The 576,716-nt window shown below is 42.6% G+C and overlaps 2 protein-coding genes across 2 annotated transcripts; both read right to left on the bottom strand.

Annotated features, from left to right (window-relative positions):
• Positions 1–142,756: 142,756 nt before the first annotated feature.
• On the bottom strand, positions 142,757–174,600 carry LOC126335952 (agrin-like). Its single transcript, XM_049999429.1, has 10 exons — positions 174,354–174,600; positions 168,557–168,691; positions 164,488–164,734; positions 162,563–162,727; positions 155,547–155,785; positions 149,997–150,078; positions 149,083–149,328; positions 145,027–145,216; positions 144,637–144,784; positions 142,757–144,224 (listed from the first exon to the last, which is right to left on the bottom strand). The coding sequence occupies exons 1-10, from the start codon at positions 174,598–174,600 to the stop codon at positions 144,067–144,069; spliced, it is 1,857 nt and encodes a 618-aa protein (XP_049855386.1). The 3' UTR covers positions 142,757–144,066.
• Positions 174,601–181,635: 7,035 nt separating this feature from the next.
• On the bottom strand, positions 181,636–485,729 carry LOC126335951 (agrin-like). Its single transcript, XM_049999428.1, has 13 exons — positions 485,669–485,729; positions 474,589–474,702; positions 474,334–474,506; positions 342,403–342,550; positions 340,018–340,161; positions 291,064–291,315; positions 264,213–264,307; positions 263,941–264,058; positions 254,925–255,152; positions 216,390–216,641; positions 211,959–212,129; positions 194,002–194,179; positions 181,636–181,867 (listed from the first exon to the last, which is right to left on the bottom strand). Exons 1-13 carry the CDS (start codon positions 485,727–485,729, stop codon positions 181,636–181,638), a joined length of 2,166 nt encoding a protein of 721 aa, XP_049855385.1.
• Between the last annotated feature and the right edge of the window lie 90,987 nt (positions 485,730–576,716).

The raw sequence follows: 576,716 nt of genomic DNA, 5'->3' as shown, positions 1-576,716 counted from the left end.
AAGCCGACATGTGCACTCTGTGGCGGTGCTCACGTGGCCAGTTATCGTGGGTGTGAGGTGTGGAAGCGTGCCATCGCTCGCCAACGAGGCAAAACATAAGCGCCACCTCCGAAGAAGTCAGCAACAAGATGGCCCGGCGTCTCTTTCGCGGCGGCAACGTCTGCGGCTTCCCCCGCCGTCCCGGCTGCGTCGGCTGCTCCTGCTCCTGCCGCATCCGAGGCTGTGTCGACACCTGACCCAGTTACTGCCTCTCCTGGGACGTCGGCCAGACAGCGCCCCTCCAACCGCCGGCGCGGGGGGTCACCCAGCGCTCAGCACCGTCAGTCGGGCAGCCCCAGGTGGTCTCTCCCTGCGAAGCAGCCACGCCTTCCCCTTCCAGCGCTGGGGCCGCGCCGGCTGCCTCCACCGCTGACTTGGCCAACCTCGTTGCGCAGCTCACTGTCCTGGTGACCAGTGCTAGAAGTTGATTGAAGTCCTGTCGCAGCAACTCACCGCTGCAGTGCCGGTGGCCTCTCCGGCCCCGACCACTGTCAACACTCACCAGCTGCACCATGGGCAGCGTTAGAGGGCTCACGGTCGTCATGTAGAATGCCAATGGCGTCGGCACTCAAGCTGGCGAACTTCACCAATTTCTTTAAGATGAAGCCGTCGACGTCTGCCTTATCAACGAAACCCACCTGAAGCCTGGGGTCGACGTCAGGGCGGCAAACTACTCCAGCTATCGCACCGATCGACTGACGGCGGATGGTGGGACAGCTGTTTACGTCCACAATGGCATTCATCATCACGTCATACGACTTCCACCAATGGCAACGCTGGAGGCCACTGGTGTCATCGCTCACACATCGGCGGGCGCCATCACGTTCGTCGCTGCCTATCGACCGCCGTCTCATCCACTGTACCCTGGTGACATCGATGCTCTGCTCTCCTTGAGGGGGCAGGTGTTTGTTGCTGGGAACTTCAATAGTAAACATGTCTCCTGGAACTCCAGCATCACGAACGCCGCTGCCTGCTCTGGGTAGCCAAAAGTCACCATGCGTTTGTGTTGGGGCCGTACGACCCGACAAGCTTCCCTGCCCGTGGCCTCCCAGATATAATCGACATCGCGGTCGTCAGTGGCATCCGTCATCAGATCACTGCCAAGACGAGGACGGCACTGTCTTCTGATAATGTCCCAGTGGTTTTTGATATCGACCTAGACGCCCTCCAACAGCCCAGGAGAGGCATCTCACTTGCTGACATCGACTGGGACAGGTTTCAAGCAGCCGTCACGGACTCACTCGCCGCCGCGCCGCTCCCTGCGGAAGCTGGAGCGGACGCAGCACTTCTGCACTTCGCGGCAACCACGATCGACGCTGCCACTATAGCAACGCCGCCACGACCTCGCACTCCGCCTGACTACTCCCGACTGCTGCCGCCAGACATCCGTGCGGCCATCACTGAGAAGAACCGGGTCTACCGGATGTGGCAGAGGACAAGAAATGCTGACACCAAGTGCCTCCTCAACAGGATGCGTAGGGACATCCGGGTCGCCATTGACAACTATCGCAATCGCGACTGGAATATCAAGGTAGCCTCCCTCTGTCTTGACGACGGCACGGCCTGGCAGACGACGAAGCGTTTCCTACGCTGCACGCAACGTGTCCCTCCGCTGCTGGTCCATGGTCAGGCTGTCTGCGAACCAGCTGCGAAGGCTGATGTCCTTGCAGACGTCTTTGAGGCAGCGTTTACGGCTATCGAAGACCCGACCGACGCTGTCCACGACGACCTGGTTGCTGACCAGCTCCCACGCTACTTGGAGGCACGCGACGACGATTGAAGAGACGATGGCGGAGGAGGTATCGTCCTTCCTGCATGCCCTGAACACCAGGAAATCTGATGGTCCAGACAAAGTTTCCAACGCCCTAGTTCAGAAGTTGCCGCCGGTGGCCGTCACTCATCCCACCGACGGCTTTAATTTAATCCTCTGGTCCTACAGTTTTCCTCAGTCCTGGAAGCATTTAGAGCTTGTGGCGATTCCGAAGATGGGGAAGGATCTGCATCAGCCCTCGAACTACAGGCCTGCTAGTTTACTGCTGGCCGTCTCCAAGGTCTTTGAAAGGGTGTACATCAGGCGGCTGCAGCGCCACGTTGACGAGGAAGGCCTCCTGCCCGAAGAGCAGTTCGGCTTTCGCAGGGGCCACTCGGCAGTTCACCAACTCCTTTGGCTAGTGCAAGATGCGTTCGTCGCCCTCGAGCAGGGCGAGTTCTTCGGCGCGGTGTTCCTGGACGTATCACATGCTTTCGACAGTGTGTGGCACTGCGGCCTTTTATTCAAACTTTTTGAACTTGGGGTACCGACGTCGCACGTCCGTCTCATCCATTCCTATCTTGCCGATAGGACCTTCTATGTGCGGGTCGCGCATGGCTTGTCCTCCGTCCGCCGCATCAACGCCGGTGTGCTACAGGGCTCGGTCTTGGGGCCACTCCTGTACTCGCTGTACACTTCTGATGCGCCGAAGATCGACCGTGTGCGGCTCGCCCTGTACGCGGATGACACGGCTCTATGTACGAGGAGCCTCAATGCCACCGTCATCGTCGCCGTCTGTAGCTCGCCGTTGACACCTTGGCAGCCTGGGCCTTCAAGTGGCGTCTACAATTCAATGGGGCCAAGACGCAGTTCCTGATCGTCACCAGGCGACTCGTTCCGGCGGGCGTGCAACCGCTGACCATCAGTGGCAGCCCTGTACCTTGGCGTCCAACGGCGCATTACCTTGGCGTCACCATCGACCGCCGACAGGCTCCGCATCCTGTACCCAGTGCTGAACCAAGGCTTCCAACTACCACCGCGGCTGGGCATCACTCTCTACAAGGCGCTGCTCCGCTCTGTACTCCAATACGCCGCCGGCGTCTGTGGGGAACGCAGCCGACACGAACCTGAAGAAGCTGGAGACACTGCAGAATGGCATCCTTCGGCTGGCCTTACACCTGCCTTACGATTTCCCCACCGCTCGTCTTCACGACATCGCAGAAGTACCTCTGCTCCGTGACCTCTTCCAGGCGACCGCCCGCACCTTTTACGAACGTGGTGTCCGGTCACACAACGCCCAAATCCGGACGCTGGGTCGCAAACTGCCGCGCAGCGTCACCACCCGCTGGCCACACCTGCTCGCTGCCGAACAGTGCTGAGGAGACACCCAAGAAGACAATCTACATGTGAAGACGCATTACATCGGCATGCATGGGACGCAAAGCAATAACTGCTGCAAACTCTATCACACATTGGAGGACAAGTTATCTCCGTGCAGATCCACGCGACGCGAGGTTCGCACCCGCTGTATGCGGATATCTGATGCTCGTTCTTGGTGTTGGAAACATATTTTCTCTGGTATTGCTTCAGCAGTTCAAATGCCGGGTTCCATACAAAGCTTAGCTGGTATCCTGCTTCCCAGCTAATCAGGTTTTGTGCCATCTTTATCTCTATAGATTCAGTGATGACACTATCCCACAACCTGGGGGTCTGGACCATGGCCTTGGTGTTCTCATAATCCATGGAATGTTCTAACTTTAGACAGTGTTCTGCTATTGCTTATTTTGTGGCCTGCCTTAGCCTGGTACGTCGCTGGTGTTCATTAGATCTGATTTCCACCGTTCTAGTTGTTTGGCCAATGTAGGACAAGGAATATTGTAAATGACAAGCTTCCTTAAGCCCAGGTCACCTTTCACTGTTCCAAGTAAACCCCTGATTTTGATAGGTGGGCAGAAGACACTCTTGATGTTATGTTTCATTAGTATGCTGCTGATCTTGTCAGAATTAGGCCCAGCATATGGTGAAAATGCCAGCTACTTGATTTCTTCTCCTTGCTGGCTCTCCGGTGTATCCTGACGTCTGGTGGGATGTAGAGCTCTGCGGGTATCCCTGGATAAGAATCCGTTGTTAGCAAACACTTTTTGAAGAAGTTCAAGATCCCCTGACAAGCTGTCAGAGTCAGACAGTGTCTTGGCTCGGTGTACGAGTGTTCTAAGCACCCCGGTCTTCTGTGCTGGTTGGTGACATCTGTCGGCCTGTAGGTATAAGTCTATGTGTGTTGGCCTTCGGTACACACTGTGGCTGAAGGTGCCATCCGCCTTCTTATTCACCAGGACATCCAGAAATGGAGGCTGACCGTCCTTTTCTAGCTCCATGATGAATTTAATATTCGGATGCCTTTAGTTCAAGTGGTGCAGGAAGTCTTCCTGTTTTTCGCAACCGTAGGGCCAAATGACAAATGTGTCATCAACATATCTCACGAAGCATGTTGGCTGGTAAGTGGCAGTTGTAAGAGCCTCGTCCTCCATAAAAAGGTTAGCGACTACTGGTGACAAGGGGCTATACATCGCCATCCCTTCAGTCTGTTCATAGAATTGACCTCCACATAGGAAGTAAGTCGATGTTAGAATGTGCTTAAACAGATCCAGCACAGCTCCATCAAACTTCTCACTGATTAAGTCAAGTGTGTCCTTAAGGGGCACTCTGGTGAACAGGGACACCACATCAAAACTGACCATTAAATCTGCATCTGAGAAACGTAGGTTCTTAAGACGTTCCACAAAGTCCAGTGAGTTGCAGATGTGGTGTGCACACTTCCCCATTTATGATGCCAACATTTTCTTGTGATATGTTGCAGCTGGGTAGGTGGCTGCCCCAATACTGCTCACAATGGATCGTAGTGGTACACCCTCTTTGTGGACTTTAGGTAGTCCATAGAGTCTGGGTGGTATTGGTGCTGTGGATTTCAGTTGTTTGATAACTTTCTCAGGCCAGCCAGTTTTCTTCAGCAGAGCGATGCTGGCTCGGTGCTTGATCCTGTTGGCCGCCCTAGATGTAATATGATGTTTGATTTTGGCAAATACAGGCACCACATCTCCATCTCGACATCTGAGGAGGAAGTTGAGTGAGCCCACCATCCTCTCTTTGCGTTGTGGCAGCTTGTCCAGTTTCTTCATATTGCACCACATTCCCCCCCCCCCCCCCCCAATAGAGTCTTGTGATGTAATTTCTTAGACTTATTTCGTGGAAATAGGGTTTTCTGCCGGATATCAGCTTCTTCCAAACACGATATTTCGACGTCATTACTTGACGTCTTCATCAGGTGTTCCCTGAGACTGGCTGCGTGCTGGACCGGGTCGCTTATTTGTTACTGCCCGGTGCCTGGTGTTCTGTTTGCCGTTGCCTAGTCGATCCGCGCCCGAGAGACTCGCTATCCTGCCGCTCTAGGTGTTCCCTATTCCGTCCGCGTCCACTCCGGCCGCCTCCAACTGCGGTCGTGGCCTCCTGGTGTTGGAAGGCCATAAAATCAGCAATAGAAGAACACTGTATAGAGTTGGTACATTCCATGGATTATGAGAACACCAAGGTCATGGTCCAGACCCCCAGGTTGTGGGATAGTGTCGTCACTGAGTCTATAGAGATAAAGATGGCACAAAACCTGATTAACTGGGAAGCAGCATACCAGCTAAGCACTGCATGGAACCAGACATTTGAACTGCTGAAGCAATACCGGAGAAAATAGGATGGCCCAAGTCACTAATAAGCCTATTGTCGGACTGTACAGACCGCTCATAGAAGACCCGCACCGATTGTTTCAATCGGTCGCGAAGGTAGGGAATGCCGGTTTGCCGGTGTAGCTTAGCGGTCGAATGGAGCCTCGGTAGGCGCAGAGCGAGCTTGAGCGCCCTCTTCTGCACCCTCTGCAGCTTGTTGATGTGTGTGTCGGCCGCGTTGCCCCACACCACGGCCGCATATTCCAGCACAGGACGAACCAGCGCCAGGTACAGCGTGATCCTGTGGTGCGGAGGCAAGGCAGACGACGGGTTGAGCAGAGGGTACAGAACGCGTAGGCACCCTGTTGCTCTGCCCCTGACGTCCTCGATGTGGGATTTCCACGTTAGCTTCTGGTCGAGAATGACTCCCAGGTAGCGGCCAGTCCTGCTCCATGGGACGGGGCTTCCCATGATGGTGACTGGCGGAAGATCTGGTGGCAGAGGTCATCGTGTGAACACCACTGCCTGGCTCTTCGCCGCATTCTGCTTCAGGCGCCAAGGGCCTCAGATTCACGCTGGAGCAGGCGGCGCATCTCGACTGCCTTCATACTCCGCATGAATAGCGCCGTGTCGTCGGCATAGAGTGCCAACTTCACCAGCACCACGCGCAGAGCGTCGGCTGTGGATAAGGAGTAGAGCAGAGGGCCGAGAACGGATCCCTACCACTCTCCAGCACAGATGAGTCGGTGCGTGAAAGTCCCCTCGTCCAGGCGGACGTGGACTTCCTGTCGGCCAGATACGACCGGAGTAGGAACCCCGTGCGACGTCGGGACCCCGTGCACAAAAGGTTTGTACACGCGGCCGTCGTGCCACATGGAGTCGAATGCTCTGGAGACGTCGAGTAACACCGCCCCAAGGTATTCCCGCATCTCCAGGGCGCGCATGGCTTCTTCCACCAGCTGATGGACCATGGAGTGACCCTCTGGAAGCTCGTCTGGTATCACTCCTTCGGCTGTCACGTGGCGAAGCAGGCGCCGGCCGTAGAGGCGCTCAAACACTTTTGGAGAGGGCCAGTAGCACACTGATGGGTCTGTAATTGGCGGCGTCACGTGGGTCCTTGTTCGCTTTGGGGATGGCCACCACCTCTGCATGTTTCCACACAGAGGGGTAGACACCCGAGCGAAGGACCTGGTTGAAGATACCCACCAGGAGCGGATGGGCCCCTGCGGGAAGGATCCTCAGCAGGTGGTTGGTGACCCCATCAGCGCCTCTGACCTTCCTAGTATTGAGCGCCTTCAGCTGTGCGGCCACCTCCGCCTCGGAGATGGCTTCGATTACGTCCCCTTCGTCCCTTGCCTCCAGGAACACCGGGAGTTGCTCGGCTACCCGCTGGATGTGGTCTTCATCCAGATTGTCTTCCACCAGAGTGAATGACTATTCGAATTGGTCCGCCAGAACACCTGCTTTTCCGTCTGGGCTGTAGACGATGTCTCGCCCAACCAGTATTGGTGGTATGTGCTGTCGAAGGCGCAGGAACGACTTCACTGTGCGCCAGGTGCTGCCGTCCTCTGAGTTGAGGGAGGTAACGAAAGCCGACCACACGCTGTTCCTGTGCGCCTCAGCAACTGCTTTGCTGTCTCTCCGCATGCTGTTGAGGCGTCACTTCATCGCGGGTTGGCGGGTGAGCTGCCACTCCTGGAACAGCCTGTTCTTCTCCCTGATTGCTTCTCGTATCGTAGGCAGCAGTAGGTTGCGGGAGAAGTCCCTGGGCCCCTGTGGCTGGGGGGTGGGGGTGGGGGGGAGGGGGCTGCGTCGGCTGCGTGCAGTAGCTGGCGGGAGAGGACACGCAGAGCGGCGTCCGCGCCCACTGCTTCTGGATCGTGTGTGTCCACGATCGATTCCAGGACTATTTCCCGGAAGCGCTCGCAGTCCATGCGCCCGTACGTCTGTCGGCGTGGTGGCAGCGTGGCTCCGGCGACATCTATGTCGAAGACCACCGGCAGGTGGGCTGATGACAGTGCACACCGGGCGGAGGCGGTCGTATGGTGCCCGATGCCTTTTATGACTGCGACATCGAGCACGTCCGGCCATCCCTGGCTGGGTAGATTGAGGACTCCTGTGGGCCCAGGATCAGGGCGCCGTTCCTCGCGGCAGCGCGGGAAAGTCGGCGGCCACTGACATTCGTGAGATGACAGTTCCATTCCGGGTGCTTCGCACTGAAGTCACCCGCAATGAACACCCTTCCCCCAACTGTCAAAAGCGCGTAGACGTCCGCCTCCTGGAGGTGTCCGTGTGGTGGCCTGTATACTGCCATGAACGTGATCTGCCTGGCTGTCATGGTGACCGTCACCCCAGTGGCTTCCAGGGTTGCCAGGTCTGGGAGTTGCACCTGGTGGTGCCTGAGTGATGCACGTACATAGATGGCGGTGCCCCTTGGCCTTGAGTGACTCGTCACTCCACTTCCACCCCAATCCGGGCCACCATCTGCAGCTGGAAGATTTTTCGGTTTCCGGGAGGACAACTAGGAAAAGAGGCATGATGGCGATTTCATGATGGTCACGGAGCTGGCCATGTAGCCGAGCCCCGCCAGTTCTTCTTTGAGGTGCGAGGGCTCCATTTTCTGCGGGAGGCGGCGGAAAACCACCTTCAGCTGCTTCACGGGCTCCGCATTATGAGTAAAGCAGTGTAGCTTGTCGGTCTCGTGGCTGCTCGGTAGTCATCCACGGTGGCGGTCGAAACCCGGTATAGGTCTCGCCTGTCACATTTGACCTTGGAAGCGGACGCAACTGTCTCAAATTTATCAAGGAAGGACTTGTAAGTGTCCGTCCATGAGACAGCTATCGGTGGTGTGGCGGGTTCCCGCCTCTTGGGTGGGTCAGTGGCCTCTATGGCCTCTGGCTCGTCGACGTCGATGAATGAGTACGTCGTAGGAAGCAGCTGCACTGTTTTGAGCCGTTTGGCCCGAGCAGTGTGCCGCCGCTTCGGGACGGTGAACCCATCGTCTGGCACCTGGTCTGCCTCGTTGGGGGGCAGGGTCGTCTGCCCTTTTCTCCTTCTGGCTTCTCCTGCAAACAGACTGAGAGAATGAGGAGGAGTCGTCCTCCTCTGTTGCTGGCGGCCTCTTCCTGAAGGGCTGCGGTATTGCCGTGGCTTCCGCCTCGAGCAGGTCGGCACGAAGATAACTTGTCCTCCGATGTGTGAAGGAGTTCGCAGCAGTTATTGCTTTGCTTCCCAAGCATGCCGATGTAATGCGTCTTCACATGTAGATTGTCTTCTTAGGTGTCTCCTCAACACAGTTCTGCAGTGCTAGCTATGCAGCGAGCAGGTGTGGCCAGTGGCAGTTTGCGGCCCAGCGTCCGGATTTGGGCGTTGTGCGACCGGCCAGCACGTTCGTAAAAGACGCGGGCGGTCGCCTGGAAGAGGTCACGGAGCAGACGTACATCCGCGATGTTGTGAATATGAGCGGTGGGGAAATCGTAAGACAGGTGCAAGGGCAGCGATTTGGTCCAGGTATCCGCAAATTTGTATCCGCAAATTTGTAGTCATTAGGACTTTCATTGCCATTGCCACTACCATTGCAGAAATTCATTTAATCTTCCAATATTCCTTGCAAAATTCAATGTCCTATCAAAAATAGAGATGAAAATGGGCGTTTTTACTAGGGCGTTACTAAATTTTCTAATTTGACTTAATACAGGACCTTTCTTTGCCTTTATGAAGCGCCAAGGAACCTGGTATTGGCGCGTATTCAAATACAGAGATATGTAAATAGGCAGAATACGGCGCTGCGGTCGGCAACGCCTATATAAGAGAACAAGTGCCTGGCACAGTTGTTAGATGGGTTAATGCTGCTACAATGGCAGGTTATCAAGATTAAAGGTTATCAAGATTGTAATTGGCGCACGAGCGACGGGACACAGCATCTGCGAGGTAGCTATGAAATGGGTATTTTCTCATACGACCATTTCACGAGTGTACCGTGAATATCAGGAATCCGGTATAACATCAAATCTCAGACATCGCTGCGGCCGGCAAAAGGTCCTGAAACAACGGGACCAACGAAGACTGAAGAGAAACGTTCAACGTGACGGGAGTGCTACCATTCCACAAATTGGTCCAGATTTCAATACTGGGTCATCAACTAGTTTCAGTGTGCGAACCATACAATTGGACATAATCGATATGGGCTATTGAAGGTGAATGCCCACTCGTGGACCCTTTATGACTGCATTTACACCTCGCCTGGGTCCGTTAACACAGACATTGGACTGATGATGACTGGAAACATGTTGCCTGGTAGAACGAGTCTCGTTTCAAATTGTATTGGGCGGATGGGCGCGTACAGTTATGGAAACAATCTCATGAGTCCATGGACACTGCATGTCAGCAGGTGACTGTTCAAGCTGATGGAGGCTCTGTAATGGTGCGAGTCATGTACAGTTGAAGTCATATGGGACGCCTGATACGTCTAGATACGACTCTGACAGGTAACACGTACTTAAGCACCTTGTCTGATCACCTGCATCCATTCTTGCCCATTGTGCTTTCCGACGGACTTGGGCAATTCCATTAGGACAACGCCTCACCTCACACGTCCAGAATTGCTACACAGTGGCTCCAGCAACACTCGTCTGAGATTAAACACTTCCGCTGGCCACCAAGCTCTACAGTCATGAAAATTGTTGAGCATATCTGGCATGCCTTGGAACGTACTTTTCGGACGAGATCTCCACCCCCTCGTGGTGTTACGGATTTATGGACAGACAAGCAGGATTCATGGTGTCAGTTCCCTCCGGCAGTACTTCAAACATTAGTCGAGTCCTTGCCACGTCGTGTTCCGGCACTTCTGCGTCCTCGCTGGGGCCCTATACGATTTAGGCAGGTGTACTAGTTTCTTTGGCTCTTTAGTATATTTGAAACTAGCAGAATGCTGCTCTTCGCTGCCTTGTGTACAACAGAAACGGAGTCTTATCCCCGGTACCTCCCAGTGTTTTCTGTGATGGAAGGAGGTCTGGTACGTCCTCAACTCAGCCCACGTGCGGAGTTGCTTGAATAAAGAAGCAACGGCATCACCAGGATTAATCTACTGGCGTCTACATCTACATCTACATGACTACTCTGCAATTCACACTCAAGGGCTTGGCAGAGGGTTCATCGAACCACAATCATACTGTCTCTCTACCATTCCACTCCCGTAAAGCGCGCCGGAAAAACGAACACCTAAACCTTTCTGTTCGAGCTCTGATGTCTCTTATTTTATTTTGGTGATCATTCCTACCTATGTAGGTTGGGATCAACAAAATATTTTCGCATTCGGAATAGAAAGTTGGTGACTGAAATTTCGTTAATAGATCTCGCCACGACGAAAAACGTCTTTGCTTTAATGACTTCCATCCCAACTCGCGTATCATATCTGCCACACTTTCTCCACTATTACGTGATAATACAAAACGAGCTGCCCTTTGTTGCAATGGCTTAGAGGCATGGCTGACATACTACCCCATGTCGCACGACCATAAGTCCTGCTTCTGGTGCCCAGTAGACAGTACTCGTTCAGTAGCAAAAGGCCTCTAGCCTAACACTCGAGTGCTTCAGATAGATGAAACAATACCCTGAAATGGCAAATTAATTATTCAATGAGTAAATTTTTAGCCTTTTTCTTAATAACATACTTACGATATCAATTCAGAGACTTCGGGGGGTTGAGGAGGGGTGGGGGGAGGTGCAGGACTTCAGCCGATACGGAGTAACTACCTTAGCGCCCGCTGCTTTACTCGCGTAGGTTATATGGTCTGCACATACATTTTCCTTTTGTTTCTCTTGAATCGAATTCTTTTATACACAACTTGTACCACCTTCTAAACTTTCTTCGGTAATTAAGGCCGCAGAAACATGGTTTTTCCGAACATACTTCTGACAGAAAATCGAATCTGGAAGCTGGAGTCCAAGGTTTTTGTTAATCGTGCCTCTGGGTTCTTATGGTGATATTTCCATAAAAGCTTTGATGCGCTAACACGTATTTCTTTTATCCAACAGTGAAACACATTTTTTTCAAATTTCTGACAGAGAAGCCAGATACACATTTTCATAGGTTTGCCTTTATAAATGCTTGCATACTGAAATATTTCCATAAAAACTTTCATCACCCATTTTACCCCCATGAGGGTAGAATTTCCAAAAATAATGAAACACATTTTTTTTTATTTCTAACAGAGAATCCAAATATAAATTTACTTTGGTTTAACTTTAAGAAATGCTTTCATAATGACATATTTCATCAGAAATTTTCATCCATTGTTTGATCCTACTGTGGTCAAATTTCCAAAAACTTGAAACAGGGTTTCTTTATTTCCACCCAATGAGTCAAATTACTGTTTTCATCGCGCTACCTTTAAAAATGCTTTAGTAGTACTTTAATAATGAATTATTTAAAAAAAAACTTTCACTCGCAAATTTACTCCCTTAGGGGTTAAATTTCCAAATACGCCGCGACACATGGTTTTTTATTTCTGATCGAGAAACCAAACACCAATTTTCGTAGTTCTACCATCAAAATTTCCTTAATAACTACATACTATCAAAAACCTTTCATCCCCTACTTCACACCCTTGAGGATGGAACTTCCAAGAATCGCTTACTAAAGGATGCCTATAGTGGTTGAACCCGGGGATGATGAGTCAGTTAATCAGTCAGGCCCTCTTCAAGAATGAAATATCTAATTTTATATATCTGACCGAGACGCTATATTGAAATTTTCACATATTGAGCTTTAAAAATGCTTTCATAATAAAAGATTTTCCTAAGACATTTCATCCACTGTTTCACCTACATAGGGGTTAAATTTCCAAAAAAAATAATAATTGAAAGATGATTTTTTTATTTCTATCCAAGAAGTCTGATGCTAATTTTCATAGATGTACCTTCAAAAATACCTTATTTGTTTTTTAATAATCATTATTCTCCAAAAATCTTCCAATCACCTTTTCACCCTCATAAAAATTAAATTTTCGGAAATGCTGAAATAAGAGTTTCTTTATTTCTGACCAAGATAACAAATACCAATTTACGTACGTCGACCGTTAAACTTGCTTTAACAGTGACATACATTCAAAAAAATTTCATCCCCTGTTCAGCCCCTTAGGGATGGAATTTCAAAAAATCCCTTCTTCAACTGCACCTGTAATATAAGATCAACAGCCTCTCCAAATTTGAGTATTCTGTCCTTAGGTGTTTGGACTGGGCGATGATGAACAGTCAGGATTATGTCTTCTCTGAGTTTCCAGCAGGGTGATCTCAACGAAATGGGGCGACGTTACGGCGAGTGTCGCTATCACCATCTGCGTGTGATGTGCCGACACGGCGCTGCGTCACTGCAGTCATAACAAACGCGGGACAGCCGCTCGGTCCCAGTGAGTTAAGGTGATGGAAAAAGGGAAAGAGGAGAAGAGGCGTGTGTTACGTTTCCGATGCAATATATCGGGCTCTACCTCACATGTCCACTACATGTCTCTAGGCTCCCAGCGTAGTTGGTCCAATAACGGCAGCGGGCAGAGCTAAGTTCTTCAAGTCCGTCTCAGTGAGGTTCGTTGGGCAGTCTCCCTTAGTTGATTACGGCCAGAATTTTGTGAAGTTCACAAAATAATGCGGCGTCGATGAGGATGGTGGCAGCTAGATGCGTGGAAATCGATTTCCTCCATACAGCTTCAAATAACGTGCCCTCTTCACTCTTTCATATTTAGTCCTCAAGAAATGGGATAAAGCTGTAATACCTTATTTCTCTGACGAATTTCGTTATTTGATGGCTGGCATTTACCTGTCCAAGGAAACTATCGTGGGCTTCCCTATCATATGCCACACAACGAAGGGGTTGTGGACTTCGCTGTAAAACGTGCGTATACTTGACTCATGCTCTTTTAATAGCAGTTTCCTCAATACACTCCATGTAGAGATTATATTTGGCGCCAGGATCCCATAACCAAAACGTGAACTTGCTCGTAATATCTCGCGGCATATTGCACCTAACTGATAATGAAAGCGTATTGGAAATCGTTGTGACAACACCGGCTGGGAGGTTTTCGTAGCATTAAATTGCTGACAGTATCGCAGAAATTACCGGATGTATACACATTTAGCAATAATGTCATTGATTCTTTCATTTTGGAGTAAATAAGTGAACTTATCAATCTGCCCTTTATTTGTGGTTCGTACGCCATAGATTTTTAGTTCGCACGTCATCGATGTTTCCATTCCACTCTTTTATTAGCGTATTCCTTCACCTCTAGTGTTGGTTCCGGCATTCATTCTGATATACCTTAGTCATCAAATTTAATTACATTACTACGAGCACTTTAGTGCTTGCTCCTCGAAGACATTATCTACAATCACTGTCTATGCTTGGCCTATAGAATAATTGTGAGGCCCATTTTGAACATATACGTGGTAATAATATGTCTCGCGTGTAGTTAATTTACGTCATGGTTAGGACCTCTCCCGGCTTGTGTTGAGATAATGCAACGTTGCCGATTTATTCATTATATTCTTTAATGATGATTTTCCTTTCCGGCCACATTGTGCGGGTACTTACTTTACGGCACTGTTGCGTTGTGATGATGCCGAGCAATCGCAAATAACTACGAGCAGTGAAATGCCGGAGAGAAATAATGGATATTTCTTATTCGAAGGAACTGTTTTAAAATTACAATTACTACGACATCGTCATGGGAATAGCGTCCATATAAAAGGTCTGAGGGTATTAAATTACGTAATATAGAGGTAAGTTATTTAGAAATGTTGTATAGCGAATGTCTCAAGCCAACTTCTTTATACGAGTCGAATTCCTACACGTATTTCCCCTAGGTGTTTTCTTTGTGTCACTTAACGTAAGCCTTTCTCTAAAGAACAGGGGAGCGCAGGTGCATCCTTGAATGGTGCTCACATTAAAGTACGCAATAAGCAGCATTAAGCCGCGAACACACGCCTGTTAAGTTTCGAAAATATCTACCTTCTCTGGTGGCTAGAGCGCTCTTCCTAAAAAAAAGAGAAAAGAAACATAGATCCGTGTTCTCAGCAAGGAAACCAGATCATTCCAAAAATCTGTTTTGGACCAAGAAAATAAATGAAATGCTTACGGCAACGCCATCATAAAAAGAGACCTAGGTTGGAAGGATCTACGCTGATACATAAAAAGATTTCAGATAAAATTTGTTTAAATACTTATTTTTCTGATCTCTTATAAATTTTATGGAAGAAGTTCTTATAATTAATGTGGGTCATCACTTTCCAACTTTAAGTTGTGAACCCATAAGATACTATGATAGGTGTTTTCATATCCTGAAACATTTATTTTTGAATGAAAACTAACGAAAAAGCAAAAAAAATGCAAATCTGGCTACTTTTTACCTTATATGCTACAATAACATGGAGTTTCTCGTAGCGCAACTAAATTATGAAATTATGATTTAGCATAAGCTAAATCAAGGTAACTTGCAACCGTGACCTTTTCAAAAATCTCGTGTAACTATTCAATATCTGTGTACCGAATTTTGCCTTACACTCGTAGCTAGACTGGCAAGAAAAAGGGACAGGATAATAGGACACCTGTTAAGACGTCAGGAAATAACTTCCGTGGTACTAGATGGACCTGCAGAGAGTAAGAACTGTAAAGGAAGACAGAGATTGGAGTACATACAGAAAGTAACTGTGGATGTAGATTTAAAATGCTTCTCTGAGATGAAAAGGGTGGCGCAGGAGAATAATTGATTGCGGATCATTCCACTGTTACACACGCTTACCTTGTCACGAAAAATGTATTGAAAAAAAAAACCTCTGCTGAAGACAAGTGATTCACTTTCTTTGAGAAGTATAACAAGACAATTTAATTCTCTCATGAACGAGATTCATGGTGGAGCACATGTCAGTTTGAAAGCAACCATCAAAGGAGCGGCAAATAATTTCGGAGAATTCACATGTTATGTGAAAGCAGAATTCAAAACATAATGTTTTATATAAATTCACTTCTATATGCCACGTGGTTTTACATCACAATATATTTATAAAGGAAACCACAAAGCAATCATACATTCACACCGGGTGGTAATTATTGTGCAGCTACGCACGGATGTTGAGTGTGGGCTGTAATTCTCGTCTGACAGCGATCTCTCCCTGCCCTGGTAGCAGGCTCAGCGGCGCGTGCCATCTACATCTACATCCACAACCATAATCCGTAAGGCACCTGACGGTGTGTGGCGGAGGGTACCCTGAGTACCTCTATCGGTTCTCCCTTCTATTCCAGTCTCGTGTTGTTCGTGGAAAGAAGGAGTGTCGGTATGCTTCTGTGTTTGGCTCTAATCTCTCTGATTTTATCCTCATGGTCTCTTCGCGAGATATACATAGGAGGGAGCAATATACTGCTTGACTCTTCGGTGCAGGTATGTTCTCGAAACTTTAACAAAAGCTCGACCGTGCTACTGAGCGTCTCTCCTGCAGAGTGTTCCACTGGAGTTTATCTATCATCTCCGTAACGCTTTCGCAATTACTAAATAATCCTGTAACGAAGCGCGCTGCTCTCCGTTGGATCTTCTCAATCTCTTCTATCAATCCTATCTCGTACGGAGACCACACTGCTGAGCAGTATTCAAGCAGTGAACGAACAAGCGTACTGTAACCTACTTCCTTTGTTTTCGGATTGCATTTCCTTAGGATTCTTCCAATGAATCTCAGTCTGGCATCTGCTTTACCGACGATCAACTTTATATGATCATTTCGTTTTAAATCACTCCTAATGCTTACTCCCAGATAATTTATGGAATTAACTGCTTCCAGTTGCTGACCTGCTATTTTGTAGCTAAATGATACGGGATCTATCTTACTATGTATTCACAGCACATTACACTTGTCTACATTGAGATTCAATTGCCATTCCCTGCACCATGCGTCAATTCACTGCAGATCCACCTGCATTTCAGTACAATTTTCCATTGTTATAACCTCTCGATACACCACAGCATCATCTGCAAAAAGCCTCAGTGAACTTCCGATGTCATCCACGAGGTCATTTATGTATATTGTGAATAGAAACGGTCCTATGACACTCCACTGCGACACACCTGAAATCACTCTTACTTCGGAAGACTGAGTCTCGTGCACCAATAGTTCGAGCTGGGTTTCACACGACCGTCCTTTTCGAAATCCATGCTCATTCCTACAGAGTAGATTTGTAGTCTCCAGAAAAGTCATTATGAACATAATACGTGCACCAAAATTCTACAACTGACCGACGTTAGAGATATAGGTCTATAGTTCTGCACATCTGTTCGACGTCCCTTCTTGAAAACGGGGATGACCTGTGCCCTTTTACAATCCCTTGGAACGCTACGCTCTTCTAGAGACCTACGGTACACCGCTGCAAGAAGGTGGGCAAGTTCCTTCGCGTACTCTGTGTAAAATCGAACTGGTATCCCATCAGGTCCAGCAGCCTTTCCTCTTTTGAGCGATTTTAATTGTTTCTCTATCCCTCTGTCGTCTATTTCGATATCTACCATTTTGTCATCTGTGCGACAATCTAGAGCAGGTAGTACAGTGCAGTCTTCCTCTGTGAAACAGCTTTGGAAAAAGACATTTAGTATTTCGCCCTTTCGTCTGTCATCCTCTGTTTCAATACCATTTTGGTCACAGAGTATCTGGATTTTTTTTTTTTTTTGGGTCCATCTACCGCTTTGACATAGACCAAAATTTCTTAGGATTTTCTGTCAAGTCAGTACATAGAACTTTACTTTCGATTTCATTGAACGCCTCTCGCATAGCCCTTCTCACACTACATTTTGTTTGTTTGCAAGGCTTTGGCTATGTTTATGTTTGCTGTGAAGTTCCCTTTGCTTCCGCAGCAGTTTTCTAACTCGGTTGTTGTACCACGGTGGCTCTTTTCCATCTCTTACGATCTTGCTTGGCACATACTCATCTAACGCATATTGTACGATGGTTTTGAACTTTGTCCAATGATCCTCAACACTATCTGTACTTGAGACAAAACTTTTGTGTTGAGCCGTCAGGTACTCTGTAATCTGCTTCTTGTCACTTTTGCTAAACAGAAAAATCTTCCTACCTTTTTTAATATTTGAAGGGCTCGGAGAGATATAGCCATAAGCCACAACTTTCACGAAATTGAGTTTTTCATGTTCTTAACAATGTCTTCTTCACTATGTGTTGAAAAAGTTCCTTGTTACTACAGTTGATGACAGTCTATCACGGAGTGCAGTTCTATGCTGTGCCATCTGGTGGTAGTTTCAGAAGATCCATAGTCACAAGCCACGGCAAAATGGCATGTGGATCAGAAACGTCTGAAGAGTCTACGGGTCTTCAACGCATATTTGACACAAAACAGTAGTGGAAGTGAAGAGGTTTATCCTTTGGATCCTAACAGTGATGAATCTTGGCATCCATCGACCAGCAGTTCCAGCTCAGATGGCGTTTCGGTAAGTATATAAAACGGATTATTTCTGGTGATTAATTTCCTGTGGCTTGTGACTTTGTTTCTCTCATCATTGCCAACGCATTTGAAAGCCATCCTGTGTGTTAATGACGAAACTTGATGTACACATTTATATTATTGCTTAATGGTGCAATAATGTAGTTTCAAAGGCAAAAGACGTGTAAAAAATATTTTCTCATTAATGTGATTTTAGCGAAATTTAATGTTTTGTGTGGCTTATGACTATATCTCACATAAATTCTTAGACAGTTTTTCTCTTCATATTATACTTTGAAATAAATAGAATAAATGAAAAATCACTCGAGAAACCAAAGCCTTCACGGAAGAGAAAGCGAAATATTGATCAGTGGAAGAAAAATAAGGCGAAACGTCGACGAAATGCTGGTCAGCAGTATAAGTCTTTAAAAACCCACAAGACTGTTCAGGCTGCTACTATAGGAAGTCCCTGTACTTGTTTAAATAAATGCTTCACAAAACTGCTTGGAGTGGAAGAAAACATTTTTCATTCATTTTGGGACATAGGAAACTTTAATGCCCAGAATACTTACCTGATGAGCTGTAGGAAAATGGAACCGAAAAGATGAGGTTTGTTCACTATTTAAATACAAGTGGTTTAATATTTGTATATTTATTTTATTTTGTTATATTTGTCATCATTTCTTTCAAAGCTATCCAAAAAAGACTCCCAAGAAAATATCATCCAGGGATGTTACATTTTCTTGTAATGTAAAGGGTATGCGGAATAGAAGTCATGATCTGCAAGGAAGCTGTCCTAAGGGTTCATGGCTTACAGATAAATGCACAAAGAGTGAGGAATTTGCAACATCAAATGAAGCAGGGATTTGCAGTGCCAAAAGAAGATGGAAGAGGTTTGTATGTTACTCTGTGCTATAATTTAGGGATGTACTCAAACTGAGTACTATAGAAATATTTCTTTTAGGAAGAGGTTATAAGCTCATCTCTTTTTTCTTTCAGGAAAACATGGAAACTACCCACATAAATTTCAAGACGAAGCTGTACAATGCGTTAGAGAATTTCTCAACGACATACCGAAATTTAACAGTGATTACAGTAGGCAACAGAACCCCAATAAAGAGTATTTGGATTGTGATCTCACAACTGCTTCCTTATTTCGAGATAAATACTCAGAATACTGCAAGGAAACGCAGGTTCCTGCAGTATCTGAAAGTAAATTCAGAGAAATTTTAGTATCTGAATTTAACAAAGGCTTCAAACTACCAAAAAGTGACACGTGTTCAGAAGGTGATGGATTTCTAATTGCAATAAATAACCCAGAATTATGTGCAGAAAAAGTCACAGAAAAGAAAGAACAATATGAACTGCATCTCTAAAAGGCTGAAAAAGGACAAAATATAATTCCGTCTTTAACTGCCCTGGCTAAAGAAACTTCTAAAGAGCATCATGTGATAGAAATGGACATGCACACCTAAACTAACTGTTGGTCCAGCATTTTACAAGAGGAAAATATGGACATACAACTATGGTATATATGACTGTGGATCAAATAAGGGTTATATGATTCTGTGCAGCGAGAAAGATGGAGGACGGGGTTCATATGAGGCTGGGAGCTGCTTATTGAAGTACTTGGTGATAACCAATCCTCAGACAAAACATCTCCACATAATCACAGACAACTGCAAGGGTGAGGCAAAGAATTGGACTGTTATTACTTCGGAAGGGTCTCTTGTTGCTACCAAAAGATTTGATTGTGTCCAGCATTACTTCCCTGTGGTACGTCACACCATTCTACCTTGCGATCGTGATTTTGGTCGCGTTGAACGGTATGCAAGTAACAGACGTTCAATAGTGTACACTCCAGATGCATGGACAAAAGTAATAAAATCTGAGAGTCCAAAACACTTCATGTAACTGAAATGGAAAGAGACGACTTCAGAAGTTTGGAAAGCCGGAATACATTGATCTCAAAACAAACGGAATCCACGTCTGGAGATCGCCACCACTTCAGTGAAGTTACTCAATTTAAGTTTGAGCCTAAAGATTCCTTCAAGCTAAGTGTAAAGCACTCTTATTCATACATAGGAGCTTTCATGTCAGTGGATATTCCTGTCAAAAAGAAAGAAAGGCTAGTTGAACTAAATCCATATCAGCTGCCAATAAAGTACAGAAAGCCACTACCAATTAACCAGAAATAAATGGATGATGTACTGTCTCTTATGCCATACATACCTGCAGAAAATCAAGATTTCTTTCAGCCATGTACTGGAAATAACGTGTACAATGATTAGGTAGAGGAACTTCCTTGATATAACTGTATCAATGAAAAAGTAATTTATACATCTGAGATACCAGATATGTGTATATTAATGTGTTAAAATTATAGATTCTGCTTGCTGTGTAAGGGTAGTTAAAATAAACCCTTACAAATTCATACTTTATGTTTTAAACCATTTTTGGAGATATAGTCACAAGCCACCATTGACTACATCTTAATTAGAATCATTGTAAAATTAATATTTAATAGCATGTAGAGAGTTGACTATTTAGCAACATGCTTCACCAGTATTAAGCAAATGTTTGCAGTAGAAATAAGGTTTCTATTTTGTATTAAACATTTTCAGACCTCCGTGGAACTTTAAACTCGCTGTATCTCAAAACTAGTTCGATGTGGCTTATGACTATATCCCTCCGACCCCTTCATTTCTATTTACGGCTGAAATTATCGATGCAGTAACCGCTTTATGATCGCTGCTTCCCTGTTCTGTGTTAAGTGTTTCAAATAGGTGGGGTCAGTTTGTGAGCAAAAGGTCTAATATGTTATCGCCACGAGTCGGTTCTCTGTTTAACTGCTCACAATGACAATGAGCCATTCGGCGCTGGCGACCACTGGCAATAGTGGGGAATGAACATGCGTCGTCGACTCGTTGTCAGCAGAACACTCCAACTGCAGCCGCTCAGTATTCTTGACGTTTCCTCAACAGGCGTCAAACGTCAACATCAGTGTCACCTGCGACTGGCATGCTACGCCATATAAGAAACCTTTTTCTCTCAGACTGAGAAACACATTCCATGTTATTCTTCACAATAAATGGCGAAGTACCTAGTAAATTTAGATTGGTTATTCACGCAAGAAAACCTCTGGTTTACCACAAGCGCAATCAATAAGTCACTCTAGGTTGTTATTCCCTAGCGACATCTGGCATTAGTAGTCACGCATAGTGGTGCACAATCACGCGCTTGGTTGCAGACTTAATTTTAGTTTAGATATAAATGATTCATTTGGACATGGTAACGGATGGTTTACCGTAGCCATTGTTCGTGGTGGTACAGGAGTACCAAATGTTCCTGGACTTGAAAGTTTTGTTGACAGAGACATTATTGCCTTTCGCACTTACCATATTTCTGAATTGGCTAATAAGGATTTTGGTAAATCAGCATATGTTTCTCCTTCTTCTTTGTCATTATATACTCGTAACCGGAGGAAAATATCTATAAACGAATATGTATTTATTTGGGTTAAAGGAAAAGGTGTATGTGAATATGTAAAGTTTGTTGGTGATTGTATGTGGGAATAGGGCGACATTCTTTTTTTCCTTTCCATTTAGATATATTTCATTGCCGGATACATCCTCAACTTTATCGTTGGAGCTAGTGATCGAACTTCCATATCCCGCACTGGAAAAATACTGGATTGGCTGGAAAGATCGTGCCAGGTGCCTTTCCAAGGTCTGATGGAAAGCTATCAGAATTGAGAGAGGCATTCGTCTTTCACGCCATGCCCACTCAGTCATCTCTACAGTAATGTCAGTTACGACGATACGAATGTAAGAACAACACAACACCCAGTCCACAGCGGAGGAAAATCTCCGACCCGGCTAGGAATCCAACCCGGACCCTTTCGCTTAACAATCCCCCGCCCTGATTAAGCAGCTAACAAGGCAACTTCTACTTAGTAATTCTGTCCTGAAATTCTCACTCATATGTGTTTTTCAATGAATTTGGCATTCTGCTTAGTCTTTACAGATTCATTTTGAGGCTACGCGCATCCGAGACGAGTAATCTGGCGGATGTTGAGATCCGCGATTCACGATGACATCAGATCAGTCGTACAACAGTTAGCAGTGGCTGCAGTTCGGCCCACCGCGACTTGTTCGCAGCGATGGTAGTCACAGTAAGACCACCTTTGCAATCTGCTTTCGAGACCGTCCTGAAGGGATGGGAGATGAGTCTATTCCCAGGTTCTATTTGTAGTCTTCATAACTTGACCCACGCGCCTCACGCGCTAGTATTTGTGTTTTTCTGCAATCTCGTAATTCTTGCTTCATGGGGGATTTTTTCCATAACCATTCTTCTTTTGTTTAGTTATCGTGGTAATTCACTGGAGCTCATCCATGAGTTGAGGATTCGTTCCGATTCGTCCTCAATTCATTGATCTGTTGTGTGCACCGTTCGAATACATACACATTTTTGTCTAGTAATATAGTTTTTCTATCACGGTTGAAGACAATACATATATTTGTCTAGGCACCATCTCAACTATAACTGTCCAGCACCATACTGGTGGCGATCCAAAAAACCATCAAATTTGTTATCATTTTTCCATTTTAACTATGGCAGTTGATTCTCAAATTGTTTTGTGACCTCGACATTTAGGTGTCCTGTGTAACTGTACACATTGTCTGAAACACTATTATTTTATCAGCGGAAACTCCATCTTTCAGCAACCATTACGTTATCCATCTGAAATGCCGAGGTCCTTCCACCATAAGTAATAAGCGAGATGCCTTGACTAGTTCCCCCTTACGTTTGTCGATGTGCGCGCCAGCTGATTTTTTCATGAGCATAATCTACCATTTTATATGATCTGGGGTGAAAGTATCAGTCTAATCCGCATACCCAGGGAGCACCTGATGCGCAAGAGGTCGTGTTCACAGCACAACCGGCACAGGATACTAACGAAGGGCATCCGCTGAAAAGAATCACTTTGTTCTGCCAACGGTCAAGGTAAAGAAAGCGGAGATGTGGAAAAAGAATCAGCAATGATCAACGTCACGAGGGTGCACAATGCAATTGGAATCACTCCATTGCGGACACATAATGCCTAACCACAAGTCAGCTACCTAGTATTTTAAAAATTTATCGCTTAGAGAAAGATCACGTATTAGAGTCCCATTCCTCATTGGAGGTAATCATGAGAAGGACTGATAAACAGACAAAAGGGTAACATACAAACAGCGTGAGCGTGGAATGTCAGACGCCTGGGCGTCTTATCTTTATTCTCTTGTTGTGCCAACGTCGCGCGTTGACGCAGCATCGTCATGATTAATAACGGATCTGGCATGGTTAATGGAAGGAGTGGCCGAGTACACTTCCTCTCGACACCCCGCCCCCCTGGTACGGAATACGTATACCCCAAATGTTAGTGTGTAGTATTATTGAAGTGGATGTGACCGAAGGTATTCTAAATGTTTGCGAATCGTGTAACTGAGAACGGACTTGGTATCTAGCAACCTGTAATTCACATAGTGCAATGATCGTCAAACTTTTTTATTCGAGAGCGAATATTGGCGCTGTAGGGCGACACCATAGACCGCATAAGCATTGGGTGGGGCATCGTGGCATAGGAGGGGTGGGGGGGTGGGGGGGAGGAGGGCGGTGGATGGGTAGGGCTAAAGTGGTCGCTCAAGGAGAAATTGCGTTTTCGTCAAACCATGGCTGTTGATAGAGACTCACCAGTTAGGCATTTTTAATCCACTCGTTATGTAGTACTGCCGTTGCTGTTGTGGTCTTCAGTCTAGAGACTGGTTTGATGCAGCTCTCCATTCATCTCCAGGTACCTACTGAAGCCAACATACTTCTGAATCTGTTTATTGTATTCATCTCTGGGTCTCCCACTACTATTTTTACCCTCCACGGTGCCCTCCAATACTAAATTGAGGATCCCTTGATGCCTCAGAATATGCTCTAACATCCGGTCCCTTCTTCTAGTCAATTTGTGCCACAAATTTCTCTTCTCTTGAATTCTATTCAAAACCTCCTCATTACTTACTTGATCTACCCGTCTAATCTTCAACATTCTTCTGTAGCACCACATTTCGAAAGCTTCTATTCTCTTCTTGTCTAAACTATTTATCGTCCACGTTTCACTTCCATACATGGCTACACTCCATACAAATACCTTCAGAAACGACTTCCTGATACTTAAATCTATACTCGATGTTAACAAATTTTCTCTTCTTCACAAATGGTTTTCTTACTATTGCCAATCTACATTTTATATCCTCTCTACTTCGACCATCATACTCAAACAGCAAAACTCATTTACTACTTTAAGCGTCTCATTTCCTAATCTAATTCCCGTAGCATTACCCGATTTAATTCGACTACATAACGTTATCCTCATTTTGCTTTTGTTGATGTTCATCTTATATCCTCCTTTCAAGGCACTACAGTTCATATTTTTAGTGAAAAACAAAATAATATTAGCCGGTTCTAGGCGCTTCAGTCCGGAACCGCTTTGCTGATAGGGTCGCAGGTTCGAATCCTGCCTCGGGCATGGATGTGTGTAGTTACTTTTACGTAGTTCTACGTCTAGGTGACTGATGACCTCAGATGTTAAGTCCCATAGGGCTTAGAGCCATTTGAACCATTTGAAAATAGTATTACGGAATTACTTTCATGTTTTGAAGGATTACGCAGTGATAATGTGGCCAGTGCCATCGTAACAAGGTTTCATGTCTGTTTCCCTGATACCAGCTTATATTTTCAAGGCAACTTCACGCTCTAGTATCTGAGAAAATACCAGGTGATTGCAGTACACCGTTTTCAATCTGACTGATGTATTAGCCCAAATATAACAAAACTGACACATTGTTAAATAATATAATTAATTCAGAATTGTTACAGTCAAGGGGTGGAATGCTGGTTGATTGTATTGTATATAAAAGTTCTTAGAAGTCAGTTTTTTGGAAGTAACTAAATCTTACTAGGGGGGGGGGGGGGACACCTTGGATACTTTTCCCTACGAGGAGAGGACCACTTTTCCTTATCGGACACGATGTCGTCATTAGTGATCCACAAAAGAGACTAAGACACTGAAATAAAAACGAGAAACTATGCCAAAAGACGTTGTCTGAACACTGTTATTCTAATAATTTTACTGTCCATACAAGTAAGATAACAAACGTGCAAGTTCTAAGCTTCTGTCAACAACCATGGTTTGGTGAAAATGCAATTTCCCTTTGAGTGACCACTTTTTAAACCTCTTCCTCCACCGCCTCCCCTTGCTCCTCCCAATGATTATGCGGACCAAATGATTTACCTTACATCAGACGACAAAAACAAAGAAGTTTTTACGAAAAAATAACTGAAAGAGCTTCGTCGGTCAATCTCACTGACAACAATGGCGATGAGTATAAAAACTTATCTGATTACATCTCGGCAGACAGCAGCGCCATTTAGGACAAAACATGGCAACTGTACCACATTTTCCCCTAACGATCTAAATGTTAATTGGTAACCTACATAAACTAGAATGTTCTGTTAATTAACAACAGTAATTGCAGTGAGAGACACGATCACAAACGTTGATTACATGTTTTAAATGTCATTTTTGTTTTACTCATTACATTGTTATACTACAGTGTTAATTTAATTTCGCATTACTTGCTACAAACATGCAGAAGATGACCGTCTGTATAACGCACGTTCACGAATTCACGTTACTTCCGTTTTACATTTACATCACAGCAGCTGATCGGTACGAGTTGTTCACCGTCGTGAGTTGTCACCATTGAAAGGTAAACAATAAAATATTCCCTCTCTCATCAGTATTATCGGTGCAATCGGAGCGCTGCTTACCTCTCTGCTCCTGAGGTAAGCGGCAAACTTAGTTAACACACGGCCGAGATCACCATGGTCAGTTAAAATTAAGAACATCTTAAAATGTTACTGCCACAATAAGTATATTTGTTTGGTACTGAGCGGAAGAAATGCGTTTTTGAGAAGCTGTTAAATTTAGCTGACGTTTTTGGATTCAGCTGATATCTGAGAGAAGCATATTATTGTACAATACGGCTGAGAACCGCGTCTAGCACGATCACTTAATTTCGGACCGGTTACGGCCCGCAGGCCGCAGTTTGACGGATAATGACCTCGTGGTGTATACGTTTCAGATGGTTCAAATGGCTCTGCGCATTATGCGACTTAACTTCTGAGGTCATCAGGCGCCTAGAACTTAGAACTAATTGAACCTAACTAACCTAAGGACATCACACATATCCATGCCCGAGGCAGGATTCGAACCTGCGACCGTAGCGGTCGCTCGGCTCCAGGCTGTAGCGCCTAGAACCGCACAGCCACTCCGGCCGGTGCGTATACGAAACCGTGAAAACATCACATCCAGGGTGACGGTCACACCTTCCCTCGACGTTAATCCACCGAGCGGATTCGACCCGGGGCCGGCTCATCTCCCTGCAGACGGAAATGTGACGCGGCGTGTGAAAGTTGCTGAGTGTGGACGGGTTACTCCTGTAACCGAAATTGCACGTACGTTCTGGTACATTTGATGTTGATCAGATAAGACGAAACAGGCTTGCATTTGTAAAATAATAAATTAGTATCATTGTCATTTCCGATTTGAAGATGGTTCTAGAGGAACCGAAAACGGTAATGTGAATAAAGATGGATTATAAGTAACGTTATATATGGAAAACCTCCTTAAAAACCATCCACAAACTGGCCGGCACACAGGACATCGACACTAATCCGCCGGGGGGAATCGTGCCGGCGACCGGCACGCCTTCCCGCTCGGAAAGCAGTGCGTTAGACCGAAGGGCTAACCGGGCGGGCTTTAGTGATCACACCAGAGATAATTTTTCGTAGAAGTAAAATATATCTCTAAACTAACAATAATAATTCTTAACCATCACGATATTTTCACTTTACATGAAGTATGAGAAGTTCGTGATAATAAAAGGTTTTTTTTTCTTGCTTTCCAAATAATTTTTTAGGGGGATACTTTCTCAATTTCCCGTAATAAAATCAGGCAGAGTCTAGTTTAACTGCTCGACTGGTTCCGTCAGAGGATAACTTAGAAGATGGAAAGGCGAGCCGTGGTCTACAACGTTGTAAGGAGATTCCAATATTCGCAACTACCAGTTTCACGTTAGTATATAGACGCGTCATAGAAGTGCGGTCAGGGGCACCTTGTCACCGTTCGTGCGACTCCCCCCCCCCCCCCCCTTCCTGTCCCTCGAATCCTCTCTCGGGCATGGGTGTGTTGTCCTTATCGTAAGATAGTTTAAGTTAGACTTAGTAGTGTGCAAGCTTAGGGACCGATGTTTGCTCCCTTACCACAAACTTACAAAATATTGAACACATGCCGGCCGGAGTGGCTGTGCGTTTCTAGGCGCTACAGTATGGAACCGAGCGACCGCTACGGTCGCAGGTTCAAATCCTGCCTTGGGCATGGGTGTGTGTGATGTCCTTAGGTTAGTTAGGTTTAAGTTGTTCTAAGTTCTAGGGGACTGATGACCTCAGCAGTTAAGTCCCATAGTGCTCAGAGCCATTTTAATAAACGCATCTTCAGGTCTATCTGTCAAAAATACAAATCACTTTGTGAAATTTTTAAATGACATAAATACAGAACATTCAACAAGGAACAGTGACGAGTACACACAATGGTTATATTTCTGTAAGGTAGGTGAACATTTACGGGGTCCAGCTTTTGCGAAGTTACCCACATTAAATGTCAAACCACAATAGTAAGTTCTCTTAATAAAACTCAGGGTGTGAGATATTATTATCGCGAGTAGCAGTGAGCGAGCAGTTGTCTGAGAGGAGTCGGAAGTGGTCGGACACATCCTGCGGTGGAGAGAAACTGGGCGACACGAGAGAGGTCGTAGCCTGCCGTGATAGTGCTAACAGCCCCGGGGGAGACTTTGGTGTTAACTGAGGATATTTGGTAAGTTTCCAGAATGAGATTTTCACTCTGAAACGGAGTGTGCGCTAATATGAAACTTCCTGGCAGATTAAAACACTGTGCCGGACCGAGACTCGAACTCGGGACCCTTTGGCTTTCGCGGGCAAATTTGGAAAGTAGGAGACGAGGTACTGCCAGAAGTACAGCTGTGAGGAGAGGGCGGTCAGTCGTGCTTGTGTGGCTCATTTTCACACTATCGGAAAATCTTTGCCAACTATCTTCAGGCAGTCTTCCTCGACCCCCCACGCAGTTGGGATGTGCCGGGTGCAGTCGGTGTGCACATTTGACAGCTGATAATGAACCTCACGCTTCTCTCACCGCTCCATATGTAATGCACACACTATACCATGAAATGATCTACATGATCTACATGTTCCTTTTAACAGGGTGACTGTGGAAAATAAATAAATATAATAAATAAAAACAACATCCCTGTATCCCTGTTCCTTTACATTTGTGATTTGTTTTACAATGATTTTTTTTGTTATTGTTTTTGCAGAGGATGCATTTCATTTAGTGTTTGTGAAACGTCCAAAAAAAAATAAGGTCAGTATAAGTGAGAAAAAAGTAGCGCCTTAGCCAAGTATTGAGTTTTTGTTGGAGCGGTGGTTCGCGTCTTAACACATCCAAATTTTCTTCCTAACATTCGCGTTTTTATTAGGTTTTGATACTTTGTTATTAGTTTAATGTAAGTACATGTTATAATATTTGATGTAAAAAAAAGTTGGTAGAGCACTTGCCCGCGAAACGCAAAGGTCTCGAGTTCGAGTCTCGGTCCGTGACACAGTTTTAATCTCGCAGGAAGTTTCGATTTTCGGTAATTTGCCTTTTTGCGGCACGTAGTTGTTGCTGGCTTCCGCATTGGAACAAAATGTCAGAACCATGTATTCATACATTGAGAAAAATATTCGCATCTTCGTTGGGCCAGAGAGATGTTTCATGAGTACAGATCTAAACTAAACCCATCCCGAAGAGGCCATGAATGTCCAACGGTACCAACTGGCCACCGTGTAATCCTCAGCCCACAGGCGTCACTGGAATCGGATATGGAGGGGCATGTACTCAGCAGACTGCTCTCCAAGTCGTATGTCAGTTTAAGAGACCGAAGCCGCTACTTGTCGATCAAAGTAGCTCCTTATATTGCCTCACAAGAGCTGAGTGCGCCCCGCTTGCAGACAGCACTTGGCAGACCAGGCGGTCATCTAACCCAGTACTAGCCCAGCTCGACAGCCCTTAACTTCGGTGACCTGACGGTAACCGGGGTTCCCACTGCGGCAAGGCCGTTGGCTTATTGAGTATAGACACTGTGGAATATTTAAAGTCTGTGTAAGTTTTGTTAGCGTTTAAATAAACTGTTTTGCGAATATAGTAAATTAAAGTCTCTATTGGTTTCTTTCATTTTTCTTACACCGTTTAAGGCTCGTTGACCAAACCAAACACTTCCTGATCATTCAATTTCTATATAAAAAGTTAAGGCAGTATTAGAGCAATTATTTTGACCATACCTTGCCCTCTGCATGGATCGCAATAACGCTTTTGAATTATTTTTAGGATGTTGCTGATCACACAGTTGGAGCGGAAAAGTGAGGTAAGATGTCTGTTGTGTACAGAAGTACTGCATAACATACCCGTATATTTACAACTCGTAATCGGATCCTTATGATTTGTAGGAAGAGTAATTAAATTCTGCCTCTTTTGTTAATCATAATTCTATTGTTGCAGGCCGGCTGTAGTGGCCGAGCGGTTCTAGGCGCTACAGTCTGGAACCGCGTGGCAGCTACGGTCGCAGGTTCGAATCCTGCCTCGGGCGTGGATGTGTGTGATTTCCTTAGGTTAGTTAGGTTTAAGTAGTTCTACGTTCTAGGGGACTGATGACCTCTGAAGTTAAGTCCCATAGTGCTCAAAGCCATTTGAACCATTTATTATTGCAGAGATACAAACTCACATGTTTCCGTACGTCTTTCACAAGAACAAATAATAACTAAAAGTATAATAATTAAAAACAATTACGAAGTCGTTTCAAAATAACTAACGTCTAGGAAAAGTATTAAAGTGCACCGGAAATATTACCCAAAAAACAATAATCCAATGCGGAACCAAAACGTCGAGAGTGGAAGATATCTGAAAAATAGTTTACCGGTTAACACCACGTGGGATATATTATGAGATCTGTTAGAAAGCTGGTGTATAGAACCAATTAAGTAAAACTGAAATTTTCGTGTAATGTGCTGCTCTATTGATAATCGGCCGATGCGGTGTACGCAGCCTTGCAGGATGACCTATAGATTTCTGGGAGCAGTCATTGCAGGCATTCTCATAAATATTTATTGTATTCTGTCATTTGACTAGGCCTGTATCTACTGGCAACATTCCTTGGAATAAAGAATACGGGAAGGATATTTTTCTTTTTTTAACTTTCTGCCGACGTATTTCGATATACTACCCAAATACGGCACTCTGTGATAACTTAGCTTGACACTATTTTGATGAGATAGAATTAGCGCTGTGGCTGAACCAGTAGTGCTCCCCGAATGGACAGAACAAGCCGACCTTCTCTTGTTGACAACTTGCTTATTCAAAAAATGTTCAAATGTGTATGAAATATTATGGGACTTAACTGCTAAGGTCATCAGTCCCTAAGCTTACACACTACTTAACCTAAATTATCCTAAAGACGAACATACACGCCCATGCCCGAGGGAGGACTCGAACCTCCGCCGGCACCAGCCGCACAGTCCCTGACTGCAGCGCCCTAGCCCGCTCGGCTAATCCCGTGCGGCACTTATTTACTGATCGCTACCGTAACCATTCGATGCTGCTATGTACTGAATAGTGCGTTATTCTCTTTGAGAGTCATCCTTTTTAAGCTGTATGCTATGTAACCGGTGTAACAGTGCCCTGTGAACTGCCTCTTTCTACTTCATGGTGTGCTTTGATGAGTGATGCTTAGTCGCGCTAGTAGTAGTAGGCTTCTGAAAAACATAAATAGATAAAGTAGCACCTTCCATATTTACACGCAGGTCCACATACGGTAATGGGTTATTCACACTATGTTCTACTGAAAACTGAATTTCATCCTGCAGAGAGTTAGGAAAGTTTACAAATTCACTGTTTGAACCTCTGATAGCCTAAATCCACCACAGCCACAAAATAATCCAGTCATTGTGGCCCGTGGACTGGTGGACATACTGATGAACGAAGTGTGTCATGTAGACGCTGGCAAGACAGTAAGACAAACAAGGGCCCATTGCAAGTCATCTCTCTTGGGTGCACGTACAATCCCCAAACTTAAAATAACTGAATTTCAAAACAATGCCTAACTACTGTTAAACCTCTTCTAACTCATCTTCTGCACGTCCAATAAATGCCTGTAAGTTCCTAGCTATGATTTCCTGAACACATTTTATAGGGATGTCCGAATACATTATCTTGACATGTTTCCAAAAGCCGCATAGCTTAAAGGTGCTTTCTTTTGGAAACACCTCATCATTTAGGCTTTTTTATTGTTGTTATTTTTATGATAATTTTAACGGTTAGTGAGTGTTGTTTTCGCAATGTCATGAAATGCGGTTTCCCTCCATATAAAGTTGTTTGTGGCAATCTGCCTTACACGGAGTTTTTTCATTTGTTAAATAGTACCAAAACTCTAACGAAACTAATTACAAACATCCCATTGAATATGGAATGTTCAATAAAAGGTATTTCCCAACTACATTGGAAGAATACTGAATAAGGAGCCCGCATCTCGTGGTCGTGCGGTAGCGTTCTCGCTTCCCACGCCCGGGTTCCTGGGTTCGATTCCCGGCGGAATCAGGGATTTTCTCTGCCTCGTGATGGCTGGGTGTTGTGTGATGTCCTTAGGTTAGTTAGGTTTAAGTAGTTCTAAGTTCTAGGGGACTGATGACCATAGTCCCATAGTGCTCAGAGCCATTTGAACCATCTGAATAAGGACTAATCCCTACCGAGGTCTTCCAAGCGAAAAATTGCGCACGTCTGTAACAGAAATTAAATTCGTAATCCGAATGCAAAATAATACAAGTTTAACAAATAAACATACTTTGCCCATCTGCAGTTTTCTCGTGTTCTTAAAGCTGATATCATGGATTGGGTTCGTGAACATCTTATACATAACGCGATTTAGGAACAGTGCACACGCACAAGCTTTAGTAAATTGAGTAGGTTAGTCTCTAAGGGTTCCCATTATCTCTCTACTAGGGTCCCCGAAAGTGAATTTAAATTTTGATTATGGATGTAGAATCTCATGGAGATCAGCTTTAATGAAAGCGAAACACTAATGGTGAACAAGGGTTTAGCACATAATACAAAGCAGAATGCCTCACAACGTCAAATTGATTCGCTGGTGACACATTTAGTATAAGCTATAGACTCATCTCTCCTCTGACTGCTGCTAATAAGAATGAGATAGCTATTTATCTTAATAAAATAGTTCACAACAGTATGGTGTCACCAACATCTGACGTAATAAGTAATCAGAAAAAATCTTTTGATTACTGTATGTAGCTAGTAACAAAAAGCTGATGGAAAGTAATTCTGTTGTAGTGGGTACTGATAAAGGTAAAACAGCTGTCATTATTAAAGCAGACATCTACAGGTACAAGAGTTCTTTGCTCAGAATGTAGATGTAGATTTGGTCATCACCTAAGTATGTGGCACATCTAAAGAAACATCTGAAAACAACTAATGTTTTTCCAGCGTTTACAACAAACGTACCCTCATTCCTATTAACTCTTCTACACCTAAACAAAGGGCTACCAGCCGGCTGGTGTGACCGAGAAGCTCCAGGCGCTTCAGTCTGGAACCGCACGACTGCTACGGTCGAAGGTTCGAATTCTGCCTCGGGCATGGGTGTGTGTGACGTCCTTAGTTTAGTTTTGTTTAAGTAGTTCTAAGTTCTAGGGGACTGTTGACCTCAGATGTTAAGTCCCATAGTGCTCAGAGCCATTTGAACCATTTTTAAGGGCTACCATTAAGGTCCACAAGGATAATTTCCCTATGTGTCCACTTGCGAATGGACGTAACGGAGTTGGTTACGAGTCGGAAAAACTATTTCCGGGGTCTGTTACTAAATAGTTCAAGCATCTGATTCACACCACAATAAGAGATAGAACTTCCGCAGATAAATACACCGGAAGACACCAATATGGTGTCGCTTGATGTCAGGATTATGTATTTGAAGATCCCTACAAAACGTGTTTAGGAAATTGTAGCTAGTAATTTACGAGCATTTAGTGAACATCGAGAACATGAGTTACAAGAGGTTTAACAATTTTTGGAGATTGTTTTCAAATTCAATGATCTTAAGTTTTGAGATTGTACATGCACCCAAGATAGTGGACTTGAAATGGGTTCCCCTTTGTCTTATTGTCTTGCCTACATATACATGACACTCTTCGAGGATCAATAAATTCACCAATACGCAGACCACAATGATAGGATTATTTTGTGGCTTTGATGTGTAGATGATGTATTTTTGCTGTACAGAGGTTCAAGCAATGGTTGTACCCAGTTTGTAAATCGTCTTAACTCTTTCCAGGATGAATTTCAATTTTAAATAGAACATAGTGTGGATAACTCCATACCATATTAGGACTTGTGACCTTCCACTTTCCAGTGTATTGATAGCCTCCACGGGTTGCGTGCATCCCATCGGCCGGTTATTAATGGGACAGAAGTACGCACATTACACGAGATTTTAAGTTTTACTTCATTGGTTTTATACAGTGTCTACCGGATCTCACAATATATCCTTCGTGGTGTTATCAGGTAAACTATTTTTCAGATTTTTGGTTCCGTACTGGATTATTGTTTTTTTGGATATTATTTCCGGTGCAATTATAGTACGTTCCCTAGACGTTAGTTATTTTTACGCACTTTTCCCTGTTCATTGTAATATTCCTGTAGTTATTAGTTTTTTCCCTTCGCTTTTTTATACACCTGGCTCATTCAGTAATCATGCTTTGTACATTTTACGAGCATCTTTTGGGTGTACTCAATTTTATTATGACAACCAACCCTTGTGGTTTGACTTTTAACGTGGATAACATCCTAAAAACTAGGACTCGGTAACTGTCCACCTATTTTATGGAAATATAACCTCTGTGAATACTCGTCATTGCTTCTTGTTGAATGTCAATACTACGGTTGTGTATTTCTACTATTTAAAAATCATTTGTATGATAAATCTGAAAATGAGTCTATATTGACCTGAAACAGGTGATTGCAAATAAAGCACCTTCAGGCAGCTATCCTTCTTTTGGAAACACCTCATCGTTCTTAACTTTCTAATTGTTGTACTTTTTTATGATTATGTTAACGGCTAATGAGTGCTGAGTGTTGTTATTGTTAATCAAAATGCCTCTGAGCTGTGGTTTCTCTCTCCAGAAAGTTGTTTGTAAATTATTGTACTACACATGGTTCAGGAAATGTGACGTCATAAAGTCAGAGATGCGTGAAAAAATGCCGCATTACCGACGAAGTTTTAATACACTTATTCCTTACTAGTAGGATGCACATGCAGACGAGTCAACTTAAGGAAATCCCTGACACCTGACAACGATTTTGACAGCTTTCAACTGTGAAACGCAAACGGCTGTAGGCGAAAATTATTGAGCTATTAAGAAACGTTGTGATAGACACATTTCCAAAATTTTACATAAGGGAAGCAGCCGAATCCTGCGTACAAAACAGTCCTGTGTACTTTACTTATACATTTGCGCATCACGCATATTTCTTACTACGGCTGTTTTAGTAATGTCGAAAGTGTTTTTACGAAAACATGTAAATGAAATTTATTCCATATTCCATGGAAGCAAAGTTCATTTTTTGTTTCTGTTTCTAATAGAAAATTGGCAAAACGAATACCCTTGTAATGCTGCTTTTTCAGGTAGTACAGTGAATAAATGATGTCACAGAGTACAACAAAGTAGTAACTGAAATGAGCAGTGACTGGTGCAGTGCCAACTTTTTATCAATAAACAAATTGAAAACAGAAGAAATTTACTTCACCCTGAAAACAATTGAACAGAATACAAAAAAATGTCAAGTTAGTAGGTTTACATATAGATCAGAAACTTACATAGCACAGACACACAAATTATCTATGTGGCAAACTTGCTCGAAGTCTCTATTGCAGGATCTGAGACACGTTATCAGTAAAAACCTGCTGATCTCCACATATTTTGCTTTTTTCAATTCACAACTGCAATATGGGGTACTTCTTTGGGGTATCTCAGTGGGTTCAAGTACCATCTTCGAGTGGCAGAAGAAAGCAGTCAGGTGCATTTTAGGACTAGCACCAAGACCAAGTTGCAAAAATCATTTTGAAGAACTAAAGATAATGACACTACCTTGTATATACTTTCATAATTGTTTAATATATGCTAAAGGGAACGTAAAGAACTTTAAGATATGAAGTGCATGTTCATAATACTGGAAATAATGGTAACATAGACCTACTATACACAAAGATGACATTAATGCAAAAGAGCCATAAACACCTTAGCTTGAAATTTTGTAACAAACTCTCAAAGATTGTGAGCGAACTACTGATGAATAACTAGAAGTAAACAATAGAAGAATGGCTCAAATGTACGCCATATTACTCACTTGATGTGTTTTTAAACAGTGACACAAAAGAGATGTTCTAAATGAAACAAAATATTGCCACATGAATTATATTTATATTTATATTTATATATTTATTTATTTATTTATTTATTTATTTATATATATTTATAATGTACCAATGTACCAACAAAGACTTTTTACATGGATATGTAAGATGTACCACAAATATATTTTGATACTATTGTATATTTAACTGTTATGATGTATTATTATTATTATTATTATTATTATTATTATTACTATTGTGAATGAGTAATTGTTGTATTATCAATATGACTTTAACATGCGTATCTGCTCGCCCTGCACAGACACAATTATGTACAATAATAATTATTGGCATTTTAAAAAAAAGTATTGAACACTCTGATGATGCCAATTGTATGGAAAACATACTGAAAGGCAAATAAAGATTATATTCTATTGTATTCTAAACGACACAAATACCGTTCAGCCGAGCCACAACATATTATAAGGACCCACTGTCAGAGGAGACGGTTTTCTATTGCGCCTCCGAACTGCCTCGGTCTTAGGGAAGGACTGGCGAGCTCCACCCTTAGGCAAACATGCGGTACAAGTCGCATTGCGGACCCAGCCGCCTCGTGTCCCTAGACGCGGCCCAGGATAACGAGATTACAGGGGAGGCCTCCACTGCGGTAGGCCATTCGACTCCGCCCCCTGCAGGGGGCTGCGAATTCAGCCCTCCTCCTTAGCGCGACACATCTGTAGCTTCGCAGCCGAGCTAAGCAGACTCTCAGCTTCAGTTGCTTGGTAGTAGCAGCAGCAGACTGGCAATTCTTAGTGGCGCTGCCCACACCGAAGGGACAATCTCGAGTTTTGCAGAGGAAAAATACTCTAATGTGCAATCGATTTACAGTATGCCTCACGGAATCCTTCCAGAGAAGCAAATTTCCGGCTTTAGTACTTACCAGTGATGAGATGTGGTGGCACTACTGAACCCATATTTTACGTCAGTATCCTGGATTAAACTCCACACGTGCCCACAGTGTCTAATGGATTAAAGCCCGTTACGTGTTTGACGGTGAGCAGTCCGTAGGATGGAATCGATAAACAAAACGAGCCGCTTTATGCTGTTCACAATGAGTCGACTATATGCCGGCACGGTGTTACATTGTCTCCTTTTTCTTCATCAGTAAAAAGACAACCACAATACTACACTATAGTGACACCTATCTAAGTTACACACGCAGTACAGAGTGTCTAACACTTCACGTTGTCTTTTGTGTCCAGCGATGATTTCATGGCATAGATCTGGAATCGTGGTTCGGGAAATGAACTTCCTCCTTCTTTTTCTTATTATTCTTTTTTTTTTTTTTTTTTTTTGTTTTTTTTCGTGTGGCTAGGGCCTCCCGCCGGGTAGACCGTTCGCCTAGTGCAAGTCTTTCGATTTGACGCCACTTCAGCGACTTGCGCGTCGATGGGGATGATGATGATTAGGACAACACAACACCCAGTCCCTGAGTGGAGAATATCTCCGACCCAGCCGGGAATCGAACCCGGGCCCTTTTGTATTGACAGTCTGTCGCGCTGACCACTCAGCTACCGGGGCTGTCTCTTCGGCATTAGCACTCTTAGTGGGCCTCGCTCTCAACAAAACTCTGCCTCACTGAATATGAGGTTGATTAAAATGAAACCTGGTCAGTGGGTCTACTTTGCCATACACGTTAGGTGGCACTACGTAACTGCAGGTATGGTGCCATTTATTGGTAGAGAAACTGACGCGTACGCACCGTTTGATGTTGCATAGCGCCAGTGTGGTTTCACAGCGAAGATGCAGGCGAATAAGCAGGAACAACGACGAGTGATTCGATTTTTGGCGGCGGAGGGAGTTGGAGGCCGCGAAATGTATCAATAGATGAAGGCTGTGTACGGCGAGTACAGCCTGAGTCATTAAAGCGTTGTGGAATAGTGCAAACCATTCCGTGAGGGGTGCGAGTCACTGAAAGACGATGCTCATCGTGTCATAACAACGGAAATGGTTGCGAAAGTGAATGCTTCCGTCTTGGACAACAGCAGAACCACCATGGACAAGATCGATAGGTGTTTAGTTAAAATGGCTCTGAGCACTATGGGACTTAAAATCTGAGGTCATCAGTCCCCTAGAACTTAGAACTACTTAAACCTAACAAACCTAGGGACATCACACACATCCATGCCCGAGGCAGGATTCGAACTTACGACAGTAGCGGTCGCGCGGTTCCAGACTGAAGCGCTTAGAACCGCTCGGGCACAGCGGCCGGCTTATGTGTTTGGACGTCTAAAACAAGCTATTCGCGGATATCGATTAGCAACAGACGACGAAGTGTGTGACTGGGTTCAGGTCTGGATACGACAGCAGCCTACTACCTTCTTCAAGGACGAAATCGACCGGCTAGTGTCGCAATGGGATAAATATACCAACGGCTTTGGCAACTATTTTTGAGTATGTGTACTGTGTATAACTCCATTTTTAGTTAGTAAAATCCTTGCCGCTTCTTTACCCAGGTGACTGGGTTTCATTTGAATGGCCCTTATCTTTTCTCTGCTTTTCATTCCGGATTTACAGTCTGGTAAAGTCAGCCAACAGCCTAGTAAGTGAATTAAGGATGGGAAATACCTACCGTCGTTTATCAAGAAAATTCAGATACTACGGAAGCAGAGTGTGCTGCACACATGGTTCAAAAAAGAACACGCAAATGTCGATAGACAAATATTAGCAGAAATTAGTGTATCTGTCAAAAGATCGACGCATGTAGCATAAAACTATCAACGTCATAGCTTAGCAAAAGATCTTGCCAAGAACCCGAAAAAATTCTTGTCCTACGTAAAACTCTTAAGTCTGTGGATAGCTTCTGTCCACTCACTTGTTGACCAGTTTGATGTGACAGTAGATGACAGCAAATGGAAACATAAAGTTTCATATTTAGCGTTTAGGAAATCGTTCACGCTGGAGGTTCATACAAACATCCCGTCGTTTGGTGGTAGTCGCATAAAGGACTGCTTATAGACGCAGTTGAAGGAGTTGAAACAAACAAGTCACCAGGTTCGGATGGAATTCCAATACGGTTCTTTAGAGAATACTGTACGGCATGTCCCCTTACTTAGCTTGCATTAGAGCGAAAGAAAGTGCGAAGTCCCAGGCCATTGGAAAGATGCCCAGTTGATTCTTGCAAATAAGAAGGGTGAAAGAACTGATCCGCAAAATTACAGACCAGTATCCATAACACTGATCTGCCACAGAGTTATTCAATACATTATCAGATCGAAAGGGAAAAGCTTCTTCCACAAATCTGCACGTATTTTGAAAACATCGCTCGGGCCAAGCTCAGCTCGTCCCTTTCTCCTGTGAACCATGGATGAAGGGTAACAAGCAGACTCCATGTTCCTAGATTTCTACAAAATGCTGAAGACGGAGCCCCACTGTAGACTGTTAACAAAGGTACGAGCATACGTCCTATGTTTCCAGGTATCTGAGTAGTTCGAAGCCTTCTGAAGTAGTCGAACCCAGTACATTTCCCTCGACGGTGACTATTCATCAGAGACAGGGATATCGTCAGAAGTGTCCCACGAAGTCTCTCATTCTCTATGTACATATGCACATAGGTCATCTGGCGAAGAGTGTGAGCTGTTTATTGTGGCTGTTTGGTGACGACTCTTGTGTACGGGAAGGTATTGTCGTTGAGTGACAGTAGGGTACAAGATGACTTAGACCAAATTCCTAATGTTTATGATGAATGGCACCCTGCTCTAAATGTATAAAAATGTAAGTTAATGCAGATGAGTAGAAAAACAATCCCGTAGTGTTAGAATACAGAATTAGTCGTTCGCTGCTTGACACAGTTACGCTGGTTAAATATCGATGTGTAACGTTGCGTAACGATATGAAGCGGGAAAGCGAACGGTCGACTTCGATTCATTGGACGAATTTTACGAAAGTGTTGTTTATCTTTAGAGGGGACCGCATACAGAACTCTAACGCGACTGATTCTTGAGTACTGCCCAAGTGTTTGGGATCCGCACCAAGTAGGAATAAAGGGAGACATAGAAGCAATTTGGAAGCTTGCTGCTAGATTTGTTACCTGTAGCTTAGATCAACACGCAGATTTTACTGACGCGCTTCTTGAATTCAAATGGGAATCCCTCGAAGGAAGGCGACGTTCTTCCCGCCGAGAAAAACTGAGATAATTTAGAGAACCGACATTTGAAGCTTTTTGCAGAACTATTCCACTGCTTCTATAGGACATTTCGCTTACGGATGGCGAGAAAAATATGAGAGAGATTACGGCTCGCACTGACGCAAAAAGACAACCGTTTTTCCCTCAGTTTGTTTTTGATTGGAAAAGGATAGGAAATGACTAGTAATGGTACAAGGACTCTCCTCTATGCGGCATAAGGTGGCTTCCGGAGCATGTATGTAGATGTAGATGTAAAGCAATTTTCCGTACATCTTGCTCTTGGACCACTCCTACTTTTGATCGAATATAACCTTTATTTCACTAATCTGTTGAGAATCCTGTCAAATATCAACAACTCGGTAAGGCTAAATCAACATGTATTTCTGATATTTCGTAAATTTATTTCTCTAGGATAAACTACTGAAATAAATCTTTCTAGCTTGGTCTCCAAATCTCTGCTTGTCTTAATTTTTCTTTGGAATTTTCATTCAAATGCTCTTACGTTGTTTATATCAGACTTTTACGTAGTCCACAGTTTTAACATGAATATAACAACAAGTAGTACCAGAGAATAAACCCATTAGCTCTATTTCCTACTTGCATCTTTTCACGTTGGAAGAATTTTTTAAACAAAATCTACGGCGACCTTATATTTGTCACAGGTACTAGAATCAGTACACTTCATAGTGTACATTACATATGAAAATCTTTTACGATCATCTTGTCTTCTTACATGACAGTTAAAAACGTTACAGAAATGATTGTGTGGAGACTAATCGTGCAGAAAGTATTTGGTGATGAAGTACATAGAGGCACGAGAATTGCCAGGAAGAAGAGTAACGCGGGACACTCACGAGAATAGCCAAACTTTAAAAAACCCAACATTGGTGCACACAAGACCAGCGGCGGTATCCGAACAGAAAGGAGGAACAAACCTGGCCACTATGCGAACGTTGGCGCCAGCTCGCTATTTTATGCTGCAAGTTCCCTCATTACGCTCAACTTTTGATTTATGGACTCCGGTCCAGGCAGCTGAATGCGAACATTCTCATTAGGCATTCATGCAAAGAAAAATACGTTCTCCTCCGGGCTATCATCGTTTGAATAGATGGCTCGCTGCATAGCCCAAAAGAGTGCGACTTCTTTACATCGCAAATCAATGCGCCCGACGGAGAACTGTCTGCGTCATATCCTTGATGGATGCCGAGGCTACAGACTGAACGACAGATAGAAAGTGGAGCGGTAATTCCAAGTAGAAAACTGTTTAGTGCAAATACCAATACATTTTAGTTGAGGAGACCAATGATTTTACTATATGCTCTAATTTTTTGCTAATTGCTAATTACTACGATATTGTTCAATTTTTCACGTTGTGCCTGAAATAACAACACTTTTAACTACTTTGTATCATCTATTGGCGTTTAGTGTTACAGAGGTTTAAATCTGGCCGCGCGGGATTAGCCGAGGATACTTTATGTTAAATAGTGTGTAAGCTTAGGGAGTGATGACCTTAGCAGTTAAGTCCCATAAGATCTCACACACATTTGAACATTTTTTGTTTTAATTTGTACATTTTCACGATTATATTACACTGTCAAGCCTGTAATTGATGTTGTATCAAATTTACCCTCATCAGAGATGGTGTCTTCATTGTATTAGCTCGTAATATAATCATGTAACCAAACTCCTAGAAAACGTTCACAATATTCTCCGCTTCCGTCTATGCATGACTGAACTGGACGATTGAAAGATCTTCCAAAGAATGTCGGACGATTTTCATGTAACAATCTGAATTTTGTATGGCCACAGCAGAAACTTATTTCAGTAGTTCTAGAAATAACAGCGAACACTCGTGCAGAAAACAATTCTTGTTAACCCGTTCATTTACCACAGATGTGTAGTTTAGCTGGTGGAATTTCTAATTCACGACAAAAACAATGAGGAAATCCTTGGATTGAAAGAGTTTTTATCTAGTGCGACATGGTCATTACTTAATGTGACAACACGTTACTTTTTTTTAATACAAGGAGGATGATTACAGGATCACGTAATCCGCTCCAGAATTTGCAGTGACAGTAGGTGCTGCAAAAACGAATGCTATTTCTTTGGAGGAAGAGTAAGTTCGATACGATCCATGGTCCACATGGTCTACTTAGAACAGTAAAACGTACTGTACAACAACTAGTCGTGCGACCTGCTTGCGACAGTAAGAAAACGAACGTTTCCAAGCACAGCTATTCAGTTACTCTTCTACCACAATGGAAATAAAAATATCTGACTCCTTAACACAAACTTAATGCAGCCGATACAGACCATGCGATATTAAAGCTTCACACATACAATGACAGCAGGAAACCTCGTATTTTTTTAGGGTCTATTTTATATCATCGAAAGTACACATTATGGAAGTTTCTTTTGCAAAATAGCATGCTGTGATAAACAAATGCCTCCGACTTTTCTCTGTGGTCTGAGTTAACGTATTTTAATAAAATCACGAGATTCTGAGATCTGTAGCTCAGAAGCTATTGAAAGTAGAATTCTTACATAACATTCAAAATGAGGTAAATAGGTGTATAGTCTGACGCGGGCTTCATGCGGTAATTTTAGAATTTAATGTAATTTCCATAATGTTTCATATTTTTCCGACAAGCGCTTTTAAAATGTATTAAGAATTAACGTATATTGGTCAGCATTTCATTTAACAACAGTAGTAAACATTTTTGTGATATCTTCAATTGAGAGCTGTAGAAAAAATAGAAGGCAAGTAGAAACATCACCAAAACGTGATGGCTGCGCTGCGCCGTATTAGCCTGCTATTCAGTGACTAGCTGTGACGCCTGTTGCCATACTGAGAGGCAGACAGTAGCCCATCACAACATAACAGAGGGACGACGCCCTCTCGTCAACACAGATTTCGTTCAGATTTATGGTATATGCGTAGCTTGGCAAGAAATGACTTTGATAGAAGTGGCAGCTTCAGATGGCCAGGCGTTTTGAAGAAATGACACGTTTGGCTCAGGTCCGTCGAGGCATCAGCCTATTACGTTACATTATTTTTCAGGGAGCAGTGAGCACTGCAGAAGCGGTGCACAATGGTATTCCGAGGTTCTTGGTACCTCTTTTTAATTTTCAGTTTACGCGTTAGTTACGTTAAAAACAAACCGAAATAATGCTCAATATTTTTTATTTATTAACATTTTCGTAAAAGGAATGAAAAGGATAGGTGAATCAAAATTTGAGATGGTAAATAAATTTCCAAGGAAGGACTGTAGTTCAAGCGTACGGGACATGGTACTTCGTTACTTCCATTTTAGCAGCGCCCGATAGCTGCAAGTGAAACTTCCCAGTGATGGTAAAAATCGGCGTATCGGTCGTTGGGAACAACGCTACCTGCTTTTACGGAGCTGCCTACAAGAGAGTACTAACTCTTTTGGATCGAGGATTCAAGAATCTGTGGACGAGTATGCAGATAAATATAGGAAGTCTTATGCGAATCGAAGGGGTGGGGCGAGGGGGGAAGGAAAGGAGGAACGATGTCAGCTGCCTCGGGAAATTGTGCAGAATCAGCGGCGACCAGAGAAAAATGTGTGTCGCACTGGGAGTCGAACCCGGGCACTTCCGCCCACTAGGCAGCTATGTTAACCAATGCGCCACCGGGAAGAACTGCTGATCACAAATGCGCGAGCTACGTCCGAAAGAATGGACACCACGTGGTTACTTCATCAAAATCTGCGAAGCTTGAATAGTCTCAGGCAAAAGTTTTCCACTGGTGTGCTGGAGCCCTCCATGTAGAAGACCACATTTCTCGTTTGGAGGCCGAACATATTTACAATTAAACGGAATTTTTCATTATGAAGAACTGCCATCGTGCGGCATTAAAACAATACCACCCCAAATGCACTTCGCTAGTGGCAACTCTGCAAGGTCTATTTTTATCGTCAGGTAAATAATTTGACCATACAGCTTCAAAACTTGTCGTGGGAGATAAACATCACTAGAGGATTGAATCAAAATACCTTCCCTGTACATCCCCAGACATACTTGCTTGCCCACATCAGCTGAAATGATTCGTTATGTGAAACTTGCTGCCAAACTGTTGCGATGACACAGAACCTTTCATGAATGTAAATCAAGTTGATTTCTATAAAATAAGACAACCATCTAATCGTAAAAATGCCACATTTATGTGTGCAAGATCCGAGAAAATTACTACTTCCCCTGTCTTTGTAAAGACGTGTAAATTATCAATTATAAAATAATAAGAGTCTCTAATTTTATGTACGAAGTTCTCGTGTATGCCTGACAGTCCATTCCTGGAAATTTCTTTGCAGTAACAAATTTTTCTCTACCTGTCCGTTTCATTCCTTACATGAAAATATTAATGAATACAACAAACTGACCACTATTACTGTTTATCCTGCAGTGTAATTACCGTAAACTAGAAAAGAGAAGAATTCCGAATAGGGACTTGAGCCCACGATTATCCGATTGCCGTTCTGTATTGTTTCTCCTGCGCCAACCGTTGCCGAGAAACTACACTTGACGCGGGCCAAAAACACTACTTTTCTCTGGATGCTTGGCCATATCGATCACCCACTTCTGTCACTTCCATTTCTGGCAACACTCTGAACGAAATCGGTGACAACGAGTAGTCGCGGTCTCCTTGTAAGTACGACGCTAACGTATATATCTATTGCTAAATTATTTTTTCCCATGTTTCAGACTAGGTGCTTCGTAAAAGTTAAAACTGAAGTCGATGCCTAATAAAACAAGGTTGAGCCCTATGAAGCTTTAACTTAATGAAATTATATGCTTAAAATGATACAAAGATTATTTTTTTTTAAACTGAATTATTTATTGTTGCAACTAAGCTGGAATCAGTTGGATACTTGTATGTGCAGCGATCGGTGAATATTCAAATAAAAAGGAGGGCAACAGTCAGTTGCTAAATCCGTTTTTCGTTGTAGCATATCTAGATCTTGACTGTTACATAGTCATCATCGATGAAATTACCAAAGAGTAACGATGGATCAAACGTGCCAGAGAATGCTGCTTTTATCATCATATGAAGAATTTTATAGAAAAGCTTCAAAACATACGTCATTGTGGGAGACAAAGAAATCGCATCACCAGAGGACTGCAAAAAAATAATTTCCACTACACACCAAGAGATATCTTCGCCCAGATCAGTCGGAATGATGGTTCACCATTGGCCTATGTCACTCTTTGGTGACTGCACCGAAGATAACTACACTCCTGGAAATGGAAAAAAGAACACATTGACACCGGTGTGTCAGACCCACCATACTTGCTCCGGACACTGCGAGAGGGCTGTACAAGCAATGATCATACGCACGGCACAGCGGACACACCAGGAACCGCGGTGTTGGCCGTCGAATGGCGCTAGCTGCGCAGCATTTGTGCACCGCCGCCGTCAGTGTCAGCCAGTTTGCCGTGGCATACGGAGCTCCATCGCAGTCTTTAACACTGATAGCATGCCGCGACAGCGTCGACGTGAACCGTATGTGCAGTTAACGGACTTTGAGCGAGGGCGTATAGTGGGCATGCGGGAGGCCGGGTGGACGTACCGCCGAATTTCTCAACACGTGGGGCGTGAGATCTCCACAGTACATCGATGTTGTCTCCAGTGGTCGGCGGAAGGTGCACGTGCCCGTCGACCTGGGACCGGACCGCAGCGACGCACGGATGCACGCCAAGACCGTAGGATCCTACGCAGTGCCGTAGGGGACCGCACCGCCACTTCCCAGCAAATTAGGGACACTGTTGCTCCTGGGGTATCGGCGAGGACCATTCGCAACCGTCTCCATGAAGCTGGGCTACGGTCCCGCACACCGTTAGGCCGTCTTCCGCTCACGCCCCAACATCGTGCAGCCCGCCTCCAGTGGTGTCGCGACAGGCGTGAATGGAGGGACGAATGGAGACGTGTCGTCTTCAGCGATGAGAGTCGCTTCTGCCTTGGTGCCAATGATGGTCGTATGCGTGTTTGGCGCCGTACAGGTGAGCGCCACAATCAGGACTGCATACGACCGAGGCCCACAGGGCCAACACCCGGCATCATGGTGTGGGGAGCGATCTCCTACACTGGTCGTACACCTCTGGTGATCGTCGAGGGGACACTGAATAGTGCACGGTACATCCAAACACTCATCGAACCCATCGTTCTACCATTCCTAGACCGGCAAGGGAACTTGCTGTCCCAACAGGACAATGCACGTCCGCATGTATCCCGTGCCACCCAACGTGCTCTAGAAGGTGTAAGTTAACTACCCTGGCCAGCAAGATCTCCGGATCTGTCCCCCATTGAGCATGTTTGGGACTGGATGAAGCGTCGTCTCACGCGGTCTGCACGTCCAGCACGAACGCTGGTCCAACTGAGGCGCCAGGTGGAAATGGCATGGCAAGCCGTTCCACAGGACTACATCCAGCATCTCTACGATCGTCTCCATGGGAGAATAGCAGCCTGCATTGCTGCGAAAGGTGGATATACACTGTACTAGTGCCGACATTGTGCATGCTCTGTTGCCTGTGTCTATGTGCCTGTGGTTCTGTCAGTGTGATCATGTGATGTATCTGACCCCAGGAATGTGTCAATAAAGTTTCCCCTTCCTGGGACAATGAATTCACGGTGTTCTTATTTCAATTTCCAGGAGTGTATGTAACAGTCGAAATGTATATCTGCTGCAACAAATGACACAGTTTGCTATTAATTAAATTTGAATTTTTGCCGTGTTATTGTTACATACCTCCATGAACAGTAGACTGTTATCTTTAAATGAATCGTTAGTCACTGAAATCCAATATTAGATTAGCGTGTTACGCAGCAGACAAAAATGTCTCCTGAGGAAAATAACGTAAACTTCACTAAATTTTGACTCAAACACCACCAACTATTTAAGAGATAACTTCATGATAATTGGGCCGGATCAAGACTCGAACTCGAAACCTTTACTTTTCGAAGGAAACGGAGATCGATATCATTCTGATATGAACTTTAAAAATAATTTCGATATGGTAGCTTATTTTCATCGGTAACGATGTATGACCTAACGTGAACCATACGCAAAGTAGCCAGCTACAACATTTTTCACTGTACACAATTCAAATTTTATGCAGTAGGTTACTTGTAAATTAAGTACCGGAAAAACTGATTTTTTTTAAAAAAAGAAATACGTTTCTGATTCTGTAAATTGTATGCCAAGACATTACGAAACTACACTTGTCTTGAGGGATAGACACATAGAATACATCGATAAATAATACAGAAATAAAAAGACTTTTTTCAAAATGAACCATTTTCAAAGTCAATGTACATAGTACGTGTTCTTATTCATTGTCCATTCTTCTGCGTGTGTGTGTTAGTTCTCTTGTTTTATTTTGACTCCAAAAGCAATAAAGACAATATAACATGTGGGTTCAACACTCAGAATACACCGGGTCGGGTTTCCGGCCGTTTTCCCGTACGCCTATAACCCACATGGGAGAGTGTAAGCCATTACTAATAGGGTCTGTAGCGTATACCGGGTAGTTCACCGATGCAACTACACAGCGTTAGACATAGTTAATATACCACCCTGAATAAGTAAATAAAAATAAAATATAAAAAGTTTACAGCATATTCCAATGTAATTTGACTTAATGTACTTGTCAATGTGATGTAAAAGTGAACTTTTGGACGACTTTAGGAACTAATAGTGAGTATGTCCACGAAAAAATGCTCACGATTTTTGGTTCCGCGCTCACTATCGTGAGCTCACTTGGGGGCCCATGTGATGGAACACAGGGAACCCATGTGATGGAACATGGCGTTCCATCACATGGGCCCCCTAGTGAGCGTGGACTCAAAAATCGTGAGAATTTTTTGGTGGACATACTATTAGTTCCTAAAGTCGTCCAAAAGTTCACTTTTGCATCACATTGACAAGTACACAAGTACATTAAGTCTAAATTATTCTGATGAATAATCCGTCCTAAATGTTTTGTACAACGGACATTTACATCTGGAAGAAAAAGAAATTAGTTCTAATGAACTTAAGATAATGATGTCGAACCTTCTTCATTTCATCTGTGTTGGTCAACGAAACAGACCTAATAAACAGTATCACGTTACTCGCTCTCTTGTCTTCGATTCTTGTATGGATGGCAGGCGCCATTGTACGCTGGACATACTTATGTGTAAGTTATGTAAGACTATTCAGAATATAAGTAATATTTTCATATAATAACGTTTACTTTTTGTACAGCTCGCACCTCTCATATGAGTGAATGAATATTTAGTGTAAATTTATTGTTTTAGCGTGAGCTCCTGAGGGGACCATCATTTCTTTTGCAGCATAGGTCGGTCATTACGCCGGAAAAACAATTATTCTTATTAAATCTAAGATGTAAATGTAAATACAGGAGAGCTCTCTGTTTTTCTCATTCGGTATTCTACAGTCAATAAAATTAAATCAAAGCTTAAGTCACTGATATTTTTGATTGGCCGCTTAATGGCAGGTGAAGAGAATTTCAGCTTTGCCTTGCTAATGAAGAATAGTTCAAACAATTTATTACCTTTCGTGAAAACAGAAATACCCCGGGAATTAATGGTCGTCTAAAAATTGGTACATAATTAAACCAGTTGCCATCAGGCCTCCTGAGAGCTAATTTTATTACAGAATTCATTGTAATATACTCAGATTTTTATTAATAATAGGAGCCACACACGCAAACTTAATCTTATAAGGCGGTGAGTCGAGAACTGTATCAAAAATTTCTTACGTATTGTGGCGTCGCAACTAGTGCGAGCGCACAGTTTTCTATCAAATATTTACTGTGAAATGTAGACAGACTGTAAAGTAGCCATCAGATTAGCATATGTGCTGTAGCGGGCAGATTACCGGTGTCCGTTCGTCTGACGTCACGACCATATGGCATGTCTGTACCGTGAGAATGTAAGACCTGTGCGCTAACTAGCCGCGTGTATAACGTGGAACTTTCATCTTTAATAACTTCTAACTGAGGAACCTGAGGAAATTAAAAGTTAATATACTAGTTTCTGTTATGAATAAAAATAAGTCATCCAAATTTGAGCTTTGAAACCTGCATAATTTGGAAATTAGAAAAATCTTACAGAAAACGCAAATTTCTACAATTTTCGAGTCTAAATAAATACCATTATGTATAGATCACCTTCAGTGACCATCCAACTATGAAACAAAATCACCTTCCGTGCTTTTGTATTTATTTTGAGAATTTTACTTTTAGAAATTCACCTATAACTTTGTTAAAACCATAAATGTTTTGAATTTTTGTGAACAGTTATTTTATATGAGTAGGTGAGAGTGAATGAGTGTGCCTGAGTGAATGAAAGAGGGACATTCGCCATTCTTTGCAAGTGTATAAAATCTAGGTTGGAACTCGCAAGTGTTCAGACGATGTAACCGTGGGAACAGAGTCGCCAGTGGTTCCCCATCTTAGTGAATGTCGGATGTCCAAGAGTGTATGGTATTGTACAAGCAGCCAGAACGTTCGCGAGTATTTAAATAATTTCTGGAAATAAAGTAAAGTCTAGTTTTCCTTTCGGTTTGTTAAATTATACAGTAAATTTTGTGTAACAAGAAATCATGACGTAAATGATTCAGAAGTCATGACTGGTGCGTGCTAGATTTTGGCGCGAGGCGCACCCAAAGAGTTAATTCTGATTGGCTGTGTGATGTGTGAGCCAATGAGATGCGAGGACGGTTAGGAGACTAGGAGAGTGAGTCGCGAGTGGATGAGAGTCGCGAAGGAACTGTGATCGAGAAGAGACATGCTTGATGTGTCCTCGCGAATAATGTGTAAAATGAAGTCATAAAACGGCTTCATCGGTTCGGTACTGTGCGATTTGAGACTGGAAGAGTCCAGTAACGCGTAGTGTGAGTTTGAGCGAGTTGTGACTTTTCGTTCCGCGAAAGACGCGAGTAACTTTAATAATTAAAAGCGTGGCGGTACTTCGTAAACTTTTACTAAGTGCTTATGGCGAGCATTAACGTTAAAAAACGAACTATTATTGAACATCGACTGCAAACGTGTATGTTAGAAAATCGTCTGTGTTGCAGTTAAGTAAATTCCGTAACTTTGAAAGCTAATTCTGGCGGGGTTTGAGTGTGGATAGAATTGTGAACTGAACTTTCTTCAAACGTAGATTAGCGGGCTGATGATCAGGCTTAAAGACAATAAAGAGCCTAAATAGAATTACCAACTTCGCGTTCTCGTTTGAGTAAACAATTACTACCATTCCAATAACTCAATTTATTTAGGAAGATTGCTCATAGATTGTATTTCAGCAAACATGTATCGCGGCCTCCGGTGAGCGGCTATTAAATTGCAGTTTCTTCAACACTGCTTTTCTGCAATTTTTCCAGTAGCTGCTATCAGGAGAGGCGAGTGCAGCAACTACCTAAGAAACGAGGTAGGTGGATTTTCTTTCAGGGAAAGGAAACTGCGCGATAAGAACCTGGCCCGTCGCAAGTGGTGCATCGGTCCGGGAATTGTGGCAGTTGGCAGACGCTGATTCGAGCGGGGGCCCGGAAACTGGTACAGCATTGCAGTGTATGGTGAACGGACCCGCAGTTTCATCTAGCAGCAACGCAGCACGCCGAAGCACAAAGTTAAGTACAGTGCTTTTGAAAACTTTGTGTGTTTGTGGAGTCAAACTGAGAAAAATGGCTGAGTTTCAACCAAGTGACAAAAAGGCGGAACTAAGTTGTGATAGTGGGATGGAGACAGGGGAAAATGACCCCATGAATTTTAGTTTAGACGTGTCTCAACCCAATTTCAGTAGTAGTTTGACTGATTCATCCTATGTTAATTATAGTTTGGAGTCAGATCCAAATATGTCAGTGCCCAGTGAGTTACAGTTACCCATGCCGGTAGTTAATGTTAATAGGGACATTGTATCAGCAAATGAGGGGGCGAAGGATAATGTCGCCAGTATGCTGATGAATCTATTAACTAAGATGAACGTGTTGGATTCCAATATGTCAAGTAAGATGGATTCCAGTATATCAAAATTGGAAACTAATATGTCACAAATGGAAACTAATATGTCAAGTAAAATGGATTCAAAAATGTCTAAATTAGGATCTGATTTAAGTAATGAGATGACTAAAATGGGCGCTGATTTAGATTCCAAAATATCCGATCTCAGAGACTGTTGGAAGCAAGATTTAGCAGTGCTCAGTAGTAAAGTAAATGTTGAAATACAGCAGGTTAAACTAGAATGTACAGAAAATATTGTTCAAGTGCAAAGTGAATTGACGACACGAATCGAACAGGTTACTGAGGATCAACAGCAATTTAAATCCCATGTTGATGCAGAATTAGATAAAGTATGTGAGCACATAAAAGTGGTAGAGAATTCCAATGAAATTAATCATGCCGCCTTAGAATGTAAAGTAAATGATACCAAAATTCGGTGTGAGAAACTTGGAGAGCAAGTTGTAAATAAGGTCAATAATTTAGAGACTCACATAAGCCATTTCAGTGAAAGTGTGAATGAGCAACTTTGTGGGCATGAATGCAGACTAACCAAAGTAGAACAGTGTGTTTCTAACCATAGTGGTAGTATAATTTCCAGTGGAATAATTGAATCTACCGAGGTTGCGTATGTTACCCACAGACAGTTTTTAAAATTTGACCCAAGTAAGAACATGCACCCCAGAGAATTTTGGAACGATTTTGAAGACGTTTTGCCGAAAGTATGGAGCGATAAACAAAAGATAGGCTTTATCACTTCAAATTTGATGGGAGAGGCCAGAGTATGGGGGAATTTAGCCTCTGAAAAATACGCGAAATTGTCAGAATTTAAATTAGCGTTCTTTGAGGAATACTGGGGAAAGAGAAAGCAGATGGATGTTCTTAATCGGTTCTGGTCGGGAGAGAAGTATGACCCCAAGAGAGAGGGCATCAAACGATTTGTTCAAAGGTGGGTAGCAACTCTGTCCTACCTTAGTAATAAGTTAGAAACAGAACAGATCATATTAGGGGTAGAAAATAAGCTACCGTGGAACTGGAAAACTAAGATCATATCTGCGCCCCGAGATAACATTGACAAGTTCGTACAGTATTTAGAAAGGGTTGAATCCGTCCAAAAAGAAGAAGAAAACATGAGGAGGGAGCATCGCCCGCCTGCTAGGCAGAATGACAATCGCGCGGATGTAAACATTAATAGGATGGGTGTTCAGAGAGGCGGCGGATACCGTGGCAGTTCACGTGGTAGAGGAAGAACATATGTTAACAGGTTCAATGAACGCGAGCAGTATGACAGCGGCCGACAGATGTCAGGAGGTGAGGCGGTCAGCTGGAGGCTTAGTGATGACGCACCGCGCTCGGAAAACCATTAATTGTCTACGAGTGTGCTGGCGATCGTAGGCAACAGCGTTTAAAGTTAAATCCGCTGGCAAAACCATTCATAAGAAAGCAGCCTGAACGACCACCTAACATAAATGTTGTTGCTACAAAATTTAGGGAGGATAACGTAAAACAGACAGAGATAGTAGCTTTAAGTCAAGTGGAGGTTAATGAACCAATTAACTGTAAGAATAATCATAAGAAGCCACTTATTGAAGAACTAAGTACTAGTTATAAGGGTAATAATCAGAAAGACATTATGCACAGTAAAACTAATGAAGAGCTGTCGGATAGGGGTGAGAACAGTAATAATGGCAGGGTTGTGACTGTGCTTGATAAGATAATTGATGTTGTAGATAGTTACGAAGAAGAGGATAGATTAGAGGAGGAGGTAGAGGTTAATGACGACGCCTTGGATAGGGTCGTAGAAAAGGAGGTTAATGAGAAAGAGGGGGAAACATTGGAAAAATGTTTTGACTTAGCAATAGTGGATAGGCTAATAGGAGCTGCCACTAGAATTGAGGGTGATAATAAGCATGAAATAAACCCTGTAAGTGTGAATGTGATTGCCACCCAAAAGACAGGCTTCGAAAGGAGAGAAATTGTGCAAGATTTATTGGAGGAAGCAGAACCCAAAATAAATAAAGAGTACTTAGGGCAACCGATAGTAGAGCTAAGAGTATTAAATGAACCAGTTAAATGTTTGATAGATACTGGATCGGAAGTCTGTGCAGTATCCCAGAACTTGGTAAATGAACTCCCTAACAGTAAACAGATTGTTAAGATGCCAGTAAGTGGCTTGAACATTGTAGTAGCAACCGGTAAGACTAAGAAGACAGTAAAACAGGAAGTGTTTCTACCCATAGCATTTAAGGAAGTAGAAATAAGACAGAACTTCTTAGTTATAAATGGACTGAGTGTAGACATATTGGTGGGGGCTGACTTTTTGAATAAATATGAAGGATGGGTGAATTTTTCTACCAATGATGTTATGGTAAAAATTAAGGGTAAACTAATTACTATACCTTTCATCGGTAAGCAGCTATGTGAGGATCCTGAGCAGAATGATTTTCCTATATGTATTTGTAAAACAGAGAAATTCTTGGAGGGCTATAATGAGTACGGTGGCAAAAAAGTAGAGGATCCGTCTGAGCTTGTGAGTGTCAGAAATAGGATCGAGGAGAAATTACTAGAATTAATTAATATAAGAAAGAAGGCCCTGGAAAGAAAGAGAAGGCATGACGCAAGAGCTGATCCCACTAGTTTTCAGGTAGGGGATCTAGTGCTAGTGAAAACTAGGGAAAGATCTAAGAAACTTACGTCAGAAACAAAGAAGTTTACCGATGAGTACGTGGGCCCATTTAGAATCGTAGAGAAGCCTCACCCAAATGCTTATAGACTGGAATTTGTGAAATCACATAAGGTGTTAGGGCTTAGGAACATTGTGGATTTGAAAAGATATGTTCAAAAGAGAGACGTGGCCAGGAGTCAGTAGATACCTCAGAGAGCTTTGCACTCTTTGCAGAGCTAAGTGCGTGACGAGCACTAGGTCTCGAGTCGTTTGACAATATTTCTTCCACTTTCTTTTCCGTATTGTCAACCTACCTCTTCTTTCATTCAGAACTAAAATTCTATCGTCTTTCCTTCTTCTCTATCGTAGTTTTTAAGTGATAAAGTGTTTAAGTAATGAGTAGGAAAGAACCTCAGTGCAGTATAGGTTAAGCGTAAGGAATGAGTGTAAGAGAAAATCAAAAAGGATTAAGATACCTCAGATAAGTAATAAGTCTCAGTAAAGTAAATGTTTGGCCTAAGGTGTGAGTAATGCCCTTAGAAAGGTAAAATAACTAAGAAATGTAAGAGCCTCAGAAAATATGGTGACGAACATTGAAGCTGTTTGTTAAGTAACAGAACGATATGTTAAGACGTAGCATTAAGCTAATGTTTAGGAAAGGAAATGGAGCAGTACAGCAAAACTGTCTGTTCAATGAAGTCAGAGCCTCAGGAGGTGATTTAGTGGTAAAATGAGTAAAGGTACAGTGCAACAAGGTTGACTGTCAAAGGGGTAAAGGAAGTTAAGTTAAAGGGACAGTGCAGCAGGACTGACTGTCAAATGAAGAGAAATATGTGAGAAAAGGAGAAAGAATGAGCATAGTGTTTGGCTAGCTCGATATTAGGAAAAAGTGAGGCTACGAAGGTGAGTAAATAAAAAGCTTAATGTTGGTAACCAGAGGTGGCGTTTGTTGGTAAACAGAGGAGATGTTTGTAAACAAAAGGAAGTGAGGCTACGAATGTAAACAGAGCTGAGGCGACGTTGGTAACTCAGGAGGTGGATGCATGTTAGAAAGTATGGGTAACGAGGTTTCGCAGATTAGTAGGAAACGCTTTAACAAATACTAACCTGAGTGTGTGAAGTATGAGTATGAGAGTTGTAAATTAAACCCGAATGTGACTAGAGAAAACCTGATGTTGACAAGAAATTGAAGTAACTCCAGATATGTGAGATGAGGAAAGTACCCATGACATCGATTCCATTTTTGACCAGAGACACACAAAGCTCCCCAAGTTTGTCGTAGAGATTAGTATAAGGATTGTAGTGTTGATAAATGAATAAGTAAATATGTATTTTTCAGTGTTTAATTTATGATACAGGACTACAGGAGATTGCCTGGAGACAGAATTGTAATATTGATAATTTTGTGTATATTTTATATTGTTGTGTATTGTACAGGAACTGGAGAGTCACCAGTGCTGGCGGAGATTTATTATGTATTTGTGAACTATTTGTAGGAATTGTTTTTCTTAGTATTTCTTATGTAACCATAACTTGTTTGATTATGAGATGAAGAAGTAATTAAAGAGTAAATGTGCCACTTCGGTACTGCATTAGGAAAGTCAATTCACTTTTCACTTAAAAAAAAAAAAAAAAAAAAAAAAAAAAACAATTTTGAAAATTGTACATACTGTAAAGTAAATTTTATCAAAAATATGAGACTTTAGAGTCAAGCAGATAGCGCCATTTATCGCTGCTGTAGTTTAAGACGTAGCAGTTAGAAAGGGAACTGAGGCCAGCTGATGTTTCAGGTGCGCCGAAGTAAACAGAGGTGGTAGCACGAGACTTGAAATGGACCTCCCAAGCAGGACCCGGTCGAACTACGAGTGCTATCAAAATCTTAAGTGTAAGTGGTAAAAAAGTGACGCTCACCATAGCGATAGTAGTGTTAGTGTGCGTGTGACGTACATCAAGATAGTATTTAGGTTTGTTTTCTCTTTCAGGAATTTGTAAATAGAATTTTGTAATCTGAAAAATTTTTTTTTTTGAATGATGATAAAAGTGCATGTTTAGATATAAGATGTTTTGTAGGTCGTCAGCCCTAGGTATAAGTGGATGATTGATGTACAGGAACTATAAATGTTAAATAGCTGTTTGAGTAAATCTTTAATAGAAATTTTTTTAGAAAACTAAAAGTTTGTCATGAATGAAAAAAATTAGTTTCCTCAGGAGGTGTGTGGCGTCGCAACTAGTGCGAGCGCACAGTTTTCTATCAAATATTTACTGTGAAATGTAGACAGACTGTAAAGTAGCCATCAGATTAGCATATGTGCTGTAGCGGGCAGATTACCGGTGTCCGTTCGTCTGACGTCACGACCATATGGCATGTCTGTACCGTGAGAATGTAAGACCTGTGCGCTAACTAGCCGCGTGTATAACGTGGAACTTTCATCTTTAATAACTTCTAACTGAGGAACCTGAGGAAATTAAAAGTTAATATACTAGTTTCTGTTATGAATAAAAATAAGTCATCCAAATTTGAGCTTTGAAACCTGCATAATTTGGAAATTAGAAAAATCTTACAGAAAACGCAAATTTCTACAATTTTCGAGTCTAAATAAATACCATTATGTATAGATCACCTTCAGTGACCATCCAACTATGAAACAAAATCACCTTCCGTGCTTTTGTATTTATTTTGAGAATTTTACTTTTAGAAATTCACCTATAACTTTGTTAAAACCATAAATGTTTTGAATTTTTGTGAACAGTTATTTTATATGAGTAGGTGAGAGTGAATGAGTGTGCCTGAGTGAATGAAAGAGGGACATTCGCCATTCTTTGCAAGTGTATAAAATCTAGGTTGGAACTCGCAAGTGTTCAGACGATGTAACCGTGGGAACAGAGTCGCCAGTGGTTCCCCATCTTAGTGAATGTCGGATGTCCAAGAGTGTATGGTATTGTACAAGCAGCCAGAACGTTCGCGAGTATTTAAATAATTTCTGGAAATAAAGTAAAGTCTAGTTTTCCTTTCGGTTTGTTAAATTATACAGTAAATTTTGTGTAACAAGAAATCATGACGTAAATGATTCAGAAGTCATGACTGGTGCGTGCTAGATTTTGGCGCGAGGCGCACCCAAAGAGTTAATTCTGATTGGCTGTGTGATGTGTGAGCCAATGAGATGCGAGGACGGTTAGGAGACTAGGAGAGTGAGTCGCGAGTGGATGAGAGTCGCGAAGGAACTGTGATCGAGAAGAGACATGCTTGATGTGTCCTCGCGAATAATGTGTAAAATGAAGTCATAAAACGGCTTCATCGGTTCGGTACTGTGCGATTTGAGACTGGAAGAGTCCAGTAACGCGTAGTGTGAGTTTGAGCGAGTTGTGACTTTTCGTTCCGCGAAAGACGCGAGTAACTTTAATAATTAAAAGCGTGGCGGTACTTCGTAAACTTTTACTAAGTGCTTATGGCGAGCATTAACGTTAAAAAACGAACTATTATTGAACATCGACTGCAAACGTGTATGTTAGAAAATCGTCTGTGTTGCAGTTAAGTAAATTCCGTAACTTTGAAAGCTAATTCTGGCGGGGTTTGAGTGTGGATAGAATTGTGAACTGAACTTTCTTCAAACGTAGATTAGCGGGCTGATGATCAGGCTTAAAGACAATAAAGAGCCTAAATAGAATTACCAACTTCGCGTTCTCGTTTGAGTAAACAATTACTACCATTCCAATAACTCAATTTATTTAGGAAGATTGCTCATAGATTGTATTTCAGCAAACATGTATCGCGGCCTCCGGTGAGCGGCTATTAAATTGCAGTTTCTTCAACACTGCTTTTCTGCAATTTTTCCAGTAGCTGCTATCAGGAGAGGCGAGTGCAGCAACTACCTAAGAAACGAGGTAGGTGGATTTTCTTTCAGGGAAAGGAAACTGCGCGATAAGAGCCTGACCCGTCGCAGTATGCATCGCGGAAAATCCAAGGTCTACGTAAATGTTTGGGGGGGTATTGAGCTTGCGTAACAGTCTCATGCTAGCCAAAATCAGAACCCAATGCTAATGTAACCATTTCTCTTTAGGTCAAGTACCACAACTGTAATAAGGAAATTACAAGATTACGTAATATTATCATCCACCAAACAAATAAAAAAATACATTATATTTTTTGTATATATCACAACAACTACTGCAGCACCAGAAATCGGTAACCTGTGTAAGTTGACAGCAGTTGCAAAGCGGCACGAAAACTATCGAACAAACACCGTAAGTCTCCGTCAAAATATCGCCAAAGTGAAAACAAGACGATAGTAGTGAGACTAATGAAGAGAGGAGTGGGGATGGTACAATCCGACCTTGCTGTGTTGTGCGGTGCAATCCGGCATTGCTGTGTTCTGCGTACAGTCCTCAACAGACGTTCAGTGGTAAGTCTATTTTCCTTAACGTTATACAGATGATACTTCTATCAGTGGGCTTTTTCAGTATCATTATACTTTCCAGATAAAGGGAATAATAAACTTAGCAGTTATGCATTATTACTACTTGTTTCGTTTACTTGTACGCGTACCACGTGAACTATCCTTGCGTGCTACCTAGGGTACGCAGACCACCATCTGGGAACCCTTGTCCAAAAGACATAGCTATTCCAAAATGCACATCACCGCAAAGTTTTTTTTTTCATTACAGTAATACAACTATCAACGTTTAAGTACTAGTATGACAGTCAGTATATTATTTCTTCTATTGACTTATGCGTTACGTCAGCTAAAGTGAAAACTGTCACTGAGTTGTGGCGAGGTATGTTTCTATGACTCACCATTTTTTTTTTTTGGGGGGGGGGGGGGGTTCAGAGGAAGAGTGTATAGCGGTACCACTAGTCAAATGTAACTTCTTGTTGTTTTTTTTTTTTTTTTTTTTATAATCAAGAAGCTTCCCTGTCTGAGTGAAAGTAGCGGAAATGTAACATACCATTCCCTGACCAACATCGTACGTAAATGTTTGCGTCAAATAAATGGTCTTGCAGTTTCTTGCTTTCTACACTAAGAGACGCTGTAATCGCGTAACGCGACCACACAATAGCCAACTTTCCTTGAGGCAGTGGCCCCTAGTACTGCTAGGAATTTGTCAATAGGTTTCGGAAGTTTTCGTGACTAATTGGCATTGCACAAGCCACTACGCAGTGAACTGTTTGACTCTGTGCTGTGACATTAACTTCATTTCATATTCGTAGCTGCAAATAAGCACCAGACGTGCACACAAAAATAGCTTTAATGTACTTCCAAGAAACCTTGTTACTTCTTTCCGTCTTTTACACCACGACAAGTGGTCAGATCGTATCTGTAAATGTTGTCAGTACTGCCGGAGAGATCCTTCCATCACATTCTATTTAACGAGCCGTACTGCTATTGGCTTGTGGCAAAAAAAAAAAGATATAAAACAGGTCATCACACTGGATGCTCTTGATTTCGTCGCTATCAACAATTTTCACTTTCCTTAACCGTATTATAAATTGTTATAGTTTGGATGGGATATAATTTGAAAATATACGCAGAACTGTGTGTTTTAAGGCATTATTTATAGGTATGGCACATTAGGGAAGAAAAAGGAGCAGCCCTTTGGAACCACTACCGAAGCTAAATGTGAATCGAAAGCAAAATTATATATTTCTGTTTACCAAACTATAGGCTGACTACTTTGTACTTTCTCGCGGTGTTAAAAAGGTCGCTAGCACTGAGTGAAGCAAGCTGCAAATTAATGTCCACCTGACTCAGTACAGCATTCATTCACCATTCTTTGCTCTGCATTCCTAGGTACTATGCAGACGATGTTAAAAGCAGCACTGAAGAAAACCATTGTCCATTCTTACAATTGCATAGTTCGCGTAACTCAGGTAACAAAATAAACCTGTAAATCTCTAGTAATAACGGGCAAAAATGGACGCTTCCTTCCTTCGTTGAAAATGTCCGCTTCCCGATACAAATGTTTTTTATTGTCTATTCCTTATGGTGTCAAGAAGCGCACATTTACGTCGATCGCACATCTACTATTCATGCAACTTATATCACACGCAAAACAGCCAGAAATGTACTAAGTCCAACCGCGAATAATACGTGATTAATACGGTCAATACTCTGCTACGAAATGGGTTTCACACTCGGTCCTTTTCAGTGGATTCTTCAAATGAAGATGCTCGCCAAAAAATTTTCTGTAAATGAATACTGAACACGCCACGCAGAATTCTTCACAAAGGCCGATAGTTTCACACGCGGTTTTCTCTACAACAAACACTCCAAAATCTCCCAAACTTCACAGAACTATCCGTAAATGAATCTGCTTGCATGGCAATATACACCGAACGCGAAATAACAGTCACTTCTTGATTTTACAGATTAAGTTTTTCGGACACGTCTAACATTACCTTCTCGCCCGGCAGCTAGTCCACGACTGACTGAATGCCGTTGCTTTCAGGGCATATAGCTCACTCCAATGCGCGGGAAAGACTTTACTTTGATTGGTTGATCAAAACGAACAGCCAATCAGATCAATCTTTCAAGATCATATTCGCGCTTAAACTGTTTTACTCCAGTCAACATTTGCAGATGCATCTACGTCATTTCATGGTGCAAATATTAACACAATGTTCCACCAAACTGTTATTTTCATTACGAAAGAAAAGTTATCGAAAGTTTGGAATTGAAAATCTTAATAAAACAAATCAGCACAATGAGAGTGCAATTACTGTTTTCAAATAACAAAAGAAATAGAGGCTGTTATTTTTTCTATCTGAATTTACTTTCTTAAGTGACGGTTAAGTACTTTTTAATGGTTTTTTTATGTCGCCGAAACTATTATAGGTAGCGGCATCAAATTTTGACACAAAGTTCGTCTGAATAACAAAATGTCAAGCACCAAATTTGGAATAAAACAGATAATATTTCTTAGGCGAGGTGAATAAGAAGTGATTTTAGTACTCGCCAAAGTGAGCATTCTCACGGTCCGATTTAGCGACAGATGAGGGTGGCTGTGACGCTTACGGCAGGCCACGAGTCGGCCGCCGCCGGATGCTGCTATACTGCAGGCTTCCAAAACAGCTTGCCATAATGTAACAAAACTTAATGCAAAAATCTGCAATCGCTTAATAACTGTGACGCTACAACAGGTTTTATGGGTGTGGTAATTACAACCCTGTAATTCTGTGAGTAATGAAACATTTCCCGTTCTTTTAGGGACATTATTCTATACAGTGCAGTACATTCGTATAAAGTCACATTACCCCTTTTAAAATGTTTTTCTTCAACAGTTCTGTCGGCTGGAGTGTTACCCTTACATCTACTATATTTTAAGGGTTTCTAGAAAGAGACTGTTTTTCGTTTATTGAAGAGGTAAACTCCTAACCTTAATGTAATGTTAATGTAATGTTGAATTGATCATACAAAAGTTACATATATCTTTATGTAGGTCTCACGTCCGTCGGCCATCGTAATTTAATTAATTATTTACTACAGAAATTCACTGGTAATGGTGATTGTTCCAGACTTACGTGGTGGGCCTTAATCAAAATGATATTTCATTCAATTTAGATTTACAATTAAATGCTTTTGTGGAATTCCCTTTTTTAACAATATTAATCTTCAGTGGAAATTATTTGTTACGTTAATGAACGTTAGATTCGATGATTCTTAAATCACCAGCATATAAGTTGAACATTGGAATACACTTTTCATATTAATTTCCTCGGCGAGAAATTCACTTTAAAGCAAAAAATCTTTAGTTATTAATTACAATTGCGGCCCACACAGGCGCGAGAGTATTTTTTCTTACCTCCGTTAACTATTGCATTGCATTGTAGTCGGAGTCCTGGCTCTGGCTCTCGGCTGTTGTACTGAAAATAAGAATCTTAAAACTACGTATTTTCTGCAGCGTCGGGCGGCTGTGCAGAAAAATGTATATTATGTTAATGGCGGGCGAGGTTTTCGCTTTCGCTAATTTTTGTAAGTTAATATCGCGTCGCTGGCTGCATCTGCCACTGCGATTGTTGCACTGTAAATTGCTTCAATGCGGATCAATTCAAGGAAGGCGGACATGAAATCGGGATCACCTCTTACAAATTAAAAGTGAACAATAATATTAAAACAATATATTATCTGCTTAATTAGTACAAATATGCTAACTCAGATACTGTTGCTCGATGTCGTTTTTGCAGCTGGCTGTTACAGCATTTGCACGTTGGGGAACTGGATCCTGAGACGCTATTTTTATCATGAACTATGGCTGCATTTGTCATGATACGTAAATCCTCAGAACAGTCGACTTTGGAGCTACGAAAATTCGAGAGCGTCGGAATTAGAAAAGAAACTTGACGAAAAACAGAGGTATGTGCCAATCTATGCACATAGTTCGGAATTGTTGACGAAAGAGAAGGGGTTCGACCCCTTGAAAAAAGGCGGTATACACGCGACGGATTTCATTAAAAATTGTAAACGAGTTTTACCCAGATCATGGACTAATGAGAGAAAAATTTATGCTGTTATTGATGTGTTGGCTGGTGATGCCAAGCGTTGGGGCTTAAACCTCAACATTACGAACCTGACTTTTGACGAGTTTAAAAATTTGTTTCTGGCTGAATACTGGTCAAAGCAAAAACAACAAAGTGTCTGTCGCGGATTTGTCGTATCGAGGCCTTTCGATGCGGATTCGCGCGGCTCGATGAAGGAGTTTTGTGAGGGCTGGATCTGTAAGTTGGAATATTTGCGTGAACGCCGCACGGAATCCGAAACAGTCTGGGAACTCTACAAGAAGCTTCCAGATGATACAAAACGCTACGTGGGAAGCAATTACAGAACAATCAATGATTTCCTGGAAAGAGTTGAGGACGAGAACAATTGGCGCAATAATCTCGACAGTGGTAGAGGCCGTGGTAACAACAACGGGTACCACAGCAACCACAACAATGATAACTATGGGCAGCAATAACAATAGTGGTTCGGGCCGTAATGACAATCGGTACAATGCAAATAATAACAGGAATGACGGAAACCAGTACCATACTAGCGTGATACGTGCTTCGCAGAATAGTAATAACGCCAGAGGGTGTGATAAGCCGCCTCAGCAGCATCCGGGGAGCTGATCTGCTGGGACGAGACAGGGAAACCATTAGCCGCGCCGGTGAGGGGCCGACCGGGCGTGGAGAAATTTTGGGGGCCCAATAACAGTAGCAAACCGAGGTGCCCTCGTTATGAAAATTCCGTATGGAATAATCAACGGCCGGAGAGTGTGCCAGTGTTAGGAGGAAAGAGTGCGCCCACAAGTAGTAAATCAGCTGTAGACACGGCAGTAGAAAATACATTCACTGTCAGTGATAACAATTTAAGCAGTGTTCCGGAAATCGATTATAAAGTGGCAGCTGTAACACCCACAGCGGAACTGGAGATTGAGTTTAAGAATGATTCGCAAGTGTTGAGAGAAGATCAGATGTCGGATAAAACATCCGTCATCGAGCGAGGGGATGCAGAGAGGGATGAGGTCTGGTTAATGCAGTTCTGTCGCTTCTATGACGAACTAAGAGATTATAGGGGCCTGTATGGGAGAGGTGTTTATGGGGAGCGCGGGGAGGATTTTCCGCGTCTCGTCCCGCAGGAAGATAGTGTTTGTGAAATGATAGAAAGTTCTGGCCCTAACCGGCAGACTTTACCAGAAATAGTTGATGTTAATGGGGAGCACGAGCAAGATTCGTTGTGTTTCATACTGCAAGAGTTGGATATTGAAGTAGTAACGGAAAGTTCTGGCCCTCACCGGCAGACTTTACCGAAAGTTATAGTGTTAGAAGTGACCAACCCATCCGACGCAAAACTCTAGTTTAAACATTGCGAAAGTATTGAGGAGAAAGATTACGAGAATTTTAGTGATAGCCGGGCACGATTGGTAGAAAAGCACGTAGATTACAGCGTGTATGAGGTTAGAGCTGATGTTATACGGTCAGACGGTAGCGGTGTGGGTTGCGCAGATCTAGAGGATGTAATTGCAGATATTACTGGGTACATTCCTCCAGGTAGATTGGCAGATGGGATCAATCTGACCAAAGAGGAATCAACGAAGGTGACAATTAGTGAATTAATAGCAAAGCAACACTCACTAGTGGACGAGTTACAGGAAAATGTTTCGGTATTGGTGGCAGAGCTACAGACTAAGCCTCAGGACAAACGTGTTGAAATTAGAACTGTACGTGAACAGAGGCTGAAAAAGCCGCCAGATAAGCCGGATTTAGGATAAAAGCCAGATGGTTTTTTTTCTGGAATGACCTGGATTTAGACGAGGATTTACTGTGGGAAAATAAGGAAACAGTCGATGACAAGTGTAGACAGATAGTAGTGTCCGTTAATATGCACGACCCACAACTAAACGTGATGATTGACACCGGTGCAGAATTGAGTGCTGTATCTGGGAAGATATTTCAGTTACTGAAAGACAGACCTAGTATCGTAATTATGCCAGTAACAGGAGTGAAAATTATCGGTGCTACTGGGAAGGTCAGTAAATCAGTCACAAAACAAATTTTTGTAAACTTCGAGATATGTGGGTTACGGTTTGAACAAGAGTTTGTCGTCGTGCCAGACTTAACTACGGAAGTCCCATTACATTGGCTATTAAAGTACCGTGCAGTGATTAATTGCGAAAGCAAAACTTTAACATGTAAGTCACAAGATAAAACAATAGTAGTTAGTTTTGACGAGGCAGGAGATGGTGTGCATAGGCAATACCAGCCTATACACATTGTTAAGTTGCCGGATGCTATTGACGTAGGTATAAATTTGAACTATTGTAACGTGAGGAATCTCGGCATTGACAACAGTGTAGAAAGTGAATTGGAAAGTATTATAGACGGTGTGTCAAACGTAACACACGAACAAAAGACGAGGCCTGTATGAAGTAATAATGGTGAATATGAGTGTGTTTTCAGACAGACAAGGACTTGTGGAACAGATAATCAAATTCCCTCCACGGATTGACATTAGCATTGGTGTGGAAAAAGATCGTTTGCGATAAATAATGAAGCTAAAAGCCGATGCCCGCATCCGTCGTCATGACGCTAAAGCGCGTTTTAGTAAGTTTACAATCGGAGACTTAGTACTTGTAAAAGCTCATGAGAAATCGAACGAGATAGACAATGAAATCTCTAACTTTAAATTTGTTTATAATGGACCATATAAAGTCATTGGTATGCCTCACACAAATGCTTATTGCTTAGAGTACCCAAGCTCTGGAAAACTATTAGGTATACGTAATATTGTAGACTCGAAATTGTACCCATTTAGGATCGATTAATACCACACAATGGGTAATTTGTACAGTAAGTAAATATAGAGTGCAAGATTTAAGGTTTGCTAGATTGCCATGCTTTTGCCTGACCAAGAGGACATTAAAGAAGTTGTAATTAATAAGTAATTAATTTTGATTAAATGATTTAAGAGTAACTGATTAGTAACCAATTGAAAAATCCAAGCTGGTAGTTTAAGTTTTCAGCTGGGTCACAGTAGATTAAGGAATGTAAATATGATTTTGTAACTAGCTGTAAGATTTCATAAACATGTGATTTACTAGTCATTGCCGATGTACTTAGAAGCTGTTTTAAGTTTCAGGCTACTACAGGCTTGTGATGATGGACAGTGTCGAGTTATCCACTGTGATAGTGTTAATGGACTCCTTGAGATTACTCGGGAGTGAGTTTTTCCGAAAGAATTCAGTGAAACGGACGTTCTGGAAATGCCGTTACAAGGGCGAGTGAGATCAAGCGTGCCGCACAGGCTGGCGCAACAATACTGGCGAGGCGGAGCCGCTGTCGGCTCTTCTGCCGCTGTCGGCATTCTTTGTGCTTGCGGGTAAGGAAGGCGGAGTTGTTTTTCTTCCCGGACAGCATATGTGAAAGAATTCTGTTGTCAATATTCATGTTTTTGTCGATCTGCTGTATATTATTTTCTTGTTTCCTGTCTAGTGTACTGTAATGACGAGAATATTAATTATGAAAAGGTCATATAAAATGTGTACTCTATGTAATTAATTGTTAATTTGCGTATTTTGATATATCTGTTTTTAATGACCACGTACTCTGGTTAATTTTGGAAATAGGATTCCATTTCTTCATACTGTTAGGAATTTTGATGATTTTAGAATAGCTTAACAATTTTCTATGTTTTCTATGAATTTTAATATGTTGTCAACCTGTTTTCTTTTGTGTAAGATGACAGAGTGGAATAAGATTAGGAGTGTCTCCACTCAATTATTATGGCCTAAAAATTGGTTTATGGCTAATCAGCATAATGCTAAAATTTCTTGATGTTTTGAGCGTATGCATTTCCGCTGGTTTTTTTTTTTTTTTTTTTTCTTTTGGGGGCATTTTCTGAGTCTGTTTAGGTTACACGAACATCCTCAGACAATGTGGGGCACGTGTAACGCCGGAAATGCATATCCTCCTATTTCCATCTATTGAATTATAATTTTTTTCCTTATTTTGTTACCTGAAGATATGACATTTCTTTGTCTTTATATATTGTAATTGTTTTAATATCTATTTGTATATTTACACTGGGTCTGGCCTAGGAAAAACTATGCTATCGAACGTTTACATCGATAGGTAGTGTGGAGAACCAAAGTGTTTAGGATCTTTGGTAGTGTGAACTCGGCCGCGTGGAACGCGGGCAGGGGAGGTCTGGCTGGAAAAGGGCAGTGGAGCAGGTGTGTTGTCTGACGCTCCGGCGAGTTGCCGCGCTTTCGGGGTTTCGCAGCATGTAATTGCGCTCGATTTGCTATGTTAGTTTCTGACATGGTGTCGCGGACGGGAAGCGTTAGTTGGCACATATCAAGAGCCCGTTTCGGCTGGAGACCATGTCGAGAAGAAGGCGCGCCAACATCCAGCTTCTGCAACAGCGACGGCCGACAATCAGTGACTGTCGCCACCTCCTCGATCGACGACTTCAAACCTTCAATCAACCAACAAGGAAGACTGGTAGCACGTAAAGTTTTAGAACTGTATGGCAGACCTCAGCTGTTTAAACTGTTAAATTTTTCTTACTAAATTACAGCAACGTAGCATGAACCTTTGTTGCTCATTGTCCCAGTTGCATTACCAAGAAGGGTCCCTTCCTTTTCCGGAATGAACCCGAGTGTCGCTGAAATTCAAACGCCAGCATTAAAGTAATATCATTCGATTTCACTGCTTTAATTTCAAAGTTCCGTTAAGGTATTCATAGCTGGCTACAATACTTATATTACAAAAATACAAATTAAGAGGCCGGTCGCGGTGGTCTCGCGGTTCTAGGCGCTCAGTCCGGAACCGCGCGTCTGCTACGGTCGCAGGTTCGAATCCTGCCTCGGGCATGGATGTGTGTGATGTCCTTAGGTTGGTTAGGTTTAAGTAGTTCTAAGTTCTAGGGGACTGATGACCACAGATGTTAAGTGCTCAGAGCCATTTTTGAACAAATTAAGAGTGTGAGTTTTGTTACCGTATTTTAGCTTACCTGTGACTGCAGCTCATCTTGGTACGCACTAAATTTTACTATTGTTAATTGTTCAGAATCATTTAATTCAAGTTCGAAGTTAAACCTCTTATTCCTAAATTGCGTAGATTCAAGTAGCTATTGAAATGATTGTTGAGGTAGCCCAAGACTAACCGTATTTTACTGAATTTCGATGTGCTTGAGAAACAAAGCTCACTATTAATTCCAGTCACTAAATTAACTTTCAATTTTCCGGTTTTATTAATTCTTTTGCTAAATTAAGTCAGAGTGTAGCGAAATTTATTACTTCTGACACACTTCTTCAGTTTTCTACACATGTCAACCTTCAGTTGCCATGCTTCTAATGCTAATTATATGTGTAATAACCTTTCTTTTTCAGTTACTATAGTAATTGTCCATAGGACTGGCGACCATAATTTCCCCCAAATCTCAAATATCTAATTACCGCTAGTTAATTGTCAACGTAACGGCCGCACATTTACTTTCTTTATTAACTTTACCCCTTTTCAAAATTAATTTCCACCAGTTTCATTTGCATTTTTCCTTTCATTTAGATGTAACCGTTTCCTCCCTCTTTAGAGACAGATTAGCTTCGGTGGCGCTTGGTTTTCCCAAATATCCGGTAGGTACACGCGGTTTAATTTTTCACTGTCGTTATGGTCGATAAGTGAGGAGGAGGTTACACACTGAGCTTACCCAATATGCAGTGGTCAAAATGTCATAGTTTCATGAAAGAATATATATATATATATATATATATATATATATATATATATATATATATATATATATATATATAATCCTCAAAAACTTGACATGAAAGAAGATTGCACATTGTCACAATTTATGATGGAATTCTAATAAAGAAATTAAGTACACAAAAATAAACTTCGTGATACAGTTTTGGATAACACTCTTGAAATAGCCACGAAGATAAGAAATTTACGAGTTGCTTCAAAGTTGTTTGGGGCTCTTGGAAGTAGCAGATATTCAAAATCCGAATTCATATTGGTTTGTACCCCAAAAGTGTAAGAGCGAATATAGAGTGAGGAACGTTGTGGACTTAAAGCTTAAAGAACAAGAACAGACACACTAAGGAGATCTGATTAAGTCGTTGCACTGTGAGATGTAGAAGACAACATCATAATTGGAACCCAGTGAAGCAGTAAGATTTTCATAGAGAACCTACTGAAGAAAGGCCATTTCAGTGAGTTAAGATAAGATTAGTTTACTGATTTCTTATGTTCTAAACAGGGTATGTCAGTCACAGGATATGAAATATGGAATGGTTGAGTTGATATATAAGTATTTTGGCGGTTATTTTATATTTGTGGGAAGACAATGAAATACTGTCTGTTCTGGAGTAAAGATTGTAAAGTACTGGTATTCCGTGTTTTCGTGAACTTTGGTTAAGAGATCAGGCATCGGAACATAAATTGTGGCATGCTGAATGCGTTACCAGTATAAGGTGTTTAAAAGTGTGAAATTAGCTGTTAGCATGAATGCTGAGTATTTCTGGGTTTGCCCATGCAGTAGAAAGGATTGGGAACCATGCAGAGACCAGCAATGCCTCAGGCAAACTTCACTGTGAGAGAGGACTCACCCCCAAAAGGTTTAGATCGGGTGCTCCAGTTGACACTGATGGGAGATGAAGTGTGAAACTCAAAGAATAAGGAAAACGGTGTAACTTGAATGAGAGAGGTACGACTGTGTGTAAAGAGCAGCTAGATACGGTTGGCTTTGTGTGACAGATTGTTAGATCATAAGTGAGGCACTGGGAAAATATAAACTGAATTTTTGTATTCATTCTGAATGTACAGTCCATCATGGTGGTTTAAAATAATGCTATCGGTTTTAACCAACTGTTTGCTGCAGCTGACGTCCTTGTTCTTAAGGATCTCACTCCGTTCTCCGCCACTAGCCACCGTCATGGTGCTTGCAGCAAAAAGATGGTGTATGTTATAGACCGAAACCGGTTGCAACCAAAATAAACATATGTTGCCATCAAGACAGTTTACTGAATTTTAATATTTTACACCGTTCGGTGTTGACCTTCCATCGAAAGAATGGTTGCTAGAATTTTAATTTACAGTTGTTGAAATTAACAAAAGAGGTCATTTGCACTTTGATCTTCTTTTGCTTTTTATCAATTTTAATTTTTCTTGATATGTATATTTGCTCGTTACGAGGGTCTGGAAGCAAACTGTAAACCTAAGTGTCTGTAAACAACATAAATTTTGGTGAGTGGTCGATCAGGTATTGGTGAAGTTTGAAATTAGGCTACTGTATGTTGCGTGTGAGGAAAGAATTGGGAGTGATGGCGCAAGAGATGTTCCCCAGGGGCCTTCAGTGTTAAAGGAAATGATGCTGAATGTTGGGCATTAATTTATGAGCAATTTCGGGAGGATAATCTGGAGAAGCTCTTATTAGTACCGACGAACGATCGAGACGGCTAACTGACGTGACTGAGATTTCTCTTATTGACGGAGCTGGAGGCACCTAAACAACAGCGACGGTAACGAGTCACCGGTCTGGTATAGTTTGGCTTCCAAATTGAACACTCAATAACTTAAAATTTTTTAAACCTTTTATCTCGATTCTATTGGAAAGTCAGTAGTTTCAACAAATGATTATTTTTTTGTACAATATAACAGTCCTGACCGCACGAGGATACTTATTTATTTACTGGTAACTGGTTTTGACCAGTGTTCAGGTCATCAGATCGCTTACTCTGTGAAGAGAGTAACATGAATGTACTTAGAGGAATGTAACCTACAAACACAAAAAGAAACATAGTACCTCAACAAACACGTAAAAGAAAGGAAGCTATATCGACTGGAGTCTGCTGGAGCTAGCGAGGAGCAGGCGCCACTCTAGGAGGCTTATGACCACTGCGGCCTGACATTTAATTTATATCGCTTAAATAGCGAAAGCTCCACCCACCGTCTCTAGCATTACATCATTGTCAGCTAATGGCCGTAAAACACTTTAAATAAAGCCTAAATACAATTATTTGCAGTCTGCACTAGTTCCTATAGAATGATGCTAATATTTTATATCATAATATTGTTTACTTGTAACTTCTTTAACTCGTTAAAGAACACGTTATTTCTTAATATAATTCTGACAGAATTAATTTTCTACGTGTAATAACTATTTGGTTCTCTGACGACAGTACTAACATATCGATCTTAATGATGGTACCTTGATTACTAGCGAGCTGCAGATTGTAAGCCAGTAGTGAAGTATCACTGATGTGTAATCAAAATATATCGACAATCAGAACGTTACCATGGTTGGCGGTAAACATTTTTGCCTCATGGTTGATACACGCAGTGCCCTATAGAGGGCAGCACACGTGTTCTTATACGCTAACAGTGTTTTCGATGTATAGTACCTATGGTCTGGACGTAAATATTGTACCCAAATAGTTGAATTTCGCTTTATTTAACGTGTTTTATGGCTACTGGCTGACAATGATGTAATGCTGAAGACAATGGGTGGAGCTTTCACTATTTAAGCGATATAAATTTGATGTCATGCAGTGGTGTTCGTATGCCTCCTGGAGTGGCGCCTGCTCCTCGCTAGATTCAGCAGACTGCCATCGATATAGCTTCCTTTGTTTTACGTGTTTGTTGGTGAAGGCTACTACGTCTCTTTTTGTGCTTGTATTTTACATTCCACTAAGTATATTCATGTGACTCTCTTCACAAAGTAGGCGTCTGATGATGACCTGAGCACTGGTGAAAACCGGTCACCAGTAAATAAGTAAACATCCTTATGCGATCTGGACTGTTTACATAAAAAGAGTCAGTAACTTCATGCACACTTAACGTTATAATATAACAATGACTGTAGTGAACGTAACTTTGTTGTTCCGTATGAATTACTTGTCCCCGCCTGAAATCTGTTTATTTAAAGAGATGGCTGTTAGGAAACTGCTTGCATGCTTGATAGCTCGAAAATGTTGATCAGATTTAACATGCGTTACGTGTGGCAGCTTGCTTTTGAAATCAATGTTTACTAATGTCACAACATTGCACTTACGTACTTGCCATTGTTTACCTTTACTAACATTTAATGCATTCACAGCTGCATATTTGCAATCATGTGAATGAAATGCATTTGTGCTGACTTAAGTACGTGAATAAATGTGGTTTCGCCTTTTGTCTTGGTTACAATGTTGCTTTTGTTAGAATGCAGCTGCACCGTGTGTGAATAGATGTTTGAACCAGCGTTGTGAATGAATGTACACATTGTGTATGCTTAATGAGAAAGTGCTTTAACAAACTGATCGTTTTTATGTTTACATATTTTTCGTGCCTTATAGTGTTGGGTGTAACAATGCCAGCACAGACCATAAATAATCCTATTAACAAGTCCATTGCTAACAATATTTAGCTTATAAGGAGGAAATGAACTCAAAATAATGTCGTTACTTTGCAGTCTACTAAGTTCTCTACAAACAAATGAAGGCAACAACTTGTAAATCTCTGTTTGAGGTAGTGTAGCGTGGAATTAACATGGCCACGCTTTAGTTAAGAGAACGGCACGTGGAAGTAGTTCTGTCGAAAGCTGAGCGTTAAAGTTTTTAGTCTCTAAGGTGCTGAGTTTAGAAATTTAATTATAGTAATTTTAGAGGTTTTCAGTTTGAGAGACTGTCAGATTCAGAGCGTCTTTGAAACTGGAACCCAGTCAAGTTATACGACAGTCAACTGCGCCTCTGTCGCAGTGCTAGACGGATGACCCATATTACTTAGTGAATACTATGACTGTATCTCATGCTTCGGAAAAGTATGTTCCTGCATGTATAGAATGTCCGTTTGAGTGTTTATGGATGTGCAAAAGAGCAGTTTATAGGATGGAAGACATCAGTAGCGAATTCTCCTTCCAAATAAAAACCCCCTGTACTAGACATGGAGTCTAAACTGTGTGTTCTAAAAGAAGATAAATTTTTCAGATGGAGAACTCTGACTCTGCCTTTCACTCGCAAGTTCAAGCTGTGCGTTGAATTAAATCAATTCTGGTGTCCTACAGTAGCACTTAATTAACACAAGTGCCGGAAGATATATGTGCTGATATTTGTCCTTAACGGACACTGTCTGGAGCATCATATGGTAATAACAGCCGTTCGTAGCTTTGTGTAGAGTTGCTGATTTAGCACGGAATAATGTGTGCAGGTCTCACGGATGTAAACAACATGGTCGATGTAGAGCGAGGCGACGAGCAAGTAAGGCTCGAAGAGGTCTTGGGCTCTTATGCATCAAGTTGCTGCTTTACGACCCAACTTCGCTCATTAAGTCTTTACCGCTACCCTTGCGAATTATCTACTCCTGTGATAGCAGTGAAGTAGAGTCATGTGAACACTAGCGTTAATAATTCATCCATAAAATGTGATTCTAGATTTAAAGCATAATTTGAGCGTTATTCTGCATGAATGAGGCAAAGAGATTAGATCTTGGCAGTGTCAACAACCCAGCTGTAAGAGATTATTAAGTTACATGGCGAGTGAACGGGTTACGGTAGTACTGAGGAAGCCATTTCTCTACTAAAAACTGTTACTTCATTAGTAGCCAAACACTTACCGGTATGTTTAAATACAGTCAAAGTCTGAACTCGTCATCACATAAAACGCATTGCGTTCTTTTCGCATCGAGTTCAATAATTCTGCACAAAACAATTGTGTCAACCTCATGTTTCACTGCGCTCAACAGTCATCAAGAACGCATTAACTTCTGATTAAAACCACTATAAATTGAGATTTATGGCCAGAAATTATCAGTTATATCGTACCATATGGAACTCGTATCGAGAGTGATGTCAAACATTTTCATAGCTGCACCAATTCAGGAATTGAAAGACAACTTCAGAACAGATGTATTGGTTCCGGAATATCAGATAATTATGCTAAGGTTCTCCTGACATTTATATAGGCTTCCGGAATTTTTATGTGTGGCCATCATTCAGTTAGGATCGTAAATCTTTGGTTTCTACATTTCATAGTTGAACATCTTCCCGACGGACCACACAGCTTGCCGTTGATGGGGAGGCTTGCGTGCCTCAGTGATACAGATAGCCGTACCGTAGGTGCAACCACAACCGAGGGGTATCTGTTGAGACGCCAGACAAACGTGTGGTTCCTGAAGAGGGGCAGCCTCCTTTTCAGTAGTTGCAAGGGCAACCGTCTGGATGATTGACTGATTTGGCCTTGTAACACTAACCAAAACGGCCTTGCTGTGCTTGTACTGCGAACAGCTGCAAGCAAGGGGAAACTACAGCCGTAATTTTTCCCGAGGGCATGCACCTTTAGTGTATGGTTAAATGATGATGACATCCTCTTGGCTAAAATGTTCCAGAAGTAAAATAATCCCCCGTTCAGACCACCGGGTGGGGACTAATCAGGAGGACGTCACTATCAGGAGAAACAAAACTGGCATTCTACGGATCAGAGCGTGGAATCATAGATCCCTTAATCGGGCAGGTAGGTTACAAAATTGAAAACGGGAAGTGGATAGCTTGAAGTTAGACATAGTCGTAATTAGTGAAGTTTGGTGGCAGAAGGAAAAAAAAAACTTTTCATCAGGTGAATACAGGGTTATAAGTACAAAATTAAATTATACTATTACAGTGGGGTGTTGACATTGCTAAGATCTAGTCTCTTTGCCTCATTCATGCAGAATAACGCCCAAATTATGCCTTAAATCTAGAAACACATTTTCTGGATGAATTATTAACGCTGGGGGTAGGTTTGATAATGAATAAAAAAATAGAAGTGCGGGTAAGCTACTACGAACAGCATGGCGAAGGCATTTTTGTAGCGAAGATAAACACGAAGTCCACGCCTGCCAAAGTAGTACAATATTATATGCTCTAGCTCCGCAGTGGACGAAGAGATTGAAGAAATTTGTGATAACATAAAGGAAATCATTCACATAGTTAAAGGCGATGAAAATTTAATAGTCATGGGGGGACTGGAACTCGATAGTAGGAAACGGAAGAGCAGGACAAGTCGTAGGTGACTATGGAATGCGGGTAAGGAATGAAAGAGGAAGACGCCTCGTAGAATTTTGCACAGAGCATAACTTAATCACAGCTAACACTTGGATTAAGAGTCATGAAAGAGGGTTTGGCGAGCGTTTCGCAGAACATGGTTGTAACTTTTGAACACACTTCGCAATTGGTGCGAACATTCACGTTCCAAGTCTTTGTTGTCTGATATATTCATTCCAGTGCTGTTTACTTTCACTCACAACGAAACATCTACTGCAGCATAACAGTGACTTAAGTGCCTTTGCATATATAATTAACAGACGACACTGCATGCGTCATTTACACATCAACAAGCGGCCTTTACTTCTCGTGTACACTGCGTATTTCATAATATGCAGTCCTCCTTTGCTTACTGAGAAAGCCTGTCTTAAAAGTTCATCTCACTCTCTGGGAGTCGAAAACTGTTAGTAAAACGGTTAATTCAAGTTAGTCGTAAATTCTAAATTTGAGTCAGTAGGGAAACTTATTTTGGAAACACTGTATAGTTTACCAGATACTCCAGGAAGTTTTTATTCTGCTGTTTATTTGTTTACTTGTACATACGATCGTTGTGTTCTACTGTCCTAAATACAAAAATTCATCAAATTATTCTATGACCTCATCGTTAACCTGAGTTGTATTTCTTTCGATGTGCTGATTACAGTACATTTCAGCCCTGTTTTAACTAATTTTAATTCTTGTTTTTGGTTGTTGCCTTACGTTTTTCGATTGTTTTTTGTGGTTTTACACACTAGAGGTGCAGTACGGCGTCAGTAACATTCGTTAATCTATTCTATAAATATTCTGCAATAATAAAAAATCTGTAAAACTGTCACGTCTGTTTGAACACGCTTCTCCAAAAACTGCTGGGCGATTTTTAAGGGGTTTTCACTGACATCTTGAGCATAGCTTGGGGCACCGTACTGGCTTTACTTCATCAAAATCGGATCACGGAAAACAGTTTCCACGATTAAAAGTTTTTCTAAAACAGTTTTGTCTGTCTGTTTGAACATGCTAATCACTAAAATTATTGCACGGATTTTTATGGCGTTCTAGCAGATAACTTCAGTACAGCTTGGGCATTGCATAAGCATTATTTTATCAAAACCAGACCAACGTAGAAATGTGAGTTAAAGTTTTATCTAAAATAGTCGAATCTGTAATTCTGTTTGATCACGTTAAGCTCTTCATCACGTTAAGCTCCTTCACGGGGTCTTCGCAGATAACTTTAGCTTAGCTTCGAAAAGTATGTACCAAACAGCAAGTTATTTTGTGTGTTACGCTTTCACGACTAACACGCTGAACCGATTCCTATAAAATTTGGTGTGGAGGCAGCTTGAACCCCGAGGATGCAAAAAGTGTGTACTACAAGATACTTCTTGATTTGAGGAATGTTAACTGAATTAGGGAAACAATATTTAATCTTTGAAGGACCTAATTATTCTTTGACTTTCGATATTTAGCGTAATAGCGAAAATGTTTATTGGTTGATACGATGTTCATACAATCTTCAGTGTATTTATTCCAGACTCCACACTGTTGCGTAGTGTGCACGTTACGTCGACACATCGTGCATTGTGAAAGTTAGGCCCGGTTGTAGAGAGGGATGCCCGTCTCGGGCTGTACTTATGCGAACTGGCACACACTTGAGGGCAGCTGATGCTACTGCACGCACACTAGCTTACTTATCCACAATGGCATCACAAGATAATGATATGCGAGCGCAGCGACGGTAACACCTACCAGGTAATAATGATTTTTGAAGTTAATATACTGAAGGTATGCGAAATACACGTACACCGGTTATCGACTCTGAGAGCCACACAAGAATAAAATGTGTTTTGAAAATTACTACAGCCTGTATGACTTGGCGCCTAATGAACCTGTATGGGAAGGTGGTATCTCATAGCTCCTAGGTACACTCCTGGAAATTGAAATAAGAACACCGTGAATTCATTGTCCCAGCAAGGGGAAAATTTATTGACACATTCCTGGGGTCAGATACATCACATGATCACGCTGACAGAACCACAGGCACATAGACACAGGCAACAGAGCATGCACAATGTCGGCATTAGTACAGTGTATATCCGCCTTTCGCAGCAATGCAGGCTGCTATTCTCGCATGGAGACGATCGTAGAGATGCTGGATGTGGTCCTGTGGAATGGCTTGCCATGCCATTTCCACCTGGCGCCTCAGTTGGACCAGCGTTCGTGCTGAACGTGCAGACCGCGTGAGACGACGCTTCATCCAGTCCCAAACATGCTCAATGGGGGACAGATCCGGAGATCTTGCTGGTCAGGGTAGTTGACTGACACCTTCTAGAGCACGTTGGGTGGCACGGGATACATGCGGACGTGCATTGTCCTGTTGGAACAGCAAGTTCCCTTGCCGGTCTAGGAATGGTAGAACTATGGGTTCGATGACGGTTTGGATGTACCGTGCACTATTCAGTGTCCCCTCGACGATCACCAGAGGTGTACGGCCAGTGTAGGAGATCGCTCCCCACACCATGATGCCGGGTGTTGGCGCTGTGTGCCTCGGTCGTATGCAGCCCTGATTGTGGCGCTCACGTGCACGCCGCCAAACACGCATACGACCATCATTGGCACCAAGGCAGAAGCGACTCTCATCGCTGAAGACGACACGTCTCCATTCGTCCCTCCATTCACGCCTGGAGGCGGGCTGCACGATGTTGGGGCGTGAGCGGAAGATTGCCTAACGGTGTGCGGGACCGTAGGCCAGCTTCATGGAGACGGTTGCGAATGGTCCTCGCCGATACCCCAAGAGCAACAGTGTCCCTAATTTGCTGGGAAGTGGCGGTGCGGTCCCCTACGGCACTGCGCAGGATCCTACGTCTTGGCATGCATCCGTGCGTCGCTGCGGTCCGGTCCCAGGTCGACGGGCATGTGCACCTTCCGCCGACCACTGGCAACAACATCGATGTACTGTGGAGACCTCACGCCCCACGTGTTGAGCAATTCGGCGGTACGTCCACCCGGCCTCCCGCATGCCCACTATACGCCCTCGCTCAAAGTCCATCAACTGCGCATACGGTTCACGTCCACGCTGTCGCGGCATGCTACCAGTGTTAAAGACTGCGATGGAGCTCCGTATGCCACGGCAAACTGGCTGACACTGACGGCGGCAGTGCAGAAATGCCGCGCAGCTAGCGCCATTCGACGGCCAACACCGCGGTTCCTGGTGTGTCCGCTGTGCCGTGCGTGTGATCATTGCTTGTACAGCCCTCCCGCAGTGTCCGGAGCAAGTATGGTGGGTCTGACACACCGGTGTCAATGTGTTGTTTTTTCCATTTCCAGGAGTGTATATGAAAAAAGCTATGTTTGAGAGCCATCAAGAGCAGCTAATTGTTTATTGCAGCGTACTTGGCCACGAATGCAATGAAGCAATGGTAATAAAGTTGCCATGTGCTGTGTTCTAAAAAAAGAATTACGATACGCGAAGATAATTACACGATCAAAGCCAGTGATAAATGATGAATGATTTTATCAGCAGCTGTTGATGGTTTTTAAGTATGACTCTCTACTAATGGTGTTAATTGTGACTAAATGCATTCTATTACATTACATTAGACGACGTGCATCGAGTTGGTAAAATAAGCACTGCAATTTTTTTTATGTTATCTGCCTTTCTACTTATATCTTAAATTCTAATAGCAAATTTCGTTTATCTCCACATATATGATAATAGCCAACAGCAGACGCTAGTCTTTTTTGAAGTATGTAAAGAATAAAACATTACAGGTACTCCAGCCAGGTTAGCTGAGAACGCTAACGCGCTGCTTCCTGGACTCGGGTAGGCGCGCAGGCCCCGGATCGAATCCGCCATGCGGATTAACGGCCAGGGGCCAGTGTGCCGGCTAGCCTGGATGTGGTTATTAGGCGTTTTTCCACATCCCACTGGGTAAATACCACGCTGGACCCACGTCCCGCCTCATTGACACGACTCGCAGATCTTTGAAAACGTTCGAACTATTTCATGGCTTACACTAGACACAAACAGCTGGGGTACACTACCTCCGTCCCAGGGGGTTCAGGGTGGTGTCAGGAAGGGCATCCGGCCATTTTCTGACACTAACATCGCCAGATCTATAGTAATAACGTCGATCCCACATTGAAGTGGGACAAAGGCCCTAAGAAGATGATGATGAAATTATGGCAGGTGCAGATGGTACGTATGTGCGATAATTAATGCAAATAACTACCATAATCTCATGCGTTTACTTTTAACTGTTTTGTAAACGTGGACTTGTCTGTGTTTTAGACTACAAGGTCTCTTGCCAAATGTATGTAGTTTGTGAAGACCCTAATGCGGCCAGGGTGGATAAGCTCGTGAATAAATGATATAAATGTAAAATGTGAAACCTCTAATATCAGTATGTTCACCACTTCTCCAAAGTAAGCCATTGCTCGACAATTGGGAAGTGGAATGCGTCTTAAGTTTCACAGTGCTGCAATACGAGAGACGAAAATCGAATTTATCTCACTCTTCTAATTTCTGAGTTTCCTGTGTGTGCAGGTCTGATTGTGTTAGAGTTGTGTTCTATGTGGTTGTTTTTTTTTCCCTTGAAGTAACTGCAATCCTTTGAACAACGTGTCTACAGTTTTGGTTAAATATCCATTGATCATCGAAATTTCTTTTATAACGTTGACCAGTGACACCCTGCAAGTTTTACTTGTTTTGTGAGCGTATTTGTGTGTGTTTCGTCGTTGTTAAAAAATTGCTCTCAAGTAAGTGTTGGTGCTTTTCTTAAATGTGAAAACTGTGTTCTTGCACATATGAAAATACCTGCTAATGGAGTTCAGGTCGTCTTTATCAGCTATTTGACTTTCACAGCTGCGGATACCTTCTCTGGACTTTTTACGCATAACATTTGTTTTCAGCTACATGACTCCACGTTGCACCTGCATGACTTTTGGCGTTACTACCCAGCCTGCATTATGCGATTGCCTTATTATTATCTTTTCATATTAACAAAAAAGTACAAAAAGATCCTGGCATTTCTGCTGCATAGCCATATATCCCACGTAACTCCATTTTATTTCCATCATAACCAAAATTTTGACTTCTACCCTAGTCCTTTCGATGACACAATTTTTTCGGACCTCGCTCACTAATTTCTAATTTGCTCCACTCAGCTACTCTCAGTCTTTGGTTTCCACGCTGAAAGACCAAGTCTCACTGTCATACAACCTGCCATGTATGTGTCCTCTTAGGGCAGACAGGAAACTTTATTTCGAAAACTCTGTTTACTTTAGCGACATCACTCTCGCCACTTTTTACTCTACTTTTTTGTTTTCTTGTTTTCCTTTGTTTCTCTTGTTTTGCCTTGAACTGTACATAGCGAGGGGCCTCACGTACTAGTTTGTGCTGTTCACTTGTCAGTATACAGTGAAATGTAATTGCAGCTGATTTCATAAATGCTCTATGAACTTCTTCCTTCCTTTGACGAAATTTATAGGCTACAAACTGATTGTTAATGAAGAATAATACAACAGGATCGTTCCCTAAACATCACAGAATATATCAAGGTTGCGATGAAATTTGACCATTAACGTATCGTATGATCACTCCTTCTCTATCCTTACATACTACAGAAAAACTGGGAGCTTTTTGGGAAATGGTCCTCTTACATTCCCACACTGCAGAAGCCATTATAAAATTACTGTCTATATTATACTGGTTTAACTTCTGTTTACATATCATCACGATGTCTTGAAGAAGTCACAACTCTATTTACACGTTGTTTACATATGATTAGAAGGTGAAACCATGGTAATAGCTACGTTTCGATCGAGACAGGTTTTGCTTGTTATGATATCAGGAGTACCTGAGTGTATAATTCAGGATTTCGTAAGGTATCTGTCCACTCATAGCTGTGGGCGGTATCGGACGGTTCACATAGTAATTTTTCAGTTACATGATAAAACTCTGTTGGCTCATATTCTATAGATATCTGTGTTTATGTAATTTACAAATATTTTTGATTTTCATGTATCAAAATCACTTTAATTGCAATTTCATTCAAAAATAAAATTAGAATTTGTATTACTTTGTTTCACAACATTGAAACATTTGAAAATGCAGTTCTTAAGTTCACAATATAATTATTAATCTGTGGCGATCTCAACGGAAACGTTCTAAGCAAATCTGATCGGAAAAGTGAACTAGAAGTGTTATTAATGACATACAACTTAGAATCAGTGATCACTTTTCCTACATGTATAGCTCAGGACAGTAGCACGCTAGTAGATAATGTATTTGTGCAGCATGAGGATGTTAAACTGACACATGCTTTCTGTGTGATAAACGGAGTAACAGACCATGATGCACAACTGATTAACTTACAAAGCTTAGCAGGTTGTACAGTTGAGAAACCGTTCAGTAAAAGTGCAAGGCTGGTCAGCCTGGTATCTATAGAGCACTTCAGAGATAGTTTAAGAAATGTTAATTGGGGAGATGTATATAATGAGGCAAAAATTACTTAATGTAACATTAAACAGTTTTCAAAGAAATTATGGATCACTACAGGTATTAAAGTGTCTGCAGAATGGAAAAGAATATTGTATGAGGCAGTAAAAATTAGCAAAGACCCAGAAGTAATTTTACACTATAAAAATTACTGTAGTATAACGAGAAAAGTTATCAGAAAATCAAAAAATATATATATATATTAGAGATGAAATTAACAACTCAGGCAATAAAATCAAATCAGTGTGGAATGTTGTTACAAAGGAGACAGGAAAAGTAACTACTGGGGTAGATAGTATTATTATTTAAGAAAATGAGACAATATTGACCAACAGTAAACAAGTTACTAATGAATTTCAGGGGACATGCTCATGAAAACGACCAAAAATTTGAAGAAAAAATTTCTTGGTCTATAGAAAAGAGCATTTCATGCTGATTTCAAAAATGTTTAGTTTATGGGTATTATCATTTTCCATTTGTTCTGAAACTGAGGTTGAACGTAATGCACAGGGGTCATGCCCATCGGTCAGTTTGAAGTGCGTCAGAATACATGATGCATTATTGTGTGTAGCATCTTATTGTTTGAGAGAAGCGTTAATGATGTGTGTGATCACTATGCACGATAGTATCATGTCCTGCTAATAGGTATTTAAACTTTTCAGAAGCCCATACTACTGCTAATGTCTCTTTTCTTGTTATTTCAAAATTACTTCCAGTACGTATGAGCATACAGCTTGCAAATGCTGTAGGTCTGTGCTCAACTATAACAATTACGTTTCTTGGTACAGCTTGCCCCTGAGGCCGTAATACGAGGCATCTGTTGGGAGATAAGATGGTTCGCTGAAAACAGGATCCACCGATAATGGTGCTGAAACTAAACTGTCCCTGACAGCTAAGAACCCTTCTGTGCATTCTTGCGTCATCGTCACGCTGTATCTTGTTTCAATAACTTTGTCGTATGTAGTTCATTAACGACCTATTTGTTCAAAAACTTTCTCTAAAATCCTGGTATCCCTAAGTTGTTTTGTTTGATGGTTGTGGAAATTTACTAATTGCACCTAACGTACATGGGTGGTCTTATTCAACTCGTATTGATTACATGTCCTAAAAAAATTGCTTCATTCACACTGAAGAGATCTGGATAGTGTCAGGGTAATTCCCTGCAAATATATTCGACGCATTACATTAACGAATGTGTTTATGTGATCTTCCCAGGTTTGCGATATTATTACTATGTCGTGTATGAATACCAAAACCTTCTGTTTCAAAACATCTCTAACTGCTTTATCAGGAGCTCTTATGGAGATCGACACTGAGTGTTTAACCCAAACCATAGAAACTTGAATTGATTAGCTCTGTATTCAAACAGAAATGCTGTATATTCGTGTAACCTCTCACGTACTTTAGTTTGCAAATGTCCAGATGTTAAATCCGCGGCACTCGAGTACTTCACTCCTGAAAATTTTGTCAACAACTAATCTATTATTGGTGATCTTTATTATTCTGTTTTTTTTATACTATTTATTGTTCTTGCATCAAGCACAAGTTTGACTGCTCCGTCTGGTTCCTTAACGACAACCAGTGGGTTATGATAACAACCATGAGATATTTCTATTACATACCAATCTATCACCTTTCAGTTTCGTGTCATACCATGCCCTTTAATGCTGCTGTTAGCTTGTATGGTCTCACATATAACAGATCACGAGGTTTTATCTTTAGTGTGCATGTGTAATCTTTTAAATACTTCTCGTTTCAACGAAAGTATCTCTTTCTAATTGGTAAGCAATTCAATACTATCTGCTTTCTGATTTTAATTACATCCTAATGATTTATCAGTGTTAGCTACTTCATTTTCCACTGATTCTGTTTTCATATATATAGGGCACATATGTACATCAGTTTGACGTACTGCAGTTTCTAATGTGATTACTACATTTGTGTGACAATTTTCCGTTGAATCGAATGGTAATGATACTAGCTGCTGATCTCACTGTGTGAGGAAGTTACAGGTCATGTGCAAAACCCTCAAATAACTTAGAATCTAATAGCCCGTCTGTTCCCAGAAGGACAGGGCTGTTTAAAGCAGATACGAGGAACAGCCGACAACTAAGATTATATGTGAGAGTATAAAAGTGAATTAATATTTCTGCCTGTGTCGAGTTACTGTTTCTTCCTGTAAGCAGAGGGAACACTGATTAACAAGATTAATTTCAATGTTACCATAATGTAGTACTGTCAGCGAACAACATTCTATGAGTGTAGCACAAGAAAAACAAAGCCTTAGCGATATTAACTTGCAGAACATGCCAAACAAATGTACACACGGAAAAAATGTCATTTAAGAGGCCATAATGGTATAGTACAGGCACTGATAAACTACTCCTGCAAAAAGTAATTATGACAATTGAGATGGTCATTCAATGACGAAATGTCGGGGTTACAAATTTTCGTTATGATATCAAGCGTCGTCATAGTCACTATCTATTACAGTATTTGACCTGTCATTTTCTTGGTGATAAAGATTATACTTGGTACAGTAATTCAAATTTCCTCATTGAATGATGATCTGTATTACGTAATTACTTTTTACAACTGTAGTTTATCAATACCATTACTGTACTATTATATGGCTCTCAAAAGACATTATTTTCAAATGTTCATTTGATTTTCACGTTATGCAGGTTAATGTCGTTTAGCCTTTGTTTTCCTTATGCTCCACACATAGAATGTTATAATTTAGTTGGTGGTGTATTTGGTTGTTGATGTTCAGAGGTACAACTCTAGTTCTTTCGAACTTTTTTTCCCGGCATCTTACATGTTTTTTTTCAGTCTTACAGGTGACGAGGATTAAAACAACCGAAATCAGTCAACAATGAACACAATTTATGCATCTGATGGCAAATTAAAATGTTTTTCCATAAATATCTCACAGCTGCAGCCAGTTGCCTACAAAAATTTTTAATTGTGTAATAACATTTTTTCACCTTCACGACGAATGAGGTTAAGGTCAAAGTAATGTAACAGTCAGAAGTTTTCTGGGATACATTTATACTTAGATACCAGAAAAATTCTATATACTACAGTGGTTATGGTGTCCATATCTCTTTCATTTTGCTTAATTCGCACTTTTAGATTCATAGATTCAAATACATTGAATTAAACAAACATTGTTAACACAAAAGCGCTGTTGGCATCTATGAGTTTCGAGGCACCCTACAATGAAACCATATCCCAAGTTGCTGCTGCAGTGGTAATGGCACAGATTAAACCTAGTTTACCTTTTTGCGGTTTGATTACCATTATTTAGGGATGCTTCAGTCACAAATTCGATACTTTTGGTGTGACTTAATCTGCATTACTTTCTTCTTATTCAATTATACAAAAAGTTTCCAGTGTTGTGCTACACTCAACAGCTATAACACAAGCTCGCGGTATATCATCATCTGAACATTGCGCCTCCAGTTGGCTGAACAACAGAAGATGGTCATCTCCTTCGATATCGCCAACTAGTCGTAAGTTGCAGCCAGCAACATCGCTTCCCATAAAATATGTCTTTCGTATGGAAGCCACGACCCTCACCGTTCACGATTGTCCACGCTGAGGAAGGCTGATGCAGTCTGTAACCACCCTCCTTCTTTACTTTGCTGTCTCTTAATTGAAACAGTTTTCTTTATGGCGAACTTGCATGGGTGAGTGTCAATTAACAGAGAGGACACACTTCGTGCACAAACTGACCACGTTGTCAGAAACGAAAACACGTCACTTTGCTTCACATAATGTATTAATGTTACTCTTCTTTAAGTGAGAAATGTTCCTTTGAAATAACATTTCATACTATTGACTTTGTTTATTTAGTAAGTGACACTTTTCCTAATAATGTGTAGATTCAACTATTCTCATATTAGCACTTAAACATAGTTCCACTTTCACACTGAAATTTCCCATTGCTGTGCTGCTTATTGACATTAAACTGACACGTTTTAACAGTTCACAGTAGCCTTAGCAATTTTTGAGATAATAATACGGTCCGCCAATGGATGCTCCCGGTTAGTGCGACGACAGTGATATCCAGTTATTTCAAATGGTTCAAATGGCTCTGAGCACTATGGGACTTCACATCTGAGGTCATCAGTTCCCTAGACGAAGAACTACGTAAACCTAACTAACCTAAGGACATCACACACATCCATGCCCGAGGCAGGATTCGAACCTGCGACCGTAGCGGTCGCTCGGTTCCAGACTGTAGCGCCTTGATCCTTTCGGCCACACCGGCCGGCACCAGTTATTTCGCTCACCTTGTGCGAATAATCCTGTTAGTCACTCACTGTCAATCTAAAACTCGACGGGAAACCTCTGAACTCATATTTTAACGTCAACTTTCTTGTTTCTTTTTTCTTTTATAGTCAACAACCTCCTACTGGTTTGATACAGCCGACCACGAATTCCTGTCTTGTGCCAACCTCTTCATCTCAGAGTAGCACTTGGAACCTACGTCCTCAATTACTTGCTCGATGTATACCAATCTCAGTTTTTCTCAACAGTTGCCTCTGCTACCAACAAAGTTATTACCTGGTGTCTTAACTGATGTCCTACCGTCCTATCCATTCTTCTTGTCAGTATTTGCCACATATTTCTTTCTCGCCGGTTGTCTGGTGAACCTCCTCATTCCTTACCTTATCAGTCCACTTAATTTTCAACATTCTTCTGCAGCACCATATCTCAAATGCTTCGATGCTCTTCTGTTCCTGTTTTCCCACGTCTTTCACTACCGTATAGTGCTCTGCTCCAAACTCACATTCTCAGAAATTTCTTCCTGAAACGAAGACCTATATTTGGTGCCAGTAGACCTCTCTTCGCAAGGAATGCCCATTTAGCCAGTGCTAGTGTACTGTGTCTCTCGTGAGTTATTTTGTTGCCTAGGTAGCAGGATTCTGTAACTTCATCTCCTTCACGACCATCAATCCGGAAGTTAAGTTTCTTGCTGTTCTCATTTCTACTACTACTCATTACTTTCGTCTTTCTTTGATTTACTCTACGTCCATATTCTATACTCATTAGACTGTTCATTCCATTCAATAGATCCTGTAATTCTTCTGGATTTTCACTGCGGAAAGCATTGTAATCAACGAATCTTAAAAGTAATATCGTTTTACCTTGAATTTTTGTTTTATTTCCGTGATTGCTTCTTCGATGTATAGATTGAACAGAATGGGCGAAAGACTACATCCTTCTCTTACAGCCTTTTTAATCCGACAGCTTATTTGTTGGTCTTACACTCTTATCGTTCCCTCTTAATACTGTTTTATTCTACCACTCCACACGAAGCCCGAGCAAAGACTTCAATCGTCTCGCATAAGGGCGCGTGACGGGTAGCATTTGGGCAATGTTGGATTAAGCAACAGGGCAATGGTTCCTGCCGGAAAAGGCACATTCAGATGCAAATGTTCCAGAAAGTCAGTGATGTATTATGGGTCCGACTGGCTGCATTATAACACTTGAAATTCCAGCGGCTGCCTTTTGCTTTAAGAAATCAAAGTAAATTTCAATCTCCCTCTCGTAATTCGTGTTGATTCATAGATTCGTCCAGTATGTGGGCCTTTGTTAATTAACTTTTCCTGAAACTTGCACATCTTGGCAGTGGTGTGTGTCTCCAGTTATCTCTCGTTTGATACGACGTGGAGAGTGTTTGTGGACTTAGGGGCTTATTGCTGTCTCTGGTCTCTACACACAAGGTCTCTCTCACTGCAATGCCTGTGTGTTCCGTGTACTGGACCTCTTCAAGCTTTTCTTGAAGTTGAAATATTGTCAACTGAATGTATGCGACCTTATAAACCGCTCCACGTAGTTTCCTATTTCCACTGCCGACACGGACAAACCAAGTCTTGATGCTCTGAGTGATGTCGTCTTATGGCTTGCTCAGAGATATACGAATAACAATACTGGAGTGGCATACTTTACTTTCGGTTCTGATACAGTAGTACTGAACGCTTAGTGTGTGTTGCAATGTGGCTGCCAAAGTATTTTGCTCTTCAGCAGGTTTCTAGATGGTCTCCTCTGCGTTCCATCTCGATCAATCCTCATGATTCATTGTTATAAAAATGGAACGCACGAACCCGAGTCTTGCCTTCGATAACATCATACAACAAATCGTATAGCTAAATTCAGGTGGAACAGAGAATTCTAAATAGGAAATTACAGTCTGGACGACGCTGAGAGGACGGGAATGCCATGAGCATCAGTTACGGAGGAACACATTGATGCTGTGAGGAAACTGCTTCACGAAGTCAGGCGAGTGACCTATAAGCAGATAGAGGTAACCTTAGGGTTAAATGCACTAGCAATTCGTTCGATACTGGATTATCATTTGCTAGTAAAGAAACTTCGTTGTCGCTGGGTGCCGCACAGACTGACTGGAGTGCAGATGACTTTACGTGTGACATGGTGCCGTGAGATGTTAAAGGAATTTTCTGAGGGACAATCTCAGTATGTGAATAAAATGGTGACAGGTGACGAGATATGGCTGTACTGTTATGATGTGCCGACTGATATTCAGAGTAAAGGTTAGATTTCTGAAGTTGATGGCACACTCTAAGCAGTCAGAAAATCCCGACCAGTAAGAAAGAAAATAGTAGCAGATTTTTTTCAAATCGAATGGAACTGTGATGCGTGTTGTTTTGGACACACAAAAGATAGTCACGTCTAATTGGTACACTGAGCAGTGCCTCCCCGAAGTTCATCTGCATCTACAACTACATACATACTCCGCAATCCATCATACGGTGCGTGGCGGAGGTTACCTCGAACCACAAGTAGCATCTTCTCTTCCTGTTCCACTCCCAAACAGAACGAGGTAAATATGACTGCCTATAAGCCTCTGTACGAGCCCTAATCTCTCTTATCTTATCTTTGTGGTCTTTCCGCGAAACGTTAGTTGGCGGTAGTAAAATGGTACTGCAGTCAGCCTCAAATGCTGGTTCTCTAAATTTCCTCAGTAGCGATTCACGAAAAGAACGCCTCGTTTTCTCTAGAGACTCCCACCCGAGTTCCTGAAGCATTTCCGTAACACTCGCGTGATGATCGAACCAACCTGTAACAAATGCAGCAGCCCACCTCTGAATTGCTTCTATGTCCTCCCTCAATCCAATCTTCGAAGAACCTGCGACGGAAGTCAAGAATGTACACTTGGTCCCTCCATCACGACAACGCTGCAGCTCACCGTGTCTAAGCATGCACAGAGTATTTCCTGGGTACAGGACTGAAACTTCTTGAGCACCGTCATTACAGTCCATACCTTGCTCCTAGTAAATTTCACTATTCCCGCACGTGAAAATGAACCTGAATTAAGTGCAATTTTCAAGTGATGACCATCTCCAGAGGCTTTGGGAGAAATGGCTTACGAATGGGTTTCGAAGGATGGAGAGGTGTCCTCAGTGTGGCAGAAATTAGTTCGAAAAAAAATTAATATGTACAGTTGTATACTTTCCTAGTACCCTCTGTATGTTAACAGATGATTTTAACCGCTTGAGAACATCTGTTCAACGACTGAGTGGCATGAGTATCGGCCACGTAACAGACCTTCCTGATGTACCTTGTTGTAGTTTGTAATTTGTACACACAGTGTGGTCACCAACAATCTGAAAAGCTTCAGGAACAAATTCGATACAGTGCGCCGTGTTCCATTTATTTAGCACTGAAGTTAGCCAAGTAGGTCGTTGCGCGCGAATTCAAGCACTGGCAGTCGCTGCTATGCGATAATGCACAAGTAACTCTGCATTATAAAGACACATTATTGAGTTTCTCCTTTTTCTGGTTTTAACAAAACTCTTTTATTTTTGAGGAAATATAATAGTCTGTTTATAAATGTGTTATTTGTGATAAAGAATAAACTTGTTTGGTATATTGCTGTCAAGTCTCAAAGCTGCGAGGAGTGAAAGGACGAAGTCCACAGAGTATTCCAACAACAAACTTTGTTTGCCAGCTATCAAACCAGCCGGTACTCGTAACGGCAGAGAGGCAGAATCATATTCCAGCTTACTATTTGTTCAAATAATACACAAAGAGAAAACTTCAGAAAACTCTTGTGAAACAACAAGTGTAACGTTTAATAATATTAATTTTGATTTAAGACAAATGGTCCTGACGTCCTTTAATAAAATATTTTTTTTAAAAACTTGCAACTCATGCCTTTGTTTGTGACAATACTTAGCTGCAAAATGTAGCTTCCGTTTTTTGTTAAAAAATCAAGAAATTGAAGAAAAAAACTTTACAGATATTCTACTTGTTCAACGCAAATTCTTAGGCAAAATTATTTGATAGAGGACTAACAATCCTGGCGGCTCCGAAAGGCTTTGAAATCTTTTGAATGTTTTCAAACACCAAAAACATTATTTACGAGCTATAGGTTTAAATCAGAAAGAAATTGTTACCACTATAAATTACAGTACTGCTCAAAATTAACAGCCTTCTGCGATCGTAGACCCATTCAGTTGGACTGGGCACGCTACAACGAGTGAGTCGCTGCCCAGCCGGTTAAGAAAACAACCAGTTCCTTCTATAACACACCATACCAACTGTAAGAACTTGACCCGTTTTACGCCCACTGTGAAGCCAGTCAGCCTTTTGCATACAAGATGTTAAATCAGGTATTAACGTACAGCTTTGCAATAGCCAATTAGAGCGAAGTTCTTAAGCAAAATTGCTACATTTTAAAGCACGTAAGACATTTTCATTGCAACTTTACCCATCAAAATATTTTAAGTAGGGGGCTCACTGAAATACTCTCATAGTGCGCAAAGCAGTAAAAGCACAGCTCATTATAGAGTGAAGATAATATTACACCTTTAAAATTACAACTAAAAATCCATTGCATAATTTGAGCTGCTTCTACACGCAGTTATGCATAGGTAACCAGTACGTAGTGAAGTACTGCAAGAGCAACCGTTACCAGTAATTTGACTGACTCACAACGAAGACTACACTCGCTGCTATTCAATACAACATACTTCAAACAACATAACAGACTTTACCATAGTCGCGCTTACCGAACGTGCTATGCATTGGGCTTTAAATAAATAGATATTACTCCCGCTAAAATTCCCGTATGCAGTCTGTATACAGTTTGAACCATTTGCACAGCTTTCGTAAGTTAGACCTAGTAAATTACGCAGTAGACATAGGTAATACGTATTAGTAAAACGGCACCTACACTGCTAAAAACGCCCACACACAGAACGCGACAGCACATTTGAAGTACCACAGCTCAACACGAAAGTCGTCAAGGGCCACCCAGTAGTTCATCGTACCAGAAGACCCCGGAGGAGACAACAGTTTACCCACCAGAATTAACGCAGCTGAAGGTGGCAGCCTGAGACAGAAGTCTTGGAAAGGCGATAAGACGCAGGCGGTTGTATTGAGGCCTCTGCACGGCTACACTGTCCTCCAGGCGCAGCGTGGCCCCAGTTGCGCTATTAGCGTGAAGTCTCATGCCAAGTCGTCCACTCACGAGTGTTGCTTCCGTACTCGGCTAAAACAAACTGCGGGTTTTCACGGCCCACCACCGACCGCGGTATTACCAGTACCGCAACAGCGGCTGACAGGCTCACTGCCCTCTTTGTACCGCGTGTCGCTGCCGCGCCGAGCCCCTGCGAATCGAACCGCGCGCGCCTAAATAGGCGATCGCAACCAATCGCATCAAGACAAAGCGCTCTCATAAGAAAAATCCGACATGCTAACCGCTCCAGAGGAAAGTTACAGGTCAATTTTTATAGGAGGCATGCAGTTAAATCGCGTCAAGTCCAAAGTAGTTTAGAAAATGTTACCGTAGCAAAACAGTATCCTTCTTTTCTCTGACATACTTCACTTCTTACTTCCGTCTTTATTATTTCTCCACATAGGTGCAGTCTGATAAGGCGTGTATATCAATGTAAATCTTTTTAACTGACAATAATACTCATTTATCTTTAAGCTTTGTGTCACGTTATTTTATTTTGTAGAACTAGTGTCTTTGATATGTTTTAACAGGTTTCACAACGGAAATGTGGGTAAGTCTGTATGAAGAAGAATAACCGATTTGCATGATGTGTGTTCAGCCACTATTACAGCCATCTCACTGAGATCGCAAGTAGTTATACAGAAGCTGCCCGCTTTTTAATTTACGAAGTCTGATTTGCTAGTGCGAATGATATTTGGTGCACTTGAGAGATTCGAACCTGACAGTTAGTAAAAATAAGAAACCGAGCCATTTATTCCCCCAACTTACAATATTTCGTGCAAAATTAACGTTTCTATTCATTGCCAATTTAATTCTCCAATTATAGAGTTAAACTCGCGACCGCCCGAAGAAATAGTAAATTAGACCATTAATATGATCTAAATGCAAGTTTGTTTCAAAATATGTCTGTTTCACAGCTGACTGTTTCCTCTTCCCATAATTCAGCAAATCAGACTTCGTCTGATGTCGAACAAATAATCTATAAATTCCTTTTAAAGATTGAAAACCTTATGAAAGGAATTTATCTTTCGAAACCAGAAAAATCTAATGAACATATATAATACAGCAAGGAATCATAACTGGTAAATTCCTACATAAATATCATTGTTAACGACTACAGCACGGAAGGTAATACCTCCTTTTCCCGCCTAGTTCTGCTTTTAGTAGCTGTAAAATTTGTTTATCACAGGCTTATAAGTTAAAATTAAAAAAGCAATAAATTGAAAATATTTTAATTATATGAAAATTTTGTACGTCTTGGTGTATAATCATAAACAGGCGCTTACAGCTTGAAATAGGGATTAGGATTGTTCCGTAAGGAAAGTTCCGTTAATTTATGAGGACGCGCTGTGCGCAATAAACATCTCTGAGTTGTTTGTACACATAGTACATTACGATATTTAATAGACCCGAGTACGTCTGTGATGGCTCGAAATGTTCATTGTAAACCAACACAGCATCGACTTATGTATCCCTACGGGTTACCACTAGTTCGGGAGGTAAAGGTACATTTGGCCTTTTTTCTTTCTAGTTCTTGATGCGAGCAGATGCCTCAAGAAACGCTTTCTTTGCGGATGAAATCAGTTTATTTACATTCCACAACGTAGATCGTACTTCTTCAGCAAGGCGATGTACTCCATGATCAAAGCACGTCACATGAATGAAATTGTGATAAAATACTTGGACGGCTTTTCCTGCTTTAATCATATATGGAGCAGCATCTGAGAGAAACACATATATCCTTCGATCCCCAGAAGATTCCGGAAATGATGTTCTAATATCCTCATTCACAAATCTGGCGATCGTACAATTATTTGTCATTTCATGCTATTTGCAGACCACTAAATAGGAAGAAGAAGACTCTTTTTAAAGCTCCAATAATGAAATTTGCAATTTAACGTCCAAAAGTGTCGGCAGTTTCGTCAACTGAAATCCAGTTAATGTTGTCCTTGAGTTCATTGCGTGTTCCTTCCAGAACATGTAGGTAAATTGTTAGTGCGTAATTTTCACGCAATGGTGATTCATGTTGTATATTTTGGTTTAAGTAATATTTGTGGAGTAAATTTTGAGGATAGGGTTTGTAACTTTGTGAAGAGCAAAATTACTTGCAATAAATGCTTCACGTAGATACATGTTACAGAGATTTTATTGGTTACATTTGGAGATTAAATCCCTCCTACTGCCACTTGCCGCTGTCAAAAGTTGTTGTTGTGGGCCTCTCTTTTGAGTCCTGCGACATGGAGCCTTGTCTCGACATGCTCATCTGTTTGAAAATTCCTTTTTATACTAAACGCTTTTCTCGCACACTCTACAATATAAAATGTTACCTTCACATGTAGATTTTCCAGGATGGTCAGCTATCCACGAAACATTTCTTTTTTTCGGACGGCATGGTGCTCGTCCCGATGCACACTACACGCAAACGCGTTAAACTTTGTACAAATAAAAGGAAAACTAAACTGAAACAATGGACTTGCTTAATTTAACTGTGGCCAATCCTTGCGGTAAGACGGGGGGGGGGGGGGGGGGAGGGGGGGGGGGATTAAGCGAGGCCGCGGGTGGCCTGCGCACGTGAGTCTGCCTATCTGTTCCTGTTCAGTAATCAGTTTCCTAGGCAGTAGCCTCTCGCTTAGCGATGGCACGCAGTTGTAGGTCGTGGTCACTCTGTGAGACATCAAAACGAGATTTAGCTAGAGCCCACCCGTCTAAATTTTTAAAATATTGGAAACATAGAGCGAAAATACGCATCGTCACTAGTTTTTAGTTAAAATATGCAATAACCATTGAAAAGGAGCCAAATATGCACATACATATGCAACGTGCAAATGTCTATAAACCGATCTCTATTAATTGCATACCAGAAGTCGAATTCGCAACTGAAAATTTAAATAACACGATAGCGGCATCGAGTGGAATTATATCGCCAGCTACAAACGAGAATATTGCTGAGCCTATTAATGTTGCAACACCTCCTATTACGCAAATTCTGCTGGAACTAAAAAATGAAATGACTGCTATGAAACAGATACCGTGAATCATGAAATAGGAGGTGTGACAATAAAGTAATGAGGCTAGTTTCCTTTGCAAGATGTGGCAACCCTTCAGGCTTGCGTAGGCACAATATCTTTGACTCTGGTCTATAAGCTGCTTTTTGTCCAAGCGGCACATCAATGCAACAGCTCAGTCGTGAGTTGTGCTATAATAAGTTAACACATATTTGTGTCTCTAGTCACGGAAATTGAACCGCACAACATTGCGCAACGGTATGCCATTTCTTTTTGCATTAAATTGGGAGAAAAAGCAATCTCAACTTACACTAAGCTTCAGAAGGCTTTTGGAGAAGAGGTTAGGTCAAGAGCTCATGTTTTTCATTGGCATAAAATGTTTAGTGAAAGCCGAACGAATGTTGAAAATGAATACTGCAGTGGACGACCATCAACCTCAAGGACGGATGTCAACTTGGCCAGAGTGCGTGAACTCGTACGATATGATCGAAGATTTGCTTGAAAATGATTGCAGAAAAACTGAATATCAATAGAGAAACGGTTCGTCTAATAATAATTGAAGATCTTGGTATGAGTAAGATTGTATTCTTCATCACGATAATGCGCCATCCCATACTGCTCTGTGAGTACAGCAGTTTTTAACCTCAAAACAAATTTCAGCACTACCACAGCCACCTTATTCACCAGATATCGCTCCGTGCGACTTCTTTCTAGTTCCAAGAGTAAGAACGGCTGTCAAGGGACACCATTTTCAAACAACACAACATGTCCAAAAAGCTGTCACGATGGCCTCGGAGGATATTAAGGAAGATGAGTTCCAGAAATGTTGCCATTAATGGCAGAAGCGCTGGAAAAAGTGTGTGCAATCGGAATGGAATTACTTTGAAGGAGACAACACTAAACTTGTGATTCTTGACTTTCTCCCGGCGTATTTGATAATCAAAATATCCACGGGTGTACTGCCGGTCTATAGTGTCCAACGGGTACAATATTTCGGCGATCAAACATGTCGCCATCATCAGGTGAACTGACGGACTGAGCTCCTGTGAACGTGACGGCACGGATATCCGTACGCTATGGCTGCTCAGGGGGAACTGGGTTCGATCTCGGCGGCGGCCGATTTCAGTACCCTCCGCCCGCGGCGCGCTCCCTCCTCCGTCCGCGCCCCGCGCAACGGTAGCGCGGTGGAACAGATTGCGACGGCGTCTGAGATGACGTCGGTGTGATGGCTCTGTCCGCCGTGGTCGTCACAACTATGCGTTTGCTCGATTTACTCTTGATTAACCCAATCGCTGGTTCCCAAGCCTTGCTAAGATTATAGTCACCGTCACGGTTTATGAGGTCGTCATTGGTGCGAATTTCGATGGCCTCTCTAACAACGCTGTCCTAGTATCTCGACGTATGTACCAGAATCCTCGTGCGGTCATACTCCATAGCGTGATTTTCCGACAAACAATGTTCAGCGACCGCCGACTTGCTCGGATACATCAGTCGAGTGTGCCTCTGGTGTTCACGGCATCGATCCTCGACGATACGCATCGTCTAACCAATATACGACTTGCCACATTGACACGGAATCTGGTACACGCCGCCCTTAGCTTACGCAATCTTGGCAGCGCGCCTGGCTGGCGCACAGCGGACGGGAGCACATAGTACGGCTAGTGCTCGCGTCCGGGATAACGCTCCGCCAGCAGGCAGAAATATTCTAAGTCCGACGCAAGGTCACGACCGTTCGGACTTGTATACAAGCGAGCGAGCGCCGCGCAGCGGCTATGTCGCGCTGCTGCTGCTGCACAGGCAACTGCATTGAACGCTGCCAAGATGCCGTACAGAAGATACCGCCGCCGTTCTAAACAGACAGTCTACAAGACCATCGAGAACATCGAATTTGCTACAACAGCTGGAGACAAGAAGAACCGTATTCCAGTTAAGCCCGTCGCTGCTCAAGCCTTGTTGGATGGTCCTGCTTTTTTCGTCAGTTGCAGACTTAATTTTAGTTTATATATAAATGATTCATTTGGTCATGGTAACGGATGGTTTACCGTAGCCTTTGTTCGTGGTGGTACAGGAGTACCGAATGTTCCTGGACTTGAAAGTTTTGTGGGCAGAGACATTATTGCTTTTCGCACCGCCGCGGGCGGAGGGTATTTAAATCGGCCGCCGCCGAGATCGAACCCAGTTCCCCCTGAGCAGCCATAGCGTACGGATCTCCGTGCCGGCACGTTCACAGGAGCTCAGTCCGTCAGTTCACCTGATGATGGCGACATGTTTGATCGCCGAAATATTGTGCCCGTTGGACACTATAGACCGGCAGTAGACCTGTGGATATTTTGATTAACACTAAGCTTGACTAAAACGGTAAACAACATTTTTCCACATCAGTCTCGTTACTTTATTGTCGCACCTCGTAGGTACTTTGAATCACAGGCAGGAGAGTATGCGCTATAATTGGAACTATGACTCAAAGTTGTGATAACACCATACAAAAACCAGAAGACTTCACTACCGCTGTTCAGAGGTAAGGCAATTTGGTTAAAGGTTACAATGACTTAAGGAGTCGGTTCGTACACGTTACAGAAGTAAATGAAGATCCGCCTGAACAACTGACTGAAAAATCCACCGAACAATGCTCCTCTATACAAGTTATCAATAGCGACTTACACCAAACGCAAGATTCAAATGGTTCAAATGGCTCTGAGCACTATGGGACTTAACATCTGAGGTCATCAGTCCCCTAGAACTTAGAACTACTTAAACGAAACGAACCTAAGGACATCACACACATTCATGCCCGAGGCAGGATTCGAAACTGCGACCGTAGCGGTCTCGCGGTTCCAGACTGAAGCGCCTAGAACCGCTCCGCCACTCTGGCCGGCCAAAGGCAAGTAAGTTTAACACAAGATATGCCTAAATGGAAAGCAAATGTCCTAAGCTATCTTTATGGTCAGATAGTGAACGTAGAAAAGGAATTAAACGTCGTAAAGCAAGAGATTAGAAATGACACGTCTCAGGCAGCTCTGGCAGCTGATACTCGTTACGTTTATCATAATCCAGTACCCAGTGAAAATACTGATAGTGATAAACTACATTGAAGTAATCTGTCCCAAAAAAACCATACGGCTAGGAGTATGCGGTCAGGGCCAACGTTTTCTGTTATTATGCCAGATAAAACTCTACCCGGATACACATAGCCTCAAAACTTCATCCTCATGACAAGCAGCAGTGATGCCAATGAGACGATGTACAGCAACTGCTGAGGTGCGAGTTATTTCTCGCAGCTTGTAAGGGATCCGTGATCCCACGAACATAGATGCTAGTATCCGATGCCCAGGTCGATAGTAGACAGGAGTCGATTGTTGAGTGCGCAGTAGTACTGGAGCGTGACGAGTGCTGAGAGCGAGGCAGCACTAGAGTGTGTCGAGTGAGAAGTAGTGTTGGAGAGACGTGCAGATTAGGCGCTGGACGCTACTTTTCAAAAACTGATTTGCGTGGCGCATATCTTCAAATACCGCTCGTACGCCTGAGGAACACATTGAAAATTTGCGTGCTTTGTTTCTTGTGTTATCTGATGCAGGACTAAAGTGTAGACTGAATAAGTGTGTGTGTGTGTTTTTTTCAACCGGAGTTGCAGTATCTTGGGCACGTCGTAAACAGTGGAGTTGTAGATCCTCTTCAGTCACATTTGTTAGCCATACGTGACTTGCCAGTTCCTCTCAATGTCACAGAATTGCAGGTTTTAGGGAAAATGAACTACGAGGAGGTATTGAATAGGATTGGGGAGAAGAGGAGTTTGTGGCACAACTTGACGAGAAGAAGGGATCGCTTGGTAGGACATGTTCTGAGGCATCAAGGGATCACCAATTTAGTATTGGAGGGCAGCGTGGAGGGTAAAAATCGTAGAGGGAGACCAAGAGATGAATACACTAAGCAGATTCAAAAAGATGTAGGTTGCAGTAGGTACTGGGAGATGAAGAGGCTTGCACAGGATAGAGTAGCATGGAGAGCTGCATCAAACCAGTCGCAGGACTGAAGACCACAACAACAACAACAACAACATTCGGTTCATACCGCATGCCGCACAAATCACAGCTCTGCTGCATCGTTTGCGTCGCAAGAACGTTCCCTTTGTTTAGACATATGAGTGCCAGTAGCTTTTCAAAAACTTAAAGATTCATTGCTATGTGTTCACAGCTTAGTTCACTATGATCCTGACAAACAGGTTGTGTTGCAAGTTGACACTTCTTTTTACCGAATCAGTGCCGCGCTTTCACACAGATTTGTGATACAGACAGGCCTATTGCTTCCACATCAAAAGTGTTGTCCAAAGCTCTGTGTAACTATTGACAAATAGAAAAAGAGGACTGGCTATTGTGTATGGTGTCATCAAATTCCACCACTATTTATATGGCAGAAAATTTTACTTAGTAAAGGATCACAAGCCCTTGCAGTCCTTGTTTTATCCGACGAAGCCGGTTCATGTACTAATTGACCAAAAATTGCAAAGAAATACTGTGTTCGACAGTTTTACATGGTAACGCGAACGCCCTTTCACGCCTTCCGACAGGCCCTGATGCTGACTTTGACGCTTCTGCTGCATCTTGTTGCACCTAGATGCTCACGATTGTGAATGCTTCAAAAATGGTTCAAATGGTTCTGAGCACTTGGGACTTAACTGCTGAGGTCATCAGTCTACTAGAACTTAGAACTACTTAAACCTAACTAACCTAAGGACATCACACACAACTATGCCCGAAGGAGGATTCGAACCTGCGACCGTAGCGGTCGCGCGGTTCCAGACTGTAGCGCCTAGAACTGCTCGCCCACTCCGGCCGGCGTGAATGCTTCAATCCCTTCCTCCGCACCATAGGAAAATTGCACAGGCCACGGAAGCTGATTCAGATTTGACGGTTTTCCTAAAATTCGTTCGCACATCTTGGCCTCACTCATTGCATAGCACAAAGGACTCTGTAGTGCGCTGATACTTTGTACGTCGGCAAGCCTCGCTCTACAGAAGGGTGTGACTCTTTTTTAGAATGACAGTGGACAGTCACGTGTGTTGATCCACAAATGTTGCAGTTACTTCACCAACGACACTGGGGATTTGTTCGTACGACACTAATAGCACATCGACGCTGTTCCTGGCAGGGTATGGACACCCACGTAGAACAGATCACATCACAGTGTCACGTATGTGCGGAAAATCAGTCCATTCCGCCACAAAAATTCTCTGCTTCGCCTAAGTCGCAATTACCATGTGCACATGGACTTTGCGGGACGTTTGTGGAACATTCTTTGGTTGATTGGGCTAGACTCATCTAGCAAATTTCCTTTTGCTGTGGCAATGAACTCGTCAACGTCACGTAGCACAATTCAGATGTTGTCCTCTATTTTTTGCCTTGGGGGTTTGCAAGAAGTCATAGTGTCGAACAACAGCCCTCAGTTCACGTCACATGAATTGGAAACTTTCTGTGAACGCAATGGCATACGGCATATAACTAGTGCACCGTTCCATCCACAGTCAAACGGCGAAGCGGACCGTTTTGGCAGAACTTTCAAGCAGCGGATGGCCAAACCGCGCACCGCACACACTAGGGACCAAGCACTGCTACTGTTTTTTGCCTCGTATCGTTCACATCCACGAGATGGATCTTCGCCGGCGGAATTGCTTCACGGCCGCCATTGCTCCACCTGCTCCATCCTCCTCAGAATCAGGCGCCGATTTTTCTGCCTCGTGATGACTGGGTGTTGTGTGCTGTCCTTAGGTTAGTTAGGTTTAAGTAGTACTAAGTTCTAGGGGACTGATGACCATAGATGTTAAGTCCCATAGTGCTCAGAGCCATCAGGTGCCGAAGGACGGGTGCATGTATCGCTTCGCCCTGCATGATACAGTTTTTCGCCACTCGGTATTAACCTAGCGGTGAAAGGCGCTGCAGTCATGGACTGTGCGGCTGGTCCCGGCGTAGGTTCGAGTCTTCCCTCGGGCATGGCTGTGGGTGTTTGTCCTTAGGATAAATTAGGTTAATGACTTTAGCAGTTAAGTCCCATAAGATTTCACACACATTTGAACATTTTTGATACTGTTTTTCAGGGTTTTTAGAGGCAGAAGACAGTGGGCGCGAGGCGAGATCCTTCGTCGACTTGGCGCACGCGTGTATCTCATTTCAGGTCCACATGGATTGCAGTGCCGACATCAGAATCAAATTCGCCTTTGCCATGTGCACGGTGATCCTTCTGTGTCTCTTCCCCCAGATTCACGGGACCCGAGGACACAGCAGCCATAGCAGCCACCAGAGGGTGTCATCAGGACACCGCAGGAGGATCCCATGAAGACGGAACGTTCGCCGCCTCCGCCTCCTCTCGTCCTACCGTTGGCTATGGACGCGCCCACACCACTGCAGCCGACGCCTTCTACATCTACTTATTGGCCTCAGGAGGCTGAAGCGTACACTTCTGGTCGTTTTCTGGAGGACGTATCCGCCAGAGTGAAGGCCGGATGGCTGGATATGACTGGAAGCCTGACGTTCTCTGCAGCCACAGCTTCAGGTGCAGCACAGCGGCAACTCCCATGCGTCACTTCAAGGAGCGAAGAGGGGGGGGGGGGGGGGGGAGGTAGGAATATTCCGGCGTGAAGTCATGCACCGACACGTCAAGCGGGAATAGCAGAGCAGAGAGTGCTGCACAAGGACCGACCCATCTCTACGACGACAACCACATGGTAGCGCCCTCGGCACGAAGAGTACATAAGCTCCGCGCCGCCTGGCTGCAGCCCAGTTGAAGACTAGCCGTTCTACGAGCTCCACAGCAGAGACTTATAAAATGTATAGTTTCACTTGTATTAGGCTTTATCTATCCTGAAGAGATTGCTTATCTAGTCTGTCGCCCCTTACTAGCGGCATTTCTGTATTTCACAAAGTATTGTAATAATTTCCTTTCGTAATAAAAATTCATTAATACGATTTGCTTGAATTGTTGTCTAGCGATCCGAGAAGCAGGTTTTCTAGACACTCCATATGCAACTAGTAGGCACGACACAACAGTAAGCTTCTCATAGGTTTCCTGCAGTTGTCAATAATTTACCTCTGCTGTACTGCAACAAAGATCGAAGAGCACACTGCTTGAGAAGTCAATAAGATCTTTGACTCTGCGTTTAATTTTATCTGTGGTTGACTTACTAATGTCTGTTCTGAAGCCCTGAGACATTCTTATTTGAGGCATAGTAGTGTCCAGTTTAGTTTCTCTGAGAATAAGATCTATTATTCTGAATCTGCGGAAGCTATCTGTAATGTTTTATTTTGGGGATGGAAATTCGTTTAATACTTTTTTGTTATTTATGTTAATAGAGAATATTTTCGAGGAATTTGAAATTACGTTTGTAGTTTCCTTGTAATGAGAGAATTTTGTAATTACTAGAGTCTTCTTATGCTGTGCAGTCTTTTTGTCAATAGTCTGAGTTTGACTTCTCAAAAACAATTTTCTTGAAAGTACAACGTACCTCCATGAGTCAGAGTAAAGTTTTGAATTTTTTATTGTGCGTGCGTTCACCGTACGCCACACGAAGCAACAGAATATTTCAGGCAAAAAATATTAGATTCTTATCTGTAGCTGTTGCCTCTGCTGATCTGTATCTGCTTTCGAGAACGTCAGTACTCCAGACACAAAGAAACAGCATTCTGAGCAAATTTGTAGCCAGAATTGTCAGGTGTCGTGCTAGCTAGTACATTAATTTTCAGTGAACAGTGTTGGTAATTTCAAAAAAGTTATTTTCTTCCGAGTAGAGGAATTATTTATTTTTGTGGATGTTCTTAATCTAACATCTTACTCCATATTACGCATCGTTCATAATATGCTTCGGTAGTGAGTTTGTTTTATAGATTTCATTGAACACATAATTGATTCCCTTTAGCATTTAATTAGAATCATTTTGTTATTTCAAATTTTGTATTTAATGAAGTTTAAAGTTTTATTTCATGACACTTGTCAAATGCGCAACAGAGGGCTAACCAGTTGTCACTTTTCCTCACCAATTGAGTATATTATGTAACACAGATGTCACATGAGGAAAAAGTTTTCGAAATCAATGTAGTCAGCTTTCTCTTAAACAGACAATATTTTTATAGAGAGCTTAAAACATTTACAGATAAACAGCACAAGCGATTCTGAGGTACTTGTATCGACCCATGCCGCCAACTGGCGGCAAAACAGACGCTGACTCTGTCATCCAGTCGATCGCACAGATGGCGGATACTGTCCTGGGATACGTTGTGCCACGGCTGCTCGATCTTTTCACGTTCTCCCTAAACAGCTGTTGTCTCTCGTCGCATCATCTCCGACACGTGCTCGGCTGGAGGGAAGTCCGGAGATCGTACCGGTCAGGAAAGGGGTTGCTTTTGTTGTAGAACACGTTGAGTTTCACGACCATTGTGTTAGCGAGCATTATTCTGTTGAAACAACACATCTCCTTTCTGTTGCAAGATGGGTAAAAGTATGGGTCTAACAACATTCCGCACGTACCGAGCGCCAGACAGCTTCCCCTGCAGAAACACCATAGATGAACGACAGTTCCAGCTTATCGCAACCCACACCATAAGGACTGAGTTGGGGCCAGAGTGTCTTCGACGAATGCACTCCAATAGACAGCACTCACCACGTCTAGAAACGACCGTTATTTGAGTGCCGGCCGGATCTGCTTTCATCGCTGAAGACCTCGGCGCGCCATTCGATCTCCAACATGATTCTCTGACGGCACCAGTCGACCCGGGCACGTCGATTCTGTGACGTGAATGGAAGAAGGGATAAAGGTGTCTGTACCCATAGTCCCAGTGCTAGTAAGCGATTCGCAGCACTTCGTGTTGACCCATCTCGGCTCATCAACATTTTCAGCTGTGCTGTCGTAGCTGCACGATGCGCCACAGTTGTCCTACAATATGACCGTCCTTGCGGGTGTCTGTGCTACGCCAACGTCCAGAATGTCGTCTACGTGTGGGAGAAAGTTCTCGTGACCACTGAAACCAGCATCGTTGCACAACTGACGCAGCGCGTCCAACTAGTGTGGCAGGTCTCTGAAATGACCATACTGCCACTCGGAAGGCCACAATCTGACCCCTTTCAAACTCAGTTGGCAGTAGGAAGAACCAGTGCGTGTCCGTGGCCTGATTTCCTCCTTATTTCGCACGTTTGCACCACACTGAGCTTTCTGGCTGTGAGTTTTCAATATTAAAGGGGAGACACAGATGGCACTCAGGTAGATATGCCGCTTCGCTAATCTGTTGGCGAACGAAGTTGAAACCAATATTTAAAATGTGTGTGGAAGCTTATGGGACATAACTGCTAAGGTCATCAGTCCCTAAGCTTACATTCTACTTAACTTAAATTATCCTAAGGACGAACACACACACCCATGCCCGAGGGAGCACTCGAACCTCCGCCGGGACCAGCCGCTGAAACCAATATTAGAACTTCTACTGTCCCCCAGGTGGTATATGCCGTCATTGAATCAAAATCGATGTCGTCTTCCCAAGTTTACTCATTTTTCTTCCTGCAGTGTATTTAGATGCAGGCTACTCGTGAGTGTGCCAAATGGATTGAACTTCCATTGTTGTTGTTGTTGTGGTCTTCAGTCCTGAAACTGGTTTGATGCAGCTCTCCATGCTACTCTATCCTGTGCAAGCTTCTTCATCTCCCAGTACCTACTGCAACCTACGTCCTTCTGAATCTGCTTAGTGTAGTCATCTCTTGGTCTCCCTCTACGATTTTTACCCTCCACGCTGCCCTCCAATACTAAATTGGTGATCCCTTGATGCCTCAGAACATGTCCTGCTAACCGATCCCTTCTTCTGGTCAAGTTGTGCCACAAACTTCTCTTCTCCCCAATCCGATTCAATACTTCCTCATTAGTTATGTGATCTACCCATCTAATCTTCAGCATTCTTCTGTAGCACCACATTTCGAAAGCTTCTATTCTCTTCTTGTCCAAACTATTTATCGTCCATGATTCACTTCCATACATGGCTAAACTCCATACAAATACTTTCAGAAATGACTTCCTGACACTTAAATCTATACTCGATGTCAACAAACTTCTCTTCTTCAGAAACGCTTTTCTTGCCATTGCCAGTCTACATTTTATATCCTCTCTACTTCGACCATCATCAGTTATTTTGCTCCCCAAATAGCAAAACTCCTTTACTACTTTAAGTGTCTCTCTTCCTAATCTAATTCCCTCAACATCACCCGACTTAATTCGACTACATTCCATTATCCTCGTTTTGCTTTTGTTGATGGTCATCTTATATCCTCCTTTCAAGACACTATCCATTCCGATCAACTGCTCTTCCAAGTCATTTGCTGTCCCTGACAGAATTACGATGTCATCGGCGAACCTCAAAGTTTTTATTTCTACTCCATGGATTTTAATACCTACTCCGAATTTTTCTTTTGTTTCCTTTACTGCTTGCTCAATATACAGATTGAATAACATCGGGGATAGGCTACAACCCTGTCTTACTCCTTTCCCCACCACTGCTTCCCTTTCATGTCCCTCGACTCTTATAACTGCCATCTGGTTTCTGTACAAATTGTAAATAGCCTTTCGCTCCCTGTATTTTACCCCTGCCACCTTCAGAATTTGAAAGAGAGTATTCCAGTCAACATTGTCAAAAGCTTTCTCTAAGTCTACAAATGCTAGAAACGTAGGTTTGCCTTTTCTTAATCTAGCTTCTAAGATAAGCCGTAGGGTCAGTATTGCCTCACGTGTTCCAACATTTCTACGGAATCCAAACTGATCTTCCCCGAGGTCGGCTTCTACCAGTTTTTCCATTCGTCTGTAAAGAACTCGCGTTAGTATTTTACAGCTGTGACTTATTAAACTGATAGTTCGGTAATTTTCACATCTGTCAACACCTGCTTTCTTTGGGATTGGAATTATTACATTCTTCCTGAAGTCTGAGGGTATTTCGCCTGTCTCATACATCTTGCTCACCAGATGGTAGAGTTTTGTCAGGACTGGCTCTCCCAAGGCCGTCAGTAGTTCCAATGGAATGTTGTCGACTCCGGGGGCCTTGTTTCGACTCAGGTCTTTCAGTGCTCTGTCAAACTCTTCACGCAGTATCGTATCTCCCATTTCATCTTCATCTACATCCTCTTCCATTTCCATAATGGAATGGAATTTAGCGAATGAACGTATGAAGAGACGGGTAACGATTTGAATGAAATAAGTATATACGAAGACAGACATAATCTCTCGTAGAACAGGTATGGTTATTTATGTAAACTAAAATATAAATATTGACACCCTTAGAGGTTTGAATGAGTCTAAAGGAATAAGTAATGCAGTAACAAAGACCTATACACACCTAAGTTTAACTGTGCTGACTGGTAAAATAAATATGTATACTCTACTCATAGCCTTGATCAAGAAACGTCAAGTATTGTTAATGTACAGTCATTTTTCCGAAAATATTCCACTGATCCAAGCATGCTTCTCACCACATTTGAATAAAAATGTAGAATGTAGTGGAGTAAAACTAATTTAATTAATAGAATGCAATCCTTTTATGATATCAGGATATCTTTCTCTAATATTTAACTAATTGCCTCATGTCTGTTATTGGAATCTGTGAAAGGATTTGTAATGAACCCCCAACAATAACCTGTTGGTGTTAGTAATGTAATTAACGTGAAGAGTTTTTAGTCGTTAAAGTAGCTGAGAATGATACACATTCTTCACAGAACAGGTAAACGATAGAACTAAATGGTTCAAATGGCTCTGAGCACTACGGGACTTAACACCTGAGGTCATCAGTCCCCTAGAACTTAGAACCACTTGAACCTAACTAACCTAAGGACATCACACACATCCATGCCTAAGGCAGGATTTGAACATGCGACCGTAGTAGTCGCACAGTTCCAGACTGAAGTGCCTAGAACCTCTCAGCCACCACGGCCGGCGATAGAACTCTATGCAATGAACTTAAAATGACAGTACCCCAGTGAAAATATTCGGCGAAAAGTAGTGTGATGAATTATAGGGATACTTCGGGTGGGAAATCGAACATTCAATTCTGTACTAGGTAAGGTGGCTGTTTACGGATAGCTAAGCAAATCTAAGGAAATGGTTGACTGAAAATCGGCTGAAAGCTCCCGAAAATGACTGACGTATCTAACACAAACGAGACTTTGGTTATATATAGCCTTTTACTACGGAAGTCAAGTGAATACATTTAATAAAAGGTCTCCAACGCACATGTCAGCTGCCCTATCCAGCTGAAACTCCCATTTAAAATCCACTTGGATGTTTTGACTAAGCGGTTTGTATCCCAACTTTTTAAAGAAAACACTACAACAGTAACCAAGGCGTTTGTGTTTGGCTCTTAAATGTTGAGTAATTATAGGAAGTATCTGCAGTCGACAACTGTTACTTTTCATAGTTGTGTAACAGAGGTGACTCTTGAAGACATAAAACGTATTAAGAAAACTGACTACTCAATGTAATGAAGAGCCTTTCTAACTATATGTGTTTGAAAAATGATTGGCTCTGGTATAGCAAATATTAAAAGACTTTATTTCTGCCCGCATATAAATACTTATTTGAACTTTTGGTCTATTTAAGAGTAAACGTTAATTAATTATCGACATCGGGGATTGGTGAAAGACTTTTGAGTCTCATTTCGTCAAGTAAAAATGATCATTTTCGTGCCTCAATGGATAGCGACATATTAGTAATTTTCTCTTTTTCCTTGTTTTAATAAAACTGTTATATTTTTGTGCAAAGATAATAGTGTGACTATAGATATGATATTTGTGATGATGAATAGAAATTTTACACGAGACATGGAGTCATAAAGTCTGAAGTAATCAATTTAGGAAATGTTACTTTCGTGAAACAATATCCGTCCATTGTAGTACTTCACTTGTTACTTTCCTTTTCACCTTTCCTCCTCCTCAACCCAAGTGTCAATTTAAGTCTCTTTAACTAAGATTGCTACTCCTTTATTCTGAAACCTGGACTCGTGTTATTTTATTTTGTACAACTAATGCCCTTGATATGTTGCTGACAGGCTGTACAGCGGAAATACCGGTTTGCACGGCGTCTGTTTAGCCACCGAATATCTCACTGAGATCGCCAGGACTTTTAGTAATTATTAAGACTTACCTGCTTTTTTAATTTACGAAGTCCGATTTGTTTGTGCGAACACTATTTCCCACATTGGAGAGATCTGAAGCTGACATCATTGTTATTCTCGCCACTTACAATATTTCGTACAAAATTAACATTTTTCATCATCGACAATTTCACTCTCTAGTCATAGAGTTAAGGGGTCAGTGAGTTACCATTTGTTGAAATACTCTTTATCAGTTATAATATGCTTTCTTCTGAAGTAATATACTTAAACTAGGTGAGCAAAAGCGACATTTGCTCAGTTGAAGGAAACGAAACGAAGACAACGTCTGACCACACCGTCTCCGACAGGCTGCTTTCAGACTGTTCCTGACCACCTTTTCTCGTCCAGGGGCTTCCCCAAAACTGCCCATTCTCTTGGTTTCTCTACATTTTTTCTGTCTTGCAGCCACTTTTATTTAATCGTCAAGCAGGCCGTTCGCCGGGTGCCGGTCTTTCAATTTGATGCCACTTCGGCGACCTGCAGTCGTTGAGGATGATAAGATGATGATGAGGACAGCACAACACCTAGTCCCAGGGCGGAGAAAATTCCCCCACCCAGCCAGGAATCGAACCCTGGCCAGGGGATTGACAAACCGTCACGCTGACCATTCAGCTACCGGGGGCAGACCACAGCCAATCATAAATTTGCATCGAGTGCAGGAAACCACTAAAGAGTAATATCAGTAAGAAGCTGTAACGCGGCTATAATTTCCGCTGGAGCTGCGATAGAATGTTTAAAAAACAATGAGAACTTGTTCATGTACGAGTATAATTACGACCTTTGCAAAAGACTTGGTAGCCTTGTTTTAACAAAATAACCTATATATCCATGCCAGACAACATGTGCATGTTTGTATGTGTATGTAGGGGAAAAGCACCTTGCACTGCGTGAATGTCAGAGAGTGTTTAAAGAGTACAACACAGCACTCTTTCTGGCCCCTTTTGAACCAGTCTGCTTCCCGCAGCTTCAGAGGCAACAATTCAATAAGACTGCACTACCGACTTTGATGCAGGTCAGAGCATTGAAAGGGATAAGCCACGCCCCGCGGGATTAGCCGAGCGGTCTAGGGCGCTGCATTCATAGACTTTGAAGGCTGGTCCCGGCGGAGGTTCGAGTCCTTCGGCCGGCATGGGTGTGTGTGTTTGTCCTTAAGATAATTTAGGTTATGTAGTGTGTAAGCTTAGGGACTGATGACCTTAGCAGTCAAGTCCCATAAGATTTCACACATATTGGAACATTTTTGGATAAGCCACCATTTTGTTTGGACACAGAAAGAAATTTTTCTCCTCTGTTGCAGCTTAAGGTAACTGACCGGGGCACTGTTACGGTATGTAATAGAAAGCGTTCTCTAACCTATTTGCCTGTAGCTAAGCAACCACCTGCTTCTTGTTCTCTACCATGCCGAGTTAATGGTGGTCTAAATAAGCTCTCTCTTAGTTGTTGACCACAGATAACTACAGAACGACCATCAACGGAGAACTATTTGGAAATTTTTGGTAAATTTCTATGGGACCAAACTGTTTAGGTCATAGGTCCCTAAGCTTACATACTATTTAATGTAACATAAACTAACTTACGCTAAGGACAACACATACACCCATGTCCGAGGCAGGACTCGAACCTCCGCCGGGGAAACCGTGCGAACCGTGGCGAGGCAGACCGCACGACTATTCCGCGCGGCCTCGGAGACGTGTGGGCGGTTATATGGACCGTTGACGCTACGAACGTTGGTTAGAGTTCGGATTTATCTGGTTCATGTTCAATCGTTTTCCTTCACTTGTTTGTAATCACACACACAGAGCACGATTCTTTAGCATTGTTCTTGCACTTAATTCACTACCTGCCGTATAGTTGGTTAATGAAGTCTATTTCCCATTTCATCCACGATTTATGATATCCCTCTTCAGATAAAGGAACTTCTCAGCAAAGATTTGAAATTGCCAATCAGCAGGATTCACCTGCCAGTACTTTACTTTGTCGCTGTACTATTGCAACAAAATCAATGTCCCATCTTACATCATCCAGTTTGAGTTTTAAGATTATATTTTACACCACGTTTGATTGAATTCCTTCCCATGTGGGCTGATTCGAGACCACATGCGATCCTTTCCTCTGTGCCGTTACGATCATGAACATCCTTCTGTTTCTTTGAAGATGGAGTGCTCTTTCTGTAGTTCACTGCAGGTCGTACTGTGTAGTCAGAAAGTGTGAATGTCATCTCTTCTCAAATCCGACAGACCATGACTGCCCCAATCCGATTAAGTTACCTGCACTTTACAAATTACCTGTGTATGCAGACTGGTAGTATGTGTTTTGTGTAATAGAGTATAAGTGGTTACCAGATGCCCAAGAGGGCCACCGTGTGCCAAGCAACCAACACATACCTCACTCTCGTAGCAATTAATTGTATTCCTGTTAATTTAAGTTATTAACAACGGCTAATAGTGTAGTAACTGGCACTGTAGATATTTCAATGGATGATCGTATTCAAGTGGCTAACCAATACCGTTCCCGTCATTTTTTATATTTATATTGTATCACTGGAAAATTAATTAAATTATTTAGTTTGGGTTATCAGTGTTGGGGCGCCATTGGTCCACATATGATTTCTTACTTCCTGCTCGTTCCGTGCAAACGTTTCCCCTAGTGTGATAGTTCCCCTAGTGTGATAGTTTGCCTGTATATTCCAGAGTTTATTCCGTTATATTTTATCCTATAGAAGACAGCATTTTTAACGAAAGTTTTAAGAATGTAAATAAGAATGCAGGACCTCTTCAAAGCATGTTGTTGTATTATACGTTTTGTAAAAGGATAAAAGTGCACTCCCTCAGAAACATATCTAGTTCTATTACACTTATTTTAACTGTCTCCGTAGATTTTTTTAATCAAAGAGAGGCTAGATTTATGAAAGCCACATTTATGATCTTCTTGGTCACAAAATCACTTTCCATATTGATTGACCACAGTATGACGTACCTTTACGACAACCAGCTTAATGGGGGATACGTTTTTCCTCGAGAGCGTCTCCGCGTCAGTTGAGAATGAGTCACTCCAGTATCTTGAACGCGTAAAATAGTCGCTGTGCTGGCCGCTGTATGTGGAGATGTTTCGTTGTTTCCAAATTTTAAATATTCCTACAACGAGTTCTTTCCCTGCGTGTCTCCGTTCGATGCTTCATTGCTATATAGCTATTTGTTAACTCTAGTGACTACCCACAGGCTTTGAGACAATATTTTTGATCTGTTCAAGTGGAATTTCGTGAAAGCTCGCCTCCGGTTTAGGACTCCAAGGCACAAAAATTTTTTTTCCTGAAGTTTTCCAATGTAGTTCCTACATGACCAGTTATGACTTCTAAGAAATTATAGTTAATGTTTTTGTAATAACTGTTTACATTTCTCTAACGTTTCAATGCTCATCTGCTGCTTGTCTTTGAGGATCTGAATCACCTTATAACCTCCTCTCCCTCAGTGCTGACCATCGTAACGTGATTTTAACTTCAGTCGTTTTCTCTGTCACAGGATCCTTTCCAGTCAGATTTCTGTTTTGTTGAAGTAATGAATTAGCGCCCTTCGGGACGAGTAATATATTACCCTACTAAGTCCTGCAGACTTTGGGTCCTATTCTCCGGGGCTATCGTTTGACGAGTTCTGCGCAAACATCATATAAGACGTGATCAAAACCATTACGTTTGAGGGCTTTGCTAGCAGCTTATATACAACCCAGTGCTACTCCGATGCGGGTACATGAGAACCAACATCTAGGCGAGCTGTTAGTGTGGCCTTCGAGCGGAAGCTTTATGATCGTTCTCTATATCCAGGGTGTCTCTCCTATGAGCCGTCAGACGATTTTACTGGGGTTTTGACAGACATCTGCAATTTGTAGCTGGAGTCAGACCAAATCAATACTGCTCATCAACTATTTCATGCGACGCCCAGTACCGACAGGAAGTGTCGATTTGTTTCCTGTTACGAGCAAAACGATTTTTAAAGCGGAATTTTGAGTGCACGTTCGACTGCACGAACCCACATTAGTCTAGTGCGATATTTGTGTTATAGATATGTATACAACCGGTTCAAATGGCTCTGAGCACTATGCGACTTCTGTCCCCTATAACGTAGAACTACTTGAACCTAACTAATCTAAGGACATCTCACACATCTATGCCCGAGGCAGGATTCGAACCTGCAATCGCGCGGTTCCAGAGTGAAGCGCCTAGAACCACTCGGACAAAATCCAGGTATCTATTACCAGGGACAATAAATCAAGAGCAAGCATTACTCCAGCAGCAGTTACTGAGCAGTTTTGCTCCATGGAGATAACATTGAGCGCGGGCTTTTGCCTGTGCTGTTGATGTTGGAGCACTGGTAATTTTTCGTGTTTTACTGTCGCTGTTAATACATACCGATAAAACAAATACCACACTAGACTGACGTGGGACCGCGCAGTCAAATGGACATGCAAAATTCTTCTTTACAAATCAGTTTGCTCGTAACGGGAAATAAACCAAGGCTGTCTGTTGGCACTGGGCATCGCATGAAAGATTTGATGAGGGATAATAGTTTCGGCTGACTTGAGCTACACATGCCAAGCACGAAATTGCAAATATCTTCTACAGAAACACCAGAGAAAATACGCCTGACGACCCATGGGAGATACAGCCTGTGTATTAGGATGTGTGTGTGTGTGTGTGTGTGTGTGTGTGTGTGTGTGTGTGTGTGTGCGTGAGTGGGAAGGGGGGGGGGGAATTCTCTCCAGATATGAGACGTGGCTAAAGCTCTCCGAATCTGCCTTCGTGAAATTTAGCGCCCATCTGACGTGAACACTCTTTGGTTCTTTCGCAGCATCACCAGCACAAATTTCCTTATAAGTATGACGTATCACATCAAATTTCTGTTGCATGCAGTGAGATGCTACTATTTACTAGTACGTGAATTAATTGTTGTAATGACTAGTAGTTAAGCATTATTGTATTACGGAACTCATGGTTCAAATATTACAGAATGTCATACAAGTTAGACTCTTTTTTTTTTTGTTTATGAGCACTATGGGACTTAACTTCTGAGGCCATTAGTCCCCTAGAACTTAGAAGAACTAAAACCTAACTAACCTAAGGCCATCACACACATCCATGCCCTTGGCAGAATTCGAAACTGCGACCGTAGCGGCCGCGCGGTTCCAGACTGTACAGCCTAGAACCGCTCGCCCACCCCGGCCGGTCTGACTGTTTAGTTAGCATGTTAAGAAATAGAAGAGTATCAACAAATCAGGCAAAGGAACTTCAAGCAATAAATAAATCAATAGGAACAAATTTAATGGACTCGTAAATTGCATATATTGTTACCGGAGCAATGATACAGTAAACTATAATACCCAAATCAGGGATACATGCAATTTCTATTCTTATATGAGATATAGCCACGTATACAAGAATCCACATGTCCTTCAATTATCCACGAGGTAACTCCCAGTGTATGGGGTAACGTAATTAGGTACTATTACTGTCCCTCCCTTTCCTTTTCCCATCACGCATGGTGCATGGAAAGATCGGCAGTAGGTTATTCATCGTATGAGCTCCAATTTCTCTGATTTTATTCTTCAGGCTCGAACCGAAAGATATACGTGAATGGACCAATATGTTGTCAGATCTTGCCTGAAACGTACGCTCTCGGAAATTTTTACAATAAACCTGTCCGTGATGCACAATGCTTCCTTGAAGTTTCTGAGACTGGAGTGTCTTAATATCTGTTATACGCTCTCGTATTCATCAACTGAATCCATGACGAAAGTCACGTCTCACATTTGGACTTTCTCTGTATCTGCATAAGAGATCCTGGCAAGGGCTCCAGATAGACAAGCAGGACTGAAGAACTGGTCGAAACTGTGCTGAGTACTTCGTAAGTGACGCACGTGTTCTTGGACTTCTTGCAGTGAATCCCAGTCAGACAACTGTTCCTCCTACAACTAGTTTTATGTGGTTGTTGTACTTGCCATCGCTCCTAGATGTACTGTGATTCCTACTGTTAGTAGTTGTTACATTATTCAGGTAACCTTCCATTAGGAACGTGGGTGCACTCACCGACTGTGATATGACTTTCAAATGATAGGGCACAACAAATGGCCGTCCTTTTTTTTTACTGTTTTTTTTTCGGTAAATTTATATTTCGGTAATGGTGCATTGATAATGGCTAGCCGCTAGCCGAAATCTAGGTTCGCTGGGTAAAACCTTTAGGAAAAGGACGACTGATTGCTGTGCATTATCGTTTGAAAGAATGTTACATTAGTATTATGTCAGCCGATTACGATTACACACTGGCATATAACATCGGGCCATGCACACGTAACTGCCAGTAGACACCAGTTCGATATCGATACATCTTGCACGTATCCTTTGATTCCGCTGGGGGAGACCAGTGACAGCTGGTGAGAAGCGTATTTAGAGGCATGTTTTGCTGAGCCTGGAACCGAGTGTGCTGTAGGACGGTGTTCAGACGGAACAGGCCGGGTTTGGCGAGCAAAGCGGCGCTGCTGTGTGGTGTTTGTGCGGCTGGGGCCCGTGGCAAGTTGGCGTTCCTGTGTGTGGCCGAAGAGCAGCAGCAACCCTTGGGGAATCTGCACTCCGTGCGATATTGAGAACACGTGAGAATACTGGTGACTCAAGAGACAGTTGTTCGTGTAAGAGCATCCTTGATGTTGTAAATCTGACTGTGTGTCGCTCAATTATGTTACGGCTTTTGTAGTGAAGGAGAATGCACGATGTATTTTGATTAAGACTGAGCTGAAGTAATCTGTGTAACTGTAACGGGCTTTTGTGCATAAGAGAAGTGCTCCTGATAAATCAGGCTGTACTGTTAATTTAGCTGCTGTTGTTAAGCTTCACTTCTCTTGCTAGGACTGGCAAGTGAGTGTCAGCGGCATCAAGTTCCAAGTTGTAAGCTTTGCGCAATGTGTTTAAACTTCAACCTTTCCACTGTATCGTGTTTTGGGCGCCAGATATCATTTATAAGTTAGTTTTATACACCCAAGAGCCAAAGAAACTGGCACAGCTGCCTAATATCGTGTGGGGCACCGGTGAGCACGCAGAAGTGCCGCAACACAACGTGGCATGGCCTTGACTAATGTCTGAAGTAGTGCTGGAAGCAACTGACAACATGAATCCTGCCGGGCTGTCCATAAATCCGTTAAGAGTACGAGGGGGTACAGATCTCTTCTGAACAGCACGTTGCAAAGCAGCCCATATACTCAATAATGTTTATGTTTAGGGAGTTTGGTGGCCAGCGGAAGTGTTTCAAAACGTAAGTGTGTTCCTGGAGCCTCTCTGCATCAATTTTAGACGTGTGGGGTACCATATTATCCTGCTGCAATTGCCCAAGTTCATTGTAATGCCCAATGGACATGAAGTGATGCAGGTAATCAGACAGGATGCTTACGTACGTGTCACCTGTCAGTGTCGTATGTAGACGTATCAGTGGACCCATATAACTTCAACTGCACAGGCATTGCAGAGCCTCCACCAGCATGAACAGTCCCCTGATGACATGGAGGGTCCGTGGATTTTTGAGGTTGTCCCCATATCCATACACGTCCATTCGTTCGATACAATTTGGAATGAGACTCGTCCGACCAGGCAACATGATTCCAGACATAAGCAGTCCAATGTTGATGTTGACGGGTCCTGGTATGGCGTAAAGCTTTGTGACGTGCAGTCATCAAGTGTACAAGAGAGAGTCTTCGGTTCCAAAAGCCCATATAAATGCTGTTCCGTTGAATGGTTCGCATGCTGACACTTGTTCAAGGCCCAGCACTGAAATATGCAGCTATCTGCTGAAGGGTTGCATTTCTGCCAAGTTGAACGGTTATATTCAGTCGTCGTTGGTCCTCGTTCTTGTTGGATCTTTTCCGGCTGCAGCAAGGTCGGAGATTTTATGTTTCAGCGAATTCCTGATGTTTACGGTACACTCGTGAAATGGTCGTACGGGAAAATCCCTTGCTTGTGCACCATCCGCTACGGTCGTAGGTTCGAATCCTGCCTCGGGCATGGATGTGTGTTATGTCCTTAGGTAAGTTAGGTTTAAGTAGTTCTAAGTTCTAAGGGCTGATGATCTCATATGTTTAGTCCCATAATGCTCAGAGACATTTGAACCATTTTTTTGTGTCCCATCGCTCATCCACCTACTATAACACCACGTTCAGACTCACATAAATCGTCAACTTGCCATTGTAGCAGCAGCAACGGATGTAACAACAGCGCCAGACACTTGTCTTAGATAGGCGTTGCCGACCACAGCGCCGTACTCTGCCTGTTTACATACACTCCTGGAAATGGAAGAAAGAACACATTGACACTGGTGTGTCAGACCCACCATACTTGCTCCGGACACTGCGAGAGGGCTGTACAAGCAATGATCACACGCACGGCACAGTGGACACACCAGAAACCGCGGTGTTGGCCGTCGAATGGCGCTAGCAGCGCAGCATTTGTGCATCGCCGCCGTCAGTGTCAGCCAGTTTGCCGTGGCAAACGGAGCTCCATCGCAGTCTTTAACACTGGTAGCATGCCGCGACAGCGTGGACGTGAACCGTATGTGCAGTTGACTGACTTTGAGCGAGGGCGTATAGTGGGCATGCGGGAGGCCGGGTGGACGTACCGCCGAATTGATCAACACGTGGGGCGTGAGGTCTCCACAGTACATCGATGTTGTCGCCAGTGGTCGGCGGAAGGTGCACGTGCCCGTCGACCTGGGACCGGACCGCAGCGACGCACGGATGCACGCCAAGACCGTAGGATCCTACGCAGTGCCGTAGGGGACCGCACCGCCACTTCCCAGCAAATTAGGGACACTGTTGCTCCAGGGGTATCGGCGAGGACCATTCGCAACCGTCTCCATGAAGCTGGGCTACGGTCCCGCACACCGTTAGGCCGTCTTCCGCTCACGCCCCAACATCGTGCAGCCCGCCTCCAGTGGTGTCGCGTCAGGCGTGAATGGAGGGACGAATGGAGACGTGTCGTCTTCAGCGATGAGAGTCGCTTCTGCCTTGGTGCCAATGGTGGTCGTATGCGTGTTTGGCGCCGTGCAGGTGAGCGCCACAATCAGGACTGCATACGACCGAGGCACACAGGGCCAACACCTGGCATCATGGTGTGGGGAGCGATCTCCTACACTGGCCATACACCTCTGGTGATCGTCGAGGGGACACTGAATAGTGCACGGTACATCCAAACCGTCATCGATCCCATCGTTCTACCATTCCTAGACCGGCAAGGGAACTTGCTGTTCCAACAGGACAATGCACGTCCGCATGTATCCCGTGCCACCCAACGTGCTCTAGAAGGTGTAAGTCAACTACCCTGGCCAGCAAGATCTCCGGATCTGTCCCCCATTGAGCATGTTTGGGACTGGATGAAGCGTCGTCTCACGCGGACTGCACGTCCAGCACGAACGCTGGTCCAACTGAGGCGCCAGGTGGGAATGGCAAGGCAAGCCGTTCCACAGGACTACATCCAGCATCTCTACGATCGTCTCCATGGGAGAATAGCAGCCTGCATTGCTGCGAAAGGTGGATATACACTGTACTAATGCCGACATTGTGCATGCTCTGTTGCCTGTGTCTATGTGCCTGTGGTTCTGTCAGTGTGATCATGTGATGTATCTGACCCCAGGAATGTGTCAATAAAGTTTACCCTTCCTGGGACAATGAATTCACGGTGTTCTTATTTCAATTTCCAGGAGTGTATATATGTATCTGGATACGCATACCTATAGCAGTTTCTTTGGCGCTTCAGTGTATAACAGTGCACGCTTTGATCCTTAGTTTCTGTTATAAGGATATACGTTTTGTATGCAGTTATCAGGTTCCTTATTGGCTAGTTTTCCGTTTTTGTGAGGTGCTCTTCAGTTAAGACCTGTCACGCCGTTAGATTGCGAGGTGCCGGGGCTAGCAGTGTATTTAACACTAAATTCTTCTAGAATCTACATATGTAAATGATAATCTAAGCCCCGCCCCCTATTCTAACTCCGACTTTTGCTGCTGCACAACGTGAACTGAGTGTAATCGATCCTGCAAGTGGAGTAGGAAAGAGTTTGGCACGTGCAATAATTTAATTTGACAAGTAAGTTAAATAAAGGAAAGTTTCATTATCGTAGTGAGAAATGATAGGGTTGCTCTACCGATTAACAGAATGAAAGTTCTGTCCAAAATAACAATATGATTGATTATGACTAAACTCAAAATAATAAACAAAAACACATGAAACATTTACAGTACATCAAATTGACTCAAATTGGATACTCAAATAGGTGCTGTGAAGTTGAAGTTGTCCCTAAACAAGATTGTGACATTTATGACGAAGTGGTAAGTGGAGCCAATTTCTTGAAACTCAAATCTTAAGAGAGACACACAGCCAACCGAACATTAATTGCTGCTACATTAGTGAGAACTCAGACAATGTACACCCAAGACAGAACAAGGTTAGAAAAGACAAACAGAAGCGCTCTCCTGAGCTCTGATTATCACCAACCAAATTGCCTGCTTTGCCGGTGCTGCGGACGTACATTACCAAGCTGTCTTCTTAACTGCACGAACACGATCTGGCGTACCGGAGGCGATGGCTGGTTGCTTCGACGTCCCGTCGTGGTGATGATAATGTCGCGAGTAGAGCCCAAATCACATGATCCTGGTCTGGTTGTTCCAGACTAAAGACTTCCTAGCAATACAAATGCGCCTCTGAGGGAGACGAAGAAGGCTCACCACACAATCACTGACGGTACAGTGATTGACTTTAACAAGCGAAGTCACACAGTAACTCCGATACAGTCAACTTTAGCCAAAACTGCTCAAGACAGACAACATAGGCTGCTTGTACGCAAAACGCTCAATTGCCAACTGTACTCGGAAAGTTACGTTGAAGTCGAAACTTCAGCAACTTCGCCAAACAGTTACAATTGAATAAAAGTATATTACACAGCCAACGGAAGGCAGGCCGTCCAGAGCAGCGAGAGCTCAGTCTTGTAACCTATCCCGACCGAAAGGCGAGAGCCGACTCCCACAAGAGCATCCGTACAAAACGAACACAGAATATTCCCACCCGCTCGACAATGGCCGTGGTTAAACGTTCCAATCAGCAACTCGAGAACCTGCGGAAAATTCCACTATATTGCCGAAGCACTTGCATTCTACCAATGGAGATTCTTGGCGCCAATTTCTGCGCCGATTTTGCTACGTCACGGAGATATGCCCTGAGCAAGCCAATCACAGTTACGATTTTGCAGAAAACGAGGGAATTTGCTCGCCAAGACTGCTTGGGAACACAAGTCATTCCCACGCCTCGCTGCTAGCCCGCCAGAAAGTGTTTTCGCTAAGTTTCTGCGAAGTAACGGAACCTCTAGCCCAGCCGCTCCTTCAGGCGCCTGCGGGCGTGTCTCCGCCTCTGTTATGACAATGTCGGCCTCGGGAAAGCATTCACTCGACTCCCTCACACCCGTCGGCTTAACCCCCCCAAGATCAGCAGAGCCCGCATGTCACCAGACCACTCGGGTGACGAGAGACGCAGCGTGGGAAGTCCGCGTGTGAAGGAATAGCAACTTTTCACCGCATGCAATGAGAGAGGAAAATCGAATTACTTAGAGTAAGACAGAAATATGAGAGGGGGCTTCTGCCACCTCTCAAGATTAAATATTTCGCGTGACATTAATGATAATATAAGCTCACCATAACTGCGAGTTACGTGTGTTACTGGTTGAAGGTAGTGTTTCGGAGGTAATTATTATAATTATCCCAAAGCATCTCTGACTGACGCTGTGCCGGAATCTACATTGTGATGGTGATATTTGTTTCTCACCGATTTTAGTACGTTTTTCTTTATTATAACCTGCTTGCCTGTGTGGTTGTCTTGTCAGCACTAATTACTTTGATAAGACAGTGTTGTTTTTTAATCAATTCTGTATGTTTTTGAGCTATTTTTTCAAAATCGCTAAAAGTGGCGGGTAATTGGTAATTCTATAAGGTTACTGCGGAAGATGTTTTTGTTTGGACCACTTCTGTGGAGTTAAATCAATTAGTAAAACAAATTTTTGGGGTACTGGTGTGTAACGGTTGCCGTCTCTGTGGTTGGATCTTACGCACCCTCCCTCAGAGCCTTGGAACTTTCTTTTATGGGATTGTAGACGAGATACACGTCCTATTTCACGCCCAGAGAAGCAAAAGATTGGGTCCGTGGCTAACCACACCAGATGGGCGTGGCACTACATGGGAAAAGTGTGTAAAACACATACTGTGAAATTTTGGTATTCATTCTTTGCTTTATGTAAATTTTCGGTAGTCCTTAGAATGAATATTAAAGGTTAAGGTTTAGTTTGGTCAACCTGCCGTGTATTGGCAGCAAAACCTTCAGTGTACAGCAGATTAAGTTATCTGTTTTTCTTGTAACTGGCGAAGTAACTAAAGTCAAAGACGTATAAACATTTATTTCTTTGGGGGAGAATTGTCTTTGGCGTCTCTAATGTAACTCATATTCAGAGAAAACAGAATATCTTGGACCACTAGGGATAGGACATTTATATTCACGCGCTATTTATATTTTTATGTTCTGTAGAAATGATTAGCATTTCAGTCACCTCGGTTCAGCATGTGTTCTGTTGCGTAGTAGGCACGGAGTCCGCCAAGGGCCCTGAAACTTTTCCCATGCATCGACGCGTTTAAGGCGCGAATGGCGTCCTGTGGTATAGACATCCGTGCTGCATTCACGTGGTCCAAATTTCATCTGTGGTGGTTACCATTGGGTCACAGTGCTGCATCCATCGATTCAGTCTATCACACACATATTCGATCGGCGACAAATCTGGCGATCTGGAGGGCCAGGGCAAAAGGCTGACTTCATGGTGACACCAAGAAGGCACGTGTTCGTGCAGAAATATGTGTTCGTGCATTAAATTTTTAAAAAATGGCGTCTGGCGTTGTGTGCAAAAAGGTTATGGCTATGGGTGACAGGATGTCATTCACTTAGGTCACAATGGCCGCAGTGCCCTGAACATGCACCAACTGTAATTTATGGTTGTACTCAATCGCATCACACACTATAAGGTCTTCAACTGGCGCTGTACGTCTTGTACAAATATAGTCGCTGTGATTCCGCACCCCAAGTCTGCGGCGCACTAAAGCGTTGCCATCACTTGCCAATAAACAGAACCTGGAATCACGAAAACGCCATCTGATGCCGTTCCTGTCCACAGTGACGTCGTTCCATACTCAATTCTTGCCTAGCATTTTTCTGCACATTCGGTAAAGGTAGACGGAGAAGTGGATGACGCACACGTAACCATTTCCGTAATAAACGGTGACGCACTGTCACCCCTGGTAGTGTGTCATGTGTTCCACTTTTCCATTAGAGCCGAGGCGGACGGAGATCTGTCCTGAAATGCCATTCGGATGAGTTTTCGATCATTTCGGGGGATGGTGCCAGTCAAACGTCGCCAAGTAAATTTAGGATGGTGCGGATACTTTTTAAAATGTTTATCGAGGTCCTTAATAATTTTTTATTCTAATTTTCACTCGCAAAGTACACTGCTGGCCATTAAAATTGCTACACCAAGAAGAAATGCAGATGATAAACGATGATAAACAAATATATTACACTAGAACTGACATGTGATTACATTTTCACGCAATTACAGTGCAAAGATCGTGGGAAATCAGTACTCAGAACAACCACCTCTGGCCCTAATAACGACCTTGATACGCCTGGACATTGATTCAAACAGAGATTGGATGGCGTTTACAGGTACAGCTGCCCATGCAGCTTCAACACGATACCACAGTTGATCAAGAGTAGTGACTGGCGTCTTGTGACGAGCCAGTTGCTCGGCCACCATTCACCAGACGTTTTCAATTGGTGAGAGATCTGGGGAATGTGCTGGCCAGGGCAGTAGTCGAACATTTTCTGTATCTAGAAAGGCCCGTACAGGACCTACAACATGCGGCGTGAATTATCCTACTAAAATGTAGGGTTTTGCAGGATCGAATGAAGGGTAGAACCTCGGGTCGTAACACATCTGAAATGTAACGTCCACTGCTGAAAGTGCCGTCAATGCGTACAAGAGGTGACCGAGACATGTAACCAATGGCACCCCATACCACCACGCCGGATGATACGCCAGTATGGCGATTACGAATACACGCTTCCAATGTGCGTTCGATGCGATGTCGCCAAACACGGATGCGAGCATCATGATGCTGTAAACAGAAACTGGATTCATCTGAAAAATGACGTTTTGCCATTCGTGCACTCAGGTTCGTCGTTGAGTACACCATCGCAGGCGCTCCTGTGTGTGATGCAGCGTCAAGGGTAACCGCAGCCATGGTCTCCGAGCTGATGGTCCATGCCGCTGCAAACGTCGTCCAACTGTTCGTGCAGATGGGTGTTGTCTTGCAAACGTCCCCATCTGTTGACTCAGGTATCGAGACCTGGCTGCACAATCCGTTACACCCATGGGGATAAGATGCCTGTCATCCCGACTGCTAGTGATACGAGGCCGTTGGGATCCAGCACGGCGTTCCATATTACTCTCTGGAACTCACCGATTCCATATTCTGCTAACAGTCATTGGATCTCGACCAACGCGAGCAGCAATGTCGCAATACGATAAACCTAAATCGCGATGGGATACAATCCGACCTTTATCAAAGTTGGAAACGTGCCGGTACGCATTTCTCCTCCTTACACGAGGCATCACAACAACGTCTCACCAGGCAGTGCCTGTCAACTGCTGTTGTGTATGAGAAATCGGTTGGAAACTTTCCTCATGTAAGCACGTTGTAGGTGTCGCAACCGGCGCCAACCTTGTGTGAATGCTCTGAAAAGCTAGTCATTTTCAAATCACAGCACCTGCTTCCTGTCGTTTAAATTTCGCGCCTGTAGCACGTCATCTTCGTGGTGTAGCAATTTTAATCGCCAGTAGTGTAATATGAAAGATAATAGGAATATTTGTATTGAAAAATCCAGAAAAAAACGTACATTCAGTATGTATTTTAATTTAATTTTGACTAAAAACGTGTGAAATACCATAGGTAGGCAGATTGGTATTAAAGAATCAATGTGAGAAATTACACTGGGGGCCTCGATCCAGTTTCTCAAAGTTAACTTCAGGTGGGGCGCTGCTTATGCGAATAGTGTCTTCAAGGCGAGTGGCTGTTAATCTTGAACAATTCTAGTTCTTCATAATCTTCATTTTTGAAAAGGAAATTTCACAAATATAACCGGAGGCAAACACTGTAACCTGGTGTATGGCTAATGTTGTTGCAATTCTCACATTTTTCTGGGACCTGTTTACTCCAGAATTCTTCATCGGATGAAGGTTCATACGTTTCCAAGCAGAGGTCTTCCTTCAAGTCTGTCATCACCATTTGGAGTAAAGACATTGACAGGCAGAACAGCTTTGCAGCCACATCCGTCCATTCTGCCGCTGGAGAAACTTCAAAAGGTGAAGTATCGCTACAGCTTCTATAACTCTGAAAAGTCTGGAATCTTGCTGCAAATTCCTTCTCAAGGTCTTACATGATATTTGAGAAAACTGGAATGATTATTTCTGAATTATTTTTATATTCAAAAACGTTGGAAATTGAAAATATTCTGGATTTCCGATGTCGTTTTCAAAGACATTTTGCTTGCGATAGAAAGAAGACACAATTTTTATCAGATCGCATGTTAATTTCCCACTTCCTTGCAGCTCAGAACTGAGCGTATGGAAATGTTTCCGAATATCTTCGAAGTAATCCACAGTTAGCGTACTGCGTTCGTTTTCTAGGGACTCCAAATAGTTTCTTGTTGTTGTTGTTGTTGTTGTTGTTGTTGTTGTTGTCTTCAGTCCTGAGACTGGATTGATGCAGCTCTCCATGCTACTCTATCCTGTGCAAGCTTCTTCATCTCCCAGTACTTACTGCAACCTACATCCTTCTGAATCTGCTTAGTGTATTCATCTCTTGGTCTCCCTCTACGATTTTTACCCTCCAGGCTGGCCTCCAATGCTAAATTTGTGATCCCTTGATGCCTCAGAACATGTCCTACCAAACAGTCCCTTCTTCTTGTCAAGTTGTGCCATAAACACATCTTCTCCCCAAATCTATTCAATACCTCCTCATTAGTTATGTGATCTACCCATCTAATCTTCAGCATTCTTCTGTAGCACCACATTTCGAAAGCTGCTATTCCCTTCTTGTCCAAACTATTTATCGTCCATGTTTCCCTTCCATACATGGCTACACGCCATACAAATACTTTCAGAAACGACTTCCTGACACTTAAATCTATACTCGACGTTAACAAATTTCACTTCTTCAGAAACGTTTTCCTTGCCATTGCCAGTCTACATTTTATATCCTCTGACCATCATAAGTTATTTTGCTCCCCAAATAGCAAAACTCCTTTACTACTTTAAGTGTCTCATTTCCTAATCTAATTCCCAAGTACTCTAAGGAGGAAGTATCTTCTTTTATTTGCCAAAAGCGTTCAGTCACTTGACCTTTACTTTGCCTTCGATCATTGTTGTACTGCAGTAAGTCATAATATTCTGAATCACATGCAGAAATAAGTCTGTGCTGAAGAGAAGAACGAGATCTCGTAAAATTAATGAACTTGATCAATTGTCCATTACTTCTTTCAGAGTCACCCTAAGTTTTCCACAAAGGGTAGCCTGGGGAATTATACACCGATGAGGTTGTAGCTCAGCATTGTTATCTTCGATTCTCTTCACTAGTTATTTTTCTTTGACGATCATTGCAGGGGCCCTGTAAGTTGAAAGAGACGCCATTGTATCTTAACTAACATTTGATTTTGTCATGAAGTCATCAAAAGTCTTCACAAAATTTTCTCCATGAGTCTTGCATTTAAACGACAATATTATCTGCAATTATTCCCAACATACAATGCTTTCAATATTTAAACTTACACTAAAATGGACATTTGTTCTTCATCAGCAAAGTCGCATGATTCATCTAGTGCTATGACGTATCAAGGTCCCTTGTACAGAAGTTAGAGCAAATTACTTTTATTGTCACCATCGAGAATGTTGGTTCTACTTGTATTACTTCTTTCTGACAACGGAATACCTTCAATTGTGGCAATAAAGTCCTTCCTCTCTTCAGAAAATGCCACGGTGACATACAGCATATATTTTTTTTATCTCCCAGAGTCTGAAAACGGTTTCTGGTGTTCCTTAAGCGTTCAACACACACTACTACATATTTTTACTGCTCGCGAACTAGGAAGGCCGTGATTTTCTTGTAAAAAAGGTGTATATGATAATCTTTAGTTTCACTTGACGAGTTCAACTACACAGAGGGAAATTTTTAATCAACTGCTGATCAACTGTTTTTTAGTGTCACCCTAACTTGGCACTTTTAACAGGAGCAACAGTTCTGCTGCACAAGAGACAAACTGGAACACCTCCAGGCGTATCAGGCAGCATAAAACGATATTTTCCAGTCCGCTCAAAGACTTACTATATTCCAAATGAACTTCACCCATTTTAGGACCCATATCGATGAAACAGAACTGTTACAGGCCCCGATAATGACCAAGCAGTCCGTACGAGATTGTGATAACTACTGACGATGTTGCGATAAAATTTGTGTACTTCATTTAGATTCGTTCTTTATAAAAATACTAGCGCCCGGCTCGTAGTACAAGCCGACCCACTGCAAAGGAGCTGCTTCCATCTCAAAGTAATGTACATGCTGCCGCTAACCAAAGTAGCCGCACCATGTGTACAGAGCTTTTTTGTGGATTGACATGGCATGCTGACCAGCCGGCCTGCTTGCTCCCTTCCCCCCCCCCCCCCCCCCTCCCTTAATGACAGCTCACGTAACCATGTATTTCATCTATATCTAACCAACAATTAATAGTTCTAATTATCTAATTACTCGGCAATTAACTGTACACTATTAGAAAAAGGTATAAGGTTGGAAATCAAAGCAAGCGAATTGTTATCTACAGAAAAATATTCCACCCCATGAACCATGGACCTTGCGTGCCTCAATGACACAGACAGCTGTACTGTAGGTGCAACCACAACGGAGGGGTATCTGTTGAGACGCCAGACAAACGTGTGGTTCCTGAAGAGGGGCAGCAGACTTTTCAGTAGTTTCAGGGGCAACAGTCTGCTTGATTGACTGACCTGGCCTTGTAACACTAACCAAAATGGCCTTGCTGTTCTGGTACTGCGAACGGCTGAAAGCAAGGGGGAACGACAGCCATAATTTTTCTAGGGTGCATGCAGCTTTACTGTATGATTAAATGATGATGGCGTCCTCTTGGGTAAAATATTCATGAGGTAAAATAGTCCCCCATTCGGATCTCTGGGCGGGGACTACTCACGAGGACGTCGTTATCAGGAGAAAGAGAAACTGGCGTTCTATGGATCGGAGCGTGGAATGTCAGATCTCTTAATCGGGCAGGTAGGATAGAAAATTTAAAAAGGGCAATGGATAGGTTAAAGTTAGATGTAGTGGGAATTAGTGAAGTTTGGTGGCAGGAGGAACAAGACTTCAGGTCAGGTGAATACAGGGTTATAAATAGAAAATCAAATAGGGGTAATGCAGGAGTAGGTTTAATAATGAATAAAAAGAAGAGGAGTGCGGGTAAGCTATTACAAACAGCTTAGTGAACGCATTATTGTGGGCAAGAAAGACACGAAGCCCATACCTACTACAGTAGTATAAGTTTATATGCCAACTAGCTCTGCAGATGATGAAGAAATTGATGAAATGTATGATGAGATAAAAGAAATTATTCAGGTAGTGGAGGGAGACGATAATTTAATAGTCATGGGTGACTGGAATTCGACAGTAGGAACAGGACGAGAAGGATATGTAGTAGGTGAATATAGATTGGAGTTAAGAAATGTAAGAAGAAGCCGCCTGGTAGAATTTAGCACACAGCACAACTTAGTCATAGCTAACATTTGGTTCAAGAATCATAAAATAAGGTTATACACATGGAAGAACCCTGGATATACTAGAAGATTTCAGATAGATTATATAATGGTAAGACAGTGATTTAGGAGCCAGATTTTAAATTGTAAGACATTTCCAGGGGCAGATGTGGAATCTGACCACAGTCTATTGTTTATAAACTGTAGATTAAAACTGAAGAAACTGCAAAATGTGGAAATTTAAAGAAATGGGGCCTTGATAAACTGGCTAAACCAGAGGTTGTGGAGAGATTCATGGAGAGCATAAGGGAACAATCGACACGTATGGGGTAAAGAAATACAGTAAAAGAAGAATGGAAAGCTCTGAGCGATGAAGTAGTGAAGGCAGCAGACGATCAAGTAGGCAAAAAGACGAGGGCTAGTAGAAATCCTTGGGTAACAGATGAGATACTGAATTTAACTGATGAAAGGAGAAATTACAAAAATGCAGTAAATGAAGCAGGCAAAAAGGAATACAAACGTCTTAAAATTGACATCGACAGGAAGTGCAAAATGGCTAAGCAGGGATGACTAGAGGACAAATGTAAGGATGTAGAGGCTCTTCCCACGAGGGGAAGATAGACACTGCCTATAGGAAAATTAAAGAGATCTTTGGAGAAAAGGAACCATTTTTATGAATATCAAGAGCTCAGATGGAAACCCAGTTCTAAGGAAAGAAGGGAAAGCAGAAAGGTGGAAGGAGCAAATAGAGGGTCTATACAGGGGCGACGTTCTTGAGGAAATGGAAGAGGAGGTAGATGAAGATGAAATGGGAGATATGACACTGCGTGAAGAGTTTGACACAGCACTGAAAGACCTAAGTCGAAACAGTGCCCTGGGAGTAGACAACATTTTATTTGAACTACTGACGGCCTTGGGAGAGCCAGTCATGACAAAACTCTACCATCTGGTGAGCAAGATTCATGAGACAGGCGAAATATCCTCAGACTTCAAGAATAATATAATAATTCCAATCCCAAAGAAAACAGGTGTTGACAGATGTGAAAACTACCGAACTATCAGTTTAATAACTCACAGCTGCAAAATTCTAACGCGAGTTCTTTACAGGCGAATGGAAAAACTGGTAGAAGCTGACCTCGGGGAAGATCAGTTTGGATTTCGTAGAAATGTTGGAACACGTGAGGCAATACTGACCCTACTACTTATCATAGAAGAAAGATTAAGGAAAGGCAAACCTACGTTTCTAGCATTTCTAGACGTAGAGAAAGCTTTTGACAATGTTGACTGGAATATTCTCTTTCAAATTCTGAAGGTGGCAGGGGTAAAATACAGGGAGCGAAATGCTATTTACAATTTGTACATAAAGCAGCTGGCAGTTATACGAGTCGAGGGATATGAAAGGGAAGCAGTGGTTGGGAATGGAGTGAGACAGGTTTGTAGCCTCTTCCCGATGCTATTCAATCTGTATATTGAGCAAGCAGTAAAGGAAAAAAAAAGAAAAATGCGGCGTAGGTATTAAAATTCATGGAGAGGAAATATAAACTTTGAATTTCGCCGATGACATTATAATTCTGTCAGAGACAGCAAAGTACTAGGAAGAGCAGTTGAATGGAATGGACCAGGTCTTGAAAGGAGGGTATAAGATGAACATCAACAAAAGCAAAAGAAGGATAATGGAATGTAGTTGAATTAAGTCGCGTGATGCTGAGGGAATTAATTAGGGAATGAGACACTTAAAGTAGTAAAGGCGTTTTGTTATTTGGGGAGCAAAATAACTGATTATGGTCGAAATAGAGAGGATATAAAATGTAGAATGTTTATGGCAAGGAAAGTGTTTCTGAAGAAAAGAAATTTAACATCGAGTATAGATTTAAGTTTTAGGAAGTCGATTCTGAAAGTATTTGTATGGAGTGTAGCCATGTATGGAAGTGAAACTTGAACGATAAATAGTTTTGAGAAGAGGAGAACTTGGTTATGACGATAAAGAAGTAGAACTAATACCAAATAATGAAAATAAATACACTACTTTTGGTAAACATACAAAATAATAAAAAAATTTTTTTGATACATTTACATTTAAGCTCTCTTCACTTGATAAACATTAATCAAATTAAAAAAAAATCAATTAAAAATTTTAACAAGTATTAAAAAATTTGTTTATCCATATGGTTATATGGATTCTTGAAAAAAATTTGATGAAACACATTTACCAACAAAAGATAAATTTTTCTAGTGAATTAAATGATAGTGACATTAGTGATGAAGACTATGAACATGCAAAATTAGTTTGGGAAAATTTCAATATTAAAAATCTAGGTGAATATTAAGGTTTATACCTTAAAAGTGATTTATTATTGTTAAGTGATGCATTTGAAAATATTAGAAAAACATGTATAAATATATATAATTTAGATCCACCTTGGTATTTTACAGCACCAGGTTTATCTTGTGATATAATGTTAAAAATAACTTATAAAAAACTTGAATTATTATATGACTATGATATGCTTCTATTGGTTGAAAAAGAAATAATAGGTGGTATTTCACAATGTTGTAAAAGATATGTAAAAACAAAGAATAAATTTTTATAAGATCGTAATAATTAAGAAATATGAAATTTTATAATGTATCTAGAAGGAAATTATTTATAGGGGTTATGCTATGAACCAATATTTACCATTGGCGGATTTAAATGGAATGAACCAAATAATTTTAATTTACAAAAATAAGTGAAATGTCAAGTATTGGCTAGATGGATATTTTTTTAAGTACATTTGTATATGTAAAAGGATTACATGATTTACATACAGAACTACCACTAGCTCCTGAATCAAAACTTGTTCCAGGTACAAATGAAAGTAAATCAATAAATACATTAATTGAAAATCATAAGTATGTAATACATCATAGATAAGTTAAACAATATTTCTCTTCAGGAATGAAACTTCCAAAAATACATAAAGTGTTAAAATTTAAACAATCTAATTGGTTAAAGAAGTATATAGACCTAAACATACAGTTAAGATTAAAAGATTTCTATAAATTAATGAATAATTCTGTATTTGGTCAAAGAATGGAAAATATAAGAAATAGACAAGATATTAAATTAGTTTCAGATAGTAAAGTATGTGATAAACTTATAGATAAGCCAAACTTTAAACAAAGAACTAAATTTATTGAAAATCTAGATGCTATGCATATAAATAAAACTAAAATAATTTTTAATGAATCTATTTATGTTGAATTAAGTGTATTAGATTTATCTAAAGAACTGATGTACGATTTTCACTATACAGTTATGAAGCTTAAATATGTAGAAAATATTGAATTATGTTATCAAGATACAGATAGTTATATTTACAATATTAAAACCAAAGATTTCTATGAAGATATGAAATCAATGATTGATTATTTTGAAACAAGTGATTAGTTCATAGATAATATATATAATATTCCCCCAAGTATAGAAGAAAGTTGTTGGTAAAATGAAAGATGAATGAAATGAAACAATAATAGAAGAATTTGGTGGTAAAGAGCAAAGATGTATGATTATAAAGTTGGTTATAAAATAGAAAAGAAATCTAAAGGAATTTAGAAATGTGTTTTGTTAAAAACAAAATAAGCTTAGAAGATTACAAAGATTGTTTGTTTAACAATACAGAACAATACAAAAAATTAAATTTAATTAAAAGTGAAGAACATTTAATATATACAATTCAAGTAAACACAAAAGGACTGAGTCCTTATGATAATATATATATATATATTGAAAAATAAAATAGACATATTACCTTATGGTCATTATATGTTATTAAAAATGTAATAACATTTAATATATATATATATATATATATATATATATATATATAATAAATTTTTTCTATATAAATGAAGACTAATCAACATGATCAACTATTTAAATATCTCGAAATAGATTAAAAAATAGTGAGTTATAGATGAATATTTTATATAACGCTACAGGATATGAATATTGGATACTAGATATGGAGCAAAATTTGTATGGAGCTTACTAATAAGTTTAAAAGTACTTTACCAGATAGGTACATGAAAATAATAAGTGGTTGGGATTTTGAAATAATTAGAGAAGGACAAATGAAACTGAAATATAATGAAGAAACTCAAAAATAAAAATATTGAATTGAATGATATAGAATTCACAATGTTAAATTTTAAAAAAAATTACAAAGAGTGTTTGTTTAACAATACAGAAAATAGAAAAAAATTAAATATAATTAAATGTAATGTGAAGAACATGAATTATATACAATTTAAGTAAACAAAAAAGGACTGAGTCCTTATGATAATAAAATATATATTGGTCATTATAAATTATATGGTCATTATATGTTATTAAAATGTAATACTTATATATATATATATATATATATATATATATATATATATATATATATATATATAATTTTTTCTATGTAAATGGAGACTAATAAACAAGCTCAACAATTTAAATACGATCCTGGAAATTGAAATAAGAACACCGTGAATTCATTGTCCCAGGAAGGGGAAACTTTATTGACACATTCCTGGGGTCAGATACATCACATGATCACACTGACAGAACCACAGGCACATAGACACAGGCAACAGAGCATGCACAATGTCGGCACTAGTACAGTGTATATCCACCTTTCACAGCAATGCAGGCTGCTATTCTCCCATGGAGACGATCGTAGAGATGCTGGATGTAGTCCTGTGGAACGGCTTGCGATGCCATTTCCACCTGGCGCCTCAGTTGGACCAGCGTTCGTGCTGGACGTGCAGACCGCGTGAGACGACGCTTCATCCAGTCCCAAACATGCTCAATGGGGGACAGATCCGGAGATCTTGCTGGCCAGGGTAGTTGACATACACCTTCTAGAGCACGTTGGGTGGCACGGGATACATGCGTACGTGCATTGTCCTGTTGGAACAGCAAGTTCCCTTGCCGGTCTAGGAATGGTAGAACGATGGGTTCGATGACGGTTTGGATGTACCGTGCACTATTCAGTGTCCCCTTGACGATCTTCAGAGGTGTATGGCCAGTGTAGGAGATCGCTCCCCACACCATGATGCCGGGTGTTGGCCCTGTGTGCCTCGGTCGTATGCAGTCCTGATTGTGGCGCTCACCTGCACGGCGCCAAACACGCATACGACCACCATTGGCACCAAGGCAGAAGCGACTCTCATCGCTGAAGACGACACGTCTCCATTCGTCCCTCCATTCACGCCTGTCGCGACACCACTGGAGGCGGGCTGCACGATGTTGGGGCGTGAGCAGAAGACGGCCTAACGGTGTGCGGGACCGTAGCCCAGCTTCATGGAGACGGTTACGAATGGTCCTCGCCGATACCCCAGGAGCAACAGTGCCCCTAATTTGCTGGGAAGTGGCGGTGCAGTCCCCTACGGCACTGCGTAGGATCCTACGGTCTTGGCGTGCATCCGTGCGTCGCTGCGGTCCGGTCCCAGGTCGACGGGCACTTGCACCTTCCGCCGACCACTGGCGACAACATCGATGTACTGTGGAGACCTCACGCCCTACGTGTTGAGCAATTCGGCGGTACGTCCACCCGGCCTCCCGCATGCCCACTATACGCCCTCGCTCAAAGTCAGTCAACTGCACATACGGTTCACGTCCACGCTGTCGCGGCATGCTACCAGTGTTAAAGACTGCGATGGAGCTCCGTATGCCACGGCAAACTGACTGACACTGACGGCGGCGGTGCACAAATGCTGCGCAGCTAGCGCCATTCGACGGCCAACTCGGCGGTTCCTGGTGTGTCCGCTGTGCCGTGCGTGTGATCATTGCTTGTACAGCCCTCTCCCACTGTCCGGAGCAAGTATGGTGGGTCTGACACATCGGTGTCAATGTGTTCTTTTTTCCATTTCCAGGAGTGTATCTCGAAATAGATTAAAACAATAGTGTGTTAGAGATGAATGTTTTATATAACGCTACTGGATTTGAATATGGAAAACTAGATATGGAGAAAAATTTGTATGGAGCTTAATAATGAGTTTAAAAGTACTTTACCGGATAGATACATGAAAATAATAAGTGATTGGGATTTTGAAATAATTGGATAAAGACAAATGAAACTAAAATACACTCCTGGAAATTGAAATAAGAACACCATGAATTCTTTGTCCCAGGAAGGGGAAACTTTATTGACACATTCCTGGGGTCAGATACATCACATGATCACACTGACAGAACCACAGGCACATAGATACAGGCAACAGAGATTGCACAATGTCGGCACTAGTACAGTGTATATCCACCTTTCGCAGCAATGCAGGCTGCTATTCTCCCATGGAGACGATCGTAGGGATGCTGGATGTAGTCCTGTGGAACGGCTTGCCATGCCACTTCCACCTGGCGCCTCAGTTGGACCAGCGTTCGTGCTGGACGTGCAGTCCGCGTGAGACGACGCTTCATCCAGTCCCAAACATGCTCAATGGGGGACAGATCCGGAGATCTTGCTGGCCAGGGTAGTTGACATACACCTTCTAGAGCACGTTGGGTGGCACGGGATACATGCGTACGTGCATTGTCCTGTTGGAACAGCAAGTTCCCTTGCCGGTCTAGGAGTGGTAGAACGATGGGTTCGATGACGGTTTGGATGTACCGTGCACTATTCAGTGTCCCCTCGACGATCATCAGAGGTGTATGGCCAGTGTAGGAGATCGCTCCCCACACCATGATGCCGGGTGTTGGCCCTGTGTGCCTCGGTCGTATGCAGTCCTGATTGTGGCGCTCACCTGCAAGGCGCCAAACACGCATACGACCATCATTGGCACCAAGGCAGAGGCGACTCTCATCGCTGAAGACGACACGTCTCCATTCGTCCCTCCATTCACGCCTGTCGCGACACCACTTGAGGCGGGCTGCACGATGTTGGGGCGTGAGCGGAAGACGGCCTAACGGTGTGTGGGACCGTAGCCCAGCTTCATGGAAACGGTTGCGAATGGTCCTCGCCGATACCCCAGGATCAACAGTGTCCCTAATTTGCTGGGAAGTGGCGGTGCGGTCCCCTACGGCACTGATTAGGATCCTACGGTCTTGGCGTGCATCCGTGCGTCTCTGCGGTCCGGTCCCAGGTCGATGGGCACGTGCACCTTCCGCCGACCACTGGCGACAACATCCATGTACTGTGGAGACCTCATGCCCCACGTGTTGAGCAATTCGGCGGTACGTCCACCCGGCCTCCCGCATGCCCACTATACGCCCTCGCTCAAAGTCCGTCAACTGCACATACGGTTCACCTCCACGCTGTCGCGGCATGCTACCAGTGTTAAAGACTGCGATGAAGCTCCGTATGCCACGCAAACTGGCTGACACTGACGGCGGCGGTGCACAAATGCTGCGCAGCTAGCGCCATTCGACGGCCAACACCGCGGTTCCTGGTGTGTCCGCTGTGCCGTGCGTGTGATCATTGCTTGTACAGCCCTCTCGCAGTGTCAGGAGCAAGTATGGTGGGTCTGACACATTGGTGTTAATGTGTTCTTTTTTCCATTTCCAGGAGTGTATAATGAAGAAACTTAAAAATAAAAAAAGTGAATTCCATGATATAGAATTCAAAATTGAAATTTTTAAAAAAATTATAATTCTAATTATTTTATTTAATTTAAATGTACAATACTAAGTGTCAGCTAAAGCATACTTTAGGCTGCACCAAGCCATATTTAAGACAGAGTAGTGAATGTATCATTACAAAAAGTATTGAGGAATTTCATAAAGATAAATATCGAACAGGTGGACATTGATATGTATGCAAAGAATTTGTACAGAGATTTCAGAAAAATTAAGTTACTTGTGAGTGTGACAGAATTGTAAATAAGTGTTATTTCAAAAACATTTACAAACAACTACTCATAAAAACCTTATTGCTGCTCAGGAGGAAAGAATTAGGATAGTCTTGGGTAAAGAATAAATTTCTTATATTCACCTTTTAATTTCTTACATTCACCTAGGGAAATTTATGAAAAATAAGTAATGTTTATTCTAATTATTAATATACCATCATACTATATTATATTAGAATCATTAATTATTAGGTAAAATGGATAGTAGAATACTTTTGTATGTTGTAGATCATTAGATCAATCTTATGGAAAATAAAAAATTTCGAGTGTTAATGAGTAATTTTTAATTTTTTATAAGATTGGTCTAGTGGTCCAGATTATACAAAAGAATCCTACTGTCGTTCTCATCATTAACAGTAGTCAATACTGTTTGCTACCTCTCTTGTTTTATTTTGCTTTCTTGCAGTTGCAGTTGAACGTGTTTTTACGTGTAATTTGGGGGGGTTTGCTTTTACTCATGTAGCAATGTTTTTCTCAGGTGCTTTTATGTGTTTTGTTCTTATCTGTGGTAATTTGCGAAGTCGTGGCATCTGCCATTGCATTCCGTGTGCAGACCAATAATACCAAGGCTGCTTCTTTTGCTATTGGTGCAAGACATATTATTTATGGGATCTTCGTCTCTGAGAGCTGTCCAACTACGTGAATTCTGTTTACATACACTAAAACGTCATATTACTGTACACTCATGAACAAACTAGAATTTCTTTGGCTTTAAATTTATGATTGTTCCATTAATGTTTCAGAAATTTCTTCAGGGTTTTTTTTGTGTTCTTTTGGAGGTCGTTGCCAAACTGAAATGTGAAATTCCTATTTCCGCTCACTTTGGAAGTAAAACGGTCTCTTTTGAGTTTAAATAATCGGGACTCACGTCGAAATATACCCAGAGTAAATCTCATCGAACCGTTTTCTTCGCACTGTGGAAGTATCATGACCGGCTGCAGTTGCCTAGTGGTTCTGGGCGCTACAGTCTGGAACCGCATGACGTCTATGGTCGCATGTTCGAATCCTGCCTCGGGCATGGATGTGATTGATGTTCTTAGGTTAGTTAGGTTTAGGTAGTTCTAAGTTTTAGGGGACTGATGACCTCAGAACTTAAGTCCCATAGTGCTCAGAGCCACTTAAACCACCACCTGAAAGTATCATGCATCATAAATTTTCAGATGTTTTCTCTGCAACCTTCAACAAGGAAACCACGATAATGTCTGCTTGAGAATGTAGCTACACAACCATAAGAATTTTATTGATATTATATACCTGTGATGATGTTCTCTGCTGTCATACTAACCATATTTGGAGTGGTAGATTTAGATCTTCAGAAACTATTCTCTGTCAACTCATGGGTTGGTGTTGTTCCAGTTCAACTAATTACAGTAATGGCATGAATTCAGGACACTTTATTGAAATGTTCATTCATGTTTTCTTTTCAAAAAAAGGTGTATGCAAATCATACTATACAAAATCAATGAATTATGCTTCTGTTTTTCCTTTATTATACGCATACCATATATTTCTCATATTTAGAAAAGGGGAAATGTTACGTTTTTATTGTAAATAAATAAATACATTTAACTGAAAACGATTTAAAGTCTCCACTATTTTGTAGGCTTGTGTGCAAAGCAAATTGGTGATTTGTGCTGGTCCAATAAATCAAGCAATTTATGCGTATTATCTTTGGCTCATCCCATGAGAGAAAGCGTTCTGATCTTAGTTGCAACTGTAATAGTCTGCAGTACATTGTTGCTGTTGAAGTGCAAGATTTTTTTTTAAAGCGACTGGAATTTAGAAGGAAAACAGTAGTGAAAACAATGTCTAAGTACCGGAATGTGCTGATTGGTCACCGAGTAAGAGGAGCGAGTCATTAACACTTGGTAAAGGAGGCTATACATAAGCAGAAAGAGCAAAGTGTTTGGGTGGTGGCGGTAGAAAGTAAGGTGTGAGAAAAGTCTGCAAACGGTATGAAGATACTGGATGAACCAAAAGTACTGTAAGAACTGACAGAAAACTATTATTCGCTAATCAAGATTGCCGTAGAATCTATCATCTTACTTCACAAGGTCGCCATACCACGAAAGATGCAAATGCTGTCTTGGAGAGTACAGATATCCCCCCAACTCATGTTGTGCAAGGTGTCCCAAAACTGTACCAGCAGTGTTATACAGACGGTAGAGTATAGTACACTCAGTATTTTGAGATAAGGAATCAATCGTCCGAAATGAATATTACTGCAGAATTAGATTTTGGATGAGCATTAACATGTCACACATTTTCTTATAAGCATCAAGTGATTCGTAACTGCATACCGCATCGAGGTTGGTGGCGCTTCTCTGAAAGACTACACACTATTGTCTGTAAGTTTGCCTCTATATAATTTACCAACATTTAGAGTTCATAACTGACTGCAACAGATACGGCTTTACCGGTGCAGGAACATGCATTTAATGTATGATGCAATGTAATGCAGTGTCCGTCAGTCAGAGAGAATGTTCTCAGAAATGTATTTCTACATTTTAATATTTGGAAACAATTAACTTTTTTGGTTACAGATGTGGGAGAAACGGGTCATCAAAACCGTAAACCGTAAACCGTAAATCGCAGAGTTCTTTTCATATCGTTTTTTCGCCAAAGATGCCATACACACTCTAAGACAAAAAAAACCATCTAACCACGAAGAAGTTATTCGAAAGGGCCGGAAATCGGAAGGTGCGATGTACATGTACATAAAAGCAAATTATTAAAATTTCAGAAAATTATACGATTTGTTCACAAATTCAATAAGTCAGTAACTTCTGGCCCCCAACGGAAGCAATTATTCGGCTTTGTACTGTTTCATAGAGCTGTTGATTGGCCTCTTGAGTGGTATCATGCCAAATGCAGTCCAATTGCCGAACTAGATTTTCAAACCCCGAGCTGGCTGCACATAAAGCTCTCAACGTTCTCAATTAGGAAGAATCTGGTGACCTGGCTGGCCAAGGTAAGGGCTGACAAGAATAAAGACAAGCAGTAGAAACTCTCGTCTTGTACAGGCGGGCATTACCTTGCTGAAACGTAAGCCCAGAATGGTTTGCCACGAAGGGGGACAAACAGGGCGTAAAATATCGTCGATGTACCGCTATGCTGTAAAGGGCCCGCGGATGGCAACCAACGGGAGACCATGGTCAGTTCATGGTTCAGAAATATCAAATCTGATGATCTCCGATATTTGTTGGACGTGATGTCGCTCAGAATCGAGACAGTGATTAAACCACAAGGGTAGCTCGCGAAATACATAGAAATTTACAGTAACTTATGTACCAAATAATTCGTAACTTTGTGAAATTGTTGGGTTGCTATATTTTCTTTGATTGTAACTACATTTAATTAACTTTTCGCATACATCTAGAAGAAAGATTAGTACACCTGGAGAGATGACATCGATTTTGACCCGATGATGGCATGTGCTACCTGGGAGTAGTTAATTTACTGATAACAGTTTCTATAATGCTCGCTATCAAATAGTATAGTGGCATAGCTACTATAGCGCTCTGTGTGTCTACCTAAAATTGGGAATGCTCACAGCCAGAAGGCTCAATAAATGTAAAAGTTGGAGGTAAGCAGGCAAACATGCCATGGATCTGCACTCGTTCTTCCTACAGCCAACTGAGCAAGTCTGAAAGGGGTCAAGTGGTGGGATGGTCCTTTCGTATAACTGCCGTACAAATTGGACGTGCTGTGTCAGTTGTGCAACGGTGCTGATATCACTGGTCACGTGAACATTCTCACACCTTTAGACGAATTGCTGGACATACACGCAGCAAAGACGCCCACCAGGATCGTTGTCTTCCACTCACTCCGCAGCATAGACGGTAATGATTTGACGCTTCTAATTAGTGGTAAACGTAATTGCAGTGATATACGCTAAACAAAGAATATTTCTCACAAGTAGTGTTTTGAAACTTTAAATTTCTTGTTGATATATGAAGGGCTTATTGCTATAGTGGTACAAGTCCATTACCTCCACTTTTCTGCTTATCATGATTCTGAAATTAAAGATCCAAACAAACGGAAATAAAAGTTCATCTCGAGCAAGAAGCCATCTGGTTGAATATTTCTGGTATCTCAACTGCAGATTTTTCAGCGCTCATTTAACTTTAGGACTCTGTATGTCAGAATGAACGAAAATGGACTTGTACGACTATTGAAATAAGCCCTTCAGATATATTGTTTCCATGAAAGCCGCCGTGTTATCTTGGTCTTATCACTTGTCTTTTTTTGATCTTATTGCCTACTTCTTGTATTGCACTCGTGGACCTGTATGCCATTGGATGTATATAATCTTGCTGCTTGTTCATGTAAGTTGAATCACCGTTAAATAATGATTATCAGTGTAGAATTTCAAAAAATTGTTCTTGTTGTGAAACGTAAATCTGCTCCCCTTCTTACGATTTACATAAATGTGGGCAGTCCTTTGTATGGGTGGAAGCTCGTGTGGTAATTTAATCTGATTCCCAAAAGTAGCTCAAAATTAGTTTCCTTTCATTTCTCGCGCATTACATCATGAATAACCTGCATTTGAAAGCTATTCACGAAGTTCGATTTTGAGTTAACACAGCTCGGTTGTGTTTCAATGCTGGAAATTTATCTTTGCGTAAAACCACGCTAGCAGAAGCTTGCATTAACCTGAACTTGAGCCTGCCTAAGTAATATTTTCGAATTAAAAGACTTTTCAATTTATTTAGAGTCAGAAAGGAAAATATTTAGTGATCATTGTGGAACTGGGGACCTAGAAACGACGGAGAGGCTTCGTCCCCTCCGTAGCCCTCAGTGGTTCACAACCCCACAACAGGCTACAGCAGTCGACTCACCCCACCACCGCTCCACACCGAACCGAAGGTTAATGTGTGGTTCGGCCCCCAGTGGACCCCCCAGCAACGTCTGTCACCAGAAGAGTGTAACCCCAAAGTTTGCCTGATAGAGTAATCATGGTGTACTCACACGTGGAGAAAGTGTTTGCGCAGCAATCGCCGACATAGTGTAACTGAGGCGTAATAAGAGGAATCAGCCCGCATTTGCCGAGGCAGATAAAAAAGCACCTTAAAAACCATCCACAAACTGGCCGGCACACCAGACCTCGACACTGATCCGCCCGCGGGATTCGTGCCGGGGACCGACACGCCTTCCCGCTCCGAAAGCAGTGCATTAGACCGCACGGCTAACCGGGTCGGCTTTAGTGACCATACCAGAGATAAATTTTCGTAGAAGTGAAATATATCTGTAATCTAACAATAAAAAGTCCTTACATCTCGATATTTACACTTTACATGAAGTATATATCTTTGAAGTACACTTTACATTATTAAATGTAGGGCGAGAAGTTCGTAATAATAAAAGGCTTTCATTCTTGGTTCCCCAATAATTTTTAAGGGGATACTTAATTAATTTCCCTTAATAAAATCAGGCAGAGTCTAGTTTAACGGCTCGACTGGTGCCATCAGAGGATCACTTAGAAGATGGAAAAGCGCGTCGTGGTCTTCAGCGATGAGAGCAGATACTGGCTGAACGCATGTTATTTTCAACTGCGCGTACAACGTAGACGTTTGGAGCGCTGTCTCTTACAGTACTGTGGTCGAAGACACACTGTCGCTATCCCAGGCCGTACGGTGTGGGATGCGATAAGCTGCAACTCACTTTCACCTTTAATTTTTCTGGAGGGGACACTTACCAGCGCTTGGTAAATGCACAATATTGTTACACTTTGGCCGTTCTAACAACAGGAAAGTGATGTCATTTTCCGAGAGCATAATGCTCTCCCACATAATGCAGCAACATACCAAGCCAGCAAAATATTCAGACTTGTTTCCAATCGAGCACGTATGGTATACGACGGAACGAGACGTGTCTCGTACGGCTCGTCACCCAGCACCGCTTATATAACTACTGGGTATAAAGGCATCGCCTGCATTTCCTCCCATGGAGGCTGCGTAATATTTCATCATGCTTCCATACCTATTACTTCTGAACCGGTTGTGCTAATGATCTGTAAGTGTAACCATTTCAGGTATTCCTTATTCAGTGTTGCAACAATAAATCTGAGCGATTTGGAAACCTCTAAAAGGAAGTACTATTTTTTACCGGCAGTGTATTTTAAATAAAATTTATGCCACTACTGTATTTCTGCACTGCTGGCTGCCCCGTTTGAATGACGTGTAGTAACAGGTATTCATTCGAGAAGTGCTGCCACAGTTGTTGGAGGCCGCACTTGAAATCCATGACAAGATGTGGCTTCAAGAGGACGGTACGCGATACCCTTCGACTTAATGCTCATGAGCACATGACCAATACATATCACCATTGTCACACAGTAAAGGTAAGTTCTATCACGTATCTATCGTGGTCGCCGGATGTCACAACTGTGCATTTTTCCGTTTCTGTATGAAACATCAGTTGAAACTGAAGGAAAACTGACGAGGAGTACTTTACCTGCCGTTGTAACCCATACATAGAGACTGGAGATCGTACCTCTGAAAAGCTGTAATTATCTTTACCTGATGGTATAAGACGTAGAGTGTTCGAATCAGCAAATAAATAAATATTTATTTTGAACCATTAAATTCTTATTTCAAAATACTCAGATTACAATTATAACTTTGATCCAAGATCGTCGGCCACGCTGCATACGTGCTTAAGCAGGCGATTATAACAACGCAGAGGACGACAATTCTCAAAGAAACACACCTGGTCTGGTGAACGAAGATTGTAATATGACTTTTTTTACAGCATTAACAAGTTGGTCAGATTAATGCATTAGAACAGCATTTAAAATACTGAAATATTTTTCACGACATTACAATGTTCAAACGGCTAATTGTATTTGTTACATATCTTTATGCAGCATTTTAGTGCATTAGGCACATATGAAGATAGAAACTACTTGTTGAAACCAGTAATGTGAATATTCTAAATATTAAAGCGAGCCTGACCAAATAAATTGTTATACAAGTATAAATTAGCTGTGCTACTGTTGTACGTTAAGCCTGTAGTATAAAACTGTAATTTTTGTACTGTTTGTAGCCAAGTGATTGTCATTTGGCTATTTTATTGCGTGATTGCTTTATTTTCTATAACGTGATTGCGTAATATTAATAAAAGGGCCTACGATGTGTAATACTATTCTTGAATACTAACCCCCATTGTTTCCATTTTGAAAGGGTGTCTTGATCGGTCCTCTGAGCTGGAACTGATGCTTTACAGATCATATCCATAATGTGGTCTCACTTACTTGTATCACGGTGGCGAAACATATTTAACTGCATCGCTCCCGTCATAGTGAGGTCACTAAAAGCCGTTCACGTGGTATTTCGTGGAATAGGAAACTCGCAGTTGTATTCGGTTTTAGAGTCACTAGTTATTATCGACGACTTAGGTCCTAGACTACAGTTCTTAATGTACGAGTTTGTACCGATAGCACCATCTTTGTCATTTATTGGTAGACACTTAGAAGAATATCTAAAGTAATTCAGTACTTTGGCTATTATTTACGCTTTCTTTGCACTCTTAACGTGATTTTTACATACGTTGAACTTAGTCAATCCTTCACACATTTTGCCGACCGTGACCACACGGCATTCTCTCTTTCGTCCCTCTGTGACCGTCGTCACCTTTCTGATCCTCCAGGCAGCAACCGCCATGTTAGCTGCTCTTCCGAACGGTATCTCCACCAGCGTGTCTCACTTTGATAAGAGTAGACACCGATGGTTTATTGGAACAAGCCAGTAAGGAATATCCATTTCCTAGCCAGGATTTAATTTTCGGGGAAACGTGACACAATATTCCGCATCATTCGACGGGTGCTCAGCCGCCGCCAAGATCTCCATCTGCACTAGCCTACAAATTCGTGTGTATTCCGCAATCTTAGTGCTAACAGATCGTCCCATGATTCCGACATGCATCTGGCTGCAACCGCATGGTACTCGACTCCAGACCCTGTGAGTGACCCCGTTTCTCATTGGTTTCGTACCGTATTTTATGAATATACAGTCGATTATGACGATCTCTATAGTGACTTGGGGAACGAAGACCTTCCATGGCATTTCATCTTTATAGCAGTAGTTTTACCAGGTGATTGACTCAGTCAGACATGCTATGTCATCCTTCGAACACTCATTCGTCTCATAATGTATTACAAGTTGCACCACGTGTCCGAGATGCCGTGGGACAAGGATCAGTTTCCTCTTACTCCACAGCAGAATATGAGGTTGTGTATATACTGTGTAAAAATCCGTATGGCCCAAGTTCTCCTATTCCACGTCGAGAAGGCATATTCACATTTTCGTTTCCTGGTAATGACGGTATTCCACTATCATATTTCGTTGTCAGAGCTGATACGTCAAATATTTACGTCAAAGAAATTTGATGTAGTAATAGGGAATTTTGTCAAATATCGCCTTTCGTCAAAGAAATATGATGAAAATCTAGAGCCTCGCCGTAGATTTGATCACAACAGTCGTTCGTCTTCTGTTCACTTCAGTGTGAAATGTAACCACTTGGAGTGCTGTCATCGCCACAGATATTTGACATCTGTGCATTACGTTTGTAAACATCGCTTGAAAGCTCAGTTGGTATGGTTCTTCGACTCTTTTTAATAACCTCGCTTCGACTAGGGTGGGGGGTGAGCAAGGGGCACAATGCATGCTATATGCATATGCTGCAGGCGATTTCCGTTTTGTATTGCATTCCGTTTTGTAATATGAGAAGCCACTGTACTGAACAAGTACTGAAATGTATTGTTTTCCCTTCCTAAGTAATTTATATAAGATAAGTTATATAAGACTTGACGCTTTTCACTTGCAGCTCTCGTAACAAATTTTGCTGCATGCATAAAACCCAAATATGTCACCAAACCTATCCTCACCATACTTCCACGTGACGAAGTAGTCATCCACGTACCTGATCTACACTCTACGGTTCCAGGGTGGCAAGTCGAGTACCTGCTTTTCGCACTGTACGGCGAATAAACAGACAGTATTAGGTTTAGCTGACTTTCCAACGCCGATCCTCCTATCTGTCTGTAGAAGTCACGATTCCGCGTGAAGTAACATGACGTGGAACACGCATAAAATAACTTGGTTTTAGTACAAGGAAAAAGAAAACCGATGCCGTCTAGAGAGACCTGTGTAATCTATTACTTCTTCAGAAGGCAATCAGTTTTAACTGTGTGTGAGAAGTGAATGTACAGGACTGTATGAAATTTGAATTAGGTTGGAGGAGATCCGTGCCAACTTCGACCTATGAATCGTGTTCATTTCCAGGTACTGAAATTGGTCTCTTGCAGCCCAGCAACAACTAATACTAAGGATCGAATCCTTGCCTGCCATACAATTTTAACCTGTTGCTGTACCGTGCTACCTATTCCGTGATTCCGCGATGGATTTTCCTGCGATTTGAGCCAACAAATGTAATTGTATTTCACAGAAATAAAGATATTTTGATATTAGACAGAGGTGGGCATATGATTAAATCTCACCGACAATGAGAGCAGCTCATTATATTGCTACAAAACTGAATTTTGAATGACGTACTTCTTCATCAAAAGCTAGTTTTACTGTTGTCTTGTTGTATATGTGGTAGGGCAGGTGAATATATTTCTTTTCACAAATAGCGTTGCCAATTTTTTAACATATGAACTATCTTCTATGGTCTTAAACATTGATAATTACAGTAGAAAACATATGGCAGGATCGTCCTTTATGTATAGTAAAAATAAAAAGGAATATAATAAAATTTCGACAAACATACTATATTTTGTAACAAAACTGTATACATTTTATTTCACAACAATCACAACATACATATTTACTGGCGCTTAGCATCTTCTGCGAAAAATATATGTAATGGAAAGCGCCAATAGTTTTCATGTTTCTTACAAATTCTTATATACAATTTTTATGAGCCGTTGTTTAGAATCACATACAAAAATCTGAAGACTTTGTACAAAATTTCGTGTAATACTGATTATTTCTGGAGAAGGTAGGTCGCTTAGTAGAAAACTTGGCAGTATGTGGCACCTGCAATATTAGGGTTTTCATTTCTTCATAGAAACACTCAATAAAGTCAATTGTTACTATAAATAAATGCATAGTAAAGCAAACAGGATAGAGACACTTTGAGCATATGGTATGAAGCGCTTTGGTTTCATAGACTTGAGATGTGTACAAGATACACAATAAATCACAGCTTGCAGTGTTCGTGCATAAGTTTAGCAAATTGATTACTGACTGAAGAAAATTCGTCTCTGAACATCGTCAACGGCAACACAAAACAAACTGTAGTTTCTGGGATTGTTATTTTTTAAATATTTCTCTGTATTTCTTTATGGGAGACTTTTTGATGATTTCGTTAAATAGTTTAATATCTCAAACAAAATAGATGCTAATTTGATGAACAATGTTTTCCTGTTCACGACTTTCTGTAGTACACTGTGTCGCTACAACTTCAAAACAATTTTATACTCAATATGTGTAACCATTGTGTGAATATCGATAATAACTACTGGTTCTTCTGATAATTCTTTCATGTGATAATTATTCAGTATATAATAATTTTTTATACAAATACCTACAGGGGTGTAGTGATGCACATTTTTGTTCTGTGTAACGATAACATACAGCAAAATTAAATGTTTTAATTCTTACAGAATTTATATGCAAGGGTGTCAAACCGTCCGAGAAGCGCGTTTAGTAATCTCCTTTATAAACTCTGAATGTCCTGTGCTGCTGTGCCACTTTTTACATTTAGTCTGCAGGCCATGATATTAATTTCATGAGTCTTCATTTGCACTATACAGATATGTACACCAATGTAGACAGAATTTAATGTCTGATTTAGTCAGAGTATAACTTCTACAAATTATATAACAGAAATATGTTTCTTATTTCGCGCGGTATTTTACTTTTATGTACCCAACCCAGCAGTCACAATGTATTTTTATATAGCACCATTAACATTACAAATAGTTACTGAGTTATCACTATTCGGTACAGTGATCCCATGACACATAGGTCAGATATGTTTGACATACGTAAATACAGAGGAATAGAGGTTTTGTGTGTACATAGTTGGAATGATTTCTCATCAACATGATCCTCGTTTTCAAACTTACACGACATAAAGCACCGGTTACACTTCATTCTCATTACAGTGTGAAAGTGTAATATTGCTTGCCTCTCCACTTTGTAGATGTATTAGTTCTTTTTGTGCAACGAGCCTGTGCATGCAGCCTACAAATCCTGAGTAGTATGCCGTTGGTAGTCCTGATGGTAAGCTTTCCATTCCACCTATAAACAAAACATGTATGTCATTACGTTATGATAAGATTACAAGCTGAAACTCAAAACAACGACATATTAGTCACAAAATTTTTCCACTGCAGTTATCATGGTTTGAGTTATTTATTGTGTAACTCACTGTTTTGTAACTCAATTTTTCTCAACTGTATCACCATTGTTGTTACTAACTGACATAGTTCTTGCTACTTGCTGACTGCTGTGTCGAATGGCATTGGCAGTAATATAAGTTACATTGTTTGTCTTTGTATAGACTATTGCAGATAATAATGAACAATGTGATATTTAATGTAGTATACTGTGATATTTAATGTAATGACTGCATAAGAAATGTACATATACTTATGCATTAGCAAAGTACAGTAAAAAGAGAGTAGTTTAAGCAGTATAATTGTATACTAACCTATCCATATATCCTGTACCAAGGATCGTCTGATATTATTGCCTTTAGTGAATTTTTGTTTCGGATGTTCATCATCCACTTGGAGAAAACTGTATTTCCAGTGAATCTCTGCCACTACCGTATGTATTCTTCCATCGCTTACATAAACCTGGAAAACCGCTCTTGTTACAGCATACATACAGCATTATTAAACTTACGTAAATAGAAGTTCAAAGTGTCTTTTCTACGACAACTTTCAGAACCATGTTCAACTACAGGAATTTAAACAAATATTCAAAATGAGAGTATTAGAGTGTATCTTCTTGTTTACAACATTAAGGATTGTAAAAGGACATGATGCTGATTAAACTAATAACAAAAAGATGATACTCAGTGTTGTTTCATTATTACCTTCGACTGAAGTGAAGCTGAATATTTGGTTTTACCAAGTCTATACCTAAGTTCCAAATACCCATCAGAAATTGCAAGAGCCACATAATTACTTCTGTGCCTAGTCTTTCTGTCATTCCATAAGAGAAGGCCGCTGGCTTCCAGTGTGTGAAATGTGACCTCATAATGAAAAAATCTCCAATTTATTTCTCTGAAATATAAGACAGATTGCGATGTAAAACACATTAATGGTTTTTGGAATATTTTTGGTGCTAATTTAGAAAAAAATGTGACCGTATCATTAGTCTATTGTTACTCTTTATGAGGTAGCATAACAAAGAAAGACTGACTAATAAATTTTACTGAAGAATGAAATAAGTACGTTAAATATACTCAGCACTTTAATTGCCCTCTCCTGTCACAGATAGTCCTGTTGTTGTTGTTGTGGTCTTCAGTCCTGAGACTGGTTAGATGCAGCTCTCCATGCTACTCTATCCTGTGCAAGCTTCTTCATCTCCCAGTACCTACTGCAACCTACATACTTCTGAATCTGCTTACTGTATTCATCTCTCGGTCTCCCTCTACGATTTTTACCGTCCACGCTGCCCTCTAATACTACATTGGTAATCCCTTGATGTCTCAGAACATGTCCTACCACCGATCCCTTCTTCTGGTCAAGCTGTGCCACAAACTTCTCTTCTCTCCAATCCTCTTCAATACTTCCTCATTAGTTATGTGATCTACCCACCTAATCTTCAGCATTCTTCTGTAGCACCACATTTCTATTCTCTTCTTGTCCAAACTAGTTAACGTCCATGTTTCACTTCCATACATGGCTACACTCCATGCAAATACTTTCAGAAATGACTTCCTGACACTTAAATCTATACTCGATGTTAACAAATATCTGTTCTTCAGAAACGCTTTCATTGCCATTGCCAGTCTACATTTTATATCCTCTCTACTTCTAACATCATCAGTTATTTTGCTCCCCAAATAGCAAAACTCCTTTACTACTTTAAGTGTCTCATTTCCTAATCTAATTCCCTCAGCATCACCCGACTGTATTCGACTACATTCCATTATCCTCGTTTTGCTTTCGTTGATGTTCATCTTATATCCTCCTTTCAAGACACTATCCATTCCGTTCAACTGCTCTTCCAAGTCCTTTGCTGTCTGTGACAGAATTACGATGTCATGGGCGCACCTCAACATTTTTATTTCTTCTCCATGGATTTTAATACCTACTCCGAATTTTTCTTTTGTTTCCTTCACTGCTTGCTCAATATACAGATTGAATAACATCGGGGAGAGACTACAACCCTATCTCACTCCCTTCCCAACCACTGCTTCCCTTTCATGTCCCTCGACTCTTATAACTGCCATCTGGTTTCTGTACAAATTGTAAATAACTTTCGCTCCCTTTATTTTACCACTGCTACCTTCAGAATTTGAAAGAGAGTATTCCAATCAACATTGTCAAAAGCTTTCTCTAAGTCTACAAATGCTAGAAACGTAGGTTTGCCCTTCCTTAATCTAGCTTCTAAGATAAGTCGTAGGGACAGTATTGCCTCACGTGTTCCAACATTTCTACAGAATCCAAACTGATCTTCCCCGAGGTCAGCTTCTATTAGTTTTTCCATTCGTCTGTCCTCAAGTACATCGCCCTTGTATAGACCCTCTATATACTCCTTCCACCTTTCTGCATTCCCTTCTTTGCTTACAACTGGGTTTCCATCTGAGCTCTTGATGTTCATACAAGTGGTTCTCTTATCTCCAAAGGTCTCTTTAATTTTCCTGTAGGCAGTATCTGTCTTACCCCTAGTGAGATAAGCCTCTACATCCTTACATTTGTCCTATAGCCATGCCTGCTTAGCCATTTTGCACTTCCTGTCGATCTCATTTTTGAGAGGTTTTTATTCCTTTTGGCCTGCTTCATTTACTGCATTTTTATATTTTCTCCTTTTAGCAATTAAATTCAATATTTCTTCTCTTACCCATGGATTTCTACTATCCTTCATCTTTTACCTACTTGATCCTCTGCAGCCTTTACTATTTCATCCCTCAAAGCTACCCATTCTTCTTCTACCATATTTCTTACCCCCATTCCTGTCAATTGTTCTCTTATGCTCTCCCTGAAACTCTGTACAACATCTGGTTCTTTTAGTTTATCCAGGTCCCATCTCCTTAAATTCCCACCTATTTGCAGTTTCTTTAGTTTTAATCTACAGGTCATAACCAATAGATTGTGGTCAGAGTCCACATCTGCCCCTGGAAATGTCTTACACTTTAAAACCTGGTTCCTAAATCTCTGTCTTACCATTATATAATCTATCTGAAACCTGTCAGTATCTCCAGGTTTCTTACATGTATACAGTCCTCTTTTATGGTTCTTGAACCAAGTGTTAGCTATGATTAAGTTGTGCTCTGTGCTAAATTCTACCAGGCGGCTTCCTCTTTCATTTCTTTGCCCCAGTCCATATTCACCTACTACGTTTCCTTCTCCCCCTTTTCCTACTACCGAATTCCAGTCACCCACGACTATTAAATTTTCGTCACCCTTCACTATTTGAATAATTTATTTTATTTGATCATACATTTCTTCAATTTCTTCATCATCTGCAGAGCTAGTTGGCATATAAACTTGTACTACTATAGTAGGTGTGGGCTTCGTATCTATCTTGGCCACAATAATGCGTTCACTATGCTGTTTGTAGTAGCTTACCTGCATCCCTATTTTCCTATTCATTATTAAACCTACTCCTGCATTACCTCTGTTTGATTTTGTGTTTATAACCCTGTAGTCACCTGACCAAAACTCTTGTTCCTCCTGCCACCGAACTTCACTATTTCCCACTATATCTAACTTTAACCTATCCATTTCCCTTTTAAAATTTTCTAACCTACCTGCCCGATTAAGGGATCTGAAATTCCACGCTCCGATCCGTAGAACGCCAGTTTTCTTTCTCCTGATAACGACATCCTCCTGAGTAGTCCCCGCCCGGAGATCCGAATGGGGGACTACTTTACCTCCGGAATATTTTACCCAAGAGGACGCCATTATCATTTAATCATACAGTAAAGCTGCATGTCCTCGGGAAAGATTTCGGCCGTAGTTTCCCCTTGCTTTCAGCCGTTCGCAGTACCAGCACAGCAAGGCCGTTTTGGTTATCGTTACAAGGCCAGATCAGTCAATCATCCAGACTGTTGCCCCTGCAACTACTGAATAGGCTGCTGCCCCTCTTCAGGAACCACTCGTTTGTCTGGCCTCTCAACAGATACCCCTCCATTGTGGTTGCACCTACGGTACGGCAATCTGTATCGCCGAGGAACGCAAGCCTCCCAACCAACGGCAAGGTCCATAGTTCATGGGGGGAGATAGTCCTACAAAATATTATATGTCGTCAACGTTGATTACAAGATTCTTATTTCGTCACGAAAAAGTTTGTTCATTATTTGTTAATATTCTTATGAAATTTTCCTTCGCCTCACATTATTTATTTGTGTTTTATATTAACTAATTTATTAAGAAACCTACTTTGTCCTAAATTATCTCCTGTCACTGGTACTTCAAACAGCATTTAAATTAGGATAGCTTCAGGTATGCATTTGTGATTTAGATGGCTAATTCTCCTGCATTTGGAAACTGATATACTGTCTTCATTAATAGCTTTATATGTGATGTAAATGTCTAAGTCCATAAGTTGCTAAAAGATTTCGCTACTAGCAAGATGGCAGTTTATGCCCTTCCAGTATAACTAAATTATGTACCTTACTGACCATTTCTTTACAGGACAAATGTCATTCACCCATAATATTATCAATGTCTTTTATTAAGGTACCGAAGCATGAATACCAACAAATCACAGAAATTTTGAACCTATGTAGATGAGAAATTATTTTCAGACTGACTTGTACGTAATCTGTTTAGAGAGAGATAGATGTGAAGGATAGGTAGCAAATGTAATAACACTGTTTCGTAACTGTTTAATATAATCTAAATCAGATAACTATCCAACTACTTACTCTTCAGTAATTAAAAGTTAATATGAAATAAATACATCATTGATCACGTACCCAACTGGCGAAGTATGATGTGCCAGATATTCAAAGTCAGGCTGTTTCTCAGGAGAAAATGAGGTGTCTCCTTCTATGAAGTGATTGCCGCCTATGTCACTCTCATCGTCATCCTTGTCTTCTTCATCGTAATCGCTATGTTCGTAAATCTCATTTCCAGTTATATCAAGGTTTCTTTCATTTCCTCCTTGATTATCACTATACATGAATGTCTCATTTATTACGTGCTTCATGGAGCCATTACTACTGAAAATAAAAATATAGTATATAAAATGAAAATATAGTATCAGTAAAACTGAAGTAAGTACAGTTCTCTAATTTTAGTTTTATTATAATAAAGTCTTCATCTTGTGTATCGATATTAAGAGAAGGATACGGTATCATAGTTGTAAAATCCTTAGCAATGCAGTTTTGCGGTTATGCTTAAAGTAGATAGTTCTTTAAAACCTGAAAAACTTTTAGGTATCGCCACGTAAATATAGCTGAAAACCGAAGCACATTTTCAGTGTAGTTACTTTATTAGTGACTTGCTTCGGCTTACACCCATAGGCTCTGCATACAGTATGACAGTTTACACAGTCAGCAGAACGTCTATTTGAAGTAAATCTTATACAACAAAACGAGCTTCAGTGTAAGAATGTCGTGGCATTCATAATGAATGACGTCTGCAGGTGAACATAAATGGTAAATGGATTACGTACGTGAAACTTGCAAGAATGGATTACGCTTCAAGTACGAAACAAGAAAAATTGGTTTTTATCAAGACTACGAACAATATATGGACCCAATGATTGGCCAAGAAAGTTGCGAATACGTTGGTGCAAACTATTCTTCGCCTGTCACACATTCAGTGTTAGCAATCTCTTAACATATGTCTGCGCTTTAGCTAAAAGAAATATGTATCGATAACTTACCTTGTATCTACAGCGAGTGACAATTTCACGTAAGTGTTGCCAGTGAACTTCACTGACGTCGAGTCAGTAGCTCCTTCAGTATCTGTAATCAAAATGCAATAAGCGTAAGAAATATTGTCTTTCTTTCAAATTTCGAATTTAATTCAGAAACCTACAGTACTGCAAACATATTTCACACTCAATCGAATTAATACCGCCTTATTGTGGGCTCAATCATTTAGGGTAGAGAGCATTCATAACGGTCGATAAAATATCTCTTGATTTTCGTGAGAATTAATCTAACGAGGAATCATTCTTTATTTAATTACTAGACTGAACTCAGGAAACAGATCGAAAGGTACTCCCTTGAAATTTAATTAGCCGTAGTAACAAGTAATTACAGTGACGAATCCTATCATTGAGATGGGTACGTGATGCACACCTGTACTGTCCCATACTGAGAGTGTCGTCGTCACAATAGTAAAACATGAGCAGCTTCGCAAGATGTAAAATTCAAAATATGGTCCTCCTAGCGTCTCGTCTTCATCCAAATCCGGAAAAATGCTGAGGAAACCATCCTCGGTCAGCGTCTACGAATCTGGACCCCGGGCTCTCATACAGTGCAGAGCTGACATGAGGTGAACAGCTCGTTGTGCAATGTTCAGTGGAATGTTTGCAGAGTTACAGCTAAGGATAGATGCAGAGTTCCTAGATTGTCGTGTCACTGAGATCACGGCAGACCAGTTTAGCAACGTTACCCCCAATGGTAGATCTGCTTACTACATGTTTCATGAAGTATTAAAAGTTTCACAGAAGTGTGAATCCAAAAGTTCAGCCAATTTCTTCGTTTCGACTTATAAAACATGTCTTTATGAGGAACCTCATGTGCCACAAAGTTGTTGTTTCTTGAGAGGTCGAGTATTATGTAAAGAGCGGACAGGGTAGTTCTGTCACTATAGCACTATAGCCTCAATAGGGATGAGCGGTATTCGACTACAAGTCCAGCCATCCTGATTCAGATTCTCCGTGGTTTCCATAATCTCTAGGCTTCCTGCTGGGATAGTTTATTTGAAATGGACGAGGTGGATTTCCTTGCGCTGCGTCGTTAATGATCTTTTCATTGAAGGGGTGTTAGATCAGAATTGTCCTTCCTTCTGTTCTAGCCCAAAGCAAAACAGGTAACGAGTCAGACTTTTTGATTTCAACACCTGCAGATATCTGGAAGGTCTAGGTAGGCATGGGAAATATAAATTAATGGCATCTTTCTTATAGAGTGGCTTCTTGGGTATCCTAACTTTGTGTGATACGACCATTATTATACTGACAATAGCATATCCTTTTGGAGGGGTTTTAAGTGGAATGATCACATTAAACGTCGTGTGACAAAGACTGATGCCGTACTACGACTGGAAGAATATTAAGTTAGTTTGTTGCCCACAGTGGTGGTAGCGTATAAAACGGTCGTTAGAGTATCGACGCATTAAAGGAGCACGGAGAGGTGCTTTTTCCCCTCGGAGTTGAAGAACATGATAAAGAAGTTCCAAAGAACTGGTGATTTGGGAGGTGCCCTTGGGATTGGCCGTCGGCCAATTGTGCCTCAAACTGTTGAAGAAGTTGCTGTTGCCTTGGTTGAGAATGCTGAACGCAATGTGCTATCTTCAGAAAGTGCACGTGCTGTGTTACGACAGCTGAACATTTCATGGCCCACCGTTGTTTCGACAGCGGTAGAGCAATCTCTAGTACTGTTTTAGGCTGTCGTCGAAGCAGATGCTCATCACAGTAAGCATCGTTTGTAATCTGGAACGTGAACATGGTACTCAGTTAGCAAATATTATGTCTGACGTAGAAATTAAAATCTGTACATTTCAATGGTTTATTCGTTATATTCCTCTGTATGTTTTTACAAATGTTCCCTTAAATTTTCATTGTTCTGCAATCACTCGTATGTAATGCGGGACCGCTCAAATAGAAAAGTTTAACTATAGCCGCCGTGTACTGCAGCGACATCGAGGAAGCTCTCCTGCATACCTTGCAGTTCTGCAAGGTATGCAGGAAAGCTTCTGCACTGTTTGGAAGGTAGGACACGAGGTACAGGCGCAATTAAAGCTGTGACGAGGGGGCGTGAGTCGTGTTTGGGTAGCTCAGTTCGTAGAGCACTTGATCGCGAAAGACAAAGTTCCCGAGTTCGAGACTCGGTCCGGCACACAGTTTTAATCTGCCATGGAGTTTCACATCAGCGCACACTCCGCTGCAGAGTGAAAATTTCATCCCCGTGCACTTGTTTGCCGAAGACCGTCACGAGACATTGCAGTATATGGAGACTATTAGCAAAGGGTGACTAGTGGCGCCAATTCTTGCCTGATAAACCTCCGCTCGCATACGACACCTCACTAGAACACGTGTTCTTACCTCCACAGTTCTTGAGTACCCTTTTTCTGTAATACGGTGAATGTTGCGTTTCGTGCAGTGTGTTAAAAGATTGCTACTTTTCTTAAATAAATACGGCAACACCAAACAAGGGATGCCGAGACGTGAGAGAAATGAGTACACCGTTCGAAAGTTGAACAGATACAGAAGACCTAGTGTCTGACAATGAGAGGAAACTTTGGCAGGCCACGACAGAAGGGTACTGTGGCAAAACAGAGAAACTGAACTAAAGCGTTCAATTGAGTGTGAGTTCCTATGGGATCAAACAGCCAAGGTCATAGGTTCCTAGACTTGCACACCACTTAAAACAACTTACGCTACGAACAACACACATCCATGCCCGAAGGAGTACTCGAACCTCCGACGGGAGAGGCAGTGCAATCAGTGACATGGTGCCTCTAACCGCGTGGCCAATCCGCGCGTCGAAACTGAACCCTTGGTACAATATTCTAAGAAGTCTCATCCCAAAATTCGAGGAGGAACGTGTGAGCGAGAAGACTGTTTCAGATAGTTTAACACTAATTTGACTACCTCAATATAGAAATAGCCGACATATCGTGACCTGGTTTGAAATTATTTTCATTGCTGTCAGTCTAATCTTGATTACCAAGAGCACCCTTTTATTTTGTCCCTGAGCGGGGGTGCTGGAAGCTGAAGCTTGCGATCGGCTCGTAGCACATTGGGTACTAAGACGAGCTCCGCCTCCTTGTTCCACAGCAGTCAGCTTCCAGCTTATAAAAGAAACGAACGCGTAATAGGTTAACTCGTTGCAGAAGTGGCAAGAAAGCTTAGAGCAAGTCTGTAGAAGGATCAAGTACCAGGTACAACCTTTTCCCTCATTTTGGTATTTGAAATTAACAATCACAACGCATAACACCGCACACGGGTCGACACTATATTAATAACGGGCACTTACTTTTACGGTGCACAATACTGTATCGTAGCTAATGCTGACAGCGTACGTTTACATTCTGGTGCGGCCCGAATTCTACCGACTCCCACGGACCACAGGACGCCGAAAAAAAAGTGTGCGATCTGTACAAATATACGACGCAGGTAACAATGAGCAATCCAGATTAATCACCAGCATTATAATTTATGAATGTGTAATCGCAAACATGGACTAAGCACTCGATTCCGTACGGATTTGCCGTTTGAACTACAGTGTTCTTTCAGCGCGAGTTCCTTTTTAATATTTTTCGCAATTACAAGCACCACTCTAGGTGAAACAACATCCGTCTCTCCGTTTCATAAAAGCAAGATACTCGTAAAATGACGTTTTGTAACATTCGAAGACAATTGACAAATTTACTGTCGTTCGTACACAGATGGTAAGAAAAAAATGGTTCAAATGGCTCTGAGCACTATGGGACTCAACTGCTGTGGTCATCAGTCCCCTAGAACTTAGAACTACTTAAACCTAACTAACCTAAGGACATCACATACATCCATGCCCGAGGCAGGATTCGAACCTTCGACCGTAGCAGTCGAACGGTTCCGGACTGCGCGCCTAGAACTGCGAGACCACCGCGGCCGGCAGATGGTAAGAGAGCGTGTAATACAGACCTCGGGTCAGTCGAGTAATATACATTGGTTGTCTCATTTTCCCACCATTTCTGCTTTTCTGTTTTAATGCCAGGTGTACCGGTATGAAATGAGCGTCTTTTTGTGAAAATGAAACACTAATTTTGAATTGAAAAGTAAAAACATTTTATTCAAAGTATTGACCATTGCTTTCTATACATTTTGTCCACCTTTCTGGCAATTTGTGGACACCACGGCGATAGAAATGTTCGCCTTTTGAAGCAAACCCGTCAGACACCCAATTTTTGACTTCTTCGTAGGAATAGAAGTATTCCTCAGGCAATGCGTGTCCCATTGACGAAAACAAAGGGTAGTCGGAAGGGGCCAAGTCTGGTGAATAAGGCAGGTGTGGTAACAGCTCCCAGCCAAGTGTTTTGATTGTATCCTGAACCAGTTTTGCTTTGTGTGCAGGTGCGTTGTCGTGTAAAAAAAAAAATTACTTTGCCATGTCGTCTGGCCGATTCTGGTCGTTTTTCGATCAATGCATAGTTCAAATAGATCATTTATTGTCTGTAGCGATTAGTATTCACAGTTTCACCGGGTTTTAGAAGCTCATGACACACCACACCTTTCTGATCCCACCAAACACAGTGCATTGTCTTTTTGACGAATCGATCTGGTTTTGCAGTCGATGTTGATGGTTGTCCCGGATTAACCCATGAGTTTTCCCGTTTAGGATTGTTAAAATAAATACATTTTTCATCGCCAGTAACAATTCAATGAAAAAATTGATTTTCTTTCATGTCTTTGAACCAAATTTGACAAATGGTTTTTCGGTTTCCATCTGTCTTTAATTCAATTCATGTGGCACCCATTTTCCACACATTTCGATCTTTCCCATAGCTTTCAAACGGTCATAAATTGTTTGTTGTGCAACATTTAGCATTGCCGCCATTTGCTTCTGACTCAAAGTATCATCTTCATCCAATATTGCTTGCAATTAGGCTTCTTCGAACTTTTTTTGGTGGTCTTCCACGTTCTTCATTTCGTACATGAAAATCATTATTTCTGAACCGTTGAAACCATCTTTTGCATGTTGCTTCTGATAGAGCATGATCACCATATGCCGCGATAAGCATTCGATGCGACCCTGCAGCACTTTTTTCTCAAATGAAAACAAAATTTAATGCTTTCCGCAAATCATCACTTTCTGGTACAAAATTCGACATTGTTAACACGATGAAAACATATAATATTTGTTCGATGACTTGATGTATACTAAATATTTTTGACAGATGTGATACCAACCAAACAAAAAAAACTTAACACTCGTTCACAACAAATGTTCCCTATCGACACATTTGTATCTTAACGCTCATTTCATACCGGTACACCTGGTAGAAGAGGGAAGAGAAGTAGACGTTCACACGACTTCAGTCTCTCAGCTAACTATTTTCCGTGCAGAAGTCAGCACTTATTAAAAAGTGACGCAACCAATTATCTGGTTCACAAAACCTCTGACGTCACGAGTGGGCCACTAATGTTATTCGGCTAATAGTGGCCTGTTAGGCCTGCAGTGTACGGGTCCTCTCCCTGGTGTACCTGGGACGCGGTGCTTACCGACGTACTGGCAGCGCGGTCCCCTGAAGCGCGTCGGGCAGCGGCAGAGGAAGGAGTTGAGCCTGGGCTGGCAGGCGCCGCCGTGCAGACACGTGTGCGCCGTGCAGGGAGGCCCCGCCCACCTGGACACGGCGGCCACGCCCTCGCCCAGGTTCTCCAGGATCTGCCCGTTCACCACCAGCCGCTGCACCGCGCCCACCAAGTTGGGCAGCGGGATCACGCCCGTGTACATTGTGGCCCTGCCGGCAACAGAGGATGGCTTCGTGAACCAACTACAAGTATCGCATAAGTGTAGACGTAAATGCTAATTGAATTTATTGTCAAACTCCATCGACTCTCAAGTCCAACACTGTTTCACGTGTTTCGAAGAAAGTGTACTATTGGAAACAGTTACGTATCATGTCCAAAATAAGCCGTCATATATACAGGGTGATCAAAAAGTCAGTATAAATTTGAAAACTGAATAAATCACGGAATAATGTAGATAGAGAGGTACAAATTGACTCACGTGCTTGGAATGACACGGGGTTTTATTAGAACAAAAAAAAAAAAAAAAAAAAAAAAAACAACGAAAGTTGAAAAAAATATCCGACAGATGGCGCTTCATCTGATCAGAATAGCATAAATTGGCATAACAAAGTAAGACAAAGCAAAGATGATGTTTTTTTACAGGAAATGCTCAATATGTCCACCAGGATTCCTCAACAATAGCTGTAGTCGAGGAATAGTGTTGTGAGCAGCACTATAAGGCATGTCCGGAGTTATGGTGAGGCATTGGCGTCGGATGTTGTCTTTCAGTATCCCTAGAGATGTCGGTCGATCACGATACACTTGCGATTTTAGGTAACCCCAAAGCCAATAATCGCACGGACTGAGGTCTGGGGACATGGGAGGCCAAGCATGACGAAAGTGGCGGCTGAGCAACGATCGTCACCACATGACGAGCGCAAGAGATCTTTCACGCGTCTAGCAATATGGGCTGGTTCTAATAAAACCCCATGTCATTCCAAGCAAGTGTGTCACTTTTTACCTCTCTATCTACATTATTCCGTGGTTTATTAAGTTTTCAAATTTATACTGACTTTTTGATCACCCGGTACTTTGTCTAAGCCTTTATGGCATTAGTGTTACTGTTGCGTCGATAAAATAAACTGAGTGACTGAAAGCGCCGCCAACAGTAAAATACGTCAGTGCTATTAAATAGTGCTTAAATCGTGTCTATATTCAGTTTCCATGTACCTGTATAGAGTACTCTGCATACTTACTGGAACATGTAATCTGACGATAGACACTATCCCACCGAGCGAGGTGGCGCAGTGGTTAGCACACTGGACTCGCATTCGGGAGGACGACGGTTCAATCCCGTCTCCGGCCATCCTAATTTAGATTTTCCGTGATTTCCCTAAATCGTTTCAGGCAAATGCTGGGATGGTTCCTTTGAAAGGGCACGGCCGATTTCCTTCCCAATCCTTCCCTAACCCGAGCTTGCGCTCCGTCTCTAATGACCTCGTTGTCGACGGGACGTTAAACACCAACAACCACCACCACTATCCTAACATTACTTAACAGTTTTAGTGCACCCCGTGAGTACAAAATGTTTCTAGACTGGATTAATAAAAAACATAGAAAAATTACCATGCTGATTATAATGCCTCAGGTTTTTACATAGTCTTCCCGCACTTGAGTATGGCGCTCAGAACCTTCTAACAATCATGTGAGTCTGTCGGGAAAGTCCTTCTTTGTTGTTCATCTCGCGAGTCAACTTCTTTTATCGGGGCGAATCACCACAGACCCATTCTGCACTTTTAATCTTTGTTGCTCCATTATGGACTCTGGGACAACGGCTGACATGTATTTCTTGATACAATAATTTACCAATAGCTGCATATATTGTAGAACTTTATTTCATGAACATCTTATATATCGCCTGGTCAGCAAGAGCTGTTGCATAGCGATTTATTTCACGAATCCAGTTATATGGCTGCTTCCGTGTATAGCGATGTTACAACTATGACGCGTGGGGCCTGAAGATGGCATCAATGTAATGCCAAAATTGGTTGCATACAAAAAGTTCATGAAATAAATTTCTACATTATATACGGCTGTTTATTAATTACTGTATCAAGAAAGACGTTCTGCACTTTGTCGCTTAGTAGTAGGTTCGTACTAATAACTCCATGTCTCATCACAACCGATTATTTTTTCCAGAAAATAATTGTCTGCGTTTTCCATTTCAATCAATTCACGGCAGGCTTACACCCCTCGTTGTTTTTGTTCAAGATTCATGAGTACGGGACAAACTTTGCACACGCTTTTCTCTTCGTCGAAACATTCTGGAGAATGACTTGACCACGTGAGTTAGCCTTAGTACGGTTTACTGTCACAACAACAGTGATACGCTACAGTCGCATGTCCATTCTTTGTAAAACTTCTCACAACTGACTGGTCGAATGCACAGCTGTTGTTTACAGCCATTTGTCGAAGCTGCTAAGACAGTTGCTGGACTAACGTCGCTTGAACGCCATGAATAAAAGCAGGCTCGAAACGTTTAGCTGGGTGTTATATCTTTGTGTTGTCCGCAGCTGCAGTGACTCAGGATGAGTTTTAATTTATTTTATTAACGTCTCACTAAGGACGATACAGTTAAGTCCGAAATTATAATAGTTTGATCGTAGCTGGTGGAAAATAATGGTTTGCATTTTAATCAGTAGTTTATAAACATGACTTCTTTGTCATAAAAGTGTATTCCCAGAATGTACTACATTCAGCAGTTTTCATTTTTCATAAACAGCTCTGTAATTAAGCTTATATCAGTGGGGCTATTGCCGTGACTCTGGTTCATAATACTGCAACGTCACGAATTCAGTGATATCTACAATGTGTCAGGATATACACCGTGAACAGCAGCGGTCATTCATTTTTCTAAGGCAAACACTGCTGATTTAATCTACATATGGTATAACATATAGAGTTTAGTCACACGACTGGTCATTCCTGCGATCAAATATCTCGTGATTGTCTGATAAGTTTTTTATTCTACTACAAGCAGATATTTATACTTGTATACAGCAATAGCGAACAGTTTGTCAAGCTTTACAAGAGATATGAAACGGGGTTACAGCGTCATTGTCACGACATATCCCTATAAATAATGATTATCATGAATTTCAGAACTTATTGAAACTTGAGTGGAACCGAGTACCACATTTACCAGTATCTTGTAGTGAAACAATCTCGTGTTTGTAAACGGTAAAGGATGTTTCGAAAAATCTGTAGCAGCCTGACATGATCTGTAAAGTGGACAGAAGGTTTTGATCAGGAGACTATGTGCGGGAATACTCCTTCCAGATCTAAAATAGGTCTGCAGATCTAATCAGTCTTAAATCTCCCTCCTCACAGAAGACAGGCAATGAATTCTGAAATGCGAGCTCAACAGGAGCTGCTTCATGTGTCGATCCTGCTACGCGCTGTACCAGTGACGCATGCTTTGGCACATACAGTCCACAACCTCTGGTGCCTGTCCGTGGGGCGCCAGACTCAATCCTCCTAGTTGATAACCCAGTAGTCTCTCGCAGCTCTTGTTGCAGTCGGATGAAAGTAGTGTGTCATGGGCTGAAGCTAGCCGGAAATCACTGTCGACTCATGCGGTATACAGCTCTACCATTACGAACTTACGGCGAAGCGAGAGATTTGGAAGTGATGCAACCTTCAGACTTATATTGTATACAAACGGTATATTTCCGCTCTTGGATTCCTTATCAAAACTTCATCTACTAACAAGCGACTATCAGAGATGTTAATAGCGAAAATTGATGAGTCTTAGTTGTGTTGTAGAAGAACCTGTCCTCAGTAACTGCTTAGCGGCTTTTCCTGCGACGGACCCAAGTTTCCGAGGGAATTGGCGTTGGAAGTTTATGCGTGCCTCCTATACTTGTAACCTCATTCATGTTCAGACCAAGTGAGCGCAGTGCAGTGGTTTAAGTACACGGCTACCACGCTAAAAGTAAGGACTGAAATCACGCCCATGTACCTTTTTTTCAGGTACATCGTACAAGGTATCATTTAGTAGTATGTAATCATTTAATAGTAAGTAACATGCAAAATTATTCAAACATAATCATTTGTGCCATAACATTTTTGTTAATAAATCAATCATTACAGACAAGTTCTTCAAATCTGTATTCTGTTAGTTTCAGAATTGATTACAGAATTGTTTTCCCTATCGCTTCCTGGGCTCTAACGGAATTCCGGATGATATTTGTCAGAGAAGCAAGCGAAACACGAATTCGTAGAGCAGTAATCTATTTAATGGTAGCTACTGCCTTGCCGGTAAGCGGATTTTGCAGAACTGGGACCGGAAAACAAGTTCGTTGTTCATAAAGATTCTTCTCTCTTCGATGGCCTTCGATTGCGAACGACGAGTGTATGATCATTCCCGTGTAAGCTGGTGAACTAAACTCACGCAGAACTAAAGACTATGTTGTTACGGGAATCCTTCCTCGAAGTGACCTCTCTATTCGTCTTTAGGAACTCGTGAAAATTTGAATTTTTTTCGTGGAAACGTTAACCTGTCTGTGAAAATAAACACCAAAGAAATGACATTGCGGAGTACATTGGAGTGGGGTAATTTTTACTGTGCAAGTGCATGCCTGTTTCTCATCTAAAAAGATTTGATCCTACTGTGTCTGAAGGGTCTTCCCTCCCGACGAATCAATAACGTACAGAAATTTTTCTTGTCCCACGTACGAAAGAATGAATTTTTATTAAACTTCCGCGTGCAGCACTGTCGTGAGCTTCTCTGATTCCGTACTGGTAACAATTACATTTTTCAGTCCATGAGTCAACTTGTAAACTGTTTTATGAACATTCCGACCATATTTCCCGAATGTTTGTTGTGTACCTAAGAAAAAGAAGGAAAATTTTTCCTCGCGCATCTGCAGTAGACTTGGCTGCGAAGGAATGTCTTATCTCGTTCAAATTGGTTTCCACTCCTTCACAAGAAATTTATTGCACATCGACTGTTACTGGAAGTCTATTTTATCGATATAAATTACGTAATAGAGTTCAAAATTAAGGATGAATACTGTCGACTATACCGGCAATACTTCGTCCATCGTGCGAACTCTTTGGAGCAGTCCAAATAAATGGAAAACATTTCCTGGCAGATTAAAACTGTGTGCCCGACCGAGACTCGAACTCGGGACCTTTGCCTTTCGACACCAAGTGCTCTACCAACTGAGCTACCGAAGCACGACTCACAGCTTTACTTCTGCCAGTACCGGGCGTCAGTCGTGCTTCGGTAGCTCAGTTGGTAGAGCACTTGGTGTCGAAAGGCAAAGGTCCCGAGTTCGAGTTTCGGTCGGGCACACAGTTTTAATCTGCCAGGAAGTTTCATATCAGCGCACACTCCGCTGCAGAGTGAAAATCTCATTCTGGAAATGGAAAACACATTTTAAGGAACTGTGCTGTAACGATTATTCTTATTAATGAAGTTACTACGACGAAAATGACGGGTTTCTAATAATTTTGCATGGTGTCACTATGTAATGACATTCTGTATGGTGAAACTGAGGGAGAAAATACTGGGCAAGGTTTGAACCCAAATCGCAGCGTAGTAGTCGAGAACCTTAGGCCGTACGATCGCGCGGCCGAACAGTGGTTAATATTACGGGTGTAGGAGATACGCATAACATTTCAACATCGATTTTATCGGAAACTGGAGGTCATGGCACGAAAAGCTGTTTGCCAGGTTCTCAGGACAGGTCCCTCTACAACATAAGTAAGACTTATCAATGTCTGTGATTAATGGCTCTGATGGTCCCCTTGCTTGTCTGCGAAACACTCTGTGTAGCATAGTATACCAATGAATGACTCGAGTCATCAATAATAATGTGATTCACCAGTTATGGCGAGAGAGATACTTTCTGTATGAAGTGCCATATTAGACGGCGTAGCAAAACTGAAAATGACGTTACTCGTATGTGGCAATTCCAAACTGTACAACTGTTTAAATAGCTTCGATTTATTCGTACTACAGTGAAAAGCATACTCTGAAATGTCTGCAGTTGCAATGAGATCAATTGCAACAAATCGAAATGGAGAAAGTAAATAATCCAGCGAAGTAAATGCAGATTCAGCGAAGTAATGCAATTTCTGATAAGATTGTTCCACATCTGCAAGCAGTTGAACGCTTCCCAAAAAAGTTGTCTGCATCTTGTGACGTAGCTTTTAATGAGGTTGAAATAATCATCAGTCATTTAGTTCGGATCTTGAGATCAACATTTCCATACGCTGCACTAGAAAATTTGCGTCATACGCATACCTCTGCTCATATTTCGTATGACTGATCATATCTCTGGACAGCTACTTTTCTTTTGTACCCGAGGTAGGGAATAACATCAGCTTTCTTTCATATGCTAAAGCTGTAAATGGTACTTCAGGAAGATGGCAGTTTATTGGTATTGTCTTCACGGATTTCTCCCAACTGGTCCCTTGAAGGGAAACGTGTTCTGAATAGCATTCTACGATGGACTAAGATAAATGTACCCTTCTCCTGGTCTTCAAAAAATTTACGATACTGGATTTCATTTTTCAGGCTAATTTGAAAACACGAGTTGGTCAAAGGCTTAAGAAAGACACTGATGTCCCAAAAGCCGCCATGATCACTATAGTTACGTCACGTGCTGAAGATGTGCTGTAGAGAGTGTGATGATGTTTGAGTACAGGATACACGGATATAAAGTGATGAAGGAATAAACTTTTTAGTTCGGACATGAGATCAACCACTACTCGTTCTACCACACAAATTACAAGTTATGTTGCTGACTAGTGAAGTTACACGTCATCTTTTGCAGTTTAATGTATCTAGTAATGCGAGACGGCAGCGCGACACCGAATTTCTCTTGATTTCTATGGTTGTAGTTCACATGGTAACCTGATACTAATGCCTTTTCTACCGCGGATGTAGGCGTCACATACAAATGTATCGACAACAAACGAACAGCGGAATGACTTACGGCAGGCCTCCTATATACAGTGGTAGATCCAGATTGAGCTCGTTTAATGGCGCTCCAGACATGCCCGTGGCGGTGGGGCCGTCATCCAGCTGCAGTGTGCCCTCTCGGTCCATGTAGCTGACCTTCACCGAGTGCCACTGATTCGGAGTTATTGCGTTTGTAGTACTGCAAACAAAGGCACAATATCAGCAAGTTACACAGGAGCCAGCACAGGACACACGCAGTTGTAGAGCAAAATGTTTCCTTATTTCAGTTTGACATTCTTGCTGTCAGGAGCTATGCCTGACACTACATACAGTATCTGTGCACTACAGTGTATGATTACGTTACATTCTAAACTAGCCATGTTCCTTAAATACTACAACGTAAGAACTCGCTGATATGAGCTTTAAATCATTATTCAGCAGAATTATTTTCAATAACAAAGGTAGACAAAAGTAATTAATATCAGCCTGAAGTAAGGAAATGTAATTTACAATATTTCCGAAACAAATTAACAAATGAATCAATAATTACAAGTGAATGGTGTCGATAAGACCATAAAGAATTTCTTTTTTGAAGAACAGCTATGTGGACAATGTTTTCCTTTATTTCATTTTAAGGACTTTTTCAGTAGCTATAATTCGAAACAGAGTCATTTTCTTTGTGGGTCTTAGCCATAAAATTTTGGAATTTTTTTACATTGCTTTGCATTTTACTAATTTGTCTCTTAATTACGGAGAACAGCACTAACGGATTAAGTACAAAGGCTGTCCCTTAATATTAGGATTGGTTTGAATACAACAGTGCTTCGTTAGGTGTGGTCCTGCTGTAGGTGGTATGGGCCTTCATCCACTTTATAAGGGCGTTTCCAAGCCGGGTATAGAGATGAAGGTGAAATGCACAGTTTATTGTGTAATCCAAGTCAAAATAAAAATGTTCAGTGTTTCGACTATGATATTCAGATTATACAGTTTAAAAAGCGAGACGTTCTTAAATGCTTCAATAATGCCTTTTACAAGGAAATGTTATGAAGCTTTATAGTGTAAGCTGCGTCAGCTGATTGCGACAGTATATTTTTGTAGATAATATAGATTGTAATGACAAATGCATTAAAATATGAGTGGTAACTGACTTTGATATCTATAAATAATTGCCACAAAATACTTCTCAGTACATTACTCTAGTTCATTGTTAGTATAATATTCGTCTGTTATAGTTATAAGATCATCTACATATTTCTGTTATAGCTCCAACTGAAACAGCCACCAATGACATTGTTCCAACCTTAAAATGGAGAACTCTTCCCAGATGAACTACTAATCAAATGGTTCAAATGGCTCTGAGCACTATGGGACCTAACATCTGACGTCATCAGTCCCCTAGAACTTGGAAATACGTAAACCTAACTAACTTAACGACACCACACACATCCATGCCCGAGGCAGGATTCAGACCAGCGACCGCAGTAGTCACGCGGTTCCAGACTGAAGCGCCTAGAACCGATCGGCGACAGCGGCCGGCAACTAGTAATCCACAAATGCTGTATTCTGATGTAGATCTGTCAGTATTAGTTATTTTATGTAAAGGGATGGCATGACAATATCGATAATACGGTTGTGATTAAGTTAAGTCATGGTAACAAGAAATGAAACGAAGCTTGCATTTTGCAGGTTCTCAGTCATTCATACATCTGTGACAAGACTAGCGAATCGTAGTACCTGCCTTCAGTTGGGATTATCTGTTAAAAGATCTAAAGCAGCTGCGGTAAGTTCGACTCATACGGAAAGTCGAGGAAGAAGCACAATTAACAATCGTATGTACACTGATTCATATTCTTCTCTTAATTAAATTTTACTACTTTTAAATAGAATTAATTTTTCTCATATTATGAATAAAACATTTACACTAAGTTTTAAAAGAAAAATGGTCAACTGTTCACCTACACTGTTTTTCCTGGACCACTTCCAAGTTCGAAGTGGAACTGCACGTAGCCACTGACAAGAACTAGGGCTATATAATCACCCTTTCCATCCAGTCTTTGACCGCTGTACAAGAGAACACCATCCACCGCTCTTGTCAGAAACCACAGTTCCATAGCAAAAGCCTTGCCGACACCTTCCAGCCTAGGAAGCTCTATGAACGAGTTCCCATCAAATTCTGGCACAAATGCTTCCTGATTTTCGGCATCAACTGTGGAAGACAGGCCCTATAATTAAGTTAGATTCAGATGAGTATCACATACTGTACACAAAAATATTTTTGACTAGTAAGAAATAGAGTTGTTTTACTGTGAGCTAGTTGATAGCAAGTGTAATAGTACAGATATTGGAATAAAACTCCCCATAATGACAGAGAATTAAACTAACTCTTTCTTAGGAATTCAGTACTAGTTAACTAATATCAATGAGAGTTTTACACTATTAAAGTTAAATGCGGAAACATATCCTCAACTGTTGAGAACATTCTTTATGATAAATGTCGATCGTTAAAACTACTGGCACATATCTAAATCATGCAGAAATTCTTAACCAATACAAAGCATAGTTATATGCAATTTAACACTATCTTAATTATTACGTGTCAGAGGAGAGATTATTACTATCCACCACATAGTGGACAAGAAACTATAACGGAAACAGTGAAGGACGCAGGAGTTACTGAAACGTAAGCGCCGTCAGGCTCGGATAGCCCTTGGATTGGTGACTGTTCAGGTCTGACAAGCGCTGTTAACAAGCAGAGTGCATTCAGCCGTAGTGATGCTAACTGAGGAGCTACTGACTGAGAAGTAGCTGCTCTAGTCACAGAAACGGACATCTAACATGAGAGTGGTGTGCTGATTACATGCCACCTTATCCACATCTTGTAACGCCTTGGCTTAGGATGACACGCTGGTCGGTCAGTGCCTTTGGGCCTTTCAAGGCTTGATCGGACGGAGAAAGATACGTTATCTGTCTCGTCAAGTAAACCGCAGTTTCTGCTTTCGACAACTTCAATATCATATGCACTGTATTCAATTCAATAACCATCCACCTAAGGCTCTACTCAAAGTAGACACTGGCAAACGAACATTCCTGTCAATAAACCAAGAACGATGCTGTCTACGAGCGGAACCAAGCACTGGTGATCTCAAGTCTTTCGGTCTATCATTACTCCATATAATCGTTCATAGTCCGCATCTTAGTATATCTGTCAAAATTACGGAGTCAAATACACGTAGGGTGCACATACTATGCTTTGATACTTTGGAAGGAAGGCGTTCAGCCAAAGGCAATAATGAGGTGCTTAATGCATCATACTGCGTCAACCGCTGTGATAACACTACAACACGCGATTACCAAGCTATACAGCTCGACAACCGTTAATATAAAGCTCTCGGTACTTCAGCCACGTCAAATCAGAGTTGAAACGTAAAGTTGAGAAGATGATTACCGTTGTTAGAGAATGAAAATCCGACCAATAATGTGTGCCTTGCCGTCATACTTGTTTAAAATAAATACATTGTGTGACTTGCAGGCTTCTGCAATCCTTTCAGTTTGACACCATTTCGGCGACTCGGATAACAATGCCGCTACCTAATATACCAAGCACCTTCTCATACGGCTGCTCTAGACATTTCCACTCAAAAAAACTGAGTTAGTGACTAGAATCGGACCGATACTTCAGCATGAGTTGCCAATAACGACAGTCGCGTCTTCCTTTAGGCAACAGTGGTGGATTATAATTTTACTAGCTAGGGGACTTCCCACTGGCACCAGTTGTTCTTCTATAGTGAATCATAAAAGAATTACATGAAGTGTTTATTAATAAATTTGTCACTATTGTACGACACATGTTCGGCAATTAGTTCAACTGCTTCATTGTCTATCCTGACTTACTGAGGCTGCACTGGAAGTGGCTGGTGTTAACAAGAAACATGAAAACGGCAATAATGCTTTGGAAAGTGATCACAGATGGGTGTCACATATGCCTGCTTAGTAAGTCAGAATCAATTTAAGGAATAGGTGTATCAGAATTAGGATTTTATGGGGATGGCGTAGAGTGTGCTATTTTGAATATTTTTCAACATGGAAGGAACCTCTCCCAAAATTCCTGAAGTTTTAAAATGTCTGTTTAGACAACGAAATACATGCAGTAGCTAATCTTTTCGTACTACAGTTTGGTCACAACCGTAACTGGAGAACTCGCACACTGGAATGAAAGAGCTTTTTTCTTTACCAGAAAATCAGCTTACAAGAAAAGTATTTTCACGATAAGTGCGACTATAAGTGTATTTGACATCAGTTCAAGAAACTCCAGCACAGACTCTCATACAGTCATTACTTTCTTTGTCGTTACCAATATTTCTTCTTCCACTTACAATAACACGAAGTATGAATATGGATCTAAAACAGTCTTTCCATAGAATTCAAAAAGGTTCAAAATAGTACAAAACAGAAAGATTTTTAGGCACAGATGTATTCAACAACCATCAATCAATACTAGATTTCTTATGGGAAATCTGATGGAGTTTATACATTTCTCTCTGTCAGTTTCAATTGAAAAAATCAACAAATTTCATTTTGGCATCGTGGAATATTCCCGCTTCAGCTCTTATAGCTTCATGGAGCTCTGATAGATGGTATCGCTAAATGTGATCTTCAAAATGACGCAGTCTAAGGCGCTGCAGTCATGGACTGTACGGCTGGTCCCGGCGGAGGTTCGAGTCCTCCCTCGGGCATGGGTGTGTATCCGTTTGTCCTTAGGATAATATAGGTTAAGTAGTGTGTAAAGTTAGGGACTGATGACCTTAGCAGTTAAGTCACATCTGAATATTTCAAAATGACTTCCGTAATGGAGGTCCGTTCCTAAAAGAGAACTGCCACTGGTTTTCTTTTTATGGAAAACCAGAACATGGCAGATATTCATAGGTGCTTGCAGAATGTCAACGAAGACCTAGTAATAAACAAAAGCACGGTTAGTCGTTGGGTGAGGCATTTGTCATCATCGCAACAAGGGCATGCAAATCTGTTCGATCTGCCGCATGCTGGCCAACCGCACACAGATATGACTCTTGCAATGTTGGAATGTGCGGGCACTCTTATTGGACATGATCAACAGATCAGATTCAAACACCTCACTGCACACGTCGCTGTTTGTAGCCCCGACACACTGGCTCACCAGTTGGGGTACTCAAGCACGTGTGCCCGCTGGTTCCTTGCCACCTAACAGAAGACCATACAGGTCAACGAGTGTGGCCCAATGAAGGATACACTCCGTGGGCAGCGGTTCGTCAATGATAGCGAGGTTACTGATGGGGCAACACGTTGGCTCCGACGTCGACCAGTAGAGTGATACTGTGCGGGCTTGCAGCCCTTCCTAGTAAGGTGGCCTGAGGCCGTCACAGTGAATGTATATTATACTGAGAAATATGATTTTGTAGTCGAGAGAGTGGGGAATAATAGGGAGTATGGCGTATTGGTATCCTGAATAAAACCAACTCGCATTCAGAAGAAGAATGTGTTGCATACTTCTTGAAAGCCCATTTGATCGATCCGTGGAGTACGACTACCGTAATGTTAGGTACCTCGTTGAAAATATTCAGAGTACCGGCCTCTTCAGTCTTACAAGCGTCCAAATGTTTGAAAAACTTCCCCTTTGGAAGATTTATATGTACGACTGAGCGAGTAGGCATGGTTGTTAAGACACTGGACCAACATTGAGGAAGAGCAAAGTCCAAAGCCCCGTAAGAGCAGAGTGCAAAGCCCCATATAGTCATTCAGATAAAAATTTCTGTGGTTTTTTCATCTTTTCCACCTTGGCCTTCGCCTGCGCCGTCTCTAAATACCCTGTTGATGACTGATAGCTAAACTCTAAACTTCTTTTTTCGTTTTGTGAACTGTGGCCAGAGTATACATTCATTATACGAGCTACAACACTATGTAGTACTATATTTGCTTGAAAATACAGTATCGATAGATGGACGATTAACAGTAATGTTAATGTTAAAGATTCTTTAATTTGTTTAATACTCACAGTCGTGGCAGGGAAGTTTGATGCTTGTCGGTCCACAGTTGCATGTAAAACCTCCGTCAGGTGACACTTCGCACCATGATCCAGCCACACACGGGCTCCAAGCACATGAGTTGGTTTTGCTCTCACAGTACGGACCTGCAGAACATGGAAAACCAGTGTTGGACCGTTATTGCGAAGCTTCGAGGTACTTGGTATTTTATGATACGAAATGAACAACTAAAAACTTCTTCCTGGCAACACAATGTTTAATATAGTGTATTATTACTTTCACTCGACGGTGAGGCCTAATTTAGTTATGCGTTTCGCCGACCGCGGTGGTCTCGCGGTTAAGGCGCTCAGTCCGGAACCGCGTGACTGCTACGGTCGCAGGTTCGAATCCGGCCTCGGGCATGGATGTGTGTGATGTCCTTAGGTTTGTTAGGTTTAAGTAGTTCTAAGTTCTAGGGGACTGATGACCACAGATGTTGAGTCCCATAGTTGTCAGAGCCGTTTGAACCATTTAGTTATGCGTTTGGCGCTTGCAGAGATTAGCGGTCGATTGTGCTTAGGTATGAGGGCACATTGGCTGAACACATTCTATACATTCAAATAAGAATTTTATGAAATGTGATATATACAGGGTGATTATAATTTAAGTTAAACTTTCAGAACGCTAGCCGGCCGGTGTGGCCATGGTGCGGTTCTAGGCACTTCAGTCTGGAACCGCGTGATCGCTACGGTCGCAGGTTCGAATCCTGCCTCGGGCATGGATGTGTGTGATGTCCTTAGGTTAGTTAGATTTAAGCAGTTCTAAGTTCTACGGGACTGATGACCACAGCTGTTGAGTCCCATAGTGCTCAGAGCCTTTTTTTTCAGAACGCTATAGAAATAACGCCACTGGTCAGAATGACGTCAAATTGCAAAGGAATATTATCGGAGAAGGGCGAAAACATATGGTAGTAGAAAAAGATAGTGTGAGAATTGATCAATAGATGACGCTGTATGTGTCAGAATACATAAATGAAACCACCTGTCATGCGCACCACCCGACTAAGTTAGTATAAACAAGGCTGGTACACAGCTTTTCCTCTTTTCACGTCTGCGTCGATTGCCATGACTGTCTGGATGCTGGATCGCGCTCTGCTTGCAAATCTGTATTACAAGAATGGTGACTGTGCACACGTCACTCTGCAGAAGTTCCGGACAATGAAGGGTTTGCAAAAAGGCGTTGGTCCGGTGACTGCCGTGGATCTCGAGAAAATGATTCAGAAATTCGTAAAGACGGGTACTTTAGGTGTGTAACCTGGTAGAGGGAGGAAATAAATGGATTTGATGTCAGTGGACGTGGTGGCCACACAGTGCAGGAGGAGATGAGTGGTGGTGTGCAAACGTGTGGTACACGGAGAATTGCTCAAACATTGGACATGCCCGAGATCGCGGTGTGGAAAATACACGGAACATCCTTCTTTGTTATCCATTCAAAATCACCCACGTGCACGAGTCGCTTCCTGTTGACCTGCCAGCAAGGGAGACTCAAAATTTCTTGCTCGCATGGAAGTGGACAATGATTGGCCGTGGAAGATTTGGGGGACACACGAATCCGAATTTCCTCTGACAGGATATGTCAATACATAGATTGTCGAATATTGGCAACGGAATATCCACACGCAAATCAACCAGTACCACTTCATCCTGGAAAGGTCACAGTGTAGGGCGGGTTTACGGCATCATTTATCAAAGGGTCACATTTTTTTGAAGAGACAGGTGCTTCTGGTCCTGTACCGGCATTATGAAGCGCTATGAGTGTCTTTTGTGTAACCATTTCATTCCAGCTCTCCAAGAGCGTGGATGTATGGGTGGGATCATTTTTATGCAAGATGGTGCACCTCCGCACATTTGCAAATTCAGTTAAGCAGATGCTGAAGCGCCATTTCAGAAATACTAGAATTATCAGTTGTCATTTCCTTACAGCCTGACCATCCCGTCACCTGATCTTAATCCCTGTGACTTCTTACTGTAGGTCTATCTGAGAGATGTTGTGCTCAGTGTTCTGATTGCAAACATAGCTGCGTGGAAGGTACGCATTGCGCAACGCATTCTGAACGTAACCCTGGAAACACTTCGATCGGTTGTGGAACATGCTGTTTCTCAATTTCAATTTTGAAATTAGTAATCCGGTTTGATTTTGATTGATGCTTTTTATGTGGCTTTTGGCCTCAGGACAATTAAAAACCCATGTGATTGATGCTTTTTATGCGGTTTTCGGCATCAGGAGGTTAAAAACCGATTTTCCCATCCGTTGTGATACTGTATGACATTGCTGTGGTGGATGGAGTTACGTAACTAACAGTGTCACGCCTGTACACCCATGCTCTCTGAGTAGTACAGTTTGTTCAACGTCGGACGTACACCTCAGGCATTGTTGTATGATTTATTTGTCATTTGTAGTCGACCACTATTAATTTATGACACTTTCAGCGACATCTATTGCTACATTTGTAACTATTTATTTTCTTCTGCCATACGTTTTCCGCTTCTCCGATAATATTCCGAAACAATTGGACATCATTCTGACCAGTGGTGTTTCACTTTAATTATAATCACCCTGTTTACATATATGGGAGGAAGAGGTATGTTTGTTAACTATGAAACAGATCAGACTCTGTGTGTAATGTATCGTCTATCCAACTTTCTCTGCCAACTTGTAGAACACGCTATATTGCACCTTTTTCCGTGTGTTTAGACAGTTTATGGTTTGGCAATAGTAATAAAGTGTCCATTGAACGCTCTTCTTTGGATCTTCTCTATTTCCTCCGTCAACCCGATCTGGTACGGATCCCACACTGATGAGCAATACTCAAGTATAGGTAGAACGAGTGTTTTGTAAGCCACCTCCTTTGTTGATGGACTACATTTTCTAAGGACTCTCCCAATGAATCTCAACCTGGTACCCGCCTTACCAACAATTAATTTTATATGATCATTCCACTTCAAATCGTTCCGCACGCATACTCCCAGATATTTAACAGAAGTAACTGCTACCAGTGTTTGTTCCGCTATCATATAATCATACAATAAAGGATCCTTCTATGAGCTGTGAGCTGTGCATTAGCAATTTCAATAGGAGCATAAACTGCGTGCAACTGGAATGCTTGTCCTTTTTGCAGAGGACGCATTTGCAATGACTCTTCATACTCACAGCGCACAGCACAACCATATACATTCAGTCTCTGACTCCTTATTCTAGATTCATGAAAGTAGTGTAGCTATTTATGCTCCGTTTGATACTATCATGGACCATGCTGAGATTGAATTAATGGATACCAGTTGTTAAGCAGATCCTGAGTGCCTGACAAAATAATGAAATACACAGAAGCCATGCTCGAGAGTCAGTGCAACTTGGTACACGTGCACACCGTCGGCAGGTATGTAAATGATCAGAATTGCGTTACTCTAAGACAGGTGAAACGATTACCGGAGTTTTAGTATTGTTGCTGAGTGTTGCTGCCATGCCTGGTAGGCACGTAGGTGGAATGAACAGTGCCAGGTGTTGAGTGATCACTGTGAAGAACGCAGGGATGTTACATACTCGTATGAGTCAGCGATATCAGCCCCTGACAGAGTTTGAAAAGTGCGTCACTGTGGGTCTCCTATTGATTGCCTGGTCGAATCGCGCAATGTCAAAATTAGAGGGACATTCGGGTTTCACAGTGAGCCGATGTTGCACTGCATAGGAACTGGAGGGCAGGCATATTCGTCGCCACGGTTCTGGTCGACCACATCTGACCGCCACATTACGGACCATTCCGGGGATATCTTAGACGTGTGGCATGTTCCCCCATCTTGCTGAAAGAAGCGTTACGGTCTTTCTTATTCAGTTACTTGAGCACAAAATCTATCAAAAATTTCCGTTTATGTAGCCGTGTGGAGGATATTTATGTAGCCATGTGGATGATAGTGTGAAATCGGTCCCATGGGCCCGTTCCTCTTATAGCGCACAAAACCCCGATTATTTCATAATGGAGTGGTTGCTGACACAAAATATTAGTGGTCTCCGTTGCGCAGTACTTCGTGAATTCTAATGAACGGGAAGATAAAACTACGCTTAAACACTCATTATATAATGGAAAGTGTTTAACAAACCATCGTTGATGTTATTCAAAAGCAACCTGCAGCAATCTACACGTTTCAGACCGCCATTCTTCCGTAATTGCTGCACAACCATCAATCGACATAGTCTCATTCAAGACTTTTCAATATCCTCTGGCAATTCCACCTGCTTGAATTTTGGCCAGTTTATATGTAGACTTCTTTGGGCTCTGAATATTTTTTCGGCGAAGGTCTGCATTAACTTCTGGTGTGCGAGCTGAAGGAATTATTACTTTTTGCACAGATTTGTAGATGAGCCAATTTTTGTAAGGAATCTGTACTGCTATCTTTGCTGGTAATCCTCTGTCCGGGTACCTGACCCCGAAAATTTCATGTGTTTCCTTAGTCGAACCGGTTTTCACATACGCTTCCACAATTTTCATTCTTTCTTCAACCGACAAAGTCATTTCGCAGACCGCAAAGAGAAACGTCTAACTTTACGAATGAAAAAAAACTGAAACACTGACAGAAGAATGCTAACAATCGGTTATTGTACAAAACCATTGTTGTAGCTGTTTATTTCAGAAGACGAAATACTGTATTTGCATTTAAAGGGGAGGCGGGCTACTTGTAACAGCGTCACCCTGTATTTCACACCAGGCTTGTCAGTGAAGTGACTCTGAATGGAACCTGCTCGCACAGGGCGGCAGAGCACCTCACTGCAGGCATATGTAGCATTTCCAGTAGCCGAGGACGCTGTGGATAAAAATAGTCTCGAGCTTATTGAGAAAGCTATTCCCAACAATATTAAGGGCCAATTTCACAGATTTTTCTTTGGGTGCAAATATCAATGGACGTAGTTTGCATATATTCACTTCCAGCACCTCTTGGAAATATCCTTTTCAAAAGGTGAGACATAACGCCCCCCTTTTACAAGAAATTCGATTAGCGGAAGCAGAAAATAGTCAATTCTGACAATGTGGGAGATTCGCTGAAAAGTATAGTCTGCAAATGAATTTATCGGAATATCTGGAAGCTCGCAAAATCGAGAGTCGGCGGGCAGAAGCTGGCATGTTCCAAGTGGAGCGGAAGGAATCAAGTCGGAAGTGAATTATTCTTAACGATCGATTAAGTTTTTTGCCAGTACGAAAAACATTGAAAGATTTAGCAAGTGCTTTCCCGTGGGCATCTGTGGATTTCTGCATACTCTTTTCAACGAGCTTGTTACGAAAGGGCACAAAGTGAGTGACAATTGGCTAGGTGGTTAATGAAAAGGGTACAATATTCAGCCTGTTAATATTGAGAATGAAGACGTCGTTGTTCTTATGTGTCTTTTTTTTTCCTCTTTGGCATCCAACAGTTACCTTGTTTGTTATATGGGAAAGATTATTAGCGACGTTACTAGCACATGGCTGGTGCAGTGACAGTTCGCGATGAACATTTACCAGTCTGGTGGTGGAAACAGAAAGGCTTTTTGAAAAGGAAAATAATTTATCTCGGCTCGTCAAAGAGAAGCTGACGACCCTTTTGTAGACGGTCTGTAGTGTAGCAATGCAGAAGATTAATCTGGACCTGCCAAAAAACGTTTCCGAATAAATGTACGGAGCAATACGCCTCTAAATTTGTTTCGAGCTCCACACATCCGTAACGGCGCGCGGATTGTGGCCGTTGTCGCGTATTGGGTGAGAGTGAAAGGCCCTGTCAGAAGGAGAGCGAGGGAGGCGCTTACCTGTGAACTGGGGCGGGCAGTCGCAGTGGAAGGTGTCGTCGCCGGTGGGGGTGCAGGTGGCGGCGTTCTGGCAGGGCAGGTGGGCGCACGGGCTGCGGCCGCACTGGCGCACGCCGCTAGAGCGCAGCACCAGCGCGCCGCCCTCCTCCAGCAGCGCCGTCTGCTGGCCCAGCCGCAGCCGCCGCACGCACCCCACCAGCCCGCGGGCCGTGCCCACGTTCTCAAACACCCTGCAAGTACCCCTCATTAGCGCTGCTTGTTACTGCTGTTGTGGCGCTCACTTATTCAAGATACTCTACTCTGTGCAAGCCTCTTCTCTTCTGCATAAGTACTGAAGCTGCTGAATACTACCGCTGTATGGAGTCACTTTCATTCTGCCAATGGTCTTGTTCAAAATGGCGGAAAAGTGGAGAGATTCTCAGGATATCCTCTTTCCCTCGAGGTGGAAACTGCCTCAAAAAGGCGGAAATGTCCGAGGATGCAGAATTCGATACAATCCACTGTGTTGGAAATACCGTGTGGCTCTTGGTCTCCGTGAAGTGAAAATCGTAGAAGTTTCACCCTCCACGCTGCCCTGCAATACCAAATTGGTGATCCCTTGATGCCTCAGAACATGTCCTACCAACCGATCCCTTCTTCTGGTTAACTTGTGCCACAAACGTCTCTTCTCTCCAATCCTATTCAATACTTCCTCATTAGTTATGCGATCTACCCATCTAATCTTCAGCATTCTTCTGTAGCACCACATTTCGAAAGCTTCTATTCTCTTCTTGTCCAAACTATTTATCGTCCATGTTTCACTTCCATACATGGCTACACTCCATACAAGTACTTTCAGAAACGACTTCCTGACACTTAAATCAATACTCGATGTTCACAAACTTCTCTTCTTCAGAAACGCTTTCCTTGCCATTGCTAGTCTACATTTTATATCCTCTCTACTTCGACCATCATCAGTTATTCTGCTCCCCAAATAGCAAAATTCCTTTACTACTTTAAGTGTCTCATTTCCTAATCTAATCCCCGCAGCATCACCCGTTTTAATTCGACTACATTCCATTATCCACGTTTTGCTTTTGTTGATGTTCATCTTATATCCTCCTTTCAATACACTGTCCATTCCATTCAACTGCTCTTCCAAGTCCTTTGCTGTCCGTGACAGAATTACAATGTCATCGGCGAACCTCAAAGTTTTATTCTTCTCCGTGGATTTTAATGCCTACTCAGAATTTTTCTTTTGTTTCTTTTACTGCTTGCTCAATGTACAGATTGAATAACGTTGGGGAGAGGCTACATCCCTGTCTTACTCCCTTCCCGACCACTGCTTCCCTTTCATGTCCCTCGATTCTTATAACTGCCATCTGGTTTCCGTACAAATTGTAAATAGCCTTTCGCTCCCTGTATTTTACCCCTGCCGCCTTTAGAATTTGAAAGAGAGTATTCCAGTCAACATTGTCAAAAGCTTTCTCTATGTCTACAAATGCTAGAAACGTAGGTTTGCCTTTCCTTAATCTTTTTTCTAAGATAAGTCGTAGGGTCAGTATTGCCTCACGTGTTCCAGTGTTTCTACGGAATCCAAACTGATCTTCCCTGAGGTCGGCTTCTACTAGTTTTTCCATTCGTCTGTAAAGAATTCGTGTTAGTAATTTACAGCTGTGGCTTTTTAAACTGATTGTTATGTAATGTTCACATCTGTCAACACCTGCTTTCTTTGGGATTGGAATTATTATATTCTTCTTGAAGTCTGAGGGTATTTCGCCTGTCTCATACATCTTGCTCACCAGATGGTAGAGTTTTGTCTGGACTGGCTCTCCCAAGGCTTCAGTAGTTCCAATGGAATGTTGTCTACTCCTGGGGCCTTGTTTCGACTCGGGTCTTTCAGTGCTCTGTCAAACTCTTCACACAATATCATATCTCCCATTTCACCTTCATCTACATCCTCTTCCATTTCCATAGTATTGTCCTCAAGTGCATCACCCTTGTATAGACCCTCTATATACTCCTTCCACCTTTCTGCTTTCCCTTCTTTGCTTAGAACTGGGTTTCCATCTGAGCTCTTGATATTCATGGGTTCTCTTATTTCCAAAGGTCTCTAATTTTCCTGTAGGCAGTATCTATCTTACCCCTACTGAGATAAGCCTCTACATCCTTACAATTGTCATCTAGCCATCCCTGCTTAGGCATTTGGACTTCCTGTCAATCTCATTTTTGAGACGTTTGTATTCCTTTTTGCCTTTCATTCACTGCATTTTTATATTTTCTCCTTTCATCAATTAAATTCAATTTTTCTTCTGTTACCCAAGGATTTCTACTAGCCCTCGTCTTTTTACCTACTTGATCCTCTGCTGCCTTCACTACTTTATTCGTCAAAGCTACCCATTCTTCTTCTACTGTATTTCTTTCCCCCATTCCTGTCAATTGTTCCCTTATGCTATCCCTGAAACGCTGTACAATCTCTGGTTCTTTCAGTTTATCCAGGTCCCATCTCCTTAATTTCCCACATTTTTGCAGTTTCTTCAGTTTTAATCTACTGGTCGTAACCAATAGATTGTGGTCAGAGTCCACATCTGCCCCTGGAAATGTCTTACAATTTAAAACCTGGTTCCTAAATCTCTGTCTTACCATTATGTAATCTATCTGATACCTTAGTTCGTTGAAATTGTTCGTGCCGGACGTCCGTTGAAATTTATTATTGATCCACTCACTCAGTGTTTTTATTACAGAGGGCAACTAACCCTCTGACCGAACACGCTGAACTACCGTGCCGGCTAACCACTCAGCTACCGGGGTCGGACAACAGGAAGAGGTAGAGGAAGTATATGAGAACGGTAAACGGCTAAAATTGGGTGTGCTGAGAGAGATGTTAATTTAATAATCATGGGAGACTGGAATGCGGTTATAGGAGAAGGAACAAAATAGAGAACTGTGGGAGACTGTGGACTTGACAGTCGGAATATGTGAGAAAAAAGACTAATCGGGCTAAGTAGTAAATTTGAGGTAATAACAGTGAATACACTGTTCAAAGTGCACAAAGAGATTTACTTGGAAAAAACCTGGAAACACTCGAAGAATCCAATTTGATTATGGTCAGAGAGAGGTTCCGAAATGAGATACTGGATCGGAAGGTGTACATAGGAGCAGATACAGACTCAGACACCAATTCAGTTACGAGGAGGAACAGCAAAAATAAGATTAGCGGTAAATTCAACATCGAAATTGGTGGCAAGCAACTGATGAATTTATGGAATTTTGCTACCTGGCGAGCAAAATTACTTATGACTGACCTAGTAAGGAAGATATAAGAAGCAGACAATCAGAGGAAAAGAGGTCAGTCCTGGCCAAAAAGGTCTACTAGCATCAAATATCGGTCTTAATTTGAGTAAGAAATATTTGAGAATTTGTGTCTGGAGCACAACATTGTCTATAAAGGTTCATGGGTGGTGGGAAGACAGGAAAAGAAGAGAATCAAAGCGTTTGAGATGCCCATCACATTGAAAATTAGGCGACTGAGTAGATAAGGAGGTTCTCTGCAGAATCGGCGAAGAAAAGAACTTACGGAAAACACTGACGAGAAGAAGCGTTGGATGATATGCTATGTGTTACGACATCAGGAAGTTATTTCCTTGGCACTAGAGGAAGCTATAGATATTAAAAAACTATAGACGAAGACAAGAAGTTGGAGTACATCCAACAAATAATTGCAGAAGGAGGACGCAAGTGCTACTCCGAAACGAAGAGAATGACACAAGGGAGGATTTCACGGCAAGATGCATAAAAAAATGAAGAAGATACGCGGCTATCTACATGGCTTTGAAGCTGCTTACTGTATTCAAGCCTTTATATCCCTCAACAATTTATAACAACCAACAACTCCCATTATCAAACAAATGATTCTTCAGGATGTGTCCTATCATCCGATCCCTTCTTCATCAAAATTGTTCAAAAAATGTTCTTTTTCCGATTTCATTTCATTACTTCCTCATTAGTTATTCGATGTACCTGTACCTTTCTATTGTTCAGGAACATGTTGTAACACTGGAATTCAAAGACTTCTACTATCCTCATGTGTGAAATTACTATGGTCCTCACTTCATTTTCGTAAAAAGTTATACTGCAGACAAATACATTCAGTCTTCCAAAGCATTTTCGAAAATTGTTCGTATACGAATTTTTAAGAAAAAAGGAAAAGAGTTCATATAAGTTCCAGCAGGAACGGACAAGGAACTGAAACTGATGAGAAAAAGAGATGCGCACCCAAGTGACAGTGTACTGAACCGGTGACGTATATACGACACACACAGAAAATCGGCAAAAACTTTTTTTTCGAGTCCAAACAGGTAGCCAATTTGCATATAGGAATATTGAATGCTAACTAGCAATAGCTTTGTACATATATTCTTTCAGTCAATGGCCAATGCAATCACGTGAAAAGTAAATAAAGCGTTTCGTAGGATTGAAATTATATTTCTTGTCGTTAATTTCATTTTCTGTCGGGAGGTAATTCAATTAAAGTACATGACACTACGAAAACAGTTTGCAGTAATCGGGTAATAATAGCGTCACAAGATTATACCAAACAAACGGGCGTCGAGTTTGAAATTAAAGGTGGTACAGTTGGCACGATTTAACCATTCTGTAAATTTTTAGAAGATTCGTTGCAATAAACAAAGAAGCAACACCTTATCTCACAGGATGTCCATAGGCTCAATTCCCTGGAAGAAACAGACAAGGGATGGGAAAAAAGAATTACACGTAATTTTTCATTGAAGAGATCTCCGTTCGTAAAGACTGATTAGACGGGATTAGTTAACAATGAAATATTAGTCTTTTAGATATGTCTCAAACTCTTAATTTATTCAAACTAAAAACAGACACAAGATGTGAAGCTACAAATTCACTCTTGAGAAGAAGGGAGGAGTTAATTTTATTCTAAACCTAGGCGAGATTTTGTCACACACCTAGCAACATAATTACGTCGAGAATGAAAGTGTGCAACACTAAAAATAAATTAATGTAACAGTGACATCTGGGAGCATGGTGTCAAAACGTGTCGTGTCAGCTTGTTTTATGCAACGAGAAACAAAACATGTCTACAGAACAGAAGTGTGAATTCTTATAACAATAGCGTGATGATATGTATAAATTTAAATTTAGTTTTCCTAAGCCACACCTCATCGCCATCACATCTCGAACGACTGTGGGTATTAATGTGTGAATATTACGTAACAGATTGTGGACAATGAACACAATAGGTAGATAATGGATACAAGATTGTAAAATATGGTTCTACCGAAGAATGCTTAAGATTCCATGGGCACTGAGCTGAATCCGAGAGATAAGAAGCCTTTGATACAAAGTGACTAAAGGAAGCACTGAGATGATAGGACTTAGCTTGAGACGTGAGAGAATCGTCAATTTGGTACTGAAGGGAAGTGTGAAAGGCAAAAATTGCAAAGGCAGGCGAAGGCTTGACCACAGTAAACAGATTAAAGTGGATGTAGGTTACAATTGTACTACAGGGATGAAAAGACTTGTACGGAACGGACTAGGGTGGAGAGCTGCATGGCACCAGTCTTCTGAGTGGATACAATAAATACAACAAAGCAACAACTGAGTCTCAACCTGTGAAGTGTTTCAAGCCATGTGGCTACTAAAAGAGTTGACGGAAAATAAGGTTAACTGAGGGCGTTGCAGTACAGCAGAATGCAGGCACTTGTATAATGTATTGTTATGTTACAGGATAATACATTCAGCTGTTTTATTCATGGTATTTTATTCACATCATTTCGCTTTCTAAATCATCCAATTTCTTGTTTAGACGTGCTTTTCGAAGTTAAACATACAGGAAACACTGTAGTACATTAACATTTTGAGTACCAGTAGTTTCTGTCTGATACCACTATTTTATTATTATTGCAATTATTTTCTTTTTGAGGTACCGATGACTTTCGGGTGAAACGACCAATGGTGCTGCAAGACAAAGACATCTAGTGGCACTGCTACAAATTTAATGCACTCTAGCAGTCACTTAACATCGTGGAAAGCAGCAATTTGGGGTGGGGATTGTGCTACGTGCTGGCAGGAAGTTGTGGCATGTGGTTCTTATGTAGTTATCATATTGAGGAGATCATTAACAGTGAAAGTAAGTATATCCTAACCTATTGTACTAGAGCTGTTACGAGTGATCTGGAAATGAAACCGCTGGAGCAGTAAGCACTTTATTAAATTTTAGGACCGTTTTCGCTTGTTATTAAGGACTATAATTTGTTTTAGATATAATGAGTTCATGGAAGTTTCAAGATGTGGGACTGTGTCTAAGGTAAGTACGAAACTGACTTCAAATATCTCATGAAATGACAGATTGTTGAAGTCTGGATGTCCCAGAGGTTCCAAAATTAAACAACATAAAAAGAATGTAATATTTACTTTTTTGCAGGTTATTCTTGTTACTTGTTATGAAAACCAATACTCTGAAAATGTTTAAAATTAAAATATGTATTTAAAGTTTTGGCACTGAAAAGCTTAAGCCACCCAAGATGTAACCACGTCGAAGACTGCTATTGTAAGAATAAACCGTGCCACTTCTTGCGTGATCGCGGTGTACGTTAATCGGAGGTGTACATTAATCGGAGTTCCACGTCTGCTGAAAGAAATCTAAGGCATCAGCCTTGAGCTGCTGCACTGCATGTTAGCCTTTATACTGGGTGCACGCAGCAACTGTCTTATTTTCATGTTAACAGTACTACTACTCATTTTTGAAGTGGTTACATCTTGGATGGCGTTATGTACTTTACTTTTTCGGTTGCGATGAACGGCTACAAACACCCGTGAAGACGAGCTTGAATGATTTCAGGATCCAAATCACGTAAATGGAATACCATAAATAAGTCCGCAGCTCGTGGTCTCGCGGTCGCGTTTTCGCTTCCCGAGCACGGGGTCCCGTGTTCGATTCCCGGCGGGGCTAGGGATTTTCACCGGCCTCGAGATGACTAGGTGTTTGTTTTGTCCTCATCATTTCATCATCATTCATGAAAGTGACGAGATTGGGCTGAGCAAAGGTTGGCAATTTGTATGAGCGCTGATAACCGCTTAGTTGAGCGCACTGCAAACCAAACATCATCACCCCCAATACCATAAATAAATCACTTGAATGGATTATCCAGTAACAGCATATAAATTAAATTCGTGTGACGCACTTTGGCTAAGTTTCGATACCTGAAGCTGAGTCACACTAACAGGAGTAACAGCACTTGTTTGGGCGGGTGGTGGATCCACTGGGCGGTTACCTGGAGTGGTTGGTGGGCACGGCGCCCAGGTAGGCGCTGAGCTCGAGGTTGAGCGCGCGCAGCGGCCCCTGGCTCTGGCCCACCACCTCGGGCCCGTCGTCCAGCCGCAGCAGCCCGTCGCGGTGGTAGCGGCGCGCCCTCGCCACGTGCACCCTGCCCAGCGTGACGCGCTCTGCCGACGTCAGCGCCACCGCGCCATTGCCCAGGTTGTACCTGAACTCCACGTGGCTGCAAGTACAGAACAACACGCTACAGCTCTGCCTGGATCACGTTCACGAAAGCCCGTTTTCTGACTTGTATTTCCAGACAGAGACGCACTGAAATACACTACTGACCATTAAAATTGCTACACCAAGAAGAAAAGCAGATGATAAACGGGTATTCATTGGACGAATATATTATACTATAACTGACATGTCATTACATTTTTACGCAATTTGAGTGCATAGATCCTGAGAAATCAGTACCCAGAATATCCACCTGTGGCCGTAATAACGGCCTTGATACGCCTGGACATTGAGTCAAACAGAGTTTGGATGGCGTGTACAGGTACAGCTGTCCATGCTGCTTCGACACGATACCTAAGTTCATCAAGAGTAGTGACTGGCGTATTGTGGCGAGCCAGTTGCACAGCCACCATTTACTGGACGTTTTCAATTGGTGAGAGATCTGAACAACGAGCTGGCCAGAGCACCAGTCGAACATTTTCTGTATCCAGAAAGGCCCGTACTGGACCTACAACATGCGGTCGCACATTATCCTGCTGAAATGTAGAGTTTCCCAGGGATAGAATATAGAGTAGAGCCACGGGTCGTAACACATCTGGAAAGTAACGTCCACTGCTGAAAGTGCCCTCAATGTGAAGAAGAGGTGACCGAGACGTGTAACCAATGGCACCCCATACCATCAATCCGGGTGATACGCCAGTATGGCGATGACGAATAAACGCTTCCAATTTGCGTTCACCGCGATGTCGCCAAACACGGATGTGACCATCATGATTTTGTAAACAGAACCTGGATTCATTCGAAAAAATGACGTTTTGCCATTCGTGCACCCAGGTTCGTCGTTGAGTACACCATCGCAGGCGCTTCTGTTTGTGATGCAGCGTCAAGGGTAACCGCAGCCATGGTCTCCGAGCTGATAGTCCATGCTGCTGCAAACGTCGTAGACATGTTCGTGCAGATGGTTGCTGTCTTGGAAACGTCCCCGTCTGTTGACTCAGGGATCGAGACGTGGCGGCACGATGCGTAACAGTGATGTGGATAAGATGCCTCTCATCTCGACTGCTAGTGATACGAGGCCGTTGGGTTCCAGCGCGGGGTTCCGTATTGCCCTCCTGAAACTACCGATTCCATATTCTGCTAACAGGCATTGGATCTCGACCAACGCGAGCAGCAACGTCGCAATACGATAAACTACAATCGCGATAGGCTACAATTCGACCTTTATCAAAGACGGAAACGTATGGTACGCATTTCTCCTCCTTATACGAGGCATCAAAACAACGTTTCACCAGGCAACGCCGGTCAACAGCTGTTTCTGTATGAGAAATCGGTTGGATACTTTCCTCATGTCAGCACGTTGTAGGTGTCGCCACCGGCGCCTACCTTGTGTGAATGCTCTGAAAAGCTAATCATTTGCATATCACAGTATCTTGTTACTGTCGGTTAAATTTCGCGCTTGAAGCACGTCATCTGCGTGGTGTAGCAATTTTAATGACCAGTAGTGTACAATATTCCCCGATTTTTTACCCCCCTCCCCCCCCCAAAACGAAGCGCCACGAGGGATATATGCAAACTGTAAAAAAACTGATAAAATTATATACTTTGGCTGCCGAAGCATATGTGTGACCCCGCAGGCTCTCCTGCCTACGATACCAAGCAGGGGACATGTCGATATCAGATCATAAAATCCTAGCGAATTTCATTCCGTGTACTGAATTGGACAGTCACAATGCCTCGCAGATAGGCACGCGATTACTACACGCAGTTGTCATCATTTGAAAACGCACGTGTAGTCGGGCTAAAAGAAGCTGGCTGAAGTAATCGGCTTGCCGCTAGACATTTGAACCGTGTTCGACGATGTACGCAGGAATGGGTGAGCGATGGCCGAGCACAGCGTCAAGGAGGAAGCGATCGACGACAGAGAACGAGAGGATCTAGCAATCGTAGGAAGGACACTCAGAGCGCTTGTTGGACAGGATATGACACGACATTCCTGAGGAGGACATCAAACAACTCTGTCAGTCAATGGCAAGCCGAATAACAGCTTGTATAATGGCCACAGGTGGACCAAGGTCGACCAACGCCTTATTGACTTCCTCAGTTAGTGAATCTCTTTCTCTTGAATAAATCATCCTTTTCTTTCGGATTGTAGTCACTTGTTTTTCGGTGCATGTGCACCGCATCTGCCGATTTTCGGTCCATTCGGATCATTAGTCCATCGTGCATCATATTTTTCTCTCAGAGTCTACTTTGTACTTTGCATCTATGACAGTAAACTTGAGATGTACACATCACTTATGCTCTAATATCTCATGAAAACGCCTTTTCCGAGTTGAAGGTGCTTCCCACAATGGGCCGTAACAAATAAACGAAATGTTTGGGTACACAACACAACAGTAATTAGTATCGTGTACAACACTGTTGCGGTGCCTACACGATGTGCTTCTTCTTATGATTATTACTAGTGCCATCAGTCATACACCAAGCATTAGCGTCTCGCAGTCTTTCAGTTTCAGATATTTCAAAAGTAAGAAATACAGCAATCAAGTAGTTTACGAATAATAAATCAATGTGAACATTTCAACTCGATCGGTTTGAAATTGGGGTGCAAGTTATGGGCGAAACGAGTGTTGCTAAGGAGAAGAGTCGTGCAGTGCAAGCATGTTTTGTGGCGAGTGCCTGCCCTCAAAGTGGGTTGTTAGCTTTCGTTTCTAAGAATGAGTTCCAGGAGGTACTCTTGATTTACCGAGAATTACTTCATTATTCTGTAAGAAAAGGTTAGAAATTATCATTAAAAATGTTTCATTGACTCATCGGCCCGTGGTTTATTAAAACATCTAAGGAAACTAAATTTCATGTACTTTCCGTAATACTGAAAATAGAATTGCCGAAATGCATGCACTCTCTATTCACGTTCCTGCGAGATTTTGTCGACTTTTTTATTTTAATTTGTTGTTTATTTCAACCCGCCCCCCCCCCCCCTTACTCGCCCCCCTCCTTATCTACGGCTCGCTGATAGCAGCCATAGTGTTGCACTTAAGTCAAGCGATGTTAAAAAATATGAAAATTGTTTAGTGTCAAAAGGTTAAAATAATGGGATTAAAGTAGAATCAAAATTAACATTTAAAAATACAGGTGGCGAAAAATTAACGTAATACAGAAATAGCGCTGGTGTGGTTGGTGCTAGAAAGAGCTGATGCTAAATGATGCTGAAAGTACTGCAAACTTACGGGTCTTTTGAGATCACCTCGGAGAAATTACGGACAATATACATTTACGGATCGCAATGTCTGGGAACGGTTGGGAAAAGTGGGTGTGAGAGACTCGATGTACTGTTGGGAAGTGTGTGATGGGTAAGTGAGAGTGGGACACAAAGGAGTAAGTGGATAGAAAGCTGGGGTTGGGGGGGGGGGGGGGGAGGGGCTGGGGGCTGGAGTGAGGGAATTGGAGACTTAACCTGCCGACATGACTACTCATCAGTTCATGACGAAATGTTCTGCACAGGGTGCATTGAACCACTTGTAGATTATTTCTCTAACATTCAACTCTGGAATATCAAGTGGGACTGACGCTGAGGGGGTTAAATCCAATCGTATACCGATTTCATCAATGGCCAACATCTATTAACTAGTGTTCGCAGACTACAAGCAACAATCATGTTTTGTCTCCAACCATCAACTACCATCTTTGTTTCTGTGCTTCAATACACCATTTTCAGGCCTTAACTGAGGGGGTTACTCCAATTTCATACCAGATTTCATCAGTGGCCTCCAACCATCAACTACTAACTGACGTTAGTAGTTGATGGTTCGAGACACAACATCATTGTTAGAGGTAGTCTGCGAAAACAAGTTAAGAGACGTTAGCCACTTTTGAAATATGTTATACTATTGGAGTTAATGCACTCAGCATCAGTTACGACCTGAAGATGGTGTACTGAAGCACCGAAACTGGTAGCCGTATAAAAAATAATATCGAAAGGAAGGCTGTAAGTGTTCCATTTTATTACATAAGTAAACGGCAATTGTCCCACAAACCTCCAATCAAGGATCGATATATAAAGAAAGAAACATAGCTCTTTCAGTCCGACCTTTGATTTTTCTTATTTTATGATGATAGTCAGTTCCCACTTTACAGGTAGAAGTCAGAAAATAGTTTCCGATTCGGAGGGGAAAGTTGATTGAAATTTCGGGAAAAAATCACGCGACAACGAAATCATCTTTGTTGTAACGAGTTCTACGCCAGCTCGCTTATCATATCCGTGACACTCTTTATTCTATTTCGCGATATTATTAAATAAGCTGCCCTTCTTTGAACTTTTCAATGTTCTCTCTCAATCCTGTCTTGTAAGGGTTGCAGTCCTTCAGAAGAAGCGGACAACCGTAGTGTAGGCAGGCTCTTCAGCAAATTTAATGTATCGTCTAAGAGTTTCGACTTACCCACTACATTTCCAATGCGATGGTTTAAAATGATATGGAGAATCAGATTATTGGTGGTAGGAAGGGTGGATATCACCATGGATTCTGAATCAGAAAGAGGGAGCCATGTGACGTTTGCTTGGGAGAGTGTATGGAAGGAGTGGAGGTCTTAGCATTGACCTGAACCAAGCCCGAGATTGGAGAATTCACGGGATGTACAAGATCTGCGATGACGTTCGAGAAATTTGAGTGGAGGTAACATTTTACCAACTGATAGCGGATGCTAGTACGAGAGGGATACGAATGTGAGATTGAGCGCCCAGTGTTCAACGATTTTTATGGAGTGATAAAATTTGGAGGGGCGTAAGGTACAAGTTACGCTGGCAAACTTGATGTATAATACTTGTGCCTGTGTAAAGGATCGTGGAAGAATGCAATCTCCATGTATTTTATTAATTCTGAGGGCTCTTTGTTGATTGCTTAGAGCTCACTGTAACACTTTAGTTACTTATGTATATTTTAATGTGTTGGTCAGATCAATGGTATGATTATGTACAGTGAAGTTGAAGAGGAAACCAGAGTGATAGGAAATAAGTTCTATAGTTAATTCCTGATTTCTAACCTATGAAGCCTCAAGGTTTTAGTGGTTGGTAAGTACAGCACCAGCATGTAAAAATGAGGAGAGGTTCAAAAAATGGTTCAAATGGCTCTGAGCACTAAGGGACTTTGTGGGCATAAGTCCCCTAGAACTTAGAATTACTTAAACCTAACTAACCTAAGGACATCACACACATCCATGCCCGAGGCAGGATTCGAACCGTCGACCGTAGCGGTCACGCGGTTCCAGACTGAAGCGTCTAGAGCCGCACGGCCACACCGGCCGGCCAATGAGGAGAGAGTCAAATTTAAGGAAAGTAGAGGGAAGGGTGTTATGGAGTTGCCATCAGTTGAAATGCTGATATAGCTAAGTAAAGAATGTAACGATATTAGTCTGTTTCCCAATCAACACTCGTTCTCGATGTCAATTTCTCTTTCATTTATCCTTCCCCCGCCTTACCACGAATGACAAGTAAGCGTCTTCAATTGTAGTGGAAACGCAGAACATTGGAGGGGCCTATTCGTGTTCTGCAGCTTCGAGATAAAGTGCAGAGATTTTGTTGCGAATTACTAATCTGATATCTTCTAAAGGTGTCGTGGCTCCAGCGCAGACGTAGAGCTTAGATCATAAGTTCGTTGTTCTTGAAGTGAGACTGCAATATACACACATAAAAAAAGGTGTCACTTCAGTTCCCAGAGTTCCGGAACCTGTACAGAAAATTGGATCAGAGATCAACATGAACATCATTTCACCCATTTTTATTTCTCATGAAAACAGCACATTGTATGTTGTACCACCATATAGCGAGACCTTCAGCGATGGTGTTCCAGAATGCTGTACACACCGGTACCTCTAATACCCAGTAGCACGTCCTTTTGCGTTGATGCATGCCTGTATTCGTCGTGGCATACTATCCACTAGTTCATCAAGGCACTGTTGGCCCAAATTGTCCCACTCATCAACGGCGATTCGGCGTAGATACTTCAGAGTGGTTGGTGGGTCACGTCGTCCATAAACAGGCATTATCAATCTACCCAAGCGTGTTCGATAGGTTTTATGTGTAGAGAACACGCTGGCCTCTCTAGTCGAGAGAAGTCGTTATCCTGAAGGAAGACATTCACAAGAAGTGCACAAGGAGGGCGCGCATTGTCGTCCATGAAGACAAATGCCTCGCCAATATGCTGCCGATATGGTTGCACTATCGGTCGGAGGAAGGCAATCACGTATCGTACAGCCGTTATGGCGCCTTCCATGACCACCAGCGGCGTACGTCGGCCCCACATAATACCACCCCAATCAGCAGGATTCCTCCACCTTGCTGCACTCGCTTGAACAGTGTGTCTAAGATCGTTCAGCCTGTCCGAGTTTTCTCCAAACACGTCTCCGACGATTGTCTGGTTGAAGGCATATGCGACACTCATCGGTGATGAGAACGTGATGCCAATCCTGAGCGGTTCATTCGGCATGTTGTTGGGCCCATTTGTACCGGGCTGTATTGTGTCGTGGTTGCAAAGATGAACATCGCCATGGACGTTGAGAGTGAAGTTGCGCATAATGCAGCCTTTTGTGCACAGTTTGAGTCGTAGCATGATGTCCTGTGGCTGCACGAAAAGCATTATTCAAAATGGTGGCGTTGCTGTCAGGGTTCCTCCGAGTCATAATCCATAGGTAGCGGTCATCCACTTTAGCAGCATCCCGTAGGCGGCCTGAGCGAGGCATGTCATCGACAATTCCTGTCTCTCTGTATCTCCTCAGTGTCCGAACAATATCGCTTTGGTTCACTCCGAGACGCCTGGAAACTTCACTTGTTGAGACCCCTTCCTGGCATAAAGTAAATACGCGAACGCGATCGAACAGCGGTATTGACTGCCTAGGCATGGTTGAACTACAGACAACACGAAAGGTGTACCTCCTTCCTGGTGGAGCGAATGGAACTGCTCGGCTGTCGGACCCCCTCCGTCTAATAGGCGCTGCTCATGAATGGTTATTTACATCTTTGGGAGGGTTTAGTGACATCTATGAACAGTCAAAGGGACTGCGTGTGTGATACAATATGCGTAGTCAACGTCTATCGTCACACTATTTGTATGTGTGTAACTGGTGAAGTAGGTGAGGTTCTCAAATCCGTTAAATGATCTCATAAGTCCCAAATTAGGGATGCCTATAGATTTTCTTTAGTCACAGCATACGAAGCTAAAAAGACGTCCTGCTTACGTTTTATAAGAAAGTCGCAAGTATCATCATGTGTGAATCTATCACAATCGTATTTAATTAAGTATTGTAGAAAAAACTTTCACAAAAGTTATACACACTGTTACTTTGTTCTTCTCTGCTCTCCACGTGGAGTCGTGTTATTTGAATGTAGTATTACGTTGCACGCATCCGAGGTCTTATGGGTGCGGCCAGTAGAGCGAAACACGCCCTTCTATCCCTCACTCCAAAGTGACCAAACAGCCCAAACCACTTCGCCGTGTTGCACTCTTTTGGCGGGAGCCGAAGGAACACGAAGTGCTTTGTCTAAATATCGTGTTTCGACTCTTAATGAAATCTTTTAGAAAACTGAGATCTGTTGTAACTAGGTTAAAGATTGCTGCGTAGAGTATATTCAACATGATAGACAATTAAATCTAAATTATACTTCATCAAACTTGATAAACAAATCTAACAAAATTGGCATGTTGGCTCCTGTGTCTACACTCAGTCAGATTATCATCCTACTAGATGAAATTTATTCCGAGTTGTGAACGTGGACAAACACCGATTGGGTAATGGAATGACAGCAATGAAAATTTGTGTTGGGCTGGGACTCGAACCCGGATTTCCCACTTCTCGACAGCGGTCGCCATACCTTAGGCTATCCGAACATGCTCCACGGCGAGATCTTAACTCTAATATGTCGTCAGCTGTATGACTACAACCTGCAGTCATACATCCATTATTTATATTCCCATACAGGGGAGACATTTTAATTGAAAGTCGCTTGTCGCAGGTCGGCATATTGGAATACCTGTGTTGTTCAGAAGTGCGTTGCAATGTTCCTTCGGACATCATGCTTGTCTGAAGAAATATTACATCATAATTCTGAACAAGGCACTGCAATATAGTATCCTCTTACTAAACTGGCGCTTATTCTCCCGGAATTGGCACTCACTGTACTGTCTGTTGTCTTCCTCTCACCCCGGCTGTTACGTCATGTCTCATCTGCTGTAATCTCAGCCAAACTATGCAGTGACTTTGGCTCCAAAGCCAGATATCTCACATTAAGAAGGGGATTTCATTGGCATAATGGAGCAAACAGAAGTTTCACTGGGGCATATCGGCTGTGTAGAGGAGAAGAGAGGACAAGATTAGGACGATTGGAAGTGGAAAATTGTGTAACATTGATGGTGACGGGCAGTGTGTTCCGTATCTTCTTACATAGCCATCAGCTGCTCTGGACATTCAAGTGCTCGCAGCAGCCTCTTCATAAACACTTATATCTGTGATCATGAAGCGGCGGCTGTTCCACGAAATGGACAATGGTTTCACTCCGGTATTATTGCTTCCACTGTTGCTTTTTGCGAAGCACTGACGACGTTACCTCTATGACGATTCGCGACATTTGGTGTCATACTTTTCCAATTGCCTTAGTAATACTTGCCTAGTAACCAGTCGTTGAACAGACATCACACGCCTTATCTAAATCAGTCGTTTGCTTCACCGGTAAGTTCTCCTTAGCCAGCGCCGATTTACCTCCATGGTCGATTCGTAGGTTACATATATATTCAGTTCGACTTAAGGAAATATAGTGTTGCGTCTTTCTAACGTAAAACTTGCCGCAAAGAATGCGATATCCCATAAATGTATGGAGCTCTAGGTTATTTTTCGTGCTCGTCGAAGAATTTTGTTACAGTAACAGATCGTTGGAAGATGGGTCTGCAACCATTGTTGTCCAGAGTTGGGCCGATACCTGTGGACGCTGCGCCTACATATGGGAGTAACGCAATTCCTTGGCGTCGTTCTTCACTCTTGTTTGTACGTATCGTCACCATCAGGCACCAGCGTCTCCATAATATCTTCTCCCCTATAGTCATTGAAAGCAAGGGTCTTTTCCTGGAGAAGAGAGTGTAAATCTTTCGAAACTTCGCGACACACTGATATTCGAGGCGGCATTAAGTGACATAACATTTTATTCTGTTGTCGCGCTTCAAGAACTTCAGGATTTCAGGAACTACCAAAAAGAGAGTCATTCCTATGAATATGAAAGCCGTTGGTATTAGTTGCTAACGAGAATTATTGTGAACGACAAAGGAAATGTATCACTCTGGAGGATAATCACGCGGGAAAGCAGCATCAGAGTCCCTATATCAAACAAGCATCGACAACACTAGCAATGCATAGATTGACTGACCCACCTGTTAACCGGACATCCAAAAGTTAGATCCATAAGGCGGAGGTGCACGAGCAGATACATTGTAGACCAGTCCTCAAACAATCCACACACCACCAGTATGTCGTGACCAATATGTGCGTTGATCCAGTGATACCCTTCATCACAGAGGTCTGAACGTGGCGATATATGAGCTTCACAGTAACACCTAAGATTCGTTTGATCGTAGGGTTGCATGCTAGCTTGACTAACGACTGAATCATCCGCATCTGAGGACACCACAATAACTGTCAGCACAGCAAACAAAGAGAGTTAAGTGTCAGGAACGTCCACAGCCACCTGTTCCTCTTCAGGAAACATGTATTTTGCATTTGATTGGATGAACATACGAACTATAGGTTTTCATTGGAAAATATGCTTGTTTTAGGGGGTACTGACATAGAACAGAAAACGACGTTACATCCAAAAGGAAAGCTTTGATATTGCAGTTTCTGTTAACTGTTTGCTTAGTACTGCACAATCTCAAGGCTGTTGAAGAATTCATATTATTACTACTACTTAGAGCAAATGTGTTAACTTTTCGAGACTCTGTTGTTACCTTACATAAAGCGCAGTCACAGTACTCATAAATTTGTCTGGAAGTGCTTAAATAAATTGTAACTGGTATACGAAGCATGAATTTATTTTCTCTGAAATTAAATAAAACGAATGTTAAAATGTAAGCATTCCTTCTCTATAACGTACGTACAAGTGTGAAATGTGTGTGAAGTACCTAATGTATTTTCACTTGCAATTTTCAATATAGTTAAAATTTGAAAGTGACTATTTTTCAATATTTATTTTGGCCCAGATCTTAAGCTTGAACGTGACTGAATATTATCAGGTAAATTTACACTAATTTACACTAACCAAGAACCCACGTTTTCACCACTCGCCATACGTGTTATATCACTGCGCAAATGAAGTTTCCAGTCGTCGCCTCTCACAATAATATCAACACCATCACCACACTTACACTCAGTCAAAATCAGACCAGTACAACTTGTAGCCACAGGTCCATCTCGAAGTCTCCATCAGTACATGTCTCCTTCTGTACAGGTCGTAAACCGACTAGTGACCAGGAGTCCGCATTAGCGGAAGTCAGACTTCCCAGTCGAGGCGTCACATCCGAACAGAGAGTCAGTCGTGCAGCTCTCCTTACAAACAGTCTGATGGTATTGTCGTAAATATAAAGCATGCGTCTGTGCCAAATGAGGCTCTCAGTTTCCACTACTTTTCCGGTTCGGATAATAGTACGACCAGCCATGGATATTTAAAATATAAGTGTAGCTTAATTGTGATGATATAACTTCGTGTTCCAAAGTATACATTATGTATTGATTGGTAAAAAATGAGACTTGGTACTTTTAGATGTATCTGTATATTTTATCGCTCAAAGAGAGAGGCTAGTTGCAGTTCCTTCCATCTTCCTCTCGCCATTTTACTGCTACAGAAACAGCTTTTAATGTTTTGTTTACGTCAGCAGATTACACAACACAATTATTTCACCTCATCACAGATTGCGTATGGCTACCAACATATAATTCGTTATTATTTCAGGAAACGTAGAGTTGATTCATTTTCCTCACCTTAGTAACGAAACAGTTAATTAAGAACTGTTTCGAAACACTGAAATTATTTTCTTGAATTTACTGTCTGGAAGTTCTACGTTTCGACGAAATGAATTCGAACGATGTGTTACCAACAGACGTACGCACACACACACACACACACACACACACACACACACAAAAAAAAAAACACATCTAGATGCACCAAAATCAATTTCAAAACTATGTTGGAAGTATAGGAATAAAATTAAATCTATGTCACATTGCGCTATGAGGTACGGCAATACTGATCTGAAACTTAAACAAGGAGACGAAGGAAATGTACCTAAGGCGTTTTTAGTACTTCCCGCCATGTTGTATCATTAGAGAAGGAACACGTGTTGCGATGTATTACGGGAAAACGATCGTCAGTACCCAGTTAGCCCAGCTATTTGCATTGACTATTTTAGTGATCACGGGGGTATCCTGCAAGTTCAGAACTACCATGGGTTTTACCAAGTTCGAACTCACGCTTTCTCTAAAAATACGAATTAATTACGGAACGAAGCTACAGTACCGTTGTGTGTAAGTGCATCGCCAGTAAGGGTGCCGCTGTCGGTAGCATGTAAGTGTCTGTTTCCTTGTCACTACGCTTTTTTCTACTTATTCTACCACTAAAAAAAATCATCTCAGTGGCCCCCTTTCTCTGTAGCATGTGTGGACCTCCTTTCCACTCTTAAAAGTGGTTTTTCCGAGTTAAACGCCCAAGGTCGTTATTGTGTAGTAATAACATCTTTATGATATTAGTAGATTTATAAGTACAGATAACTGCGCACATAGTTCATAGCACAGAACAACTGCACAAATAATTAATAGGTGGTACACTTCAGATTTGAACACGAGCTAATATGTTTGTATAAAGTAGAGATTCTCTGGATATGTGCAGCCTGCAGCTGCTACTTGAAATACGTAAGAAGGAAGAAAGAAATTGAAGTTTACTTTACCAAATTGAATTAGCTCTAGAAAAATTCGAAGTATGAATTACGACCTTACACATGACAAAGGGAATCACATATATGCTTAACTAAATAGCTAGGCCCCTGTTACAATGGGTGGTCATTTCAAACTACATTGCTTTCACATAGAGGAAGTGCCACTTACCCTTGAACAATAGCCAGGGAGACGAAGTCTCCTGTCCCATCCTCTTTCTGCTGGTTGTAGAGCAGAAGTCCGTCGTTCGCGTACGTGATGAATTCTATTTCAATATTCAGTTTGTTGTGTGCTTTGAGGCGCTTCATTTCGATATAAGCCTGCCCATCAAATGACGGGATTTGATAAGCTGAAATAAAACACAGTTAGAATAAAGCACCAATACGTTAACAGTCCGACAAATGATGACTAGAGCAGATCAGGATAAAACATGATAAAATTCATCAAAGTAGTTACTCTATTTCGCATTGATGTAGAATCTTAGAACGCCGTATAAAAAAATAGATTATAAATGCTGCTAGCAAAGAACCAATACTCCACATACTTTATTTCGGTAACAAATTGTGACGCAGCTAACAAGGTGCGGCCAGGTGGGTACCACCTATTTCGACGAGCTTGGGTGTATTAGTCGTTTGCTATTCGAAAATAGTTCATGGAACAGAGCGTAAATGAATTAAATTCGGACCTGGTGCATTTTTTTATGAGTCATCAGTCTTCCAAGTGGTTTGATGCGACACCCCACGAATTCGTCTCCTGTGCCACCCGCTGTAACTCGGAGGAGCACTTGCAACCTACGTCCTCGTGTATTTTCTGGATGTATTCCAATCTCTGTCTTCCTCTACAGCTTCACTCTCTACGGCTCCCTCTAGTAACATGGAAATTAATCCATGATGTCTCAAGTGATGTCGTAGAATCCTGTCCCTCCTTCTTGTCAGTGTTTTCCATGCGTTCCTTTCCTCACCGATTCGGCGGGGAACCTCCTCATTACTTACCTGTCCACCTGATTTTCAACATTCTACTGTAGCACCACATCTCAAATGCTTCGATTCTCTTCTTTTCCGGTTTTCCCGCAGTCCCTGTTTCGCTACCATACAATGTTGTGCTCAAAACGTACGCTCGCAGAAATCTCCTCTTCAAATTAAGGTCTACGTTTGACACTAGTAAACTTCTGTTCTCCAGGATTACCCATTTTTGCCAATGCTAGTCTGTTTTTTATGTCTTACTTGTTCCGTCCGTCATGGGTTACTTTGATATCTAAATAGAAGAATTCCGTAACATCTACTTAATGGTCACCAGTCCTGATGTTTAGTTTCTCATTGTTGTCATTTCTGACATTTCTCATTTCGTCTTTATTCGATTTACTCTCAGTCCATATTTTAGATCGTATTCTTCACTTTCACTGATGATAGCATTGCTATGGGGGCATCTTATCATTGATATCCTTTCTACTTGAAATTTAATTCCACTCTTGAATCTTTGTTTGATATCCGTCATTGAATCTTCGATGTAGGGGCGAAATACTACGTCCCTATTATACTCCCTTTTTAAGCCAAGCTCTTTGTACTAGGTCTTCCATTCCTATTGTTTCCTTTTGGTTCTTGGGTATAGTGTATATTGCGTGACTCTCCCTGTAGCTTACCCTATTTTTCTCAGAATTTTTAACATCTTGCACAATTTTACGTTGTCGAACGCTTTTTTCTGATCGACAAATGTGGCGAACGTGGTTCCATTTTTTTTTAACGTTGTGCTTCCATGATCAACCGCGACGTCGGAATGGCCTCTATGGTGCCTTGTCTTTCCGAAAGTAGGATAACTCTCGCAATTGTCTGTATTGTAGTCTTCGGAACTGTTTGGATGCTGTTTTCCCGAAAGTCAGATGTTATATCGACAGACTCATAAAATCTGAATACTAAAGCGAACAGTCGTTTCGTTGCCACATCCCCCAATGATATTCGTAACTCTTATGGAATGTTGTCTATCCCTTCTGCCTTATTCGATTTTAGGTCTTCCAGAGCCCTTTCAAATTATAATTCCAATACTGGCTCCTCTACGTCTTCTATATCGACTCCTGTTTCTTCTTCTATTACGTCACCCAAGTCCTCCCCCTCATAGAGAGCTCCAGTGTCATCTCTCCACCTATCCTCTCTCTCCTCTGCATTTAACAATGGAATTCCCAGTTGCCCTCTTAATGTTACTACATTTACTTTTAATTGCACCGAAGTATGTTTTAACTTTTCTACATGTTGCGGCAGCCCTTCCGACAATCATTTCTTTTACGATTTCATCACATTTTTCACGCAGCCATTTCGTCTTACCTTCCCTTTGCCCTCCTATTTACTTAATTCTTAAGTGATTTTTACTTCTGTGCCGGACACGTTGGCCGAGCGGTTCTAGGCGCTTCAGGCCGGAACCGCGCGACTGCTACTGTCGCAGGTTCGAATCGTGCCTCAGGCGTGGATGTGGCTGATGTCCTTAGGTTAGTTAGGAGTAAGTAGTTCTAAGCTCTAGGGGACTGATGACCTCAGATGTTAAGTCGCATAGTGCTTAGAGCCATATGAGCCATTTTTTATTTCTTCTTTCATCGATCAGCTGAAGTATTTTTTGAGTTGCACAAAGTTCCTTCGCAGATACCTTCTTTGTACAAACGGTTTTCTTTCCAACGTTCGTGATTGTCCTTTTTAGAGACGACCATTGCTCATCAACTGGACTTCCTTCCGAGCTACTCCTTATCACAGTATTTATAGTGTCAGAGAACTTCAAGGGTACCTCTTCATTTTTCACACTTTTGTATCCCACTTCTTTGCGCATTGATTCTTTGTGAATAGTCTTAATCATGAGAGTACTACTGAATTGTGATCTGGATCTATATGTGCTCTTGGGTACGCGTAACAATGCATTAACTGATTTTGGAATGTCTGCCTGACCATGATACAATCTAACTGAAATAATCCCGCATCTCCTAGCCTTCTCCAAGTATTCTTGAACAGAGTATTCACTATTACTATGAAGATGAAATAGAACACTTAAATGTAAGGAAATTTTGTTTCCGCATATCAGGCTAGCAAGCTAATAGTCACCAAGTAATCTAAGTATTAATGACTTACATGTGTTGCATGTTTGAGGAGTAGTGTACAAGTCGAATAGGGCTTGAGTTCAGGTCAATCTCACCGTATGAGTGTAATCGAGTAAGGCTTGTAACAATGTTAACGAAATGATACCACATTTGTGATAAAAAAAGTATACTACTGGGGAACTTCATCAGGAAATTACAAAACTGTCATACACCTCTACTCAATCAGTTGGCAATCCCAATATTTCATACATATTTACTCTAGAAATTTACAGCCAGTACGAATGTATTCATGACATTAAATGTTATTAGTATCGGCTGCGTGTTGGGTGAGAAGTAAGTGCACGGAAGAAAATTACGTATATCCAGTGTGCTTGTTGCAGAGGACAGCTTTACTTTCCCTTATTATACGATACCATCAGTAACTGCGCAACACAATGAACATAGATAGGCGACATTTACTCATATGGCATTAATGTTTCTAGATGTAAGGGAATTCCAGTTTGTAGGACATCGTGGCCACACGATTATTTTTTTTTAGGATAGTAGGGGAGAGTGTCGTATTTTGGTGCACTTTTCATACTGTTGCCTCCTGACAACCCTGTAAAAGAACTTTAATTAATTTTCTTATTATGTTTTAAAACGACAGAATATGTACTGAAGTGTTTTGCTGAAATTAAAAAAATACTCTGGTAAATTCAAATTTATCCAAATGTGAAAAACTGTTCCAAGATACAGCATGGTCATGTACCTTGGAACAAATATTCCACTCAATTTTAGAAGTATTACAGTCGAGTAAATCTTGTCAGTCCTTATTCAATAGTCTGTGTGTTACACTATTATTATACAAGGGCTATTCGGCAAGGATGTGTCGATCGATTGCGAAATGGGAACCACAGTGAAACTCCGATGATGTTCTGCGTAGATGTTAGAAAGTGCCTCCAGTATGCCCGTCGATCGCATCACGTCTCTGTTTTCAGTTCTGAGAGCACAGTGAGCACGTGAAGATGCCTATACAAATAGAGTCTGCGGCCAAGTATGAGTAGCTGTGAGAGGTTTCGTATCATTTCATGCTGCCCACGCTACTGGCATGCGTTTCCTTCTTCACGACAATTCTCTTCCACGCACTGCGTGGGAAACCGGGACGCTCCTACAACTTTTCGATGGGAGTGTTTGATCACCCACCATACAGCCCGGACGTGGCTCTCTAAGATGTTCATGTGTGCTCACGTGAACCGGTTAATATGAAAACATTTTGGCAAGTTGCAGATCAGCGCAGAAAATTGGCAGAGAGCACAGGTGGTTGCCTTCTATGGCGAGTGTATCTGAATGTTGGTACAACGCTGCAACAGATGTCTAAGCCAGAATGGTGAACTGTGTAGAGAAGCAGCTGCAATGTGTAGCTAACTTTTGCGGATTGAAGATTTTTGTTTTTCACTGTGATTTCCATTTCGCGATCTATCGGGCCTCCCTTTCCGAATAGCCCTTGTATTATATACCAGTAATCAGTAAGTGAAATCGGATGAAGAAGAGTCTTATCAAACACCAGTTACAAGCTACAAACATTTTGAAATAGAGGCTGTTGGCAACGAACTGCTTAAAGACTGGGAAAATCGTTAGGACATAAAAGAAATTCAGTTCATTTGGCAATATCACTTGTTCCATGGCAAAAGAGCTTCCGTTTCGAAGTTTACGACTGGCAAGGAATGGCTTAACTGTCCACATAATACGTAACTACAAACTTCTGCAAATAAAGAATTAACCGTTTCCTTCAAACAGTTTTGATATATTTTACAACACTTAAATATGTAGGACTCGTAACAGTTACAAATGTTGCACAAACCACAACGTCAAATCTAACACCAAGAACAACGGTTTAAAATGCCGGAAACTGCTTACGGCGTTTGCTAGAGCACATTCCTTTATGTGATGCTGAAATGAGTCATTACATCGAAACACCGGGTGCCAAACATTGTCTGCTCCTGTGCACACTTTCCTTTAGATATAACACTCTCTCCTCCTTTATAGACCACTACTAGCCAGTTTAGAGCTTTGCTCATTGTTAGGTGCTTAATAAATTTTATGAAATAATTCGTAATACAGTTGCTGACCTCAACCAATTCCCGCACGACATGGACAAATTTCAGCTGTGATATCGGAAAAACAATATGGTGGAAACTTTAATATTATTATAATTTAGCGAAGCTATAGCACCCACCAAGAAGAAGTCAAATGTTAATCTAGCAAAATTTAGCAGCACTACACACTACAAGAGTCACAGATATACTTTTCGCCAATTGTACGTTACCTTAAGTGCTGCAAGTGAAAGGGAAGTCAGGCCGAAAATACCTGTGTCTCAAGTATGCCAGTGTCTTTAGTATACCCGTTGGATAATGTGCAGCGCCATTTAATGATGTTTTAAATGATGTTTTTTTAAATGAATAAAACAGTACACTTATACAAGTGTGGCACAATACGCGTATAGCAGTTGCAAAGATGGGTTTTTGAATACCTCAAGTAATTGTACAGCAACAACGTAAAGCATGGCCACACAAATGAAAAATTTACATATTACACCCATTCGTCATTTAAGAGTAAGTGTGAAAATATTATTTTTTTATTTTATTTTGTCTATAGTTCAGTTAGCTGCGAAATTTTGTCTGCTGTATTATTCGCCCTTGAAAAGGACTGCTGCAAAGGTCGAAATGTGGATTTTCTTGCTTATTTTAGTATTTCATAATACGCTGTTTAACACAAAGAATGACTTTATTGAAAAAGGTATCAGAATTGTGAGCAATCCCCACTCGAAGAAATGTCCAATCAAGTGCAGATGGAGTGAAGGGGCCGTAGCTGCTATGTTGGAGAATGGGCACCACTATTTCAACGGCGTATGTAACAGATCGTCGTGTCACGAGGTCAGGCTGTCATGAGATCCTGTACAAGCTTGGCAGCCGGTGGGAATCGTGTGCGGTTATCAGCGTAATTAATCGCAGCCACGTCGACGGCGCGCTTCGCTTTTCCGACGTCGTCGGGGCACCGTGCTTTCCACGAGCCCCCAGTCAGGCGCGTAGCTGTGAGTGTATCATTTCGGAGATGACCACAGCCGCAGGTTCGATTCCCGTGGTGATGACAGGGGCATCATCGACTGTGGCCGGTACAGTGCTTCAGATGTACCACCATTTCAATGCCGGACAACAGAAACAGGTGAGCAGCCATACACTGCAGAACCACATCGTTCACCACTACTCTGTGTGACATTTGTAGTTATTAAACGCGGACTTAAATGATAAATTTTCTTTTAAAATACCTGTGTACGAACTACCGGGTGGTTATAATTAATGTGCCGGTGTTCACAGAAGTCCCAAGTGGGCTGTAATTATCGTATTGCAGCAAAACTTGGTTGTTGTTGTTGTGGTCTTCAGTCCTGAGACTGGTTTGATACAGCTCTCCATGCTCCTCTATCCTGTGCAAGCTTCTCCATCTCCCAGTACTTACTGCAACCTACATCCTTCTGCATCTGCTTAGTGTATTCATCTCTTGGTCTCCCTCTAAGTTTTTTACCCTCCACGCTGCCCTCCAATCCTAAATTTGTGATCCCCTGATGCCTCAGAACATGTCCAACCAACCGAACCTTCTTCTTGTCAAGTTGTGCCATAAACTCCTCCGCAATTCTGTTCAATACCTCCTCATTAGTTATGTGATCTACCCATCTAATCTTCAGCATTCTTCTATAGCACCACATTTCAAAAGTTTCTATTCTCTTCTTGTCCAAACTATTTGTCGTCCATGTTTCACTTCCATACATGGCTACACTCCATGCAAATACTTTCAGAAACGACTTCCTGACACTTAAATCTATACTCGATGTTAACAAATTTCTCTTCTTCAGAAACGTTTTCCTTGTCATTGCCAGTCAACATTTTATATTTTCTCTACTTCGACTATCATCAGTTATTTTGCTCCCCAAATAGCAAAACTCCTTTACTACTTTAAGTGTCTCATTTCCTAATCTAATTCCCTCAGCATCACCTTACTTAATTCGACTACATTCCATTATCCTCGTTTTGCTTTTGTTGATGTTCATCTTATATCCTCCTTTCAAGACACCGTCCATTCCGTTCAACTGCTCTTCCAAGTCCTTTGCTGTCTCTGACAGAGTTACGATGTCATCGGCGAACCTCAAAGTTTTAGTTTCTTCTCCATGGATTTTAATACCTACTCCGAATTTTTCTTTTGTTTCCTTTACTGCTTGCTCATTATACAGATTGAATGACTTCGGGGAGAGGCTGCAACCCTGTCTCACTCTCTTCCCAGCCAATGCTTCCCTTTCATGCCCCTCGACTCTTATAACTGCCATCTGGTTTCTGTACACACTGTAAATAGACTTTCGCTCCCTGTATTTCACCTCTGCCACCTTCAGAATTTGAAAAAGAGTTTTCCAGACAACATTGTCAAAAGCTTTCTCTAAGTCTGCAAATGCTCGAAACGTAGGTTTGCCTTTCCTTAATTTAATTTCTAAGATAAGTCGTAGGGTCAGTATTGCCTCACGTGTTTCCATATTTCTACGGGATCCAAACTGATCTTCCCCAAGGTCGGCTTCTACTAGTTTTTCCATTCGTCTGTAAAGAATTGGCGTTAGTATTTTGCAGCTGTGGATTATCAAACTGATTGTTTGGTAATTTTCACATCTGTCAACACCTGCTTTCTTTGGGATTGGAATTAATATATTCTTCTTGAAGTCTGAGGGTATTTCGCCCGTCTCATACATCTTGCTCACCAGATGGTAGAGGTTTGTGAGGACTGGCTCTCCCAAGGGCGTCAGTAGTTCTAATGGAATGTTGGTTACTCCCGGGGCCCTTTTTCGACTCAGGTCTTTCAGTGCTCTGTCAAACTCTTCACGCACTATTGTATCTCCCATTTCGCCTTTATCTACATTCTCTTCCATTTCCAGAATATTGTCCTCAAGTGCGTCGCCCTTGTATACACCCTCTATATACTCTTTCCACCTTCCTGCTTTCCCAAAACTTGGTAGATATTCTAATCCGTCAATGCAGAACCGATTTACCCTGCAAAAAATTATTTCACGTTTTGGCCACCAGGTGCAAATCTGAAGCTGTGAATGCATGAATCGTATGGAAACGATTCCATAGGACAAACAAATGAGAAAGGCATAATGTTCGTTTTAGTATTAACCACCGCTTACAAAATTTTCTGAAGAAGATCACTGGAGACGTCGACGATAGGTGTACGACGCCAGATTCGTACCTGGTGGCCTAAATTGGAACTAGTTTCTAACAGCACAAATCTGTTCGACTTTAAGGCATTAGCATATGCACCAAGTTTCGATACCTTACAATAATTCCAGCCCTCACTGGACCTCCTTGATTACTTGTACTTTATTTATAATCACTCGGTAGATCAATATTTTTTATTCAAGATTGTTGCAGCTCGTAACCAAACAATCTCAGTTATCTTGCAAACAAATCATTTGCGGATTCCTTTTTACTGCAACGTTATTTCTTCTACTGAACTATTGTGTAACCCGTATCATTTGGCACACTTAATTACGATACACAATTTTATACTCTGAAATTCACTGTACGATGCATGGCGGAGGATATTTCGTATCAGTATTAGCTACCCTATGTCCTATTCCAATTAGCATATTACAGGAGCAAAACATCTGTCACCGCGCGCTCTCCGATGCCTATGTGAAAAATACGATAATGGCCACATAATGGTCGTACAGTCTGTTTCGAAAAAGAGATCCCTTTATTCACCTAACATTATTTCGCGAGTTCTATGAAGTCTTTCTTACAATGATTCTTATTTACACCCTCGAATATCTCCGTTACCCTTTTATTAGAGATGTATATTGCGCCAACTGCAGTGCATTTCTCCTATGCTTATTGTGAAGCCTAAATGAGAAATACCCCTAGCAGTAGAATTTGTCGAGCGATGCACTGCAGCTCCCAAAATTCTTTTAAGAAATCCAAATGTTCCGTTGGTATTCATTCTTATTTTCTGCAAGTGTCCCATTTCGTATCGCTCATTGTGTTACTCTTAACTTCGGAGTCCAATCACATTAAGGGGAGGATTACTACCTTTGGTACGAAAAATGCATGTTCTTTGAGAATTTTTTTCTCGGGATGTTCAAATGGTTCAGAGCACTATGGGACTCAACTTCTGAGGTCATTAGTCCCCTATAACTTAGAACTAATTAAACCTAACTAACCTAAGGACATCACACACATCCATGCCCGAGGCAGGATTCGAACCTGCGACCGTAGCGGTCTCGCGGTTCCAGACTGCAGCGCTTAGAACCGCACGGCCACTTCGGCCGGCTCTCGGTATGTGTTATAGATATCAATGTCAGATTTGGTCCAAATGTTTACTGATATTTCCTCTACGGAACGAAACAAAATTTCGATGTAGACCTCCACGCGCGATATGTCACAGGTCAGCTGGCTCGTCTGAAATCAAAACTGAGTTGACGTTAGCGAAGTATATAAGATTTTTTTGGAATTGTACCTCGCTTAAGTTATTTGGATCAGAGGAAACCAAATGGCGGCCATCTGAAAAAAAATTGGACTTTTTCCTCGATTTTTCTACTTCGGCGGCCAAGTAAAAATAATTGTAGTATACGGATTGAAGTAAAAGATGTACAAATCCTAGACAATTTAGTTAGCTTCGTCGGAAACAAATAATCATGCAAATGGGTTCAGTAGATTTGAAGTTGCCATATCGCGCGATAAAACAAACGTCATTTCGAGAAAAACGAATTTGAAGTTTTGACTATATATAAATGTATTACGTATTATGCAACGTACGTTCAATCTGCTATTCCGGGTACATAAACTAGCTCTTTCTCTTCCTCACAGAGTGCGCTCTGTTCGATGTGGGCCATCGTGCGCGGCTCCAGAGCCGCTCGTACGGCCGATGACAAGCGGTTTTCGACCTCTTGAATCCGGTGCTCGTCCGAATGCTTGGCGAACTGCGTCGAGTAGAATCCCAGGGTGACGTCCATCGTTGTCAAGGTCTTCAGAATTGCTGAATACCCTTCGTTGAAGCTGTTCACTGCCAAGAAAATTGCAGTCTCCACAGTCTTCGCACCAGAATGCAATTGCTTTCAAACTTTCATTTGAATTTTGTGTGCACAGACACAATAACTCGCCCTCCGAAAGTAAGACACTGGTGCTTGAAAAAGGCCGATTTCAGACAGGTGCATTTTTTTGTTCAACCGCGAATAACAAACATATCCGTTCCGTATTCGGAAAAACCGTTTCAGGGGAGGATTCTAAACACTTTTATGGATCCAAAAATGCAATTAAAAAAATCGAAAAGATAGTTAACCTCCCCTTAAAGCGACCATCGACTTGTCAATGTGAAATAAACACCCACAGTCGGCAGGTCGCAGCACTAGCAGGTTCAAAAAAGGCTCTAAGCACTATGCGACTTAGGATCTGAGTTCATCAGTCCCCTAGACTAAGAACTACTTAAACCTAACTAACCTAAGGACATCACAAACATCCAAGCCCGAGGCAGGATTCGAATCTGCGACCGTAGCAGCAGCGCAGTTTCGGACTGATGCGTCTAGAACCGCTAGGCGACATCGGCTGGCCACTAGCAGGTGTAAAGCGTGTCGGGTGGACGCGGAAAATAGAGCAGTCGGTGTCCTAATGAAAGAACAGAATTCCTAAAGGAATGATCACTGGTGTTCGAGCCAAGGAGGGAAGCATTTCCGAAACGGCTAAGTCTGTAAATTGTTCACATGCCGCCGTGGTGGAAATATAGCGTGCATGGCAAAATCGCACTATTCACAACTGGCGCCGATACAATTGAGGTGCACCACGGTCCATAGATGACGTGGGCAGACAACGACTGCGCGACGCATACAGGCGAACAGACGGCAAATGTCGAGCAAGTTAACGGCTGAGATGAACTAAAGGGCTGCCAACTGTATCTCCTCAGCAATGTTTCAGTGAACGTTGCTGCCTTTGGGCCTCCGCCGCAGGCGCCTGTTTCATGCGCTCATGCTGGCTGTTGTTCGCCACAGACGAAGGCTGGATTCTGAAAGCCAATACCACAGGTGTACGTCCACTGAGTGACGACAGGTCGCAATTTCAGATGAATCACGTTTTATGCTCCATCGAGCAGATGGCCATTGGCGTGTACGGCGTGAAACGTCTGAAAGCAAACAGCCAGCAACGGCTATGCTCTGGGGACTGTTTTCATAGCATTCCCCGGGTCATCTCGTTTCCAAGAAGGCAGAGTGGTCAAAGAAGGTGTACGTCTATCATTGCTGAATGTCCTGCACTACATGCAATTGGTTTTTGGTCGGCACTATGACAGCCACCAGCAGGAAGATGCAACGCTTCACACAGCTCGCAGTGTACGTCCTCGGTTCGAAGAATACCAGGATGAGCTTCCGTACATCCATTTCCACCAAACCCCCGGACTTAAACATAATTGAGAATCTGTGGGACTTCCCTGACCGGGCTGTTCGCGTCACGAATCCTCAACCGTGGAACCCAGTGTAGCTGGCCACAGCGCAGGAGTAGATATCTCCTAGAATCTCACCGACCCTCTTCCCTCGCGTTCCCTACAGCCCGTGTATATCCAAACCGAAAGACATTTCCTAGAATGAGATTTGCACTCTGCAGCGGAGTGTGCGCTGATATGAAACTTCCTGGCAGATTAAAACTGTGTGTCGGACCGAGACTCGAACTCGGGGCCTTTGCCTTTCGCGGGAAAGTGCTCTACCATCTGAGCTACCCAAGCACGACTCACGACCCGTTATCACAACTTTACTTCCACCAGTACCCCGTCTCCTACCTTCTAAACTTTACAGAAGCTTTCCTGCGAACCTTGTAGGACTAGCACTCCTGAAAGAAACGATATTGCGGAGACATGGATTAGCCACAGCCTTGGGGATGTTTCCAGAATGAGATTTTCACTCTGCAGCTGAGTGTACGCTGATGAAACTTCCTGGCAGATTAAAACTGTGTGCCGGACCGAGACTCGAACTCGGGACCTTCGCCTTTCGCGGGCAAGTTCTTTACCATCTTAGCTACTCAAGCACCACTCACGCCTCATTCTCACAGCTTTACTTCCGCAATATCCTTTCTTTCAGGAGTGCTAGTCCTGCAAAGTTCGCAGGAGAGCTTCTGTAAAGCTTGGAAGGTAGGAGACGAGGTAGTGAAGGAAGTAAAACTGTGAGGAGAGGGCGTGAGTCGTGCTTGCGTAGCTGAGATGGATGACGGCACGGTAGCTCAGTGTGTTCGGTCAGAGAGGTGCTGTCTCTCTGAACGGATGTCCTATGACGCCCGAACAGACCCAACACAACAAATATTACCGAACAAAGAGAGAGAGAGAGAGAGAGAGAGAGAGAGAGAGAGAGACGATAGAGCACTTGCCCGCGAAAGGCAAAGGTCCCGAGTTCGAGTGTCGGTTCGGCACACAGTTTTAATCTGCAAGGAAGTTTGAAAGACAGTTGCCATAAATGAAATGAAGTGAAAATTTTTTTTCCTATTCTTTCGGGGTTGAAGATATCGATCGTCCAACGACAATACTTTACTCTAGACAGCTGCATCATTAGCGAACAAACTTACAGTGCTTCTGGTCATATCACGTAAATCATCTTATGTCACAGAGAGTGGTAATGGCATGGGGTCACCAAATTTGCCACTGGCTAAATGAAAAAAACAAGGTCACATAGGCTGATGTATCCGAGTCCACAATAGTGCTAGCCGTACCACATGAAGCGATACACCACACTTCCAAATATGACACAAGTTTTGGAAGGTTGTGGAGATACTCTGCCAGTCCAAAACGTTCTGAGACTGATTTTATTCCCAGCATATAAGCGACGCCAGCCCTGTATCTACGGTATCAGCTGGAACTAACAGCTGTAAACAACAGACGTGCATTCGACCAGTCAGTTGTCAGCGGGTAGTGTTAAGTAGTGGGTTTGCAGACATGTGTCAACGTTGTTGTGTTACAAATCGCAGTGGCGTAACAGCTCTAAATCAATGTTTTGAGGAAGAGAAATGTGAGTGGCACACGAAAACATAGACAAGTGGATGTGTGCTGCGACTTAATTGGAAAGCAAACCATGGACAGTTCTTAGTTGGAAAAAGTCATAACGAGTGTCGAGATTTTGTGCTATCAGTACGAACGTACCACAAAACAAAAATGTGCAGGAATTCATATGAAGCGTCAACGCCTTAGCAATATCACTGACATAAACCAGTGTGCCACGTGTGTTGAACAATATTCCAAAGAAAGACTTTTCTGGTAGTTTCACATGGTTGCATGAACATTCCGTGCGTTGTATTCAGACAGGGAGAGGGGATACTATGTGTAATACCTGAATCATTAAAACCGACATCTTATTTTTTTTATTTCATATTAATCAAGTCTTGACTGAAGGAGTGTTCCCGGGTGGGAAATTCTTACGTTACTTTAAATACGCTAGTTGATACGTTTGTTACCGTCTCTCACCTGCGAACGATGCAGGAACCTACAGTATATTCACATGCATTTCTTTATTCCCACACAACACCTCTCAGGCGATCTGTATATGCAGCATGACAGCGCATTGCAACATCGTTTCCTAACTGAGTCACAGTCACCAGCATTTCTGTCACATTGAACACACTAGAGGCAATTAGGAAAATTTGTCCAATTAGAACTTGTTTTTGACTAATTTCAGTATGTTTTGGATGGTAGTTGAGTGACAACGGAACACGATAATTTCACATTTCCATTTCACGAACCGTCGCCACTGTGATACGTGTTAGGGAGAGTTCTGTATGCGCATAAACCGTTAGAAGGAATCAAAACCTAAGAAGTAACAATAAGGAATGGCGTCTAGACTGGTAGAACAAATTTCGAAAATCTAGTCTTGATCACATTCTGAAAACATGTATCTCAAATATTTGGCAGTAGTAAAAGTCTCAGATGAGCCTACAAACAATATCAGTCAATCTCACACTTGCAAGACAACAACATGTCTCCAGCCGTTAGCTCACTCTACATCCACTGCTGTGTGGAACTATGCCTAAGGTCATGTCATGTAACAAATCCAAAGATTCGACATTCACCTTTTAGTTTGATTTTTCTGGCACATATTTCATTCATCCCTGAAAATGATTTATGTGAAAAATGGAAACTTCTTACTTGGTTTAGAGGATAAGTTAAACTACAGTTCTCCATATACCTAGGTGGTTACCTTAAGGCAAATAATATCTCCTCTAGCAAGACCACCCCCAGCCAATATGGTCTTCAAATCAACGGTTAGGGTGGGGACACCTTTACCTCATCTTTACTTTCAATACCAGGGCTTTACTTTAGGGCCTTATGGCATGCATCAGATGCATGTGTCTTCGTAACTTTTAACTTCCATCCACCATTATGACCTTTGTTTGATGTTACATTTTACTTATACATTCCAGACCGGTCTATTAATGCAAACACTCGCCATAGATTGTTAGTATATTCTTAGGGTATAATTTCAGAATCTACGAATGATTGACTGCTAGACGCACGTTCATTTTCTAGGCATGCCTACAGGGTGGTCAGAAACAGTCTGAGAAGCTTGTTAAGGGGCTGAAGTGTAGTTTATGCTGACAAACAATTTTCAAGGAAAAAATTCAGTGCACTACCCCGTTCCCGAGTTATTTAGCACTGAAGTTACCCATTCAGGTCGTTGCACGCGCGAACTCAAGAGGTCCGCTATAGACAGTATCGCCAAACGTACGACGCGTTAGGTTTTCTAAAACCGAATAAAAAACTGATATAAAAAGTGGACATGGGAGGGCCGTAAGGGTAGAACCTAAGCCAAAAGCTGAGCTATCACGTGCGATATCAACCACGCTATGGGAACTACTGACACTAATTGTATGTTTCGGGCCGCTTGCATTTCCGCGCCTAATGGCCTTACTGGCTAAGTTCATCGGTAAATAACAGGGAATCAGTGAAACGGTAAAACGGCGCAACGTATCGAAATTTTTTGTTAACAGCTATTTCTCAGCACAACGTGCCCTGCAACACCCTTTCAAGTTTTCCACACCGTTTCTGATCAATCTGTACATTTCGTCTCTTATTAATTTTTGCGTTCAATGTGTCATTAGAGATTATTAATTAGTTTCTGTGGTACCTTGTGGGGCAAAGAAACTGTGGATTTTTTGTTCGATACGGAGATCCTTTTCTGCGATGATATGCCAAAACTACACTGTGTGTTTTTTGTCAGAGCGTCACTTAAATTCGTGTATTTCTTTTGTGTTTAATATTTGTAGTGTGCCAATTCGGCTATGGATTTCTCATCTTTTTTGCGTAGCGGTGGCTGCCGGCAGTTCAGTTTTTCTGTTCTTTTTTTTGTGTGATTTAGTACCAATGATGGAATTTAGACGCCGCAAAAGATTCGATTTCCCAGACGAACAAATGGCAAAACACATTTAGAAGTTATGAGCGATCAGAGAGTTATGTTAATTGTCGATATTTTTAATTTAAGTTGTCAGAAATGGCCAGATACGTTTGAAATTTAACGTAAACTGAATACGTTTGGTGTTAGTTGTCTACGGTTTCTAGTACATCTTTATGTTACGCCCTGTACGCTCGGTTAATTTTTAACATCAATGCAGTTTACTGGTTGGCTCAAAAACTTTCAACCGATTTCACAAGACCTCGTCTTCTTCATGAATGGAGACAGAAATGTACAGTGGTACATCTGTCACATGGATGCATATACAAGGGCTATTCGGAAACTAAGGTCCGATTGGGCGAGAATATAAGACAAAGATTTCCAGAGTCTCTATATGCCCGCCGATTGCGTCACGTCGCACTTTCAAGTTCTGAGTGCACAGTGATCACGTAAAGACGCCCAGAACAATATTGTCTCCCGCCATGACGCAGCCCACATGACTTAACTGCCACGCGTTTCCGTCGTCAATACAATTCTCGGCAGCAGACTGCAAGGGCAACGAAGGGGCTCCTGCAGCGTTTCCAATGGAAAGTCTTTGATCGCTCACCAAACAACCCAGAAGTGACTTTCTCTGATTTTCATCTGTCCTTACATGAACCACTGGCTATGACTGCAACAAAATGGTTCAAATGGCTCTGAGCACTATGGGACTTAACATCTTAGGTCATTAGTCCCCTAGAACTTAGAAGTACTTAAACCTAACTAACCTAAGGACATCACACACATCCATGCCCCAGGCATATTTTCTGAATAGCCCTCGTACAATCCCGGGTGCTTTTTACAATTATCATTAGGGTAAAAGATCCATGTACCTTTCGAGAATGTTCACTATGCTCTCACTGGACGCACCACAGACACCCAAACGTAAATCAAACTTATCCCGTACTTTTGGGAGCGTGTGTCGAGTTCCTGCATTCCCCAACGTTGGTATGCGTAACGAGGTACGTAAACGGAGTCTTAAGCAATATATCAGTAAATATGAAATAAGAAGACGGAGAACTCAAAACACCTTTGTTATAATGTTATCGCCTCCTCGACTTAACGCCCGCTTGGTAATGGACGAGCCAACTAGCGACCTTGTTAGCTGCACAAGAGAAATTCTACAGGCAATCACATGAACCAATAACATAGTACTGAGTCCGAGAAAACATTCATAGTTTAGATGCATGAACTACACTTTCCACTCACATTAATATGATCACTGCCTATGTTCGACGTGAACGTGAAAGAACCACTCACAGACGGCACGTGGCAGCACTAGCGGCGGTGTATACCTAAAGTGTGTCGGAGGGACGCGGAAATGAGGGCAGTCGTTGTCATATTGCGGAAACGGAGCGATTTACAGCCAAGGGTGTAAGTGTTTCCGAAACGGCTAAGTTTGTAAACAGTTCACTAGCCGCCGTGGCTAAAGCATTCTGTGAACGGCGAAATGGCGCTATTTAAAAGCGGTGCAACTGAGGTGAACTATGGTCCATAGATGACATGGCTAGACGATGGCTCCGAGACGTGCTACTGTTGAGCAACCGACCGCAGACATAAAGTAGAAGGCCACCAACAGTGTCTCAGCAGCGGTCTTTCGGTAAACGTTGCTGCATATGGGTGTCCGCAGCCGGCACATGGTTCATGCACCCATGCTGACTGGAATGTGAACGCCAATACGGCAACTATACGTCCACTGAGTGTCGACAGGTAGCCTTCTCAGATGAAACATGATTTTTGCTCCATAGTACAGATGGCCTTTCGCGTGTACACCGTGAAACACTGACAGCAAACATCCATGCCGGAGGAGGGAGCGGTACGGTCTGGGTAAATATTTTCGTGGAATTTTCTCGTTGAACTCGTCATTCTGGAAGGCACATTAGACCAGCACACGTCTATCCTTGGTGGCTATGTCCACCTCTATATGGAGTTGGTTTTTCGTCAGCTCGGTAATATCAACCAGCAGGACAATGAAATAGCACAAGGAAGAGTTTATTTCGCTGAATTCGAAAGAATTTCTGCCCACCAAACTGCCCGATTTTAAACCCAATCGTGAATCTATGGGACCACTCTGATGGGGCTCTTTGTGCCACGGATACTCAGCAGAGAAACTTAGCGCAGCTGGCCACGGCAGTGGATTCTGTATGGCTCTACATCCATGTCGGTACCTTCCATAACCTCACTGATCACCTTCCTTCACGTCTCGCAGCAGTCCGCGTGGGGAAAAGCGGTTATTCAGGTTTCTGACAGGTGGACACATTAATGCGACTAGACAGCGTAAAATTAACTCGAAGTTCCGCTCTTATTTGAAGCAGAGGATCGGATGAATCTTTTTGAAGCAATGTGTGTTTTCCTGATACCAAACACTTGTCTTTTAATCTGAGCGTCGCTCAGACGGTTACTTCATTCAAGGTTATTGTTTCTTTTGACTTTTAGTCAACAAAACTGTCTAGACAGGTTTGGAATTTAGCAGAAACTGAATATAACGTCCATTACGATCACTTAATTTCCAACAGTGTAAGCATATATTAAATGACATGATTTCTATTGTTGTCAGGTTTGACAAGTAGTGATCTGACGTAAGGAGTGACGTACCCAGACAGTGTTGGCGATCGTGTGAGGGGGTGCGGTCCGGGCCGCAGCGGCAGGTGTTTTCCTGGCAGCGGCTGCCGGCCACCGAACAGTCGCCGTCCGAGGAGCAGGCGCCGCCCAGCAGCGACGACAGCGTCGCAGGCGTCGGCCGGTACACCGCCGAGTACAGCGGCTCTGCGTACGAAGAGCGGGCAGTTTGTACTGGCGTACATGGTAGCTGCAGCTTATCCTACATCACCCAGCCAACGTAGTAGTAGTCCGACGAAACTTCGCAAGTTGTCTCCACAACATCATTCTTGACCCTTCCCTTGATTAATCTTCCCATAACATGACACTTCCTTGATAATCTTCCCGTTAAATTCACCTACATATAGAGGCCAACGAATGGATATAACACGAAAAAAACAATATCTTGTTTTATTGTTATTGTGGTCCCCTGTCTCTTATTCCTATTACTCTTAAGGTGATCGAACGATTGTCGCATTCACTTAATTCCCTTAGGACTGTTTTTTGGTGAGTGTGCGTGTGGTGGGGGATGGGGGAAAGGGGGTTGGAGAACTGTAGACTTTGTTAGGATGGCAACGCCTGAAGATGGATCTTTGGTTTTGTTTGGTAGAATCACAAGTGGCGGTGCTAAGTAAGCCTACATCTGCTTTTTTGTTTTCCTTGCTGGGTTCCCTAAAGTGCCAAGAAAAAAGTTCTAAAAGCATGTAGATGTGCTGACGCCTCGATTCAGAAATAGCTAGTCTGAGTCCTGCTGGTGGAAGAAATTTTAACCAGCAGTAATTAAACGGTGATCGGAGGACAGGTAGTAATTTAAAGTTCGTGATCACCACACATTGTCCCATTGTCCTGAGTCCCTCAAAAGCCTCTTCGTCATCATCATTCATCCCCATACGATCGGAGGAAGGTAACGAAAAACCCCATCCATTAGAACCTTGGCTAATATGTATGCCGCATCGTTCCCCTATTCTCTGTCAAGAAGCATCGGACTTCATTTCCATTTCTCCATGAGGCTATAACGGCATTTCATTTTCCGTGTAAAGAACAGAGCCTTAGACATGATTTCAGACAAGACACGATACACACAATTAAGTACACTCTGGTAACACTTGAAGTTGTTGACGTCACATGTCCCGACACTTCTCCGCGAGAAATTATACAAACAACAACGAGCTTTGAAAAGATCTTCAATGCTGTGTATCACTTCAGCTACATATTTTCATAGTACCCGAGTATTAAGAGTAATATTAGAACATCTCGGTAGAGCACTTGGTTTTCAGGACACCGCGCGTTTTTTTATGACATGTGGATTGGCTATCGTATGTCTCATTGTAGGTCGGAGTCCCACAGCTTCTCCACAGTAACTTGAGTAAACGTTTTCTTGACACTTACCAATGTCATCTTAGAAATTGATAATGAATTTCATCTTTCCATTATTCCTATTTTGATAGAAAGTCTTCTTACACTGCATACCTTATGTCTTCTAAATCTATCCCGTTTTCATTTTTTGTTTTTTCAGTGCAGCTCCTCTGCCAAGTAGAGACTATGAATGCATTCTTCCTTTCTACATAGTCTTTCCCACTGTTCAACAGCAGAAATCCTTTTGCTCTTCCAATATTGCACCTTTGCGTCGGACTTAATCGATGGAGAAACTTTGTCCACATTCCTGCTTGGAACATGGTCATAGTGCGTACCTGTCTGTGTCGACGAGTTGAGGCTTTGGTCACTGAATTGACCGATAACACTTCCCGCAATAACAACGGACGCAAAAGATACGTATCTGCGTTCGACTCACGTTGTCGATGTGTTATATTGCTGAGACTCATGAACTCAGGGTTTGGATGCTTTTACAGTCCATAATACGTGCTGATTAAGAACACCGGACAAAAAGAAATAATCAGAAAATATATGGAAATACTTTTTACAATATTCGCTGAATATCCTCTCGTTACAAGAGCTCCTACGCCAGCGCTATCCGATGCGGTAGCGCACTGTCTTCCAAACAAATGAAAGTCACTTCTGAATGCGCTACTGAATAGACCGACATGGGAATAACGTTGACCGGTAAATGTGCTGTGTTGAAAGAGGTAGAGGTCAGTATGCTTGTCCAACTTTATGCCTGCCCACATCATAACAGCTGGACCATCAAAACGATCATAGTCGACAATGTTCCTGCGTAGATGTTGAACAGCATTGGCCTAAATTACCTTTACACCTATTGATTCCGTCACTTTACAATAACGTACTAAATTCCATCTGTATAAGTAGTGAATCAAATCACAAATCTTACCGATGCTCTGTACTCTCGAATTATGTAACTGCTAAGTCTTTCCCGGCGTAATAATTGATTATATTCTTCTCAGGTGTGCAGCTGGATCATAACGTCATCTTGACACAATATTTCAGCGGTCCATCTGGCCGCCATCTTCAGGTGAGAGTGCTGGTACACAATCTCGCCGGAACTGACTTCTCAGTACAAGCGGTGGCCACTATATAGGCCGCAAAAAGCCCACAACGCGTGCGCGAGAAGGTGCCGTAACTGCCCTCTAGCGGTAGTAAACATACAGTGCCCCAGTGGTGGAAACAGCCGAAATCGAGATATCGCTATAAAAAATTAAAAATTATCAAGACGATCCAAACACAGACCGTTATTTTTTTAATGTCTGATAACACCGGGTTCCAAGTCTTACTTGAAAGGTAACTCTTATCTCTACTGATTCTTTAAAACACAGTCCCAATAGCGAGATGCAGGGGAAACCATTTGTGACTCGTTATACAGCATTCTATGTCCCTCAGTGATTCAGTGCTCCGCCACTGCAGAGTGGCTGAAGCAACCTCGTGTGCCGCTGGTGCTCAAAACATCGGTCCTGAATGGTCCGGATTGTCTGACCAATATAAGCCTTCCCACAGTGGCAAGGGATCTTGTACACACCGGGCTTCCTCAAACACAAGTCATCCTCAACTGAGCCAAGAAGTCCTCTAATCTTGATCGCCTCCTAGATCATTTTAATTCCCTGCATCCTAGCTGTAGGTTTACCATGGAGGTGGAATGTGATGGGAAGCTTCCGTTTCTGGAAGTTCTGGTGTACAGAAAGGATGATGGACCACTGGGACACAGTGCTTATCGAAATCTTACGCTCACGGACCGTTACCTGCTTGCTTCTAGCTGTCATCTATCGTTCTAACGTACGGGAGTCCTGCGGACGTTAGCGAGTAGAACTTATGCCATTTCAGACGGAGAAAGCTTGACACAAGAAGTGGACCATCTCAAGGTTGTGTTCAAGTAGAATGGCTATACAGATAAACAGATCCGTCGTGCTTTCCAGTTTGGACCTTCGCCTGAACCACCAGAAGATGCCTGCAAATTGGTAGCTTTCTTACCTTTTGCTGGGAGTACTTTCTCGAAAATAGGAATAATTCTAAAAACATATAATATCAAAAGTATTTTTCATCCGCCAACCATTAGAGTACTTCTTGGCTCAGTTTAGGAAGTCTTGAGTTTGAGGAAGCCCGGTGTGTACTAAATCTGTTTCCACTGTGGGAAGGCTTATATTGGTCAGACAATCCGGACCATTCAGGACCGATGTGTTGAGCACCAGCGGCACACACGGTGGCTTCAGCCTTAGAAATCTGCAGTGGAGGAGCACTGTCTCACCAAGGGACATAGAATGCTGTATGACGAGACACAAATGGTTGCCCCTGCATCTCGCTATTGGGACTGTGTTTTAAAAGACTCCATAGAGATTTATTATGTGATAATCTTATTAACAGAGACAAGGGTTACCTTTTAAGTAAGACATTAAAGAACAACGGTCTGTGTTTCGATCGTCGGAATAATTTTTAATTTTTGATAGCGATATCTCGATTTCGCCTGTTTTCATCTCTGGGGCGCTGAATGTTTACTTGCGCTGGAGGGCACTTACAGCACCTTCTCGCGTACGCGTTGTTGGCATTCTGCGGCCGATATAGGGGCCGCCGTTTGCGCTGAGAAGTCAGTTCTGGCGAGATTGGCGAGATTGCGTACCAGCAGTCTCACCTGATGATGGCGGCCAGATGGACTGCTGAGATATTGTGTCAAGATGACGTTATGAGCCGGCTGCACACCCGAGAAGAATATTATCACTCTCCAATTATGTCCACGAAACGAGAATGCAGAACTGTATCGAATGCCCTGAGTAAGTCACCGTGTGCGACTTTGTCTACGGTATTCAGTATTTCATGTTCGTACAGGACGCGCAATGTGTCTCAAGAATTAACTTGTGTTATACGAAAATTCAGGTTTTGGCTAGGATAGATCGAGTGGTCGCAATGTATCTCTGAAAAGAGCGGAGTGTTCAGTACAATTATATGACAACAGTAACTGAGTGACGGGGACAAGTAGTGATATTTGCACATTTCCTTATTCGTTGTGAAGGAGTATAAAGTACTCACCTGTGTCTGGGTGGTCGGAGAGCCCCCGGTAGAGAGACGCCGACGTGAGGCCGGCCCCGGCGTCCGGCAGCACGTACTGGTGGTGGCTGACCGCCCCCGCCGCCCCCGCCACTGCCTCCGCCAGCGCCAGGTGCCGCGTGGACTTGGACACCTTCTGCACGCCGTCCGCGTCGTAGTCTCCGGGCAGGGTGGACAGCGGCGTCGGCGACACCGAGGACGCCGTCGTAGACGTCAGCGCCACCACGGGCGTCTCTGCAATGTCATGCGGAGCGGAAGATTATTCACATCTTGTACCGAAAGCATATCGGAGTGAGACAGAATTTTAGACCATCCCTGATAATGCTTTACCTGTACACTGAGAAAGTTGTGAAGGAAACCAAGCTGTTCAGATGGTTCAAATGGTTCTGAGCACTATGGAACTTAACATCTGAAGTCATTAATGCCCTAGAGTTAGAACTACTAAACCGAGCTAACACATCCATGCCCGAGGCAAGATTCAACCGTATCAGCAGCGCGGTTCCTGACTGAAGAGCCTAGAACCGCTAGGCCACAACGGCCGGAAAACCAAGCAGTAACAGGGAAAGAATTTTAATATTCGAAGAGAAGAAACAAAAACTTAGATATTTCCGATAATATTGCTGTTTTAGTAACAAACGCCCAAGTACTTTTAAGAACATTTGAACAGAATGTGTAGTGTCAGGAAATAAGGTTACAAGATGTAGACCAATAAAAGGAAAACAATAATAACAGTAAGTAGACGAATTAAATCAAGCGATGCTGTGGGAATTAGATTAGGAACGATATACGAAAACTGGTAGGTGAATCTTGCTACTTGGGCAGCAAAATAAGTGACGACGGCCAAAGTAAGACGTTAGAAAAGTTTTCGAAAAAGATAAATTTGTTGGCATCAAGTGTAAATTGAAGTGCTTGGAAGTCGTTTTGAAGGTATATGTCTGGAGTGTAGTCCTTCAATAAAGTGGTATGTGAACGATAAACAGTGCAGACAAGAAGTAATGGTTAGATCGTATAATTAATGAAGAGATGTTGAACATGAATGACAAGAAAAGAAATTTATAGCTCGTCTCGACTAAAAGAAGGGATAGGTTGATTGGACACATCCTTAAGCACCAAAGACTGTTCAGTTTGGTAGTGGAGGAATTATGGAGGGTAAAAATTGTAGCGAGAGAGAGGGAGACTGGGACGTGACTACTGCAACCAGGCTCATATTGTTGTAGGCTGCAACAGCTACGCGAAAATGAAGAGATAGCACAGGACGGACTAACATTGCAAGGATTGAACAGAAAATCACCACAACACAGGTGGGAGACATTGCCCTGTGGAACAAGGCGATAGGAATATGTACCATCGAAACATTGCACCTTGTAGGACAACCACATAATGCTGGGAATCTAATAACATTCTGTTAGGGTCTAAAATATAGCTTTCATCTAAGTTGTTCTATTGAGCAGCAGGAGCGTATCGCACTGGTGACTTCGTTGGCCTTCAAAACATTACAAAAGTTCTATTCATTTTTAAAATATGCGTACGCTCGAAGATACGTGACGAACTGAAACACCCTTGACTCAGTCTTATGATGTCCTCGTACGTCTCTATCGGTAGCTCCTTATCGCGAAAAGTAGTACACTATATCGCAAACGCCAATCGCGACGTTAATTTCACGGCATCAGAAAGACAACATTTGCGCAGCATTCGGTCCACCAAATACACTCATCAAAAAAGTTTCCCATTACATCGGCTCCAAGAGTTCCGGAACCTGTACAGAAAAGTTCATAGAGATAAACATAAACATCATTTCCGCTCTTTTTATTCGTCATGAAAATGACACATTGTATACTGTACCACCATACAGTGAGACCTTCAGAGGTGGTGGTCCAGATTGCTGCACACACCGGTACCTCTAATAGCCAATAGTACTTCCTCTCGCATTGATTCAGATCTGTATTCGTCGTGGCATACTATCCACAAGTTCGTATAGGCACTATTGGTTCAGATTGTCCCATTCCTCAACGGCGAATCGGCGTGGACCCCTCAGAGTGGTTGGTGAGTCACGTCGTCCATAAACAGCCCTTTTCAATCTATCCCAGGCATTTTCGATAGGGTTCATGTGTGGAGAACATGCTGACCACTCAAGCGATGTCATTATCCTGAAGAAAAACATTCACAAGATGTGCACGATGGGGGCATGAAGACGAATGCCTCGCCAATATGTTGTCGATATGGTTGCACTATCGGTCGAATGATGGCATTCACGTATCGTGCAGCCGTTACGGCGCCATCCATGACCACCAGCGGCGAACGTCGGCCCCACATAATGCCACCCCAAAACAGCAGGGATCCATCAGCTTGCTGCACTCGCTGGACAGTGTGTCTAAGGCGTTCAGCCTGATCGGGTTGCCTCCAAACACGTCTCCGACGTTTGTCTGGTTGAAGGAATATGCAACACTCCTCGGTGAAGAGATAGCCACGCCAGTCCTGAGCGGTCTACTCGACATGTTGCTCTGCCCATCTGAACCACGCTGCATACTGTTGTGGTTGCAAAGATGCACATCGCCATGGACGTCGGGGATGAAATTACGCATCACGCAGCCTGCTGCGCCCAGTTTGAGTCGTAGCGTGACGTCTTGTGGCTGCACGAAAACCATTATTTAACAAGGTGGCATTGATGTCAGGGTTCCTCCGAGGCATAATCTATAGGTAGCGGTCATCCACTGCAGCAGTAGCCCTTGAACGGCCTGAGCTAGGTATGTCATCGACAGTTCCTGTCTCTCTGTATCTCCTGAATCTCCGAACAACATCGCTTTGATTCACTCCGAGACGCCTGGACACTTCCTTTGTTGAGAGCCCTTTTTGGCACAAAGTAACAACACGGTTTCGATCGAACCGTGGTATTTACCGTCTAAGCTTGGTTGAACTACAGACAGCAGGAGCTGTGTACCTCCTTCCTGGCTGTTTACATCTTTGGGCGGGTTTAGTGACATCTCTAAACAGTCAAAGGGACTGTCTCTGTGATACAATATCCACAGTCAACGTCTATCTTCAGGAGTTCTTGCAAATACGCTGATGCCAAAAATTTTTGAATGTGGATATATTTCGCCGCAAATAATGTTCGCAACGTATAATCTACTATAGATTAGAAATATTTCATCTCGGAACACACTTAACACGATAGTGAAGTTATATTATCTACTAAGTCATACTTCGCAAACAAGCTACTCTATCAACCTAGCGTGTAAGCTAGAGACTGAAAGGTATAGAGAACAAGTAGTGACGTATCAAATTTTAATTTTCATCACTTCTTAATTTTTTGATGAGAGAAATGTTTTTAGTGTTGACCGTAGACGGTAAAAACGAAACCTTATAGACTCTCTTTGTTGACCGTCAGTCCATGCGTCTGTTAAGACCCCCATTTCGTCAGGAACTTTAGAAGTATCAAATTAAGGTTTATGTCAAATGCTAATGCCTACAATCCCTTGGCGGTGTAAAAAATTTAAACTTCTAATTCTGTGCAATCAGGATATACGGTCATTTACGTCATATACTTTCATAGTTGCAAACTTACTCCTCCAGCTTCTGTGCGTGTGTGTGTGTGTGTGTGTGTGTGTGTGTGTGTGTGTGTGTGCGTGTGTGTGTGCGTGTGTGTGTATGTGTGCGCGGAACTCATTTTAAGAAAGTGTAAGGCATGTAGAAGATTTATACCAGTGTCATTAAATCCATAACAGTTATGACGGAAGTTCTTGCAAACGTCCCCATCTGTTGACTCGGGGATCGAGACGTGGCTGCTCGATCCGTTACAGCCATGTGGATAAGATGCCTGTCTTCTCGACTGCTAGTGATACGAGGCCGTTGGGATCCAGCACGGCGTTCCGTATTACCCTCCTGAACCCGCCGATTCCATATTCTGCTAACTGTCATTGGATCTCGACCAACGCGAGCAGCAATGTCGCGATACGAGAACCGCAATCGCTACAGGCTACAATCTGACCTTTATCAAAGTCGGAAACGTGATAATACGCATTTATTCTCCTTACACGAGGCATCACAACAACGTTTCACCAGGCAACGCCGGTCAACTGCCGTTTGTGTATGAGAAATCGGTTGGAAACTTTCCTCATGTCAGCACGTTGTAGGTGTCGCCACCGGCTAGAGCCTTCTGTAAATGCTTTGAAAAGCTAATCATTTGCATATCACAGCATCCTCTTCTTGTCAGTTAAATTTCGCGTCTGTAGCACGTCATCTTCGTGGTGTAGCAATTTTAATGGTCAGTAGTGTACTTTATTCAGGAATGTCAGCTCCGGTCACCGTTCTTGTTTCGTCACATAAAAATCGCGAGATGACTAGATGAGGACGGCGCATCCACATCCGTTATCGATGCACTTGGAAACTGTCATGACCGAAACTAGTGAAGCTGAACAAAATATGATTTTAAAAGGCAGCGCAGTGGAATATTGACTTTCCTCAATTTTTTCGAGGCTGTGGTGCCAAGCAGAAGAAAATAAAATGCTTAAGAGTAAGGATAAAGAAGACTGATAATGGTGGCGATGATGGCGAAAGAAATGCTTGAATGTCACACATCACAAAGTATAACACAACGATTTTCCTGGAAACTGCAAAGGTAATCTGTCAACTGTAAAACAGTTCCGCGTATGTACACAGCAAGGAATTTACTTTGCGTTCATTTCGCCAGGAATAATATCTATCCGGTCGAGACTGTGGTGTTTGCTGTCTTTTACTCGCCGTGCCTTCCGAGACACTGATTAATCGGGTCAACGTGTCACAGTGGAGATTGCGAAATCTACATAGGCAAACGTAGGATGTAGCGGCGAAGGAACTATGCCCCAAACCCTCACACTAGAATCACTGCAGAATGAGGGAGGAAACAATGCTTGTCAATACTGATACATTTCGCCGTTGTTCTCCCGCCAGGAGGGCGCAGCTTCCATCATATATTTCTTTGAGAACAGATATTATTAAAATGGTTGTGGCTCAACGAAACTGCGGTTGCTATTCTTCCAGCAGCAGAAAACCGAACAACACCGTAAAAAAAATAAAGCCATTGTGCTGTTAATGAGGTTAGCTGTAACAAAGCCCGTTTTTTCTCCTTCCCTTTAAAAATGTAGTTGGAATGTTTGTATCACCGATTACTTGCGATCGTATAACCCTTCATATATTCGGAGAACAATATGTGTGGCAAGACATCCGACCACGGAAGGTAACATTGCTGCGATTCAAGTGAAGTAATCAGAAAAGTGGGAAACCTATGTACGAGGCAATGGTTTCGAAGTTCTAATTTAACGTTTTCGGAGAAGTGACGCTCTGATTAATCTCCCATAACGTACTTGCTTCCACGGTTTATTATGACAGCCATTCTTTATCTCACTAGTCACAAAGTAAACGAAAGTCACACAGAAAGTGGGACAAACGTCTTGAAAAACAAAAAAATATTAGGTTAATCACGCATAGATTATTATATTTGGTGAAAACATTGCATACTGCATGCTGCTACCGATGTCATAGTTTGGACGGGTCTAGAGAAGCAGGGCAAACATATTAAGAAATGACATTATGTGATTGGAGGCAGTCTGTAAATTTATTTTCCGACGGTACAACTATCATCCTCCAACACTCCAGCGTAGTACGGCTACTAGTAAAATGTCTAGTTAACATACAGTATTATTAACAATTTATGTTTGGTGTTGTCTTGATACAGCGCGGTCAGAAACTGTCTAAAAAGCTTGTAAGGGGGTCTCAGGATAGGTTATGCTGAAAAATAAATGTCAAAAAAAAGAAATAGATACACTGCGCCATTCCCGAATCAGTTAATAACGAAGTTAATCAAACAGGTGATTGAGGGAGGAAATTCAAGACGCCCGCCACAGACGATGCCGCCAAACGTCTTCTTTTGGTTTCCTAAAAGCGAATCAGAGAGTGAAATAAAACTTGGAAATGAGACGGTACTAAGAATCGAAACCGAGCCAAGGGCTGAGCAGTCTCGTGCGCTATGATCTTCGCTATAGAACAAATAACACTAATTGTATCTCTTGGGCCGCTTGGTGCGCTCTATGGCCTGATTGGTTGACTTCAATGATAATTAATTCGATACCGGACACCGTATAGAACATTGTTCTAAATAATTATTTCTCCAGCCTACTCTGGAACACCCTCAAATCTATTCAGACTGCTTCTCACCAACCTATGTATTACGAAAGTAGAAGTCCCATGGAGGACGTAACAGCAACGTATACAACGATGTAATTAACAGTTCTTACAACAACAATATAGCTGTATCGGTGATATACACGTCTGTTTTGAAAACGAGACTTAGTTAATAATTAAACGTCAGAATAAAAGAGACTTTAATACAAGTGTAGAAAAAAACATAATATCAGTAATACGCCACCGAGGACACGCATAAAGCAGATGAGGACATGGCCATTGTGGTTTATCATAAGAAATTTCACTCTCAATTGACGTAGGTATCAAACAGACGCTTAGCACAGCAATCCACTAAAAGGAAAACAGAGTGAATGGTTGTAGAAGCGGATAAAATCAGAAAAACACGCAATAGTCGCAATAAGGCAAAAAAAGATTTGTTGTTGTTGTTGTGGTGGTCTTCAGTCCTGAGACTGGTTTGATGCAGCTCTCCATCCTACTCCATTCGGTGCAAGCTTCTTCATCTCCCAGTACTTACTGCAACCTACTTCCCCCTGAATGTGCTTAGTGTATCCATCTATTGGTCTCCCTCTACGATTTTTTCCCTCCACGCTGCCCTCCAATGCTAAATATGGGATGCCCTGATGCCTCAGAACATATCCTACGAACCTGTAGCTCCTTTTGTCAAGTTGTGCCAGAAACTCCTCTTATCCCCAATTCCATTTAATAGCTCCTCATTAGTTATGTGATCTACCCATCTAATCTTCAGCATGTTTCACTTTACACTCCATACAAATACTTTCAGAAAAGACTTCCTGACACTTAAATCTATACTCGATGTCAACAAATTTCTTTTCTTCAGAAACGCTTTCCTTGTCATTGCCAGTCAACATTTCATATTTTCTCTACTTCGACTATCATCAGTTATTTTGGTCCTCAAATAGCAAAACTCTTTTACTACTTTAAGTGTCTCATTTCCTAATCTAATTCCCTCAGCATCACCCGACTCAATGTGACTACATTCCATTATACTCGTTTTGCTTTTGTTGATGTTCATCTTATATCCTCCTTTCAAGACACTGTCCATTCCGTTCAACTGCTCTTCCAAGTCCTTTGCTGTCTCTCACAGAATTACGATGTCATCGGAAAACCTCAAAGTTTTTATTTCTTCTCCATGGATTTTAATACCTACTCCGAATTTTTCTTTTGTTTCCTTCACTGCTTGCTCAATATACAGATTGAATAACATCGGGGAGAGACTACAACCCTATCTCACTCCCCTCCCAACCACTGCTTCCCTTTCATGTCCCTCGACTCTTATAACTGCCATCTGGTTTCCGTACAAATTGTTAATAGATTTTCGCTCCCTGTATTTTACCCCTGACACCTTTAGAATTTGATAGAGATTATTCCAATCAACATTGTCAAAAACTTTCTGTAAGTCTACAAATGCTAGAAACGTAGGTCAGTAATGCCTTACGTGTTCCAATATGTCTACGGAATCCAAACTGATCTTCCCCGAGGTCAGATGCCACCAGTTTTTCCATTCGACTGTAAAGAATCCGCGTTAGAATTTTGCAGCTGTGACTTATTAAACTGATAGTTCGGTAATTTTCACATCTGTCAACACCTGCTTTCTTTGGGATTGCAATTATTATATTCTTCTTGATGTCTGAGGGAATTTCGCCTGTCTCATACGTCTTGCTCACGAGATGGTAGAGTTTTGTCAGGACTGGCTCTCCTGCCAGTAGTTCTAATGGAATGTTGTCTACACCCGGGGCCTTGTTTCGGCTCACGTCTTTCAGTGCTCTGTCAAACTCTTCACGCTGTATCGTATCTCCCATTTTATCTTCATCTACATTCTCTTCCATATCTATAACACTGTCCTCAAGTACATTACCAATGCATAGACCCTCTATATACTCCTTCCACCTTTCTCCTTTCCCTTTTTTGCTTATAACTGGGTTTCCAACTTAGCTCTTGATATTCATACAAGTGGCTCTCTTTTCTCCAAAGGTCTCTTTAATTTTCATGTAGGCATTATCTATCTTACCCTTAGTGAGATAAGCCTCAACGTCCTTACATTTGTCCTCTAGCCATCCCTGCTTAGCCATTTTGCACTTTCTGTCGCTCTGATTTTTGAGACATTTTTTGCGTGCTTCATTTACTGCATTTTTATATTTTCTCCTCTCATCTATTGAATTCAATATTTCTTCTGTTACCCAAGGATTTCTACTAGCCCTCGTCTTTTTACCTACTTGGTCCTCTGCTGCCGTCACTACTTCATCCCTCAGAACTACCCATTCTTACTCTGTTTTATTTCTTTCCCCCATTCTTTTCAATTGTTCCCTTATGCTCTCCCTGAATCTCTGTACAACCTCTGGTTTAGTCAGTTTACCCAGGTCCAGTCTCCTTAAATTCCCACTTTTTTGCAGTTTCCTCAGTTTTAATCTACAGGTCATAACCAATAGATTGTGGTCAGAGTCCACATCTGCCCCTGGAAATGTCTTACAATTAAAACCTGGTTCCTAAATCTCTGTCTTACCATTATATAATCTATCTGATACCTTCTAGCATCTCCAGGATTCTTCCATGTATCAAGATTTAGTAGTGCAAAACTAGTTTGAATCTGTTATCCCCTCATTAAGTGAAATGCCCATACTTCGGGAACCGAAATGCGAATATTTTAATTATCTCAAACGTGGAGGCAAAACTATTAAAATACAAGGAATCGAGGAACTAGCAGTTTTTTTTAGATAAGAGACGCAATAAGACTATGGAAATCAAAAAGAGTGACAAGTTAGTGAGAGGGGTGCACTAATAGCTAAAAATGCTACAAAGGAGGAACAGCAAGTAAACGTTCCATGAACGATGAGGTGGTTTAAGAACAGATCACAAAATCAAATCAGAGAGCAATGTATACAGAAAGGAAGAGTTCTGGCATTTTCCTTAAGTGACATGGAGAAAGTATGGAATACTAAATGTGAATGAGGTGGTGCATAGCCGCTCCTTAAGAATTGGAGTCCAGCGTCCCAACGACTCTGCGAGCTCGCTCGATATGGTAGACGGCCGAAACTGAGGGCAAGGGTTGACGGAGGGTCATGCAACTAACCTTTTAGCTTCAGCCTGTTTGGAAGGATTCTGAGATGAAAAAGTTGTGTCTCATACTGTGTTGGTCGAGATAGCTACTTTGTGAGACTGTTTCTTTAGTGAAATTACGTTTTCCTTTCATTAAACGGGATCGGCGTAAGAAATGGGAGGAGTTAAAAAAGAAGAAGACTGTTCTCGTTTAGAAAAGTCACTCGCGTTTTACTGGAGAGCTATTTAAATACCAACGGACTCAACTTAAACATGGAGAAGGCAGTTCGCTACTGTTCAAGTAATTCCGCCAAAGAAGTCGCAGTCCTACATATTACAGACATTCTGTTACACCTGTAGGTGCTTTCAAACTACGTTTTGGTTACCGCTTATCATCTGAAGTTTCCTCAAAGGTTACATCTTGGCAGTTTCTTAAGTACTTCCGAATCCCTGATTCTGCATTCGCACCCATATACCATCTTCTTACCAGTTTACGAGAAAATGTTAATCTTGTCACATTTGTTTGTTAGTGACTACCTAATACCAGGCGTCCTTTCACTTATTTTCAGATTTATTGGAAGTAAATATACATAAACGAAACAGAGGCAGACAATATGCAGTCAATAAATTAAAGAATTATTTCTTCACCATTACGTTATACTTTAAAGTGACAAAAGTTATGGAAAACACCCTAATATCTTCTCGGACTTCTTTGTGTCTGGCGCAGTGCTGTAGCTCGACATGGCATGGACCCAACAACGCACTGGAACTCCCCTGGAGAAATACTCAGCCATACTGCCACTATGGCAGTCAGTAATTGCGGAAGTGTTGCCGGTACAGGATTTTGCGCACGAACTGACCTTTAGGTTACGTCTCATGAATTGTCGACGGATTTTATGTCAGGTGATCTGAATGGCCAGTTCATTCGTTCGAATTGTCCAGAAAGTTCTCGCAACCAATCGCTAACAACTGTTTCCCGGTGACATGGTGCATTGTCATCCATAAAAGTTCCATCATTGTTTAAGAACATGAAGTCCATGAATGGCTGGAAAAAGTCTGCAAGTAGCCAAACATAACCAATTCTAGTAAATGATCGGTTCAGTTGGACCAGGGGACCTATTCCATATAAACACACCGTACATCATTATGGAGCCACCACACAGCCTTGCTGAAAACTTTTGTCCATGGGTTCGTGGGGTCTGCACCACACTCAGAACCTACCGTCAGCTCTAACCAACCAAAATCGGAACACATCTGACCAGGCAGCGGGTTTCCAGTCGTCTAGAACCCAACCGAGCCCAGGAGAGGCGCTGCAGGCTCTTATGTCTCGTTAGTAAAGGCACTCATGTCGGTCGTCTGCTGCCATAGCCCATTAACGCCGTAATTTCCTGTTCTAATGGATACGTTTGTCATGCGTCCCACATTGACTTCGGCTCTTATTTGACACAGTATTACTTGTTTTTAAGCACTGACAACTCTACAGAGCCGGCTGCTGTGGCCGAGCGGTTCTAGGCGCTTCAGTCCGGAACCGCGCAGATGCTGCGGTCGAAGGTTCGAACCCTGCCTCGCGCATGGATGTGTGTGATGTCCTTAGATTAGTTATGTTTAAGTAGTTCTAAGTCTAGGGGACTGATGACCTCAGATGTTAAGTCCCATAGTGCTTAGAGCCATTTGGACCATTTTTGAACTCTACAGAAACTCCGCCGCTCTCCATCGTTAAGCGATGTCGGCCACAGCGCTGTGGGTGATGAGAGGTATTGCCTGAAATTTGATATTCTCGGCACTCTCTTGACACTTTGGATCTCGGAATACAGAATTCCTTAACAATTTGCTAAACGGAATGTCCCATGCGTCTAGCCCCGGCTAGCAATTCACGTTCAGAGTCTGTTAATTTCCGTCACTCAGCCACAATCACGGCGGAAACGTTTTGCCTGGATCACCTGAGTGCAAATGACAGTTCCAGTAATACACTGCTTTTTTAACCTTGTGCATGCGTTACTATCACCATCTATACATGTGCTATCGCTATCCAATGAATTTTTCACCTCAGTGTATGTGAATCTGTTGATTCAAGTGTTTTTGGATGTACAATATTTTTGTGTAGAGATAAATAAATTTTTCGGCTGGGCCACTCATGACCACTCAACAAACGAGGGGTGATTAATATGTGAGGCCACAAATTTTTTTCTACGCCACTTTTGGTTGAAAAAAAAATGCGGTGTTGGTGGTGGGCTACAGTGGAATATTCCCGCTTCAGCCCCTTTAGTTTTATGAAGGTCCAGTGGGTTGCGGCGCTATACGTAGCATTGAAAATAGGGTCTGCAAAGGAGGTACTTTCGAAGCAGAGAGCTATAATTGAGTTTCTTTTGGCGGAAGTCCAGAGCATCGCAAATATTCATAGGCGCTTCCAGAATGTCTATGGAGACCTGACAGTGAACGAAAGCACGGTGACTCAGTCGTTGGCCGAGGCGTCTGCCATAATTGCAGCATGGTCGTGCAAATTTGTGCTGCGTGGCAGCCGGCCGTACACAACTTTCATTTATTCAATTTTTGTTTGTCGCTACAGAAATGCTAACGAAATTCCTCTTCTCCATGACAAGGCAAGGCCTCACACAAGTCTGCTCAGCCAGAGGAACTCACAAAACTTCATTCGACTGTGATTTCTCATCCACCCTACGGCCCGGATCTCGCATATTTCGACTTCCATCTGTTTAGCCCAATCAAGGATACAGTACGTGGATGATGGGGGGGTTACTGACTGTAGCAAGACGTTGGCTCCGTAGCCGACCAGTAAAGTGGTACAGGCCGTCCCAGAAAGATCGCGTAAGACCATCGCACTGAACGCAGATTATGTTGAGATAATAGATTTTATTGGCAGAAGAGTGGGGAATAATACTGAGTATTGGAAAAATGTGAAAAGCGGTTTCTTGATTACAGGGTTATAACAGTAGCAGAAGTACATATATTGATGTCGCGAGTAGAAGATGAATAACTAGAGGAATTACATGTGGACATCCGACGGATAATTTAGTACATAAAAGGAGATGAAAATCCACTTACCATTGGGAATGGGAAGGTCAAAGACTGAGTTTTGCTAAAAATTTCAGCTAGTAGTAGAATACTCCGAGGATGAGGTGTACGTGAGGAAGGTCCGGAGACACGAGAAGATTCCAGCTAGTACTGAGGAAGGATAAGATGCCTCTGACGTTCGCTAAAGTTGTGGCTACTGTGATAAGGGATACTTCGCTTGATGAGCAGTGGACATCTCTAAAAGAACAGGACAATCAGATGTTGGAAACACAAATATAGGTGGTAGGAAGGTAGCTGCGAAGTAACCTTGGGTAACAGAAGAAATACTCAAATTCATCGGAGAAAGAAGGAAACACAGAAATAGGTCTACAATAATACAAATCTCTTAGGAATGAAATAACGAGAAAATAGAGGGACGCCGAGGCGAAATGGCTGCAGGAAAACTGTGTAGAAATTGAAAAAGAAATTATCGTCGAAAGTACCGACTCAGCATATGGAAAAGTAAAAATAACCTTCGGTGAAATTGAAAACATTTACAGCAGCATGAAGAGTGCAATGGGAACTCCGCTGTTCAACGCAGAGGAGAGCAGATGGGTGGATAGATTACTTTAAAGATCTGCATGAGGGAGAGGAATTCTCTAATGACGTTGGAGAAGATGAAACTGGAATCGATATGAAAGAGATAGGGACCCCCGCATTAGGGTCATAGTTTAAATGAGCTTTGGGAGACTGGAGATCAAATAAGGCAGAAGGGATAGATAACGTTCCATCGGAATTTCTAACATTATTCAGGGAACGTGCAACAAAACGACTATTCATGTTGCTGTGTACAATATATGAGACTGGCGAAATACCACCAGACTTCCGGAAAACCGTCATTCACACCATCTCCAAAAAAGCAAGAGATTATAAATGCGGGAATTGACGCATAGCCGGCTTAACAGTTCATGCACGTATCACAGATGCACGATCGTCAACTGATAAGGAGAGTAACTGAATTGTAAAATGTAAACTTCTTCGGGCGGAATTGTCACAATTAATAAAACATTCCTGGTGTATTGTGCCGTGGTCGAACGGATTTCACCTTAAAAGCGGATACCATGAAAGGCTATACAGAGAGGCCATAGAGATTGTGAAACATCTCATGAATTTCAATACGAAGGATGAGGGCGTAAAATGTAATGAAATTTGGATTCCGGTGCTGAAGAAGATGTGTTCCATTCTTCCACCATGGACTGATAGTAACAGGGGACGACGGCAGTTAATGGCTAATTGCGCTCTCCCATCCTGACCAAGCCATTACTTTTTACACTTGTTTAGTCGAAGCTGTGTGTGATAGTTAAACAACGATAGCAATCATTTGCTGGAAGGAGAAACATATCGAGTAAGGACTCAAACATCTGCAAACCGAATGCTGTGTAGACAGCAATGGGATAGGCGTGAGGCATGAAGGAATATCTCCCCGACCTTAGGCTACTAGGGTCTTGCTCTCTGCTTGAAACAATTAATAAGAACCTTACAGGTTTGCTGTCTATGTGCTCCAACCTGCACCGTACTGTGAGGGAGAAGTTTCAGAGTGGCATTAGACATTCTATTAGAAATACGAACGATGAATAAGGTAGTTGTAAAGACGCAAGGTAAGTCTGTGTCAACTGTGTGAACGACCAAGGGCTGACATGCGGAATCTGTTGATATTTGCTGAACGTGCTGAGGTGATAAAGCGTAGGTCGCCACTGAGGGACTCAGTACATTACTAGATTGTATACCGACAGTCACTAAGTACGCCTGCACGTCTGCAAAACAGCCGCCGAGAGCGCGCCGTCAACTCGTTAGGACTGCTGTTATAGGAACAGAGCAAACACAGCCCGATGACAATGTATTTGGATAGCGTGCTGTTCACCGCTGCGTTCCGAAAGATGTTTATCTAAATCTGGGTCGTTAAGGAAATGCTGGCCTTTATTGTTTTGTAACAAGAAGAAAATAATACCTGCGTGCCATTGTGACGTATGGCAGCACGCCACTGTGGTTACCTTCCTGCAGACTGATCGTTCAGCGATATCGAACCACATGCGCTGTTTTATCCTAATTTTGGGCCATAAGGAGCAGAATAAACTAGCCATAAATATGTACGGTAAACAGTTTTTAGTTCATTTACGTAAATGGAGTCGATTTTTGTACTGCCACCTCTCAGAGGTAAAGTTCTCGGAATTTATCCACTTTCTGTTGACACGATTCGATTTAGTTTAGTTCTGTAGTTGGTGAAACGATTCTTCAACCCTCTTCTGTGGATCAGGGAAAGCTACTTGAAATCTTACAGCTCTTGTTAAATATTTTCCAGTTCCTTCTCTTATTCCAATGAGAAATGTATGAGAACATATCAGAGTAGTAAAACTGCCGCAGGTTACTGTAGACTATCATCAGTAAGAATAGAGTACTATAGTTTTCCTAGTAACCTTGGTCGGTTAATATCATAACTGCGTTACCTGTAAGTTAGGCATGTTCCATACCTATCAGGCGCTAATTAATTTTCATCGCTTTGTTTGCGTGTGTGAGTCGTACGAGATCCTCTAGAAACTGGAGGCAGTGAACCGTCTCAAAACTGACTAAGGATATATAAAGAGCTGTGTATGTAACCTATGGAGTGCTTTTATTCTGCATAGTTACAACCCTGTTACTTAAAGATAAACAGTATTTGCAGCAATTGTCAATATTTAATTCAAGTTTAGCTCGAAAACTGTTGATTTGTAACTTGAAAGAGAGGGATGTTGGAATAAAAGTAAAAAACAATAAAGATTCATCATATAGCAGTACAGAATGCTATTTAAAGAGAATGTAAAATTAAAACAAGCTGCAAAACAAAAACAAATCAAACATCATTTCAATATGTCCTCGAGTTTACATAAAACATGGTTCTTTTATTCATAAACAACTTTCATATTTATCTATAATAGCAGGAAACTCTTACCGTTGATTATGATGAAGAACGTTCTATTGAATAGAATATAACAAAAAATTATATAGTTTTTTACGTTTGTGCATGTAAATTGTACTTGGATCAGAATTAATTGCCTTCGTTGCATAAAAATGTTGAAGTTACGAGATTAACTAATAATATTGCTCATAAAGTGCAAGTTATGTTTTATAAGGATATAAAATACAGAATGAACTGACACTGAACGATGTGCGGTTCTAATTGTGTCTAAGACAAACAAACAACAAAGTCGTCAGCTTCCAGTTTGTCACACACACACATTGATTTATGTTTCTTTCCCTACCAATGCTACCATTACTACCAGTAAACTTAGCACTTACTACGTCATATATGTACTGTAGCAAAACTACTGAGTCGTAGTTTTGCAGAGCGCAACTCTACAATATATAAATTTACCCTACGTCCAAAAAGTTCCGAGACTGATTCTATTCCTAGCGCATATGCAGCGTCAGCGCCGTATCTACAGATGATAGCTCACCTGATTTATTTCTTTTCGGTGAGGTGCTATCATTATTAAAGAGACGCTCAATGGAGTCAGTATGCTTTGTCCTTAGAAATTTCCATGCTTGTTAGTCTCACTCGTGCAAGAGTTTCTATACAAGGAATCGCCCACGTAAATTCCTCTTAGTGTGCTCGATAAACATGTCACACATCCTGTATAATCCATTAACTCAGTCCCCATCAATTCACAAAATAAATAAATACTCTTCATCGTGATATAGTTACTGGGCTACACGTGGCAAGAATGTGATACAGTTGCAGTTATTGATTTCCACAGCTATGAAGTATCCCATACTCAAACTAGCTCTAGCTGTTGATTGAACGCTGGTGTACAACTGTATTGAAGCCATTTAGGAAGTGAGGAATTCCGAATTCTACATGACTATCCTAGTCTGCAGTTCAGACTTAGTCGTGCATGTATGTCAGTGTGTAGCAGTTTGTTTCTACATATACTGCCGTTGCAGTAAGCCGATCTCTGAAGATTGTTGGTGTGAATATCGAAACCGGTGATTTAAAACAATGATTGGGAAATTGTATTTTAAAGAAAGAGTCACATGGCAGTAGACTTCTCCTTCACGATACGATGACGCACTTTTCTACCATTTTGTACTTTTCTACGGCTCATGACTGAGGACAGCGGCGACAAACTACGGCCCTCGCCACACGTGTTCCGCTTAAGTGCAGGACCTATTAATCACACAGTGTGGATGTACGTATTTTCGTATGTTCCACATATCCTTCTAACTCAGTGTACCGATTTCAACTAAACTTGGTATATTTATCACTTACTGTCTGGAAGGTTTCTTTGTGGAGGTAAGAATCTATTATTGGGATGGGAGTGGGAGCGGAAAGAAGTATTGCCCACGATGCACGAACACCCATATTTTAGCCTTCCGGTATTTCAGAATGAGAGCACTTAATGTTTTGCAACAAACTATACAAATAATTTCAAACTTGTACGAAATATTTTCTCCCTGAAAACCCATGTAAAATGGTAAAAGGCAAATTGTTTATCAGTTACTACATTGTTGCTGTTCGTATAGCAAAACTGCCTCAGCACGCGAGCCGTTTTAATTTATTAGTTATTTACTACTAACTGCATTCACGACTCACTTTACATACAGTATTCACATATACCATCTTATGTAACTGCATAATTATGTCATTGTACGACTCATAGTTCAGGAGATATGAAGTCATAACACTGAGATGCGTGAAAAACTACGGCATCATGCATGCAGTTTAAATTTATTACTTCTGTGTTACTAACTCTATTAGAGAAACATTTCGTATACGATCTACTCATATTTCGCTGAATGTACCTACAAAATTATATCATTGTGCGTTTTCAGGAGATATAAGGTCATAAAGATTGAGCTGTGTGAAAACTAAACTGCAGAGTGAAATTCAGTAGACATATCCGTGAAATATGTGTACCGATATATGTACAGTTTATATATGTGAATTTTGTATGAAATAGGTGTATGTGTAAGTGGGTGAAAAACTTCTCCTAAACTCTTGGATCGCTTTTAACTAAACATGATACACATATTACCTACTATGTGAAAAGAAATACCGTGGGAGTAAGATTACGCAACCCCCCCCCCCCCCCTGGGGTGGACATGATAACTTAGAGAGAGAATGGGGGAGAAAGATAGGAACAGACATAGAGGGAGAAGGAGAACATGGAAACATGCAGAATAAGGAGATCGACCGAAAGAGATAGGGACAAAGAAAGGCAAGAGAAGGAGATGCACTGAGAGAGAGAGGAGGAGGAGATGGATAGAAGAAGAAAAGATGAGGAGATGGACTGAGAGAGAGGGCTGAGGGGACGGACTGATAGAGGGGAGAGGGTGATACTGAAAAAGAGATGAAGAGGAAATAGGGAAAGGGAAGAGCAGGTGGAGAGAGAGGTAGGAGTGACAAGTATATGGACAGAGAGAGGGAGAGTGGGAGAGTGGGTGAGGAGAAGATATTGGGGAAAAGGGGTGAGGATCAGACAGCCGGGGTGAAGAGTAGGAGAAGAGTAATACAGAGTGGAGGGTGCAGAAGATGGACAGGGAGAGGGAAGAAAACGAGATTTACAGAGAGGAGGGCAGAGGAGATGGACAGAGAGGGTCGGGGTAAGGAGGTGGACTAATAGAATTGGAAAAAGTACATATCCAGACAACGCCGGATACCTAGCTAAACTTTAAATAAAAGTTACGTTTTCATAGTGGTGGAAGGCTAAAATTAGATGACGAATTTTCACCCCTATTAGTGAAGGAGCCGCCTTGTGTACAGATAGCGTACCTGTTTGTGTTCTGTACTCTGATTTTCGCAATTTCACACGTGATGGCGAGTCTTGTGCCTCCAGAATCTATTAAAATTAAATAAATAAATAAAATGGAGTTAATTATAATTATTTTCCCGCTGTGCCAAACTTATCGTGCATACGGAATATACTACATGACATGTACAAGGGAAACATAGCTCTCTGTGTTTCTATTTTTCGTTTCTGGCCCGGAAAGGAAACAGTGAACGCAAGCAAGTTGTTATCAAGTAAGAGCGCTGCTTTAGTAAGAGCCACGCGTTCTGAATTGACTGCTTAACCAAGTTACCTCCACTCTGCTAAAGTTAAAACGACTTGAAGTTTGCGGAAGTGTAATTAAACTTTGCCGCAAAGAAGCGACCATATATCGTTCAGACAATTAGACGAGAGTCTAGAAGATTGTGACCTCTTTAACAATTTCGTAGCAAGGTGCACTACACGTGATTAAACTTTCGTAACACTGCTTTTGAAACGTTGATGGCGATACAGTCGAATTGCTTTAGCTCTGTGTTCCAATCTGGATGAACCGAAGATGATATCTTGTTTAGTTTTCATCGAAGTGCATTGTATCTAGAAGTTCAATGAGACGTACAAATATCAGTATTGTTTTTCTTATCTTTCTCTCTCTCTCTCTTTTTCTTTGGCATAAATCAATGAAACATTTGCGATTCAGAAGACATATCTTCAGATGTTAATAGTGCAGTGCAGTGACATGTGGCTTCGAGCAGGGTCAGAGTTACCTACTGCAGCGTTACGAGTAGCCACCACGACCTGAATACAAGAGATTCTGTTATCAAGGAGCTACCTGACATAGACTTGTTTCTCTTGATTTTTGTACCTAAGTGATTAGGCATAAATCGAGCTCTGTCATCACAGATCACTGCCAGTCTTTTTTTCAGGTCCTCCTACATGTTGTCAAACTGTTGGTGAACAGATAAACATTAATTGCAAAATTCATCATTTATCCAGGCGTTCTGCATGTATTCATAACAGCTGTTTCGACATTTACTGATCCTACATATATACTTGTATTTGTAGCTGTTATCTCACAGTTATATTTCTTATATGACCCTAAGTAGAAAGTGTTTCAAAAATACTTTTACAAATTTTGAGGTCAGGTTCGTTACACCAAAACAAAACAAAACTCTAGTAAACATGCCAAGGAAATCAAGATGCGATGCCGTTCATTAAAGCCAGGCGGACCAACACATACCGCGATTTCCATTCTAGGTGCCAAGAAATCAGACCTGTATTTCGACCACATAGAAAAAATTAAGGAAATGTTGCGATCTGTTTGAAACATTCTCGAGGTGGGAGTGCCAGGGATATACAATATTCCTTGTGGGTATGGAAGCCGTTAGGTGGGAAGTCTGTACGCTCTAAGAACTATTGCCAATCAGTGTGTCGAACATTAAAGTCGCCTGCAGTACAGGAAATCTGATGTATAAGGATTGGCAGAGCACAGATTGTTAAACAACAGATTACGTTTGGACATACGAGAAATTCTTGTCCACGCTTCGATCTATTGTGACTTCGTGATCAGACAAGCATTGGAAGTTAGACCGACTGATTATTCCGCTCCAGTTGTCCTTCTTCCAACAGGACAGATAACAAGTTTTCAATTTTCGATGGTTACGGGGTAAAACGATACTGGGGTCATATGCGAGACAAATGAATGACGGTTAGAAAGAAAGTTTCATGCAACACCTACGAGATGTAACGGGTTGCAAATAAAATTGGAAATGAATAAGAAATAGAACTTCTCGAGGAGAAAGCGTGACGCTAACGAATGCATGCTTTGTTTTCTCAAGGGCACTACTTTCTTTTTGTGAAATTGGAAGACAGAAAATGCTACTGTTTAAAGATTCTCCATATCTTTAAATTTAATATTTTGCAGTAAATTATATACAATACGAAATAACGAATCGTAAATTTACACTATTATAGTGCGAAAAGCCCATCGGTAAACAGCCAATGGACAGTAATACGGTGAAGATATCACATCAGTTGTTTACTTCTGTCATTGCTTCTGAGCTGAGAGGGAGTTACCTATATGTGAAAGTATTCACTGACTTCCTCCCCTACATCTCTTACCCTATACAGCTTCTTCTATTAGCCTGATAACACGCATCCTATCATCCTACTAACTCGACTTGTCACTGTAATCCGATGTGTTGTTCCTCTCCTCGCCGATTCTGCGGAGAACTTCCTCATTTGTTATTTTATCAGTACACCTAATTTTCAACATCTTTCTATAGTACCGCATTTCAAACGCTTCGATTCACTTCTTTTCTGGTTTCTCCAAAGTCCATTAATTACTTCTGTACAATTCTGTGTTTCAAACGTACATTCTCTTCCTCAAAATAAGGCCAATACATGATACTGCCAGATTTATTTTGGCCAGGTGTACCCTTTTTTCGTGTGCTAGTCTATTCATGATATCCTTCTGCTTCGTTCTTCATAGTTACTATCCGTCCAAGGTAGAAGAATTCATTCCATTTATTTACTTGTCAGGATTTCCAGTAATCTCATCTCTGCGACTCCTCATCGCTTTTTTGAGTGTAACCTAATTCCATATTTTATACTTGTAAGACTGGTAGTTGCATTCAGTAGTTCCTGTATTTCTTTTTCTCTTTCACGGAGGATAGCTATGTCATCAGCGGACCTTATCACTGACGTTCTCTCACTTTCAGAGGAATAAGCCATAAATATAGGCACATCCGAAAATATTTCTTCCTGACTTGGTTGGAGCTTATGTCACTGAATCAGTGTGATTCGGCTTTTGTTACATGTATTTCACGATGATTCACGTCTCTTAGTAATTGAGTGACGCACAGAACGCACAAATATTCCCTTAATTAAGTTTAAAATAATTAAAAACAAACATCATCTTTACAACGCATGGGACTGCCTGCTTTCTCAGCGCTTGGATCGTTAGTGCCGATTCAACTGTCAAACGGTAACAACTAAAACTTCCTGGCAGATTAAAACTGTGTGCCGGACCGAGACTCAAAATTGGGATCTTTTCCTTTCCCGGGAAAGTGCTCTACAATCTGAGCTACCCAAGCAAGACTCGGGAGTTCGAGTCTCGATCCGGCACACAGTTTTAATCTGCCAGGAAGTTTCATATCAGCGCACACTTCGCTGCAGAGTGAAAATATCATTCTGGTAACAACTATCTTTCTCACCAGAGAGTATTGTGACTGTGGTTATTGGATTGTGCTTCCATTATGAAGCATAACGTCAGAAGAGCCTCTCTCATGTGTTAACCTTTCTTAAAGTCTAACTAACAGCTCAACAATTTTCTTTTACATTATTCGGTACGAGTATATTATTCGTGTCATCATCTTCGATGATGAGCTGTATTACGGCCACCACGTTCGTCAGGTGATGCCGCATCTTACTGACCGGTGGCATCATTCCCGATTAATAGTAAGGGATTGTTTCTTTCTTAGCCTAAAGTACGTATCAAATTTTTGAAATTAAACTTCTTGTTTTATGCTGAAGTTGTCGTGGTATTTATATATATTGCCTACCTATCGAACGTGATCTTGATCAAAACGCTAGTGTCACTAAATTGAGTTTCATGGTCTCCATTTCAAAAGGGATTTATCACAACGGTATATTTATCATTTCGGCCTAGTCGACAGCAGTTAGTTTTATTCATGGAGCACGGCCTATCATACCGTATGTTCTAAGAGAAACACTGCATAGTTCATTTACTATTCAGTAACAACCAGTTTTACAGTGAAAATTAACATGGAAAGTGTGCATTTCAGTCGTGACTTATGTTATACTTGTTCCACCCATTGTAATAATTATTGTATGATGTGTAATGTTCGTAAGGATGTTTGTATCAAAAATTCAGTGTCTTTTTTGTGGCTTTACTCTTAATATTCCCACAGCTTTATTACCTTACACTCTGAGCAGGCTACGGCAACTAGCATGAGGCATGAACCTTGGGTCTGCATTGGAGGGTAGTGTTTTCGTTAAGTAGCCAGGGTCGTGAAGACGAAACAAAACTCTCAGTGCGCTGATGGGATGGACAGCTGTTGAGGCGCAACAGTCTGCAGCGTATAAGAAAACTACTGCCCCATAGAACTCTAATAGCCCAGTGGTAGAGTATCGAATCTCACTAAAGGTGGGGAATAATTGTCAGTCTCAGAGATCAACAGTTTAAAGCATCAGTTAATAATGCACAACAACCGTACGGAAGCGAACAGACTGTCCCACTCTTTTTGCTTCTGGTGAGTTATGAATTCTGAGCTGTATCTCAATTGTCGCAGACGATACAGTAACTTAACCCCAGGTGAAACTCACGGGCTGGGATGAAATAAACTGTAGCGTATAATTTGATCCAAAAACTTCAGTGTAGTGTCAGTGCCTCTGAAATACATGTGGAGAAACTAAGACTCCTGGCCCGGGAAAAGCCAAGTATCTGTGTCTCCGAGAGTGATATATAAAGGACACGGACCGCCGGCTTCTAGGAGACTGTAATCTCCACAAATGTCTGTGAGGGACGGTAGGAGACTGTGTGGCCAAATTTATGACAAATGAATATACCTCGGCTCTTCTCCGAGTAACTGCAAAATTACAAGCAGTTACTACACACAGATGTTTTATTCAGTAGCCACATGCTCCCAAAACCTGTTCAATAAGGAGTTTGCAGATAACTCACTGGACAATATCGTTACACACCAATGTTAGCCGTTTAACTTCTGCGAAAGTTACTTCGTCTTGTCACGTGAGTCCTACAGCTGTCGCTGCATCCAACATCTCCGTCGCCAGACACCTCAACCTCGCATTCTTCTTCATCCGCGTCTATTCCCATTTTCTCCATCGCTTTTTCGATACCCCTTAGCCACTGTATTCATGGTATTCCTCTTCTTTTCCTTCCAGAATGCAGCCGAGAAAGTGCTTTCTTTCTTCGATTCTATCCGTAATGCTGTTATTTCCTCAAATACATTGGCGCCCGCTTCTTCGCTCACCTAGTCTCTATGGATCGAACGGACTTCTTGTTTTCCTTTAACTGAATTTTTATGCAGTACACAAATTGCGACACCTTCTAAGCGTTTCCCGCTAATTAAGGCCATACAGGCATCGTCTTTTCCGAAAGTACTGCGACAAGAAAGCGATTGTGGTCGCTGGAGTCCAAATATTTGGTTAATCGTGCCTTCTGCGTTCTTATGAAGTTATTTCCATAGCAACTTTCAATCCCTATCATATATATCTTTATATTCAATCAAGAAGGCTCAAATGGTTCAAATGGCTCTGAGCACTATGGGACATAACGTCTGAGGTCATCACTCCCGTAGAACGTAGAACTACTTAAACTTAAGTAACGTAAGTACATCATTGCACAATGAAATATTTCCATAAAGTCTTTCATCCCCCGATTGCCACCATAGGTATCGAAATCCAAAAACATTGAAACACATATTTTTTATTTCCAACTAAAAGTTAAATTTATATTTTCATAGGTTCAGCTTTAAAAATTCTTTCATAATAAAATATTTTCATAAAAAGCCTCATCTCCAATTTCACTCCCTTAGGAGATAAATTTCGAAAAACACTGAAATATGTATTTGTGTTATTTGCAACTGAGTAGTGAAATACCAATGTTCATAGACGTAGTTTTAAAAATACTTTGGGAGCTACTTAAAAAGATACATTTTTCAAACTTTTCATGCACCATTTCACCCGCATAGCGTTAAATTTCCAAAAATGCTGAATCACAAATTTATTTATTTATGCCCGAAAAACCGAAAAAAAACAGTTTTCGTGGGTATAGCTTCAAAATTGCCTTACATCGACATTCTTTTTTAAAAAAGAAAAGAAACCAACTTTCATCCCCTATTTCACCAATTATGTAAGTATTGAAAATTCAGATAAAACAATAAAACGAGATTCAGAGCATTTGATATGAACCACTGGAGAAGAGAATGCGTTAAATATGAGGCAAACATCAAAGCACGAAATGTACTGGATCTTCAACGTTCCTGCTCCCAGCGTTTACCTGTTGTCACTCTCGTACAGTGGCGTGAGTTGTGGCTAGGCTACTTCACACGGGGCAGAGCTCACATTTCATGATTTCACCTCGATCGATCCATCCATATACTACTCTGTTATCGCGTTAACGGTTTGTGAGAAGTGGATCGGTTACGAAATACCTAGGTGGACACAGTCAGCAGACCTCAGACCGAGCGGGGACCAGATGTCATAACTCAAAATGGACATTCTACAGAATGAACTGGACTCATCACTACTAACCGAATGTGCTCAACAGCCCAGTTATCCTCTACGAATGGATGACGTATCACCCTGCAGTCTTGGGCAGATGTAGAGCTCTGCACAGCTTCGAGCACTGACCAGCTTCAGAATGCATGATCGTTACCTTCTCCACAGCGCTACATAGATGCCGCCGAATTATTAAGGAGGGTATGGCGCGACTTTCTGGCAATCCTAAATCGATCCTTTTATTCCACCGGCAATGGTAACATATCAGTACAATTTCTGGATTTGCAGGAAGACGCCCAATTACGTGGGTATTGCGGACTGATAGACCTCAAACCTACCTGCGGGGACAGAGGACAAGAAATGGCTGAACCTCCGCTGAAGTAGCCACCGCTAGAAACTAAGATTCGGGCTTACGGCACGACGCCGGCCACCAAGATTCGGGCTTACGACGTGCCACAGCCATCGCCGAGAGGAATTTATTGCTGAGAACGAGAAACTTTACAACTGCCCCTTTCCACCGTGAGAGTTGCGTTAAGCGCTCTGCGTAGCTCAAGGTATAGCACCTTGTCCACGTTAAGTCTATTACACTCTGCTGTGGCATCTCACGAGAGTAGCAAAAGAAACCTGCCTGAACAAATTAATGTTCTGATGCACAACCGCTCCAGTTGCTAAAAAGCACTATATCATACTCCACGGCCGATTTCGCGTATTTTTCTAGCGGAATCTGTAACTGGAATTGTAGTTTAAACTAAACGTTGTACATAATTATTTAACGAATATTCAAGTAATTTATGAGGCGTATCAATAAAATAAGTTCTCCTGGGGGTACGAACAGAACCGAAACACAAATTAAATGAAAGCTTTATTTGAACAGGTCCAGGAAATGTTGAGCTTTTTTCAAAATTCAGATATTCGTCATACCGTGATATAAACATTTCTATCCCTGTGTCTTACAAGTCTTCCTCCTGAGACTGGAACCACAGTGTGACAGCCAACTCTGCCTCTTGTAACACTTGTGTGCGATCTCGAATGTACCTGTTTCATGTAACGCCTTTGTTTTCTGATGCTTAAATTGATACCTGTCCCACTATGTTCTTTTGTCAAATAATTGTTCTTAATTTTTATCAATTTGTCTAAAGCAACCGACATATGCACATATTTTCCAAAAGAATGTTTTATTAAAATACCAATATGTTAAAACAGTAATTGTAGAACACGTTCACGCACAGAGCACGTAGGTTTTTGCTTATGTAAAATATGAAGGAAAGTCCCTCAGCTACGAAAAAGGGCAGGCGGGAATAGAAAGGATAGATTTGGCGGTAGAACCACAAGGAATTTTTGTAGCACAGTGAGTCGAAGGCTGATATTCGTACTGTTCATATATCGTATGATGAAGGAGAAATGAAAGCATCAAAATTGAGTCATAATGCCTCAGATGTGGAGGATCACTGAAATGTAATTCATCACATTTACCAGCTGACTCTGAATCATACAAAATCTGGTGCCAAGACGATGATTTTCAGAGCATTTATACTTCAAGAGCTATGATTACGTATGGAGTTTTTACTTTAGCCACAGAAGATCGCAACAGTCACTAGCTTCAGCTCAAGTAAAGTTTAGTATTAATTTATTTGCATGCACCAGTAATTTGCTTCAGACGCGAATACTAAGCATTTTAATTTCAACTTATTGATGAGAACATTAATTCATCCTTCGGTCATTTTATGTAGACAGGTTCGTTTTCCTACTGGTGCAGTAAATTCAAGTGTGCTGTTTTATTGGACTGCAAAGTATTTATTAATTTAACAGTATTCATTAACTTTTGTGGAGTAGTAAACTCCAACTGATCTGCAAAGATAATGAGCTAAAGTTTTTCAAACATGTGAATGAAAATAAAATAACTAATTACTCTGCTGAAATTGCATTCTTGTCGAATATTAGTTCTGTATTAAAAGTAACTGAAAGAAATAGAGATAATAAAAGGAGATTATTGGGCAATACAATTTAAGGGGAAATATGATGAATGCCTGTATCCCAGGTTTATAAAACGGTTGTTTTTCCTGTATTTGTGTTTACATGGGAATCGTAATGGTGTCTTACTATAAAACAATTTATGGGCCCAAAATCAAAGGTGGACGCAGTATCACAATCATTATCACAGTCGCATTCGCGAGGACGAGGGTTCAATTCCGCGTCCGGCCATCCTGATTTAGGTTTTCCGTTATTTCCCTAAATCGCTCCAGGCAAATGCCGGGATGGTTCCTGTCAAAGGGCACAGCCGACTTCCTTCCCCGTCCTTCCCTAATCCGATGAGACCGCTGACCTCGCTCTCTGGTCTCCTTCCCCAAAACAACCCATTATCACAGTGAAAGTGGTTATGATGTGCAGCAATAATTTGTACAGGTTTTGTGATCTTGAAAGAGTAACTTGTTACAGCTTCAGATTCAGGATCCCCATGTTTCAATTACAGTCTGTTTAATGCAAAGAAATCTATGCTCCCACTGGAACGTATAATAATCATATTAAACAGTACAACATCTTAAAGAGCACTTCTATGTCAATGCTTTGCAACAGTCCAGTATCCTAATTAGATACGCTCCTGCCTTATTAATTGATTTTGTGTAATGAACAGTGGCTATCTTACTTTAAATACAGATAGTATATTTTAGTGACAAACATTTTCTGGTCAGAACGTTTTATGCTTATATCTGTACTGCTCGTGTCAAATTATTTTACCACTAATTACTAAATTGTACTAGTGTTTCGTAATCTGTTTGCAAAACAGAATATAGTACCAAGTAAAATTATAAACATTAATTAACTTCCTAAACAATATAATTACTTGATCGCCCCTTGTCTAATGTGACTGGCGACCGGTTTTTAATTACGCAGTTACAGTTTACTTTAAAAACTACCAAAACATTGGTTTGATTTCCGTTAATCAAGCTACTGCTCTCTATCAAAATTATTCGTTCTAGTGACGAAACATAGTCAGTTACCTTTGACATCAGCACACATTCATGGTCATTTTCAATTCCTTCGATAGAGGTAACATTACAGGCTGTCTACTCAAGTAGGGTTATATTCTGTGTCATACTGAAGGTCTGGGCTACAGGGTAGATGATCAGACACCTCCCAGCCACAAGCTTGCAGGAGCTCAGTTTCCCGTCGAGCCACGTCTGGCCGACCGTTATCGTGCAATAAGAAAACACCGGCAGCAAGCACCCCGCGCCGCTTGCTCTGAATGGCACGTCACTGTTTGCGCATTGTTTCTCAGTAACGGTCACGATTCGTCGCCTGGTCAGGAATTCGACGAGGTAAACTCCCGGCCTGTCCCACAGCACTGAACACAGCCATTCACACACCGACACAGTTCGCTTCAGTTTCTCCTTGCAGGGAGAGCCACTATGACGCCGATGAATTCCCTGCTACTTGATTTTTTCTGGGGTATTGTGTACAACAAAAGTCTCATCAAACTTTTTGTGATCCGATCCAGAAACACGTCACCACCACCATGGTAGCCGTGCAGAATAGTCAAAGATGTTCCCCTGTGGCTCAATTTGTGTTCTGGATTCAGTTGCTTCGGCACCCATTTGGCGCTCAGTTTCCGGAACAACAGGTGCTCCGTGAGAATTTCATGCAACAAGCAGCTGCACATCTGTGGGAACAGAGCGCTGAGTTCCGTTAAGCGACGATTCTCCACAATGCGTTCCCACGCAAGCCCCACGAGATTGCCTGTAATTATAGATGGCCTTCCGCTACATTCGTCATCGCGAATATTTTGTCGATCTGCTCCAGTCTCTGCACTACCCACGCATCTTCTACTTCATCATGATGTTATGCCCATAGACCTGGAACGGTTGACAGTGAGTATCAATCTGCGCTTTTCTGTGCATTCAAAAACTTTATCACCGACCACACTTCACATACAGTGGGAGCTGGAATACCAGCTGTTAACGATGCTACAGAGAGACCGCGGGAACTTCGGTCAGCGCTTGCGCCATGGCACGTCATTACTCTATCAAGTACACGCAGTCGCTTAGCGGAATATATAGCTTTTTGCCTTGGCACGAGTAAAATACTTACATTATTGACGCGCCACGAACGTAACAATAACGTAGGAGTTTCGACATGAGAAATCGCTTAAATTCCGCTGGGGAGAAGCAAATGATTAAGAAGGTAAACGTCCTCTAGATATAAACATGATGTGCCTAAATGCCGAAGGAGAAATGGAGTATTAAAATTATAAAAACTGTACAGTTTATGAAACTACATTTATTGGCATGATTTAGTACTAAAAGTAATTACACACTGTCCAGTCACTTCAGTGAGGCCACCTGAGGAAAAACCTTTTGCAGCGCTGACTGCTGCAAGAAGTGGAGAATGAGAGTCAGTGACATTCTGGTAGGTGCTGAAAGGGATGCGGAGTCATGCCGACTCCAGCGGCGTGGCCAGCTGGGCAAGAGAAGTGTGGAATACCCGACTTCGGTTTATTGAGATAATCTTGTGAACGAGTGATTCACCTGTAAAGGAGATAGCATGTAGGACGCTAATGCGACCTATTCTTGGGTAGTGTTCGAACGTCTGGGATCCGCACCAGGTCGGATTAAAGGAAGACGTCGAGAAAGTTCGGAGGATGCCGCAAGATTTTATAGTAGTTGGTCCGAACAACGGGAAGGTGATGCGGAGTTGCTTTCGGAGCTTAAATGGGAGTCCCTGGACGGAAGGTTACGTTTTCTTCGAGAAACACTGTTGAGAAAATTTAAAGAACAGGCATCTGAAGCTGACTGCCGATAACAAACACTTCGCATAAGGAAAACAAACACAGAATACGAGAAATTAGGACTCATACGAAGGCATGCATACAATCGTTTTCTCCTCGCTCTGTTTGAGAGTGGAATATGAAAGGAAATGACTAGTATTGGTGTAAAGTACCCTCCGCCGAGTACCGTACGGTGCGGAGTGTGAATGTGTATCTAGATGTAGATGTTGACGTTGATCTAGGAAACTCGTGTCTATTAGTAGGCATTATTCGTCGGACAGCTTTCTGCTCTGCTTCTGCAGGTGCGATGTGTTTCAGTTTTTTCATATGAGTCCGCTAGGTTTCTCTTCATATTTGCATGAACAGTTACAAGGTTGTTGTCGATACATGTATCACATGACTATCTGATATGAGGAGAGCAGTGAAGGTGGATTTATTTTCTATGTTTTTTCTTTATAATTCTGTACGTTCCTTGTATCATGTTTTTGTTCATCGTAGCTGAATGTAGCTGACTTTAGATTTATTCTACGTTTGACTTACATTGACCATAGTACAATTCAAGTTACACTTTCCTTTATTTTTTTTACTGTACTTATACTGTGCATGGGAAAACTTCAACTATGTCATGTACAAAATCCTACACATTAAATTATTAGAGAATTAATTATATCATTACATATAACAGTATTATTATTATCGTTTGTTCTAACAGATCATACACAACTAAAAACCAAAATAATTTACAGGTTAGTTTTTAAATTTTATAGCCACGTCGCAGCATTGTGTGTCAATTCATGTACATTGCTCCGCACCACAAGGCATAATAACTCGATTTCTTGCAGGGATGGCCGCACCTCCCTTGCCCTTTTTGGGATGCGCTTGGGTTTCGACCTTACGCGACGGGAAAGATCAAATGCTTCAGTGTGTGTCGTTGGGTTTTTAATTAGATGGATATTCAGGGGTTTTAAACATTCTTGGCTTGAATGGCTTGAGTGACTTCAGGTGTATAGACTGTTGATTCTGGAAAGAACTACGTAGAATTGAATCTTACGCGACCCTTTAAGAATTTCCTCCTTCTCATATTTTCTTCTTAGTGAGGGAACATTGGAATGAACGGACAACCAGTCAGCACAGCAACAGTTACAGGGAATACGCAACAAAGCACAGATCCAAACAGACTGGCTCAAGACTAATCAGACACATGATACAACTCGATTAGCCACGCGGTGTAGCCACGCGGTCTGACGTGCCTTCCTTTGATTCGAGTGACTCCCCCCGCCGGAAGTTCAAGTCCTCGCTCAGGCATGGGTGTGTGTGGTTGTTGTCCTTAGCGTAAGTCAGTTTAAGTTAGATTTAAGTCTTGGGACCGATGACCTCAAGAGTTTGGTCCCATGGGACCTTATCACAAATTTGAAGATTTTACAATTTCATTAACACTGGATACAGGTTACCAACGTGTCAATCATATAGTTGATCTTAAACCAAAAGGCGAATATTTCTCACGTCCTAAACTGGAGAATGAAGTAAATATAGTAGTAATACGGGATACCCACGACAAAAGAACTATGCAGCTCTGTATAGGAGTGGAAAGGTGGATGGCTACGCACTTTTCCATGAAAAGTATCCAGTCACTCTTAAGTAATGCGGAATGAGTCACTAGACGTCACGAGAGGCAGACCCGTCTGTATAACATGAGGCAGGGAGTATCCTGTTGTCAGTAGAGAAGCAACAACTACAAATTAAGGCGGCCAGAAAAGCTCTGTGACCTTGAACACGGTCTAGTCATTGGAAATTATCTGTGTAGCAAACGATCAGGGACATTTCAATCTTTGTACATCTGCCCAAGTCGTTAGTTGGTAATGTCAGTGTAAAGAGCATACCATAAGAAACAACCACAAGTAAAACAAGACCATGCAGACCTCATATACTTACGGAGAAACACCGTTGAGCACTGTTCAAGGTAGTTGTAATAAATTGCAATAATCAACAAAAGGAATCACTTGTGAGATCGCCTGCCGTTGTGGCCGAGCGGTTCTAGGCACTTCAGTATGGAACCGCGAAACCTCTACGGTCGCAGGTTTGAATCCTGGCTCGGGCATGAATGTGTGTGATGTCCTTAGGTTTAAGTAGTTCTAAGTTCTAGGAGACTGATTACCTCAGAAGTTAAGTCCCATAGTGCTCAGGACCTTAATAGACTGGAAAATTGTGGCCTCGTTAGATGAGTCCCGATATCCGTATGTATGAGTTGATGGTAGGGTTTGAGGGTGTACCAAAACCCACGAAGCCATGGACGCAGGTTGCCAATAATTTCATGTGCAAGCTGGTCGTGGCTCCGTAATGGTGCGTATTGTATTTACACGGAATGGACTGGGTTCTCTGGTCCAACTGAACCGATCATTGGCAGGAAATGATTGGGTTCGGCCACTTGGACACCATTTTCAGCCAATCAAAGACGGAATTTTTATGGATGACAATTCCCGTTGTCACCAGGCCACAGCTGTTAGCGACTGATTTGAAGAAGATTCTGGAGAATCCGAGAGAATGGTCTGGCCATCCACATCGCTGACATGAACCATATCGAACATTTATGGGACGTATTCAACAAAAAATCCTCCATCGGCAACAATTTCATAATTATGAACAACTGTAGAGGCAGCCTGGCTTAGTATTTCTGCTGGGGACGTCCAACGACTTGTTGAGTCCATGCCACGTGTCAATTTGCTGAATTATGCAGGGCAAAATGAAGTCTGACTCGATATCAGGAGATATTCTATGACTTTCGTCACCTCATTGTAGTAGATGTCAGGATACTTTTATTATACAGCGTAATACTGGTGGGGTAGCTAAAGTATAACATTTGGTTTCATTTACAGTGTGAGAGTCAGATCCTAGCAGAAAGTGAAAAGACGATATCAGAGTAAAGTAAAGAACATCCTAACGATTGGAACTGTTGTTGCGAAGCAGCAACTCTTTGTAAACACGGAGGAACTAATATAAATCGTAAAGAGGCTCTGTGAGGAGAAGTGTCAGTAGTTTCTTCCAGATTTCCCATAGGGTGCTCGCCTCCTGAATGTATGTGTGGCGGAGACCTCTGTGACCTAACAGACCTAATTTTGTTGCGGGTAGATGACGTCACATGTGAGACTGTGTTGGTAATAGTCGGATGTGTGTTTTTTCTGTGGCTTGTATTGTTGAATGTGATGGATTGGGTCATTTTATTTTGAACTACAGCTTTTTCCACGTCAGGGTACTGTGAATGGGATAATATTCGTCATAACATTTGGATTTTCTGCGATCTGAAATGTTTCCGTAATATGGCTAGAGGTTTCCATTTCGCGATTTATTGCGTCGAAATTCCGTTCATGGTTAACAGGACATTGTTTGAGTAGTTATAACGTGTTTACCATGCACGGACTCAAGGAATTATTAAAGCAGTCTATTAAACTAAAAAACTGATCGGATTATCTGTTCATTCGGTTCTTGGTAGAAGATTTTGTCGATTTTGAATGAAAACCCTCACGACACTGCGTCAATATTCTACAATATCGCAGAATATTAAATCAGTGTCGTGCGGATTCTTATCAAAGTGTTGTAACTTTACTAGCACTATTTTATGTTTGCTTGCTTGTGTTAAAGACATTGTTAGTTCAACAGAGGCATTTTCACATTTTCGGAGAGTAGTCTTTCAACCGTCTAAGCTCTCTCAGTTGACATATAACAACTTAATTGAAATAGGCTTTTCATGTACTTAATGTTCGCCCCCGGTAGCTGATTGGTCAGCGCGACAGTACCTCAGTCCTAAGGGCCCGGGTTAGACCCCCGGCTGGGTCGGAGATTTTCTCCATTCAGGGACTGGGTGTTGTGTTGTCATAATAATCATCATTTCGTCCTCATTGACGCGCAAGTCGCCGAAGTGGCGTCAAATCGAAAGACGTGCACCTGACGAACGGTCTACCCGATGGGAGGCCCTAGTCAAACGACTTTTTTTTTAATGTACTTAATACCCTACCCTCGTATTGCCGATTTTGATTCCAAAAGCTACTGTGCGCGATTCCAAAAGCTACTGTGAACTGATATGGTCACACGCCTTGCACTGTTGCGTGATATCTTGCATGTTCATTCGCAAAGCACATCATGTAATTTACTTAAGTGCGTTTAGCAAATATCAAGTCATTTCTTTCGTATATTCTTACATTACCGGTAGCGAGGCAGATCAGCTTATTTATTCTTGTTGCACAGGGAGGAGTTAACATTGAGGTTATGACGTAACTTTATGTGGACTACTTAGGGAACAGTTAGCATCTAGATATTGCTGTAGAGATTCAAATTAGTATCAGTAGTTTCACATGGTTGCTTTAAATGTCAACTGCTTAATACCCGGCGTTGACTGGATATCTACTTTTTCCAATTTTGTTCATCCACCTCCTTCTTCCCGTCTCTTTGCCCATCTCCTCTCCCTCTCTCTGCCCATTTCCTCCACTCTCTCTCTCCTTTCCCACCTCCCACTCTCTGTACATCTCCTTTTTTTTTTCTCTGGCCATCTCCCCCTTCACCTACCAAGTTTTGTTAAAGTCGATCCAGTGGTTTAGGAGGAAATGTGGAACATACGTACATACATCCACTTTTATAGTAGTTATGAATCAATATCGTAGTCTTGTTTGTTGGAGAGTTATCCGTCGTGTTTTCTTGATCACGTTTACTGTAATATTCCTGGATTAAAGCTTTCAGAAATGTCTGTATCTTTGTATATTCATAGTGGCTTTCAGGCGCATTTCATATTCAGAAAGTTGGATAATCATATTTTGTTCGAGTCACAGTGTACTGGCTATACAGTTTGAAGATAACACGGCGATCACAGCTAGAAACTTCCATTCTACATTAGGAATACTACGCAGAAACTTTATCCTATTAAAAGGCTACACATACCAGGTGGTTTCAAATAAGGTGCATTTACTCACAGGAGTGCAGTGTGGGCTGTATTTAAAGTATGGGAGCGAAAATTAACCGACATGCTAATGGGTTAATGTCTAACGGATTGACGCTGGAAAAAAAATTGTTTCAGATTTTGGCCGTAAGGTATAAATCTGGCGCTGTAAAAGCAAGAAAGACGTATAGAAATATTTCCATGCATAATGGATTAACAACTTGACATGGGCAGAAAATGTCAAACAAGTAAGGTATGTATAACGTTGATAATTAATTCCTGCTTGCACAATTTGTTCAACATGAGTTGTGGAGATGTCACCAAGGTACTGCACCTGTAAAACTACGTGATTAATGGTTGCTCGCAGCAGTTCTAGTAGAAACTTTGCTGTGTACTGTACACAGTGAGGTACACACTGAACTTGTCCCTGATAAATGTGTTGCTGTAGATATCCCCAGACCCAAAAGACACGTGGATTGAGATTCAGGTAATCTTGCAGCCGTGAATCTCGAAAATTTCTGGAGGTAGCACGTTCGTGAAAGGTTGCATTAAGCATATGTTTCACTGGGCGAGCGATATGAAGTGTCGTCTCATCTTACATGAAAACAGTGGCTTACACAGAGCTCCCACAGAGACCACAATGTGTTCAAGGTGGTCTCGATAACGTGCAAGACAACACGGCAGATGTGACAGGCACTCCGTGTGTATTATTCTCAAAGAAACCCTGGACGTGCAGGACTGTGCTTGTGATATAAGGCGATTGTAATGGGTCTTAGTGCAAAGCACGCGGCGTAACAATACCCCCAAACCCCGTAGTTCTGTGTGTTCGCTGCGCTCTGTAGTGTGAAATGTATCTCGTTACTCCATAAAATATTGCCAGATCACATGTCATCAACTTCGATCCATGCCAGAAACCAAAGAGCAAATACAAAACGTTGCTGCCGTTTAAGAGGTTTCACTTGCTGCACCATCTGGATTTTATAAGGGTACCTGTGTGAAGTAGACCGTAAAACTTCCCGTACTGTTGTTGACCATGGGATACAGAAGTCTCGCGACACTGTACGAGCACTAGCACTAACCGGGGCACGTGCTGCATGATCTTGTTACTTCCACTGGTTTAGGACGTCTCCCTCTTACAGGTGTAACGCACAGCTCACCCATATTTTGGAACTGCTTTATCACCTTCACTTACATGGTTCACATGGCTCTACGCACTATGGGACTTAACATCTGAGGTAATCAGTCCCCTAGACTTAGAACTACTTAAACCTAACTAACCTATGGACAACACAAACATCCATGCCCTAGGCAGGATTCGGACCTGCGACCGAAGCAGCCGCGTGGTTTATCACCTTCTTTAAACCATTTAATGACATCGGAACTCTTCTCAGACCCTTCAATGAAGCACAGTAATTGTAGATTCTCATGAAAAATTTCCACGGTCTCTCTTCTTGATGTTCATACTGTTCACTCACGTTATAGCTTGTCAAATGAGAGCCTGCATGTCCCACTGTCATACACTCCTGGAAATTAAAATAAGAACACCGTGAATTCATTGTCCCAGGAAGGGGAAACTTTATTGACACATTCCTGGGGTCAGATACATCACATGATCACACTGACAGAACCACAGGCACATAGACACAGGCAACAGAGCATGCACAATTTCGGCAATAGTACAGTGTATATCCACCTTTCGCAGCAATGCAGGCTGCTATTCTCCCATGGAGACGATCGTAGAGATGCTGGATGTAGTCCTGTGGAACGGCTTGCCATGTCATTTCCACCTGGCGCCTCAGTTGCACCAGCGTTCGTGCTGGACGTGCAGACCGCGTGAGACGACGCTTCATCCAGTCCCAAACATGCTCAATGGGGGACAGATCCGGAGATCTTGCTGGCCAGGGTAGTTGACTTACACCTTCTAGAGCACGTTGGGTGGCACGGGATACATACGGACGTGCATTGTCCTGTTGGAACAGCAAGTTCCCTTGCCGGTCTAGGAATGGTAGAACGATGGGTTCGATGACGGTTTGGATGTACCATGCACTATTCAGTGTCCCCTCGACGATCACCAGAGGTGTATGGCCAGTGTAGGAGGTCGCTCCCCATACCATGATGCCGGGTGTTGGCCCTGTGTGCCTCGGACGTATGCAGTCCTGATTGTGGCACTCACCTGCACGGCGTCAAACACGGATATGACCATCATTTGCACCAAGGCAGAAGCGACTCTCATCGCTGAAGACGACACGTCTCCATTCATCCCTCCATTCACGCCTGTCGCGACACCACTGGAGGCGGGCTACACGATGTTGGGGCGTGAGCGGAAGTCGGCCTAAGGTGTGCGGGACCGGAGCCCAGCTTCATGGAGACAGTTGCGAATGGTCCTCGCCGATACCCCAGGAGCAACAGTGTCCCTAATTTGCTGGGAAGTGGCGGTGCGGTCCCCTACGGCACTGCGTAGGATCCTACGGTCTTGGCGTGCATCCGTGCGTCGCTGCGGTCCGGTCCCAGGTCGACGTGCACGTGCACCTTCCACCGACCACTTGCGACAACATCGATGTACTGTGGAGACCTCACGCCCCACGTGTTGAGCAATTCGGTGGTACGTCCACCCGGCCTCCCGCATGCCCACTATACGCCCTCGCTCAAAGTCCGTCAGCTGCACATACGGTTCACGTCCACGCTGTCGCGGCATGCTACCAGTGTTAAAGACTGCGATGGAGCTCCGTATGCCACGGCAAACTGGCTGACAGTGACGGCGTCGGTGCACAAATGCTGCGCAGCTAGCGCCATTCGACGGCCAACACCGCGGTTCCTGGTGTGTCCGCTGTGCCGTGCGTGTGATCATTTCTTGTACAGCCCTCTCGCAGTGTCCGGAGCAAGTATGGTGGGTCTGACACACCGGTGTCAATGTGTTCTTTTTTCCATTTCCAGGAGTGTACAAACAGCGTACAACTCCAGATTTGCACGTGGTGGTCAAAAATTGGAATTATTGTTTTTGCTGCGTAGATCTGTTCCACATTAACGCATTAGCATATCTACCAAGTTTCACTGATATACTGTAATTACAGCTCACAACGGACTGCCGTGCATAACTGCACTTTAAGTGTGATAACCTAGTATGTAGATATAGGAAAGTTATCTGGTAAAAGTTTTGAGTTCGAAGATTTCATACACTTGTGGCATATTTTCTGGACAGCAATTAGAATTAGTAGCGTAAACACGGAGGTTCTGCCTATTCTGATATATCTCACTCTGTCTCCCTCGTTTAGTCGGTTCCGACTCTTCGTAACCCCATGAACCAAATCACGCCACTTTTTTCTGTCTTGCACTTTCTCCCGTAGACATTCCAGGTTGGAACACATTGCTTCTGTAATGCCATCGATCCATCTCATCCTCTGACGTCCTCTTCTTCTAGTTCCTTCACTCTTCCTCTGCATTAATGTTTTTTCGAGCGAGGCACTCCTTCGCATTGTGTGTCAAAAGCGGGTCAGCTTTTGTTTTAACATTAGACCTTCCATGGAGAAATCTGGTTTAATTTGCCCCAATATTGATCTGTTGGTTCTCTTTGCAGTCCATGGAACTCTAAGAAGTTTCGTCCAACACCACAATTCGAAGGCGTCAATTCTTCGCCGTTCAGCCTTTCTAATGGTCCAGGTTTCACATCCATACGTCACAACTGGAAAGACCATAGCTCCCAGAATACGGATCTTCGTTGCTAGTGTTCTATCTCTGGACCTTATAACCCTGCAACCGAGCAACAGTCGTCTCCGGATTTCATGGCTGCAGTCGCCATCAGTAGAGATCTGGGAACCGAGATAACTGAATGTGGTCACTACTTCCGTGGTTTCTCCTGCTATATCCCACGAATTGGTTGCCATAATTTTCGTTTTCTTCACATTCAGCCTAAGATCGCCCTTTTCTCTTTCGTCTTTCACCTTCAGCAAGAGTGTTCTCAATTCTTCTTCACTTTCTGATGACAGGATCGTATCATCCGCGTACCTGAGGTTGTTTACATTTATTCCAGCTATTTTAATTCCTGTTTCTCCTTCATCTAGCCTCGCATTCCTCATAACATGTTCTGCATACAGACTGAATAAGTGCGGTGACAGTATGCAGCCTTGCCGGACCCCTTTCTGAATCTTTATCCATTTCGTTGTTCCATACATAGTTCTCACCGTGGCTTCTTGTCCTAGGTATAAACTCCGTATCAGATGAATGAGGTGATCTGGTATACCCATGTTTTTCAGTACGTTCCATAATTTGTTGTGATCGACGCAGTCAAAGGCTTTGCCGTAATCAATAAAGTAGAGGTGCACATCTCTCTGGAATTCTCTTGCTTTTTCCATAATCCACCAAATGTTAGCAATTTGATCTCTAGTTCCTCTTCCTTTCCTAAATCCAGCTTGTTCTGATATACTGAAATATAATACAGTTCAAGGTTTCACAATGCTTGCAGTTGCTCTCCTACCTGTTGTAGGAGATATTACCATAACTAGGGCATGAGGAGGGACAGCGGCGTGACGTACCTTCATCGGCCGCCCTGCAGTCGCCGTAGAAGGCCACAGTGATGGGGGAGCGGCCACGCGGTCTGCGGCACGACGCGAGGTGCAGGCGGCACTCGCTGCGGTACGTGCGCCCGTCGCTGCCGCAAACCCGCTCGGCAGGGGCGTCGCGCGGGCAGTCGTCCCGGCAGGCGCAAACTCCTGCCCTGCATACGGCGCCGGGCTCCGCGCACACCACGCCTCTGCAAGGGTCTGCAACCAAGCGGCGAGCCGAGCGACGTCACACACACAAATACTCGGTGGAGACTAGGGCATTGCGAACGCGTTATACAGGATGTTGTCATGATGATGTTGATGATGATGATGAACAAGAGTAGAAGCGTGAACGATGCATGACAACAGGAAAGACAGGGAACACATACAGCCAAATTAAAAAAAAAACACATTGAACATAAAAGACAAATAACGTTAGCTAAAAGAGAAACGAGAAGAGTGCCAAGCGTAATTAGGTCCAATGCCCTGGAAATTTAGGATACGACATCAGAAAAAAAGGAAAAAGAAGAGCTTGTAATACATCAATATCTCTCAATAAAAAGGAGAAAGATACCCAATAGTGTAACAATATCCCGGAGGAACCATTCCTAGGATGCTATCAAAACCTTTGGACAGGGAGAGAAGAAAATATTGCAACAGTTCAATCAAGGAGAGAGAAAACAAATAATGTGCGTACTAAATATCCCAATGAAAATCTAGAGTTTAAACTTTCTACACTTACAAGCGGAGGGTACGACATTGGGATCACTTGGACGCTTGTAATAGGCCATTAAAATAACTTAACGTGCAAGTAGTAAGGTGCACTATTCTGGGAATTCTAAGAAAATCGCAAGAGGAATGGCCATGTTCCGGAAGATTGACAGAGGTCAGTAGTCTTTCCCGTATTCACGGAAGGACACCAGAGTGACTGCAATAGTTACAGAGGCATACGTTTCCTAAACTGTGGGAATAAGGTGGGTGTCACGATACTTTCCAAAAGATTAAATGCTTTAACCTGTTGGAAGAACAAAATGGTTTTAGATCGAGAATATAATATATGGATTGTGATTCATCAACATGTCAGAGACCAAACAAGCAAACAGAATATAATCTCCCAGGTGATATAGCTTTTATCGATTATGAAAAGGTGTTCGAACAGGCGATGAGATCCTAGGTGTGGGTAATTTTAGCAGAGTATGTCCTTCCTGAGTTTCAGAAAAGGTTAATTCAGAACTACACAATATCAAGTTATAAGTTGTCTCCATCATTAGTACAGGAATGAGAAGACTCACGCTAGAAATCCTTTATGGCCCACGCAGCTATAAATAAATGTAAATGACATGGTCAACAAATAGTGAAAAAATGGAAGATTTAGATTCACCGAGTCGTACAGTATTTAAGTGACGCTTTTTTTTTGCAGATGAACGGATCATACTGACGGATACGGAAGACACCTACAATTAACAATATGGTTCTTACATATAATGGTAAGAAAATAGAATTCAGTCACATCCACAAAGAAAAGTAAAGTTATAGGCTTCTGTGGGAAAAAATCTTTGACGAAAGATCATAGTCGTGAATATGATACTACTGGACAAGCACGTATATTTGACTACCCGGCCAGTTATAGTTCTCATGCTTGGGATAGTGATTCTGAGAAGGAACTACGAAAGTACTAACAAATAAAATCATGGACTTAAGCGACCAAAAAATTACGAAGAATTGATGCAAAAAGCTACATTTATCAAAGCTTTTATGAGATCAAGTATTACAGAGATGTTTCCTGAAATGAAATGGGAATCCCTGGGGACAAGAAGACTGTCTTCTCGCGAGGCACACTGTGGAAATTTACGAGATTCAGGTTTTGATGTTGACTGCATATCGATTCTACTGCTGCCAACGCACATTTCTCGTACCGGCTTCGAAGGCAAGATGAGAGAAATTAGGGCTGGAATGGAGGCATATAGGTGGTCATTTTTCCGTCCCTCTATTTTCTAGTGGAAAAGGAAAAGGAAAAGGAAAAAGGTACGTGGTACCCTCCGCCATACAGCGTACAGTGGCTTCAGGAGTATCTACATATGCAAAGATACTCCGCAAGTCACCTCACAGTGTGTGGCATAGGGAACCCGATTTCTAGTCATTTTCTTTCCTGTTCCACTCGTAAATAGACCGAGAACAAACGGCTGTCTATATGCCACCGAATGAGCACAATCTCATGTATCTCGTCTTTTCGGTGATATCTTGAAATGTATATTGGTGGCAGTAGAATCGTTCTACAGTCAGCTTCAAATGGCTGTTCCCTAAATGTTCTCAATAGTGTTTCTCGGGAAAACGTTGAATTCTCTTCAGTGAATCCCTTTTGAGATTCCGAAGCAACATCGTAACACCTGCGTGTTGTTTGAAGCTACCGGCAACAAACCAGCGGCCCGTCGCTTAATTGCTTCAATGTCTTCCTTTAATTCGACCTGGTGTGGATCCCAAACACTCTGGCAGTACTTAAAAATAGGTCACACTAGCTTCGAATACGCACTCTCCTCTAAATATCATCCACACTTCCCATAAATTCGCCCAATAAATCGGAGTCGACCATTCGCCATGGTCTAGGGGTAGCGTCTTTCATTAGAAATCATGAAGTCCTCGGTCCCTGGTTCTAACCACGAAAGCGCTTAAATTCTGAATAATAATCAGCGTTAGCGGCCGAAGACTTCCGGCATAAGAAGTCATCATCATTCTGCCGACGGCCTTGTCGAAGACGGTAGACAAGTGGGCGGAGGTCTAGAGCACTTTCTTGCCCTTGGCGTTGGAAACTGAACCTAAAGGCGGAAGAATCAGCAACTGCATGGGGGAGCAGAAGGCAGTTGAAACCATTGTATTAAACACACATAATGTGTATCCACACGACATATTCTGTGTAACTGAAAAAGTGTCATGATTGGGAAAAGTGTCCAACTTTGAACACCAGGGGGGGGGGGGGGGGGGGGAGTGAGGGGGGAGACAGCCACAGAGGAGGTGATCATGAGAAAAAGACTGAATAAACAACGAAATGAGAAGGATTTCTGGTCAGATGAGTATGGAGTAACAACAACACCAGCAGTTAACGATGTAACGGGAGTAGGATTCGTTATGAATAGGAAGGTACAGCAGAGAGTGTGTTTCTGTTAACGGTTCAGTGACAGGATTGTTCACATCAGAATCGACAGCCAACTGAAACTGACAACAATAGTTCAGGTATACATGCCGATGTCGTAAGCTGAGGATGAAAAGATATAGAAAGTATATGAGGATATGGAAAGGCTAATAAAGTACGTAAAGGGAGATCAAAATCCAATAGCTACGGGGGACAGGAACACGGTTGCGGGGAAAGGAGTACAAGAAAGGGTTACAGGAGAGTATGGCCTTCTAACGAGAGAGGAGAAATTGAGTTCTGCAATAAATTCCAGCTTGTAACAGTGAATACTCTGCTGAAAAATCACAAGAGAAGGAGATATTCTTGGAAAGGGCCTAGACATACGGAAATATTTCAGTTATATTACATTGCGGTCAGAGAAGGATCGGATATCAGATACTGTAGTGTAAGGCGTATTCACGAGCAGATATAGACTCAGATTACAGAGCAGTAGTGATGAAGAGTAGGCTAAAGTTAAGAGAAGAATCAATGAGGAAGAGAAGTGGGATACGAAAGTTCTAAGGAGTTATGACATACGCTTGAAAGTCTCTAAGGCTTTATGTACTGCAATAATGAGTAGTTCAGCATGCAGCACAGAAGATAAATGGACGTCTCTAAAAATGGCAATCGCAGAAGTTAGAAAGAAACACGTAGGTACAAGAAAGGTAACTGCGAAGAATCCATGCTTAAAAGAAGAAATACTTTAGCTGATTTATGAAAGAAGGACGTACAAAAGTGTTCGGGGAGGCTGAGGAACATAGAAATATAAGTCGCTGAGAAATGAACTAAATAGGAAGTACAGAGAATCTATGAAAAATGTGAAGAAATCGAAAAAGAAATGTCATTCTGGAAGGACTGACTCTGCATATAGGAAAGCCAAAACGACATTCTGTGCAAATGAAAGTAAAGGTTGAAACATTAAGATTGCAACAAGATTTCCACTGTTAAATGCAGAGGACAGAGGGAGTAGGTGGAAATGAAGACATCTATGAGGGGGGAAGATTTGTCGTCTGATGTGATTCAAGAAGGAACAGAAACCGATTTAAAAAGATAGGAGATGAAGTATCAGAATCAGAATTTTAAAGAGCTTTCTCATGGCATGTTATCTATCCCTTCTGCCTTATTTGATCTTAAGAATGCAGAAGACATAGACAACATTCCATCATAATTTCTAAAATCATTAGGGGTAGTGGTAACAAAACTACTATTCACGTTGGTACGTAGAATGTATGAATCTGGCGATATACCATCTGACTTTCGCAAAATATCGTCCACTCAAATCCAAAGACTGCTAGAGCTGACAATTGCGAGAATTATTGCACATTCAGCGTAACAGCTCGTGCATCCAAGTTGCTGAGAAGCATAGCATACAGAAAATGAAAAATAAAGCTGAGTATGTGTAAGATGACGATTAGTTTGGCTTTAGGAAGGGTAAAGGCAACAGAGAGGCAATTCTGACATTGCCGTTGATAATGGAAGCAGGAAACTAAAAATAAAAAATCAAGCCATGTTCATAGGAATTGTCGACCCACTAAAAGCTTTCGATAAAGTCAAACGGTGAGGAAAACAGGGGTAGGATATAGCGAGAGGTGAGTAAATACAACGTGACCAGAACATGAGAGAATAACAAGAATGGAAGACAAAGAACGGAGTGCACGGATTAAAAAGTGTGTAAGACCGGGATGATGTCTTTCGCCCCAGGAAATTAAACCGAATGTTTAGGAGTGGACTTAAAATTCAAGATGGAAGGATATCAATGATACGATTCGCTGATGACAGTGCTATCATCAGTGAAAATGAAGAATAATTACATGATCTGATTAATGGAATGAACAGTGTAATGAGTAAAATATATGGGTTGGGAATAAATCGAAGAAACGTGAATAAGAAGTAGCAGAAATCAGAACAGCTAGAAACTTAACATCATGACTGATGGTCCAGAAGTAGATGAAGTTAAGGAATTCCACTATCTAGGTAGCAAACGTAACGAATGACGGAGGGAGCAAGGAGGACATCGAAAGCAGACTAGCATTGGCAATAAGGGCTATCCTGGCCAAGAGAAGTCTACTAGTATCAAACATAGGAAGAAATTTCTGAGAATATACATTTGGAGCACAGTATTGTATGGTAGTGAAACAAGGGTTGTGGAAAAAGCGGAACACAAGAGAATCGAACCATACGAGGTGTGGTGGAACAGACGGTTGTTGAAAATTAGGTAGGCCGATAAGGTAAGGAATGAGGAGGTTCCACGGATAATCAGAGATGAAAGGAATATGTGAAAAACACTGACAAGGAGGAGAGATAGGATAATAGGACATCTATTAAAATATCATGAATAACTCCATGTTGCTAGAGGGAGCTGTAGAGGGTAAAAACGGTAGAAGAACATAGGCCTAGATATTTAAACGATGTGACTATGGCAAGCAGAACACTATCAATTCTGTATTTGCAGATTACGGCTTTGTTTTTTCTACTCATCCGAATTAATGTACATTTCTATATAGAGTTATCACACCAACTAGAAATTATGTCTAAGTCATCCAGTATCCTCCCACAATCACTCAACGATGTGACCGTGCAGTACATTACACTATGATCAGGAAAGGAAAGCAGATTGCTGCCCACCCTGTTCACCAGATCGTACATATACACTCCTGGAATTTGAAATAAGAACACCGTGAATTCATTGTCCCAGGAAGGGGTAACTTTATTGACACATTCCTGGGGTCAGATACATCACATGATCACACTGACAGAACCACAGGCACATAGACACAGGCAACAGAGCATGCACAATGTCGGCACTAATACAGTGTATATCCACCTTTCGCAGCAATGCAGGCTGCTATTCTCCCATGGAAACGATCGTAGAGATGCTGGATGTAGTCCTGTGGAACGGCTTGCCATGGCATTTCCACCTGGCGCCTCAGTTGGACCAGCGTTCGTGCTGGACGTGCAGACCGCGTGAGACGACGCTTCATCCAGTCCCAAACATGCTCAATGGGGGACAGATCCGGAGATCTTGCTGGCCAGGATAGTTGACTTACACCTTCTAGAGCACGTTGGGTGGCACGGGATACATGCGGACGTGGATTGTCCTGTTGGAACAGCAAGTTCCCTTGCCGGTCTAGGAATGGTAGAACGATGGGTTCGATGACGGTTTGGATGTACCGTGCACTATTCAGTGTCCCCTCGACGATCACCAGAGGTGTACGGCCAGTGTAGGAGATAGCTCCCCACACCATGTGCCGGGTGTTGGCCCTGTGTGCCTCGGTCGTATGCAGTCCTGATTGTGGCGCTCACCTGCACGGCGCCAAACACGCATACGACCATCATTGGCACCAAGGCAGAAGCGACTCTCATCGCTGAAGACGACACGTCTCCATTCGTCCCTCCATTCACGCCTGTCGCGACACAACTGGAGGCGGGCTGCACGATGTTGGGGCGTGAGCGGAAGACGGCCTAACGGTGTGCGGGACCGTAGCCCAGCTTCATGGAGACGGTTGCGAATGGTACTCGCCGATACCCCAGGAGCAACAGTGTCCCTAATTTGCTGGGAAGTGGCGGTGCGGTCCCCTACGGCACTGCGTAGGATCCTACGGTCTTGGCGTGCATCCGTGCGTCGCTGCCGTCCGGTCCCAGGTCGACGGGCACGTGCACCTTCCGCCGACCACTTGCGACAACATCGATGTACTGTGGAGACCTCACGCCCCACGTGTTGAGCAATTCGGTGGTACGTCCACCCGGCCTCCCGCATGCCCACTATACGCCCTCGCTCAAAGTCCGTCAACTGCACATACGGTTCACGTCCACGCTGTCGCGGCATGCTACCAGTGTTAAAGACTGCTATGGAGTTCCGTATGCCACGGCAAACTGGCTGACACTGACGGCGTCGGTGCACAAATGCTGCGCAGCTAGCGCCATTCGACGGCCAACACCGCGGTTCCTGGTGTGTCCGCTGTGCCGTGCGTGTGATCATTGCTTGTACAGCCCTCTCGCAGTGTCCGGAGTAAGTATGGTGGGTCTGACACACCGGTGTCAATGTGTTCTTTTTTCCATTTCCAGGAGTGTATAAATGAATAGCGGTCCTAGCACACTTCCATGGGGCACACTTAATGAAAACTTGTTCACTGATGAACACTCGCCTTCAAGTGTTCTGTCACTTAAGAAGTTTTCGGGGAATGACATATCCGGGAACCTAATCGATATGCTCTTACCTTCGTTAACAGTGTGCAGTAGCCCACCTTGTCATTGTCACATGCTCTCAGAAAATCTGGAAATATGGACTGCCTCTTGCCCTTAACCCGTAGCTCGCAGTATATCATATGAGAAAAGGGCCAAACTGAGAATCGCACGTGCGACGCTTTCTAGAACCGTGATAATTCGCGGAAAATGCTTCTCGGTCTCAAGGAAATTTATGATACTGGAGCCGAGAATACGTTCAAGGATTCTAACATTAGGGGTATTGGTCAGTAAGTTTCTTTTACCCTTTATATGTGTAAGATACATAGATGTAGATGTAGAACAGCGAGGTAAGAGAGGAAGCCAACGTACTAGAAACAAGAGAAAGGATTCAACCGTCCAGAAAAGAATGACATGTGCATTTACTGTATATGGATCGAAGTTTGATACCATGGAAAGCGTATGACTACCCAAGTGTAGAAGAAGAATAGGACGGCCACGAAGAAGATTAAGAGACCGTCTTTAAAAGTACGACGTTTTATCTTACCAGGAGCCACCAAAGCTCTTTTCAAGTTCGAGAAGAGAAAGCAGTTAGGTAGTGATGTAGTCAAGCTACGGTCATTGCTGAATGTGTCACAGTGCCATCGGATCGCGGCTCAGACACGCTGTGACTGTTTCACTGAATAGCAGGTCAGGTATAGTGGTAAAAAGGAGACAGAGTGCAGTTGTTTCTTTTTATAGATAGAGGTATTCATTATAACAAATTTAGTAGCTTTGAGTAGTTTTTCTTACAGCAAATTGAAAATGATTATACAGTAATCAGAGGGATGGCCATTGTACTTATCTCTTGGTAATAGAACACCACATTTCTTCGTGTTGGTACTTGTAGTTTTCTGTGTTGTTGTAAATGCCATGTATAGGAAGGTGCAGTCAGTTCAGTAGTAAGAAGCGAAGCCTTTATAACCTGCCTCCATTGTGGACACATAGAGTGGAATGAACGATATTCGTGCACCTTAAACACATTTCATACACCTCTGTTATTTCAACACCGTCCCTAAACACGACGTAGTAGTGCTCACCCAAAAATATGGAATGGACGTATTGTTCTGCACGGCAAATGAAGTTATACGATGCATTGTTCACATATTTACTACAGTCGACCAAAACGCTAATCTCCGACCGTAAAAGAAACTTTGTATTACTTCCTCCACTTCTGGAAACATAATGTTTTTACGGGTCCGTCGGTGATGAAGTTTATTTTTAATAGAGACGTCGCTATTACGCTTCGGTATTTTATTTTATTATTTATATTTTATTATTTTTTACTAATATCGGTGTCCACCACCATTCTCGAATGCCCATTACTGTAACCAGCCAAACTGTCTAGATGAAACGTGGCAAAGAACGAAATAGAAAAAGTAAAATAAAACAATAAAACTGGAATTTTGTAAAATATTCAGGAAGAGACGCACAAAAAATTCCAGTAAAGTGTATGAAGTTTTTCGACGACAGGTAATCGAACAGATGCTGAGAACTAAGGTAATACAAGATGTGGGTGGAGAGCACTAACAAGTCACAGTTAAACATTTAGCGTTAAGTCAGTTACAGACCAACAGGCAGCCTTATTTCGTAAAGGGAAAAATGCTGTATCACACTTACCACAGGGACCCTTGTAGGTGACCACAATTATCATCTGTTTCTCGCAAGACGTCATCCTCAGACGACAGGCCGATTCATACGTTGTGCCGTCAGACCCACAGACAGGCGATTTGACTGCCTATAGATTAAAAGAAAACAGTATTAACATGTATGTGAAACGAGAGGAGGACCAGTGACAGATATAGAAAAAGTGCTGGTTTTGAGTATTCAATGAAATGTTCTGAGAATTCTGTGACAAATCTAAGATTAAAAGACCTTTCTGTGGTACTCACATCGCGACAGGTATCGAGACAACGACACTGAGGCATTCCTTGGTCGTCTGGATAACACGTGGAATGTACAGGACACTTGTGGCCCTGGCAAACGTCTGGAACATAACACGGGAAGTATATTCAAACCGACTGTGCAAAGTAGGAGTACATCAGTTGAAATATGGAAATCGGAGTGAGCTGGACATAGATCACATTTAAAAAATTCTAATTCAACTAAACATATGTTGCATCACACTAATTACAAGGGTCGTCAAAAGAACCTTATAGGAAATATCAGTATTGTGGAGATCTAAGGTTTGGTAGCCACGAATGTGTAGGATTGCAGATGAAACTATTTATCCATAGCTTATCTACAAACTTGATTTCAGATAGGCAAACGTTCGTATTGTGTCGGTTTAAATGCACTGTGCACGAAATACCAAATGATCACTACGAAATCGAGATGAGTGAACAGAGATTTGGAGCTCATTCTTCTAAAATAGTGTTCTACATAGCAACCTTATTATGAACTGACAGCTAAAATAGTTACAATTTCGAAGCATTATAGATGTGGCAGAGAGTTTGTCTGAGGGTTTATACAAGCAAAGGTCTTTAACCAATTAATTAATAATACGATCAATACTGTCACGTCAAAACCACACTCAAGTCCAAAGGCGAAAGGAGGATCGTCAATGAAGTACAACACTTGCAAATGAAGGCATGTTTACTACTAACACCTACGTACCGCCATAGCAGAATTAACTCCCTGACGGTGAGTACAGGTATTTATAAAAACATAGAACGTTCAGCTTTGCTACTATATACGCAAACATCGATTATTCCAGAATACACCAAGATTACAACGATGAGGTATTTCTGAAATGACAAATACAATATGAGAAGTAATTTCTACTACGCTAGTAGCAGGAGCCGCAGCAGCGATAGTGCTCCCTCTTCTGGAAAAACACAGACCACCTGCTTCAAAGTTATCATTTGAGACGATTACAGCATCGTGAACATATATCTTGTCAGTGGTCCCTGTGCTGGGCGATCCCCGCGTTCTGGTCGTGATTTTACATCCTCTGCACTACGATGATGAGCGTCGAAGGCAGACCCTCGTCTCGAAACATTGTACAGTGTGGCTTCCCATCGTCCCATCGTCGATTTGTGCCTCTGGACTGTAGTAGGGATTCATACAGTGGACGACATTTCCATCTTCTTAATGAAGGGTCGTAATTCTCAACTTCATATGTGATGTCTGCAACCGAAGAAACATGTCATACGGCCGAAAGCAGCGCTTTAGTAGCTTTTACGATAGCCCCACTTTCTGCCCGACATAAATATCCATAACAAATGTCCCGGGATGTATCTCACTGATCGGAACTTGGACCTAAAACGCTCTCTGTCTTTATATTGGTCATCCGAAGTCCATAAGCAGCTGTGTTGCTGCTTCGGCTATCGTGATGAGGCGTTTCACGTATCATCCTGAGTATCAGCCAGTTAAAACGGGAACTGTGTATCCATTGCCGTTTCGGCCTCGTGACTGTAGAGTAGAAAGAACTTTGCTATGCCCGTATTGTCTTACTTCGCTGAGTTGTATGCGAATGTCACGAGGGGCAGCATTGAATCCCACTCTCTCGGTCCGACATTGACGTACATCTAAAGTACGTCTTCCAACATCTTATTAACGCATTCTGGGAGGTCATTATTCCGTAGACGGTACGCACTTGTTGTCCTGGGGGTGATGCCGTAACGTGGAATTACCTCTGATACTAGTCTCGGCCGGAAAACTTTTAGGCGATCAGAACTCATCGCAATGGGTACACCGTGCTTCAAAATGACGTCTTCTACACGGAACTTTGCGATTTCCGGAGCTTCGACAGTTGTTAGAGCATTTGTCAAAGCATGGCGTGTGGGGTAGTCACTGCAGACTATTACCTATCGACCCCCTTTTGCTGACTTTGGGTGCCTCCCAGACTATTAGCCATCGATTCCCATTTTATCACCTCGCGAGCCTCCCCAAGCGGTCAGTTCAAATTCGCTGGAAAGGCGCTGCCGCAGGTGGGATCGCTACCTGACGCTCGAAAACTAAAAGTGAGCCAGAAGGTATGCAATCCTGAATGCAAAAATTCAAATCTTTATTATTGTATTTATAACTGAACATTGGCAATATACACAATCTGATAAAAAGTATCCGGCTACCACCAAAAACGTACGTTTTTCATATTAGGTGGCATTGTGCTGCCACCTACTGCCAGGTACTCCATATCAGCGACCTCAGTAGACATCAAGCATCATGAGAGAAAAGAATTGGGCGCTCCGCGAACTCACGGGCTTCGAACGTGGTCAGGTGATTCGTTGTTACTTGTGTCATATGTCTGTACGCGAGATTTCCACACTCCTACACATTCCTAGCTCCACTGAGATAGTGAAGTGGAAACGTGCAGGTACACGTACAGCACAAACACTTTCTGGCCGACCTCGACTGTTGACTGGCAGAGACCGCCGACAGTTGAAGAGGGTCGTAATGTGTAATAGGTAGACATCTCTCCAGACCGTCACACAGGAATTCCGAACTGCATCACTACCCACTGCATGTACTGTGACAGTTGGGAGGGAGGTGAGAAAACTTGGATTTCATGGTAGAGCGGCTGCTCATAAGCCACACATCACGCCGGTAAATGCCAAACGACGCCTCTCTTGGTGTATGGAGCGTAAACATTGGACGATTGAACAGTGGAAAAATATTGTGTTGAGTGGCGAATCACGCTAGACAAAGTGGTGATGTGATGGCAGGATGTGGGTATGGCGAATATCCGGTGAACGTCATCTGCTAGCGTGTGTAGAGCCAACAGTAAAATTCGGAGGCGGTGGTGTTATGGTGTGGTTGTGTTTTTTGTTGTGGTTGGCAGGAGAGCCAACACCGTGTTACTAGAGGAGGCCGAAATGCACGTGTTTTAGCTCACGCAGGCTGGCGTGATGTCTGGAACAGGACAAGGAAATTAGAATTTAGAAAAACGGACGTAGCTGGTGGAATACTTAACTTTAATCCATTAATGATGAACGTCGGTCTTGACGGTACATGATTCCCAATATCAATAGTAGCTGAATATGGCGCCTTGCTAGGTCGTAGCAAATGACGTAGGTGAAGACTAAGCTAAACTATCGCCTCGGCAAATGAGAGCGTATTTTGTCAGTGAACCATCGCTAACAAAGTCGGTTGTACAACTGGAGCGAGTGCTAGGAAGTCTCTCTAGACCTGCCGTGTGGCGGCGCTCGGTCTGCGATCACTGATAGTGGCGCCACGCGGGTCCGACGTACACTACCGGACCGCGGGCGATTTAAAGGCTACCACCTAGCAAGTGTGGTGTCTGGCGGTGACACCACATTTTTTATGGAGGATGCTTGCACTCTTTGTTGTTTTGCGTGGCACAATCACAGCACAGGCCTACATTAGCAACGTAGCAGAGACGCGCTGATATTTTCCAGTAAGGCTTCACTTAACATCCAAGGTCGGTTGGAGCGTTCAAATTCATTCAAACAACAAGTTTTTGTAAAAAGGAGCGACTATGCGTGGAATTGTTGATGCGTCAGGGGCACTTGTTGCAAGAAAATCTATACTAAAGTCTTCCTGACATTTTAAGACAGGTTATGGTTTGAAGTAACAATCAAGAATGAACACAAGTTAAGCTTGAGAAAAACACATGTTTCTTTGCACTCAGCTAACTGAACACTCACATCAAAAAGGTAGGAAACTGCTTGGATACCATGCGCTCTGTGTCTGCCATAAGCTGGTCCGCTGCCAACACCAACATTCCCATCGGTATGAAACGCAGTTTTCCACCACACTCTCCTTATATTTATGGATGCGTAGCTTTTGGTTCATCCTGTAAATGCAGTATGTCCTGTTGGCATTTCTTACAGTCAGTCGTTTAGTCGGGAAACGGGCTTGTTTGTTGCTGGACAGATATTTACAGGGACGGTGTGTCGACATCTCGAGCACCACGCACTCTCAACACTGTTGCCGTTGCCGCGGCTTCGCTCGACGCGGCAACAGGTAGACGCGCCGACAGGTGTGCACCCAACGACAAGAACGGACTCATGTGTGACACCACGTCATCATTTGAGTCGAGTCTCAGTTGTAGGCACAGCTTCGCGATTGACGATCCAGTGTATGTAGGGGCCGAGTCGAACGAACATCCAACCTTCATTCGGTCCCAGCAATTGACATTGTGGTATGGTGTACATTATAGTATGTGGTACCATTGGGTGTACAACAAGATACAGTACATAAAGTACCATATAAGCCTTCGTAAAAGTCAGTGAAGAGAAATCTGTAACAGGGGTGTAATAAAAAACGTCAAAGCTAAAACTGTTTTCGGGCACAGCAGAAAACGATGCCCCTATCATTTCTACGTCAGAGCCATAAACCTCGGAAGTTTCAAACCACATGTCTTTTGACTATCATGTAATTGGACTGAAGAAAGTTATTTGTGTGTTGGAAAACTAATGAAGAGAAAGAATGCACAAATCATTATCCTCCGTGAAAAAGTAATGCATGGTAACGGACGTGCCTGTTATATAAGAATAGAAAGGAAGAAATGTCAGAGCAGTAAAGTAAGGAAGGAAAGCATATTTTGGAAGAAGCTAGATTTACATACGTCGGGAAAACACGAAACTGGTTCATTTGTGCTTCTAACTTATTAGATATATGTTTCATTTATTTACTTTCTATCTTGCTTTACAGATGATTCTCGGTTGTGTTTTCCTAGTCACCATGCAGTGACTGAAAATCATTTATGTAGTATGTACATTTATGTTAGCTGTAATGTAAGCTTGCAACCAAGTTTGACTCTTATTTCTATCCCCAACTGGAAGAACCTCCTACCATGTAGAATAAAATTTGAAATTTTGACAAAAAGTGTCCTAATGACTAGAATGTAGAATGAAACGTTATGTAGTTTGTCGATCCTATTTACTTATGGCACCCCATGTATACTGAGGTAATAAAAGCCATGAGATACCTCTTAATATCGTGTCGGACCTTGTTTTTCCGTGATTAGAGGACCAGCTCGACTTGGCAGGGGCTCAACAAGTCGTTCAAAATCCCCTGCAGGAATGCTGAGCCATGCTGCCCGTGTAGCTGGCCATAATGGCGCAAATGTTGCCAGCGCAGCGTGTTCTGCAAGAAATGACCTCTCCAGTTTGTCTCACTAACGTTCAGTGGGATTCATATCGGATAGTCTGAGTGGACCAGTCATTCGGTCGAATTGTCCAGCATGTTCGTCAAACCATTTGCAAACAGCTGTGCCACGTTGAGAGGTCGCATTGTCATCCATAAGAATTCCATCGTTTTTTGGGAACATGAAACCCATAAATGGCTGAAAATTATCTCCAAGTAGCCGAACATACCAATTTTCAGACAATAATCGCTTCAATTGGAACAGATGACCCAGTTCATTCCATATAAACACAGTCAATAACCGCTTCAATTGGAACAGATGACCCAGTTCATTCCATATAAACACAGTCCGCCCCATTATGGGGCCACCACCAACTTGCACAGTGCCTTGCTGACGAAATGGGTCCATGGCTTCGTGAAATCTGCGCCATAGTACAACTCTATCATCAGCTCTTACATGCTGAAATCCGAACTTATCTGACGAGGCCATGGTTTTCCAGACGGCTAGCGTCCAACAGATATGGTTATGAGTCCAGGAGAGACGCTGCAGGCGATGTCGTGCTGTTAGGAAAAGGCACCAGCGTTGGTCGTTTATTGTCATAGCTGGTTAACACCCCCTCTTCTAACAGGTACGTCTTTCGTACGTCCCATATTTATTTATGCGGTAGTTTCACTCATTGTTACTTGTCTGATAGCACTGACAACTCGTACGCAAACTCTGCTGGTCACGGGCGTTAAGTGCAGGCCGTCGGTCACTGCATTGTCCATGCTACCTGAAATTTGGTATTCTTGGCACACTCTTGACACTGTTGATCACGGAATACTAAACTGCCAAACTAGGTCCGAAGTGGAACGCGTCTAGTTACAGGTACGATCCCGGGTTCAAAGGCTGCTACTTCCTGTCGTGCGGCCGTAATCACGTCGGAAATCTTTTCACATGAATCACCCGAGTAGAAAAGACGGGTCCTTCAGTGCGCTGCCCTTTTATAGCGTGTCTACGTGACATTACCGCCGTCCTTATAGGTGCATATTGGTATGCTATGACTTTTTTCACCTCAGGGTATACACTACTGGCCATTAAAATTGCTACACCACGAAGATGACGTGCTTTCTTTTTTTTTTTTTGGACATCAGTCTACTGACTGGTTTGATGCGGCCCGCCACGAATTCCTTTCCTGTGCTAACCTCTTCATCTCAGAGTAGCACTTGCAACCTACGTCCGCAATTTTTGCTTGACGTATTCCAATCTCTGTCTTCCTCTACAGCTTTTGTCCTCTACAGCTCCCTCTAGTACCATGGAAGTCATTCCCTCATGTCTTAGCAAATTTCCTATCATCCTGTCCCTTCTCCTTATCAGTGTTTTCCACATATTTCTTTCCTCTCCGATTCTGTGTAGAACCTCCTCATTCTTTACCTTATCAGTCCACCTAATTTTCAACATTCGTCTACAGCACCACATCTCAAATGCTTCGATTCTCTTCTGTCCCGGTATTCCCACAATCCATGTTTCACTACTATACAATGCTGTACTCCAGACGTACATCCTCAGAAATTTCTTCCTCAAATTAAGGCCGGTATTTGATATTAGTAGATTTCTCTTGGTCAGAAATGCCTTTTTTGCCATATCGAGTCTGCTTTTGATGTCCTCCTTCCTCTGTCCGTAATTAGTTATTTTACTGCCTAGGTAGCAGAATTCCTTAACTTCATTGACTTCGTGACCATCAATCCTGATGTTAAGTTTCTCGCTGTTCTCATTTCTACTACTTCTCATTACCTTCGACTTTCTCCGATTTACTCTCAAACCATACTGTGTACTCATTAGACTGTTCATTCCGTTCAGCAGATCATTTAATTCTTCTTCACTTTCACTCAGGATAGCAATGTCATCAGCGAATCGTATCATTGATATCCTTTCACCTTGTATTTTAATTCCACTCATTAACCTTTCTTTTATTTCTATAATTGCTTCCTCGATGTACAGATTGAAGAGTAGGGGCGAAAGGCTACAGCCTTGTCTTACACCCTTCTTAATACGAGCATTTCGTTCTTGATCGTCCACTCTTATTATTACCTCTTGGTTGTTGTACATATTGTATATGACCCGTCTCTCCCTATAGCTTACCCCTACTTTTTTCAGAATCTCGAACAGCTTGCACCATTTTATATTGTCGAACGCTTTTTCCAGGTGGACAAATCCTATGAACGTGTCTTGATTTTTCTTTAGCATTGCTTCCATTATTAGCCGTAACGTCAGAATTGCCTTTACTTTTCCTAAAGCCAAACTAATCGTCAACTAGCGCATTATCAATTTTCTTTTCCATTCTTCTGCATATTATTCTTGTAAGCAGCTTCGATGTATGAGGTGTTAAGCTGATTGTGTGATAATTCTCGCACTTGTTAGCTCTTGCCGTCTTCAGAATTGTGTGGATGATGCTTTTCCGAAAGTGCTACAGACACGAAATTTAACTGACAGGAAGAAGGTGCTGTGATATGCAGATTATTAGCTTTTCAGAGCATTCACACATGGTTGGCTCCGGTGGCGACACCTACAACGTGCTGACATGAGGAAAGTTTACAACTGATTTCTCATATACAAACAGCAGTGGACCGGCGTTTCCTGGTGAAACGTGATTCCTCGTGTAAGGTGGAGAAATGCGTACCATCACGTTTCCAAGTTTGATAAAGGTCGCATTGTAGACTATCGCGATTGCGGTTTAACGTATCGCGACATTTCTGCTCGCGTTGGTCGAGATCCAATGACTATTAGCAGAATATGGAATCAGTGGGTTCAGGAGGGTAATACAGAACGCCGTGCTGGATGCCAACAGCCTCGTATCACTAGCAGTCGAGATGACACGCATCTTATCTGCATAGCTGTAACGGATCGTGCAGGCACGTCTCGATCCCTGAGTCAACAAAGTGGGACGTGTGCGAGACAACAACCATCTGCACGAATAGTTCAACGACGTTTGCAGCAGCATGGACTATCAGCTCGGAGACCATGGCTGCGGTTACCCTTGACGCTGCATCACAGACAGGAGCGCCTGCGATGGTGTACTCAACGACGAACCTGGGTGCACGAATGGCACAATATCATTTTTTTGGATGAATCCAGGTTCTGTTTACAGCATCATCATGGTCGCATCCGTGGTTGGCGACATCGCGGTGAACGCACATTGAAAGCGTGTATTCGTCATCGCCATACTGGCGTGACGGTAACGGGTGCCATTGGTTACACGTCACGGTCACCTCTTGTTTGCATTGACAGCACTTTGAACAGTGGACTTTGCATTCCAGATGTGTTGCGTCTGGTCAGTGGTGGCCGAGCAATTGGCTCGTCACAATACGTCAGTTACTACCCTTGATGAACTCTGGTATCGTGTTGAAGCTGCATGGGCAGCTGTACCAGTACACGCCATTCGAGCTCTATTTGGCTCAATACCCAGGCGTATCAAGGCCGTTAATTCGGCCAGAGGTGGTTGTTCTGGGTACCGATTCCTCAGTACCTACGCACCCAAATTGCGTGAAAACGTAATCACATGTCAGTTCTAGAATAATAAATTTGTCCAATGAATACCCGTTTATCATGTGCATTTCTTCTTGGTGGAGCAATTTTAATGGCCAGTAGTGTATTAGAGAGTGCTTTATAGTAGCCACCCTGTTGGACTCAGATTACTGAGATTCGTATTATATACGTTACAATAAGTTTCTGTTCCAGCAGCACTGTTAATATAAAGAACAAAACAGTACAACTGTTCAAGGAATCCAGAAATGTTTCGTTTTGTGCTGACTGGAAGTATCGCAACTTTAGCTTCTATCCTCATACCACAGAAAGGCCGCGCCGATTAGTTTTTATACGTGAAAGTTCTCCGTTCCGCTGGTGCTGTAGCCGGCGATTTAGGCACCTTTAATAGGTCCGGAGATTTCGCTGCAAATTGGGCGCACCAGCGGCGCCCCGTGCCGGCTGGCTAATTAATGAGGAGCGTGGGCGTGGGCGTGGGTGCGGCAGCGGCCGCCAGACACGTGATGGTACGGCGACCGGCGCGCTGTTCCACTTAATCTGCATGCTAATTGAAAGGCTCACCCGGCCGCGGCGCGCGCTGCAGCCTGACGTGTGGGCGGCCACTGTGCGTCCGTCAGCCGCTGGCAGGCCGCGCCCAATAATATGCACATATCTGAGCCCCGGCAGCGGCCTGTCCTCTGGCGCATGTGATTAACGCGTAGCGGGTATAATCGGAATACTCCTACGAATTTTGGGGGCACCAAGACAGACGATACGAAATTACGAAAATAAAAATTCTTTGCTTGTGACTTACAAGTGCCGTCCAATAAGTAATTCAACACGTGTTTTTCTCGGCGAATTTCGGCTGGAAAAGTGCGGAATTTGCTGTGGGGCTTGGTGGAATGTTCCGGCTTCAGCCGGTGTAGTATGAACTTCCGACAGGTGGCAACGCTACACGTACCCCTCAAATTGGCGTCTGTAGCGGAGGTGCGTTCCAACCACAGAGCTACCATTGAATTTCTTTTGGTGGAAAACTGGATCTTCGCAGATAGGGACTGGGTGTAAACAAGAGCACGTTGAGTCGTTGGGCGAGGTGTCTGTCATCATCGCAACACGATCGCGCACACCTGTCCAGTCTCCTGCATGCCGGCCTGCCGCACACAGTTGTGAAATTAAAGGAATGATTTCAACATGTCCTACCACAAAAGTGCTGATGAACTTTTTCTCCATGACAATGCAAGATCTCTCGCAAGTCTGCGCACCCGAGGGGAGCTCACAAAACTTCACTGGAGCGTTCTTCCTCACCCACCCTACAACCGAGATTTCGCACCTTCCGACTTCCATCTGTTTGGACCAATGGAGGGTGCACTCCACTTGAATCAATACATGTCTGGTTATTCATGCAGCAGGATGTTGGTTCCAATGTCGACAGGTAAAGTGGTACCAGGCTGGCCTGTAAAACGCTACCAGTAAGATAACACAAGACGGTAGCATTGAAAGGGATCATGTAGGAAAAAATAGCGATGTGTAGCCAGAAGAGTGGGAAATAATATGGTGTATGGGAATCCTGAATAAAACCAACATGCTTTCAGAAGAAAGTGCTGTACTTCTTACTGAAGGCCCCCTCGGGTTAATCAAAGGAACATTTTACAAAGCCTCATGTGAAAAATGTTCCATAGATCTACAGATCTAAATGCAAGTGATCCTGTAGTAGTATATTTGGAATTCGCCAATCGTAGTTCCTTAATATGCATCTGAGTGCGGAATCTGCGTATAAAGGGGTACATTTTCACAAGCATTTGTTCTAACAAATAAATGAATTTTGGATGTAGGCCTTTATGGGTTATCAGACAGCTGAGAAATATTCCATCTTTTGCAACTGAATATTTTATTTGTGTGTACGCTATTTATGCATCTTCAGTGGTCTACGCTAAAAAGAAAATTATTTAACTAAGCACATTTGGAGTAAAGGTCTGTAATAATGCTTGCCAGCTCACTTCAGTCTATTTCATTTACAGCTATACAGTTGCGCTTTTTACACTTATTTCATGTCCTTTACATCCATCCATATGTTTTCTGCATTTACTAGGTGCCCATAGCATATGTTTCATCCAACTGGTACGTCACATTTAAACACTTTTGCTCACATAATCTATACTGATATGCAATGATTTAGGGCTGGCTGAGAGATCATGGGAGTTGTAGGGGGTGAGAGTAGTGTGTTGGATTGGGATCGAAGGGAGGTTGGTGGTGAGGCGTGAGCTTACTTTCATTTTCATTTATGCCCTTCTGGATGAAATATTCGACTTGTAGGGTATACGCACCCTTTCTTTTGTTGCTACTCCATAAGACTGGCGTGTCTGCTTTTATCCCAGTGTGACTTTGATTTTCTCTTATCAGATTGTCTGCATATGTGAAATGGGTACAGTCGCTCTTCAGTGCCATAATATGTTCTTTGTACATTAGATTAAAATTTCTTCCAGTCTTCCCAATATATTTAAACTCGCAGTAACTACATGTCAGTTCACATATTTCTGAAATGTTGTATGGATCTTCACTTCTCTCAACGATTTTTTATTTCTTTTGTATTGTGCTGCTTTTCTGGAAGGGTATATTAATTTAACTCCTTTAAAGACGTCATGTATCTTGTCCTTGCTTTGCTTGCCATTTGATATTCAGTGCTACTTTTTGTTTGTGTTGACGGGTGTGTTTTTTGGTGTGAGTATGAATTGTATAATACTGTAGTGTGTTCGTATATCTGGACTGCTTCTAATTTTGAGTTTGTTTACTTGTATTCTATTTTTAATGATATCACGTACTTTGTGTACTGTCTTGCTACTGTATCCATTGCTTTGGGCTATATTGATCATCATGTTTAGTTCTCTTGTAGTTCCTTGCTTTGAGATATTCAACACAGTCATTATACCATATGCCTGACGGCTGCGTTTTTTTGACAATGTGAGTGTTTTCATTTCCGGTGTGTTACAGTGTCAGTAACTGTTACTTTCTGAAAAAGCTGAAGTTGTGTCTTCTACCAGGTATTCTGTTTTTGAGGCAGAGGTGGTAAATTGTCTCTTGTCTTTCTGTTATCATAGTTAACTGAATGTTGTTGTGTATGTTAATAACCTGTGTGTGTAAACTATACGTTCTTGTGGTTCTCCTATGAGGCCTAAGACGTCATCTAAATAGCTGAACCATTACAATACTAAATTTTTTTTGTCTCTGTTATTTCTGCAAAAATTGTGATATCAGTGTGATTCATTCGAATATTTCCTAATATTCATGAAATTGGGCTTCCTACTGCGAGACCTTCCTTTAGTAAATAGAATGAATTGTTAAACTGAAAGCAGATTTGGTTAGTGATTACTTTTATGATTTATGTCACATACTCTGTAGTGATGTTTGTAATTTCTGGATTTCCTGTCAGTTTTGCTTTTATAATGCTTATTGAGTCATCAAGTGGAAGTGAATTTCACACGTAATTCACATCAAAGAATATCAGTTTTGAAATTGATCTGAGTTAATTCTAAGGAGTTATTTATATTTCTGTTGTATGCTAAATGGAAATGTGTTTATAGCATTATACAATTTTGTGCACACGCAGCACAAAACACAATAATTACAACAAAGCACAGTGTACCATCATAATGAGGAAAAGGAGACAATTCAATGAATATATCAATATACTGTGAATATGATGTGCATGATTGGACAAGAGTCATGTAGGTTCCTGTAATTGATTTTAAGTAAGTAATTCGTAACAGTTCAAACTTTATAGCCACTAAAGAAGTCGACTCATCAATTTATATCACTCACTGATGCATATCAGTTGAGGTACATACATATTTGATTGAATTTATAGATAACCAGTATCAAACAGTTTAATTGCCTGCTTAATTAAAGTCAGCTTAACTGATACACTAAAACCATTAAATGATCAGCCTGAGAGTATGTGTTGGAGAATTTACAGAAATTTCACCTAGAAAATTAATATTATTAGAACTGCATGTTTAACTGTCAGTTTCAATTAATGATTTAATTTATTATGTAGTTTTCCACATAGTTTAAATATGACTAGAAATAAGTGAATTCTGGTTGCATCAGTGAAAAGAGAACGGCATTTGATGGAACAAAGCGGCGCTATTTATGTGTACAATAGTGGTTGAAGAAGCCAAAGTCAATGACTGAAACTGATAACTGCCACTAAAAATGAATTTATTCAGTTTTTATTCCTGTGAAAGCTACATAACGTAGAATCAAGTTATGATAAATAAACCAACATATTCTGTAGCACAACTTTTTGTTTCCCGACAACCAGTTTCAATACGCACTGTAGGTCATCTTGTGGCCTGGCGCCGCTGAGTGTAGTTTGTCAACGTAGTGTAAAAACAACAAAGAGTGCGCGTTCACAAACTGCACTTTTGTGCGCCAGACCTGAAGATGACCTGCAGTGCAGATTGGAACTAGTTACAAGTTGGAATCATATATATATTTTTGAACTTCCACTGCTATGAACGGGAATCCTGAATCCTTCCTCATCTTTCAGACAAAGTTTCAGGAATTTATTTGTAAAAGTATAGACAGTGGAAATTGAAATGTACTGTGGTGCCTCGCTTGGTGTTTATGCAGTAGTATGGACTGAAGTTTATAAAAGGCTGCAGCCATCTTGCTCGTATCCACTTGCCATAGTGGGGTTGAAGAGGCAGGACCTACGGTTGTATGGCTGGTGTGCGAGCCACACGCTTTTACGACATAGAAGTTTTTTCGTGCAGATGGTCACGAGGTTCAGAATTATTCCACGCAGTAACTCAGTGAGCTTAGGAAAATCCGCAGTAGTCACCACGCTGATCTATTCTGCCAGTAGTTTGGTGGCACTCACGTTTTTCACGTGTTAAGCCAGTTTCGACTTAAAGTGGCCTGGAACTCTGTGTAGTAGTTGACCGTCACTTAGAATCATTCCTTCGTGTGGCTGTCGCAAGTATTTTTGTTTTACATTTTAGAGTCGTTGCAACATTGAACAGTTTTTATCTATGAACGTGTGTTGTGTTCAAATAAAATGACACGATGTCAGAGACTTTACTGGTCTCATATAGATGTGATTTTATGTATACAGACTGAAGCGGCGAGTGAAAATTTCTACGAAGGCTAGTAATCGATCCCGGGTTTCCTGTTCACTACACAGGTGCGTTAGCCACTAAAGCACCTTGGCATAGCGGTTCACTCAACTGCGCCAATTACCCTGTCTCGCCTCGCACCTAGTTGGATCCTAATTACTTGGTAAAAATTTTCACTCTACACTTCAGTCTGTATGCATAAAAGCATGCCGTGTTGCCGGTTATTTTGATTATATAACAAAAAAAAATGGTTCAAATGGCTCTGAGCACTATGGGACTCAACTGCTGTGGTCATTAGTCCCCTAGAACTTAGAACTACTTAAACCTAACTAACCTAAGGACATCACACACACCCATGCCCGAGGCAGGATTCGAAACTGTGACCGTAGGAGTCGCACGGTTCCGGGCTGCGCGCCTAGAACCGCGATACCACCGCGGCGGCGATTACATAACCCCCTGTATTGGGGGGGGGGGGGGGGTTTAGAGCTATTTGAATTCGCTTATGATCGCTGTAGATATTTATCACCAAACTACACTCATTGCGTAACACACCAGAAGAAACTGTTATTACTGAACTTCATAAATTGTAGTTAACTTTACAAATCGTAATTACAGATCACCATGTAGGTTACTGCACCTATATCCAACCTAACATTACTTAATCTGATTCAAACATCAGGAACAATTAATTATTTTCCTTAAAAGAATCCCCTAAAGCAGACGGAGAATATTGCCCACACTTACAGTGAGCTCACCACCAGTTTCAAGTCCAAAAATCACCAGAAAGCCACTAACAAAAATGCCCCTGCTCTCATAATCGCTACAATTTCCACTAAAATTTTTAATGATTATGAAAGGAAACAATAAGTATATTAGTAATTAGTTTCCTTTATTATTAAATAATAAAATATTCACAGTCATTAAATAAACTTACAATAAATAAATCAAGCTCAGGAAAATACAAAAAATTTCGTACCAACAGCTAATTATTTTAATGAATTGGTCTTCTTCAGATGAATCATTTTTGTCTGCATCATCATCATCATCATCATCATCGTCGTCGTCGTCGTCGGTTTCAGTCTGATACGGTTCCTTGGTAACGACTTGTTTTACAAGGTTTATCTGAGTTTCATATTCGTGTCAGCACTTTCCTTCCAACATCAAACTACAGCCCATTCTTAATATAGCAGTTAAAAGATTTAACTACATTCTATTCCTATACTTGTTTTTGATTACATTCATAGTGCTAAAAAGTCTCTCAACATCGGCGTTGGGATGAGGCAATATTACGAGATAATCAAATAAGGTGCTAATTCCTCAAATCTCATTAACCTTGAGCACCTTTGAAATACTATACTTCATTCCAAAATATTTTTGTGTCTTTGGTCTCGTTCCAGTTCAACAAATCCACTCTGGCTATAAATTATACATGGAACTGAGCCGCTATATCAACTAGATTGTCTTTTTTGTGATTGTTCGACACCTACTGTGGAAATTTTTTTCATCAACGTCAAATTTTCTGGTAACCTGTTTTTTATTTCTTCAATCAGGCTTACTAGAAATGTTATGCTCCGATTGCGCAACGTTTCTTTGTCTTCCCCTGGTAATCCATTTTCTCTCATATCAAAGAAGTGCTTTTCAAAGCGGGATCCCATATAACATCTTCGATCGAAGAAATCACGAATATTTTGAGTAAAAATATCAACTTTATTTGCAAGTAACGTAACTTTGCTGACAGGCATATCTATGAGGATGGTCAACTCATCAAATAGTTTGGTGTTTTCTGTATCTTTCGACTCAAACATTTTATTGGGTGTGTTTATTTCGATTAATATTGGATACAAAAATGAAATATATGCTTAATTAATCTCGTTCGCATACACAGAGTGCAATTACTCTGCCAAGTAACACTTTTCGCGCACTTTAGCTACGGAAAATGTGTTTTTAGCTTTGACCATTGAGTGTATATTCTTGATACAGCGGATTCTATTGACAGCCACCTTGTCTGGCACGCTTGAACTATTTTTATCGGTTTCTGTCCATCGTTGATGGTTCGGTATAGCTCCTTGTAAGGAGGTTATCTGGAAGAGGATCGACTAAACCAACCATAAGTCTCTTAGATTAAAAACTCCAAATTTCTCGGTAAAAATTCGTTTGCAACAGCTGAAACAGCCAGTTGCAAGGAATGACACAAGCAACGTACTAAAATCAGGTGCTGTACCTCTCCTTTCAGTTTCGTGAATACTTCCGTTATTTACTCCAACCATGACAGAGGCATTATCTATACCAAAGCCCTTTAGGTTTTCAAGTCGCAAATCGAATCGCTGAAGTGTTTTCTTTATAGCAGAGACAGTAGCTTAAGCATTACACTCGTGCAGCAAGGTCAAGGTATGCAGATACTGTTTTTTTAGTGCAATTTGCTGTAATAAACTATAATGTCCCAAGTATTAATGTACAGATATATCAGTAGATGCATCAATAAATAAGCTAAATGGCTCTGAGCACTATGGGACTTAACATCTGTGGTCATCAGTCCTCTAGAACTTAGAACTATTTAAACTTAACTAACCTGAAGACATCACACACATCCACGCCCGAGGCAGGATTCGAACCTGTGACCGTAGCAAATAAGCAAAATGATTGATCTTTACAATCTTGTTTAAAACGTCAGTGAAATGTGGTGCTAACACGCTTTTTATAACTGAGGTGCAGTTAGTTCGATGCAGATTTTTCACGACAGTGATTAATTACCTGTGCCAAATGTTCGATTACACATATACTAGTATGCATGGCTGTGAATAATGCAAGTCTTGCTTCTTCCCCTTTTTTATTTTCCGAATGGCCCCTTACTTAAAAGCAATTTTAGGCTGCATAGTTACAACCTGCAACAATTTACCTACACAAAGAGTGGTCAGAGATGTGAAATATATTAGTGAAAGACTAATCAATTAAAAAGAAGGTTGCTTAACTTTTTATTTCGTAGATGCTTCTTTGAAATCCCATGAGAATTCAAATCTCCATAGTGACTCCTTAAAAGTGTACCAGAAAATGTTCAGTTCGCCACCAGACCCGTAGTACTTGCAGTAACTTGAAGCCAATCTTTTAAATGTGGGTCTCAAAGCCAAGAAACTTTTTCGGCATAGTTATACACGTATGAGGCCGTGAAATAATACGATGCACTGAGAATCACAATTGTATAGCGCACACCACGAACGACAACAGTCGAGTTACTTTCCGCGCATCTAACGTGACGCACCTTGCGTGAGCCAACAAGCGCTCAATGGTTATTCTAAGTGACAGTGAAATAAGTGAGCATCCATTTCACCCATGAAATGAACTATAACTTAGTGCTACTAAATACTGTCCATTCTACAGGGAATCCCTGCATGTTGTCTATCGAGTCCGATGGTTCGTCTGATATCGCATTGTAATGCATCAGTGTTGTCTTCGCAGGAAAGGATAAATACTTCTGAAATCAAATACAGCAGAAATAACATATTTCCAAACATATAAGTAGCTTAGTGGTTGAGAGAGCGCATTTTCAGTAACTAAAAACTCAATTCTACTAAACAATATAAACCCACCAGTCACTAAAGCAATATTTCGCCATTAAGAGAGAGTAGTTAAATCCACTAAATTGGCAGTACTACGGGGGCCAGTTCAACAACTTTCGTTTTAAAATCCTTAACCGTACCAAATACGATCAGTTCTGGGATTTAGTTTGCCAGGCATTCAGGCTCGGTGGTATGTCCGGATCGCGTGTGAAGAGTATAGTGGAGAAGGGGACACGAGTTCATTCGTTCTGCAGCGGACGCATGAATATCGCCGTGCAGCAGCGCCCCACAGTGCATGCATAAGCAGCGGCCAGGCTACATCATATCATAGCAGTGGCAGCGGCAGCGGCCACGCAACACGTGCGTACGTCAGCACAGCAGTGGAGAGGCAGCGTAACGGCCAAGTCAGAGGTGGATATGCGGCGTTAGCAGCAGTGACGCTTCGAAGTCAAGGCTCATCATGAACATCAAATATGTCTCTTTGGCCGTCCTGAGTGACGTCTCTGCTATCTAGGGTCGCCAAGAAAGCACCAAATACTGTACATGGATGAACAACTTATGTCAATGCATAGGATTTGCAATATTATTTGTCTAATGAAAAAAAAATTGCTTGCGATCAACAGTTCGAAGTTAACATTCCGAGTCACTCACTGCCAGTCACAGTAGGTGATGACATGACACTAACAAATCTCTCCGCTATCCTACACTGAAGCGCCAAAGAAACTAATGCTGGCATGCATATTCAAATGCAGAGATAAATAGACAAGCAGAATACAGCGATGCGTTCTGAAACGCCTATATGAGACAACAAACGTCTGGCGCTGTTGTTAGATCGGTTACTGCGTGAATATCAGGAATCCAGTAAAACATCAAATCTCCGACATCGCTGCGGCCGGAAAAAGATCTTGCACAGAACAGGACCAACGACGACTGAAGAGAATCTTACCAAAGTGACAGAAGTGCAAAGGTTCGCCAAATTGCTTCAGATTTCAATGCTGGGCCATCAAAAGTGTCAGTGCGGGAAGCATTCAACGAAACATCATCGATACGGACTTTCAGAGCGGAAGGGCCTACTCGTGAACCCTTGATGACTGCACGACGCTAAGCTTTACGTCCCCCCCCCCCCCCCCCTGGGCCTATAAACACTGACATTGTATTGTTGATGATTTGAAACATGTTGCCTGGTAGGACGAGTCGATGGACGTGTACGGGTATGGAGAGAACCTCATGAATCTATGGACCCTGCGTGTTAGCAGGGGACTGTCCAGGCTGGTAGAGGCTCTGTAATGGTGTGGGGCGTGTGCAGCATCCTGTCTGATCACCTGCATCCATTCATGCCCATTGCCCATTACAACGGACTTGGGCAACTCCAGCAAGACAATGCGACAACCCACATGTCTACAATTGTTACAGAGTGGCTCCAGGGACACTCTTATGAGTTTAAACACTTCCAATGGCCACCAAACTCTACAGACATGACTATTATCGAGCATATCTGGAATGCCTTGCAACGTGTTGTTCAGAAGAGGACTCCACCCCCTCGTACTCTTACGGATTTATGGACGGCCCTGCAGGATTCATGGTTCCCTCCAGCACTACTTCAGACATTAGTCGAGTCCATGCCACGTCGTGTTGTGGCACTTCTGCGTGTTCGCGGGTGCCCAACACGATATTAGACAGGTGTACTAGTTTCTTTCGCTCTTCATTGTATAATCTTTTTATATTCTTGTTAAGTCAGCAACACTTTTTTATTTCAATCTTAAACTATTGTTACTTAAAGATGTTATAGTTTTAAAATGTTTTTGATAAAAACAAATCATATACAACAAAAAAGATGACAAACGAAACCTGTAAGATATAAGACCTGTGTTAAAACATAAAACATCCGGTTTATAATTTTGCAGTAAGTGAATAAAACATAAATATCGAGTGTCGTCAGTCTCTTAGTCACCTCTCTAACGGCAGGGCGATCTCTCGCGTAGAAGAGAGTTCATCTCTGGCTATGCCCATACCCTGGATGGGGCAGCATATCTTTTTCTTCCGACCAGTGAAATTATTTTGCAACATCTCTCTCAACTGCTACGTACTGCACAATTCCCATGGCAGATAGACCACACACAACCACTCACAAGGTTATTCCTACAAGGTGTGACCCTCACTTAGCAAACTGTTTGTCGGCTGTTCAGCGCTGATATAACTCGTCCCTTAGACATGTCCGTTCGTCGTCTCTACATTTACGTTTGAAAACTCTGCCTTCCGTAAAACCTGACAGTCTAAGTTTGGGTCTATAACCACTGTGATACCGGAACGGGATTTCGACTGAGACATCCTGAAGGCTCTGTGGCGTCCCTCGGACTGCGAGTCCAAACTGTGCAAGCGTTCGCCGTTCACGGTGTCTGGTGCGAGGAGAAGCGTCTTATATGGAAATACATACGGTGTGAAATACTTTACTTCTTCTGCAGCCTGCCACAATGCCCTATCTTTGCTGCTTCACCGTGTACAGAGACCTCACAAAGACCAAAAAAATGGTAACAGACTGGAGAATAGGCTGCAGAACATCGCCACTTGGTGCGGGACTTGAGGACTGATCATCAACGTAAGCGGTGGTAACGTATGGCGGCGTAGCGCCATGCATCTCCCGAATACGAGCAGTCAAAAATAAGCTTCATACCGATGGTGAGCCAGAGCTCCTTCGTAGCAGCTGTGCGTTCGTGTAAGCCAGCTACTTGATAAGAGCCTGAGGCGACGGCATATTCTCTAGGCTATTGTAAAATGAAATGAAACATTTGCTATGTAACAAATGGAACAAAACTTTACCCAATATTTTCATATGTCAATAGCTAAAACAGTGTAAAAAATACTCTAATACAGAGTGTACATAAAATCCTGGAACACATTCAATTATTTATTGCACAAGAACCAAACATTGTGCACATATCATACATATGCTATTTTGAAGGGAAACGATGAACTTTTTTTTATGTAAGCCGCCACAACGTAGTTTGTTAATTTGCCGATAGTCAGCGCTAGTCGCAAACATGGCGAGTTTAGGTGCGGAGCAAGCTTCTTGTGTGTTGGAGTTCGACAAAAACAAGTGTGCTACAGCAGTTCAACGGATGTTCCAAGTACGGTAAGAAGCCACCAGCAAGGAACCACTCGCACAACAAATTCGTTACGATAGGTTGTTTGTGCCCAGCTAAGAGAAGCGAACGTCCTAGTGTCAGTGAAGTGAATGTGGTACGAGTACGAGAGACATTCATAAGGATTCCAAAGAAACGTAGTATGTAAATGGATATTCACAAAAATGTAAAGCAAACAATTTCCTTATTACACGTACTTGTTTGTTGTTTATTCGTGTCAAATTTCATAAATGTGTCGAACTGCTTATATTAACTGTTAATACTTTACTGACATTTAGAATGAGTTTCATACAAGAGTACACCCGGCTGTAACAGTGGAAAAATGCTCCAGTCGCAGCAACAGAAGACGAATACTCTTTAAAAGACTCTCACAGACAAGTGGGGTACGGCATCCTCACTCCTCATTCCACCTTCTTCATCAAAAATTTGTCATGTGGAGACATTCGCGCTTTTTTTAACTGAAAGAGGATAGCAGGGAGACAGTGATAGTGGAAGAGAGGAAACAGTGACAATAGGAGATAAACAAACATGAGACAGTGATGGTAGGAGAGAGAAAGTGGCAGTGAAAGAGAAAGAGAGATGGACGAAGATAACTGAAATAGGAGAGAGAGAAGATATTGATGGCCATGTGGGCATAGTTGCAGGAAAGGAGAAAGAGAGATTGATGGAGATAGAAGCAGTGGGAGCAAAAGAGAGAGGAGACAGCAAACATAAGAGGCCATACACGCACACAGGGAATCTGGAACATCCCAGACCTCCCAATATTTCTTCAAGATTTGATGGTAAGGTTTACTGGATTTCTGCCCTTTATGTTTATTTACTGTTTAATATTTTCAGTTATACTACCAGTACACCGTCAAAGACGACATTTACTTTGTACGTTACTTTCCAGTTGTAACATCGTTTTGAATGGTTGTTCGCCAGTATTGTACACTCATGGACGACGATTGTCAGTTACATTCTGATGATAGCTTTGTAAGCCGAAAACTGGGTAAAGAATTAAAGAAATGTTGTAGAACTTCTACAATTGTATCTTTGATGTGTAATGATAACTAAACAAATGCTGGAGTGCAGCCATTAAAGAGGAGATACGTCTCGTGGTGCAACCAGTCCTCCAGCAGGAGGCTCAGGGATACATGCTCTGTAAAAGCTGTCGACCAAGAAGTGTTTATCAAATTTATGGGTGTCCATGTTATTACATGGACGAGGGACTTCAGCTGATGATATATATGAGAAAAAGTACCACCACAGCTGTATCTTGAGAATGTGATGGAATAAAGGTATTCTCAAGATACAGTTGTTGTGGTACTCATTCTCAGATAGGTGTGTATTAGTTTTTGGAAGTGACCAGTTAGTCGAAACTGGTATACTGATTTAACCATTTGAGTGGCCGTTGAGAGAAATAAACTTTGTAATTAAGGGTAATGTGCTATTTCATGCTCACTTCCTGTGAAATGGCAAACGTGGACACATATTTTGTGAAATGGGTTTACTGCATGTCCTCTTTGTATCGAGCCCCATATTTCTTAGATTGACACATAGTTAGGTAATCTCTCATTCCATGAATCATTTGCATACTAGATCGTAATGATGTGTAACTAGACGTTTTACATTCAAATTACAAACAGTTTTGTAAATTTCAGTACATACCAACTATTTTTAATATACATATGGTTGATCGTAATTCCTATGCACAACCTCTGCTACAAAATAGAAGATGTCTAGGAGAAAGTTTTTCTGTTCGTTCTCAAATTTTATTTCGTTCTCTGCCAGAAAATATCATAAACTCGGTCAGTGATAAAAAAATTTCATTTCAGAATAGAGCAACCCTTATTGTGCTAAAGAAAACATTAATGTGGAGTAACGAATCTAGTTTTTTCTTATGGTGTTGTAATTATGTACGTCACTGTTCCTCTTGAATTGCAGTGGATTATTTGCAACGGACAGGAATAAAATACTGTGAAGCAGCAGTTGAAACGGCGAACTCCTTTAACAGATGCTACTAGGTGATCGTGAGTAAGCATCGCATATTACTCTTTTAGCAATTAAGACTTCCTCTACTCCAAACATTATTGAACAACAATATGAAAAATGCGCCAACTTACTGATTAGTCTCGCCAGATGATTTGCAATGATTGTGATTGATAATGTCGCTGGACGAACTTGTTGTAGGACTTCCAAAATGTGCTATTTACGCTTCAAATTGTAATCGATATGGACACACGAAAATTATTACTATTTCCTCAGTTTGTGTTACAATTGTGCTTGGAGTAATTAACGTACATTATCAGAAAAAATAACTATTTCTTCTTTCTGTACATTAGACGATAAATCATTTACTTATATGGGGAACAATAGCGAACCTAATATTGAGCATACGTGATTTTTCCCCCAGTGAGAAGAATATCTCCTGATTACATTGCTGAAGTTATAGCTTTGCGTATTCCTTTGGGTAGATATGACCTTGTCCATTGATTGGGTACAGCATCAGTTGCGTAAGGCATCGGTTTGTCTGGGAGAAATGGCAAGGAGATTCAAACAAACAAAAACCATTGCTTAACATTTCCGGGCTGAGACGCCGTGATCCATACATAAGAGTCTCCCCTGACGTTTCGCTTTCGACTGCGGAAGGCATCCTCCGAGGATAATCGGCGAGCTGCATCGAGAACACTAATTAGCGCCGTATATATAAGCCATCCAGAGGGAGCCGCTGTCAATCATGTGACGACGGCTGTGCTATGATCTCTGATATTGCCAACTTTCTCAGTTGAAACTAATCGATTGTCAAGCTGTTGCTGCAATGTTGACATCCACATCTTATGCATCTTAATGCCTTCATCTTTTCTATTAAAATTATTGCAATGTTACGAGAGAGGATTCACCAGACGCGGCGAACATTGGCGGAAAGCAACAGTAAGCTACTTCAACTTCATATTCTCATTAGCAATACCATGCAATATGATGATTGGAATAAGATTGACAACTTTACATTTAGAACTATGGAAGTAAGTGAAGAAATATCAGTGGTTGGACAAAAGAGGAAGTTCGATAGCTTACAGAAGATCACCACGGGAGGCTCAAGAGGGTATAATTCTCGGACAGTTATTAACCTGTCAGACAAAGTCTTGACTGTAGATGAAGTTTCAGTACTTGCTAAGGGTGGAAATTTTGCAGTGACGCCCCGAAGGGTCCCCACGGAAGATATTGTGGCTAATTTTGAGGCGGGTATCCGTCAGCTGTCACAGCAGTTCGCTGATATTATTAGAATGAAAACAGCTAGAATCTTGCGCACTGGTAAGCCACCTAACAGCTATCTTTCACAGGCACAAAGGAAGGCACTGAGGGACATCAACGCAGATGTAAAGACTATCGTGCTTTTGGCAGATAAAGGCAACGCTACGGTCGTAATGAAGAATAAAGATTATCATGAAAAAGTCATGGACATTTTGGATCCCAACAACTACAAACAACTTCAGAAGAATCCAAATCAAGGATTTTATAAATGACCAATCAATTGGTGAAAACGTCGTCCCTCTCTTCAGTCGACCAGAAGCATCATTTTAAATCAGAAGCTTACTCACCCAGCCTCTATGTTTTACCCATGTTACATAAACCGCTGGTACCTTTGAGACCTATAGCCAGCGCAATATGGCCTTCCACCACTGAATTAGAGGAACACCTTGCCTCGCTGTTGAAACGTTGTGTTGGTGGAACTGACAGTCATGTTAGAAATTCGTATCACTTCATCGATATTATGAAGAAAATCAGTGTGGGCCCTGATGGTATCCTGATGAGCTTTGATGTGGTGTCGTTGTTTACCATGACCCCGGTAAATGGTTCAAAAATAGTTCAAATGGCTCTGAGCACTATGGGACTTAACATCTGTGGTCATCAGTCCCCTAGAACGTAGAACTACTGAAACCTAACTAACCTAAGGACATCACACACATCCATGCCCGAGGCAGGATTCGAACCTGCGACAGTAGCAGTCACGCGGACCCCGGTAAATGAAGCGATCACATGTATAGTGTACATTTTTCCTAGTGATATTTTGGTATTATTCAGACATTGCCTTACAGCAACTTATTTTCAATATAATAATGTTTTTTATGAACAGATTGACGGGGTGGCTATGGGAAGTCGTCTTAGTCCAGCGGTGGATAACTTGTTCACGGAGAACTTAGAACAACGTGCGCTGCAAACAGCTATCCAGATGGTATCGTTATGTAGACGATACATTTGTTATATGAGCCCATGGGGAAGAGGAACTGGATGCGTTCCTGTTACATCTGAATAGTATTAATCCAAGAATTCAATTCACTATGGAAAAGGAAACCGATGGTCACCTGAACTTCTTATATGTGACTGTAATCAAACGAGAGGACGATTCGTTGGGTCATAAGGTTTTCAGAAAAGGCACACACACACTGATCGTTATCTGCAGAAAGATTCTAACTACCACCCTAGACATAAAAAGAGGGGTGATTAAAACATTAATAGACAGAGCGCACAAAATATGAGAACCAGCTCACTTAGATGTTGAGATTGAACACCTTAGAGCAACCTTCAAGAAGAATGGGTATTGCAGCAAAGAAATAGATCGTGTACTGCGCCCTAGACTGACAACCAGGACGGACGAGGATCGACACCAACCCAAGGGGAAAGTGTTTCTATAATTCATCAGTAAGGTCACTGATCGTATAGGAAAAATTTTAAGCAAGTACGAGGTGGAAACTGTTTTCAGACCTACTGCGAGAATAAAAGTATTTTTAAAATCTGCAAAAGATAAACGACATCCTCTAGCTACACGAGGTGTCTATAAATTCCGTGCAGTTGCGGTAAGGTCTATATGGGCACAACGAAAAGAAGCGTCAACACCCGTCTGGGTGAACATAAAACAAACTGCCGCCTCGGACATATGGATAAATCGGCTGTAGCGGAACATGTGTTTCAGGGAGGTGATCATGAAATAAAGTTTAGTGAGACGACCGACATAACAAAGACGTCGCATTATTATGCGCTAATGTACAGAGAGGCCATTGAGATTGCCAAACACTGCAATAATTTTAACAGAAAAGATGAAGGCATTAAGCTGGATAAGATATGGATATCAACATTGCAGAAACAGTGCGACAATCGATTACTTTCAATTGAGAAAGTTGGCAATATCAGAGATCATAGCACAGCCGACGTTATGTGGTTGACAGCGGCTCCCTCAGGATGGTTTATACGGGGTATTACGAAAAGATACGGCCTAACTTTCAGGAAACATTCCTCACACACAAAGAAAGAAAATATGTTATGTGGACATGTGTCCGGAAACGCTTACTTTCCATGTTAGAGCTCATTTTATTACTTCTCTTCAAATCACATTAATCACGGAATGGAAACACACAGTAACAGAACGTACCAGCGTAACTTCAAACACTTTGTTACAGGAAATGTTCAATATGTCCTCCGCTAGCGAGCATACATGCATCCACCCTCCGTAACATGGAATCCCTGATGCGCTGATGCAGCCCTGGAGAATGGCGTATTGTATCACAGCCGTCCACAATACGAGGACAAAGAATCTGTACATTTGGTACCGGGGTTGCGTAGACAAGAGCTTTCAAATGTTCCCATAAACGAAAGTAAAGAGGGTTGAGGTCGGGAGAACGTGGAGGCCATGGAATTGGTCCATCTCTACCAATCCATCGGTCACCGAATCTGTTGCTGGGAAGCGTAAAAACACTTCGACTGAATTGTGCAGGAGCTCCATCGTGCATGAACCACATGTTGTGTCGTACCTGTAAAGGCACAAGTTCTAGCAGCATAGGTAGAGTATCACGTATGAAATCATGATAACGTGCTCCATTGAGCGTAGGTGGAAGAAACTAAAATGAGCTCTAACATGGAAATTAAGCGTTTCCGGACACATGTCCACATAACATCTTTTCTTTATTTGTGTGTGAGGAATGTTTCCTGAAAGTTTGGCCGTATCTTTTCGTAATACCCCATATAAGCCATCCTGAGGGAGCCGCTGTCAACCACATAACGTCGGCTGTGCTATGATCTTAACTTTTTGTGACACCCTGTATATACGGCGCTCACTAGTGCTCTCGATGCAGTTCGCCGACTGTCCTCGGAGGATGCCTTCCTCAGTCGAAAGCGAAACGTCAGGGGAGAGTCTTATGTACGGACCACAGCATCTCAGCCCGGTAATCTTAAGTGATACCAATACCTGCTATGAAAGCCTTCATTCTATGATCGAACAAAAACCACTCCAACCTTCCTGTGTTACCACCGAGGGCTGCCACTACTACATTCACAGGTACCCGTTCCCCGGTAGCATGGTGCATTAGACATATTCCCCTCTGCGAGCAGTGCTGGCAACTTACCGCACTTGCCGTGGTGGCGCAGCGCCAGCTGAGTGTCGCCCAGACGGCAGGCGGCGGCGTGCAGCTCGCACTCCGAGCCGTAGTCCCTGCCGTCGGAGCCGCAGACGTGGGACCCCGACCCCGACCCAGAGCCCGGAGGTGGCGGCGGAGGGCAGGAGAGGCACCGGCACGTCGCGCCGCCCCCAGACACCTGGCAGCGCGACCACGGCCCGCACTCCAGGGACTCGCACGGGTCCGCCGCCGTCTCCTCTTCTGCAACCGGACGAATGCGTCGCCACGTCCGAACACTCCACTGCTACAGTACGTTCTATTAAGGGGGGTAGGACGTCAAACGGGCAGACTTGGAGCAGGAGAGGCGTCACAGGACATTTTAATTTCCCGTGTCTTTACTTTTACAAATAAATTCATAAAATTTTGTCACCATCTCCAGGAAGGATTCAGGATTCTCACTCATCGCAGTGGAAGTTCGAAAACATAACAAAATAATTTTTTTTCGCGTGTGAAATTACGTCATTTTTTCACTTACTAATGGCTGCATTGGATTGCTATAGGAACAGTTTTCTTCATAAGTTACAGAGATTCTTTGATGAAATTTGCACATCATACATACCATACTTACAGGTGTATGATACTCTATAATTTATTTAATTTATGAAAAAACGAATGATCTGTTATATTTTAAACTTCATGTTTAGAAAAAACTCAAATTTTCTTGTTAATTATCTTAATTTTACCACAGTTTTTGATAGATCTGGAAAATTCTAGAATTACATACACCTGTAAGTACGGTTTGCAGGATGTGCAAAATTTATCGAAGAATCTGTCTTACTTATGGAGAAAATGTACAGATAGCAACAAATCCAGCCAACAGTAAGTGAAAAAATGATGAAATGTCAAATGTAAGAACAAATTTATTTTGTTATGGTTTTGAACTTCCAATGCTATGGCTCAAATGGTTCTGAGCACTATGGGACTTAACGTCTTAGGTCATCAGTCCCTTAGAACTTAGAACTACTTAAATCTAACCAACCTAAGGACATCACACACATCCATCCCCGACGCAGGAGTCGAACCTGCGACCTTAGCGGTCCCGCGGTTCTGGACTGCAGCGCCTAGAACCGCACGGCTACCGCGGCCGGCCCAATGCTGTCATTGTAAATCTTGAATCCTTCCTGGTCATGCTGACAAAGTTGTATGAAATTATTCGTGAAAGTGTAGACAGTGGAAATTAAAATGTCCTGTCGTGCATCTCCTGCTCTAAGTCGGCCCGTTTGACGTCCTACCACCACTAACTGTTCTAAAGACAACCGATTAAATAGTGTCAGTAACGCGCTTAGGCGTGTACTAGGGAAACGGGAAGGGGAAAGAGGGGAGACATGTTGCCACCCTCCTGGAATTTGGGTGCAGACTTTCTATTAACTACAGAATTCTTTAGTACATCTTCCAATCATTACGTACGATTCCACTAAACTGCCGATTTACAATTGCCGACATCATCGAGAAGTACTGCAGCTCTAGCAAACACTATACAGCGCATTAAGAATATACGTGCGGAGACTGTGATCGTTGGTACGTTTATATGTACCAAATTAAGTGTGTTAGCTGTACTTTCTCTGCATCTGACAGTCTTCTCGCAAATAACTAATGTAATTTACTACGTGATGTTTTCAGTTTGATCGTAACAGCACCATAAAGTGGAATACATCTGTCAATATAGACTAACCGTTTTGCGTCCAGGCATCCACACTTCAATGCCTCACCTGCTGCTCAGGGGAAAATAAGCGTTAATAGCTTGCTTTTGCCAGACGAAATTGTAGGTAATAACCAACCTGAAAACATACTGCTCCTAGTAGTATAATTATTAGCCTGCAAATATAGTTAATACTGATGTAAAGTGGTTTAGTATACTGCCCTCAGTCACAAACAAAAATATTTCTGATAATACACGTTGTATAGAATGAGATTTTCACTCTGCAACGGAGTGTGCGCTGATATGAAACTTCCTGACAGAGTAAAACTGTGTGCCGGACCGAGACTCGAACTCGGGACCTTTGCCTTTCGCGGGCAAGTGCTCTACCAACTGAGCTACCCAAGTACGATTCACACCCCGTCCTCACAGCTTTACTTCTGCCAGTACCTCGTCTCCTAACTTCCAAACTTAAAGAAAGCCTCTTGCACGAGAGCTTGGGTGGCTCAGATGGCAGAGCACTTGCCCAGGAAAGGTAAAGGTCCCGAGTTCGAGTCTCGGTCCGGCAAACAGTTTTTATCTGTCAGGAAGTTTCACACGTTGTATAGCTTGATGATGGTGCTTGGTGGTTTACAGCGCTAACCACAAACTCAATGGCACCCTTGTTTGAAATTTACGGACGAGGCTTGTGAGAACCTATCAAAAAACAACAAGAAAACTTTAAATCAAGTTTTGTGCCAAGACAAGTACTGAAATTAGAACTCTGCCATTGTGAGATTTATACAAGGTTAACCATAAAAGCCGGACGAAGCACTGAAGAATTACTTGGTAAAAGAGAGGATAGTATACCAGTACAGACACAGCTGGAAAGGGGAGAGATGCCTGTGGCCGGGAGACGGAGCCCCTCTCATGTTGGAAAGAATTCCTGTTATCATACAAAATCTTAAAACGCGAATCACACTAACCTCAATATTAAGAGACAGGTAAGCTCCACTGGGAGACCCAAATCACGCGGGGACAAACAACAACAAATGCTCATAGCTCTTACGTTACGCGCCCACATTTACTGAGGCTTTATTGCTGAATGCGTTCACACCATTAGTTATGATACCAGCTGTATAATCAACACAGCAGCGGTGTACGTCCCTGTCATCCGTCCTCAGTTTCCATAATGACGCACCACCTCCTTCACCCACAGTGGAATCACAACAGTTGTTTACCATTTGTTTATAGAAAAACAAAACCCGTGATTGCTTGCTGACTTCGTAATCGGTTTTACATGACAGAGCTTTTGTAGCACACTAGAAAGAAAACTGTGACAGTGCTGTTATAGCACACTAGAAAGAATACTATGACAGAGCTGTTGTAGCACACTAGAAAGAACACTAGTGTACTATGTTGTATATGTGTACATCCATACTTAGTTCCAAACACGTCAGTCGAAGAAAGAAAAGACGATTTTCTGCGCTAGGGGACAGGGAGAAAATGAGTGAAATTTCGATATATGAAAAATGTGCTCTCCTGGAACGGCACATCGAAGTTCACTGCTGCAGTACAGGGCAGCATACAGTCTCAGAGCTACGAATTCTGTATTCAAGTTGGTATTTTGCACATTAATGTCAGAAACTGGAGAAAGTATTACCTTCGTGCAGTCCCACGCTGCTAGACATTGCTTCTAACAGCCCGTTATTGGATGGTTTTGGAAGATTCCCCACATTTATCTTATCAGATACTGGCCGTGGGCTGCGTTTTACCTACTCAGCAAAAAAAAAAGTTTAACACTTACAAAACGTTTAGTTCAAATTCACTTATGCCAGTGAAGGATAAAAATAATAATATTTATGAAATATTAAGCCGGTTCTTGGAGGAACATAGACAGATTAATAACTTTAATAGAACGTATTAATGTTCAACAATAATATTTATCTAATAGTTCGTTATGAACCGACTTTCTGACTTAGGCCGTCGTCAAACAACCTAATGAACATAATAAACTATCTTACTGTGACCTAAGAAGCTGAAAGCCGGTTGATAACGAAGAATTAAATAAATATTAATGTGGAACATTAATACTTTGTATTCAATTTATTAAAAATAGTACCAATGAAATTAAGGGAAAAATCTATTAACGTGAACGTATATGACGTTTTATAAGCAGTTATGAAAGGCAGAAAAGTAAAAGAAGCCTCTTTTGAAGATTTATTCCCTGTTTATTCTTTTCGAAGGTTATTAATATGACATTTTTGTTGACTTCCAGCAGAATTTCCTCAGTCGCTTCAACGCTCTCTTACATCACATTTTTCATTTTCAGTTATGGGGGTATGAATAAAATATTTCTGTGAATGTTCACTACTGGTGGCACTGTTTCATAACTCATTGGGTATTCTGAATTCAATCGTATTGCAACGCAATTTCTGATCGTTGTATGAAAAAGATGGCATCCATATTCATAACATAAAAATATGTATTTTGAATATACTTTTGAAATATCCTTCTTTGATCAACTCTTGTGTGTTAGCCTCCTGCGTTTCTTTGCGCCTGCACACTTCTGCTGTGCGCTTACTACTGTTATATGTTTTCATGTTTTCGATGTTGTTTTCCGCTTGTTTAACTCTGTATCACCGCGATAAGTACCAATTACCTGAAGTGGCTTACAATTTCCTGGTTAAAAAGCATATATGTCATGTGGAGTTGTCACAATAGATATTTTTCCACAGTGAAGATGGTCCCTGACCGAAACCGTTAGTGAATAAATGTGCTGTAAGACAGCACATTGTGTGTCGCGCATTTCTTGAAATCATCGTTTGGCCTCAGAAGAGGTGAGTGGACCAGTATCAGACCCCTAATAGATGTGTTCAGCCTACAAAGCGCTTCCTTGTGTTTGGTTTCCTCACAACATTTTATATATGACGGTTCCAATTTATCTTTTTTGTTTTTGTTATTCCCTGTGCCACTACCAGTCATTACCTTTCCTGTTCGACTCGCAAACAGAGTGAGTGAAATACAAATATATGACTCCGTACGAACCCTGATTTCTCGTATCGTGGTTCTGAAGCGAAGTGTACGTTGGCAACAGTAGAACCGTTCTACAGTCAGCATCAAATGTCGGCTCTCTACATTTTCTCAATACTGTTCCTCGAAAAGGAAGTCGCCTCCCCTCCTGTGATTCCCATTTGATTTTCCGAAGCTCTTCCATAAAACCAACGTGTTTTTCGACCCTATCGATAACAAATCTAGCAACATGCCTCTGCATTGCTTCGATGTTTAGCTTTAAGTCAATCTGGTGCTGATCCCAAACACTAAAGTAGTACTCAACTATGGGTCGCACTAGTAAACTATATGCGGTGCTGTTTCCAGAAAAACCACACTTTCTTAAACTTATCCCAATAAACCGAAATCGGCCATTGGCTCTCCCTTCTACAAGCATCGCACACCGATTCCACTTCATACTACTTTGCACCGTTACGCCTGAATAGTTAATCCAACTGACTCTGTCAAGTAGCACACAACTAATGCTGTACTCGAACATTGTGTGTCAGCTCTTTCTACTCATCTTCATTAACTTACCTTTTTTTTTATATTTAGCCCTAGCTGCCATTCGTCCCACCAACTAGAAATTTTGTCTAACTCATCCTGTGTCCTCCTACAGTCATTCAACGATGGCACCCTCCCCTACATCACACTACCTGGCGATTACTGCCCGCCCTGTCAGCCAGATCATTTATGCTTATAGAAAACAACAGCGTTCCTAACATACATCTCTGGGGCACTCCCGGCGAAAGCTTTGTGTCTGATGAACACTCGCCATCGAAGACAATATTGGTTTGTGTTACTTCGAATAACCCACATATTTGAGAACCAATTCCACATGCTATTAACAGTCGGCAGTGTGGTACTGTATTAAATGCGTTACGGAGACCTAGGAATATGGAAACCGCCTGCCGCCCATTATCCATAGTTCGCTGGATATCATATGGAAAAACGGCAAACTGAGCTCCGCAAGAGCGATTCTTTTTGAAACCGTACTAATTTATGGACAGTAGCTTTTCCCTCTCAAGGAAATTTACTATATTCGAACTGAGAACATGTTGAAAGATTCTGCATCAAACCGTCGTTAATGATATTGGTTTATAATATTGCGTCTCAGTTCTTTTACCCTTCTTGTATACAGATGTCACTTTGCGCTGGGTTAGAGTATCGCGATAAATGCAAATTAAGTAAGGGGCGAATGCTGTAGAGTACTCTTTGTGAGAGCGAATTGCTATTCCATCAGGACCTAGCGACTTATTCGCCATCGACACTTTCAGTTCTTTCTCTACGCCTGGGATGAATATTACTGTGTCCTCTATGCGCGACTCTGTGCGATGGTCGAACGACGGTATGTTTGCACGATTCTCCTGCGTGTACGATTTATTAAACCCGAAATTTAAAACCGGCTTTCGTTTTGCTGTCTTCCACGGCCACAATTAGACTGGTCAACGGTAGACTGGATAGAAGCCTTATACCGTTTTAGCGATTATAAGTATGACCCCGAATTCGGGTTTCTCGGCATGAATTTTGCTAAGATGTTACGACGGTACTTATAAGCTTCGCGCGTTGATTTTTTTTTTTTTTTAGAGTAGTGCAATTACTGTCAGAGACGGCAAAGGACTTGGAAGAGCAGTTGAACGGAATGGACAGTGTCTTGAAAGGAGGATATAAGATGAACATTAACAAAAGCAAAACGAGGATAATGGAATGTAGTCAAATTAAATCGGGTGATGCTGAGGTAATTAGTTTAGGAAATGAGACACTTAAAGTAGTAAAGGAGTTTTGCTATTTAGGAAGTGAAATAAATGGTGATGGTCGAAGTAGAGAGGATATAAAATGTAGACTTGCAATGGCAAGGAAAGCGTTTCTGAAGAAGAGAAATTTGTTAACATCGAATATAGATTTATGTATCAGGAAGACGTTTCTGAAAGTATTTGTTTGGAGTGTAGCCATGTATGGAAGTGAAACATGGACGATAACTAGTTTGGACAAGAAGAGAATAGAAGCTTTCGAAATGTGGTGCTACAGAAGAATACTGAAGATAAGGTGGATAGATCACGTAACTAATGAGGAGGTATTGAATAGGATTGGGGAGAAGAGAAGTTTGTGGCACAACTTGACTAGAAGAAGGGATCGGTTGGTAGGACATGTTTTGAGGCATCAAGGGATCACAAATTTAGCATTGGAGGGCAGCGTGGAGGGTAAAAATCGTAGAGGGAGACCGAGAGATGAGTACACTAAGCAGATTCAGAAGGACGTAGTTTGCAGTAGGTACTGGGAGATGAAGCAGCTTGCACAGGATAGAGTAGCATGGAGAGCTGCATCAAACCAGTCTCAGGACTGAAGACAACAACAACAGTGCAATTACTTACCTTTCAATATATGTTATTTATTTTGTACATAATATTGAACACTATGTTTTTAGTACATTTGTAGGAGACCACACACTTGTTATTATTCTGGGTCAGGTGTCACTTTATGCACCCTGAAAATGTCTAGTCCCAACCCAATTTAAGGTCAACTTCGACCTTCATGGTAAACGACAGTATCATCAGGGAACAATGTACGAATTCCGCTCAGACTGTCAATAACCGTTTATATAGATTAACAGCAATAAAGGCCCTATAACACTTCCTTGGGGAAACTCAGGTATCAATTTGGTTTAATGAAATGACTTTCCGGCACCTGCGACCATTTTGACAGGAAATAATGCCAATAGGCAAGTAATTTTATTATAATCCGCCTGGGAAGAAAGGTGTTAAAAGCCTACTCGAAACATAGATATGAGGAATAAACCTTCGACTGGCAGTCATTAGTACTCATTACTTCATGCGAATAAAGAATTAGTTGTATTTCGGAAGATAGTTATTTCATGAATCCGAGCTGACAGCATATCCAAAGGACGTTAGTACTAGGCAACAGCAGTGGTGAGAAGTTTTGTTAGTGAGGATTGCATATATTCAGGGGCAAGTATACCTTCAGGGACAAACTTGAATGACTTATGACCTTAACCTATTGTCATGCTAATTGTTTTATGAGTTCCTGGGAATAATCCATCCTGAGAACAACAAACCCCTCCCACCCCACATCCTCCTTCCTGAGCGCTGTGGGAAATCCTCAAACCTCTCCATCTTGCAAATACAAGCACTCTTTTGGTATAAAATTAACTGCCTAGTGAATTAAATCGATCAAATAATTAAGCTCTCCCCCTGTGAAGTCTCTCATCCCCCAATCCCCTCCCCTCCCACTTCCGGAAATTAGAAGGATAAGGACGAAGTCTGTAGTGAAGAGGAAGGATCTCATCATATGAAATTGAAGCCAATTTTAATTACATAGCAGAGGATATACCATTTATTAAGAAAATTAATTTTTTGGCCGGAGAAGCTCACATCCAGCATCCACAGCGTGTTTCAAAAATGACCGGTATATTTGAAACGGCAATACAAACTAAACGAGTAGCGATAGAAATACACCGTTTGTTGCAATATGCTTGGGACAACAGTACATTTTCAGGCAGACAAACTTTCGAAATTACAGTAGTTACAATTGTCAACAACAGATGGCGCTGCGGTCTGGGAAACTTTATAGTACGATATTTTCCACATATCCACCATGCATAGCAATAATATGGCGTAGTCTCTGAATGAAATTACCCGAAACCTTTGACAACGTGTCTGGCGGAATGGCTTCACATGCAGATGAGATTTACTGCTTCAGTTGTTCAATTGTTTCTGAATTCTGGCGGTACACCTGGTGTTTCAAGAGTCCCCACAGAAAGAAGTCACAGGGGTTCATGTCTGGCGAATAGGGAGGCCAATCCACGCCGCCTCCTGTATGTTTCGGATAGCCCAAAGCAATCACACGATCATCGAAATATTCATTCAGGAAATTAAAGACGTCGGCCGTGCGATGTGGCCGGGCACCATCTTGCATAAACCACGAGGTGTTCGCAGTCTCGTCTAAGGCAGTTTGTGCCGCCACAAATTCACGAAGAATATCCAGATAGCGTGATGCAGTAGACGTTTCGGATCTGAAAAATGGACCAATGATTCCTTTGGAAGAAATGGCGGCCCAGACCAGTACTTTTTGAGGATGCAGCGACGATGGGACTGCAACATGGGGCTTTTCGGTTCCCCATATGCGCCAGTTCTGTTTATTGACGAAGCCGTCCAGGTAAAAATAAGCTTCGTCAGTAAACCAAATGCTGCCCACATGCATATCGCCGTCATCAGTCCTGTGCACTATATCGTTAGCGAATGTCTCTCGTGCAGGAATGGTAGCGGCGCTCAGGGGCTGCAGCGTTTGAATTTTGTATGGATAGAGGTGTAAACTCTGGCGCATGAGACGATACGTGGACGTTGGCGTCATTTGGACCGCATCTGCAACATGGCGAACGGAAACCCGAAGCCGCTGTTGGATCACCTGCTGCACTAGCTGCGCGTTGCCCTCTGTGGTTGCCATACGCGGTAGCCCTACCTTTTCAGCACGTTCATACGTCACGTTCCCAGTCCGTTGAAATTTTCAAACAGATCCTTTATTGTATCGCTTTTCGGTCCTTTGGTTACATTAAACCTCCGTTGAAAACTTCGTCTTGTTGCAACAACACTGTTCTAAGCGTTGGAATTCCAACACCAGAAAAATCCTCTGTTCTAAGGAATAAACCATGTTGTCCACAGCACACTTGCATGTTGTGAACAGCACACGCTTACAGCAGAAAGACGACGTACAGAATGGCGCACCCACAGACTGCGTTGTCTTCTATATCTTTCACATCACTTGCAGCGCCATCTGTTGTTGAAAATTGTAACTACTGTAATTTCGAAAGTTTGTCCTCCTGAAAATGTACTGTTGTCCCAAGCATATTGCAACAAACGGTGTATTTCTATCGCTGCTCGTTTAGTTTTCAAATATACCGGTAATTTTTGAAACACCCTGTACATGTCCTAATTAAGTAATTACACTGCCGCAAATTGGATGTGTTATCATGTTGGAAAATTTCTGTATGTGTAGTCACCTTGACATACAGGGATTGACTGAGCTAGTGTTCAGTGACACCACCAGACAACATCAAACCCCCAACCCTCGCTCCCTCCCTCCCCTGCCCTCCCAGAAAAGACTGGTGGGAAAGGACTCGCTCTGTGCTGAAGAGGAAGTATCTCACAGCATGAAATCAATTCAGTGTCGGTAATATATTGACGCATATTCTTTATTTATTCAGTTTGTGGGAGACAGGGCTACCAACCTCGGGAAGAGCTCACATATGTACCCCCCACCCCAACAGCACTTACAATGATATAATAAATGTAAGCACTGAGTAGTAGAACGAAGTGTGATATAGTAGCCACCGTTTGGGGTCTCCTGCACATGTGTCTGTCATGCAGGCTCTGCCAAAGAGGTCAGAAACTGCACAGTCTCCTAATTATAGATCATAATAGTAAATTCCGCCAACCATGGAGATTGGAGATAAAATTATCGGCCCTTAACCTGCACAGCCTGTCCATATTTCTTTTCGTACTTCCCAGCTTCTCTAAAACATCCGCACTCCGATTTATAGCACTTCGCCCTCATCTTCGTAAATGATCATCATGAAATTTTATTACACGACTATGTGGTCTTCAACTCTGACATTATACAGCCAATTTCAAGTTTTAGTAGTACTATATTTGGGTGTGACATAGATGTACACCATTCAGCCATTGGCACCTTGAAGAATGGCAACTCAAGGCTTCTAGCAGTTCATTAAAAATTATCCTCATTATATAAACTGAGATTCGTACATGAATGTACTAACGAATCTGCCTTGTTATTCAAGAATCATACATTCTATGGTGTGACACCATGAAAAATGTGTATCTTAAAGGCAAAACTAGGACGTAAATTCTGATTCTTCTGCGTCAAGATAATTATTGATTCGGAGAATTCATTAGGCTGATTAAAGTGTGACAAATATCTTACAAAACAAATTAGACAAATTTCTCTAAAATCACTAGTGGAAGAACGCGTTTAACAATCCTTAGCAGAATCTTGAACCTAAGACATTGTTACTCTCAGTTATGAAATGTAGGTAAATACCAAGACACGTCGATTGCGATTGTCGTTAATAACAATAAGTAAAAGGAATTTGTTTTGTATTTACTAATATTGTTCTATGAAAACTAAAGTTTCGTTTCACATATGGTTTTACCTTTTGGGTTTGCATTACACTATGGTAGAAGTTGATTGTATCAGCAGTTAATGCATAAGTGAGCTAATGCTTGGCGGTTATGTCTCATTTACAACTTCCCAATGAATACGTTAGTTGACAATGTCTGTAATTACTCTTCATTAGCAGCATCTCTCGATCAATAATCCGATATGTATAACGAGCCAGAGCGTCCGCCATACGGAATTTGGTCTCTCCGCAATTCTCTCTGTCGATTAACGAGTGCCGAGTAATTAGACCTCCATTATCTCGTCAATCACAAAGTACCAAATTTGCCTTTTACCAGAATTCACTACCATTCCCGGTTCCTATTGGCACTATCAATGGGCATGTAACTGAATTTCTGTTTCCAGTCTGAAGACTTCATGTATTGGCCTGTAAATATTGTCGTAGAAATCCACGATTCTAAAGTAGTTACAATTCCCTTGGGCCATCTTTGAGACTATGTTTAGCCGGACGCTGTGGAGGAGCGGTTCTAGGTGCCTCAGTTCGGAACCACGCGGATGTTACGGTCGCAGGTTCGAATCCTGCCTCGGTCTTGGAAGTGTGTGATGTCCTTTGGTTAATTAGGTTTCAGTAGTTCTAAATCTAGGGTACTGATGACCTCAGATGTTGAGTCCCATAGTGCTCAGATCCATTTGAACCATTTTGAGGCTGTTTGCGACAGAGCTCAGACGACTTTCAGTTTTATTACTGTGCATAACGCATTTTATGAAGGCGTGTCGAAATAGTTAGGGAGATTTATTAGGAGAATAATACACAACAGCCAAATTTTCGTTTGATATTGGGGCAGATGGGACGGAACTTGAGAAATCAATGGGTCATGCATCCAGAGCTTTGGCCAGTTATTGGCAGAATATTAGTTTAAGCCCTGAAGAATTCAAAAGATTGCGGATGGAGGAAGTGTGAGTGTCTTAATTATTTGTCATGCTTTTCAAATTTCCAACATTTTTCGTTCCAGTCATATAATTCATAAGATATTGCTGTCGCATTAATGTGAGCACTTGTCAGAAGCCCAAATAATGGCCTTTTGCAGCGCGAACCATTGCAAGACGTAACAGAGAGAGTAATTGAGATTCTGGAAGGTGCCGATGGGAATATGGTTCCATACTGACTACAGTGCCATGACAAACAGCGCTAGATTTCTCTGTTGCGGATAAAAGGCGTGTCCATTTCTATTCGAGATGGTCCCATAGATTCTGGATTGGACTTAAATGCGGGGCGTTTTGTGGCTAGGGGGGAACGGACAATTGATCCAGATACTGTAAACATGGAAGTACAACACGAGCAGTATGAAATGTTGTGCTATCTTCGGGTAGATGTAGTTGTGTTGAGCAAAACGAACTACATCTAGAGGTGGACATGTTCGCCAAGGAAAGTTGGATATTTTGTGTTGATCAATTGTGCCTTCTAGAATAACGAGACCGTCCAGGAAATGAGTCGAAAACATTTCTCAGACCATGGCAGCCTCTCCTTCGCCCTGAACACTTCCGAAGATTGTTTCAGGATGGCTGCTTTCAGACTTTTCACGCCATACACGCCCACGGCCATCTGTCCGAAAGAGCATGAAACGTGATTCACATGAAGGTCACTTGTCACCACTCAGTGGACGTCTAGCTGCTATGCTGGTGTCCAATTTCCAGCCTTCGTCGTCGATAACAGCAGTCGACTTTGTGGCATGAAACAAGGGCCTGCTGCAGAGAGCCATACACAGTAACGCTCCCTGAACGGCCGTCGATGAGACGTTATTGATAGCCCCTTGGTTCATCTGGGCGGTCAGATCCTGGACAGTTGCACGTCTGCTCTCCCGAACACATCTCCGCAAACGTCGTTCACCTCTGTTGTCTATGGCCCGTGGTGCACTGTAGTCGCCATAGCTCCGGTTTTGGACGTCCTTTTGCCCTGCACGGTGAACTTTAACTATGGTGGCATGCGAATAGATTACAGACTTAGTCGGTTTGGAAAGCTTCCACCCTTAGCCATAAAATGAATAATCAAGCCCTATTGGATGTCAGATAAATTGCTCTGTATCCGCATTACGATAACGACTGCACTGTTATCCTTGTCCTCCCGGACTATGGGACTTAACATCTGAGGTCATCAGGCCCCTGGAACTGAGAACTACTTAAACCTAACTAACCTAAGGACATCACACACATCCATGCCCGAGGTGGGATTCGAGCATGCCACCGTAGCGGTCGCGCGGTTCCAGACTGTAGCGCCTAGAACCGCTCGGCCACTGGAGCAGGTGCTAGTGCTGCCATTAGTCATCTGTGAGCGACTATTGTACTTTGATGTCGAACACAGGCGGTGGTCACATTAGTGCCACTGAACCGGGTATTAAGACAGTCAGTTTTCCGTTTCCTTCGATTACTTACAGTATGTTCATATTTCCTTCTGATTTTGATGTTTCGCCTCTCATTTACCTGCTTTATATATCAACGACACTGTTGCCCCTTTCGTATACTGGGTTGCCATTTTATTTATTATGCATAGATAAGACAATAAACACAACAGTTCGTGAAATTTGTAGGTGATTCAGGTGTACAGAAGATGCGAAAAGCGGTACATAGAGATGCAACAACAGCACTAAGCACTCTCTGGATAGGGTCAAACTAATGCTGTTTGAATCATCCGTGTACGTCACTCCGTGCTGCTTGACCTCTATGGCAGCGGTCGTCAATGACAGTTCTTATCGAGTGGTAACCAGAAGATCTTAGGGGGTGACGGATGTGGAGAACGTTTTAATGAGATCAACGGTCGAACAGCGTCCGTATCCAGGTATTCCAGGACAGCATGGACAACATGCGAGCTTGTTTTATATTGTTGAAATATAATGTCAATGATACCTCGAAGATACAGCACACTTCATAAATGTAACGACTGATGTCCACATTATCCACTCGTTCAACCAGAAATGATCGTGTCGTGTACCCAGTAGGAACACTATAACATCATGGAAGTTGCAAAGCTCGTATGATGGTGGAGACTGCAGTCCAGATAAGGTCGTTATCTTTGCAACCATCATATGCTGAGGTGACGAAAGTCATGTGACAGCGATATGCACATATAGAGATCGTGGTAGTATGGGGTACACAAAATATACAAGGACAGTGGATTGACGGAGCAGTCATTTGTACTCAGGTACTTTATGCGAAAAGGTTTCCGACATAGCTACGGCAGCACGACAGGAATTAACAGACTTTGAACACAGAATGGTAGTTTGACCTAGACACATGGGACACATTATTTCGGAAATCATTAAGGAATTCTATATTCTGAGATTCGCATTGTCCAGAGTGTGCCTAAAACACCAAATTTCAGGCATTACCTCTCACCACAGACAACTTCACTTAATGTAGCGGCGTTTGTGTACAGACCTCAGTTCTAACAGACAAGCAACACTGCTTGAAATAACAGCAGAAATCAATGTGGGACGTAGGAAGAACGTATCCGTTAGGGCAGTGCGACGAAATTTGGCGTTAATGTGTTTTGGCAGCAGACGACCGACACGAATGCCTTTGCTAATAGCACGTCATAGCCTGCTGCGCCTCTACTGTGCTCGTGACCACATCAGTTGGATTCTAGAACACTGTAAAACAGTCAGTGGCCTGATCAGGTGAGTCCCAATATCAGTTGGTAAGAGCCTATAGTAGAGTTCGGACCCCACGAAGCGATGGGCCCAAGTAGTCAACAAGGCACAATGCTAGCTGATGGTGCCTCCACAGCGGTGTAGGCTGTGTTTACATGGAATGAACCTATCGTTGGCTGGAAATGGTTATGTTCGGCTGCTTGAAGGTCATTTGCAACCATTCATGGACTTCATCCTCCCAAACAACGATAGTACTTTTATAGACGGTAATTCACGGCGTCACAGGGGCACAATTGTTCGCGAATACTTTGAATATTATTCTGGGCAATTTTTGTGAGTGATTTGGCCACCAATAGAACAGTCACGGGACGTAATCAAGAGGTCGGTTCGCGCACAGAATCCTGCATTAGGAACATTCTCGTAATTATGGACGGTGCAGTATATCTGCAGGGGACATCCAACGATCTGTGGAGTCTATGCCGTGTCAAGTTGATGCAGTGCACTGGGAATAATGAGGTTCGACACGATATTAGGAGGTTTTCCACGACTTTTGTACTGTCAAGCAGCAATCGTAATTCCGTATGCAGAACAGGGGCTCGTATGAAATGGCGATGCGGTGACTCGTGTGTGCAGTGCTGCCGCTGGGTGAGCCACTGTCTGCGCTCCTTTATCTGCTGCTGACATAGTTGTAGCCATGCTGAAGTCCGTCGTGTTGCAGACGTCGTTGCACTGTTCATAAACGTTGCAGGGTTATTGAAAAAGATAGACCATTTCAATTTGTATTTCATGAAATAATTTTTTAATTATTTATTTTTTACACGAGTTATTTATGTTCAATGTGTCCGCCCTTTCCTGCACGGAAAACGTCTAAGCGATAGTGAAATTCTTCCCATACGGGAACAAGCGTGTGTTGTGTTACGTAGTTCAGAACAGCAGAGACCTGGTTCTGCATGTTGGCCAGAGATTTGGTAGAGGTGGGACGTAAACAGCCTCCAGAACGTAGCCCCACAATAAACAGTCACAAGGCGTGGGGTAAGCTCTTGGTGCCACAATCAGTGGCTATTGTCTTTGCAGAGAAATTAAGCCTGTTGAAACTGCTTAAACCAATGCCTTTTCCTTGCTTTTTCCTAGTTGGTGGTTCAGTGGCGAATCGGGGGCGGAATTCCCGCTGCACTTCAACTGCCAACTCACTTCTTGCGAACTGTTGTTGTTGTTGTTGTTGTCTTCAGTCCTGAGACTGGTTTGATGCAGCTCTCCATGCTACTCTATCCTGTGCAAGCTGCTTCATCTCCCAGTACCTACTGCAACCTACATCCTTCTGAATCTGCTTAGTGTACTCATCTCTCGGTCTCCCTCTACGATTTTTACCCTCCACGCTGCCCTCCAATGCTAAATTTGTGATCCCTTGATGCCTCAAAACATGTCCTACCAACCGATCCCTTCTTCTAGTCAAGTTGTGCCACAAACTTCTCTTCTCCCCAATCCTATTCAATACCTCCTCATTAGTTACGTGATCTATCCACCTTATCTTCAGTATTCTTCTGTAGCACCACATTTCGAAAGCTTCTATTCTCTTCTTGTCCAAACTAGTTATCGTCCATGTTTCACTTCCATACAAGGCTACACTCCAAACAAATACTTTCAGAAACGACTTCCTGATACATAAATCTATATTCGATGTTAACAAATTTCTCTTCTTCAGAAACGCTTTCCTTGCCATTGCCAGTCTACATTTTATATCCTCTCTACTTCGACCATCATCAGTTATTTTACTTCCTAAATAGCAAAACTCCTTTACTACTTTAAGTGTCTCATTTCCTAATCTAATTCCCTTAGCATCACCCGATTTAATTTGACTACATTCCATTATCCTCGTTTTGCTTTTGTTAATGTTCATCTTATATCCTCCTTTGAAGACACTGTCCATTCCGTTCAACTGCTCTTCCAAGTCCTTTGCCGTCTCTGACAGAATTACAATGTCATCGGCGAACCTCAAAGTTTTTACTTCGTCTCCATGAATTTTAATACCTACTCCGAATTTTTCTTTTGTTTCCTTTACTGCTTGCTCAATATACAGATTGAATAACATCGGGGAGAGGCTACAACCCTGTCTCACTCCTTTCCCAACCACTGCTTCCCTTTCATGCCCCTCGACTCTTATTACTGCCATCTGGTTTCTGTACAAATTATAAATAGCCTTTCGCTCCCTGTATTTTACCCCTGCCACCTTTAGAATTTGAAAAAGAGTATTCCAGTCAACATTGTCAAAAGCTTTCTCTAAGTCTACAAATGCTAGAAACGTAGGTTTGCCTTTTCTTAATCTTTCTTCTAAGATAAGTCGTTAGGTCAGTATTGCCTCACGTGTTCCAACATTTCGACGGAATCCAAACTGATCCTCCCCGAGGTCTGCATCTACCAGTTTTTCCATTCGTCTGTAAAGAATTCGCGTTAGTATTTTGCAGCCGTGGCTTATTAAACTGATAGTTCGGTAATTTTCACATCTGTCAGCACCTGTTTTCTTTGGGATTGGAATTATTATATTCTTCTTGAAGTCTGAGGGTATTTCGCCTGTCTCATACATCTTGCTCACCAGCTGGTAGAGTTTTGTCATGACTGGCTCTCCCAAGGCCGTCAGTAGTTCTAATGGAATGTTGTCTACTCCGGGGGCCTTGTTTCGACTCAGGTCTTTCAGTGCTCTGTCAAACTCTTCACGCAGTATCGTATCTCCCATTTCGTCTTCATCTACATCCTCTTCTATTTCCATAATATTGTCCTCAAGTACATCGCCCTTGTATAAGCCTTCTATATACTCCTTCCACCTTTCTGCCTTCCCTTCTTTGCTTAGAACTGGGCTGCCATCTGAGCTCTTGATATTCATACACGTGGTTCTCTTCTCTCCAAAGGTCTCTTTAATTTTCCTGTAGGCAGTATCTATCTTACCCCTAGTGAGATAAGCTTCTACATCCTTACATTTGTCCTCTAGCCATCCCTGTTTAGCCATTTTGCACTTCCTGTCGATCTCATTTTTGAGACGTCTGTATTCCTTTTTGCCTGCTTCATTTACTGCATTTTTATATTTTCTCCTTTCATCAATTAAATTCAATATTTCTTCTGTTACCCAAGGGTTTCTAGCAGCCCTCGTCTTTGTACCTACTTTATCCTCTGCTGCCTTCACTACTACATCCCTCAGAGCTACCCATTCTTCTTCTACTGTATTTCTTTCCCCTATTCCTGTCAATTGTTCCCTTATGCTCTCCCTGAAACTCTGTACAACCTCTGGTTCTTTCAGTTTATCCAAGTCCCATCTCCTTAATTTCTCACATTTTTGCAGTTTCTTCAGTTGTAATCTACAGGTCATAACCAATAGATTGTGGTCAGAGTCCACATCTGCCCCTGGAAATGTCTTACAACTTAAAACCTGGTTCCTAAATCTCTGTCTTACCATTATATAATCTATCTGATACCTTTTAGTATCTCCAGGGTTCTTCCACGTATACAACCTTCTTTCATGATTCTTAAACCAAGTGTTAGCTATGATTAAGTTGTGCTCTGTGCAAAATTCTACTAGGCGGCTTCCTCTTTCATTTCTTAGCCCCAATCCATATTCACCTACTATGTTTCCTTCTCTCCCTTTTCCTACACTCGAATTCCAGTCACCCATTACTATTAAATTTTCGTCTCCCTTCACTATCTGAATAATTTCTTTTATTTCATCGTACATTTCTTCAATTTCTTCATCATCTGCAGAGCTAGTTGGCATATAAACTTGTACTACTGTAGTAGGTGTGGGCTTCGTATCTATCTTGGCCACAATAATGCGTTCACTATGCTGTTTGTAGTAGCTTACCCGCATTCCTATTTTCCTATTCATTATTAAACCTACTCGTGCATTACCCCTATTTGATTTTGTGTTTATAACCCTGTAGTCACCTGACCAGAAGTCATGTTCTTCCTGCCACCGAACTTCACTAATTCCCACGATATCTAACTTTAACCTATCCATTTCCCTTTTTAAATTTTCTAACCTACCTGCCCGATTAAGGGATCTGACATTCCACGCTCCGATCCGTAGAATGCCAGTTTTCTTTCTCCTGATAACGACATCCTCCTGAGTAGTCCCCGCCCGGAGATCCGAATGGGGGACTATTTTACCTCCGGAATATTTTACCCAAGAGGATGCCATCATCATTTAATCATACAGTAAAGCTGCATGTCCTCGGGAAAAATTACGGCTGTAGTTTCCCCTTGCTTTCAGCCGTTCGCAGTACCAGCACAGCAAGGCCGTTTTGGTTAATGTTGCAAGGCCAGATCAGTCAATCATCCAGACTGTTGCCCCTGCAACTACTGAAAAGGCTGCTGCCCCTCTTCAGGAACCACACGTTTGTCTGGCCTCTCAACAGATACCCCTCCGTTGTGGTTGCACCTACGGTACGGCCATCTGTATCGCTGAGGCACGCAAGCCTCCCCACCAACGGCAAGGTCCATGGTTCATGGGGGGAGGTTGCGAACTGTAGAACACAAAAAAAGCTTCCGCAGCGTCGATAGCTATCTTATTCGCTACTGCGTACAGCTGCGTGTACTCTGCTGATTATGCAACCTTCAACGCCATGCGGCTGTTAACGCAACATCACCGCCCTAATAGCCCCTTACTAAACTAGTGGGTAACAAAACAAAAGTTTAGATCTTCCTCTTTCCTTCGGTATGTAGGCTGTTCATGTCCCATTTATATGTCGTGAAATGCAAAGTAATTTAGATCCATCTTTTCGAAGAACTCTGCACTTGTCTTGCTGCAAACAAATACATTTCCCGCCGGCCGGAGTGGCCGTGCGGTTCTAGGGGCTACAGTCTGGAGCCGAGTGACCGCTACGGTCGCAGGTTCGAATCCTGCCTCGGGCATGGATGTGTGTGATGTCCTTAGGTTAGTTAGGTTTAGTTAGTTCTAGGCGACTGATGACCTCAGAAGTTAAGTCGCATAGTGCTGATAGCCTAATACATTTCCAGACTCAAGATACGCGACGTTGTTGTGCTATCCTGCATGCACAATTTCCTGCCCTCTCGGTAGCTGAAACCATAGATTCCATATTCACACGACGTTCGTGGGGTCCTGACCGAAAATCGGCAGTCTAGTTCTGCAACGAACTGAGACACGTGTTGGTAGCCGTTTCGCCTTCTTTCGCCAGCCACAAAACGATCTTCTTACAGCACATACAACCAACATTCATACGCGATTATTGCATAAGAAACCCGCTGTGAAGAAGTTTCATATGTACAGAAAGTTGATGGCGTTGCTCGTAGATATTGTTTGCGGTTCCTGATATGCTAAAAATTTCCATATCCAAGCATGTAGTGCACTTCGAACAATAAGACGTTTGTTTCATGTTATCTTGATGTTGCTCCAATTTTAATGGATGCCAATGTATAGAGAATTGTCTTCTCTCATCTAAATGTTTAAGAATTTTTTGATTGTATTTATGTCATGTCGTGCTCTTTTTAACTGTTTCCTACGTACATGTCAACGTCTTTGTTTATTACTGACGATCCGTGAATTTTTTACAGATGAGTATCTCTCTGACATGAACTACTGTGACTTGTTAACAAACTTGTTTTGTTCCTGAAGGCACGCTCAAAAAGAGCTTATTTTCATTAAATTTTGAAACTGTTACTGTGTTATTTAATAATCTAATTTGGAACATTCTCCTACAACACCACATTTTAAACGGTTCCACTTTCTTATTTTTCAGATGTTCCACAGTCCACCCCTCAAGCTAGAACCTGTGAAATAATTAGTTTGTCCATGTTTGGATGATGCTGATTCCGCAACTGTTATTGAGTTAATGACAATTACGTAATTGGAATGTTATTAAGTTCACACACGACCGGTTTCGGCCTTTACATTAAGCCATTACCAAATGTATCTGAAACCACCGAATATAATATGATAGGTATATAGGTGCTCTTTTACATAAGAAGAAATGAGAGACAAAGCCTGTTATGCATAGTACAAGTGCAGATATAACACTACTGTACACAAACAACGTCAAATGATAAGAAAAGTAGAAGTCAAGTAGATTTAAAGTAAAGTTCTGTGCCAAATGACACCATTAAGAAAGTTATTTCGGTCCTTAGTAATTTAGATTTCTGTGTCCCTGGCTTTCCCTGAATAAATTTATACACCTTTCTTTATGGAATAATCGAGGTGTTTCTTCTACTAGTCATTCCTATGTTTGGTTTGCCTTCCCTGTATTCCGTGGTTGTTTCAGTCCTAAGTACCGTTTATTACTGTGTCCCTGCCTTTCTATGAGCAAATTTGTTTTTCCCTCTCTCGGCGAATATGTGAAGTCGATCGCTGCTGTAGTTTAGTGCAAAAGTTACTAGTGGTGGTGGAAAAAACACGTGTATGTGTAGACTGTGCTGTTTTAAGGTATATGGAAATGTGTGCTCGCACAACTTAGCAGCGTTACGAATGTATACATCAGCAAATGCCAAAGACATGTAAATATGTCAGTGCGTATAAAGTTCACATGGATTAGAGCTCCAACATCTGCACTTGATAATGGCCTAAGGCCGAAATTACAATAGTGAAATAAATAGTTTAACAATCACTGGCGTAAACATGATGTCTTTCAAAAAAAATTTCCAAGACCGTTGGAGGCAGAGAACAGGCACTAAAAGAAAAAGGTTGTTTTAAGTTAAATGCAACTATACCAATATTTGCATTAGACAGTTTAAGGAAACAGTGGTAAACATAAATCTGGTTTTCAATACTGACATTTGAGTCTTGTTGCGTGTCAAATGCTTAAACCAGTGCGCCAACTCAGCCGGCTACGCGATGCTTGAAGTAAAGTTACAATAAAATTTCCACTTCACCGTCTACTGCTTCTATTTTACGAGGTCTAAATTTTTAAGAGTCAGAGGCTTTTCAGTAGTAGGAAAAGACCCAGCGCTGAAGTGTAATGTGCTCGTGAACGATCCATTATTAGAAAGATTCAGTGGCGGCATCTATTAAGGAGAGCACCGCGGCGAATATAATGGCTGAGAGAGCTCTGGCGGGTGAGGTTCATTTTTATGGCCCTTTGGCCGTTTATCGCCGAATGCAGGGCTGTTGGTGGGCACTGACGATGACAGGCACTGCTAACTCTCAAACATCTTCGTGATTACCCGTCGTAAGTTCAGGAAATAGGCTCATGAATAGTTACGTTATCGTACTTCTGACTTCAGTTTTTCACTTCGAAAAAGAATATTTGACCGACACATCTCACATGTCTCCTTAATGGTTCATCAGCTTATAAGAGAGTGAGTGAGATTAACCGTGTGAATAATTACAATAGCTATGTCTTGTGTCACTTTGAAGGGGAATATATCGAACTTCGCCTTCAGCACTACACTCCAAAAGTCCTATTTCCAGTGTTTAATATCTGCTCACGGTAACAGTAATGAAATTACAATGAAATGCAGACCTTTAGCTGCTTACAGGCGTTGATGAACGTCAACGGAAACAGTTCAAAATGTGTGCCCCAACTGGGACTCGAACCCGGTGTCTTCTACTTACATGACCGTCGCTCTATCCGTCTTAGCCACCGAGGACGCAGAGGACAGCGCGACTACAGGCACTTATCTACGCCACGCTCCCCGTGAGACCCACATTCCGAACTTACTGTCGACACACGACATTTGTAGTGCCGCTGCGCACAATACTCATTACTTTAGGCAGTCAGTCAAACCGATTCCCGTAAGAGTTCGGGCAATGTGAGTGCATCTGCACTGATGAAGATCATTAGCCGATAAGCCTTATCTACATGAAGATGGTATCAGTAATGGTTTCGTCACCTTCATTTCCACGTTGGCAAAGTGACTCACGTTGCTAGTTGATATCTGTAATGAAAGCGTTTTCTATAGACATTCCAACGGTCTATTAATCCCTTAATTATACATCTACTTTTCCATACATATTCCGCAGGTGATCAGTATCTTATATCACTACTAGTCATTTCATTTCCTGTTCCACTCGTCGACACGCAAGAGTCCTAATTTCTCTTATCTTCGTGGTCATTCCGCGAAATGTACGTTGGCGGCAGTTTAATCGTTCTGTGGTCAGCTTCAAATGCTGGTTCTCTAAATTATCTCAGCAGTGTTTCAGGAAAGGAATGTCGTCTCCCCTACAGGGATTACAATTTCAGTTCACGAAGCATCTCCGTAGTACTTGCACGTTGATCGAACTTATTGGTAACAGATCTATCAGCACGGCTCTGAATTTCTGTAACTGTAAAAGCTGTAAGTGCATATGAATTATGCTTGTGGCCTCAGTCTCTTTTACAACGCTGGTGGCAGTGGTTTGAATTAATTGACTTAAGTAAAACATAATACAGTTGAGCCGATTTAGTAACGTGCTCGGTATGTGTTAAGACTAATTGTTACATTAACTTTTTTCTATGTAACAGAGGAAAACATCACGTATATCTATTCACCAAATGTGTATCGTTTCATACACAGAACTAGGTTAAATACTGACGTAGTTCATTGTGTAATCATGATCGCGTGTCACCTGATGTTAGTCTGTCCACACTATTCCAGTATTTGCGTGAGAAACTATTATTTTAGAAACCAGGTTGTTGTATTTCCTGATCTGTTTTCATATCCAAGAGGTTTCTTGTAACAATGATTGTACTTACTGTAATAGTATATGAAAGATAAGCAGCTCTTATCTTTGGATACGGAAAAAATGTTTTACAAGCACTTTGCTTAGATTTATTACGTAGAGTGATAGTGTCATGCTAACTCCTTTTCAAGAAAGCTCTCTAGATCTGGAACTGAAGATTAGGGCCAGCTCATAACGTAAGTGTGACGTCAGTCATTTTGATAATACCTCGATATTTTGAGACATAATTCCTAATTCAAGATGTGTTAAACGACGATCAGTTTGGCTTTATGAAAGATTGAGGCACAAGAGAGGCAATTCTCTCGTTACGGTTGATTATGGAAGCGAGACTAAAAAACAAAACAAAATCAAGATAGGTTCATAGGATGTGTTGATCTGGAAAAGCGTTCGAAGAAGTAAAATGGTGTAAGATGTTCCAAATTCTGAGAAAAATAGGGGTAAACTTCAAGGAGCGGTAGCGAACACTCTGTTGAAGAACTGTAAAAGGAGGAGGTGTACTTGGAAAAGGCCGCGAGATACGGGAAGATTTCAATTAAATTACAACATAGTCGGCAGATATTCCGAAATCAGGTAGTGGATAGCAAAGCGTTCACAGGAGCAGAATACAGTCAGATAACAGTAATGTTACGTGACTCAGCGATACAGAAAGCCGTACCGTAGGTTCAACCACAACGGAGGGGTATCTGTTGAGAGGCCAGACAAACGTGTTGTTCCTGAAGAGGGGCAGCAGCCTTTTCAGTAGTTGCAAGGGATACAGTCTGGATGATTGACTGATCTGGCCTTATAACAATAACCAAAACGGCCTTGCTGTGCTGGTACTGCGAACGGCTGAAAGCAAGGGGAAACTACGGCCGTAATTTTTCCCGAGGGCTTGCAGCTTTACTCTATGATTAAATGATGATGGCGTCCTTTTGGGTAAAATATTCAGGAGGTAAAATAGTCCCCCATTCGGATCTCCGGGCGGGGACTTCTCAAGAGGATGTCGTTATCAGGAGAAAGAAAACTGGCATTCTACGGATCGGAGCGTGGAATGTCAGATCCCTTAATCGGGCAGGTAGGTTCGAAAATTTAAAAAGGGAAATGGATAGGTTAAAGTTAGATATCGTGGGAATTAGTGAAGTTCGGTGGCAGGAGGAACAAGACTTTTTGTCAGGTGACTACAGGGTTATAAACACAAAATCAAATAGGGGTAATGCACGAGTAGGTTTAATAATGAATAGGAAAATAGGAATGCGGGTAAGCTACTACAAACAGCATAGTAAACGCATTATTGTGGCCAAGATAGATAAGAAGCCCACACCTACTACAGTAGTACATCTACATCTACATCTACATGACTACTCTGCAATTCACATTTAAGTGCTTGGCAGAGGGTTCATCGAACCACAATCATACTATCTCTCTACTGTTCCACTCCCGAACAGCGAGCGGGAAAAACGAACACCTAAACCTTTCTGTTCGAGCTCTGATTTCTCTTATTTTATTTTGATGATCATTCCTACCTATGTAGGTTGGGCTGAACAAAATATTTTCGCATACGGAAGAGAAAGTTGGTGACTGAAATTTCGTAAAAAGGTCTCGCCGCGACGAAAAACGTCTATGCTTTAATGACTTCCATCCCAACTCGTGTATCATATCTGCCACACTCTCTCCCCTATAACGTGATAATACAAAACGAGCTGCCCTTTTTTGCACCCTTTCGATGTCCTCCGTCAATTCCACCTGGTAAGGATCCCACACTGCGCAGCAATATTCTAACAGAGGACGAACGAGTGTAGTGTAAGCTGTCTCTTTAGTGGACTTGTTGCATCTTCTAAGTGTCCTGCCAATGAAACGCAACCTTTGGCTCGCCTTCCAGACAATATTATCTATGTGGTCCTTCCAAATGAAGTTGTTCGTAATTTTAACACCCAGGTACTTAGTTGAATTGACAGCCTTGAGAATTGTACTATTTATCGAGTAATCGAATTCCAACGGATTTCTTTTGGAACTCATGTGGATCATCTCACACTTTTCGTTATTTAGCGTGAACTGCCACCTGACACACCGTACAGCAATCTTTTCTAAATCGCTTTGCAACTGATACTGGTCTTCGGATGACCTTACTAGACGGTAAATTACAGCATCATCTGCGAACAGTCTAAGAGAACTGCTCAGATTTTCACACAGGTCATTTATATAGATCAGGAACAGTAGAGGTCCCAGGACGCTTCCCTGGGGAACACCTGATATCACTTCAGTTTTACTCGATGATTTGCCGTCTGTTACTACGAACTGCGACCTTCCTGATAGGAAATCACGAATCCAGTCACACAACTGAGACGATACCTCATAGCTCCGCAGCTTGATTAGAAGTCGCTTATGAGGAACGGTGTCAGAAGCTTTCAGGAAATCTAGAAATACGGAATCAACTTGAGATCCCCTGTCGATAGCGGCCATTACTTCGTGCGAATAAAGAGCTAGCTGCGTTGCACAAGAGCGATGTTTTCTCAAGCCATGCTGATTACGTGTCAATAGATCGTTCCCTTCGAGGTGATTCATAATGTTTGAATACAGTATATGCTCCAAAACCCTACTGCAAACCGACGTCAATGATATAGGTCTGTAGTTAAATGGATTACTCCTACTACCCTTCTTGAACACTGGTGCGACCTGCGCAATTTTCCAATCTGTAGGTACAGATCTATCGGTGAGCGAGCGGTTGTATATGAGTGCTAAGTAGGGAGCTATAGTATCAGCGTAATCTGAAAGGAACCTAATCGGTATACAATCTGGACCTGAAGACTTGCCCGTATCAAGCGATTTGAGTTGCTTCGCAACCCCTAAGGTATCTACTTCTAAGAAACTCATGCTAGCAGATGTTCGTGTTTCAAATTCTGGAATATTCCATTCGTCTTCCCTGGTGAAGGAATTTCGGAAAACTGCGTTCAATAACTCCGCTTTAGCGGCACAGTCGTCGATAACGGTACCATCGGCACTGCGCAGCGAAGGTATTGACTGCGTCTTGCCGCTTGTGTACTTTACATACGACCAGAATTTCTTCGGATTTTCTACCAAATTTCGAGACAATGTTTCGTTGTGGAACCTATTAAAGGCATCTCGCATCGAAGTACGTGCCAAATTTCGCGCGTCTGTAAATTTTAGCCCATCTTCGGGATTTCGCGTTCTTCTGGACTTCGCGTGCTTTTTCCGTTGCCTCTGCAACGGCGTTCGGACCTTTTTTGTGTACCACGGGGGATCCGTTCCATCTCTTACCAATTTATGAAGTATGAATATCTCAATTGCTGTTGCTACTATATCTTTGAATTTGAGCCACATCTCGTCTGCATTCACATAGTCAGTTCGGAAGGAATGGAAATTGTCTTTTAGGAAGGCTTCTAGTGGCACTTTATCCGCTTTTTTAAATAAAATTATTTTGCGTTTGTTTCTGACAGATTTGGAAGAAATGGTATTGAGCCTAGTTACAATGACCTTGTGATCACTAATCCCTGTATCAGTCATGATGATCTCTATCAGCTCTGGATTGTTTGTGGCTAAGAGGTCAAGTGTGTTTTCGCAACCATTTACAATTCGCGTGGGTTCGTGGACTAACTGCTCGAAATAATTTTCGGAGAAAGCATTTAGGACAATCTCGGAAGACGTTTTCTGCCTACCACCGGTTTTGAACAAGTATTTTTGCCAACATACCGAGGGTAGGTTGAAGTCCCCACCAACTATAACCGTATGAGTGGGGTATTTATTTGTTACGAGACTCAAACTTTCTCTGAACTGTTCCGCAACTGTATCATCGGAGTCTGGGGGTTGGTAGAAGGAGCCAATTATTAACTTAATTCGGCTGTTAAGTATAACCTCCACCCATACCAATTCACACGGAGTATCTACTTCGACTTCACTACAAGATAAACCACTACTGACAGACACAAACACTCCACCACCAATTCTGCCTAATCTATCTTTCCTGAACACCGTCTGAGATTTCGTAAAAATTTCTGTAGAACTTATTTCAGGCATTAGCCAGCTTTCTGTACCTATAACGATATTAGCTTCTGTGCTTTCTATTAGCGCTTGAAGCTCAGGGACTTTTCCAGCGCAACTACAACAATTTACAACTATAATTCCGACTGTTCCTTGATCCAAGCACGTCCTGTAATTGCCAAGCACCCTTTGACATTGCAGCCCATCCCGCACTTTCCCGAGGCCTTCTAACCTAAAAAACCGCCCAGTCCACGCCACACAGCCTCCGCTACCCGTGTAGCCGCCAGCTGAGTGTAGTGAACTCCTGACCTATTCAGCGGAACCCGAAACCCCACCACCCTATGGCGCAAGTCATGGAATCTGCAGCCAATACCGTCCCAAAACCGTCTGAGCCTCTGATTCATACCCTCCACCCGGCTCTGCACCCAAGGTCCGCAGTCGGTTCTGTCAACGATGCTGCAGATGGCGAGCTCTGCCTTCATCTCGTAAGCAAGACCGGCAGCCTTCACCAAATCAGATAGCCGCTGGAGTACAAGTTTATATGCTAACTAACTCTGCAGATGACGAAGAAAGTGATGAAATGTATGATCAAATCAAAGAAATTATTCAGATAGTAAAGGGAGACGAAAATTTAATAGTCAGGGGTGACTGGAATTCGGTAGTAGGAAAAGGGAGAGAAGGAAACACAGTAGGTGAATATGGACTGGGGCAAAGAAAAAAAAGAGGAAGCCGCCTGGTAGAATTTTGCACAGAGCATAACTTAATCATAGCTAACACTCGGTTCAAGAATCATAAAAGAAGGTTGTATACGTGGCAGAATCCCAGAGATACTGACAGGTTTCAGATAGATTATATAATGGTAAGATAGAGATTTAGGAACCAGGTTTTAAATTGTAAGACATTTCCAGGGGCAGATGTGGACTCTGACCACAATCTATCGGTTATGACCTGTAGATTAAAACTGAAGAAACTGCAAAAAGGTGGAAATTTAAGGAGATGGGACCTGGATAAACTGACTAAACCAGAGGTTGTACAGAGTTTCAGGGAGAGCATAAGGGAGAGGAATGGGGGAAAGAAATACAGTAGAAGAAGAATGGGTAGCTTTGTAGGATGAAGTAGTGAAGGCAGCAGAGGATCAAGTAGGTAAAAAGACGAGGGCTAGTAGAAATCCTTGGGTAACAGAAAACATATTGAATTTAATTGATGAAAGGAGAAAATATAAAAATGCAGTAAATGAAGCAGGCAAAAAGGAATACAGACGTCTCAAAAATGAGATCGACATGAAGTGCAAAATGGCTAAGCAGGGATGGCTAGAGGACAAATGTATGGATGTAGAGGCTTATCTCACTAGGGGTAAGATAGATACTGCCTACAGGAAAATTAAAGAGACCTTTGGAGATAAGAGAACCACTTGTATGAACAGCAAGAGCTCAGATGTAATCCCAGTTCTAAGCAAAGAAGGGAAAGCAGAAAGGTGGAATGAGTATATAGAGGATCTATACAAGGGCGATGTACTTGAGGACAATATTATGGAAGTGCAAGAGAATGTAGATGAAGATGAAATGGGAGATATGATACTGCGTGAAGAGTTTGAAAGAGCACTGATAGACGTAAGTCGAAACAAGGCCCCCGGAGAAGACAACATTCCATTGGAACTACTGGCGGCCTTGGGAGAGCCAGTCCTGACAAAACTCTACCATCTTGTGAGCAAGATGTATGAGACCCGTGAAATACCCTCAGACGTCAAGAAGAATATAATAATTCCAATCCCAACGTACGCAGGTGTTGACAGATGTGAAAATTACCGAACTATCAGTTTAATAAGTCACAGCTGCAAAATACTAACGCGAATTCTTTGCAGACGAATGGAAAAACTAGTAGAATCCGACGTCGGGGAAGATCAGTTTGGATTTCGTTGAAATGTTGGAACACGTGAGGCAATACTGACCCTACGACTTATCTTAGAAGCTAGATTAAGGAAGGGCAAACCTACGTTTCTAGCATTTGTAGACTTAGAGAAAGCTTTTGACAATGTTGACTATTTAGAATTTGTACAGAAACCAGATGGCAGTTATAAGAGTCGAGGGACATGAAAGGGGAGCAGTGGTTGGGAAGGAAGTTATACTGGGTTGCAGCATTTCCGCGATGTTATTCAATCTTTATATTGAGCAAGCAGTGAAGGAAACAAAAGAAAATTTCGGAGTAGGTATTAAAATCAATGGAGAAGTAATTAAAACTTTGAGGTTTGACGATGACATTGTAATTCCGTCAGAGACAGCTAACGACTTGGAAGAGCAGTTGAACGGAATGGATAGTGTCTTGAAAGGAGGATATAAGATGAACATCAACAAAAGCAAAACGAGGATAATGGAATGTAGTCGAATTAAGTCGGGTAATGTTGAGGGTATTAGATTAGGAAATGAGACACTTAAAGTAGTAAATGAGGTTTGCTATTAAGGGAGCAAAATAACAGATGATGGTCGAAGTAGAGAGGATATATAATGTAGACTGGCAATGGCAAGGAAAAGCGTCTCTGAAGAAGAGAAATTTGTTAAGATCGAGTATAGATTTAAGTGTTAGGAAGACATTTCTGAAAGTATTTGTATGGAGTGTAGCCATGTATGGAAGTGAAACATGGACGATAGCTAGTTTGGACAAGAAGAGAATAGAAGCTTTCGAAATGTGCTACAGAAGAATGCTGAAGATTATCTGGGTAGATCACATAACTAATGAGGAAGTATTGAATAGGATTGGGGAGAAGAGAAGTTTGTGGCACAACTTGACCAGAATAAGGGATCGGTTGGTAGGACATGTTCTGAGGCATCAAGGGATCACCAATTTAATATTGGAGGGCAGCGTGTAGGGTAAAAATCGTAGAGGAAGACCAAGAGATGACTACACTACGCAGATTCAGAAGGATGTAGGTTGCAGTGGGTACTGGGAGATGAAGTGGCTTGCACAGGATAGAGTACCATGGAGAGCTGCATCAAAGTAGTCTCAGGACTGAAGACTACAACAACAACTTTAACATTAAAGACTAAGCTGAAGTAAAAGTGGCTAGTCAAAAGAATCGATGCGGAAAGAAGTTGGCTACCGAATTACTAAGGAATGAACAGATACACTTGAAGTTCTTTCAGACAGTAGACGCTGCCACTTTGAATAATCGAGGGGGGAGGGGTTGAGTGGTAACAAAACGATTATTGCTGATGGTGTGGAGGGTTTAAGAGACTTGCTATATAACGTCAGACTTCCATACAGTTTCGAAGATAGCAAGAGCTGACAAATGAGAGAATTATCGCACAGTCTGATTAACAGTTCATGCATCCAAGTTGCTGATAAGAGTAATATACAGAAGAATGGAAAACTAAATTGAGGATCTATTACATGACGATTGTTTTCGCTTTAGGAAACGTAAAGGCACCAGAGAGGCAATTCTGACGTTGCGGTTGACGAAGGAATCTGAAGATAAATTAAGACATGCTCATAGGATTTGTCTTCGGGAAGAAAGCGTTCGACAATATCAAATGGTGCAAAACGTCAGAAATGCTGAGATAAATAGGAGTAGGCTGCTGGTAAAGACGGGTAATGTACATGTGCAAGAGTCAGTAGGGAATAATAAGAGTCGACAATCAAGAATGAAGTGCTTTGTTTAAAAAGGTTGTAAGACAGCGAGGTACTCTTTCTCCCTTTCTGTTCAATCTGTGTATCGAAGAAGCAATGATGGAAACAAAAGACAGATTCAGGAGTGGAATTAAAATTCAAAGTGAAAGGATATCAACGATACGATTCGCTGATGACATTGCTATCCTGAGTGGAAGTGAAGAAGAATTACATGACTGCTGAGTGGCTTGAACAGTGTAATGAGTAGAGATTATCGATTGAAAGTAAATCGAAGAATGACGAAAGTAATGAGAAGTAGCAGAAATGAGAACAGTGAGCAATTTAACAGTCTTACGCAGCAGAGCGTGTGTGGTTCTGGAATATCCTTCCTTCTAAGAGTGCGTATCTAGGAGGGTTTGCCGGCCGCTGTGGCGGAGCAGTTCTAGGCGCTTCAGTCCGGAACCTAGGTGCTGCTACGGTCGCAGGTTCGAATCCTGCCTCGGGCATGGATGTGTGTTATGTCCTTAGGTTAGTTAGGTTTAAGTAGTTCTAAATCTAGGGGACTGATGTCGTCAGATGTTAAGTCCCATAATGCCTGGAGCCATTTGAATCTAGGAAGGTTTCCAGAATCGCATGTGTGGTATGGACGATTGGAAGAAGGTACACGCAAAGAGTTTATTCTGTAAGAAAAAAAATTGGTCCGTAGAGTCAGTTCTTTGTACAACACATGAAAATAATTGAAAAAGTTATCTCTTTCGGTAAGGACATTACCCACGAAAGGCAAGTCCAGCGCACTTAATCTGGCAGGAAATTTCAATAATTTCATAATTCGGCGACACATTCACTCTAGCTGCTATAAGATCTTCCTCCATATTATCATTTACCTCCGTTTGCACCCATTGATATGTATTATTTCAGTTCTCTCTCTTCCTGTTTTATAGAGCTTGTTTGTCTTCTTCCAGTGTACCCGCTTTGTTTCTACCGTTTAACTGATCTTACAAGTGAACTTTACGGGCTTATCCTCCTACTTATAATATTTAAGGATCAGTGCCCGCAAATCAGTTTTCTAAGCCGATACGGTGAACTCCTCAAAAATACTCGGAGAAACAAGAGACTTTCAAGATCTCCGAGTGGCATTACCTATGCTAACAGTAAAGCTGTAAAACCATCGTGTATGTTAGTCTCTGAACACCCTAATCTCCAAACTACTAGACAAATGTTCATGGGATTTTCGCAGGGTAACTTGAGCATAGTTTGGGGCACCGTCTAAAGCTTCACTTCATCAAAATCGTGTAATATATATTACAAAAATCTATGTAAGTATGTATATTCCACATCTCTTCCGAAACCACTGCACCGATTTAATCAAACTTTGTAGATTTATCATTTGCTATCTGGAAAAAATCGCTTTGGGATTAAGAATCACCTACCTATCGTAAAGGTATGTGCGGCTCCCTCGGCGCTCCTAACCTTCTGCGTTTGGACAATTTTTGTCGTCTGGGTTTGTCAGTGCAGGATGAGGTAAAGGTTTTCAATCCCCTCCTCGGATACCCTCCTCGTCCCGTTGTTCAGCAAATAAGAAACGTTGTTCTCACCCTCCACACAAGGGGTGAAGGATTTCACCGCACATGTTAACCTTCTGCCCTCTGCTATCCCTCTTGTTTTAAGGCCAGGACGGTCTTTTTTTCTCTCCTTGACAGGCTCCAGGTTGAACGTCACTGCGTACAAGACGAAGGTCCCCTTTCTCCCGTCGCACACAGTCGCTTGGCGACGCCTATCGTGTTACTCGAGAAGCCGAACCGTGCTTTACACATCTGTGGCGATTTATAGGTCACGGTAACTTCTCAGTCAGTCATCAATGCCAATCCTGTCCCATCGGTGGATGACATACTCACACGTCTTGCGGGCTCAACCGTTGTGCCAAATTTGATTTCCACGATGCTTATTTGCAGCTGCCGTTGGACGAGGAATCGCAGCACATCCTAATCGCTTCCTCATGTGGCCTTTTCCAGTACAACCGTCTCCCGTTTGGTATTGTCAGCACCGCCGCCATTTTCCAACGTTATGTGGAACACCTTACAAGTCAGGTACCTGGTGCGGTAAATTATCTAGTTGATGTCATCATCAGTGCCTCGTCCGTGGTAGACCTCATAGACAGGCTGGATAGGCTTTCCGCGTTACAGGAAATAAAAGTGTGTTTTTTTTTGTGTGGGAGGTCAGTTATGTCGGTTTCACGACGCCTGCAACATACACGCCTCTAAGGAGTATGTCGAGGTGATTTAAAAACTGCCTCCTCCCCTCCCCCCCCCCCCCCAAAAAAATGAAGCAACTGTAATCCGTTCTTGGTCACATTGACTATTATCGGCGTTTGATACCCCACGCCGCCAAGCTTTCGGAGACCATAACTGGGTTGTTACACAAGGTTGTGCATTGGGTTTCGGACGCGGCATGTGACCAGACTTTTACAAGTCTCAGGTCGGCTCTCTCCCGACCTCCTTGTCTGGCGACTTACGACCCTTCCGTGCCCATCATAGTTGCTGCTGATGTACCGGACTATGGCCTGGTTGTGGTCCTCTCGAAAGTGGAACATGGCGTTGAGACACTGGTGATCTTCGCATCCAAAAAATTGACGGACGCTCATACCAGACACAGTCAATTTGAAAAAGATGCTTTGGCACTTGTTTTTGCCCTAACGCAATTCCACGATTTCGTGTATGGTTGCCATTTCACTCTGCCGATCGACCACAATCCTTTGGTTTCTTGGTTTCATCTGGATGCTGCCCACGCCATTTCACTCTGCCGACCGACCACAAACCTTTTGTTTCTTGGTTTCACCTGGGTGCTGCCCACCCGGACGCCTCCAGATCAGACCGCTCTTCCTGGAGACGTTCGACTTTAATATTGTCTATCGCATCTCTGAAAGACATGCAAATGTCGATTTCCTTTCCTGGTTGCCTGCCGGAGCGGGCCGTGAGTTTGACGCCTCCCCCCTTGGTTTGTTTCCATGAGGAACCGAACACTGACGCAGCTCTGGACGCGCTTCTGTTGGATGCCGATGCAGTCCGGCAGGTAACTGCTCAGGATCAGACACTGCAAGCTCTCCACCTCCAAATCACTGTGGGCTGGCCAAACGGCCATCGTATTGCCCGCGATGCGGCAGTCCAGCATTTTTAGGCTGACTGGCACAGTCTCTTTTTCCGCAGTGACGTCGTCCTTTTGCATAGTGATTTAGATGTCCTCTGGGTGGTCATACTGCACGCATTGCGCTGCTGTGTCCTCAGCCTCATCCGCACTGGCTATTTGTGTATGGTCCTCACCAAACAGCTGGACCTCCGACACCTTTATTGGCGCAGATTGTATAAAGACATTACCTCCATCTGGTTGGTCAGCACCACCTGCCAAACACGTCAGGCAGGACCCCTGTGCCAATATTTTTCGTGGCCACATGCAGCTGCTCCATGGGAATGTATTCACTTGGAATTTGCAGGGCTGTTTCATGAATGCCAGTGGCTCATCCTGATCGACTCTGGGTCGGGGTTCCCTTATGTATCCCGCATGATGAACACCACTTCTGCTGAGACTGTCAAAACCACGCCAGCAGTCAGACCGGCAGCGTGTACCTACGCCGGTACTAGCTTAGTAGACACTCTCCGTAATATTAAGTAAAATTTGTATCTTATTGGGCGTAACGCCACTTTGGAATTGTGTTGCGTAGTATTTTGGTTGTTATTATTACTGTTTCTTGTTGTTCTCGAGTGGGAATTTAGTGCACACCAAGAAGGCATTTTAGTTAAATAAAGTTTGTTCAAACTTGATCGTTAACGCTTTCCTGCCGACCACTGGGCACTACAAACTACGTGCATGGTACGTTAGTCCTGGTAGTGCACTCTGTAGGTCCCAGAATGTGGAGACTGCAGCGGCGACTTGACAGCTTCCGTTCGTGTAGATGACCATAGATCTTTGTGCACGAACGTAGTTATCGCCCCTCGTTTCGAGACAGCGGATGGGAGAAGTCTGGCCATATGCTCGCGCACCATTTGCAGTACGTAAGGTAAGGCGGTCTGTCGTGTCCGGGTTTGATCTAACAATTCTGCAGTGGATGCAACTAAAACCACCTTTAGAGCTGTGCGAAGGCCCAACAAACACTAGCGAAGCTGACGACCAAGATGACACCTGGAACGTTAACGCAGCTTTTAATTTTCTGTGCCAGCTTTACACCATTCCATTGCTTGTTGGATGGTAAGCGGTGGTATGATGATGGTGGAAACTGCGGTAGTTGACCAGTTCTGAGAACAACGTCGATTCGAATTGACGCCCATGGTCTGTGATGACATGTGAAGGGCTGCCGAAACGTGCGATCCACTACGAAAGAAATAACTGTGCCACCGTTCCCGCAGAAATGTGCTATTATGGAATCTCCTCATTCAATTTGGTGAAGCGGTCCACTGCAGTGAGGAGATAATGATATCTTTCCTATGGGAACAGGGATCCCACGATGTCCAGGTATACGTATGTGAAACGTTCCGTCGTAAGTGGGAAGTCTCCTACCGCTTTGTGCACGCGTCGTCCAATCTTGGCCCTCTGGAAATCTAAGCAAGTTTTAGCCCAGCTAGGGTAGCCCTTATTTATATTGGGCTATACGAATCTGTCCATAGTTTGACGCTCGCGTTTATTCCCGGGTAATGCTGACAAATAGTTGCCGTCACAATTTCTCAGGTACGAGAGGTCTCGGGTTTCCCTGTTATACGTCACAACAAAGTCGGAATCGTTCACCGGCAGGCTATATTTGCCGCAGCCGTAACCTGAATGTACTATAGCAACGAATATCAACGAGTTGTTGGTCTGTCCCTTGCGCAGCTAACTCTTGAGATATCGATTGCAACCGAGACGAGAAATATGCCCCGACATTTTCAGCTTCTATGCTACAGGTCTGCCGTGAATTGGGCGAGAGATTCAGGTTCTCTAAATTGTCGCGATGAGCACCCATCCTTGTTCCTACTGAAGCAGAAGGCAATCGGCTTGTGGTCTGAAAACTGCAAGTGGTCAGCCTTCGACTTGTGGCCTGAAGTGTCTGTCAGCTTCGTAAATTGCCAGAAATTCTCTGTTGTAAGCGCTCCATTTAACTTGTGACTTACGAGAGAAGAAGCCCGGGGGGTGCCAGTGGCCTTCGACATGCTGGTGTAGAACTGGGCCAATGGGTTGCTGGCTAGCAGCCACAACAGTTACTAGTCGTACCTGAGGAACAGGGTGAGCCAACACGATTGCCTGATGTAGACACGCCTTGACCTTACCGAATGCAATGAGTATCTCTGGTGTCCACTGCAAAGGTAGTTTGCTGACTGCGCCCTTGCCGGCTAGTGCTGACGTCAAAGGTACCTGAATGGCTGCTGCATTAGGCAGATGTTGTCTACAGAAATTAACTGCCCTAATAAATCAGCGTGGTTCGTGATAATCGACGGGACGAGGCTTATCTTCGATAAGGGCAAGTTTATCTTGCAGTGGGCTGATACCAGCTACTGTCACTGAGTAGCCATAGATTGGCACCCGACTCGTCGACGTAAGCACTTTGATTCATTGATCGAAAAGCCGTATGCATCAATGCGTTAGTAAACGTCGATAAACCGCTGCCATGTTTTGCTGCATTTTTAAAATTCGTCGGCACACGGAGGTATTGGAATAAGCCGAATGGTGTCGTGACAGCCATCTTCGCTATTTCAGCAGCTGCGACCGGTACCTGGTGATATGCTTTCCGGCAGTCAGTGACACTAAAAATGGTCGCGCCTGCCAGCACGTGCGTAAAATCCCTAATATCTGGTACTGGATAAAGATCGGGAATGGTACGGGTATTCTCCACGTGGTTTCCAGCTCCTGTCATTTTTTTTAGGTAGATGAAGCGGCGATGACCACGGGCTTTCGGATATACAGACTATTCCCGAGTGCAATAGTTCTTCAAATTCTGCCTTCGCTACCGTGAAACGATCAGGAACTAACCAGCACAGTCGTTGAGACACTGGTTGACCTGGTGTAGTCCTCATGTGATGGACGTGTTGTCCTTAACTTTCTGCGCACACGGCACGGATTCGCAGTTTAGGACAAGTGGCGTCATCCCCTGTCTGTCATCGAACATCGGCAGAACCTCGTCCTAGGCTGCCTTTAAAGCACTGCGTCCTCTGGTGGATGCTCGACGAGCCAATAGCTACTACAACTGCATAATGAAAGAAAAAGTGCCACCGAGTATTGTGTCTGACATATCGACAATTACGAAAGTCCTGGGTAAACGTTCTTGGAGACAGAGGTCTACATCTATCTGGCACTTTCCACAACTCATTATTGAAATCAGGTTTGCTACGGTGAGCTTTTGTTGAGATGGAGGAACGTTGACATCGCAACTTCTTACAGGCAATGCACTGGCGTCCGAACATGAATCGATTAGACAAGCGCGGCCCTTTTTGCCGTCTGTAACAAAATGTCGATGTGACAGCGAGTGTAAGGAAGGAAGGTTACTCACCAGTATTTGACCGTGATCGCTTTCATCTTTCAGTGGTAGGGCTGGTGCTCGAACAATCGCCGTCCGCTGTCGCCATTCGGATGAGTACAGGGGGATTGCACCGCGTCGCCTCGTTTCCGAAGCGACGGTGGTACCAGCAGATACGCTCGTTAGACACGCTGCCATTTTCCTTGCTTGTTTTGAATGTGCCTCCCTTGCTTCTGAGCAACGTCGATATCTGCCGCCTCGAGCCGTCAGTGTGATCTCAAAGCTCGTCCAGTTGTTAACTAACTCCGGTTGTTGACATTGCTGCAGCTCCCTGAGCGTCTGTACTGTTGTAGTCGAACGTCAGAGACGACGTATGCCTTGCATCCAACGAAGCATAGACCTCGACGGCAACTGAGAACAACGATGAAATGTCTCGTGCATCGGAATGCGCCACAGCCGCTCCAACAACTCTGGCACTATACGTACGTTACATGTTGCTGTGTCGTATCTGGCAACTTGATGTCATCGACTAAGCTTCGCAGGTGCCGCTAAAATTCTAAAGGTGACTTACCTCATCTCTTTTCACCATGCGGTGCTTGTTTGATACGTTGTTCCACCGGCCAACGTAGCCGCCAAGGGGTAACTACACCCATGCTCATAAATTAAGGATAATGCTGATACATGGTAAAATAGCGCTCTGGTCGGCGGTTAGCGGATTTTACTTATCTCTTGGTATGATCATGCGGTGCGTTTGACCTGCGGTCGTCGCACGGTGGCGCTGACATAAGTCCACATACACAGAGGTGTCTTGGGGCAGGTCAGAGTACGGTGCAGCGAGTAAGTGTGCGGACGTTTTCAGACGTGCTAATGGTGACTGTGTGTTGAAAATCGCTCAAAGTACACATATATATGACGTAAGGAGGGGTGGAATACTACGGTGAATGGAAGGTGGTGAAACACAGCAGGTCGTAGCAGGGACCCTCCGTGTTCCACAAAAGTGTCATCTCAAGATTATGGCAACCATTCCAGCAGACAGAAAACGTGTCCAGGCGCCACAGTACAGGACGTCCACGGTGTACAACACCACAAGAAGACCATCAGTGCCCGCAAACGGCCACGGAGTACTGCAGGTAGCCTTGCTCGGGACCTTACCGCAGCCACTGGAACAATTGTCTCCAGATACACAGTCTACAGACGATTGAACAGACATGGTTTATTCGCCCGGAGACCTGCAAGGTTCATTGCACTGACCCCTGGTCACAGGAGAGTCCATAAAGCCAAGTGTCAAGAACACATTACATAGCCATTGGAACAGTAGTCCCAGGTCATGTTCACGGACGAGTCCAGGTACAGTCTGAGTAGTTATTCTCGCCCGGTTTTCATCTATCGTGAACCAGAACCAGATACCAACCTCTTAATATCCTTGAAAGGGACCTGTATGGAGGTCGTGGTTTAATGGTGTTAGGGGGGATTATGAATGGTGCACGTAAACCCCTGCATGTCTTTGATAGAGGAACTGTAAAATGTCAGGTGTATCCGGACGTCATTTTGCACCAGTATGTCCGACTCTTCAGGGGTGCAGTGGGCCCCACCTTCGCCTGATGTATGACAACGCACGGCCCCACCGAGCTGTCATTGTGGAGGAGTATCTTGAAACAGAAGATATCAGGCGAATGGAGTGGCCTGCCTGTTCTCCAGACCTAAACCCCATCGAGCATGTATGGGATGCTCTCGGTCGACGTATCGCTGGACGTCTTCAAAACCCTAGGACACTTCAGGAGCTCCGACAGGCACTGGTGCAAGAATGGGAGGCTATACCCCAGCAGCTGCTCGACCACCTGATCCAGAGTATGCCAACCCATTGTGCTGCCTGTGTACGTGTGCGTCTTGATCATATGCCATATTCATTTCGGGGTATATGCGCAGGAAACAGTACCGTTTTGTAGCACATGTGTTTCAGGACGGTTTTCTTAACTTATCACCAATACCGTGGACTTACAGACATGTGTCGTATGTGTTCCCTATGTGCCTATGCTATTAGCGCCAGTTTTGTGTAGTTCCACGTTGTGTAGCACCACATTCTGCAATTATCCTTCATTTATGAGCGTAAGTGTATTTAAAATGCGCATACATCTGCGTGACGGACGGGCTGAGTATTGCATCTGCGCTGTTTGTTTATTCTCGATCTCAGTAACGGCGATCGTAAATTTGGTATCTTCGTTTACAATGCCGTGCTACTGGAAAATCAGATCGAGCATTGCAAGCCATAATTCAGGTTTATCAGGAATGAAGTGCGTATTTTCATCTTGCTACTGCTATCTGCCGAACGGCCGTTCCTTGATGCAATAGAAAAGACCAGCGCAGCGTTTCTCTGGTTTCCAATGTCACGTCGTAAATCTTCGTTCTGCTTCAACAAAGCGTTACGCCGATCAGTAGTGCTCTGTGTTTTGCGCGGACGTTTCGACTTGGTGGTAGACGATACTGAACTTTGCTGCATTTGTCCGTGTACAACGGAAATCAGTATACGGTGGTACCACATTAGCCAATTACAGCTTATCTGTGGCCGCTAAAGAGCTTGAGCGAAGTAGTTAAGCAGTAACTTTCTATTTTTAAGCTCAATCACCATGAACCGAAAAATCGAAGTAAATATAAAGAATAGTAAAAAATCGTAGCGTAGAGAAGATTGTCTTTGCGCTCGTCGCCGTAGACTAATGCTGCGCTTCTCTGTGCATTCACAGATGTTCCTCTGGTGGCTCACACACACTCTATGAAAAAGCTTATTAACTCTTCGACTTTTGAACTTTATCGTATTTGCGAAAATGCTATTCTTGGTTGATATGTGTTACGTGTGACGATTAAAAGTAATAAATACAGTGCCCACATATCTTGAATGTGTTTAATCCATATTACAATACTATTTGCCATGTACATATTTTAATCTATAGCTACTATGGGCGCTATCCTGTACTTGAAAAGGAGAGCACATAGCGACTTGCGGGATAATTTAAAACTTAATTTCAAACGGTTTCTATCCTCTTCTTGTTTTGGTAAGAGCTGTCGGCAATAGCTGTGGGCCTACCATTGTAGTTTTGTAACGTCTAGTCTGCTGGTTCAGTTCTCGGCAGATTCAGATTCTTTTAATATTTATGCGAATTCTGTATTTGTTACCAAATTTTAGTCTTAATTAACAATTATTTACATAATCTTGTAATAAGTATAACACACTTTAATTTTTAATTGCACTGTTTCTACTCCAGGATTTTCTATTTTCTTATTCAGACTTTCAATGCTCTGACAGATTGAGCTACTAGTTGCAATTCATAGCCCGAAAGTTATAACTAGAGTCACTGGAAATGTTTTGTATTTTAAAATCTGGGTAGGAAATACCTGTCCAAGCTTTATAATCAAACTGAAATCTTCCAGCGTCTCCCGGTCTGTTCCCTGTTGAAAACTTTTCGGCATTATTAAATCAAATGTTAGAAATGATAAAACTGTGGTACTTGCAAAATTTTGTCAGGCGGCTTCCATTTCATTCTTTGCTCCCAAGTCCATTGTCACCTACTACATTTTTCTCTCTTTCTTTTTCTATAATCAAAATGAAGTCGACTATTACGCTTCAGTTTTAGTCTCCCCTGGCTATTTGAATAAAACCTTTTAAGAAATAGTATTTTTACTAGGAAACTAGAAACCAGTTCCACGTTCACACAGCCAGCATTATCTACGAGTGAATCGCTCAATGAAAACCGTATCTAAAATATCTACAATAGTTGCTGAGGATAACCACAAGACAAACACAGGAAAACTCTGTGCATGAGCTTAATATGTATTGAGAGAACATGAAGAAATATACAGGGTGGTCCATTAATAGTGTACCGGGCCAAATAGCTCACGAAATAAGCTTGAAACGAAAACAGTTCAAAGAACGAAACTCGTGTAACTTGAAGGGGGAATCCAGATGGCGCTGTGGTTGGCCTGCTAGATGGCGCTGCCATAGGTCAAACGGATATCAACTGCGTTTTTTTTTCAATAGGAGCCCCCATTTTTTATTACATATTCGTTTAGTACGTAAAGAAATATGAATGTTTTAGTTGGACCACTTTTTCCTCTTTTTGATAGATGGCGCTGTAATAGTCACAAACGTATAAGTACGTCATATCACGTAACATTCCGCCAGTGCGGGCGGTATTTGCTTCGTGATACATTTCCCCTTGTTAAAATGGACCGTTTACCAATTGCGGAGCTGGCCGCGGTGGGCGTGCGGTTCTGGCGCTGCAGTCCGGAACTGCGGGACTGCTACGGTCGCAGGTTCGAATCCTGCCTCGAGCATGGGTGTGTGTAATGTCCTTAGGTTAGTTAGGTTTAAGTAGTTCTAAGTTCTAGGGGACTTATGACCTAAGATGTTGAGTCCCATAGTGCTCAGAGCCATTTGAACCATTTTGAACCAATTGCGGATAAGGTCGATATCGTATTGATGTATGGCTATTATGATCAAACGCCCAATGGGCGTGTGCTATGTATGCTGCTCCGTATCCTGGACGACATCATCCAAGTGTCCGGACCGTTTGCCGGATAGTTACGTTATTATTAAGGAAACAGGAAGTGTTCATCCACATTTGAAATGTCAACCACGACCTGCAACAAATGATGATGCCCAAGTAGGTGTTTTAGCTGCCGTCGCGGCTAATCTGCACATCAGTAGCAGACAAATTGCGCGAGAATCGGGGATCTCAGAAACGTTGGTGTTGAGAATGTTACATCAACATCGATTGCACCCGTACCATATTTCTATGCACCAGGAATTGCATCGTGCCGACTCTGAACATCGTCTACAGTTCTACCACTTGTCACAAGAGAAATTACGGGACGATGACAGATATTTGCACGCGTTCTATTTAGCGACGGAGCGTCATTCACCAACAGCGGTAACGTAAACCGGCATAATACGTACTATTGGGCAACGGAAAACCCACGATGGCTGCGGCAAGTGGAACATCAGCGACCTTAGCGGGTTAATGTATGGTGCGGTATTATGGGAGGAAAGATAACTGGCTCCCATTTTATCGATGGCAATCTAAATGGTGCAATGTATGCTGATTTCCTACGTAATATTCTACCGATGTTACCACAATATGTTTCACCGCATGACAGAATGGTGATGTACTTCCAACATGATGGATGCCTGGCACACAGCTCGCGTGCTGTTGAAGAGGTATTGAATAGCATATTTCATGACAGGTGGATTGGTCGTCGAAGCACCAGGGCCCGCACGTTCACCGGATCTGACGTCCCCGGATTTCTTTCTGTGGGGAAAGTTGAAGGATATTTGCTATCGTGATCCTCCGACAACGCCCGACAACATGCGTCAGTGCTTTGTCGATGCATGTGCGAACATTACAGCAGGCTGTTGAGAGGAATGCCGTTGCACGTATTGCCAAATGCATTGAGGTTGACGGACATCATTTAGAGCGTTTATTGCATTAATGTGGTATTTACAGGTAATCACGCTGTAACAGCATGCGTTCTCAGAAATGATAAGTTCACAAAGGTACATGTATCACAATGCAACAACCGAAATAAAATGTTCAAACGTACCTAAGTTCTGTATTTTAATTTGAAAAACCTACCTGTTACCAACTGTTCGTCTAAAATTGTGAGCCATATGGTTGTGACTATTACAGCGTCATCTATCGAAAGTGAAAAAAGTGGTCAAAGTAAAACATTCATATTTCTTTACTTACTGCACGAATATGAAACTAAAAATGGGAGTTCCTATTTTAAAAAACACAGTTGTTATCCGTTTGACCTATGGCAGCGCCATCTAGCGGGCCAACCATAGCACCATCTGGTTTCCCCCTTCAAGCTAGACAAGTTTCGTTATTTGTAGTTTTTCAGTTTTTACCCTTTTTTCGGGAGATATTTGGCCCGGTCACGATCAATGGACCACCCTGTATAGATTCTTATAATTACAATTTCATGTGGCTCTGTGGTCTGATGCAAGTCTTTCTATTTGACACCACTACGCAGGTTTGAGTGTCAATAACCTACAACAGTTATCTAAGGGAAAAGTGACCAACGGTTTGACCTGTAATCCGACTCCTGTATCGTTTCTGGCGTATTCTCACTTCAATGAGACCTAAATTCCAGGTTAAAAGGGGTAGTGGAAATCTCTGCTCCATTGTCCACACGCACGCACTTTACCACTAGATCACCAAGCCGACCTATGTTCTGGACAAGCTTCTCTGCAGTTGAGGCGACAGTTTAGTTACTGCTTTTCCCGCCAGATACCTCCTCCTCTGAAATTGAGAAGCTCGTGTCACCCACCATTGTCACGACATGTCACTCTATACCACAAACATGAAACAAATAAGAATACATATATCATAGTCTCATAACTACTTAATAGCAATAAATTATGTTCACAAGCATTCCTCGTGAATCATTCTGTGGATAAAAGCCGTATTAAAATCTCTACAGGAGTTCCTGAGATAAGGGGGATATACTGGTAGGAGCATTAGCGGGGCAATTTAATTTATAACATGAGTAGATATAAAATATTGTACCCTTTGGCACTGATAACAATACCAAATTCCATACCTTCCAGTCCACTATAGGTGTTCCCCAAGCCTCCATCCTTTCCCCTCTGCTTTATCCCCTGTACATTACACATACGCCCAAACGATCTACACTAGTCCACCAGCTACAGTATGATGACACTGCTTTCCTCGTCCTGTATCCTACAGTCGTGAAATACCAACGATTCCTCCAAATACACCTGATCTTACATCCTTGTCTAACCAATGGCCCTTCAAGATCCCTTCTAAGCAGAAATTATGGGCAAACCACCCGCAGCTTCCTCCTTCGTAACTTCTCCCTCACCATCTACAACCGTTGTATTCAATTAACTAACACACTAAAATACCTCGCACTAACATAATTAAATAACGAAAAGTGTGAGATGATCCACATGAGTTCGAAAAGAAATCCGTTGGAATTCGATTACTCGATAAATAGTACAATTCTCAAGGCTGTCAATTCAACTAAGTACCTGGGTGTTAAAATTACGAACAACTTCAGTTGGAAGGACCACATAGATAATATCGTCGGGAAGGCGAGCCAAAGGTTGCGTTTCATTGGCAGGACACTTAGAAGATGCAACAAGTCCACTAAAGAGACAGCTTACACTACACTCGTTCGTCCTCTGTTAGAATATTGCTGCGCGGTGTGGGATCCTTACCAGGTGGGATTGACGGAGGACATCGAGAGGGTGCAAAGAAGGGCAGCTCGTTTTGTATTATCGCTTTATAGGGGAGAGAGTGTGGCAGATATGATACACGAGTTGGGATGGAAGTCATTACAGCATAGACGTTTTTCGTCGCGGCGAGAGCTTTTTACGAAATTTCAGTCACCAACTTTCTCTTCCGAATGCGAAAATATTTTGTTGAGCCCAACCTATATAGGTAGGAATGATCATCAAAATAAAATAAGAGAAATCAGAGCTCGAACAGAAACGTTTAGGTGTTCGTTTTTCCCGCTCGCTGTTCGGGAGTGGAATAGTAGAGAGAGAGTATGATTGTGGTTCGATGAACCCTCTGCCAAGCACTTAAATGTGAATTGCAGAGTAGTCATGTAGATGTAGATGTTAGCTGTCATGGAAATCTGATCTACTGAAAATTCAACAGAAAGTGCACAATAAACTAAAAATACAAAACCAAAAAGTAGTCCGAACTTAGTGATTAGACCCTGACACTTATCCTCCCCATCTTAAAATGCTTGATGCGACGCATCATCTCCTGTGCTAATGTTGCATGGATATCTGCCCCAGGATATTCTTGCGAGTGTTTTTGATAATTACGGTTTTAGGAGATTTATTCCAGAGATCAGGCCTAGAACTGTATTAATCTGAAGGAAATGGAAGGTTTCAGTTCATGAAGAATCGATAACGTTTTATTCGTAACTTTTAAATTTTATTGTTTATTCTAGATACTTCGGTACATTGTGTACCTCTCTTATTTTATAATTTATCGATTAGGTTTGCTATTTTTCTGCAAAAACAGAAGAACATTTGTTTTGTTAACCACCTGCCGTCGTAAGAGAGTTGTATCTCACAAGTATTTCAATATACTGTGAGGTCACAAAAGTCATTAGATATCTGCTATCATCGTGTTGGCCATCCTTTTTTGCTCGGCGTAGTGGGCTCAACAAGTCATTGGAAGCCTTCGTCAGAAATACAGAGCCATACTGGCTGTGTAGCCGGCCATAATCCCGAATGTGTTGCCGGTGCATGAACCGACCCCTTGATTACTGCCCATAAATGTTCGATGGGATTCATGTCCGGTAATCTGGGAGCCCAAATCATTGGCTCGAACTGGCCAGAATTTTTCAAACCTGTTGCGAGCAACTGTGGCCCGGTGATATGGTGCATTGTCATCCATGAAAATCCACGCATGAATGACTACACATGGCCTACAGGTAGTTGAGAAGAAGTGTTTCTAGTCAATGATCGGTTGAGTTGGACCAGAGGATCCTGCCCATTCCATTTAAACGTACCCCACACCATTATGAGCCACTAACAGTCGACAGCCTGGGTCCATAGCATCGTGGGGTCGGCGCCGCACTCGAACTTTACCATCAGTTCTTACCAACTTAAATCGGGAGTCATCTGGCCAGTCCACAGTTTTCCAGTCGTCCACGGTCCGATCGAAATGGTCGCGAGCCCAGGAGCGGTGCTGCAGGCGATGTCGTCTTGTTAGCAAACGCACTCGAGTCGTTCGTCTGCTGCCATAGGCCTTTAAGGCCATAATTCGCCGGATACGTTCGATGTACATCCCACACTGATTTTTGCGGTTATTTCTGGCAGTGTTGATTGTCTGTTAGCATTGACAGCAATATGCAAATGACGCTGCTGTCGGTCGCTAAGTGAAGGCCGTCGGCCGCTACGTTGTCCATCTTCAGACATAATGGCTAAAATATATTTTCGCCATACTCTTGACCAAGTGGATCTCGAAATAATAAATTCCCTAATTAGTTCCGAAATGGAATATCCCATACGTCTAGCTCCAACTACCATTCCTCATTCAGTGCCTTTTAATTCCCGTCTGATCGCCATAATCACGTCGGAAACCTTTTCATGTGAATCTCCTGAGTACAGATGACAGGTCCGCCAATACAATGCCCTTTTATACCTTGTCTACGCGATGCAACCGCCGTCTGTATATGTGCACATCACTATCCAATGGCTTTGGCCATCTCAATCCACGAACTGGCAGCTGGGACAGACTAATGGCTTGCTGTTGGTCGTGTAGGCAGGTGTAGCACCTTGGCGCCACGGGATCGAAGTGCTGGTGACGAATGAAGCGGCTCGTGGTGGGTCGAGTCTCCCTGTAAGGAACACCGCAACGGATCCCGATACGCACGTGTGTGGCGGTCTCTATCAGTGAGCCTCGTAACTAAGCTGCCGGTCGGGCGTTTATCGGCGCCGCCGTGCCTCGCCTTATCGGCCGGGCTATTAATCACCCCGCGTTTCCCACCGATAATCAATCGCGGGTCCGGCCTACCGCCTGGCTGCAACCTTAGGGCCCTTTCTCGGTCAGCCGACGCGTCGGCCGCTCGCACGCATTTTTCCCTCACACCTGTCCTCCCACCACCGGTGATTAATTGCGGAGACTCTGCTGAAGAGGTCTCCACCGGCAGCTGGCATGGCACTCGGCTGCGATGGATTGCTCTCCTTCCAGCTTCGTACCCTATCCGATGTGCTTCGCTCGTGTCAGCGGCTGTTATGCCGCGCTTCGTCGTCGTCATTCCACCCTGCGACTTTTCAACATATTATATTACTTACTTCAAGCGATAACGTAGGACAAATGTAAGGCAATGTTAATTAGTTTTACGCACGCACGTACGCACGATTAATCGTAGAGATGTGAAACTTCTGTTTTACATGTAAATACGGCTGCATTGAAACATTTTGAAATCATCGTTTAACACAGGTGCGAATTAGTAATTCTTCTGGGTCTACTGATCCAGTAGACCCAGAAGATGGCCGCTTCAACCGTGGCTGAAATGTTTGATTTCTCCAGCAGCAGTAGTTTTATACATTATGACGTTGTACCACACCGATAAAACTTTTATGACGACTGGCTCTGACCTACTCAATTACATTTAAAAACTGTGTTCGTATTTTGTGCCTTCGTTTGCAAGAAAAGTTTTCAATAGCGAAGAACTGGGCGTGTATGTGCATACTATGCAACTAATACACACTTAACGTTACGCACTCGTATGGTGCTGATGACACTCTGTTCGCAAATATCGCTTCACCTTAGAATTAGTATTCATTCCTAGAAATCCTTTGATTACTACGCTGACTATTTAATTTAACAACGCCCTTTTTCCTTTTCAAACTTAAATTCATACCATTTGTTTCATTTACGCGCAGAGCAACTTGAATACGTACTGATGAATTATAATTTTCCTTAAGGGGTTCTTATAGTTCTTCTAGAAGGAAATATATTGTTTTCTTAGTAGATATGATATTCCTGTTCCCAGAAAAGAGAATTTTTCCCAAACGACTACATAATAGGGGAAATAATTGACGTATATCAGAAACAATACTTGTGTTAATATTTTACCGTGATGTCGTCCTGTAGTTCTGATAAATATTTTGTTAAGCGTTTAGCTTTGTACCATATTTGCTTGCCACAATCGGAACTAGTCATTCCGTACAACTCTTATTCTTGAGTCTATATTTAGTAAAATCGTATGTCCAAAAGGACCGAAGCCTTTGATAGATCCATAGATATGCTTGTGACATACACGTACCTATCAAGAGTATCATATGACTGTGATATACACTTACCTATCAAGAGTATCAAATACCGACGGCATAGCTGAATCTGTATTTGTAGCACATCCGAACCGATACTAAGATCACTTAGAAGGTTATGTTTTGTCTAGTAATTCATTAATCTCTGGGATAATAATCCACTCCTTATTGGAGTGTTTGCTGAAATGAAGTTTTCTGCTAGATCAAAACTGTTCACAAGCCTGGGGCCTTTGTATTTCGTGGGCAGCTACTCTGCCAATGAGGTCTGGAAGGCAGGAGATGAACGCTGGCGGATATAAAGCTGTGAGGCCTGGTCACCATCCGAAACATACAGGAGGCGGCGTGGATTGGCCTCCCTACTCGCCAGAAAATGAACCCCTGTGACTTCTTTCTGTGGGGACACTTGAAAGACCAGGTGTACCGCCAGAATCCAGAAACAATTGAACAGCTGAAGCAGTACATCTCATCTGCATGTGAAGCCATTCCGCCAGACACGTTGTCAAAGGTTTCGGGTAATTTCATTCAGAGACTACGCCATATTATTACTACGCATGGTGGATATGTGGAAAATATCGTACTATAGAGTTTACCAGACCGCAGCGCCATCTGTTGTTGAAAATTGTAACTACTGTAATTTCGAAAGTTTGTCCGCCTGAAAATGTACTGTTGTCCCAAGCATATTGCAACAAACGGTGTATTTCTATCGCTGCTCGTTTAGTTTTTATTGCCGTTTCAAATATACCGGTCATTTTTGAAACACCCTGTATATACCTCAAGATAGGGTTTTGACGCCGCGAAACTTGCTGTATCACAAAAAAAAATTTGTCATAGACCTGAAGCGGTATTATTCGTCAAGTTACAATTCTAAAGCCTTGGATACGCACAACACAAAACCTGTTGCCTCGTCGTGCAGTTACTCACCGCACTGCCCCACGTGTGACACCCTGATGGCCGCTCCGCCGATGCAGGACTTCCTCCTGAGCTGGCACAGGTTGCGGTACGTGATGCCGTCGTTGCCGCAGACTGGCGCCAGCTCTGGCGGGCAGTCGCCGGGGCAAGCCGTGCCTGCAACACGACACATCCTCATGCTGTCATTGCAGAATTTGCTTCTCGATCCCACCAAAGCTAAAGGGTGAGTCAAATGAAAACCTTAAGTATATTTTAAATATTGTTTATTGGGCACAAGTGGTAGAAAGCTGTGCCACTTTTCAACATAATCTCCCCCACGTTCAAGGCAAGTCTCCAGTGCTTACAAAGTGCATACATTACTTTAGAAAAAGATCTTTTGTTAGTCCGCGCAACCACTCATGCACCGCGTGGCGTACCTTTTCATCAGAACGGAACCTCTTTCCTCCCATTGCATCTTTGAGTGGTCCAAACATATGGAAATCACGTGGGGTAAGATCTGGTGAATATGGTGGATGAGGAAGACACTCAAAATGCAGGCTTATGATTGTTTCAACTGTTGTACGGGCAGTGTGGGGCTTTGCAAAAGGACACCTGCTGACAGCAATCCACGTCGCTTTGATTTGATTGCAGGCTGCAGATGATTTTTTAGGAGATCTGTGTATGATGCACTGGTGACAGTGGTCCCTCTAGGCGTGTAATGCTGCAAAATGACGCCTTTTTCGTCCCAAAAGAGAGTCGGCATAACCTTCCCTGCGGATGGTTCTGTTCGAAACTTCTTTGGTTTTGGTGATGAGTAATGGCGCCATTCCTTGCTCGCTCTCTTCGTTTCCGGTTGGTGGAAATGAACCCAGGTTTCGTCCCTATAACGATGCTTGCGAGGAGTCCATAACCTTCAAAACGCCGAAGAAGTTCTTCAAAAGCATCAACACGTCGTTCTCTCATTTCAGGAGTCAGCTGCCGTGGCACCCATCTTGCAGACACTTTGTGAAACTGGAGTACATCATATACAATGCGGTGTGCTGACCCATGACTAATCTGTAAACATGCTGCAATGCACATTCAGTGTTACTCGGCGATTTTTCTTCACTATGGCTTCAACTGATGAAATGTTATGTGGAGTCACATCTCGTTGTGCCTGACCTGGACGAGGAGCATCTTCCACTGAAGTCTCACCATTTGCGAACTTCCTACTCCATTCGTAGACTTGCTGCTGTGACAAACGTGCAGTACAGCACTGAACCTACATTCCTCGATGAATTTCAATAGGTTTCATACCTTCACTACGCATAATCCGAATAAGAGAACGCTGTTCTTCCCTGGTGGTGCAGCCATCTTTAAACTGATACTGCGATGGTACGTTTGCATCTGCACTATGCTGCCACCTACAGGCCATTCTGGACGCTGTTTGTAACACGCTTACCAACTTACAGGATAACAGCGCGAAATTTCGATTTGCTATTACAAACTTAAGATTTTCATTTGACTCACCCTCGTACACTGCACAGACATGTCATTCCTAGTTCAGCGCAATCGATTCGCTGCCTTTAAAAGATACACACACTTCTTCACTACATCTTGTACTACAGAGAAATGTGGATTGTTCATATTTATTTCGTACTAACTGATTATCCGGTGCTGCTGAGTTCCTGTGGGATGGGAAACTTGGGAAAGAAGAGATTCTAAGTGTTTGAGGTTTGAGGCTATATGAAGGACGTTAAAAAGTAGGTGGACTGGTTAGACAAGGCACGAGGAGATCGTACGCAGAATCATAGAGGAAAGGAACATATGAAATATACTGACGGTAAACAGGAGAGAGTTACAGAACATCTGTTAAGAGATCACGAATTAACTTCCATCATACTAGAGAACGCTGTAGGCGTTGAAAACCGTAGCGACATTATAATATATTCAATAAACAATTGACGATGCCGGATGTACTGTAGAACCTCGCTAACCGGTCACCTACGAGACTGGGGGTATGGTCCGAAAGCAAAAACGGCAGTTTTATCAGGAGAACACTTTCACTGACCCGAACCATCACAGCGCAGTTCAGCACAACTTTAACGTTCAATTGGAAACACTGTCTGAAATATTGTTCCACGTTCAAACAGTTCTAAAACAAAAAGGAAACATGCATACACGATTATATATATGTATTTGCAGTAGCACATGTACTACAAAACATGTCTGTACCGTACGGTAATAAGTTGATACTGTGACCGGAAGTTTAACATCTGTACATATATTATTACAGTACTGTACTGACACGCAACCGCCATCTCCTAATCCGAAAAATGTCTGTTGGGGCAGAAATAGAGCTTCGTGCGATGTATTGAAAGGCCATATAAAATGCATTTTTATCATCTGTATGTGATACTCGAGCCGTAGGTTCATTGCCTTCGATGTCGTTATCATCTTTCTCGTTCTCATCGGTTGTTAGAGTTACAGCAACAACGAGCTGGGCGTCAGTTAATTCCGCTTCTGTTGTGCATTCAACATCGGCTATACTGCTCCATTCACGAACATCACTTAGCTCAATGTCCACCTGTAAAGACAGTGACACATATTTACGTTTCGGTGGTGCCATAATTTAGCTATAAGAACTTAGAGTGGATGCACCAAACAGCTGCTTATAAGAAGTAATCTCTATTTACGACAGACTGTTTCGGCTTTATCGCCGTTTCCAAGTACCTGCAATTATAATTTTGCTGTAATGTCAATGCTATTTGTTTTGAAGTAGCTGTATTGTACTCACGTTTACATTGATGTGACGTCCATATTTCGTCGTTAGTGGACTGTTTTATAACTGTCACTGTTTTAATAAAATGGTAAATTATGTCAATATGTTGAAAAGAAACTGTTAATTACGACATGACAGTAGTTTGATAGTTCCACTCTTACGACACAATATGCTTACAAAGTTGTGCAGATGAACAGCAATATTTTTTTTCACTAAAATTTGTTACTACTGTCCTTGGTTGTTGCATTACCAATTTTCGTGGTCTAAAAGATCAATAAATTTCATACAATAAACTGTGATACCATTCTCACTAAACATGAAAAAACAACGTACACGGTAACGAATCCTGCTAAGCCAAAATTACGAGCCCAACACAAGACACATAAACGGTCGGTTCCAATTCGGCCCGCAATGAATTGCATAAATAGCCCATCATACTTAACAAGCAAAAAGCTAAAAAGACAAATAACAGAACTTTATCCTTTCAACAAAAAAGCAAAATTTGCCTACTCTGGCAAGAGATATGAAAGAAATATAAATACCATCTAATGGTAAATTTATTTCGTTTGAGGTCACAAATCTATATACCAATGTGCCAGTACAGGAAACTGTCCAGGAATAAAATAGAACCTGTTAATATACAGAAAAATATCCATGGCTGGAACACTTGAAATAACGCTATTACAAAATTCGTATGAATTTAACAACAAAATGTATACCCAAGCAGATGGAGTAGCCATAGGTAATAGTGTAGCAGGCACATTAGCCGATATTTTCTTTAATTCTCTGGATGAGAAATTCTTTGACTAAGATTGGTCCTTTTTCAACCAAATTGTATATTATTTTAGGTATATAGACGATACCCTCATGTTGGCAGATCGCAGCCACTCAAATATGCACCCTTCAATTAAATTCACTATGGATATTGAGGAAGACAATGCAATTAACTACCTAGACCTCAAAACTGACAAAAGTAAAAATCGCTACACATTTGATATCTATAGAAAGAATACCACTTCGGACCATATTTTGAATACCAATACCTGTCACGCAATGGCTGATAAACTAGCATTTACCCACTCAATGATGCATAGATTAAAATTCTACCATCAGAAAAGGCAGCAATTTAAAAAGAACTTATCACATTTCGTTATATACCGGTAGCCTATGCAAATGATTTTGACCCCAACATAATCACAAAATTATACTACAAATGTAGAAGACCAAAGCAAAACCCAGTGCATAGTGTAATATGCCTAATTCGTGAAACACCTACACAGAATATAATATAAGTACCAGCAGTCTACCTTGGTAAAATCTCCAACAGAATTAATGCACGATTTAAAGCCACAAATATTCCACTTGTCTTTCGAACCAATAACAACTTTTCAAAAAAATTACGTTCCGCTATCACTAGAACATCGAAAAATGGTAACCCAGGCATATGTAAAATCACATATAGCAGCTGTAATAGCTTTTACATTGGCCAAACAGAAATAAATTTTAACGTAAGATATAAAGAACACATTACAGGGAGCGAATATAATGAGTCGAGCTTCTTTCTAGACTTGAAAAATCAAAATCACACTACTGATACTATCGAAAACGCACTTCATATTCAGCAAAAAATACCAAACGGTTTTGCAATGAACATTCTTCAAGAATTAGAATTCTACATATACACGAGAAAATACCCCACGCTGGCCGGAGTTGCCGAGCGGGTCTAGGCGCTGCAGTCTGGAACCGTGCCACTGCTACGGTCGCAGGTTCGGATCCTTCCTCGGACATGGATGTGTGTGATGTCCTTAGGTTAGTTATGTTTACGTTGTAGGGGACTGATGACCTCAAATGTTAAGTCCCATAGTGCTCAGAGCCATTTGAACCAAAACACCCACAAGAAATATTAAACGAACATACAGAATTTAGACGCAAGTACTTCCTGAAAAACTTTGTTGATCTCTTAGAACTCTAAAATGGGTAAACCGGAAGTAACATATGCAACAACCAAAGACAGTCTTAACAAATTTTAGTTAGTAAAGTAATATCGCTGTTCATCTGCACAATCTTTGTAAACATATGCCGTCGTAAGAGTGGAACAATGAAACTGCTGTTTCGTCGCAATTAACATTTTCTTTTCAACTTCTGGACATATTATTAAAGCAGTGACAGTTATAAAATAGTCCACTAACGGTGAAATACGGACGTCATATCAGTCTAGATGTGAGTACAATACAGCTACTTCAATACAAATGGCATTGGCATCTCAGCAGAATAGTAATTGCAGGTACTGGAAAATGGCGATAAAGCCGAAACAGTCTGAAGTAAGTAAAGATTACTTATTATATGCATCCATGGTGAATCTGTTCTAATAATCATGTCGTTATCAGACACATATTTTGCTGCTGGCCGTCAAGAAGAAGAAGAAAAACAAAAGCACTTCGATACGTAAGAAGATCATTGTCAGTAATTTAGAAAAAAAAGTGTGGACAATAAAACTTATTGATACAATTACAAACTAGTTATTTTGTTCTAGAAGTGATCGAATTCCTAGCAACCGTTGACTGTCTAGTGATCCATATCGTTCTTGAATGTTTAATTTATTCTAAAAGCCTCTAGGAAGTCCTAGCACATCTACTCAATTAAGTGAGTCTGTCACCAGATAGTGTGCGAATCTAAAAGCGAGCTCGCCTTTATCGGCTCACACCGTTTGTTCTTGACTCATCTACGGTAATGGTTGAACTCCGTGGCTGTGGATGAAATTACTTGAAGAAATACAGTAACTACCTCATTTCTCTATTGTTTTATCTGGGTCAAGATGCCTTTAACGTAATACATACATCAAACTTTTTTTGTCACCTGTATTATGTATAACACTGAATCTGCTGTCTGTGCTGTAGCTTATAGTTCCATTTTCAAACCCGCCACATAGCCAACACTGTGTTGCTAAATCCTTCGATGAAGCCAAAACATTCGTGCTATACTTATAAATACCAAAAAGGAATGTACATGTTACGAAATAAAGGCAGTTGCAGAGTTCAAAGGGCAGTACATAAATTGTATGTGCTGAAAGAATTATGAATGTAATACAGTGAGTATTGCATGGATGAAAACCTGAAACGCGTCTTGACATAAATAAAGCTATAAAAAGATGGTTGTTGCTGTATTTCTTGAAGTGTTGCCATTATGTCCCTTGTATCTACGTCTTCTATTACAAAACTTAGGCATCGTGATTCAGATTTAATTTAATTTAATAAGAAATAAAGAACAGCACAATATTTAATTTTTCTGTGCGGTTGAAAATGGCTACCTAATGTCTCATGATTATTCCGATCTTGAATTAACAGAAAAGCAAATCAAGTGTATATGTACTGTAAAGTGAAAGTACAACACAGATATTGTAGAAAAAAATGTCTTATATATTCATTACACCTCATGATAGTGTAGTCCAATGATAAGCGTCGTGCGTATACAGTTTTTCACAAAACTAAATCCAATCTCATGTTAGCCAAAACAGATGTGTATTGCAGTCGGTGTGTGTCAAAGAACAGATATAGAATCTCCGTTATGACTACCACCTGATAAAAGTACCCCTGTCATTCATCCAATACATATAAACAACAATTTGTGTATGTGCGTTTATAGGAACATTACTGATACCCTGTAACAGATAGAGATAAGAAAGTTTTACATTCCATTAGACTCAAATTTTGGAACAACCACTAAACATGTTAATGATCCTATTAAATATGGGTTTAACGCTAAAATTAGTGATTTTCGATTATTTTTGCATTTCCTTCCCTGTTCCGTGTTGAGGCGCGTTAAGATCGTCTCACCCCACGACAGTGTAGTCCAGTGCTGAGCTGTATGTGTATCCAGTTTGATTTAAGTTGCCTTAACTTCCAGAGTTAATCACAATAACATATCAATCACTAAATGTACACATGTGTATGAATCATCTGGAGTCTCAGGTTTGCAGATGGTACTCACATGATCTGCATCGTGTGGTTAACGCTCACGGCCTTATCACGTTAGCGCCGCCGTTGCGGAAAATACTTCGCCCTCCGGTTCTGCTTTTGGAAGCGTGCGTTGTCACATCAAACATTAACCCATGGACGTGCCACCCCATACCACTATCCCTGCAGTTGCGTGTGTACGCAACGCGGAACGGGTTCGAAAATAGAACTGTCCATTTCAGATTTAAAAACAAAAAAAAAACAAAAAACCAGAACTGAGCCAAACGGGTTTGTTGACATGGGAAAATATAAAACGATTCGATTAAATGAATTGCTGGAAAACTTTACGTTTTAAGCGAGAAAACCTAATATAAAGACAACACATAAAACTGCAGTCTTGTGAACTGTCTTGTGAACAGCAGGATAAAATGTCTCTTAGTGCATTTCGTACGATCGTTTCAACTATGACTGAGTTCCTAAAACTAAACTCTGATAGACGCTTTCAGTTACGAACGCATTATTCACTATCGCACAATATACGATGTAGTCCTGTTTCAACATTTTCTATTGGTAAATATTGTGCTTTTTTGTTTGAGTACTTGGAGCTTTATTGCCTTATACTGGAAGTGGCCATTTGCTTTCTACTTCATGTATCCTTGAAAAAATAGACCATAATTCCGTCGAAAGAAAGAATGAGATTTTGTAAGCTTGCCACTCTCTTTGAACCTGTATCTGAGTATCATTATAACACAGTACTACGAACTTGGTTTTTGCCCTGAAATATGCCCCCGAGACTGAATGTGAATGATTCATAACGCACTATAGCTTCATATATTGAGTTTCGAAGATAGAAAAACTTACGTAAGCTCAGTGTGTGAGTGGGCGTTTATTTGTACGAAACAACCTGAGTTTTGAACATAAACACTGACTGCTAACATCATACACAACTGCATCGAAGTGTGATAAAATTGGGGCTAGAATGCTCTATATGCCCAGGACCAATACGTTTGTCATCCGTGCCCTATACTGTCTAATAATCTCAATACGGCGTGCTTGTGTAGGGAAAGCAATAATTTACGATGACACCATGTGCGAAGCTTTATCTGAATTACTGAAAAGTTCTTAAGCAAGATAAATGCAAGCGATGCTAACTTGTGTAGTTTAGTCCCTAACAATCACAATGTAAGTGAACAGACCACGTTTTATAAGAAGCCAGTCTCAAACGATTACGTGGAAGAACTTGTGAACAAAGGTCAGGTGCGACAATGATTTTCGCGACGACTGAACGTATGATGAATCCATTATGATGAACGAAGAAACACGGTACTCAAAGTTATCCTTGACGGATAAAAGCAAACATCGGATTAGAAAGTTTAACATCCGCTTTTAACGTCAAGTATTTTCATACTTCTGGAAAACAAACTTGTGAGTGAGTGTCTGTTTGTAAGTAACTTGAATTTACGGATAGGAAAGGCAGAATCGGATACCATTCCCCACGTGTTGTGATGATCTGAAAAGTGAAGGGCGTAATATATTTTATGAAGCGTTTATTAACGAATTTGTCATAACTGCAGTACATACGTTTGCCGACTAGTCTCGAAGCATAGGGTTCATTCTCAAGCCTGGGCTACTGAGGCTGCACTGAAAGTGATCTCAATACCGAACATCAAACATACATGCTTTATGAAGTAATCGTAGATGACTGTCACAACAACATGTGCCTACTTAGGGAGTCAGAATCAAACAGTCTGCACTCTGAGTGCAGCTTCAGGAAATCGGGCTTCAAAATGTACCAGTTGGCTCGATACTAGTCGTCAGACAAACATACTGCAACTGTGACAGATTTGGAAATAAATGCTTTATGAAATATTAAAAACATGTTGCTAGTCTAGTATCAACAAAATGTTGAAACTGAAAAGAATGCATGACATTTTCCACGGCAAGTCTGAAAGCAAAATACAACGCTAAAACGACATGATTTTACATAACTCCAATACTCCTGTGACTTTTAATCATGTGAATACAATCTGAACGCTGACAGCCTGCGCAGAAAGTTGCTGGTGCAACGTACCCGTATCAGATATAAAAGAGTCTAAATCACTTCTACGAGGTGTAATTCCCAGGGCTAGAAAGACAAAGCTGCCTTGTGCTGCAAAGTGCATGAGGCGTCCACCCAAAAAATACGCGCTCAGTTCTCTGACTGCACGGTACTGGTCAGAGAATTGGCACAAGATATACTTGCACGTTCCAGTTTGCAAGAGATGCACCGTTCCACCGGACAGCGTTGGTTACTGGCAGATCATCCATCGTTTTGCAATTGCAGCTTTATCTGCAATTCCCTACTTATGGAGGTCCCTTTGTGTTGTTTTGGTGTATACAGGGTTCGTGAGTAAGTGGCCTCTTCATATGAATCACGTTTTATGCTACATCGGACGTGAAACACGTGAACACTCTGTAACAATGGTCGGAAGGGTCTATGGCGGTCGAAGTAGCGTTATGATCTGGGGAATGTTCTCGTGGCAGTCTCTTGTTGATCTTGTCTTTCTGGAAGGCACAACGGGTCAGCAGAAGTGTGTGTCTATCCTTGGGGACCCGTTCCACCACTACGTCGATTTTGTCTTTCCCAGGCACGAAGGCATCTACCAGCAGGGCAATGCAACACGTCACGTAGCTAGAAGTATACGTGCGTGATTTGAAGAGCAGCAGGAGAATTTTACTTTCTACCTGGCCATCAGATTCTCTTGATTTACACCCATTCGAGAATCTGTAGGACCACCTCTATCTGGCTGTTTGCGCCGTGGGTCCTCAGCCGAGAATCCTAGCGCAGCTGACCCCAGCATGGCTCCACATCCCTGTAGGTTCCTTCCAGAATCTCGCTAACTCTCTCCCTGCACTTCTCGCAACGGTCCGCGCTGCAGGAGGTGGTTATTCAAGCTTCTGACAGGCGGTCACGTTAATGTGACTGGACAGTGCATAGCAGCAGCGTCCATCCGTTACTAGCCGGCCGCGGTGAGTGAGCGGTTCTAGGCGCTTCAGTCCGGAACCACGCGGCTGCTACCGTCGCAGGTTCGAATCCTGCCTCGGGTATGAATGTATGTTATGTCCTTAGGTTAGTTAGGTTCTAAGTTCTAGGGGTGTGATGATCCCACCTGTTAAATCCCATAGTGTTCAGAGCCATTACAACCATTTGAATCCATACGTTATTTATATTAGTTAATGTGTCAGAAGGAATATCTTGTGAATGTGAATTTTATTCATCGCGTATTATGCTGCTACGTTTATTCACAGTCAGAACCCCAGGGGAAGAATGCACAGATTTATTCTGTAGCAGTTAATGGAGAATTAGAATAAATTGATGTTTATACAGTAGTCGCAACAGTAATAAATTAAATAGCTCGTTACTATGTTAGTGGTTCTGCCACTTAAATTATGAATATTTCGCAAATAGCATAATTCCTGACGTGGGTCAGTAAAGTGTGTAACAGATATGTAAACGGACAAATACACCTTCTATTTTCCTGTAACCTAAAGCGCTCGTCGTCGCCCAGCTGCCTCATACTGATCGCTTATTAGACGCGGATTGTATTCTCCGGGCGTAATTCTCAACAGTATTGCGGCACACGATACGAAGCCTTTGAATTAAACATCTCTTTCCCGAGAGACTTGTGCTGTTTCCAGACTTGGTTAATCATGATGGACTGGTCGCAAGGGAGAGAGACTCCTTTAGCAGGCGGTAATTACGGATCCCGTTTTCCACGCGGTGCGCTGTTTGGTGTCGGTTTTGTACTTCCATAAGAAAGTAATCTTTGAAAAGGCGAAAAATGAAGTAAGTGGAAACGTATATTACACTCTTTACGGTCTGGGAAAATGAGTAGGTAAATTATTTAGCGCAGAAATTCTGTTCGAATATGACTCTGGGGACACAGAAATTTTTTTATTGGTGACGATATCGCATTTCTCTCTTAAGAAATGAATTGCGCTTTAAACTAAATGACAAGAAATGTTTACTGTAGAAATTTCGAGATCATACAATCACATAAGAGTCGGAATCATAATATTTCTCTCCACATCTCATTTTCATCATCGTCATCTTCTTCCAAGGATTAGGTGTTGTACTCACCTGTTCCGATCTCAGTCATCCATTCAGCCATCTTTTACGAGATCCATTTCGTTCTCTTTCCAGTCGGGCGATAAATCGCTATCTTATTTGGCAATCTATTTTATATCTCTCTATCAAAATCAACCTTTCAATATATTCTCTTCTCTTGTATCCAGTCAATAATAGAAAATATTTTCAAATCGCATCTTACCGTTGCATTCTTCATTTTATCCGTTTTACTACCGCAATTTATATATCTCATGGATTTCATCTCTGCTGCATGTATAAATGATTTTGCCTGTTTCGTTACTGTCACTGTTTCGGAATAATATACATATTATATAAAATATATGCATATAATAAACAAATTTCATGTGTGTATCCTTTTTTGTTTTTCTTCGCATAGGTCTTCCAGTTCTTCCGCTTGATATTTATTAAACTTCTTCTCAATTTCTTGTCACAGTTAAAAGTAATATCAGATCCTAGATGACTGAAGTCGCGTACTTGTTCTAAGATTTTCTCAGTTATTATTATTTTTGATGACTCGATTCTTTCCTTTGAAAACCATTATCTTCGCTTTATTTGAACACGTAATTAAATTGTAATATATCGTGTTTTGGTTAAATCTATATATCGCTCTCGCAAATTATATTCTGTTTCCTGAATAGCTATACATCTTCATATACCAGAGTATTTAATGGTACCCTAGATCCTACATTAATTCCCAACTGTATTTCATGTTACTACTTCATAACTAGGTCATCAGTACATAATTTAAATAAAGTTGGTGATAGACTGCACCTTATCAAGCATCTGTATTTAATATAACTTCATCTCACATTTTCTAACTTGAACACTTAATTATTTTTGTATTAGATATAGACTGTTTATGGTATTAATGAGGTATCTACCAAAACCTATTATTTCCAATATTTTCTATAAGAGGGGTCTTTTTGCCTTATCAAAGCCTTTCTCATAATGAGTAAGTGCTAAATGCGTTTCTAAGTCAGATGTCAAGCGTTTAACAGTAAATAGGCTTATGATATATTATCATTACACGAACATCTCTTTCTGAAGACTGATTGTTCTTCTAAGATTATTGCTTCAGCCGTAGTTTATAACCTTTGATTGAGAATTTTTCTACAAATTTTATGTTCTGCATTTAATATACTTATTCCTCTGTAGTTTCCTTGTTCCTCCTGCTACCTTTTTTAAATGTAGAAATAAATTTAGCAGTGTTCCATTCTTCAGGTTCCGGACATTTTTTCCAACACATATTTAAAAAAATGGAGGAAGCAAAATTCTAAAACGATTACTCCATATTTCATTAATTTAGCGTAATACCATCTAGACCAATAACGTTTATCTTTTTTGTTACATTTAATACTGCCTTTAATTCTTTTACGTCTGTTTGTTCTAGAGTTACTATCATTCTTTACAGAATAACGTTCATCCCTGTCTTCATCATGCCATAAACTTTTGTAATGGTGTATCCATTGATTTTCTGTTATTATATTAAAGTCTGCAGTATGTTTCTATGTTTTATTCACATCATTCATTAGTTTAAGTGAAATATTCTTTCGTCCATGAAAGTCATTTTCAGCACTATCAATGAATCTTTCCCACTATGATGTCTTTTTATTAAATTATTTGTTTCATTTCTTTAAGTTTATATATGTCCCAGGTTTCATTTGTCCTTGTTTATAAATAGGAGCCATAAGCATTATATTTTTCTTTAACACTTTTAGCTATTTCTGTATTCCTTATTTTCAAACCCCTCTTCCGTTTTGATACTTTTCTTACCCCTAGTACTTCACTGCTGATTTTAGTTTTTCCCAGTCTTCTTTAGTACTGTCTTTATGTCAACTGTATTGAGCAATTCTTGTGTAAGTCTTTGTTGATATAATTTCCGTACGTTTGCTTGATGCAGGAGAAGAATTTTATGTTTCTGCTCTTGGCATTGGGTCACCTCCATCTGGCCCATGTTTCAATCTTTGAAGGGGCTAGGAAGTGATCAGAGCCTGCATCATTACATCCCACATATTTGTCGTGAAATGACCATTACGAGAGATTCAGACACATTAGAGTACTTATGGAGGTCGTCCTCCCCATTCAACATTCGCTACGGCATAATTGTTACAGGATAGAGCGGAAATGCTAGTGGTAGCAGAACCACCCTTCACCACACACGGCAAGATGGATTGCTGAGTACAGAGAAAGAACCAGATATATCCAGAACCAAGAAATCTGTCGAGGTGCAGTTTCGCCAAGCTATAACGGACAATATTGCGAATTTCCTGACGTTTACAAGCAATTTTTATCGTTTATATTCGCCGAATTACGGCACAGACTTTGTTTTATTTTCTAATGGGGCTACACCATTCATTCACATTAATGTTACTACTGCCTACGTTTGACGTCAACGCGTAATAGACCCTCTCACACGGCAAGTGGCACCACCATCAGTGGAGGTATGTAAAGCATATCGAGAGGAGGCGGACAACAGTGCTGGAACAGGAGCGATTGATCTGACGTCCAATAGGGCATAATCATTGGCTTTTGGTCCGCATTTCCAAAGGGACCAAGTTCGTAAACTGTTCGCATGATGCTGTGGTCAAAGTATACTGGTCTTTCCAAATGTCACCCTTCCAAATCGAGGCGAGGCAGTTGTGGAGCACCATAGGTCTTAGACTATTGGCTAAACGACGGCTGTGGAGATGTATACGGGTGAATGTACGTGCAACTCTTGAGCGACTAACCATCAAGATGAAGCAAGGGGCTAACAACAGTGCCTCTTGAACAACCGTTCAGAGAACGTTGCTGCATGTGGGCCTCTACAGCAGGCAGCTGGTCCATGCATCCATGCTGACTGCTGTTCGTAGGCGACGAAGGCTGGAATTTGCTGGCCAATACCGTCACTGTACGTCCTCTGTTCGTTGCAGGTCGCCTTCCAAGTTGGATCATGTTTGATGCTCCACCGGACAGGTGGCTGTTAGCGCGTGCGGCGTAAAACGTCCGAGTGGAAACACCCTGCGAACAGGAGGGATTTTTATCTTATGGACAATGTTTCTTGGCGTTTCCTGCTTGATCTCATTATTCTGGAGGCACAAACAGTCAATAAAAGTACACAACTGTACTCTGAGGCCCTGTCCTAAATGCAGTTTGCTTTTCCTGGGCACGATGTCATTTGCCATCAGCATCATGCAACGTGTCTTATAGCTCGCAGTGTACGTGCGAGCTTCGAAGAGTATCAGGACTAGTTTACTGTACTGCCCTAGCCGCCAAACTACCCAGATTTAGACGCAATAGAGAATATGTGAGACCGACCGGGGTGTTCGCTCCATGGATGCTCAAACGATAGACGTAGTGCAGCTGGTCACAGCACTCAAGTCGGCATGGTTCCAAACTGGTGTAGGTACCTTTCAGAACCTCACTCTTTTCCTGCACATCTAGCGCTGCACAAGGTGGTTATTCAGGCCTTTCAGAGGTGGTAACATTGATGAGGCTGGACAGTGAGTATACTTCTTCCTGTGGCATTTGAAAGAAGCTTCTAAGAGAACTTCAAGGACATAAAATGTATAGGACGTGATGAAACAGTATCAAGATAGTAAAGCTGCAAACCATTGGCCCGCCGTTATAGGAAGAGGTTTCACAAACCCCACCCGGTTTTATCAAAAGCAAGCAAACATTTAGCTAACGTATGAATCGTGTGCATATTACACATATCCAAAAAAAAGTTTTGCTTCACCCCGTTTCCCAGGACTACTAAGGATGGACGTTGACTGTGGATATTGTATAATAGACGTGAGGTGTCACTAAACCCGCCCAATGATGTGAACAACCACGCATGAGCAGCGCCTGTTTGACGGAGGGGGTCCGACAGCCGAAAAGTTCCAGTTAGTCCACCAGGAAGGGGGTACACGGCGCCTGTTGTTTTTAGTTCAACCATGCTAGACGGTCAATACCGCGATTCGATTGCGTTGCCATTGTTACTTTGTGCCAGGAACTGCTCCAGACAACGGAAGTGTCCAGGCATCTTGGAGTGAACCAAAGCGGTGATCTTCGGAAATGGAGGAGATTCAGAGAGACAGGAACCGTCGACGACATGCCTGTCTATCTCAGGTCGACCAAGGGCTACTACTGCAGTGGATGACCGCTACCTACGGATTGTGGCTCCGAGGAACCCTGACAGCAGCGCCACCGCGTTGAATAATTATTTCCGTGCAGCCACGTGTTCCGATTCAAACTGTCGCAATAGGCTGCATAATGCGCAACTTCACTTCCGAAGTCCATGGCGCGGTCCATCTTTGCAACCACGACACCATGCAGTGCGGTAGAGATGGACCCAACAACTTGCCGAATTGACCACTCACAATTAGTATCACGTTCTCATCACCGATGAGTGACGGGCAATTGTCAACCAGACAATTGTCGGAGACGTGTTCGGAGGCCACCCGGTCAGGCTGAACGCCTTACACACACTATCCAGCGAGTGCAGCCAAGTGGAGGTTCGAGGTTCCCTCATGTTTTGGGGTGACATTATGTGGAGCCAACGTACCCTGCTGGTGGTCATGGAAGGCGCTGTAATGGCTGTACGATACGTGAATGTCATCCTCAGACCGATAGTGCAACCATATCGGCAGCATTTTGGTGAGGCATTGGTCTTCATGGATGACAATTCGCTCTCCCATCGTGCATATCTTGTAAATGACTTCCTTCAGGATAACCACACCGCTCGACTAGTGTTACCAGCACGTTAAGCAGACATGAACCCTATCGAACATGACAAGGATAGATTGAAAACGGCTGTCTATTGACGACGTGACCCATCAATCACTCTCAGGGATCTACGCCTAATCGCCGTTGAGGAGTAGAACAATCTGTACCAACAGTGCCTCGATGAACTTGTGGACAGTATTCCACCACGAATACAGGCATGTATCATTGCAAGAGGATGTGCAATTGGATATTACACAATCTCGACCACCACATTTGAAGGTCTCGCACTGTGGTGGTACAACATGCAATGTGTGGTTTTATGAGCAATAAGAAAAAGCGGAAATGATGTTTATGTTCATCTCAGTTCCAATTTACTGTACAGGTTCCGGAACTCTCGGAACAGAGGTGCTGCAAAACTTTTTTTGATGTGTGTATTACAGCTGATGTGTGTATTACGTTGAATTTCATCTGAAGTTAAATACAGTACCGACCTGGGAAATAAGGCTTTTCACGTCTTTGGGAGTCGTCGGTGTTTCTGAACAGACCTCAGACCTTTCTCTTTAATTTTCGCCTCGGATAAAAGTAGAGAAATGTAAAGATTTGTCGGTGGGTAGACTATTTTGCGTTTTCTGAACCACAATTCCAGTGCTTTCCAAACGTTCTCTTAATGGGGCCTGTTATTACAAGTGTGGAATGGAAGGGACATCCGTCATTTTGGTACCACTGTGACTGCCTTTTGTCCAGTCTTCCAAGCATATCGTAGGAACTGGAAATACTTGACTATATTTACCAGCAAAAAACAGTTCCCATTGTAGCACAAAAAGACTTTTTTCAAAGACTCTGACTGAAAAGACAGGTACCAGCTGACACATGCTACCTTTCTCAACACCTTTAAAAATTTTGACATGTGAACATATTTGCGCTCGTTTAAACATGCATCTCACCTCTCTTACCAAAAAGCTCCCCTAAATGTGGAGGGTACTTTTGTTCTGTCGTTGCAACCAGAAAAATGCGCGATTTTTTTCACGAGGTGCATTTCGCTTTATTGAGGTAAAGCATTATCAGTGGTGGTGATTTGTCACCTGATTTCTCGCTTATTTCGGGAAATGCCTCCTGCTAGCACATCAGTGTTTTTTGTGTTAGATACTGATAACTTTGGCCTAATTTTTAGATGTTCTGCAGCATTGTGCATGTTTTACGTTTTCTCAACACACTTTTATGAACAACACTGTATTTTGTTCGTTTTTGTACTTGAGGTACAAAAACAAACAGAACAGAGTGGCAAGCAAGTTTGTTGGCATTCACAATCAACGACACTTACTTTTTCGACAGCCGGCCGGTGTGGCCGAGCGGTTCTAGGCGCTTCAGTCTGGATCCGCGTGACAGCAGGTTCGAATCCTGCTTCTGGCATGGATATGTTAGTCTTAAGTAGTTCTAATGTCTAGGTGTCTGTGACCTCAGAAGTTAAGTCCCATAGTGCTCAGTGCCATTTGAACCATTACAACTTTTTCGACTATCTTATACATTGTGAATGTCTCAATACCTTTACGAGCAAATTATCTGACTGCTAAATCAGCAGAACATAGATAGGTCGACTTCAAGCGAACTTATAAATACACGAACCATACCAGAGTTAAGTGCTTGCTTACATTTGGCGTAACATGGAAGGCGTTTGTGGAACCTCTTCTCCTGACAGCGTCACAGTGGTTTGCGGTGCTGTTACCTGGATACTACATGATCAAGTCCCTTACACGATAAGTCGTTTAGATTCTGTTAAAACCATCTTTCAAATGCAACAGGAAAAGTTCTACTAGAAAAAGTAAAGCCGGTGCTGTAATTCAGCGACTATAAACAACAACTATTTACTTGCGAACGTTGTAAAGTATGCCATATTGTCGGCCGTAACTTGGTGAAATCGGCACCTCGATAGATTTATTCATTGGGGATATAATTGAAGTGACCTGTCTTAGCTGCCTCACCATCTACGAGTAGAAACCACCATTGCTGCAGTACTTCTACTTGAGAAAATGGAAGAAACCTAACAGTACGTGAGGCTTAGTGTACATTGAAATCATTAGCGACAAAAAAAATTATCTCACTTGGACAAGGCAACCGCAAGAAATCCAAATCTTCCTGTTCGTAAAACAGCCCTAGCGTTAAATTCAAGTGTTTCTGGGACACACCAGAATACTCAGAGTTCAAAAGGTCCAAATGACTCTGAGTACTACGGGACTTAACATCTGAGGTCATCAGTCCCCTAGAACTTAGATCTACTTAAACCTAACTAACCTAAGGACATCACACACATCCATGCCCGAGGCAGGATTCGAACCTGCGACCGTACCGGTCGCGCGGTTCCAGACTGAAGCGCCTAGAACCGCTCGGCCACGCCGGCCGGCTCTTAGAGTTGCCAAAAATTTATATGTGCTGTATAATTGTACATCTCTCTCAACTTAATTCACGGAATCGTCTCATTTTTGGAAATTTAATTGTCTATTGTTGCTGTAGTTGCACATACACTGTGTGGTCAAAAGTATCCGGGCACCCACAAAACATATGTTTTTCATATTAGGTGCATTGTGCTGCCACCTACTGAAAGGTACTCCATATCAGCGACCTCAGTACTCATTATAAATCGTGAGAGAGCAGAATGGGGCGCTCCGCGGAACTCACGGATTGGGTGTCACTTGTGTCATACGTCCTTACACGAGTTTACCACAATCGTAGACATCCCTTTGTCTACTGTTTCCTATGTGAGAGTGAAGTAGAAACGTGAAAGGAAAGTACAGCACAAAAGCGTACAGGCCGACACCGTCTGTTGAATGACAGAGACCGCTGACAGTTGTAGACCGTCGTAATGTGTAGTAGGCAGACATCTATCCAGACCTTCACACAGGAATTCCAGACTACATCGGGATTCACTGCAAGTACTATGACAATTAGGCAGGAAGTGAGAAAACTTGAATTTCGTGGTCAAGCAGCTGGTCATAAGCCACACACCACGCCGGTAAATTTCTGCGTAAAAGTTTGACGATTATACAGTGGAAAAACGTTGTGTGGAGTAACAGTAGAATTCGGAGGCGTTGGTGTTATGGAGTGGTAGTGTTTTTCATGGGGAGGGGGGGTGGGGTCTTGAACCTCTTGTTGGTTTGCATAGCACTATCACAGCACAGGCCTACGTTGATGATTTAAGCACCTTCTTGCTTCCCGCTGTTGAAGAACGGGGATGGCGACTGCATCTGTCAACACGATCGAACACCTGCTCATAATGCAAGTAATGGACTGGCCTGAATACTACAGAACAGATTTGGGATGTTTTGGAACGCCGACTTCGTGCCAGGTCTCACCGACCGACATCGATACCTCTCCTGAGTGCAGCTCTCCGTGAAGAAAGGGCTGCCATTCCGCAAGAAACCTCCCAGCACCTGATTGAAAGTATTCCTGTGAGAGTGGAAGCTGTCATCCAGGCTAAGGGTGGCTCAACACCATATTGAACTCCAGCATTACCGATAGACCGAGCCACGAACTTGTAAGTCATTTTCAGCCATTCGTCCGGATACTTTTGATAATATAGTGTAGGTGTTGTTTGTTTTGTTACGTGATGTCGATCCATAAATTTTGTTTTGTTTCCAGTTACGTAAGTAATAATGGCCTGGTGCACAGCTGCCATTCGATGAAAGGACAACAGTTTTTAAGAGGTGCATTAAGTACGGAAATGATAATGAGGTTTAACGCCAATGGCAAAATAAGTCTCACACAGAAAAACAGACAGGTTTAATAATTGCACGCATTGGAGGCAAATCTGAAGTCGAATGCCGTGTTACTGATGTACATAAACAACCATGTGGACGGGACGACCTGTAATAGCAACATGTCGAGCCACATCCCGTGTTGTGTTGCAGTTCCCTCGCCCTTCACAGGAGTGGAGTCATTGTGTCAATGGAGTGCAAGGTGAGTCGCTCAGTTGTCCTGTGTCTTTTGAAAACTGCGAAGTTTCAGTGATACGTAGCAAGACTGCTACATGTAATGAACGAGGACAACCCAGATCATTGACCGGAATACTGCAAGTGGTTGGATGACATGGTGCGTAACAAAGAAGTGTACGCAAATATATATTTGCATCAGCTGATGAGGTAATATTTTAACTCAATGGTACAATAAACAGCCACAATTTTGTCTAATGGGCCGCTGCAAATGGCGCGTCAAAGAGGCAAAAGCCATCGACTTACCGGGAGTGAAGGTATGGCGTGAGTTATCTGAATTCAGTTTCATTGGGACTTTCTTCTTAGAAGTTACAGTTACCGCTGAGGTGTACCTAGAGAAGCTAGAGAAACCCTTTTTACATGCCACACGTGAGTTGTATGGGTACGAAAGGTTATATTTTCAACAATATGGTGCGCCACCTTACTGCCATAACCGTAAAACGAAAATCTTCCCTCGCGGTGGATAAGAAATGAAACACCTTCAAAATGCTAATGTTTTTTAAGAAAACTGTAAAACTGGCAGCGAGACAAATAGTTACGAATGTAGTAAAATACTGAGAATGACATTAATAATAATCATCATGGGACAAGATGAGTAGGAAAGACAGTGGTGTGTAATAGTAGTAGGCATGATGAAGCCAAAAGGAGGTGGAGAGACAAGTGAATAAAATATGGCAAATGGAACATTGAAGGGAAAACTAGTGCGATATGTTCAGTTGCGTTGACTAAAGACAAATAGTTATAAGGCGGGGTTGGAATCGGAAAAGAGAACAAACGAAAATTTGTTTTACTCTTCGGTTGTAAAAATGCCAATTTTGCTTATTATTGTCAAAAAACTACTGTGATGATAGCAGACAAATGTGCACACAATTTGTCACTATAACCCGAGCACCATTAGTTTACCATCACAAAGCATTCTCCAGAGGAATGAAATATGTCAGAAAGATATTTTCTGTGGACGCAATGTTTCTTCCCGGAGTTCACTCGTAAATTTATACTCAACGTCTCCCTTCCCTTTCCACAACACAGACTTGTCATAACTTTTCTTTTTACTCACGGGACGAGCACGAAGTATCTCACCGCAGCAGCAATATGCTTGGGGAATTGTAAGACGAGCAAAGTTTCACGAACAGGAATCTTGAGGTACGAAATTAAATTCTGTCTCCTGTGACGGGTCGCAACTCGCTGTCCGTCTCGTGGGAGATCACAAACATGTAGTAACGGAGCGGTGTCTTGTTGAGCCAAAACCTGGTTAGGCGTATAATTTTGCACGCCTTCAAGTTGTCCTTACTTTTATTATAATTAGATGAAATTTTTCAAAAGGGGAAGAGGAAGTCGTGTAATAGTAATCCCTGTAGGACAAGAAATACTGCATACTGTGCTCTTTTTCGATGACCTGGTCCTCATAGCTGGAGACAAAGATGAAAACAGTTACACGTTCAAGGATCTACACGATGAATGCTCAGAATCGGGACTGACAACAAACACAGAAACGACGTAACACGTGGCAGTGGGTTAAATATGACCGAGAACATTTGAACGAAATATTCTGCAAAATTAAGTCGTCTCTACCTTTAAATACTTGGGCGTCACTTTTGCGACAAATGGAACAAGCAAACAAGATATGATAAGCAAAATTGGGCAAGGAAAAAGAGTAACTGGCCAAAGAGAGCGATAAAATTACAAACAGAACAATGGTCCTGATGCACAAGTCAACCGAAGTGTGTATTGCCACGTACGGCACTGAAATATGAGACCTAACCAAAAAGGAGAAACATAATGTCCCTTCAGCTGAATTCTTCCTGAAGAAGTGGTCGCGTCTTCCGATTAAAATACATCACAAACGACAGAATATTGGAAACTATAGGAGAAAAACAATGCAGGTAGCGAAGTTGTAGAATACGGACGCAAGATGTTAAAGATGAGATAAGTTAAAGAGGGCTCCAAGAAGAGAATTCGATGGAAGGAAATTAAGGAAGCTGAGAGGCGTAAGACAACAGTCGTAAAAAAGCCGCCTATAAACGGTAAATGTGTCAAGTTGTCTTCTTATTGCATCCACATCCCGGATATGAAGGAGAAAATTTGGTATCTCGTAACAGATGTTAGTGAAAAATAACATAATATTGATTACTAAAGTCTCTGTTATGAGTATCTAGTACGTTCATTAAATTTGTGGCAAAACGCTACGAACTTCTGCTATGAAGGGTGCTAGAGGTACAAGCGCAGACAGTTTTATTGGTGACTGAGAACAGTGAGCTGAATGACATTACATTCAGTATTTACTTAATTTAAAACTAAACTCTACTCGAACAGGCCTCGTAAGGCCCGACGATACTGACCGATCGCCGTATCATCGGACCGCTAACAGGCGTCACTGAACGCAGATATGGAGGGGCATGTGCTCAGCACAAAGCTCTCTCGGCCATTGTCAGTTTTCGTGACTGGAATTTACTTCATTTACAGACTAAAAAATTATAGCTAGAGTTGTAAAACTACCGTAGACTCCCGTAAACGATCATATGTAGACTATAGTAGTTTTCCTAATAGCCTTGGTCAGTTAAGATCGTGACCACATTACCTGTACACTAGGTGTATTACATACCTATCGGACATTAACTGTTTTAGATCCCTTTGTTTGCGTGAAAGACGTGTCTTACTAGATTCCTCTCAAACTCAGTAGGGATATGTAAAAAGCTCCACGGCCCATGAAAAATGTAATGTGAAACAGAGGGATATACTAGGAAAAAATATTGCAGATTTATCATGCAGCGCTAGAAAACGCAATTTCATTAAAAAAGGGCCAAATTAAAAAAAACAGCAAAACAAAAATATATGAAACATTACTTCAAGTCTTCATCGAGGTAGTATAGATCATTTTTCTGTTATTCATACACAACTTTCTCATTTATCAATAATAACAGGAAACATTTGCGTTTATCATCATGGATAACGTTCAATTGAGTATGAAATAATAACTATAAACATATACATGTTTTCTGTTTTTGCTTGGAAATTGTACTTGCATCAAACGTAATTGCTTTAAAAGTACAGAAGTTGCCTGGTCAACTAATTTTTATTGCCTATAAAATGCAATTTATATTTGGTAATGTTATAAAATACACAACAGACTAACAGTGAACAATGTGCGTTTCTAATTACGAGCAAAAAAAAAAACAAAAAAAACGAAAAGATATCGTCGGGTAAGTATTTTTCTCTCGTACAACCGTTTATCTTTCTTCCCTACCAAAGCTAACAGTATTACCCAACTGCAATTTTGTAGGGCGCTTCTGTAAATGTAGCTATTAGGAGTAGCATGTTTTTAGGTTAGTTAGTACCTCCAAGTACATGTGGCAATAGCAAGCCATGAATGCTTATTTTCCCCTGGGTAGCAGATCAGCTGTTGATGTGTGGACAGTTGGTAGCAAAACGGGTAGCCCATTTTGCAATGTGGAGTCCCCTTAGTTTTGCAGTTACGACCATTCAGAAAACATCATGTAGTAAATTATCTGACATGTTTGCATGGGAACTGCCAGACGCAAGAAACAACTAACACAATAAAGTAGCGCATGTTAAGGTGGCAAATATCAAAATATCTGAACTTGTACCCCTAAAAATCTGCATACGTTTGCGTTCTTCCAAATGTTCATTATAGCATTGTGTAAAACTCTGAGGTAATGTAGTGAGGTACTTTTTGCTAACAATGTTAAACAACAACTTGTTTTTGCACAGTAGTATTGAGGTACAAGAATCTAGAGGCAAAAGTTACAATGGAAGAGTAAATTGCTGGGATTTGAAAAGGTTAAGACATGGAAGAAGCTTTCAGTCCTAATGTTGGACCTGTACAACGAAGAAATAATACCGAAAATAAAAGAATACTTCAGGTGCGGGCTTTAAATTCGGGGTGAACAATGTCAATGGAAGATTTGCTAACGACACTGCAGTCCTCAGTGAAAGCGAAGAAAAATTGGAGGCCATACTGAATGAAATAACAGTATACTGAGCACAGAATAAGGACTGAATGAAAAAACTGGGAAAAGCGGAAATAATGAGGAATACCACAAAGGGGATTAGTGAGAAACTTATCTTTAACTATGTATCACGAAATAGAGGAATTTATGGCATTCTCCTACTTAGGAAGAAAAGAAACACATAACTAACGAACCAAGAAGGACAAAAAAAAGCAGATTAGCACAAAGATGACGTTTCTGGCCGAGAGAAATCTGACAGTCTAAAACTTTGGCTTTAATGCAAGGAAGAAATGTCTGATAATGTACACAAGGAGTACAGCACCGTATGTGTGTGAATCGAGGATTATGGTGTGTCTGTAAAAGAAAGGAATCGAAGTATTTGAGATGTGGTAGTGTAGAAGGATATTGGAATTTTGAAAATTAGTTAAACTGGTAAGAAATATTGAGTTTCTCTGCAGAATCGCCGGAGACAGACACATGTAGAAAACCCTGGCAAGACGAAGTTGCAGGAGAACAGGACATGGATTAACACGTCAGGGAGTGACTTCCATGGGGTAAGCGGGAGATATACGGCGTAGAGGAACTCAGACATTTGAATGTATCCAACAAATTATTGAGGAAGTTGGCTGCAGGTATTACGGTGAGATGAGGAGTGTGGCACTGGAGATGAATTCTTCCTAGGCCGCATCTGACCATTCAGATGACTGATAAAAAAGAGAGAGAGAGAGAGAGAGAGCCACTGCTGGAAGAGGGTAGAATCACTTTTTCATAACTGTATATTCACTGACGTCATAAATAGAGTGATTGGCGTTGTATGTGGCATTCTGAATTGGGTCTACATGATTTACTGCGACTGAGTACTGTGTCATTCCGATACAACGCTCTTTCACTATCAGACATTTGTAAGGGCTCATCCAGCAGAAGTAATTTTCAAACAATGTGAAAAAGTGCGTAATAAATTTTCAGGCGCTTAGTGCACTCAGATGGAAATCCAGTACTAAGCAAAGAAGGGAAAGCAGAAAGGTGGAAGGAGTATATAGAGGGTCTATACAAGGGGATGTACTTGAGGACAATATTATGGAAGTGGAAGAGGATGTAGATGAAGATGAAATGGGAGATATGATACTGAGTGAAGAGTTTGACAGAGCACTTAAAGATCTGAGTCGAAACAAGGCCCTGGGAGTAGACAACATTCCACTAGAACTACTTACTGCCTTGGGAGAGCCAGTCCTGACAAAACTCTACGATCTGGTGAGCAAGAAATACCCTCAGACTTCAAGAAGAATATAATAATTCCAATCCCAAGGGAAGCAGGTGTTGACAGATGTGAAAATTACCGAACTATCAGTTTAATAAGTCACTGATGCAAAATACTAACACGAATTCTTTACAGACGAATGGAAAAACTAGCAGAAGCCGACCTCGGGGAAAATCAGTTTGGATTCCGTAGAAATATTGGAACATGTGAGGCAATACTGACCCTACGACTTATCTTAGAAGCTAGATTAAGGAAAGGCAACCCTACATTTCCAGCATTTGTAGACTTAGAGAAAGCGTTTGACAATGTTGACTGGAATACTCTCTTTCAAATTCTGAAGGTGGCAGGGGTAAAATACAGGTAGCGAAAGACTATTTACAATTTGTACAGAAACCAGATGGCAGTTATAAGAGTCGAGGGACATGAAAGGGGAGCAGTGGTTGGGAAGGGAGTTATACAGGGTTGTAGCCTTTCCCCGATGTTATTCAATCTTTATATTGAGCAAGCAGTGAAGGAAACAAAAGAAAATTTCGGAGTGGGTATTAAAATCCATGGAGAAGTAATAAAAACTTTGAGGTTTGACGATGACATTGTAATTCTGTCAGAGACAGCTAACGACTTGGAAGAGCAGTTGAACGGAATGGATAGTGTCTTGAGAGGAGGATATAAGATGAACAGCAACAAAAGCAAAACGAGGATAATTGAATGTAGTTGAATTAAGTCGGGTGATGCTGAGGGAATTAGTATGGAAATGAGACACTTAAAGTCGTAAAGGAGTTTTGTTATTTGGGGAGCAAAATAACAGGTGATGGTCGAAGTAGAGAGGATATGAAATGTAGACTGGCAATGGCGTTTCTGAAGAAGGGAAATTTGTTAACATCGACTATAGATTTAAGTGTCAGGAAGTAATTTCTGAAAGTATTTGTATGGAGTGAAGCCATGTATGGAAGTGAAACATGGACGATAAATATTTTGGACAAGAAGAGAATAGAAGATTTCGAAATGTGCTACAGAAGAATACTGAAGATTAGGTGGGTAGATCACATAACTAATGAGGAGGTATTGAATAGGATTGAGGAGAAGAGAAGTTTGTGGCACAACTTGACTAGAAGAATGAATCAGTTGGTAAGACATGTACTGAGGCGTCAAGAAATCACCAATTTAGTATTGAAGGGCAGCCTGGAGGGTAAAAAACGTAGAGGGAGACCAAGAGATGAATACACTAAGCAGATTCAAAAGGATGTAGGTTGCAGTAAGTGCTGAGAGATGAAGAAGCTTACACAGAATAGAGTAGCATGGAGAACTCCATCAAACCAGTCTCAGGACTGAAGACCACAACAACAACAACATTAACATGTGCACTGGAGGAAATCTGGGTTCACCTTCACTGAAACAAAATAAAATCCATTTAAAACAGCCTAACTGAGGTGTACGAACAAGGCTATCTTCGATTTCACGTTTAAGTGACAAGCGATACAGATTTGCTTTATAATTACTACTGACAAAATGTAATAAACACTTCCACGACAGTTCCTCTCTCCTCTACCACTGTACTTCTTTGAGCATTTGCCGCGTATTTTGGATGGCATCGAATAATGAATGTCGAGTTTGCGACAGGGCACTCTGCTGAGTCTTTGTTGCTCAAAATCCATGGGCTCTGGAATTCGTTCCGCGTAGGTAAATAAAATTTTCAGGGAAAGCCAACGAAGTTAGAGAGAGAAAGGCTGGCAGGTAGAATTATGTTCCTCTCAAGTAACCCAAGAAGCGTACAATGAGAAGTGGGGAGACTCGCACAGCCCTAGGGAACGCACCGATCAGGGCCCATGCAACGTAATCAGTGTCTACGATGCGATGATACACGGGCCAAGGCAAAGCTTTCTCTATATACGGGCATTCGCACAACGTCCGTACTGGAATGTGACGTCGCCAAGGGTTAACCGTTTGTTAGATGAAACTTCAGTTCGCGAAAGTGATTTGTTGAAAGTGAGTGGCACTTGAAAGTGTTAAACACGGTGATCAGAAACAGAAAAGAAACTCTTTACGCTGCACCGTTTCCGATGTAATTAGCATTGTCTATAGCCAGTTACATGATGCGCGCAAATTCAAACACTAGCACGTGCTAAAGTGCGATAACACACAGACATCCGTGGTTCCGTGAGACACCACTGTTTTTTTTTTTTTTCTTTAAACGCTCGTTGCAAGTTAAAATGAGCCTTTTGTAGGAGACGATAAAGTTTAGCTACGAGGGCAGTAGTTACGTTTGATCGGGTTGAGTAAATCGACCGAAGAACGCATTTGGCGACACTGTCTCTGGCAAGATTCTTGAATTTGAGCACACAGCGACCTGATCGGCTAATTACAATGATAATTAGATCGGAAATGGCGCAACGTATCAATTTTTTCGCTCGACAGCTATTTATCAATACGACGTAACCTGCAACATACGTATAAGCTTCTCACACTGTTTCTGAACACCCTGTACTCCATTCTGCATACGCCTGTAATTCTTGTTTAAAGTATGGGATGCAAGTGATGTGTTCCCTATTGCCAGGAAATCTACAAATGCAAAGACGAAATGAAAGTTATAATGTTCTGATTTCTCACATGAAAAAAGCTGAGAAATAGCAGCTCATTGAGGTAATCATAAAGGTTTTTGTACCTTCACATCAGTGCGTAAGAAAACGAAGATAAATTTATGATGTTTTATTTATTTCCAATGCATCAAATTTGTCACATGCTAAAAAGCAGTTATGAATAAAGTACCTAGATCATTTGTTTCTAAATTCAACACCATTGCTGACAAGATTACTACGAAGCTGGCTGTATCATGTTTGTCGCTAACATAACCGTTTACACAAAGGATAGGTAGTTACACTGACTGTTATGCTCAGCAGCTTTGTCCTACACATTTCCAACTGGAAAGCACTGCAAGCTACATTGACGACAAAAAGAGGACGAATTGTAAGTGTAAATCTCGGACGATCGAGGACAAAAGAATGACGTGTTCCGTCCAGTTATCGTGGTTCCCCATCCGACCAGTCATTTCATCTGGCTTTCCGGGAATCGGCTGATGAAAAGCGAATGCGTCAGGAATGAGCAAAGCTTGAGAAAGACCTGAACGAAAGCGTGATGTCAGCTGAGCAATATGAAAGTGAAAATAAAATGTCAATTATACATCAGTTAGTAGAGAGGAAGGGACATACAATGAACTTTCCTTTTTTCCTGACTGTCATCAGCACAACAGGCAGTGAGGTATATATCAACACAGAGTCATGAGGATCTGTACCTCAGTAGCTTTATTCTGTTGTTATTAATGAACAGTTGGAAGTTTCAATTTTTATTTAATAATTGAATAAATAAGTTACTGAACTTACAAATATTTTCTATGACAGTAAATTACTTCCATGGCACTCAAAATATACTGAAGTCTGTTGAAAACTGTGCATCTCCTGGATTCTTGCGAAAACAGTACTTGTCAGAGTTTATACAAGTTATTTAAGATATACCTATTGAAGGCTGTCTCAAAAAAATCTCTTCAGTATCAGTCAAAGACTAACACACAAGTGAGAGGGCTTGCTGTTCTTTTCGCTAGTGCAAATTACTTCTCCAGCTGTCTACAGGTTAACGGAATCTGGAAACTAGCTAATGCCCTATCCAAGCACAATAAGGAGACTTCGATTTGCACTTAATGCTGGTCCTGTATCAGGAAAACTTTACAGCAATTCCTTACTTTACATTAATAAAAAAATTTCTCCTGTTGCAGCCCCAGGATATGACTGTAACGGTAATGGTTGATGAGATACATATGAAGTACTATCTTGTTTATAAAGGTGGTAATATAGCTGAGAATGCTTTTGATCCGCAACAGTTTGCTACTGGCACACATTTATAGTAAGCATCATATTATCTCCATTCAGAAGTGTTGTACACGTTTTTCCTGTAACTGCCAAACTTCTGCACAGTAGTTTGAATAAGGTACTACTAATTGACTCGGAAGACATAGGATTCACAGGCGGTGTTGGTCAAGGAAGCAATAAATGCCTTCGGGGGGTGAGCAGCATATTTCGATGCCCCGTCTTCTTTATCTCATTTTTCTTAGAAATTACATTACTGGTTACCTCCTTATACTTATAGTTAGTTTTCCTGTAGGAGCCTCGTAGAAATGTTGCCGTCTGACGCTGTCGCCAGCTGAGAAATGTTTATGAATAATAGAAAATGTCTACCAATTCGAGACCGGTTTACTAGTACAGCCACCAAATATTTTATCTGAGGAATGACTGAAGGAATCTTCGTAGCTCATGGTGACATTTCTGGCGGGCCGAAACTATCAGATACTGGGAGGTGAAATTATAGAGTAATAGTGCTTCTCTATAACTAGTGTGACGAATTTTTCAGGTATCTGACATGCGATAGCTGTTCTATATAGCCAAAACGATTTAGAAGTGAGTATAACTTAAAGACAGATGTACGTTAATAAAGACAATACGTTTTCCGCAGGAAGTTACACTTTTTCTGAATGTATTCGAGACAAGCGTATGACAAATGTAGGAAGGTTGCTTCCACTGGGATATGATCCAAACAATTTTATCACACAGAAATATACACTTCGTAGAGAAACTTGTACATGATATCTCAAATCAACACCATCTTCGTAGAATGATCTTAAAGTGCATATGGTACCTTGAGATAACAAGCCAATCGTTTGAAATGCATGTGTCAAGCGATAGAACTAATGGATGAGGAACGCACATAGTTCATGTATTTATAAGATACTCAATGTCGCAGTCGGGTGCTTGATGCAATAATGTTGGTGGCGCTGCTTTGAAAAATAAGCCACATTGGAGTTTAACATTACAGGGACTTTCACATTGGAGTTCTAAGTTCAGTTCCCGTGCTTGCAGAAAATAATAATGAATTAAGGATGGGTCCACCATTTGCAACTACACAAATTTTTGTTTTGTTTAAACACCCACACGTATTTCAACACAGTTGTGGTACCCTCAGTTTGTTCTCTCCTTTCATTTTTCTGAAATACTTATACACAGATATTGTCTAAGTTAGGAAATACGTCACATAGGGATTTTATTGTTATTTAAATTATGTACGCACTTTACCTTTTATTTTACTTAATTTGCGTCTAGTGGCTGCTAACTGAAAACTGCCACAGGTGTAAAATAGGACACCATGTGATATACAAACCAAAGCAATGTTAGAAATTCTTCTGCATTGAATCTTGTTTATAACCTTATGTTTAAAAGGTATCTTCAGGTAAAATTCTTCGCATATTCCCGGGTTTGGCCTCACCATTGTAGTATATGATTAGTCATGAGCAGTGAAAAGTTTGTTTTTGAGTGCCAAACGTGTTTTTGTATAGTTGAGCTGAACCTGTCGGCATTGGTAAAAGTTTTATGAAGCTCAGATATGACGAAATATTTCGTGTAGTTTGTTATTCACGCACTATGCTTCGTATTTTGACAGTGTTTATTGACATTTGCTCCCGCCCGTTTGTAAATATTACGTCTCGATATGTTGTTGTGGCTTAGAAGCACGGTCCACAACAGGAATTTACGTTTGTGATGCGATTCCGACTGTCGTTTGTTTATTGCTTTGCTTTGGTTTGACGCTCTCGAACTTGGAATCTGTTCCGTTTGTTTTCATTCTGTTTGTGTGAACGTGTGTGTGTGTGTGTGTGTGTGTGTGTGTGGGTGGGTGGGTGGGTGTTTGTGAAGGAAAATTACAAAGAAACTACAATGTTCGAAAAGCTATCACGCAGGGCAAAAAAGTTATCAATGAACAAACAGTACTAAGTAAAAACCACCATACAACACTCTAAACGAATTATCGGACAACACAAAATAAACCACGCAGAAACACACACACACACATATATATATATATATATATATATATATATATATATATATATATATATATGAGGAGGCTGGTTTCGGTTGGCAGCCACAGGGCATACGCAATGTAAAATAAACGGTAGAGTGTAAGGTGCATGTATAATTTAAATTACAACAAAATCTGATGAAACATGTTTCCTAACCTGAATATAATCTGTACGTATGTATTTCAGAAAAATAAAAGTAAAATTACCCTCTGAGTATGCCACAACTCGGTGAAACATGTTTTGGTGTTATAACATAACAAGAATTTGCGTACTAGCAAAAAGGCAGACCCGGCTTTTATTCATTGTTACCGGAATTATACGCAGGATTTTCTGCGTGGTACAGTTGGATGTAATTCCTTGGTACCGAAATAGACACACAAACAGATGTTTTGCAGTAGGCGTCATACTTATTAGAAGACATTTATTGCTTTCTGTAGAAAGTTATACTATGGAAGTAAAAAGTGAACAAACAATAAAAATAAAGTAATGCTACTACGGAAAAATATGAGTGAAATTAAAAGGAACATAAAAACTGATGACGTCAAATTGGCCAGCTGAAACAATTTTATAACCTCTGTGGTCCAGTAACAGAGGACAATTAAATGTAAGTCAAAACAAGGACTGCGTTGGCAAAATAGACTTTTATGCCAAATAAAAACATTGTAACCAGCGAACATATGAATATTGCTGTCGGAAGATCACTACCATTAACACTTGTATGGAGTACACTGTTCTAGGGAAGCAAAAGTTGGACTGAATAATTTGAAAAGGAACCGACATGAAGCTGCTGAAAAGTAGATATGGCAGAAAATGACAAGAACAAGCTGTGCAGAAAAAAGAATCAACATGAAACTTAAGGAAAGCCGATAATAAGATTATTAAAGGAAATGGAAGAGATAAAAATAAAGTTTATTGGATATGTCATCAGACACAAAACCTTCATGATTAATACCCTTGACGGGAAACTGCTGGGAGCCTAGGATGAGCTGATCGAGAAGAGGAAAAGATTGCATGGAAATGAAACGAACAGCCAATGACAGAACAGAGTGGTGGCGTCTACAAGGTATTAGTGTTTAGAATAAGCCTGTATATATGTGTGTGACATAAACGTACGAGGAACAGTTAGATGGCTGTGGTTCTCATGGGATATCACCGATTTCACTAATTTGGAAACAATTCACTGATGTTCGTACAAGATTATGCCCTTAGTTTACGCACTGAAATACATCCCTCAGACAGTGGATATGACTCACTGTTAACGCGATGTGACGCTTAACTGACAACTGGACATGGCAAGCCACACAAAGCGCAACGAAGAATGAGGGCGTTAGTCGAAAGTAGGTCAGCTGAACAGTGAAAGGGTACACGCAATGCAAAACATACACCGCACGACCTCGAAGTACGGTAAACTGCACCTTCCAGCGCCGGTTTGAGCGGTTATTGCCTAAGAAGCTGAAAAAATATAACTAGTATGATGAATGCGATGAACGTCAGTGACGTCGAGCTTATTGGTAGGATATCTCGTAAAACTGCATCAGCCTCAACTAACCTAGGATGTCGAAAGTAGGTCAGCTGAACAGTGAAAGGGTACACGCAATGCAAAACATACACCGCACGACCTCGAAGTACGGTAAACTGCACCTTCCAGCGCCGGTTTGAGCGGTTATTGCCTAAGAAGCTGAAAAAATATAACTAGTATGATGAATGCGATGAACGTCAGTGACGTCGAGCTTATTGGTAGGATATCTCGTAAAACTGCATCAGCCTCAACTAACCTAGGATGTAAAAATGGTAAAAATGCGACTTAACTTCTGAGGTCATCAGTCGCCTAGAACTGAGAACTAATTAAACCTAACTAACCTAAGGACATAACATACACATCCATGCCCGAGGCAGGATTCGAACCTGCAACCATAGCGGTCGCTCGGTTCCAGACTGTAGCGCCTAGAACCGCACAGCCACTCCGGCCGGCCCTGAAGAAAAAATACTACTGGGGCACGCATATACAGTCAACGCCAAATAAAATGCAACATAAGTATGATAAATATTCTTCCCCATGATAATACGTTTAAATACACAAGGAGGCTAATGTAAATGATGGAACTGTGAGTTAATGAATTCTCGAAGTCGAAATGTATCACAGAATCAATATAATTTTTGAGCAGGTTATGGTTCAAATGGCTCTGAGCACTATGGGACTCAACTGCTGTGGTCATTAGTCCCCTAGAACTTAGAACTACTTAAACCTAACTAACCTAAGAACATCACACACATCCATGCCCGAGGCAGGATTCGAACCTGCGACCGTAGCAGTCGCACGGCTCCGGACTGCGCGCCTAGAACCGCGAGACCACCGCGGCCGGCAGCAGGTTATGAATACAGTTTTGCTATGGAGGGTACGAACAAGTATCTAAAATAGAGTTTCTAGCAAGGCATAGTGTGGTGGTGATTCTCTACCGGACACGGAAGTGGATGTAGCGGAAAAGCCAACTTGTGCGTAGCAGAAACCCTTAATTACTCTTTATTTGCATTCACAAGTCTCGGATACCGCGAATGTTGATCCCTGGCTAGGGCGCCAAATACATCGACACTGCACCTTACGATGTGTTGTCGTCGCAACACAGGCCATGTCAGCGGATGTGGAAGCCTATTGTTCCCACCGTCGCTGCGTCCGAAAGTCTCGTGGCAGGTTGGCTGCGGCGCCTGCTACTACCACCGAGAATATAGCAGACCTAGGATGGACAAAAATACGGTAACACCAAAAACAAAACACGTTACCATGCTTAATACGGAGTAAGAAACTCGTTTGCATTGAAAACAGTTTCCAGTCGTCTCATCGTGGGTAAGTATAGGTCCTGTATGGTTGTCAAGGGCGTCCTACACTATTCACCGTGCTACGTACCGGTGAGTTCGTGTAACGATGGTGGCGGTGGATAGCGATCAAGCACACTTCCTTACAAAGTAGACCACAAAGGGTCACAAACTGGTGGCAGGTGACAGAGGTGGCAAGGGGAAATGATACAATTCATTCCTGTGCGCAAAAAAAAAAAAAAAAAAAAAGAAAAAAGAAAAAAATAAACAGTCCTGGACTATGGGAACTTTATGAACTGATGCAATGCCGTCTTGGAATACAACATCAGCATTGAGGAACGAACATTGTACCATGGGATGGACTTGATCAGCCTAAATGGTCACACAGACGTAAGTAGTAATGCGACTTTGCAAAATAACCGCAGGGCTCATGGGACAGCAAAATATGGCTGCCGAAATCATCGCCGAACCCCCGCCATGTTTATTCTTGGAACGTAATCCTGGCCAGAAGTTGGTAATAGTGTGACTTTCATCCATTCCTGCGGAGCCCAGGTTATATGGTAATGGTACCACGTTTTGCTGTTACGGGCATTTGCATCACTGATGAGTGGTTCTGAAATTCCAGCTTGTTCTGCAATTCACGCTTGTGGCGCTCCCTTCGTGTTGTTTTGGTGCTGACAGTGTTCGAAAGTGCGACAGTTAATTCTGCTGTGACTCGTGCAGCTGTCATCCTCTAATTTCTCGTTACAATCGTCTTCAGAGACCGACTGTCGCGATCACTCGACATATACTTTCGTCCAAATTGTGATTTAGCGGGTGATGCTTTTCCGGTTACCATTAATGCGGTAGGTATTTTCGATATGGTTCCCTTGCCACACTAAATATCAAACACACGTTGGCTGCGGATGTCCGTACCATTCGAGCACCAACAATTTATCCGATTTTGGATTCGCTTAGCTCCGGTATTACGCACTCACAACTACACAGAAAACTGTTCTGATCAGGACTGACATTTGCAACGTATTGAGGTAATTGCACAGGCATATGTGCATATGCCGTAGTCATATGCAGCAGCGCAACCGACGGTGACGGCTGTCACCTGATAGGGCGCTGACGATCGCGCAGTTGAACGCCCTACAAACCAACGCTGTATGTTGGTGGAAGAAGGGTCGTTCTGTAAACTATCGGAAATGCCTGTTTTCTAAACTTTCTCTATACAGTTTGGCTAAAACAACTTCCCAATTGGGATTCCCTTTTGAAATCAAGTAGCATTTCCGTAATACTCGCGCCTTGATTGAGCTTACCGTCACAAAACCTAGTATGACACACAATTGCTGTAAGTATCTGTTGCAGCTCTCTGATTTGGTGTGAGCTGCTAGTGCATTTGCGGGATGAGTGACCTTAAATGTAGTGTTTATTCGAGCCATAATATTTTTGATTACATGCAAGTTCATTCCAAATGATACTTTAGCGCTAATATCTACTGCAACAAATAATTTCCTGTCGCATAAATATTTGGATACTAAGAAGGCGTCTCCCTCAGTCGACCCCAATATGTGTAGAAGCTCCGCGCGAAGATGCACGGTATCCTTTGCAATAGTCTAAACGTCCAGAAGGAATAGCACGTCAAACTCCTAACTCATAGGATTCATAGAAGAGTGCACAAGCAATATCTCATTACGACTGTAGACAGATGGCATGAACGTCAACATGTAGCATTGTCTTTGACTGAGGTGAAAGGCCAGCGTTATGTATATGAAATTCTGGAAGCCCGCCACCAAATTGGAATCATGACACCAAATGCCTATATGCATCGGCGATTTCGGTGTTCACTGTATTAGCGTACTTGATTGCTATTCAGGAGGTACCTTTGGCATTCTGTAACATTTTATCTCCTACAGTGTAGACCATAACGTGAGTCTTGTGTAATACTCGACATCGCAGTATGACTGCAGCACACAGGAATGACCACCATCTAATAAACAACAGCTCATGGTATTGACTAGACAACAGAGCGCTGTGCATAACAGCAAAAGCAGTAGAGAAGATTCTGGAACGTGAGTATAATTTTAGCTCTGGGTTAGTTCTAAGTTCATTAAACAATCAAGCGTTCAAATGTATTTGTAATTTCATTACACTTAGTTAAAGGGAGACTGATAATCAGAGCTCTTACCTCTTAGTTGTTGTGTTAAATGGATTAGTTTATGTGTCATAGTTTAAATTTGAATCATACAACGACAGTTTTATAAAATCGTGACAAGAAGGTGTATCAGTATTAAGAATTGTCTGATTTTTTGACACGTACGAAGCGGAAGACTACAATCCAATTTAGAATTTATGAAGTATTCCTACATCGGCTAATCCCAACTTCGGTCATTCCGAAAATGCGATAAAGTAATCTAGTTTCGGCCATTACATTATGACGTCTGCCATATCCGCAGCTTGGAGTTTAGAATTGGGATTTCACCCAACACATTCATTTTTCCCCACTTGGTGGACTTGGAGTTTGTATCCACAAAACAAAAGCTGAACCAAACTTCTTTCTTTTTTTTCTCCTTTTTCCAGCTATTTGGAACTACCGAGCGCGAACACCGCTTCACACGCAGCAAACCAGCAAACCAGTGGGGCAGAAAATTAGTTTCCCGTCTGCCCTGAAGCGACTAACAACTCGTTAGGACCCAGGGCACACTTCGAAAGGACTGAGGACCCGTTGGATTTCTATTACTCAACTTCAGGACGCTCGTAGAATGTAAACCTATGTCCGTCGGACCAGAACGGACGATTCAGTATATCAACCGATGCAGTCATTTGTTACTCGTCTGTCTGGTATAGGTTCGGAATTCTGTTGTTCGAGCAGAGAATGTGTCGGACTAAACGAAATAATTCAAGAACTACAGTCTCTGAGAAAATGCACTGACTAAAAAACATCACAGCATCAAAAAATAATTAATGTACAGTACGGTAATGAAACTTCGGGAATACATTTCTTTGGGTCACATACAAAAAGTCTCTCCGCAGTCCCGTATGGTTGTTAGCCGCGCGTGCCGTATGCCACAGTGAATATACCGAAATGAATCTCAGTGAAATACAAGTTATTAATTTATTGAATATTCTTCACGATCCTTCATCGTGATGAATATCAACAGTTGCTGTTGTAGCCATGTTTAAAATCTAGTTATCGAATATTCATTTTTACTTAAAAATTTTCACATTAAATGTTGAACGTGTCCTCTTCTCTCCCCTCCCCCCCCCCCCCCGCCCTTCCCGCCCCACCCCCCGGTGTTTAAAACACGATTCAATTCGTCTAATCATGTTTCCAAACACAAGTTGTAACATTTCTTCTGTAACAGAAGCAGTGAATGTTGATACTGCAGGTTTCAATTCATCCATGGATTTTGGACGGTTTTTATAGGCAGCTGCCTTGCTGCACTCCAGGCGATCGTGGAGGCCAAAATCCCTATGAAATTATGCAATCACCAAAAAAAAATCTGCAAGCAGTGACATTGAAACACGAGCGGTATGCGCGGTTGCACCATCTTGTTGAAAATAACCGTTCAGTATTTCACTTAACACAAGTTCTCCTATGAATGGGTACAGAATATCAGTGCAGTATCGTTGTGCGTCTACTGTTTCGTTGAAAAATATGGGACCTAGAATCTGACGTTTAGAAACTGCAATCCAAGCTCCTACTTTCACAGAATGAAGTGGTTCCTCATGAATACACAATGGATTTGCAGTACTCCACATACGAGAATTTTGCGACTTCATGTACCCGGATGAATGGAACCACGCCTCATCAGTGAAAAACGTTTCATTAAGAATATCCCTTCCATTCTGTTGAACGAAATTTTGAACCATTGAGAATAATGCGGCCTCTTGCCATGATCAGTATTTTTCATTTCTTGCACTATTGTCACATTATATGGGAAAATTTCTAATTTTTTTTCTTTACAGCTGCGAGGGCCGTTCCGGCACTAACATCCATTTCTTGGCCGACTTTTCTTACTGACGTGTTCGGACTCATGGACGTTTTATCGGGAATATCGAGTAGTTTATCCTCAGACAAAACTCCAGGGCGACCACTTCTCGGTGCATCTGTCACTGAACCCGTACTTCGAAATTTGTTAATCAAATCTCGCACAGTATGGCGATATGGGACTGTTGTCTCCGGGAAAATTGAATTAAATGTTTGATGAAGTGAAAGTGTTTATTTACCGCCAGCTTTGAACGCTTGTTCGACTAAAAACAGACGTACTTCAATGGATAGCATTAAACACTGACAAAAACGAAACAAACGGACAACGGAACTAAACTTAAACGTTCACAACACGTAACGACACACAAACCAATGATACTACTGACGCTGGCTGAGATAAACGAAACAGTGGAAATTTGGGAGAGGTCACTGGAAGGGAAGTAACGCCGGGTGGCGAACAATCATACGGCACGCGCAGGTAACAATCACACGGCACTGCGGAGAAACTTTCTGAACAATCCGTATTTAAGTGATTAACATAGGTAACTTCAGCGCGACATAGGCAGTAAACCATTAGAAATGTGAAATGCTGGTACATTAATAACCAGGGTAACCGCCGGAATGTTGACTGCAAGTATGCAGACGTGCATGCATTGTCTTGTACAGGTGGCGGATGTCATTTTGTGGGATGGAGTTCTAAGCCTTCTGGAGCTGGTCGGTCAAAACAAGGATGATTAATGCAGTTCGTGGATGAAGCTGGAGCAGTCGTAGTCGTCCGATGATGTCCCATATGTGCTCTATTGGAGACAGATCTAGTGATGGAGTAGGCCAAGGCAACATGTAGAGCATGATGGATTACAATAGCAGTCCGTAACCGTGCGACTGCTACGGTCGCAGGTTCGAATCCTGCCTCGGGCATGGATGTGTGTGATGTCCTTAGGTTAGTTAGATTTAAGTAGTTCTAAGTTCTATGGGACTGATGACCACAGCAGTTGAGTCCCATGGTGCTCAGAGCCATTTCAACCTTTTTTTTTTTATTACAATAGCGGTATGCAGGAGGGTGTTATCCTGTTGGTAAACACCACCTGGAATGCCGTTTATAAATGGCAGCACAACAGATCTAATCACGAGACTGACGTACAAATATGCTTTCAGGTTGCAGGGATAACCACGAGAGTGCTCCTTCTGCCATATGAAGTCGTACCTCGGACCATAACTCCAGGGCCGAACGTTGTGGCTGAGTGGTTCTAGTCGCTTCAGTCTGGGACCGCGCGACCGCTACATTCACAGGTTCGAATCCTGCCTCGGGCATTGATGTGTGTGATGTCCTTTAGGTTAGGTTAGGTTTAAGTCGTTCTAAGTTCTAGGGGACTGATGACCTCAGATGTCATAGTGCTCAGAGCCATTTGAACCATTTGAATCATAACTCCAGCTGTACGTCCAGTGTGTCTAAAATGTAGACAGGGTGGTAGCAGACCCTCAATTGGATTCCATCTAATCAACTCACGGCCATCAATGCCACGGAGGGAGTACTGGGTTTCATCAGAAAACACAATAGACCTCCACCCTATCCTCTACTGACCTGTCACTTGACACCACTGCAGTCGCAAATGGTTTTGTTTTGAAGTCAGTGGAATGCACATTACGTGGCGTAACCACTTCCTAAAAGTTCGTTGTGTCACTGTGGTACCAAATGCTGCTCAAATTGCTCCTGCGGATGCAGTACGATGCATCAGAATGGTTTTCCCTCTAGGTAGTGCTACGTGGCCGGCTGTGGCCCAGTCATCTTTGGACCGTGCACTCTCGTGACCACCGCTGCCAACAGTCGTGTACAGTGGCGACATTCCTGCCAAGTCTTTCTGCAGTATCGGAGAAGGAAAACCCAGCTTCTAGTAACCATATTACACAGCCTCGTTCAGACTCTGTGAGGAGTTGAAAATTTACTACTTTCCGGTAAGGTCCTGTGGGACCAAACTGCTGAGGTCAGCACTCCCTAGATCCCTTAGTACGGTATGGCGAATGTTTGGCATTCTCACATTGATTTATGCAGCTATTCAGCCCATTGTTGCTTGTCTGACAACCTCACACAACGCCGCTGCTCTCGGTCGTTAAGTGCAAGCCGTCGGTCACTGCGTTGTCTGTGGTGAGTTGTAATGCCTGAAATCTGGTTTTCATGGCATACTCTTGATATTGTGGATGTCGAAATATTGAATTGGCTAACGATTTCCGAAATAGAATGTCTCATGCCTCTAGCTGCATCATTCAACTTTCAGACACTGTTAATTCCCGTCGTTTGACCATAATCAGGTCAGAAGCCTTTCCACGTGAATCACCAGAAAATAAATGCAGTGCCCTTTTATAAATCCTACACACGATATTATCGCCATCTGTATATATGCATGTCGCTATCGTATGACTTTTTTTTCACCTCAGTACTCGAGTGCGGTGCTGCTGAAAACCTGCCTAGCCTTAAATATAGACCTCTTAAGCTTCGTGATTCCATATTAGCATGACGATCGAAGTAATCCTCCAAGGAGAATGATTATATTACGAAATGATAAACCGAAGTCTCGACTGACCGCAATCTCTCTTCTCAAACACAAAAACATTGAAATGAAATTTCTGAGTGAGAAATATACCACACAATCACTCCTTATCCATATACATAACTAGCGCTATTTCTGTCCATCATTCCTGTCCACTTTGAGTGGTCACGCTGACGCGCTAAACATTTGCTTGAGCAAATATGTCGTACACTTCATGTCAGTTTGAGAGTGCCACCTTATGGTTTTGCTACTTCAATGGCGATCAACGTAACTCATAGTTTATTACGCGTATATTCTAAGGTGCACAATGATTTGTCAATCGAGGCAAACGTTTCCCTAGTTCCAGCGTTTTACTGCGGTTTGATCTGCACGCAAGGTAATTTGTATGGCGGACACTGAAGTCGCACCTGAGAAGTTGGTTAGGAGAGTGTGGCTACTCACGGTCAGTCGTTGCAATGTCTAGGTGAAAAGTGCTGAAACTGTCCGCTGCTATGTACGGACTAAAGACAATAATTTACACAGGTATCTAATGATAATACCATTGAGCAATGCGAGTAGCACATTGTCGGAAAAGACTACAAGTTCCGGGTTTCCTGCACACACAGTACTGCTGAGGCACGGGTACCAGTTACATCACAGTGCGGGGGTCAAACGACCTGACAGCGGGAAAGGTAGTTTTGCACAGCAGGTTAATTTTGCTGCGCAGGCTTAAAATAGTGTTAAAAATCTACCAGCCGAGCTCCAAACAGAGTAGCTTGGTGCTTCCGTGATGTACCAGTCGGTATGTCGACAAGGCATACCGCTAATGCAACAGACCACAGACCGGAGAATCCAGATACCCAAGATACTTAACAAGGTACTGTGGGGTAACTTCACCATCCGAGAACCACTACATAACGAAAGAGACAGGAAAGAACAGACCACGGTGACCCATAATTATTTTTAAATTACCAGATGTAACCAAAGACCGCTGAAGGTTGCGATAAACGAAGCGAAATGCGGTCATATACACTCCTGGAAATGGAAAAAAGAACACATTGACACCGGTGTGTCAGGCCCACCATACTTGCTCCGGACACTGCGAGAGGGCTGTACAAGCAATGATCACACGCACGGCACAGCGGACACACCAGGAACCGCGGTGTTGGCCGTCGAATGGCGCTAGCTGCGCAGCATTTGTGCACCGCCGCCGTCAGTGTCAGCCAGTTTGCCGTGGCATACGGAGCTCCATCGCAGTCTTTAACACTGGTAGCATGCCGTGACAGCGTGGACGTGAACCGTATGTGCAGTTGACGGACTTTGAGCGAGGGCGTATAGTGGGCATGCGGGAGGCCGGGTGGACGTACCGCCGAATTGCTCAACACGTGGGGCGTGCGGTCTCCACAGTACATCGATGTTGTCGCCAGTGGTCAACGGAAGGTGCACGTGCCCGTCGACCTGGGACCGGATCGCAGCGACGCACGGATGCACGCCGAGACCGTAGGATCCTACGCTGTGCCGTAGGGGACCGCACCGCCACTTCCCAGCAAATTAGGGACACTGTTGCTCCTGGAGTATCGGCGAGGACCATTCGCAACCTTCTCCATGAAGCTGGGCTACGGTCCCGCACACCGTTAGGCCGTCTTCCGCTCACGCCCCAACATCTTGCAGCCCGCCTCCAGTGGTGTCACGACAGGCGTGAATGGAGGGACGAATGGAGACGTGTCGTCTTCAGCGATGACAGTCGCTTCTGCCTTAGTGCCAATGATGTTCGTATGCGTGTTTAGCGCCGTGCAGGTGAGCGCCACAATCAGGACTGCATACGACCGAGGCACACAGGGCCAACACCCGGCATCATGGTGTGGGGAGCGATCTCCTACACTGGCCGTACACCTCTGGTGATCGTCGAGGGGACACTGAATAGTGCACGGTACATCCAAACGGTCATCGAACCCATCGTTCTACCATTCCTAGACCGGCAAGGGAACTTGCTGTTCCAACAGGACAATGCACGTCCGCATGTATCCCGTGCCACCCAACGTGCTCTAGAAGGTGTAAGTCAACTACCCTGGGCAGCAAGATCTCCGGATCTGTCCCCCATTGAGCATGTTTGGGACTGGATGAAGCGTCGTCTCACGCGGTCTGCAAGTCCAGCACGAACGCTGGTCCAACTGAGGCGCCAGGTGGAAATGGCATGGCAAGCCATTCCACAGGACTACATCCAGCATCTCTACGATTGTCTCCGTGGGAGAATAGCAGCCTGCATTGCTGAGAAAGGTGGACATACACTGTACTAGTGCCGACATTGTGCATGCTCTGTTGCCTGTGTCTATGTGCCTGTGGTTCTGTCAGTGTGATCATGTGATGTATCTGACCCCAGGAATTTGTCAATAAAGTTTCCCCTTCCCGGGACAATGAATTCACGGTGTTCTTATTTCAATTTCCAGGAGTGTATTTAGAGCCACTGTGTCATAGGCGTGGACTGGGCTCTTTAAAATACACAGGCTTTCGGAGTTCAAGAACACATATCTGTCGTGCTGCCATGCTCTCGCTCGAACCTGACACATGTATTCAATTTAAGTGAAACAACGACCAGCTGATCGATTACGGCCAGACTGCTACTTACTTGCTGGATTCAACTTCGAGAGCCAGCCAACCTGATGCACACCACAGCCATAGACTGCCACTGCTGCCTACTGAGTCATCTCAGATGAGAAGACTGGTCAACGACCAGCCTTCCTCCACTGCTGAGTCACCATAGGTCAGGCGAGTCACGTCCGCAGAGCCCCCTGGCTCACTCGTGAACATCTGCTGCAGCCTTGGTCGACCCATGTTGGCTGACCAGCGCCTACTCTCCATAACAAGCGACATCCAGGAGTACAGTTCACAGCCTGAATACACTTAGGATGCCTTCTGTAGCGCTGAGATGGTAGCCGTACTAACTCACCGTGGAACACAAGGCGCCTATTCTCCTTTGTAGCACGTCCCCTTGCGGACAGCTACTGACTGCTGCTGTGAAGACACTTATAACTTTGTACACCCTTCACGATGCACAAATGTTATTACAGATACTATCTGATCACTGACACCCCCAGGCTTGCACTGGATCGACCATCGTCACTGTGCGCGCAGTCTCCTGATCACGACGTGACCCCAAAACATAGAACGTAACAGTATTCCAAATCTAAAGTATGCGGCACAATACGAGTCTTCTGGTCACAGAGCCTAAATGACATATAGATTCGCCGTCAGGTTCTAGCAGTAGGTGTACCAAATGCAATATCGCATGCAGCTGTAGTCAAACGGTTCCAACAATTTGACGAAACTCACACAGACTTGGATGAGACTGACTTGCAAGGAGGGCCACAGCATCGTACAGAGCGGACAGTGTTAAGACAGTTGTGAAAGACCATCTGATGAATAAGAAATAATCCAACGATGGAGATTTTATCTCAGTGGTTCTTCAATTGCTCCATGACAAAGGAGCGCATTTCCATCATCGAGGAATTAGTAGGACATTCCGATCACTGTTTACAGAGACTAGGTGACCATGCTGAAGAATACTGTCATGTATCTGCGTAACCTTCAAGTGCAGTGCAGCATTCAGTGAAAGTTACTCAGCGTCCCATTATAATCTGTAATGACACCGTTTCAGAGACTTCACTGGTTTCTTACAGATATGATTTTATGTACATAGACTGAAGCGACGAGTGAAAATTTGCACCACGCAAACTCCACCAGCCGCTTCTGATATGATCACCGCCCGCCCACCGCCGCCTGCCCAAGACTTCGAAACAGCCTCTTCTCACTGGCATAAAGCTTGCTCATTTTGAATTTGTACTTGAATACATTTCTGAAAATGTGTCCATCTTTTAGAAAAATCCTGTATACTAGTTACGTTACTTATGTATAATAGATCCATGAACACTAATCGATGTATTAGTTCAACAATTTGGCTATTCGACGTCTTACGGGAAGCATACTCTTTACCGGCGGTACCGAAAGAGTGCTCAGCGGAACCCTCGGCCTCTGATAGGCCTCTGTGAGGACTCCGTCCAAATAATATCATTTACAAATGCCGCGAAATTTCCGCTACTCACTCTCTCTCTCCATCTCGCTCTCGTGCAAAAACCGCATCAACTGCCTCAAAGGATTTTGTCTCTTCGCTATCTATTCTTCACTGCTCTGCGCAACACACTGAGGTGACAAAAGTCATATCGATATGTCCATGTACTGACAGCGGTAGTATCGCGTAAACAAGGTATAAAAGGGCAGTGCACTCGAATGTTCAAATGTGTGTGAATTCATACGGTATGAAACTGCTGAGGTCATCGGTCCCTAGACTTACACACTACTTAAACTAAATTATGCTAAGGACAACACACACACTCATGCCCGAGGGAAGACTCGACTCTCCGGCGGGAGCGGCAGCGCAATCCGTGGCATAGCGCCTCTAACCGCGCGGCCACTCAGCGCGGGAGGCAGTGCATTGGCGGCTCTGACCACTATGGGACTTAACATCGGAGGTCATCAGTCCCCTAGAACTTAGAACTACTTAAACCTAAATAACCTAAGGACATCACACACATACATGGATGTGGCAGGATTCGAACCTGCGACCGTAGCGCCTAGAACCGCAGTGCATTGAAGGAGTTGTCATTTCTACTCAGATGAAATTTGTAAGAAGGTTCCCGACTTGATTATGACCGCACGACGCAATTAAAAGACTTTGAACAGGGAGTGGTAGTTGGAGCTAGACGCACGAGATATCCCATTTCGGAAATAGTTAGGGGATTCTATATTCCGAGATCCACAGTGTGAAGAGTGTGCAGAGAATATTTCAGGCATTATGCCTCTCACCACGGACAACGCAGTGGTCGACGGCCTTAACGACCGAGGGAAGCGGCGTTTGCGCAGAGGTGTCAGTGCTAACAGACAAGCAACAGTGCGAGACATAGGACGATCGTATCCGTTAGGGCAGTGTTGTGAAATTTGGCCTTAATAATCTACGGCAGCAGACGAGCGACGTAAGTGTCTTTGCTAACAGCACTACACCGCCAGCAGCGCCTCTCCTGAGCTCGTGAGCATGTCGACTGGAACCTAAACGACTGGAGAAGTGTAGCCTCATCAGATGAGTCCCGATTCCAGTTGGTAAGAGCTGATGGTAGGGTTTGAGTGTGGCGCAGATCTCAGAAAGCCACGGGCCCAAGTTAACAAGGTACTGTGCAAGCTGTTGGTGGCTCCATACTGGTGTGGGCTGTGTTTACATGGAATGGACTGTTCGTCAGGATGTTTGGCTACGTGGAAACAATTTGCACCGATTAATGGACTTTATGTTCCGAAACAAATAGGGAATTTTCATTGATAACAATGCTCCATGTCACTGGGCCACAATTGTTCATGATTTGGTTTGAAGATCACTCTGTACAATACGTGTGTATGGTTGATGCACCCACATCGCCCAACGTGAATCGAATCCAACATCGGGAGGTCAGTTCGTGGACACAATGCTTTCGCGATTATGGACGGCTGTAGAGGCAGCATGGTTCATTGTTTCTACAGGGGCTTCCAACGACTTGTTAAGTCCATGCCAAGTCGAATTCCGGCACTAAGCTGCGCACCTCATTGCAACGCCCGCGCCATCAGGCACAGAGCGTAAGTACTACTCGAGGTTGCAATTGCGACGTGCAGTCCATATCGGCATGGCGAATCTGCGCACCATTCTTGGACTGCAGAATATTCGAGTCAGGTTTGTTAATGGCTGCAGTTTTGTAATTCAATATTTTGTGGTGATATTATTCTAGGTTTGCCAGATTATGAAAGTGAGGGATTCACTTTAAAAGTAGAGGGCAAAATCGGGTTAGAACTGTAACAACAAAATCATGCACTGGAACTTCAAAGGTGGTTCACCCAGAAGATCAAGCATTAATCTCATATATTTATGATCAAGACTAAGAGATTTAAGAAGGTGATATAACAACTTCAGGCTGCATGGTCTCAAGCAGTCAGATATCTAACGTCTCATTGAAGGTGAAAAAAAGAAAGTACGTTTCATCTTACATCAGACTCGGATTTGTTGATTTTAGCGGCTCAGCTTTCTGCATGTAATGTAGCAACCTACTTTCAAGTAGTTCCAACTTTACTTGATAAGATGCGCTTACTTAAACTATACACCCAGTTGTAAAGAAAAATCTGAATAATTTTTTATGTAAGGGAGAACAGTTGTTAAGAAATAAAATACTACTGAATATGCAACTCAAATTCTGAATGAAATATCCACGGAAGCATAGTTTTGGTCAGCTACCACATTGCACAAGTGTGCGAAGTACGCACTATAGATGAGAATTCGGTAAAACTGCGTGTGGCAGACATAACGCAATGTAGACTGGATGATAAATCTGCAAAGCACCTTTCTACAGTGCCAGTTTCTAATAACACTTTCTCGTATGGAATTAACAATCTCTCAGGCTGCATGAAGCAAGAACTAATTGCTAATCTTCAGCACGACAAATAACATCTTGCAAAAGGATAAGTCAACTGATGTTACTGCATCGCCTATCTTTTAGATAATTGTATGATATCCACATAAACATTCCGTTCAACAAGATTTGCTTATTGCTCATTGTTACCAACTAACACTACCCGATAAGAAATTTTTAATAAGATTAACAGTTGTTTTTGGAATAAACAATCTCGACTGGAATGATTGTACCGATGTTTGTAAAGATGTGGCCAAGTCAGTGACTGGTATAACAGCATGTGGGGCATCATTAATAAAAAGTAAATCACCAAACTGTGGCCATTGTATGCTGCACAGACTAGCACTGGCGATAAAGAAGACGCCGACAAATCTAAAACTGCACCTTGTGCACCTTGAAGAAGCAGTAAAAATAATCATTTACGTTAAATCAAACCATTTGCAGTGCTGATTGTTTTCAATATTGTGTGACGAGCAAGGAAGCAGGGATGAAACACTACTACTCCACATCAACGTTAGATGTTTATCTCAGGATAAGATCTTAACAAGATTATTTGGAGATAGAGCTCAGTTACATGTATTCATGACTGCCTTTTATTTTAAACTAAACGACCTTTTGAGCAATTAGACTTGGTCTTCAGATTAGCTTTTTCAGCAGTTATATTTAGAAAAATTAATAAATCAAAATAATTTATTCAAGGAAAACAGACAACACTTTCAAAACTAATGACAAAATCACCACCAACAACAGAAACATTAGATTTTTGATTGTTTGTGTTTGCAAGAGAGGACTGGAAAGCTACTATGGATCTAGAATAAAAATCCGCTTCAGCTGCCTGTAATTTCTTAATTTATTTCACGACCACTTCCGTAGCTTAGAGTTTCATCTTCAGGTAGCACCAAATAATTACGTCACCATAAATGCATGACGGTAGGTCCAGTCAGTCATGGCAGTGGGGGGGGGGGGGGGGGTCACACTCACGCCAACACAAATACATGTGAACTTAGGACCAGGAACCACAGCACCAACCTGCACAGTACGACTCCCGTGTCATGGAATAAATTCAGAAAATTACTGGCAACTAAAGCGGATTTTTACTGTATAATATGTTCCTCAGTTGCTGACGTTCACCTGATAATGTGTTTTCTACTACAATTCTGTTCGTTGGTAAGGCAGCAGGATTAACAAATGGCATATTCGAATAACTGATCCAATGAAACTTCCTGGCAGATTAAAACTGTGTGCCCGACCGAGACTCGAACTCGGGACCTTTGCCTTTCGCGGGCAAGTGCTCTACCAACTCATTCTGGAAACATCCCCCAGGCTGTGGCTAAGCCATGTCTCCACAGTATCCTTTCTTTCAGGAGTGCTAGTTCTGCATGTTTCGCAGAAGAGCTTCTGTAAAGTTTGGAAGGTAGGAGACGGATACTGGCAGAAGTAAAGCTGTGAGTAGCGGTCGTGAGTTGTGCTTCGGTAGCTCAGTTGGTAGAGCACTTGCCCGCGAAAGGCAAAGGTCCCGAGTTCGAGTCTCGGTCGGGCACACAGTTTTAATCTGCCAGGAAGTTTCATATCAGCGCACACTCCGCTGCAGAGTGAAAATCTCATTCTGGAAACATCCCCCAGGCTGTGGCTAAGCCATGTCTCCACAGTATCCTTTCTTTCAGGAGTGCTAGTTCTGCATGTTTCGCAGAAGAGCTTCTGTAAAGTTTGGAAGGTAGGAGACGGATACTGGCAGAAGTAAAGCTGTGAGTACCGGTCGTGAGTTGTGCTTCGGCAGCTCAGTTGGTAGAGCACTTGCCCGCGAAAGGCAAAGGTCCCGAGTTCGAGTCTCGGTCGGGCACACAGTTTTAATCTGCCAGGAAGTTTCATATCAGCGCACACTCCGCTGCAGAGTGAAAATCTCATTCTGGAAACATCCCCCAGGCTGTGGCTAAGCCATGTCTCCACAGTATCCTTTCTTTCAGGAGTGCTAGTTCTGCATGTTTCGCAGAAGAGCTTCTGTAAAGTTTGGAAGGTAGGAGACGGATACTGGCAGAAGTAAAGCTGTGAGTACCGGTCGTGAGTTGTGCTTCGGTAGCTCAGTTGGTAGAGCACTTGCCCGCGAAAGGCAAAGGTCCCGAGTTCGAGTCTCGGTCGGGCACACAGTTTTAATCTGCCAGGAAGTTTCATATCAGCGCACACTCCGCTGCAGAGTGAAAATCTCATTCTGGAAACATCCCCCAGGCTGTGGCTAAGCCATGTCTCCACAGTATCCTTTCTTTCAGGAGTGCTAGTTCTGCATGTTTCGCAGAAGAGCTTCTGTAAAGTTTGGAAGGTAGGAGACGGATACTGGCAGAAGTAAAGCTGTGAGTACCGGTCGTGAGTTGTGCTTCGGCAGCTCAGTTGGTAGAGCACTTGCCCGCGAAAGGCAAAGGTCCCGAGTTCGAGTCTCGGTCGGGCACACAGTTTTAATCTGCCAGGAAGTTTCATATCAGCGCACACTCCGCTGCAGAGTGAAAATCTCATTCTGGAAACATCCCCCAGGCTGTGGCTAAGCCATGTCTCCACAGTATCCTTTCTTTCAGGAGTGCTAGTTCTGCATGTTTCGCAGAAGAGCTTCTGTAAAGTTTGGAAGGTAGGAGACGGATACTGGCAGAAGTAAAGCTGTGAGTACCGGTCGTGAGTTGTGCTTCGGTAGCTCAGTTGGTAGAGCACTTGCCCGCGAAAGGCAAAGGTCCCGAGTTCGAGTCTCGGTCGGGCACACAGTTTTAATCTGCCAGGAAGTTTCATATCAGCGCACACTCCGCTGCAGAGTGAAAATCTCATTCTGGAAACTGATCCAATGTCTCCGTGATACACACACATCTTGTGAGACGTGTTTACCAAGAGAGCAGGATATAAACCGAAAATGAATTGATGAGCTCGGAATCCTTTTCAGAAGTTAGAAAAATTACAACTACCTCAGTAGACCTGATGCTGAACCTAATATGTGTCTTCAACTCTTTTGTTGTCAATCCTGACATTAAATAGTTGGCCAAAAATAAATACAACGTCATACATCCTACTAAATGGAAACCATTATATCAGTTTACAGTGGAATCAGTCAGTGTGACTTTGTGTATTGTATTACTGTTTATCGTTTTGTATATTGTTGTAGGCGTCAGTTGCTTACCATGTACCTGGTTTTTGCATGATTTTCATTAAATGATTATAATTAAACTATTAAAATAAAATCAGATTTAAGTAATTTCAAAATTATTTTTGTATCATGATCAGCAACTCCGTATATTTGAAATTTAGTAATTAAGGCTCGTGACAGAGTTGCAAATAATATTAGTATTAGTGACTAATTTCGAACATCCTCATTCATTCTGAAAACATTTTCAGCATAGTACATTTTTGTTTTTATTTCTGATCAGTATTACAAATGTTACTTGACTGTATAGCGATTGTGTTGATCTATTAAATATACGATAGACTTTTTTAGTTATACATGCAGAAAAATTTGACAGGCGCCTGCAGTTGTTTATTATGTGTGTATAAACTCTGTCTCAGAGAAATATAGTGAATAGAAACATAACAAACAATTGACGTCGGCCGGTGTGGCCGTGCGGTTCTACGCACTTCAGTCTGGAACCGTGTGACCGCTACGGTCGCAGGTTCGAATCCTGCCTCGGGCATGAATGAGTGTGATGTCCTTAGCTTAGTTAGGTTTAAGTAGTTCTAAGCTCTAGGGGACTGATGGCCTCAGATGTTAAGTCCCATAGTGCTCAGAGCCATTTGAAGCCAAACAACTGACAGAAGCTGTCAATTGCTTACGTAAATACAACTAAAGAGACCTGTTAAATTCTGAATTCTGCATCGTAATACAGGCAAGTAACGTTTGTTGAACTGATCTGATGATGAAAGATATGTATTATGTACAGTGGAACATTACAAAGACAGACAATGTTTTGAGAATGCATCAATCTGTTCGAAACTACTCACTAATAAAACTAATTTTCAACTCTGATGAAAACATTAATTAGTAAATTACAAAACCAGGTTTTATTTTAGGACTCCGTAAAATATATAGAATTTCATAAGCGTTCAATAGCCAAAAACGTTTAAGATTCACCACTCTGTACCAAAGCTGAATTATGAGCCATAAAACCGTTCTATTAACAAATTTTATATACTAACTGCAGCTTCATAACGGCATACATCTGAAACAAACAGTCATTTCCTGTCATCTAGCTTTAATATTTACAGGAATTAATGTGAAGTGATATGATTTTGATTGATGTTACACTTTCATGTAGAAGATCCTAAAATTCACGTCTCTGTTGATCATACGTGTTTCGTGGTGATGTGTTCCCTTCTGATTGTTAATGAACACCCTTTTCATTTACAAATATCTCTATACAAGCAAAATACATAGTTCCACGTATCGTGCGACAGTCTTGGAGCACATCTTTTATGAGGAGTGGGGAACAGAAATGATGGGCACAGAAGCAGAGTGACTCATCACACGAAGTCATTAGACCACTACGGAGCATAACAAGTTGTTCAGTATTCAAAGAGAGACACCTGGAGCTATTACATTTCTGGGAATTCAGTATGAGTTTAAAAGGGCTTGTTTCGACGAAAATAATTACTGCTCTGTGTCTTACTCTCCCATTAGTTCGTCTCCTCATTTGCAGCCCTTGTTCTCAACAGTTCTCTGTTTTATGCTCCAGTACTTCTAAATTAGACCTCTTCGCCGAAGGACGGACGTTGTTTCCGGAAACCATGTTATCTGTAGTTTCCCAGGATCCCCAGACAACATTTTTCTTCTCGTGTAATTAAAAAGGAAGTAATTACTGCGGGACCGTTCTCATTTGACATGTCGTTTACACATGACATGTCCGTCTGGCAGCTAAGAACAATAACATCGTCATGTAACTTTCAGAAAGAAAGTGTATTTAACTTCTACGTTGAAGTACCTAACTGGCGAAAAATTCGTCCGATTTCAATTACTACTGACAGCGAAACTGTTGAAAAACTGAATCTAATAGTTATAAATACTCACGTAGTGATTAACACCGACTCCCACGTATGCAAAGAAACGCGAAGGACCACTACATGAACAGCTGGTAGTGATTACTTTCGTGCAACAGACCGAGCTCAAACAGTTGTTAAGGCAATGAATACATATTTGATACGAACAGGACTCAAATTCCCGTCGCTCCGTGCTGAATTAGGTTTTCCGGATGATATAGTGCTTTCATTGGGAAGCACAAGGTCGATTTTGTAAACTGTTTCTCGCGTAATCTAACTTTGAAAAATGACTGTGTACTTAAGGTCAAAACTTGGAACGACGCCGGTCGCGGTGGTCTCGCGGTTCTAGGCGCGCAGTCCGGAACCGTGCGACTGCTACGGTCGCAGGTTTGAGTCCTGCCTCGGGCATAGATGTGTGTGATGTCCTTAGGTTAGTAAGGTTTAAGTAGTTCTAAGTTCTAGGGGACTAATGACCACAGCAGTTGAGTCCCATAGTGCTCAGAGCCATTTGAACCATCTGGGAACGACATAGTGGTAAAATAACAAAAATATTTCGCCTGTCTTGGAAACACGATTACATATGATGACGCATTAGGAAGGTATCAGAATCAAATTGGCTCATGCGAAGAAAGTCACCTTCAAGAACTCTACTGGTGTGAGATAATGACTCGCAGCTGAGCACGAGATGTTTGAAAGCGAACGTCTGTAGCATAGCATTCCATGGAAGTGAAATGTGGCCAAGCTAAGAAAATCAAGAATTTGAAATGAAGTGCTATCTAAGAATATTAAAAATCACGGGGGTCGTTCAATGAGTAATGCCTATTTCGGTTAAAAAATGCGGAATTCGTTGTGGGTCATCGTGAACTATTCTCGTTTCAGCCCCTACAGCGTCATTAACTTCCGATAGGTGCTGCGGCTAGGCGTACCCCTCAAAATTACGTCTGCAGCGGAGATGCTTTCCAAGTAGAAAGCTATTATTGAGTTCATTTTAGCAAAAACGCAGAGCATCAGAAATATTCATAGCGCATGCAGAATGTTTGTAGAGACCTGCCAGTGGACGAAACGATGGTAAATCGTTAGGAAAGGCGCCTGTCAACATCGCAACAAGGGTGCACAAACCACTCCGATCTCGTGCGTGTCATCCGATCGCACACAGCTGTGACTTTTGCAATGCTGGAACGTGCAGACACTCTCATTTGAGGTGATCGACGGATCACAATCAATCACCTTGCTGCTCAACTGGACGTCTCCGTTGGTGGTGGTGGCAGCCCGTCCACTAATTGCAGTACTCAAACGTGTGAGCCCATTTGGTTGCTCGCCACCTAACAGAAGACCATAAAGAGCGACCAACTGTGAGGATTTACTTGCGCTTTACGAGGCTGATCGTGACAATTTTTTGTCGAACACCATCACATGCGATAAAACATTGGTTCATCACTTCCAAGCGGAAACAAAACAAAACCATGGAACGGCGCCATACCATCTTTCTTTCCTCAGCCAGTACACTCGTGGCGACGGTCGTCTGGGACTATGATGGGATTGTTGCGTTTGGTGTCCTACCTCAGCCGGCCAATGTGGCTGAGCGGTTCTAGGTGCTTCAGTCTGGAATCGCGCGACCACTACGGTCGCAGGTTCGAATCCTGCCTCGGGCATGGATGTGTGTGATGTCCTTAGGTTGGTTACGTTTAAGTAGTTCTAAGTTCTAGGGGACTGATGACCACAGATGTTAAGTCCTATAATGCTCAGAGTCATTTTTGTCCTCCCTTATGGTGCAACGATCAGTTTTGAAGTATACTGTGCTACCATCAGGACATTGAAGAAATTGCTTCAGCATGTCTGTCGGCACAAAAATACAAACGAGCACTAGGTCTCAGACACGTCTGCACAACTGAGAGGACCAACCCGCGGGAAGAGGTACATGGAAGATGGGGAGGTTGATGTTGGTTCCGACGTCTACCGGTGGAGTGGTACAGTGCGCGCATACAGTCCTTACGATTTAGGTGGCGCAAATTATGTTGAAAAACATGATTTTGTATCCAAAAGACTGGGGAGTACAAACATGGGGTATACCATTCAGGGACAGTCAACTTTGCTCTATAAGTAACTGGAGACGAAAAAAAGATTGTGGTAGACAAAGCATAGAATATTGAAAACAGATTATAGAGGATTAATGGTGTGCTTTCGTTTGACATGCCGTGTTGTTTTTTTCTAATTTATGTCCAATATTTTGGCGACCGACCCAACCATCTTCTTTTGGTGCTGCGAGGTCTGTTATGTGTACCACACTGACTGGAGTTTATGCAGCGAGAGCATGTACCCGCAAACTTAAAGCAGGTTGTGTCGGTCGTCAAAATTTTGGGCATAAAACGGTAAAAGCAGCTGAGTAGAACAACCAGGGAACCTCATTAATCAGTCACAGAGTGAAAACCGTGGATATCGCAGATTGTAAATTAGGTCCAGGAGTTAGATGAAGATGAAAATGTTAGCACAGCATTAAAGAGAAGCAATTCAGTCGAAAAACTAATGCCTTAAAAATGTGAAGCTCCGACTCCTGATGTCGTTTGCAGCAATGCTACGTGGAGCACGAACATTCCTCCCTGTCCTGTATTCCAGTCTAACCCGAGAATAGTTTATGGAGACTAGCTGAACTTTGTCATTATTGCTACGTCTTGTTTTACTTTTTGTAGTTACTGAGTTCGCTATTTCTGCACTGTCGTTTTACCTTGTTCAGGTTGGTGTACCGTTCTTCGTGCTTACGTATGTACGTAACACCGGAACACGCGTTTTTTGTCGCAGAAAATCCGCTCGGTAGGTCAAAGATAAAAGACGCCGATACGGCCAGGCATTCATTACCGCAGAGCAGCGCGAGACCCAGCCACGAGGCTGGCGGCACACAAAGCGTGGCACGGTGGCCGCCGCCCTCCACAGCCTGCGTGGCCCTCAGACTCTCTCTCTCTCTCTGCTTCTTTCATCTCTCTGTCTTAAACACCTTGCCCTTTACATCTTGTATAGCTTCTTTTTATTTACAGGCAGGAAGGGAACGCGTTTCAAACAGAAAGGAAGCACTGTTCACTGTGTCCGTGACACAGTGTATACCGCGAGAACGAGTTTGTGTTGTTTACAGCTGTGACGTCAAGACCACAAGTTCTTTTTTTCAGAAAATATTTGTAACATACAGGAAAGTAGTTTTATTTTCTCTCTATTAGTAGAGTGCGCCTCTAGTATTTTTGTATACACACTGAAGAGCCAAAACATTATTATGACCTAATTAATAGCTTGTTTGTCCCTTTTTGGAACGAAATACACTCTTGGCCGTTAAAATTCCTAGTGCAAGATGAAATGTATATGGAAAACGCGTATTCGATGGACAAATATATTATACTAGAACTGACATGTGATTACATTTTCACGGAATTTAGGTACATAGATCTTGAGAACACAGTACCCAGAACAGCCACCTCTGTCTTTGCTACGCCTGGGCATTGAGTCAAACAGAGCGTGGATGGCATGTACAGGTACAGCTGCCCATGCAGCTTCAACACGATACCACAGTTCATGAAGAGTAGTCAATAGAGTATTGTGACGAGCCAGTTGCTTGGCCACCGTTGACCAGACGGTTTCAGTTGGTGAGAGATCTGGAGAATGTGCTGGCGAGGGCAGCAGTCGAACATTTTCTGTCTCCAGAGATGCGAGGGCAGCAGTCGAACATTTTCTGTTTCCAGAGATGACCGTACAGGACCTGCAACACGCGGTTGTGCATTATCCTGCTGAAATGTAGGGATTCGCAGGGATCGAATGAAGGGTAGAGCTAAAGGTCGTAACGCATCTGAAATGTAACGTCCACTGTTCAAAGTGCCGTCAATGCGAACAAGAGGTGACCGAGACAGGTAACCAGTGGCACCCCATACCATCACGCCGGGTGATACGCCAGTATGGCGATGACGAATACACGCTTCCTGTGTGCGTACACCGCGATGTCGCCAAACACGGATGCCACCATCACGACGCTGTAAACAGAACCTGGATTCATCCGAAAAAATGACGTTATCCCATTAGTGCACCCAGGTTCGTCGTTGAGTACACCATCGCAGGCACTCGTACCTGTGATGCAGCGTCAAGGGTAACCGCAGCCATGGTCTCGGAGCTGATATTCCATGTTGCTGGAAACGTATTGGAACTGTGCGTGCAGATGGTTGTTGTCTTGCAAACGTCCCCATTTGTTCACTGACGGATCGAGACCAGGCTGCACGATCCGTTCAGCCATGCGGATAACATGCCTGTCATCTCGACTTCTGGTGATACGAGGCCGTTGGGATCGAGCACGGCGTTCCGTATTACCCTCCTGAACCCACCGATTCCATATTCTGCTAACAGTCATTGGATCTCGACCAACGCGGGCAGCAATGTCGCGATACGATTAACTGCATTCGCGATAGGGTACAATCCGACCTTTATTAAAGTCGGAAACGTGATGGTACGCATTTCTCCTCCTTACACGAGGCATCACAACAACGCATCATCAGGCAACGCCGGTCAACTGTTGACTATAATGTTCCTCAAACCATTGCAGCACGAGTCTTGCTCCAAGAGACAGACAATTATAGGCCACCGCTGAAAGATGACATCGCCGTCGGGGAAGACATGGAGCATTAAGGGTTGCAGGTTGTTCGCAGCTTCGTCTAGGATTACTACTACAGGCACCAAGCAAGCGAAGGAGAAAGTCTCCCGTCATATAGTAGTGTTCCCACCAGCCTGCGTCTGTGGCGAACTGTACGTTTCAAGCCCCCGTTCCCATCGGTGAAGGCGTTTGTGCAGACGACCAGCGACCTAGTGTAGCAGCAATGTGATTCACCCGAAGAACCGACACTCATCGACAGTCGAATTCCGATGGTCCAGTGCCCACTGCAGTTACGTTGGGTCAGTATGTGAACATGTAGGGATGGTCTACTGCGAACGCCATATTCAACAATGTAAGATGAATGGTGTGGTCCGGAACATACGTGCACCAGCATTGCGCTCTTTTAGCAGAAATGCCTACTTTATAGAGCAGGCAAACCCCCGAAATCCACTTTTAGGGGAGAGCCTTGAACGTCCAAACATTTAGCACACAGTGGTCGTTTCACTGTCGTGCCTCTTTCTATAGATGCTCACCACAGTATCGCATGAACATTGAGTGATCTTCGCCGTTTCCGAGATATTCACAGACTCTGCTTTACTATAATCTGCCCTTTCTCAAAGTCACTTATCTGAGTGGATTTTCCTATTTGGAGCTCATATTTTCGCTATGGTGATTCCCGTCCGTGTCTGCTGCGCTTACAGCATCACGTGATCGCAACGCCATTAGGCGGCATCTGACGTCGCGGTCATTATGTTTTGGCTTCAGTGTTTTTGTACATGCATGCGTGCGTGTGTGTGTGTGTGTGTGTGTGTGTGTGTGTGTGTGTGTGTGTGTGCGTGCAGTGGGCACAATCAGGCGCATCTGCTGGCCTAAACATCAATCTGAGGTCACTATAATGCTACTCAATCCACTGGTTGTGACCTTGAAACAGGGACAGTTACCCTGCTACAAGTTATCATCGCCATAGGGGACACTTCAAGAATGAATCCATGCAGGGGGTTCGCAGTAATGTCCACGTAGTTCGCTGCTGTCGCAATGCCTTCGATTACCACCATAGATCCCGTGGAAGCCCAACTCATTATACACCAGAGCATAATTCAGCCGTCGAGGATCTGGGTCTGTGGCACTGTGCATGTTTCGTGCAGCCATTTGCCTGGATGACTGCATGTAAGGAGTTAACCATATCTTCCGCTTACATTCTTTCCTTACTGCGTCACGTGCCAGCAATACCGCCAGGAAGCTTTCAACCTCGCGGTGGGCTTGTAACTGGATCGATGCGGTCCGCCAGGAATTCCTCTCCCACACCACCATCTTCATCTCAGAGTAACACTTGCACCCCGTTACCTCAGTTATTTGCTGGATATTTTCCAATCCCAGATTTCTCCTGAAGTTTTCACCTGTGGGAACTCCGTCTGGGACCATGGAGGATAATCCCTGATGCCTTAAAACATGACGTATCGTGCAGTCCTTCTTTATTTTCATTGTTTACTATATATTCCCTTCCTCGCCTATTCTGCAGATGACCTCCTCATTCCTTGTCTTACTAGTTACCAGTTCACCTGCTTTCCAGCATTTTCCTGTATTACCACATCACATACGCTTCGATTCTCTTCTGTTCGGGTTTTCGCGCTAACCTTGATTAATAATGATACCATACCATGCTGCAAACGTCTTAGAAATGCCTTCCTCAAATAGAGGCTATGTTTGACAGCAGTAGACTTCCTCTGGGCAGAAATGGCCTACTTGTCTGTACTACTCTGTTTTTTATGCCCTCTTTGCTTCGTCTATAAGGGGTAATTTTGCTACCAAGGTAGCAAATCCTTAACTTCGCCTACGACGTGGTTGCCAATTTTGATGTTAGCTTTCTCGCTATTCTCATTTCTGCTACTTCTCAATCCTTATTAGGCTTTTTATTCCGTCGAACAGATTATGTAATTTTTCTTCACTTTCATTGAAAACATCAATGTCATCAGCAAATTTTATCATTGATATCCATTCACCTTGAATTATAATCCCACTCTTGAATCTTTCTTTTATTTCCTTCATCGTTTCTTCGCTGTATAGCATGGCCAGAAGGAGCAAAAGACTGCTAGCCCTGTTTCAACTATTTTTAATCCGAGCTGTTCATTCTTGGTCTTCCAATCTTCTTGTTCTCTCTTGGCTCTTGTGCTTATTGTTTATTACCTGTCTTTCCCTACAGCTAACTGCTATTTTTCTCAGACTTTCGAACATCGGTCACCATTTTACATCGTCGAACGCTTTTTCAGGTCGACAGATCGAAGGACCGTTGTTTAATTTCTCTTGAGTCCTTCTGGTGCCTATCCTTTTCCTAAAGCCAAATTTTTCGAATCTTGTTTATATTATTCTTGTAAGCAGCTTGGTTGTGTGAAATGTTACGATGATTGTACGTACAATACGAACAAGATAATCATAGGAGGTCTCGAAAATAGCTGCATGACACTGCTGAAGCAATGGAATACAAACATCCCTACTGTGCTTCCATACTGTTAGTTTCTCCACACCAATGTTTTCTAAACTTCTGCACAAAATTTTCAATGAGTCACTGATGTCAGTATAGGCCACGACTATAAAATATACATCCTGTGAGAAAAACATCTTTTCTTCCTACTGCTAACATCGGTAACAAGTCAATTTGGACGAGGTGGGAGCAGGAGGAGACATGAAGTAGTAGATGATGTTCAAATGCGGGGGATCATGATCTACATGGAGAGCGGCATTAACTGAAGGTCTGAGTAAAGCTACCCAACATGACAAAAGTCGAAATTAACATATATATTTATATGATTTAGTTCAGTGAGGTAAAGTACAGTGGAGTGGCAAATCTTTCAAAACGTGCATAGCTGCAATTATTTGACAACGTTAAAGCTAATAATTTTTATACTTCCATAGATACTTGCTAACAATCCCAATACGTACACAGACATTATAGTCAGAGATACTGCAAAGTATTAATTTTCGAATGTTTATAAAAGAAGCTGCTAGTGGCCTTCCACCCCCATCAGCTAGCTAAGTTGGACGGTGCTATACGAAATGGATGTTTACACGGAACGAATGATATTAACCAAAGAAATCAAGAAACTTCTATGGGAAAATAAGCTGGCATCACCGGATACTACACCTTTTTGAAAGCGATTTTCTCACATCTAGAAATATGGAAACAGGAAGCAGGACGAAGTGTGACGAGCATAGCTCAATAGTTTTGTTTTGCTCGAAGCATTGTTCCGCGTGCATGGCGAGGTTTCGGAAGCGCAGGCACTGCTGCCCGAATGAGGAGAAGCGGTCGGCCACGCTCAGCTACAACAGCAGGTCACCGCTACATTGTGCAACTGGCAAGACTGGACCCGACCACAAACTGTGGGTGCAATTGCAAACACATTTAACAGTACTGCAAAGCACACAGCCTCACGTTCCACAACGCACTGCATGCGACTAGTCTCTTTGCTTGACGATCGGTTCCTTGTGTTCTGTTGACACCCAAACATCGGCGACCCAGTTAGTGATGGTGCCAAGGGCGTCGGGTCTAAACCACGACAGCAGATTCAGTCTGAGAGGCGTTTCTGGTTGGACCCTTATAAGGCGAGAGGTGCGAAGACATGATGCACCCAGTGTTAATTGTTTTCGTGGTACAGGTATTATGGTGTGGAAAGGTATAATGTTGCATGGGTGTAATTACCTTCATACCTTTTAACGCGTTGCACTCACCAGCCGACATTATCGTGGCACTAGTCCTTAGGCATGTGCGCCTTTTCAAGGGTGCATTCATTTTTATGGATGACATTACGCGACCTGCACACTGCAAGTGGAGAAGCTCTTGCAACGAGAGAATGTTCGTCGAATGAACTGGTCTGCCCATTCCCTCTCGACTTAAATCCCATCGAGCACGTCTGGAACGCTTTGGTGATATGTACTGCAGAAAGTAGTCATGAACCAACGAGCCTTTATCCGGGACAACAACTTCTGTTCCATTGGCGAACTTCTACTTCAGACCTGATAGTCAATAAAAAATAGTTCCTTCAGGAGGACTAAGAAAATAATGCACTCATTATTATTTACATTAATCATGTATAAATCGCCTGTAAACTGACTCGTTCATTTAGATAAAAGAACCGTTAAAATGGTCTATAAAACAGGTAACTAATGAACTAACTAACCATCGAGCAGCTGTCAATTGCGGTGGTAGAGGACTGCAGCGACACATTAACTCCTTACCAGCCTACAAGCCTTGTGATCAGCACGGGAGAACTTTGCAGAGCAAGTGTTGCCGCCTCTGGTGATCATAAACCCTATTAAGAATGATGCTCGCCATTTGCAGTGTCGAGCGCCCAGCATATGTTTATATTATTATCTCTCAATAAAACTGTCATTCCTGTTTATCTCATCGTGTATTTCTCTCAATTACCTTCTGTGCTATGACGTTGTAGTTCCTTCTATGTGCGGTCCAAGTGACATCGAACTACATTACTTAGCAATGACACATCATGCGAAAGTTACTTTCGTCCTTAAATTTTACAACCAACGTAAAAATAAGACTTGAAAGACTCCAAAAATCTCTATCAAGTGGCTGTGCATAACGTGTTGCATGTCATCGTTACCAAACGTATCAACATTTGTCATCACGGATAGTACCGCAAGTAACTGGAACAAATTTTAAACTATTTTTCCCAACCTGAAGTACTCTTGAATCCATCACCATAACCAAGAATCTCTTTGATGACGTCTTTAGCTAGTTTCGTCTAGCGGTGCTACAGTCAATCAAGTTTTGTCATGCTTGTTCTCTTAAATAAAAATTTTAGATGATTTTAGAGCATGAACTTACCAGGAAAGCTCTGTGATGGCAGATAACGTAGTCGTATCCCCCATAGCATTATGTATATGATCGTCCTACTGAAGTTGTTCGTAATTGTAATTTCTAAGTATTTAGTTGAACCGACAGCCTCTGGACTTGTGTGATTTGTTGTGCAACGGAAATTTAACCGATTTCTTTTCGTACTCATGTGGATGATCTCACGCTTTTCCTTATTCAAAGGAAACTGCCACTGTTCCAAATTAGACATCGTCTCAAAGTTATTTTGCAGTAGGTTTTTATCTGCTGATGACTTTACTGTACAGTAAATGACAGCATCAACAGCAAACAATCTTAAAGGGTTTCTCAGATTGTTTCCTAAATCGTTTATGTAAATTAGGAATGACAGAAGGCCTATAATGGTTCCTCTGGGAAAGCCAGACTGCTGAATTGTCAATCCCACGATCATCCGGTCATCCCAAGAGGCGTCCTGTCCCTTGGTGGACCACTGAGTGCCACTCAGCCATCCGCGCCCGCCGTGCAGCACTGCGCCGCTTCAAGTGCCGTCCCTCAGCTGACAATCTTGCGGCCTTTCGGGTGGCAAGGGCCAGAGCGCGGCGAGTGATTAAAGAGAGCAAACGACGGTCATGGCAATCGTTCTTGAATTCCATCTCTCGCTCCACTAGTTCTACGAAAGTATGGGAAGCCATCAGGAGGATTTCCGGGAAACTCAGCCAGCTACCTGTCACGGCATTGCTGCATCAGGGATGTCTCCTCACGGCGCCGAGAGACATTGCCCAGACACTGGCCATGCATTTTGCGGAATCTACCGCCACTATTAACTGTGATCCAGATTTCTGCCGCTACCGCACTGCCGTCGAAAGGGGTCACTTGGACTTCCGGTCTCTAAATTCTGAACCCTATAACTGCCCCTTCACAATGTGGGAACTGGATTCTGCGCTGTCTGTGGCTCATGATACAGCGCCTGGTCATGATCAAATCCGGTACAGCATGCTGCGGCACCTGTCGCTGCCATCCAAGGAAGTTCTCCTGAACTGTTTCAATATGATATGGTTATCTGGCACGTACCCTGACTCGTGGAGGGAGGCAATTTTGATTCCCCTCCTCAAACCAGGGAAGGACCGAACGCATCCCAGTAGTTATCGGAGTATTGCCTTGACGAGCTGTGTTGGGAAGACGTTGGAACGCATGGTCAACCGCCGCCTGGTTTGGCTGCTCGAGACCAGGCAGCTCCTTAGCCCCTCTCAGTGTGGCTTTCGGAGATGTCGTTCCACTATAGACAACTTGACCCTGCTTGAGGCCGCCATCCAGCAGGCCTTTCTACGTAACCAGCATTGTCTAGGGGTCTTCTTTGACATTAATAAGGCGTATGACACTACTTGGCGTCGCCTTATCCTCAATCAACTCCATGAGTGGGGCTTTCGTGGCCGTCTCCCCATCTTCATTCGGTCCTTTCTTTCTCACCGCCTCTTTCGGTATCGGGTTGGTAATGTGCTATCGGATTTGTACGTGCAGGAGAATGGTGTTCCTCAGGGCAGCGTTTTAAGTGTCACCCTCTTTGCCGTTGGTATTAACAGTATCACGTCCACTATCCGGAGTCCTGCCCAATGCTCCTTGTTTGTGGACGATTTTGCTGTTTTCTGTTCTTCCTCCAGTCTTGTCAGTGCTAGTTGGCAGTTACAGCTTACGATAAAGCGCTTAGAGGCATGGACTGCAAAGACGGGTTTTACCTTTTCTGCAGACAAATCTGTGTGTGTTCATTTTAATCGTTCTCGGCGTCTTTTTACCTCCCCTGAATTGCGTCTGAGGGACACCGTTCTTCCTTTTAGAGACACTGTGAGGTTCCTGGGCCTCACTTTTGATTCCAAGTTGTCGTGGTTGCCTCACCTTAAAGACCTCAAGGTGCGGGCCCTGAAGGCACTGAATATTTTGAAGTGTCTGAGCCATCGGTCCTGGGGAGCAGATCGGGCGCGTCTGCTGCAGTTTTATAGGGCTTTCGTCCGATCGCGTCTTGACTATGCTTGCACCGTGTATGGGTCAGCAAGGCCTTCGTATCTGAAGATCCTTGACGCAGTACACCATGAGGGTATCAGGCTGGCCACTGGTGCCTTCCGTACCAGTCCCATCCCCAGCCTGTGTGCTGAGGCAGGGGAACCGCCGCTCGCCATCCGGCGGAAACTCCTCATGGTGCGACGGGTGTGTCATTTCCTTGCCTGTCCTACCTCCCCTGCGTACCCTACCGTTGCCCGACCGCCTATGGAACGTCTCTTTTCCAGTCGTCCCAGGGCAACAAAACCATTTGGGATTCGTGCCAAGCATTTGCTTGAGTCCCTTGGTGTGGAGCGTGTGGCCCCCCAACGACAAGGTTTTACTCGCCTACCTCCCTGGTTGCTCCAGAGGCCCAGCATCCTTTTAGACTTGTCGGAGAACCGGAGGAACTGCACTCCGGCGTTTGTTTTTACCTCCTTATTTTACGATATTTTAAACCAGCATCTGGACCATGTACCTGTATTCACAGATGGCTCTAAACAGGGGGACACTGTTGGTTGTGCTGTTGTTTTCCCTGATCGAGTCGTCAAGTAACGGCTTCCTGCGGTGTTTACCATCCTCGATGCCGAATTGTTTGCAATACTGCGGGCATTGGAGCAGATGAGATGTGTTCCCAGTATTAAGTTCCTCATCTGTTCTGACTCCCTGAGTGCCCTTCAGACCATTCAACACTTGTACCCAGCGGATACGGTCGTCCAGAACATCCATGATGCCCTACTCCACCTGCAACGGCAGGGGAAGGAGGTTTCTTTCTGCTGGGTGCCGGGGCACGTGGGTATTAGGGGAAACGAACTGGCGGATGTGGCTCCCAAAGATGCATGTTCCCTCCCTCACGTTGTTGAATGTGCCGTCCCCCTCCATGCTGTAACCTCCCTTTTGCGTTTTCGTGTTATGCATCAATGGGAAGAGGAGTGGTTGGTAGTTTCTGACAATAAGCTGCGTCTGGTAAAGGCCACTACGCGACCATGGCGTACGTCCTACCAGTCATACAGGCGGGATGAGGTTCTCCTCACTCGCCTCCGCATTGGACACAGTCCCTTCACGCATGGTTTTTTACTCCGGCGGGAGGACCCCCCAATCTGCAGTGCTTGTGGCGTCCAGATTACTGTCCGCCACATTTTACTTGACTGTCTTTTATTCTCTGACCAGAGGGCGGTGGTTTCCTTGCCACCGGATTTGCCCTCTATTTTGCAAGACGACGCAGCGACTGTGGTTAAGGTTTTACGGTTTTGTGTCCTGTCCAATCTGTTGCCTCGGATTTTAGGGAGAAGGTTTTAATGTGCAGCTGGGTGACTGGCTCACCCAGTTTTTAGGTAAGAGGTCCGCCAGTCCCGATTACCTCCTTGTTTCACTTCGGTATCTGTTCTCTTTTCCTTGTGTTTCCTTTCCTTTTTTAGTGTGTTTCTTCTCCTCTTGTTTTGCCTCTGTATGTGCGCATTTGGAACTGCGTCAGGCCTGTGTCTTTTAGCCTTTCTCCTTGTTCGGCGTCCGTCTTCGTCCCTTCACCGCCTGTGTTCCTGTTTCTATGCGCTTGGGCGCTGATGACCACGCTGTTTAGCGCCCGTAAACCTCAAACACACACACACACACACACACACAATTCAAGTGTCACAAACGGAAGCGATGCTCTATCGGAAGGCTATTTTATTAAACGTATCTAGTGAGGAACAGTATAAAAAGCATTCTGAACATCTAGAAATTGGAATCGTTTTGAGGTCCCATGTTGATAGCACTCGTTTCTTGTGAATTAACAGTTAGTTGTATTTCTGACGTGTAAATAAATAGTGGGTCAAGCGTCAAAAATCTTATTTAGAGATAATAAACAAAATGTGTAAAGCTGTTGCACAAAAGCAGTATAAAAGTTGAGAATAATGACACAAACACATAGACTACATAGCTTCCTTTTCATATTTGTATTTTTTCTCTGCGTTACTACAGTTGGGAAACAAATGACATAAAATCCGAAGAAAACGTTCTGTATCCAATGGCTTTAGCATAAATAACGATACAAGAGCCTTTACGCTAATATTCTCTGATTTTACAAGATTCTCTTAAAACCAATTATTCTCCTCTTTTACAAGTAGAATCATTTTAGCTAAGCCCCTACTCTTCCATTCAGACAAACTAGGTTCACAGAGTAATGATTCCAGCTAAATCTGTTGAAAATCAGAGGGCTTCACGTATCTCTTCTGAACGTCATGTTCCTTGAACTGTTCAGTTGCATTGATAGTTGACCGAATTTACAATACCCCAACCGTTCAGCAGTCAGTTTGATCCGCTGTGCTTCTGAAATATACGCACTGATGAAATTTTATGATTTTCAACAGCTGACATAAAATCGTAAAAATCTGTTTCCTGCATTGCTGGCTCCGTGATCTGTGTGGTGTGCCTAGCTTCAGTGTTGAGGCGAACTAAATCTTTCGAAACCTTATACACAGTTAGCTTCTTTCGTTTCTCAATGTGAGCAATATCACTATCACGAGACAAGATAAGAGTGTCCTTCCACCAAAAACGTATGTTCTTTTTCCGTATGCTTTTAGGTAAAGCCACAGTAACATCATTTTATTATTGTTCTGCACACAGCAGTTGTCACTCCACGTTATCAGTTTCTTTTTTAAGTAACTTTCGATGTAAAAACTTTGTGCATATAGGACACGATTTAATTCCTATCCCTGCCATATACAGCCTCATGCCACGAAAACATGTTTCCGGTTTGATTATCACAAACATGAATGCAAAAGTAGTAATTTGAGAGCTGCCATGAATAGCGCACTTCAGTCTGAGTTAATGAAGACAGACTATATTCCTTTACTTCGCCGCATACTTTCTTCCTTTGACTCTGAGCACTACTTTCACCTCTCTTCCTCCGTTTTGGTGCAATTTTTCTTTCCATTTTGAATTACTGTGTACGATTTACCTGTAATGATTACTTTAGCGGTGCCCTATTACTGCAAATAAATCGCAAATCTACTTCAATCATCATCAATTCACGAAAGGGCGCGTCAAGACATTAACAGAGAGTTGGCGCATGATTCAATATTTGAACATCGATGTTGGTGTCGGACACGGGTGACATCTTGTGATAGCTGCAAACACGTTTTCCCCTTGTTCTGGCACTTGTGTCAGAATACATATTATTGGCTTCGGCGTTTACTGCGGCATTTCGACTGTAACACATATTTTCGGTTTCGGCGCTTCGCCCGTTATTTACTTGCATTCCATATATTTTTCTGAATCCATGGTGAGTATGCGTCAATAGACCGTTACCTTCGAGATAATTCTCAATGTTAGAGCACAGTGAACGTTCCAGAATCGCACTGGAACCGTTGTCAGTAATATGGGTCTGTGGTTCGGGGGTTTATAATTCTTGAATATTGGTTCAGTCTTCGGGGACGGATCTCCCTTTGAGCGAGCAGTTGCATATGATTGCTAAGTACGGAGTTATTGTATCAGCGTAGTAGTTTACATATGCTCGTTGCTTACAGAGAAAGGAAGTCTTTCTCTTTGACGCAACTTCGGCGACTTGTGTGTCGATGAGGGTAAGATGAAATAATTAGATCAACATAAACACCCAGCAACCGAGAGAAGAAAATATCCGTTCTAGCCGGTAATCAAAGTGGGCACGCTAAGCAGTCCACCGCGAGGTGTGGGACCAGAATGTCTCTTAAAAGAGCCAACCATACATGTATCACAACAGATGGATAGGTAGAAGGGAGCCACATTCATGGCCAAATGTTCCTGAAATCTGCATCCAGTGGTACTGGATCTAAGGAGATGCCTTATAAGCTGTTTTATGCAGCACACATACAGAGATACTTTATCTACGTGTCTTGGTTGCAGCGAAATCGTTCGAAATCGTCTGTGATTTAATGTGTAGAAATTATCTAAATATATTTCAAATTTCTTATGAGGTATGCCAACAGCCTTGCCGCAGTGGTAACGCCATTTCCCATCCAACCACCGAAGTTGTGCTTTCGGGCTAGGCTAGCACTTGGATGGGTCACTGTCCGAGTGTGCAGAGAGCTGTTGACAATCGGGGTGCTCCTAGCGCTTGTGAGGCCAATTGAGGAGCTAGTTGATTGAAAAGTAGCGGCACTGGTCACGAAATCTGACATCTGCCGGTAGAGTGGTATGTTGACCACATGCCCCTCCGTATCCGCCTCTAGTGATGTCTAAGGGCTGAGGATGAGACGGCGGTCGGTCGGTACCATTGAGCCTTCGAGACCTCTTAGGACAGTGTTTCTTTGTTTTATTACTAATAACTCAAATAATAATGATATTAAAATCTGGCTACATATGCGTTTACTAATTATGTAACTTTCCCTCTTCTCTACCTGCTCCGGTCCTCTCCCTCTAATTTTAAATTATCCTCAAGAGCCAAAGACACTGGTACACGTGCCTAATATCGTGCAGGGCTCCCACAGAAGTGCTGCAACGCGACGTAGCATGGACTCGAACAATGTCTGAAGTAGTGCCAAAGGGAACTAACACCACGAATATAGCAGCGCTATCCGCAAATCCGAAAGAGTACGAGGGGGTCGAGATCTCTTCTGAACAGCACGTTGTAAGGCATCCCAGATATGCTCAATAATGTTCATGTCTGGGGAGTTTGGTGGCCAGCGGAAGTGTTTAAGCTCAGAGGAGTGATCCTGGAGCCAGTCTGCTGCAATTCTGGGCGTATGGTGAGTCGCATTATCCTGCTGGAATTGCCCAAGTCCGTCGAAATGCACAATGGATACGAATGGATGCAGGTGATCACACAGGATGCTTATGTACGTGTCACCTGTCAGAGTCGTATCTAGACATATCACATGTCCCGTATCACGCCCACTGCACACGCTCCACACTATTACAGAGCTTCCACCAGCTCGAACAGTCCCCTGCTGACATGCAGGGTCCTTGGATTCATGAGGTTGCCTCCATACTCCTCCACCTCCATCAGCTCGATACACTTTGAAACGAGACTCTTTCAATCAGGCAATATGTTTCTAGTCATTGACAACTAAATGTTGTTGTCGACAGGCCCAGGCGAGGCGTAAAGCTTTGTGTCGTTCAGTCATCAAGAGTACACGCGTGGGCTTTCAGCTCCGAAAGCCCATATCGATGGTTCGCACTCTAACACTTGTAGATGGCCCAGCACTGAAATATGTAGCAATTTGCGGAAGGGATGCGCTTCTGTCACGCTGAACGATTCCCTTCAGTCGTCGTTGGTCCAGTTCTTTCAACATCTTTTTCCAGCCGTAGCAATGTCGGCGATTTGATGATTTGCCGTATTCCTGATATTCACGGTATACTCGTGAAATGATCGCATGGCAAAATCCCCACTTCTTCACTACCTCGGAGATGCTGTGTTCCATCGCTCTTGAGATGTAACACCACGTTCAAACTCTCTTAAGTCTTGATAACCTGCCGTTATAGCAGCAGTAACCGATCTAAAAACTACGCCAGACATTTGTTGTCTTACATAGGCGTTGCCGACCACAAAGCTGTACTCGGCCTGTTTACATATCTCTGTATTTGAATAGGCATGCGTATACCAGTTTCTTTGGCATTTCATGTATGTGTTATGCGCCGAGTAAATGAAGCTGTGAGTGAAGAGGTCAGCACTATTTGATGAAACAGACTTTCATATTCAGGAACCACTCGTCCCAAAGTTTTGACTTTTGTCCAGCTAAAATACTGACGCCTTTGTCTGCGCACACAAGGCGGGGACACACGGAATGTTCAAACATCACAGGCAGTCACTGTCAGATTCTGGATGGCAGAGGCGACATTTGAATTTCAAACGGTACAACAGAACCGAGCTCAGATTCACGGAATCCACGGCTTATGTGCGTCATTCTGCGCGCACAAAAGAAATAAATCAGGGCATCAGGGGAATTGGGACGACGTGGAAGGGATGGGAGAATTTTATTAGGCCCAGTGCCTTAACAATTTTAGCCGAGGATCTCCCTCGCTCTTCGAAACGACGCCGCGTCTGCCTATGTAAGAAGTGAAGAACTGCTGATATCGCTGGCTTTCAGGCATAACGTTTGCTGATTTATTTTTGTGCAATGTCCGCGCTAAAGGCGCAACGAGTTACCACATTATGAACAGACGTAAGAGATGCAATGTGATCACAGACGGAACCTCAGAAGAACTGTGATGGCCTGTGGATTTTCAAATTAAATATGGTTTTCAGAGCTATGCCCCCGTAGCGTCTGAAAAGGGAAGCTGACAGTCAGTGCATATTGCCAATTTCACTTTCAACGCCAAGTCCAGTCAACAACTGAGGGTTGTTCAATGAACGAGAGCAGTGTCGGATTAGCTACGTAGCATGAGTTTGCGAGGGCTATAGGCCCCGCGCAGTAAGCGGTCCCTCCCTTTGATATAACAATCCATCACGTTGATACGAATGGTATTCTACCTACAGCGATAAGTAGACGGTAGTGTTTAAATCTACAATGAGCCGTAAAAATTTTACATCATTTCTAAAAGTCAAAGATGGCCTCACCATACATTACGTAGTGTAAGTTGACTACACCGCAGAACTTGGAAGAGATTTCCATAACGATGTTCCAGCTAGTCGTAATAAACCGATCAATTAGAACACTGTTATCTTCACTACCAATGGGAATTTAGCTGATAGGTACCGCATTTATGTTTGTCAGCCTACTACTACGGTCCTCTATTTCTTCTATAGTGTTTTTACTTTTCTTACGCTAATTCTTTATATGAGCCGTCTAGCGTGAAGACTGTTGGTGGTTATTATTGTATAAAGTGTTGTAGTTTCAGGGATCCGGGGTTTCTTTTGTGTGATTGTATTTTTGGCTGTCGCTGTGGACTAATAGTATACAACGCTACTTTTCAAGAAGAGTATAAGGTATTAAGAGAGTGAAATATAACTTTGTGTAGTGACTGCGGGATTGTCAACAGGAAAACGAGAAGCACTGTTGAATAAGGAAAGTTAGATCGTTTCATTAATGTACGCTATTAACTTAAGAAAAGCAGGCTTAATGTGCAACGTATATAACTATATATTAACTACAGATGTTTTATCTGACAGTAAAAAGATGTCGTCATTATTCATTTACTTCCGAATGAAATAAAGCTTTATTTGCCACCAAGGGTGACACTGAATTTTTGAAACCACCAATACAGTAGCGTAAGACTGGGTGCCAGGTTTCACACTAGACAATCACCCTCGAGGACCGTCATTTGTGAAAATGTGACGAAAATAATTTTTCGTTACATTTAGCAAATACGAGTTTACCCAGGAGCTCCGTAACATAACAGCTAAATCTCCAGGCTCGAAAGCTAAAGGTGGCATGTTCAATACTTACGGAACGGTAATTTCTGAACACCTTAATCAGAATGATTGTGGTCTTTATTTATTAGTTTAATTTTGTTTTAAATATAATTCTTTTCTTAAATTTCACTTCTGATCCTTGAATGCCTATTTTCAATCGCTGTATTAACTTTATTGTTTTGCAGAAATTTAACGAAATGAATCTGTATGGCAAAAAGAAGCCGGCCGATGTGGCCGAGCGGTTCTAGGCGCTACAGTCTGGAACCGCGCGACCGCTACGGTCACCGGTTCGAATCCTGCCTTGGGCATGAATGTGTGTGATGTCTTTAGGTTAGTTAGGTTTAAGTAGTTCTAAGTTCTAGGATACTGATGACCTCAGCAGGAAAGTCCCATAGTGCTCAGAGCCATTTGAACCATTTGAAAAAAGGAACTACAGTAAAATAGCATTCATGTATTCTCATGGTCTGAAAAGAATTTATCTCTCAATAGTTTGTACAGCGATACCATTCTCAGAAAGAGTACTGATCGTTTTGTGGGACAAGTAAAGTGCTGTTTTATTTCTTATCGTAAACCTTGAGGCCTAAAGCAAACTGAGGTGTTTGCTACGGGCCCCGCACTGGCTTTTTCCAGCACTGCGATCGTGAGTTGCATGTTCTGGATTGCGGGAAGAGGTCAGAAAATCAGTTTATATATCAGGGAATACACTGTACTGTACGATACAATTATGATTGTATAACCAGGTGAATGGATATACATCTACATCTGTATCGATTACAAACCACTGTGAACTATTCACGCATGGAGTACTGAAAGATTTGTTGCTCAAATGCCTTTACGGGCATTGTAATTTGTCAAATCTTTTCTTCATGGTCCATAAGGGAGCGGTATGCACCGGTCTGTAGTCTACTCCTGCATTCCTCAGTTACGACTGGTTCTTGAAACATTGTAAGCAACATAAATCGCTGGCGTCTTTTGTCTTGCCAACTCAGTTTCTTCAGGGCTGGCGTGACACACTCGTCAATCACACAAACCTGTGACAAATCTTATTGTCCTTTTTGTACACGTTTCTATTCTTTGTCAGTACTACTTGATATACGTCCCGCTCACATGAGAAATATTCTAAGAAGGGTCGTAAGAGTGTTCCCTGCGCAAATCCCTCTGTAAACTGACTATATGTCACCGGTACCATGACAATGTACGAAGTTCTACCACCTGCTTTACTTACGACCGACCCTCTTAACAACTTATAAACTGTTATACTCAGAAATTTGTACGACTTGGGTGACTACATTCGAGCCTCATTGATGTGACCGCTAGCTGCAGTGTTGGTGTAGAGTTAAATTCGTAGATTGGCGTGTTGTGGATCGTCAGTTCATACCTGACTAACATAAATTATTTGCTAATTACCATCTATCATTTACAGATGGTTCGTGCAATACTGTATGTTAAAATTTCTGTATATTCTGGAATATTCTCTGTTTGAATAAATAGATGCACTCTCGATCCAAGGGGTCAGTTCTGGATGTACGTTGGTGTTAGTATTAAATGTGCTTTCAGTACTATCTAGAGAACCATCACACCTGTTATGATGGATTCTTATGAGTCTCAGGTATATTGTAAAGGAATCTGTCCTAAGTAACCGGCTAGCAGCTTTTCATGCGAGGTCTCGTATTTTCAGATAAAATCGATGTTGAAGTTGTCGTTTCCAGCCCTGAATTTTTACTGGAGGAACCAAGTTTTGTCTATATGTGGTAATGCTCTTAGGTGGTATTTTTAATGATTTTAGATGCAAAATTTATAGAAAAATATGTGACCGCTTTCAGTGCATGCTTCGTTCACTTGGTTTAATTTGACAGATCAAAATTACTCATTACGAAACATTTTCTGTTGTAATAAGTAGTAAAATAATCATTATATAACTAACATGCGAAAGAATAATAATAATATTCAATTATACAGACTACAGACGAATTCCCTCCTTCCCCCCCCCCCCCCCCCGCCCCTCCACCAATCCTTCCCCCCTGAGAGCAATGGACCTTGTCGTCGGTGGGGCGGCTTACGTGCCTTAGCGATACAGATAGACGTATTGAGGAGCAATGTCTCTCGGGAGACCAGACAAATGTGTGGTTCCTGAAGAAGGCAACAGCTTTTCCAGTAGTTGTGGGGGCAACAGTCTGGATGATTGACTGATCTGACCTTGTAACATCAGCGAAGCGGCTTTGCCCTGCTGGTACCGCACACTGCTGAAAGCAAATTGAAACTACAGCCGTAATTTTTCCCTAGGGCGTGCGGCTCTGTTATATGGTTAAATGATTGTGGCGTCATCTTAGGTAAAATATTCAGTAAGTAAAACAGTCGGCTATTCGGATCTCCGAGCGAGGACTACTCAGAAGGATGTCGTCGTTAGGAGGGATAAAACTGGCATTCTACATATCTGAGCTTGTCTTGTTAGATCCCCTTATCGGTCAGATAGGTTAGAGAATTTAAAATAAGTAAATGGATCCTGTGAGGTTAGATAAAGAGGTAATTAGTGAAGTTGGTGGTAGCAGGAACAAGACTTCCGGTCAGGTGAATGCAGGGCTTTAAATAAGAACTCAAATTTGGATAATGCAGACCTGGTTTAATAACGAATAAGAAAATATGAATGCGGATAAGTTACTATGAACATAGCATTGAACGCATTATTGTAGCCAAGATAGACACAAAAACCACACCTACCATGTTGTACAAGTTTATATCCCAACTAGTTCAGCAGATGATGAAGAGGTAGAAGAAATGTATGACGAATTAAAGAAAATTGTTGAGATAAGGGAAACGAAAATTTAATAGTGATGGGTGACTCGAATTCGATAGTAGGAAAGGAAGGAAAGAAAAAATAGTTGGTAAATATGGACTGGGGGAAAGGATTGAAAGAGGAAGGGGCCTGCACTAATTTAGTCATGACTAAAACTTAGTTTCAAGACCATAAAAGTAAGTCGTATGCGTGGAAGAGATCTGGTGACTTTGGAAGGCTTTAGATTGATTATATAATGGTAGACACAGATTCAGCAATCTGGTTTTAAATTGTAACACATTTCCAGGGACAGATGAGGTCTCTGACCACAAGTTATTGGTCATGAACCATAGACTAAAACTGAAAAATTGGCAAAAAAGTAGGAAATTAAGCAGATGGGACCTGGGTAAGATTAAAGAACCGGAGGTTGCTGAGAGTTTCAGAGGGAGCATTAGGCAACGGTTGACCAGTACAGGGGAGAGGTATATAGTACAAAACGAATACATGGCTTTAAGAAATGAAATAACGAATGCTGCGGAGGATCGAATAGGTAAAATGACAAGACCGAGTAGGAATCATTGGATAACCAAAGAGATATTGAATTTAACTGATGAACGGGAAAGAAATAAAAATACACCAAATGAAGGAGGCAAAAGGGAATACAAATGTTTAAAATAAGACTGACATGAAATGCAAAATGGCTAAGCTGGAATGGCTAGAGGACAAATGTAAGAATATCGAAGTGTATTTAATCAGGGGAAAGATACATACCGCCTACAGGAAAATTAAAGAGGCCTTCGCGGCAAAGAGGAGAAGATGAATGAATATCAAGAGATCATATGGATAACAAAGAAGGGAAAGCTGAAAGGTTGAAGTTTATTTAGAGGGCCTATACAAGGAAGATAAACTTGAAAGCAATGTATGAGGGGAACTGTGCGTAGATGGAGATGAGATGGCAGATATGATACAGCGAAAAGAATTTGACAGAGTGTGAAGCCCCCAGAGTAGACGATATTCCGTCAGAACCACTGAAAGTCTTTGGGAGAGCCAGCATGACAAAACTCTTCCAGCTGATATGTAAGACGTACGAGACAGGTGAAATACCCTCAGACTTTGAGAAGAATGTAATAATTCCAATTCGAAGAAAAGCAGTTCATGGCATGCGTGAGTTTCACCTAATTATCAGCTTAGTTAGTCATAGTTTGCAAAATACTGACGTGAAAGCTTTCAGCATAATGGAAAACTTAGTAGAAGCCGACCTCGGAGAAGATCCGATTGGATTCAGGAGAAATGTAGGAACACGCGAGGCAATACTGACCCTGCGACTTCTGTTAGAAGATACGTTCAAGAAAGGCAAACCTTCGTTTATAACATTTGAAGACTTAGTGAAAGCCTTTGACAGTGTTGACAGGAATACTATCTTTCAATTCTAACTGTGGCAGGAGATACGGTAAAGGGAGCGAAAGGCTATTTACAATCTGACAGAAACCAGATTGCAGTAATAAGAGTTGATGGGCATGAGAGGGATGCAATGGTTTATAAGGAAGTGAGACCGGGTTGCAGCCCATCCCCGATAGTATTCAACCTGTACACTGAAAAAGCAGTAAAGAAACCAAAGAAAAATTAGGAGCAGGAAATAAAATTCAGGTAAAAGGAACAGAAACATTTGAGTGTTGCGGATTACATTGTAATTCTGTGAGAGACAGTAAAGGACTTGTAAGAGCAGTTGAACTGAGTGGACATTGTCTTAAAAGGAGGATATAAAATGAAAATAAAAAAAGCAAAACAAGGGTAATGGAATGTAGTTGAATTAAATCATGTGATGCTGAGGAAATTTATATTAGGAAACGAGGCACTTAAAGTAGCGGAAGAGTTTTGCTATTTGGTTAGAAATTTACTGATGATGTAGAGAGGATATAAAATGTAGACTGGTAATGGCAAGAAAAGCACTTACGAAGAACAGGGATTTTTTTGACACCTAATATAGATTTAAGTGGTAGGAAGTCTTTTCTGAAAGTATTTATGTGGAATGGAGCCTTGTATGGAAGAGAAACATGGACGATCAACAGTTTAGTCTAGAGGAGAATAGAATAGAAGTCTGGAGAAGAATAGAAATGTGGCGCTACAGAAGAGTGTTCAAGATTAGATGGGTAGATCACTGAACTAAATGGGAGATACTGAATAGAATGGCGAAAAAAGGAAATTTTTGGCATCACTTGACCGAAAGAAAGGACCGGTTGATAGGATACATATTGAGACATCAAGAGATCACCAATTTAGTGCTGGAGGAAAGTGGATGGGTGGAGGGGTGGTAAAAATTGTAGAGGGACACCAAGAGATGAATACAATATGCAGATTCAGAAGAATGTCGGTTGCAATCGTTATTTAGGGATGAAGAGGCTCGTTCAGGATAAAGCAGCATGGAGAGTTGCATCAAACCAGTGTTTGGACCGAAGACCACAACAACCACAAACTGTGGAATATAGCGAACCAACCGCATCCATGTATTCTTGTGGCGTCGAGCTGCTGCACACTGCTACATTGACTTACTGAGATTTTTATAGTTATGCCCAATAGCTGGCACCACTTGCACATGATGAAAATGTTTGACATTCAGAAATGGGTACCTCAGGTTTCCATTGGGGAGAAATACTTCTATTGCAGCTAAAACGCAGTAACAGTTAATGTTGTAAGTTTAGCCAGAGGATCTGAAAGGTTATCCATAATGACAGGGAAGCTTAGAACGAGCAGGTGTAGTGCACAGGACAAGGTTCGAGACTTCCACACTGATGGTCTGCGTTCAAATCCTGGCCATGCACTTTTTTCTTTTTTCAATTTCTTTGTACGGTATGGCTTTAAATAGTATATGTAATTCTAAATCATTTTCACTGTAGGAACTTCACTCAGAAATTAATCATTACAGCACGCTTTCAAAGAATGGTTCAAATGGCTCTGAGCACTATGCGACATAACTTCTGAGGTTATCAGTCGCCTAGAACATAGAACTATTTAAACCTAACTAACCTAAGGACATCACACATATCCATGCCCGAGGCAGGATTCGAACCTGCGACCCTAGCGGTCATTCAGTTCCAGACTGTAGCGCTTAGAACCGAACAGCCACTCCGACCGACTACAGCAAGCTTTCTCCAAATATGTATTCGTTTTGTGGTTCATATTTAAAATTCCAAGTACTTGGAGAGCTCCAAAGAACTGTCACCTATAGGCGAAGTTTCAGCAGCTACGGAAGGATTCCAGATACGGATGAAAGTACTCAGCCCTAATTTTGACCTAAATTATGTAAACTGGAAATTTGTGGTAATGTCTTATGGGACTAAACTGCTGGGGCCATCGGTCAGTAAGCTTTCGGTCATGGGTGTGTGTGTTGTCCTTAGATTAAGTTACTGTAAGTTAAACTGTAAGTTACTATATTTAAACTTACTCTAAGGACAACACACACACACACCCATGACCGAAGGAGGACTCGAACCTCCGACGGGGGGAGCCGCGCGGACCGTGACAAGACTCCTAAGACCGCATGGCTACCCCGCCCAGCCCTCAGTTATGTAATTAATACCAATCAAACTGGCTGCCAGTCGGCATACAAGAGATACCTTGCGGAACGAGGAGCGAAACCTGAACTGTACATCAGTCATTCCTTCACGGCTTCACGGCAGAGTCTGATATAACGGCGACGGGAAAGATATCCCTTTACATTGACTTTGACAAGTGCTGGAGGGTGGGTATATAAAACCTGTCATTCGTCCGTGTGTGGGATACGAAAAATAACATTATTTATTCGTGGGAGGGCCGACGTATCAGACTATGTATGATAATATCTTTGTAGACAGAAGGCAAGCACGGACGTACACGGGAAAATTTATCCCATCCAAGTAATCTTCAATTTGACGACATTGATATAGGAAGGTTTAAAATTTTCACCAAAAAATTTCAAAATGCACCTGACTTGCAGAAGAATATTAGAGAAATCGCTTCCACGGAAGATTACATAGGAATACATTGTTTAATTCTGCATCAGTTTAGTGCACCTGCTTTTACAGGAATGATGAAAAAGGCATGATTTACAAAGAAGCTTACCGAAGAAGAAACAATCTTTTTGAATTCATACGAACTGTTCTCCCCGGAACCGCTTCTGAAATATGATTGTCCATGTAAGGCTTTCATTAAATGTACGTGGGACTCTACGAATTTGAGTTTCGGTTGCTTCTGCCATAAACATCGGAATTCTGTTCTAGCAAAGCAAGTTTCATGGAGAGCATAACGATGAGGGAAAGAAATACAGTAGAAGATGAAAGGATAGCTTTGAGGGATGAAATAGTGAAGGCAGCAGAGGATCAAGTAGGTAAAAAGACGAGGACTAGTAGAAATCCTTGGGTAACAGAAGAAATGTTGAATTTAATTGATGGAAGGAGAATATATAAAAATGCAGTAAATGAAGCAAGCAAAAAGGAATACAAACGTCTCAAAAATGAGATCGACAGGAAATGCAAAATGGCTAAGCAGGGATGGCTAGAGGACAAATGTAAGGATGTAGAGGCTTATCTCACTAGGGGTAAGATAGATACTGCTTACAGGAAAATTAAAGAGACCTTTGGAGGTAAGAGAAACCACTTGTATGAATATCAAGAGCTCAGATGGAAACCCAGTTAGAAGCAAAGAAGGGAAAGCAGAAAGGTAGATGGAGCATATAGAGGGTTCTTGAGACAATATTATGGAAATGGAAGGGGATGTAGAGGAAGATGAAATGGGAGATATGATACAGTGTGAAGAGTTTGACAGAGAACTGAAAGACCTAAGTCGAAACAAGGTCCTTGGAGTAGACAACCTTCCATTAGAACTACTGACAGCCTTGGGAGAGCAAGCCCTGACAGATCTCTACCATCTGGTGAGCAAGATGGATGAGAAAAGTGAAATACCCTCAGACTTCAAGAAGAATATAATAATTCTGATCCAAAAGAAAGCAGCTGCTGACAGGTGTGAAAATTACCGATCTCTCAATCTAATAAGTCACGGCTGCAAAATAATAACGCGAATTATTTACAGACGAATTTAAAAATTGGTAGAAGCTGACCTCAGGGAAGATGAGTATGGATTCCGTAGAAATGTTGGAACACGTGAGGCAACACTGACCCCATGGCTTATCTTAGAATATAGATTAACGAAAGACAAACCTATGTTTCTAGCATTTGTAGACTTAGAGAAAGTTTTTGACAATGTTGACTGGAATACTCTCTTTCACATTCTGAAGGTGGCAGGGGTAAAATACAGGGCGCGAAAGGCTATCTACAATTTGTACAGAAACCAGATGGCAGTTATAAGAGTCGAGGGACATGAAAGGGAAGCAGTGGTTGGGAAGGGAGTGAGACAGGGTTGTTGCCTATCCCCGAAGATATTCAATTTGTATATTGAGTAAGCAGTAAAGGAGACAAAAGAAGAATTTGGAGTAGGTATTAAAATCCATGGAGAGTAAATAAAACCTTTGAGGTTCGCCGATGTCAGATGCAGCAAAGGACTTGGAAGAGAAATTGAACAGAATGGACAGTGTCTTGAAAAGAGGACATAAGATGAACATCAACAAAAGTAAAACGAGGATAATGGAATGTAGTCGAATTAAGTTGGGTGATGGTGAGTGAATTAGATTAGGAAATGAGACACTGAAAGTAGGAAATGAGTTTTGTTATTTTGGGAGCAAACTAACAGATGACGGTCGAAGTAGAGAGCATTTAAAATGTATGTTAGCAATTGCAAGGAAAGAGTTTCTGAAGAAGAGAAATTTGTTAACATCGAGTATAAATTTAAGTGTCAGGAATTCGTTTCTGAAAGTATTTATATGGAGTGTAGCCATGTATGGAAGTGAAACATGGGCGATAAATAATTTGGACAAGAAGAGAATATAAGCTTCCTGTATGTGGTGCTACAGAAGAATGCTGAAGATAAGATGGGTAGATCACATAACTAATGAGGAGGTATTGAATAGAATTGGGGAGAAGAGGTGCTTGTGGCACAACTTGACCAGAAGAAGGGATCGGTTGGTAGGATGTGTTCTGAGGCGTCAAGGAATCACTCGTTTAGTATTGAAGGGTATCGTGGAGAGTAAAAATTGTAGATGAAGATAAAGAGAAGAATACACTAAGCAGATTAAGAAGGATGTAGATACTGGGAGATGAAGAAGCTTTCACAGGATAGAGTAGCATGGAGAGCTGCATCAAGCCAGTCTCTCGACTGAAGATCACAACAAGAACAACAACATAATATTTAATGTAAACTGTACTAAGGAAATGAATAAAAATAAGAAAGGTGCATGTGCATGGTTTGTACCTCTACCGGGGACACGGTATTGGCCATTACCCCTGCTCTACTCTCGCCCGATAGAAACATGGTTGATGTTACAGATATAGGAGGTGCGCATAAAACTTCAACATTGATTTTCTCAGAAAGTAGGGCTGTTGCATGAAAAACCACTAACCATGTACTGGAAACATGTCCCTCTATAACACACCTAAGAGTCATCGAATCCCTTCTGAACATGTTTGATGGTTTGATTGTCTCCTAGCAAGTACTGAACTTCATTGTCGGATCGGAACTTCATTGTGGTTTAGACGTGACTGTATTGTCGTTACGGGATAGTTCTTAAGTTCGGAATTTTCAATTTCTGCAAGTAGTCTCTCTTTGCAGCACTTAAAACCTAATCAAGATCAAATTAGACACTCTTCACGTAATCCTTTACGTATTTGTTATGTTAATCAGGGACTTAGAAACGACGGAGAGGCTCCGTCCCCGCCGCAGCGGTGTTCCGCAACCGAACGACTACCGCAGTCCACTTCACCCCTCCGCTGCCCCACACCGAACCCAGGGTTATTGTGCGGTTCGGCCCCCGGTGGACCCTTCCCCCCCCCCCCCCCCCTTCCAGGGAACGTCTCACACCAGACAAGTGTGACCCCTATGTTTGCGTGGTAGAGTCATGGTGGTGTACGCGTACGTGGAGAACTTGTTTGGGCAGCAATCGCTGACATGGTGTAGCTGAGGTGGAATAAGGGGAACCAGTCCCCATTTGCCGAGGCAGATGGAAAACCGCCTAAAAACCACCCACTGACTGGCCGGCTCACCGGACCGCGACACAAATCCGCCGGGCGGATTCGTCCCGGGGACGGGCGCTCCTTCCCGCCCGGAAAACCGTGCGTTAGGCCGCATGACCAACCGGGCGTGCAATTTCAGCATACCTTTACTTTCTTTGCTGCTTTCCGTTATTTGGATAACAATTTAATACCAGGATCTTTCAAGTTACCTAACAATTGATTCTTTGAAACTATGGGTCTGTCAAGAGGATATTATGCATTATAGAAAAAAAGGTATGTTTTCCTTCTAGACGCGAAACTGTTTTCATCGTAATTAAGTCTTTATTGGCGACTTTGACTTCTAACTTTAATTATACTTAGTGCCTACGAAATTTTGCTTATTCCCTGATGTAATAAAATATAATTTGAGGGTTTATCTTTCTTGATGTGCCTCTGAACACTAGTATCCCTTTGTTATCAATGCTGTTTGACAGATCTGCTTATCAGTGATAACTACAAGCAGTGTGCAGTATTATTATGGTTCAAATGGCTCTGAGCACTATTTTTGTTATTTTACCACTATGTCGTTCCCAGATGGTTCAAATGGCTCTGAGCACTATGGGACATAACATCTGTGGTCATCAGTCCCCTAGAACTTAGAACTACTTAAACCTAACTAACCTAAGGACATCACACACATCCATGGCCGAGGCAGGATTCGAACCTGCGACCGTAGCAGTCACGCGGTTCCAGACTGAAGCCCCTAGAACCGCACGGCCACGCCAGCCGGCCGTATTATTATGATTTTGGTATTTATCCAGTAGTAGTTCAAATAACTGTTTTTGTTTGGTCTATTATATCTGATGCATCAAGTGTAGTAAAAGACGATGTATGTAAAATTTCGCTTGAGCCTAAAGTAGATGGCAGTAGCTTACTGTCTTTGAGTTGTATTTAATGGTTATGGTATCTGCTATAGCACTATTCGCTACAGGGGTTAAGAGTGCTTTTTTGTTACATTTGTCATCTCTTACTCTATGAGGCTTAATAATATTAAGGAAATTTATTCTGAAAGACCTAATCTGTAACATTTTTTACCTTTAATCACCTAACTCGCGTTTTCCATGATAACATAGCCTAGTCACAAACCTACGGACCATTTTCATTCTACTGAAAGAAATAACAAATAACCACAATATGAAGGAGGCTCTGAGCACTATGGGACTTAACATCTATTGTCATCAGTCCCCTAGAACTTACAACTACTTAAACCTAATTAACCTAAGGACACCACACAACACCCAGTCATCACGAGGCAGAGAAAATCCCTGACCCCGCCAGGAACCTGTGAAGGAGGAAACACCTACGGATCGGCCTCAGATCAAGACTCTTTCATGCAGAACAGAGATCAACAGTAACAACTGGGACTCGGACACATGGACAGCTGAGAAACTGGATCGAAAAAGCTCTCCATAAATAACATTTGGTTCTACCAGGAAGCAACAGAAGGTTCTATAAACATTATTTGTGGTGTCACCACCAGACACCACACTTCCTAGGTGGTAGCCTTTAAATCGGCCGCGGTCCGTTTGTATACGTCAGACCCGCGTGTCGCCACTATCAATGATTGCAGACCGAGCGCCGCCACACGGCGGGTCTAGAGAGACTTTCTAGCACTCGCCCCAGTTGTACAGCCGACTTTGCTAGCGATGGTTCACTGACTTTTAAGCTCTCATTTACCGAGACGATAGTTAGCATAGCCTTCAGCTACGTTATTTGCTACGACCTAGCAAGGCGCCAGTATCCGTACTATTGATATTGTAAATCATGTACCATAAAGAGCGACGTTCTCCATTAATGGATTAAAGTTAAGTATTCCACCAGCTACGTCTGTTTTTCTCAATTATAATTCCCTTGTCATGTTCCAGGCCTCACGCCAGCCTGCGTGAGCTGAGACGCGTGCATTTCGGCCTCCTTTAACCATACGGCTGGCAAACCTGCCAACCACAACATTATTATGCAATAGATGACATACAGGTGTACGGACATCAGCCTATAATAAACAATAGACACCTCAAACAAATCATTGAAAACTGTAGGTGTAATATGCATGCAGGAATCGCGGAGGGCGAAAGGCTTTTTGCCCCTCATCTTTGTGTACAATTGGTACACAAATTTTATCGGTTAATGAACTAGAAAAACTCGCTGGGTATGTGTTTACTCCATTCTCTCTCTCCCTCCCTCCGTTCCTCCTTCTCTCTCTCTCTCTCCTCTCTCCCTCTCTCTCTCTGTCCCTGACTCTCTCTCCTCTCTCTCTCTCTCTCTCTCTCTCTCTCTCTCTCTCTCTCTCTCTCTCTCTCTCTCTGTCTACATCTTTCTCTCTCTCTCTGTATCTCTCTCAAGAGAGGGAGAGATAGCGAGAGAGAACGAGAGAGAGAGAGACTTTTCAACAGGGCTCCATATCTTACTGAGGCTTGTGCTTGCATTTGCGTAACACCTTGTTTCCAGTAATGAGGTACAAAGATCCCAGTAAAGATATGTCGAGCTGAAAGGAGTACATACGCTCTGTGTGTTTCCTGTGACGTACGCAGACGGAGAGAAGCAGAGAGGCGTAAACCTTGCACCGACGACAATGATGGTACATCATTATGTGTGTTTTCACCAGCCAGATCTCGTGGTCCACGTTTTGCTACCGCCGCGGCTGCTTCTCGTTAAACCTTCCTCAGGACTCTCCCCATATAAAAGAGCATCTTAACACGGAGTGCGAGAGTCAAGTTTGCCTTCGGTCTGGCTCTTCTAAAAAATGAAGATGAGAAGGGGATGCTATGTAATGTATCAAAGACATAACGCGAACACGAGAAGCATGAAAAGCAAAGAGGCTGCAATGCTACACACAACATTTTATTTCTGTGCCACAGAAATATCTTTTTCTGCCACAGAGATTCTAGCTAATGAACATGGAGCGAAGTGCACTTTTATCCTTGCCGGACATATATTCAGCGTCAGACGTCTTCTGAATGAAACTGTCGTTCCATGTTAATCAACTTCGAACGGAAGATATTCCTAAAGTTACTGAACTTTCAGAGCCTCTCACCAACAGGAGAATATTTAATCTGATATTTCAGTTATTCGTAAGAGGGAATTATAGGAAAACTATTATAATGGTTAAAAAATACATTTAGGTGACTGTGTATTGTTGATGAGGTTTGTAGCTACATATCACAGGGAACGTAAATGAGGACCTGGTTGCTGAAGGCTCGAGAACTTGTACAGATAGCGGGAAGGTAATTTAAAGATAACGATTTGAAATGTACAGAAAAATCATGAACATGTGAAATGCCCCTATTGTATGACTTTCGATCACGCATACTAGTGGTTCATTTGAAGGTTATGAAGTATTCGACCTACTAAGAAGAATGTAGTTATCAGCTGTCTTCAGTGGCGGTGAGACTGTGTCCTTATGTAGATTGTTTAGAGCGTCAGTGGCGATTTTGAAGGTGTTTTTTGCAAAATAGTGGTGAGTCTGAACGTAACTGTAGTGATTTTACGTGAAAAGTAAGACTCTCCCCCGGCATGCAGACTGCTATGTTTGACTGATTTTTAAAGCGGTAACTCACCGACACAAACAATAAAATTCGCCGTTTTTACTGGTATTTATGATACAGTTGTCATACCCAGGTAGTAAGATGGTGTAAAAATATACTCAGCACTATAGCGTGTTCGTATATTTTTGCTACTTTACCACTCGACGGGATCCGCTTGGGTTCAGCCGGACGCGCCGGCCGCTGTGGGCTAGCTGTTCTAGGCGCTTCAGTCCGGAACCGCGCTGCTGAAACGTTCGCAGGTTGGAATCCTGCCTCGAGCATGAATGTGTGTGCTGTCCTTAGATTAGTTAGGTTTGAGTAGTTCTAAGTCTAGGGGACTGATGACCTCAGAAGTTAAGACCATTAGTGCTCAGAGCTATTTGAACCATTTCTTGAACCTCAGATGCTAAGTCCCATAGTGCTTAGAGCCATTTGAACCATTTACAGTAGAACGCGGTATTTCAAGTGTGTGTGTAGTTGTGCATCCATGAACGTCCAACCGCTTTATACGAGACGAGAATTGATCATCTCGTCTCTCTGTTGGATAAATGTCTTAACGTTTTTGATGATTACTTTTCAATGGAAGCATTCCATGTTCCTGTTGTAGTGGATGTCAGTTTTCGTTTGGCTGCCCCTCACAGAATGAAGCAACAAACATGAATCGGTACCTTGCCAGGAACTGCCATTTCCAGAACGTTTTCTAGGTATTTTCAAAGAAATTGTTACCAGCAGCCTCTGGAAAACGACGTATTATGTGAATACAGAACAACATAAAAGACAAAACTAAGGTTTCATTAGGCTTCACTAGCACAGTGAAAAATTTATAATTAAAAGAGGAGATTCAGTATCACCGAAACTTCAGTTCTAGAGGGAGAAACATAATTCGCCAGTTTTTGACGATTAAGTTACCATTATCAATAAAATGTAGAGTCATATTAACAGGCCATGGTAAAGTGAAAACCTCTCATAAACCGTTCAAAGTAATTGTAGACGTACTGCAAGAATATATTGGAGGAGGACAAACTATTGACCATCTGCTTATAGCATGTAATAATTTATTAAAAAGGCAACAGATTCTTAGAAAGGAAATAAGAATTATGGCCCGTCAATAAACCAACGTTAGTTCCTTAATCCACTGGCGTGCAAAACACAACGACCAAAGTAATTTACTCATGACATGTCACTGGCAAGTAAAATATCATGATGAATCTTGGACCACACACACACAAACACACACACACACACACACACACACACACACACACACACAAAGAACTGCTACAGTATAGTGCAGAAGGTAACTGAAAGAAATAGCAGATGAAAAGAAATGACACTTTTAATTAAAAACAGTAATTACATTGAAGTTGCCGCAAATAAATGATGGTCCTCTGGGCATTACATACGGGGCGTGTGATAACCACGGGCGGCCAGCCATGCTTTGCAACGTGCACTGACCACAAGCTTGGTAACGTCACAACATCGAATAAAAAAAATGGTTCAAATGGCTCTGAGCACTATGGGACTCAACTGCTGTGGTCATTGGTCCCCTAGAACTTAGAACTACTTAAACCTAACTAACCTAAGGACATCACACATATCCATGCCCGAGGCAGGATTCGAACCTGCGACCGTAGCAGTCGCACGGTTCCGGACTGCGCGCCTAGAACCGCGAGACCACCCCGGCCGGCACAACATCGAATAGAGTAGATGAAGAGACTCTGTGGCCGCGGTGGCAGTGCGGTTCTAGGCGCTTCAGTCCGCAACCGCGAGACTGCTACGGTCGCAGTTTCGAATCCTGCCTCGGGCATGGATTTGTGTGATGTCCTTAGGTTAGTTAGGTTTAAGTAGTACTACGTTCTAGGGGACTGATGACCTCAGATGTTAAGTTCCATAGTGCTCAGAGCCATCTGAACCATTTTTGAAGAAGCTCTTGGAGAGAGAAGGTAATGGGTGAATGAACTGTCCTGACTTCCCTCCTTCCCCATAGAGCACGTGTGGGAAGCGCTGGGAAGACGTATTGCAAAACGGCCACATGCAACAGCCCTCATCCAGGGAATATCAACCACGCTTGTGAAGGAACGGAATTTCCTACCAAAAGAACGCCTTGCAAACCTAATGGACAGCACGGGAGCACTTTGAAGAACAAACACTGTCGTCTGTGTTGATTTCACACCTTGTTAAAACCCATATCGCACAATTTGTGAGTCCAGTGGACAACCATGAATCTTGATACTCTCGGTGTAATTACTGTCCTTCAATAACTTATATCTGTACGTCTCATTGCGTAATTATTTCAATTAACCTTTGTACTGTTTGAAATGAAGCAAGCTTTTTGCGTACTGGTTTCATCAAAAATTTAAAATATATTTATGTTTTGAGTCAGAGGAATTTGGTATAAAAATGGTACCGATATTAAAATCTACAATGTTTGGCAGAAGGGTGCCCTATGTAATTTGCATGTCTCTGTTAACTCGGTGATAGCTTTTAGCGGATTATGAATGTTCCTGGGGAATTTACTACAGAGCAACAGAAAATGCTTTTGTCACAGGTTTTGTGACTGGTGGATGGTGACGCCACTGGATGAAAGTGACAGGATGTCAAATGAATTTTATTTGGCTACCAATTTCGGCGATTTACTGCTCCATCTTCAGTTCCATGACCTACATGGGGGAAGATTCTACCTAGGTCCTGGTCAAAACAGGGGTCAGTAATACTTGTGGTTAAAGTTGTCGCTACAGCAAGCAGAAATCTGCTAATACTAGTATTGCTGGTCCCTGTTTTGACCACAGCCAAGGTGGAATATTTCTATACGCCTGTCAAGAGCCTGAAGATGGGGTAGTAAATCGCCGGAACTGGTACACAAATATAATAAGTTTGGAAACTAGACGGCTGGAAGGTGTTTCATTTGACATCCTGTATCGAACAGCCGAGTCCTGCAACCGTCCCGGAAAAGATGGACTTACAGAGTCTTTGAAGTGAGGTCTGCATGAACCCACGGAGGTGGCAACATTGTCCTCCAACACGACTGCTTGCAGCTAACGTCGAGCTGGAGGACAGTGTGGCGCCGTGAGTTGGAGTCGGGGAGGCCTTTTCATATTTCAAATGATGATCAGCATCTGGCGCTCGTAGAAAGCGAGAGCAACAGGAAACAAACTCTAGCCTCGTAGCGGTCCTCTCTGCATTTCTCGAACCTGACTGCGAGGCTATGGACACTGGTGGAGAACAGGCATTTGGTGTAATGAAGTGTGACGCCAAATCATTGCATTGAAATGCTTTTTGGTAGCAGGGGAGAGTCTCATGTTGTCATTGAAGGCTGAGACTGACGCGCTATTTTGGGGGCAATTCTGTGACGGAGGGAATCCTCGTGATTGGATCTCAGGGGCTCGTAATTTTGCAATTTGCGGCTGGTAATTCTTGTCAGCGAGGAATGGGCAGGGCGTAAGTGAGTGACGCGAGGGAGGCAGATTAGGTTAAGAATGCTATCGTTCCCTCATCGAACTCGCGTTAGAACGCCCTGGTGTCCTGATCAACTTGGCGTCGCAGCGCGATAGGGGCTGCGAGATCATGAAGAACCCCAAAGGTGGTCAGCACAGCTGCAGCGCACAGCTCTGTTCAGCAGTCATACTTACGGTGAGCGTAAATCACAGCAGCGATAGAGTAGTACAGTTTGGTTCCACACATATGGAATCCAGGACGATCGTCTGTCTCACCTCCTTTTGCACTGATAGGGAATGTGTGGACTTCCGGGTTTTAGTCACCATCTTCCAGTCACCTTCCCGATCGAAGATTACAGGAATAAATGGTTATTAGTTTTCGCTGAACTTCGGGAAAGAGCAAATTCAGAGAGGGGAAGAAGTAATTTAACTGACGGAGGAGTGAAACTGTTTCCATTTAATCTTCTTGCAGATCTGGATAGATATAAATGTCGCAGGTTTTTGATTTTTCATTTTATATGTTGGTTCTGAGCACTATGCGACTTAATTTCTAAGGTCGTCAGTCGCCTAGAACTTAGAACTAATTAAACGTAACTAACCTAAGGACATCAAACAAATCCATGGCCGAGGGAGGATTCGAACATGCGACCGTAGCGGTCGCTCGGTTTCAGGCTGCAGCGCCTAGAACCGCACGGCCACTCCTGCGGGCCCGTGTTTGAAGTTTGACAATTATTTGTCGTAAAAAACAGGGCAAAGGTTGAGACATATGTCATATCATCGATGCTTGGTCCGTAATAACTATCACCACAGCTAATGAACGGCCTTTTTTCTGTTGCTACTTTGACCTGATAAGTCGTCATTTTCGTCCTCAAAGCCGTTTTAGTCGCTGAGCGCATCGCCGCTGGCTTCTCTGTCTTCACGGAATCGGAGCATTTCATCACCGATTTTGATTTAAAGGGCACTTGCCACGTGCATTAATGCAGTATGCCCTACATGAAGAGATATACGGCCAAATTTGAAGCAATGTTAACAATTTCGCTTCGGCTGGATGCAGTTTTTGGAGCGTATCTCCAAGATAGACCATTGAAACTTTCGTTCACATTTTTGGTAAACCCACCCAAACAACGCTCCAGCAAATCAGGTTTACTTAGATCGGTTTAACTAGTGGTTCAAATGGTTCAAATGGCTCTGAGCACTACGGGACTTAACATCAGAGGTCATCAGTCCCCTAGAACCTAAATAACCTAAGGACATCACACACATCCATGTCCGAGGCAGGATTCGAACCTGCGATCGTAGCAGCTGCGCGGTTTCGGACTGAACGCCTAGAACCGGTCGGCCACTACGGCTGGCGATGTTCTTTTTCGTCATGTCTCTCGGGCGGGATGGTGTCCCAGCGACGGTTGGATGTTTAGTCGTGGGGCTGGATGGTCCCCTCTGCCAGAACTGCTATTCCATTGTCTCCGAAGCGGAGTCTTAAGAACCGTCAGACAGAATGAGATCTACATGGTCTTATGGTATATGATCCGTATTCTTATGATGTTGACACTTTATCTTACATACGTCGGGGACTTTGGAGGAACGTCTCTGCCACTGGCAATGGCAATGCTGGTCTATTCACAAGGATTTGCCTGTTGAGGTACTGTGAAAAATGTAGACTGGGAATGGCATGCGAACGTGTATTTTATCTTCTCACTTATGTGCTTTGCCTGGAACTGAATTTTTCTGGCTTCAATAATGGTAACTGCCAATAACTTTAAGCCATGCCGGCCGCGGTGGTCTCGCGGTTCTAGGCGCGCAGTCCGGAACCGTGCGACTGCTACGGTCGCAGGTTCGAATCCTGCCTCGGACATGTATGTGTGTGATGTCCTTAGGTTAGTTAGGTTTAAGTAGTTCTAAGTTCTAGGGGACTAAGGACCACAGCAGTTGAATCCCATAGTGCTCAGAGTCATTTTTGAACTTTAAGCCATGCCAAAACTGCATGAATTTACGTAACACTGAAACTGAATCTGATTCAACACTATTGATTTGAAATGGGCCCTGGATATAAAACAAAACTTGTTCAATAGGAAAATAATGTGCTTGATCAATGAATTTTATCCCAGACATTATAATTTCTTACCTTTATCCGCGCAATAGTAGCTCTCTTCGTACTGCTCTCTGTCAGTACTTTAAATTGTATAGTTAGCATACAACTGTTGTGCAAGGCCGTTGCTTAGGATATGTTTTAATTAAATCGAATATGACTGAGACAATAACTTCTTGAGCAAAATAGTTAATTAAAAATGACATAGATCTGGGAACTGGTATTGACTTATGGTAACTAACAATGCGGCACGAACTTTAAAACTTGTATTCTTACTCTTTGAAAATTAATAATGCTCACAATTAACACACAATAGACTGATTACACATTAACAATTCGCTTTACAAAATCATGGGATGTAAATGCTATAAATTGCCTCAATCATCACATATGAATAAGCGCATTGCATTGGTAACAAAACATGTTTCGTAACCTTAATTACTTCCAGTATGGCATCTTGCAAATAAAAATCGTTACTTACCGTAGCGAGTAAGTATATAACCTACACGCACCAGGTACATCACGTCTTTACACTCGAGAGTCCTCCACACATCTCTCTACCTAAAGCTACTCTAACACATTACCCATAACAACCCGAACCAGCTATCTCTGTTGAGCAGCGACGCTACTACACAATCGATACTACATTTGACCATCTCTGGTTCAATACGAAGATTTTTACAAAATTTTATCCTATGTATACATTAACACACACACACACACACACACACACACACACACGCCTTTCAACTGGAAGCTTTCAATTTCAGCAATCGGTCGCTAGACTCCGTAATAACACCAACGTTAAAATTGCACTCACAGAGTCAAGTACTTAATGCTAGCGCTATTAACCTCCGTTTGTGTAGAGGCGTAGGCTGTCTAAATGGGCTTTTTGAGAGCTGAAGCGAAGTAGTGAAAGCGGGAGGTTTCATTGGTTAATTTATATTTTTTTCTTTGACATAAGAATTACCCTTTTTTGTTTTTAGCTCCTGTACCTTCGTTTCTTCAGGTCAGACACAGCATTCTCTGTTCCAGACAAAGTGATCCTCAGAGCTATTAACATACTTCTCAGTAGAGAAACAAATAGCACCTTCGTGGGCAAGCTTACCGCAATTGCAGTAGCAGATGGCTGCTTCCATACACGGTACATTTAAAACAGTGAACTGGGTTCGGTGTATTAGGTCTCAGTTGTAAGCGATTGAAACCTGGCTTAAGATGTTCTAGAAGAGTAGTGTTACATAGTGCTAATAATAAAATTCAGCTGTTCACTATCTACCGTATTTACATCTTCTTGAACCTACTCATCATTCTTCTTTCTGGATATCCATAGAATCTACAAATGAGATAACACCTCTACTATCCATAGCTCAAGGTGTTATGTCTGTTTTGATGGAATATCAATTTTCCAAGGGATTTTATCTGCCAGGTGGTTTGTTGCTTTTTGGTAACTACATGCATCAACCAGCAGTATCACATTTCTCCATCGCTTTATAGAGTTTTAGTTGCCAGCAATACCCTCTAAAAACTTTTGATTATAGCAACATGAAACTTTCTCAAAGCTGCATATTTTCTTTTAGTTTAAGGATAAACATTCCGTCTAACAGCATGTATTCTTTTACTGTCTACTGAGGTATTTGGAACAATTCCTGTTGAGAAGAACTACTTACACGGTCTTCTTGTTGGTCCGTGCGTTGATACGCGTCAGAGCTCTGAAAGACCTAAGTCGAAACAAGGCCCCGGGAGTAAACAACACCCCATTAGAACTACTGACAGCCTTGGGAGAGCCAGTCCTGACAAAACTCTACCATCTGGTGAACAAGATGTATGAGACAGGCGAAATACCCTCAGACTTCAAGAAGAATATAAAAATTCCAACCCCAAAGAAAGAAGCTGTTGACAGATGTGAAAATTACCGAACTATCAGTTTAATAAGTCACGGCTGCAAAATACTATCGCGAATTCCTTACAGACGAATGGAAAAACTGGTTGAAGCCGACCTCGGGGAAGAAGAGTTTGGATTCGGTAGAAATGTTGGAACTCGTGAGGCAATACTGACCCTACGACATATCTTAGAAGAAAGATTAAGGAAAGGCAAACCTACGTTTCTAGCATTTGTAGACTTAGAGAAAGGTTTTGACAACGTTGACTGGAATACTCTCTTTCATATTCTAAAGGTGGTAGGGGTAAAATAAAGAGAGCGAAAGAGTCGAGGGATATGAAAGGGAAGCAGTGGTTGGGAAGGGAGTGAGACAGGATTGTAGTCTCGCCCCGATGCTATTCAATCTGTATATAGAGCAAGCAGTAAAGGAAACGAAAGAAAAGTTCGGAGGAGGTATTAAAATCCATGGACAATAAATAAAAACTTTGAGGTTCGCCGATGACATTGTAATTTTGTCAACGACAGCAAAGGACTTGGAAGAGCAGTTGAACGGAATGGACAGTGTCTTCAAAGGAGGGTATAAGATGAACGTCAACAAAAGCAAAACGAGGATAATGGAATGTAGTCGAATTAAATTAAGTCGGGTGATGCTGCGGGAATTAGATTAGGAAATGAGACACTTAAAGTAATAAAGGAGTTTTGCTACTTGGGAGGCAAAATAATTGATGATGGTCGAAGTAGAGAGGATATAAAACGTAGACTGGCAATGGCGAGGAAAGCGTTTCTGAAGAAGAGAAATTTGTTAACATTGAGTATTGATTTAAGTGTCAGGAAGTCGTGTCTGAAAGTATTTCTATGAAGTGTACCCATGTATGGAAGTGAAACATGGACGATAAATAGTTTAGACAAGAAGAGAATAGAAGCTTTTTAAATGTAGAACTACAGAAGAATGCTGAAGATTAGTTGGGTAGATCACATAACTAATGAGGAGGTATTGAATAGAATTGGGGAGGAGTTTGTGGCTTGACAAGACGAAGGGATCGGTTAGTAGGACATATTCTGAGACATCAAGGGATCACCAATTTACTACTGGAGGGCAGCGTGGAGGGGAAAAAATCGTAGAGGGAGACCAAGAGATGAATACACTAAGCAGATTCAGAAGGATGGTGGCTGCAGTAGGTACTGGAAGGTGAAGAGGCTTGCACAGGGTAGAGTAGCATGGAGAGCTGCATCAAACCAGTCTCAGGACTGAAGACCACAACAACAAGAATCGCCAGCGGTACCCCTATTACGCTGTGAGGTGATGGGGAAAAGTTCGATGGCTCCTCTCGGCCCCACTCGCTAGGAAAGTAATGGTGTACTGTCAGTTTGTCATGCGGACAAGTCGAACGATGATAACAATTTTACTTCAGAAATAAAACCCTTAACACTTGGTAGCTTTCTGTTCTGTGAAGGACGAATTTATAGCCTGCAAATTGCTAGCAGAATAATCCTTTCAGCCTTTTGACGGTTCTAATCCACCTACATACAATATGGTTCACTACGACATTTATTTTTGTCTAAACAGAATGGAAATGGTTAAACTTACAGCTAAATGCACAGCTGCCTAAACCTATCTACGTAGTAATGTTCCAGTATCGATATATTTCTTTGGCTTTGCCTCCTGTTTGTTTAAGTCTGATACGTGCTGAAGATCACATGAGGTGGTCTTGCAAAACGGAACAGTAACGACCTAGAATCTAATGGAGACAGGAATTCGCCTCCAAAATCTGATAATCTAGCCTTTTTACAGCATAGCCACCGCAATGGGTTCACAGTTGACTTATTAGGAACGAGTGAAACACCATGGTCACTTGGTCAACTTCGGCAGTATTTGTCAGATAATGGTATGTTAACGCTTAAATTAGTGAAATGAAATTTTGTTATCAATTACGTTTTCGTTTTACATTGAAGTGAAACAGTACATTAAAATACGACTTTATTTTGTTGAGTAGAGGCCTCGAGCGTCATAAACGTTACTGATTCCATTACATTGGGTCTAGGTAGTCTAAGGAAGCTTTCCCTTGCATTTAAGTGATAAAAGTGACCGAAACTACGACCACATGGAAGCTGTGTAGATGACATTATGGAATATGAAAGACCAATATGGTATTGCATACCAACCCTGTATCAGGCAGCTGGCCACAGAATTTCATGACTACGAGACCTCGTTCACTTTGTATTCCTTGCGGGAGTACCAACAAGCGCGACACGAAACGACAGCGTTTCATCACGTTAACAGGTCAGGTGGAAAGCGGGACATCAGCGCTTTGTGCGAACTGGGTAGCTAGTATCAGCAGAAGCTTAGTAAAGCAATACACCTGAGAAGTATCACGTCACCTTGTTACGTGAAGTAAGCAGCCGCGTCGATAACGCAAGAAGACGTACTGAATATTATTACAGACCAGACGGTTGGTATCACAAATGTGTTAAGCAAATAGGGCGCGATATGAATCGCTGGTGCATTCGTATTAATAAAACCTATGCGCTCATTACAAGTGACGTTCGGTCGATACAGCCGATATTTCACACTGCATGTATTCCGGCATTTGAGTTCAGAAATGGTTCAAAGGGCCCTAAGCACTATGGGACGTAACATCTGAGGTCATCAGTCCCCTAGACTTAGACCTACTTAAACCTAATTAACCTCACACACATCAATGCCCGAGGCAGGATTCGACACTGCGACTGTAGCAGCCGCGAGGTTCCACACTGAAGCACCTAGAACCGCTCGGCCACCGCGGCCGGCAATTTGAGTCCAGAGGGAAGTTGATCAGAGTCATCGATGGGCTACAGGACACGCGTACTCGATTCCCTGACACGATGTTAACGGTGGGTATAAGTCTGTTGCAGATTTCCTGCACGAATTCAACACCGCCAGCAGCCGCCGGAGAGATGTCTTCCTCTCCGTAAGCACCAGTCACGAGTTCGGCACTGCTGGCAGCCTCCAACGTAGATGGAAAGGCCTGGGGGTCTTCCGTGCCTACTTGGACCAGGACACCAGCGTTACTGACACTTGAACGGAGCCACGGGGCCTACCTGCACGGCAGGCCAGGGTCGGCTCACTTCTTGATTACAGAACAACCGTCATCGCCGTTAAGAGAGCAGAGACGAGCCACAGTTACGGGAGGGACTCGAGGTGCTCCTAGGCCGGCGTGTGGTAGGCCACATACGCACGCGCCACCTACTTCGAGTGCGGAGGGTGGAGATGCAACATCCAGTTCCTGAGTAGCTGACTGGCACTCGCAAGCAGTGGCAGAGGTCCGCCGTAGCATCGTTAAAGCAGAGATGTATCCGCAGAAAAGAATGCTTAAAAGTCATTCTTCATTTTATTTACTTCGCTCACTGGCGTACACAGGTTACAACCACCTCCTCTTCCCTGAAGAACCGGCAAGGGATAAATGGGGAGTGCCTCCTGACACACTATCCATCTGCCACGCCTCTCAATAGTCGCCACCTGCAATGGATGCCTGTAGTTGAAGGTTGCAACGCGTGGACCACTGTGGAAAGGCCGTCATCCAACAGTGGGCTTCGAATAACTGATCATGGTATTGCCAGTCTGCCGATTCCCTTGTTCAAATGTATCATTAATGCCCTCTGAAAAATGTGTGGGCTTTTACCTAAAGAGGTAGTTCTATGTTCCTGATAATAAGTAAATATTTGAATACTGTAATTACAAACTGTGAGAGATCCGTACTTCAAGTACTCAGGCTATATCCTCGAACCTACCGAAGGTGAAAAAATAGCACAGGCACACGTCTGCAGAAATTGAAGAGGGCCAACGGAAAAACTCTTGGCATGTGAAACAAAGAACAATCTCTCCTCACACTACAATTATCAAACCAGAAGTCCTTTAAGCCAGTGGAACTCACACTATTCACATAAAAGGCGACATGTAAAGCATTTTGAAATAAGAATGCAAATTTATGAGATAGATTCTTGAACTAAACTGAATGGTACTTGGCTACAACCTAAAATCCATGAAAACCACGGAACAATTATCCAACCCACGAAAAACATCAGAACAAGAAGATTAAAATTTTGTAAATACAGCCACAGAATCCCAATAACAACACTTACCAAAAATCTGTAAAATATACGGAATGACTAAGAGCCATCCCCAGGGTTTAATAAGTCAAAAAATATCTAAGAGGAGCCGAGGTTAATTCCTCGGAAGTTTTAGCCAGAAACCTGTGCGAATAAAAAATTTAATGAGTCAGAAACTGTGAACAAACAATATGATAGACAGAAGATAGAAACAGAATTCACGGAGAAACAAATGAGGGCTTCATGGACCCTCAGGAAATTCTATCATAGAGCCTTGAGGTATCCAGAAATATACAGTTGCATCTAGCAATATTAATCACAAAATACTGTTCAAATATATTTCACCTTGGTGTTGTACTATACATTTTCGAACTATTTCTTTACAGTTTCGTGTGTCACGAACTGTGAATGAATTCGTTAGACGAATAATCTTAAACTTTTTCAAGTGGTCAGTAAAATAATGGATGCCTATGAAAAGCTTGTTTGCTTACGAGTATTCGTTTTACGTATGTCAAATCCTCGTAAGACATAATTAGTCTTACGAGCATTCGTTTTATGTATATCAAATCCTCTTCCCATCCCCCTGTGAACCATGGACCTTAACGTCGGTGGGGAGTCTTGCGTGCCTCAGCGGTACAGATAGCTGTTATGTAGGTGATACCTCACAGAGGGGTATCGGTCGAGATGCCAGGCCAAACAGACGTGTGGTTCCTGAAGAGCGGTAGCAGCCATTTCAGTAGTTGCAGGTGCAACAATCTGGATGAAAGACTGGTCCGGCATTGTAACATCAACCAAAACGGCTTTGCTCTGACCAAAACGGCCTTGCTCCGCTGTTACTGCGAACGGTTTAATCCAACGGAAAACTACAGCTGTAATTCTTTCAGAGTGCATGCAGCTCTACCGTATCGTTAAAAGATGATGGCATCCTCTTGGAAATATTTTCCGGAGGTGTAATAATTCCCCATTCGATTGGCTAAGAGAGATGAAGAGTCTTGGGGGACTGGAATTCGATAGTAGGAAAAGGAAGAGAAAGAGAAATAGTAGGTAAACATGGACCGGGGACAGGAATGGAATAGGAAGCCGCCTGGTAGAATTTTGCTCAAAGAATAACTTAATTGTAGCTAACTTTTGGTTTAAGAGTCATGAGGGAAGGTCGTATACGTGGAAGAGACCTGGAGATACCGGAAGGTTTCAGATTGATTATGTGATGATAATACATATATTTCGGAAACAGATTTTAAATTTTAAGACGTTCGCAGTGGCAATTGTGGACTCTAACTATTTAAGACGTTCGCAGGGGCAATTGTAGACTCTGACTACAATTTGTTGGTTGTGGACTGTAGATTAAAACTGAAGAAACAGCAAAAAGGTAGAAACCAGAGGTTGTAGAGAGTTTCATAGGGCACATTAGGAAACGACTGACAAGAACAGGGGAAGGACTACAGCACAGGGAGAATGTGTAGCTTTGAGAGAAGAAATAATGAAGGCAGCAGAGGATCAAGTAGGTATGAAGAGAAGGGCTGGTGGATATCTTTGGTTAAGACAAGAGACTGAATTTGATTGTTAAAAGGAGAAAGTATAAAGTGATGCAGGCGAGAGGAAAAACAAACGTCTGATAAATGAGATAATAGGAAGTGCAAAACGGGTAAGCAGGAATGGCTAGATGATAAATGTAAGGAGGTAAAAGCACATATCACTAGGGAGAAAGACGGATGCCGCCTAAGGAAAATTAAAGAGACCTGTAGAGAAAAAGGGTACCATCCGTATGAATATTGAGAGCTCAGATGGTGAACGAGTCTTAAGCACACAAGGTAAAGCAGAAACGTGTAAGAAGTACATAGAGGGTCTGTACTTGAGAATATTATGGAAATGGAAGTGGACATAAATGAAGTTGAGATGGGATATACGATACAGCCTGGAGAGTATGACGGAGCACTGAAAGACCTAAGTCGAAACAAGAGAACGGGAGTATACAACATTCCGTCAGAAGTACCGATAGCCTTGGGAGAGCCAGCCATGAAAAACCTATTGCATCTGGTGAGCAATATATATGAGAAAGACAAAATACCCTCAGAAGAATATAATAATTCTATTTCCAAAGAAAGCAGTTGCAGGTGGGTAAATTACCCAACGGTCCGTTTAATAAGTCATGGTTGAAAAATACTAACACGAATTCCTTATACAAGACCGGAAAAACTGGAAGAAGCCAACCTCGAAGAAGATCAGTTTGGATTCCGGAGAAGCGTTGGAACACGCGAGGCAGTACTGACCCTACACACTTCTCGTGGAAGGTAGGTCAAGGAAAGGTAAACCGACGTTTATAGCATTTATAGATTTAGAGAAAGAACCCAGATTGTAGTTATAAGAGTCGGGGGGGGGGGGGGGGAGCATGAAAGGGAAGCAGTGGCTGAGAAGGGAGTGAGACAGGATTGTAGTCTATCTTAGATGTTATTAAATCTGTGTATTGAGAAATTAGCAAATGAAACAAGAAAAAATTTGAAGTAGGACTAAAAGTCGAGGGAGAGAAAATAAAAATTTCGAGGTTTTTCGATGACATTGTAATTCTGTCAAATACGGCAGTGGACTTTGGAAGAGCAGTTGAAAGGAATGGACAGTGTCCTGAAAGGAGGACGGAGGACATAAGATGAACATCTACAAAAACCAAAACGAGGATAATTGATTGTAGTCGAATTAAATCAGGTGATTCTAAAAGAATTACACTGCACTGTGAAATGAGACACTTAAAGTAGTACATCCACAGGTCCACATCTACGTGATTACTCTGATATTCTCAATAAATTGCCTGTCAGATGGTTCAATGAACCACCTTCGTGCTGTCTCTCTACCGTTCCACTCTCGAACGGCACGCGGGATAAACGAGAACTTAAATTTTTCTGTGCGAGCTGTGATCTCTCCTATTTTATCGAGATGATCCTTTGTCCCTATGTAGGTGGGTGCCAACAGAATCTTTTCGCAATCGGATTGAAAACATGTGATTGAAATTTCATGAGAAGATCCCGTCGCAACGAAAAACGCCTTTGTTGCAATGATTGCCACTCCAATTCACGTATAATGTCTATGACACTATCTCCCCTATTTCGCGATCATACAACAAAAGCTGCCCTTCTTTGTACTTTTTCGATGTCATCCGTCAGTCCCACCTAATGCAGATCCCACACCGCACAGCAGTACTCTAGAATAGGGCGGACAAGCGTGGTGTAAACAGTCTCTTTAGTATACTTGTTACACCATCTAAGTTTTCTGCCAATGAATGGCAGTCTTTGGTTTGCTCTACCCACAATATTATCTATTTGATCGTTCCAATTTAGGTTGTTTGTAATTGTAATCCCTAAGTATTTAGTTGAACTTACAGGCTTCAGATTGCAGTGACTTATCGCGTAATAGAAATTTAGCTGATTTCATGTGAATAATTTCACACTTTTCCTTATTCAGTGTCAACTGCCACTTTTTGCACCATGCAGATTCTTATCTGAATCATTTTGCAAGTCGTTTTGAACATCTGATGACTTTAGAAGACGGTAAATGACAGTATCATCTGCAAACAATCTAAGACGGCTACTCAGATTGTCTCTTATGTCGTTAATATAGATCAGGAACGATTGAGGGCCTATAACACTTCCTTGGGGAATGCCGGATATTACTTCTGATTTACTCGCTGACTTTCCGTCTATTACTACAAACTGTGACCTTTCTGACAAGAAAACACGAATCCAGTCGCACAACTAAGGCGATACTCCGTAGGCAAGCAGTTTGGTTACAAGATGATTGTGGGGAACGGTGTCGAATGTCTTCTGGAAATCTAAAAATATTGAATCAATTTGACATCCCCTGTCGATAGCACTTATTACTTCATGAGTATAAACAGCTAGTTGAGTTTCATAAGAACGATATTTTCTGATACCGTACTGACTATGTGTCAATAAACCGTTTTCTTCGAGGTTAATCATAATGTTCAAATACGGAATATGTTGCAAAACCCTACTGCAAATCGATGGTAGTGATATAGGCTATTTGGTCAACAAAGGAATTGTTGATGGTCGAAGGAGAGAGGACATAAAACGTAGAGCGACCGTGAGAAGAAAAGTGTTTCCGAAGAAGAGAAATTTGTTAACATCGAGTACAGGTTTAAGTACTGGGAAGTTTTTTCTGAAATCATTTGCATGGATTGTAACAATATTTGGATGTGGAACACGGACGATAAACAGTTTGGAGAAGAAGGGAATAGAATATTTTGAAATATGGTGCTACAGAAGAGTGCTGAAGATTAGATGGGTAGATCACGTAACTAATAAGGAGATACTGAATAGACTTGAGGAGAAAAGAAATTTGTGGCACAACCCGACTAGAAGAAGGGATCGGTTGGTGGGACGCATTTTGAGTCATGAAGTGATCGCTAATTTAGTACTGGAGGGAAGTGTTGCGGGTAAAAATTGTAGAGGGAGACCAAGAGATGAATATAGTAAGCAGATTCAAAAGGATGTAGGTTGCTGTAGTTACTCGAAGATGAAACCACTCGCACAGCATGTAGCAGCATGGAGAGCTGCATCAAATCAGTATTTTGACTGAAGACCACAACAACAACATACCAAATCCATTGCTTCAGAAGGGAAGTTCTTTGTTCATCATAACCTAACTTAAGCATAAGTGAAGTTGGTTCTAATGTAACTTAAGAGATGCTTGCAACTACTACATAAAATTGCATGGAATTCTGTATATCTTTCCACTCGGTCCTCCTTACTTCGTCAGTCTTCTTAGTGTTATTCAAGTAGTCGGATTTGGTTTTTCTTTTAGAAATTAGATCCAGCATTATACTGTTTACCTGACGACCGAACAACTTGTTAGTCACAGTGATATAATAGGTTTTATAGGGGATCGCATGCTTGAACAGATCCTACAAAACCTGACGTGAGAGAACTGCTCAACTTACGTTTGGACACTTTCTTTGAAATACATTTTGAAGTAATTGAAATACGAAAAATCTATGTACAAGGCCGGAATTTCTCAGTTTCCGGCAACTTTTGCATTGAAAATAGGATGTTTTAGTAATTATTAAGTAAATCATCGATACAAATACATCGATACCATGCAAGGTACTTTGTTCTGGAAAACTCAGATTCGTGAAATACTTTGATATATGTAAGGGGCAATAAAAATGCTTCCATTTGAAGGTGTTGCCGCAGCGTATATGCAACATGGCTTGAATATGATATAAGCACCGACAAGTGACAAGGGATTAATGTGATATGTATGTATTTCCGACGTCCGACGTTAGAGTCGGAAAAGTGAACTACTGCGTCGTTACGACCACACACATCCAAACACTACCAACGTGCTTTGCTGCCGAAGGACAAACAGCGGTAGACATCCATTGGAGAATAAAGAATATGTATGGAGCAGCATGCCTGTCGAAAACCATCTTTGTGGAATGAAAACTGCGACAAGTGTTACCGCTGTTTCGTGAAGGTCTCCTCTCGGACGATGATGTGCAGCTGACAGTTATGCAGACAGTGTTTTACCAATTTGGTATGTTCTCGTGCTGTGTCGATGGGATGATAGCTTCAATGCTCAAGGCGATTTTGCCTTACTGGCATACCGATTCTGGACTGTACGACACTCGAACGGATACTTTTTGATGGCCCCACATGTATCTATACTACTGCAGAAAGGCAGGTCGTAGGTTATCAAAAAGTTATTGACCGATTTACTTCCGATATTTACACGAAACTCTAAATACGTTCTGGAGGACATAGGATGCACATTTTAAAGTATCCTGAAAAACTCTGAAGTAATTGATTACGAACCTTACGAGAGTTTTGGTAACAAACTGTATTATATAGATTGAAAAATAAATGTCGTATAACCGTCTGGTTGTTCATTACAGCATAGTGTAAATATGTTAAGTGAACTGGTGAAGAACTTTCCCATATATAAACTGTTCATCCACACGTTTATTAGACTATCATGTAAAACTTTCAACAAAATTCTTGGCCGATTTAGTTGAAAGTTTTACATGATAGTTTAATAAACGTGTAAATGAACATAAAAGTTCTTGTCCACAGTTTTTCATGATACCTTGATGAATATTCGGATAACATAGTATATATGTGTGAGTGTGTGTGTGTGTGTGTGTGTGTGTGTGTGTGTGTGTGTGTGTGTGTGTCGGTGTGTGTGTGTGTGCGTGTGTGTGTGGTATATAGAAGGATAATGGTGTTATCAAAAATGTCGAAAAGTTCCTGACCGATTTAGTTCAAATTTTTATATGATGCTTTAAGGAACATTCGGACGCGAGTAGGATGTATATGAGAACAGCGACGTTTGAGGACATGGACTACATACTTTTTACAGCTTTTTTGTGAAAATTGGCTCCGTGAAAGAAAATCCTGCTCTATCCTCCGCCATGAAAATTTGCGGTTGTTTCTTTTTTTCATAGTCAGACGAATTGTTCACCCCATATATATTCTTTCTCATTATATAAGTCTTAAAATATGTGTGCACAAGAAATTGTAATTATGTTTTGTTTCACGCAGTCATTTTTTACAGAAGACAGAAAAATTGTTTGTGTCATATTAGCTTATGATTGGAGTGGTGTGATGGAATTTGAATATGCAGTAACAATAAACGATGCTCAAGGTCAGAGATAGGAGGGACTAGGAGGTGGGCAGAGAGTAAGATGAGGAAATGGACACAGAGAGGAGTAAGGACAAAAAGAGATGGAAGGAGGAAATGGAGAGAGACAGGAGCGGAAGAAAATAGTCATCAATGATGGTGATGGTTAGAGAATGGGGTGGAAGGAAAAAATGGAAGAAAAGAGGTTGAGGAGAAGATTAACAGAGGGAGGGGGGAGCAGAAAATTAGGATACATTCCATACGCATTTAACAATGGAAAAGCATTGCCAGATTCGCTACTAAATGCATATGAACCACATTTTATTTACTTTTAGATTTGTTGTTTAGTTGGTGATTTTAGTGTTTGTATACTTTTTGCCTCTATATCCATGGCAACGAACATAGTATGATCATGATTTGGATGTAACCAGAACCGCCTGTCCGTGAAAGTTCTCAAATTCCATTTTGACTCATTGAACCATGTTGAAAATAGACCTTTACTGTCATTATGAATTTTACAAACGATCATTTGACTCAGGAAACACCTAGTAATTCTAACGTCATGAGAATGACTTCAGTAACCATCGTGAGTGAAGAGAGCAGTTTCAAATGATTCGATTACAGTAAATATTATTGATGCAGCCCTGCGTACACTATGCTGAACTGGAACAATATGTTTTTCTTTTGTGCTAAATGACACTGAACGAATATTACGTATAACAAATGTTAATTTTCCAACAAATTAATGTCACCCCTAACTTTACATGAAGCTGTTGACCTGCAACCTAGGACCAACCAACAAGCACAAAATGAGTATAATTGTAGCCTTAGGAGATGTGAGTTTGAGAATCTACGGGCGGCTCGCCTTTTTAAAGAAAAAAACGTAACTGTGAAACTTCCTGACAGATTAAGACTGTATGCCGGACCGAGACTCGAACTCGGGATCTTTGGAAGGTAGGAGACGAGGTACTGGCAGAAGTAAAGCTGCGAGGACGGGGCGTGAGTCGTGCTTGGGTGGCTCAGTTGGTAGAGCACTTGCCCGCGAAAGGCAGAGGTCCTGAGTTCGAGTCTCGGTCCGGCACACAGTTTAAATCTGCCAGGAAGTTTCATATCAGTGCACACAGCGCTGCAAGGTGAAAATCTCATTCTGGAAACACCCACCAGGCTGTGGCTAATCCATGTCACCGCAATCTCCTTTCTTTCAGATGTGCTAGTTCTGCAAGGTTCGCAGGAGAGCTTCTGCGAAGTTTGGAAGGTAGGAGACGAGGTACTGGCAGAAGTAAAGCTGCGAGGACGGGGCGTGGGGCGTGCTTGGGTAGCTCAGTTGGTAGAGCACTTGCCCGCGAAAGGCAAAGGTCCCGAGTTCGAGTCTCGGTCCGGCACACAGTTTTAGTCTGCCAGGAAGTTTCATATCAGCGCACACTCCGCTGCAGAGTGAAAATCTCATAACGTAACTGTGTTTTAAGTCTCGTCTCCATTTGTCCTTTCTCATATTGTGCAAACTACTGCAATCAACAACATTCCCAGTCGGGAGGCAGTGCGAGCCAACTGGTGCAGAAAGCCAGAAGCCAGAGGCAGAAGACAGACGGCTGTTGGTGCCACCTCATTAACGCGACGAACCTTCCTCCACAGAAGACCCTCGTGGCTGCAAAAGTTCATCGCCGAGGCGCTGATGCCGTGGATTGCTCTGAGATGGTGGGCAGGAGACGCGCCAGCAACAATCTGTTTACCTTGCGACTCTTTTATTTACACCTCCATCATCCTGCACTTCTCCCTGTTCTCATATTCTTCCTTTGAAGCAAAGCAGAACTGCTTTAGAGAGAAGAGAAAATTATTTGACTGAATTTCTTACACAGCGCCGCGGTTGAGTCTCTGGAGCAGCAGTTGTACGTGTTTGCCTTAGCCGGAGGCCGTAGTACCCGCAACACGGTTATATCAGTTCTGTGAAGAACAAATAATGACGTCCTCGGAGCTGTCAGTTACAAAGGTTCCACTCCGCTTTCTTTGTCTCTCGCCGCTTCTGCGCTCTCTCTTCCTCCCACTTTCCGTATTTCACCACGTCTCTATCGATCTCCATACGTTTTTCTCTTAGAGCAAACGTCTAGTGTGTCTGAGAGCGTGCGTGCGTGTGTGTGTTTGCACGTGTCAGTAAGACTGTGGTGTCTTCGTAACTCATTACTGGAAAAGAACTACTGCGTAAACGAATGCAGAAACAACAAACACGTAGGCGCTTCGGAAAATGTGTGTGTGTGTGTGTGTGTGTGTGTGTGTGTGTGTGTGTGTGTGTGTGTGTATGTCCGTTCGTGTGTGTGTGTATGATTGTGTCCGGTTGCGTGCACGCGATTGTTCCTGGGCTCTGTTTTCAACTCATTACTGGCTTGGATGTGCAGCGCAAACATACGCAAAGACGGGAGAGAGGCAGGCGGCTTACCGGTGAACAAGCCATTTAATTTAGTCTAAATGTTTGTTTCTGGAATAAGGAGACCTTCAAATGAAGGGCTAATTTCAATAGTGGTAAAAGTCCATTCTTGTTCATTTCGAAATACAGAGTCCTAAAGTTAAATGAGCGCTGAAAAATCTGCTGTTGAGATACCAGAAATATTCAAGCATATGGCGTCTTCTTAGGGATGAACCTTTCTTTCCGTTTGTTTGGATCAGTAATTTCAGAAGCATTATAGGCACAAAATTAGAGGTAATGTACTTGTACCACTAAAGAAATAAATAGGAAAATTACAGATAATATCTACATCTACTCCTTTGTTAAATACTGCATTGATCTGCCAACAACGTAATGTCACCGTCAGAAACATTACTGCTTCCATTTCATGAACGTCTCAAGGACTCAGTTCTTACTGTAAAAGAAACGGACTGACAGTGTCAACAACAGTACCATATCTCCGTATTTTTCGCAGATAACTGTCCTTGCAATTCAAAAGGAACAATGATGTAAATAACTCCAATACCCAAAGACAAAATGACATTCATTACTCCACATTAAGAAGGTTGACTTGAGCACAATAGGGGTGCACAACACTGCATGTTTGTTCACTTGTACAGAGATGTAAAAGTGTCTGACAGACAGAAAAGTAAAATTTGAAAACTATCCGAAACAGCTTCTCCGTAATGACGCTTCCTATTCAATAGAAAATTTTCCATTATTGTAATGTGTAAAAGGTGGTGGATAGGAATAACTAACACGTGTCTATATATTTATAAAAAGAAAAGAAAAAAATCATGGTCAGCATGCAGGCAGGTTTACAACTTAATATTAATGTGAACATGTAAGATGACTCGTTCCACATCATTAAGACGCATTACGCGATTGATCCACAGAAGCTATATTTCTGCACTTCACTTAACACTTTAACGATTTACTTGGAAGAAAATCGTGTTCTGTCGCATATTCTTAGGAAATGTTAACGAAAGAGAGGGGGAGGACGATACGTATGAAAACACCAAAGAAATTTTACCGTGCTTAATACGGTGTACGAAAACTGTTATCGTCCAAAGCATCTTACAGTCGTCTCGGAATGGATAATTACAGGTGCAGTATGCTCATCAAGGGAATCATACACCACTCTTGCCGCAAAATAAAGTTCAGTTAGCGATGACGGAGGTAGATAACGGTGGGACACTCTGCTCTTCAAAGTCGACCGCAAACGCTCAGCGATACTGAGATCTGCTGACTCTGTGGCGGCCAGGAGAGAAACACTAACTCTTGCTCGTGCTCGCACAACCAGTCCGCGAGGACACGAGTTGTGTGGGCAGAAGCTCTGGCGCCCTGGATTACAGCCTCATCACCGGGAACAAGCATTGTACCGTGAAATGGACCTGGCCAGACAAAATGGTCACATAATCCTTGGCAGTATTGCGACTCTAAACAATAATAATGAGCAATAATTTGTCTTGGTACTCTTCCAGTGCTCCGTGTTTGCACACAAAAACAACAGTATTGGAATTGTGGGTCCGACTTGAAGCAAAACACTTTTGTTATTTATTTATTTATTTATTCCTTAAACACGCGAACAGCAAGATGGCTTAGTGGTTTGAAATATGAACGAAGAGCGGAAGTTATGTTTTTCAGTGTGTAAAAGTAGCAGCAAACCGTGCAACGAACTTGCAGATGAGGTGATGTATGTCAAGAAGAACGCCAACAGAAAACCCCAGAAAATATGCCTCAAACACCGACACAATCTTAAATACCATTCTGTGATGTATTGTAGATGATAGGTAAAGAACACACGGATAATGGCGACATTTGTCGCTGAAACTAATTTGCGGAGTAAATAAATAAATAATAAAAGTGTTTTGGATCAAGGCGGACCAACAATTCCCATATTGTTGTAATAATCATGAGGTTCATAGAATATTACGATATGGTTGGCCAAATAATTATCAAACCCCTGCCATGTTTCAGTCTTGATACGTAACCTTGGCCAGAATTTGGAAACAATGTACAATAAGACACACCCGACCAAATTAATTTCTTCCCTTTCTTCATAGGTCAAGTTTTAAGGCTGTGGCGCCACCTTTTCCTGTTACGGATATCTGCATCACTAGTGAGTGCTTTCGGAATTTTAGCCCATCCTGCAATTCAGGATAGAGCTCCATTCTTGTTGCTTTACTGCTGACCGGGTTCACAATCGTCACTATCAGTTCTGCAGTGACTTCTGTAACTATGGTCCTCTTGTTTTTCATCGCGATTGTCTTCGATGACTGTCCATTGCGATCACTTCACGCACACTTTCGCGCGCATAGTGACTTAGTGGATGATGTTTTTCCGATTTCCTTGGATGGGGTATAAATCCTGGATATGGTGCCTCTTGGTGCCTTTGGTTTCCTTGCGTGTAGAAGCAGGCACAACGCGAACAACAACAATCTGCCAACGTTCGACTTTTACGTAGCTCCTACATAATGCATCAAAACTACAAAGACATGTTAGCATCTGCATTTGCTTTCAAGCACGCATTTACCCCGGTGTTTCCATATCTTTGCCCACTCGATGCATATAATTCATTTATCCAGGTTTTTTTTCTGTGTTAGTGTTATAGATGCTTTATAAGGTGACTTATCTCCCTCTTAATAACCATGTTAATATAATACCATAATTCTACAATTGTTTGCACCAGTTCGTATGTTTCACCGTGAATCTCTCTCAAATTACAGTGAGTGTGGAGAGCAGAAAATCTGTTTGTTTTATTACTGTATCACCATAAACTAACAAATTTTGAGTTACACGAAGAGGTTCTAAACTTGCTGTTTATGTATGCAGAGAACATCATAATGATACAAGAAGAAAGAGGAAACGTGGTTAATATGTTAGAGCGACACGCGGCCTTCGATTTAATAACCTTGTGACTGCTAACTTAAATGAATCTGTTGAAACAGAATGAGAAGTTCGTAAGTGGCGCACAGGTGACTCCGGTTTCTACCGCCGGAGGGCAGTACCGGACGATAGACGAATGCCGTTCGCTGATAACTATCGAGAGATCGAGAGGAGCGATGGAAGATCGAAGGAGAAGAGGAAGCGAGGGTGTGGTCTGAGTGAGGGGAACACAGACGTCATGGATCTTCATGTAATGTAGTAATTCTCATATTTTTGTGTCATATGTGTCCATTTCTCCACATTCTTTTGAAGAGAGGAACTCAGTTTGATTCTTAAGACATTGCATACTATAATCATGTTTGTGGACGCGAAGTAATGAACAATTTGAGAAAATCAACTTTGATTGCTGATGATGAAAAGGAAGTCTTCCAGTTTATGATTTTGTAATTGAACGAAGTTAAGTACACTGTTGACTGAAATTGCAGTAGAGGTATCGTGCATCAGATTGGTTATCAATAATCATCCTGCAAAAAGTAGTTTTGTCATTTATAGACATGGTTTGAGACCATGGCTGTTATATAAAACTAATTGTTGATGGTGTACAGCAGCCAGCCACAAAGTCGATTTAGGTTACTTTATTAAAAAAGTACGTCAGTTTAGAATCCACATGAAACCCACCATCACAAATGACAACTCCTCATATCATCCAGCCAACACAAAATGTCATAATTCAGAGCCATGGTACACCGAATGCTATAAGTACCAATGAATCACACAGGTCAAGAAAATGAAAATAGTCTACTTAAAACCATTGCTCACAATAATGGCTATGATCCTACAGTAGCAGACAAACGCTACAAAGAAATAAAAGCAAAAGCCACAGCTCCACAGGACAGTAGTCCGCACAGTAATCAATCCAAAAGAAATCAGCCTCCTGCAGAAGACAGGCCTAAGTATACTGTTATTCTATACATAGGCCCAATATCACACCAAATTGCTAACAAATTTAAAAGAAGAATATTAATATCAACTTCTCTACTAACATTAAACAACAGAAAAAAGTGATCCATGGTGTGAATCTTTCCAAGGCCCCTACATTAAATCAGGATTTTACAAGCTCAAGCGTGATTCACGCCCAAAATTCAACGCTGGTCAGACAGGCAGAAGTTTTGAGATTAGATACAAGGAACACCCCGATGCCTTAAGACTTGGACACTTGAATAAATCTACGTTTGCAGTCCACATTGCAGAAGAAAACCATGAATGGTCAGACTGAATTGGCCAATACCACTTTCCTGAAAACCTTCCAGAAAGTACATTCTATGCTCCAGTATAAATAATATTTACACACCTATCTGCAGATCAAGTAAGAAAGTTTTTAATATTTTTTGTATCTGCAGTAGTCGCTATTATTTATGGTACTAAATACTATTAATTTTAATCTATTATCATCGATGTACGAATGCCACTTAAGGATTTCATACATTTCTTGCTCACGCTTGTATCCCTATCGTTGTATAAAATAAGCTTGTAGTGTATAATTCACAAAATCCCTTGTATTTATAGTTTATGTCTGCATATAATGCCCTAGGTTTAAATTAAAACACTACTTCAATCTAACGTAACAGTAAGTTACGTTTCCTTCCACACCGCCCCCCTCCCCCAAAGCTATATCTTTGGATTATTGTTCTGTAGCATCTTTGACAGCTATGTACATTGCAAACTGTGTATTTGTTTTCGCAAGCTATAAATCAAAACATGTGATGCACAATGAAAATTCGTTTTGTGAACAAACGAAAGTTGTTTACAATGTAGTGGAACGTTTATGACTGTGAAAATACACACATGCTTCAGAATATATTACATTGCAAGAAAACTGCCAATTCAAATGTCCGAAATGGACGTATCACCTAAGTTCCAACACAAATATGTAGCGAAACCATTTCGGTTACATGTTTGTAATTCATACATTGTTGTTTATCCTAGGGTAGCTCAGGAAACCAATGTACAATCTGTATTGATGAAAGCGTGAAAAAACCGTCTGATGATAAATTGTAAAACATTCGAGGCTGGTAACGGTAGTTTCTGAATCAAGTAACCTTAAACCAATATGTGGCTGGTTGCTGTACACCATCAACAATTCAACTTGCAGATGAGGAGTAGTCAACAATATCTTCATTCGTGACGATATTAAACAACTATTGTAAGTAGCAAAACCCATTTATTTCGCATCAGTCTCAAGGAATAGTAATAGTGCTTTTGCTGTACTTCGCTTCGTTTCATTGTCTGTGTTGGATAACATTTTTTGAGGTGGAAGGAATAAATTGACAAATGGAAGTTTCATTACCGTTTCGCTAGAGGGATAACGGATAATTTTAGAGCTGCGGAAGATGAAGTTTGCGTTAATGTTTTGTGTAGTTCTATGGAATTCTTTTACCTCCGAATGCCAAGCTCTCCGTTACTACGAGTATTATGGTTCATTTGTATTTTGTAAAGGTCAGTTGGTTCAATATCTTTGATATATTTATGACATTATTTTCTTGTACAAATTTGGAATATTAGTTTGGTTATTTGCTGTTCCTACACATTGACTTTTGAGTTGGGAGCAAGGAAATTACATTTGTCTGCTATTACACTCCTTTCTGAATTTATTTGCAGACGTATGTAATTTTGAGCCACAATACTTCTCAGTATAAGAATAGCGTCACTAGTTTCCCATTACGAACTATTGAGAGAGTACCATATCAGTATTATTTTCTACTGTAACGCATATTCAAACGTCATTTTTTTTTCGAAATACAGGAACAGACATGCAACAAAGGCAACAATGTAATCCATCTCTGGTGTACGTTACATGAAAGTGTGTTAGTTACGTAGTGTAAGTAACAGATTAAATTAATTTCTAATCAACTAAAAATTGGGTAACAATGTACAGTGCTAAGATGCAAAATATTAAATGTTCATCTTTCCTTGATAAGTACTGGTATCTCTTCTTATACTTATTTTCCATTTCATTGAAACCTTAGGTAGCATTTTTCATCTGAGGTAATTTAGGAACACAAAATGTTGTGCAACGTTGAGTAAGTGTTATACTACCTTTGAGGTAGCTAAGTTTCCTTAGATCTGGTACCAATTCTCAAATGAAGAACACTATTTAAAATTTCAATGATACGAAAAATAAGTTAAAGTGGAGACACAATTAGTGATGAAGGGAACTTGAATTTTCTGTGCTGTTGGTGAATTTACTATTTAAGTTAGTATTGCAAGCAATAATGGAATACAATGTTTAAGAGAAAAAAGATGCAATATGTTACAGTTACATACACAAACCTCGATAATTGTAAAACAAATCTGTCGATAAAAATCGAATTTTTAATCTAGCCAGTTTAGCAGCATTACCAGAATGAAAAAAAAGGATTTTAACACTTAAATCTTACAAAGTCAGAGATTGGGTTTAACGTCCCGATGACATCGAGGTCATTAGACCCGGAGCACAAGCTCGGATTGAGTGAAGGATGGGTAAGGAAATTGGTCGAGCCCTTTCAAAATGAACTATCCCTGCATTTGGGGTTTAGGAAAATCACGAAAATCCTAAATCTGTAAGGCGGAACGCGAGTTTGAATCGTCTTCGTCCCGAATGCGAGTCAACATTGTACTGGCCACTGCGTTACCCCGCTCCACACTTTACCAGAGAGGATGATAATATTGCACAAATGCAACGGAATCTGAAAATGACTTGTAAACACGTGAATTAAGTTTGTTTTCACAAAATTACGTTTATCATACAATGTAAGATGGACTCAGTGATAGTCACTGGCAAGAAAACTAAATAAACCTCTGTTCTTCGTCAAAGTTTCTCTGTAGAGTATTTAAACACGAAAGAGGATGCGAGAGGTTCTGACACATTCTGCCGACTGAGTATGACTGTACGTGAAGAAAATGAAAGAAAGAAGGCCGACGTATTGATCTTGCTGCCTGTTACGAAATCAGGTCAACAGGCCCATCAGTTAAATTGCTGATACGTGTCGCAAGACTCACTCCAAGAGATCACGCAAAGCACTGCAGTCAGTTCTAAGCGGCTACAAAGAAACGTTATTGCGATCGCAGCGCTGGTATCACGTGGATACGAAACAATCTGTTTTCAGCAACGAGTGAAGGAGACCTTGCAATTTTATTAGTTTAGCGTTTCGACGTTTAGAAAAATAAACGCTTCCGAAAACAGAAGTCGCGATTCAAAGTAACTTAGTGAATTTTATGGGTTTCTGAGTTGCAGAAAAAGATAGCTACGACCTATGCGAGATTCATCTTTCAAAGGCGCAGTACGTCCCATGAGCTCCAGTTGTCAGCTGTCTCAGGAGCGAAGAACGTTCCAAATGTCAGATAAAACCGCTCATCACATAAAAGGTTAAACACATGATGAGGGAGGTCCCTACACATTTCTACATGGAGTGTGAAAAGAACGTGATCCTCTTTTAATAGTAATCTATCGTAATTGGCTGGGGTAAGTCTGCAGAACGTGGTCTAGTGGCTAGCTTTGCTGCCTCTGGATCGTGGGATCCCAGCTTCGTTTCCCAGCGGGGGCTGTGGATTTTCTGAGCCGGGGAACTGGGTGTTTGTGTTGTCTTCATCATCATCATTCGTGACAGGGGCTCGCTTGGACTGTGTGAAAATGTGGACTTTGTACGGTCTCTGATAACCGCACAGTTGTGCGCTCCACAAACTGAACATCATCATCATCGCTGGGGTAACGCAGAGTTCCACTTGAATGGAAAGTTTGGCATTTCATTAACGTTCTCAAGGAAGTTTGTCGAACAGGCGTACGAAACTGTAGGACTATGTCACTGGAGCCAATTTGTTGTAGAAACCTGGAACACTCTTTATGTTAACGTGTTACTACTTCTCTACTGCTGGGTTAAACAGCAATGGGACAAATGTTGACCGTGTGAAACGCAGTCTGCTCTGTTCTACCATGAGATGCAGAAGGCACCAGATGCAGGCCCCCAAGTTCGTGCTTTGATCGTCTCTTACCAGAAGGGTTTGATGCAGTTTGGCACTGTCACCTGCTGACAAATTACTATCTTAGAAAAAATCGGGCAAGCCTTCGTAGCTGAATCATGAGCGTAGCTGGCTGTCTTGCGGAGGACCCCGGTTCGATTCCAGGTAATATTAAGGATCTTTCCTTGGTGGGAGGACTTTCACGAGATACCCTCAACCTCATGATGCCAATTGAGGAACTACGTGACCGAATAGTAGCGGCTCCACGCTCTGGAAAGACTGGAAAACCGACAGGAGAGCGGTGTGCTGACGATATGCCCCTCCATAGCGGATTCATTTGACGCCGCAAGGTGGAGGAAGCTACAGCAGCCGACAGATATCAATTCGGCTTTCATGGCCTGGACGCGGAGCTCTTTTTATCTTTGGATTCAAACGTTGCTTGCAGATAAAACACAGCAGTCTTTTACAACGAACAGGAATCTCTGGGTGTAAAAGTTGCTTCGGGTGAGGCACAAGGTTATGTTACATGGCGATTACTGTTTCAGCTTCGTAGTGTATACCGAGTGTTACAAAAAGGTACGGCCAAATTTTCAGGAAACATTCCTCACACACAAATAAAGAAAAGATGTTATATGGACATGTGTCCGGAAACACTTGATTTCCATGTCAGAGCTCATTTTAGTTTCGTCAGTATGTACTGTACTTCCTCGATTCACCGCCAGTTGGCCCAATTGACGAAGGTAATGTTGACTTCGGTGCTTGTGTTGACATGCGACTCATTGCTCTACAGTACTAGCATCAAGCACATCAGTACGTAGCATCAACAGGTTAGTGTTCATCACGAACGTGGTTTTGCAGTCAGTGGAATGTTTACAAATGCGGAGTTGGCAGATGCCCATTTGATGTATGGATTAGCACGGGGCAATAGCCGTGGCGCGGTACGTTTGTATCGAGACAGATTTCCAGAACGAAGGTGTCCCGACAGGAAGACGTTTGAAGCCATTTATCGGCGTCTTAGGGAGCACGGAACATTCCAGCCTATGACTCGCACCTGGGGAAGACCTAGAACGACGAGGACACCTGCAATGGACGAGGCAATTCTTCGTGCAGTTGACGATAACCCTAATGTCAGCGTCAGAGAAGTTACTGCTGTACAAGGTGATGTTGACCACGTCACAGTATGGAGAGTGCTACGGGAGAACCAGTTGTTTCCGTACCATGTACAGCGTGAGCAGGCACTATCAGCAGCTGATTGGACTCCACGGGTACACTTCTGCGAATGGTTCATCCAACGATGTGTCAATCCTCATTTCAGAGCAAATGTTCTCTTTACGGATGAGGCTTGATTGCAACGTGATCAAATTGTAAATTTTCACATTCAACATGTGCGGGCTGACGTGAATCCGCACGCAATTGGGCATTACGTCATCAACACAGATTTTCTGTGAATATTAGGGCAGGCATTGTTGGTGATGTCTTGATTGGGCCCCATGTTCTTCGACATACTCTTAATGGAGCACGTTCTCATGATTACACACGGGATACTCTATCTGTGCTGCTAGAACATGTGCCTTTACAAGTACGACACAACATGTGGTTCATGCACGATGGAGCTCTTGCACATTTGAGTCGAAGTGTTCGTACGCTTCTCAACAACAGATTCGGTGGCCGATGGATTGGTAGTCAGACCAATTCCATGGCCTCCACGCTCTCCTGAACTCAACCCGTTGACTTTCATTTGCCGGCCGCGGTGGTCTCGCGGTTCTAGGCGCGCAGTCCGGAACCGTGTGACTGCTACGGTCGCAGGTTCGAATCCTGCCTCGGGCATGGATGTGTGTGATGTGCTTAGGTTAGTTAGGTTTTTCTAAGTTCTAGGGGACTGGTGACCACAGCAGGTAAGTCCCATAGTGCTCAGAGCCTTTTGAACCATTTTTGACTTTCATTTATGGGGGCATTTGAAAGCACTTGTCTACGTAGCCCCGGTACTAAATGTAGAGACTCTTCGTGCTCGCATTGTGGACTGCTGTGATACAATACGCCATTCTCCAGGGCTGCATCAGCGCATCAGGGATTCCATGCGACGGAGGGTGGATGCATGTATCCTCGCTAACGGAGGACATTTTGAACATTTCCTGTAACAAAGTGTTTGAAGTCACGTTGGTACGTTCTCTTCTACACAGAAAAGACGAAAACCTAGGATACGGCAGTGAAATGAAGCAAGACCTGAAGTAGACTCATTTATAGTGCAGGGATTGATGGCTATTCTCACTATAAACCAAAGTATTATGCCAGAGGAAGCAAACCACAAGAAATTGTTTTAGAATTAGCTTAGACCAGTCATAATGAATATGACTAACACATCTGATAATCGTGGATAAGGCAGATCGTAAGATGGAGAACATATACAGGGTGTCCGAGGAGAAATGGTCAATATTGAAGGATATGGCAGGAACAATGATCTGAAGTAGAAAATATCGTATGCACATTTGCTCTATTCCGAATGTGTTCTGAGATAAAACATGTTAAAGGTGCGGGATCGTTATAATTAACCTTTCACTGTTTGAGAGGGCACGCACAACAAAGCGACCGTAGGACAATGAAACTTTGCAAGGACATACGAAAGAGAAGTATGGAACAAACGACTGAAGAAACACTTTATACTTTCCTTATGCTAGTGTAAAATTCGTTGATGGCGTACCATGCCAATGTTCCAGGCCAGTAGCGTAGCTTAATGTGGCGATCATCTGCACCTACCACCGCCTGGAACTGCAATAGAGGTTGCTCTTCTGCTCCCAGAAATAACTGTGGACCATGAAACGTGTTGTTGTGACACAGCTCGTGCACCGCTTTGACATCAGCCAGTGTATCCAGCATTCTAAGCCATGGCAACAATAACTTCTTCAACAAAGTGTAGCGGAATTGGTCGTCAGCCTCTCCCAGTGCATACAGTTGCTTGTGTTTCAGTCGTACGTCGTCGTTCCTGTACCGGCGCCTAACGGCTAGTCATGACATTTACTCTACTAACAACACAAATCCTGCAACACACAGTCCCATCACCGTTCCTACAAAGTTGGGTACTTAGTTTTCCGTCTAAACTGGCTGAAGTACCGAAAATGTAATAAAAATAATAAATGTCGTGTGACTAGAGCCTCCCGTCGCGTAGACCATTCGCTGGGTACAAATCTTTCGATGTGACACCACTTCGAAGGGGTGCGAAGTGTAGATCACCTCCCCGATGGTGCACCCTGGGCTTCGCTGCGTCATTTGATCGAGTGTACTGTGCATGGTTTTAATGGTGAACTGGAGGATATACATAATCTCACGGACAATGCCACTGAATGGCTAAAAGAAATAGGTCATATAGTATAAAATTTTGTATTTTGTATTATGTAATTAAGTAAAGCTGAATGTCTCATTTTTAATGCTGTAATGTTCAAATTTAATATTTCGCCTTGTAAATGCCGATCGAGTAAATAAATAAAAAAAAACACTTCGAAGACTTGTGCGTCGATAGGAATGAAATGATGATGATGACTGGGACAACACAACACCCAGTCCCCAAGGGGAGAAAATTTCTAACTCATCCGGGAATCGAACCCGGTCCTTTAGAATTGACAGTTTATCGCGCTGCCCACTCAGCTACTGGGACGGAACAAAAAGTTTGTTATAACCTCTCGTACAGTGTCATTTATTTTCTATGTTATGGTTTACATTGTTACGTTTACACGTGTACTTATGTACTATAGTCAGTAAACATACAATATCTGTTTTACAAAGTATCAACTGAAAAACAAATATTTTTAACACGTTTACCTCTAATCATTATCGTACATGTTACATTAGAACTGTTGTAAAGCACACAATAAATGTTCGTATATCCCAGTGTCAACTTTAATGCATTTAGGCTCTTGAGGAAGAACTTGTTGCGTTGCTTGTCTGGGAGCCATTCTACACCTCAGACTTCGTAAGTTGCCACAAACAAAAGTTTTATGGAATACTACCGTTTGGCGATCTTAGTAGCCAGTTAATTTTACTGCCACGAGCAGTGCAGCTATTAGCGTAAGTGTGGTTGAGATGTTTCTTGACACTTCTAGCAAAATGCGGAAAGGCTCCATCATGATGTAAGTGTAGTGAAGTCCGCGTGCCCAATGGAAGGTTCTCAAGGTGCCCAACAAACGAATTTTCCAGTTCTGTCCCTTCACCAGCTACTCCAGTCCGCAGCTCATGGTCTAGTGACTAGCGTTACTGTCTCTAGATCACGTGGTCCCGGGTTCGATTCCTGAGCACGTTTGGGATTTTCTCTGCCGGGTTCTGGGTATTTGTATTGTCCTCATCATTTCGTCATCAACATTCGTGACAGTCGGTAGATTCGACTGTGTAAAAATTGGGACATTATACGGGCGCTGATAACCGCGCGATTGAGCACCCCACAAACCAAACATCACAATCAGCTCTTCTGAAATGACTGGGCCTATCAACGTTTTATTCATCAAGCCGCACCAAACAATAACTGAGAAACGAAACTGTAAATTGATTTCCACTGTAACGTACGGATGTTCCTGCGGCCATCGCTGATTATTTACGTGTTCGATTGCTTGTAAATGTAGCTTCACCAGCGAATAGTATTTGTGTAAGGAAATAGAGATGTGAAAGTGTGCACCGGACTGGGATTCGAACTCGGGATCTCCTGCTAACGAGACAGTTAGGTTAATCATTGCGGCGCCTGGACACAGTGTTTATTATAGTCCACGCTGTTTGCCATAAGCACTGCGTACAGGTAGCGCAATGGTTCACCTAAGTCTCTAGTAAGCAGGAAATCCCGCGTTCCAGTCCCAGTATGACACACATTTTCACTCGTCACCGCTGACGCAGCACAACGTCCTGATGCAGCTGATTTGAATAATTCCTTACCTTTCCCTTCTTCGTCAACGGCCTTGCTGCAATGGTAACACCGGTTCCTGTCAAATCACCGAAGTTAAGCGCTGTCGGGCTCGGCTAGCACTTGGATTGGTGACCGTACGGCCTTCAGAGCGCTGCTGGCAAGCGGGGTGCACTCAGCCCTTGTGAGGCAAACTGAGGAGCTACTTGATTGAGACGAAGCAGCTCTGGTCTCGGAAACTGACATACAGCCGCGAGATCGGTGTGCTGACCACATGATCCTCCATATCCGCATCCTGTGACGCTTGTGGGCTGAGGCTGACACGGTGGCCGGTCGATACCGTTGGGCCTTCATGGAGGAGTTTTTTCCTTTCTTCCATCTTCTCCTTCAATTTACATAATTCAATTTTTATAAAATGCAGAATAGCACTAACAAGAAAAGAACTTTTATCAAATGCAGAAATATGTTATCACCGAAAACAGATTAAAGTATACTCACGTATTTTCTGTAAAAAGCTATGTGGAATGCAGTCTTATAAAGACACAAATACACTCCTGGAAATTGAAATAAGAACACCGTGAATTCATTGTCCCAGGAAGGGGAAACTTTATTGACACATTCCTGGGGTCAGATACATCACATGATCACACTGACAGAACCAAAGGCACATAGACACAGGCAACAGACCATGCACAATGTCGGCATTAGTACAGTGTATATCCACCTTTCGCAGCAATGCAGGCTGCTATTCTCCCATGGAGACGATCGTAGAGATGCTGGATGTGGTCCTGTAAAACGGCTTGCCATGCCATTTCCACCTGGCGCCTCAGTTGGACCAGCGTTCGTGCTGGACGTGCAGACCGCGTGAGACGACGCTTCATCCAGTCCCAAACATGCTCAATGTGGGACAGATCCGGAGATCTTGCTGGACAGGGTAGTTGACTTACACCTTCTAGAACACGTTGGGTGGCACGGGATACATGCGGACGTGCATTGTCCTGTTGATACAGCAAGTTCCCTTGCCGGTCTAGGAATGGTAGAACGATGGGTTCGATGACCGTTTGGATGTACCGTGCACTATTCAGTGTCCCCTCGACGATCACCAGAGGTGTACGGCCAGTGTAGGAGATCGCTCCCCACACCATGATGCCGGGTGTTGGCCCTGTGTGCCTCGGTCGTATGCAGTCCTGATTGTGGCGCTCACCTGCACGGCGCCAAACACGCATACGACCATCATTGGCACCAAGGCAGAAGCGACTCTCATCGCTGAAGACGACACGTCTCCATTCGTCCCTCCATTCACGCCTGTCGCGACACCACTGGAGGCGGGCTGCACGATGTTGGGGCGTGAGCGGAAGACGGCCTAACGGTGTGCGGGACCGTAGCCCAGCTTCATGGAGACGGTTGCGAATGGTCCTCGCCGATACCCCAGGAGCAACAGTGTCCCTAATTTGCTGGGAAGTGGCGGTGCGGTCCCCTACGACACTGCGTAGGATCCTACGGTCTTGGCGAGCATCCGTGCGTCGCTGCGGTCCGGTCCCAGGTCGACGGGCACGTGCACCTTCCGCCGACCACTGGCGACAATATCGATGTACTGTGGAGACCTCACGCCCCACGTGTTGAGCAATTCGGCGGTACGTCCACCGGCCTCCCGCATGCCCACTATACGCCCTCGCTCATAGTTCGTCAACTGCACATGCGGTTCACGTCCACGCTGCCGCGGCATGCTACCAGTGTTAAAGACTGCGATGGAGCTCCGTATGCCACGGTAATCTGGCTGACACTGACGGCAGCGGTGCACAAATGCTGCGGTTCCTGGTGTGTCCGCTGTACCGTGCATGTGATCATTGCTTGTACTGCCTTCTCGCAGTGTCCGGAGCAAGTATGGTGGGTCTGACACACCGGTGTCAATGTGTTCTTTTTTCCATTTCCAGGAGTGTAGTAAACGCGAGACGAAAAGGGACGTTTTAAATCTGTAGCGAAGAAAGAATACTGAGTATCTGGCAGTTAGACAGGACAGCTTAAGTTAAGGTACCCTAACAGAATCGGTTGGCACAACGTCGCTAAGGTTGAGGACAGTTTGAGAGGATATTTCTGGATCACGCCGTTGTACGGAAGTAGACCACCAGAAATATGCATGAAAACGTACCGCAGCCATTAAAACTGTAGTTCTATCGATGAATATTAAAGTACAAAGTGGACAGAACACAGGACGAAAGGAAAAAAAAAAGACATAGCACAAAGTACACGTGAGGTGACTAGAAGTTTAACAAGAAGGGATAAGTCAGCGGGATATGGGCCACTTCATCTAGGAACAGTTAACTTGGCGCAGAAAGGAACACTCGAGGAGAGGCATAGTAATGGTAGACAAAGACTAGAATACGGAAGACAGTATGTACAAGCTGTAAGAGGTGGCAGCTACTTACAGTTGAATAATTCGCAGTAAAGAGAAAGACATTTGCGCAGAATCACACATGTCATGTCATGTGAATACAGTTTAATATTTGTAAATGTAGTAAATGTCGTTGTGGTCCTACCAACAGATACCTTCTTGTAGTCAAGTCGAGCCACAAGCTCCTCCCCAATTCTATTGAATACCTCCTCGTTAGTTATTTGATCTACCCATCTAATTTTCAGCATTTTTCTGTAGCACCACATTTCCAAAGCTTCTGTTCTCTTCTTCTCTAAACTATTTATCGTCCACGTTTCACTTCCATACATGGCTACACTCTATACAAATATTTTCAGAAACGACTTCCTGACAAATCTATACTCGATGTTAAGAAATTTCTCTTCTTTAGAAACGCTTTCCTTGTCATTGGCAGTCTACATTTAATATCCTTTCTACTTCGAACATAATCAGTTATTTTGCTCCCCAAATAGCAAAACTCCTTTACTAATTTAAGTGTCTCATTTCCTAATCTAATTCCCTCAGCATCACCCGACTTAATTCGATTACATTCATTATCCTCGTTTCGCTTTTGTTGATGTTCATCTTATACCCTCCGTTCAAGACACTGTCCATTCCGTTCAAATGCTCTTCCAAGTCCAATGCTGTACCTGACAGAATTACAGTGTCATCGGCGAACCTCAAACTTTTTATTTCTTCTCCGTGGATTTTAATACCTACTCCGAACTTTTCTTTTGTTTCCTTTATTGCTAGCTCAATATACAGATTGAATAACATTGTGGATGGGCTACAACCCTGTCTCACTCCCTTCCCAAACACTCCTTCTCTTTCATACCCTTCGACTCTTATAACTGCCATCTGCTTTGTGTACAAATTGTAAATAGCCTTTCGGTCCCTGTATTTTACCCCTGCCACCTTCAGAATTTTCAAAGATAGTATTCCAACCAACATTGTCAAAAGGACTGGCTCTCCCAAGGCTGTAAGTAGTTGTAATGGAATGTTGTCTACTCCCGGGGCCTTGTTTCGACTTAGGTCTTTCAGTGTTCTGTCAAACTCTTCACGCAGTATCATATCTACCATTTCATCTTCATCTACATATTCGTAACTATCTTAAGTAATTTCTTCCACTCACAACGTTCAAATTCAGCCTTTAGAAAAACACCGTAACAATTTGCCAGGCGTGAATAGAACTCACGCATTGAGTGTTCCGTGCAGAATTAGTCGCGTACACGAGACAGTTCATGCATACCGGGTATCGAGAGTCTCCGCGAGTTTTGCCTGTTATCGGTATCGATCCTTACAAGATATCGATCCCAGCTATTCCAAGACTTTGTAGAATGTTTTAATTTCAAGTTTGGGGCCGGAAGGCAAATGCCAAAAGAAATATGTTATTCGTATGATATAACTACAAATTGACAATTTTAGTGTTTTTCCCTTTACTTGTAATGTGACGGCTTGTTTCTTACCAACTTTCATGATTCTACGTCAATAGGACGTATCCTAGAGGATTTAATGAGTGAGTTCGTATCAAAGCATGTGACATATATGATTACATTGATTTAGGTTTCACACCCCATAGGGACAGTAGATCATGGTATGTAATATAAATTTTAACTTTATTCGTCCGTTCCTAAGAAAAAGATTTGTAACAGTTTGACAGACTTGTACACAGACAAAAAAATAATCCAGTTAGGGCTCTGATTTTACCGTTTGAGCTACGGAACCTAAAAAACAACATTTTTTAACGTTTTATGAAGAAGAAATGAACCCAAAACAGGCCACGATAAATTCGATTTAAATATTATTCCGAAGATAATTTGGTACATCCCAAGATTGGGGTACATATGTGACTTATGTCAATGGTCATTATTCCTTGATCGGAAACATGCGATGAGCATTTATCATGAAGTTGTAGAGCGTTTTATTATTAATGAAATCGTGATTTAGGTTTACCATTACTGTGTCACGAGTTTTCTCTCCATCCAGTACGCGACAGCAAAAGAGCGCTTTTGCTGGTTTTAGTAAATTTTGCTCAAAGTAGCTGACTTGCGAGAAGAAGAGAGAAAACGGGCAATGCCAACTGGATTGATCGCGGCGTTTGTTGCGAAATCAGGTCAGTGTGTTCATTAGGTAAATTGCTAATACACGTCGAGGCTCTCATCTGAAGCGACTTCGCCGACTGAATTCCTTATTCACTGCAATCAGCTCCAAGCGCTGACACACGAAAGGTCCTTAGAGCGTGACAAGGGTGGAGCGTGAGTATAAGAGAATATGAAAGACGGCACTACACTGTGCAGAAATCAAGACTCTAGTGTTCCCGCTAATTTATATGAAACATCAGAAACCGTGACCGCTTAAGACACTTAATCCGACTGACTAATTGACGGTGCTCTATAATTATGATGAAACTGGCTGAGTGGATACGGTAGTAATGACTATCCGCTACCAAACATGAGCCAGATACAGTTATGCGACAGTGATCAGTTTGGATGGCGGTAGAGAGATTACGCTTAACTGTCTGTGACGCCTCGTCAGCATCCTAAGGCGAAGTTAATATCTGCAGTAGGGCAAGGAACAGTGACGTTATTAAGTCCTTAAAAATAACAACTAAAACTGAACTTCTTAATGCTTCATCTGTGTGGAATTTGTACATATTTGTTAGTATCCGACAACGGTCGTCTCTCGGTTGAACTGCCAGCGCATCTGACTGCCATGCAGCAGGCTCGGCTGTGATTCCCTTTCTGGAAGGAGATTTTCTCCGGTCGGCAATTGGGAGATGTATTGTCCACATCATCATCCCATCATCATCGACACCCAAGTCACCCAGTGTGGTGACAACATGAAAAACTTTCATCTCGTCGGCTGAACAGGAGGGGACTCCCAGCCATCGGTGCCGTTCGATCATTTCATTTAGTTTCAGGCACCTATCCCTGAAGTTTACTGATCTTCAATCACAAAACACACCAAATACCAATCTGCTACTCAGAATTTTTCAGTAGCTTCAAAAATAAAGTCGACTCTTGATAATTTGAAACACAAGACACAAGGGAAAATTTTCAAATTATGGAGATTTCAAAATATAATGGAGTTCGAACAATGGGGGCATATAATTCAAATATACAAGAGTTCGATGGAAAGTAAATTGTAGCACTTACATATTACACACATGTGTACATTCATCTTTCTTTTAATGATGTGCAAAGAAATACACATCCATAGTCATATGGTGTAAACATACAGTAAATGGAAAAATGAACAATAAAGAAATTACACGTCATTTTGAGAGAGAAACTTCCGCGTAGCACTCACCTACGAATTTTCTATGGTGATGAGAGATGAGAAGAAATCATCACTCGTTTCCTTATGAGGGCATGGAAATGTAGGGTAAGGACATACGACCTTGTCCCGCTCAATGTGACTGGCGTTGGCGGTTGTGTTTCAGTATCTTCCTCGTCCTCATCATAACAGATCGACAACCATGGACACCGACGTCATCGTCAAAATGAAAGAACTCACTAAAGACGGGTAAACGTTCGCACCCTCAGTCTGGTAGGACTGAATTCGCTAATTGTAGCTACTCTGATGACTGTTCCGCTTCTTCTTTTGTATGACAAACCTGCACTTTCTGAAGAAATTGTAAGGAGTGGTAGAGCGAACGTTTCTCCACGCCTTATGAGTCGTAGTTACAGCGGTCAAAACTGTTACGTTCGACTCGTATCATTTTCAGTGCTATCCAGAACAAGTGGAACAAGTTTTAAAATTTCTGTATTATTCCCTTCCTCTTTCTCTTCCAGCAACTCTGGATGATCATCAACGCCACATAACAGCAGTTACGAATGCAGTCATCCGAAGCATGCTCACAGAAGTATGGGACGAATCTGACTATTGCCAGGAAGTCTGTCGTGCACCCATTGTATAGCACATTGACGGTTCGTGGAAGGTAGAGGAATACATTGATCCTTAACGTAGTTATAAGAAGTACCTAAGGATTGTGTGGTTATACATGTAATAGGTATATTCCAATACTCTGTCTTCATTCATGTAGAAGACGTTGTTTTGTGACATCGATTGAACAATTTTAAACACGATTTCCATCCATGGCGACCAACAGTCAGCCCAGACAAACCGGCTGTCGGCCTTTAAAACTCATTTTGCGCGCTCTCAAACGTTACAGGAGTAGCAAATGAACTACTTTGATCCATGCAAGCCCAGCAGTAATCTTATCTACTTTTAACTAGCACACTCTGCACCTGAATAACGTAAACGTCTGTCACCGAAAGAAATTGAATGTTACATTCGGAGCGATATTGATGGGATTAAAATAGCAGACATTCACATAGCGTGAAATTTACACGATGCCTCGAAACTGCGGGACGCAGACTAAGATACGATGCCGTTCTGAAAATTATTGCTTCCCAATTTTTACATGAAAATTTTAAGGCTCTTTTTAACTAAAACAAACGTTATTAGCATTCTTCATCTTTTGTTTTCATGTCTACGTATTTATTTCTCAACGTGGTCATGCTGGCGACGAAATCGTGTCCCAATGGGACACCAATTTGATGATACCGTCAGTGTAGAATGTTTGACTTTGTTGACAGAGCCAGAACCTCACCTCTGCTTACACCTCTTCATCACTATCAAAATGACGTCCATGAAGGTGTTTTCAAGTCTTGGAAAAAAAAAATGGAAATTGGATAAGGTCAAGTTGGGTCTCTATGGAGGCTGATGGACGACAGCTTCAGTCTATTGTCTGCCATTTTCCTGAATTAGAGAGTGCTCCAGGTGTAGATGAACTCTTCGAATTCGAAATTTGATTACAGCTCGCTGTTTCTCACGAACAGACGTGGTTATATTGCGCAGCACCATGTTGCACTCTACAGTTTAGAGACCTCTAACAACAAAGGGCTGCAAATATGTAGACATGAAGAATGAGGCTATGGAATATTTATTTGAAAATACTTTGGAAGTTTTCACACAAAAAATTTGGAGGCTTTACTTTTCAGCAGGCTCTCGTATCATATCCAGTTGTAATTAAATCAATAATCGTTTTTAAAACTGAGATAATTTCTTAGCGTTGACAAATAAAATTTCAATGGTCAAAATTGATTGTAATGCACATAAATAACTGCAAGATGAAACTGGCAAGTAATTTGTTAGTGGCATGGAGAAAATATATAAAAATGAAACGATCTAGAAGCAATGAACATACTTTTATATTTTGGAACCATACTCAACCTGAAATTCCTACATTAAGGATTATGCACTTGTCTTGGGGTGCCAAATTTCTTTATTGTTACTCTCCGTGACGTGTTTCTGGTGACACCACAATAAAATCTTTAAGATTGATCCGCAGTATTTTCTCACTCTACTCATTCTACAACGTCATCCACAATGACAGTTTGATCAGTGATATCGTTGTGGAAAGAGTAATGGACAAGCTTCTGAGATCCGATGTTATAGATCTGATCATGGTGTAACCTGAACTGCAGCGTGAGAAGTTAAGAATAAATAGATTTTGACGACCAAGATTTGTGTACAATCATTATTGCCAACGTGGTGGAGGATCGCCTCAAGGATTTCTTATCTGAGCTGATCAGATATATTTGCCCTTATGATAACGTTGCAAAGAATTTAAATAAAATCTAGAATACACCGTTTTGCTCACATTTTAATTTCGTCCAAAAAGACAGTAAAGTACAATAGGCTGTCGAGCCGTCTGCACGGAATAGAGAGAGAGAGAGAGAGAGAGCGTGGGCGAGAGAGACAGAGAGAGAGAGAGAGAGAGAGAGAGAGAGAGAGAGAAAGAGAGAGAGAGAGGGAGATAGAGAATAGAGAGAGTTGTACAGTGGTTCGAACATAGCAGCTAGAGAGCTCTGCAGTTAGCCTCTGTTTGCACTACTTTGATTGGTCTACGGGTACAAACAGCTTTATCAGCTTGCTGTGTAATTTCGTTGCAGTTCGACTGACGTCATTCAACCATCAAGTCAAATAACAGAGGCTGTCGGAATTAAACTGGGTGCCGGTACTGACGTGCACAGCTTATTGAGAGAATTCCTACCCAGCTGAGTCGTACTGATCGCGATTGAGTGTTTTGTGACTGCCGATGATTAAATTCCGCAGAGGGAAATAGTCAGCACACTCAAGGTACTCCATCATCCAACGCTTGCTGTGAATCGCCTGTCGATGAAAGTGGGCCTACATGTCTCAGTTGAGGAGTATATTCTGTGAGGTATTGTTAGTGGCTATTTGTACGTGATTCTCGTGAAGTAAGAGTACGGTGAATGTACTGAAAAAAACCTGTGGAAAATGCAGTTTTAACACGTACAATCACTTTGTTAGTGTCGCAATGCTCTTGTGTATAGTCGTCTTTTGGATGTGTTCCACAGATTTGATAAAATACATTACTAAAATGTTATAATGCTGCAGTTAGTTTCAACAATTTACGTTTTATTATATGCAGTAGTTACTTTCAAACATTTGCGTTTCATGGAGGTGAGTTGCGTCTTTGCAGCTAAATGAAATCAAAGTCATTGTGTTTTCTACCACAGGCGTATCACTTTTTTTTTATTTAAGAAGCATCTTTCGTGGCTTGTAAAATATATATATGTTGGAAAAACTTTTGCGACGTAAATTTAGTGCGGTTAAATTATCGTTTGTTGTTACAATTTCCAGCGTTGTTAGTCAATGTGTATCATCCTGAAGACGCGTTTACTCGGTGTCCATACTTCAGATTACCGATCTTCCGAGTTTTTCCGCCGAAAACACTTCATTTGTGCTTTTCACTGTCTGTTGCACGTGCATCTGTTTACAGCGTGTGGTGTTGCCAACTGTGTGTTGATATTTCGCCTTTTGTTTGTGTTGTGTATGAGTGTTTTTGTATTTGTTCATTTGTTATGTGTGTGTGTGCGTGCGTGCGTGTGCGAGAGGGAGGGAAAGAGAGAGAGAGAGAGAGAGAGAGAGAGAGAGAGAGAGAGAGAGGGGGGGGGGGGGAGGGAGGGGGACTTCGGTCATTGGAATATGGAGACCGAGTAGACACATCTCTAGTATGACACACATTGACTAACAACCTCTTGAAATTGGTGCTGTTGTTTCTGACCTAACAAGCAAGGGAGTAACATGAAAAAACATAACACATTAACATACTTGTAACTACTACTTACTCCATTTATTATATACGGTGAATAAAAACAAACATATATTACAGACCACTGAACGTGATTCGTAAATAAAAGAGGGAAATTCATATTGCCAAAAACCAACCGTCTTTCATTTATTTGCAAAGACGGAACATACCTCCACGAATCCTGAACCACCTAAGCAACGACAGAACACTGATAATAAGGACGAGGTACGTTCGCCATCTGGCACACGTTAGAGCGTAAAATGATCTATAACATGCGTCCGTATTGTAAAATACACTGACTGACAAAAGCAGTCAAGCACCCAGAAGACATGTTGTTCTGTCAACGTCACTTTGTATTCGCACATTTACATGATTAAAGCTGAAGTTATCCATGACATGTAAAATAGCCCCCAGAGTTGATTAGTGTCGTTCGTGTTTAGAGCTATTACCTCGCCTGGAAGGGTGTATAATGATCATGAAGACCGTAAGGTGTTGAGTGTTTACTGCGAAGGGTACAGAGATGGCGCTTATAGTGTGAAACAGCAATACGGGCAACTGGCAATTTGAAAGGAGCTTCATTATAGGTCTCCTTGGATGAGCCAACGGGTATGACTTCAGGTAACATTAAGTAGTAACGTCACGGACAGATTGCATCCTCATGGGTCACCGCTCATGCACCAGTGCCGTGGTGCTGTTTTTCAACTAGGCACTGCTGGTTCACACATGGCACCTGTGTCTATGAACTGTTTGTGTGATGTTGAGGTACTCCTATGGCCAGCAACATCCTAGTTCTGTCCGTCGTAGAATACGAGTGGAACATTTTCGACATAAGCTCTTCGCTAGTGACAGTGTCCAGGATTTGAAAGACAAGTCATAACAGTTGTGGACCAGCTTGTGTCAGGAAATGATACGTCGGTTTTACGCAGCCCATCCGCATCGAATCAGTACCTGCATCCCATTCTGTGTAAAGCCGACTCAGTAAAGTAATCCATCCAGTAACACCACACACACTCTCTCACGCATTAAGTTTCATTACGTTTCCCTTTCGACTAGCTTAATTTTTCTTCTCATGCAGTGTATGTCACAGTACAGTCAATGGTGTGGAAGCGAGTAGGAATGGTATTGCAATGAACAAAATTTGCTCGAAAGTAATGGATAGTAGTCGCCTGCAAATAAAATCAATTTCTGATACAATAAAATAAGTAGGACAGTAACTTTCCCTTCAATATTAAAACCGTGCGCACACAGAGATGCGAACCATATAATGTGCCTGTGAAACTAATAAACAATATTCTCAAACATGTCGTAATTAGTCAAGACGTTTCAACTCCAATTCAATATTGACTTTCGAAATATTTCACTTTCGTCAGCTTTGCCTGTCTAGAGGGATTCTGCTATAACAGCAAAATAGTAGTTACATCGGGAAAAAGTTCTCAGTTGCTTTTATGGAAATATTTTAGATCACTGTTTGATTTCAACACGTGGAGAAAAATTGATTTTTTTTAAAAAAAGAAAAGTAAGTAAGGAAATTGCTTGCAAACAGCACGGGCATGGGTTTGATTCCCAGCACCGTAAACAGTTATAATTAGCAAAGAAGTACCAGAACAGCACAGATTACGGTAATTCATTCTAGAATCAAAAGAAGCGCTCTTTTTTGTGGATACTGTACTTCGATGTCCTTTTACGCACCTATGTTATTAGACATAGTAGCAAATCAAAATTACACATTTCGCTTCTCTTTGAAGCTCTACAATATTGCTAACCGACTTCTTTTGTCGATTTATTAACAGACTATTGCCTCGTTCCACCACTTACTAAAAAATCTGTCTGTTGCTCGTAAATCGTAGATAGTTACGTATCAACAGTAACAAGACATTGTCAGTATTACGAAGATTGATCGAAATGTAAGCCTTCCATGAACAGTGGAAGTAACTGAATGGAAATATTTTAACAAATGAAACACATTAAGATTCTTTCGAATTATAGTTTGATAAGATAGTCCCATTTTTTGATAATTGCTACAGTATGCTAACAACAGAGAGCTTTCATTAAGCCTTAAGCAAAGAACACCTGTTTCTCCAACTAGATTCTCACTATAGTCTAGATTTCACCAGAGTCATAATAATTTTCATAGAACTCCTCCTTAATCTGAGGGAAGATTTGAAAAGCAAAAGGCACCAAATCTATACCTATGGCGGATCAGAGTTCTGAATCGCAACTTTCTCTGTTCTTACCTGCTGCCGGAATAAGGAAGTTACCTATTATTGTCATGTATCAACAAAAAAGTGTATTTATTTCTTTTGAAAACGGTTTATTTGCTGGCACAACTTCAGTAAAGTAGCAGTGTGATAGGGCCAGAGGGTAAACTACTTTCATACAAGCATTTGAATAATTACCCGCATTTCCATTACGACTGAAATGCTTTTCTTTGCGAATTTCTCTTCGTCGTCTCGAACTGACGTGTGGCGTTTTTTAAAGGTTTGGTAGTTGCAAAACCATAGTTTCATCCTGCGTTAAAATGAACATCATCAGTAATGTAGCTTTTTTTGTGTTTTTTTTTTTTTGTTTGTTTTTTGCTCTGGAACATGTCCATCGTAAACAATGCCGCCACAGTTTTAAAACGCTATGGTTGACCGAAATCTTAGACGTCACAAGTCGCTAACACTACCACAGTTTTGTGTCTTATCCCCGTTCTCAGAGTTATTTTAAATCTAGTCTTAAGTTCTGTTACTGCTAGATTTAAGATAACGCCTGACGGTGGAGCCAAGACTCCGAAACCATGGTAGTGTGTAGCGACTTATGTTATGTAAGACTTCGATCAAGAAAAACATTTTACAATTGTGGCGGATTTGTTTACCATAAACACAATACAACAAGAATTACTAACAAATATCAAAGGAATTCGTGAAACATAACGGCCCAGATCTTCCGAATGACAGGTAATGTAGTACCGTAAGTCACACGCTCTTATTAAATTCTGATTCGCGCGGCGGAATCCCGGGAATGATTCGAGTGATTGAGGTCTTTGCTACTTCACTTGTGAAACTCGTTGGTTGCCGGCATAGGTCAGCCAACTCTTTGTTAATCATATAGTTCCATTATTGGAGGACCTCCAACCTTACATTTGTTTACCAACCACGGAGAGTGCTAACATCAACACAGGCATTGGCGCACTCTCTTCGTTTTTCTTGTTGTTGTGGCCTTAAGTCCGCTAACTATTTTGCAGCATGTCCCCATACTACTTCACTGTTTTCTAGCCCATAGTGAGTATAAAATATATGTTCAAGTAGGAACACTACAAATTTAAAGGTGATATTTTAATTGGTGAGTACATATTTACAGATTGAATGGATAAAATATTATTTTACTGATGATTTTGCACGTTTCTGGAACTTCACTACTTTCTAAGCACTGAAGATGCATTGCTGAAGATCATTCTATGTTGGGCACAGAGGATGCTGAAGCATGTAACATTTAGTTTGTTATCCAGAATCATAATTCACCTCTTCCCTACTGAAGCCCCACTGTCTCATGTTTCTTTATGATATTCCCTCTTCTGACCATAGCATGTTCTGCGTCCTGCACACCAGCGAGATAGAGTAATACTCGGTCGGTGTTGTTTTCTCCTTTCTCCGTTACAGATTTGCTCTCTCAGGTGGAGCGGTCAGCACTTTGGTTTATTCCTGGAAGCTTCTGCGTGACCTCAGCCGTTCCTGTGATATCACTCAAGGGGAGTGCACCTTCCAGTTACACTTTATCTCTCCTGCGGCCTCTCCTCTGTGTACACAAGACTGCGCTTTTCTGGCTAGGTAATATTCTCTACCGTTGGTGTAAACCTCAAATGGGATGTAATAAAGTTATAGGTTTCATGGATAATAACAGCGTACTTTTTTTGGGAGGGGGGGGGGGGCGGTTGATACCGGAGTGAGGAAGCATTTGTTGAGCGACAGAGAAATTCAGTGGGGGATTGCCTGAAGGTGTGAAATTTTAAACAGATTTGTTTTGTACGAAGGTTTTTATTTTCATTGAAAGAACGTTGTGCTAAAGTGCTGTGTAAGTGTTCCTCAACATTTTATGTATAATTCAAAGCTAGATTCCATCTTCCGTAGCTAAAACGCATAAACCATTGTCCTTTAAAGGGGTTGGTCGTCACTGGCTTCTGAAAGGTTGTTTAAGGTAGGTGCTGACACTGAAGTCATTTAAGTTCAAAGAAAAAATGGTTCAAATGGCTCTGAGCACTATGGGACTTAACTTCTGGGGTCATCAGTCCCCTATAACTTAGAACTACTTAAACCTAACTAACCTAAGGACATCGCACACATCCATGCCGAGATAGGATTCGAACCTGCGACCGTAGCGGTGGCGCGGCCCCAGGCCGTAGTGCCTAGAACCGCTCGGCCACTCGGCCAGCCATGTCATTTAAGTCATGGGATACCTTCTCATCTAGTACAGGACCTCCTTTTGCCCGGCGTAGTGCAGTAGTCACATGGCTTCGACTCAACAAGTCGTTGGAAGTCCCCTGCGGAATTATCGAGCCATGATGCCTCTATAGCTGTTCACAATTGCGAAAGTGTTGCCGATGCAGGGTCTTGTGCACGATCTTGTGTCGATTACGTCCAATAAATGTTCGGTGAGATTCATGTCGCGCAATCTGGGTGGCCAAATAATTCGCTCGAACTGTCCAGAATGTTCTTCAAACCAATCGCTTACAATTATGACCCGGTGACGTGGCGCATTGTCATCCATAAAAACTCCATCGCTGTTCGGGAACATGAAGTCCATGGCCTCCAAGTAAACGAATATAACCATACCCACGACCGGTTAGTTCCACACAAACATAGCCACCACCATTGTGGAACCACCATCATATGGCACAGTGGGTTGTTGACAACCAGGGTCCACGGCTTCATGGGGTCTGCAGCCCACTCGAACTCTGCCATCAGCTCTTACCAACTGAAATTGGCATTCATATGACCAGCTCAAGGTTTTCCAGACATTCAGTATCCAAACAATGTGGTCACGAGCCCAAGAGACGTTTTGCAGGTGACGTCGTGCTGTTAGCATAAGCACTCGCGTCGGTCGTCCGCAGACATAGCACATTAACGCCAAATACCGCTGCCGCTTCCTAACAAATACGTTCATCATACGTCCAATGTTGATTTCTGCGGTTACTTCACACAGTACTGCTAGTCTCTTAGCACTGACAACTCTGCACAAGAGCCGCTGCTCTCAGCCGTTAAATGAAGGCAATCGGCGACTGCATTGTCCGCGATGAGAGGTAATCCCTGAATTTGGGCATTCTCGGGACACTCTCGACACTGTGAACATCGAAATCTTTTAATTCCCATAGTGTGCCCATAATCGTGTCAGAATCATTTTCAAGAGAATCTCCTGAGTACAAATGATAGCTCCGAAAATGCACTGCCATTTTATCCCTTCTGTATGAAATACTACTGCCATCTATACAGGGTGTTACAAAAAGATGCGGCCAAACTTTCAGGAAACATTCCTCACACACAAGTATGTTATGTGGACATGTGTCCTGAAATGCTTAATTCCCATGTTAGACCTTAATTTTATTTTCGTCCACCTACGCTCAGGGGAGTACGTTATCATGATTTCATACGGGATACTCTACCTGTGCTGCCAGAATATGTGCCTTTACAAGTACGACACAACATGTGGTTCATGCGCGATGGAGCTCCTGCACATTTCAGTCGAAGTGTTCGTACGCTTCTCAACAACCGATTCGGTGACCGATGGATTTGTAGAGGCGGATCAACTCCATGGCCTCCACGCTCTCTTGACCTCAACCCTCTTGACTTTCATTTATGGGGGCATTTGAAAGCTCTTGTCTACGCAACCCCGGTACCAAATGTAGAGACTCTTCGTGCTCGTATTGTGGACGGCTGTGATACAATACGCCATTCTCCAGGGCTGCATCAGCGCATCAGGCATTCCATGCGATGGAGGGTGAATGCATGTATCCTCGCTAACGGAGGACATTTTGAACATTTCCTGTAACAAAGTGTTTGAAGACACGCTGGTACGATCTGTTGCTGTGTGTTTGCATTCCATGATTAATGTGATTTGAAGAGATGTAAAAAAATGAGCTCTAACATGGAAAGTAAGCGTTTCCGGTCACATGTCCACATAAAATATTTTCTTTCTTTGTGTGTGAGAAATGTTTCCTGAAAGTTTGGCCGTACCTTTTTGAAACACCCTGTATAAGTGTATAGCGCTATGTCGTGACTTATGTCCCCTGAGTGTACATTTCCTGTCTCAAAATCTGCCACGCGGGATAGCCGCGCGGTCTGAGACGTCTTGTAGCGGTCCGCGCGTCTCCCACCTTCGGAGGTTCGAGTCCTCCTTCGGGCACGTGTGTGTGTCGTCCTTAGCGTAAGTTACTTAACGTTAGATTAAGTAGTGTGTGAGCTTAGGGACCGATGACCTAAACAGTTTGGTCTCATAAGAGTTTACCACAAATTTCCAAATTGTCTCAAAACCTGAACTTTGCGCAGCGGAGCGTCATTTATTTGGACTCGTTACTTAGCCGTTGTTATATACAAGGGACACTCCACTTCTTTCTGGTAGGGCTCTTACTTTTAAGTGCTCTTTAGTGGCTGCGTGGCCCGCGGAATGCTATTTACTTTAGGGATGAAGCCACTTCTGTTTGAATGAAACGAATAATTAGTCTTCACAAAATGTAGATTTCCGTCTGCAACATATTGTGTAATTACTGTTTTGTTACTGATTTTATCACGAGTGGTAATACATTTCTAATAAGCATGATAGTGAAAAGGACGAGGAACTGCCTTTTCACACTGTTACGTTAGCGTTTGTATCGAGAGTTACTGACCGCACCAGCCCAATTCTGCGGAAAAGTGGTGTCCAGATTCCGTTTATCACTGAGAACACCTATTCCGATGTGAAACGGACGGACTTGTTTACTTCCATACTTCAGGTCTATGAAGTGATGTGTGGCGGGAGTAGAGTATGTACAGCCGAAACGGGAAGAGCTGTAAAAGAATGCATGGAATAGCACCAACGCCAAATGAGGTTAAAACAGAGTGGGGGAGGGGGCGGAGGGGGAATGTGCTTCTGCGTGATATCAGGAGAACTGTTCTCAATGCATTAGTTTCAATAAGGTACGTGTGCTGGCCAAGAGAGCGAGCGTTTTAGAAGGAGTCCGGGAAGCGATTGAGGTTCAAAAGAGAATGTAACTTCAATAGAGAAGACGTCTATGGGCTTCCAGCTCTATGGCTTCCCTTCTTCAAGGAAGTAATGTAATGAAATGAAACACCCGCAGACTTACTTTCCATTTTATTTGTTGTATAGCAAACAGTTTCGATGACTCAGTAACATCATCTTCTGCCTTGAGTCACCGAAACTGGTGGCTATGTAATAAATAACGTCGAAAGGATGGCTGCTAGTGTTTACTTTATTACATAAGTGAACGGCTGAAGTCGCACAAATCTTCAATCAGAAGATTGGTCACCAAAAAAATACACACACACACAGACACACAAAAAGGCCAAGGAAGTAAACATGCAGCCGCAGCCACGCTCCGCGACGATGATAACTACGACCAGCAAGCTACGTCTTCGGCACAACATTAATATTTTGATAGAGGTTTCTCCCTTGTCTTGCTCTGCCTGTATCGCTTTCTATCGAATGACGATGGTCCACCAATAGTAGCCAATAACCCTACTTCTTCGGAATAAGCGCTGTTCTTGGACAGCATTCAGTAAACTGTGAACGTCGGAAGATCTTGAAGAAGATACCAGCAAAGGGGTCGAAACGTCAGTCTTGTAGAAGAAATCGGAGAGGAACGTGAAGCGGCCCATCAGCCTAGAAGATCTCACCTTCTTTGCTGGAAATCTTCCATTTGTGGCGTGCCTCTCATACACTCGAGGCCAGTGCAGTTTACGTAAGAATGTGAAGCTCGCACCGTGCGTGACCTCGGCGTCGCTTTCCTGAGGCTCACCTGCCACCAAGATGACGCGGCTCCCTGGCGCGAAGTGCGGGGCTGATGCAGCTGGCACATCACGACGTAATTACTGGGAGTGCCGCTACTCGCTCCACGCCACTACCGCCAGACTTAATTAAAAGTTACGCACCTCTTACCGCGTTGACGGGCTCACTTCTTCCCAGACGCTCCAGATGAAATATGAAGCAACTTCCACGGCGCGCTCTAGTAAGAGCCACGCCCCCTTGCCCTTCATTCTGATTCACTACAAACGCGGAAGAGAATGAGTCAAAAACGACTTGACAGGTTTCGAATGATGTAGAAATTTATTCAGATAAATACCGAATCTGTAGATGTGTCGCTTGGCATCATACAACCTCAGGTTTCACATAAAGTGACAAGTGTCATTTTGGTTCGATGTGACTACCATTTGTGACGCGGTAAACATTCCAACGATAATACAGGCCAACTAAAATTTTTTTTCTGGAAAACATTTTTTATTTTGAAGGCTGATCTTTACTGATTTTTATGTGCTGAATCCAAATCTAGCCCTAGTATTTTTGTATCACCCATAGTTTTCGAGTAATATGCTTTTTACTATGTAGTATAAAAATGCTATGCTATACGGTAAACTGAGAAATTAATGAAACACTGTGTTATAACATAAACATGGTTTGTATTTACAGTAAGCTACTTAAAACAACGATATGGGTTAATAGAGGTTTCTTTTATCAGTTGCAATTGGTTTATATTTCCTTTCTCGTTTTTCTTTGAAGCTTCTTGTGTACCTTTTTCTGCAAATGAGTCGCCCATCATGTTGTTATTCCAACGGCTTTGGTAGCGTTTTTCCATCACTTTAACGTCCTGGTGAAAACGCTCTCTTTGTTCCTCACTAACATCTCCCATATTGTCCGGGAAGTAATCATGGTGACTGTTCAAAAAGTGAACTTTCAGGATCATTAAACATGCTAAACTTCTATAAATTTCTATAACATTGTAGCTATAACACAAACGTATTCTGGGTCTTTTTCATATTCTATGAACTTTGTAAAGACTTGCCTGAATGATACGCATGCTTCTTTTTCGCTTTAGGTCACTGTGGATTCAAAGTTAACATCAAACATCAATTTTCTAATGTCAAGTCCGACAAAAACACCTTCTTTTAGTTTATCTTCTGAAAGGTTTGGAAACTTTCGACAGAGATACTTAAAACATAGTCTATCTTTAGGCAAAGCCTTTACGAACTGTTTCATTAGGCCTATGAAGAGGTGGTAGGAGTACGTTTTTTTGATCAACAAGTTTTTTGCGTAGAATGTTCGTCTCAGTTCGTGTTAAAGACTCCCTCACAGGCCATTTCTTTCTGTAGCAGTGCTGATCCCTAACTCTACTGTCCCAATCACACAAGAAACATGAAAATGTTGTAAAGCCAACTTGCTGATCAAGGAGCATGCATGTCAGTTTTAAATGGCCACAAATCATCCAACCATGAACAAAATAGCCTATTTTATTTAGCACTATTTCTAAGTTTTCATAGCTTTCTTTCATATGTACAGAATGCACAACATATATAGATGCATACACGTTACCATTCGGTACTAAAACAGCCTTTAAACTAGTTTTGGATGAATCAATAAAAAGCCTGCAGTCTTCCTTTTTGTATTCAATGCCAAACACATTCATCAGACCGGGAATGTCTGAGCAGTACACTACATCACCTTCTTTTTGAAAAAAATTGGAAAATTGCTACTCTCTCTTTCTATACATGTACATGCTGCTTCCAACTGCCAATAAGTTCTTTCCTTTTACTCTAGAGCCAAGCAATTCAGCTTTATCTTTCGTTAAGCCCATATACTTAACCAAACGGAGGGTTGTTTCCCGAATTACGACCAGTAATATCAACACTGGTAAAGCTGCAATCATCGAAATGATTTCTTGGCTCCTTCCTTATCATAGGAACATCAAATCTAAAGGCTTTTGTCTCCTTTTTGGACCATTTTCAAAGATCTTCAACACACACATAGCATACATTATGCGACGCCCAAGATTTATCTTGATCCCCTAGTTTAGATCTAAGGTATGATAGATAAACCTTTTTCACAAAGACTGTAATGTTTATTTGGTGTTTTTAATCACAAATTCACCACAGATATAACAAAAACTGTCAGCAGAGTTTCTAAGTCCACGATTAGCCATTGTACTGAGCACATGTATAGGAAATGGGAAAGTGAGGTTAAAGTGACAGTAAACAAAGCTACATATGTTATCACAAAATATGGAATCGACCATTTGTAGAGCAGATATTTTTCAGGAGTGCTACCAACGTCATCTATATTCATTAAACCTCTTTTTTAAAGTTTTTTAATTATATAAAAGCTGTTAAATTCCATATAAATCGCTTAATTTAATAAATTTAACTGTAAAATGCGAATAAATGGCGGGTGATACAGTTTCTTAAGTATCATATTTGGATTTATGACCCTAAAAAGCATATTAATAAGGTATTTCCAGCATAAAAGTTTTTCCATCGCTGGCCTGTGTAATCCATTTCTTCGCACACTCGTTGGAGCAAATCGGGCTTAGCTTGTGCAGCGGCAGCGCGGATTGGATTTTTCATGTCGGCGGAATTATTTGGCATGGGAGAAACATACATACGGTCTTTAATGAAACCCAGGAGAAAGAAATCCATTTGTGTCAAGTCTTCGGAGCGAGGTGGCCATGTGATTGGCCCATCACGGCCAGTCCACCGACCTGGGAAGCAACTGTCGAGGTAACATCGAACTTCTGTGAGGAAATAAAGTGGCGCACCGTCTTGCTGGTAGTAAACCATCTTATCTCGGTCATATTCGTCAATATGCGGAAATATGAGGCGAAAAGTTGTTTCAGTGTTGGTTCTATGAAACCAAAACGCAAAGCGGGCACGTTCCACACCAGTGAAGGAAACCAATTTAACTGTCCACTACGCTGGCATTCCTGGTGACCGAATGGGGTACTGATGCACTATGTGAATAAAACTTGAGGTTGTTTGGTACAAAACAACACATACACTGAGCGTCTAAGTCATCATAGTAAATTTTCATATCATTGCAAAGTTTTAAAAAAGTTTTAAAGTCCTTTCTGACACACTCTGTATTGATAATGCCTCATGGCATCATATTCCTCAATTGGTTTCAAGCTGCTGCGTAGAGTTGCTCTTGCAGTCTCTGTATGAACGTAAGCTGTTGCTGTGATGAGTAGCGTTGTCTGGCGTAAATGAATAACTTGTGTTCGTAACGAAAACTCAAGCAACGTCCTGTCATACAGTTTATAACAGAAGATTCTATGGCTTCAGTTGAAATATCTTTAAGCACTACTGGCTAGCGTGTCGTAGGCCTGTTCCATATTCTTTCCAGTGTTATATTACACTCAGTGGGAGAGAGTTATGAGAAGTCACCGATGTCGGACCTCGGCTGCTAAAGCATCTGTTTCCGTGCGGAAATGGAAGAAATGGATTCCTGATGTCCCACATGCAAATCGGCGGAGATCGACTAACAGTAGAATTCTTGTACCTTCTGACGCGACGTGACGTCCATTCCACGAACACTTGTAAGCAGTGCTGGCTCTTATCGATATTGTGATTACACCCTGGCTGTTACCCAGAAACAATGTCGCTCATGGCGCCCAAGAAAGCACTTGCCGCGGCTTCCTACCCCTTTCCAAGCATACCGGTCTAGTGGAGAAGATTATCTGCAGGATGGTTAAGAAGGCAAGTTGCAGATGGAAACAGGTTCCGAGCAGAGAATCTCAGTGTGCGCCTCCAGAGCAGAGCAGTGCGTGGCGGAGTGCTTAGTCTAGCCCACGTGAGCGTGCGAACTGGGGCGGGGGATAAAGTGTGCAGCTGCAACATCGAGTAAAATAAACGTCGTTTCAGGGGCGCGACCATAGCAAGGCTGCTGTACCGGTTACCATTAGTAACAAAAGCCAAAGGGAACTCAAAGTGATGGATGCGTTTCATAATATTTCCTGTTGCTGTGCGCTTGGGCAACGGAACTCACTTTAACATATCGCACAGTCTAGTTTAATGCTATTTGTCCTGAATTTACCACGTACTGGTGTGCAGTCGGCCTCTTACGTTGTGTTTGTTACTGGCCCCCAGAGACTTGAAAAGAGTTGATTATTTATTGTTTGGTGTTAAACTGCTTCTGCCCATTAATTTGTTCCTTGTTCCTGTTATTACCGGCCAAATTTTCTTTTTTTTTACACTACATATAAATTGGGCATTTATTCGTTTGAGTTCCGATCTGTATTGGGAGAATATGCTTGAGTATTGCAACTCGTCTGGTCTCTCCCAGCGAGTGCGTTCGGTTTTAAAATTTTTATTATATGAATATTGTAACTTGTCGTACATATGATACTTTTAGTTCATTCTATTCGACTACGCTTCCGTCGTCAGCACTGTTTCTTGCAAGCGTTAGCCTATCTGCACTACGCTTGTACGAGTTTTTCGGTGACTTGTTGTTGGGTTACTATTGACTGATTGGCGAGAGATAAAGGCCCGATTTTTAACCTATTATTATGATTATTTAAGGCGCTTAAATTATTTACTCGTATTGTGAAAGGTTATTCTAAATATGGTTTTGGAAGTTCCCCATAGTCGTTTAATGAACAAAGCAGGAGCATATGGACTATCAGGCCAATTGTGTGATTGGACTGAAGAGTTCCTAGATGACAGAAGGCAGTATGTCATCCTCAATGGAGAGAAGTCTTCCTAAGTAAGAGTGATTTCAGGTGTGCAGCAGGGGAGTGTCTTATGAGCGTTGATGTTCACAATACATACAAATGACCTTGTGGATAACATCGGAAGTTCACTGACACTTTTTGCAGATGATGCTGTGGTATATCGAGAGGTTGTAACAATAGAAAATTGTACTGAAATGCTGGAGGATCTGCAATGAATTGACGCATGGTGCAGGGAATGGCAGTTGAATCTCAATGTAGACAATTGTCATGTGCTTCCAATACATAGAAAGAAAGCTCCATCATTTAGCTACAATATAGCAGGTCAGCAACTGCAAGCAGTTAAGTCCATAAATTATCTGGGAGTAGGCATTAGCAGTGATTTAAAATGGAATGACCATATAAAATTAATGGTAGGTAAAGCAGAAGCCAGACTGAGATTCGTTGGAAGAATCCTAAGGAAATGCAATCCGAAAACAAAGGAAGTAGGTTACAGTACACGTGTTCGCCCACTGCTTGAATACTGCTCGCCGGTGTGGGATCCGTAGCAGATATAGTTGATAGAAGAGGTAGAGAAGATCCAACGGAGATCAACGCGCTCCGTTACAGGACCATTTAGTAATCGCGAAAGCGTTACGGAGACGATAGATAAACTCCAGTGGAAGACTCTGCAAGAGAGACGCTCAGTAGCTCGGTACGGGCTTTTGTTGAAGTTTCGAGAACATACCTTCACCGAGGAGTCAAGCAGTATATAGCTCCCTCCTACGTATATCTCGCTAAGAGACTATGACTATAAAATCAGAGAGATTAGAGCCCACACAGAGGCATACCGACAATCTGACAATCTTTCTTGCCACGAACAATACGAGACTGGAGTAGAAGGGAGCACCGATAGAGGTACTCGAAGTACCCTCCGCCACACACCGTAAGATTGCTTGTGTAGTATGGATGTAGTTGTAGAAGTGGGCAATGCAATCGTTCTGCTTTTCGGAACTGATTCTATTCATAGGTTTTAGAAGTACCAGTGACTTTGCTCTTTGGCCAGCGCTGCGTAGAACGGCGCGTCCACTATTGTGAACCGGTGACCGGGTTCGAGTTCCACTATCACTTGACTGATTTGCAAAAGGCAGCTAATTGGATACCTTCTAGTATTTACTGCATTGTCAACTTATGGACCTATTTGTATTTTGTTACTTAATGAGAGCAGTGCGGATTTATCCTAATTAAATTATTATTGTGCGAATGACATTTATTTGATGTGGTAGTCACACCACTCCCAAAACGTCTAGCTACCTGGCCACCTCAACTTGCGGTCGTACTGCGCAGCAGTTTATTCGTGTCCGATGCAGAGGGTCTACACTAGTAACTATGTCCCTCGCGAATCCGAATTTCTGTGAGAACGCTATGACCGCTGCGTTTGCATCTGTTATAATTACATGTTCGAAATCGATTATCTCACGGGGTGCTATTACGTTCCTTACAATGGGAGGGCACGCCGTTGGGATCACAGATTTTCTTCAAACGTTGTACACCATTAGTAGGCCGTTAAAACAAAGTTATATGCAAGTATTAAGGTGCACTAATCTGTCAATACCGAGAAAATGGCAAGAGAAGTATGACGTGTCTGTTATGTGTCTTATGTACCTGTGCATACGTCAGAGTTCGTGGTGGTAGGAACAAGAGCTCAGCTTGTTCGGCCAGAAGGTTAGATGTTTTGTGTCATTTTAAAACAACTAATTGAATAGAGGAATCGAAAGATAAGCTGAATGGATACGATGTGATGTCAGTACAGACGAAACACAACGAACAATACCGAAGAAAAAAAAAAAGAGTGTTTAGGGTTTGAGCTACGTAAGAGAAATGGGTGTGAAGCGACCGTTGGCTCCCGTTCAAACTTAATTTTTAATCTATACTTTTTCCTCATATGACAGTTTAGATGTAATATAATTTTTAAAAAGCACGTGTATTAGCATGAAGTTTTAGTGAATTTTATGTGATGACACTACTTACTATTTTTAATTAGATATAATTGTAAGGAAAAACATGTTTACCACTATCGACAAGTAAACGAAGAAATGCATACTTTTCCTGAAAATGTATACTTGTAGTGATTTACGAAATCCCTTATACATGGAACCTGGTAATGTACCCGAAACTACTTTGCGCCTCAAGAGCTACAGGCTTAGAGGCTGACCCCGTTTGGCAGTTAACCTGCGTAGCAGTGAGAGGACGCTAATGTAGCGGGAACGAATAGTGTGGGTGTAAATTACTTGAATATCACAGTATTTACACTGATACTATAAGCTTTAGTGGGAGTCGAGCCGCCGTCCTACACACGTTTGCCTTTCGAAGCCAGAGCGCTAACCACTTTTATTTTACTAATTGAGGACGCTACACCTTTTTTGCTTTTTATTTTAATTATTAGAAATGGTGAAGAGTAGAGTGATCAGTTCTGAGTTGGTGGAGACAGGGTAGGCAGGGGTCGAAACCCGAGGCCTGGACACGATGCCTCCCCCTTCCTTCCCTGAATCACTCCCCTGTACTTTCTTTTTCGTTACCGGAAACTGGGTAAGTAAACGTCTTTGTTCGTACAGGCATAAATACAATAGAAATGCCATCCTTTCGGCGGACTCAAATAGAGGCATTACATTTGAACAAGGCGAACAAAAGTCTTTATTAACAAGGCGTTGGGAAAAAAATATTAACAATAATACTGAAGTACGCTAAGAGGTGTGATGCAGTACACAAAGTGGCGGGGGTATCATAAGGGCTTGCAGGCAAGTGTGGAGACAGAGAGGGTAGGGGTCAGCATGCAAGGCCTGGCCACTGTGTCCCCGGCACAGCTACCGGGAAGAAGCACCCGAAAGGAGGGTGGAAGTCAAAGAGGATGGGGACATGACCATCGTGCTCTGGTATAGGCCATAAAAGAAAGGGGTGCGTGTCCATGCGCCTTCTCCGCTGTGGGGTAGGATATAGAATGTAGCCACGGAGAGTCGCAGATATCAGCAGGGGGAGGGGGGGGGGGGAGTTTCGTCCGCATGTGGTGCCATCCAGCTGGTCAGTGCTCGACTTCATTGTGGGCGGTTTGTAAGTACTACGAGAAGTCAAGGCGTAATGTATCACCATCAGTATGCATGTAAGAGATAGTCCAGCCCTAGTCCCATACAATCGCGTGATTTTTGGTGGCGGGGAAATGAGTGTCCTCAGGATGCAGACGAGCTCGGTGGAATGCAGAGGTAGCGGGCAGCAAACTGCCTACCCAGTTTCCAGACGTCACTGCTGGCAGCACAAGTCATTTGGTGGACATCTTCTTCCATGAGGTGGCAAATTGAGCAAAGCGAAGAGTCCGTCAGTCCGATGGCGTGAAGAAATTGATTTGTGGCGAATTTTCCATATGCGAAGTGGTTCCATGTTTCCCGGACGTTGGAGGGAAGGAAATGCTGGTGGATATGACGCTAAACCGTGGGCCACCACGTCGATGGATGTTTGAGTTCGATGTTGTTGCTAGGTATGCAACGAAGCAGTGGGGTATAGAAATCCTTAGGTCGAGGCGAACGCGTGTTTGGCAAGTGTGTGACAGCATAACTTAAGTCGACGATTAAATCAGAAATGTGTTTCAGAAGGTGCTTAATGTGTCCAGCTGGTACTGGTGGCGTTTGGTCGCGGGAATAAGAAATTCCAAAACGCGTGTGAGGGAGGGTGCGCTTTCCACTGCTTGTGCATGGTGGACATGTACAGTGACGCCGCTCGGAGTCACACATTGACACGGTCGAGGCCTCCCGCTCGTGGGGGAGGGTGAGCGTTTCGTAACGAGCCTTAAAAAGCGCAAGAGCCGTAAAAAGTATCCGAAAGCAGCTAATAGTTGATGGCAGCGAGAGGGCATGTGCGATGTGCACCATTCTGAACGCCACATGTTGACTGAAGTATTGGACACGTTGTAAAGAATCGAGTCAGCGGAAGAGGTTTTGTTGCACCACCGTGCTCATAATTTGGAGTGCACGCCGAAAATAATTGGCAGCGGAGTGGCGCACGGTGGAGGTGAAAATGATACCGAGGTATCGTAGTTTCTGTAGACAGGGGAGAGGTGCTAAGTCGTCGTTTGAAGCCGCGTCCAGTGGACATCGCTATGAATTGAGCCAAATTCATGTTATTGCGCGCTGCAGTTCCGTACGTTGGTATCAAATCAAGCACCGTTTGTGTTTCATTCCGCGAGCGGACTAGAGGAGGAGGTCGTCCGCATACACACGACACCGAAAACTGTGCTGTATCAAAGTGAGATCAGTTAGGTGGCTCGTCAGACTCCCGATGAGTGGGTCCAGGTTTATGGCATAGAGTAGGGCCGAAAGTGGGCAACCTTGCGTAACGCCGGATCGCAACTGGTCTCGCTACGCGGCCATTGACCTGAATCAGTGATTCGGCGGTGCCGTACAGGTGCCGGATGCTATCGATAAAGGCGGGTGAAAACAGGTGAGAACAGAAAACGATGCCGCACTTTGTCGAATGCGCTGTCAAAATCAATGGCAACGACCGCGGGCGGAGCCTGCACGCCGCTGCCAGTGCAATTCAAACACGACATTCCCCTGTGGCCGTTTATATACGTATTAACCGAGCCACCCGGAGTTGTCGGATCCGGGGATAGAATTCTAGGTAGGATCTAGCGGAATCGCGTCGCCAGGCGTCGTGTAAAAATTTTATAGTCGACGTTAAGCAGAGTCAGGGGACGGTAACATGCTGCCGTCACTCGCGGTCTCGGTTTGTGGATGGGTATAATAATTCCCGTGACAAACGTAGGGCGCTCCCCATCGTCATAACTTCATGATACATCGTCGTCCTTCACGAGAAAGGCGCGATAAGATTCTATCGGCAATCCGTCGACTCCAGTTGTCTTATTCAGAGCACCGTCGTTGATTGCATCGCGGGCTTCATCGTACGTATCTGGCTCCATCAGATCGTCCGCTTCGACGGTGACGGTGGTGCGAGTTACGTGTGGTAACAAAAACTCTTCAGCGCGTAGTGGTGTAAAAGGCATTGAGGATTTCGGCCTGGAAAGTGAATTGCTACGCGCGACAGGTGTAGTTCTGAGTGATGAGTCGTTGTCGTCGGTGTTTCCTATATGATGATTGGTGGGATGTTCTCGTTCCGCCGACTCTTGACGTCGGGTCCGCACCATCGCCCCCAACAGACTACGGCGTGTCAACGTTACAATTTATGTCTTAATCCTGCTGCGGTCCCTCTGGGTTTCAGGGATGGGCGGGTGGGTGTCCAGGTCGTGGAGTACGGCCTAGAAATGCTTGATGGGATGTTCTCGTTCTGCCGACTCTTGACTTCGGGTCCGCACCATCGCCCCCACCAGACTACGGCGTGTCAACGTTACAATTTATGTGTTAATCCTGCTGTGTTCCCTCTGGGTTGCAGGGATGGGCGGGTGGGTGTCGTGGAGAAATGGTTGGTAGTGTGCCGGTTCCATGCAGCTACTTCCTTGCCATACTGAATCAAGGTACGTCGGAAGGGAGGTTTTGCACATTCCAGCCACCAAGTCAAGGTTGTGCAGCACTTAGGTAAGTGACGTTCACATGTGGCCCATGTCTCGGATACACGTTGAAGACATTCGGGATCATGAAGATGGTAGGTGTCATATATTCCACGGTGCACGGCTGCGCCAGAACACTTGTTGCGGGAGGTGAACGGTGCACATGTAGGCACAGTGATCCGAAAAGGCCAAGGGCCAAAGTTCTGCACCTTGGACTCCAGGTGTGAGTTCCCGAGAGACGAAAACCCTATCAAGGCGGCTCGCGGAGTGGCTCGTCCTGTAAGTATGTCCAGGTGCGTCGCTGTGCCGAAAGTTCCAAGTGTCGCGGAGCAACAGATCACGAACGACAAGGCGCAGTTTTTTACAGGTGTTGTAGTGGGGTATTTGATTCTTGGGGTGCAGGACACAATTAAAATCAACCCCAAGCATCAAAGCGTCGAAAAAACCAAAGGGGTCCAACTTCTTCTGAATAGAACAGTGCCCTGTCACGTCTGCGGGTAGAGCCTGACGGAGCGTAAATGTGGACAATACGCGTCCTCATGACGGTGGCGGCCATGGCTCTGGCGGATGGAAGGTATGTGATATCAGCCGTCGGAATGCCTTATCTGGCGTAGATGGTTACGCCACGTCCCAGGTGATCAGCAGGAGAAGGATAAGTGTTATATCCCGCGACGTCTGGAAGTGTGGCCAAGTGTATTTCCTATAGCAGTGCGACGACGTCAGGTGCCCATATTATCAGTTGAATTTTCAAGGGGAAGGTACTTCTGTTAGTGTTGATCGTCGCTACTCGTTAGGTTTGGAGTCGTACCCTGCCGTGGAGGGTGAAGAGGGACGAGGCAACGGCGAGTCATACCGTACGCCGCCTGTCGGCGTTATCGGTGGCGTAACTATGCTTCCGTCTGGGGTGACTCCGTCCCCAGCGTGTGGTTCGGGCCTTCGTCGACGTCGTCATTCCACGCCATTGAAGGCGCTGTTGTGATGTTCTTACGTTCCACTTCCTTCTTAGGAGCAGAGGACGTCTCGGCGGCCGTCGCAACGGTGGAGTCCATTGGTTCAGATGAACCTGGGCGAGCCAGCAGAGTAGGCACCGGCACGTCATGTTGTCGTCATTCGTGTCGTCGTGCAGGTTCTATGAGGTCTCGTCGGGCCGGACAGCCTCTGGAGCCTCAAGGGGAGTTGTGCGCTAAGTCCGCCGCTGGCGCGCTGCCAAGATTGCTTAAGCTGTTCGGCGGGTTGCGTCAGCCGCCGTTGTAGGCGCAACATGCTGTTGCATCCTTGAGCCCCCGGTTCTAGATGTACCCTTGTCCGGTTCTCAGCTACGCAACAGATCAGTTTGTAAATAAACAATTTATTTATGAAAATATACAGTACAGTCACCAACAAACTTTACATATTCACATACTCCTTTTCCTTTTACCCAGATGAATACAGACTCATTTACAGATATTTTCCTCATATTACGAGTATACAAAGACAATGCAGAGGTCGACATATAAGCAGATTTACCAAAGTCTTTATTAGCAAGTTCGGCCCTATGGTAGGTGCGAAATGCAATAAAGTCTCTATCAACGAAACTTTCGACTTCACCAACATTTGGTACTCCAGAACCTCCACGGACAATGGCTACAGTAAACCATCCGTTACCATGACCAAATGAATCATTAATAGTTTAGATATTAAATTAAGGCGGCACCCACAGAAAACAGAAGGTCCTTGCAGCAAGGCTTGAGCAGCGACAGACTTGGCTGGTATACGATTCCTCTTGTCTCCAGATGTTGTGGCAAATTCAATGTTCTCGTTGGTTTTGTCCGACTCAAGGTCACGCGTTATCGGACTTCTACATAAGGGAGCGAGCGCCGCGCAGCGGCTCATTCGCGCTGCTGCTGCTGCAGAGGCAACTGCATTGAACGCTGCCAAGATGCCGTACAGAAGATACCGTCGCCGTTCTAAACAGACAGTGTACAAAACCATCGAGAATATTGAGTTTGCTACTGTATATTTTCATTAATTAATTGTTTATTTACAAACTGATCTGTAGCGTAGCTGAGAACCGGACAAGGGTACGTCTAGAACCGGGGGCTCAAGGATGCAACAGCATGTTGCGCCTACAAAGGCGGCTGACGCAACCCGCCGAACAGCTTACGCAATCTTGGCAGCGCGCCAGCGGCGGACTTAGGGCACAGCGGACGGGAGCACCTAGTACGGCTAGTGCTCCCGTCCGGGATAACGCGCCGCTGGCAGTGTGAAACATTCTAAGTCGACTCAAGGTCATCTACATCTACATGACTACTCTGCAATTCACATTTAAGTGCTTGGCAGAGGGTTCATCGAACCACAATCATACTATCTCTCTACTGTTCCACTCCCGAACAGCGAGCGGGAAAAACGAACACCTAAACCTTTCTGCTCGAGCTCTGATTTCTCTTATTTTATTTTGATGATCATTCCTACCTGTGTAGGTTGGGCTCAACAAAATATTTTCGCATTCGGAAGAGAAAGTTGGTGACTGAAATTTCGTAAAAAGGTCTCGCCGCGACGAAAAACGTCTTTGCTGTAATGACTTCCATCCCAACTCGTGTATCATATCTGCCACACTATCTCCCCTATAACGTGATAATACAAAACGAGCTGCCCTTTTTTGCACCCTTTCGATGTCCTCCGTCAATCCCACCTGGTAAGGATCCCACACCGCGCAGCAATATTCTAACAGAGGACGAACGAGTGTAGTGTAAGCTGTCTCTTTAGTGGACTTGTTGCATCTTCTAAGTGTCCTGCCAATGAAACGCAACCTTTGGCTCGCCTTACCGACAATATTATCTATGTGGTCCTTCCAACTGAAGTTGTTCTTAATTTTAACACCCAGGTACTTAGTTGAATTGACAGCCTTGAGAATTGTACTATTTATCGAGTAATCGAATTCCAACGGATTTCTTTTGGAACTCATGTGGATCATCTCACACTTTTCGTTATTTAGCGTCAACTGCCACCTGACACACCAAACAGCAATCTTTTCTAAATCGCTTTGCAACTGATACTGGTCTTCGGATGACCTTACTCGACGGTAAATTACAGCATCATCTGCGAACAATCTAAGAGAACTTCTCAGATTGTCACCCAGGTCATTTATATAGATCAGGAACAGCAGAGGTCTCAGGACGCTTCCCTGGGGAACACGCGTTATCGGCCTTCTATATAAGCGAGCGAGCGCCGCGCGGCGGCTCATTCGCGCTGCTGCTGCTGCACAGGCAACTGTATTGAATGCTGCCAAGATGCCATACAGAAGATATCGTCGCCGTTCTAAACAGACAGTGTACAAAACCATCGAGAACATTGAGTTTGCTACAACAGCTGGAGACAAGAAGAATCGTATACCAGTCAAGTCTGTCGCTGCTCAAGCCTTGCTTGACGGACCTTCTGTTTTCTGTGGTTGCCGTCTTAATTTTAGTTTAGATATTAATGATTCATTTGGTCATGGTAACGGATGGTTTACTGTAGCCATCGTCCGTGAAGGTTCTGGAGTACCTAATGTTCCTGGACTCGAAAGTTTCGTCGACAGAGACATTATTGCATTTCGCACCTACCATATGGTAATGCATATATAGGTGTTTGCGTGCTCGTCCCTCTGTGTCGGAAGACGGGAGGGAGTTGCGGCGGTCTGGGACGAAGGCGGATCCGAAACAATAAGTGAAGGGGCGTCCATATCATCGGCCGGGTGGGATCGGAAGTCGTCGTTGTTGGTAGAGGCGACGGAGTAGCGTCACGATGCGAGCGCGACGCATCGATTACGACGGTATCCGTCGCAGCAGAGTGACCGATACATGGTCCGACGTACGGTGGCCGGTGGCAGAAGAAGAGATCGCCGATGCGTAGGTGATGGGTAAAACCGTCGCCGGAGTAAGACGTGCCACAGCTAAAGCAGCGAGAAACGTATAGTGTAGGCGCATTTTTTTTTTTTTTTGAATATCACAGAATTTACACTTGTACTACAAAAATTAAGTTTTAGCGGGAGTCGAATCGCCGTCATACACGCGTTGGCCTATCGAAGCGCGAGCGCTAATCACTTGACCACCATTGACTTTAACATTCATTACCTACGCACAGTGACATATTACACATAACAGATGCGTAACATTTGGAAAATTTCTTTTGCTATTTTCTCGGAATTGCTAGGGCAGTGCACCTTACTACTTCTTGTTTTAACGGCCTACCGAAAGTGTACGAAGTCTGACGTAAATCCGTGATCCCAAAGTCGACCCCTCCCTTGTTAGGTATGCATCTGTAATACACTTCTCACAAAGGAAACTCCGCATGGAAACCCCTCAGATTTAATGGAAAGACGGCCTAGTGGGTAACCCGTCAAAAACTAAACACGGATCAAGAGTGGAATTAGGAAAAATGTATACTGAACTATGAAAAAAGAAGTAAAATCGAACATCGTGTGAATTTGAATATCCAAAAATGTCGTGGTTATTTTGTCACGGAATTGAACTGCGAAGGGGGAGATCCATATTCATATCTTCCTTATGCCTCACACATGTACTTATTTATTTCTTTTTTCACAAAATTATGCACTCTCCGTCCAGTCTTTGGCGTATCTGATCGCTGTATTCAAATTTGTTGCTGTGTCGTTGTGTAACGTCCGTTTGGAACAGCAAGGCGTAAGGAAGGGACCTACAGATGTGCGTACCTCCCATTTGTTCTACATAAGTACCACATGTTATAACTCTTACGTTCCGCATTCCAAGTTTTGTCTCTTGAATTCCTTTATTGTAACGTAGTTCACATCCGTTAATTTGTTGATTTTGTTTCTGTGAGAGATTTATGTGGCATCTCACGTACTTTCATTATTCATCATATTTACTTGCGACGGTAATATATTCTTACCACATGACTCATATTCTGTAACCAAACGTACTATCACACTTACAAAGACTATTGACGGAGATCAGACACGTCAGCGATCGAACGGAAAGTTCATAATTTTGAGAGAAAAAAAAGGGCATGAGGGAGTATTCAACACTGATATTCGCGTACCCTTGATGACTGCACAACAAAAAGCTTTTCGCCTCGGCTGGTCCTGTCAACACCGACATTGCACTGTTGATGACTGGAAAGATGTTGCCTAGTCGGACGAGTCTCGTTTCAAATTGTATTGAGCGGATAGAAACAACCTCATGAATCCATTGACCCTGCATGTCAACAGGGGACTGTTCAAGCGGATGTAGGCTCTGGAGTATATGAGACCCATGATACATCTAGATGCGACTCTGACAGCAGACGCGTACGTACGAGTCCTGTTTGATCACATGCGTCCATTTATGTTCATTGTGCATTCCGACGGAAGTGGGCAAGTCCAGCAGAACAATGCTTCACTCCACATTTCCAGAATTGCTAGAGTGGTTCTAGGAACACTCTTCTGAGTTTAAACACTTCCGCTGGTTACCAGACTCTCCAGACATGAACATTATTGAGCATATCTTGGATGACTTGCGACGTTCAGTTCAGAAGAGATTACCACCCGCTCATATTCTTGCGGACTTATGGAGAGCCCTGCAGGATTCTTGGTGACAATTACGTCCAGCACTACTTCAGACTTTAGTCGAGACCATTCCACGTTGTGTTGCGGCACTTCTGCGTTCTCGCGAGGACGCTACATGATATTAGGCAGCTGTGCCAGTTTCTTTAGCTCTTTAGTGTATTTATAGTTATTTAAATAATATTTTCCGTGAACAAAAATAATGGCGATTGCTGCATGTCAATATCATCAGCTCTTATTTAAGGATTAAACTGTATGGTGCGCACTGCATCAGCTCTGTGAGCTACACAGAGATTGAATCTGGCTTCCAGTGACCTGTAGTGTGAAATCCTAAACCCTCAGTTTCTGTAAGGTAATCCCACTACTAATGAGGAATACGAACTTTGGCAAGATACGTAACTATGAAGAAGAGGCATGCTGAGAAATTATGTTCTATGAAAGCTATTATGCAATTACGTGTGGAGCCCGCTCTCACCCTTGCCGAGGCTTCACAGTGGAAATTTCGACTCTGTTCAGTGTCAGGTGAACGGCACTTACCTCCGCTATACGCCAGCTGCGGCCTCTGCGCGGAATCTGAAACGAGAACATCAGTTTCATCAATAAAAGTTCTCCGATAGTATTAAACAAGCCACATCACACAAACCCTAATAAACTACAAGACAAGAAGCTATTGCTGAAAAAGGTTGGGAGAGATGGGCGGATATTAACTAGACTATATCGTCATACGATCAAGTGCTAGAAACATGACACTAGAACGCAAATCGTACACCAGGCAAATTGTTTCCATCAACAATTTTTTCATGTGAAACGTGATTAATCTCACGGTGTTGAAGCACACGACACCGGTGGATATATCTGAAGCTGATCGAATTTCGCATTATTTAGCTGTGTCCTTATTTTTGTTTACTGTGAGGCTACAAATCATACATTAAATCTGTCAAGTCATTTACAGCAATCCTTTTCGAATTTTAATACACCACAAGTGTTATAATTTTGGTGTATATAGTAATAGTTTGGAAAAGGAATATGGTTGGAATTTACTTATTATAGCCCGAAATCGATTTTTGCTAAATCCTAGTTACAGGCAAATGTGTTAAATGCGCTACCGATCTTTTATTAATATTGTTATAAAAATATACACGTATTTCATATTTATTTAGTTATATGACCGTGATTTTGCTTTTCTGCTCTTGTAGCTGTATTTTGAAAAGTACTGCCACTTCCTTCCTTTAAAATCCCGTTGTTATAATTGTTATTATTATATAATTTCCCAATTATGAGTATTTTTCCTACACAATTTTGTAGTACGTCACACTACGAGCACGACGTTCGAGAATGAGACACCCACTGAATAAAGACGGTTACCTGTCTGTGTCCTTCACTTCGCATAGTGAAAGTTCAGCAACGTTTGTGCCTGGTCAAAGAAATGACTCTCTCTGGTACATATGAAAGGTCCTACAGAGAAAAATGAGAAAAAATACAAGTTAAGACCAGAATAGGAGGCGTAGCTATTTGTTACACTGCAGTCTGGCATTCAGACGTTAAAGGCAGAAGTGTTAATTTACATTTGTAAATACAATCTTTACAGTGCTCTAAACACAGGAAAATTGTATATTATTTCACTGGAATAAAATATGATCTGTACACAATAAGATTATTGCAACAAGAAAGTCGTTACACAGGCAGATGAGACAACAAAAATTCTCCGCTCTTTTTACCTGGGTGACAGTTGCGTCTAAACTCAGCAAGTGATATTGAAAAGAATCAATAATTTTCCTTAAGTTTGGTTTCACTGTCGCGAGGTTGTAAGGTTAACCCCACTGTTATAACTGGGTAGCCGTGATCTCCCGGAGACTCAGCACTAGAATTTCAGGTTCTGCACGACTTCTTGTGTGTTCGACGAGTGCGTGAGGAGTGTCTTCAACACGTGGAGGAAACAAGGAGAAACCACGTCCAGACGTCGTGGGTTTGGGTGGCGACCCCTCAATACGGGTGTTGGATATCGTAGGCTGGGCAGACTGGGACACGTCGGGAACTGCGGCAGAACTTGATCGTACTTTAATGCTGTGTCTGAACACACAGAGCACCGAACGCTCCTAACGATGAGCGTCCGCAGCCGGCGACCTACGTACGTGCCAATGCAAACTGCATGGCGTCGGCAACAAAGATTGAAATAGGCACTTTACGTCGGCACTAGACGTTTGCGCAGTGGCAGAGCGTTGCTTGAGCTGACGAATATCGATATCTCCTGCATCGTGCCGACGGAATGGCGCAAATCAGTCGTCTTCCAGGGAAACAGCTCATTGGCTCCCCTACTGGCGGCGGCTCTATTATGCTCTGTAAAACATATACGTGGGCTTCCATGGATGCATTCGATCTTGGCCAAGGAGTACAGTACGCTGGTGGCAGACCACATAAACCCCTTCATGACAGTGACGCTTCCCGACTGCAGTAACATTGGTCAACAAGATAACGCGCCAGTCAGGAGGGCAGGAGTGTGATGGAGTGGTTCGAGGATCACACTGGTGAGTCCAATTCATGTGCTAGCCCCCTAACTATCCAAATCTTAACCAGATCTGCATAGCTGGGTGACTATTTGCATACTATGTAGCGGGTCCAGGTTTAATTCTCTATCGGGTTGAAGATTTTTCTCTGCTTGTCGACTGGGTTTCCTGTTGTCCTCATCGTCACTACACCATCACCAACACGCGAGTCACCCCATGTGGCGTCACCTGAAACAAGACTTACAAACCGCACGGCCGAACTTCTCCCGATGGGGCCTCCCAGCCATCAATGACACAAGATCATTTCATTAATTTTTCATTGTAGACATCCATTACTTCAGATGAGGACCTATATGGACGTTGCACCATCACACCAGAGAAGTTAAGAAACTCGCGGAGTGAAACTAGTCGGTTATATATTTGTTCTACTCATTTTTGTGCACCAGGCCGCTGTGGCCGAGCTGTTTTAGTCGCTTAAGTCTGGAACCGTGTGACCGCTACGGTCGCAGGTTCGACTCCTGCCTCTAGGTGACTGATGACCTCAGATGTTAAGTCCCATAGTGCTCAGAGCCATTTGAACCATTTGATTGAACCATTTTTGAGCAGTTTACCTCCTTTCGTTCCACGTGCCAGTAGCATCAGCATTGTTCCCCTTTTTGTATGTTCTCGCAGCAGTGCAAAATAAATTGCTTTTGTTTACCTGTAACAGATACGTACTGTTTTTATTGTGTACATTGTTCCATAAAATGGTGACCCTGCAAAAACAATCGGCAACGAGAAGCGCAAGTGTGAACCTACAGTGCCGACTGCAACAGACGCAGTTTCACCCGAACAGTCAGTGACTGATTCGGGATTGTGAATACCAGCATACCTCAAATACCTCAAGCATATCCACCCATGGAACTTCTCCGAGATTACTCGATCTTGTTGTTCTATGTGCGAGTCGATGGGGACTCAGCAGTTGTTTGTACAAGCTGCCTGGCTCACTCGCGAACTCCGCACACAAGTGACCAAACAAGCGACTCTATGTTCAGGGTTGAATCCAACACAGTCGTCCAAATGCTAAACAGATAATTATTTACGATGCTAAGTGCCAATGCAAGTGAAGTTACGTTATCCACGAAATACAGTTTCATTCACTGCATATAATGAAAACAGACCGAACTAAATTTCCAGCTTAAAAGAAAAGAATATGTTCCTCATACTGCTACCTGCATTACACTGGAAACATCGCTACAGTGAGACTGTAATTCAGAGAACAAGAATCTTCTGACGATATTTATGTTTAGGGGAAGGGGTCACCTCAGTAGAGCGTTGTGGGTTGACATGATGGAGTGAGAAATAGTTATCTTAAAAGTATAATTTATTTCTGTCAGTCAATATTGTTCAACTTGACATTGAAATAATTTACAATTACTTTAATCAAAAAATGTAAAAAGCAATATACTTTTCTGAGTCCAGTGTGATAATATCCGGATACATAAATGCTGCATCTGTGCACAAGGCAACCTCAAGCTTTCAGGAAGACTGTAAATTAAGATGCAAATCACTTTCCAAAGCCCGGGAACTCTAGAAATGGACATATAGCATAAAATTTTGATCCCAGTACAATAGAGAATTGACAACAAAAATTCATCACAAGTTGCAAAACGTATTCATAATCTCTTAGCTATGCAGGTACTTATTTTGAAACAACTAAAGGAGCGCCAAGCCAATCAGGGCACTGAACAGCGAGTCTCCAACCAACGAAGTGTGTTCGCTTCAAAACCAACTACCGGCTGCAAATTCTCACATTCTCCTCAAAAGTACCATAAAGGGGGAGGAAATCGCAACCTGTGCCACAGTGACAACTGAAAATATCCCTCTCGCTTGCTGCATAAAGGGGAAGCTTGCAAAAACCTCTTCTTTAATATTTGTATTCTCTATCAATAAACTACATATCAGTAGTGTACTGGCCCTCAGTTTATGATTGGTGGACAGATGTATATGCAGCTCACTTCCCACTCTGTTTACGGAAATACAGAGGTAGCTCTCTTCTCTGTTTCCCTTTTTAGGACAGCTTGTGTGTTTTTGTTGGAATCTCTTGGGAGTTCGTATGGCTCACACTTTCTCGAAAGCCATTTTTTAAATACTCTGGTTTAAGAGATAACTAAAGCAGGTTACTGGCATGATTACTGCCTGTTGCGGTTCCTTGTGGGAAACCTCCCAGATTTTCGCCATTCTCTACCTAAATCTCACCTCATTTCAACAACTGGAAAAAGCACGAGCTAAAATGACGGAATTCACAAGCCTAGCCCTCCTATTCAGACAATTTGGGAACATACAAATTCAGATTATGCATACCATGACATAAAAGACTAGTTACCATCCCTAAGGGAGGAAGGAATAAACATTATAGTGGAAAATAAAGTGTGAACGCCACTCTGGTGCTTACTAGACAAATCTTTCTGAAGAGTTTGATACATAAAGCAAATATGTTCGATGAAATGTAAAACATTTTATTTGGTCGTAAGTGCGCCAAAGAGGGTCCCACACCTCTTCACACAGCGTTCTTCTATCGGACTCCACTGTATTTCTCTCTGTGGAATTCAAACGCATTTATTTTGTAATGTAAGCCATCAAACCTATATTCAGGACAGTGAAAGTTAAAATCTGCTCCCAATTGGCCGGTTTGACCTACTTCCCCATTTAAAAAACTCACAGAAAATTTTGTATTCTTTATTGCCTATCAGCTAATAACTTGCACTTATGTGTAACAGATAATTAAATATAAGAAATATAAAAACAGTAAAGACAAGAGAGAAACAAGAGAGTATACTCTTCTTCAATCCTTAGGTCCAGCGTCTATTTCTCTCTAGTCTTGGTACAGCTTTACAGGGCGTGCTTTCTTTTCCGCCAAAGAATCTATTATCTTATCAAAGTTTGTCAAAGATTTTTCCACGACAGAAATCAAAATGTCGTTGTCTAATACTGAAAATAGTACCCAAGACTGATGTGGTTTCTCGATTTGATTACGTCTCTTTTGTCACTGTCTGCTAGATAAAACGAAAGAGGCCTTTCTGATATTGCAGAAGTTGTAACACACGTCAAATAAGTGAGACTGTTTTGGTACAAATGGTCAGTTCGGTTTACCTCATTTACATAAATAAAGCAACAGAATATAATTCACGAAGTAACAATATCAAATGCCTATTAGGCATCTGACAAGCAAAATGTTTGATGTTACGAGATAGTTTCATATCTCATTCACATACTCCAGCTTTTCATGTACCAATAGCACGAAATTTTTGTATAAATTTGGAATCATCCCATCTAATTTGTGGAATGTCCACGTGTCTTCTCTTTCCTCGTTCTAATAAACAATCTCTTCATCAGTAATTCTGTAATTGTTTCTACCATTGTCAGAAGTTATTTTCCGGTTAACTTCACTAACCCTGCCAGAATCTCAGGTTTAGTTATCCCAAGATTATTCTCCAGTTAAGCTTTATTGCGTGTTCGTTCAACGCCTTTTCCGCGCTATTATGAGAATCGAATTAAGTGGCTGCCAACCGGGGATTGTACAATTGGCCGTTAGAAGTGTAGCGATCTGGTAAAAAATTTCTGTCAAAACTTTATTTTCCTGGATACACTGAGAATATAATATGTAATCTGTCTTACCTGCTATTCCTGCTAGTGTTTATTTCCACTCTGGTAGTCTGAATCTATGTATTTCGCTAATAATTAAAACACTGCATATTATTCGCACACCGAATCAACCACATAAACAAACAGAGATGGGCATTAAACCGTTTGGGTTTAATCGGCTCAGTTTGTGTAGTACCGTTCCGTTTTGTCTGCTGGAAAGTCTTTTAGTTCTATATGTGACGGGGATTCCCCTGGCAGAGACATCACGTATACTATGCATGCATTCAAAAATCACTTATGATCAGTTCAGAAATCAACTTATACTTTTTTTCGAAAATGTACAAAGAACAACAGGGATGCGTTTCAAAATCACATAAACAAACGATAGGCGCTGGATGCTAGGCGCTTTGTGAAAGAAGATTTTTTTCTTTAAGAAAATAAATTTGGCGCCCCGTGAAATTGCCGCCCGGTGCAGATACCCCTGTTTGTCCCCCTCCCCACGCCCCACCCCCTGCCACCCAAACCTAGATCCAGGCCTGGTCAAGAAAAGAGCGTTGAATTTTTGAATGCAGGGATGATTCGCAGTTCTAACAGTAGTTGGCCGTCCGCTTTAAAACAAGTAAAAAAGACAGTCGGCTCTTGGAAATAATGTGAAGACTGTCTCGGTTAAACACACTCAAACTCCTGGACTGCTCCCCAGTTCCAAACATTTAAGATTTAACAAATGGATTAGCGAGGCCGGTGGTGTTCAGCGTAGTTTATTTCAGAAATGCAAACCATCAAATATCAGTGGAATCCATGGATAGTTCTCAAACTGCTGCCACTATTCCCTTTGGACTGTGCACATTTTTATGTATACCGTTAACCTCTAGAACGTCACTCAAACGTCACAGTGCATTGTAGACTGGGCACTAGGTGGACCGCCCTTCTGTCTTGCGTATTTAGATGATGTGTTGGCGTTTTCAAAACATTAGTGGAACGCAAAAGCAATTACAAGTACTATTTACAAACTCTCGAATTATCAGCTGTTAAATGATGAGCAAGTGTGCACTCCAACGACGGAGGGCGCAATTTCTAGGACATCTGGTCTCTTCTTCCGGAATCGCAATACAATCGATGCCGCGGTCCGAAGATACAGAGTAATTGTGTCGTTCTGGAGGGTTTAATTTATTTATAAACACCACCTACACACAAATACAGCAGCCACACACACATACAGCATCCCCTTTCTTGGACGAGAGAGATGCTACAGAATTTTTAAAAGGTGAATACGATCTAGAGTAATGCTGTCCCGTTAACGCAGCCCATGCACTGCGTATCTCTCGCTATCGCAGTGGACGCCAGCCGGTTGGTGACAGGAGCGCTGCTTCACCAGAAAAGCAGTTAATCGCGGCAGCCACTAGGATTTCTCTCCCAGACGTCCACATGTTCACATACAAAGTGGAGTGCATACAACAGGGAACTGGTAAGCCACTTATGAGGCAGTTAGACCCTTTAGACTCTATGTGGAGGCATGACCCTCCATCTTGTTTACTAAACATAAACCAACTTTATTTTCGCTATAGACAACATGTTCGTCAGGAGAGAAGTCACAAAATGCACTGATATTTAAAAAAACTCGTTTAACTACTCACATGAAAAAAAGTTTTGCATCACCCCAGTTCCCATAACTCCTGAAGATTGACGTTGACTGTAAATATTGCATCAAAGACACAGTCCGTTCGACTGTACAGCGATGTCACTAAGCCCGCCCAAAGATGTAAACAACCATGCGTGAGCAGCGCCTATTATACGGAGGGGGTCCGACAGCTGATCAGTCATTCCACCAGGAAGGAGGTACACGGCTAGAGTTTTCTGTAGTCCAACTATGCCTAGACGGTCAACACCGCGGTTCGATCGCATCTGCACCGTTACTTTGTGCCAGGAAGCGCTCTCAACAAGGGAAGTGTCCAGGCATCTCCGAGTGAACCAAAGCAGTGTTGTTCAGACATGGAGAAGATACAGAGAGACAGAAACTGTCGATGAGATGCTTCGCCCAGGCCGCCCAAGGCCTACTACTGCAGTGGATGACCGCTAACTACAGATTATGGCTTGGAAGAATCCTCACAGCAACGCCACCATGTTGAATAATGCTTTCCGTGCAACCACAGGACATCGTGTTACGACTCGAACTGTGTGCAGTAGGCTGCATGATTGGCAATTTCACTCCCGACGTCCATGGCGAGGTCCATCTTTGCAACCACGAAACCATGCAGCGCGGTACAAATGGGCCCAACAACATGCCGAATGGACCACTCAGGATTGGCATCCAGTTTTTTTTCACCAGTGAGTGTCGCATATGTCTTCAACCAGACAATCGCCTGGGACGTGTTTGGAGGCAACTCGAAAAGGCTGAACACTTTAGACACACTGTGCAGCGACTGCAGCAAGGTGGAGGTTCCCTGCTGTTTTGGAGTCGACGTACACCGCTGGTGGTCATAGAAGACGCCGTAACGGCTGTACGATACGTGAATGCCATCCTCCGACCGACAGTGCAACCATAGCGGCAGCATATTGGCGAGACATTCATCTTCATGGACAACAATTCGCGCCCCCATCGTGAAAATCTTGTAAATGATTTCTTTCAGGATAACAACATTGCTCGATTAGAGTGGCCAGCGTATTCTCCAGACATGAACCATCGAACATGACTTGGATGGTTTGAAAAGAAGACCCGCCAACCACTGTAAAGTATCTAACAGAATCGCCGTTGAGGAGTGATACAATCTGGACCAATAGTACCTTTATGAACTTGTGGATAGTATGCCACGACGAATACAGGGCTGCATCAATGCAAGAGGACGTACAAATGAGTATTAGATGTACCGATATGTACAGCAATCTGCACCACCACATCTGAAGATCTTGCTGCATTGTAGTACAACATGCAATGTGTGGTTTTCATGAACAATCAAAATGGGCAGAAATGATGTTTATGTTGATCTCTATTCCAGTTTTCTGAACAAGTTACGGAACTCTGGGAACCGAGGTGATACAGATCTTTTTTTTTAATGTGTGTATTTCATTTGCATTTAGAACGTTTCACCTTGTTAGCTCCGTTCGAAGATATTTGTCAATCCATGGGCATTCTCTGTGTTAAAAGGATAATCTACAGGTACTTTACGTTTCTAACATGTGGTATATCTTATGATATCTACTGCATACTACTGGCGAAGGTACAAGCTACTGATGCCCAATTACGGGAAGTTATAAGCAGCTGAGTTACTGGACTAGGGGGCTGTTGACCTTGTTACGGTGTAATGTTTCTAAAAGCGGGCTCTGCTTTTCGATACACGGTCTTGCGCTTTCGGGGGCTAAGTATAGCATTCGTACGGTCGCTGAGAGGAACACGTGCCCGTGCATTAAACACGACTCTCGCGTGTGGGTACGAACTTGTTTAACAAGCCAGAAGCTTAAAATAAACCACGAGGTGCATAAGTCAGTAGGTACATTCAGCGAACACACATAAGATTTTTGCGCATGTACGCAACGGCTTGGCGGGACATCTACGTCCGGCAAAGAGATTCAAGAACAAATTTACGGTGATCGACCGCTATACACACTGAACAGAAGCCGTGCCTAATACAGGCATTCAGCTGAAACAGTGGAGCAAGGTTTTCTAACTATGTAGATTTCCCTCTTTGGTTGTTCCCTCAATTTCGCTATGGATCATCGAAGACAATCGGTTTACCTCCATGAACTCGCTAAACTTATAGTTCCAGGCACGGTCACTCAATCAACTACCAGCCACTACCACTACTAGGCCATGAATGAATGGCAGCGTCAAACTCTGAAATCTCTTTTAATGTGTTACGGTACTTTGTGAATTTTAGCTTCACCTCTGCAGCTTGATTGACTGGGGTAGAATTATTTTCTGTGGTGAGTCCCGCTTCAAAACGGGCCCTGATGACCAGCGGCGACGTGTCTGGAGACACGCCGGACAGTGATGGGCTACCAACCAGACAGTCACATGGTCCGACAGAGAGGAGCGATTTCTTTTCATAGCAGGACCCTTTCGGTTGTCATCCGGAGCACCCTTCCAGCACAGCGGCATGTCCACGATATTCTACGCCCCGTTTGTTGCTTTCCCGTGCCTATATTTCAGCATCATACTGCCCGCCGCCCGCGGCGAGAGCTTCTTCTGCTTGTTTTCGTGCTCGCCGAACCCCAGTTTCATGTGTTTGGAGCAATGTGTTCGGGGCCCTCCAACCATCTCGAGATTTTGACGATGTAACCCAGCAGTGGGACAGAATTTGTTACGGTACACTTCACTCGACATCTGACCAGTCAATGCCAATCCGAATAACTGGTTGCATAAGTGCCAGAGATAAATCATCCAATTTTTCTGCAATTCTATTCATTTCTTTGCCTGTGTATGTGTAGCACATCTACTCATTTCCTGCACCATTCGTGTAATTCCTTATTGTTGTGTCTTAGAATATATATAAACGTGCGTGTGTGTTTGGGGTATAGTGGCGTTCAAGGTCGATGTCATAAGAACCAACTTCTGTGCACAAAATGATGTAGTAAAATGTACCGGCGGCTTTTAAGGCTGTTCTTAACTGACGATGGTTTCGTCTGTAAGAAGGTAGCAATGCCAGATCACAGTAACTATATAAGGAAGGAAATTTATTAAATCTTATATAACAAGTGTAGAGTACGACTTATGCATCTCACAGAAGATTACAAATGATACTATGAAGAAGGGAGCCACTGGGAAGAAGTGGATTCTGACCATTTACTGCAATAGCTCACAATTATAAGCATGGGGGTGAATCACTAGAATTTTCCAGAAATGTCTTACAAGGAGTAAACGAAAATTCAGAATGAAATCTAGTTTGCAAAACGAAGTAACGGAACCTATGGTAAAATACGGCTTAGAAACTTGTTTCTGAAATAGACTTGAATGATTAAGTGAAAATGTAACAGTAGTTATGATACTTAATTACAGTTGCAAGAAGGCATTACACTCATATTCGTATTAGGGATTGAAACTTCGTTCGCATATCCAGACAAATTTCACGCAAATTATCTTAATACCATACAGAAAGTAAAGAAATGGTTCTGACGAAGAGGACAAGGCCTTTATCCTGCCACATTCTTATCAATTAGACTACCAGTTTGTGGTACAGCTCTAATGATTTCGTTGTTGACGCCTTATGAAAGCGGAATTTTTGATCAACTGTCGCAAATGTCAGCTGTCAACCAGTAAAACGATGTTTAGGGGCAGCATATTGGAATACAGGAGCATTTCGTTTTAACGTTTGCAATACTAGTCTTCAGTTCAGGGAATCTATGAAATTTCCAAAAATGTTTATGATAATTTCGTCTTTATTTAATTTAATATGTACACAGAAATACCCCAGTTCGCGTGACATTAGTAGTACAACTAATGAGCAGAAGAAGCTATAAAATCACTTGGCAACTGATTATTATGAGGGTAAATTACAGTGTCGTGAAAAGCAGAAAATAATCTTTGGAGTTTCAGATTTTATTTTTTATTTTTTGCGAGAGCTGTGATTAGTCAGATATTGTTATTATAGTTTCTTTGCTGTTAATCATCATACCACTCACACTAATAGAATTTTCTCTTACAAGGGTTGAGATGAGTCAGAAATTGGCATCATAATCTCACTGCAGTTCATCGACATACCACACACACAATAAACTTTGCTGACGTTGAGTAAGATACACATTTCGGGCAGGCTCTAACGCATATCCTATGGAACTATGGGAAGTTTCAGTGATGCTGTGTGTACTCCATGACATTCTGGGAAAGAGCTTGTTACAAATTAGAGTAATGGAATTCTGGGAAAGAGCTTGTTACTGATTTCAGTAATGGCAGCCTTTCTACCATCTCATTTCCTATCATTCTGCTTTGAGTTGACTGTATGTTCTTGCTTTAATTTAGACGATGTGCTCAGATACACTGAAATCTCAGAGAAGTTAGTTGCACTTTCTACATTACTTCATTTACAAATATAATCACGAATTCACTTTTCTGTAGGCTTTTATCCGGTCAAATGCACAGAAAGTCCATATTGCTGCAGACTGCTACCTTTTGCATCTTTAGGTGAATAATGTGAACTTATTGTTTCTTCATAACGAGTAGTGTGATACATGCAAAGGTTACCCAGAGAAGGAAGAATGGTCAAACAACGTACGGGTACAGAGCTACAACGCCATATCATAATGTTCACGATGAAAACGATGATGTAAACAACGGATGGTTGTAATTAAACTTTCGCTACTTGGGTCATTGTAGATGGTAAACTACTTATATTTACCTTGTGTGTACCCAACGTTATAGGAATGATGTTCAGAATGCGCGCTGTAGGATTTGCGTCGTTAGTAGCATTAGTGGCATGACTTGCCGTTACGAGTCAGTACATGTACGACTTGCTTGAAACAAGCATCAGTGTGCATCACAGTTGTAGACAGTCGATATGGGTCTGGACAACATGAGCAGGGCTTTATTCGTTGAGCTACTTTATCAAAACAACAGCAATAGTGATGCTGCTCTTTGCAAGTATCGACGCGTTATAAGTTCTCTTTTCGCTCTGAGGTTGAATAACATGATTCGGCATCTCGAGTTAACTGATGATTTGGGAATTTCTCCTAGCAGGAGCCGACCGACAAATTGCTGAACAAGTTACGCTGCCATGGCTAAGAATGCTCGACGCAATGAGCGATCTTAAAGCAGAGGATAAACTGTTCACGACAGCTGGACATCCCATGGTCGACCGTTCGAAAAGTACTGCAAACAGTTGTGAAATAATGGTTGCCTGACATTGTCAGCTGTATTAGAGCCGATTTCAGAATGTAATCACGGCTGTTCTTCTTGTTACTGGAGTTCATTTGCCAGTATCGCACAAAAATACACAATGATTACCAGTTTCAGCGAAATTAAATCGCCATCTTCAGATTATTTCTACAGAAAATTTTTATAGAGCGAATCCATTTCGTCGACTGATCAAATTAACTGGACACAGCTGTGATGTACATAAAGATACAGTTATGGAAAATTATGACGTCAAACCATTATATAAAGTGTACAAATTCGAAGTAAACAACCTTATAGTGACTACATTTCACAGTACTGTCTCTCGCATATCATAAGAGAATAGGTGTGTGAACAGTGCACAATAGCTGCAGACAAAATACACAAGACATCTATGAAATGTTTTCATGTTTTACCATTGTTGACATCTGATAGGAAACTGTTATGAGGCAATCAACGAATACACCGGTTTTTGAGGTGACATCAGATGCCAGTTGTCTTTTGCAACATAACAGCATGTCTTCGAAATACAATGGAAGGAATTTTATAGTTCTTATTTTATGGGTGCCTATAAATCCTTAAAAATAAAAGGATTACATAGCTGGTTTTTTAAAGATAGAGTTTAAAAAATATATCGAAAATAATTATTACTATCTCTTTTATCAATGTTACGGTCATTGTTACCAGATACGTAGAGTGGTATGGTTAACTACCAACGCTACAATAATAAATTCTTAGTATATAGAGATTAAAAATATGAAATCAATGTTGTACGATTCCACCAGATACGAGTGTAGAGTCTCGCATAATAATGTATCTTCAGTGATCAGGTGATGTGTGCAGAGTAAATTGCGGTCTACTTATGCTGAGATATATTAAGTCTGTTACGTGAGTCTTGGTGTAGGTTACATATTGACAGATCACAAAGACGTTTCAGAGCAAACTCCATATTTAAACTTAAAGAGAAGGGCTGCAAGACGGAACCATAAAAACATGAGGTGGGATATCGCTATTTTAATGTACTGCAGCACCTTACAGCTTGACATTAGGCGTAATTTATGCAACAGATAAAAATATACATAAGACTATCATCGCAGTACATAAAAACATTACAAAACTTACAATATCAGATGTGAGATCGCTTTCATATCAATAAATTACCAACTTCATAGAATATGCCAAGTAATAAACGTTACACATGGTGTTACCATTTCACAAACGGTATTATCATTACCTTATATGACGTGGTAGTAACAAAGGGGAAAAATAGTAACCTTTGTTGAATGATAAGACGACTTTTCGTATTTTATGAAGTTGGTAATTTTATTGATTTGAATGCGATCTGACATCTAATACTGAAAGTTTTCTAATGCTTTTTAAGTAATGCTTTGACAGTTTTATGCATATTTTTATCTATTGCATAATTATACGTGATATTGCGCTAGAAGGTGCTGCAGTAGATTAAAATAGAGCTCATCAGCGTGTTTCATACACAGTAACGACATCCCACCTTATGTTTTTATGGATTCGCCTCACTGTCCTTCATTCTCTTTTTACGTTTAAATACAGATTTTGCTCTTAAACTTGTGTATAATGTGTAACACTTACAGATCCTACACCATGACTCAGATAAGAGACTTAATATATTTGACCATAACTAGATCTCAAGCTACTCAGCACACTTCAACTGATCACTGAAGATACATTATTATACGAGACTCTACACTCGCATCGGGTAGAATCATACAACAGTGTTCTCGTATTTTTAATCTCTCTACACTAAGAATTTATTATTGTAAAACTAAAATTTTGTAAAAGTTTGTCATACCACTTTATGTACATGGTAACAATGACCATTAACTCTGGTCTAAGAAGTAGTAGTAATATTTACGTAATAATGTTTTGACCTCTATGTTTGGAAAACCAGATGTATAATCCTTTTACTTTTATGGATTTATATATACATATAAAGTAAGAAATATAAAATCCCTTACATTGCACTTGGAACACATAATACTGTGTGGTAAAAGATACCTGCCCTCTGGTGGCGCCTCAAAACTTATTCCGCTGATTGCCTCATAACAGTTTCCTTTCAGATGCCAACAAGCACAAAACATGAAAACAAATCATTAATGTCTTGCTTATTATATTTGTAGCTATTGTACACTGTTCGCGTAGCTCTTCTCTCATCATATACGAGAGACTTTACTGTGGATGTCGTCTCTATAAGGTATGTTTACTTTGAATTTGTATGCATTTTATGTTGACCTCACGTTATAATTCTCCATAACTGTATCTCTTATACATTACAGCTGTGCCCAGTTTATGTGGACAGTCGTCGATTTGGATTGTCCCCGAATACAAATGATCTGGAGATGGTGATTTAATTTCTTTGGAACTCTTACCATTATGTACTTTTTGTGATCTGGGCGAATAGACTTCACTAATAGGAAGTACGAACCGTGTGTAAATTGTGGAATGGTATCTGTAAAAGCTTCATATAACTCACCAACCTTCGCCACGTGACACTGACATTCGAGTACACTTTGCTCTTATGTTTCTTGGAATGACTGAAGTTGACGACAGTTCGCTTTGGAAAATTTTGTGGCGTTATGAAGCACACTTTACGCTCACTGGGGCAGTAAATACAAATGTTGCAACTGGAGATCAGCACCACCAAAGAACATTCACTGTTTTAGGGAACACCTGATGAAGACGCCGAGTTACGACGTCGAATTATCGTGTTGGGAAGACTCGGACCACCGGCAGTACACCCGATTTTACGAGATGACAACAGATCGCCGGAAAAGTCATAGAAATTATTTAACATTCAAGAAGTTCACCTGTGCAGTGAACCCGTCACTCTGTGGTATACCTCCACACCCCAGTTCGTGATTGCTCCATGTTTCTTTGAGGAACTCAGATGCGAAGGACCACAGTCATGCAGCGACAGCGGCACACGATGCTGTCATGTGTTCCGCTAACATGTGTTACCTGCTGTACGGGAGATGCACGCTGGAGCTTGTAATGGTTCTTTATTTACGTGACCATTACGGCACTCCAGCCCCAGTTCTCGATACCAGTACTGTCGTACTACTTTTCTGCGAAGTAACACACATATTTTTTTGTGACAATATTCACATTTGGTTTTATTAATGTATAGATACTCCGATGTATCGATATATTACCGTGATATGGTTCTTGTGTGTATTCATTTCTGTGAGACTCACAATCTTTGACTTATTTGTAACCGTTTTGGTGCGAATGCGTACAGGGCAGTCTTTGTTTCACTTTGCAGAAGTTAAGTTGTTATTTCGCTTTGTAAAACAACAGTCAAGTCTTGTGTTTGGTTAAAGTGGAAATTAAATATATGAAGATTGATACAAAACTGTTTTCTTGATGGTGTGACAATTAAGAAGAAGTATATGTGAATTTACAGGAAGTTTAATAAAAATGTGGTTCGTGAACACCAAGTCAAAAAATATTTCTACCATACCATTGTTCTGATCTGGGATTGTTTTATCATTAAGAATTTCCTGAAAAACGCATTTCTTAGGTCTTCAAATATTGCTAAAATACAGATCTGGACTTCCTAGCAGTCAAAGAGGAGTCACCCTAGAATCAACGAGCAATAACAACTTCGACGAAATCTACGTGGGAATCCATTAAAGATAAGTGCCAAAATTAATGACTTTTTTACTGTGACTTCATTATTTCCATTCTGACGATACCATCCACAATCAATAACTTTGTTGTTGCCCGATAAAGCGAACATATGCTGCGTGAGCAACACTATTAATCTGATTTCTAACCTATTTTGCAAGTGGTGGTATTGTTAGAAGCTCCACCTCACATTGCTCGTCAGGTCACCCTGTTACTCCACAACAGATTTCTAGAAAAAGGGATCATTGGCCGATCATTCGAAACTGCGTCGTCAGCAAGATCACCAGGTCTGAGGCCCTGTGATTTCTGGCTGTGGCGTTACAGAAGGAGAGGTTCTATTAACGACACACTGACACACGTTGGAGGCCGACGATGAACATAGCGAGGGAGGTAGCCACATCCCATCTGATATATGTCAGGCAGCAGCACAGCAGTCTCTATTGCTGTACCAAGCGGTTGTGGTTGCAGATGGTCGTCCAAGTAAGCAACATTTGTAACTAGGAACGTAAACAGCTTACGCAATTAACAAATATTATCCTCTTTTGTAGAAATCAAAGGATATTTCTTTTAACGGTTCATTCGTCATTTCTCTTCAACATTTTCTTACATATGTTACCACAGAGTTTCATCGTTTTACGTTCACTTGTTTTTCATGGAGACACTCTCAAGTAGCTAAGTTTAATTATAACCACCCTGTATTTCTCCAAATATAAAATTACACAATCTAAGCGTTCGTACGCGCCACTCAGTTGTTTGTGTAGTTCGGTTGTGATAGTTAAGCTGTTGGAATACTTCAGTAGTTTTGCAGACTAATGAGCTCTGTGTGTACACACAGGCTGCACGCAGAGACGACAGGGCGGGCTGACGCAGCGGTTAGTGGCGGAGGGTTGTGTTGACAGAAAGCAATTCAGCGGAACGCTGTTGCCGTATGCAAATCATTCCGCCAGCAAATTGCGCGATTCCAGTGTAGCTTTTTGAATGTCAGCCAGTGATGGAAATTAATTATTGCCGTATGTTTATGACAGTGATTTAATTTAATAGGTAATTAATATTCGGTAGCCGTACAGCTACTACCAAACATTCTGTGACTTTCAATGCAGATGAATTATGCTTTCATATATACTTTTTTCAGTACAGGATTTTCCTACACGCCTGCCGTAATTTGTTAGGCTTATTCTATTAATTCTTATACCAAGGGTCGGATTAATGTGGATTTTATTTCCTGTCTGTAACACGGTTTTACTGAATCAGTTTTCCGAAATTGTATTCTGTTTATGGAAGCGCTGTTCCACTTTATTTTTAGCACCCGCGTCGCTTCTCCATCAGTATCCGGAAAATGCAATAGAGAACCGGCCGAGATGGTAGGTATCGTGCAAACTGTAGTATCGCAAAGTGACAGATGATCCTAGATAAGTGCATTTAAGTGTGTAGAGATTATATCGATGTTTTTATTGATGCTTATATTAAATAAACATTTGTCTTCCTCTTAGGAAACTTTTACTAAAATCTTGGATTATGCTAAACCCGGTAGGTAGCCAGAAACACCAAAGCGATATGGTGAATGAACATACAGAACTGTGTATACGGACGAACGACGAAAAAAAAAATTAAATCTTTCTTCTCTTAATTTGTGGGAACATTGGATTTCATATGTGAAGAATCCTTTTCATGCCTTTATTCTTGAATGATGATAAAGTGTTAGCGATACTCAGTCAGCCTAACGAAAGATGACGCCAAATTTAAAAACGATTTTCAAAGAATTTGATAGGATCGAAGGATTTACGTCTGATACTCAAGGAGTTGAGATTAATTCTTCATGTAAACGTAAGTTGATACAATGAAGGCTTTCACGACCGGATGTATACTTCGGAGATGACCAACGTCAAGGATAGATGAGTTCCATGGATAACGACAATATAACACGGAAGAATTCTCGGACGTTGAAACGTAAGTTCATAGGACAACATACTAGCCACCATCTTGAAACGGAACCCCGAACGATTTGGAACGTTGTATATGGTACAGAACTAGCTCCAGGCAGATTTGTGGATGTCCACCACTGATTTAAGTAATGGCGGTAAAGTGGTTTGTATCTGCCGGTCGACTGAAGAAACTTGTGTAGTAAGAACCCTACCATCAGCAGGTGACAAAAGCCCTGGGATACTCCCTAATGTGTCGGACCTCCATCAGCCCGTTTGAGTGCAGCAACTCGACGTGGCATGCACTCAACAAGACATTGGAAGTTCCCTGCAAATATATTGAGCCATGATGCATCGATAGGCGTCCGTTACTGCGGAAGTGTTGCCAGGGCAGTATTTTGAACACGAACTGAAATCTCGTTTATGTCCCACAAGTGATAGACGAGATTCTTGTCGGGTGATCTCTGTAGCCATATCATTAGCTTGTTCTTCAAACTAGTTGCTAACAATTGTGACCTGGTGACAGGATATGGTCATCCATAAAAATTCCGTCGTTGTTTACGAACATGAAGTTTATGTATGTCTGCATATGGTCTTCAAATAGACACAACCATTTCCACCACAGGATTCAGTCCATTCTATGTGAGCACAGCTCACACCATTATGGAGCCACCACCAGCTTGCACAATCCGTTGTTGACAACTTGGGGCAATGGCTTCGTGGAGTCTGTGCCAACTCGAACACTACCATCAGCTCTCACCAACTGAAACATGGTTTTCAAGCCTAGTAACGCTGAATTTCACCGCACTGTCCTAACGAATAAGTTCGTCGTACTTCTTGCATTAATTCTGCTGTTATTTCACGCAGTGTAGCCTCTCTGTTAGCGCTGACAACTCTACGCGAACGCCGCTGCTCTCGGTCGTTGAGGGAAGGCCGTCGGCCACAGCGTTGTCAGTGGTGAGAGGCAATGCCTGATATTTGGTATTGTTGGCACGAATATAACACCGCTGATCTCGGAATGTGGATCTCCCTAAGGATTTACAAAATGGATTGTCGCACTCATCTAGCTCTAACTATCATTCCGCGTTCAAAGTCTGTTTCATGCTGTCGTGCAGCCATGGTCATTCACATGAATGACCTGGGTGCAAATGACAGCTTATCCAGTGCCCAGCCATATTATATCTTGTGTACGCGATACTACCGACATCTCTGTATGTGAATTGTGGAGACGTGACAGGCAGTACAAATAGAACTGTTGTGGTTAGACGTACCCATGACGACACGCTGAATGATGTTGTCTGATTTCTTGAATATGTCGATGTGTCCACAAGGAATGATGAAATGCTCACAGGTATGTTTCTGATACGTCAATGACATCCACGTTCATTTCTGTAGCTACATGGTTACTCGGGAATTCACAATTCATGGAACCACTTCCACACTCTGTTTCTGTACCGTTCCACTCTCGGTCAGCTCGGGTGAAGAGCGAGCACTTCACTCTCTCCGTACGAGCCCTGACTTCTCTTATCTTATTCCGATGATCATTTCTGTCTATGTAGCTGGACGTCGACAGAATACTTTCGCCCTCGGACGAGAACGTTGGTCATTGAAATTTCATGAGAAGTGAATAGCATCTTTCTTGCAATGACTGCCACCCAATTCATATATCAATCCATGACACTCTCTGCCTTATTTCGCGACAATTCAAAACTAGCTGCAATTCTTTGAACTTTTTCGTTGTCCTTTATCAGTCCTGTCTTGTAAGTGTTCCATACGGACCAGCAATGCTATACCAGAGGAGGACAATCTTCTAAGTGTTCTGCCAATAAATGCAATCTTTGGTTCACCTTCCACAAAAACTAAGTAAACGCTCCAGTTCAAGTTGTTTGAAATTCTAATACCAAGATATTTAGCTGACTGACCGCCTTTAGATGTGTGGGATTTATTGTGTAATCGAAATTTATCGAATTTCCTTTAGTACTACTGTGGATGACCTCACACTTTTCGTTATTTACCATCAAATGGTTCAAATGGCTCTGAGCACTATGGGACTCAACTGTTGAACTTAGAACTACTTAAACCTAACTTACCTAAGGACATCACACACATCCATGCCCGAGGCAGGATTCGAACCTGCGACCGTAGCGGTAGCGCGGTTCCAGACTGTAGCGCCTAGAAGCGCTCGGCCACTCCGGCCGGCTATTTAGCATCAATTGACACTTTTCTTACCATGGAGATGGCTGGTCTAAATCATTTTGCAATTGGTTTTCATCTTCTGATGACTTTGCTGGACGGAAAATCACAAATCCATCAGCAAACATTCTAAAAGGGTTGCTCAGATTGTTTCCTGAATCAGTTATATAAATAACTAACAGTAGAGTGTCAGTAACACTTCCTTCGGGAACGCCAGATAGATTTTACTTCTATTTTACTCAATGATTTACCGTTTATTACTACGAATTGTAATCCAGTCTCACAACTGAGAGGGTATTCCATACTCTGTTGTGAGGAACGGTGTCAAAAAGGCTTTCGAAATATGGAATCACTTTCAGTCTCCTGCCAATGACACTCATCACTTCACGACAATAAAGAGCTAACGATATTTGTTGAACCAGTGCTGATTGCGTGTCAATATATCGTTTTCTGTTCTAATACAGTATATTTGCCAAAATCCTACTGCAAATCAACGTCAGCGGTATTGATCTGATGACTCCTATTTCATTCTTGTGTATTGATCCAGATTACTGACTTTAAACATCTTTCGTCGAGTGAGAGAGTGTATTTGATTTCTACGTGTGGAGCAATTACATCAGCTTACTCTGAAAGGAATCTAATCGGTATACAATCTGGACCGTAATACTTGCTTTTATTAAGTGGCTGGAGCATACTGCAGCCATGTGCTACCCTTTGTTCCATTCCCGTGTTAACAAGGCCGAGGGCTACAAGCAGGCGTTCCAGGTTTGACGAATAATCACGTATTCTGTTCCACCGACATTGGTCCACTAAGTCAACTGACTTTGACCCCTTGGAAAACTTCTGGAACTATTTACGTCAGTGGGCGAAACGCAGCATTCAGCATCCACGTACTCTACTATCGGGATCTCTTCGTGAACGAGTGGCTTCAGACAATGAAGAAACTTTTCTACTCTTTCCATTGCCAAACTGAGGTCGTAAGTAATTCTAGAGGCTATGTTACGCGGTATTTCAGTGCTTTCATCTTATCACTAAGCCTGATGTATACGAAACACTATGTATTCTTCCACGTTTTCCGGAATGTCATTGGATTTCATTTCAATTGGAGCGGAAGTGAAGCTGTTAGAGAGTCCAGCCAGTTATTATAATAACGATGCGTTTTACCCCGTACTCGCACGTCGACTCAGCGGGTATTGCGGGACAACTTTACCGGGGCATTTTACTTGGACAGCATTCGCCAGCTAGCTGGACAGATTGCTATGCAGTGATGTGAACAGCTGAAGGTAAGACCCAAAGAGAGCCCAGCATACAGACAATATAAATTCGAATGTAATTTAATTTTTTAACTGATAGGAGTAATATAAGACAAAACTCCCGGATTATACTTCTCAGTGGACAAGACGGAATATACACACATCAAAATAAGTTTTGCATCACCCTCGTTCCCAGAACTCCTGAAGATCGACGATGACTGTGGATAATGTATCACAGACACAGTCCCTTTGACTGTTCAGACATGTCACTAAACTGGCCCAAAGATGGAAACAACCATGCATGATCAGCGCCTATTAGACAGTGGGGATCCGACAGCCAGTCATTCCATGAGGAAGGAGGAGGTAGACAGCGTTTGTTGTCTGCAGCTCAACCACGCCTAGACGGTGAATACCGCGGTTCGATCGCGTCCGCATTGTTACTTTGTGCCAGGAAGGACTCTCAAGAACGGAAGTGTCCAGGTGTCTCGGACTGAACCAAAGCGATGTTTCTCGGCTATGGAGGAAATATAGAGAGGAACTGTCGATGACATGCCTCGCTCAGGCCGCCCAAGAGCTACTACTGCAGTGGTTGAGCGCTACCTAAGGATTATCAAACGGAAGAACCCCGTCGGCAACGGCACCATGTTGAATAATGCTTCTCGTACAGCCACAGGACGTCGTGTTACTACTCAAACTGTGCACAATAGGCTGTATGGTGAGCAACTTCACTCTCGACGTCCATGGCGAGGTCCGTCTCTGCAACCACATCAAGCAGTGTGGTACAGATGGGCCCAACAACATTCCGAATGGACCGCTCAGTATTGGCGTCATATTCTCTTCACCGATGAGTTTCGCATGTATCTTCCCAACCAGACAGTGGTCGGAAACTTGTTTGGAGGCAACCTGGTCACGCTGAACGCCTTAGACACACTGTCCAGCGAGTGCAGCAAGGTAGAGGTTCCCTGCTGTTTTGGGATGGCATTTTGTTGGGCCGACGTACTTCGCTTGTGGTCGCTGGTAACGGCTGCACGATATGTGAATGCCAACATCGCACCGATAGTGCAACCATATCGGCGGTGTATTAGGCGGAGCATTCGTCTTCATGGACGTCCACTCGCACCCTTATCATGCACACATTGTGAATGATTTCCTTCAGGATAAAGACATCGCTCGAGTATGGTAGCCAGCATGTTCTACAGACATGAACCCTACCGAACATGCCTTCGATAGATTGAAAATGGCCGGCTGCGGTGGACGAGTCGTTCTAGGCCCTTTAGTCTGTACACGCGCGACCGCCACGGTCGCAGGTTCGAATCCTGCTTCGGGCGTTGATGTGTGTGATGTCTTTAGGTTTAAGTAGTTCTAAATCCTAGGGGACTGATGACCTGAGATGTTAAGTCCCATAGTGCTCAGAGCCATTTAGATTGAAAAGTGCTGTTTGTGGGCGACGTTACCCATCAGTCACTCTGAAATATCTACACCGAATGGCCGTTGAGGAGTGGGACAATCTGGACCAACAGAGCCTTGATGAATACAGACGTGCATAATGCAAGAGTGCGTGCTGCAGAGTATTAGAGGTACCGGTGTGTACAGCAATATGGACCACCATCTCTGAAGGTCTCGCTGTATAGTGGTACAACATTCAATGTGTGGTTTTCATGAGTAATAAAAAGGGCGGAAATGATGTTCATGTGGATCCTTATTTAAATTTTCTGTAGAGGTTACAGAACACTCGGAACTGACGTGACGCAGAACTTTTTTTTTTTATGTATATATAACGTGATCTCGTTCTGAGCTAGCATATCATAGTAATAAAAAACTAGAGTGAAGAAAATTCTTAAATTAAACACAGGCTAATTTTTCCGCTTGACCTCTGAGTCAGGTTAAAGTGTATTCCAGGGCCATCATCGTACAGTTAAACACTGACATCACTGACAGAAATGCTTCCAGTTAAAAGTCTAGTGTTCTACGAACTGCTTGCATGCCAGAATCCAAAGAATACATTTCAGTAGTGAAACTATCATTTGCTACGTTGATAAATCGTTGGTTAACAGCAGAATCCCCGAAACTACGCAAATACATTTTCCCTTCGTTTATTGACGTGCTGTTCTCCATCCCGTCAGTGTGTAGCAATTACGTGTAACAAAGCTACGTGCATGAGTTCCAGTACGACTGGTAGCTTAAATGCCTTGTAATGTCTAACGAAAAATTCCCTAACTTGGCACCACTTCAGTTCTATAGCGTTCCGATTGCAACGGTATGTTACCAACTCTAAAAATGCAGCATTCGTATGGTGTTCTCGATGCCATTATTGTTTTCACTGTTTATTACTCTGGCTCGTGTGACATCACATCGGGTTATAAAACAATGACATACTCGAGATAAAGCGCATTTGATTTTTCATTTTTGTTACAAAAATCAGTTTTCTAATGTTTTCTTAATTTAACCACTCTATGCCGAATGTCACGAATTCGCTAGTAAGTGGGAGGTCAATTGCTTTTGAATGTCAGTGCTGGTAGCTGCATATTTTTCATGAAGATAACGCCACTTCTGACAAGTGCCACATGCTCCTGGTTGTTTCTGCTGCCTCTAAAGCACCACAATTTTTCATTTTAATTTCTCACATAGACAATTATTCACCGTTAAAAACTTAAAGAATCTCTATTAACAGTATTGTATAGAATGTCGATGGCTAAGAAGCTATATTGCAATGAAAGCTGTAATGTTGCGTGCGTTATGTAGCCAGAAAAAAGAAGACGCGCATGTTTCATAATAATGATTCAGATATCGTTTAATTAGCATGTTTTTGATAACTTTTATATTAAAAAGATGTAGGTATTCAAGATTAAAGCGAAAAAATTAAGAAGAAGCCTAAAAGTGTATTCGAACCAGCGTTCTATGCAATACCCAGTTCTCCAACGCTACAGATTAAGCCACACATCACGTTTATGAGAAAATTTTTCTCAGTTTAGAAAATAAATTTCCTGGGATAACTTAAAAGCTGAATTTCTCTGTACAGTACGGAAAAACGTTATGAATGACCTGTTTCTAACCACTTTCAAAGCTACGGAGCAGGAATCAGCGTCAGTATTTTTCACAATACCTATTAACGGTATGATGATCAGAACACAATCAGCGTTTATAGAGACTGGGAGTACAAGATTTTTAAAATAAAAACTATATATCAAAAATATGATGCAGTGGTTTGTAATCTGTAGCAAGTTTATCACGTTGTACGTGTTGTGGATCGTACATAAATTGCAGTAATTGGTAAATGTAATGGATATTTGTTTCTGCTGAAGTATAGTCGTTGAGTGTGCCACAACTCCCGTATATTTGGATGTGCAGGGCCAGTCATGTAACAGTAAAGCTCCATTTGTTTCGTGACTTATTTCAGATATAGAAACGAATCTTCCGGCAAATGAAAGAACATAGTGTTGCATGTAATTTTTTTGATTGTGTAATGCTTTTAACTCTTGTATCGAGTTACTAAAAGCAAATATGTTGTTTTCTCTCTGTCTCTCTCTCTCTGCGTCTTTTTTTCCAGTGAAACATATTTTTAGTTAACAGCATTCGACAGCTTTTGAAAAACGAGTAGAATGATATAACACTTGTTACTGTTCATACTGAAAATTTCCATGCAAGTATTCGATTGATGCGGTAAACCTGAAAGGCACTCCGGCCAGTGTACGATGTTGTGTAAACTCCGATAAGTGACGTTCTCATGCCAGACTTCGTCACTATGTGCTGCAAGACTACAGTTGTACGTTACTACATAAAAGTTATTTCCTGTTTACGTGATCTGTATGAAGTGGGTATTGGGCAAGGCATGAGTGTTGTAAATGGAATTGTATCTTAACATAGTGAATGACAGCTTTTATTGAAATAAGTAAACAGTGAAAGGCTTGATACAATGGTGGAGTCTGGAATGGAAGCCCGAGGCGGTGCTGTTTGCAACGATATAGTAGTTTTCGGGCACCTTTCCTGTTAGTTTTACCACTATTCTAGAATACGTTTGCGCAGATAACAACAGCATTAACAATCGTTATATCACAGTACTCCAGAGGCTTCTAATGCCGTTAAGAATGTACACCATTCGTTAAAAAACATACTTGGTTGATATAACAGTTAAGAGGATCAAACAGATAAAAGTTATGTGCCCTTTTCGTCCTATCACATTTAGAAAACCTCGTCTGGAACACGTGAAGCATTCACAAAATTATGGGGTGTTACATTCACACTGAACATCCTGTAAATTTGCTTCCTATTTTACACCATATACCTGAACCTTCCTAATCATAGCCCGTACTTCCGATACACCTCGACTTCTGTGTAACTGTATAAATGCTTATACATCTCTGTTTTCACAACACTTACTAAAACATCTATCAACACTCAAGAAAATATGTAGCTAATAAGTGGTATTCCTGTTGTTAACGTAATATTTCAAGTCCTTTATCAGCAGTAAATATGTCTATTCGTTCCTGGTTGTGCTTAATTGTTTCGCCTGTCCAGCGCCAATGGGACAATAAGCCCTCGACTACAAAATTTATTGCTCGCTTCTTGATGCAGCTGTTTGTCACCCAGTGTGTGCCGCGGCATAATGAGGGTCCGTTGCTAGCGGAGGTAACGCCGCCGCACGCCGTGACGCGCTGGTGTAGTGTAAACATCACGCGCCACGAGCCCTAAGCGGCCCACGGAGTGTGAGCGGTATTAGCGACAAGTGCCTGAGCCAGCCGTTCGCCGACTAAACGCTCGTTTTACTCTGCGGCTGTAAACTAGGATTTATTATTCAGATTTCAGATATAGCTGTAGCACCTAAATCGCTGCCCTACTCAAACATTATATGACCCTGAAGCATGTTTTAACGTCCTTCAAGTGCCAAAGCGAAACAGATGTATGTGTTAAACGAGCCACCTCCGATCTGCTGATGTCACCAGGTTATTTTTCTGTGTTGGTGATCAAAGTAAACAAGGCGCGGCAGAAGTACTTAAGGTTTTCAAAAACGATTGGAACTTCAGTTGGTATTTACAAGAATCGTTTACTGAAAAAGCGAAAAGAGATTATACTACAGGCACTTTTTCCATCGTTCTGGCAGCTTCCATATTTGTGCAGCAAACTACTCTTTGGGAGTGTCCTGGTGCCACTCCTGGACAACTGCAAGATGTTCGTCATTGATGGTAAACTTCTTACGCCGCATGACGACTCCACTGCGTCGAATAAGGCGTAGTCCCTAGGAGCCAGATCCAGCGAATATGGGGTATGTGGCAGCGCAGTAAACCCTGGTCTACGCACTATGGAGATGGTCTGGTGGCTGGCATGTCACCGCACTTGTCGTGTTGGAACAGAATGTCACGGCGCCATTTTTATGGTGCAGTGAGTGAACTGCAGTACCGATCACTTGTGAGAGTCGTTTCGGAGCGAGCCAGTCCACTAGCAGTACTCTTTCCCGATATCAGAACGAAGTTGCCGTTCGTTGCTGCATGAGTAGTCCCGACTGTGTCTTCTTGGGACGAGGGCTCCCTGCAGGCTTCCATTCCACATACTGGCATTTGTTTCTGTAGACTTGAGGAACTACTGTGAATCGTTGGTGGTGACCAGACGCTCAAAGAACATCCACTGTTGCATCAGTTGTTGGCATACCTCGGCACGCTTCTGTTTCTGCAAAACCGTGAGAGAATGGAGCACACATTGTGCACGACACATTCATCGTCCTCATGGATGATGGTGTGAAGGGCTCTCTCGACCTATTGTCTTCTGCAGTTCATCAAACGTGCCCTGCTTCTGCCTCATTATCAAGTCTCTGACACGCTAAACAGTGTTTGGCTTGCGTGCAGTAGATGGACGCCTAGCGTTTTCCAGCACAGCCCCTGCAGTCTCTGAAAAGTGATGTTCAACAAAACATGGATCTGCCACTTGATGCTTTTTCTCCACATATGGCTACTGACCGCTTTTGGTTACCTAAATCAGTTTCTCCTTCCCTTCGGGGAAAGCCCACTGCCCTTCGTTGCTCATGATTATCTGCCTTGTCGTTCTCTTATCCATGTCTACCAGCGTAGTCGTAAGCCAGAGCATGTGCTGGTGCAATCCGGCAATGCAACACAATCTGGCGGCGGTAAACTGTAGTGTAGTCTATCTTCAAGCATACATCGGCACACATTACAAACTGCTATTCTGCAGGGGTTGTAGAGGGGGTGATAATCAATACTGATCGAACTAAATAAGCATGGAAACGTGACTGAAAATCGGTTATAGAGAACGTACAAGCAAGGTATTTAAAAGAAGATCTTTCGTATTGTGAATGAAACCTAAGAACTAGGTGAGGAAATTTTCGGCGTATGTCGCGGTGGATCTGCCCTCACTGCAGGATGAATGACGGGTGGTACCCCAATTGAGGTGAAGAGGCACTGTGGTCTGACTATATGGTCTCTCCCATTCACCCTATGAGTGGACGGATGTCCACTTCTTCAGTAGGGTCCGAGCAGGCACACGGGTTATCAGTAATCAATCGGGAGCTCCAGTATTAGGCACGATATGGAGTCTCTTAATGAAACAGTGTCCAGGGCCAGAAAGAAATTCAATGTTCACTCGCTGAGCGAGGGAGGGGGGGGGGGGGGGGGGGGGGCTCATCTGAGTGGAGGAAGTCGAGCGTGCAGGCCGCAGTCGTGGTTCATATCGACACCAGTGACGTCATGAACTTGGGTTCTGAGGCCGTCATCACGTCATACGAACGGATGGTGGATGTGGTGAAAATTGTGGCCTTACAGGGGTGTGACAAGCATAGCCCACGACTTGCTGATCGTTTCCTGAATTTATCTGGGTCCTTCGGTTTATAACAGATTGGATTGTTTCAGCGAAAGCCTTCACTAATTCTTTGAGGGTCTTTACTGCAGATAACCGGACCTGCGTTGTGGGGTGGATGATTGTAGGACTCCCGAGCACTTACGCACTATGCAAAGAAAGAAGCTACTCGGGTAGAGGAACGCTAGTGAAGGGTAAACGGAGATTTCTTTAGACCAGGCAGTAGTTTGAAAACCACTCGCCAGTCAAGTCGCAGAAAGCTAAATCACATCATATATGAAGTAAAGATATTTCAGCTGTCAAAATCTTAACAGTAATCTACAGAAAAATTCGTTACAAAGTTCCTGAATACACTGCCCTCCAGGAAAGTTGTTGTATTCAAATTGTTCTCGAGACTAAGAGCTGGCTGAAAGCCATAGTAGAAACATATGGAAAAATTTTGCGAGGCGTGGAACGTATATCTAAAAGACAATTAGACACATAGCAGGTGGAAGCGTTCATTCCAGCCGACAAAAATATTGTCTATCGTCGAAATTGTGTCTGACTGTGAAGTTATCTGGGAAGGGGTAATGGTGCCAGGTGAAGTCAAGTTGATTATCGGAGTTTTTTGCCCGTCACCTTATTCCACCATTACAGTTTTAGACTGACTCAAAGAAAGTCTACGCACACCAGCGCCGGAATATGCAGGTCATGTAATATTAATTGGAGGCGTTTTTAATCTGCCAATGTCTATAGATTCTGGAACGTTTATAGATTCACTAGTAGTAGTAAAGGCATTCTTGTGAAGTACTGTTTGTGGTGCTGTACCGAAGTACACTAGCTGGAACAACGGTGTGTTATTTGGTCTGTTCCGGAAGGAGACGTAGTAGAACTATAACACGTAAAATATTAGTACATTTTATTAGAATTAAGATATGAACATTTTCCTAACTTTGGGTAATCCATTTCCACATAAATGTTCTGAGTATTTAAAACTGTCACTGAATATTAAAATATCATGACTGCGGAATCAACTGAGCATTTCTCTGCTCAGCGGTAAGTAAGACCATCGATTTCGGCGGAGTAACGAAGATCCAGTGGGGGTGGCTACTACGGCATTACTCAATAGTCGGTGCGGCATGTAGTGACTATACTTTTTTCGTGATTTAGTTGCGAGGTGCCAATCTTGCTTTGCCATCTAGCTCTTCGAAGGACAATACACTTTTAAATACGTTTTCCGAAATCTGTCATGAGTGGCTAGTTCGACACCCACAGCCACATTGGATATATTTTAGACTTTGCATCTTCACACAGGCCTGACTTTGCCGATTGTGTATGTATAGAGACATGGATTAGTGATCACGGTGTTGTCATAGCGTCGATGATTACTGCAGAACGTAGGTACGTTTGAACGTTGTATTTCGGTTGTTCCAATATGATACATGTAACTTATCATTTTTGAGAACGCATGCTGTTACTGCCTTATTACCTCTAAATACCACATTAATGCAATAAATGCTCAAAATGATGTCCGTCAGCCTCAGTGCACTTGGCAATACGTGTGAAGATATTCCTCTCAACAGCGAGTAGTTCGCCTTCCGTAATTTTCGCACATGCATTGACAATGCGCTGGCCAATGTTGTCAGACGTTGTCGGTGTATCACGATAGCAAATATCCTTCAACTTTCCCCACAGATAGAAATCCCGGAACGTCAGATCCGGTGAACGTGCGGGCCATGGTATAGTGCTTTGACGACCAATCCACCTGCCATGAAATATGCTACTCAATACCGCTTCAACCGCGAGCTATGTGCTGGACATCCGTCGTGTTGGAAGTACATCGCCATTCTGTCATTCAGTGAAACATCTTGCAGTAACATCAGCACACATTGCACCATTTAGATTGCCATCGATAAAATGGGGGCAAATTTTCTTTCCTCCGATAAGGCCGCAGTATACATTAACCCGCCAAGGTCACTGATGTTCCACTTGTCGCAGCCATTGTGGATTTTCCGTTGCCCAATAGTGCACATTGTGCCGGTTTACGTTACCGCTGTTGGAGATTGACGCTTTGTCGCTAAATAGAACGTTTGCAAAAAAGCTGTCATCGTCCCGTAATTTCTCTTGTCCCCAGTAGCAGAACTGTACACGATGTTCAAACTCGTCACTATGCAATTCCTGGTGCATACAAATATGGTACAGGTGCAATCGTTTTTGATATAGCATTCTCAACACCGACATTTTTGAGATTCCCGACCTGCCTCGAGCATGGATGTGTGTGATGTCCTTAGGTTAGTTAGGTTTAAGTAGTTCTAAGTTCTACATCTACATCTACATGACTACTCTGCAATTCACATTTAAGTGCTTGGCAGAGGGTTCATCGAACCACAATCATACTATCTCTCTACTATTCCACTCCCGAATAGCGAGCGGGAAAAACGAACACCTAAACCTTTCTGTTCGAGCTCTGATTTCTCTTATTTTATTTTGATGATCATTCCTACCTATGTAGGTTGGGCTCAAAAAAATATTTTCGCATTCGGAAGAGAAAGTAGGTAAAAAGGTCTCGCCGCGACGAAAAACGTCTATGCTTTAATGACTTCCATCCCAACTCGTGTATCATATCTGCCACACTCTCTCCCCTATTACGTGATAATACAAAACGAGCTGCCCTTTTTTGCACCCTTTCGATGTCCTCCGTCAATCCCACCTGGTAAGGATCCCACACCGCGCAGCAATATTCTAACAGAGGACGAACGAGTGTAGAGTAAGCTGTCTCTTTAGTAGACTTGTTGCATCTTCTAAGTGTCCTGCCAATGAAACGCAACCTTTGGCTCGCCTTCCCGACAATATTATCTATGTGGTCCTTCCAACTGAAGTTGTTCGTAATTTTAACACCCAGGTACTTAGTTGAATTGACAGCCTTGAGAATTGTACTATTTATCGAGTAATCGAATTCCAACGGATTTCTTTTGGAACTCATGTGGATCATCTCACACTTTTCGTTATTTAGCGTCAACTGCCACCTGACACACCATACAGCAATCTTTTCTAAATCGCTTTGCAACTGATACTGGTCTTCAGATGACCTTACTAGACGGTAAATTACAGCATCATCTGCGAACAGTCTAAGAGAACTGCTCAGATTGTCACCCAGGTCATTTATATAGATCAGGAACAGTAGAGGTCCCAGGACGCTTCCCTGGGGAACACCTGATATCACTTCTAGGGGACTAATGACCACAGCAGTTGAGTCCCATAGTGCTCAGAGCCATTTGAACGATCATTTGAGATTCCCGATTCTCGCGAAATTTGGCTGCTACTGATGTGCAGATTAGTCGCGACAGCAGCTAAAAGACATACTTGGGCATCATCATTTGTTGCAGGTCGTGGTTGACGTTTCACATGTGGCAGAACACTTCCTATTTCCTTAAATAACGTAACCATCCGGCAAATGGTCCGGACACTTGGTTGATGTCGTCCGATACCGAGCAGCATACACGGTACACGCCCGTTGGGCATTTTGATCACAATAGCCATACATCAACCCGATATCTAACTTTCCCGCAATTGGTAAACGGTCCATTTTAACACCGGTAATGTATCACGAAGGAAATACCGTCCGCACTGGCGGAATGTTACGTGATACCACGTACTTATAACTTTGTGACTTTTATTGCGCCATCTATCACAAAGCGAAAAAAATGGTTCAACTAAAACATTGATATTTCTTTACGTACTACACGAATATATAAAAAAATGGGGGTTCCTATTTAAAAAAAAACGTAGTTGATATCCGTCTGACCTACGGCAGTGCCGTCTGGCGGGCCAACGATAGCGCCATCTTGTTCCCCCCTTCAAGCTAGACAAGTTTCTTTCTTTGTAGTTTTTTCGTTTGATGTTTATTTCATGAGTTATTTGGTCAAGTCACTATCAATGGACCACTCTCTATAGTAGCTCTCAATGTTCTGGATGATCAATGTACGTAAGATCTGAAAAGGAAGTAAGCACGTTGCAACATAGGTTGTGCCGACAAATAACTGTTCAGAAAAAATTCGATATTTTGCGCCATTTCCGAGTTAATTAACAGTCAATTTATCCAATCAGGCTGTTTCGCGCGCAGATTCAAGCGGCGCTCCAGGCGCAATTTGCGTGAACTGCTCTCATAGAGTAGATGATTGCATACGAGACTGTTCAGCCTTTAGCTTTGGCTCAAACCTCACTGTCATGCAATGTCCAATTTTTCTATCGCTCTTCTATACAGTATTAGGCAACAAAAAGGTTCATACGTTTGCAGTTACCGTGTCCGGCGGTCCGCATGAATTTACGAGCCGTGTTTCAGTATTATACGGCGCTAAATATGGCATTTTTTTCGTTAAAAATTATTTCTCTGCACAGCATTCCCACAACAGCCTTGGAATTTTTCCAGAGCACCCTATATAAATCTACGTCTATGGATGTTGCGAACTGCATTACGCAATATACAGCTATAAACGTATATTTTGTTAAACACGATCTATTTCGTCTAGCATCAAATCATCATCTGGTCCTAAATACATGTCAGCTGTGCGTCTGCGTAACTGAAATAACAGTTATCAGATGGACAGCTGGTATTGTTTCCATACCCGATGATGATGTGGTCCTAGCCCGAAATCGATCGTCTCTGTACCGTTAAGGCTTTGTATTGTATAATGCAGTTCTTAACATTTATTCAAGCTGTACAACAGAATCTCCGAGAATTATTGCCTATAGACTTTCAGAACGGAACTCATCATTCATAAAAACAAACTCCCAGACACACACACACATACACACACACACACACACACACACACACACACACACACACACACACACACACTGTTTACTTTAAGAACTCACCATCATTAGAGAATCATCTTCAAGGGCGATATTTTCCTTTCCCTTTCTCTGTGATGAGCACAGCTTTTATTCACAATTTAATATGTAGGAAAATACGAAATGATGAAGACTTGCCAGAGGTTTTACCTGTCTGACTTGTTTTCTTCAGACAGAAATCTAAACTAAATTTTGAGATGTCAGTGTAACGTTAGCCTTCTCTTCCACTATAAATTTCGATATCCGTAGAGCTTGTAGCCTCGAAATTTCGTTAAAGAATAACCGCAGAAATAATTCACCTCACTGGTGTGCGTAAACCTCTTCCTTACCGTGGTCCGATGATTTCCGTGAGATTGCAAGTTCGTTTTTATTTAAAATTTGTGGTCGGGAGCCCTCTCTGTCACCAGCCATCTTTTTGTTCCCTGCTGAGCAGGGATAGGCACCATAAAAAGATTCACACAAACATAGTTTTCGGCCATTAAGGCCTTTGTCAGCAGTAGACACACATACACACACGCACACACACACACTCACGCAAGCGCAACTTGCACACAAATCTCCAGTCTCAGAGAACTGAAACTACAATGCACATGTGTGTGAAAGCTGCGCTTGCGAGGGCGTGTGCGTGTGTGTATGTGTGTCTGCTGCTGACAAAGTTCTTAATGGCCGAAGCTATGTTTGTGTGAATCTTTTATTGTGCTTATCGCGGCTCAGCATCTCTGCTATATGGTGAGCCAACTTTCCTTCTCTTGTATTGTTACCTTCCACCCTGGATTTTGCATTGTTTGTATAATTTGTTCTGTGTGCTACAGTATTTTAATTGCTTATGTATCATATTTTCCTAGGTAGAGATTAGGGACCATCCAAGCATTCGCTAAAAAGAAGTCATACACCGCCAAAAAACCATACTGAAGCTGGCTGGTTTACCTGAACAACAGGCATTACTTCATCTAATGTGTCTCACCTCCCTGTTTCACGCCGGAAAAAGGATGCCAAATTATCCCTACCTGTATATTTTTGATACACAACGGGCTCACACAGGTGTGAGCTCTAGAGTCATTGCCATTTCACTTTCGTGTGCTTATACAAAGTGAAATTGCATGTTCCTGTTACAGTAGAACATCAGAGTTATTGCACCTAATCGTCAATCTATATTAAATAATATGGCGCTCTTTTATATAGTTACATAGAGGCACATTATAGCACTCCACCAGTTCTCCTGTGCAATTGGCCCACCTTCTACATACGTCGTTTCAGAAACGGTTATTTGAATATCTTTGTGCGACGAATATTAATTTACTGTGTCTGTTTGTCACAGTGAACAAATTTTGCTCATATACACGAACTTCTTTCTGCATTCTCCAATATACATAGAACGAGCTGTCTCATATTTTGTTTTCACTACGATGTGTGCTTCAGTTAGTATTGCTAATAAACTCTTTCAGGACTGAGTTTATTGGTCATGCGTGATGAAGAGCCCTTGTCAAAACTTCGTGGAGCCAACTAGCATAAACACCCGTCCATATCCCTCTGTCAGTTAGCTCGCAAACGTGAAAGTTTAAGACGTGCTGCAAGGTTGCTCTTACGTGTGACGGCTGAATTTTCCTTACAGTTTGTGAATGCTGCTTTCACTTCTGGAACGGTCATCTGCAAAAAATCCTTAACATTTGACTTCCTCCTGGGTGATGACATGGCGTGCCATATACACTGATGGAAGAAAAATTACAACACCAAGGAGGAGTTGTGCGATTATAACGAAAGTTAGTAGGCGTGTTGCTGCATCTGAAATATGTTGTTTCTTCAGGTTTCGCGCCAGTCATATAAGAGTGGCGCTAGTACCGCCACTCTGAGGATGGAAATTATGTTTGGTTCAAATGGCTCTGAGCACTGTGGGACTTACCATCTGAGGTCATCAGTCTCCTAGACTTTGAAACTACTTAAACCTAACTAACCTAAGCACATCACACACATCCATGCCCGAGGCAGGATTCGATTCTGGGACTGTAGCGGTCGCAGCGGCCGGCCGAAATTAGGTTTGCTTTAATTACATGCCGTAACAGTCGTGAGGGTTAATTGCCTTTGGGAACGGACGTAGTGAGTCAAGAATGCTTTTAAGGCGACAAAGACGCCATTATCAACACTTCACTGAATTTTAACGAGGTCGGGAAATAAGGTTACGAGAAGTTGAATGTTCCCTCTGCGATACTGCAGATAGACTTTGCAGGAATGTAGCCTCTGTACATGATTGCTGGCAGTAGTGCTCACGAGAATGTCCCGTCGAAAAACACTGGGATCCAGAGATATCTGTCACTGCCGAGATACAAGACGATCGTGTTCGGCGAATGGCTCCGTCTCATCGTACTGCATCTGCAGCAGCGATTGGAGGGCAAGGTGGATGTCTACCGTGTTTTCTGATGAAAGACGGTCCTGCCTAGGTGCCAGTGATGGCCGTGTGTTGGTTGGAAGAAGTTCAGTCGAGGGTCAGCAGTCAACCTGTCTCTGCAGCCTAAGCACCCTCGAACTACATCTGCAGTCATGGTCGGCTGTGCGATTTCGTGTGACAGCAAGACCACTCTCGTGGTTATCCCACGCCCGCTGACAGCAAGTTTCTAAGTCAGTCTGGTAATTCGACCTGTTGTGCTGTCATTCATGAACAGCATTCCAGGGGTGTTTTCCACCAGGATAACACTCACCCACATACCACTGTTATAACCCAACATGCTCTACAGAGAGTCGACATGTAGCCTTAGCCTGCGTGATCACTAGATTTCTATCCAATTGAGCACATAACAGGGGAAATCATCGGAAGACATCTCCAGTGTCATCCACAACCAACATTAACTGTACTAGCATTGGCCGACCAGGTACATCCGACAATTACAGGACACACTGCACTTCCGTTTATATGCTTGAATTCGACATTCTGGTGATTACACCGGTTATTAATGTAACAGTATTTCACATTTGCAGTGGCTTATCTTGCCCGTACATTAACTTGTGATCTTGCGATGGCAACCATTTAAACACATTACTTTGGCGCATGTATTCCTGAAATTTCATTATTCTATATTAATAATTTTTTGCTCTTTCGGTTTTTTCCTCTTATCGCATATATGGCGAAGGGAATGGTGATTTCGACGGCCCTGCTGGTCAACATCTACCATAAGGGGCAACCCAGCAGCTTCATCAGGATGCAACTCCCTTCCGAGCTCCTACAGGAACTACATTGGTCAACATGATGCATGTCAACAGTCATTCGAGGTGAATCTGAAACACACCCTGAACTGGAGAAGATGGAGATTGTTTTTGCAGAACAGTAAGTAAGTGGTAAAGTGGCGTTACAGAAGCTAACCAAATCTCATCTACTACTACCGATACATATGTAACTGCTCTCCTGGCAGCACTAGCTCTTGGTTCTGTTCCTAACAAACAAAATATTCAACATTCCTCCCTTGGAGTCTGTAAGTTCTCAGCGGTCTCATAAATTCATTCAACGTACAGATCGTGATCCGTGCGTATTTTATACGGAAGGTTTGGGTAAAAATCTAGGCCGTCTAGGACCTATGATTATGCAGAAACTTCTGCATCTTTTCTTGCCAGAACTCAAGAGTGCTTTCATTGACATCTTTTCTACGGGAAAAACCACAATGAAGATCGAATTGAAATCTCCAGATAAGACTAATTTCTGCGTAATAACATAGAGTTTTACATTCTAATTTCATTGTTCACAACCTGGGTGTAATAATAAAACTTGATACGGGAGTGCAATCGGCCTACCCTGTTATAGATGCTAGAAGGTCTGCTAGGTGTTACGTACGGGATGATAATGAACAAATTCTCAAACGGAGACTCTCTAACTTCCCCGGAAGCTGTGTCTATTGAGCTAGACTTCCTGTAGACCTTTATGTGCCAACTTTCAGACAGTGCTTTAAATGTCTTCGATACGGAAGCATCATCAAACAATGTCGATTCCAGACGAGATGCATCAAATATAGCGGGGCCTCAATCTGTTGAATCCAGCGCCTCTCTTATTGCTATTTGTGCTCACTGTGGGTGACAACACCAATTCACGAATCGGTCCTGCCCTGAGATCTTTCAACTATATTCACTTCAGGTGCATGCTAAGCGTTGCTCGTATGCCAAAGGTCTCTTACGTCATTGGGAACAACTTTCCTTACCTGCGCCAATTATTACTGCTCCACCAAACTTCAGCGCTCATGAATTTCTAAATAAGCAACTTTCCCACCGCTGCTCGCCGCGAGCATTCAGGGTCAACAGACGGAAGCAAAGACGGAACACATTGTGTTTATGTGGCCCAGAAAACAAACAACCGTTCTCTGAATTTACTGGCGGTATGTGACAGTAAGCAAACACGGCAACGTACTTGAACGGTCCCAGTACAGAATGCTGTTGTACTCCACGCAACGTGCGGGCTCACCTGTAAACTAGAACGCGTGTCTGCCTGGTGCTCACAAGTTAGTGCCTTTGCAATAAAATCCTCCATGTCACACTGAACTGATCGGTAAGATAATAAGTGTTATTGATATTGTCATCCGGAATATGCTACAAAACAGTTTTACGAACGATACAGATGTCTGGCACCTCGTCCAAAGCACCTTTCATTCTCTCTGTGTCTAAGTTATGAAGCTTACAAAAGAGTTAGAATGGAACACACGACCAGCTAACTTCAACAGAGAAAGCTTGCAAAGAGAAATATTCATAAGTCAGCCTGATACAGTCCTGTTATGCGAAACGTGGTTCAAGTATCAGCAGACTGTTCGCTTCCCACATTACTTCGTCATAAGTGGGAGCATCTGTATGGGAATTGTAGCGTTGCTGTTTCGGTAAAAAAAAAACTAGTTGGCGTATCAACCATAACCATCCGCTGTAAGAAACAACAACAACAACAAAAACAACAAGATCGACCTAGTTGCTGAGCAAATACAGTCTCCTCACAAAATATTTATAGTTGTCTCGGAGTATAAAGCTCTCCTCTATGGTACCGTGAAAAATGACTGGAGACATTTAAGGGGCGATTCTCTTCAGTCAGCCTATGAAATAAGCGACATTAACGACTTTTTTTGGGAAAAACTAATGTAACAATCAACGTAAATGTATTTGCACAATATTTAATTAGTCTTCGACAACATTTTATGTTTTTTTAAAGAAAATCATTCATCACTATGCTCTGTCCGAAATGAGGTGAGTCCATGATGAAAGCCCTGCAGATTGCAAAGCGTATCTGATATGAAAACATAAAAAATCTGTAATAATCTATACGATATTGTGCACAATTTTTGAACTTTGAAAAATTAATATAATGGTGGACTATGAAACAAAGACGTAGATTTGACGTTCGTTTTTGATAATGTTTTTTGAAACAACTAACGAATAACTTTAAAAAAAAGATTTGCCTATTATTCCTTGTGGAAATGCACGATGAGTAATCCAGTAAATCCATTCTGTCATCTTGAAATGCTGTCTGCCTCAAGTTGGCGGAATGGAACGCACGTACAGTGATATGTCTTTCTGAAATTTGGCTGGATTACTCCCCGATGGGTTGTCAGCCAACGGACTGGTGATTTCTGCTGAGTAATCTGAGTGATCCCTTTTTGCAAATCGAATGCTGCTTGCGTTGAAGTTCACGTCACGTGTGGAAAATATAATTTCCAAATAAAACCTTACGTTCGATTTGTCTCAAGGTTAAGCTTAGAGCCCCATATTCTATCTACTGTTACTAGCTGCGAACAAGGTTTAAATGTCATTAGTTCGATTACTATGTGGTAGGCAGTGCGCCGGAGTATTTTGCTCACTATATATCGAGGTATTATTCAATCTCGTCTAGCTATGGCTGTGTAATGTATCACAGTGCACCTAAGTGCAGCCAATTAGGTACTCTTCAATATACAGACATTCGTACGTGCCTTAGAGCCATGGATTACATGCCCCCCAAACGTCTTTTTATTTGAGAAAGGATAGATACCTTCGACCCTTAGAAATCAAATGTTGTCAGATAAATTTTAGATTCAAGTCATGGCCTTCGTGGACAGTTCAGTCTCAAAATATAATGACTGTGTTTAACGACTGTTGGCTGCCTCCAGCAGATTCCGCCAGTCTGTGTATCTTCGACATTTAATCTCCTGTACTTTTTTTCACAACGTTCTCCACATTTACCTTCATTTGCGTACAACACTAACACACTGAACTGTCAGATTCCATTCTATTAATGCAATACGACAGGGTCGAAACATATTAGTTCCGATTGTGGATTTAGTCACCTCGCTGCTTGCTGCTCAATGGCTTTGTTTTGCCTTTATATATACCAACGGCTCCAAAATTCCACTAGAAGAGTATGATGGATGTGCCTTTCTATGGTATCAGTTACAAGTCGGTTGAGCGCTCAAACTGACCAAAAGAGCTTCTGTTTTTACGGCGGAGACAGTTGCACTTTCGTAAGCACTCAAGTTTTTAAAACTCCATTAAAAAAAAATATTACTCTGATTCTTAAATTGTCCTAAACAATATTCCATACCGGAATTGGATTATGGAAACCAACCTTTATGTTTTGTATGTGGTACAGGGATATGTTCGAGCCTAATCGGAGGAGGTAGACAATACATTTGCTGCACCTGTAGGAACAGCTCAAGATTTGAAATTACGATATTCAGCTTTCGTACGTCCGGTCAAGAGCTTTGGTCAACGTCGATGGCAAGAGATTTCGGAAATGTCCCAACGAATAAAAGACAGTTATAATGCCGTCTTAAAACCATAAATTCTTACAATGCCGTGGCTTTCGAGGACACATTTGGAGTTATCAACGATTTCCACTATCATTCGACTCCGCTTCAACCACAAGTCTTTTCCTCTACCTCTACGTCACATTAACGTCTACGGTTCTGCTGCGTGTGATTGCGGTTCTGAATTGTTCGCTGATATTAATCGCATCTTGTATTCGTGTCGAAGACCTTGATAAGAATAGGAAACCTCCCTCCTCAGAGAGCTTCTCTTTTGTTTACTAAAAGTCTTCGCTTTTATCAAGTGATTTCTAATGTAGAGGGGAAAATCTGTAGGTTTTAACTGTTTGCATATTTTCATTTATACGTTTTCCTTCTAGTTATATATCAGACATTTTAAATTAGTAAATCAAACACTTGTTAAAAACTTTTGTTGTGTATGACATTCTGATAGCCCGAGATTTTATCTCTGTGTGTGTGCACTTAGATATTCTCTTCTCGTACAGTTAAGTATACATTTTAATATGTGTTTTTTGTGGATAAATTGAATAAGAACTGCGGAGGCCCGGCTGAAATTCGATGCCGCGGCATCTCAGTTTGTCACAGACGCGGTTTATCGCTAGACCAGCAGGACCAAACTGTGTGTAAATAGCTCGTCTGTAAGTTCTGATGAATGAGTCTACGAATATCAAGATACGTGACATAATTGTCCGTTATCTTCTGACTGCACTGATTTACAAGAGGAGGCCACGTGGTTGGAATGACATTTACTTCAAACATTGTACACCTTTAGCAGGCCATTAAAAGACCATAATGTGCAAGAAGTAAGGCGCACCACTCTGGCAGTTCCGATAAAATCGCAAGAACTGAAGAAACTTTGCGAAACTGCCGGCTGTAAGAAGCCATTCTAGTCAAGTGCTGCCGGCACGGTAGCTTACCGTGTTCAGTCAGAGAGTTAGTTGCCCTCCGCAATAAAAAAAAAAAAAAAAAAAAAAGCAAGCTAAGTCAATGGGTCAACGATGAAGTATCACGGAACATCTGCCCCGAAACAAATTCAACGAACAAAAAGAGACCAAAAAAAGTGTTTAGCGTACGCGCTTTGGAAGGGAATCGCGTTCGAGGCGACGGTCCGAATCTTGCAGATACGTATTTTCCAAACTATATTTTGTTCATCACTGGTCACATTATTTAATTTATATGATATTTGAGAGTTAATGTAATGAAAAATAACACGTCTATTTTCATGAAGTTTTAGTTCATTTAATACGTTATTTGACAGTTTACTATTTGTAATTAAATTTTCAAGGACAAGGGACAGGCTTGTGAAGCTCAAGTCAAATCTCGATACATAATTATGCGAATGACATTATTCACAGTCTATAATATAGTAAGTCACAATGTAACAGACCACAAGAGCAATGTACAATTACTCGTCGGATGTGCTCTGAACATCACACTTTGCAGGATGGTATTTGCCATACAGTGACAGAAAACTTAAACTGGAACTTCATGTAAATATTTCACGCAAACCACGCGTTTCTTCCTTATATTACCTCTCAAATAGCGTATAAATTAAATAATGTGAGCAGTGATGAAAAATAATAATAAGTTTCAGCAAAGTCTAATCGTCGCCACATACATGTTCGTTTTACGAAACTCGAACGCTAATCACTTGACCACAGTGAGCTCTAAGGTCCGGCACCTAAACGCAGGTCGATGAGCCACATAACAGAGCGTAAAAATTCTCTTACGATTTTCTCGGGACTGCCAGAGTAGTATACCTTACCGCTTGCACATTATGTTGTTTTAATTGCCTACTAAAGGTGTACAGAGTTTCAAATAAATCTGTGATCCCAGCGTCGTGGCCTCTCCTTGTTAGAAGCTTAAACGTTTTACGTCGTCAAGGGCCGGAAACAACAGTTAACATAAATTTCAGCTCGATACTTCGACCCGTTTCTGAGAAAAATGGTCCTTTCAACGGAAGAAAGACAGTCAAGTAACCGTAGACTGCATTTGACACAAATTTCTGTTTGATACCTCTAATCATTTCTGAGACAGATGGACACACAGATGGCCAGCAAAGCGACCTTATAAAGATTCCGTTTTTACGGACTGAGGTACGGTACACTTAAACTGAATAAGACTGAGTATCATTTGTTTTAAAGTTAATGTTAATTTTGTTAGATGAGTACTAAACTATAGGGGTAAAACTATTACTCTTGGGCTAAAGCAGGTACAGTAATTAGCAAAGCATCTTTACATTGTACCCGATTGTGCTGCTAGTTGATGCAACGGTATCCTTTATAAACATACACTACTGGCCATTAAAATTGCTACACCAAGAAGAAATGCAGATGATAAAAGGGCACTCATTGGACAAATATACTATACTAGAACTGACATGTAATTACATTTTCACGCAATTTGGGTGCATAGATCCTGAGAAATCAGTACCCAGAACAACCACCTCTGGACCTAATACGCCTGGCCTTGATACGCCTGGGCATCGAATCAAACAGAGCTTGGATGGTGTGTACAGATACAGCTGTCCATGCAGCTTCAACACGATACCACAGTTCATCGAGAGTAGTGACTGGCGTATTGTGACGAGCCAGTTGCTAGGCCACCTTTGACTAGACGTTTTCAATTGGTGAGAGATCTGGAGATTGTGCTGGCCAGGGCAGCAGTCTAACATTTTCTGTACCCAGAAAGGCCCGTACAGGGATCGAATGAAAGGTAGAGCCACGGGTCGTAACACATCTGATATGTAACGTCCAGTGTTAAAAGTGCCGTCAATGAGAACAAGAGGTGACCGAGACGTGTAACCAATGGCACCCAATACCACAACGCCGGGTGATACGCCAGTATGGCGATGACGAATACACGTTTCCAATGTGTGTTCACCGCGATGTCGCCAAACACGGATGCGACCATCATGATGCTGTAAACAGAACCTGTATTCATCCGAAAAAATGACGTTTTGCGATTCGTGCACCCAGGTCCGTCGTTGAGCACACCATCGCAGGCACTCCTGTCTGTGATGCAGCGTCAAGGGTAACCGCAGCCATGGTCTCCGAGCTGATAGTCCATGCTGCTGCAAACGTCATCGAATTGGTCGTGCAGATGGTTGTTGTCTTGCAAACGACCCCACCTGTTGACTCAGGGATCGAGACGTAGCTGCACGATCCGTTAGAGCCATGCGGATAAGATGCCTGTCATCTCGACTGCTAGTGATACGAGGCCGTTGGGATCCAGCACGGCGTTCCGTATTACGCTCCTGAACCCATCGATTCTATATTCTGCTAACAGTCATTGGATCTCGACCAACGCGAGCGGCAATGTCGCGATACGAGAAACCGCAATCGCGATAGGCTACAATCCGACCTTTATCAAAGTCGGAAACGTGATGGTACGCATTTCTCCTCCTTACACGATGTATCACAGCAATGTTCCACCAGGGAACGCCTGTCAACTGCTGTTTGCATATGAGAAATCGGTTGGAAATTTTCCTCATGTCAGCACGTGGTAGGTGTTGCCACTGGTGCCAACCTTGTGTGAGTGGTCTGAGAAGCTAATCATTTGCATATCACAGCATCTTCTTCCTGTCGCTTAAATTTCGCGTCTGTAGCACGTCATCTTCGCGGTGTAGAAATTTTCATGGCCAGTAGTGTTCTTATTGAGCTGTCAGCGTTATCAATCAAAATTAACGCAATGTTTGTCGCATTAAAGGAAGTAACGAAGCACAGATTGCTGTTAAAACATCATGTTCCTTACGTTTCTCATTCCTTTCTTACTATACACTCGTGAATAAGAGCTGCTATCTTTGTATTAACTGTCGTTATCCTAAATTGTTTATTAAGTAGCAGACACCGCAAGAAAACAAAGGTGCGCTAGCACCAGGTGAAACATAACGAAGAATAAATATAAAATTAGTGTGTTTGTACGTTATCTTCCACGCCAGCTGTTGTTTTTCGTATTGCTAAATAGCGTTTTCTACGACAGGCGTTCCTCTTTGGTTTACAGAGTATCAGCAATGAACGTTCTCTAAATACAATATGGAAGTACGTAATACATTTCAACAACTTCTGTAAATAACAACAGGTAGAAACGTATAATTTTTAGATGGAAATGTTCACTGCTATTTTTTTTCGTTTTAATTTCGCTCAAAGCTTCGACAGATGCAAATTTAATGCGACGTATGGTGGCTGTAGCGGCTAGGACAGGATTACTGGAAATTGCTACCAACGTGAAACGAACATGCTGATACGTTGTTACAATCACTGCACTGTTTTCAGCTTTAGATACCCTGCACTGATAGTGCTGCCACCTGGTTATTGCACTTTGACGTCGAATCGAACACACGCGTTGGTCGCACCAATGTGACTGGACCGTGTATGTTTTTACAGTACTTGACAATGAGAGGAGTTAAGTGACTTGCGACAAACTTATGCATCATTTCAAACCCTTACGAAACCTTTTCTCGCTGACACCCCCTAAAAAGTGGAGAAAGTGTTTCGTTTCCTACGTTTCAGCTGTTCGTACAACAAATCTGCCATGTCAGGCATGATGTTATAATTAGTTACTTCTTGTTACCAGCTTTACTCGCGACACATTTTGCAGACAGCATTCTCATACACCATTGAATGTACCTGTAAAATTATATCACTCTACGTCACATAGTTGAGGAAATATGAAGTCATGAACACTGAGATGCGTGAGAAACTGCCGCATCGTGTATGACATTTTAATTTATTGACTCTTTTTACTGTTAACTCTGCTCGCAACACATTTCCTACACAGTATGCAAATATACCTGTAGACGTAGCTGCAAAAATATATCATTGTTCAACACATTTTGCAGTAGATAAGGGATCAGAAAGATTGAGCTGCGTGAAAACGAAATTGCAAGGCGAGTTTCGCTTTAGTTTAAAAACATGTGTGAATTATGTTAACTATATGCGACATGTTCGTACTCAGGGAAAGCCGTTGCTAGAAAATGTTGTGCTCTGGCCACTCGTCTAATACAGACTACCTATGAAAGTTGCTTTCTCGAATCGCTAGACAACAATTCAACCAAATCTATTAATGGAGTTTATTACAAAAGGTTCAAAAATGGCTCTGAGCATTATGGGACTTAACATCTGTGGTCATCAGTCCCCTAGAACTTAGAACTACTTCACCCTAACTAAATTAAGGACATCACACACATCCATGCCCGAGGCAGGATCCGAACCTGCGACCGTAGCGGTCACACGGTTTCAGACAGAAGCGCCTAGAACCGCACTATTACAAAAGGAAATGATTACAATACTTAAATTTGTGAGATACAGACGTGTCGCAAGCAAGGAGCGACAGTCTAACATGAGCAAGCTCTTCAGTACACAGGGTGTATCAAAATGGATGACGCAGACTTACACGGCTGAAAGTACACGATAATAGAAGCACAAGTAAACATGGGCTGTAAAACGCAAAGATTAAGAACTATGAGATAGTCTTCATGTTCAATATTGCGAAATAAATCTCTTCTACTGCAAGCTCTTTACTTTCCATATTTTGGGAGGTGGTAGGATAGACCAAAACAAGGAAAAAATGTTCGGTAATCATGTGCTCTAAAATGCATACCATAACAGCTATGAGCACCTGTTTATATTCAGTACTTTGAAACACAACTGTTCTAATGGACAAGTGCTAATAACTTTTAAGGTATGCATTTTAGAGCACATATTTACTGGAATTTTTTTCATGCTTCAGTCCATACTGCCACGCCCCAAAATATGGAAAGCAAAGAGCTTGCTTGCATTAGGAGACATTTTTTCAAGTAATTGAAAATCAAGGATATCTCTTAGCTCTTGTTGTTGTTGTTGTTGTTGTGGTCCTCAGGCCTGAGACTGGTTTGATGCCGCTCTCCATGCTACTCTATCCCGTGAAAGCTTCTACATCTCCCAATACTTTTCGCAAGTTAAATCCTTATAATTCTGCTTAGTGTATTCATCTATTGGTCTCCCTCTACGATTTTTACCCTCCACTCTGCCCCCCAATGCTAAATTTGTGACCCACTGATGCCTAAGAAAATGTCCTACCAACTGGTCCTTTCTTCTTGTCAAGTTGTGCCACAAACTCCTCTTCTTCCCAATTGTATTCAATACCTACTCATTAGTTATGTGATCTACCGGTCTAATCTTCAGCATTCTTCTATAGCACCACATTTCGAAAGCTTATATTCTCTTCTTGTCCAAACTACTTATCGTCCATGTTTCATTTCAATATATGGTTACACTCCGTACAAATACTTTCAGAAACGATTCCCTGACACTTAAATCAATATGGATGTTAACTAATTTCTGTTCTTCAGAAATTCTTTCCTTGCCGTTGTCAGTCTACATGTTATATCCTCTGTAAATCGACCATCATAGCAAACCTCATCTACTACTTTAAGTTTCTCATTTCCTAATCTAATTTCCTCAGCATCAGCCGACTTAATTCGACTAAATTCCTTTATCCTCTTTTTGTATTAGTTGATGTTCATTTTATATCCTCCTTTCAAGACACTGTCCATTCCGTTCGACTGCTCTTCCAAGTCCTTTGCTGTCTCTGACCGAATTACAGAGTCATCGGCGAACCTCAAAGTTTTTATTTCTTCTCCATCCATTTTAATACCTACTTCGAATATTTCTTTTGTTTCATTTACTGCTTGCTCAATATACAGATTGAATAACTTCGGGCCGGCCGGTGTGGCAGTTCGGTTCTAGGCGCTTCAGTCTGGATCTTCGTGACCGCTACGGTCGCAGGTACAAATCCTGCCTCGGGCATGGATGTGTGTGATGTCCTTAGGTTAGTTAGGTTAAATTGGTTATAAGCTTCAGGCGACTGATGACCTCAGAAGTTAAGTCGCATAGTGCTCAGAGCCATTTGAATAACATCGGGGAGAGGCTACAACCCTGTCTCACTCCCTTCCCAACCACTGCTTCCCTTTCTTGCCCCTCAACTCTTATAACTGACATCTAGTTCCTGTACAAATTGTAAATAGCCTTTCGATTTGTGTATTTTACCGCTGCCGCCTTCAGAATTTGAATGAGAGTATTCCGGTCAACATTGTCAAAAGCATTCTCTATGTCTACAAATGCTAGAAACGTAGGTTTGCCTTTCCTTAATCTTTCTTCTAAGAGAAGTCGTAAGGTCAGTATTGCCTCCCGTGTTCCAACATTTCTACGGAATCCAAACTGATGTTCCCCGAGGTCGGTTTATATCAGTTTTTCCATTCGCCTGTAAAGAATTCGCGTTAGTATTTTGCATCCGTGACTTACTATACTGATAGTTCGGTAATTTTCACATATGTCAACACCTGCTTTCTTTGGGATTGGAATTACTATATTCTTTTTGAAGTGTGAGGGTATTTCGCCTGTCTCATACATCTTGTTCACCAGATGGTAGAGTTTTGTCAGGACTGGCTCTCCCTAGGCCGTCAGTAGTTCTAATGGAATGTTGTCTACTCCCGGGGCCTTATTTCGACTCAAGTCTTTCAGTGCTCAGTCTTAAGGTATGCGTTTTAGAGCCCGTGTTTACTTGACCTCTGTGCTTCTGTTATCGAGTAATTTCAACCGTGTAAGTTTGCACCATCCTTTTTGATACACCCTATATACAGTTCGTAATACAGTGAACCATACAGTTTGTACGTCACTGTAGCGTTATTAAGTCGGCTCGACCTCAGCTCTGGCCGCGGCTAGGCGGCGCGTCGCTTATATTCTCTTCGTGTAGAGGCTTCTCCTGTCTCGGCGTCGTCCTAGAGAGGGGTCCGTCACACTACTATTGGTTGATGTCGCCCCACAGCGCTCTCTCCTGTAACGTTCCTGGCGACGTGTCTACGTCTGACGTTACGCCGGAACAGAACGTTACCCTTAATCCCTACCATCGATTTCAATCCACAAACCTCTCCATTGATGCAAAGATTACCATAGGAATAACAGCCACCAGTCTGCTATGTGGGTGGATGTGATAACTTGGAAAGAGACGGGAGATGGAGGTGCACTGGTAGAGAGCGGAGAGAAGGAGATATACAAAGAGAGTGGGAGCAGGAAATGGACATAGTAAGGGACGAGAAAGAAATGGACAGAGGGAGGAGGAGATGTAGAGAGAAAGGGGAGAGGAGCAGATGGACGGAGCATAGAAGCTGCAGATGAGCAGGGAGAGGAGCAGGAAGAGATGGACAGAGAGGGAAGAAGGAGATGGAGAGGAAAGGAGGAGATGATCTAACTGAAGATTGGAATAAATCATACCAGGGAAAGGCAAGGTACTCAGCTAGTACACAGTATAAGAACAAAGAGTGAGTAATGAAATGGAAGACCAACAGCAAAGTGCTGACTTAAAAACGGGCATGAGGCGGAGGCGAAATCTTCTCCACTATCCAGTTTCTACATCAGAGAAGCAACTACGGAAACTCGCGGCATGTCTTCCTTCCTCCAACGGGCACGTCAGCGCTTCTCTCGCAATAGTTCTTGGCTAGAGGACGAACCAGGCAACGTGTGTGGGTTAGCTGGCACCCTTCTAACGTTTGATCAGGTGGTGCGAGGTGGGAAGACGTGAGACACCTGAACACCAATCAGTGTGAACACATCTTGTGGTTTTTATTAAAAATGAAACTCCTCCAGCTGTATTTAAGGTTCCATAAGCATCTGGCTACTAGTTTCGACGTTGCGTCAACGCCATCTTCAGGCCCGTACACTTTAATGACAACAATTGTGTCTGGCCGAGTACTAGAAGTCCGTGGTGAGACAAATATACTAGTTACTGCCCCTCATCCATGTGGATGTCTCACCGCGTAATTCTAGTACTCCGCCACACACAATTGATATCATCAAAGTGTACTGTCCTGAAGATGGCGTTGACGCAACGTCGAAATTAGTAGCCAAATAAATGTGAAATATTAAGTACAGCTGGAGGAGTTTCATTGTTAATAAAAATTACACCAGCTGAAGTCCCAACATCATCCAATTTAAATATGGATGTACGAAGACATCTTGTGGTAGCGAGTGCCGTTACCGCGAGGCTGTGGTAGAGAAACCTGTGGTATTGCCGATGGTCTGTGAGGACATGACCAAACTGAGCGCAGCAGCCGAGGTTTCTGGAATGAACTACGCATCGGGGCGTGCACATCGGCGCAGCATATACAGCGGAAACAGAGAGAACTTCCGCCGGCAACCGTAGTACCAGTGGCTGACGGGTAGTGGTGAGGACGTGTTGAATGGAATGAAAAGTGTAATGAGAATACCAACTGAGAGTAAACTGAAGCAATGAGGAGTAGCAGAAATCAGACTCGATAAACTTAAGATCAAAATTATTTACCATTAAGTAGACGAAGTTAAGGAATTGTACAGTCTCAGGAGAAAAATAGCATTTGACGAGCGAAGCAAGGAGGAGGTGAAATGTAGTCCGGCACAGACAAACAAGGCATTTACGGTGAAAAGGAGCTCGCCAACATCAAACATCGGCCTCAATTTCTGCGAGAAATATGTGAGAATGTACGAATGAGCGCAGCGTTGTTTGAAATTGAATCATGGACTTTGGGAAAAATAAAAAAACCAAAGAGTCTAAGCTTCTGAGATATTATGCCGCAGAAGGATGTTGAACTTTAAGTGGACTGATAAGATAAGAGAAGAGCAGGTCCTCCACAGAATCGGCGAGGAGAGGGATATGTGGAAAACACTGACGAGAAGAAACAGGATGGTAGGACCCCAGGAAATAATCTACACGGTACCAGAACGGGTTGCAGAGGGTAAACACTATAGGGAAAGACGGAGACTGAAATACACGGGACGAAAAATTGTGGAAGTAGGACACGGGTTTACTCTGAGGTGAAGAGGTTGGGACTGGGGAGGAATTCGTGGCGGGCCGCATCAGACTACGACGTGCTGAAAAGTAATGCCTCCCAAACATTTGTGTGAAAACTCGTAAAACTTTTAAAATAAAACAAACGTTATCAACATTCTACATCTTCATCCCTCCAGTTTATGTTTTTGAGCATAATCATCTTGGTAACGAACACGTTTCTCCCAATGACAGACCAGTTTTTTGGTAGCTACACTAAACACTATTAGACTTTGTTGTTGGAGCCACAACCTCAGCTCTGCCTGTATGACAATGGAATCAAGTTGTCGGATTGTTACGGATTTCGTTTCGCGTGTGCGTTACCTGGCCCTGTCATGATGACGGATATTGTGCTCCAAGCGTGAACGAACTCTTCGAATTCGAAACTCGATTACGACACGCAGTTTCTAACGCAGCGGCATAGTTACATTACACACCATCTTGTTACACGCTACAATTGGAACCCTCTAGAGGCAGAGGACGTGTAGACATGAACACGGGGCTCACGAGAAGACAGGCCGCAGTGCGCACGTCACAGCACATGACGGTGCAAGTCTTACGAGTGTCACCAGTTGTATCCGGCTGGGAGTGATTAACTATTTCAGATGATTCCAGAATGAGATTTTCACTCTGCAGCGGAGTATGCGCTAATATGAAACTTCCTGACAGGTTAAAACTATGTGCCGGACCGAAATTCGAATTCGGGATCTTTGCCTTTCGCAGGCAAGTGCTCTACCAACTGAGCTACCCAAGCACGACTCACGCCCCGTCCTCACAGGTTCACTTCTGCCAGTACCTCATCTCCTAGCCTCAAAACTTCACAGAAACTCTCTTGCCAACCTTGAACAGTTAGCACTCCAGGAAGAAAGGATATTGCGGAGACATGGCTTAACCACAGCCTGGGGGATATTTCCAGAATGAGCTGATCTGAAACTTAATGGTAGTTTAAAACTGTGAGCCGGACCGAGACTCGAACTCGGAACCTTTGTCTTTCTCGTGCAAGTGCTCAAACATCTGAGCTACCCAATCACGACTCATTCCTCGTCCTCACAACTTCAAGATTCACAGGAGTGCTTCTGTGAAGTCTGGAAGGTAGGAGACGAGGTACTGACAGAAGTGAAGCTGTGAGGATGGGGCATGAGTTGTGCTTGGGTAGCTGAGATGATAAAGCACTTGTCCGTGAAAGGCAAAGCTTCCGATTTCGAGTCTCGGTCCAGCACACAGTTTTAATCTGCCAGGAAGTTTTATTTCAGATTTGTTTAATCGCACGTTTAAGTGCACGTAGGCTCTCGATAGCACACGATAAAGTTTAGACTCTTTAGTTGGTGTTATGATTACCTGCGGTCCGTGCATAGAGGCTAGCGTTAGTGAACTGCAGTGGAAAAGGCGACTAGAGTGACGTCACAACTTCACTGTGGGGCTCGTATTTTTCATGGGCCCTACATAAAGAATATAGATGTAGAATGTCAATAAGATCTTTTTTATTTAACGCGATTTAATTGATGTACATAATATATTCAGAGGCAATACGTCTCTGCACCGCCTAGTAGAAAAATTACAGATATTATCTGAAAACTCTAGTGGCAGAGGCTACAAGAGAGAAGTTGCGCATCACGGCAGGATAAGCTTACTAAAAAAATCGTTAAAGGAGTCGGGAAACATATGACTTCCTCTAACATGCATCCCTTGAAATGGCCGCGGTGATAAGAAAAATTGGAGCTAATACGGAGGTAGCTTATTTCCTTGTCGCTACCAAATACAAACTGATATTCCTAGAACTATGAAAAGAGTTTCGGCAGAAGTGGTTCTGCAAGTATTCCATCATCTCACTGGTAAGCTCTCCTGAATTCTATGCAGGACAAGCAAAAGCTTCCAGGATTAACTGGTAAGCACCCTTAGCAGCAGGTTGTTTACTTACTCCTGAGCACGGTGGCGAGTCCGGCGATGAGTGCAGCGACGGCCGCGAGCAGCGCCGCCGTGACGAGCGCCACCAAGGCGGTGCGCCGCCCCCGCCGCCCCCAGGGCAGGCTGAGGCAGCTCCACGGCGGCCGCCACGCGCCGCGCCGCGCTGCGCCGCCGCGCACCACCTCCGTGCTGGTGGCGCCGCCCCCGGCGCCGCCGGCCCTGTACTTGACTACAGTCGAGAAGCCGGACTCATCGTCCCGGTCCTCGTTGCCGGCGGCGTCGGCGTCGTGGCGCCGCCTGCCGTAGACGCCGTAAGAGGCCAGCACCGTCGCCGAGGACGAGGGCCGCGCGACGTCACAGCCGGGAACCCCCGCGTCGCAGCAGTGGCAGCAGCTGCTGGCCGCCTCCCGCCACGCAGCAGTGCTGCCAACAGTATCTCGCTCGGTGTGTACTGGTTCGCGTTGCTCCGCAGGTTGAGTAGTGACGGCTTCTACGTTTCCGCGTCTGGTTAAACACTCGTTTCCGGTGAACCACTGTCCATCATGGAGTGCAATTGTGTTGTTGGCTTGGTAGGTGTATGTATAATCATTCTGGGCCAAGTAACCATCTTGTGAGTTTACGTACGAGTTAGACCCATCGACTAATGAGTTTTTAAGTACACCTGTACGACGAGTTTGGTTTGAGCCGATCACCATATTCAGAAATGTATGTTCCATTTACCGCACCCAACACCAATTTACAAAATTTTTTCGTCAACAGTAGATAATCCGAACAGCTGCATCGCGACATGTTTCAGGTGTCTGCTCCATTTACGTATCTCGATGGCCTGGGTTGCACTCATCCCTCCGAGTCCAGTTACCTGAAAACAAGGAAAAGGATAATTACTATCAAATGCAGCAGGGAATTTGAAAAAATATAACAACAATACGTGGAATGTTATCCTTTATACAAGAATGAGAGGATCTCGATATGCTTAATGTTTTCCGCCGCTGCTCTGACGTGGTCGTTAGGGCTTTCTTCCTTAACTTTGTTAATAGTTCATATTTCGCTTGTATGGTTATAATTTTTTAAATAACGTTCTCTGCCAGTGTTAGGTGCTTACAGATGATATGCTTCTAGAGACAAAGATTAAGTTACGAGAAAGGTGACACGTTTATATGCTGAGAAAATAACAGCACGGATGTGATCAGTACAAAATGATCAGCTCTCTACATGAAGCCGTAAGGAAGTAAGAAGGAGGAAGTCGCTCCTTATCCCTCTTTATATCGAACCATTTCCGGATAAAAATGGTAACATTTATGTTTTACACAGAGTTTCGCATTTATGCTGACCACCGCTAGTGACGGTTTGTCCACATGTAACATAAAAAATGTACCAAGCAATTGTTGGTTAGCTACCACACAGTAATACACCTTTTTAAATTGTGGACTATATTTTTTTATTCGGCAATCCTTGTCATCTCCTCAAAACCAGTCCAAAACGTATCATAGTGTGTCACTCGCGTAAGCCCGACGTTGTTAAAAACATAACAAAAGTTGGCGTTGACTCTCCTGTACTGGCACGTAGCACAGGTACCTGTGATATTTTTAACTGGTCCACTTGCTGGAAATTACAGTAAGCGACTGGAAACACAAGACAAATGCAGACCAATCATTCAGTAGACCACCTGCAGTAGAAGGTTTGTGTGAGTTCAGAGTACACCAACGAAGAGAACGTAGAAATACCATCATCTACGGAGTATATACTCAACATATCGTTTGAAATTACTGCTGTTTTGTACGCAACCTGCTCTTACATACTAAATAAAATAACCGTTATTAGAGTTAATGATCGGCCAATTAAGTTCTCTAGGGACGAGTAATATATCTACCTTTTCCTCATTGGTGTACTTTTTCCGATACAAACCTTTAATAGAAGGGGTTGACGGAATCAAAATAGGGCAGTGTGTTTTTGTTTCCATTCGTTTACTGTCAACTACAGAAACCAGATGAGTTCCTTTACCCACGATACCCGCGCTAGGTGCTAGTAATATGTTGCCTGAGTCTTCTTGACACTTGCACTCCCGGAATTTCAACAGCTGTCCTCTTCGTGATGCACAATGTTTCTATAGCAGCGTCTGTCACTCAAGTTCTTTGAGCATCTCTGCGTACTATACGATTCCACTACGAAACGCAGCTATCGTGGTTGGACCTTACCTCCTCTATTCATCCAGTTTCGTAAATTCTTTTTTACTGGATGAACTGCATTTCCTTAGGAGTATTCCGGAGAATTTCACCCAGATACTTGATTTTTATCGTAATGCATTACTGTTTCAATTTATTTGTTGCCAGTAGTGTAATTAAGCAGTAATGGATTTATTCGTCTATATACGCTCAGTACGTGAATTTATTTGCGATCTGAATCAACTGCTGGTCCCTACAGTAAGCATCGATCAGCTGCAGAGCTTCTTACGGCCTCCTGTCGTTGCACCATTCCCATACACAACAGTGTCATCTGCTACAGAGTTTATGGAGCTGGGAAACGGACAGATTAGAGAGTCGATGAGTTTATGGAACGATGTGAAGCCATGCCGACTCCAGTGCCGCGCTAGGTTTCTCGGTTGAGGATCCATGACACGTACAGCCCGTACAAGGTAGTCCCACAGAGTCTCGATTACTTTTAGGGGTGGCGAGATCATCCACGAAACGCCACAAAAACATTACCCAGACCATATGTCTCCCACCTCCGCCATAGACCCTTCAGACGATTCTTGTACGCTGTTTACTGTCAGACGTTTTATGCCGTACACACCAACTGCTATTTGCTCTGTGGAGCATAAATCGCGATTCATGTGAAAAGGCCCCACGTGTCTCTATTCAGTGGACGTCCAGTTGCCGTATTGGCGAGGAAATTCCAGCCTTCGTCGCCGACGAACAGCAGTCAGTATGGGTTCTTGATAAAGTCTCCTTTTGCTGGGACCCATAAGCAACAACGATGGTCATTTGGTTGGCTGATTCAGGGACGGAACATCCAGGTCGTTTGTCCCATCGGATGAGGAAAAGATGAGGAAGAAAGTTGGCCGTGACCTTCTAAAGGAGCCTTCCCAGCATTAGCCTGAAGGGAAATCATGGAAAACCTAAATCAGGATAGCCGAACGCGTGTCAGAATGCTGTGTCTCTGATATACACTCCTAGAAATGGAAAAAAGAACACATTGACACCGGTGTGTCAGACCCACCATACTTGCTCCGGACACTGCGAGAGGGCTGTACAAGCAATGATCACACGCACGGCACAGCGGACACACCAGGAACCGCGGTGTTGGCCGTCGAATGGCGCTAGCTGCGCAGCTTTTGTGCACCGCCGCCGTCTGTGTCAGCCAGTTTGCCGTGGCATACGGAGCTCCATCGCAGTCTTTAACACTGGTAGCATGCCGCGACAGCTTGGACGTGAACCGTATGTGCAGTTGACGGACTTTGAGCGAGGGCGTATAGTGGGCATGCGGGAGGCCGGGTGGACGTACCGCCGAATTGTTCAACACGTGGGGCGTGAGGTCTCCACAGTACATCGATGTTGTCGCCAGTGGTCGGCGGAAGGTGCACGTGCCCGTCGACCTGGGACCGGACCGCAGCGACGCACGGATGCACGCCAAGACCGTAGGATCCTACGCAGTGCCGTAGGGGACCGCACCGCCACTTCCCAGCAAATTAAGGACACTGTTGCTCCTGGGGTATCGGCGAGGACGATTCGCAACCGTCTCCATGAAGCTGGGCTACGGTCCCGCACACCGTTAGGCCGTCTTCCGCTCACGCCCCAACATCGTGCAGCCCGCCTCCAGTGGTGTCGCGACAGGCGTGAATGGAGGGACGAATGGAGACGTGTCGTCTCCAGCGATGAGAGTCGCTTCTGCCTTGGTGCCAATGATGGTCGTATGCGTGTTTGGCGCCGTGCAGGTGAGCGCCACAATCAGGACTGCATACGACCGAGGCACACAGGGCCAACACCCGGCATCATGGTGTGGGGAGCGAACTCCTACACTGGCCGTACACCTCTGGTAATCGTCGAGGGGACACTGAATAGTGCACGGTACATCCAAACCGTCATCGAACCCATCGTTCTACCATTACTAGACCGGCAAGGGAACTTGCTGTTCCAACAGGACAATACACGTCCGCATGTATCCCGTGCCACCCAACGTGCTCTAGAAGGTGTAAGTCAACTACCCTGGCCAGCAAGATCTCCGGATCTGTCCCCCATTGAGCATGTTTTGGACTGGATGAAGCGTCGTCTCACGCGGTCTGCACGTCCAGCACGAACGCTGGTCCAACTGAGGCGCCAGGTGGAAATGGCATGGCAAGCCGTTCCACAGGACTACATCTAGCATCTCTACGATCGTCTCCATGGGAGAATAGCAGCCTGCATTGCCGCGAAAGATGGATATACACTGTACTAGTGCCGACATTGTGCATGTTCTGTTGCCTGTGTCTATGTGCCTTTGGTTCTGCCAGTGTGATCATGTGATGTATCTGACCCCAGGAATGTGTCAATAAAGTTTCCCCTTCCTGGGACAATGATTTCACGGTGTTCTTATTTCAATTTCCAGGAGTGTACATCTCCGTATCCTTTGCTCACCCCTGATATCTTGGCCCGTGGTGCACTACAGTTGCCTCGTTGCTGGTTTTGGATAGCGCCATTTTTACATGTAAAGTGTACACTAACCACAGTGGCATGCGAACAGTTTAGAATCTTGCCATTTCGGTAATGACCCCACACTAGGCCCAAAGCAAACTATCTTGCTCTTTTAGAAATCGGATAAGTAACTCCATTTACGCATTACGACAATGACTGCATTTTTTCCCGCGGTCACCTCCACTGGTAGCTCTGCCACCTGCCGTCTGTGAGTCGTTACTTCACTTCGACATCTAACGTAGCCGGTGGTCACATGTATTTGACTTGACCGTGTGTATTTTAAATACTAATTGCGCTTCAAAACTAGCATGGTTACTACCTTTTCTTTATACCTAACGATTTCGTCCTTTTAACAACAGTGTGTTCTTTCTTTAACCTGCTCATAAATGTAACCTAACACTCGATAAGATAGTACTTTTGTATGACACTCTGACCCCACTAGAACTATAGGCAAACAACATACTAAGGAATGGAACGCAGATTTCTGTCAATGTACCAATTCCTGATGTATTGCTAGCAATACCTGACCAATTCCCTATCTCTCCTTCTTCTCTTGCACTAAGGACAGTCTAGAGACGTCAAGAAATAATAGGTCGCCGTAGGTACTCGTCATGTCTGAGTGAGATCAGAGGGAAAACAGCGAATCAAGGAGGTAATCTTCCTTTACTGAGCGTGAGCCGGGTTCTACTGAATCCTGGAAGAAACAACGTAGCCGTCCGCCGAGAAGATTTAACTCCACCCGCGCTCTCTGTTGTGAGAGGCTATTTTTGCTGTACTGCAGAACAACTGGTGTTGTTTACCGATGACGGAGGTCCGATTCGTCACGTTGTGAATGGTGTTGCTTAACTGTGACAAGTGCACCTACGACATGCGGAGAATTGTTGTTTCCCGCTGCCTTGGTGGTCACACTTTCGCTTCTTCACACCCAGCACGTTTCCCATTTCCACTGCTTCGATTTGTGGACTCTTAGCGCTCAATATTTACTATACAACCAAGATTCGCCATGGATTCTCGAGAATCCATGTTCTTTGAGGAGTCCTTGTTACATGCCTAAAAATTAATTTGGTTTTTGCGAATAACGCTGTCCACCTTTGACTAGTGACTGTTATATCTGCCTTAGTGCCGATGCGGATCATTAAGACTGAGTTATTCAAAAATGGTTCAAATGGCTCTGAGCACTATGGGACTTAACATCTATGGTCATCAGTCCCCTAGAACTTATAACTACTTAAACCTAACTAACCTAAGGACAGCACACAACACCCAATCATCACGAGGCAGAGAAAGTCCCTGACCCCGCCAGGAATCGAACCGGACGTGGGAGGTGAGAACGCTACCGCACGACCACGAGCTGCGGACTGAGCTATTCCTAACATCAGTTATACAGAGCACTACCATGCCAAACCTTTGCTACAATAATGGCCATTAAAACTGTTAGACCAAGAAGAAATGCAGATGATAAACGGGTATTCATTGGACAAATATATTATACTAGAACTGACATGTGATTGTATTTTCATGCAGTTTGGGTACATAGATGCGGACAAATCAGTACCCAGAACAACCATCTCGGCCTTGATACGTCTGGGCATTGAGTCAAACAGAGCTTGGATGGCGTGTACAGGTACAGCTGCCCATGAAGCTTCAACACGATACCACAGTTCATCAAGAGTAGTGACTGGCATATTGTGACGAGCCAGTTGGTGAGAGATCAAGAGAATGTGCTGGCCAGGACAGCAGTCGAACATTTTCTGTACCCAGAAAGGCCCGTACAGGGCCTGCTACATACGGTAGTGCATTATCCTGCTGACACGTAGGGTTTCGCAGGGATCGAATGAAGGGTAGACCCACGGGTCGTAACACATCTGAAATGTAACATCTACTGTTCAAAGTGCCGTCATTGCGAACAAGAAGTGACCGAGACGTGTAACCAATGGCACCCAATACCATCACGCCGGGTGATACGCCAGTAGGGCGATGACGAATACATGCTTCCAATGTGCATTCACCGCGATGTCGCCAAACACGGATGCGACCTTCATGTTGCTGTAAAGAGAACCTGGTTTCATCCGCAAAAATGACGTTTTGCCATTGCCATTGACATTGCCAGGCGCTCCTGTCGGTGATGCAATATCAAGGGTAACCGCAGCCATGGTCTCCGAGATGATAGTCCATGCTGCTGCAAACGTCGTCGAACTGTTCGTGCAGATGCTTGTTGTCTTGCAAACGTCCCCATCTGTTGACTCAGGGATCGAGACGTGGCTCCACGATCAGTTGCAGCCCTGCGGATAAGATGGCTGTCATCTCGACTGCTAGTGATACGAGGCCTTTGGGCTCCAACACGGCGTTCCGTGTTACCACCCTGAAACCAACATTTCCATATTCTGCTAACAGTCATTGGATCTCGACCAACGCGAGCAGCAATGTCGCGTAATACGATAAACTGCAATCGCGATGGGCTTCAATCCGATATTTATCAAAGTCGGAAACGTGATGCTACGCATTGCTCCTCCTTACACGAGGCATCACAACGTTTCACCAGGCAACGCCGGTCAACTGCTATTCGTGTATGAGACATCGGTTAGAAATTTTCAGCACGTTGTAGGTGTCACCACCGGCGCCAGCCTTGTGTGAATGCTCTGAGTAGCTAATACACTCCTGGAAATTGAAATAGGAACAACGTGAATTCATTGTCCCAGGAAGGGGAAACTTTATTGACACATTCCTGTGGTCAGATACATCACATGATCACACTGACAGAACCACAGGCACATACACACGGGCAACAGAGCATGCACAATGTCGGCACTAGTACAGTGTATATCCACCTTTCGCAGCACTGCAGGCTGCTATTCTCCCATGGAGACGATCGTAGAGATGCTGGATGTAGTCCTGTGGAACGGCTTGCCATGCCATTTCCACCTGGCGCCTCAGTTGGACCAGCGTTCGTGCTGGACGTGCAGACCGCGTGAGACGACGCTTCATCCAGTCCAAAACATGCTCAATGGGGGACAGATCCGGAGATCTTGCTGGCCAGGGTAGTTGACTTACACCTTCTAGAGCACGTTGGGTGGCACGGGATACATGCGGACGTGCATTGTCCTGTTGGAACAGCAAGTTCCCTTGCCGGTCTAGGAATGGTAGAACGATGGGTTCGATGACGGTTTGGATGTACCGTGCACTATTCAGTGTCCCCTCGACGATCAGCAGAGGTGTACGGCCAGTGTAGGAGTTCGCTCCCCACACCATGATGCCGGGTGTTGGCCCTGTGTGCCTCGGTCGTATGCAGTCCTGATTGTGGCGCTCACCTGCACGGCGCCAAACACGCATACAACCATCATTGGCACCAAGGCAGAAGCGAGTCTCATAGCTGAAGACGACACGTCTCCATTCGTCCCTCCATTCACGCCTGTCGCGACACCACTGGAGGCGGGCTGCACGATGTTGGGGCGTGAGCGGGAGACGGCATAACGGTGTGCGGGACCGTAGCCCAGCTTCATGGAGACGGTTGCGAATGGTACTCGCCGATACCCCAGGAGCAACAGTGTCCCTAATTTGCTAGGAAGTGGCGGTGCGGTCCCCTACGGCACTGCGTAGGATCCTACGGTCTTGGCGTGCATCTGTGCGTCGCTGCGGTCCGGTCCCAGGTCGACGGGCACGTGCACCTTCCGCCGACCACTGGCGACAACATCGATGTACTGTGGAGACCTCACGCCCCACGTGTTGAGCAATTCAGCGGTACGTCCACCCGGCCTCCCGCATGCCCACTATACGCCCTCGCTCAAAGTCCGTCAACTGCACATACGGTTCACGTCCACGCTGTCGCGGCATGCTACCAGTGTTAAAGACTTCGATGGAGCTCCGTATGCCACGGCAAACTGGCTGACACTGACGGCGGCGGTGCGCAAATGCTGCGCAGCTAGCGCCATTCGACGGCCAACACCGCGGTTCCTGGTGTGTCCGCTGTGCCGTGCGTGTGATCATTGCTTGTACAGCCCTCTCGCAGTGTTCGGAGCAAGTATGGTGGGTCTGACACACCGGTGTCAATGTGTTCTTTTTTCCATTTCCAGGAGTGTAATTTGCATAACACAGCTTCTTCTTCCCATAGGTTAAATTTCACGTATGTAGCACGTCATCTTCGTGATGTAGCAATTTTAATTGTCAGTAGTGTATTTGGTGCTATAATTACTAAGGTATAAAAATAATTAATTTCACGAACGGTTAATCTTTTCACCTGTTTTTTCCTTTTTAAATACTCATTAGTTAGACTTCCACAACTAGATTACTAAGCCGAAAAATAAAAATTTATGAGATATTTCAGCTCCGATTTCTCATTACTGTTGTTTTCATCTTGTTGTTACGTGGTTTTAACTGTTACCGTGTGTGTTTTAAAGTACCTCAATCTGAACTCCATGAAGAGATCAAGCAATGTCTGGACTCAGCTCAAACTAAGCACCTTACACTTTGGTGATAAAAGTCACACGATACTTCCCACTATCGTGTTGGGCCTCCTTTTTCCCGACGTAGTGTGTCAGCATGGAGTGGCATGGTCACAACAAGTCGTTGGAAATCCCCTGCAGAAATACTGTACTATGCTCCCTCTATAGCCGACCACAATTGTTAAAGTGCTGCGGGATTTTGTTCACGAGCTAACCTCTCGATCGTCTCACATAAATGTGCGATGGGATTCATGTAGGGCAATCAGGATGGCCAAGTAATTCGTTCGAAATGTCCAGTATGTTCTTCAAACCAATCGCGAACAATTGCGACCCGATGAAACAGCACACTGTCATCAATGAAAATTCCATCGCTGCTTGGGAACATAATGTCCATTAATGGCTGTAAATGGTTCCAAAGTAGACGAACATATCCATTTCCAGTCAATTAAATGTTGTGTAGGACCAGAGGTTCTACTTCCATGTAAACACAACCCGCACCATTATGGATCCACCACCAGCTTCCAGAGTGCCTTGCTGACAACTTGGGTCCATGGCTTCTTGGGGTCTGGAACCCTACCTTCTGCTCCTAGCAAGGTCACGATCCCAGCAGAGACACTGCAGGCGATGTCGTGCTGTTAGCAAAGGCACTCGCGTCGGTCGTCTTCTGCCACAGCCCATTAACGCTAAATTTTTCCGCATTTACCTAACGGATACGTTCATCCCACATCCCACATTGATTTCTGCTGTTATTTTACGCTGTGCTGCTTGTCAGTTAGCATTGACAACTCAATGCAAACGCCGCTGCCCTCTGTCGTTGAGTGAAGGGCGTCGTCCGTGGTGAGAGGTAATGAATGAGATTTGGTGTTCTCGGCACGCTCTTTACACTATGGATTTCAGAATATTGAATTCTCTAACGATTTCCGAAATGGGATGTCCCAAACCTCTAGTTCCAACTTCCATTCTGATTTCAAAGTCTGTTAATTCCCGTCAAGCGGCCACGTCGGAAACCATTTCTTATGAACCACCTGAGTACAAATGACAGTTCCGCTAATGCAATGTCCTTTTATAAGCTTGCGTACGCGATACAACCGTCGCCGCTGTATGTGCGTATCCCTATCCCCCAACGTTTTGCCAACTCAGTATATATCAACGGCTGGCTATCATGCAAATGTATTTGTTTTCAGTTCCTCCAACTGTGATTTTATAGCGTTAATGGTTTAGTTGTTTGTGAATAAACTGAACCTTTTATTAATTCATCTACTGAGTACCGGAACGTTGTTGTGATACTTGTAAATTCCGTTAATATTCATTCTCTCAGTGTTTAGAGGTTTAACTACTTATATGTTGGCATGTATAACTCTAAGTGACTGTGTGATTCATGAAGTACTGTATGGTGGTTCCTATAACCCCTGCTTTGGAAGGAGGGAAGATACGAGCGTCGTTCAATAAGTAATGCCTCACGTTTTTTTAAAGAAGCGACTAATATACATAGACAAACGTCTTTGTTGGTGCTTCACACGTGACGTTTGTTCTGCGAGCCGGTGATATTTCGAACCGTTCTGGCAGATGGTAGAGGCGTAGTACAGCGACAAATTGGCGTCTACATACGACTCTCGTTACAAACAGCGTGCTTAGTGCACATCCGTAAACGTTTGTATGCAGTGTATGGCGATGCTACAGTTGACAGAATTACAGTTGGGCCATGGGTAAAGAAAGTTACAGCCTCGGGAAATGGAGAAACAGAGCTCCATGATGAGGAACGCTCCGGACGTCCTGTCACAGCCGCTACTCCAGACGTGCTGAATCGTGCGGACGTGGCACCCTCGGAGTTCCATCTCTCTGGGCCGCTTAAAGATTCTCTATGGGGAATACACACTGAAAATGACGAAAGTATCAGTCATGCAGTGAAAACATGGCTACACCAGCAGGACAAGACCTTTTACCAACAGGGAATACATGCTCTTCCACTACGTTGGTGTACGGACATAGAATGTGATGGAGAATACGTAGAATAATAGGACATGGAGAACACATGTTGACGTATATCCTCGTAATCCTATGTTGATTGAAATAGTATCTTTCTCAGGAATTAAATTGTTCATTATTGCTAATATTGTTCGAGTAGTGCTAAGGTGAATAAATACCGCAAAATTCCGTCTTCTCTCTGGGCGTGTTGAGCTCAGCACTTCACCACTCCCAGCCGCATGCTAACAGCCATTTCAAAACGTTGCCAGTAACGCACGCAAGAAATCAATACTCCTCCACGTGTTGGATGCTGCCTAAGAAGTATGTGCGATAGAATAAAGTTTCATTTAAAAATTTATGTATCGTTTATTTTCCGTCCAATTTTTTAACAATATGAGTGTATACTGATTTGTAGTTTCTGCATGACACAACGGGTTGCTTACGCAACTACAAATGGTTCAAATGTCTCTAAGCACTATGGGACTTACCATATGAGGTCATCAGTCCCCTAGGCTTAGAACTACTTAAACCTAACTAGCCTAAGGACATCACACAATCCATGCCCGAGGCAGGAGTCGAACCTGTGACAGTAGCAGCAACGCGGTCCGGACAGTAGCACCTATAACCGCTTGGCCACAGCGGCCGGCTACGCAACTACAGAGATCTGAAGATGATCACATGTGACCGAAACTAGACGTAATGTTAAAAACTGTCCATGTGAGACGGAAACATAAACGATGTACAAATTTGTAAATATCTATAAAGTATTCTCTCGCAGCGAAACCGTCAAGCGGTGCCGTAAGTTACATTCCTTCGAAATGGTAAAGATTTATATTTGGAGAAAATAAATGGAAAAGGTGACTTAGCTGAAAATGGATCTAGTTAGTATCAGCACGGTAGTCAGGTGTGAGCTGATGAAAGCGAGAGCAGGTTCTAGTTTGGTGGTTACTAAATAGGTAAGCTGGGCCGTTAAAGTAATATCAGTAGGGCATGATGTAAAAGAAAGTAGTCAAAAGGAATAGAATTTAAGCAGTCTGCGCGTTATTACTTTGTAACGTATTTAATACCTTCCTTCCATGCAAGAAACAATCAGACCAGTTTACGTGGGAGCTGAGGTAGTAAACGTACAAATTAACTTGGAAATTCCATTGGGCCTTCGCATTATTAACGGTTTTGCTTTAAGTGAATCGGAAGTGAATGTCACGAGCGGTACGATTTGAACATGATGAGCTTTGCTGCTGTTCATTGCGATAAAAGATAAGCAAATTCCGTTACTACTCTCAGTATCGACAGTAATGAAAGAGTAATGAATGCGCCGTTTATAGCTCCTACCACCACACCACCCTCTTAGCCGTGGTGGCTGCACGAGGCTGCAGGAGGTACATTACCTGGCCCTTACGTTCAAGAGCCCTATCGTTCTTCCGGCTTAATAGCTCCCATAAAGGGCAAGGAAATCGCCACACATATAAAGAGCGACGCTGCTGAGCAGCTGAGGGGATGGTAGAGGCGGCTGCGTGACGCACGATCGCTCGGCACGCACCCCTAGCGGCCGCGAGGGCTTTCGTGACCGACGTCTTGAATGGCGCTCTACACTTGTAGGCCTCCCATGGTCCGTTCTCGGGAAAACTCCGTTTACTAGAAACACTCCCCAAATTCATACACATGAGAAATGGCTCATACACTACTGGCTATTAAAACTGCTACACAAAGAAGATGACGTGCTACAAACGTGAAATTTAACCTACAGAAGAAGATGCTGTGATATGCAAAAGATTAGCTTTTCAGAGCATTCACACAAGGTTGGCGCCAGTGGCCACACCTACAACGTGCTGACATGAGGAAATTTTCCAACCGATATCTCATACACACACAGCAGTTTACCGGCGTTGCCTGGTGAAGCGTTGTTGTGATGCCTCGTGTAAGGAGGACAAATGCGTACCATCACGTTCCCGACTTTGATAAAGATCGGATTGTAGCCTATCGAGATTGCGGTTTATCGTATCGCGACATTGCCGCTCGCGTTGGTCGAGATCCAATGACTGTTAGCAGAATATGGTATCGGTGGGCTCAGGAGGGTAAAACGGAACGCCGTGCTGGACCGCAACGGCCTCGTATCACTAGGAGCCGAGGTGACAGGCATCCCATCCGCATGGCTGTAACGGATCGTGCAGCTACGTATCGATCCCTGAGTCAACAAATGGGGACGTTTGCATGACAACAACCATCTGCACGAACAGTTCCATTACGTTTGCAGCAGCATGGACTATCAGCTCGGAGACCTTGGCTGCGGTTACCCTTGACGCAGCATCAGAGACAGGAACACCTGTGGTGGAGTACTCAACGACGAACCTGGGTGCATGAGTGGCAAAACGTAATTTTTTCGGATAAATCTAGGTTCTGTTTAGAGCATCATGATGGTCGCATCCGCGTTTGGCGACATTGCGGTGAACGCACATTAGAAGCGTGTATTCGTCATCGCCATACGGGCGTATCACCCGGCGTGATGCTATGGGGTGCCAAAGGTTACACGTCTCGGTTACCTCTTCTTCGCATTGTCGGCACTTTTAACAGTGGACGTTACATTTCAGATGTGTAACGACCCGTGGCTCTACCCTTCATTCGATCCCTGCGAAACCCTACATTTCAGCAGGATAATGCACGACCGCATGTTGCATGTACTGTACGGGCCTTTCTGTATGTGGAAAATGTTGACTGCAGCCCTGGCCAGAACATTCTCCAGATCGCTCATCTATTGAAAACTTCTGGTCAATGGTGGCCGAGCAACTGGTTCGTCACAATACGCCAATTAATACTCTTGAGGAACTATGGTATCGTGTTGAAACTGCATGGGCAGCTGTACCTGTACACGCCATTGAAGCTGTGTTTGACTGAATGGAGAATTGTGTGAAGGCCGATATTACGGCCAGAGGTGGTTGTACTTGGTATTGATTTCTCGGGACCTATGCACCCAAATTTTGTGAAAACGTTATTACGTGTCAGTTCTAGTATAATATATTTGTCCAATGAATACCCGTATATCATCTGCATTTTTTCTTAGTGTAGCAACATTAATGGCCAGTAGTGTATTACCAGAATAGGTGCTAAACACCAACGAAATTTGTTCATTCTTTAATCCTTTCAAGACAAATAAATCTGCCATAATGATGGTTGGATTGTTTCTGGGATGCATAGTGAGTAAGCAAAATTATAGTCATTGTACCTGGGACATGAACACTAACTGGAAAGTCTTACACCATGAAGCCCCAGTAAAGGATCTGTCAGACTTTGAGATGTTAATCCCGAGACTGGTATTACACTGCAGACCATCACCCCAGGTTGCCGGACTGTATGGCGGGCGACGGTCAGGATGGTATCTCAGAGCTGCCCGGGCCGTCTCCAGACTTCACTTCACTGGTCATCGGGAGGTGGTGGTGGTTAGTGTTTAACGTCCCGTCGACAACGAGGTCATTAGAGACGGAGCGCCAGCTCGGGTTAGGGAAGGATTGGGAAGGAAATCGGCCGTGTCCTTTCAAAGGAACCATCCCGGCATTTGCCTGAAACGATTTAGGGAAATCACGGAAAACCTAAATCAGGATGGCTGGAGACGGGATTGAACCCTCGTCCTCCCGAATGCGAGTCCAGTGTGCTAACCACTGCGCCACCTCGCTCGGTGGTCATCGGGACTTCACTTAGAGCAATGATGAGATTCCAGACAGGTGTCTGGAGAGGGCCCGGACCGTTGGAGCATACTAATCTGGCTATCGTACGTCATTCGGCCCCACAAGCAGAAGTGATGTTCATATCTGCCATTTCTTTTCTTAGCACGAGTCTTGCAGCACATTGGTATGTCGACAATATTCTACGCCTCGCTTTGTTGCCCTTCGTGGTAAGCCATTCTGGGCTCACATTTCAGCAAGATACAGCCCGCTCGCACACTGCGGGACTTTCTACCGCTTGTCTTCGTGATAGCCAAACTCTATGTAAGCCAGCAAGGTCTCTCAATATGATGACGTTCAGAGCGCTGTGGGCAGGACTCTGCAACCAACTTGTCATTTTGACGATGTAACGCGCCAATTGGACATAATCTGTCACGATATCCCTCTGGAGGACATCCAACAAGTCTATCATTCAATGCGAAGCCAATAACTGCTTACGTAAGAGCGAGATGTGGACCAACTGACTTGCTCAAGTTTTGAAACTCTTTCTCATGAATAAAACATCCATTTTTTTCTGAAACAGTAAAGACGTACACTATATCTAACGATTTCCGTCCGATTCGGATAACCATTCCTCCGTGGCGGGTCAGTTTTTTCATCCTTAAACTGAATATAATTAAAATGTCATTGCTTACGGAAGTGACATCATTATCAATATCAGACTGAGGCGTAATCTCCACGAGTACAAACATACGCGTTCATTATGGCGTTTAAGGAAACAATCTCCGAATATCACTTTCAGACAGGCATGACAGGCATGACAGTGATGTAAGTACTGTCTGTTTCCGTGTTTAAATGTTCTAATGCCTATGGTCCATGCACGAAGGTTTATAATTTTAAGCATTTTGTCATCTCCACTGTAATTCATGGCTTTGACATGAATCAGGAAAACTTTGAGAAATTACTTGTCAATCTTGAAATTGTTGCTGTGTTAGTTCATGACAGTTTTTAACTGTGACCTGGTAAGTATTCATCATCAGATACCAGCTCAGACAGTGCTCTGTCGGAACGAAACTCATCTCGCCATTTTCTCACATGATATCCCGCGAACCGTGGATGAAGAGCAACAGCCTAATTAAAAAATGGTTAAAATGGTTCTGACCACTATGGGACTTAACATCTGAGGTCATCAGTTGCCCGGAACTTAGAACTACTTAAACCTAACTAACCTAAGGATATCACACACATCCATGCCCGAGGCAGGAATCGAACCTGCGACCGTAGCGGTCTCGTGGTTCCAGACTGAAGCGCCTAAACCACTCGGCCACACTGGCCGGCCGCCCAATTCCATATTCTCAGATTTCTGGAAAGCGTTTAAATGGTGTCCCAATGTAGAACACTAACGAAGGTCCGAGCGTATGGATTACTTTCCTATATGTGAGTAGAGAAACTGATGCTGGTATATAAGCACGGATATGAAAGCAGGGAATTTGTGTAGCATTCGTATATTTCTGACATGAGTGCGGTAAATGAGAAAACGTGAACATCGCGATGTTATTAGCAAATGTGTCCAAACAGGATACTCTGCTGATATGCTTTTCTTGGCTGCCGAAGTAAAAACACCGGAAGACATACCTCGGAGAATGAGGAATTGTAGGGGTTAGCATGACCATTGCAGAATGGTGTGCGAACTTCCTTGTTGGTCGCGATTCAACACAACACGCAGGTCGATCTGAAAGGGAGGAACGAGTTACTCCAGCTCGAGTGGGAGACACTAGAGCACCGCGCTATAGACCTGATCAGCCTCCATGCGATTATCATGCCTTTTGGCTGTTAACGAGGCGTTGAAAGGTCGACCATTCCCGTCGGACGAGAATGTGCTGCCGGCAGCTACAGACATTTTCACGCATTAGGACATGATCTTTTACTGAAAAGGTGTCTTTAACCTGGGGCGTCGGGTGGTGTGATTGTTTCATTACTCACGTCAATTATGCTTGATTATTGATCCGACTGTGGACGCTACAGCCTCTGAACGGAAACATTGTGATCGCCCTTATAATAGAAAACAATATGTTCTCCACTTTAGAGACAAAGACGTCGTCAGGAGTGCTCCAGGGAAGCGTGATAGACTCGCTGGTATTCTCTGTAAACAGAAATGAGCTGGTAGATACAGGGAGCAACAGTCTTCTGCTGTTTGCTGGTGGGTTTCTAGTGTACGGGAAGGTGTTGAGCTACTTTAGGGGAATACGAGATGACTCGGCAAACTTGCTGGCTGGTGTGATGAACGGCAGCTTACTCTAAACGTACAAAAATGTAAGTTAATACAGATGAGAAGGAAAAAGAATCCCAATTTCTAGCTTGCTGCTTCACACAATCACGTAACGTAGCAAAGTGACAAGAAATGGAACGAGTAAGTAGAAACTGTAGTAAGGATGGTGAATGTCGACTTTGACTTCCTGGGAGTATTCTAGGAAAGTGTAGATCACCTACGAGTATAAAGAAGATCCATTCTTGAGTACTGCTGTACTGTGTGGGATCTCCTCTCGCCAGTATCGCCGAGGGGCTCCTTAAACTCAAATCAGAACACCTGGAGTGAAGGCAACGTTCTTTTCGCGAAACACACTGAGAAAAGTAAAAGAACCGGTATTTGAAGACGACTGAAAAACGATTCTATTGCCTCAGAGATACATTTGGCGCAAGCACCACAAAAGTTCGATACGAAAAATTAAGGCTCGTTCGGAGGTACACAGAGTAATTTTTTGCCTGCACAGCGTGCCATTGGTACAGGAAAGTAAGTGACCAGAAGTGGTACAAGAATCCTCCAGCAGACACCATATGGTGGCCTGCGGAATATGTGTGTAGATGTAGTGCTGACATGTTAGGGGGTCAATGAAGTATACATACGTTCGAGAAGGCGTTTATGGAGGGAACTACTGTGTGGGAGCTTGCATTGTCTTGCTGGAATGTATCACTTGGTACTCTGTTCTTGAAGTGAATGACAAAAGGGTTTATCATTCATATCACACACTGCTGTTCAGCACCCCTTCAAAAATTTTCAAGTCAAGCTTGTTGTTGCATCCATTATCTCCCTACGTCATGATTACGGGAGGCGCTCTCTGCTTCCTGTTAGCTCGCCTACGGGCTCGTTGGCGTCAATCTGACTGCCACATATCGAAGCACCGCTCATCACTGAACGCCACGGAATGCCATTCAGTGTCCCAGTTACTCTTGGCACTACACCGTGCAAGCCTATACTGTCTGCTGCAAGTGGTAAACGACGAACAGGGAATGGCAGCCCAGTTGGAAGAATGTATACCCGGCTGTTCGTGGTTACACTCTGCGTGCCAACTCTGCCCGGGTTTCAACTGTTCTTATCCATCTACTCGTCAGAGGCAGTCAACCCATCTTACACTCTTCTCGGAGTGTAGACCTTCTGAAACAAGATGCGCCTAATCTCCTTCCCACACAGTTGTGTGGAGCCCTCACTGTCGCCACTCGTTACCGTCGTACCACAGCCAACACACTGCCTGACCTATCAGTACGACGCTCCGATGTAACTCACGTCATGGACCCAATCCTTCTGAAACTGTACGTGCGCTTTTTTGGGAATGCTGTTTTCAGACTTCTACCTAAAAATTCCCAGTGTCGTTAGAAGTAGCCAATAGTAACATGTAAAGTCACGATTCAACATCTTTAGGAGTGAATTTCTTCACAATATCGAATAACCAAGAAATTTTATTAATACCACTCGGGCATCGGAATATTGGGGTATGAGTTTGGTAGCATTGCGTCATGGTAAAAACACAAATGGGGAGTATGACATCATTGGCGGTGAGGCACTATCCGGGGGAGTTCGGACGCCAGGTGCAAGTCTTATTTCATTCGACGCCACATTGGGTGACTTGAGCACCGGCGATGATGATGAAGACAACACAACATCCAGTTCACGAGCGGAGATGACTTTATTAATCGATAAACGACAGCGTCATCTGCAAAACAACCTAAGACAGCTGCTCCGATTAGGTCGCAAATCATTTATGTTTAAGGGACAGCAAAGGGTCTATAACACTACCTTGGGGAACGCCAGAAATCACTTATGTTTCCTCGATGACTTACTACGAACTGTGACCTCTGTGACAGTAAGTCACAAATCCAGTCATATAACTCAGACACTAAGAGCCACTTGTGTGGTACAAAGTCAAAAGCCTTCCGGAAACCCAGAAATATGAAATCGAACTGAAATCCCTTGTCAATCGAACTCAACACTTCATGCGAATAAACAGCTAATTGTGTTTCACAAGAACGATGTTTCCTAAACTTATGTTGACTATGTGTCAATCGACCGTTTCCTTCGAGGTAATTCATAATATTCGAACACAATATACGTTCTAAAATCCTGCTGCTTATCGATGTTAAGGATATGTGCTTGTAATTTAGTGGATTATTCCTACTACCTTTCTTGAATATTGGTGTGTCCTGTGCAACTTTGCAGTCCTTCGGTACGGATCTTTCGTCGAGCAAACGGTTGTATATGACTGTTAATTATGGAGCTAATGCATCAGCATACTCTGAAAGGAACTTAATTGGTATACAGGCTGGACAAGAAGACTAGCTTTTATTAAGTGATTTAAGCTGCTTCACTACTCCGAGGATTTTTACTTCTACGTTTCTGATGTTGGCAGCTGTTCTTGATTCGAATTCTAGAATTTTTACTTCGTCTTCTTTTGTGAAGGCATTTCGGAAGGCTGTGTAAAAGAGTGAACCAGTTGCAAACAAACGTTTATTTGAACCTTTGAATTAGATTTTGACATTTTTAAAATTGTCTTTTTCGGAAGTTATAATGGACCTTACTGCATCACGTGTTCATAAAGTACACTGAATAAGGCCAAACGTCTTTTGTCATATTCATAAGAAGAATGTTTCATATGACAAGAGACATTTGGCTTCATGCAGTGTTCTTTGTCAGTATCTGATGTAACTTCTGAGGAAGACAGTTTTAAAATTGTCGACTACTTGGTCAAAAACTTCCACGAAGCCTTTATTTCCAACTGGTTGGCCAATTTTTCAACCTCTCCAAGTATATTTCTAATTTCATGTTTTACCCATTATACAACATGTTCAGATAGGTTACCTAAGTTTCAGGTTGTTGTGGTGTTTACTACTAAAAGATGCAACAGGTGATATTCATAGAGAAACTAGCAGGAATCACACATGTGTGAAAAAATAATTTTGGACGAAAAGAGCGCTCATTGTGACCCCTGTCTGGAGCAGAAGAGCGGACTTGTCCGCATTCGTTGCGCAGAACTATTGTGGTAAGCAGCGATGCCCTTCAGCACAACCGCCTCCTCGCCGCAGAGGTATTTTCGTCCACCTGTAAGAACTTTCCTTCGTGTGGGAGATTCCACTTTTTGGTCTCGGCGAGTAAGGACGTCGCTTAGACAATATCAACAAACGAGTCGTCCCAAAGCTAAGCAGAAAATAGTTTGCTGTCATGTGGCTGGTGTATATAAACCAATTTAAGCACATTTATTATCAATTGTGGCTGGGGATCTAGAAATGTTCAAAGTTTTAAAGGGGGTTGAAAAATGATGTACATAAATGGATGTGTTCTGATAGATGCTCTGGTAGTTTGTTGGCTGCCAGTGTTCTATGAAGTTCATGGGAGTGTAATACATAGGTCAGTGGTGACACATCCCTGTACACATATTTGGACGCCAAACTTTCAGTTTGTCTCCAGTAAGAGGATATTAACAGAAACCACTATTTATTCTGATGTGTATAGGGTACTAGCACGGATAAAAGTTAAGTATGGACGTTATTACTCGTCAGTTGTCGAAAACAAGTTGATTGTTTAACACAATATATTTCGAGATTACATTAGCCCATTCACTAAATTGTACGTAACACACTGAGGTGCCGGCCGGCGTGGCCGAGCGGTTCTAGGCGCTTAAGTCTGAAACCGCGCGACTGCTACGGTCGCAGGTTCGAATCCTTGCTCGGGCATGGCTGTGTCTGCTGTCCTTAGGTTAGTTAGGTTTAAGTAGTTCTAAGTTCTAGGGGACTGATGACCTCAGAAGTCCCATAGTGCTCACAGCCATTTTTGAGCCACACTGAGGTTATGAATGTCGTGGAACAGCGACATGCAGATATACAGGTGGCGGCAGTATCACGTACGGAAGGTACAGGGTGTGGTAGCGTTCATAGTACGATATTAAAAACACACCATCAGGCAGTAACTGTAATTTATATATTACCTCTTATGTCAATTAATAGTTAAAGGTATGCCATTTACTAACGTGTAAGTCATTGTCCACTGCGTGGATTACTATTTGAATATGACTCCTGTCAAATGATGCCCCCTCTGCACAAGACATTCATCTAGGCGGCGTTAGAAGCTTTCCATAACTCCGCGTAACGTACTCCCTGGGACATTGCCGACAGCAGTTCTGATGCGGTCCTTCAACTCAAGAATGATGGCACAACGTGATCGGAACACTTCTTGCTTCAGATAATCATAAAGGAAAAAGTCTGCATGTGAAAGGTTAGGTGAGGGAGGCGGCCAGGAAGTGTCACCAAAACTGGAAATTAATCTACAGGGAAATGTCTGTCGCAAGAAATCCATGCAAATTCTGACCACCATTCCTGAGTTGAAGGATAGCATCAGAACTGCCGTCGGCAATGTCCCAGGGAATACGTTACGCCGAGTTACGGAAAGCTTCCAATGACGCCTAGATGAAAGTGTTATGCAGAGGGGGCATCATTTGACAGGAGTCATATTCAAAAAGTAATCCACGCAGTGGACAATGTCTTACACATTAAAAAATGGCATACCTTCAACTATTAATTGGCATAAGAGGTAATAAGTAAATTACAGTTACTACCTGAGTATTTTTAATGTCCTGCCGGCCGCGATGGTCTCGCGGTTCTAGGCTCGCAGTCCGGAACCGTGCGACTGCTACGGTCGCAGGTTCGAATCCTGTCTCGGGCATGGATGTGTGTGATGTCCTTAGGTTAGTTAGGTTTAAGTAGTTCTAAGTTCTAGGGGACTAATGACCACAGCAGTTGAGTCCCATAGTGCTCAGAGCCATTTGAACCATTTCTTTTAATGCCCTACTATGAGCGCTGCCGCATCCTGTATAAAAGGGCAGTACATTGCGGAGCGTCATTTATACTTAGGTGACTCATGTGAAATGGTTTGCGACATGTTTATGGCTTCAGGCGTTCAGACTTTGAACGTGGAATGGTAGTTAGACCACATGGTATATTTGGTTTCAGAAATCGTTAGGAAATTCAATATTCCGAAATCAACAGCGTCGAGAGTGTGCAGAGAATATCAGTTACCTCTCACCACGGACAACGCACAGGCCCACGGCCTCACCTATGGACGGAGGGCAGCAACATTTGCGTACATCTATATCTACATACATACATGGCAAGCCACCGTACGGTGCATGGCGGAGGGTACCATATACCACAACTAGTCGTTTCCTTTCCTGTTCCACTCGCAGATGAAACGAGCGAGAAACGGTTATGCATCCGTGTGAGCCCTAATTTCTCCTATCTTATCTTCGTGGGATCTACGTGAAATGTATGTTGGCGGCAGTAGGATCGTTCTACAGTCAGCTTCAAATGCCGGTTCTCTAAACTTTCTCAGTAGTATTCTTCAAAATGACTCTAAAGCTCACGAAGCATGTCCGTAACATTTTCATGCTGGCCGGACCTATCTAGCAGTTATCCTCTGAATTGTTTTGATGTCTTCTTTCAACCCGATCTGGGGAAGATCCAGAACACTCCAATAGTACTCAAGAATAGGTCGCACTAGGTTCCTATACGCAATCTCGTTTACAGATGAGCGACACTTTCATAAAATTCTCCCAAAAAACCGAAGTCAGCCATTCCGTTCCCTACCGCGATCCTCAAATGCTAGTTCCACTTCATATCGCTTCGCAGCGTTACGCCCTCATATTTAAACGACGTGATTCTGTCAAGAATGACACTACAATTTTTTTTGTTTGTATATTATTCCGTGGGACCAAATTAAGGAGATGTCTCCATGGTAACGCCGCGCAGGATCAGCCGTGCGGTCTAAGGCACTGCAGTCATGGACTGTGCGGCTGGTCCCGGCGGAGGTTCGAGTCCTCCCTCGGGCTTGGGTGTGTGTGTTTGTCCTTAGGATAATTTAGGTTAAGTAGTTTGTAAGCTTAGGGACTGATGACCTTAGCAGTTGAGTCCCATAAGATTTCACAGACATTTGAACTTTTTTTTCCATGGTCATGGAACGAGTCAATACATCAAATTTAGGCGACAAGTCGTAAGTTTAAAGAAAGAAAATGAACAGTGTAACACTGGAATTTGCTTCATTTTTCAGCTGTTCAAGCAGCTCCTCGACAGAATAGGAGTGAGCCATGAGGAAACTCTTCAGTTTAGACATAAAAGTGTTTTGGCTACTACAAAAATTTTTGAGTTCTTGTGGTAGCTTATTGCTTCTGCACAAGAGTCAAGGAAGTGCATTCCACATGCAGATTTGATTTCTGCCTAGTATTAACTGAGTGAAAGCTGCTAACTCTTGGGAATAAGCTAATATTGCTAACAACAAACGACATTAAATAAAATATATACTGTGAGGCCAATGTCAGAATTCCCAGACTATTGAACAGGGGTCGACAAGAGGTTCTCGAACTTACACCACATATAGCTCGAACAGCCCGTTTTGAGCCAAAATACCCTTCTTGAATCAGAAGAATTACCCCAAAAAATAATACCATACGACATCAGCATATGAAATAGTATGATATTGTTGTACCTGAACGTTACGGGTTTGTTTTTCCTACTCATCCGCATTAACTTACATTCTCCTACATTAAGCGCCAGCTAGCAATCAGCATACCAACTAGAACTTTGTCTACGTCATCTTGTGTCAACCTACAGACACTTACCTTCGGCACCTTTCTGTACACCACAGCATCATCATCGAACAACCGCAGATTGCGGTCCAATCTGACTGCCAGATCATTTATGTATACAGACAACAGTAACGATCTTGTTACACTTCCCTGAGACACTCCTGATGTTACCCCTGTCTCTGATGAGTGCTCGCCGTCGAGGACTTCAAACTGGGTTCTATCACTTAAGGAGTCTTCGAGCCAGTCACATATCTGGGAGCCTATTCCTTATGCGCATACCTTCTCTAATTGCCTGTAATGGGGCACCGTATCGAATGTTTTCCGGAAATATAGAAATATGGAATTAGCCTGTTGCCCTTCATCCGCAGTACATCATGTGAGAAAAGAGCAAATCGCGTTTCTGCAACAAACAGATTTCAAGGATATTGGTCTGCAGTTTTACGTAGAGTTGTTAGCGCTAACAGACAAGCAATAGTGCGTGAATAACTGCAGAAATCAATGAAGGACGTGCGACGAACGTGTCCGTTAGGACTGTTCGGCGAAATTTGGCGTTAATGAGCCATGGCAGCAGACGACCGATGCGAGTGCTTTTGCTAACAGCCTGCAGCGTTTCAGTTGGACTCCTGACCATATCGGTTGGATCCTAGACAACTGGAAATCCGTGGAGTGGTCAAATGATACGTGATATCAGTGGACAAAAGCTGATGGTCAGATTCGAGTTTGGCGCAGAAGCACGAAGGCACTGTGCAAGCTGGTGGCGGCTCCATAATGATGTGGGCTGTGTTTAAATGACATCTACCGGCTTCCATAGATGTGAGACTACTTGGATACCAATTTCAGCAATTCATGTATGACAGATTTCGAAATAATAGTGAAATTATTCTGGTTGATAATGTGCCATGTCACCGGGCTAAAATAGTTCGCGACTGGTTTGAAGAACGTTCTGGACAGTTTGACAGAAAAGGTTCGCCACCCAGATCGCCCGACATGAAATCCATCGAACATTTGTGGGACATAGTCGAGAGATCAATTCGTGTACGAAATTCTGCACTGGTAACACCTTGGCTATTATGGACGGCTATAGAGGCAGCACGGCTCGACAAATCTGTAGGGCACTTCCAAAGACTTGTTGAGTCCATGCCACGTTGAGTTGCTGCACTACGCCGAGAAAAGCGATGTTATTAGGTATCTGATCACTTTTATCAGCCCAGTGTATTCATGATCCATGATACAATTGTACAATTACATCACAACAGATTTCCTGGTCGAGAAGCCCCGCCATCCATGTACACGTACTCCATCATGGGACACATGGTTTAAAATACTGACTAATTCACAAGGCAAGTTCAGCGAACGCTGGGTAGAAAAATTACTTACATTCGAATGACACTTCCTTCAGCGTTGTACAAAAAGTTCTGCACTATTCAGCAGGTTTTATTTTGAATTGACTTCAAGCAGCGCTGAATAAACTGAGTGACTTAACGCTGTATATAGCGCTATGACACAGAAGCAGTGACTTTAGATCAAATATAAAACTGTTACTGACGTGCCCTATTGACAACAGGTCCGTAAAATGTTACGTGTAACTTGAGGTGTATCGTGCTCAAGAGTTTGTCAGTGTTTCAGATAAGGGGCATCCAGACAGCTAGTCGCTCCTTAAAGGGACCAGGCAAGCAGGAGGTATTTGGCCAAGGACTGAGTCAGTGTATTGTTAACAGAATGCTGATAGAAAAATTTGTCAACAAAGATTTAAGGTCTTAATAAAAACAGACACAAAAAACTGACCGTATGCTAATAAATATGGCTTTACAGAGAAAAGTTGTCAGTTACTGCTATGAATTCCTGTACAGAAAGAGAGTGTGCCACAAGGAAAGCTTTCAACTTTGACTTCAGTACTTATAACTAACAGACGGATTTTACTTTCCTGGCAGGGTCAACTAAATGACAGATGTCTACTTCGAGGGGAATTATGTGTATGTGCTGTCAGAATGAGTTACATAGAAGGTGCCTACTGTTAACGAATATGTGAGGATATGATAAACATTCTCTTGCTGTTACATTTTATGAATGAGACAGTAAGAGGGTCGCCGTACACATGAGCATCAATGATTAATACAAAATAAAAGTACAGTAGATATCCCATGTACTGTAGGCTGATCGATTTCAAAGAAGATTTGCAGCGTGGAACTGTCATAGCAAACAATATGCCTCACAAGAAGTATGACTAATGGCCTTGTTTAATTTATACTGAAGCACGAAAGAAACTGGTATAGGTATGCGTATAAAAAACGGAGATATGTAAACAGGCAGACTGTTGCAGATTTCAGTGCTGGGCTATCAACTAGCTTCAGCGTGCGATCTATTCAACGACTATATAACCCAAGTGTCTGACGCAGTTGTTTTATCGGTTACTGTTGCAGCAATGGCTGGCTATCAATATTTAAGTGAGTTTGAATGTGGTGTTGTAGTCAGCGCACGACCGATGGGATACAGCATCCCCGAGATAGCGACGATGTATTAATTTTAATGTAAGATCATTTCATGAGTGCACCGTGAATATCAGGAAAGTGGTAAAACATCAAATCACCGACACAGATACGGCCAGAAAGAGATTCTGCAATAACGGGACCAACGACAACTGAAGAGAATCGTTCGGCGTGACAGAAGTGAAACCCTTTAGCAAATTGCTGCAGATTCTAGTGCTGGGATATCACAAGCGTCAGCGTGCGAACCATTCAGCGAAACTTCATAGAATGGGCTTTCGGAGCGGAAGGACATCCTCTTGTATTTTTGATGAGTGCGCGACACAAGGCTTTACGCCTCGCTGGAACCCGTCAACGCCGCCATTCTACTGTTCATGACTGGAAACATGTTGCCTGATCGGAAAAGTCTCGTTACAAATTGTATCGAGCTGATGGATTTGTACGGGTATGGAGACGATCTCATGAATCCATGGACCGTGCATATCAGCAGGTAACTGTTCAAGCTGGTGGATGCTCTGTAATGGCGTGGAGCGTGTGCAGTTGGAGTGATTTGGGATCCCCGATACGTCTACGCACGACTCTGACAGGTGATATGTGCGTAAGCAGCCTGTCTAATCACTTGCATCCATTCATGTCCATTGTTCATTCCGATGACTTGGGCAATTACAGCAGGACAAAGCGGCACCCCAAATGTCCCGAATCGCTACAGAGTGGCTCCAGGAACACTCTTCTGAGTTTAACACTTCCACTGGCCACCAAATTCCCCAGACATGAACGTTATCGAACATATCTGGGGTGCCTTACAACTTGCTGTTCAGAAGAGATCTCCACCCGCTCGTACTCTTACTGATTAAGGAATAGCCCTGCGAGATTCATGGTGTCAGTTCCCTACAGCACTACTCCAGACATTAGTCGAGTTCATGCCACGTCGTGTTGTGGCACTTCTGCATGTTCAGACCGGTGTACCAGTTTCTTTGGCTCTTCAGTCTATATCTGAGATTTGTGAAAAAGGCTCGTTTCTCCCGTTACCATCTAGCTGTATAAATAAAAGTGTCCGCTTTTTGTCTGTTTGTAATTCATATAAATCTATGATTTTATTTCGACTTTCATGAAATTTGTACACTTAATGTTCAATACAAATAAGATTTCATGCTCTCATTTCTGCACGATCCTCTGATGCACATTTTAGGTTATAATGTTTGTTAACATAACTACCGAAAAATTAATGGCTATCGAATTAGGTAGAGGTTGGTAAACAGACTGTAATTACTATTCCAAAAATACATAAATTATGGTGACAATGCACTTTTTCGAGATAGTATCATTAGACGTCAAGGTAAATTATTATGCATCACAGATAAATTAATTTATGATTTAAAAAGAACAGAACATAATGTATGATGTAATTGTTGTTATTCAACTTTTGGTTTGAAATTGGTGTATATTTGCAAAAGTCAGAACTGGAAGTCTAGAACCTGGTTTTTGTAAATGCGGAAAATGAAGACATTTTCTTTCGTCGTACTCCGTTGACTTCCGGCCCTTCGATTAATTGCAATTGCAGTTTCCTGTGCAGTTTGCAGCCGCTATTAGCATCAGAAAGGCACAGGGCCAAGCACTTTACGTGGTAGGTATTTAACATCCGTGGAAACTTCGAGCACTGCAGCTAGTTCCGAATATTTTTCAGGTGCATCTTATCTCGTCCCACTATCTTGGCTAACACCATTGTCGTCAGTACGTATGCCGGAGGCGTAACTTCCTACTTAATCGCCAGGCTGTCATCTTTCTAATGACACAAATATGTGATCTGGGGCGTACACGGTCATCAATTTCTGATTTGTCTCCTCGGGCGGAAGCCATCGTGTCTGCAAGATGCGTGTCGCCGTAGTTGATCACTGAAATGTGCTCCTAAGAGCGTTACTCTGAGAAGGGATCAGGTACGTAAATTGACCTCCCTGTACAGCGGCTCATCTTAATGCATTACACAATGGTTCGTCATTGTTCAGTGGAAAGAAGGAGGGTCATCTCGAAAGAGAAGACATACGACTTAATTGTGAAACTTGACCAGCCTGACATTACCTGATACGTGGAAGAAACTATTATTTTAATAAGACCTGACTACCTGTGCCTTGAACTGTTAAGAGGAATTTCAAACTTTCTCTCTAGGTTGTTTTAAAAGGACACAATTACGAGGTTTATGCTCCGTTCAAGACGGAAATTACTGGTGGAAACCAATCTTAACTGTATTTTAATTACACCTACAGGATGGCACGCACAAAATTCAAGCAGTGAGACACACACCCTCATCTTCCCATTTATGTATTAAGGTATGCATTAAAATTTTGGATAATGGCTAGTTACTAGCCGAAATCAAGATTTGCATTAATAACGCCTGAAAGGAAAGGACCACTGACCGGTGTTCTCCATCATTTCGAAATCTTTCCATGTTCGTTTTATTAATCTACGTCTTTATCGTTTGTTGCCAGATTGGATTTTCACACTAGTTGGATTAAGAAGGATCTAAGGAGAGCACACCCAGATAATCATTTATCAAACGTGCAAACCTAAAAAAACAATGACACACTTCTTTCTGAGAGGTTGTTTCCATTCGCAAACATTTAGCAAATGGCAAGAGGTTATGACCGCTTTAGAAAAACAGAAAAAATTTGAGAGGGATCTGGAAGATTTCTCAGGGGTTATCACTCAGTTTTTCACTGTTCTGCTGGAAGCCTACGGCAAACAAAACCTGTTCAATAGTGCACAGTTTCCGTACAATATCTAAAGAAGTTTTCTTCCAGTGTATACTCTTGTTGCATATAGTGTTCACTAAATGTTGTAGTTTCTTCTGAATGCAATATTGTCAACAACAAACCCCATCACGGAACGTACGTACAGGGACAGAAGAGATAGAAATCCATGGCATCTGAACATTGACCTACACAATATTGATGAACTGACATAGGAGGTCAGCCCTGTCGTCCCTTTCTCGGCTGAGAATGTTCTTATTGAGTGAACGGAGTTGCCCAGAAATACACGATCTGATCAATAGTGTCTGGACAGAAATTTGTGGTCATTAATGCATTAATGTGGGGCGTGTCCACCCTTCTCTTTTAGAGGTGCTTGCACTCTGGACGCTTCCAATGAGATGTCTGAACGTCTGTCGTCTGGATCGAAGTCGACGTTCTCACTCACGCTGAAGTTGTTCCATTAGGTTCAGGTTCGGACTCTGAGCAGATGAGTACATTTCATGAATGTTCTTGTCCACAAACCATTGCCTCTCAGATGCTGCTTTATGACAGGATGCATTGCCGTGATTATACAATGACCACTATTGACTGTTCCTGTACTGTACGCATTACACAGTGCTGTAAAATGTGTTCGTACCCTTCCGTATTTAGCATCTTCTTAAACGCAATAGGGACGGCCACACTGTATGCATGAAAACACGTCTTCACCCAAACACTACCTCTTGTGGACGTCCCTGTTGCCACTAGACATGATGGCAGGTAACGTTCTTCTGGCGTCTGCCAAACCCAAACCCTACCATCGCATTGCCAAAGGTTATACCGTGATTCATCAGTGCAGGTAGCCCTTATTCAGTTATCCACTGTCCAGTGCCATCGCTATTTACAGCAACTCAAGCGTCTGGCGACGAGCAACTCGACCATTGCAGTCAATTCTTTTTCACTCCTTATGAACCGTATCTGTGCTAGCTGGACTGTTAGTAGCACTTTGAACCCAACGAGAGATTCCTTTTTGACGTCAGGCGAATTCAACCCTGTCTGTGCTCCACGGTTCGTGTTCTTCAGGACATGAGGACAGCCAGTCTTGGCTTACCTGCGGCTGTTACCTTACGTTCCTACTCCGCAATCATATGATGAACAATAGACTTGGATGATTTCAGAAGGTTTGACTGTTCTTACTGCATTAATTAGTCAGATAATATACAGAAACTAGTGCATGTTCGAAATCACTCAGCTCTCCTGATCGACCCATTCTTTTCTTTACTTTTCCCTACTGATAAGAGCAGTACTCATCGCCTCCTTTTATGCTCGCAAGTCCATTGACCGCTAAATGGTACCATTTAGTGGTCAATTCCGAATTGCGTAGTAGTGTCCAGAACCTTCTAATCAGAGAGTCTATCACACTACACGAAGTAATAAAATGAGCAATCCTAACAAGACTTCGCGTTTCAGAGTCAGAGGAAGTGAAGATCCTTATTACATAGAAATGACGGAGGATACTAAGTAGATCAAAGAAGGGCAGTTCTTTTTGCACTAGCACGAAATGTGGGCGAGAATGTCACGGACGTAATAAGGCAGTGGGGATGGCATTTTTTACGGTGTCGCGGTCTTTCCACGATGTTACAACCACAATTGTGGTAAAATAAGGAAATCCAGAGCTCACAGGGAACGATTCAGGTGTCTAATATCCCACGTGATATTCGGGAGAGAAATGACAGACAATTAACTCCGTATTGCAGAGTTATCATGTAGATAGAGATGTGTTTTCCAAGTACCCTCTAAGCTAATGCTAGATTACATAATTTCGTTACACGAACAGAAATTTGAACTTAAATGCCGCTATAAAGAGAATTTATTCCTTCATCCGAGAAAAAGTCTTGCGCAGAATGTTAAATATTGCTGGCAGATTTGTAAGACACTAAAGTCGCTCCGATAAGAAATCCTGGTCCCAGCGCATGGCTCTCGTCGCAGAAAGTGTGATGAACGACTCGTTTATAGCGCCTTCCGAGACATTGGCCCTTCCGCGCTGATGGCCGCACCAGGGCTGTAGAAAGCACATTATCCCCGCGCTCCGGGCGAAAAGCACTATCTCCCCGCAGGCGTAATAGCCGCTATAAGGGGCGTGCAGCCGACACACGTATAAGAAGAGGCGGCGATGCGATGCGTATCGCGCTTGTGTCGGTGTGATGGACGAGCGCCGCGCACGCGCAGACAGCGGCGTATTACCGGCGGCCTACCCACTCAGGAGCTCAAGCGTACGACCGCACACCAACTGCTTTGTACTGTACAATAAAGGCCTCATGTTCGTAGCTGCGGTTCTTTGCCCAAACCAAGAACACAACGACCTCTAGCGAACACTCGGAACAGTATTGCTTACCAAGATTTCCATAAATTATGCACAAAAAAGATTGATCAAGAAATAATAGCCTAAAATTTTATGTGGCAATTAAGACAAAAAGAAATTTATATGTTGGTTTATAGTATAATTTTAACGCTTAAAATTGAAGGTGGTACTGTACAGATTCCAAATATTTAAAGAAATTCATATTTAAGTTCGACTAATAGCAGTAACCAAATAAAACGTTTACACAAATACTATCAATCTACCAATTATCATTGGATAACATTATTTACACAGGCCTGTAAGACGTCATTCCTGTTTTGCCGTCAAAAAGAAAATAAAAAAATTCTGCATCAATGGTACTGCCGTCACCCGTAACGTACATTAATGGAATTGAATAATTTTATGTCCACTGCCTGTATTCAGATTTAATGTTGCTGTCTGGATTACGCTCTGCAAGTGGGTTAATTACTTAATGCTGATTGGTTGATCGAATCTAGTGGTGAACCAAGGTTTAGTTCATTTGCAGTTCTTGGTGATACGTGAATTACTTGCTTCTGGGAACCATTAGCACAAAATGTAGTAAGATTCGAATAATTAAAGAAGTTCATTACGTATGGTTAGACAGTACCTTCGATTAAAGAAAACGATTTCTGTCAACACAAATACTTTGGTGCCTAATCTTGATCCTAAACAAAAAAAATTCTTATTTACTGTCTAAGTCAAGAAACCTATATACACACCCTGAAAGAATTACTCGCATGGTATGGAATTCGGTAGATGTTATTTACATGTACAGAAAAACTATGTAGAACAATTTCATGAAAATAGGATGATTTAATCAGAGAAGAGTTTCTTAAGCGGATCAACTCAATAACGCCTTGGTCGCCCTCTGTCCCTCATGCAAGCAGTATTTTTTTTCTACTACAAGTAGAGTGTATCTAAGAGATCAATGAGTAGTGTAACAGGAACATTAGTCTTGTAACTGGATACTGCAATACTCGGCATTGTGTTCTCAATAGTACCAACAGGATTCTTCAATTTATTTTCAGCAGTATATCTCAATATAATTAGTAAAGATTCTAAGCAAATCACATTAATGTTGATATCTTTTTTTCTTCAGCTTGTTAGTTATAATGTGTATTGCCACAGTGGTATGTCGACGATGTACTATGCCCCGTTTCGTTGCTCTTCATGATAACCAATCCTGGGCTTACGTTTTGAGGGACATAATGTTCCCTCCAACACAGCGAAACTTCCTTCTGCTGGTCTTCGTGCTTGCCAATTGTTAACTTCGGCTGGAAGGTTGCCGGAACTCTCCCCTACTCATAGCGTTTGGAGCGTAATCGCCAGAGTCCTCCAACAAGCTCATGAATATGACGGTCTAATGCAAAAGAATTTGGCCGATATCCGCAAGTCTTTTTCAGTTCATGCCAACTCGAATACCTGCTTCCAAAAGGACCAAAGGTGGATCAACGCGTTATATACTTGCTCAGTTTGTGAATCTCTTTGTACTGAATAAATCAAGCAATTTTTCGGAAATGGTAATCATTTGTCTGCTGTACCAGTACACAAGATCTTATTATGGGCCCATTCGGATAAATCGTTCGTGTTGCGTCTTCTTTTCTGTCTTAGGGTGTATATTGATTCTCTCCATTGGCATATTCTACGTAGGTGACAAGTTTAAGTGGACTGCTTTTTTAGATTTTACAACTAATTAATTCTTAGGATACGTCATGCTTCACGTATATTGATTGAAGCTACTTTTACTTCCTTTCTTTGTATGCGTACTCGCCGGTACCATCTGGTTTGTGCTTAAGACATTTTCCTACATCATCTGGAACACTGAGATATATCCGTCTGAAAATAATTGGTTCTTTCATACACTTCTGGGAGAAGTTTTCGAAACCTACTCTAATAATGTAACAGGGTTACACATATCAGCATCATTCTTGATGTCCCTTGTCACAAAAACACAAGGAATTGGACACAACTGGGATTGTCAGCGAGATGTTCGAAGTGAATATTTCTCGTGGTTACCTTTTGAGTAGTATTCTTCCATTGGAAAATAGAAAAACTACATTTCTGCAAGGTAACTTCCTTGTTACTCTAGTCTATTACGATAAAGAAAACCTCTTTACAAAAAATCATTCGCAGCACCCATGAATATTAAGGTAGGCCTCCAAAAAGGGCGTCATAAATACACTTGGGAAACTTGACGGAGGTCATGTTGTACTGCACGGATCATAAACTGTTACTCTCCTGTTGATACTTTGAGGGATCTAGCACCATGCCACTGGCCCTGCACAGTGGAACGGCGAAACTAAAACAGCGCCGTAAACCATTTCCGTATCAGATCCCCGACCTGCGCATAAAGATAAAAATGCCTCGAGGTGCCTCGCCAACTTCTGCCGCAATCTCACGTGGAATCTAAGTTTATTGCAGACGCAGTTAAGTTGCGGAGTCGACTTCCGCGGCAGCACACGGTTGATCTCGCGACTACAGGACAACTCTCGTCTCACTTCTACAGCAACTACTTGACAATGTGCCCAGCCTTTTGCTATGGTCATTTGCTGTATTATGTTAATGCTATTGCGTCATGAGAGTATAGTCTGGTAGTCAGCCTGTCAATGCTTTGCAATTCTTATGTATCTATGGGACTTTAATATATGTCCTCTTCTCCTTCTGTCCCCGTCTCTGTCCACATTCTTCTCACCCCCTCTCTCTGTCCACCTCTTCCTCCACCTTTCTTTGTATATATTCCTCCTTCCCCACCTTTTTACGCATCACATATTTTGAATACACCTCGTCCTTCCACTCCCTGGTCCACATCTTCCACCCTCTGTTTATCCATGACATCCTTCGACTTCTATCTCTCTATCTCTCCTCTCTTCATCGCCTCCTCCTATTTGTTTGTTTCCTCCACCCCTCCCTCTTACCATATCTTCTTCCTCCCTCCCTCTGAACATATCCCTCTCCCTTTCTCTTCTTCGATCTCTGCCTCCACCTCTTCCTTTTCCACCTGCCCAATAGCCCCCTAGACCTTCCATCGCCTTATGCACCTCTGCCTCCTCCCACAACTGTCCGTTCCCTCCTTTCTCCATTTCATCCTGCCGCCAACCATACTCATTGGCACTGGTAGCCCCTTCATTACGGTTCCATAGATCGGACTTACATTACTCGTGAAACACA

The sequence above is a fragment of the Schistocerca gregaria genome, chromosome 2, assembly GCF_023897955.1.
Source record: "Schistocerca gregaria isolate iqSchGreg1 chromosome 2, iqSchGreg1.2, whole genome shotgun sequence".
Classification (NCBI taxonomy): Eukaryota; Metazoa; Arthropoda; class Insecta; order Orthoptera; family Acrididae; genus Schistocerca; species Schistocerca gregaria.
The sequence above is the reverse complement of the archived record's forward strand: the minus strand, read 5'-3'. Positions and strand labels throughout refer to the sequence as shown.

Bases quoted from the DNA above. Each gene is read 5' to 3' on its own strand.
- LOC126335952 (XM_049999429.1), bottom strand. From the start codon at position 174,600: ATGAGGGGTACTTGCAGGGTGTTTGAGAACGTGGGCACGGCCCGCGGG. The intron at 168,692-174,353 runs GTAAGCGCCTCC...CATGTTCTGCAG, and splicing joins CTGCCCGCCCCAGTTCACAG to GTCCGTACTGTGAGAGCAAA. The intron at 150,079-155,546 runs GTAAGCACCGCG...TTTTGATTACAG, and splicing joins ACCGCGCTGCCAGTACGTCG to ATACTGAAGGAGCTACTGAC.
- LOC126335951 (XM_049999428.1), bottom strand. From the start codon at position 485,729: ATGGACTCCACCGTTGCGACGGCCGCCGAGACGTCCTCTGCTCCTAAG. The intron at 340,162-342,402 runs GCAATGAACCTA...GTCGTGTTGCAG, and splicing joins AGATGATAACGACATCGAAG to GCACGGCTTGCCCCGGCGAC. The intron at 216,642-254,924 runs GTACGTCACGCC...ATGACATTGCAG, and splicing joins CTGCAGGGCGGCCGATGAAG to AGACGCCCGTGGTGGCGCTG.